The sequence below is a fragment of the Poeciliopsis prolifica genome, unplaced genomic scaffold (assembly GCF_027474105.1).
Source record: "Poeciliopsis prolifica strain line A6 unplaced genomic scaffold, Auburn_PproV2 SCAFFOLD017, whole genome shotgun sequence".
In the NCBI taxonomy this organism is placed as follows: Eukaryota; Metazoa; Chordata; class Actinopteri; order Cyprinodontiformes; family Poeciliidae; genus Poeciliopsis; species Poeciliopsis prolifica.
The window spans coordinates 9,503,792-9,991,163 of record NW_026562392.1 but is presented as its reverse complement, the minus strand read 5'-3'; the positions used below and the strand labels follow the sequence as shown (position 1 = coordinate 9,991,163).

The 487,372-nt window shown below is 37.5% G+C and overlaps 22 protein-coding genes, 1 long non-coding RNA gene and 1 pseudogene across 54 annotated transcripts; 11 read left to right on the top strand and 13 right to left on the bottom strand.

Annotated features, from left to right (window-relative positions):
• The first annotated feature begins 12,828 nt into the window (after window positions 1-12,828).
• col14a1a (collagen, type XIV, alpha 1a) lies at window positions 12,829-121,420 on the top strand. Of its 2 annotated transcripts, XM_055041882.1 has the most exons (48): window positions 12,829-13,326; window positions 16,186-16,301; window positions 29,563-29,679; window positions 31,466-31,609; window positions 32,950-33,054; window positions 48,021-48,176; window positions 48,972-49,091; window positions 49,380-49,544; window positions 49,759-49,923; window positions 50,650-50,801; window positions 51,547-51,676; window positions 51,967-52,109; window positions 52,203-52,344; window positions 53,312-53,451; window positions 53,645-53,771; window positions 55,672-55,811; window positions 58,329-58,461; window positions 58,788-58,820; window positions 59,286-59,428; window positions 60,993-61,125; window positions 62,738-62,860; window positions 63,532-63,681; window positions 66,790-66,906; window positions 68,678-68,824; window positions 70,013-70,087; window positions 73,058-73,197; window positions 75,191-75,314; window positions 81,072-81,215; window positions 81,830-81,994; window positions 82,117-82,155; window positions 82,302-82,440; window positions 83,729-83,871; window positions 84,530-84,639; window positions 89,123-89,281; window positions 91,635-91,712; window positions 92,490-92,576; window positions 94,803-94,856; window positions 96,867-96,962; window positions 97,748-97,801; window positions 101,426-101,479; window positions 108,098-108,151; window positions 108,236-108,307; window positions 111,707-111,742; window positions 112,862-112,928; window positions 113,059-113,250; window positions 116,632-116,709; window positions 117,668-117,823; window positions 121,034-121,420. In XM_055041882.1, the coding sequence occupies exons 2-48, from the start codon at window positions 16,199-16,201 to the stop codon at window positions 121,060-121,062; spliced, it is 5,373 nt and encodes a 1,790-aa protein (XP_054897857.1). In that variant the 5' UTR covers window positions 12,829-13,326; window positions 16,186-16,198; the 3' UTR covers window positions 121,063-121,420. The 2 variants fall into 2 exon arrangements, with proteins under 2 accessions (XP_054897857.1, XP_054897858.1); XM_055041883.1 differs by lacking the exon at window positions 58,788-58,820.
• Window positions 121,421-123,955: 2,535 nt separating this feature from the next.
• Window positions 123,956-135,580, bottom strand: mrpl13 (mitochondrial ribosomal protein L13). Its single transcript, XM_055041880.1, has 7 exons — window positions 135,484-135,580; window positions 134,139-134,262; window positions 133,069-133,162; window positions 132,067-132,127; window positions 130,064-130,150; window positions 128,353-128,474; window positions 123,956-124,516 (listed from the first exon to the last, which is right to left on the bottom strand). The coding sequence occupies exons 1-7, from the start codon at window positions 135,508-135,510 to the stop codon at window positions 124,492-124,494; spliced, it is 540 nt and encodes a 179-aa protein (XP_054897855.1). The 5' UTR covers window positions 135,511-135,580; the 3' UTR covers window positions 123,956-124,491.
• Window positions 135,581-136,514: 934 nt separating this feature from the next.
• On the top strand, window positions 136,515-140,526 carry dscc1 (DNA replication and sister chromatid cohesion 1). Its single transcript, XM_055041879.1, has 9 exons — window positions 136,515-136,779; window positions 137,625-137,793; window positions 138,131-138,265; window positions 138,362-138,452; window positions 138,540-138,678; window positions 138,818-138,870; window positions 138,962-139,116; window positions 139,966-140,114; window positions 140,220-140,526. The coding sequence occupies exons 1-9, from the start codon at window positions 136,610-136,612 to the stop codon at window positions 140,329-140,331; spliced, it is 1,173 nt and encodes a 390-aa protein (XP_054897854.1). The 5' UTR covers window positions 136,515-136,609; the 3' UTR covers window positions 140,332-140,526.
• A 2,462-nt stretch (window positions 140,527-142,988) lies between these two features.
• LOC129367453 (uncharacterized) lies at window positions 142,989-147,015 on the top strand. Of its 2 annotated transcripts, XR_008606705.1 has the most exons (5): window positions 142,989-143,532; window positions 144,449-144,581; window positions 144,707-144,922; window positions 145,902-146,049; window positions 146,165-147,015. XR_008606705.1 is itself a non-coding variant. In XM_055041878.1 (3 exons), the coding sequence occupies exons 1-3, from the start codon at window positions 143,101-143,103 to the stop codon at window positions 144,883-144,885; spliced, it is 744 nt and encodes a 247-aa protein (XP_054897853.1). In that variant the 5' UTR covers window positions 142,989-143,100; the 3' UTR covers window positions 144,886-145,182. The 2 variants fall into 2 exon arrangements, 1 of the variants encoding a protein (XP_054897853.1); XM_055041878.1 differs by lacking the exons at window positions 145,902-146,049; window positions 146,165-147,015 and having other exon boundaries at window positions 144,707-145,182.
• On the bottom strand, window positions 146,131-163,072 carry LOC129367452 (carboxypeptidase Q-like). Of its 2 annotated transcripts, none has more exons than XM_055041877.1 (12): window positions 162,963-163,072; window positions 162,506-162,647; window positions 161,464-161,673; window positions 161,259-161,375; window positions 160,968-161,175; window positions 160,681-160,888; window positions 155,589-155,700; window positions 153,851-153,942; window positions 153,164-153,259; window positions 152,536-152,641; window positions 147,639-147,806; window positions 146,131-146,283 (listed from the first exon to the last, which is right to left on the bottom strand). In XM_055041877.1, exons 1-11 carry the CDS (start codon window positions 162,975-162,977, stop codon window positions 147,640-147,642), a joined length of 1,473 nt encoding a protein of 490 aa, XP_054897852.1. In that variant the 5' UTR covers window positions 162,978-163,072; the 3' UTR covers window positions 146,131-146,283; window position 147,639. The 2 variants fall into 2 exon arrangements, with proteins under 2 accessions (XP_054897852.1, XP_054897851.1); XM_055041876.1 differs by having other exon boundaries at window positions 147,644-147,806.
• Window positions 163,073-166,300: 3,228 nt separating this feature from the next.
• Window positions 166,301-177,342, bottom strand: LOC129367579 (syndecan-2-like). Its single transcript, XM_055042121.1, has 5 exons — window positions 177,039-177,342; window positions 170,372-170,510; window positions 169,812-169,990; window positions 169,151-169,373; window positions 166,301-169,022 (listed from the first exon to the last, which is right to left on the bottom strand). The coding sequence occupies exons 1-5, from the start codon at window positions 177,096-177,098 to the stop codon at window positions 168,859-168,861; spliced, it is 765 nt and encodes a 254-aa protein (XP_054898096.1). The 5' UTR covers window positions 177,099-177,342; the 3' UTR covers window positions 166,301-168,858.
• A 2,369-nt stretch (window positions 177,343-179,711) lies between these two features.
• mrs2 (magnesium transporter MRS2) lies at window positions 179,712-190,930 on the bottom strand. Its single transcript, XM_055042198.1, has 12 exons — window positions 190,321-190,930; window positions 189,412-189,476; window positions 189,140-189,176; window positions 188,208-188,320; window positions 183,684-183,845; window positions 183,472-183,602; window positions 183,267-183,383; window positions 182,434-182,503; window positions 180,851-180,933; window positions 180,537-180,654; window positions 180,351-180,455; window positions 179,712-179,815 (listed from the first exon to the last, which is right to left on the bottom strand). Exons 1-12 carry the CDS (start codon window positions 190,646-190,648, stop codon window positions 179,768-179,770), a joined length of 1,377 nt encoding a protein of 458 aa, XP_054898173.1. The 5' UTR covers window positions 190,649-190,930; the 3' UTR covers window positions 179,712-179,767.
• LOC129367627 (integrin beta-1-B-like) lies at window positions 184,041-188,350 on the top strand. 3 transcript variants are annotated; one of them, XM_055042201.1, is made up of 7 exons: window positions 184,041-184,166; window positions 184,248-184,509; window positions 185,570-185,780; window positions 185,851-185,980; window positions 186,058-186,361; window positions 187,469-187,747; window positions 187,889-188,350. In XM_055042201.1, the coding sequence occupies exons 2-6, from the start codon at window positions 184,265-184,267 to the stop codon at window positions 187,716-187,718; spliced, it is 1,140 nt and encodes a 379-aa protein (XP_054898176.1). In that variant the 5' UTR covers window positions 184,041-184,166; window positions 184,248-184,264; the 3' UTR covers window positions 187,719-187,747; window positions 187,889-188,350. The 3 variants fall into 3 exon arrangements, with proteins under 3 accessions (XP_054898176.1, XP_054898175.1, XP_054898174.1); XM_055042200.1 differs by having other exon boundaries at window positions 184,043-184,166; window positions 184,264-184,509; window positions 185,567-185,780; XM_055042199.1 differs by having other exon boundaries at window positions 184,043-184,166; window positions 185,567-185,780.
• A 95-nt stretch (window positions 190,931-191,025) lies between the features above and the next one.
• On the top strand, window positions 191,026-197,862 carry LOC129367624 (lipid scramblase CLPTM1L-like; annotated as a pseudogene).
• Window positions 197,863-198,542: 680 nt separating this feature from the next.
• Window positions 198,543-201,075, top strand: LOC129367628 (prostate stem cell antigen-like). Its single transcript, XM_055042203.1, has 3 exons — window positions 198,543-198,662; window positions 200,279-200,395; window positions 200,656-201,075. Exons 1-3 carry the CDS (start codon window positions 198,620-198,622, stop codon window positions 200,862-200,864), a joined length of 369 nt encoding a protein of 122 aa, XP_054898178.1. The 5' UTR covers window positions 198,543-198,619; the 3' UTR covers window positions 200,865-201,075.
• A 40-nt stretch (window positions 201,076-201,115) lies between these two features.
• Window positions 201,116-258,995, bottom strand: LOC129367622 (focal adhesion kinase 1-like). 16 transcript variants are annotated; one of them, XM_055042183.1, is made up of 37 exons: window positions 257,578-257,694; window positions 256,861-257,240; window positions 249,024-249,050; window positions 238,715-238,995; window positions 238,466-238,632; window positions 237,092-237,179; window positions 236,866-236,945; window positions 235,411-235,473; window positions 235,254-235,308; window positions 234,833-234,973; window positions 234,540-234,617; window positions 233,207-233,314; window positions 231,973-232,090; window positions 231,684-231,714; window positions 231,308-231,378; window positions 230,908-230,925; window positions 230,434-230,490; window positions 229,470-229,490; window positions 227,065-227,162; window positions 226,475-226,559; window positions 226,277-226,377; window positions 225,384-225,499; window positions 225,081-225,181; window positions 224,878-224,967; window positions 224,561-224,765; window positions 217,901-218,012; window positions 216,575-217,303; window positions 212,919-212,996; window positions 212,617-212,805; window positions 212,126-212,251; window positions 209,039-209,101; window positions 207,060-207,099; window positions 205,604-205,707; window positions 203,734-203,889; window positions 203,522-203,602; window positions 203,354-203,439; window positions 201,116-203,006 (listed from the first exon to the last, which is right to left on the bottom strand). In XM_055042183.1, the coding sequence occupies exons 2-37, from the start codon at window positions 256,895-256,897 to the stop codon at window positions 202,880-202,882; spliced, it is 4,128 nt and encodes a 1,375-aa protein (XP_054898158.1). In that variant the 5' UTR covers window positions 256,898-257,240; window positions 257,578-257,694; the 3' UTR covers window positions 201,116-202,879. The 16 variants fall into 16 exon arrangements, with proteins under 16 accessions (XP_054898158.1, XP_054898164.1, XP_054898157.1 ...); XM_055042189.1 differs by lacking the exons at window positions 256,861-257,240; window positions 257,578-257,694 and adding an exon at window positions 258,810-258,995; XM_055042182.1 differs by lacking the exon at window positions 257,578-257,694 and having other exon boundaries at window positions 256,861-257,374.
• Window positions 258,996-262,810: 3,815 nt separating this feature from the next.
• Window positions 262,811-267,555, bottom strand: LOC129367653 (protein NDRG1-like). The gene is made up of 12 exons (XM_055042243.1): window positions 267,455-267,555; window positions 266,999-267,104; window positions 266,578-266,698; window positions 266,412-266,474; window positions 266,255-266,315; window positions 265,834-265,920; window positions 264,904-264,960; window positions 264,630-264,796; window positions 264,436-264,535; window positions 264,077-264,112; window positions 263,949-264,000; window positions 262,811-263,524 (listed from the first exon to the last, which is right to left on the bottom strand). The coding sequence occupies exons 1-12, from the start codon at window positions 267,500-267,502 to the stop codon at window positions 263,304-263,306; spliced, it is 1,119 nt and encodes a 372-aa protein (XP_054898218.1). The 5' UTR covers window positions 267,503-267,555; the 3' UTR covers window positions 262,811-263,303.
• Window positions 267,556-275,682: 8,127 nt separating this feature from the next.
• LOC129367613 (protein tyrosine phosphatase type IVA 3-like) lies at window positions 275,683-283,897 on the top strand. Of its 2 annotated transcripts, none has more exons than XM_055042166.1 (7): window positions 275,683-276,065; window positions 278,820-279,266; window positions 280,376-280,513; window positions 282,008-282,100; window positions 282,177-282,307; window positions 282,411-282,485; window positions 282,775-283,897. In XM_055042166.1, the coding sequence occupies exons 3-7, from the start codon at window positions 280,418-280,420 to the stop codon at window positions 282,890-282,892; spliced, it is 513 nt and encodes a 170-aa protein (XP_054898141.1). In that variant the 5' UTR covers window positions 275,683-276,065; window positions 278,820-279,266; window positions 280,376-280,417; the 3' UTR covers window positions 282,893-283,897. The 2 variants fall into 2 exon arrangements, with proteins under 2 accessions (XP_054898141.1, XP_054898142.1); XM_055042167.1 differs by lacking the exon at window positions 275,683-276,065 and adding an exon at window positions 276,230-276,527.
• A 1,179-nt stretch (window positions 283,898-285,076) lies between these two features.
• Window positions 285,077-295,808, top strand: LOC129367519 (zinc finger protein ZFAT-like). Of its 4 annotated transcripts, none has more exons than XM_055042043.1 (24): window positions 285,077-285,263; window positions 285,888-286,046; window positions 286,289-286,456; window positions 286,596-286,724; window positions 286,998-287,078; window positions 287,157-287,273; window positions 287,353-287,429; window positions 288,065-288,123; window positions 288,289-288,366; window positions 288,614-288,762; window positions 288,856-288,947; window positions 289,171-289,319; window positions 289,849-290,683; window positions 291,290-291,395; window positions 291,489-291,721; window positions 292,125-292,206; window positions 292,403-292,522; window positions 293,594-293,767; window positions 293,862-293,950; window positions 294,154-294,292; window positions 294,482-294,588; window positions 294,879-294,966; window positions 295,380-295,477; window positions 295,554-295,808. In XM_055042043.1, the coding sequence occupies exons 1-24, from the start codon at window positions 285,245-285,247 to the stop codon at window positions 295,752-295,754; spliced, it is 3,549 nt and encodes a 1,182-aa protein (XP_054898018.1). In that variant the 5' UTR covers window positions 285,077-285,244; the 3' UTR covers window positions 295,755-295,808. The 4 variants fall into 4 exon arrangements, with proteins under 4 accessions (XP_054898018.1, XP_054898017.1, XP_054898016.1 ...); XM_055042042.1 differs by having other exon boundaries at window positions 286,980-287,078; XM_055042041.1 differs by having other exon boundaries at window positions 286,965-287,078; window positions 287,356-287,429.
• Window positions 295,809-296,774: 966 nt separating this feature from the next.
• Window positions 296,775-318,027, top strand: mtbp (MDM2 binding protein). Its single transcript, XM_055042044.1, has 23 exons — window positions 296,775-296,905; window positions 297,494-297,577; window positions 297,655-297,728; window positions 297,901-298,040; window positions 298,232-298,290; window positions 298,648-298,792; window positions 299,150-299,264; window positions 302,830-302,940; window positions 304,985-305,079; window positions 305,405-305,471; window positions 305,675-305,792; window positions 306,239-306,415; window positions 309,168-309,281; window positions 310,326-310,481; window positions 312,429-312,522; window positions 312,615-312,773; window positions 313,175-313,270; window positions 313,370-313,633; window positions 313,755-313,906; window positions 314,053-314,165; window positions 316,537-316,650; window positions 317,357-317,422; window positions 317,497-318,027. Exons 1-23 carry the CDS (start codon window positions 296,839-296,841, stop codon window positions 317,539-317,541), a joined length of 2,625 nt encoding a protein of 874 aa, XP_054898019.1. The 5' UTR covers window positions 296,775-296,838; the 3' UTR covers window positions 317,542-318,027.
• Window positions 318,028-327,918: 9,891 nt separating this feature from the next.
• sntb1 (syntrophin, basic 1) lies at window positions 327,919-366,268 on the bottom strand. 2 transcript variants are annotated; one of them, XR_008606714.1, is made up of 9 exons: window positions 365,507-366,268; window positions 350,126-350,375; window positions 343,642-343,759; window positions 343,401-343,490; window positions 340,973-341,109; window positions 339,623-339,819; window positions 333,282-333,511; window positions 330,065-330,221; window positions 327,919-329,963 (listed from the first exon to the last, which is right to left on the bottom strand). XR_008606714.1 is itself a non-coding variant. In XM_055042088.1 (8 exons), exons 1-8 carry the CDS (start codon window positions 366,042-366,044, stop codon window positions 330,129-330,131), a joined length of 1,653 nt encoding a protein of 550 aa, XP_054898063.1. In that variant the 5' UTR covers window positions 366,045-366,267; the 3' UTR covers window positions 327,919-330,128. The 2 variants fall into 2 exon arrangements, 1 of the variants encoding a protein (XP_054898063.1); XM_055042088.1 differs by having other exon boundaries at window positions 327,919-330,221; window positions 365,507-366,267.
• A 2,263-nt stretch (window positions 366,269-368,531) lies between these two features.
• Window positions 368,532-372,961, top strand: LOC129367415 (E3 ubiquitin/ISG15 ligase TRIM25-like). The gene is made up of 2 exons (XM_055041804.1): window positions 368,532-368,618; window positions 370,316-372,961. Exon 2 carries the CDS (start codon window positions 370,318-370,320, stop codon window positions 371,518-371,520), a length of 1,203 nt encoding a protein of 400 aa, XP_054897779.1. The 5' UTR covers window positions 368,532-368,618; window positions 370,316-370,317; the 3' UTR covers window positions 371,521-372,961.
• Window positions 372,962-375,319: 2,358 nt separating this feature from the next.
• On the top strand, window positions 375,320-376,469 carry LOC129367704 (E3 ubiquitin/ISG15 ligase TRIM25-like). The gene is made up of 2 exons (XM_055042337.1): window positions 375,320-375,946; window positions 376,461-376,469. The coding sequence occupies exons 1-2, from the start codon at window positions 375,320-375,322 to the stop codon at window positions 376,467-376,469; spliced, it is 636 nt and encodes a 211-aa protein (XP_054898312.1).
• Window positions 376,470-378,312: 1,843 nt separating this feature from the next.
• Window positions 378,313-381,637, bottom strand: LOC129367548 (CCN family member 3-like). 2 transcript variants are annotated; one of them, XM_055042077.1, is made up of 5 exons: window positions 381,514-381,637; window positions 381,119-381,347; window positions 380,760-381,014; window positions 380,283-380,506; window positions 378,313-380,024 (listed from the first exon to the last, which is right to left on the bottom strand). In XM_055042077.1, the coding sequence occupies exons 1-5, from the start codon at window positions 381,556-381,558 to the stop codon at window positions 379,725-379,727; spliced, it is 1,053 nt and encodes a 350-aa protein (XP_054898052.1). In that variant the 5' UTR covers window positions 381,559-381,637; the 3' UTR covers window positions 378,313-379,724. The 2 variants fall into 2 exon arrangements, with proteins under 2 accessions (XP_054898052.1, XP_054898053.1); XM_055042078.1 differs by having other exon boundaries at window positions 378,313-380,021.
• A 7,045-nt stretch (window positions 381,638-388,682) lies between these two features.
• On the bottom strand, window positions 388,683-400,649 carry LOC129367535 (secretagogin-like). The gene is made up of 11 exons (XM_055042065.1): window positions 400,503-400,649; window positions 400,176-400,246; window positions 397,762-397,854; window positions 393,808-393,897; window positions 392,361-392,417; window positions 392,000-392,077; window positions 391,422-391,477; window positions 391,256-391,301; window positions 390,434-390,493; window positions 389,493-389,561; window positions 388,683-389,208 (listed from the first exon to the last, which is right to left on the bottom strand). Exons 1-11 carry the CDS (start codon window positions 400,570-400,572, stop codon window positions 389,080-389,082), a joined length of 819 nt encoding a protein of 272 aa, XP_054898040.1. The 5' UTR covers window positions 400,573-400,649; the 3' UTR covers window positions 388,683-389,079.
• A 210-nt stretch (window positions 400,650-400,859) lies between these two features.
• On the bottom strand, window positions 400,860-450,028 carry LOC129367528 (F-actin-uncapping protein LRRC16A-like). Of its 4 annotated transcripts, XM_055042053.1 has the most exons (40): window positions 449,632-450,028; window positions 445,157-445,254; window positions 432,154-432,204; window positions 429,017-429,076; window positions 426,738-426,859; window positions 426,026-426,120; window positions 425,754-425,824; window positions 425,523-425,596; window positions 425,248-425,323; window positions 421,761-421,849; window positions 421,303-421,397; window positions 420,706-420,792; window positions 419,384-419,487; window positions 418,508-418,585; window positions 417,912-417,988; window positions 417,254-417,358; window positions 416,679-416,748; window positions 415,781-415,792; window positions 414,931-415,012; window positions 414,734-414,833; window positions 414,177-414,231; window positions 413,013-413,185; window positions 412,596-412,664; window positions 411,298-411,391; window positions 411,057-411,155; window positions 410,730-410,858; window positions 410,360-410,491; window positions 410,081-410,256; window positions 409,906-409,993; window positions 409,579-409,719; window positions 408,953-408,970; window positions 408,064-408,130; window positions 407,385-407,611; window positions 407,110-407,222; window positions 406,719-406,973; window positions 406,433-406,643; window positions 405,786-405,822; window positions 405,072-405,332; window positions 404,819-404,959; window positions 400,860-404,313 (listed from the first exon to the last, which is right to left on the bottom strand). In XM_055042053.1, the coding sequence occupies exons 1-40, from the start codon at window positions 449,669-449,671 to the stop codon at window positions 404,141-404,143; spliced, it is 4,245 nt and encodes a 1,414-aa protein (XP_054898028.1). In that variant the 5' UTR covers window positions 449,672-450,028; the 3' UTR covers window positions 400,860-404,140. The 4 variants fall into 4 exon arrangements, with proteins under 4 accessions (XP_054898028.1, XP_054898030.1, XP_054898029.1 ...); XM_055042055.1 differs by lacking the exon at window positions 408,953-408,970; XM_055042054.1 differs by lacking the exon at window positions 415,781-415,792.
• A 1,865-nt stretch (window positions 450,029-451,893) lies between these two features.
• On the bottom strand, window positions 451,894-453,768 carry LOC129367591 (tumor necrosis factor receptor superfamily member 6B-like). The gene is made up of 5 exons (XM_055042137.1): window positions 453,755-453,768; window positions 453,037-453,418; window positions 452,716-452,895; window positions 452,522-452,603; window positions 451,894-452,431 (listed from the first exon to the last, which is right to left on the bottom strand). Exons 1-5 carry the CDS (start codon window positions 453,761-453,763, stop codon window positions 452,218-452,220), a joined length of 867 nt encoding a protein of 288 aa, XP_054898112.1. The 5' UTR covers window positions 453,764-453,768; the 3' UTR covers window positions 451,894-452,217.
• Window positions 453,769-457,200: 3,432 nt separating this feature from the next.
• On the bottom strand, window positions 457,201-482,026 carry LOC129367718 (tumor necrosis factor receptor superfamily member 11B-like). Of its 3 annotated transcripts, none has more exons than XM_055042353.1 (6): window positions 481,932-482,026; window positions 469,517-469,744; window positions 468,938-469,082; window positions 462,680-462,880; window positions 460,820-461,038; window positions 457,201-460,398 (listed from the first exon to the last, which is right to left on the bottom strand). In XM_055042353.1, the coding sequence occupies exons 1-6, from the start codon at window positions 481,977-481,979 to the stop codon at window positions 460,004-460,006; spliced, it is 1,236 nt and encodes a 411-aa protein (XP_054898328.1). In that variant the 5' UTR covers window positions 481,980-482,026; the 3' UTR covers window positions 457,201-460,003. The 3 variants fall into 3 exon arrangements, with proteins under 3 accessions (XP_054898328.1, XP_054898329.1, XP_054898330.1); XM_055042354.1 differs by lacking the exon at window positions 481,932-482,026 and adding an exon at window positions 477,303-477,528; XM_055042355.1 differs by lacking the exon at window positions 481,932-482,026 and adding an exon at window positions 476,779-476,822.
• LOC129367719 (uncharacterized) lies at window positions 474,501-476,140 on the bottom strand. Its single transcript, XR_008606733.1, has 3 exons — window positions 475,979-476,140; window positions 475,299-475,529; window positions 474,501-475,019 (listed from the first exon to the last, which is right to left on the bottom strand). It is a non-coding gene; the product is annotated as an uncharacterized LOC129367719 (long non-coding RNA).
• Window positions 482,027-487,372: the final 5,346 nt, after the last annotated feature.

Below are 487,372 nucleotides of genomic sequence, written 5' to 3'. Positions count from 1 at the left end.
TGTGAAGTCTGATCTTTCTAATCTCTCTGATGCAAAACACATTGATTTAGGATTCTCTGTGGCAATATTGTGGAGGCATTGTTCGACACATATTGGTGGCTATGATAGATACAAACTACGTCATTGACCGGAGTAAGGCTTTATTTGCTGTTGAAAATAATTTTACATCATATATACTTCTAATTTTACTTTTTGTCACAGTTGTTTCAGATCATCAAACCTGTTTTAATTTTAGATACAAATAAGAAATGCAGTTTTCAAATGATAGTTCTGTTCATGGACACAACAAGGCTGTTCAAATCAATCTGACCCTACATGAAAAAGTAATTACTTCCTTTTTCAGGCATAGATTAACTTTGCATAGTCACAAAATGAATCGCCTTGATGAGAGCCACAATCCAAAAACAGGAAACATGGAGCAGTGGTGAACTGCAAACCAAAATGATTTCAAGAACGCATCAGGAGCTGATTCAGGATGCTACAAAATAACCTAGAACAAACAAGTTACCTACACATAAAAGCCAACAAGTTTACATCTAATATCATAAAGAAGACTTCAGAGTGTCCTATTCAAAGTCCACGCCTGGATCCAACTGACATAATGTAGCTTGACCACAAACAGATTGATGCTAAAAAAAACGTTCCAAGTGACTGATGTAAAGTGTTGCATTGCATTTACCCAGTGTGTCAAAGTTTGTTTGGTAACCAGAAATATTTAAGTGTTACAAAAGAAGCAAAAGATAGAGAAATCTTTAAGAGGACACATACTTTCATATCACAGAAGAATGCTGTTAAAGTTTACATGAGGAGGCCTCAAAGTTAACCTTCTGTTAATTTTGACGTCATCAACCTCAAATTTAAATACAGTGACAAAATGCAGAAAGGTTACGACAGCGCATGCTTTATTTATTTACTTTTTATAATTTCTTGCATTGGTGCAAGACACAACACAAGTAGCCATGGAAATAAACCCCAAACAGAACTGAGACATCGTCGCGACATTGCAAAGCTATAATCACACTGCAGCTCCAGAAATGTTCTGACACGCTTAAAAAAAAAGCTTCAGCTGAGACCGAAAAAGCTCTGAACCGCCTAGTGAAGCTTATTAGCCAGTTATAGACAAAAGCATGTGGAATAACAACATTTGCTGCTTTATGCTTTTAACTAGATCATCTCCATTAAAGTGTAGCCAATAGCCACAGCTTTATTGAAGCATCTCAGATTTTTTTTCACCACCAAACAAATGAAAATAGGCAACAGGCTGAAAAGTATAAGCAGAATGTGCAAGTATTTAAATGTAATGAGCAGCTTTCGTGTCAAACTGTGATCTAGATGTTGAAATGAAAGGATTCATTACAACCATATAGAGAAAGCAACGTGAATTTGGTTCGCTGGACCAACATCACAGTTTTCCTTAGCTTATTTTACCAGATGCCAGAGAGCCACATTTTCATTGTCTGGATATAGAAATATGAAATACCAGCTCTGCTTACGTGTTCAGATGGATTCAGACAAATTGTTAGTTCAAGTTCAAAACAAAGGCATGGTCTTGTCCTCTACTGGGTTCGATTTGCCTCAGAAGATGAAGTCCAGATCTGGGACTGATGTCACACTTGTTCTGGTTGCAATTTGAAAAACCTATGAGAAACTCTATTTGCTTTGGTGGCTGACTAAAAGGAGCAAAACAACCTTTTAGCGGCGTGGTTCTCTTTATTTGCCTTCCAACACGAAAGCAGCATTTTCACAGAGGTTCCCATCAGTATCCATGTTGGGCACTGAGATCCGGACAGCAAGGCCGCATTGCTGTCCGGAGCACAAACAAGGCAGCAGTGGGTTGGTTGCCTCAGATATTTTTTCTGAAAGCCATTTGAGAGTTTATTTTATCAACCATTAAAAGAAACAAAATCCTGCTCTGTATCTCAGTGAAGCCCACATTATTTATGTGTTTAAGAAAAACCGTGTACTACCTTTTAGACATGCATCATCAATATACCCTTTGTGTCGTACAGGTGGGATCTGGGCTGTAAGTCTTGGGTCTTTCTCACCTGACTTCAGTTCAAGTGAGAAGTGGATTGGAAAGAGAACTACTTTTGCTGAAGGAAATCAATTTTTTGATCATAATGAAACATACAATATCTACTATGCAACGTTTGAAAGGGGAACAGGGAGCTGCAGGAGAAGAGGTACATTCCTCATCTTCTTTTTTACTCTTTCTGGTGTTCAACGGAGTGGACTGGATGCACTTCAGCAATAAACTCTTTGGGAACACATGATTGTGCTTTTTCTTTTCTGCAGCTGTTAAGATACTTTTTACAGGTTCCATCAAAACCAGTCAGCTGTATGGACTTTAGGAGAACACCTCAGGCTCATTAAAGCAAATTCAGCAATGCATTTGTTGTTGAGTGACCATACTGCAGTTACTAGGCTGCCTGGCCACTGACTCACCCAGCTGTCTTTTCATCTCTCCCTTAATTCCCATTGATAAGGTCAGCATCCTACCGTCTCTTTGCCTCCATCCATCAGTCCAGTCAGATGTACATATTTGTAGTCAGTGTACATAACGTGATACACACACAGGAAATTAAAAGCCACCAAGCAGAAACTTCCACGCTGGTGGGTCTGCTATTTTTTTTTTTCTCCTTTTGCTTCAGGGAGAGATAAATAGAAAGAGAATGCAGAGGCTACAATTCAATACAGTCCAAGTAAAAGATTTATTTAGTGGCGTCAGCAGATTTAGATTACAATGATCGTGTTTGTTTTTACACAAAATTCAGGCAGGCTCGGTTTTGGGAAGAAATAGATATATCTGCAGAGAAATCTCAATTATTGCAGTCAGTTCACTGCAATAATGTTTTCATAGAACGTAAATGGGGCAAAAACATGATCAGAAAAAAAAAATGGCATGAACACATCGCTGCAAGACTGCATCTCCTTGCAGAAGTATTTATTCCCAGTGAAATTCTTCACATTTCATCACATTATAACCAAACCACAAATGATGTATTATTTCCAAACAAATAATACACACATAAATTCACCCCTGTTTACTTTGATACCCGTAAATTAAAACCAGCATAACCAACAGCTTGTATTAAGCGAGTGACTCATCTAGAAAACACATGTGTTGGATTTATTTTCAGGAGAAATACTTCACAAAATCTAAATCCTATGAAAATCTCCCAGAGGTTTAAGAAAACGCTGGAGAACAACAAACATCAAAGACAGGTACACAGCAGACAGGTCGTGGAGAAAGTTGTGGAGAAATTTAAAGACAATTTAGTTTATATCCTGTATTTTGAGCTTTGAACATCAGAGCTCAGCTCAGTGCCTGCCTGGAAAACAAAGCATGTGACCAATGTGAAACCACTGAAATGACATCTGGCACGAAGACAGGATTGATCAGAGACTGTGAAGAAAACTGGCATAAATTCAAATAAATTTACAGTAAACATCACCCTGAACACACCATCCAGACTGTGACACATGATGGCAGCAGCATCATGCTGTGGGAATCCACTGCATTTCGTAGGAATATTGAAGCTGGTCGGAGTCAGTGGGGATTTCACTTGCTAACCTGCTAAATACAGGTTCGCCTTCCAGAAGGACAAAATGCCCTGAACATGGCATGTAATGTTTTTGGATGGCTCAGTTAAAGTAAAGACAGAAATCTAACTGTGAATCTGGGCTGAGAGCTGGAAGTTGATGCTCATGAACACTTTCCATTCAGTTAGACTGAGCTTGAATCATTTTGCAAAGAAGAATTAAAAAAATAGCCCATGAATTTGCAAAGTTAGTCCACATAAACTCAAAGTTAGTAATTGTAATTGCAGTAACGGATTGCTCTAACAAAATCACCAATACAAACCCATTTCCAATATTTTAAGCGTGAAACTTGTTGAAAACCATAAATTTCCCTCAACTATTATGAGCTGATTTCTTTAGCACAAGGACATCAACTCCTACAACAAATCGAACCACGTTAAAGTTTATGGTGTAAACAGAAAAAAGTACAAAAACCCTCAAGGATTATGAATATTTCTGCAAGTAGCTGTATCTGGTTCAAAAAGCCCAGTGGTTCCAATTAAAGCAAACCCATCTTGGCATAAGCAAAGAATTAAAACAAAGGAATCTCTCACGTGGCAGTGACTGCAGAAAAAGACAAAACACCCACAACAGGATAATAATAAGATCTGTCGTATTCCTCTGATATTATGCTGAATCAATGCTGCTCTGCTGAGTTTTCATTTACCATCTGTATAATTAAAGCAGTGCAGGTCCTGAAGGGGCTTAAGAGAAGCTAGCTGCATTAAAGCTCTTTGATTGGTGCTTCATTTGAGAGACTAGTAAAACAGTTTGTCCCTCATTTAATTTCTCCTCTATCTGCTGGGTCACCAGTAAAAAAGACTATTTTTTTTTTGTGTGGATGATTTGTCCATCAGTCTGCCTTCACATGCTGAATAACTTAAGGTTATTACTCGCAAATTTCTCTGTGGATTAACAATCGTCTGTCAAAACAAACCTTGCATAGTCTAATGAAAAGATATGGCTTCAGGCCATTAATATATTCTAATAACGTTTTATCGTGTGATACGTTACGTTATGACAGAGCACATATTGTAATAGCAAGGAAATTCTCTGGACCAGTTTAATTAGCTTCTTGACACACAGTGCCAATAAGTGTGCCAGCAGCTTTGATGATATAGAGGTCTGCAGAGGACTCGCTCCGGGGAAATAAGAACATCTTTTGATTGTCAAAAAAGAAAGAGAACAAGAAGGATTTGTGCTGTTGAGTCGAAGACATGTTTTAGTGCTTGGTCAGGTTGATGGGCTGTATCTCTCTTAGGCATGCTTACAGTGTTTTTGGTGATTTCAGCTCAGGAGAAGACAAATATGTAAGCACTCAGCTGCCAAATACTTTCTGGTTTTAAGCTTTGTAGGTTTGGTAAGCTGCTCAACCGCCTTTAAAAACCTACTTTTATTAGTAAGAGAAAGTTTTTCGGGATGATTTTCAGGCTCTAGGTAGAGATCACTTCACAAAGACTGCAGCACTGCAGCATCAAAAGAGGCAAAGATGTATATTAATCACAGTGCACAATCACTAACTCTTCAGGAAGAAGCATTAAGCAGCATAAAAGTAAGGATGACTAAAATTTCTTATTTAACTGCAGCTAAAATGCAAAGACAAAACTGTATTTTCTATGAGGTGATCAGGGTCACTCAGATTCGAAATGATGCAAAAAGACGTTTCTTATCTGTCCAACTCCGAGTTTTACCCTGGGTGTCAGTTTTAGCAGTGATGTCTCCGGTGCAATAAATGCTGGGAAAAGCAGTTCGATCAGTTCGCTTCAGTAAAGGGATGCTCAGCAGTTCCATTACTTGAGTGGAATGTTCCTCTGTCTTTCACATTTTATAGAGGAACTAAAGGAAAATAACTTTTGAGTCATGACATTTCCCTCACAGGAAGCAAGCAGTGATTAAAAGTCTCCAAACATCCTGGTGAACTTCAAAAGAGCAAACGATGAAGTAGAAAAATGCTTCGGTTGCCTTATTTTATGGGAAAAATGTGCTTGGTAAATATGACAAGAGTGAGTTAGCAAAAAAAAAAAAAAACTATTTCTTAACATGAAGTTATTTTTCTGTCCTTATAATTTTTCTCAAATTGAAAGTTGGATTTTTCTGATTGATTTTGTGCCATTGTTGATCTTTACCAGCTATCTTCAGAAAGATCATTTCTATTGTCACTCAGGTTAGTGCTTGCTCTTTTTTTGGTTTGTTTTTTTACTTCTTTGCAAATGAGAATCTACGTCAGCCTTATTAAAAATCATTTTATAATTTTCTCATCCAACCATTTTCTTCTTTTGTTCATATCAGAAACTTTCAGACATCAGGTGCTGCTGGCTGGTTTTGCAGGTCTTTGCTGTGACATTTCACATCATGAGCAGACTGAGATAATTCTGCTGTATTCTGCTTTTTCAAGGAACTTAAATCTGTTCTAAATGTGGGCAAACGGAGCGTTTGTTTATTTCAGGCAATAAAACAAGGCTGGTGGTTCTCTGTGTTTGAACCAGCACACACTGTGCAGACAGCAATGACATTACAACAAAGTCCTTTTATTACTTTGGACCGAAGGATTTCTGGAAGTAGTCAAAGTATTAGTTGGTCCACTTGAACGAAGAGCGTTGCTTTGCTGTGGTCAACATTTGGTTCATGTTGTAAGTCGGAGCTTCAGAAGAAGAAAAGCTCAGCTGTGTTATTATTATTATCTAATGTTTGTTTTGCCTGGGCATTGCAAGTTCACAAATATTTCCCTTGAATTACTCATGTTGTATTTCGTAATGCCCCAGGTGTTTGGTCAGGACTCGACACCAGATAGCAGATGACAAGCGGACTAATAACTGTGACCAGTCGGACTAATCAGTAGGCCGTGATTCAGCTCGGTTCTCAGCTGCCCTCATATTAACCTGCAGCTTGTTATTAGCACACAGCTTAAGAGAAATGTGTGGCTGCAGGTGCACATTTTCAAGTGTGTGCATGGATGTGTGTGCGTGAGTGCGTCATTTTGAACTTGTGTCGGTTTTCAGTTTTAGAAAATGAAGGAAACAGAGGATGGTCATGTTAGTTCATCTGCACATTTTTAGGAAAAAAAGGACATATATTTATATAAATATATATTTCCTAAACAAATAGCCTTGCAGGTCCTTTGTATTGTATTTCCTAATACAAAGGAAATGCATAAATAACTTTTTTTTTGGCACTTGCTGCCTTTGTTGAACAGCAACTTGACAGGAAATTAGAGGAGAAGCAGAAAATGACTCAAACTGGGGATGGAACCCATGACAACGGAGATGCAGAGAACTGAGTCACAAATACCATTAAATGGACGGACATCATAAACTGCACAGTTTTATGACCAGCATCCATTTGGACTGCATATAACTGAATTGAAGTCTGTCGACATTGGATTACATATTTATCATTAACTGTGAATATATATATTTCTCCCTCAAACTTTCAACTTTTGTCCTTTTCAAATAAATAACCATTCTTGTATTTCTTTGTTTACACAACTGTCTGTTGTTAAGCAATTAGTGAAAAATCATTTAATTACTCTGTTTTATTTTTTAATTAACATTTGTTCCTCTGTCATGTCACACACTGCCTGATAAAAACTGTGGTCTTATGAAGCCTAATGACTGGGCTGGTGTTTCCTGGGAAAAGTCCTCCTCTGCCCGGGAAAAGATGCTTTCTCTGTTTGACAGAGCAACAATGATGACTTGTTCCCAACAATTACAGAGGAAGTGCGAGAGACTGTGCTGCAGTGTGATTTTATCACTCCAAAAATGATGACTTGCTCCAAAGCCTTAAATGGTTGGTCATGCAGCGAGGGTTTCCTGAGTGAACGTCTCTGATTACAGAGTTATGCAAATACCAAACTATTTTTGGATTGTTATGCAGGTAGCACTTAAAAAGTTATTGGACCAACACCACGTGGCATGAATAAACTGCCATTCATGCCATTTATTTATTTATTTTTTTGGGATTAAAAACTAAAAAACAAATAGCCTTGCAGGTCTATAAATAGACGTTGCCATGACATGACTCTGTGAATCATAACAATCTCATTGGAGTAAATAACATGTGGACCAACTTTTACTCTGTGAGTCATGGCTTTTTTTTCTGCAGTGCCGCATTTTATGTAGGATGAAGGGAGCAGAAAATGAGTGAAGGAAGGGAAAAAAAGGATAAAGAGAAACAAAACAACCACAAATAAATCCAGGAAAATCAATTATAAAGGGTTGAGTTCATGCTTGAAGAGTAAGAAGTGCTTGATGAGCAGTGCTCATTTGTTGTGGAAACATTTTATTTGCCACCTCAAAGTTTGGTGAGCACAACATTGTATTAATTATCAGTGAGCAAAATTTAATAGTAGTGAGTGGGAATTCACTTAATGTGAACTCAATGTGAAGCGTAACGTCTGATTCTAAGTATCCTGGTAAATATAAATCTTGTTTAGTTCTAATAACATTGACCACTTTCTGTCTTGGTTTAGGTTTCTTTTTTTTTTTTTTTGAAAAACGTGTTTCATTGTTATAGATTGGTTACTTAATTAGCACTTTTTAAAAAAAGAATCACAGTGTTTAGCACAGCTTATCTTAAAATCCTTTTTCAATATATTTATATTATCATGTGTGGAGCCAGTCTCTGCCTTCTTACTGCTTCAGTGGGAACCAAACCCGGACCTTAGCTGAATAGACATCTTTAGACGTGGATGAACTGTTTTACGTGTTTCTGTTTATTTCACTGACAAATGATTATGCAATTCTTGAAAATGACATCAAGCGGTTCAGCAAGATGTTTTCTGATTTTCAAACATACAAGTACAAACACCTATAAGTGTTTTAAGAATTGGTTTAATTCTTAAAACGACTAGAATCCCTACTATGTGATAAGAAATTCCTCAAGCCAGCTAAATAAAACTTGTCTGGAGTAGAAAATACTTTAAGACCTTTTGAAAAAAGACAGATTATAGTTTTTGATAAATATCTTCTATGGGAAAAGTGTTGCTGTTTTTAAGGAAATACCTTTTTTTTCTATTTCTATGTTTTAAAAGAGAAGAAATTAAACGTGAGGAGGATTCTACTATGGAATATAGATATTTGTGGAAAATGATGTAAAAAAAAAAAGTTTAAAGTTTCCAAACAAATGAAAGAAAAACCTAGATCTAATAAAACATTGCAAGTCCTTTTAGTCTCATCCTGTTGTAGAAATTCAAAAAAAGAATTGACTTTAAAGCTACATTATAAATATTTATTTGTTTCTAAATCAATTGCAGTCAGAGAGCCACTTGCTGCTCTGCTGTTGCAGGTTGCAGAGCGCTGAACCCGGCCAAACTGTGTATTCTGCCAGATCAGCTCAAAGGAGAAGCTGCATCAGTGTGTGGTCTGCTGCTACTGAGCAGCTGATAAATAAAAAGATGGTGACAGGAGGACAGACAAAGAGGAAGAGGAAGGAGGGAGGAGCACAATTCTTTCTCGCCTGATTATAGTGCTTGCCGCAAACAGACAGTTGTTTAAATAAGTCAAGCATGTGTGTCTGTTTGGGCTCAAGAGACACACCTGGAACAAAAGTATTCAGAGCTTTAAATCAGTCAGCCGCTGGCACATTTCAGTAGCTTCTCTTTCCCATGACTCCTACTTGTAACCCCTCCGGGCAAAGTCAGGGCGACGGCTCTGCAGCAGCAAAGCCATCTGCAGGAGGAGAGTTGCACTGCTCAAATGAGTCTTTTCCTCACACACTGAGGAAAACATTGATTCATTGTGATTCATGATTTTCTTTCAAATAGAAAAATTGTAGAAGTTTAATGCATAGATGTAAAAAAACAAGAAATTGTTTAACATACTGCAGGTCGATAATATCACAGGGCAAGATCTTTCATAAATTTTCAACTCAAATAAGCTTGAAACGCAGAGCAAAACAAATGGAGACGTCGTGTCTCTCACTTTTAGTGCCTGCTGGGAAAGGATCCAGCCGCCCCTTGACCCCGAGCAGGACAAAGCTGATGGAGAGACTTCAACTGGAACAGAATCAGCTTTATTGGTCAAATATCTGAATGCACAACGGACTGGCTCCAGCTGTCAGGAACAGTACTGTAGTAATGTTTACTTTCTTCTTTTCACTGAATATAGAATATAACGAGGACTGCAATGTGATGCATAGTTTTTGTAGACGTGAAAACTTTTTGATAAATTGTTATTGACTCGTTATTCCGATGCACCAAACTCTGGACGTTGTTTTCAGAGGGAGGAACCTGAGGGAGTTTGTCCAGAGTCTGAATGAAAAGCGGCGCTTTTGCCTGCTGCTTCTCTAAGGTCAATAAATCCTGGCACGATGACAGAGGAAACTTTTTTTGCAGCACTTCTTCAGTTCACTGAAGTCAATTCCCATTATTTTGAATAGTTCCATCCAAATTAAATTTATAGGATTAGCAGCCTTGAGAGGATTTGTTAGTGGGACTCATTTAAGCTTTGGACAGAGTCCGTCTGCATATTGATCCTCGTTCTTGTCTCGTTCTTGAATTAGCAACATCCTACTGGTTGTGCAGGACCAACTGATACTTGATAAAAGAGCTCAAACAATCCTATAATAAAAGGACTTCTAAAGGGAAAGCTTGGGGTTTCACTAACTTCATTTGTGTCTATAAAATAATGAGATGAAATCCGTGCCGTCTGGTTTTGTGCACTTTACGTTCAGACCAATGGTACTTTGTTTTTAAAATGAAAATAAATTAAGCATTGAATAGGCAAAGGACAAACAAAACGAATGAAAACTACAGTCAAATGGAAATTTTGGAAGCTTTCTTTTCAGAAAATGTTAACTGTTGATTAAAATCATTATAAAAATATGAGGCTGGCTGTTTGGTACCACAGAGAGTCATGGCAGGATACTGCTGCATTTTGCAGCAGAAGCTGATAAACTCGAGGACCAAAGACATTATTTTGACAGAATTTCGACCCAACACGGCATCGTTAGATTATCAGTCATGATCCTCTGTGCTGTAATTTAGTTTGGTTGTTGCTTTTGACTCTGTCATGCATGGTGTTAGTCTCTGGGTTGACGACTCTTTCCATGCCATTCATGTTTCTGTGTCTGCTTGTCATGAGTGACTGTGGCTGTATGGTAGAGTTCGATTCCAGCTTCCACCTGTCACATGTCGATATGCCTCTGGGCAAGGCACTTAACCCCAAATTGCCTTCCGATCTGCGTATCGGTGTATGAATGTGTGCGTGTTTGTGAGTGCGAATGGGTGAATGTGACTCTAGTGTAAAGCGCTTTGAGTGGTCAAAATGACTGGAAAAGCGCTATATAAGTTCAGTCCATTTACCATTTATCTGTTCCCCTAGTTTCTATGTCTTTTATTCGGAGTTTCATAGATTCCAGTGTATAGCTTTCTGTGTACAATATTCTGTTTCCCTCACTCACTCAGCTCTGCTCCCCTCACTGCTGACACTCATTCACAATAAATGGACTCACCTGTAAAGCTTTCCAGCAATCAGCCTCCTCAGTATTAAAGCACTTTCACTCGTCACTGTGTCCCCTGAGATTTCTCACACGGTTTCTAGTACTCCTGAGTTTTTCTTCTCTTTGTGAGCCAGTAAGAAATCTGAAGATTTGGACTCTTAGTTATGTTTTAATGATAAAAGAAAATCTATATGATGACACTGATACATACCTACATCCATGTTCTTTATTTTATTTTTACTAGCAAGAGGTTTAAGTTTTTTTTTTCTCGCCAGGATGCTTCTCTGAGTTTTCACCACATCCTTGTTGTTCTCACTGTCTTCTTATGTTTCTTTACAATAATTTTATCAATGAATGGGAAGCTAAATTAATGCTAAAGGCTGAAAGACTTTTAGAAAACCACTTGAATTCATCAAAACCATTAAAGTGTTACAAATATGGTGTCTTGGAAGTACAGGACTAAATAAATGTTTAGGACTTTTGCACAATACTTCATATATTCACCATAAACTGCTGCATTTAATCATCCAGCCTTTAGTGGTAAGGTTGCATCCAGTCCAGTGACCAATCTTTGTAGCAGCTCGTAAGATACTTGCAGGTGAAATCAAATATTTACATACATTGGAAAAAGAGAGACAAACCCTAATATTATTCACTGCCTTGCATTAAATGACACTCAACCTTTTCTGCTTTAGGTCAGTTAGGTTTGGCAAAATGATTTCTTTTTGTTCTTAAATTCAGAACTTTAAATATGCCCAAATCATTTTGTTTGCCTTTAACAGATTATGAAGCCCCGATGATGATGGCTTTGTAAGCTTCTAGTTAATTTCACAAAATTTGACTGAAATTGAGGTAAATCTGTGTATTTAATAAGAGAGAACACCTCAAGGCACAATTTATGTAAACTCTTAGAAAAGGCAAAGATTTCAGGAGGAACTGTGGATCTCCTTAAGTCTGGATCATCCCTGGGTATAATTTCCAGATGCCTGAAGGTGCCAATTTCATCTGTTCAAACAATTATATCCAGCAATAACACTACGGGAATGCCAGCCACAACTTTTAGGAAGAAAATTCGGTGTCCCATAAATTAAAATGAACTGGCAGAAGCTGGTGAGTATTGTTCATGGTGTGTGGGTCTTGTCCCCAACATGGACAAGGAAGAAATTGCTCTAAAAACCAACAATCAGACAAATTAGTTTGCAAAGTGTTGCTGCATTTAAAAGGTAAATTCACTATTTGTTAATAAATATGAGGCACAAATTGAATTAAGGAGTCTAGAGGTAACATGATTAGCATCATCATTCAATAAACACAGTTTAAAATAAATTATACCAAATTTGGAAAAAAAAAAAAAAAGTTGAGAAAATAAAAATAAAATCACTCATTGCTCTGGCATTAAGTATATAGAAATGATTGTGGTCATTACTCACTGCCCTAAAACAGGAACAAATTGATCTGATTCATGTTGGAGTGAGAAGAAATGTTAACCATTTTGTTCCATTTTATTTTAAAAATAAGATTGTGAAGATTTTCCAAAGTGAACAAATAAAATAAATGGCTGACTCTTTCTGCATGTTTCTCCTTTAATGAGAAGAATTACCAAAACTAAGCCTCCAGGATTGTAGCTGGGTTCCTGAAAGTGTTGAAGCAAGCACAATAAAGTGTAAACAGCCTTAGGGCGGGGGTGAGGGGAGTGGGGTGGGGTGGGACACCTACGGGTGTGTCTGTGCGTTTTCAGTTCCGATTAAAAAAGCAGTGTCATTGCTCCTTTAAAATCAAAGCTGGCAGCGCAGCAGGGCATGGCCAGGCACCTGCTCCGAGCGCACGGAGCCATCCTGAGACTTTCCCTTCACAAGTCAACACGCAAAACAAGCGAGCATCACAAGTGACCCGCTGGGTCCTCTGCAGCCGCAGCTCACGGATTAAGTCGTCCGCGGCGGGTCCCTCTGCGTCCGAGGACGCGCAGCGGAGGAGCCCGGGGGGGCTGAGAGCGATCCGACACCTGGAGGAGGATTCTCTGCAGCGCCGCTGTTTCATGTTTGTCTCTTTCTGAGATGTACCCCGCCAAAGGAAAGGGCTGGGACGAGGAGGATCCGCCGAAGGGAGGGATGTCTGAATAACAAGGAGAGAAACACCCACTCTCCAGACTGACCGTGTCCCGAAAGGAGTGAGAGAAAAAGAGAGAAAGAGAGAGAGAGGAGCGCTCCAGGAGGAAGCAACCGACAGCTCTCAGACATTTTTTGGTTTTCTGAGGATCTCCTTTGGGGATTAAAAAAAAAAAGACGCTTTTAATTCATGAGTCCAGAGGTAGGAGCGCAATTTTATTTATTTGAATTTACGCAGGAGTCTTTGAACGGCACTGCGTTTGGCATGCTAACTGATTATTTGGCTCAAATTGTGTTTGGAAACTTTGTCATGAATCAGTGAGCGATGGGCTGACAAGGAAAGCAGGGATGCACCTGTGCGCCGGTGGCACTTCAAATGGCAATTTAGAAAATGGATTGGAAACTTGAGAAGGAAGAGTTTTTATTCAAATGGAGAGATGATTTTTGCACAAAAAGAAGATAGCTGTTGATTTCCAACAGGGGCGCCTCCAGAAAGTTTTCAGACAGCCTGACCACATGGGGCCCTTTGTAGGGGGACATTTTGAAAACCAAAACCAAAACTAAGTTTATTGATGCTGTAGATAGATAGATAGATAGATAGATAGATAGATAGATAGATAGATAGATAGATAGATAGATAGATAGATAGATAGATAGATGAGACCAATACATGTCTTAACCAAAGATAATTAAAATATAAACCTGGAGGTCTGGTTGGCAAATTATAGGGACGGCCACTGCACCACTGACTTTCACACCTCTGTCTTTAATCTATTAATTTGCACGTCTGCTATTGTTTTGTTTTTACGCCTCCCAACAATTTCAGAGAACGATTGCAAACTGTTTTCTACATGCAGTGTTAAACAACAGCATTTTACCCTAATAAACTGATTAGCTAACAATCAGGGTGACCTTTGAAATCTCTTATTTATATTCACCAAATGTCAGGGTGGCAACTCTGCTTTTATTACCCAAGAATGTGACAAAACAGTTTTACCTTGTATTAAGAATTGCATGAAGAGAAAATAGGTCTAAAAAAATACAAACAAAAAACAATCCTGTTTTCTATTGTTTGCTCTCTTCTCTGTAGGCCTATTTTTGCTCAATGCCTTTTAAGTCCCCCTTCATAAAGTCTGATTGAGTTCATTTTGAAAACAATGATCGCTGCTGTCGATTTTCTGCTCTTTTAACACTGTTAGGTTTTCCTTCCTAGATGGACGGTTTTTGATATGTAACGACTTATAAGAGATATTTGAGATCGAATGCTTCATCTAGGGTGATGTACAGCTTTTGAGTAAACACATAATCTCCTTATTTTGTTTTAAAACTTTCAGCATATGCAATTGCTGCAGAGGGAACAAATGTTCATTTTCTGTTTTTATTTGAAAAAAAAAGCAAAACATGAAGCTTTCACACATCCTAGCTTGTGCCATGAGAATTATCTGTACAGTCAATTCTTCAGTTGAAGTCTGAGCAATCTCGATTATTGATGTTGAACTGGTCATGTTCCAGTGCAGTCCAGAGACATGGAAAAAGTTTTGCAAATGTCAACGGAGCACTTTTAAAATTGAGAAAAGCAAATATTTTCTTTGAATCATGGTCTCAAATGATCATAATCCACAAGTTCTGTTCAAAACCACCAATCCTCAGACTCTCATTTGTAACAATTTCTTTCATGTCTTTGTTGATAAAGTCCAGACCACCAGGTCATTCATCCATCTGTCTATGCTCCCTGCTTGGCTGTCTTCAATCAGCTTGAGCCTGTTTCACATTTTTAAACAAAGTAGTGGGTGCAATGAAACATTCAGGTTCTTCCTCTGATGCCATCCCTGCATATTTTTATTAACAGGTGTTTCCATCATTTCGACCCTCAGTTTTTACCAGTTAAAAACAGCAGAGCGCTTCCCATTAATTTTAGTCATTCCAGTCTTGCTTCTGCTTTCATTGTTTTTGTTTTGTTATATTAACTTATGTATTGGCTCAATACTGTGCAGCGCTTTAAACATTTTTCTTTTAAAATGTGATTTATAGACACATAGATTTGGAGTTGAAATAGCCTTTTCATTCAACTCAATTATGAGCTTCAAATCAAACTCCAAAGTTGTGTCTGCAGACTGGTGGGTGAAAGATCTTTGTTTAGGCCAACATAACTTTTCGTTTTGGGTTTTGTTTGCGTTAAATTTGGGATGATCAAACGTTCCAGATTCATTAAAATATTGAAATATCCCTTTTAGATGAATGCAGTCACCTACTTTGTTATTCATAGACTGAGCTGGACAAGTTAGACATCAAATCTCCATTGATAGGAGATGCAAATAAACTAGTTCTTTTATGCCATTGTGCATCACAGAAGACGCCCTGGACAGGTAGCCATATTGTTCATAGCATTAAGTGCCACTGGCTCAGGGTTATACTTACTTTGTTCAGATCAAAATAAGTTTTGGTGCATGTGCTCTTTCATTCATGTGACAGTCAGCCAGGTTGTGCTGATCCCTTGAGACACATGATGAGGCATCTTTAATGTTTCCATTTCTTCTGTAATAATGAGAGACAGACTGGGGAAAGGAGGCAGGTGACTGATTGGATGCAGAGAACAAAAAGTGAAAGGTGAAATGGGGAGATAGAGGAGGAGAGGAGAGGTTCTGTTGTGTTTGCTCTTTTCGTCAGACAATAGGATTCACCAAACGATCCCTTGGAACTGTCAATCAAACTACGGTCCTCCTCTCTGTCACTTTGTCCCTTCCTTCTGTTGGGCCTTTTGTTAATTTCTCAATTCTTCTCTTCTCTCACACAAAGTCCTCTACTGTTTCTCCCCCAGTGTAGGCGGGAGGGTCGACCACTGCTCTGTGGTCAGTCTAGACTACGGACTTCTGTTCTGTGATTGTAGAAAGGCATGAAAAACTGATTCCAGATCAGTGGATTGGAATTGCTCTTGACCCCCAGAGTCTAAAACGCCTCTGTGGCTTTTAGATTGCTTCTGTTGCAGCTTTATAAGCATTTCTGTAAAGTCTGATCTCTATCTAGCTCTCTAACTAACTTAAACTTCTCCCTCTCCATGCAGGTCTAGACTGCTAATGTTGAGGATGCTGTTGATGGGAGAGGTCAGGTGGTGTTTTCTGGCCCCGCTGGTTTTACTTGTCTTTGTTTCCTGTGACCCCAGTAAGGCTCAGGGTCAAGGTAAGAACCCCTTCCTCATTTTTCTTTGTCTCCTTCTCACCATCCTAATAACATCCCCCCATATCCAGTCATTCAGCTCCTCTAGATCATGTTCAGTAACCCTCCCGTCGCTCCTCATGTTTTCCTCCCACCAAGTTTCACCTTACTGACCCCCTCACATCACGCTCCCTCCCTTCCACCGTTTCCTCTCCCATGTTTCTATCCTTACAGGTCCCTTTGTTGTCTCTCTCTGATTCTCAGACTCTGATCTGATGCCATCAGACTCATCATAATGCTGCCTTTGAATCATTATACCTTCTCACCCCAGGAGCATGGCACCTCCTGTCAAAGTATCATCCTTTTATTAAACGTATTGCGATTACGCGCCTCCCGCTGTTGTAATTTCTCAGAGCAATTTGCTGCACAATGCAACACACTTCAGCGTGCTTCACAATTAGACACGAGAGCTTGGTTTGATCAAACGGAGTCTCATCGAGAAGTGATTTTTCTGGGTGAACGTTTTAATTAGAGAATGTTAAAACTCCAGATGGATTTGTGCTTGTCAATAAAAAGCTGCCATGTTATAATGCTTCTTATTACTCATATCTGTTTTTGCTGCCTTAACCTGGGTTCCTATACATTTTTCATTTAAAAATTTGACTCAAGTTTTCTGAATTCTCAGTTTTTTTTAAATACCCTTTTTTAAATCATGCAACCTGCAAATCAGGCAAACTGTAAGAAAGTCAGAAAAAACAAATAACTTGGGACAGAAGGGGGGACGGGTGCATGCATGATGGATGCATTTAGATGAATGTGGACTGATAAATGGATCAATGAAGAGATGGATGCAAAGTTTTAAACGTACAAATGAATGCATATGCTAATGGGGCCTCTGCCTCCACCTGCAGTTCATGAGAGCTTCTGTCCTGCACCTTTTAGATGCAGTCATGAGCTAAAACACATTCATCTAATGAGTGACTCCAGTTATATTGGACGAATCCTAAATTTAGAGCATAGTGACTTGAAGAGCCCTGATTTACACAGTAGGAGAGCGACTGAAGTCTGGAAGATATTTTCCCATGCTCTATTTTATCTATACTTATCTTGACCTGAAAAAAGGCTTAAGTAAAATCCCATATATTGGCAAATGGTGTGTGGGAATCCAGCCTTAATCTGCATTACTCATTCTCCATTGGAATTAAATATTTAACACCCAAAGTTCACAATGACTCACATCCAGTGCTGATGTTTTTCACTCACACAGAGTGAAAAACATCACTCATAAATTATAGTCTAAGCTCAGATATGATAACTTTATTGATATAGAGCTATGTCTTGGACATATTGGAGGACATTTTCAATAGATGATAAACAAATAAAAAAAAACACAGAATTAACCAATATGAACAAAACTCCAACTATATAAGCTTGAAATAATAAGAGCATAAAAAACTGTATTTAAATTACTATATTGTTAAAAATAAAAGAATGTTCTTGTTAATGTGTATTTACTATCAGAATCAACACAGCTGAAGTATAAATGGATTTTTGTTTATGTTAATGGGACCATCCATCTTCTACAAGATGGCAGCAGCTTATATGAGGACTGCAGAGGACGTGATGGCTCCCTCCGAATCTGAACTGCTTCTTTCTTTAAAGCTTGTTTATGTAAATCAAGAGGATACATTTGCTGGTGATGATTATCTTACCGCCTGCTTGACTACCTGGTTGACCTTATTTCTATGTTTAGCCAAACGATTCCCAAACCAAAAACAATACTAAAGGAGGAAACACTTTCAATGAATCCCCAGCAGACCAGCTGAGAAGTGTGTTTACTTGTGTTGAAGCTCCTTTGCTTTCATAAGAGAAATAGACGTTATCTTGCCTTTTTATGCACACAGTCCAAATTGGGCAGGAAGGTTAGCGTGTTATCTATGATTGTTCCCAGATATTTGAATTCAGTGACCTGTTCCACTGCCTGCCCTCTCATGACAACAGGTCTAAGACAAGGCTGAGTATTTCCCTTCAGGCATAATTCCCTGAAGACCCTTATTAATCTTATGACTGAGTCGTAGTGTCTGACAATATGTCACTCATCAGACCTTGGGAAAGTTTATTTGCGTTCGGTGTCTACCGTCAAAACAACGGATTATGTGTGGATAGTAATCACACATTCATGATGCAGAGGAAGTCTTAAATATTTAGCTCTCCTCGCTTTGCATTTATGTGTGAAGTATACAGTATGTGGGTGTGGAAGCAGCTCATATGTCCTTTAAGGATCTCCGTTCAGTCTAAGGAACGACCAGAAAAGCTTCAGGTTTCATTTATAGATACTAAAATGAAATATTGAAAATGCTTTCTCTAATCAGTTTATCTTCTACGAATGTTAATGATTAGAACTATTTCTGTGTTTTGGTGTAAGGTTTCCTTTCGAGTTTGTTTCCTGAGTGGATTGGGTTGGTCTGCTGTGTATGCATAAATTTCTGCTGTAAACAAGCATATTTAAAAAAATATCAAGAGATTTCTGCTTAATGTCAATAATGTCAAGATATTTTTCTCTCCTCTTATAAAATCTTACCAGTATCAACTATACCAAGGTTTTAAAAACTAATGGTTCCCATGCTTGTTCCTATGGTCTGAAATCCTTTTAATGAGACACCATAGAAGGGCTGGAATAGCCAGACTTTTCTCTAGCTGTACATCTAATGTGTTCGTGTAGTGCTGCACCTTCCCCACTTGTTCCTCCTTTTCACTTTTTTCTTGTTATAAAAACATTGTCGAATTTGGCTGTGTGCAGCCCTTATGTGTCCTGGCAACTTTATGGTCATTTTCTCCATTTCTTGTCTTTTTCCATTTTAGTAGTTGCATTATGAACTGCTGCAGGTTTAAAGCATATTCTGTGCATTAGCCATGATACTGGAATATTTACATCACCAGCACACTTACCTGTGTTTTCTCTCTGTGCGTATACGTATCAAAATATTATAGATTATGAATTATTATAGCTATTATAATCACTATGCAGTACAATAAATTAATTTCAGCAGCAATATAAATAATTGACTTAATGCTATCTTTTGATTAAAAGCAATTAGATTATTTGAAAAAAAAAATTGTTTTCTGCTAAAATAGTATATTTCTTAAGTACTGATCCTGGGAGATCAATCATATTTTACATAATATGATTGACTGTACTACCGATGCTGTGCCAGAAGGAGGCAATAATATTGATATTAACAATATCAGAATTGAAAGCAAGCAGATTCTGAGCATTCGTAAAGCAACACAAGGCCAAAGATTAAAAAATTCACTGGCAAGCATGAAGTTAGCTGTTATGACCTAATCTTTAATTCCAGATGGATTCACCACAAATAGAGTTTTTATGTCTAAAAATCACAGTTTAAGTCACCAAAATCTTAATTAGTGTGGACAGGGTTCAAACTCAATCAACATCTGCCTTTTTTAAAAGGCAATTTGTATCAATGTTGACAGGCATTTTAGTTTATTCTTTACTTTTTTCTTTCTCCTGCACTCCATATTTCTCACCTCTGATCAGCATTTCTTTCATGTTTAGTTGGAAAATTGCAGTTTTATCCTAGTCAATCACAAGGAGTAGAGGAAGCGCTGTGCTGTCCCTTCATTAGGGAGGTTATTAATGTCAGCTGGGTCTGCTTCTGTAAGCTGCAACATCTGGTCACCATGGATTTGAGCTGGAGGATTAGAAAGTGATCTGCTCATTCAGGATGTTTGTATATTCTACTGAAATGTCTTGATGTTGTCAGGATCTCCCTCCAACATAGTGCACCAGACCAGGAAGTTCTATTATGTGGAAGGAAATGCTGCCAGTGGACTGGATCTAAAGCAAGACAATCAGTATCTGGACTGTTTCTTCATTTGTGTGTCTTTTGGTTAGTCTCCCATGTAGTGTCTCCAGCAGCTGCCACTAGAGCAACATTTACTATTTCAAAATGGTTCTCTTTCTCACTGCCTCCTTAAAGTTTCCCCAGATATACAGTAAATATTTATCCAACGATGCAGATGCTTTCATTCTAACCATTTGTAAATGCTGTCAGCTTCAGCAGATGTACTCTTGACTTGGGCAGTCAATATGTGTTTGACCTGCAATCAGCTTCCTCTCAATGTCAACAACGTCTGTAGTATCGTTCTGTACACTTTTGATAAACCACACCTGCAGCTTAAATTAGTAAGCTCCTGTTTCAGCCAGTGAATGTAGGCTGAGGATAGGATTAGCCACAGCAGAGAGAAACTAGAATATCAGCAAACTATCATGCTCGCAGCAGTACTGCTGACAAGAAGATTTCCCACTATATTTAGTATACCACTGAAGGCTGCAGGTAGCCCGCGCCATTCTGCAAATAGACATTTAAGGGAACGAAACAAAACATTTACACTTTTCATACATCCTTAAACATTTCTGTGCTGTTCAATTTTTCATGAGAATTTCCAAGTTTCGTTTAACAGAAGGTCAGGAGGTTTAGTAACAACATGAGGATTCAGCATCACAGATGTCTGGTTTAATATTTTTGAATAATTTTTATTCGCCATCAGGTCATGGAGGTGACAGGGTCCAGGAGAGAAACCTAGATATCTCTCTCCCTGCTGATAGCCTCCAATATATTCTGGACGTCCCGGGTGATTCCCAGAGCAGAAGGAAAATATTGTCCTATTAGTGAGTTCTAGGTCAACTTTGGGGATCTTACCCACAAAACCTCCAAACAGAAGCAGCCAGCTTGCATCCTTGCTCAAATTATCTAAAGTGACTTGTTCTTGCTCAAATGAATAATAGAGCCCCTCATCTTATCTCAGAGGATAGGTCCGGCCAGCCGATGGCTGGTTACACTGGTAGTATTGAATGCCTAATAACCTCATTTTCTACCAATAATTTTGTCTAAGTTCAGTATTGCTTAATTTACACTTGTGTAATTTCTGCAGCATTCTTCTGTCCGACCCAAGAGTTCAGCTATGACTGTTCTTTGTAAAAAACTAAAAAAAAAAAGACTAAAGTTGTGGAGAATTTTTGACAATCAGCTTCTCAATTTTCTTTAAATACAGCTACTTCTAAAACTTTAGAAAGACCGGTGAAAGAAAATGCAAATTTGGCTCTCAGTTTATTCTTCTCCAGAGGGTAAACGAGTGACCCGACACCTTATGTTCCTGTTTTCAGCCGACTTTATTCCCGGTCAGATAAATCTTTTTTAAAATATGTATTCATATATTCAGCTCTGAATAAGTCATGCATCGTAAAGTTTTTATTGGAGACTTTGGTTAGTGTTTGTTGCTTCATGGCTTTGTGCGTGTTTACTTGCATGGTTAATTACTGGCATTGATTTTGTTGATTAGCTGACAGCCCGAATCAATATTTTGCTTCAGGATATATCAAAACAGATTATGTGCCAAAACGCATATTTGCACAAAGATTGTACTGTGTGTGTGTGTGTGTGTGTGTGTGTGTGGTGCATTAGTATTACTGACAGTGTTGGGCAGTAGTTTCACTTCTAATGACCAAGGGGAGAAGCCAATGATGGGAAATCATTTATTCATAAACAAAAGCGGTGATGAGATGGGACAACCTGTTTTGAATATAAAAACTGTCAAATTGTCTGAGCTGCAGCTGCTGTCACCTTCTCATCCGCCTCTGCTGACTGCAATGCAGCCGCTCACAATCTTCTGCAGCCTCGCACTAAAAAAACAACGTCGAGTTAGCGGAGAGGCACCGCGGCCCTCTAATACTGACGGTGAGCATTGATAATTCTCATGGCCTGCTGTGACTGTAAATGAACGACATTAACTGATGAGCGCTTTGAAAGCCCTTTAGGAGAAAGTTATAGACAATGAAAGCAGCGTGACTGGTGAGTGTACCGCTTCCTTTACCGTATCCAGGTCACTCTACATACAGAATGCATGCATAAGCTAAATTACACAGCGCTGAAGATACAAACAGGGAGCGTCAGCTAAAGCAGCAGCTGTGGGACAAGCATGAAATAGACTACAAGCTTTTCAGAACATAAATTTTCTTTTTCTAAAACATTGTGCTGATGTTAAAGTTGAGCAGCTACTGCATTTGAACGCAACACTCTTTTTTGTTCCCACATCACAAAACAAATAGAAATGCATAGAAACAACTAACAGAACGTGCCTTAAATTTGTTGAATCTGGACAAAGTTTGTCAAGAACATTTTTTTGAATTGCATTTTCAGACAAATGGTGAAAATAACCGTCCCTACGTATATGGAAAAAGACACTGCAGGACGGCAAGACCTACTTTTCTTGCCAACTGAGATATAGGAAGAGGTTGTGACTTTTTTATTCATGACAAAAAATGTGGGAAATGTTCCAAAAAATATTGTGCTACTGAGTTTGTGAGAACATTAAGAATAGTGTGAATATTCATAGGCCTTTAGTATCTGTCATATAATCTGATGTTGAAGCAGAACGTCAATGCAGGTTTTAGCTTATAGATGCACCACAAATCCATGTAAAGCAAATAAAAATGCTGTGAATATACTTAAAGGCTTAAACAGTTTGCCCTGTTATCCTTTGTTCCTCTCTGCAATTATGATGATTTTGGCACACTGCTAATGAAAAATCTAACATTTAGTTTTCCAGAAAATCTAAATATTACCTAAGACCAAATAAAAGATTTTATTACACAAAAGTCACCTTCTGTTGACATACTGTAGATCGTATCCCTCAGTATTTGATCAGGGCTCCTTTTGCTTGATTTGCTGCATTTATTGCAGCGTAAAATAGAAACAATCAACCCATGTCTCTGCAGAGGCATTAGGGAAGCAGCAGTTCCTTTAACACCATGCCTTCATTTTGTCGGATGTAATTTATCTTCATGGTGAAAATATCATCATATAGTAATCTCTGTTAATAGATTATCTGTAGGATTAAGAAGAGGCCAGTTCGTTGGCTCATTCGAACAGAGGGATACTATTGTCCTTTAACTAGTATTGATTTATTTTGAGAAAGTCAGCTGATGGAAAGCCCTGCTCGAAAATTAATTAGCATTTTCGTAAAACTTGTCAGCAAGCAGGAAGCACAAAAGCCCTCAAACTCTCCAAATCAGCACTAATTGGAAACTTCACACCGAATCTCAAGCAACGTGACTTCTCTACACTGTTTTTACAGACTCTGTGACCTTAATTTTGTAATGCAAAATTAACTTTTAACTGAAAAGATAACTTTGGACCACTGAGGCATCCCCCTTCCCAGCAGTCCATGATATCTTTGGTTCAGGGATTTCTTCCCACCAGGAGTCAGAGAGTCGTATTGCCAGAGCAGAAGCTTTGACTCCAGCTGCATTCAATACCTTGAAAATCTACCTCAGTCTTTTCAATGAGTTTTTCTTTACAATCCTATCAAGGCTGCATTTGACCCTGTTGCTCAAGCATTTTTTCTTCGCAAATGTTTTTCTTCCCCTCAATCTTTCACTGATATATTTGGATGCAACCCTCTGTGAAAAGCCAGCTTGTTCAGCAGTGATAATTTGTGACTCACACTGCAAGGACTCTCCTTGCACAGGTCATAGCATAAGAATCATGAGTTAAATCATCCCAATAGATCTTATTTATTTTAGTTTAGTTGAGTTTTTAACAGGGCAATTCCCTTTAATGATCTTATGTCAGTTCATCATGTATCTGTGCTAGATTTGACTATGAAGGCTAAGGGTCATCTGCAGTACCAGTGTGATGTTATAGAATATGATTAACCCATTAAATCACATGATTAAGTCATAAAATACTGAAGAATGAGCAAGACCAAAAACCATGTTTAATATGCAACAGACACTAATCCACACATGATCACAGATTGTGATTTGTTCCTAACCACATGTTTAATGGATTTAGAAAACTGCCTAGAAGATTGAAATGTTCCTCTGTTCTGTCATTAAAATATTCAAAGCATGAGCTGCCCTGTGCTGATTGCATTGACAGAAATAAACACTTTATGTGTTTCACTCTGTATGTACATGAATCTAAATCATGATTGAACACATTAGCTACATAAATGTTTGCATTTAACACATGGCAAGTAAAGACAGAGTTTTAATTATCTTTTTGGTTCTTCTTCTTGTTCATTATTATTGCTATTATTATTTAAATGCTCAACCTTGACCAATGGACTGAAGGGGACTGATAGGGCAACAGTATAATCATACAGCTTAGTATTCAGACTTACACACTCAATGCAGCAGCCATATGACTGCTGGAAGAAAAAGGAATTACTTACACAAGGATTCGATAAAAGGGTGCAAAAAGGCATTCATTCACTGAAGCACAAGCAGGAGTGTAAGGTGGGGAAAGAGGGGATGAAATAAAACGTGAAAAAAAAGAGCAGAATGGATGAGAGGCAGACAGTTTAAACCTGAAGATGTGATAAAACAGAGAAGGGTTCCAAGAGAGCAGTGGAGGAGATAAAAAGAGGGGAGAGGTGGATAGAAGCCGGAGTGGATTTGCGCTAAGTGCCGTCTCCTCCGTGAACAGAGTAGTTTGTGTACAAACGAGACGGCCGCCACGTTGAGTGAGCACGCCCGGGCGTTCTCCCTCAGGTTCGGTGCAGGATAGCTATCTTGCGGTGACAGAGCGAGCATTTGTCATCCATAAATCCTGAGCATTAGCAGAGCTCCTGCGGCCTGAATACTCGGCGGAGTCAGTAGCAGGCTTATCTGGAGAGACAAGGAGAGGGTAGCCAGGGACTTAAAGCAAAGAAGGAAAAAAAAAATTAAGTAGAAATGTTGGCGAGAGGATAAAAGAGGAAGGAAAATCAAAGTGTGACTGATATGAGATGAGGTTGAGAAGGAAACAGCTGTAAAAAAAAAAAAAAAAAAAGGAAAGTTGGAGAACAAAAGGATAAGAGATTAACATGAGAAGGAAGGTGATGCTAAGGAATGGTAAAGAGGAGACTGAGAAGTCAGCGAGTTCAAAGATAAACATGGGTTAGGACAAAAACGATTTTGAATGAATGTTGAATGGTGAGATTGCAAAGAGCAGTGAAGAATAAGAGAGAAGGGCCCTCTGGAAGTAAACAATAGGAGAGAAGATGTTTGGGGGAAGAAAAAACAACTTAAGTTGGAGAGGAAATCAAAGATGTGAAGTTTCTGTGTTGCAGCTGAAGTTGAGGACAATGACTGAGAGGACGGTGGGAAAATGATGCACCGGTGAGCATTTACTCATCAGTCGGGATTCCCTCTGAACTCTCTCTGCTCGTCATCCTGACAGGAATCATCCCCTTTTCAGACTAGAAATCTCAAACCGTGTTTGCTTCACGTTAACCCAGATAATTCCAGTTCATACAGCTGAATGAGATCTTTAGTCTACACTCTGAAAAAGAAATAACCCAAGCTCAAATTTAAAAGATCCTTTAAATGATGGCTCAAAAGAGGAAAGCATGTGAACTATACATAAGGAATGAATTTGCATTTAATTCTCATTGATAATTTGCCAACTTTTGTTTTAGGAGTGCTTGAAGAAATTGCTCTTTGTGTTTATGGCTGTAGTATAAGTTTTTCTGTTATTGTTTGTCTTTACTAAAGTTTTGTAGTGATGCTTTTGTTTTGTATTTTACAAGTTGCTTGCTGTCTTGCTTCAATTAGTTTTGTATTTGCCTTCATCACTGCATCTGAAAAGCAGAAATAGTTGTTCATCAAGGTAACTTGGTGTAAATGGAGTTTTAAGTGGAGCTGGTTCACTTGTTAGCCATTTGAGGGTGCAGAAATGCTCTCACAAAGGATTGTTGGATTTGCCCAAGATGATATGAGAAATCTACTTCTTGAAGTGTTTGCATAATCTATTCTTTATATATATATATATGTTTAAAAAACTGTTAAAATGGCTTAATGCTTCTTGCTGTCGTCTGTTTAACCACCGTTCATGTAGAGCTGTATTAATATGCCGTATTCACAAAATAATCTGCCAAATAATCTGCTGCGTTTGATATTAGACACAATATGAAGTCCACAGAATGTGATATTGTGAGACGCAGAGAGACACTACTGAATGCATGAGATCTAGGCACTTCTATCCAGAAAGAAAATGTGAAGTGTGGTTGATATCTACGGCCATATGGTGATAAACAAGAACAAACGTGTGAGATTGTTGAAGGGTAATCAGAGGCCCTCATGTTCAGTTGGCATCCTGGGGTTGTTTCCAAAAGTCATTCATCAAAATTTTATGTCGATACAATCACCGTCCTGCTCATAGATCTCGACATTCAGACATATAGTGGGCTCAATTTATTTTTCTTATAGGTTTGTTCCATAATTCAGTAGGTGAGTGTAATCATTGGCATGCAAAGCAAAGTAGATGCACTCAAGGCAATTTTCACCCAATTATAAAGATCCTACCTACTCACTTCACCAACCATCAAACACACTAAGTGATACCAAGGTGGTAATCTTCTGAGCGCCATCAAGCACTGAAAATTATTCATAGATTTTTATTGTGTGGTATAATTATACATTTTCAGCCCATGCCTTTAGAATATTGGATAGGTGGCATAGTGTCGTCTCTTAAGAAACGCAGCAAGGAAAGTGTAAAACTTAGAGTGTTATCGATGTTTTCGCAAATTACAATGGAGCATGAAATATTATAAAAGGATGTGAATCTTTTGATTGACTTTGCTTGTGGTGCCTAAGTATCAGGAGTTACGCGACTCCATTAGTAAAAAGTTAATAACTTTGTTACTTTTTAACAAAAATAATGAGACATTTAAAGAAAATTCCATATTTGCCATAAACTACAAGATGCAAAAGGCAGTCAATTATACCATTTGTCAATTTATGAGAATTCTTTAAAATGTAACATTTTCTGCTGGACTTGCTTTTGATTGACTTGGTTAAATTTTTAAGGTCAGTAAAGGGACATCATAAAAATATTTCATTAATCACTTACCTGTAAATAATTAATAGCTTTAATTACATGCTTAGCCAATTGTGTTGAATGGCTGAATCAATAACTAGAAACATAAAACATGTTATGCAGATATTTGTACCTGAATATGATTTGTGCCAGAATGTGAATATGCTTTGATAAGCACAGTAAAAACTATAATTTGCAACTTAAATGTTTTCCCCTGTTTCATTTTGATTATTATATTGCAGTCATAATGTCAACACATTAAAAAATAAATCCGTGCTTTTACTATGAATATATTAATAACTTGCATTCTCTTCACTAATAGGAATAACAGGCAGTTTCTTTCTAAATGTCTTCTGGACATCCAGCAGTAAAGGCACTAATGACACAACCTGCCTCAGAGTTCGATGTGGGAAGAAAGCTGGCATAATCGACCATGAGTCATAAGCTGCTGGTTTGTCAGCCAGGACTTCTGATGGACCCCATGAACCCAGAATGACTTTTTGTAGCTGTTTTATCAGCTGAATGTTGAACAAAAGACTCAAACGCCTGCAGGCTGGTGCAGAAACAAAGGCAGCCGATTTAACAACGACAACTGGAAAAACAAAAAAAAACCTGCAATGCAAAATACAAAGCATGATGCAAACCAGAGGAACACAGTGGCAACACAGTCTCACATTTTTGCAGAATTAAGCAACTTTCTAGGCAATTGCTAACTTCTGTCATGAAATGGATGCATGGTGGGTGCTGTTACCACAGCACCTTGAGTCTTTTGCTGTTTCAGGTACCATAAAACACATTTAGCCAAAAATGAATATTTGTAAAGAACTGTTCATACAGATTATCTGTCCAGGGTTACCCCGCCTCTCGCCTGTCGACAGATGGAGTAAGGCACCAATGAATGGATGTTCATAGAGATTAAATAAAAAAAACTTAAGACTGACTAGTTCTGTTCATTTGCCCCTACCGAGCAGGCAGAAGTTTGAAATAAAGTAATTTCAAGGTCCAGCTATCCATTGAAGGCATACAGACAATCCAGCATTAATGCTCCACCTTCTCTTTCACACATGGCCAGTCTGGACCCCAGAAACCCAAGATATTAACAGAACTCGAGGCTCAGAACGAAAACCTAAAATCAATGTTATCAAGGAGTCTGTAGATAGAGGTGGTCGACTGAGGCCCAATGAGGGCCCAACAGGCAGAAGCAGCAGAATCAGGACTTTCTACACATACAGAAAATGCTTCACAGATGCATCTTGAAATTTAATTTAAAATGAACAAATGCAGAAAGCAGAGACCCAGGAAGGCCTGTTTGGGATGGATGGAGAGAGGAAAACAACTAAAAACAAAATGACACATACAACATGACAAATAAAATTCATTGTTTGAACCATAAATTTATAAATGCTTTCCATAAATCCAATCACTTTTGCAGATTTTGTCTTGTTACATCCATTGTATCTTTGTGTCTATGCATATGGTCGTTGTCTAACTTGAAGTTTAATTTCAACCCTAGTCTTAAGTCTTTTGCTTGCACACATCATGTTTTCCATGCAGGGAAAAAAACAAATCAGCTTTCACAACATGTTTACTGTGTCCCGTATGGTTTGTGGGACACTGCAAGCTAAACTTTTTATGACTTTCATTTGGCAAAGTATTTCTTTATTCCAGTCTTCCATAAAGGGCATATTACTTGAGTGAATGACTCTGCAATTGTTCTACAGATTCACCTACCTGCAGCTCCCACAAAGTTACTGGGACTCCGTTGTGTATTCACAAAAAATGTAATCCACATTTTTTTCCAACCAAGTGACAATTATGTGCAACTCTGTTCTGTTTTTTCTCATATAATATGGTGGCGGGAGGAGTTTCAACCCCCGCTCTGTCGTTTTTGTGTGTCCTTGACATCTCACCTGCCTTGTCTGCTGGTGGTGATCAGAGGGCCCAGAGGCACCGGTGCATAGCAGCCCAGCTTCTGTCAGACTGCCGCAGGGCAGATGAGGCTACTATGTAGCTTATAGCAGTGTGTAAATGTGTGCATGAATGGGTGAAGGACTGAATGTAGTGTGAAGTGATTTGGGGTCGTCTGGACTTAATAAAGCACTATATAAGTATATGCCATAATATTCCAGCAGAATGCATCAAAATATGTGGTTGTATGGTGACAGGGTGTAGAAATACCATATTTATTCCATCATAAACTGAACTCCCGATCTGAATTTTATTCCAATTTCTTCCTTCCTGGTTCATCTTATTCTGCAGCTTTCAGATCCCTTCTGAATACTTTTTAAGACATGTCTAATGATGCTTAGAAACTTTTCAGGTCACAATGTTACCTTGGATTAGACACTGGTCTCTTTTTACATGCTTGTATCTGGTTTGAGTGTTACCTCACTCTTCAGTTCCAGCTCCGAGGAGGCTGCGTTTTAAAGTGCACAGTTCCCGCAAACTCCTAGTTTCATGGAGGGAGCCCAGAGGAGATGTCGACAGCTATTTATTTCTCTACAACAGCTTACCAGGTAGGATCCTCTACACACATGAACAAAATACACACACAGAGATAAAACACTATGTCAAAGAGTCGCGTAACTTCAGCCGCCCGAGGAAAGAATTAGGAACTGGATTTTTTTTTTTTTTATCTGCCAAGAAGGATTATGTAATTTACTTCTTATCAAAACTCCTTTGAACAAATTTCACTTCTGGGAGATCCGCAGACCTCAAAGTTTGTTCTGCACCTTTGCCAATTTGGAGAGCGTGGGGGAGTGTTTCTTCTGAATACGTGGGACTTGTCAGCAGATTTTTAAAAGAGGGACTAATAGCAAGACCACTTTCTAACTCATGTTGGAGGTCAGCCTGGGTCAGCTGAAGAATGCACCATGTTCTGCTTTGTTTTGCATCTGTCACACGCTGATCAATGTGCAGATGCAGTGCATTCACAGCCTAGTAGAAATCGCTCTAATCATCACTGAGAGGATCCTCATCCTGTAGTCGCAGTGCACCTGCATTTACAGCCAAGAATCAGGCACTTCACTGCTACTGCATTATGGTCTGCATCTTGTAAGAAAGCTGGACTTACCATTAGAGTTGATTCTTTTACAGCCTGTGTTAAAAAGGAATATGCAGGAACAGGGATTCTTGCATAAAACCCATCTGGTGATGTCATGAGAACAGAACTGAAATTCAGCTTTATGCATTCTTTCTTCTCAGACAAAAGAGCAGCTTATTGCTGAAAATGCAGTTTCATGTAATTAAATTCAGCACAATCTTTGCTGCATTCATATGGTTAATAAAGCCTTTTTTGATCACTGTGAAAGGACAGAATCATGCTCCTTCCTTCTTGTTTCTGAGTCAGATGAGGTGAATGATGGAGCTAGTTCAGAGCTGCTCAGGTAACATCTTTATAGTTCACAAAGGATTCAGTTAGATTAGTCACTGACCTTTTGGGTCAGGATAATTTTCCTGTTCTACAAAGACAGACAGAGCTTGTTTTTTATGAAAGAAGATAAGATCGATTTCACAGGAGAAAATGACTTGCTGGAGGTTTTCTTAATGTAATCCATGTTTTTGTTCCTGGATCAGTGTTGAGTCCTTCCAGTGTATTGCAGTACAAAGCGGTGCAGGACGTTGTGTGAACCTGCTGCAGTTTCCTCTGTGCCACTCTGGCTGGGACGCACTAAACTTATAGTTTGCAGGAAGGGAAGAATAGGCGCTCACACACATATACACACCCACGCACACACACACACACACACACACGCACGCACGCACGCACTCACGCACGCGCGCACGCACGAACACACACACACACACACACACACAGGGGAATAATTCACATGTGTAGGATTTTATAGCAAACTTGTCTCCACAACGGTATTATACATTAGTTTGCTTCTGCAGCTGCAGTTTCAAGCCACAGTTTAGAAATGTTTGTGAAATTTATGTTAACTTTAAGTATAAAATTACCTGAAACAATTTAATAACCTGTCAACAGCAGGTTCACAAGATTAATAAAAGCACAGAAAGCATCTAACAGAAGGAAAGAACAGAAAACCAAACACAAAATCATAACAGTAGATTTTCCTTTTTTATCCACATTTAACCACTTGTATTTGTCAGGTATATGATCTATATAAGAACTGCATAAATAAATCCACATAACAAACTATTTCCACCTTGACTATTGAACAACTCTTCAAATGAGTTTGCTTTTTCCTAAATGGCGGCTTACAATAAAACATTTTTATGTAATTCTAATGTTATTTCTTGTGACTGAGTGTCTAAATGTCCTGTCTTTCTCTGCTTTAGGTGGTCAGCAAAGGGAGATCAATCTGTCTAAATCTGACCCAAAGGTTTTAATAACGGACTACAATCCGTCTAAGGACTACATTATCAGTGTCATTGCTATTAGAGGCAGAGAGCAGAGCAGACCTCTTCGGGGGAGATTTAAAGGTTTGTTTTATTTTCTTTCTGCCCTTCTGGAATAGTCTTGTCTTTTCTGTTTTTCTACTTAACTAAATAGTCTTTTTGTTTCTCATTACGTTTGGCCTATGCCTATTTTAAGCTGCTTAGACATTCTTTTAGATCATTTTGTTATGCAGTGTTTATATCTTTTCCCTCTGTGTCACTTTTCTCTTATTTGTTCTTCTGCTTGGTTTTGTTGTTGCTTCATTGTCTCATTTTTCAAAGTTATTTTCTACTCTCTTCCATTCCCCCCATCTTGGCTTGGAGAAGCCTTGGACCAAAGGACTGCCAAAAGACTCTGGCAGTACGATCAGTTTCAACATAAATACCAGCTCTCTGGTATTTAATAGCGTTTAAGATTACTACTACTGTGTTTTTAGAGTCGAAAGTCTCTCCCTTCATTCTCCAAACTAAATCAACACCCCTGTGCCCAAAGAGCTCAAATTTACACTCTTTAAACTCTTTAAAAAGAACACTTTTCCAAAACACATCACCATGTTTCAAATGTTCAACTTTAGTCGGACATTGATGCCCTGTTGTTTCAGCAAAGGATTTTTTCTTGGACCTCGAAGTTCCAAGACGAGACCTCAAAGTTCTTCATGGTGAAGAGCAATGACGCTTTCTTGACACATCAAGTCCAGCAGAGGCTATTTCAACAACAATCATCTTGGCATGTCTGGCTCTGCAGTTTTTAAAAAGTTGTGCTTTCAGTCACATCCGCGTTTATTTGCAAAACAATGTGCGCCCTGAAGTTTTGCAATGATGCATCATGCAACTCTTCTACACATCATGAAACATTTGGAAATGACAATGACACCCTCATATTAAGTGTCTATTATCCTCTTTCTTAGGGCCAGACTTTTTTTTCCTTTTAGCATGATGAATTTGCTTCTGATCAAAAATGTCAGATTAGTCAAAGTGTTCAAATGGCGCCGGTCCTGCTAACCGGAGCTCATTTTTGAGGTTCTGTGATAATTGATTACCAAAATGTGGTGTGAAAGTTAAATGAATATTGAAGTGAGGTTTAAAGCTGATTTGATATTCAAATTTGTCTTGGAAGTAAATTAAGCTTCTTGTTTAGTTCAGCACATAAATAAAATACACAGATAAAACTTTATGGAGATTTTGTCTTCAGTGTTTTGGAAACAATTTAATTATGGACAGTTTTTATTGTGGTCGTTTCTATGGAAATACTAAGAGTTTTGTGTGAAGTCATCAGGGAAACTAGCAGTTTTGATCTCATCCATATTACCACATTGATGTCAAAATAACGTTTCTTAATCCATGTTTTATTTCTGTTCTGCTAACGTCTCATTGCCTCTCTCCAGCTAAACCAGCTGCTGGCGGTGATGGTGACAAAGAAGATGAGTCTGAGCCGCAGAGACTGACTGATTCAGATGGACCTCCTGACGACGCCAACGAGATCTCTGGAGGTAGGACAAAAACACACACCGTTTCCATGACAAGAGGCTGCCTTTAAGCTGAACGTATAAATGAGATAAATACCTTTTGGATGGATTCTCCCGTCTGTTGCCATAGAAATGTTTTGGAGGCTGGCAGATCAGCATGGGTTGTGTCAGTGCAGATCTGGTTGTATCCAACAACATGCAGAGTTTGTGAGCAATCGGTAATGGAAAACGTCAGAGAAATGCCCTGACTGGCACATGTCAGGTTTTCGTCCAACAAGTGGGGACAAAGATGCCAGAACAGCATATTCCTCGCTGATGGATCTGTCATAGTTGTGATTTCTGGAAACTTTTAGTGTTTAACATGAACTCCTGATATAAGCAGAGTGTCATTCACTGTTCGCTCTTGTCTGCATGATTTGAAGCTGCTTTATGTTTGAAACCAAGCTGTTCCAAGATGTTCTGTTTGATGGCTTAAGATTTGTTTTCAAAGACATTTACAGATCGATTACTTGGATATTTTACTGAGTGGTCTTCCCGCGAACACATTCCCAGTTAACATGATGTTTTGTTTTGCCATTAATTATTTTTGCAATGCTTTTGGTTTTTACCAATGTGTGAAAATCATAAAAAAATTCCATCACACAGCTGATGCATGTAAAAACATCTCAGATATTAGAAAGCTGTTAATGTGTGAAAGTGTTTGTTTTATTAAATGTGAGTCTGAATGTATTCAAACCCAAGACAGATGCGGATTTTAAGATTATTTTCATGCAACCAAAATATTTGCTTGTCTTTCCCTCTTATTTACACTTTAAACAACATCATCACATTGATGACATATAATTACATTCCACTACAAACCAGGAAATAACAGGATTATTTCCAGAGATAAACCTTTTCTTTCTCTCAAAAGATAATTCATGAATGTAAAAAGGAGATTTTTTTCCCTTTATAATAAACAATGGCATCTCTTCTCAATAATGAATGGAAACATTTGTTAGAATCACAGTAGTAAAATTGTTCTTGCTGACCAGCTTTCTGCATGTTTTTTATTGTATTTTGACAATTTCATTTTGGCTGCAAGTCTTTGGGGTTGGAAGGCCTCCTTGCCATCACCCTAATCTTTAGCTCCCTCTGGAGACACTATCAGATTCATATTGAGACCTAAAAGCCAAAAATCACCTCCAGTAAGAAGAAACAAAATGATTGCTTTGAACCTAACTCTGCCAGAAGTGTGATTAAATTTTGATCTAAGCTTTAGTTTCAGTCCAGCAACAGCATTAGAGCCCAAGTCTCATAGAAAGCATTTGCTCTGGGGAAGAATGCTAATTGTTTCAATCTAAACTCATTTGATTTACACCACCTAAAGATGCATTTAGGGCCCATTTGAAATTTGTACAACACTCAAATAGCGTGTTATTTTTGTGTTATATACTAAGTAGAAAATTTAATTATGGTGACAGGTGTTTGTTTAATGAGACAATTACTGGACATTTCCTGGATGCATAAAATGAAACTGCAACTGGTGTGAAAGGAAACTCTTTAAGTCATCATATAAGAGCAATCAGTCATCAAGATATCAACCTCCATTCTGTTCAGCACCGCCGTGGTTTTCGCTGTTGTGTTGGCTCCTACAGCGCATTAACTGCACAGAGAGCAATTATTTTAAGGACTATACAGTTATATATTGATTGCACCATATAATTCCTCTGTAATATGCTAAATGTGCATTTCAGAGATGCTGATGGAGCACACAAGTACAATTTATTTATACACACTGAGAGAAGCGATGAACAATTAATTTCCATAAAAACATAACAAATTGGCTTTTGAGTGCAAAGCACATAGCTAATAAATCTGAATTCCTGTACCGACTGCAGGTTTAAGAAATAGCTTTTTATCAATTGCAATACCAAACAAGTTAAAAGTTTAAAATGATTAATTTTAATTTGGATCAAAATGATGAATTAAGGATTTATCTGACCTATTTAAGTCTGATTTAATTCCATTTACAATCGCAATACTTATAATTCTTATAATTTCAGACATTAAAAATGTTCTAAATTTTTTTCTTTCTGGGACGTATGTTTCTCTGTGCCGTGTCATCATGGTGATACAGAGAAATAAGGACAACGCAAAACAATAATAAACTCTAACAACAAAGAAAAAATAGAAATGGAAATGTTTTTTTTCTTTTAGCTTTCCCGGTTTGTGTCTTGTCCGTTATTATGCCAGATACAATCACGCGACATATTCATTATTAAAAAGATTTAAGATTGCTTGTACATTTACTTTTGCTTATAAGTAGATGAACTCGTTTATGAAAACATGATGAATGCATCATTGTACTGATGACACATATTAGTTTGTATTTTTGGTTGTGTTGGCTATATCTGTCTTTTCCCTTGTCAGACATTTTCAAAATGTTCTTTAAATGTGATTATAAATAATCAGGATACTGTTTAAATCCCCTTCTTATGGCCTTTGCATACCTCTGCAAAAGAGACTAAACATTTACACCCATTGTGATTCATCACAGGTTTAAGTTGAACACTCAAAGGAATTAAACAAAGTTACTTTTCTGTAATGTACTCAGCCTTCCTGTTATCTGATCTCCTTGCCCATTGCAGTTTGGATGAGGCAGTGAAATGTCTCTGCATGCCATAAAAATATAATTTACTTTGAGATTGTTCTTATACCTTTTGTGCTTAATTTTTTTTATTTCACTGCAGCTTACTGACTAAAAGTAGAGAATCCACAACTTCCTGGTAAAAATGGTTTGTAACTGCAACTTGGTGCTTACTTATGATGCTTGCTGTTTGGAAAATGATACAATTTTCCAATGGATCTTTCATTAATGAGAAAATATTGTTTTCCAAAGTTTTACATTTGATTCTTTGTGTTCTTATTCATTTAAGATTCTTAGAAAGAACTTGCCAATGTAACTACCATGTCACTCATTACATGGTTTGCGTCCATCTAAAACCAGATGTTTTGTTTTTCTGCAGTTGCAGTTTGTAGATTTACTGCACAGCTAAAAATAATCCTTACTAGAAACCTTGTTTCACAGCTGACATTGAAAGAAAAAAGTTCAGAAAATTTAAGTGAGAAAAGTTTAAAAGTGAATAAATGGGCCACTGAAAGAAAAAAAAACTTTCTACAGATGTCATTCAACCTGTATTCCAATTATTAAAAAAAAAATGAAACCACATAAAGCAGGCTTTGTGTATCTAGACCCACCCACAGGTTTTAGCCTTTCATATTAAGTTCCTCTTGCTTCCCTTTCTTCTAAGCAAGGATATTATAAAGTTGGATTTCCATCAGATTCCTGTTATTAGACCCAGCTATTATAATAATATCCTGCTGTGCTTCTGTAGATTCTGTCTGGATTCAGCTGCAGCAATAATAATAATGCATCTCTTTAGTTCAATAGAGAACACTCCTTTACATTGAGGCATAATTTGTGACTGCTTCTCCTCTTCTCTCCCCATGATGCTCTGCATGTGTATTTATATTCCACGGTGATAACACTGGCATCCCACTGAGCTCCACAGAGATGGTGCTACAGAAAGACTGCCAGGGTTCCTGTGTGAATGTGTTTTGTGTGTGAGTGTGTGTAGACGAAGGTGTAGCTGTGTGGAGTTCAGTACCGCTGACCTGCTCCATCTTTATTCCACAGAAGCAATCAGGGCTTTCATGTAAGAATACCTTAATTACAAAAGCCGGTCATTCCTCCCGGTATATGTAGTGATTCACAGCTGCATCATTGGCAGGAAAAAGGTATTTATTTATTTATTTCAGATTGATGATGATTATATTTAGAATTAGGATAAAAGAAAATCCTACAGCTTCAATTTGAGCAATTTAAAGTTTGTCATCTCTTGCCAAACATGTTTATTTTTTTTTTATCTTACTGATGAGGCTAATACAAGCAACTTCTTCAGGGATTAGACTTCAAATGTGTTACTGTTGAATTGGATGTAACAAGAAAGTAGCAGATAAGGCCATTAGCAAAAAAAATAAATGCCAAATAATTTCCTTTATCATCAATGAAATAACTGTTTTTTCCATCAACTGTTTTGTTTCTGCAAGTACTCTGCAACCACATGTTACCGTACTTGGACATATGTTTGAGCTAAATAAAAAGTCTCCATTCAATCAAAGGAAGTGACTTGGGCTCTTAGAAAATACAAAAGGTTTGGGTAGAATATGTTTTCAACCCCAACAGGAACATCAGAAGATGATGGAACTAAAGAAAAATATTTACATGCTGCAGTGGATGAGTGTATTTAATTGAAATGGCATAAATGAAAACTAAATGTTTTTTTTAAAAAAAAAGGGCCGTTACTGTGATGAATATTTAACCCCATGTCTGGAGGCTGAGCTGATAGGACAACAACTCCAAGTTGGTTTTTGCCTGAAGAAGATCTGTGACTGAACTGCAGCATGTTAAAATTATAACTCTATTTGATGGTTAAAGAAGACAGATCAATATTATTTTATAATATTATTGACAACCACAGGCAAAAAGAGGACATAGTGTCTCTTATTTAGTTGCTTTCCACGTAGTTTTCTCTTGATTTGAGGTTCATTTGATGGACCATAGTGTATAGAGATTTTGCTGTGGGATTACAGAAAAGGAGAAGGAAAATTAATATTCATGTTTTGCTTAGCAAAGAACGGAGGCTGATGTATTTCTCTGGAAATAACTTCTGAACAATATTATTGAAAAACAAAATCTAGTATTTGTACAGCTGTGCAACAATAGCTCTTTTAAGAAATCTGTCAAGGGACATGTGTGGGGTTTGACTGCATTTGTTGATGCTTTGTGCTGGACGCTAAGCAGCATTTAGTATTAAAACAGTTGGTGGCGTTGTGGAAAAAAGAATGGATGAATCTGCTGCAGCTGGAAACACCCAGTGAGGTTTATTTAGAACCGCAGGTGAGAACCCTGTCTGCCTTGTCTTACAAATGTGTTTTATACCCCAAGAAGAAGTGCAACAATATTTACAAGACGCACTGTGAGAGCTAGTTTATCTGTCCACTGCAGGTGCAGACATCATCTCTGGCAGGCGACCTTCAAAGTGCCAAAGCAGAGAAGCTCGTATTACACACAGAGCTCAAAGGCATCATTAAAATAAAGACATAACATTAACCATTTTTTCAGGCAGTTGTGAGATTTGAGAAAGGTCAATACAGTCAAAAGCCTTTAGGTTTTTTCTTTTTTTATAATAAATTAAAATTCTCAGGTTTAATTTTAAGCGGTGTTTATGGTTCCAACATAGTTTGAAAGTTTTAGAAAATAGAAATGGTAAATCAATATTTTCTTTTGCTGACTGTTAGAGTAACATGCAAAAAGGCGAGCAGTTGTGACACAACAAGAGAGCTCTTTTTTTTTATCACAGTTGCTCATATTCACAGCACCGTTGTGCTGTCTGAACATGAGGTTTCTTAACTTGCTGGCTCTGCAGAATCAAAGACATGACATCTTTGGGGTCTAGAGTGGCAAAAATTTGGTTCTGTAACTTCCTGTGGTAACAGCTCACGGGTGCAACACGGACATCCCTTCATCCTTCGGGTCTTAGAAATGCAGGAACTTAGAATCTATCACATCTAAAAAAAAATTATTTTATATGCTTCTACTTGAAAACGGTGTTTTCTTGAGGTGGTCGTATGATTGTCCTTATCCAAATGGTTGCCTTCGGAGAGGGGACATTGATGAGGATGGCAAAATCAGAGGGTTTTAAAGTACATCTCTGATCAGCAGCTGGATGGTTCAAACTTGAACGATTAGGTTTTCCGACCAGACAAACTCTCACATCTCAGGGTAAGAAACTCTAAATTTGTAACAATTAATTACAATTAATTCTCAAGAGTATATTTTAGATAATACTTCAAATTTTGTCTCCTATTTAGTCTTTCTTTAGACACAGTATTTTCATGCATCCTTCAGTTTTCTTTTAAAATCTCCAGCAGTTGCACAAATGCAGAAAAATCTTTACTATTCGGCTACCATAAAACTCAGTGGATTTAAAAGATTTTGCTATAAGACATGTTGATAAATGGACAGCAAGACAGCCAGTAAGGAGAAATTAATGAGTTTAAGCCAACATAATCAATACAAAAACCTCATGTAATATAGACTGCAACGGCAGTATAATTAAACTCCAGCGATTCTAAGCAGTTCATCATTTCTTTGTAGTTGAGTCTTTTAATGCCAAAATCTTTCACTGTCACAGAACATGCTTGTTTAAACAAGAAAGTAGTGCTTTCACAGAGCAAAGCAGGGATGGAAGTGGTAAAGTGACTAATGGATAAGAAGCTACCATTTCTGTATGAGTTGTGGAGCATCCAGATAGGCTAAGTGAGGCACTTCTGATTGAAAAATACCGGAGAAAATGAGAAAAGAAATAGTTTTTCTCATGAAAGTGCAAAACTAATTTCTGAAATTTATGTTGGTGTCGTTTCCATCACTTCTGGTTCTTTATTTTCCATACTGTATATTTTTCTGCTCATACATTATTCCTGGTGAAAGGAGCAGAGGAGAGATCCTGATCCTGAGCTGCTAAGACCCTTCACTCATTTGGATGTGAGTCGTGTTTGTGTGGTCTGTGCAGCCTGTCCTCGTCCTCCATTAGTAGAGGGCATTTATGGGTGAGTTGAGCTAATTGTATGACGGCGGTTAACAAGTGCATAGATGTGGCAGTGCTAATGACATTTTAGTAATTATTGGCAGGAACTCAATTAAAATAATTAGCATCTAATTTCCTGATTGCCCCACTGTTGCTTCCCATCTCTCCATCTTTCTGAGACACTGGGCAGGACTATTTGTTTTGTGCTAAACCAATCTCTTATATTCTTTTATTTAATGCAGAAAACAAAAAGAAAACAATGAAAGTTTGCGTGGAACCAAAAGATTCAAGTCGTTATGTGCTTAATATTGAAAGAGTAATACAATTCCTCTTTCTACTTTTGCTCACAGCTTGCTTATTAAGTCTTATAAGGGTAAAATGAACCAATTTAATGAGCAATGTTAGATAATTAAATTATATACAAATGGAAAAATGCGTAAATAATTCAATATAATGTTATGACCACTAATAGATGAAATTAGTAGTTGGAAAACATTTCATTACAAGGGGACATTTTGTTTTTCCAAATTGATGTGTTAGAAGCAGCAAAACCTGTGATTGCATAAAGATTTGAGCCAGTTTGTCAGGGCCTAAATTGTGTTGGTTTAACAAGATTGGAGCATCTCCAAAAGTTCAATTGTTGTAGAGTGGCTTTGTTTTGTTGTGGTCAGTATCTCGGAAAAGTAGAACACGAAAAGAAGAGTTGTGTCCACTGTAGCTGTGCTTTGCTGAAGTGAGATAGTTTCCTGATCCTAAACGAAAAGATCCATCGAGCAGAAAAAAAATGACAAGAGTTAGGAACCATAAACTAATGAGTAAAATTCAGAACTAAGCCACTGTTGAGCTGCAAAGCCATGAAACCTGTTGGCAGCTACCCACACATTATAATATTAAACGTGTGTGAAAACAGATATTACATATATATTCTTTTTATATATATAATCTCTGAATTATATATTTTAATCCAGAGATTGAAAGAGAAATCTCTGGATTATTATCAAGGTTTCACTGGAAGCTACGCTGGTGTAATCCGCTGTCTTGTCAAGACATTTGGTTTTAATTGTGAACATAAATCTGTCCTCATGAGGCAACACATCCTTAACCCATTCAACTATCGCTAATATGAGGGGATTGTTGACTAGACTGATGTCCAAGATGCTTGTTAATGTAATGTTAGGGTTGGAATAAGGCATAAACTTCAGGAAAGGGAAGAGTTTTGGTTAGAACTGTAATAACATATGGAGAAAAACACAGCTATATAAGCTTATGTGTATCAGAAAGATTCCTCACAGGAAACAAACAACAAAGGAAAATGGATAAGCCAAACAAAGGTAGATGGGAGGGAAAATGAGAAAAGGCTTCAGAGAAGTAGGGCATTGACAGGCCATATTATGCCTTTACCATCCATAATATCTGTTGTTTCGGCATATCTGTGTGGTGAATGAAGTGGAACCAGAAACTCAGTGGAATAAAGATCAGGAGCGCAGACAGACAGATCTTTCTTGAAGTGACATAAATCCTCTGAAAACAGCTGTTGGATTTCAACTTAAAACCTCATGGATCAAAATACTTAATCTCACATACAAACACCAACAGACTCCCTCAGGTTCCACCAATGAATATGAATGTCTGTGCCTGACTGAGTTTGTCTGATTTAAACCGGGGCCTGCTGACCAAGTGACAGGTGTATCCTGTCTTCATAAATAAGCTCCTCTCCCATATTCTGAACCACTGTCATCTGGTATAAGGACGGATCGCTCAGTTATCTGCTGTTTTTTTTTTTTTACATTAGTCTAACACAGCTTTATATTGCTGAAAAAAAGTTAACTTAGAGTAAACACAAATCCACTTTAAAATCATTGCAAAATTGAAAAAAATAAGTTATTTCTCAGAATTTACATCCATACATCGCTGTGCAAAAGTATTCAGACTTCATTTTTTTTTTCACTTTATAACATTATGACTAAGAACCACCGGTTTCTCTGTGTTTTTAGATTTTAACATAAAGAAAACACATAATTCTATATAAAAACAGAATGGATGCATGTTCTTTATCATTTTACTTTCCAACCTAATGACATAAAAAGTAAAACATCACTGGTCATTTTAGTGTAATTAAGATGTGCAAATTCAAATGCAATTATTCCATGAGAAAACTTTAAAACTACTGAGGCCCAATAATATTTGCTTCTTTATATTTTTACTATCAAGTTATCTAGAGCCACTGCAGCCTGTGTGTCTGCTGGTCACTAACCTGATCACTGGCTCACATCTTCTCCAGTCAGATCGCCCTGCATTTAGCTTCATCCATCTTCCTTTCTGCACTCCCTGTTGAAGAAAGGATTCCCAGGATTGCTGCAAATAGCAAAACCAGGACATTTTTTTAATGAATTGTTGAAGTCACTGAGGGGATATAGAGTAACTATTTAAACCTATAGAGTTATACACTCTTAGTCAAATAAGGGTTAGAAACTGAACAGGGTAGTGATTGTTATTTCTATAAATGACCTCACAGGGGCAGCAGCCCTCCCTCAATGACGACTGTAAAAGCCTTTATCTGCAGAAGAAGAACTGAATAGTAATGGCTCCCTTCCTGATTTATGGTAATTGGAACAACTACTAGACTTTCTCAAAGGTAGTTAAGGGTTGAACCTGAAGTTAGATGACATGTTTTTTTGTTGTCGTTGTTTTTTAAGAGAATTGGGAAGAACTGACAGCAGCAGGTTATGACCATGTCAGAGTAAGCAGCTCTTGATGTGGTCAAGACTTTTCTCCTTTGGCCCTTTCAGTCCCGAGTTTTTGGCTTTTTATATCTGCCTTTCTGACATGTTTGCTCTTGCATTGACATCCATTGATTTTGGGATTATTTACTAAGGTAAAAAATAATGTTATGTTGCTCACTCATAAGTCATAAAATCAAAGGAAATACTTTGCAAAATAGGAAGAGATGAAATGTCAGCATGTAGGCACACAATTAGCGCTAGCCTTGAATCAAAAAGTTGAGGACTAAACCAATAAATCACATTGACGAGGGCAACATGGGGATTTGACAGAAACCTGCTCAACAAGATATCAATAATTTCCAATACGATGATACTTAAATAATTCTGGCAGAAGTAGCAATAAAATGGACGTATTAATATCCTTGACATGTTTTTTTATTAATTGAAGCTGATACAATTTTCAGGAATTGTTCGAGCTGAGCATTTCTACTGGTTAAACTTTTGGGAATTAATGCCCAATCATTATTTTATATATATAAATATACATATTTAGCCATGCTTTGATGGTGAAGCACTCTAATGAAAGCAGGTTCATCCCGAAGAAGAAGAAGGTTGTCACTGTGGGGACCATCCCTGCTTCTCTCCATTTATCTGCATGCCTGTCGCTGCCCTCAATGTTAATTCCAGATACTGAAATACAATCACAGCGATGGGGAGAGTAAACGTTAACTGAAGAGAGACTGAAATGACAGCACGCTCCGTCTGATCCCTGGCTAAATAGAGGTCAGCAATAAATCAAGGCCATCTGGGAAGAACTGTTGAGACCAGAGACAGATAAAGAAAAATAGAGGAAGGGGGTGGAGAAGTTTTTAAAACCAGATAAGTTTGTGTGCAGCCACATATTTTTTGGGGTGTATTTTGCATTTACAATTCTCCCAACTGCATTCATAAATGGGAATGTTTCTGAGTGAAGAAGATTACGGAGCAATCTTCTTTGCTTTAAGTAATCTGCTCCGTATGGAGCCTGTAGTTTGCAATATCTTTTGCTTTTACTTGTCTGCGCACAATCTGTAAGCTCCTACAATTGTTCTTACTTTTAAAAGACGTTCATAATTCCTGCTTCTCTTCTTTTCATGGCGTCAGTGCTTTTCAGTGTCTCTCTGTTTGATTAGCTGTTGGAGCCAACAGTGGCTGTTACAGTCACATTTTTAGCACAGTCTGCTGCACTCCTACACAAGTTCATTCAATAATCGCAAAGCCACAATTTTTTCCCTTTCCTCCTGCAGCTCTGCAGCCATGCACTTAGTGCTGTGAGATGTAAGTTTGGGCCTGTTCCCCTCTCGTGAATAGCAGGTGGACAGTCTGTCAGCTTCCATCAATGCCTGCTTTGCTTGGTGTGTGTCCAGCTGCGTGGTTAGCAGGTTCAGTCAGCACATGTTCTACTTGTGCTTCCAAGCAAATACGGTTCAAATGTGATTCAGCCAACATTGTGATTCACAAATCCGATTTTTCGGTGCTGAATGATAATAGTTAGACTACAGAAGTAATGCTTTGTTTGTAGATTTGTTCTCTTGGATGCAAACTGTTGTGTTTTTTTAATATTTATTATTCATAGAGAATCTGGCAAAGACATTTTATATGACATTATAACAAACAGTGGAGCTATTTGTTATAATCCGTCACTGTAGGAGTGTTTGGTGGAGTGTGAAAAGGTGATAAGTTGTGGGGAGACAGAGGTAGATGTAGTTATAATTGGTGGGAATTTGGGAAAAGCAATGATTCAGAAGAGGTTAAAATTAGAAGCATGAAATCTGAAATGGCCAGTTTAGATTTGATGGCAAGTAGCTATCACCATTTATAGATCACATTCCAGTTTATATCATTTGGGATGAGGTGAGGTGAGCAAGAGGCAAGGGAAAATCAACATTTCTCTCACATTTTAAGTTGAAAGGATTGTCTCCTAACCCTACGCAACCTTATGTTTTAACGTTGCACAAACCTTAAAACATAATTTTCTCCACACAAATAAATTCTGCAAATTTTAAGAAATGTTCTGAAACACAAGAGAATAAAACTTACCCTTATTTTTTGGAGCTGTTTACCCTACAGCTCCAAAAACTAGAACATTGTAAAAATGTTTGATATTTTTTCCAAATATTATACAGATTCATTAAACAGAGACTGAATTAGAGCCCTTATTTTTTATTTTGACAAATATAAGTAGTGTTTACAAGAAACGAAGCAAAACAAAAGGTTATTTGACAAAAAGTGAATCAAATCTTATTCATTTATATCCAACTACATCGAACTTCATAGCATCTGAAAAGTCACTCAAAATCTGAAAGTAGTTTATTTGCCCTGCAGAGCAGATTGTGCTCATTTTCTACAATATTCAGTTCATTAAACAAGACAACATAATTGCTGAGTCACGAAACACAATGGCTTGAAGGGATATGCAGTTATTTTTTCAAATGAAATCTGTCTTTTGATAAATAGTTGGTTCCATAATGCAAGAGATTATAAATCAGCGCTATTATCAGTTTGGGCTTTTGATTCAGTTCTTTCCTTCTGTCACATTCTCTTTCTACGCTCCAAATTCCCCACAAGTCCACTAAAACTGCCCCTTAACCCACAGCAGATCCGTAAGACGGCTGCAGGACGGAGGTGAGCAGAAGGCCAGAAGGGCTTTAAAGGAGCAAGGAGACCTCTGACCAGGCTGCTGCTGCTGCCTGACAGTCAGAAAACGTCTCACTAACACTAAATTATGACCATGCAGCTTCCAAAAGACTGTGTTATTTAATGCATCACAATACTGTAAAGCAGCCTTCTTTTTGCTTTACTTTTTTAAACTAATCGTTTAAAATAATGTAGAATAATAACAAAGTAGTATAACAATTGTGTGGTGGAACACATTAGGCCTTTTTCATGTGTTTGACTTTTATAATGATCTTTTCCACCAGTTTGATTTTGAACAAAAGCAAAAAAATAAATAAATAAAATAGTAATAATAATAAAAATAAAACAATGTCAGAATAAATAGCTTTAACTGACCAGGCTGTTTACAGATGTCGGGTGAACTGTGAAGGACATGAATTACATAGATTATCGGTTCAGAGGTAAAACACTAACATTATGACTAACTTCAGCTGACATGCTCACCACCCTGCACACAATAAAAGTTGGGAATGGTTTTGTGAGCTGTGAATAGCTGTAATTACCAACCTTCTAATCATCTGCTTACCAGCTGGATCGCCAGGCAAACAGGCAAACAGGCTTTGCATATCTATAACAATACCCTGGAGACCCAGCCTCTTATTTTCTAACCTTTCAGTGCATAAACCTTTTTACCCACACTGTCACTGAATCTGTAGCTTTGATGCATGATAACAACTGGCTTCTGTTATCATTTGTCACAGCATAAGAAATAATCTCCAATATGCAATGCCTTTTCCATGGAATATGCTATTTGTATTCTCAATACAAATATAAATATATTGTATTGGACATTTTTTTTCCTAATAGATGACAAATAGATCAGCACAAATGGAAAAGGAATGCAATTTTTTTCTGCATTCCTAAGTTAATATCTTTGAAGCTCATGAAGCTTCAAGTCTCTTCGATTTGCTTCTACCAACATCTTATTGAAATTGTTCAAGACTGTCCTGTTGAAAGATGAACCTTTGATCCATCTCAAGTCCAACAGGTTTACTCTCCTGTGTTAAGCTCAGTTCTCTCCCTGTTGATTCTGACTGACATTGTTGGATCAAACAGATGTTATGGTGATGTTGTGTTTAAGGAGATGTTCTCTGTTAGCTGCTTTCCACCTTCAGTACTTTACATGATGAACAAAAAGTTTAATTTTGACATCCTGTGACCAGTGGTCTTTTTTATGTTGTGTCTTCTGCACTGTTTGCGGCAGACATCAATTTGGGTCACTTACTTTCTTCATAGTTATCTTTCATTCAAGCCCTATGACAATGTGATGTTGATGGATTATCTTACCTGAGCTGTGCATCTCTGCAGCTCCTCCAGAGCTCTGCTTTGACTTCGGAAGATGGATTGAACTTCTCTCTGCAAGACGTTACAAGCTTGCAAAATAGTCTTACTGTTTGTTTGCATCTTCTTTGGTCTCCATGTTTGTTCATGAATGTTTCCTAACAAACCTCTAAAACCTTTTCGGATATCAAAATACAGATGTAAACAGCTTTGTTAGAACAATTTTGAAAAGCATTTATCATTTCCACTCGTCTGTCTCTGTGTTTGCCTATAACGCCTCCGTCAAACCTGTAAGGCAGCAGCAAACGAAAAATTGTCATCAGCTGTCTCTGGGTCTTGATTTCTTACCGTCTCTCTTTCATCAGCAGCCTCCAGCAGATGGCCGGTTTCAAACCGGCAGACACACAGAAACAGCAGACAGACGGCTCTGTTTGGAAAGTTGCTCTTTGAAATATATATTTCTTCATGTTGGAAAAATCTGTAGCTCTAAGCTTTAGATCTTGTTGTGCCAAGCTACCTACAGGTGGAATGCTTGATATGATGCAGTCATCATATATATCCAACCAGCACCAGCCTTTAGTTGGAGCAGAATGATAAATAGAACCTGCTTCACATTTATTGTAGCAGAGATGTTAGAAAACAGTTTGAATGACTTTATTATAGTTAGTATTAGCTAAATAATCTACATTAACTCCCTTATCTTTAGTCTAATCCCTACTGCGCATTGCTCTGAGCAAAAAGCAAAGTAATAACTCACTTTCCTCGCAGTCAGCATTCTCTTTTATAGCTTTTCTTCACTTGCACATAAATCTCATTGTCAGCATGTTTTGGATTGTTCTCTGTTATTTCTGTAGAGCAGAACGTTATCTATGACACAACCTTAAGTGGATCCAGTCATTTTCAGGACGTAAGACTGAGAGGGATGACAAGATAAGCTTTATTGAATTATAAAGCATGAACTAATTCTGTGTGCGTGTTTCTTAGAGTGTGGAGACGTAAGTTATAGAGACTGGATAAATGCTCGATACTGTAAATCAACATAAAATCAAAAAATTGGCAAGGATATTATCTCCTAGACAAGCAGTTCTTTCATTTTCTCTGTAAATCTATTATTCTTATTTATGTCTTTCTCTGTCCAGTTTTCCTTCTTTCTTTCCTTTCGTCCTTCCTTGAAAGATCTAGAAATAGGCATTTGGGAAATGTGGAATTTTAAAACAAAAGACGTATAAGAACCCTGAGCTACTGCAGTGATGTAATGGAAGTACCGCAGTTTTAATCTCTGATTAGTTAAATAAATACTGTTCTAAATATTGTAATCAATAATAGATACTAGATAGACATTAAATTTGACAGAATTTTTTTTGTTTTTAGATGTTTTTATTCAAACCCTTAAATGTAAAACTTTTCAAGACAGTGGAAGCACTAATTGTATTATTGATTATTAAATATCTTTAAATCTAAATTCAACAGTAGTGACTAATTTTAGTTAATTGATTTTTTTATTTTTCTTAAAATGCGATAATGTATAATTTTGTTTTGTTTCAAATAATTATAAGATCTTTTTTCTATTTTGTTTGTGTATTTTATTCTAAGTTTGACTTTATGGACCTGCTGGTGTTTCTTGTTTTTCTTCTTTTAGCTGATCAGTTTGTGTGCCACACCGCGGCCATTGCAGACATTGTGATCCTGGTCGACGGCTCATGGAGTATTGGCCGAATCAACTTCAAGCTGGTCCGTATATTTTTGGAAAACCTGGTCAACGCTTTTGACATTGGCATTGATAAGACCAGGATAGGTGGGTCCCAGCTATTATTTTTCTCAGAGATTTAGAAACTGCATGATCCTCTGCCTTGTCTCTTTTTACAAGTCCAAAGATGTTTTTTTTTTAAATTATTATTATTTGTTTGTTTCTTATGTTAAACCCTCTATTTCAAGATCTTCAAACCCAGAGTCAGACATGCAAATTTTAGATGTGTCTCTGCTTCAGCACACCTGAGTCAAATAATCGGGTCATCAGTAGGAATCTGGGGATAATGAATGCATAGTGAAGAGCTGATTCAGCCATTTGATTCAGGTGTGTTGGTTCAGGGACACATCTAAAAGTTGTTGGCCTGAAGTTAAAGATTCCTGCTCTGTATCATTAGCACCCCGGGTCAATATCTGCTTAAATAAAGTAGCATAATATTAGACTAAAAAAAGTGATGTTTGAAGATTTGTCTTTCTCTTACCCTGTGTGGTATCAAGTTAATCTTGGCTCTTAATCCAGCCTTGTTTCTCATAGGATAAACTGTTATATGTTTTCTAGTTCTTACTCTGAGTGTAATAACTTGCTATCAAGAGGCCAACAAGTAGTTTGCTGCTACTTCTTAGCAAGTAGTTATTTGTTATCAAAAGTAGATAAGTAGCGACTTTTGTTAGCAAACAGCCATCTGTGTTGCACCATATTTCTGCAGGAAGAGAAACTACTGGATTAGTAGCTACATTTTCCAATAAAATAGCAATATGTGCTTTCTACACATCTTTTGCTAGTAAATGGGTTCTGTGTAAATCAGTGACTGGGTTCATAGTAGCTGCTGTTGTCCGTTTCCAGGCCTGGCCCAGTACAGCGGAGATCCCAGGATAGAATGGCATCTGAATACTTACTCTACGAAAGAAGCTGTCATTGATGCAGTGAAGAACCTACCGTATAAAGGAGGAAACACTCTCACAGGTACTGCTTAAAATTAAATTATTACTAGCATCTGCTTCAAAAGTGCCCTTCTGGTTTGTTTCATTGAGTTTTTAACTTGTATGATCCCATTTTTACTTTAAAGTCCAAACACAAAGCGTTCACAGCACACCACCCCCCGCAGATATCATCTCTTGCTCTATTTAGTCATTTCTATGGGAGAGTTTTCTATTATTTACAACAGCATTTGCCAATAATTTATTTTTATTCACATCTGTTTCTTATCTCCTCTCCTTTTTTTTTTATTTATCTCTTTAACACGCTCAACAGGGCTTGCATTGAATTTTATCTCCGACTACTGTTTCAAGCCTGAATCTGGCTCACGAGTCGGTGTGCCAAAGATAGGGATTCTCATCACAGATGGAAAATCCCAGGACGACGTCGTACCCCCAGCAGAGAGCCTGCGAAAGGCTGGTGTTGAGCTGTTTGCTATTGGTGAGAACAGACGCAGTTCTGCCACAGCTTGTCCACGACCCCTTTTCTGCTCCTCTAAATTGAGATGTAATTTTTACAGACATTACTGACCTGCTGTCCTAAAGTTTGTTCATCAAGACATTGTCTGTTAAAGCTAAAAATATGACTTGAAAATCCAAGCATTGCTTCTGCAGTGGACTCTTCTTCAACAATGACATGTCCTTTACTCTTCTAGGTGTAAAGAATGCTGATGAGAACGAGCTGCGGTCCATCGCCTCAGAGCCGCATCACACTCACGTCTACAATGTAGCTGACTTCAACATTATGAGTTCGATAGTCGAGGGACTGACAAAGACTGTGTGTGAACAAGTGGAGCTGCAAGACAAAGACATCAAGCAGAGTAAGGAACAGGAATGAAAGGCAGAGAGCCTGCAGAGACCACAGATAAGGGATTTTGTAGTGGCATCCGGAATAATAACATCACCTTACATAACCATTAATCCCAAATATATGAAGGTCACAGTAAAGCCAGACAAGTTTATCAGTATGGCACTGCTCAAGCTAATTTGAATCACTTCACAAAGAGGCAAATTATAAGGACAGAGGTAAAGGAAATTACATTAATCACTAGAAATGATCAAGAATATTAGATAAAATAAGCACCACATTAAAAGAGAGAGTATGCAGATGTAACACAAATATAAGTAGATAGGGTCCTTAATCCTTTTGCATAAATGCCACTAAACTGTAAATGGTTTCATCCTTATTTAAAGACGTTAACAGATTCTGCTCAGCTGAGCAAGGAGTTTGTTGCATAGGTGAAGAGCACAGAAACCAAATGCAATTTTTTCTGATTCTGAACCTAGACTTGCATGCATTGCTGGAAAAGCAGTGAAATAATTATTTCATCCTACGAACTGTTTGTAAAATACACAAGTGCAGAAAATAAATGTGACATATTTTCTTTTTACTGCAGGTATTAGAATGAACAAAATTCTGTTAACTTTTGAGTACCAGAATTGTGTGTTTGACCATAAATGTCCTGACCATTGCAAAAAGCCCTGAATGTCATGCATTTTTTTTCATTCTTCCACCTTTTCTTCATGTTTACATATATTGTGTCCAGAATTTACGCCAGAGAAAATGGAAATGCCGCTCAACCTGGAAACCTCAGAGGTCACAGCTAAGAGCTTTCGGGTCTCCTGGAGTCCGGCAGCTGGAAACGTAGAGATGTACAGAGTGGTTTACCATCCGGCTCAGGGAGGAGAACCACAGGAGGTAACCGGCGTGTTGCTTCCTGAGAACATCACTATATATTATGAGTTATACTTTTGTTGTGATGCTGCAATGAAGAAATGGCTTCCTCATTGCAGACACTTTGATAATGTGAAGCTCTGTCTGGTCTTGTAATCTGTGGATGTAGCATGTATGAAAGTGGAAAGAGAAACCTTTAGAAACGCTGCTGTAGGAGAAGCTGAGTCAGGACGGGAACTGCACTCTTTTGTTCATCAGTTTTTCTCTGGCATGTTGATGGTGTTCTTCTATCTCTCCATTTATATTAACCTAGTTTGTCAATGCAGACTGTACATCCACACAAAAGCTGATAGTTCTGTTGTTTGCTTGTTTGCTTCCTGAGCAAAATTTAGTACATCCAATGGACAATAGTGTTTTCTGTCTAAGCAATGTAAAAGGGTGGAATGACGTCTTTTTGTTTTTTTGTTTTTTTGTTTTTTTTTAGCAAATGCATAAACTGAGAATGACTTTCACTGTTTTTGTTTAGGTAAAGATGTAAAAATTTGAGCTGGTGTTGATATCTAACATAAATATTGTTAGATCTTTATATAATGCTGTAATTCCTCCCCATGCAGTACATACTATTCCCTTTTTTCCGTTATAACAGAACAAATATACCCTCCTTTGCTGTTTTCTGCCTATGCCTCTCCTTCTTCATTGCTGTTTTATATCCATACTTTTGTCCCTTTCATCCACCTTTCCTGCTTTGACTCGTTCTCCTGCACACCAGGCTTTCGTGGCTGGCAGTGAGACTTCAGTGGTGTTGCAGCATCTCAGCTCTCTCACTGAGTACCAGCTCGCTGTGTTTGCTGTGTACATGGACGAGGCAAGTGAAGCTCTGAGAGGATCAGAAACTACCTGTAAGTTTAGACGTATGCAAAAAAACAAAAAGAGAAAAAGTCAACACCTTGAACACAGATTAGTAACAATGCCTATGCAGATTTTGTCTTTTGTAAAATTCAATTTAAAACGCATTTAAGCTGTTGAATGTAAACTGAGTAGTGAAAAACCCTAAAGGTCTAATTTGCTTTCCTCTCTAACAGTGAGACTTGAGTCGGAAAATAGACATGAATCTTTTTTGTTGTTGTGCTTCAAATATTGTTTTATTCTTGCTCAAATGTCCCATTTTTGTCTGTCCATGTGTGTTTAGTGGCTCTCCCGTCAGTCGCCAGCCTCCAGCTGTTCGATGCGACTCACAGCACAATGCAGGCCAGGTGGAGCCGTGTGGATGGAGTCTCAGGCTACATGCTGCTGTATGTTCCTGTTACAGATGACGGAGATCTAAACAACGAGGTAGGCCCAGAAGCAAGAAGCTGAAAATGCAAAGTTTTTATAAATTATCTGGCGAGAACTTATAAATTTTACGAATTTAAATTTGTTTCTAAGTGTTGCCCTCAGATTAATGTAGCTGATGGAGTAACAGAGGTGGAGCTGGTTGGCTTGACGCCTGACACTGAATACACCGTCACTGTTTATGCGATGTATGGAGAAGAAGTCAGTGATCCCAAAACAAATCAGGAAAAAACATGTGAGTAGTGCATATGCCCGCTCGAGCAAACTGAGATTTGTTTTATTTTGTTTCATTAGTTTAAATTTGACCCCGTGTGAACTCGGCATAACGTTCTGAGCTTCGATTTAAAAGCTGAAAGCAACATCTAACTCAGTCTGCTGTGTGGGAAGTCTCATTTACAAAATATATGTTTCTGTCAGTCTCATAAATTGGAAGAAAATCTATCTTAAGGGTAATTATTTAACAAAATCACTGAGACCTCAATGCATATTTTACCAAAAGGAATGAGAGGATTACAAAGCATTTTTTCCTCAGAATCACAATGTCAAGAATTCAATTAAAATTGAATGATAATGCGAGACCAGGTTGCTGACAGAATCAATAATTAATCTATTATTAAACACACTAATTTATTTCAGTGAGTCAATAAATACAAAAACAGAACATAAATAAACTTAAACTAGAAACTACTTTGAGAAGTTCTGAAGTGGATTGAGTTTCATTGACTGAGTAATTTGTATATCAATGTGTGTATCTCTCACTCTCTCTGTTAAAGGTAAATAAAGTTTTTACACACATAATTTGTTTTTTAACTGAGTTTTAACCAAGTCAATCTAGATGTGATAAATTTGACTGGGGTTCTTTATTATCACCGCCAAAGCTGAAAATGAACTATTATTCTTAAACACTAGAGGATGTTGCCACGTGGCAAAAGTCGTCACGTGTTAAGAACAAGGCTGCATTCAGCTTAAATGAGCAGAATTGAATCATTCCCAATAATACAAATTGTACAACAACTTCATAGACATCAGCTTTGCATTTGTAGTTTGATAAATGCAGACTCGTCTGCAGTCTAAAAGATTAATTTATAGTCCCTGTATTGTTAAGATGGTGTCTTCAACAGCCTTGGCTTGGGAAGCATGTAAAACATGTCATATTTCCAAATGTCTTTAATACTGTCATATTTGCTTTATTTTTTTGCCAGTACCTCTGAGCCCTCCCAGGAATCTCCAGTTTTCAGACATCACTCATAACTCCGCCCACATCAGCTGGGATTCACCCACTGATGGGGTGAAAGGTTACCGCATCATGTGGGTCAAGACAGACGGACTGGTCACAAAGGAGGTGCGTTTGCTTCTCTCTGTTTGAAGATAATTCAGAAACCCAAAGGCTGTGAACGTCCAATTTATTCTTTTTAAATGTTCTTGATCCCTCGAGTCTTTTGTATTAAAATTACTTCTGTCATTTTACCTACTGTGACTGAATGTTTTAGTTTTTGCTATATTAAAGTCATCATGGAGGTATTTGCTTTATGCAGGCGAAGGTGGGCCCAGTGAATTCGTTTGACCTCGGTGAGCTGGCGTCCCTCATGGAGTACTCGGTGGCCATCTTTGCTTTGTACAATGAGGGCCAGTCTGAGCCACTCACCGATGGCTTCACAACCAGTAAGAAACCTTCACTGTGCATCACGACATATAGGCAATAAGTCATCACTGTTTTTTTTAATCATTTATCTGTAGGATATGTATTATGAATAAATATTAAAACTAAGTCATATTAAATAATAACCTGCCTATAGCAGTTATTTAAATTTTTAATTGCGAAGAGAAAAAAAAACTCAGTTTTATTTTTCTTTACAAATAAAAATGTAAGAAGAGTGGTGTATAATTTGCAGAACCTCCTTCCACTGCCAGTCTTTTGGATTATTCATCTGCACATTTAAAGACTTAGATCCCAGTCATGCCAATGGTCAGTTTTTCTGTACGCTGTTGTTCTGCTGGAAGCTGAACCTGCACCCCAGTCTCAAGTGTTTTGCAGCCTCTTGCAGGTTTTCTTCCTGTTCTGGGCTTTATTTGGTTCCGTCTATTTTCCTATCTGCTCTGACCATTTTTACTGAAAGAAACTGCAGGCAAACTTGGGCAAAAAGTTACATTTTGTTCATCATTTGACCGAATATCTTTCTTCTGCTTTTTTTGACACATGGATTGTTATAAACTTTTAGCAGAACTTCTCATGGCTTTAATTCACCACTCTTCTCTTGCTTTTTTCCCCATAAAGGCCACATTTGTGAAGTACACATAAATGTTGCATGTGATCTCCATTTACTAATTACCGTATATAATTTGGAGACATTTGATTTCACTGGATGTTTTCTAGGGAATTAGGTTGAAGAAGACTCAATAGAAATGGACCTCATGCTTTTCAAGATTTTATTTGTGCAAGGAAATTCAAGTCTTTATGAATTTAAGTGTTAGGCTTTTTATTTATATTGCAAAGTTTTTGAAAATTTTGGATGTCTTTTTAGCTGTTAATCCACTGTCAAACATTAACTTTTAAAATTAAGATTTACAGATGTTTCTATACATTAAGTGGCAAGTAATTTTTGTAATGGCTTCCACTATTAATAACTTCTCATGCAATCGTTCTAAAAATATTTTTAAACTATTTGTAGTTGTTTATGTAGTTTTTGCTAATATTAAATCACATTTAATGACAGCTTAGTACGTTTCTGTACAGTTGGATAACAAAATCTGATTATCTTTTGTTAGAAAGTTAGTTCACCTAATTCCCCATAACAAATATTAACACATCGTATTAAACATTTCTTCTAAATACCCATGTTACAAACACTTAGTGCTTTAAGTAGGCTATATTTATTTTTGCTATCTTTTTAAGCGTTCACTTTATGGAGAGTGCGGGTTTTAATTTGCTGAGGAAAATTTGTCTCAGTTTACAACAAACAGCTTGATCAATATCATTAGAACGTTAACGATTTCTCTTCTAATGCCAAATGGTGCTGGGTTTTATAACCCTTACTGGTCCTTCTGCCATCTTGGCTTCCTGCCAACCCCATTTACACTTCAGCATTATAGCTCAGTCACATAAAAAGGTAATTTTACTGTCCCTTACTATTTCATCTCACTAACGTGTATTGATTTGTAGGAATATCCCTTTGAGCTACAAGCAGTTAGCCTTAAGTGCTGCATCAGCTCAAAAAAAATGTATGTGTGGTGTGCAACTGCTAAAACATGCAGTCCTTTTAAGACCATATAGGATTTTATTTATCTACTAGCAAACTTTGTTTAATGGACCATGTTTATGAAAAGGGATTTTATGTCCTGAAATGAATATGCAAGCGCGTTAAAATTTGTGGAGTGCAGAAGTAGGTAATGGAGTGGACCAGGAAGATTAGAGTTCACATTAAGGAAGTGAAAAAATAACTTATGTAAGATGAATACAGAGCATAAAAGTAATTCAACAAACATCCGCATATGACCTTGAAGCATTATGAACACAACACCATTGAAAACAGCAGCAGAAAGAGAACTTCACTGTTTGTTTCAGCTCCGGTTCCTGGTCCGCTGAATCTGCGCTGCAGTGATGTCAACACTGGCAGTTTTAAAGTCAGCTGGGATCACTCAGCCACAGACATTGCTCTCTACAGACTCTCCTGGGCACCATTCTCTGGCGGTGACACAGAGGAGGTTAGTAAAAGTGAAATGTGCCCTTTGAATTGTTTTGTGCTGAAAACTTGCCTCTCCTAAAATCTGGTCTGGGATCTTGCACACTCCTTGAAAATGATTTGTGAAAACGGATATTTGTTTAATGTTTAGACCGAGCCATTTACATACGTTTTGTCAACAACGTGGCTGATTTAGTCTACTTCTCATCTTATATGTAGATGAATAAATGGCTTTGCTCCATATGCTTTGAGAGAGGGAAGTCTCTAGTCCACACAGAAGCGTAAGACCATTACTGGTAGTACAGCTAAAACCCGTGACATGCTTGAATATGAAAACTGAATAAAGCTAGACATTAATGGCTCGGGTGTTTTATTACCACAATCTGGGGTTTTGAGACAGCTGCGAAGCAATGATAGAGCCCCAGGTTTGTGTGTGTGCGTGTGTGTGTGGGAGGGGTGGGGGTGTGTTGTGTGAGCTTCTGTGTGTAAATGTGTTTTGCTCAGAGTCATCAGAGCTGAAAATGCCACCCTGGGGACTAGAAGAGATAAGCTGGGGATACTGACAGCCTAAAGAGAAAGTGATACATGTGGTTTACTCTTTTTCTCGGTCACATTCTTAGCACATGCTCGCACACGCACACCGATTAATTTCCTCTTAGTGTTGAATTTGAGAGGTGATTAAGCACAATAAATTGGATGCAAAAGTCAGTCACATAGCTGTAAGGCAGTACTTTCCAACCTTCCTTCCCACTTTTGTGATGCCACAGAAAAACTCCTCCACCCAAAACACTTAAACATGCATGGAAGCTCATGCATGTGAATGTTGAAATTACGATTCAGTCATTTATAAACTACTTATTATTGGTATTGTACAGTTCAACCTCTCTCCATAAAAAAATAAATAAATGTGAGGTTCCTTGTCATTGTAGCAGCAGCTGTTTTATTTCATTGCAACAAGGAGTTAAAGGTTATGATGTGTATAAAGAAGCAATAATCCAATTATTAAGTAACAAGTCAGGCTTTGAATTTAATTCAGCCTTTATCGCTGATTCTTTTGTTTTTATAGATAGAAACTTCAGTTCCTGTGAGGGTCCACAGTGCATCAACTCTGGGCATCTTTGTGTTTTATTACTGCTTTTTCCAGAGGAGTTTAGTCACAGTGGCCTCATCAAGGAGACGCCTCCATCACGGAGTGTCAGTTTTTGATGGAAGCGATGTGGCTCACTGCCCAGGGCAGCTTCATGTCAGGGTGATGCTTTGAAAAACAAAAAGAGAAAGATGTCATATGTGCCCTGAACCAGCTTTCTGCTGCTTACTTGAATATCCAGGAATTAGAGAATGTGGATCCACCAGAGGTGTGCAACTTTGGTTGTGCTAAATGGCAATGAAGTTGATGTGTGTTTTAAAAGGACAACATTCTTCAAGAATTATGGATTGTATTTAATTATTTCTTGTTGAAGATATCATTCTTTTATGCATTTTTGAGAAATCTTTGAATCCCCCATCTCTACCCTTCAGGATGCCTAAAAGCTTGCTCTCACAAAGCTCCTTCTTGTAACTGCAGTCTCCAACCTGAGCCTCTGTCTCAAGAGCTCCCTTTCCCCCCAGCTCCTACAGACTAGTAGCAGCAGCAATTACCAAACACCTGCTGGAAATTCACATCTGCTGAGTTCATTGTAAGAACTACTTCTCAGCCCAAGACTTCTGAAAACGATTGTAAACGGTATAATAAGATGCATTACTGTACCGACATTCTGAAGTTGGTATGTTGGAAAGAGCAGGAGCTTCTTAAAGAGACGGAGGTCAATTTCAAGATGTCAAATTCCTTTAAAGTTGTGTTTGATTTAGACAGCATTTTTATAACAGCTGAAGGTAACATAGTGAGTTGATTGTGCTATAAAATGACACTATGTGTCCAGAAAATACATTCACTTCAGGTTAGCATACAGATTCAAATTTACACTGATCACAGATTGTTTTAAAAACACAGTTCAGAGATGGACAAACATTTACCTCTGTGAAAAAAAATTGATTCTTTGATTTTTCAGAACTATTGCTGAAATCTTATCTAATTCTTGTGAACCCAATATTGTTTCCTGTCTCACCTTGTAAGCACAATTTCTGGTGAGGCACATACTGGAGGAGCTTTCTTAGTGTGCCATTAATGAAAGAACCACACTGCCAGCAATCCCTGTAGTGTTTTACAGAAGAGTGCAGAATTGCTGGATGAAGATGAATTTAGTCGAGTTTTGGCCATAGTGTTGAGCTTGTAAGAGTGGATATACATTTCTGGGTTAATATTTAAAAATTAATGAGCAAATATCAGTTTGAGAAAAAAAGAAACTTAGATTTAATATGATTATTTTAAAATGTAATGCAATCTGGATGTTTCCACCTGAAAATATTTTTTAAATGTTGGCAAAATCCCACAAAGTCTGTGAAACAATTTTATTCAGCAAGCGAGCTAAATTAAATAAATGTCTTGTACAGATGAAAATGAACTATTATATTTGAATGTCTATTTTTCTTTTCATCATAGGTGATTTTGAGTGGAAGTGATGACAGATACACTCTCGACGGTCTCAGTCCTTCCACTAAATATGAAGTCCTGTTAACGGCCATATTTGACGATGAATCTGAGAGCGACACGGTCTCCGTCATAGAAACCACATGTAAGTGTCAACAGATTCACCTTTAAAACGCTGCTTTTTAAATGAATCGACGTATCTCTTTTAACTGCATGACTCTTCTGCTTTGATTCTCATAGCTTATTCCCTTCTCCCCATTTTGTGATGCAAAACGTTCAATTTGTGAGCCAAAGTGTTGACATTCATCAAGACATTTGCGCTGTTGATTTTTGCTTCATCTTAGCAGAAGGAAATCTATTTCTGCTAACAACAATTAGTTACAGGTTCCTCTCTAATTGGCTTAGTTATTGGCACAGAGCATTGTTTAGCAGTAATACATTCTCTGATTTCTACTTTCTGTAATTCTCCAGTGGCTATAACAACGATTCATACCACAACCACAGGTAAGTGCCAAAGGTGGAAAATGTGTGTTATTGCAAAGCATCATGAGTGGGAGCTTTTTTTAAATATACCTGGGGCATGTATAAAAACATCCAGCAAGAGGTGACACACAATCTGTGCTAAAATCATTCAGAGTAATTAATTTATTTATTTTTATTTAGCTATGTATGACTGTTTGAACTCTTCTTTTAATAATCCTGCCAGCATGTGCCCATCTTTCCTGTAGGGCTGAGCGTGGGCGAAGGTTGCCATTAAAAAAAATCAGAAGCAAGTTTTTTAACTTGATTCATTAACTTATAAAAAGTAAATTAATCTGTTTGCAAACAGATATGTTCCACTCGTTTAATCCGATACAAACATTTTATACTGTACTACTTACCTCATTCATAATTATTTGAAATGTTAAGGGATCTGTACATGCCTTTTGCTTTAAATGAGTAAAACAGGTTCTCTCTGTGATGCCACAGTGACACGTAAGGCTGTGAAAAACCTTTACCTGAGTGATGAGACCACCCAAAGCTTAGAGGCATCCTGGGAGCTGGAAGACACTGATGTAGAGAGATACAGGATTTCCTACACTGACCTCAGTGGAAACCAAGAGGAGGAAAGTGTAAGTTATTAATGTTGTGAGCTGTCAGCAATGCAGGACAATATGGACAAAAACAGCATTTGTTGAGGCTGATTTGTGTTTTTATGTTTTGCCCTCTTTCTGCTATTTGCGAGACATTTCCAGACATGTGTAGGTTTGTCCTTGTGGACATCATCGAACTGAACCCGATGCTTGTGAATCCTTCAGAGACATTTCTCCTGGACAATTCTGAACACCAAACATATGAAGCAGACCACACGGAATTAGCGTCTAGAGGAAAACCGTTGTTATTTCAAACCTCCAGCCTCGTGGATTGCACTGCAGACGTCACTGCTGGGTCATGCAGTGCAGCCAGAAAACTGATTACACTTCTAGCTGCAGTCCACTCAGCCTCTTCTGCTGATCCCTTGTCCCTCTGAAGAGCCCTTGAGCTCAGTGTCATGTACTGACCCTGATCACTAATGCACACCCAAACACGTCCGCACAGGCTTTCCTCCTCTTTTGTCCCCTTGCCTCCATGTTTCTCTGATTCTCTCTCTCTCGTGACTTTTCTCTCTCTCTCTCCACCTCCCCCTTTCTCTCTTTTAATTTCCCGATGTGGTGTCAGAGCCACAGAAGATGGAGAGGCCAGGCCAGCCCAGAAGACAGCCCATTATCTTTTCTGTAGCCATTTACCTCAGTGGGAACACAGATGGAGGGCAGCTGAGAAAAGAGCACAAACACAAGAACTATAAAACACCACTGGAAAGTAAAACAGTCATTAACAACATGAGAGAAATGCCTAAACCTGTCTGCTGATAAATAAAGGTTGTTTTAAGCTGTAGCTGTAGTATTTACTGTTTGTTTGTGATGTTGATGATAAATAATAATAATAATAATAATAATAATAATAATAATAATAATTTAACAGTGGGCAGCACCTGTCCTTGCAGTTTAAGACATTGTCACTTACTAGTAAGTGCTGTTTCCTTCCATCAGTAGCCTTGTAAAAATCAAAAGCACATTTATTTTTAAATTTTAAAATTTTTAATGCAAATTTTTCCAAATGAATGAATACTATGATGTATGAAGGCTTGTTCTTTGTTCAGCTCACTTCCCCCACTGAAGCCACATGTACATGAGATTGCTGTCTGGAAACAGCATCTATTGTCAGACGTTGATTGGGCGTTGTCCTGTCAGACCGTCAGTTCCTGAAACAACACAAAATATAACTTGTAAAAGTGCATGCGACTGCACGCAGAGTAAACATCTTGAAGTACAAATGACTCTGTCTCTTAAGACCGCAGCAGGGTCTTAAGAGACAGGCTGTAACATCTACAAAGAAAGACGACTAAAATGTATTTCATGCTGTCTAGTTTTTAACAAAGAATGCCGTTTAATTTTTCCATACTTTAATGTTAGCATTATGCTACACCCACTTGACACACATCCGTTTGTAAAATTTCTAAAGAACTTGATCATAAGTTGTTTTGGGTTTTTTTCACCTCAATCGTCTCTCCAATCTATAATTCAGCAGTAAAACCAGGCAGTGTGGATCTGCAGAACTCCAAATAACGCCTTGTATGTTTGGTTTTTTGGTATCTAGATATCCGTTGGTGGTGATCAGAAAAGTGCATTGCTCCAGCCTTTACTACCAGACACGCAGTACAAAGTGACGGTCACACCAGTGTACTTTCATGGACAAGATGGCATCAGTGCTTCTGCTTTGGGTTCGACATGTAAGACTAAATATCCTGGAAACACAAACATCTTGGCATCTCAGCATTTGAATGATGTTTAATCAGTCGTATCATTTTAAACAAGCAGAGGATTCTAAGTTAAATTATCAAGACTTGTTTTAGATTTGATGAAGAGAAAAGAAAAACTAAGGAAACACTAATGCATAAATAATGTCTGTGAAGCCAGAAACAAAACTCGTGTTGTGGCTTTTATCTTTGACTGCTTAAACTTAAAGACTTTTATTTCACATAAAATAAAAAATATCAACTAGTTTGGTTTTAGTACTCAATAGTAATTGAGTTTTGCAGACTGGATCTTTATTATGTGCTTTCTTTTATATCCATTATAAATGTTCAATTCAGTCAAGATCAAGACTGCTGCTGGGTCTTTCCTTGAATCAATCTGCCTTTCCAGAAGAAATGTTTGATTGTTTACTTTGTGGCAGCATCATTCTTCAAAATGGCTTCACCTTTATGATTACAAGTCAAGTCTCTAAAATTTCAACCCACACCTCGGCATTAACCACATAAAAATGAAATTTGCTTTCTGTCACCACGTTTCCTGTCAGTCAATTTGTAGGTTTTAGAATAAATTAATATTTTGTTGTTGGAAAGTAAAACGATTCACCCAAAATTCCCCAGGAGTAATAATTTTATATTTTATTGCCACTAGTTTAATATTCATGAAAGTTATGAATTATTAACCTGTGAGGTTATTTCAAGGTTTCTTTGTTTTCTGTGAATGAAATATGCAGGTTTCAGTTTAGGAGAATAGGCAGAAAGATACTGAAGGATTTATTTGCTCTAAGCAGAATGCTAATTTGCGCCTTGTACAATTTATGTTAATTTATGTGCAGGATGGAGAATATGAATTAAGGTGATGAGAAATACTGATGCTTTCCTAATTGACTTAATAAGAACTCCTCGTCATTCCTGCAGCTCCTTAAATAATGAAATGACTAAATTAGTCCAATTGATTCTCTTTACCATTGTTCAACCTTTTTTTTTAGGAGCATTGATTGTCTCTTTGTTATGCAGTAAAATAAAACGTCAGATTAGACATGTCATCAGTCAAATTAAACTGCCATTGTCTCAGACTATAGTCAAATTACAACACATATTGTCAAAGCACTTAGAGAGTTTGAGGGTTAAAGCCCCCATAAATCAAGAGCTGAAGAGTTTTATAATCTTTACAACCTTATTTTTGTTTGTGTAAGAAAGAAAATTATTCATGTTAGAACCAAAGCTTAGCAAGTCCTTAACCACTCCCCAAACAGCTTCTAGAAAAGTTGAACTGTTCAGCTTTTCAATTTTTTTGCAAATAGGTCTGTGTTGATGCTATAAATAAATAACTTCTTTATGGTTGTGTTCTGTAAAATCTTTAAAAAGGTAAAGAGATTTTTGATTATTTCTGAAACAAATGAACAAACTAGCCATACTGGATGCATGAAGTTATTTGCTCTCTGCTAAGACTCAGTGAAAATTGAATTTTAGTGTCTATTTAAGCAATGAAATTCAGAATCAAATCATACCATGTGCAATCAGGAAACATGCAGACCTTCACTGTTGCATTCAAGTCAAGTTCAACTTTTTGTTTTTGTTGCTTTGGTAGTGCCTCTCTTGTCTCCTGAAAATCTACGTGTGTCAGAGGAGTCGTACAACCGCTTCAGGGTCTCCTGGGATCTGCCTCAGTCTCCGACAGAAGGTTACAGGATTGTCTATCGGCCCATTCATGGTACACACACACACACACGCACACCTACACACACACAGACTTAGATACAAAGCAGACAGTTTAAAGCTAAAAAAAACCCCAGCATTGTAGCACAAAAATATATGCATCCTCTCCAGTCTTTCATTGAGACGTCATTAAATGACCATTTTAGCTTTTCTGTTCTGCTTCTGCTGCTAATCACTTCGCCAAGCCATAGATCCAGTGTTATAGTTTCCAACTGTTTTCAATCACCTAAAAGCAATTATTTTACCTCAGAGGAGAAGGTACAGGCAAAAGTGCTGCATTGATGTTATTTTAGGAACATTCAAGAAAAAGAAAAAGTCCCACACAGACCTTCAATTTCACACATATACACAGCTAGACTAGAAGAGACTTTTGGTGTATGTTGGCACAGACACAATTCAATCAGTATTTTATGAGGATTATTCCACTGGATGGTGTGTTAGCATAATAACTTGAATTAGTTAGTTTTATACATTTTTTAAAAAGCTCATCCAGGAATCTGTGACATCTATAGGTTTAGAAAATTCTCTTTCTGTTTTTCAATAGTAGTGTTTATATGTCCCTACATTATTTTTGCTGCTCAAACCAAAGGTTCTGTCCCACTTTGCTTTTTTCAGTATTTTTATACATGTTTTGTTTTTGGGGTTTTTTTTTCTCCCTTTTTTTAGTTCAAACTGAAGTTTTGGAGACGACAGTAGACGAAGATGTGAACTCAATTCTCCTCTCGAATCTTTTAAGCGGGACGGATTACAGTGTCCAAGTGACGGCTTTCTACCGAGGAGGACCAAGTGAACCACAGCTCATTAATGCGAAGACATGTAAGCATTTGACGTAGCAATACCACAAGAATTCACATTTTATTGAATTCTTGTGGAATTATTCCCATCTGTTAAATGAGAAGAGTTTCCCATTTAGCAGATGAGAAACTCTCAGGTTAGATATTATTGCAAAAAAAAAAAAAAATAAATTAAGAATGATTTTAAAATTCAGTGTGAGCATGCTGATGGTGAAAAGTAAGTAAAGTCAAATTGTTTATTTAAATGTATGTGGAATCTTAAGGGCAGATCAAAACGCTCCTGGGTCAAATGTACAACTTAAAAATTTAAAGGGATATATTTCTTTAACTATGTTGATATATAGACTGATGGTTAAGCATAAATAGAGCAGTTGTGAACAACAGTGGAATAAGATATTAGGATTCATTTAACAATATGAAAACTTCAAGCTGTATAATTTTTTATTACAGCCTCTAATATCCTTTGTAGTTGTTAAATTAATAAGAAAAAATGTGTTGCGTCACTAAAATGTCACCAGCTGATTTTTTTTATTTTTTATTTTTTTGTTTTTTATTTGAGTTTTATTATAAAAAGACACTGGGACCATTACAGAGACAGAGATCCTGGCAGCAGAAAAAGGAATGCCATTTTAGAAAAAGCACAAATGTGTAACATGCATATTAATTGCCTGCTTATACCATGCAAACTAATTTCCATTGAGACCTTAGCAAACAGGCTGAAAAGCAGAAGGATATTAATATTTCCCATTCAGAAAGTGAGAACAATCCTTTCTGCATATAGATTTGAAATCAGTGGCTGGAGTAAAACCCAGCAAAGAGGCTTTTATTTCTCTCATCTAAAACAAAGAGATGTAGAAATCAAGAACTAACTAACAAGACTAACAGAGATATTGAATAGTTAATGTCAGGCTGCATTGCCTGTACAATTCGCTCATCTGTCATTTTCAATTATGACAACTTCTTGGTGTAAGACTCATTGCATTTATGCCATTGGTTTAGCATGTCGATGATTTAGTGTCAATTGCTCTTCTCTGTTGTATTGTCGGATGCATCAAATTTGCTTATTTTACACAACTATTAGCATTATTTGTTCCTGTTCACTCCTCAATGGAGGAACTAATTTATTATTTTCTTTGCATGCTAGTGATATGGATGTTTTAAGAATGTTCCCCTCTTGAAAGCCAATAGACACAACATGCAATTAATCAATCAAAAACTAAGTAATTGAGACGCTGGAGCTTTTCTCATCATAGTAATGCATTTGAAACCAAACGAGCATTGTGGTACTCGACAAATCAGGTTTTATTGTATTATTTTATCACTGTGTTAAGAGAAAGAAAGAAAAGTTAAGTTCCCTGTTTAATATCACAGCTTGAACAACAAATGTAACAAAGTCACATTTCTTATTTCTCCTACAGGGAAGTTTCAGACACTCACATCTACAATTAATCATGCAGTTTTAATGTGTAGACATCATGATTTCATTTGGCTTAACCATTAGCATTTCTAAGTTTGTATAACTAGATTTAATATTGTGTATGCATGGTCACTAATCTGTCCAAACACATATACTGACTAAATGCTTTATTTAGTCAAATGGATATATTGCATTAGTATGGGACAATAGTAAAAAAAGAAATGGGGAAAACAAGTTTGGTCATGTATTTAACAGATGCTTTTTAAAATAGTGTATTGTTGAATACATCAAACGGATTACAGAGCAAACAAAATAAAGGTGTGGACTGTCTCAGGTTTTCAGAAAGAATATTATAAATATTCATGTTGACGAGCATAAGTGTCTCATTGTGTTTTCTTATGGACCCAGCAACAAACATTAGCTAGGTACCATATTAGACTTAACAAAGGTATATAACAAGAACACAGAATGAACCAAAAGGGTTTGAGAAAACTGAACAACAGGCACAAACACATGAAGAGCATCAGTAGAATCCAAGGAGAAATGGGGAATAAAAGAGAGGAAATAAATGCTAACAAAGAGCTGAGATGAGGCTAAACGCCAGCAGATTTTGAGAACCATATCTCCTATAAAAGAGGTCCGCCAGATTGTGAAATGACAGCAAACCTCTCACTTCCTGGATGCTTGACGAGCTGCAACCTCTGGAGGTTTTGATGCATTTTGAGCCAAAAAGCATACAGTCAATCGCCAAAGTGATTACAATGTAGACTGATGGGACAAAACTTGAGCTTTTATGCCAATGACATCTGTTAAATGTCAACATGGACCCTTCAAAGAAAAGACTACACAACACACAATATTAAGCCTATTTTGATACGTGAATAGAAGTCATCGTTGTCCATTAAATTAAAAACAAACTCCAATTTTTAGTAAGTATGAAATAAATAGCACATATTACCATCATATGTTTTAAGTACCTGGGTGTAATAGTACACTTTTGTGTCTCTGTCTTATTGAAAACAGCAACTTCATGTCACATACATTATTCAGTAGTATTTAACATAAAGCACCTGCCTCCCTGTTGATATCCATTTTATATTCTCAGCATATTCAACTAATAAGAAGAAAAGTAAGCAAGTGACTCCTTGGAGACTTGCTTTATTATAACACACGGAAATTCAAGAGAAAAACGCGTTTCTGTTCTTTAAGTAGCATACTTTGCAGTGTCCAGTATGCAACCATGATGTTTTGCAGCAAAACATCTGAGGCCCAACTACCTTTTTTATTGCTTGTATCTCTGCCTACCTGAATTTTAAGTCAGTTTAAAGCACTCACGCTTTTATGGATCACACAAAAAACTATTTAATTCAGTTTATTTATATAGCACCATTTCACAACAAACATCATCTTTAAAAAAATAATTTTCAAACCTTCATTGGGCCGTGTTAAAAAGGTTTAATCTCAGGAAAGGGAATGACATTTGGGAATGTTGCCTGTTTAGACTGGAAAATCCCTCATTCAAATGCCTTGCATTTCCCCTGACTACAATGCAAACATGTAATTGGTGAATTCATCAAATTCATTATCATCATCATCTTGTAAGTGTGTATTTGTTGCTTTTCTGTGATAATACAGACAGAACCCATTTGTCATAATCAGTCCCAGTTTGTGTAAAGCCACATGTTGAATCAATCTCTCTGTGTCTCACTCCAGTGTTCCTTGGTGTTTCTGGCTTGTCAACCTACCAGGTGCGTCACAACAGCATGTGTGTTCAGTGGCAGCCTCTTCTGCACGCCACATCGTACCGGGTCTCCATACAGTCTGTACTCAGTAAGTACATTTACTGGAGGGACGATGCTTTCTCTGTTTAAGTAACGTTTTGAAAAATCACTCGATTTTCCTCGTGGACACTGAGTCGAAAAGACATATTTATTTCATTTAATGTAACAACTGAAGAATCCTAGCACATTCTGGTATTATCTAATTTCACACCATGTGTGCTAACTTAATGCTGTGTAGGTATATGATTCTCCATCAAAATATGAATACAGATACCAAATTATTCACTGGAATTTTGTCCCATTTATTTAGACAGAAATGTGATGTTAAGTAAGGTTTGAACAACATTATTGCTCAAACACAAAAATGTTTACTCTGATTTAATGTCAGACAGTGAGAGAGGAAAAACTGTTTATTTTTATAGAGCGTATGTAATCATCTTCTTTCAACCATAACTAAATTTTCATTAGACATTTTATGTCAGCCAACTTTGTCTCAAATGGTGATATGCTGTATGAAAACCAACATCTGTGCAAGAAACACCCTCTGGAGTGGCACTATACAAACACTGTCTTTGTTAATGAAGTGTTCACTTTCTACACAAATAATGATGCTCTCATTTGTGTATTTTGCTTGCATGACAAATAATTGCACAAGCATATGAGTGCCATTTTACAGTCCTATTTATTTTCTGCTACTGACCAGAGATGTGCTCTGTGACACACAGCTTTTTATGACTTTCTTGTGCCAAAAACCCTTCTGTAAACTCATTTAGTGCAGTAGCAGCTGTGGATACCTCTGAGTAGCATCTCACTTAGGACAAAGTGTCTGTTGGATCATTGTTATGTATTAAAAACAGAGGATAGTTATTGATAACATTCAGTTATTTCCGTTAACCTCTCAACTTGTTTCCCTATAGATTACGCTCCAACATGAGATACATTAGGAATCAGAATTAAACCACTGAAACTTACAAATGCCAATCATTACTCTGCACTACAGTTTAAATTAGATGTTCACATACACTGAATAAAAAGTCGTATGCATTTTTTTTCTCACTATCTGAAGTCAAATCAGAACAAACTTTTCTTGCTTTAGGTCAGTTAGAATTATCAAAATTATTTATATTTTCTAAGAGATAAAAAAAACAAAACATAATTTGATTGATTTAGATTTAGAGCTGAAACGCTCAGTTCCTCTAAGTCGAGGCTAAAAATCCACCTGCTTAGAGTTGCTGTTGATTCATAACTGAGACACTGATCAACATATTTTATGTGAATCTGCTTGAAGATGGCATTTGGCAACATGCAAAGTTTATTTGTTGTTTCATAATTGGTGCAAAGCACTTTGAGCTGCCTTGTTGGTAAAATATGTGATACAAATAAACTTGACTTGAAGAATAGAGTAAAATTTCAGTGTCCAAATGTGCACCTTGATTGAGACCTACTCACATCAGCTCTGTGCTGAGATTCCTATCAAAAGTGCATTTACTAAATATTAACTTGGAGGTTTGGAATATTTAAGCAATCATTTATTTTATGTTTAATATTTTGGTAATTATTTAGAAGAAATTGGTTTTTACGCTGACATTAGAGGGATTTATGCAACTTTTATTGTTTGTTATAAAACACTAACTACAAACAATAAAAGAAAATAAACTGCACTGGTGTATGTAGCAATACACCAGTCAGAATTTGTTAGTTTATTTTCAATTCCTTGGTTTAGACATAATGCTGAACAAGATTCAGAAAAATATTTCTTGAGAAAAAAAAAAATTCATCTGAGTTTGTATTATTTGTTTGACTTTTTTTATTTCTTGCAGACAGTCAGAGACAAGAACTAAACCTGGGAGGTTCAGCTTCGCGCCACTGTTTCTATGACCTCACTCCCAGTAGCCAGTACCAGATCAGTATTTATACGCAAATGGAAGAAATGGAAGGACCGTCTGTATCCATTACTGACATGACACGTACGTATGCATACTTTTATCCTCAGAAGAAAAAAAAGAATGTTTTCAAACGTATTCAAAAACCTCGACTCGCTCTCATTTTCCCCAACATCCCTTTAGCTTCTCTCTGTCATGCATTTATCTCAGCTCTGCAATATGTTCTACTTGCTGAAGTTTTCTTTAAGTCCATTATGCCTACCCCTCTCTGAGAAGATAGCTTCTAGTGTTGCAGTTCATTGCTTTCCTGATGAATTGAGCTGAATCTCACATCTCCATGAACAAAGAGCGTTCACCTTACATGGATAGATGGACACAATCACACACACACTCACTAACACGCGCTCAATCACGCAAACACCTTAATGGAGAAGACAGCTGGTGATTTAATTTAGCAGCTAGCTGAAAGGTACTGTTAGAAAATTTATATTAGAATCCAAAGTAAGTTAACTTGAAATGCTTTAGGATTTCAATCTATTGCATTAGCCAGTTCTTATCCAATGGGATAAAAATTAAAGTGACTATAGGTCATTCTGAATGCTTTACAGCTAACCATGAAATTATGAGGATTATTTTGCTGTACAGATTTTTCTTTATCTATTGCCTATTTTTTGTTGCTGTTGAATGGACTACATTGACTAAATGTAGTCTAATTAAGAAGTTGTCTGGTTAAATTAAGAGAAATGAGACAGATGGCTACTCCATGAACTTTCATTTTGTTTGTGTGTTATTTCTGGAATGGTTGTAATTTCACTGTTTAAGGTTAAATAAGTGGATATCTCTTGATGAAATTGGCTCCTTAAGTCTTGTGCCATTATTAGTTTGATATTTAAGTGCACAAACCAGTGGCACTCCCAGAAAAGTTTCATAGTGGTGGCCAGACTAGATCACCAGTAAAAATATTAGAGGGGGCACAGCTTTTTATTTTATTTTTAATTTTATAAATATGTGTATGTAGTTAGTTAATTGGTTTACATCTATGTCTTGAATGAATTCAATGACTCTACAGGCCTTTCTATGACCTGAACACAGTTCCTTGATTCTCTAGAGTAGCCATTTGATTTTAAAGAGCGTGCCCCTCGGACCACCACTACTGACACAAACAAGCTGTTGATGTTTGTAGTTGACAAATAAATTTTATCATGGCATTACTTTATGATTGTATGTTTATTGTTTGTCCTTTTCTTTTTCTGTGTGGTTATTCAAACGTAGTGTCAGAGCCGACTCCACTTCCGACTGAACCTCCCAGCACAGAGCCCACTCCCACTATCCCGCCTGCTAAAGAAGGTAAACTTTAACCACAACATGAACAGCTAGTATAATTTCTGAGTAATTTAGAAAAATCTATCTTATAATTTTGGAACATTTATTAAACTGGGAAAAAAGTATGCAAAAAAAAATCTTTTTCCATAAAATGGTCAATTAATTTCTATAGAGTTTATGTACTGAAGATGCTTTACTTTATACATTGTCTTGGCAGCTAAATAATTCACAATGACAGTGATCAAAGGAATGAAACCATTTTGGACAGCAGGGCAGATGACAACAGTATGTACAAGGCTTAGTGCACGGCTGAGTAATTTACAGATTAATTAATTAAAGACAAAATATTCTAGTGATTTATCTATAATTTCCCGGTATGTGTAGGTGAAGAGGTGAAGTGCAGCAGAAAGTCATCTGTCAGACAGATGAGAGCTGCCGTATTGTGGGATGTCAAATGAAATTGATGATTTTCTGTTCCTTTTCTGAGGTGAAAAGTCTTTGCTGTCTCTCAAAAGAGTCATCAAGAGGGAGGAGGATAGGGAGGCAGTTTCTGTCCCTCTCTGATCCAAACATATCTGAGCTCTGGTCAATGACTTTACCTACTTCTTTAAAATGTTTATTGAGCCTGGAGACATCCCTAGCACTCAAACAGCACTCTGCAGCAGAGGATAGCGCACCTGCAGGGACCGACCATGAGAAGATCTCTAGGAGACATCCTGAGAGATTCTTAGTTTCTTCAGAAAATAGTCTACTTATTCCCTTCTTGCACACAACTTTGGTGTAGGTGCTCCAGTCTTTTCTATTGTTAAGATATACTCACAGTATTTATAGCTGACAACCACCTCCAATTCTCTCCCATATAACTTGGCACAATGGTCATTTTTGTGATGTGCTTTTCAAAATAGGGAGACAGAAAAAAGCATGCACATAAAGCAAATGTGTCTTTATCTTTATAACTCTGATGTATCTACAGTTAGAAAAATAAAGATTTTTTTAGATAAACAAGACTGTGTGAGGACTCAAGTTCAACTCATTTACAGCACATAAAGAGGATGGTTGCAGAAGTTTAAAAAACTCCACAGATTAGTAGTAAAGAATGGCTTCAAAGCTTTCAGTGTGGGATTATGCTTACTGTATATTTGTCAAAAAACATTTTATAGATCTTTAACAGGGAAGCATAAGCCTAAAAGTTGGTATTTCTTAATTAGTATTAAGGAGCCGAGATCACAAATTATTTCTTTACAAATGGAGACTACAGGAGAGGCTTTAGCATATTTTCTTGCTTCAGTTGTTGCCTCACCTTAGATTGGGTATGATTGAATAAACTAAAACCTGTCAATGTTGAAGTGACCTAAGTTAAAGGGTTTGAGTTGAGAAAATGATCAAAGATTAATCCAAAATCAAATTAGCATCAAAAGAGGGATTATCAAATAAGTCATTGATGAACAAAACACTTTGCTGACTGGTAACAACAAGATATGTTTTGTTTCTCATTATAACCCTGGTTTATTTGTGTCCTATTTTTGTGTGTGTGCGTGTGTGTTTGCTTCAGACTACAATAATTGATATCACATGTTTCTGTTTCCATTATGCTGTCATTTTTGAGCTAATGCTACTTGAGTCACAATGGGGGAAAAAAAGCAGAACCTCTCGGCCAGTGGCTTCATTCTAGCAATAGTCTTACATTTTGTTACTTTCAAGTGTGAGCTGAAATCAAAAGACGACTGCTAAACACAAAGCCTTGCGTCATTTGTCAGTGACCCCTGAATCCTAATTGCTCGATGAAAACAGGAAGGATTCATCTGCAGAAGCTACAAACAGAAGCACTTTATTTCTACCTCATTAAAGTAACTGTAACTTCATGTATAATACTATAAATTAAGTAAACAGTAGCACAAATCACAGTTGATCATAGCTGATTGATTTAATGGTTAAATTAAAAATCAAAGATAGGAAAAAAGGTTCAAACTCCCACCCATAAGATCTTTGGCCGCCTCCTCTTTTAAAAGGTCACCCGACAACACTGATCCCTCAGACATGAACGGATGCGCCTGCTGAGCCCGTCTTTACGCATTTCTGTTTAAGTTTCTGACCTTTGTCAGACATGTGCCTCCATGTGAATCAGCATGCAACCTGTACTCCAAGCAAGAATAAAAAAAGGAAAGCGAGAAAGAGTGCGAGGACAAGAAAAGCAGCAGAGGGAAGAAACTGGACAAAACTGAAGGGTAGAGCAAAATAAACACAAAACTCGTTCTGCAGAAAACTGGAACAAAGACATTGAGAGAAAGGAGGATGAGAGTAAAAAATATGGCGGTCTTGAAAAAAGTAGGGAAATTATTTAAATTGCTGAAGAAAATGGGAGGAGAGAGCGACTGCATAGAGAAGTGTCAGTAAAAACCATCATAGCTCCTCAGTTCCATCCTCTTCTGCTGCTTCAGAATTGCAGCCATTTTTCATGCTTTCCCTGAAATTTATGGAGGCCGGCAGTATCATAAACACTGCTTGGAATTTTGTGACTTTGAGTATGAAAAGCCTTTAAAACCCCTAAACAACTTTACAGCTGCTGCAATATGGCTTCTGGGAGTTGTTGAGAAACCTGAGAAGAATAAAAGCAGAGAGCAAAGTCGCTGCAGGGCCACGAACACGACTGAGCCGCTAACAAAAGAAGACATGAAATACATAAACCCATTAAAAAAGGTCCATTCCTGTGAGTTTCGAAGTGAGTGCACATAGTCAACCCGTCTTTTGAACTTCACACTGTGTGCATTGCTGGCAAGGCCTGATCCTTACATATTGACCCTTTTCTTGGAGATATATTTGCCATGATTCTGACTTTGAATGTTTAATCAGCCTTAATAATTAGACAACCTGTTGAAATTCTGCATTCGCTTTGTCCTTGTATGACTTCATGTGAATTTGTTTTTTGTTTTTTTAACCCAGGTATAAACTGGTGGGCTGACTAAGTCTTTGTGCATGACTGTCTCATCTGTCTAGTGTGCAAGGAAGCCAAGGCTGACCTGGCGTTTTTGGTTGACGGCTCTTGGTCCATTGGGGACGACAACTTCATGAAGATCACACGTTTTCTCTACAGCACTATGGGCTCACTGGATCTGATTGGACCAGATGGCACCCAGGTTTGTCACTAATGCTTTGGATTTTTTTTTGTGTGTGTGTATGATGCTCAGACAAGTTGAATAGTGTCTAAATAATTCAAAGGTGGAGGTGGGAAAGCTCAAGATATTCTAACTTTTGTGAGAATGACCAAAGCGGGCTGGACTGCTGCAGATATGAGTATAAATAGAGCGACGGCTCAGGCTAACCGTGAGTAGAGAAGGTTGAAGGATGTAATAAAGGAATTGTCCCAAAAGTTATTTACATTAAAATTTTGAATTATTTGATAAATTGTTTTATGATTTGTAGCTTTCCCTCTAAAACTGTTTCTTTCCTATAGTTAATATAAAGCAGATGCTCAAAAAGAACCAGGGATTTTATATTGTGACAAAATTATGGCGCCAAGCTCATGTTTAATTGTATGTTAACTCTGCAAAAACGATCCCCGTAAAATTAGCAAAGTTTGCAGCAATTTAGAAGTTTTCCATGTAGATTTTCAATCCCTCTAAACCATTATATGGCTTGTGGTAACTGTTCTAGTGTGAAATTTCTGTACTTGAAATTGAAGTTCAGATTTTCTCATAAGCTGGCTATTAGATCATTAAATTGTATTCTTTTTGTTTTGCTTTTTACGTTTTACGTTTGTGCTTTCAAACCTTTGTTTTATTGGTAAAGTGCTAATGTTGGCACGCGTCCATATGACATGGAAGCTGTTTTTTTACCCAATTTTCATTTGTTACTCCCCTGAGATACCTGCTTGTCTGCAGCCCTTTATCTACTTAAAAGTTTAGGAATGTGAGAAGAAACTTTATTCCCCTGGTGAGTCAATCTTCACTTTCTTGAGCAACATACAAGTGGCTGAGCTGCATTCGATTAACTTTACTCATTTTCTGCCTGTGTTCTTTGCCAGGAAACATTACTTCTTGTGCATAAATGGTGGTTTTAATAAGTTAAATCTGCATGAATTAAAAGCTGGAATAAGCATCAAGTGGTTTGAGCAGGGAATGAAGCATTTCTCTGACTCATCCTGCCACAGTTTTACCATTAGGCTGATCAATAGCAATGCCAGCCTTTAACTCCTTCCAGTGTAAAACTGATTTATTGGGGCCTCTTTCCTCCGTGGCCTCCATGATGTCAGCAGACTTCAGCTGCTTCATTTGTCACACTATATAGGTGCTTGCTAAACCTTTTTGTTTCATTTGTGTAATGTCTGCTGTTAAACAGTTTGCTGCCTTTGCTGTTCCCCAAAACCTCTGAGCAGTGGGATCCTGACAGCAAGCCACTGGCTGTAATGTGAGAAAGTTGGCTGCCCTGTAAAAAGGCAGTGGGCCCATAAATGTAATCAGACAAGAGCCAGCAGTAGCACCATTACTGGTGTGAAAGGGATGATGGAGTCCATTGCTCTGAGAAAAGCCTATTAGATTGATTATATATCAGTATTAGATATCTGAACAAATCAGTCTTTTAAAACTATTCATACCCAGCTGGAAACTTCTACATGTTGTCATATTGCATCAGAAATGTTCAGTTCTCCAGAGCCTTGCTAATGACCTAATTATTCTATTCAGGTGTGGTGCAGCAGAGGCATGTCTAAAAGTTGCAGCACACCGGCCCTCGAGGACTGGAGTTTGACACCCCTGCTCTAAACCATCCCATTGTTCTGTAGCTCTGGCTGGACGTGTAGGTTCATTGTCCTGCCACAAGCTGAACCTCGAGTCTTAAAAATGACTTAAGAAAACAAACCAAGTGTTTCGTGCCACCTGATATATCCAAAGTGAATGCAAATACAGCAGATAAAACTGAAGTGGATGTTAAATTGCTAGTTTACGACAATAAGAATTTTTGCTGAACCAAACCTGCATAAACTAATGTTGGAACAGTTTTCAAGCGATGATGTGTTTGGTGTTGATGTGAAAATTATTTCTCTAGGTGCAGACAGATAGGATTTGGACCCTGAGAGCATTTTCTTTCTCTCCAGTGAGAACCTGTTCGCTGTCTCTGTCTCTCTCTGTGCAGGTGGCTGTTGCTCAGTTCAGCGACGACGCGCGGACAGAGTTTCTGCTGAGTTCTCACAGTAACAAGGAGGCGCTGCTGGAAGCCATTCAGAAGATCAGATACAAGGGCGGGAACACCAAGACAGGTAGCAGACGTTGTCAAGATTACTGCAATGAGAGCACTGAAGTACACTTGCAGTTTGTCCTACTTTAGTCTAAATTTACCTCTGATTTGTGAAAACGGTCCGATTAGATTTTTGCAGATAATAGTTTCCCCTCGTAAAAAACATATTTAAATAGGGAGAACTTGGAGTCCTCAGGTAGTCCTAAAATGTTGATGTTGGAAGTTGGAGCTGAAATCACAATATTTCCACAATGTCTTAAAACTTACTTGTGAATGTTTTCATTCATTCTGGACCAGAGGGAATGATCCATTTACACTCCAACCAGGAGCTGTTTCTGGTGTGAAATGACCTATTAGAAACAGTTACTAGTTTTCTTTTTTCTGGAGGCAGGAAGGAATATTTCCTCAAGACAATCAAGATTCATTTCCAAACCTGAAATGTTGTAAAATGTGCATGCTTTGGAAAATGTCTTTATTTGACCAAGCAGCTCTCCATTACTTTTCCATCTTGCACTCTGACACACAGCTATATTCATTTTAGTTTTTGGTGGTATTTTTACTGAAATGATGGCAAGATTTTTTTAAAGAGTTTTTAAAAGATGGTGTAAATTCATACACAAATAAATTTTAAAAAACCTATTTAAGTAGGTGATCATTTAAACAGAACTGAAAGCACAATCAATAGACTCTATTTAAAAAATCACCAAAATATATGTCATGACAATATCGTCAATATTTCAGGTACAAATAAAAATAAATAAAACATGTTCTTATGTTTTATTGAATCATTGTTATACTCCTGTGTTGGAGCATATTGTGAATTTATTTATTTTCTCAGCCTTTCGTCTCATAGTCGATGCGCTGCTATTGACGATCAGATTGGTTTGCTATGGAGGTGCTATCCATGTTCACCAATGAGCATTTATGCTCCACTTACCAAGCCCTCGTGACAGTTTATTATGTTATGATAAACTGTTGCATAACAAAGATGAAATAATAAAAGAAATACTAAAATAAATTAATATTTGCACAATATAATTAGTGCATTTAATACACTGACATAATAATGAAACTGCAAAATGTTTTTATGATACATTTACCACACTTCTATTTTAATTATTACATATATCATTATTTTATTGCTTGTCTGTTTATTAGATTATGGCAGCTCCTTTTTAAACCACCCTGCTGCCAAAAAGCATTTAAAATCCATCCAACTAAATGACTTCACTCTACAGCCATGCTATCACTGACTGCAGGGGGAAAATATATTAATTCCCGGTCAGGATGCATGATGATCACGTCTGTAAAATTGGGGCGGATGTTTCTTCTGTACCAGGACACATGAGACGGTTGTCAATAATTCAGCTAGTTTCTGCTTTTATTGGCAATCCTGGTTGTTAAAAGCACTTTCATTCAGCTGACGTCTGAGATTTGTGCTCAACATCTTTTCTGTCCTTGAAAATAAAGTACCTAGATGTTCAAGGCCTCTGTAATATATAAGTAATATTTTTTCCCTTTACATGCTTCCATCTTTATCTGCTTCTCTTGCTTTGTTTTCTTCCTTACCATTTTTTTGTCTTTTATTTTGATCCCCATTAGTTGCAGTTCCCTGCTGCTACACTTCCTACACATTCAACATAAACTGAAAATACATAACATATAAAAGTAACTACAGAAGTGAACAAATAGAGAATAGAGAGCATAGACCAAAACAAATTAATTATACTACAATAAAAAAAAAACATTCTGCAAAAGGACATTCACTTCAATATTTTGTCTTCAGCTCTGCAAATTCTTTCTCCATTTGCTTACAGCTTAAAAGACGGAAATGGAGGCGCAAGTATTTTAGCTGACAGGACAGTATCCAAACCAAATGTACGCGGAGTACAGCAAAGAAGAAAATGAGCCATGATATTTCATCTTCAGACCACAGAGGGGTAAAAGAGAATCAGCCGAGGTGCGGCTAATGCTCCAAGACACAAAATCAATCTTTCTTTCTCTTCGTTTTTGAGCAATACAAAAACTGAAAGTAATAGAAATTAAGTTTTTATGCTTGTGCTTTTTAAATTTCCCTTTCTGAAGTTATTGTTTTATTGTCACTAAATCATAAAGCAGGGCTGTTTGAATACACAAACATTTCATGTGCTGTGGAGTTAAAATGACATCCATAACACAGCTAATAGTTAGTCTAAGCTTAAAATCCAAAACTTGCTGTTTGTTTGTGCTTAAATGTATAAGGGTTTGCACAGATTTGCAAAGGATTCATTCCCTTTCATCACACAGAAACCTCTGTGTGTTTCATTGCAATTTTATATGACAGGTTTGTGATTTTTTTTACTGGTGAGGCTGACACATATAAAAAAGATTTGTAGAGATATTTTTAAATTGTTTAATATTTTCTAAAGCTCTGTTGGATTGGATGAAAAACATCTGCTAACATAAATTTAGGTCTGAATTTTGATTATGCATTTTTAGAAAATTGCACTTCATTCTCGCTGTACGAATGTTGTTGCCCTGGATGAATGCAAACCTCTCAAGTCTTTTGAAGCATCTGCATTTTTATGGATCTGCAATTGCTTTCTTTAGCCCCTTCCATCTTTCTGTCAAGTTTATTTGTATGGCACATTTCAGAAAAAAGGCACTTCAAAGTCCTTCACATGATACAAATGTAAGGCAATGAGCAAACTGTGCAATAGTTGGGAAAAGTTGCTGTCAAGAGTAGATATAATCAATGGCCACTTATTAATAAATGGCAACTCTAAAGAAAAGGGTTTTTAGCCTTGATATAAAGGAACTCGATGTTTGATCTATTACGCAATTTTCTAGAAGTTTATTCCAGATTTATGGTGCATAAAACCTTAATTAATTAATTAATTATCCATTAATTAATTTTATGAATAGACAACTGCAAATAAAAAAGTTTTCATCCTTGGTTTAATAGACTCGAGGTTGGGGCAGCATTGAGCAGGAAGTTTATTCCGGAGTGTTGGAGCATAAAAACTCAAATCTGCTTTACTGTGTTTAGTTCTGACTCTCTGAATAATTAGTAGGTTTGACTCTAATTAAATTAGTAGGGGGATGTGCTCCATCTTCCTGGTGTTAGTGAGAATGTGAGCAGCAGTGTTCTGGTTGAACTGGACTGGTGTATTTAGTTGAGCTATATAATCTTCTGCTGGTGCAGAATCAACCCAACGTTATTTTTATGTATATGTATTTCCAAAAGTATACTTACATTTTTAGGATAGTTATTGTGAGGTCTTTTAAAATGAGTGATCAAAGTATATGACTTTAGATTCTCTATTCAGTTGTTTTGATTTGTGTGTGCTTTGTAATGGTATCTCTCTTTGGCAGCAGGCACAAAGCTGAGACGCCAAAAAAACAATCCTGTTTTTCTTTAGAAAATGATAAGCGACATCTGAAGACAAACTACCTTGAAAAGTGTTCATTTAGATACATTTCCTCATCCTCTCTTTCTCGGTTCTGGTCTTTTCCGTCTGAACCCTCTCCATCAGCCTCCATCGCCCGGCCCCCGGCTCCATCTGATAGCTGCCCTCCTCCCTGTGTTGTCTTCTGTGTCTCTTCATGCCTCGCTAGCTGCTGCATTTCTAGACATGCCCGTCACGATCAGTGTGTAGAAACAGATGTACCGCTCACAGATGTCTGACATCCCAACATTTCCAGGCTGACAGCGTTGTCATTTGTCATCACAGACAGCTTCTTGAAAATGTGGAGAGAGAAAGTTGTGATATAGTCTGAAAGTTTTGCTTGAAGTAATAAATTTGCTGTATCCTTAATCAGTTTATGGTTGTTCATTAAATTTCTGCAACAATTGGAGTTTATTATCATCTGATCTCTACAACTCCAACACATAAATGTCCCTTGCAGGATGATTAACAATAACCCCATTTAAACTGATTATGTAAATAATGATGTACTAAATTGGCCCTAAAATTAAAAAACTGACTGTGTGAGAAGATTACACTTCTCACTTACTGTTGGTAGAATAAATTACTTTTAGTTCCCTTCATGGGTCAAACAGTGAGATGTCCAGAGAAATACTTCATTTCTGCACATTATTAAAACTTGTACTGTCTACTGCTCTGCTGAGTCCAACTCTGCTGAATGCTGAGTTGAAAGTCTTCTTATGTGTAAGATTTATAAAACATTGCTGCAATATTCACATACATGGCTTTTATCAGGGGTGGGTCTGGAAACCTTTTAAAGCAGTCTAGTCATTTCATATTTAACGATTAGGTTCATTACCAGGTGATCGTACCTCAAGATGTGCAAACTTTGTGTAATATTCTGGCATGACGTTAAAACATACAACACAAAATGTTTGTGTTAGTTTCAATCCTCAGTACTTAGGTCATCGATTCTCTCACGTTGTCTTGTAAGGTTGATTATAAAAAGCATTAACTCATTTCTGTGTAATAATTGCTCAGAAATGTGTCTGATTAACGCCATTGAAAGATGAATTAATTATAGTGGAGGAATTTGATCAGCCATCTTTGTAGTTTCTCTAACATTCATTTTATGCTGCCCTTTTTTGATCCAGTGTGAAGCAGCACAGAATATTACATTTTAACAAAAATGCAATATTTTTGTAAAAGTGATGGTGTAACAGAACAAATCATAACAGAACAAATCTTGATATTATTTTGTCATTTTGTCAGGTAAAATAGAAATGTAAATTCAGATTTGCATCTATTATAGAACAGGCAAATTTTTCAAGAATGTTTTTCTTCGAGAAAGGTGATTTATCTTTTACTTATTAGAGTAATTTTTTTAGATTTGAGACTATACCATTGCATAGTAGTTTGTTTGCTTATATTTTTATATATTTTCAGACACTTCTCCTTGAATTGATTCTGAAAACAATGTCACTGAAAAAGGTTCTGCTGTTTGAGGAAGTTATAAGGACCTCAAAGCCATAACATGGATTTATTAAAGTAAGCCAACTGTGGTGATGCGCTTGTGAATGGACTTTCATGGTGGGTTTGATTTAAAAGATGTAATTATGTGAGGGGGCTGGTTCTGATGAAGGGAGTGTCAGCAACTCATTAAAACAGGAACATAATCAGCAGAGTCAGGGGAAAAGCCTTTAATGTCCAGGGGCCTCCTGCACACAAAAGGGCGCAGCTTTCACACAAAAGCTCGGCGTACAGAAAATATTAAAAAATTGCGCCGCACCAAAAAATTTTGATGTATAAATCCGTGTCCATGCATGTGGTGGCGCATCTTTTCTTTATTCATCCAAATTTGTGGGAAATAGAGCGCTGGTCCACCTTGTCGCCTCCATAAATACATATGCTAATTAGTATAAATACCCGGAAGTCTGCCACCACGTGAAGCAATAACCATGACATCATCCTTGTTTGTATAATTACTTATGCATTAACCTTATGCATGAGGTTATACAGTATGATGCAGAAACAGCTGTGAATCAGAGACTAACTAGAAAAGGATGGGGTGTTGTCACAGTAAACTTGAAAAGGACTACAGAGAATCTGCTTGTTTTGAAGTATTAGGAATGGATTAGCTTGATTGAACAAGGATCAATTGCAGTGACTTCCACACTTGTCTTCCTTATAGAAATGTGTACAACTCTTTCGAATAAGATCCTTTATTGCAGAAGCGTAATCTCACTCGGAAAGGTCTAGAAAATTATCTAACTTTTAATTTGAGTGCATTTACTTACTGTAAGGCAGGCACATTTAAACAAAAAAACACATTTAAATATGAATGTCTTATTTGTCTTTTGTTTCCTTCTCAGGTCGAGCCATCAAGCATGTGAAGGAATCCATCTTCACGCCGGAGGCCGGAGCCAGGAGGGGTGTTCCCAAGGTCCTGGTTGTTTTGACAGACGGACGTTCGCAGGATGATGTCAACAAAGTGTCAAAGGAGATGCAAATGGAGGGTGGGTGCTTCAATTCGTCAAGTGTAAAATGGTTGATTACAACAGGAAAGATGTCACATCTGAGCTTAGCACATTTGTGGAGGCGCACTCTAACATCCATCCATCCATTTATCTATCAATATTCTTTACACCCTTGTCCCTAGTGGGTTCGGGAAGAATGCTGGTGGCTATCTCCAGCAAAACTTTCCGGGCGAGAGGTGGGGTCACCCTGGACAGGTCACAGGGCAACACAGGGACAGACAGGACAAACAACCATGCACACACACACCTAGGGAGAATTTACCTAACAGTCATGTTTTTGGACTGTGGGAGGAAGCCGGAGTACACGGAGAGAACCCACGCATGCATAGGGAGAACATACAAACTTCGTGCAAAAAGAGCCCGGGCCGGGAATCGAACCCAGAGGAACAGTGCTATCAACTTCCAAAGTGCAGCCCACACATGTCTATTAATAATTAATATCAAACAAACTCCTTGTTTAACTCTGTTTCATAATGTTAAACAAGGAGTTTGTTTAGTAACTGTGAAACTCAAAGATTTGAACATTCTTTATAATTTTTATTTCCATTTACTTCAAACTTATCAGAAGACTTTCTGTTTTATGCCACTTTTAGGCTACATCATCTTTGCAATCGGCTTTGCGGATGCAGACTATGGAGAGCTGGTGAATATCGCCAGCAAACCCAGTGACAGACACGTCTTTTTCGTGGATGATCTGGATGCTGTGAAGAAAATAGAGGAGCAGCTTATTACCTTCGTCTGTGAGGCAGCCACTGCCAGTGAGTAACACCAGCTTATGTTTTAAACACCAACCAAATCCATGAATCTTCAGGGACATAGGCATTGTCTGGAGTTTATTTAAATGCTGGCTGATGATGGTCATAAACTCTTTGTCTCTCAGCTTGTCCATCTGTTCTGATGAGCGGCAACACGCTGGCAGGTAAGAGATTTGATCAAATGAGCAACACACACGACGCACAGACTGATAAAGCTTCATTCCCCATTAAGCGATAATGACGACGCAGACGAACCAGTTGACAATTATGTAGGTAATAATCTCACTGAGAGAAAATGATTCTGCTTCAGGTTTCAAAATGATGGAGAAGTTTGGCCTGGTGGAGAAGGAGTACAGCACCCTACCTGGAGTTTCTCTGGAGCCTGGTTCGTTTAACAGCTTCCCCTGCTACAGGTTACACCGCGATGCCCTGGTGTTACAGCCCACCAAGTGAGCAAAAGCATGTCCTCTCCTGGATATCAAATACACGCTGTGTAACAGAGCAAATGAAGCCTAAAATATAGCGCTTTTTAGTCTGCCCAAATATTCTCTATCCACTTTAAAGCTAAAACTAATATTGGTTAAAGTTGCTCTTGGGGAAAATGCTTAGGAAATATGAACAGGGCCATCAGTCATGATCTAAAACATTCAGACATCTGATGGGATGTTGAAGATGAAAAATGGATTTTATTTTTCTCCATCAGAATGAGAAGGTTTATGCATGAGGGAAAAGTTGATGTTTTAGAGTGACAAAGTCAGAGAGCAGAACTGACTTTGACGAAGTTCGATCTGATAGAGCTAGAAGATGGTTGCAAGATATTTCCAAGCTTTGGTGTGGGATGGTAATAGATTATTTCCAAATTACAATTTTTTTTAAATTTGCGACCACATTATTTTATTTACTGATCAACGGGGGCACTGTGTGGTACAGTGGCCAGAGTAGATGCCCCATAGATCAGCAAATAAAATAATCGGTATGTACTTTTATATCAGTGGTGACTTGCAATATTTGCTGTACTTTTGCAATTTTCTTTTCTATGGTTAAGTTTGGATGTCAACAATAACATTTCAAATGATTAAGTGGGATTTAACAAAAGAGTTTGATTTGACATCATCTTCGAAAATGTAAGAATATAATAAAAATAACTTGCTTCATTTGAATTCCTCAAAAATGTAATATTTTTTTTGTTTTAGCATTTTATAACACAGCTGTTAATGCAGCACAGAGTGGTACTACATTCAAATAAATACATAAAAATTGATGTTGCCACTTTCCACCAGGGAGCATTTATCTAGAGCCTCCTTGCATGAAAATAGAAATCCTTTGTGTAGCAAAGGTAATTGGAAGCTTTTAATGGCTTCATTTGAGCTCCTGTAATGTTTTCCTTTCTGCGATGTTGTCGTTTTAAGGTTTGTGTTGTCAACAGGCTGAAATTGTACCTTCCTGTTGTGTGATTGCTCTATTTTTTTAAAACTGTCAGCAATGAACAGTTTGGAAAGTTTAGGGCGGCATTAAAAAAAAAACCTCATGCCCAGAGGCAGTCATTCAAAACACGGTGGCTTCTTTGATCAGAAAAAGGCAACGGATGCGCAGTCTGTCTGAAGCTGCAGCGAGCGCTCCACCAGACGCTGCAGCAGCTGAAGCAAGTCAAAAGCCACTTGTAAAAGACTTCCAGAGGCTACGTGGCTCTAAGGCACAGCTAAGCCTGCTGTTTTTCTCTGTTTGTCTGCTCCACAGGTACCTTCACCCTGAAGGTTTGCCATCTGACTACACCATTTCTATGATGCTCCGTTTGCTCCCTGAGACCCCGCAGGAGCCTTTTGCTTTGTGGGAAATCCTCAACAAAGACAATGAGCCGATGGTGGGCCTAATCCTCGACAGTGAGTCTGAGTCGCTGAAAGTTTTTTGGCTCTCCTTTTTCTTTCCTTTAGTTTTCCTGCTTTCTTTCAAGTAAGCAAAGGAAGTTCACAATTTTGGAAGCAAAACTACAGAAACACAGCTGAGAGTATCGCTTTTAATCCCCTCAAATGTACTTGGCCTTTATCTAGAGCAATAAACTCAGCCTTTAAGACCTACATTTTAGGCTTGTCCAATCTCCAGTTGATGGCTGAAAGTTTTACAGAGACTCTGGTAATGAGTCTTCTCATTTGATTCAGCTGTATTGAGCAAAGGGAACATGTAACCCCTGCAAGACACCGATCATTGAAGATCGGCATCGGACACACCTGATCTAAACATTTTGTTTCTCCAAATAATTGCACGTCTTAAGTCTAACTGAATAATATTCATTCAGTTGTTACTTGGATTGAACTAAAAGCTCACATTGAAATTCTTATCTCCGAATTACTGCAGTACAAAAAAAGAGAAAGTGCTTCAGCAAGCATGTTATTTTGCTTATGATATTTATACAAATGGTATCATTGAAACGGTTTGTTTTTCAAAAACAGCTTAGCTGAGTTAAATCCAAGAAAAGTTAATTCTGTCTGCAAACGTGAACTTCCTCTAACCTCATCCCACATTCACTCCGCCTGCACACAGGCTCTGGGAAGACTCTGACATTCTTCAACCACGACTACAGAGGAGACTTCCAGACTGTTACATTCGAAGGACCAGAAATCAAAAAGGTTTTCCACGGCAGCTTCCACAAGGTGCGTGTTGCAGACAAGCATCTTAAATCATTACGTCTAAAGTGTGGATGTAACCTAAATCACTTTCTGTATCCTGTTTCTGCTTTGTCATGTTATGCAAACTTCAATGTGTTTGATCAGGATTTAATTGGAAGTATTAAAGCCGCTGAAGGAAAAGAATAAAGCATTATTTTTCAGAAATGTTTCGCAAATAAAAACTATTACTTGACCTTTCAATATGGCAGACTTTGGTAAAAGTTTTATCAATTACAGCTGTTCTTTCTGTTCTTTCATAGATTTACCAGAAAACAATTATGAACAAAAACCATCATCATATCCAAAGGAAACACCAGACTGGTCAGGAATAGAGCAGATGAGAAAGTTATGCAGGTTTAGGTTATAAAACAAGCTTTTATGATCACCATTATCTGAGTGAGACACAAGTGTAGGTATAATTTAAGCCATGATTGTCAAGCTGAGGGCCAGAAGTAGAGAGTTTGTCAGAAAAAACAGCCACAAGGCCTCTTCAGAACCACAACTCAGCTGGGAGAATCTGTTAGCAGAAAACCATCAGACATATTTGATATTATCCACAGGTTATATAAAGGACAGAGGGAAACAATTGTGAGAGAAAACCTGTTGTAAGGCAAAAAAAAAAACCCCCCGAAAGACTAGAGCAGTGGGTCCCTTGGTCATTATTCCAAGAGGATAATGACCCCAAAAATGCAGCCAGAGCCACAGAGGACTATTTTTTTCCTAATCCTCATTGTCTTTAATTGTATCATTTATTTGTCTTCTTACTTCAATAAGTTCTAATTCTTATTAAGTAGTTAACCAGTTTTATTCTCTACACAGCACTTGTTCTTCCACTTATCTGAATGCAAAGTCTTCTACAATTGCACATGATTGATTGAACGATGGGTTACAATGCAGAACCGAATCAAAAAATTGAGATTCTGTGGCGAAACTTGGAAAATGGATGTTCACAGGCTCTTCTGTCTGATCTGACTGCTGCAATTTGCAAAGAAAAATTGGTGAAAAGTTCAGAATCGAGCTGAGCTGACAGAGACATCCTCCAAAAGACCTGCGGCTGTAATTGTAGCTGAAATGTGGTTCTGCACAGTTCTGAAAAGTATGGACTTCTCAAAGTCCATACTTTTCAGATTTTTAATTGTGAAAAAAACTCTAACAAAATACCTTTTTAGCTCAACAGTTTACTTATGCACTACTTTGTGTTGGTGTGTCATGAAAAAAACTATAATTATTTGACGTTTGTGGTGCAAATTATATTAAAAAAGTACATAAAATGGTATGAATACTTTTGCAAGTTCCTGTGAAAATTATTAAAAGACCAAATCTATAATGCACTTGCAGATAAACCTTTCGACTGCTGCACAGAAACTGTGCTGAATAGAGGGGAGCTGGACTGTAGATTACAGGCAGCTGTGAAGCACAAAAACAGGAAGATCCCACAAGTATTTCAATGTTTTTGAAGTTGTACATTTAGGCTGGGGAGATTTCAGAGCCTCGTGGGCGAACAATTGTTCTCTTTTTTTTTATCAGCACTGTTTTAGAGAGTTTGAACCTCCAACTAAAGAGCCCATCTCCCTCCTCACGGTTTGTCTTTACTGATTTATTCATATTTTAACTTTTATTTCCGATAGAACCACACACACGAGAATTTGAGAAAATTAGGTCTCTTTTCTCTTTCTAATTTAGCTCAGCCCCAGTGGGTATACTCTTAAGTCAAATTGTTTTTCATTTAGATATTTTAATAAAGTTGATTTTTATGTAAATTGTGTGGTATTGCACCGAAAAGTCCAGGGAGATTTCTGTTGCAGAAAAACTTTTATTCCTGTTCATAAGAAACAATTAAAAATTTACGTAAGATAAACAATAATGCAGGTGTGAAATAATTTATTTCGTCTTATTTCGTCTCCATGGTCTCAATAAATGACCAATGGAGACTGCAAAACTCTGATCAACCCCATTAAGATGAAAATATTCAATCCTCAGAGATTTTCTCTGAATATCTCTAATTGGTTAGTTGTAAGAGACTTGTTAGGATTTGGAAAATAAAGCATTGTTCTTCTTTAAGGAGCAGCTGGTTTATTCTGACACTACTTAAAGTATATTTTTTTTGCCAAAAGAAACCTCACAGCCACCCACCAGCCTCCAGTTTTCCATTCTTTATCTCAAAATGTGCAGGAGTAGCTGTCCATCATTCAATCTTTTGCCTTTGTTGGCGAACATGGCAATGTTCAGAGCAGGAACAGATGCAGGGGACTGCCAGACCAAAGGAAGTGTTTGCTTCTATTTAGACAGGATGACAAGTGAATAAGAGGAGTGTTCGTGAGTATGAGCTTGTTTGTGTGGCCTTTAGAAAAGGATTACCATATGAAGACGCCGTGCGTTAAAGCAGGAAACCCAGTAGGATCTGTCAAAGCTTACTGAGGCACGCAGGCACAGACAGGCCGACAAACCCCGGGGGGAGAGATGGAAAACAGAGACAGGTAAAAGCAGAGAACAGAGGAATACATAGAAATGACTCTGAGTTTTAGTCGCAAAGAAAAATATAGTTGTAAAAAACAGAGACAAAGGGGAGAAGAGAAACTTGTCTTTGCTGTAACTCACACATTGCTCAGAGCCATAATATTCTCCAGAGGCATGTGAATGCTATTTTTGTACCTCCCCACATGATTAAACATTAAAAAGACATGTGCTAAAACTCTTTTTGGGTGCCTTTTTCACATCTTTTGTCTTAATTGGGTTTCAGTTAAATTGACAAATGTGTGTGAACTAATAGCCACTGTGTGTCACATTGCTTTATCGATGACTAGAAGAAAAGTACATCCAGGAAGTGGTAAGTTTTACTGTATGAACCTTATGCCCTTTGAACACAGCTCTTTTTCTTTGAGAATATGACCTTTTAAGAGAAAAAAATAAAATAAAATATTAGCTTTTGCTTCCTGCTGCTGTTGGCAAAATAATTTTGATTTTATAAAACTGAAATGTGCAAACAAAACATTTTTCATTTAGCATGAAGACGAGTCACATGGAGGACAATGCTGAGACAGAACGGCAGACATGCACATACCACACAGTGCTGCTTATATACCATCGACATTTCCCTGCCCTCCTCTCATTCCCTCACCACTAATATTAACCTTAACTGAATGCCACTAAATATCAGCTAAATGTCTGCACCATGGAGGATTTTCATTATGCTTTATTTCACAAAAAGCTCAACACTTTATGCCCGGTGAAGTATTCAGACTGAAGGACACTAAAGTCATTTTAAAAACGATGTTCACCCCTCAGCAGAGGGCTGCATTCTGGCTCTCGCATCTGAACTTTGTCTCCATATTATCTGCAAATAACATTCATTTATGCACTTTTGACATAGGGTGTCTGTGCATGTTTTGCTGAAGATGAGCAAGAGCATAGAGGTTATGAGAAAAAAAAAGCATAATGGGGAAATGCACAGACGCTAATGGTCTAGGTTATTACTGTCCTTCACCAGAATGCTGGTTTTCTTTCCTCATTAACTGTACAGACATCTGCATGTGACGGTTCATGGATCTGGCAGCACTTTTCTCTTAAGTAGGCAGTTTTAGCTCACAGACTTCCAGAGCTCAGGGTGGATTGGGTTATTTGTTTGCTCATTGCAGATACTTTTGGAAAGTATTTATCTAAAAGGGGGGGGGAAACACAGGCACAGAGGACTTTATGGTCAGGGTGATTATTGAGCTCATTTGCTGAAACTCTCTCTGGGAAAATCCCCGTACTATGGAGTCCAACTTTAGTCTGGCTCATCAGGCCAGCTTTGGCCTAAAACCACACTGGCAGGACCTTTTTTCTTGACTGCATGTATTTGACTGGAAATATAAATCTAAAAGTTAATAAATGAATCATAAGAATAAATGGTGCAAAACTTCTGAATAAATGTAATTGTTCAATTTGATGTGTGAGATCATTTATGTTTGACGTGTCGTTAGGTTATACACAGAAACATGAAACATCATCAAGGGGCATTTAAAGAAATTTCTCATTCAAAACAAAGAAAAGAGCAGCATTTAAATTTATTTGGTCCCGTTTTCGTCATGGCGCAGGTTCCTGAGAAATTTAGATCACAAAGTTTGACTAATTTATGCAAAAACTTTTATTTGAAAGCTTCTTAGAAGTTTATTTTGAAAGGTAAACATAATCCCTTGTTAGGCACGAGTTATGGTTTCCATTTTGTAGTAATCTCACCTATAAAATAGTGAAGGGTTCATTTTGAAGGGTATTTCTGAATGTCCAACCTTTTCAAGTTACGGGAACACTTAGTAAAAGTGTCTTTGATTCCCACTAGCTTAACGCCAGTGGAAATCAAGTTAGATTAGATTACTCCAACACATGTAAACAGAATTAAGGATAATTTCACAGCTTGCTCATTGTTGTCTTACTCTGAAGTCTGGCAATTAGGAAATTTCTATCACACCTTGTTTTCTCTGCCACACAGCTCCATGTAACCATCAGCAAGACGTCGGTGAAGGTGGTGTTGGACTGCTTTGTGGTCGGGGAGAAGTCCGTCAGAGCGGCTGGGAATATCACCACGGACGGAGTCGAGGTCCTGGGGAAAATGGTTCGGTCCAGAGCCAAAAGAGACAGCTCTGCTCCGGTTAGTACTGATTAATGTATATCTGTAGACAAAAAAAGATGCTAGGATGGTGGTGGGGGGGGAAAGTGTCTTGGAGTCCACTCTTGACATTTTACAGAGAGAAATATAACAAAAAAAAAATTAATTTGTGAAAAATATGTTGTGCTTGCTGTCCACCCCCTCTGTATTCCAAGGGGATATGAAGAGGGTGTGAAAAATGAGTGAAGAATTACTCCCAGGAAAGACAGCAACCATAAATACCTTGTAGTGAGTCAAACAGTGGGAGTTAATTTTATTTATGGCAAGTAGAAATTTTGCAAAGTGTCACAAATGTATGAAAAAAGTGGTTTTGGGAACAAGATGGTGAGACAACCTGCTGGAAATACAAAGTGCTATCATGGAACTATTATTAGGTGTTTACTCGCAATGCAGGTTTTATTTATTCTGTTTTCAAAACATCTCAAACTTATCAGTATCATTGATATGATACTAATAATCACTATAGAATTCATAACATAAACTTTTTCACATTTTTGCCTCAACTAGTTTTATTTGAATATTTTTCCCCCTTGCTTCTTTAACCATTGATTGTTTTTTTATTTTTTATTTTTTTTAGAAGCAATAATCCCACTGAGATTTTAATTTTATTTTTTCACCAAGACAGCATGTAATAATTTTTAAATTTGTGGAAAAAACGACATAACTTCACATAAAAAAAATCTTGAAGGGTGCATTATATTCAGCATTATTACAACCTTTAAATATCTGGAGATTGAGGTTTCACCACTATTTTAGCTCAGGCTTATTTTGATTAAATGAAGAGCATTTTTGAAAATCTGATTATGAACAGATTCTGAGTTGGATTTAAGTCTTGACTCGTCTGTATTCTGAACCATTCTAGCTCTGATATGTGGGTGGCTTGCCTACCGGAAGGGGACTTCACCCCATTTCAAGTCTTTCTATGTCCTCCAGTCGTTTTAGTTCCAGGATTTCCCTGTACTCAGCACCATCCATCTTCCCATGAACAACTTGTTTGTCTGAGCTACAACTGAGTCTTTTTGTAAATGATGTGTTCAGGATAACATGAAGAGTTTATTTCCACCAACAACTTGTTCAATTTTAAAAAGTTAAGTTATTCTCATGTGACCATAGCACTTTTTGTATGCTTTGTTTTCTCTGTCCTTTGTCTGTGAAAAACTGAACAAGACGACCATGGGCTTTCATTCAAAAATTGGCAGAACATTCTGTGGTCCATAAATCTTGATTCAATGTCCAAAAGTCAGATAACTGTCCTATAGATTTTCCTACACAAGCCATGAATCTCTGTAGGTCTTTCAGAGTCGCTATGGGCCTCTTGGCTGCTGCTTTAATTAACACTCTCCTTCCCTGTCCCTACATTTCAGCTAGTCTGCTGGTTAGTCCTTTATCTGCAAAATAAAACTCAAAGTAAAGGGAATGGATTTTTATGTATAGTTTCCCTCCATTCATCACTAGAGCTACTTTGTGTTGGTTTTTCACAAACAACCTCAATAAAGTATATTTAATGGAATTGTAATATGACAAAAATAAACAAGTTCCCAAAGGGCTTACAGATATTATTGGCTCATTTTAATCTAAAACCCATTATAACCCAAACTAAGAGAATTACACCAAAATCAGCTCTTCAATCTACAGCAACTAACAAAAACTTTACTTTAAATTTACTTCTTTTTTAATAACGCTGCTGTTTTTTTGTTGTTGTTTTTTTTTATCATATTTGAACTAAATTTGAACATTTCAACCAGTTTACTTTTCCAATTTTACTAATGAATAATACCGCTGTTGCTTTCGGGTCCTGGCAGATAACATTTTGTATTATAGATAAGGATTGTTGAAATAAAACAGTGGCAGAAAGAAAAACACATTTCTATCCAAGTCTGAAGTCATGTGTCAAAGCCTATCATGTCTCTTCTGGAATATATTTAAACTTTAAAGATAAAACTATCCCAGCCTAGTTAATCCAAGGTGGGACTTTCCGTAGCATCACTTTCTTTTATTGCTACTTTTTAATGTCAAGTTTTATTATAATATAAACTCCTTTTCAGCTTAAACACTGTGTAATAGCCATCAACTGGGTCACATTTGTTTCCAAGACCTGATGGCTTTTAATGTCTTTGTCCTGAACATTTTCTCCATTAAACACAATTTATGTCAAATAAAAGTCCATTAATGCAATGAAGTATGAATAACCGCAATAAAATAATATGCAGTGAATAAAATAATTATATCTTGCTTATTAAGCTAGATTTTACTCTGTATCTGTCTGGTTGTATTGCTCTGTTTTGAAATGTTTTATTTGCAGTAGTAATAAAAATGGCTGGGTGTGTGTTTACAGTTTCAGCTGCAGATGTTTGACATCATCTGCAGCACGTCCTGGGCCAGCAGAGATAAATGCTGTGAGCTGCCAGCTTTGGTAAGAAACAGAAGGATATCGGCCACGCTTTTAAAATTTTTTTTTTTTTTCATCTTTCTTGTGCAAAAGATTTATTAGCTGTCTGAAACGGACACAAATAATTTGTGGGGTGATTGCAATTATGATCAGATTTTGATTGTCTAGATTCATTCAGTGACTAACGCAAGAACATCGACAATTACCAGCCTCGTCTTTTGCCATGCACACAAATGTATATTTATTTTTCTGAATCTAAAGAATAATTTGCCAAAGTTTTACAGTTGTCCAATTTGATTCAAACCGAAATTCAATAAAACTTTACTCATCCCTCTAGAAGCAGCTGTTTCAATCACATCTTGATCCCTGAGGGTGGAGTGTTATATATCACATTTTATAAGATATAAAGAAGTTTTATGGCTGATATCCAATCTCCATTTTATTGTGTAGCAATGGTCTATCAATCCTGATTTCAGCCCAGTAGTATTTCTCTTAAACACCCACGCTGTGAAAAAGAGGAGATTCCTGTGTGAGAACAGTTGCTGTAATACAAGGTGTAGGATGAACTTTGGCAAAACCATTATGAAGCTGCATCACTTATCTAAGTACTTATACTGGCATTTAGCATCATTAACACGGCGAGCATTACTTAAACAACAGTTTCCATTTGCAGATCCTCCTCTTAACTGCGAGATTTCTAACTTGCTGGCATTTGTGCTCATAGCCTCTGCCTGTTATGAAACAGTTGAATCTGTATCTATTGTCATTGAATTTTTGCTCTTTGTGTATGTGTGCTATCAGAGAGTGGAGGAGCAGTGTCCTCCCCTGCCCCATGCCTGTACCTGTTCTCAGGAGAGCAAAGGACCTCCAGGACCATCTGGGCCCCCTGTACGAACACCAGTTCATTCTTCTGATTGGGTTGATCTTCCACGGTTCAGTCCACAGGAATGCATGAAAATATGTCACTATTTTCATGTCTATAATGGCACTTATGTCTGTATGAAAACAAGACATCTTGTGTAGTGTTCTTTAAACAAATTAGAGCAAAGTAGTGTTTGTTTTGAACATATTAGAACAAATATGTTCAAATCTGCTATTCAGTTGGTTTGGAGAATGCTGAAATTTGGAGGGTGTTATAGACTTATTGTCGAGTACAAACTTCTCTCAAAACCAAAGTAATCTGGAGTCAAATGTAAGCCCATTTGATTGGCAGCGGACATTTGTCTCAAAGTGGGCCACCAACGCACAGTGATGATGAATGCAGCGACAAATCTATAAGAGTGGTGGGAAAAAAGAAAAATATGAGTTGTAATGACTCACCTTGATAGCATTATGTAAAAATAAATCCAGACAAATGATTGGATTACTTTTATTTCAATCAAATGAACAGTGACTTACAGATTTCAGATGCAAACATACTCATCACATCCCTCTCTTCTTTCGGATTTGGGCCTTTTTTGGAACCGAAAGTCAATTTCAATAGCCAAATATTTGCTAGGTTTATGTTTTTATTCACGTTCAGGTGCATAACAGTGTGTGTTGTTCAAAGCTGGGTATTTCTCAGTCAAGTTTGAAGTCCAATCAACACCTGTCCCAAACCCTGGATTCTAATAAAAACACTGCAAACCATTAAACTAAAACTAAGGCATTATTTTTAGGCGATTAAGCATATATCTTTTTGTTTTAATAATATAATAATTAGAATATATGTGTTAAATTTCCCCCATGCAGGCTGATTCAGGTAATTATCTGTAACAATCCTTGCTTGTTCTGATGTTTGCTTTTCAACCTGTAACCCTGTGAGTGAAGACTTTTCTGTTTTAAGCAGCAGCAGACCTCCACGGTTTTCTGTGCTTCATATTCCACTGATTGCCTCTGTATTATGTGTTTAACCCAGCCACAGTTCAACACTCAACATTAGCCAATAATCAATTCAGCATTTAAAAAGTGAGGCGTGCCCAACCTATCATCTCTTTTGGATAGAAATTGGAAAGTGCCCATGCTGGCTTACATCCAAGAAGTAAATTTGTCTTTGGCATCAAATTACTCAGAAAATCATAGCTGTGTTTTTCTTTCATTACTGGGGGCCTGCATACAAATCCAAACGTAATTATTTGTTTCACTCCTGCTGGAAGCTAATTTTAGTGTCTTTGCAGTATGTAAATGTAAGAATCACGCTGTTGGAAAAGAAAAGCATATCTGCTTGGATTTTTCTACACCTGATTTATCCCAAATATATGCAAATTCATATTAAATATAAATACATGCATTCTTGAAACATGAAAAAAATCCATGTTGGTAGTCTCCGCCATTTGCACAATACTTACGAACACACACTGTCTTCTTGCTAGACTTTTGATCCCAAGCAAGGAAAAACATCCCCATTGTCTGTGCTTAGCTGCAGTGCAGCTAAGCATTATCAAGGATGAAGAAAGATTACTGTGTCAGAAAATCCAAGCGCACATTCCTATGTATCACAAATGCAAAAACAGAGAGAATAAACCAAACAGCTTTTCAAGCAAGATTCACTAATACGCTGATGAATAAATGTATTAAAAGATGCCAAAAACTGGAATATCACCTCTAATAAATTGAATTCTCAAAATGCTCTTATTAGAATCTCTACTAATAGTGGCAAATGGTGTTTTTTAACTTGGATGAACATTATTCCAAATACTCTGCCACCAAATTAAACTTTATGCTCACAAACAACAGCTTTTGTCATCTCATGGGCTGGTTGTTTCTATTTTAATCTATTATGTTTCTGTCCAATGAGTGTTATTGTGCCAAATTTGGTCAATTTTGGCTTGTTTCTTCTCTTAAAGTCTAGATTCCAATTGTTTCTTTATGAGGTAAAAATAAAGAAAAAAACAGGCAATTTGCTTTTAACAATAGTCCACTGGATCTAGATAATACAAAATTATTTTAGATATATTTTTATTTTAATTTTTTTGTGGCGAGTTGGTTGCTTTTATAATTGCCTGTCTGCTTTACAAAACAATAAAAAGGCCAACTGAGATTTTTCAAGTTTTATCCTGTTAATTATAAGTTTTATGACTCTATATTATGACGGTATTTGCTCTTTAACTGCTTTGCTTTTTATCATCGGTTTAGGGTGGACCCGGGATAAGGGGAGCCAGAGGAAACAGGGGGGAACCAGGATTGACGGTTAGTAATGGGTACTTAATCTCTGGAACTTTACTTTTCAGTAGAAGTATCAATCTGAAATGCATATCAACTATTTTGAATGTGTTTTATTTCACAAAAACAAAATCAAATGGAATCACACACAAGGGAGTCAAGCTTGGTTAAAAATCCAAAAGTTTCTTCTCAGGTGGGCACATATTTTATTTCAGCTTTACAAGATCAACAAGTCCAACAGCACAAATATCTAAAACTTAGATTTGGTTGAACTCAATCCAGTTTATTCAAAATAGTCATTTAAATACACTGCAACACAGCCAAAGTCACTTGATTATTTTCTCGAATTTTTTTTAATGAAATAGTAAATCTTGAAACCTCTGTCTTTGGAAAAAAACTGAATTGATTTTGCAGAAACAAACTTTTGCATGTCTCCCCTTTTATTCTCCAGTAAACATTTCAACATTACAGTGGAGAAAATAAGTATTTTATACTCTGACAATTTGTTGCTTGGAGAGGTTTGTAATTTTCTTCAGTGAGAGACAGAATCTGAACAAAGAGACCCACAAAAATTTTATTGTAGATTTTTATTATTATTATTATTAATTTTAATTTTATGGTCTGAAATAAGTATTTGATACAAAAGAAAAATAAAACGTAATACAGAAACCTTTTTTACAGTTACAGAAGCCTGGCGTTTCCTCCATATTTTTACCAGGTTTGCACACACTGCAGCAGGGATTTTGGCCACTCCTCCAAACATATTTTTCTTTCAGTCCTTTCAGGTTTTGGGGCCGTCACTGGGAACACAAGTATGAAATCCATCGAAAGATTTTTAAAAATTAGTTTAAGATCTAAAGACTGCAGGCTTCTGACGGAGCCATGATTTATTTTTAATGCCTTTATTGAGGTAATAATGCAGTTACCCAAAGTCTCATGACACATGGTTCAGTTCCTTCATAGAAAATCACCTCCAAATTATAATATTTACACCTCCATGATTCATGATTTGGGTGATTTCTGTTACAGTCGTACTCATTGCTCTTCCTCCTCCAAACTGGACTTTGTACCAAAAAGTTCAATACTGGCTTCCTCTGACCACAGGACATTCTCCAATGTCTGATCTGGATCATCCAGAGGATCAACAAAAGCTAATAATTTAAGATTAAAAAATTATACAATGTGATTTTCTGGATTTCTTCTTTTAGATTCTGTCTCACAGTTGAGGTGTACTTACAATGGATGTTACAGACCTCTCCGTTCATTGTAAGTGGGACGATTATCACGTACTTAGACAGAAAGATGGCGCATGTGACATGCAGTACATATTACACAACTCGACAATAAAAGTAAATAAATGCGATTCTCGATTGATTGAACACACACCTTTGCTCTTTGCTTTTGTTCCTCCTTCATCCTTCCACATTCTGGTTAGTTGGTGTGTTTTAATGGATAAGAAACACATAAACTCAGGATGCGCATGGTTGAACAGTAAAATGAACACACTTAAAAATTGTTTTTGTTATGACTCCCACTGTACTGAAATTCTCCAAACACCACAAATCAGTTTTGGTTTGCATTAACCTCTCTTTTCTGGCTGCTATTGCAGGAAAGTTGTCTGCACATTTCACACTGTAATAAAATGAAGCTCCAATAGCATAAAAAACCAGACTACAGATGACTGAAGTGTCCAAATTGAAGTCCAGTCCTGTATCTCACCACAGAGATGTAGAAATCATAGAAATGATGTGGATCAGAGGCTGTATGTCGCTCTTAAGTCAGATCTCAGAAAAATAAAGCACTTCTTTTGTTAAGATAATGTGTAATAACAAATTAATTGTATTTGGTGGGAGAAAGGCATCTTGGAACTTTTAGTAAAGTTAATATTTTGATTTTGCATACATATTTAATAAAGAGGCCTAAACTATCAAACTGTATGAGTCCTTCAGTCTTCAATCAATCTCATAAAAAAATGCTCTGGCTCATCAAAATTCATATCATTTTAACCTTGTTCTTTTGTTGTGGTGGTTTTTATAGGGACCTCAGGGACCCATGGGGGATATCGGCCCTTCTGGACCTCCAGGACCGCCTGGTCCTCAAGGACCCAGTGGACTCTCCATTCAGGGACCCCCAGTAAGCCTGCGTTTGAGTAATCGTTCTCTCCTAAGGATAATGCCACATTTACTTTACTTAGAGAGGATGTTGCACATTAAACACTTCAGTTTGTTGGGTAAATGTGGCAGATTTAGCCATCAATGCTAATATTTGTCTGCAATCCCAGGCATGTTGTTGGTATAACAAGATTCAAATAGTATTCTGACAATTTAAAAGTAAAACAATGTAGTTCAGTAGCCTTAAAAACACATGATCAATATGCAACATCTACAAATCTATACATGAACACACATTTGATTATTTTCATTGTGTTATTAATTAGTCACCATGCTAATTATACATGAAAGAAATGTATAGCAATGTATGTTTCCTTGTTCAATGCACATGGCAGCCATATTAGGTCTTTTGGTCGGGTTGATGAGAAACATTTATTTTTCTCTCTTGGAATTGAGACTTCAGAAATTCCACATTACCATCTTCATTTTAAGCATTCATTATAATAAAAAATTGCAATCTTCATAATTGCTTAGGACCTATGTATTTGATAGTGCTTTCATGATGAAAATATAATAAAAAACTTTAGCTTAAATATTATATATTTTTAAAATTTTTTGGCCTTGAAATTGTTGTGACAGGATCCTCAAACGGAAACCCGCGCAAATCCTGAAAGCTACTGAATCAAACTAACTGGTGTAGTTTAATTCAATAAATTTTTTTCATCCAATAATTTGTTTTTGTTGAGTTTTAGCTTCCATTCAAACCCACAATGTCACTGGGCTATTTAGTGACAGTTTCCTTTTCAGGGCATTCGTGGAGAAAAAGGAGAGAGAGGTGATGCTGGCACAGGAGGACCAATGGTAAGAACATCCATGTTTCATAAAAACAATAAATATAATCATGGAATAAGTTGACATCCCCAAGGCTCATTTATATTTTATTCCATGTATTGATTCTATCCCAAGCTACTACAAGTATAAAAAGGCTATGAAATTTCTTCAAATTATTGGCATAATTACAACAGTGAGCAGTGTCTGCTTTTATTTTAAGGAAAATATTACCTTTAATACCTCTCTTTTTGTTGTGTGTTTTTTGCTTAGACAGATGAAGAACTAATATTTTAAACAAGAGCTTAGGAAGATAAGGAGAGTAAAGAGATTTACCCTCACAGAGGATCATGAACGTTTAAATTGCACCATGTGTTTTTGTCGGAGCTGTGCTGTTTTGTTGCCGTCACACTTGCACATGGACAGCGAGCAATCTAATGGAGTCACTGAGATGTGAATAATTATTACCAACATCCCCATTATTGACCAGTGAACCAATGAAAGTAGTAATGAATTAATTTTATGGTTTTCTCCTAAGGAGGTCGAGACACCAGCGGAGATGAAGTGAAAGTTTTAATAACTCAGCGTTCCAAGATGGGTTTTGCATTTCATCGTTTCTCTTCCTGCAAATTGTTGGGGAGTTTTTTTATGTTGCTTTGATAAATGAATGAACAAAATATGCATATTGAAAACACTAATAATGACTTCTAAAACACTTGTAGAAGTCATCATTGTGCTAGAACTTAGTATAAAAATTATTCCATATTTTGTTGGATTTTTCAACATACGTATTTTTCAACATACGTATTATTTGCAGTAGTAAATGCTTCTTCTGCTGTCTCTGCCGCTTTGGGAGGATAATCTTTGACTCCACTGCTCCTGAGTATTTGTTTTTCATTTTATAAAGTGAGATAGACTATCAGTGAAGGTTTTCCATACTGGCTTAACCTTGAGCCACTTCTTTTGCCCATCAGAGAGATATTTTAATCAAACTACTTTGTTTTACTTTAAATTATAATAAAAACAAGTTTATTTGTTTGAGATCAATTTAGGGAGATATTTGGATGAAATCTATCAAATAGAATTATTTAATAGATTATTCAATATTTCATACAATTAATGTTAAACAATATTGTTTTTAGCCTCTTTGGAAACCAAGGTTTCTCTATATATTTCTACCTATAGCTGATTTTTCTACCTGCTTTAGTGAATAAGAAATAAACATGAATTTTGTTTATGGATCCTTGGTTTGATGGCTCCATTATTCTGATTTTTACAGCGAATCTGTAATATTGCAAATGCTCCTGTTTTCTATCTCTATGAACTACAAATGTAACCTTTCTTCCTTCAAAGTGGATGATTTTCATTATAAATAACAAGAACTGCTGGAAGAAATTAGATCATTGAGTGGATCAGGTCGTTTCAGGTCTAGTAAAGCAACAATAAACTGCTGATGGGGCAATGGGATCTGCACTGAGCGACGCAACAGGCAAAGAGCAAAACTAAGCCGTGTTAAAACATTTCTTTCCATGCTTCAGAGCAAGACTGGTTACAATTGTTGCTCCCGTCTGCCAGTCAGCGAGTCTTCAGAAATCACTGTTGGTCGGACAAATATTTCTTTCCTTGCTTTTTTCTTTTTTTGTTGGTCAGCCTTGAAACATTTTCACTTTGTCAGACATTTCATGAACTCTTCTGAGTCAAAGGATTTCTGTCATGACAACAGATGCATCAACTGGATTGAACAGGTGTTTGTTATGATGCTGATGGGCACGTAAACAGTTGTCAGCCAAAATGACTCGTCATGCTGTTGCAGATAATGATGTCCCTGATGACTTTATACAGATACCTTTGGGATTTTTTTTGGGATGGTGTATACTCTTTTTTTATATCCCACTCTATGCATATCATTAGACTTTAATAAAGACTATATTTCATAGTGATTCACCCGCATCTTGTTTCCACAATTAATTTTTTTTTTTAAATAAGAAGTGCAATAAAAGCTCCTCTCATGAGGAAAGAACAACTTGTTTCCAATGAGAGAGCCGCAACACATTTTGATGGAGCACTACAGCTCTTCCTGACTGCATAGTCCTATTAATAAAACCCTCCAGTGCTGTCCTGGGCTGCTTTGTGTTACTGAGTAATAATGTGTTTTGAGAGAAAGGTATATGAATGATTGCGTGTGAAGCAGTATGTGTAACACAGCAGCTTCTACTGCTTTTATTTATAATATACGAGGAACCAAAGAGAATATCACCACCATGAAGCATCAATTATTTCTCTCTTTTTATACTTCCTGTTTCCTGTCTTTCCCTGCTGCAGTAAATTTAGTGTAACCTTGTCTTGAGCATCTATTCCACCTTGGTTTGCTGCATGGCAGAGTGTGTGTGTGAGGGTTTGGGTGTGTGTTGGTCTTTCTCATTTTTCATTCTTTGTTCTTTTTATTAGTCTGCCTGTGCGCTCGTGTAATTTATCAGTTAATATGTTTTGCTTTGTGCGAAAGAGGGATGTGTGTGCTCTTTTGATTGTCTCCTTGTAGATATGGGGCAGATGTATGTGCTTTCACACTCTTATGTTCCCATATTGCTCAGCACTTAATCTCAGAAAGTCAGAGCTGTCTGAGCTGGAGTGTACGCTTGCAGACCTATTTGTGTGTCGACCTGCAGCAGCGAGATCCTAATACTAATGTATCGAATCAGCTGCGCCGCTATTCAGTGGTTAGAAAGCATTGATGAAGGAATGATGAGTAAATTCAAATACTATAAAATCTTTTGTTCAATAATTGTATTGAATAGTGTACTTATTTCAAAATAATAATATGGCAAAAGTTATAGAAATTTGGCTGGTTTAGTTTGCCATTTGACTTCTCCGCAGATGTGAAATCTTATTTCCGTGGTAGTCATGTTTGTTTTTAGACAAGTGCATGAAAAAACAAAGCAGAAGGTCTAGCTCTGAAGATGATGTGGGAGACTTGTGCTTCAGCCAAGATCTGAACAACGGCACGTCGTTAATCACCCGGGCCTGTCCTCCGTAACCCCGGTCTGTAATTTGTAGAGTCTTTAACAGTGTTAGCTGTCCTGTTTTATGAGCCTTCCATTAATACTAAAGTGCAGAGATAAATCAACTCAACACTTAATCTATGATTGGTCTTTGGAAGTAGTTGCGTGCTTTGACCTGCGGGGGGCGAGGGGTGAGGAGGCTGAAGGGGAGACGGGGCAAGAGCCGGAGCAGCAGGTTCACCAGCGAGTACGAAAGACTGTCTGTGTCCCAAGACTGAGGTCATTCAGTCTATAAATCAATTTTATGTACTGTTGCTAAAAGATCGTTAAGACAGAAAGTTAACTGTTTTAACCTTCCCTAACCTTTGAATGTGTCGAAGTATTATTATTATGAAAACTTTAGAAGGATCAAACTGTATTTGGTCCTTCAGATGTCCGAGATCTGAGGTCAAGATTTCTGAGGCACGAATCTGAAATAAGAATATTTTAATAGCAGGAATCTGCATAACAAGATCCCAGCTTAGTAACAGTGGATTTTGTTACTATTGGAAAAAGTTTGAAATGTCAGTTTAATCTTTCTGTGCACTTTACAGTGTGATACTGCCAAAGTGGTGATAGTGTTTGGTGATTTAAATATGAACATTTGTATTTCCTTCAGGGCGTTCCTGGAAGCCCTGGCTCTCCAGGCAGAGATGGTCCACCGGGAGCAAGGGTAAGATAAAAGACCAATATTTCTTCTAATCCTCTGTGGGTTCTGCTGTTTGTTTGTTTTTTGTTTTTTTGTTTTGTTTTTTGTTTTTTTGTTTTGTTTTTTGTTGTTTGTTTCTCTATATATGACCCGTAATTTTAATTTCTTGACTTTTGCCTATCCTATCATAAAGCACAGTGACGAAGTATAAGAACAAATTTATTTTTATGTTTATGAAATTCAACATTTTTGTTCAGGCTAAGTTTTGGCCAGACAAATAGCATAAAGTAAGAACCTGTTTAGCAGCTTCCTTAAATACTTATGTTAAGATGTTTCTGACTTCTGTCACGTCTGTAATAAACACTGGCTGTCTGGTGTATTTAGAGTCTCTGTATACTTTTTAATCTTTCTGCTTCAGACCATGAGCTGTTACCTGAGGTTTCTTTATATCTACTCGTTGTTTCCTTCACATTGATCTAAGTTTACTGTTTCAGAAGTTGTCTGGATTTGTCTAGAAGCTTTCTTGGAAAATGCCCATCATCTTTCTAAGGTCTTGAAACTTACTTGTGCTTGCATCTTGTGGTGGACCCTCTGTGTGTCTACTGCAGACTGTCACGAACGAGTCTGCAGTAGACATGGATAATGAGATGTTAACCTGCTGGAGAGGATTTTTCTCTTGGCTGGGGCTTGTAAGACTTCATGGAGAGAATCCTGTAATCGCCAACCAAAATTGTGTTCTGTGAATATCCAGGGTTTCTGAGGCTGCTGGGCTCACCAGTGTCAGAATGTACCAAACTATTGGTTTGAACTCTCCTCCTGAATTCTGACATCTATCAGACCAAATGTAGCTTGTGTATCTTCTTAAACAGCTGATGTAACTGCATCGCTCAGCCTTGAAATATTCCCACATTACTGTATTTGTGTGTTTTCCAGCTGTCTTTTTGTATTGAATGTACAGCTGCATTTCCCTACTTGGTTTTATGCCTTATCATAAAACTGCACATCTTCCCTGAGTTGCAGAAAACTGCATCCCACCCAGGTTTTTGAAAACAACATACACACCGAATGAGATCTCATTCATAAAGGCTCAGTGATACCAGCTGGCTGCGGTAATACTGGCAGAGTAATCTGGCCTTACAATGCCCAGCTGAGCTGTAAATAGCAAAACAGACGCTCAGCCAAAGGGTAGGGAGTCAGCAGGCTGAAAAGAAGGTTTTGTCCAAATTTGTAATATGATAACAGAGCAGTTCTGTCCTGGCCCGGATCCCAGAGAGGTGGAGGAATCGGCATGTAATCCATCTGCTGTCTGTTGGCTGACAGTAGTGCCGGTGCTCATCCTTTCAGCTGTGCTTGTTCAATCTATTCATGCACAGTTTTCTCACCTGTCACGCTGCTTCCTTCAGGACGTGCATGTTGTCTGTTGGTTCTTCTCACTGTGCCAGATCAGTTTTAGAGCACATGAACTTGAAGATGCAGTTCACTTTTTATTTGACTTTATTGTAGATGTTTCACCTGATGCAGCCTTGTGTTCCAAAGTCAAAAATGACTGTGAAAAATTATCCTTAACAATTTATATGCTTCTTTCACTTTGAAGATGTTAACAAATTTCACAGAATGAGCGTCACTGCGCTTACAATATTTGCATAGCTTAAATATGCAGCATGCAGAACAAGCTGTTGAATTTTACTGCTACACTCATATTGCAATTGTTTAATTACTTAAAACATCGTGCAAACACTTTGTCCACACGAATGCAGAATCACCAAACTCAGGATTTCAAATCCGTGAAAGTGATTCTAAGAAAAGGACTTATTTTTGTTTATTTTTTGGCTAGTTCAGCTACTTCCATCTGACCAGTTCTAAACTGTGGCTAATAAGTTCTTTGAGTTTCTACCACCAAAAGGTCAGACAGGAGAACTCGTCCTGGGTTTTTTACACAGAATTGGACCAGCTGTGGTTGAATAATATTAGGTGTCTTGCAGTTGGAAAGTTGTGGGTTTGATTCCTGTTTCCTCTCCGCCCACATGCTGCATGTCTGTGCAAGGCACTTCACCCCAAGTGTGCTGCAGAGTATGAAAAGTTATAAATGGCTTTGGAATAAAACTAGGCTGCATTTAATTGTCGTGACAACTCAAAACATATCATAAAAGTTCAGTCTATTGAATTCAAGATTACTTTATTGATCCCTGCTGGGAATTTATTTTGTCCAAATAGTAGACAATGTATACAAATATAAATAGAAAAACAGAATAAAAGCAATAGAAAGCACCAGATGTGCAAAATATAACAGCCAGTACAATATCACCCAGGTCATTAGGTACCAGTTAACTATGCCATAAGCATAGAGAGTCTCTCAGCCAGTCTACTTGTCATGAACGAGCAATGGAGGAATGGGAGGATTTATCTGATTTAACACTACATTATGTCCTCATCAGCTTATTTCTCATCCTATCGTAAGCCTGGTGACAATATTCTTTTCCAAAGAGATCTGAGTTGTTTTTAAAACTTCATCTGCTTGAAAAATGCCTGAAGCCATGCACATACACCTCCTGATCAAATCTTGACGTTATGCATTTTATTACATTAAGCAGGCTTGCTATGTGTTGAACAATGACAGTGTTACCCAAAACTTGCATAGTTTTATCGTTTGCTTTTTATGGTATATATGATTTGCCCCACAGCTACATTGACTGCTGGTGAACTTTTGTGCTAATGCTAGCCTGTCCCAGATGTCTTTTATTTTCTTGGCTTTTTCTTGGCTTTTTCTCAATGCGGTCCTGACATATTTCAATGTTTGTCGAGCGGAAAATGTTCCTCCTGGTCCATAAACTAAGCAGAATCAACAGATACGTGATGCTGACGTGAAAGAAGTTCCTGTTCAGAACCATTTTTATCATCCATTGTTTCATTTGGACGTTTTTTGCCTTGCAACATGGAACAGGAAATTGCTGCTGCTCTTTTTCCAATGCATGTAGCGTCCCCCTGTTTGCTTTGCATAGCATGTTGCTACAGCAAAGTCGCGGGGCATGCATTGAGAAAATGTTTTAATTGTTTCACAGGTTACTTCAGAAAGCAGTGACATCAGAAAACTCATTTATTGAATTAATAGTCTATTTATTTGAGCTCACACATGGTTCTTACTCATTCTGCTTGTTGCCTTTGGAGTGCCCTAAAAGAATCTGTCTTTTTGTTTCTTTTTTTTTTTCTTTTTTGTATTTTCAGCATCAAGCCAAATCTAATCTAATCATATTTTGCCATTACCCTCTGTCATTGTTTAAGGCTCATAAAAATGCCGTTTACCAATCTCAGTGTTACATGTATTTATGCTAATTTACCAGTCAGGGTGCAAATTTAGCTGCTATGAACAACAGGAGGCACCTTGTTTGTTGAATAACTAATCTTCCATGTTTTAGTTTTCAAATTGCAAAATCTGGTGTGAATTCCATATTTATAAAATATGACACCAATTTAAATAAAGTCAACAGTGCATGAAAATGTGAGCTAATAATTCCCTTTCAGTGCAACACACAATAGCTCTGATTCTTTAACAGTTTAAGAATTGGCTTTTAGGTGTCCAGCAGTGCACTCGGGCTGACTGAAAATATTAAAAACAGCAGGAAACGCTGGTAAAAATCAGGTAATCAGATATTATCAGACCTCCAGCCATTTATGCTTTCAACACGTATCTGACATCAATAAAGAAAGTAGATGAAAACCGATAAAACTGTAATCGGCTGGTCTCTAAAGACAAATATTCACAGTTTTCTTTTTGTGGTCACAATTGAAAAAAAACATTTTCATTAAACACTATGTAATGTATACTGCACAGAGCAGTGAGCACAAGCTCTTATTGATTTACTGTAATATTGTCTCAGTGCAGCTATGCTCCTTTGGAAATGTGCAAAACATTCATGACATTTATACAAGGATAATTTATACAATGCAAAGAGCCAAGCTTGGAGTGAAAAGGAAAAACTGTGTCCTCTCTAAAAGTGTGCTACAGTAGTCGGGTAGATCAGATTAACCAACAGTAATAGTGTCTTAGCTAATTTATTTATCCATATTTCAGTAAAATAGGTCGAGATGAAAACTACAAATCTTGGTTTAGTTGTTAGTTTCTCTGGAGAACCTTCCAACCTCTTTTTGCTCTTATAATATAACTGCCTTGTAGATTGTTTTCAGTTTTCATCATCATCTGAAATATACAAATAACTTCTGTTACAACACAAGCTGTCTTATTTTTAATTTGCAGTCCTTCTCATATAAGGTTTAACATGAATGGATGACAGTCTGAAGTTAATGATTTCAGTTTTTGAAAGCGTTAATAAGGTCCTATTGCCGTTATTTTCTTTGAACATCAATTGCCTTTTTCATCCATCTTTGTTGGATGAAAAACAACAAAGATGGATGTTGTTTTTGTTTGTTTGGTTTTTTTTTTTGTTCAACTAGATCCCAAAGGTGAATTAGTGTTGGCCAGTGTTGGACAAGTTGGCCAGACAAACAGAGTTCAAGACCAAACTACTATTGAGCCAATTCCAAAAAAGCTGAAATTCTCACATTTTCCAAACATGTTGATGATTAGTGAAGTGGGAGTACATATGAATTATGTGTTATGTGTTTTTATCTGTTCCTGCCTTCCTATTGAAAAGTAAACATATTTCAGTTTCAATCAGTTGATCAGCAGTATGACAGAATGCAGGTGAAGTGGTTTTCTGTGCAGGGCAGTAAGAAACTTTGTAACTATGTTGGAAACTTTATGAACCCAATACTCCTAAAGTTTTCCTTCTCCTCTTCATAACTCACAACAAAGCCAGGACTTCTCTTTGGCAGTCTGATTGGCTCTGATAAATTCGCCAACCAGGCTTCATGCAGTTTGGATGCGTGTGCTCTTCTCCTCAGCTGGGAGTCCCGGTACAAACCCATTTCAATAAGCTAAGTGCCTGATCATGGCGCTGTGAAAGTGTACATTTCATTCTGGTTAAAGAAAATCTTTTTTCGCAGTAACCACAAAAGCAATACCGTGGTCATATCTCTTAGAGACCATCCACTTGGAGTTTCATTGGTTTACATCTACTTTCTTTACTGATATCAAATGCATGTTCAAAGCTTAAATGGTGGAAGTGCAGATAATATCTGATTAGCTGATCTTTACCAGCTTTTCCAGCTGTTTTCAATATTTTCAGCTCTGCCCAAGTTCACTGACATTTTTCTTTTCACAGTTAATCTATCATAGATATTGTGTGTTGCAGTGGAAATAAATTATTAGCTCCTTTTGATTTCAAATTTATGTGCGCTGTCAGCTCTGTTTAAATGGTTGTCTATAGTTATATAAAACTAACAAGAGATGAGTTATTCAGCAAACCTGCTGTTGAGCAGCAAAAATTGCATCCTGATTGGTAAACTAACATGAAGACTTTTAATACTGGCAAGTTGCAGCTGCACAGTGAGGACCTTTTGATTGCAGAGCAACTTTGCTGCTGAGACCATAAAACTCAGTGTAGATCTCAGTGAGAGCCTACATGGGTTTTCTTTCTTCAAACTCTGATAACCAGGCAGGGAGACGGATGCGGGCCAGTAACACATCAACCATCACGGTGGCCTTGCGGTGGCATCCTCACTTGTCAGCAGATTTCAGGGTAGATGGTGTTTGATGAGGAGTGTTATGTAGAAAACTCCTAGATCATAAAGAGGCCATTCGTGGTTTGGCTGATTTTTAATGTTGTGGTGACATTTTAGACTTCAGATGTCTTGATGTCTTGCTCGCAAGATTTTCTTTTTATTAGTTATCCAGTTTTTCCAAATCTTTTACTGAGGGTGTTTACTTTATTTTTTTTCCCAACACCTAATAAAATCTCCAGTTGTTTTGGTGTAAAACATTGGAACTGGAGTGTTTCACACCAAAACACTGAGCATTGGCTCAGAATATTAAGAAAGAAACTAGCAGAACAAATAAGACTCTGACCAACACATGTTCTCAGAATCTATTTTCAATCATTATATAGTTTTTTCTTCTAGTTTGTTTCCCTTCTAAAGCTGAACGAAGACAGTTTCCACATATTGCTCATACTGAAAGGCCATCAGCCTCAAACTTCGGGAAAAATCCAAACTGAAATGAAAGGATTAGTTGGGCCTCAGGTTAAGCTGTTTTCCAGTAATCTGAGGCTGTGTTCAGTATCCAAATTCTACGTTGAACACAGATATGGTTCAGGTTAAACAAGCCATAAATGCTCTTGCATAAAACCACCATAATATTAGTATGAATCATTTGTAATGTGTTGTACAAGCAGACAGCTGGCCTGCAGATGAAAGTTGAAGCTGCAGTTCATTTAAAAGAATAAAGAGAACACACTTACTAATAATCATCATTTTAAATACCCATGAACAAATATATTTTCTATAATCCTAAAATTAAGAGAATTAACTTGTTTATATGATGTAGCTAAAATCAAAAGTGACTAGAAGTTCGAGGTGTACAGATTTTTACTGGGTCTGGTACTAAAGCTGTACCCACTCAGTTTGGCTTTATTAATATCCTAATTGTTTTCCATTATCATAAAAAACAGAAAAATGTAGTAAATGACTCATAGTAAATGGAGCGTTGAGAGACAAAATGCTGAATGTATGAAACCATCTTTCTTTCAGGGTCAGCCGGGTAACAGCGGCCCTCAGGGAAGACAAGGACCTCCTGGACCCATCGTAAGGCTGCTTTCCTTGCAGTCCTGTCATCCTTTTGTCCCGTCTTCAGTCACTTCCTCTTGCTTTTTCTCTCTTTTCTCTCAGGGAGCTCCAGGAGCTCCTGGAGTCCCAGGGCCCAATGGACCAGCGGGACCTCAAGGTGAACAAGGAATGCCTGTGAGTTAAGATTATTTTCTTTTAAATGATGTTTCAATCCCCCAAAAGCAACTTTAATATAACATCTAAATATTTTTTGTTTAATGACTCTTTAGTTAGTTTTGAGACACTTGCTCGGCCAGATAAAACAAACAATTAACAAACAGAAAGTAAAGACGCATCTAATTAATTTTGATTTGGTTCTCTATGACAGTTTTGTCAAAACTTCAATCTGCCATTAATGACTTTAGCTGATTTCAGTTTCATTTCAGTTTGATAAACTTTGATGAATAGCAATCAACGTATTCGAGTATATAAAGCAAATCAGAGCAGTGTGCTGTCAAAACATGAAGATATTAACAGTGTGGCATGCATTCATTCCCTCTGAGTCAATTCCTCTTTTGGTTTTCTATGAGAAAGGGTTTCCTTTCTGCCACTCGTACATAAACACCAGTTTAGTGAAATAAAGAACCAATAGTTCAACTTTTGTGTTCATTGATCTTCATGCATATGCTTGTTCTCAATTATTCCCAAACAAATCTATCAGGTCAGATTTATACTGAGACTAAGTTGCACACATGGTCTCTCCGGACCAAATAAGTTAATCCAGAGGCTACTTGTTGCACTTGGACTTATTTAGGGGTATCAGAGTAAAGAAGACTCAATATAAATATACTCAAAACCAGTGTCAATCATTGTAAAATATTTTTTAAAAGTCATTTATTAGTTTATAGACATTCTAGTTCTGCACTATTATGGTAAAATCCCAATGAGAAACAAAGTTTTTCAGAGAAAGGTCAGTGATATGAAAACTTTTTCAAGACACTGCAGTGTGTAATTATTGATACAGTAATGAGGGATTTAGATTCCTCAAAAGGCAAACCTCTAGTGTGTTGTGCTTCTTCAAGTGATTTTTTTTTCAAAGTCTAACGTGAGTCAGCATTCATGCTCTCATGTTTTGTTTTGCCTTTCAAAAGAAAAAGAATTAGTTCAAGCAGCACAACATACACAAGCACACTGAATAGACTTTGAGACGATCCAAACTATGTGTGGCGCTAACCATAACAGATGACACCGCGGTGTTGCTGACAGCTAATCTAGTCCTGGGTCAGCTCTCTAGGCCAGCAGCAAGTTTGGCTCACAGAGTCGATCCATAAATCACTGACACCCTCCCCATCGTGCACACATTTAAAAACGCACACACAAATCCATAAACACATATCTATAAGAGATTGTATCTGCTTTTTGTCCAAGATACAAATAAAATCCATATGAATTTCTGCACTTCCTGAAAGTATTAACTTTGAAACTTCAAATTACAATTATTTTACTGATTCTGTTTTTGTGTCTATTGTTTATTTTTATGCAGTTTATATCTTAAAGACAATCATCCAAGTGAATCTAGAGGGAATTTGTTCGACTAGGTTTGCTAAGTTGGACATATGCAACCACACTGAGAACTTAATTAGATGACAATAGATTTATATCCATGGAAGCTTAATAGCATTTAAAGCCGGAGAGGGACAGATCTTCAGTTTCTGGTCTTGGGTCGACCAAAATGAAACCCAAACAGCTGTTTTTAGGAAAGAGACGGTGCATCTGGAAATGCTCTGCTTCATCTAGCACGATCAGTAATGATGAAACTTTGGGATTAACCTTTTAATAGAGATGAACCTAGCAGATTTGGTTTACTGTTTCATCAGCTCCCTTTGGGCCATATACAAATAAGTGTGCCAGACTGTCAAAGCTCCCGCTGACATCCCTATTCTGCGTCGGACGTGGATCAGGTTCTGACTCTGACTGCTGTTTCCAGTCATCCAACCACCTGGAGAGTCTTTTTGAAATTGATCTTGCTTGACCTGATAGTGAGCTGCCTCGCATTTGCCAACTTTGAAAGAAATGAGCTCAACAATCTTCTTGGGAGCGCTTAATCAGTTCACGTTTGACACCTGAGAGAGTGGGGGAGGTCAGGGGAGGGATCTGAAACTCAAGGTTTGCAGGAAAAATATTCTGAATCCCCTTATTGGAGAAACTGTACACATGCGTGGAGTAAAGGAAAGTCAGCTCTGATCAATAATAACAGATTTTTATGAGCGGTGTTCACATTGCCATTATGTAGCGTGGTTTTCCATGTTAACCTGATAAGACGGCAGACATTTATGTGCCTGGAAAGACTCGTATGATCCTGGCTCGCCGAAAAGGTAAAAAGGACGGGAACGTTTACTGCTCAGGTTGGCTCCTTCGTCCAGCGGCTGTGTCAGACGTTGGCTAGACCTTTCCTATCATCGGCTGATTTATACGCGGTTAATTTTTTAACACAATCGTCGCCTGTGCACACAAGCACCATCAGACAGCCGGTGGTGGTGATGGTGGTCAAGAGCATTTTTCCATTCAAAATAAACAAGTCTTCATTTAAAAGTGACAACAGCTTTTGAATGAAGTAGTTACAGCTTTTTTATTTAACGGATGGAGTCCTGTGGCCAGGAAATATCTTTTATATGCCTCTGGATTACAGTGACTGATTTGCTCATGCTTGGCATATGTGTACTGCTTCTCCTTGGTTTTACAGTGTTGACAATAGCAGAAAGTACACTTATCCAAAGCCCAGATGTCAGTTTCTGTGAACTCGTATGATCTAGTCCTCCTTCGAGGCTTATTGCACTGAATTTGTCCCAATGTTTTATGTTTCAATGAGACAAAAGATAAGGAACAATAAATAAAAGAACTGATAAGAGTGACAAATGGCGACATTTGTGAGAAGGAAATACAATGGCTCTTTCTGAGGGATATGCGTGTTATGAATGACTCATGGGTGATTACCCATCTTAGAAACTTCTGTGAAACTTTTAAAAATCATTAAATAAATTTTAACATTGGAAAATATTATCCTTTTTTCTCAACAACTGTTTTCAGTTCCTTTGCAATCCTTCTCAGATCTTTAGACGTTAACAATTTTATTTCTTGTCTGTTCTTGAAGTTCTGTGTAGCATTTTGAAATATTTTGGCCTACTTGATGTTGTCAGTCAGGTTCTATTTAAGGGATTTCTTGATTCTGCTTGTCAGATAATGATCTTACATAAGGACTTAATGTGAAAAATTATCTCAATTTTCAAGAAATGTACTTAACCTCTGTGAATCAATGATTCAACTAGAACTCAATTTCTTTTTCAGATAAGCGTAAATTTGCTCGAAAAGCTTTTCCCCCCTTAACAGATGCATTGCAATCCTTATTTTAAATCTCTGTTCTGTGCTAACTTTTTAGTTTTTTGTCATCTTAGTCTGATATGTGTTTGATGATGTGAAACATTAGCTGTGATGAAAAGGCTAAAGCAACAGAAATCCTTTAAGGAGGCGAATATATCTCCTCATCACTGTATCCTAAATAAATGTTATTTTCTCCCTGTGCTTTCATCTTCTCAGGGTCTTGCTGGTACCAAAGGCGATAAAGGAGAAAGAGTAAGCTACTCGATCTGTACACTTGAGCTGCTGTTAGAGCGATGTTCCAGTGGACATGTTGTTCCTTTTCTTCTCTAAAACCCTCAAAGCTTTTAACTTATGGTCTCTTTGCTTTCTAGAAGAAATCCCATTTCTTGCCGTTTTTGGCTCCGTAACTCAATCAGGCCGCATTTCCTGTATCGTATCTTCATGCTTGTTTAGAGCGAACCAAATCAAACCGGTGTTCATGGAGCACCAAGGGCAGTGTCTGGATCTTTGCTGACAAAAGCGAGGACGTCAACGCCAGCCGCTTTGTAGGACACGCTTCTCGCCGGCGTGAATCAAACCTAAATGTTGGGGACGTTTGTACCTGAACGCAACTAATCACTTATGTTGTCAGATTATTTAGCGTCTCATAAACGATAACATTTGTTATTTGTTAATTTCCCACAAAATGATTCACTAAACAAAAAAGTATTTTTATCTTTTTTTCTGTTCCTCAATATACAAATATAGAATTAAAATTCCAGGTATCTCAAGAGTTAAGTTGGCTTATTAAAGACACAGCTTTGAATTAAAATTAGAAGACCATTTAAAATGATCAGTTTCTCTGATTTTACTTTTTGTAGTTATTTGCTTGAGTCAACTGAACGTTGTTCTTTTATTCTGTGAACTACTGTCAACATGCCTCTGAAATGCCAAGCAAAAATTTTGTATTTATTTGCAGAAAATGAGAAACAGTCAAAATAACAAAAGATGCGATGCTTTCAGACCTCAAATAGTACAAAGAAAACTTCATTTAGAAACAACAACACTAATGTTTTAACTCAAAAAGAGTTCAGAAATCAATATTTGGAACAATTGAGAGGTTTTCAATGAGGTTCAATGCAGTGCTCTTCATTTTTTCCAGAGCTTTATCTAGATCTTCAACATGGAAATGAGAAGTGCTATTTAAATTGATCATTTTTGGGAAATATACATGTAAAAGAATCATGTTGGAATGAAGGTTGGCAGTGCTAATTAAATACCATTTAGATCTCACCCACCCATTAATCAACCTCTGGTCTGAATGTCCTCATGGCTGCTCAGATGGAAAAGTGCCATTTGTCTGCAGAGTGTAGAGCTGTCTTTGTTCTTCAGGGTGATGTGCAGTCCCAAGCAGCAGTGAGAGCAATTGCACGGCAAGTCTGTGAACAGATTATCCAAAGTGAGTACTCGTTGATTTTATTTTTTAATTTGTGTGTTTTTTGTTTTGTTTTTTTGTGATAAACTTTCCATAAATTTGTGGTTTTAAAAATGGTGGGACTCATTTTCCTTCCCGTTTCTGCTTCTTCTAGGCCATTTCTCTCGCTATAATTCCATCTTGAACCAGATCCCCCAACAGTTTTCAGGATCAGTCCGAACAGTGACCGGGCCGCCGGGCGAGCCGGGCAGGAGAGGCCCTCCTGGGCCCCAGGGAGAGCAAGGCGCCCCTGGCAGACCCGGTTTCCCCGGTACTAATGGTCAGAGCGGACAACCGGGTGAAAGAGGTGAGATTAGGTGCTTTCCTGGAAACAATAAAAATAAAATACTGATGCTTTCCCTTGATGGACTTGTACGAAATTATTCAAATCATATTGTGCCTGGTTTTGTGTTTATGTAAAATGAACATTAAAATCTTTCTCAAATCTCATCTTAAAAAAGCAATTTGTGCTTAGAAATAACTTGGGAAACCTCTACATTTATTCTCACATTTATTCTGGGTATATTATATTTCTGATAATATACCCAAAAGGTACGACAGATGAATATATTGAGAATAATGTCATTCATCATTTTGAAGGCGGTTTGCCCTTTTTACCCCTCACACTTTTAGCTACTTGAAAGTGAACAAAACCAGATCAATACTGAGAAGAACTTGAAACCACCCACTGAAATATTTGGAAAATCAACCTCATCTTATTTATCAGAATGTTGGCCCTGCATAAGGACTGATGGATGAGGCGTAAACCACAGTTCATACCATGGGAACAACAGAAACCATTAGCAATCAGGACTTTGACAATTTAATCAACTTTTAGTATCTCTGCTAAGAAATACGCTGCTTAGTTCGATTTTTATTTGTGTCCCCCGCCTGCTGACATCAAAAGATCAACTTAAATAAATCATTCTAAATGTTCCCCAAGCCTGATTTGATTTGATTAGTTTGTCATTTTCACCCATTAAACCTCATGATGAACTATGTTGTTGTTGTATTATTCTAATGGCTAAATTACTGTTAAAGCCTTTTGATCTGCTGTTCTCAGACATTTCTTCTTACTTACTTGATAACGTATTACTACTCGCTTCTATCTTTTTATTTGCCGGTGTGTTTCGTACGGATATGTGATGGAATTATTCATTGGCAGCAATTCTCTCAGTTGCCTTGTTCTTGGTTTTTTATCTTTAATTTTTTGAGATCTGACTCCAAAAAAATCACTAAATGCTCATTTAATGTTCATATAAAAAGGGTTTATTTAAGTGCTTGCTTGCAGCCCTTAAATTAAAATGTCAGAATCAGCAGTATGATTTCTACTATACCACTATCAAAACTTCAACTAGGTGTTTTATGTGGATGAAGAACAAATACAAACCATGCATATTCTGGGAGACATTCAGCAGACCTTTCTGCTCACACTGCTACGTTGTCTGGGAGTCATTCTGCTTGTTTGCTGTATTTTGTGGTTTGCTCCCTCAAATCACATTAAATACACCAACTTCAGTATCCATGCTGTTATTTCTTTGCTATACTAGGTCCTTAGAGGGCAGACAGCGTTTATGAGTCTTTGTCCTAATCACGGAGACTTGTAACCCATGCTAAAAAAAAAAAAAAAAAAAAAAAACACACATTTGAATGCAGCCCAGATGCACATAAAAAGCTGGAAAAATTAAAAACTGCTGAATGTCTGTCCAGCTATGACTCGTCCTCATCAGGGGTGGAGTCCCTTGAATCTTTCCAGTAAGATGTCAAACCTGTTGCCACTGGTCCTCCACGCACATAAAAACCACATTACAGTTTAAAAGCTTAACCTGTAACTGCACTCAGACAAAATTGTGCAACATAAGAAACTCGTTTATTTTTATGCATCAGTTAAAAAAAGTTAATGCACAGACTTTCAAAACGGAGAATGGCTCTTTATCCGAGGCTATGACATTCATTTTCTCCATTAGAACAGTCGTAAAAGAAACGGGGGGAAAAAATCCGCAGATCAGATTTTAATGTGATTCTATAATGTTTGAAAAAGGACACATTAAATCACTCAAACAGGCTGCTTTTCTAGACAGCAAACTGCCCAGAGACATGATATATTCAGCTCATTTTCATAAAAAACAAACATGATACTGATTTAGAAATAAAACATGTTTTAGTCACTAGTTCAATATGTAGCCACATTAAAGTGGTTTAGCAAGAAGCCTTTGATTCCTGCCTGTGAAATCTTATAGTGAAAAAACATGACATGTGACACTTATATTCATTCCTATTTCAGGAGTTATATTCATTCCTTTTCCCAAAATTAAAAAAAAATATGTACATAAAAAATAATGAGAATGAAAATGAACCAAGCCAGCAGAGAACAAAAGCTAACGGGAACACCATATCTCACTTTAACACGTGACAAGAACCAGTCAGGACAACAGTAGTGATGGCTTGAAGTCTCCAGCCAGAATGTAAATTCATGAGACAAAGATGGAGATGATGCTTTGTCCAGGGAGGAGGAGGAAGTCAGGAGACATCCTGTTCTTGATGACCAAATCTCTACCCAAGAAATTCAAAGATGTTTTCGCGAACCATGTCATTTTCCATGAGGTGAATGATCGTTTGTGACAAAAACTGACATTTTTTTGTCATCCGTGTTGATGTTGTTATTTCTGCTCCAGTTCTGACCAGCATTATTACATTGGCATGTACAACAGACACCCATTTCTGGGAAAAGATTGTCACCAGAATAGTTTACGTCAGTCAGCGAGTCAAACAGAGACGGTGTGAAACAGAAGGAGGGAATGGAAGCAGATGAAAATCTCACTTTCCTACACATGTTCAGCTCACGTTTCTCTCATGTGTTTAAGTGCACTACAGTAATTGTGAACACTTTCATTCTTGCTCCTTGAACTGCTTTAGTCCATGTGGAGTTTTCCTCACAAAAAACATGTGGCTTAACCCTAAGAAAAAAGTCATTTCAAGCTAATGTGACAAATGATGTGGTTGGATGATTCACTGAGTGAAAAAAACGAGTTAGTCCAGCAGCTGATTACTGTAGGTAAACTCATGTAGAAGGAGTATTTAAAGAGTGGGCTGATCCATGGACGAGACATTTTATACTGACACAAGACATTGTGAATCAAAAAGTGATGTTATCCATGAACATATCGATCCTCTGGCTTTTGTTGCAACGAGGCCTCTCTGTCGGTGTTTCGTCCTCATCGCTCGGCTTATTGTGTCCGTACCTTGAAGAGAACATTCTTTTTGCTTCATAATCCTCGAGTAACAAGCGGCTTGAATGTGTAATCTTACTGAGTATCTGTGCAGAAAGGGTGTATATTTTATTCTTTTTTCACATTGCCAGTAAATGGTCACTCATCCATTCAACATATCCCTGTTAAAAACATATTTTTCTAGAAACCTTTTTCTCTTTACCACAATAGGTAGCTACGCTCTGCAGTTTCAGATGACCTGTTGTCATCCATATATGGTTGTGTCTTTCCTGTTTCCAGGAGGTGTGGCTGTGAAGGCTCTTTTTGTGTCAGAAAAGTGTTTTGAAAAAAAAAATGAATTCCTTCTTTAGGCTCTTATTATATTTGCAGTATAAGATAATATTCAGAAGCTAAAGCTCGACTTATACTACAACACATTATCACAGAGGCTTTAAAAATCTCAAACTTTGTGTTTCCAGGTTTGCCAGGTGAAAAGGGAGAGAGGGGGAGTCCAGGTATTGGGAGTCAGGGACCTCGAGGACCACCCGGTGCACCCGGTAAGACACAACACAGTCCTGATCATGATTATAGATTATTGAGAGCCCTGTGTTTTGCTTCAAACTCCAAAACCAAGCAGCATATGACCTTGTAAAATTATTCTGTCCATGGGGATCATTTCTTATTTCCAGTCAAAATGTTTGTGCATTGGTCATATTGTGTAACTTTTAAACAAAACAAGAATGCCTGCAATATTAAAACAAGGACTGTAGTTAGCTTTTAGGATTCACATTCTACTGATCCTCAAAGAGAGGAAGGCGAGCAGACATTTCAGTCCATGAATGTGATGCTCTGTATTGATTTTACTGTGTGTGGTGTGGAATTTGAGGTTTGTGTTATAAAAATATGTCAGTGCTGGTATTTTAGGCTTACTGTGATCGATACTTACAAGAAGACAAACTCTAACTGAAACTTTTCCAAGGTTACATTACTGAAGAGGCAAAACATATGCGAACATATATCAAGCCTCTGTGTTTTTAGAGGAAGGTTTATTCTCGGTGCTTTTCTTAAATAACTGTGGGATAATAATTTTTGCACTTGGCGAAAGAAACTACCTGTAAAATATTGATATTCGATTCCCGCAGACTGCTGAGCAGTCCTAACGGAGCAGTTTGTCCTGTGAAATCATCAAACAGAGGCCTGGGGCGAGATTTCAGCTCGGAGCTGCGTCGTTCCTGTTCCTGCCCTCAGGACATTCGCTATCATACTCTGTTATCCGGATAACGACAAGCAGCCATTTGTGGCTCGCTAATTTTTTATATCATGTTGTTAAAGCCGCAGAGGCTGAAGCTTTTTCTTAATAGTGACAGGGTGTACCTTTGGTGCACTTTTTTTTTTTTTCTTACGTTTTCTCACCAGGTGTCTCACTGCTGCACTCATTGTACCAAAATGTCAAACCACTTTGCACGCACAACCTACCACCCCGTCTTTAAATAGAAGCTGTTTCTCCATCGTTAGGCCTGCCAGGCGAAGGTCGGGCAGGCAGCCAGGGCCCACCTGGTCGGCCCGGAAGCCCGGGAGCGGCTGGGAGGCCTGGAAATCCAGGAGCTGCGGGACCAAGCGGACCACCAGGATACTGTGACCAGAACTCGTGTCTGGGATACAATGTTGGAGGTAAATGATATCCATTCGTCCCTGAACTACCTTTTGAATTTCTTTTTCAAAGTGGAAACAAAATAGGACAATTACATTGTAACTGTTATAAGATGTTAATATATTTATTTGTGGTGTATTTTGCGAAATCACAATTATGTATTATTACTCTTTTTATCTATTTGTAGAACCCCACAGAAAGGTTAAACGATTTCTCAAACAAATTGAGAAATGAACAGTTCTAACGGAGCATTGCTTTGAGTTTTGACAAAAAAAAAAATCAAAGCAAAACACAATTTAAGCTTTTGATGAGGGAATAACATTATAACATGACCTAAAGCTCAAAAAAGTCGATTTTACATGATACTGCCGGTTTAAGACATGCGTCTGCTTCGAACCACGTTACATTATCACAGGGTTTGTGTATGTCCCGTCATGCTTTTCTTTTGTTGTCATTACATTAAGCTCCGAAAGAAGAAACGTCTGTAGAGTTTAGCTGAAACAAAAAGGTTGAGAATGGACGGATTGAAGCATGTCTGTGTCTTATTGTTGCCAGTCATTTTGCTCTTACATGCTGTTCCACATATGCTGCACAGCATCAGAGAAAGTGACTGTTGCCTTCAAGCATTTTTATAGACAGACTAGAGTTTAAACACTGTGAATGTCTACTAAATGGGGATGAGGGTGTGGGGGGTCACCCAGCTGGAGGCATCACATGGGAGTGTGCCTCAGTAGCAGAATAACGTCATGACAGGGATGAATGGATGTGACTTATGTGGGAAGACAATAGAAACCGGATGGCTCTCTGTTCCTTTTTTTATTTATTTTTTTTATTCCCACCTCAGAAATGTGAGAGAAACATGGATTTAATAATATTAAGGGTTGGATCCAGTTCTGCAGATGTGTGAACATACACATACTGACAGAGTACAAGGCAGAATATGATCTGGCAGCTGAAGCCAAAATAACATTTTGACTGGAACATTCTGTTTTTATTATGTCTTTATCTTTTTTCACCAACCACGAAATATGCAGACATTTTAAAATATTTAGCAGCGTTTCTTTAAACTGGAATGCTTCCTTATTTGTACCCTCGTCGTCTCTGGTGTTACTGAAAATATCTACTGCTCTTGTTGTTCCAAAACATTGTTGCCAGTCTGGCCTTAATGTGTCTTTCCATTTAATAAAATGTTAGAAAAGGCAGCGACAGTCTACCCTCACATAGTTACTGCTCTTGTAAAGTTCTCAAGTTGGATATGCATCTGACTTTTATTGTTGGAAGTTTATTCATTCATGCCCACATAGACAGATTAAGGACTTAACAGGTCAACGCTATTTGTCTGTGTTGAAATCAAATTAAAATATGCTCGTACACAGATCCGGGCACCTACACGGTGGCATGTAAAGCGTCTCTGAATATTCATACAGATGATGATCTTGCAGCCCTCTGCAAAGTGCACAGCTAAAAGCCGCTGCAGCGACGATGTCATATATCATCTGTGAAAAGTAGCAGATGGATGAGACATTATTTTATCCATCAAAGCAGATTTATTTAAATAGATTCAACTCTCAATTGTTTTTTGTTTTCCACCCCACCCCCCATTTTGAGTTTATGAGTCTCATCTGCTGCTTTGAACAATTCAAGGTTCAAACCAAGCCTCCCTGCTCAACCACTTCAAAAGCAGAGTTCAGTTTACAAAGTTTTCATTTTCCTTGACATTTTTCATTTTACGTGAACGTTTTCCTCCCTGCCAACCAATTACGCCGGATCCAGTTTTGTTTTTTTCTTTTTGAGGTCATATTTTAAAAGCCAAAACCAATTTTCATGACATTTAACTGGTACATATTATTGTTATTGTTATTTAAAAAAAAAAAAACTACTAATTGCTAGTAAGTAAAGATTTGATTTGTAAAAAATGAAACGTGGATTCGAGGGGAAAATAATGGGTTAGAGTAATAAAGAAAGATAAAAAAATATAAATGAATTGGGAAATAAATGGATTTAATTGTATTCAGAACATTAAAATTGCTGTGCTTATAGATCTTAAGTGTAGACCAAAGTTGTCTGAATATATGTGTCTTTATAAATGTTTTAAATAGGACATTTAATAAACCTTCTAGTAGCCTCATTGAGACTCCACCACTGCATGTAAAACGTAGTGGTGGAACTTTTAGGGTCTGGGGTCGTTTAACCAATCATAATTCAACACATAATGAGGAAGACTACCTCAGATTTCTTCAGCATAACATCAGACTAGATGAGTGAAACAAGAGAACACAGTACTGCCAACCTCACTATAATCTGTTTGGAGAGGATATAAAGCAGGACTAAACACAATCTTCCCCTATTATTGTACCCAATATTTAGATTTCAGTGCCAGCTGTGCTCTGAATGCATAAAAAAACATCTGAGGCTGCTGCTTGATAGACCATCTCTTTGAACATTTTTTAGATTCATTTTTTGAGATTCAAGATACACTTGAATGATGACTCAAGAAAGAGCTGCTGACGGCTCCTTTCAAACATTATTCTTGGGTGTATAAGACTAACTAATTTCTTCTGAATTTACAACCTGTGAACCTCATTTCATTTTCTGCGTCAGAAGTTTTGGTAACACTTTATTTGACAGGTTGTGAATAAGACTGTTGTGACACCGTCATAAACAAGACATAACACCCGTCATGAACATGAGTAAGTCTTTGTGAATATTTATGACTGTTGTCGGTAAATTACGACACTTAATACAAAGTTGACATTATTCAAAATGTCTTCGTTATGACAACTTGACATTAACCAAGAAATCATAATCTGACATAAATGTGTTATGAAAGTATTACTGAAGTGATTTACAACAGTCATAAATATTCATGAAGACTTACTCATGTTTATGACGGTGTCATGACATTCTTATCCACAACCCATCAAATAAAGTGTTTCCGAAGTTTTTATTTAAGCTTTCTCATAAGCAAAAAGAAAAATAGGGACTTGACACATTAAGCGTCTTGTTCTTGTATTGCTCAATGAATTTCTTAAGGTTTGAGTTTCCTTTCTGTAAAAGAGGAGAAGGTCTGGGATTTGTTTTTTCACTTCCTAAATCTTAGCCTAGCAGTTTTCAAATGGTTTCTCTGGAAGTCTTTGGTGTCTTTGGGTTTTCCGTCTTCATGTGAGATAAACGTCTCCTGTCTTTCTCTCTTCGTCCCTTCCCCTGCTCTCCCTTGTTCTGATTTGAAGTTCAACAGGATTACAGGAATGATTACTGAGGGGAAATCTCCAGCCATCTCTCCTCACTCTCCTCCTCACATGCTCACCTCCCTCTTTACCTTGTTCAGAAACATCCAGTCGTTCATTCCCCAAGAAGCCAAACAATCAACACAAAGCCTGGTGTAGGGGCGGGTTCTAAATTTCAGCTTTCAGGAGCTTCTAAATCAGGGGTCTGCAACCTGTGGCTCTTTAAAACCTGACTAAGAGAGTCGAGAACAGACTATTTTTTAAAACACAGAACAAATGTGGATTTAGTTGTTTTTTGTTTTTTTTCTGCAAGGAATAAATCCTGTATTAAATTTCCACAAAAGAATGAGACAAGTATCAGCATTTTTTTTTCTCATCATGATATTAGAAATTAAGTAGTTTTTGTTTAAATGATTATTTTACAAACGAAAAATGTTTTCCCATGGAAGAAAATACTTTTTTTAATATGCTAAGAAAATTACACATTTTCTTCAAATATAAGAAAATATCCTATTTTTGTCATTTTGTCCTGTTTTTTTTTTTTTGTTTTAAACCCTAAAAGCAGAAATTAAATTGTGTGTTTTTTTCAAATGTCCCACAGTAGATATTTTTAAAAATGAAGATGTATTTTTTGCAAAATGTTATGGAACATTTATGACTCTAAAATAATTTTATTTAGCCAAACTACAGGCAAAAAGTCTCTTTGGTTTGTAAAGGTTGCAGACCGCTGATCTAAATCAATCTTCAGACATACACTTAATTTACAGAGAAAATCATTTTGTACCAAGGCCAGCTTTAGTACACAATCTAACTGAATTCCTGATTGGAAACTGTTCTGCGTTATTCAGGTTAAATTAAAAATTTGTCAGCAGTAATAGAAGCTCAATGTGAAATGCCTCATAAACCAACAAAAAACAACAAAAAAAACAACCTTCCTCAATGCTGCCACCAACAATTGCACTGCCATTTATCAACAATTACTCATCTTCCTCCGTGTTCGCCTGCTTTGGGCTCAAATCTCATTACAGCTAATCACTTCCTTCAAAGCACGATCAATCAGCTAAACAGTGATGAATAGCGCTTCTTTCTGATTGTCTGCTTTCATCGCTGTACAGCCTGGCTTACCTGTGCAAATCAAATTCTGAAATGTGCTGAAAATCTTTTACCCCGAGAGTAATTGCACCCATTTTGATAACTGAAAAAAACATTAGCGCTACTAAGTTTTATTTAGCCACTCTGAACTTCAATTAACGCAACTTCGGACACTGCATGTCCACCTGCATGCTTCGCGTTCCTGCTGAACTTCTGTTAGAAGTACTTTACCTTGCTTTGGCAAAACTACATCTTGATTTTCATTGGTTGTGGCATCGAGCTGTAGTTTCCTGTAGCCTCACTTCAGTCGTGACCTTAAATATCCCCTCCATACCACTCCAGTCTCACCCCTACCCCTCGGCGGCGGCGGCCGCTACCAGCCCTACAATCCTCCCCACAGACAGCCGAACCACCACCACCAAGGAGGAGGCGAGGAAGACCAAGATGCCTACTATCGTGGTTACCACTCCCAGTTTAACTACGAGCATCATGGGTACTACCCAGGGAACTCTGAGGATGTGGAGCTGAGGTCACCGGGCGTCGTCAGGAGGTTTTCACAAATTGTGGTCACGGAGGAGAACTGAAGAGGAAGAGCGGACTCACCTTAAGTGCTTGAGCCCCAAAAAGACTTCACCACGCGCGCACACACACACACACACACACACACACACACACACACACACACACACACACACACACACACACACACACACCATGGACTTGTGCACTCATCTGAAACTGTGCTGAGAACCTAACACCCTGCCTTGGTTTCCTCCACAGTTTAAAAAACAAAAAAAAAAAGACAAAATGTAAATATCTCTGTGATATCTGTATGATATGTGTGTAAAATGGAGGTCCAAAAAGTGCCTGATCTGTGTCCGCTTCGTCCAGTGATAATGCAAACCTTGAACCGGTCGTTTTACACCCTACATGCAGCTCTGTGAAGCGGCATGTGTCCCATCTGAGCGCGAGACTGGACATCAGGTTCCTGTAGCCCGAGGATTTCCTTTTCTCAAACCACTGAGAAAACAGTGGCATCATTTGTACAGACTGCTTTTTCTAATGTAACATGATACCCCTGCACCAACCCTCTATTTGTGTGTCAAACTTACCTCCATGTGCAGTATTGTTTTCTACTTTGCGCTTCTTTAGTTTCTGAACTGAGTTTGCAGAACCAGGTTTTATTTAAAAATTGAAGGCTGTTGCTTTTTGTCCTGCGATACTTCATTCTCTTCTCTCAAAATGAACAAAGTTTTCATATAAAAAACGAAGCTCTTGTGTCTTTTGTTGCATCTTGTTCTACTCTTTTTGGAGCGAGTAGCAGAAGCGTCAAACTCATTTTTGTTTTGGTCCACATCGAGATCATAAAAGCCAAACAACCGGTGTGTATTGATAAAACGACCCACTTGACAAACTGTTAAAATATCAATTTGAAGTTTTCTCTATATTTAATGAATACTTAAGATGAAATAATATTGATCATCTTTTCACAGATGTGATTTGGCAATACGCTGAAAAAAAACCTGTTTCGATTTGATAAAATATTTGAGCAGACAATTATCTCTTCATGTGACACACAAAAAAAAAAAGTTATGCAAGCTGGATTTGGTTCTTGAGTTTGAAATGTGTCCACTGAAGGTTGTGGCTGTTATGTGAAAACGCTTAAGCGGACACTTCACGTCTGACAACTGCAACCCTCGTTACAAATCAATGTTTACTTTCTACTTCTCTGCACCACAAAACCATAAAGCTCAGGAAAAAAAATGTCCTTGGAGACATGTTCAATAAAAAGATTTTACAGCATTTATATATATAAAAAACATTTTCATAAAAGATGGTTCATTAGACAGTTTATTAGCCTTTTTTACAGTTCACTTAAACGCAGGTCTCGACCGCTGATCTCAGCACTGTAACACAATTGTTTTCAGTGTGAAAAGCAAAAACAACTAGCTCTAACAGATGTCACATTTCCGGGCCAGGTCCGACTGCTTCACACTCATAGGGGGAACCAGCAGAATGGGATTTTCTCTGATCGGAGCCGAAAGCTGAAATCTCAAGCTGTTCCGGGATAATTTGGCTCTGCTGTGGTTTCGTTGCGGCTGGTGTCGCTCATGGAGAGCTTTTGTGCGAAGCCCTAGAAAAACAGAGCGGCAGGGTCCGGGGTTGTTACTGCTGGCACGGAGGTTGCGGCTTAGTGCTTGGGAGTCCGGGCAAACTTTGATGGCAGTTTTTGGAAAAGGAAGAAAGCTCTTATGTAAATTTACAGAACGGAGTGAAGTCAGATTTTTATGAAAACAACAAAATGTTTAAAGCCTGCTGCTTTCTGTGTTCAATATTAAAAATATCCAGTTGCTCCGGGAGCTTTGATTTCATTTCATCTTGTAGTCTTCAGGTCTGCAGAGAGAAGGAGAAAAAAAAAAAAAAGAAAAAGCAGCAAGAGAACATATTAGTATTGGAAGCGACTTCGAGGAAATACACAGACAGAAAGTGACAGATGAGAAAACTGGGCAGATCTTATCGGGTTTTTTTCTTTTTTTTTCCTTCCAGCATTTCAAAATGAGTGCAGAACTAGCATCACGTTTTCGTGTTTTCTCCCTTTAATTTCAGCTGACAGATCTTATCGCAGGATGCTGTATGGGTTTTGTTACAAAGTGAGAAAAATGTAATAGTTCTGCTATCACATACCGCAGAACGTTTGTCTTGGGCCTGGCTGGACAAACGTACCGCTGTACGTTTATGTGGAAAGTGTGCATTTGTTTCACGGAGGGCATTGTTCATCCAATCATCTCACACTTTTGCTCCAGGATTTTTCAGAAAGAATATTAACTATGTGTTTAATTCAGGGTAATGATTGAATCGCCCTCAGTGACCTAAAGCCTACATCCCCCGATGCGCGCGCACACGTATCTGTTAAGTAGAATGAGTCAGGAGGAGCGTGAATATTAATTAGGCTGAGATGTCTCTTAAATAAACCAGGATTGGTTTGACCTTGACGGCTGCACATCAGCTGGCGTGGATGACAACACTTGACAAATGACCAATGAGAGAGGGCCTTTCACCTGGAACACAGCCTCTGACAAGCAAAGAAATCCGCATTGCATAAATCAGGGGTGTCAAACTCCAGACCTCGAGGGCCGGTGTCCAGCAACTTTTAGATGTGCCTCTGCTGCACCACACCTGAATAGAATAATGGGTTATTAGCAAGGCTCTGGAGAACAAGGAGGAGGTAATTAAGCCATTTCATTCCAGTGTTTTGCACCTGTGGCACATAAAAACTGCAGGACAGCGCCCCTCGAGGACTGGAGTTTTGACACCCCTGGCATAAATGTAGGTATTATGAAGCAAACTGGATGGACACATGGAATGTTTGCTTAATTTAGACGTTTCAGCTCAAAGTTTAGAGTGAAATGCAGCTAGTTGTGTTCGACTTGGCTTTAAAGAAAAACACTGACATAAATTTATGCTTTGAAAAGCAATTTATGGCAAAAGTTTTTCGTTTTGCCTTTTTACAACTAGATTTTAGCATCAATCAGTGAAAACTAAAGCATATTTGAATCTCTGCAGTACAAAGGGTGTGAATACTTCTATGTATTCATATTCTTTTATAATATAAATATAAAAACACATTTATTTTATGAATATAAAGGTTGGGATAGGTTTCTTATTCCAACCTGAATTGCAGTTTTGCATTGATTTTCACTTAGCTGTAAATTAAACTTTGTTAGCTCTTAAATTGTGCGTTTGGTAAAAAAATAAAAAATAAAAGAGAGCAGCAGTTTTGACTTTTGCTCCACATGAGAAGTGGTTTTACCAGGACTATAAAACAAGACCTGTGTGGTTAGCAAGCTGTACGGTCCAAATGAAAACAGGAATGCCACAGGGAAGCAGCGCAGTACTTTATGTCGCTGTTGATATCTGAATAATTGATTTGAATCTGCGGTGAGCCCCCCTGAAGATAGCACAATTTGTCTCCACTTTACCGGAAAATCAGAGACAGACGCCTGAAACACACAAATAAATCCAGGGAAGAAAAAAAAAAAAATCACATTATGCTGGGGCTTGGAGAGGCAGGCAACAAAGAGCAACATTATTACGATTTTCTTTCACTAATGTCATGACATTCACGAAACAATGGTATGGTATATAGGGCAATTGCAGTGTTTGTTTGAAGCTCAATGCACTTATTCCAGATCCATAACAGAAAAAGTTAGGAGACTCTTATCCTGTGTGTGAAACATTCTGGAGAATCCACTTTTAATTTAATATGTGGATGCCTGGCAACCGCGCATTGACCCTGACCTGGACGATGGACAAGCTAATGGATTATCGGATTAATGAATGTAAAGGCTACATGTTGAACGGACGGCGACCGCTAACTCGTTAGAATGAAGGTGCTGCAGATGGGAAGGAGGGAGGGGGGAGTTCAGCGGGATATTATGTTTCCAGCAAACCGCAGGTCACAGTGTCAGTCTAATCTCCAACCTGAAAATACTTGAGCCAGAAAAGCCATGAATATGATTATGTTGAGCAACAGATGTCCACCCCCTGCTCCCCCACCCCACACACACACACACACACACACACACACACACACACACACACACACACACACACACACACACAGTAAACCCATCCAGTTGGGACAGAGAGGAGAAGAGCCAACATTCCCGTGTGTGTTTGTGACATTTGATCATTTCTGCTTCCAGGCTGAAGGGAAAACTCTTTTTTTTTCAGCGTGCTGCTGCTGCTGCTGTTATGCATTCGTCTTCATTCAGAATAAATCAGCTTAGAAAACCATAAAGGGCACTTACACCAACTTACATAAGAACCAAAAGCTTATTCCTGCGCAACAGAGCACAACACACTTCTTATTATGAATCAACTGGCTGCCCGGCCAAAGTCTCCATCACTGTTTGCTGTGCATATCCTGTCACATGTGACAGCTCAGCTGGCTGACAATCATCCACTCCTCTACTCACATGTGTTTGTGGTTAAAGTCCAAGAACAGCATCTTTAAGTTATTCTGCTGGAGGGGAGCAGAGTCCCAGTCAAAGCGGCTACAAGACAGTGGCTGGCATGCTTCCTGACATGAATCTGTTTAGGCATCCGTTGCTTAGGAGGACCAAAACAATACACAGCTGTGTGTGTGTGTGTGCGTGTGTGTGTGTGGTGTGTGTGTGTGTGTGTGTGTGTGTGTGTGTGTGTGTGTGGGTGTGTGTGTGTGTGTGTGCGGGTGTGTGTGTGCGTGTGTGTGTGTGGGTGGGTGTGTGGGAACACCTGGACTCTTCATTGGTGGGCAGTTCAGAGCAGAAACACTGAAAAAGTCTCGGTTTCCCATTTGTACACTTGTGAAAGATTTCGAGGCCCTTCCAGAATATCCATCCCCATTTTGTATTAAATTCTTGTGTGTTACTCTTTTTAGCAATCAGTAGTTTTATAATTTTGGTAACTTGTGCCAGCCATGCCACTGGAATTTTGCTATATTTTAATCACTGCATTATTTTTAGTTAATTCACTCAAATATGAATAATTCATGTAGCAACTAAAAGAAATCATGAATGAAAAGGAGCAGAAAGAAGTATGAACTTATATCTGCTCTTTATTCACAAAGAGAAAATTAGCTGTTCAACTCGGAAGACTATTGCAGACACAAAAAAACTTCAACTCATTCAATGTCATATCGCCTCATTATGATTTTTGCATTTCTTTTAAATGCAGATTGTTTTATCTCACTGTCAAAATTGTCCCATAAGCTGACACCTTAAATTGAAAAGTATCTTTCTATCATCGCCATCCTAAATCTACATTTTTTGGAAAATCTCAGGTCTTCCTGCAGGAGGTCGTTCAGGGTCATTTCTGTTTGATTTGCGGTCGTCATTTTATCACAATCACTTGGCCCAACCCAGGAGTTCAACCAAATTAAATGGGAACACAAAATAGTATTGTTTTTAAATAATAATGAACTAATTATGACAATTTATTATTAAGGGAAACATTACAATGTTCTGAAGAGATCTGAAATGGGATCACATTTTGTCATAACTGCAGTATTGGGATTTAATGTGACACACCAAAATGAAGTTGTGCATAATTGTCAATGACAACTTATTTCAAAGTGCCTTTCATCACCACTGCTCACATTATTTAGAGGAAGTAAAATAGACAAAACTGTGATTGTAGGAGGCAGCTCAGTTTTAAGCACAAATAAATGCCTGCTGGCGGCTACATACGGGATCCACAGCCTGGGGAAGGCATCGATCTCCTCCTGGGAGTATTCGCTGAGCTTCCTGGGAATTTCTCTGGGCTGAGGAAGCTCCTCTGTCAGATTGGCTCGAATGTCATCTGGCAACTCCTATGCAGGAGAGGGACAAAGTTTTAGGCCACGAAACTCGGAGAAAAGAAAACATCAAGACAGGAGTGAAAAGAAAAGTCGACCACAGAAGCGCATCAGATATTCTGCACAAGACATCAGGGTCCATTAGTCTCTAGAGTTAACCATCTTATTGTTATTCACTACAGACGGGTATGCCTACAGGTTCATTTAAGGAGCAGGCAAGAGTTCAGACTAAAATACAAAAGCACTGATCAAACACTTCAAACTTCCAAGAGGTACTGAAAAAAAAAACTTGTGCTGAATGTCAGATTCCACTGCAGATGGTGACCGAGCTCAGCAACTAACTTTGGCCACTAACTTCTCACATTTCTTCCCAAATATCACATTATGAGCAGAAAAATATCAGACACACATGGTTCTGCTTCATTCTTAAACACCCAGGTTTTATAATTTAATGACCTGCTGTCACGTGTGCCTTTGCCTTTCTGATAAATACAGACATTACATTGCAGGAAAACAATCCTTCCATGTTTTTTTTTTTTTTTGCCTTGTTTCGTGCACATATCTTAGGATACTTGAAATGAGACAAAACTAACTTATAGTGAACTTTTCAGCGAGATACAGGAGATTTTGTTTAAGTCAATAATTCCTCAATACTGATGAAAAAGTAGAAGTTTCACACTAATAACAGTATTTTTCCCATAGTATGTCAGTAAAACAAAAACCTTTTTCATCAATATTAAGCAAATACAGAAACAAGATACTATTACTTACATAAAAGGTACTTGAAACTTAGCTTTGTCTTATTTCAAGAAAAAAACTTACTTTGTAAGACTTTATTTTTTTGCAGTGTGTCTGGCAAATGTATATATCTGAAAGCCACTTAGTGTGGAAAAAATAAAACGATGAATGGATAAAGAGGAAACTGCTAAACAACAGAGAATAATTTTGGAAATGCAAATATTTTTCCATAAACCTATTTTCTTCTTATCCAAACTTTGAACCAGATTCCAGACACTGAAGCATGTGAATGTGTTAAAGCTGGAAACTTGCTTGCTGTTTGACAAAATCCCCAGAGGGATGTAATTAGTCTCTTTAGCTCCATCCCAGCTTAGCTCAGCAGAGCACAGCTAATTTTCTGCTCACTTCTGATTCTGATCAGGCTGCAAAGAGAATTACACACTTTTGTTTGTTTTGCTGAGTATCTCAGAGCGAAAACAAAGCTATAAGAGTTGCAGAAAGACATGGGGCAGGTGATCTATTTGCTTCAGCTCGAGTTTAAGTGGATACCCGAGACAAAGGGGTAACTTGTTTATGGAAGGAAGAAAACAGTTTGTAAAATATATATCATAAGCAGTGACTGAAATAAAAACAAGAGGCAACAATCATGCTTTAAATTAAATGTTGGCTGCAACAAACATAAAACAGCAGCATCAATAGGAGTTTCTTTAGTCAGTATTTTAGTAAATGTTCTGTCTGCAGTTCCCATACAAAAAGAAAAAGGAAAAATAAATGAATTCTTGCAAAAGGTTTGAGATCTGTGAACGAGCTCTTGCAGTCAAAAAACACATTATTACAACTCAGAGACATGAGGTGAGGGGACTTACATCCTCTGGAAAGATGTGCAGTCGTTGCATCATAGTGCGCCGGTGCAAATTTCGAGGCAGCATGCCATAAACTGCTAACCTCACTATCTGCAGGAAACAAGGAAGAAATGCACACGATGACATACAAGCAATTTAGTAATAATAATAATCATAATAATAATAATAACAACAAAAAGACAACTCTACACATGTCTGTGTTTTTCTTACATTTGCTTCATAAATGAAACCATATTTCATAATGTGAGAAGGATTGGACACGGTCTCCTGGACTGAGACTCTGGAGAGAGACATTGGGCAGACGCTGTGCTGACAAACTGTTCTGCCGTCCATTTTCCCAACTCCCGCTTCGCTGCAAACTTCACTTCAACTAAATCACCAGCAGGCCTCCCGTCTGATCCTGCATCAGCAGCAAAGCCGGCAGCCAACTCAATTCCTCCTCAGAGACGGTTGACGACAGACCGGAGACCGGAACAGGTCGTTGACCTGATCCCAATGCTTCCCACAGGACAGCAGCCACTTTTATGGGATTCTTATTTGCTTACGCTAGCTGCGCGTGGAGAATGTCAGTGGACGCTGCTGTTTCAGCCGAGTGTTAAAAGACTGTTTTAAGGGCCTCTTATTGTTTAGCATCAAATGAAGACAAGGAACATTTAGATAACTTGCTCGCGAAGGGGCAATGGATGGTGCCAGATTGTTGCCAAAAAACTGAATTTTTCTAGATTTATCTAGAATTTAAAAAGTACAAAATGTGCAAGTAAATTTTATTTAAAAACAAAAAATAATTAATCTTACTGCTGCCAATACATTGAGTTTTGTCCAAGTAGCATCTGCAGTCTTACTGAGAGTGATGGGTGAAATATTTAAAAACACAGACAATTATTTGTCTTTAGCCAAAGATATAATAGAGATATATAATAAATGGTTTGTACTGATAATATTAAAGCTGTCCCTACCAAATATTATGCTACAGCCGGTTGTTAGGACGTTGAACATATGGAAATTGTGATGACAGCTGTAGGTTTTGTTTTTTGTTCCCTTAAAAATAAACACCTTCATTTAAAAAGTCCATCTTATGTTACTGTGTGTTATCTTTAATAAATATTCAAAATGGTTTGATTTTGATGTTCTGAGCCACTGAAGTGTGACAGAAAAATAGAAAGTGGGCGAGCACTTTCTGATTTCCTGTGTTGCTCAGCTTTAGTGGACAGAAACACAACTAAATAATATACGTATACACACACACACACACACCATCTTTTACATCTTTGCTGTTGTGGCCTAAAATTTCCAAGTCAATTCTGCCTTTTACAAAGCAAATCTTTCATTGAATAAATAACAGATACTGAACAGCCTCTAAATATGTCAGTAGCAACAGTGAGATTTCAAACATGCACATCTTCTTTTTGCACAAACCTTGAGATTAAGTGGCTTTTTAAAACAGAACATGAGAAATTAAAAACCCTATTTGGGATTAGTTTCAGAAATAGATCATGTCACCTTATGGTCCCTGTGTTTAATAAAAGAGAGGAAGAAGGTCCAACTGATGTGCTTAATACACCGGTATAAAATTGTCAGTGTAAAATCACAAGGAGCCCGGCATCTTGTTTAACACAACACACAGCATAATCCTGAAATTATGAATATGTAAAAGAATCTGAAACTTCAGTATCAGCCTAAAACTGACAGAGGAATTCAAAAAGATATCAAAAACCACCATCATAAATCCACTTCTATCTAATCCCTCTTCCCTGTACCCCTCATTAATATGCACGAGCAGTGCATTTGAAAATAGGGATAAGTGTCAGATCAGGAAATGCCACCTCGGCTCGGGATCTGCCACGTGTCGACATTGTGCTAATCTCTGTGTGCGAGGCTTAAATCTGAAATGCAGAATACGAGAAAGAAGGTGGTGCAAGGTATCCTGTGCTGACATTTCTGATCGCTTAAAATTCAGTCTACATAACACAAACGCTAGGAAGCAGAGAGTTGGCGGCGCAGCTTACAGCTTTTGGGTCCTTTAGGTGAAGCTGAGCAGCTGTGACTTGTTTGAATCCACCGGGAAACCTTTAAGAAGACGACAAAGCCTGTCAGTTTTAATACATGCAGCTCTGAAAGCTTGAACATGTAGCTCGAGAAAGTATTCAACACATTTAGTCTCTTTTATTTATTTTTTTACACATAAAACTCTAGAAACAGTTTCAATTTTCATTATATGTTGAAATTTGTGGCCATTACAGGATTTGAAAGAGGGGTGTAAATACTTTTTAAAGGGAACCCTTCATCTGCTTTCAATTTTTATGGTTCTTTCAGAACTTCTTTCCCATTTTGGGAAAGATAAAGGTGACACATAAGGGCAAACAGCATCCTACAAGTTGATCATTTATTATCTCCTACTAGACTGCAGAAAATTGTGAAGCTGAAAAGGTAATGGGAGTCGTTTCTCAAACTGACTGATTCAAAACATTCAATCTGCTTAAATAAACATGAACCGAGGTCTTACAGGGACAACGGAGCATCAGAGAGTGAAAAAAATAAAATAAGACATATCCAACAAGCAATTTATTGACTGAGCAGTGCTGCTTACATTAATAAGAGCAGAAATGTTTTTTACAGGAGGTGTCTAATGCATTTTCAATCATTTTAAGCAGGTAAGGAGTAATCAAGTACTTCACTGAGACATTAACTGTGTACTTTTTCACTCTCCAAAATCCACTTAAATTACGTAGAAACGGTAAACACTGTTGTTAGTGCGATATCTGAAATAGGCGCAAGTAAATGCGAAGTTTGAGGTTTCCTATGACAATTTCTCTCTCATGGAAACACTGAATATAAAAACAAAACTGATGTCATATGCATGCCAGGTTGTTTACATGAACCAAGTGGTAGTAAGAACACAACAAAATGGCAATGCAAAAGGTCTGAAATTAGGTTATGGGATAAAAAAAAAATCAAACAGGAAACAAACAAACGGGCAGATGGGAATAATCAGCAAAAATAACCCTTACCCTGTGTGTGACGAGTAGACTTTCTGCTCCCATTTGTTCCCAGAGAAAGCAATGTGTTTGGTGTTTATTACCACTACGTGATCGCCACAGTCACCTACGAACAGATGAGAGTTTTATGTTGGTCTCTTTGTTCCTGCTGCTGGATGTTTAATGAGTTCAAGTTTAATGAAATAAAGACACTTTGTGGCAGATTCCCATTTTGGCGAACATACCAAACAATGACTGAATAAAGCTAAAGAAAGTGACTGATTTTTGTCATATTCCACTCGGTTATTTTGTTCATAAGCTTGTATTAAAACTGATGACTTGTGTTCAGGCACTTATGTCAGATGTGGATACTTAGAAAAAGAGAAACAATGAAGAAGCTAACCCACAAGCAGTGCAGTTTTACCCCATGTTTATGCTTTAAACATTATCATTAGAAATCTTATTATGTATTTGCAGTTGCTATGAGCAGTGCCATCATCTAAACATGCATCTGTGACCAGAGCGAAGACAACACCGGCAAATGGAAATCAAGCTGCCAGTCGAAGCCATTTCATTTGCTGATTCAGGCTGTACTAAAAATATCCTGCTAAATTTTTTTCAGTCATTGTGACACGTTTGTGAACCTTTTTTAAAACCAGCAGAATATTTAAACTGACAGAATTGCAGAAACTTTACTATAAAATATATCATCATTATCAATGCCTCTCCTCATTGTCAAAATACATTTGAACCTTTTTTTACTAAATTGACAGTATCAGCTATCTCTCTAGATTACAATGTAGATTTAAAAAAGCATCTGTTCAAAATATCGTTAGACATATTTTAAAAAACAAAAGCCAACAAAGATTAATCTAACTTTTAATTTTGCACAAACTGAACATTTTTATTGTAATAAAAACAAAAAAGCAAAGATATTTTTTTTCTAATTGGTCCATTGCTGCCATCTTGTGGCCATTTCACACTGCAATACATGTAACAGTGGATTGTTGGTAGTTTGAAAACAGTAGTTTGTGAAGATTATAGAAGCTTTACATCTAAAGCTGTGGTATGGAAGAGAATCCACTGATGCAGACAGAACTCACTGAGTGCATGGTAGATGGGCTTGTGCTTCCCCTGTAGTCTGACTGAGCACATGGTTGCGATCTTGCCAGGCGGCTGCATCCTGGCGTCGATGAGGAACCAGGATCGGGCAAACGTAGCCCATTGCTGTGGAGGAGCAAGAGGAAAAATGAGGACAGACTAATGGGACCAAGCTGTAGAAATCACTCTTTTGATGGTAAATGGCCTGCACTGGTACAGAGCTTCATCTCATCCAGAGGACTCCAAAGCGCTTACACTAAATTCAGTCATTAATGCACACATTCACACACTAATGATGGGGAGCCACTTTATAGCCACAGATGCTTTGTGGTACTCTGACAGAAACTATTAGGACCGTTTAAGGCAAAAAAGGTAGATGGCAAAACAGGATAAAGTTGATTGATTCCTTTTCTGCAATGAGTAAGAAAGAGAAGATGTGATGTATTTTTAAAGCCTGCATGGGCAACCTGCTAAATTGGGGATTGGATTTGAGATTCTTTCAGTTATCTTCCAAAGGGTTTGGTTCATCTTATTTGTCATGAAAATTAAGTGAGACCTTAATTTTATCATTACAGTCCATGCTTCTGCAATGCACAGCTAAGAACAGTTCACAATGCTCCAATTTCCAAAAGTAAACAAACATTTTTATTTATTTATTTTAATTAGACATGATTTAGTCTAATTACTGTTAGTACACTTTTCAATTAATTTTAAAAATTTATTAAAATCATACCAGAGTAAATGTTCCTTACAGTTTTATGCACCTTTAAATTTGGGCTGTATTGTTTTCTTTTTTTTCACAACTTGATTCAGTTTACCTATTTTGGTTTTTGCCCTCTTAATTTTTGTTTTGCATGTATTCTTATTATTGATTGTGTTTCTTGAAGAACCGTTTAAAATCAATTTTTCGATTTATCTATTTGCTTGTTTCAGTTTTTCCCATGTAGAGCGTAAAGATGACAGTGTTCTGTCACATGGTTTTGATGCAAGATACTTAAATAATGAAAAATGGTTCGCCTGTCTTTGATTTAGTAAATCTACTAAAATGCTTTAAATAGTGAACATGTTTTAAAAGACACTTATCTCAGTTATGTATAACACTTTCTAAAATATCTTAACAATTGGCTCCGTTTTATACACCCGATATGTATTAAACGGCGGAATTATGGGAAAATACAAAACAGTCTACCCAGCGAAAGCCGTGATATCAGTGGAGGGCAGAGCTTGCTTGCTAGCTTCTTTGCTAGCACTCTGGCTAGCAACGTTTAGCTAGTCCTCATTACGTTGTACGAAATATTCAGTTTAAATCACACGAAGACGACAATAATGATATTGATGGTGAATTACCTGAGCAGATCTGGTAAAACTAGACATCTTTCACGAAGCTATGCAAACATCCTCACAACATTTGACCCCCCTCCCAACGTGTGACACGGTACGTCAATTAATTTGTCACTGATGAAACACTTTTCGCATACTCATTAGTTCCTGTCGCATCGACAATTCAACTGTTTTTATAATCAGGCACATTAAATCATACTTTTACTCATATAACTTTGTCAGATTTTAGACATGATTATGAGCTGTGCTTATATATTTTTGGTCATCTTATTATGTTTTGTTGGACTAAAATACACGAGTCGAACAACACCTTTTGATTACAATACGCAATTGAGAAGCTATTTTATTATAATGAGATAAAATCCCATAATTTGGACTTGGCCATCTGGTAATTATGACATAGTCTGATTATTATGAAATAGCTTGTGTCATAATTTTGAGACACACGTTTGTTTGTTTTCATCAAAGGAGCACAAATATAATGAATATTCTCACTCTTAGCTGTACCTGTCAGCACTTTGTTGAAACACTCTCAAATCATTTTAATCAATCTGATGACAACTTTCAGCTGTCCAACTTGGACTTCTCATGCATTTGTCCAATTCATTATTTCACTAAAGTTATAGTTTGGAGAAATGTTGCAAATGTACACCATGGTACTACATGTAGTCCCCAATAAAAAAAGTTTTCATTGCATCAGAATGAAACTAATATTTCATTAGTTCCATAGATGGAGTGTGATTGTATCAATGTAGCACGTTTTCCCTTTGAAAACACTTGTTTCTTTTCAGCTGTCATATTATTTGTGGAAATAAATATTTTCCGCAATTTAAGGACATTTAAGGCGATTTCCTTAAATAACCACATCCCCCAATAAAGAAATAAATAGATAAATATATCAGGCTGAAATGGCTGATCTAACAAGGAGCGATATAATGAATACATTATTGATTTTAGGCTTGACAGGAGGCAACAGCCAGCTCCGGTGGTGGCAGAATTCGATGTAACACCGGTAGTAGTTACCTCACTTCCTGTCCGCGACTGAAAGAGAAAGCGGGTAAATTTGACAGAAAGTAACTCTGACGTCGACTTTTTACAGTAGCTCAAGGCTTTAGGAAAGCATTAACCGAGAATGAGGACCTTGGAAGAGGTGCAGGCCACGTTGGAGATCGCTAAACTAAAGGAGGAAGATTTACTCTCAACTGTCCACTGTCTGTCGTTTGGAGACAACGTTTCATCTGCAGACTACTGCCTGATGGAGCTGGACGAGACTCTGTGCAAACATATAGAATCTGGAGAAAGGTAGGCTGGAGAACAGATTGACAGTGATTGTCATTCATAGCACTTTTTTTTATATCTGTTGGTGTAGTAATCTCGAAGCTTTTTTTTGTTTGGATTCCCTGAATATCGTCAGTATGCCACTTTAGCCAAGCATCAGACTTACATCTAGATTTGTAGCTGTGCTAAAAGCCAGCTTGACAGAGTTTAAGGAAATTAAGCAGTTTTCTCCCAATAAAGTTTACATCTGAATGTTTTTAGGAATCACTGCTCAACAGTTTTACACACTTATTAGTTAAACTTATGTGTGTAATCAGCCAATCTCACCTTTTGTCAGCAACAAAACTTCACATCTGTCAATTTCTGGATTTTTTAAATTTTTATTTATTAGTAGTTATTCATCAAGATAAAAACAAACTACATCATATTAGGAAAATGATTATTAGAATACATAGATTAGACTCATAATTGTTGTCTCTTAAATTGCTTCAAAGTTGTTCACTTGTATTTGTTTGAGCTCTATAAATGAACGTAGTATATGAAAATTTGTCATTGATAAAACACACAGAGAGACTACCGCAACCAAGATGCTTCAGTATCTTTATCTTAATTAGTATCTCATCCACTGTAGGTAGTTTACTAATCCACCTCGTCTCCTTTGCCTCTGCATTTGCCAAATCAGATGACTTCCTTCACAGTACTTTTTAAAACTTTGTATTTAATTAAGTGCTGTCTGTGGAAATCCACACCTCATCCTCATCACTCACCTTTGTTTAATTTATATATGGAGTGGTAAAAACAATACATCATTGAGCTATGTCACATGGAAGTGATTATATCTACCTAAACTATTATTTTTTTGTCACCAGTCTTGTAATTCGGGGGGATAAAGACGAGCGTGCGGTGCTTTGTAGCAGCGACAAGACCTATGACCTGAAAATAGCAGACACGTCCAATCTGCTGCTGTTGGTTCCCGGCTGCAGAACGCCAGACCAACTAACTGACAAGCAGGACAGCACTCACGTGGTGCACACTCAGGTAGGGAAATCTCAGCTGAGCGTGAGCTTTAGCAACCAAAAAGCACACACACATGCACAGAAATAAAAACTATCAATAAAAAGTTTATTTAATTTTAGTAAATCCCTAGGAGAGGTGAAACTCATTTATATTGATGCTGGTGCACATTTTAGAAAATATTATGCTTTGATATCTCTGTTTTATAAACAATTATCAACTTATTTAAGCTTGTGTAACAAAGATATATGATCTTTACTTTTAAAGTCGAATTACTGAAATAAATGAATGTTAAGTGACTGTTATCGAGGCACACCTGTAGATAATCCTAATAAATGTTAATTTCCTGCTTCTGTCTCAGATTTGGGGGTTCTGTAATAGTTACTGGGAGCTGAGGAAACAGAGACCTAAACTGAAGAAGCTGAAGAAGCTTTTAATGGCGAATTCTTATGAAGGACCTGCAATAAGGGGACAAGAGGAGAACACAGAGAACAGGGTGATTGTTATGATTATAATTAAATATGTAATTGGCTGAAAACTAACAAGCAGTCCTGTTGTTGCAGTCATCAGTAAATAGTTTGTCTGTTGACAGTACACAATGGAGGATCTACTGGAGAGGGTTCAGGCCAGTGAGGAGGAATTAAAGACCCACTTGGAGAAGATCCACGCCTGTCAGATCGATGGTAAACAACAATAGCTTCTTCAGGAGTTGTGTGTGACTGTTTATTTTCATTTCATTGACATTTGAAAAGAGCCTGTCCTTCCTTTAGGTTACTGGCGAGTGCTGGACTTTGACTATGAGATGAAGCTTCTGGGTCATGTGACCCAGCTGGTGGATTCTGAGTCATGGTCCTTCAACAAGGTTCCCCTTCATACCAGCCTGGAGGAGCTGGCTCCACTGGAGCCCAGGTAAGGAAACCTAGATTGTTGACCGTTTTAAATGAACTGGCTGCTTCCTTATGATGAAAGACTTTGCTAGTTTTGTATGCACTGTGAGGTTTATTTTCTCTTAACCAAATGCGGGTTGTAATGTTTCCTGTTTTCACAGGGAGATGATTGAGCACTGTTTGAATTGCTATGGGAAACGCTACATTGAAAACGGTAAAGAATCTATGAAGGACTTTATTGCTTTACTGGTGACTTTCTGCACTACCACATTTGCCTTTGTTCCTACTTTGCTTCCTCTCCATAGGCGAGGTCTTCTATGAGTTGCACGAGGACAGGGTGTGTCGGGGCCTGGCGCTAATGCTGCTTCAGAATGCCGTCAAGTTCAACCTGAAGGAGTTCCAGGACGTCTGGCAGCAGAGTGTCCCAGAGGGCATGAGTACAAGACTGGAGCAGCTAAAGGTCAACAGTTTTAGCTTGCTAATTCTTTTGGGGGTGTTTTTCTGTGTAGCTTCATATGTGAATGAATTTTTGCCTACTCCTCATTAAAACATGGGTTCATTTTGTTGAGGTGAAAGCATGGCTCTCTTGAGGTTTGGACTTTTTTGTGGCTGTTGCTTGTTGACGAATAGTTTTTGGTCAAGCTTCAGCTGTTGGACAGATGGCCTCACCTTTGGCACAAGACCTTGGTTCACAGAGGAGTTTGTGTTTGTTTGAAACTCAAAATTAGCAGCTCTCTACCACCATGCTGTGCTGTGCAGGTTCTATGTTGTTGTTTTTCCAGACATAGTTTGGTGAACCAGCCATCTTTACTTCGATGTCTCTGGAAAGACGCCTTAAACTTCATTCAGATACAAAGAAAAAGACACTTTCTGCATGTAGCCATTCTAGAAGCAATGCTTATTTTTATTGAATGAACTTTAAATAGTTTGGAAATAGCCTATTATTTATTTGCGATTGATGGGTGGCAACAATGATTCCTTTAAGCTCATTGCTGATGTCTTTCTATCTTGGCAAAGTTACCCTAAAGTCCTTTTTTATGAAAACAACATCAGTGCCTAGTTTTTAAATGACTTTAATGACAGTTGTGAACATTTTTTTTCTTCTGCTGTCTTCATATGTATCTATAAATAAACTTGCAAATAATTTACTTTTCACTTTTAAAAAAAACAAAATAAACCAGTTAGGATTGGCTGGTCATATACTGACCTTAGCTATTGCACATTAACTTTGTTTTACTTCTTGGCATTATCTGCTTACTTATTGTTTACATTTTCTGACCCAGTACTGGCTGCTTCCTAATTCTTCCAGGGCGTCGCTCTGGTGGATCGGACGTCCTGCCCAGAAACCATCAGCCTGCTTCGAGTGGAAGATCTCCCAGAGGACACAGTGGAGCGCTTCAATCACCTCTTCTCACTCAGAGAGAAGTGGACGGAGGATGACATCACTCCATACATACAGTTAGTGGCTTCAGTTGAACAAACATAATGGAAAAAGATCAGTTAGTTTTTTTTTATTACTCTTTTTTTAGTTTATTAAAATAATTCTTTTTCCTCTGCATCCAGAGACCTTTGTGGAGAGAAGCAGACCACCGGAGCGCTCCTGACCAAATACGCTCGATCATCAATGCAAAACGGAGTCAAAGTCTTTAACTCCAGACGACCTGTGGCTACATAAACTCTCCAAGCAGACCAGAAATCAGTTTAAATCAGGACATTTCTGCAATTTTCTATCAACGAAATCAACTTAACTAAAATGTGATTCTGCAGTGAACTTGTACAGTACAGATTTTAAATCAGTTTGGATCGCTCAGTTTTGACTTTTTTTCGGCTCGGCAGGTGAAAAATGTATAATAAAGTGGTTATTAGTAGATCTGTAATGTTTTGTGATTTTTTTACTTGAACACATTAGCGGCTGCACTTCCAACTGTGCAGGAGTTGTTAGGGTAGTTTTCCACAAGATGGCGTGCTGCATTCAAATAATCCCCACATGGTGACAAACATGCAGCACTCATTCCTGTGGTAATCAAATTACTCTTAAAGCAGTAACCAGTTTCAGGGAACTTGGTTACATTTAAAGTTCTGGGTATGTTTTCTGTTACAGGAATTAATTCATATGTTCTTTTAACAGGAAGATATGCTAAGTGTTTCCCTTAATTTTACATTACACAAAATGTTATTGGAGCCTTGACAAAATACTTGTGCTGTGTACTTCTGTAAAAATCAAGACATTTTCTGACACATTTATGAAGTTAGTGTTAAATCTAAAGTCATTTAGATCAAATTTTATATTTGTTTTACGTGACTTAAGGCCACATGGGTGTTAATATTAAATTGGTAACATAAAATTTTCACTTAATTGTTTACAGTCGATTTTGAACTTCTGTACAAAGAGAGGTTGCAGTTAAATTTGCAGAGAAAGCTGTGCCAGAAAAAAAAATGGAATAAAGCAGAAGAGAATAAAGTTTCAACATTAGCATCTTGTTTGTGGATGTGAACAGATCTAAAAAAAAAAAAAAACAGTTCATGTTACATTTAGAGTGACCCTGAATACTTTATAAGAGACAACTAAATGCAGTGTGTTCAGGGTGATGTGAAGTTGGCTTTCTTCACATACTTTCCTCAGTTTTCCACGTGGCTGGTGGAAATCTTTCATTACTTTGTCAAGCTAACTGCCTGAGACTTCACCAGAGTGTGGTGAGCTCCTCTGCCTTCATGATGCCTTTTATTCTGAAATAGCCTTCAGTAAAACAGTTGGGAAAGCCATAGTTTACCCAGCAGCAATGCAGGAATATGTGAGAATATCTCTTATGTAAGTTTTTTGCAAGCCACGTAAAGCTCGTAGGTTTGACTCTGAAGTATTCATAGATTGGGTTTCGGCACTAACCAAACTGAACCAGTTTGGACACAAAGAGTTAACTGGACACACAAAAAGAGACGCATCCCTTGCCTAATCGGACACAAAGGCAGTGATTTTATCCGCAGTGGAGCTCTGACTAATCCTGACATCACCCAGTAGGACAGCTGACTTGTCAGCAAATAAGAAAAGAGGTCTCAGTTGTTTTATGAACTGTTATGTTGTGCATGATTCACACTTCCTCTAAACTGAAAAATTCTCCTGCCTGTCTCTCGGCTCAATTCCTTTTTCTTCTTCCTTTATTTTCTTTGTAGTCATCATGTCTAATCTTTCACTTCTTTCCACGAATTCTATAATCAGCTAATTTTAAAGTGTTGCATAATCTAAGAAGGAAAAAAATATTTAAAACATACATGTCGTGCTAAGATTCTTTTTTAATTTAGCTTTAAACTTTAGCTCTAAGCTATCAATATAGGATTTTTCTTTTCACCACTAAAAACCTGAAAATCATGGTGGGCATTTTTTATTAAGCCATATTGAAGTCCTAAAACTTCATTTCAATCCCGTATGGAGTCACAAACAAGGAAAAAATATGATGGCAGTATTATGCATTTCTTTACCAGAGATGGAAAAGCTGTTTCAGAGATGATTGGAAAGTTAAAGAATCTAACTGCAGGGAAATCCTGAAGGAAAACCTGGTTGATGCTACCAAAGATTTGAGATTGATATGGAGGTTCACTTCTCATTACAGTGACACTTGACACACAGCCAAGAAAGGTTACGTATGATGTAAAATCTGCACATATAAGGTCAAACACCTTAAGCAAAAACAACAAAAAAATAACTCATTCTTGAGTATATTAAATTCACTGACAAGTTCAGAAGGGAAACAACCAGTGGTAGATCTGGTGGTAATAGAAGTGAAAAAAAAATCTTCCAAGGGAGGCACCTATACGTTTGCAGTCAGTCACTGTCAAAGCATTAACTCCAGCTGCAGTAGACACTCTAAGATCTTCTCCCCAACTCTTGAATGAACTTTGTTTCACAATCCCCACAAGGCCGCATGCATCCCTGTTGCTTTTGCTCATTTTTTCCTAATACAAATTTCCTTCCAGTCAACTTTCCGTTGAAGTTCTTGGGTGACCTCACTGTGAATCATCATATTCTTTTTGAAGACCTTTTTGCAAGATTGACTCACTTGTGGAGTCAAGTCAGCATGCTTTCCACATGATGATGACCCGTAGCAGGATTGCAACATTTCTGTTAAATTACTCAATATTTCTTCATATTAGAATATTTGGTGTCGTTTCATTTGCTGTAATACATGAGCTTTAAAATCTACTGAAATATGTTGTTCTATTTGTAATGCATGCTTAAGTTTCCTTTAAACGAAGTGATTCTTTTTACTATAACATTCCCGATCCTCCGGTCCACAAGGTGGCGGTAATGACGAGACCATAGAAAACAAATCGCTCAGGTGTCTCGTGACGTCAGAACAGGCTGTTGTTGTTGACCACAGTGCGCTTTTTAGCATTGATCTTTGCGCTCTTTCCTCTCAATTGGCCTGTTTTTAAATTAATTCACCCTGTCATGGTGTTTACCTGCGTCATCCAGGGCTGCGGGAAAAGACCCGAGCCGTACGCGAGGAGCCTGCACGGATTCCCGAATAACCTGGAGACAATAAAAGCCTGGAACGAGTTCGTGAAGCGGACCAAACCGCACTGGAACGGCAACACTCCTTCATCGAGGATCTGCAGCGAGCATTTCCAGCCGACATGTTACAGAAACCACATGGCCTGGTCGATGGGATGCGTCAGGACCCTGGATCTGATCGATGACTTTCAGGTGCCAACGATTTATCCTGCTGTGGCTGAGAAAAATGCTCCATCGCCCACCAAGGATAATCCCAAAGCAGACATGCGCATACAGACCCCAGCAGGTAGATCCACCCTGCGAGCAGCAGAGGAGATAAAACAGGAGGAGGAAACGCACTGCTCAGGATCCACAGACACCCTTATACAGGTGACCTGCAAAAGTGTTATTGTTTAGACTTGGAAGATTTTTTTTTGTCTTCAATTGGTTGAAAATACCTCAGCCTGGTCAGTTTTTTTTATACTGCAAAAAGAAATCTGTCAAGTTTAATACAATTTGCACTGCTAAGTCATTAAACATTAAGTCATTTTAATGACTTACTTCAAAAACCATTATGCTTTAAATAGTTTGGGAAAGTTCAAATAATGGTGAATTTCAACAAGGTAGGTTGATTCAAATTTGAGTGAAATGGAGGCATTTCCTGAGTAGCTCCTCATCCCATCCTTGCATTTTGGCGTGCAAAGATGGAGGGATGTTCAATAGTCCACTGAACATTAAGCAGTTCAACCTTAGTGCGATCCTAACTTTCTGTGGGTCAGAAATGACCCACCCCAACAAAAGCCCCAAAATAAAGCAGCTTACTTCAATTTGAAATTCCAAATCTATTTTGCATGATGAAACAATCTGTCATTCATCAATTCAATCCATTTTTAGCATGGATTTTTTTTTTTTGCTGCACAAAATAAAAAGAGTTTTACGCTTTTCTTTTTACAACAAAACAACAGTCATAAGTTTTCTTTAAAGGTTTATTATTGTAATTATATAAATGTGAAGTAATTTCTGCTGACTCAGCTTTACTGAAACAGAAAAAGAGGCAACAATCTGTAACTTTTTTTGTCAACAGTTCATTCTTTGATACTGTTTAGCATGTCGATTATGAAAATACTTCTCTCATACAGCATCCTTCAACATATGTTGAAGATGTTTAACACAAGAGCTATTTTGGGGGCTTCAATACTAATTTTACATTTTGTCTCGACAGCTACAGTTACATAGCATAGCATGGGGTATTATTGACGAGTCGCGATAAGGGTTGTAAAATCTCCCTGTTTGTGTGGCTGTTTAGGGATGTCATGTAAAGACTGAGTACCAGGTGATGTACTTTGTAAGACATGCGGCGACCCAGACGGACCCTCCATCCATTGCCACAAACACACGATCAGTCGGCACACAGCTGACCAGGTTATCCCGAAGTACAGGTATGTTACTTTGCACAGAATGTGATTGTTGATGCTGTGAAATAATAAATATGAGAAGCAAAACTGATTCAGAAAGCTTGCTATTACTCTGACCACGTAACTCGAATAGTCTGTTGTTTTCACAGGTTCACAGGTGAAAATGGGTCGAGATTATGGTGTCTGTACAGTTCCCTTAAAAACTCCTCAGCTGCTCTTACAACCCACTTTGGTAAAAAGACCATCTAAGAGACTTCGATTTGCCCTGGAATATGAGGAGGAACTCATCACATCGACAGCAGTTCAGGTCAAAACCAGTTCATCGTGAACCTACGGACCGTTTGGGTGCAGCAGAGAATATAAAAGTATGTAGCCTTCGTGTTTGGTGTGGGGAAAAAGATTATCCAGCACCTTGTCATAAAGTTAATAAATGTGTTACACTTGCTTTATGCCAGTTCTGACTCCATATCTGTTAGTATCTGGCAAGCTAAAATGGACAAAAGCTGCTAGAATTTCCCTTCTTTTGGATTTTCTTCTGATATCAGATTGTTGGAAATCATCTGCAGCAACATCATTTATTGCTCCACTACTGCTTAATGGAACAATAAAATACTACATCAATGAATGGCCCCATCTCCAATTTTTGTGCAAATGGAGACCTTAAAGTTGAAACCATAAGTTTACATACAGCTGTTTTTTATAAAACGTGATTTCTAATCCTTCCATGTTTAAAGAGAGATCATTCTGATGTAAAATAAATGTGACACTTGCTATTGCAGCATTTGGCAAATATAAATCATTTTGTTAAAGACACTGCAACTGCGTTTTGGTTCAATTTGATATTACGCAAAACCGATTCATATATTTAAGGTTTAGACATCACTACATGATTTCAGATTTAATTTTTGTCGTTAGAAACATATTTAGAGTATTTCTAAGTACTTTTTGTCTTCCCAATGATGATGTTTTCTTCTACTGCCGGGAGGATCCGACATGCAGACTGGGTGAACACATCTTAGCTACAGCAGCGCTGAACTTATCCTCTAATCCAGTTGGTGGCGCTAATGAAGAGAAAGTACACAAACCTCGCATGTCTCATTGGTAGTTGTGTTTGCTGGGATTCTTCCCCTTGTTTTTTCTCTCAATTCGAGAGTTTTTTAGTGATTCCTTCCTCCAATGGTGTGTATCATATGTAAAGGGTGTAATGATAGAAATCACAAAATTCTAAGGTTGTGATCTGCTCCAATGTTAGATTTTGGCTCGTCATTTCCTGTTATAAAGTAATCTAATATTCACGGGTTGTGATAAGGGCTGTAAAATCTCCCCGTTTGTGTGGCTGTTTAGGAATGTCATGTAAAGTCTGAGTACCAGGTGATGTACTTTGTAACACATGTGGCGTCCCAAACCGACCCTCCGTCCATTTCCCCAAACACACCATCAGTCGGCACACAGGTGACCAGGATACCCCGACAAATTAAAGTTCAAACTACATGTATGTTACTTTCCACAAAATGGGATTGCTGCTACTAAAATAATACATTTGAGGAATAAAACTCATTCGGAAAACTTTCCGCTACTTCAACATTGTTATTTTTATTTTTAAACAGGCTCACAAGTGATATTTAACAGTCAACATCACATTATCTGCACAGACCCCTTAAAGTCACCACTGCTGCTCCTACAACCACCTCTGGTAAAAAGACCATCCAAGAGACTTCGACTTGAACTGGAATATGAGGAGAAAGCAGTTGAGGACAAGACCAGTTCAACATGAACCTGTGGACCATTCTGGTGCAGCAGTCATACCTCTTGGAACAGAGAACAAAAAAAGCAGATGTCCATGTAGCTTTTGTCTTTGGTGCAGGGAAAATATTTATTCAGCACCTTGTCATAAATGACATAAAACTAGGTTTTATGCCACCACTAGAAACTGCAATGCTTGCTGGCAATATGTATTGGATACATATTGCCCTTCCAATATGCAAGGCTGTGTTACTATTGCACAATTACTGCTGCATGTTTTGTAATGTTCACTGTGATAAAAACTACAAGAACTACACACATTTCTGTTCTGCAGAAGTCATGCGTTTCCGGTGGAAATGCTGAAGGAATCACCCAGATGAGTGTCACAATTCAGGAGTCTCAGCAAGTCCTGGAAGCTGGTGTGTGCAGATGCACTAAGACTTAGATCCCTCATTAGTTTGAAGTTTTGACCTTTTCATAAAGGCCCAGCTTTCCTTTTAATTTTTATGCCGTAGATTGGAGTTAGTAGAAACTTTTACATGATTGTTAAACTTCCTAATACTACCACAGCCACCTCACTATGAATTACTTGAGAAGTTGTTTTCAGTAGTTAGATATCACCTAAATATCTGCTTTATAAATAAGCAAATGAAAACTTTAAATTTTGCTTTGATGAGAATTAAAATATAAAATGCATGTTTGATAGGTTAGGCCCTACACCAGATTTAATATTTTTGCAAAATTTACTTTCCCCCAACTTTAAAATGCTAAATAATCTATTCTTAAATTATTTTCACCTGCTGAGCAATAAATGTAACATGCAATAATTTTACACAATGTTCTTAATTTTGTGGAAAATAATTTGTAGATGTGAAAAAGTGTGACAAAATGTTTGTCTTAATAAAGTAGAGGTTTTGCTTGGGTTAAATGTTTTCTTTTGTATTGTGGATTGGTCACAGTCTATTTCTGAATGAAAAGTTTCTATCCGTTTGGCCTAATTTTGCAACAATATCACAATAGGAAAAAAACTTGGCTGTGCATCCGTTCATTAATTAAACCTGCTTATCCGCATTGGCCATTAGAGACAGGCTTTCTCTAGTGGCTATTTACAGAGTCAGGATAAAAGAACTAGCTATTGCACTGAACATTTTCCATTCAAGAATATTGCCAGTAAAAATCTAAACTTGTTCAAGTATATTGGGCTTAATTCAACTTTACGTGCTACCCTTGTGCATCAGATTTTATGTTCTCTTGTTCAGCCAAACACTCGTGTTGTTTTGAGGACAACCAACTCATTCAGTAAAAGTGTAACCTGATTCAGGTTTTGAGAAATCTGACATTACGGCCTTCTGGGCAGCATGTCCTCCAGGTCAGCCACGACGTACGCAACCACGGCCCACAATGCTGAGCAGAGGTCCATGTCATGAGGGTCCTGGACTGACATGGTGTCTCCCTCAGTGTGGTGGAACCAAAAGTAACGACTGTCTTCCACATGAAGGCTGGCCCCTGTGTGCAACAAAGAATAATAGTCACACACACAGTAGTCACAAATCTGACCTGATACATGAAACAATTTCAAGTGTTTCCACAAATTCCCAATTTCATTTAGGTCAATACATTGACAAGCCAGTATTGCACATGAATATGCTTTCTTGTAAACTATTTTATTCCATTTATGTGTAAATCTTCCTGCTGGAATGCAAACCTCTGGCCCTTTGTCCAAGTATTTCACAGCGTTTAATAGACGTTCTTCCAGGATTGTCCAGTAGTTGGCTTAATTCATCTTAATCAACTCTGACCAGCTTCCAAAAATGCACATCCGCACAGCATGATGCTGCCACCACTCTGTTTCACTACGAGGACATTATGCATGTTCTGGTGTTGAGCAGTATTAGATTTCTAGGGGAAACACTTCAATTTCAACCAAAAAGACAACACTCTTCCAGATGTTTGCAACATGAGTTGTGGCAAACGAATTGGGATTTCTAATGGATTTTTCTTGCTAATCCTCCACAATGGTGTGACCTGTGGAGTACCTCTTTTTGAATTTATTCTCAACATAAAATGTACATGTGCACATACTTTTAATGAGCGATTTGCATTTCGCCTTCATAGTTATTTGAAAAATTCATGGGAAGGCTCCAAAAAGCAAGTAAAACATCAAATCATCCAGTCATACACATAGAGTATGTAACTGGCTACAGAGCCACATTTCCCTTTCCCTGTGGAAGTGGAGGTCACGTGTTTCCGGCGGAGATGCCCTACATTGTTTGCAGGCATGGCCCAGACGGAAAGACGCTGCATTCTGAACTGCGATGCTCAACAAATCAGGTTCGGACTCCCGGAACGCGCCGACCAGAAGGAGAAGTGGTTGCGGTTCATCTTCAACAGCGTCCCCAAGCAGCACCAGCCCGACCTGGTGTTGTGTGCGCACCATTTTACGAAAGGCTGCTTCCTGAACTGGTCCAAGTGGTCGGAGAAGCTGCAGCTGAGAGACGGAGCGGTTCCGACGCTCCGGAACCCGTATCACGATCCGGGAGTGTATGTAAGTGCAGGAAGCTGGTGTGTGCTGGTAAAAAGCCTGCAAGGTGTGCAGATGCACCAAGCTTCGCGCGAGCTCGCGTCTGCCAATCAGACGAGTGAATCGTGTGCAGCGATTCGTTCCACATGACGCGCATTTAATGTGCAAAGATAGACAACCCTCGTTAGTTTTAATGAAGTGTTTCTTTCATTTATATGTCAGATTGAGTTGTAACAGTATTAACTTACTCATGGTGGTTAAACGAGCCAAATAACACCATTCACTTAGAAATACTTCACCTTACTTCAGGTGAATTACTTGGAAGTAGGGGTGAGCGATATAGACTTATTTTTAATCACGATAATTTGTGATACTATTGTGATAAATAGTCACTTTTACCGTTATCACTTCTTTTCTAGTGCATGGCTGTGATTGCATGACATTAAACAATGAGATTGATAATTGATAATATATCAATTATATTTAAGAACATTAAATTGAACACTGAATAGTAAAAAGTGTTTTTTTTAACATTGACATTTATTGTGACAATAAATGTCAATGTTGAAAGGGCCAAAATGTTGCGAACTTTTTCTTTTGCTGGCCAAAATTGTGTAATTTTGTTTTCCAAATTTAAATTGCTAAATATTGTCATTTCAGTTTAGTTTCTTTTCACATACTCATGTTGAATACATTTAACATGCAAAAATGTTATAAAGTAAACTATTTTATAGAAAATATAAATTGTCGTAAAAGTGTCTGAGATGTCTAACTTTTTGGATTGAATTACTGATCGTTGAGTGAAAATCTTACTGTGGAAATGTACACAAACAGTATCAATCAGCTCTGTTTGGTTTAGGCCCAAATTCATATTATTCTTAAACCAGTCTGGAAAAGCATAGTGTTTATTTTTAATATTTTCTGTCTGGATGGATAGTTGGAGGTGACTCAGTTAATATGAGCTTGATAAGAAAAAAATAGTTTCTTACTACTGACTATTGCTTTATGCATGTCCACAGCGTTTACCAACTGAGTGTGATGTGTTATTCAAATATATAACATAATGCTGACCAGTTTGTCATTTGTTTCAATATTTAGGAATATCGTGTGAAAACCATATGTGAGCTGGCATCTGCTGTAAACCATGTGGCCTCCCAGACTGACCCCCTAACCACAGAAACGCGAGCAGTCGGCGCACGCCTGCCCATCGCATGTCCTAACAGCTTTAAAAGCACAGGTTTGAAAATTAACCTTTCAATAAATCGAAACGATGAAGCTTGCTGGTGTTTCAGACGATTGTCTTCAGCGTTTGTTTTAAACATTGTTAATTTGTGTCGCAGGTACCCAGGTTGGAGTGAAGAGACGAAATTGCGGTGTTTGTACAGAAACCATCACCTTAGACAGCCCCCTGCTGCTCCTGCAGCCTGGAAAAAGGCCGAAGGAGAGACCATCCAAGAGACCTCGACTCCCAGCAGAGGAGGAGTTGGTGGTTTCCTCAGAGAGCAGCAAATCCAGCTCAACATGAACGACATCACGCTGAGGTGCAGCAGATGTCTTACTTCCGAATCACGGTTCTTAACACGCAGAGCATTTTCTCTTTGGTGCTGCAACACCTCACCTTGAAAAGCCACGTGAGGCTTATTTGCACAATTTTTCACACTGATACTTCATGCCTTGCCATCTGCCCCGACCTGTGAGGCACAGAAGCTGTCGGGACCCAGAGCCGTGTCTCGATTTGATTTCTGATCTCATTGATTTCCTGGACCGAAGCTGCAGAGGTAACTAAGAAGCTGTCTTTTTGAGGGGAATGACTCCACAGAGACTAATGCACAAAGAAAAGAAATCACACTATGTTGACACAAAGTTTTGAAATAGCTAAGAAATTGCAGTTTGGATTAAAGAGTGCCAGAGCTTGTTACCAACTCTATGGCCTTTGGCCAAATTTGACTGTGTAATGTGATTTGTGAAATAAATATTTCATTGCCACCTTTATTCTGCAGTGCATGCCTTTGCCTTTTTTGCTTGAAACGAGAGAGATGTCAAAGCAACCGCCTGCACAGCATCATCAGTGCCAAACATCTACTGATCTTAAAAATGTTTTTAAATTGTGTTTCTGTTTGCTCTTCACACTTAACAGTTGCCTGTAAACAGACAGCATTTCTGTAATAAAAAAACACTTAAATATGCTGCATGTTTATACCAATCAGTCTGGTATGAATAGAAGGGATTCATACATTTGAAAAAAGAAAAAAAAAAGAGGACAATGTGTGAAAATATTGAATGAATAAAATTTTGGAGTTTCGGACCAAGTAACTGCTAAATTATTGAGATTGGTCAAAGTTTTAAAGGGGTAATCCTAAAGTCCTGATCTCAGTTCCATAAAAAATTCTGGGGATAATTTATCTTGACTGGAAATGACAGGAATATTCCACTTGCAAATTGGGCCTAAGTTTAGATCGCTCTTAAATGAAAAATGTTGCAATTAAAAGACTACTTTCTTCCTTTAAAGTGCCAGAAACAATGACTTTAGGGCGATACTAATTTAAATTGTTTAGATTTTATGTGTGGAAAAGATTAATGTGTGGAATTTGTACAAAAAGGTGTGAACATTGTTATTGAGGCCTGGAATACCAACTCCATGCAAATAATCAGAAACAAAACAGCAGCCAGCCCCGAAAAACCTGTTCAGAAAATCATTGAATCTGACCAAATAAGACTGATCTGAACAGACTGTATTATCTGTACTCCACCCTCCTTTCTGGACTTTCCAAAACGTTTTTTTTTTCACCCAACAATAACACAGCGACTATCCTAGAGCAGAAAGGAAGAGAGGGCTCGAGGTTTGCTGCTTATCTCTGGCTGTACATTCAGAGCGAATTGTTCCTGTTTCAAGAAGTTTATTCTTGCTTAAAATATATTTGAAGGACAAAAATAACTAATTATGGTTTAAAGATCAGAATATCTTCATTAATACTTACCCTGTGTGAATAGTCTTACAACCATCTTTTCTAAATTGTTTAATTTGAAATTTTAGTTTTCCCTTTGGCTTGTATTACATGTATAATATTGAGTAAGTGAACGGGCCGATTGCAGCGTCGCTGAAGAAAGTAATGCTAAAAAATGCCTTTTGATCGAGATGCTGAAATTTTTAAAATGTTCCATAAGGAAAGTTCTTGTGATGTGATTCTCTTTATTTCCTCTAAAAATCGCACACATACATCAACATGATAGAAGCCGTTTCAGCCACAGGATTAAAAGTGATGCATATGTATTTAAGCTCTGCAAAGCAATTCACTGAATACTTTTTGTGCCCATGCTTTAATATTAGTTTACAGAATATTTCAAGTTTTTGTGTTTTCACAAACATCTGGCATTAGTTAGAGGTCCAGTTCCAGATAACTGACTTCATATCAGGATTTTGAGTGGAAGCTTTATGTCCATACTTAGAACATCAGACAGTTTCATTTTGTGGTACCATTGAAACAGAATGTCTGTCCCCACTTCCCTATAATAAACCAAACTCTGCTTATAGATCAGCAATCAGCAGAAAAAGGCTATGAAAAACAGAACCACAACGAATGGGTTTTTCCCTTTTGATGCATGTTCTGAAAATATAATTTAAGGTTTTAGCACATAGCTCTTCATTCTTCTGCATTGTCCATTTTTCTGCATTTTAGCTATAGCTAATTGCACATGCTTATTGATCATACTAACCTGGGACTCCTGCTTGCATCCACAGAAAGATATCCATTCCCTCAGCATCGGTCTCCAGTTTGGTTACATTAATGGGAGCCAAAAGTTTGGTAACTTCTTGCATCACCTGTTAGATATGGACAATCATTTGTTGTTTTAGGTTTATAATGACAATACAAGAAGTCCAACCTACCTATTCATTAGACAATAGATTCAAATGTCATATGATTAAGTGTCACACAGGATTCCTATACATTGTTTTTCAATGTTTTCCCAAAGCCAAATGTTCTGATTTCTCAGTCAATTGCTGTTTGATTTCAAGATTTATGGATGAATAAACAGATGACACGGAAGATGCGAAGAAAGATAAAGTGAGAGTCATAAATGTTTCTGACTGAAGCAACTAAAAATAACTATGTTAACTAGACAGAATAAAATCTGAAAATGCAAACCATTTTCCACTCCACATATTTTTTTAAATAGTTTTTTAGATGTTTCTGTATTTTCTTAACATATAATGAACAGTAAAGTTTTAGTATTTCAAGTTGAACTGAACAAATTATATTTTCCATGCAACAGTTTCTCACCTCACCCTGAACAATTGATGTCTTAAGTTTCTAAAGACAACAGCTGAGTCCTTTGCTCTCACCTTTCGTGCCTCCTCACTGCCTAAAAACTGCAGACCCATCGGGGTGAACGTCCCCAAGTCAGACTCCATAACAAGGTCAAAATTGGAGATGTTCTCCTGTGTGGGGAAAGGAAATGAAGAAGCTGGTAGAGGACAAAGCAAGTGTAAACACAATGTTGGGAAAGCATACAAAAAAAAACAGCACAAAATGGTTTGTAACCTCACAAAAGATTTAATCCAGTCAGCGACACTGATCGTTACATCTGTTTGCACACACTATAAACAACCACTAGGAGTCGCTAAAGCAACTTTGTTATTATAAAAGGGAAATAAATTTTTATTTACACATTTCAGAAAGAACATAAAAAGCCCTCATGAGAGTCATGGCATCCTTGAGAAAAATTATTACTTTGTTTTCAAAAATGCATGAACTCTTTATCTCTGGTTTTAAGTATTTAGCTTATCAGGTTTTAGAGCCTGGTGGGCAGCCAAAGCTCTGAAGAAGGAAACTGTAAGACCCAATTGCAGCAGAGAAAAATCTGGGAGCTTGCCAAGTGCTCACCAGTCTGCTGGAAAGACATTTCCACATTCGTACACGGTGCTTTCACAATGTTCTGACCCTTCCTGTTCTGTTTCAGCAAGAGATTTATTTGCTTACAGGCTGTTATTGTGTTTTTTCCCCTTCTCTTAAGTGGAGAACAGTAGTACCTTGTGTAGATTGAAGTACTGCTGTGCACCGACGCCACCCGGCTCCTCAGCTGTCCACAGAACCGCTCGCAAAGTTCTTCTTGGGCGCAAACCTTCGAGAAGATAAAGACAAGTGAACAAACAGCATCATGAACACCAGGTAATGCAGCAGACATGCCAGGAGCACAGTTGTGGAGAAGGTTAAAGCATAGAATCCTAACCATGCTTCATGGATTACCATTTCTCCATCACTTGAAAATGGAAAGAGCACACTACAACTGCAGACCTACCAAGAAATGGCTATTCACCAGGCCAGGAAAGGACAACATTGTTCTAAAGACCTGGCCAAGTGACACAGTCAGTGGGGAGGCTGAAGAAATCTATAGCTCTATTAAATGAACTACTATCAGTTGTATCAAAAGAGTTTAGCTTTCAGTTTGTCACTTAGGTCATAGGTCCCCAACCCTGATCCTCAGGCCTCTCTGTCCTGCATGCTCTACTATGTGGTTAGAGTTAACCTGCAGTGGTCATATATCAGAGGGACAAGTTGTAGTTTAGAAAGGTAAATGTGAGGTTAGTTTGGTGAGCCAAGATGTTTTGAGGGCTGATGCTAAAAAAGCAGCAGCAATAAGAGAAGAGGCCCAGAATGGCGCTGCGGCAGCAAGTCACTCCTTAACATTCCTCAAGAGGCTCCAGATTCATTTTCAGATGATTTCCAAGTAGATAAATCCTTGAATTTAACTGCTGAAGGGAGGCCTCTATGATGGCTTCCATTTCCAGCTAAACAATAAAGTTAAATTAAAATACTGGAGAAACTTTAAATCTTCACTGAAATGTGATAAAATAAAATCTCAACCTATTTTCTAGAGCGTTAACACCAAAATAAAAGGCAGAGAAAGCTCAGCAGAGGATTTCAACCTCCTCAAAAATCTGAATCAAGAGGGAATTCCTCCCTCCATCTCCACAGAGAAACTCCTAATCACGTCTTGGCAAAGCAGATGCACAATAGCTGACAGGAAATCTCTCCACAGAGTGATGAGTATGCCTGAGACACTGATTACAGTCTTACCTTCTGCAATCTGGAGGAATATCTCTCTGTTTTGACAAACAGCTAACAGGAAGAGCAATAGGTTATTTCCTCCAGCTATGGGACTGCTGTATTTCCATTACTGCTCACCATATTTCTAATATTTGAACAAAAAAGGGAGCTGGGAATTATTTTTGCAGCAAGCAGCCTTTCTGTCATGCTTAAAAATGAGGCCAGTCCAAGGGAAACAATGGAAATGTCAGAGGTGAAAGGAACTTCTGAAACACAATAGAGTCATATTTCTCATGAGTTAGAGCAATATCAGATTCTGCAGGATGCTACTTTCCCAAAGAACATCTGCAAAATAAGGTAGAAGATATCAATGGCCACACTATAACATCGTCCCATTACATAGATATTACATCAGTGCATAAATCTCCTTCAAAGATTGGTTTTATTATGGATGTGAGGTATTTTTCCTCTTAAAGATACTGAAACCCTACTCCTTAGGTGAATCCCCTCTAAAGACTGCATATAGTAAAAACTAGCCCAAACCAGCCCCAGCACTGTGTCTAAAGGTCATTCCTCTAAACTGACAAGCCTGTAAAGGCAGAAATAAAAAGTGATATCAACATGTCTAAGCAGAAACTGTCCTGGCTATGCAGGCAAAGACGCTAAATAAGAAAGAAGAGCTAAATATTGTATATGTGGAACTTTTTCTCTAAGGGTTACCCAAATCTTTGATCAGGGACAGAGCCTCCCAGGATATCATGACTCCGCCTCCATCATCCATGGCGCCTTGGCCCACATCCCAGCTGTCCAGATGACCGCTCAATAGGACAACCTGTCAGAGAGTGCAGATAAACTGTGTAAACATCAACAGGAGCCACTGCAGGAGAGCAAAGGCAGTTTCAAAATGGACAATCAGGGATATTCCACAGAATAAGATTTTGCTACCGAGCCCTTTTTACGTCCATATCTCTACGCAACTCTACTTAAACAATCTACCTTCCATTTAATGCACAATATGCTGTCGAACAAAAACAGCTGATTTTTTATTTTTAACATTCCAAAGGTAAAATCACAGAATCTATTTATCTGGTTCAGGAATCTGAAAGCGAGACAGACATTCCTATCAGTTTGATGATCCTGACCCCCACGTTACGAAAAGCAGATCTTGACCTGACAAACTATCTGGTCAACAACCCAGGAGTCAAAACATTCCTTAAAATGAAATGTTTCGCGTCCAACTTAAATTCTCTGTCAGCAATGGATTATTAATATGTGATGAAGCAACTTTTACACCATTTAAACTGAGGACATTTCACATTTAGTTGCACTGTCAGTTACTACAGCACCAAATAATCACTTGCTTCTTAAGCAAATTGCTTTATCTCCCACCCATTCAAAATCATATTCCTTCATTAATAAAAATGTAGGTAGGATTCTGTATGACTGGCTCTTCTAACCCACCTGAAAAGGTTTCAAAACCTAAAATGATGCTCATGTACGAGAACAGGATTCAAGGGAAGGAACAAAAGACAATGCCGATCAACATATAAAGTGTTTCTCTGCAGCTGCCATCTAGGTGAGCATTATAACTTCACTTCTGTCTGTCAGATATATGCCATTAGCTTTTTTTTAGGGAAAAATGATTAGTTAAAAACAGGGCTACATGGTAAGAATGCTTTGACAGGTACATTATCAAGCGAACCTTTGTTTTCACCCCAGCAGAAACTCAAAGTGCTTTACAGATTAAAAACAATACAAAAAAGAAAAAAAAGTAGTTTATTTGAAAGCTTATGAATAAGGTTGGTTATGTGGAAAAAGACTGATAAGACTTTCAGCTGTGTCCATTCACAAAAAAAAAAACGTTTTAGACAATACTTTGCATTACAAAGTATTCTGCTGACATGGCTTCTGGGAAAAATGGTCATAACAATAACAGAAATGACAAAATCCATCTAACTTCAATCAGAATTTTAGTTCAATTTTGTCACATCATTTAACTGACGTGATTTACTGGCAGATCAGACTCAGAGCTCTTTAATTTCCTTGGATAAGTTGCCAGTTTAAGCCACCAGCTGCTGCTTCTCAGACAACAGTTTGTCTTACTTCATTCTTTTCACTGGACAAGTTGAAACATAAATCTTTGTGGAAGTTTTACGCATTGATGCCTGAATTAACATAATGTCAAAATGTCACCTTCAGCTGCATATTTGCTTAGTTTCTCATGTGCATTTTTTTTCTTTTTTTTATACTTTGCAGAAACACTGGCATGGTAATGCCATGGTGTTTAAAACTGGAAAAACATCACACTTCCACTGTTTTACAGATTTAGAAAAGACTGGACGTACTCACAAACATTCCCTAAAAAATACAATTATATATTCCATTCTGAACATCTAATTGCTGCATCCATTTAAAATTAAATTAAAACAAATTTTAAACAACCTCTAGTGTTTTGGTTCTCATTTGTTGTGTACATTTGATATGTTAAGTTTTCATACTGTAACTAAGCTGCTATAGAAAAGACAAGACGCTGTTAACACACGTTTGTAGTCAGGTAGTTAATGATCAGTTCACACTACATTTCCCTGAAATATTTTACGTTTCACTGACTGCATCTGAGGTTGGGTCCGTTTCCCTCAAAGACCTCCAAATTCACATCCGTGGCCTTCACACCCCCAAATATTTTGCCTCAAGTAGCCATGCCGACTGTCCCCAACTAGTTGAGACGGGTAGAAGCAGGACTACAATGAATCGTACGTAAAATCAGGAAAAAGATTGTACAGCTTGTTCCCACCCTAACAACTTACAAGTCTGGACACAACTGAAGGGGAAAAGCTTTAGAAATGATCACTATACAGTTTAAAATATTTATTAGGAAGCACAAACAAAACAAGTGAAGCAGAAATCCTACACAGCAATTCAGAGAACTATAGCAGAGCCGTTCTGAGGGAAAAACAGCAAAGCCTCCAATCTTTAGTGTAAACTTTGCTGACAGTTTACATGTTCAATAAGCTGCACAACCTTCTGCAGGGGAATAAACTAGTACATATCCTGTTTCAAATTTTTATTTCAAAGAAACTTTGAAAGCAAAGTCTGAGTGGGAGGGGAAAAAATCCAAGCACCTCAGCAGTCTTGGATAACTTAAAAGGGCAACCTAGCTCTGAAAATGACTCACAAAACCTCAAATGTACATTTTTCTTTAAGCAAGTGTGCATGCCCTCTCCCTTGCACGCCCTCTCTCTTTCACACACACACACACACACACACACACACACACACACACACACACACACACACACACACACACACACACACACACACACACACACACACACACACACACACACACACACACACACACACACACACACACACACACACACACACACTTTACAGCCAGCCACAACTGCTGCTACAGTGAACTGGAACACAAAGTTTCAGGGCCAGACATGATGTCAGCCCAACCATGTGTTTCAGTTCCCTTTTCCACAGAGATGGACTGAATGTTAGCTCAGGACTGGGGCTAGCAGCTCAAAAAGCAAAAATATTACAAACTTATTAGGAAACTTCTAATGAAGCCAACTTAAATCTGACTGAGTGCATACATTTCAAATATTATTAAAAAAAAAAAAGTATGAACATGTAACATGCAAACTGAGGCCCATAAAGTATGAGGTGTAGCTTTAGAGATTCATCTCAGTCTGACCTTCAGAGGAGCTTGCTGGAACTTTCCCTGCAGGAATAATTAGCAGCTGTCATAAATTTCCACTCTTTCTTTTTTTAATAGAGCTTTTCAGATTGATGGACATGAGGAGTTGATTCTCAAATAAGTCTTTCCCCTTGGCATTGTGTTTTACAAAAGCTCATGAATGAGGGTATCAAACCAGAAAACTGTCACAGTTTCTGTCTTTAAAGACAAACTCATCAGGTTTAATGGGATGGCTGCTAATTAGTCTATTAGCTCATACTGAAGTAGAAAGAGTATACTCGGTTAATCACAAATAGCTTTTAAATTTTGGCTTCAGTTTTGTTACAATTAGCAGCAAGAACAGTGTTTGGCAGTCCTGAAGAACATGTACATTTGTTTTGTATATTGACTGAACATCTAAAACATACTAAAAAAGTACATAGTTGTTGCAAAAGATAAAAAAGCAATTTTGTGTCAGCAAATAGTGATATACAATAACTTATTCTTTGTTTTTTTTTTAAGTTGTAGTTCAATGACTTAGTAAGTAATATAATATTATTTGAGGTACTATACAGACCATTTATCATTTTATTTTTTTACCTCGTGATATCTGACAGAATATACCATTCCACTGAATCTCCTAAAATCTAGGCAACATGTACAGTATTGAGAAACCTCTCAATCCTACTGTGAAATTTTTTTAGTTTTATTGTTAAATAGTACAAAGAATATGCAGTCATTTCCCTCACTATTGTATTCTTTGACGGATTTTATGCAACTCTAATACTGTTTGACGTTTTCTCTAAATTACTAATCGTTTTTGTGACAATTAATAGCAGAAACATCCTTCTGTTTTCATTTTATGACAAAAATAACTTCTGCTTTTACCAACATTCAGTGGTAAGCAGGAAGTTCCCTAAAAACAAGGCAACATCTCAAAAATTTTCTTGTGTTATTCTGTTTTGCTGTGGGATTTTTTTAAACAGATTTTGTCATTTGTTTGTGGTATAATCTACACTCCACATGTTATATTTTAGGACATGTTTAATGACTTTTTTCTGTGATATATAATGTGATATATTTGAGAATGAGAAACTCTGACTACCCTGAAACCCAAATGAATAATTGTACTTGTATGATTACTTCCAGCCATAAGACTCAATTTGATCAAATCAAAACATAGCTTCTCAATTCCAGTCCTCACCCCCCCTCTGCCTTGCATCTCTTCTGTTACACACCTGGATTGAATATGTGGGTAATTAACAGCCTTCTGCAGTTCTTGGTGGCTGCAGAAGAGGTCATGCAATCATTTGAATCAGCTGTTCTGGAATAGAGGCTCTTCTAAAGCGTGCAGAGGAGGGAGGCCTGAGGACTGAAATCGAGAAGCACTGCCTTAAGCTGTGTAAATAAGTTGGGCAGAATTCTATTTGTTACACTTCCTCTCTTCTGTCAGGCCAAGCTATAAATGATTTTTCAGACAGTACATTTATAGACCAATTACTTTGTCATTTCCCCACAGAGGATTCATGACATAATCATTGGCATGACTGAAAAGTTGAGGACCAATTTGGCTTTGGGGTGGGGGTATCACATCTCTTCACAACTATTATGGCCAGCCTCTTATCTCAGCCACTGTGTTAATATGTAATCGATTCTGTCTTATTGCAACAAAGCCCTTTATGCAACAGGAGGAATGTTTTTTCCTCCTAAAATCACAGTTCAAATAATTAAATTTTGGAAGTTTATGGACATAGAAATAAATTTGTTTACATAACAGAAATCTGCACTAAGTGATAGGGGTTCCCAGAAAGACCAGATGCCTCTACAGCAAAATAAATGTTGACCAAGCAGCTTGAGAAATCTTTGTTTAGGAAAACCAGGAGTTGCCTTGCAGTCCTTGTCCAACATGATAAAGTAGGGACACTGAATGATTTTTTTTTTTAGATTTAGTATTGTATAAACCTTAAGCAATATTAAAATTTTCCATGCATATCATTCAGATTACTCATACAACATGCTTACCATACTACTAAAACTTCTTCTGTGAGGTAAAAAAAAAAAGTGATCTGTTGGTTTATAGAGATAAATAAGTGATGCAGGTAGTCATGAGTGAATGAATGCTACCTGCTCCGGGTGCTGCCAGCCTCTTATCTCAGCCACCGTGTTAAAAGAGTCGGCATCCGGCAGAGTCTGGGCTCCCATTATGAGTCTGACCACAATCTTCTGTTTGTTTTGGGCCAAACGCCACATTAGGTCAGCATCCTCCACTGTGATGCAGGCTGTGGGGATTCGCTTCACTCCCTCTTGGTAGTCCTGCCAACCTGTGTGAGGACTAGAAGCAAAAAGCACAACGATGGGAAACTATCCGTGTTAACTAATAGGCGCACTAGATAGCAAAAGGGGACAAATACCTGTTAATAGAGAAAGGGGTGATAGAGCGAATGAGTGTGGCCACAGCTCCCACTTTAGCTGCCTCAGAAGCACCAAAAGAACGATAAGCAACTGTCTCAGAGTAGCTGATAAAAGGCTGGTTAAAAACCACAATCCTCCCTGTGGCCTCGCTGGCTCTATGCTTCAGTTCCTCAAAAGACCGAACCACCAACACCTCAGCCTCAACACCTGAACAGATACGAGCGAGTCAGTGAGCTGTGTTTATATCTGCTGGCACACAAATTAACAGCTTAATAAAGACTGATTGTCACCCTCTGGAGGTGTTCCTACACTGCTGCCCAGGCCCAGAATAGCCAGGCTCTTGGTCCTGGGCATGATCATCTCTGCACTCTCCTTCCCTCTAACCCAGTGAGGGATCTTTACTGGTTCTGCAGAACAAACAAGACAAGTGAATACAAATGCAAAAAACCCCACAGTTTTCAGAAAAAATTTTTGTAACATATCTTTAAAACTCACCCAGATGAACATCCAGTCCATCCTGTTTCATGGCATTGTACATGTACTTAATTGCCATTTCCAGGTTCTGTGACCCACTGACCCGGTTCCCTATTGCGTCAGTAAAGTCAGCCAGCCGTCTGTACGAGCGGTTCTGGGCCGCACCAAATACAGCTAGCTCAATGATGCGCTTGGCCACATCTGCATATCTTCCCACCTCTGCTGCTACATCTGGAAATGGGTTCCAAAAGAACAAACTGTATTTTTCTTTTTGTAAAAGTCTGACCAAATTTACAGCAGAACAACTAGGATTTATTTTACTGGATTATATCAACAATAACCTGGTTACATTTCTGAATAGATAGAAATAGTTTGGTGAGGGTGATACAATTTCACTCATGAATTATCACTGTGAAGTGTTACCCTATCTATAAAAGAAACTTTGGCTGTTTGTGGGTCTGGAGTTGAGTGTTAACACAAAGCCAACAAGTAAAAACATCAATTTTTACCTTAGAGAGAAGCAAATGCTGCAGCTTGTCAATTGGCTTTAGGTTATAAGGCCATGCACAATCAAATTTTAGTCCAATAGATTAAAAAAAAAATTAGCAAGGAGAAAGAATGTTAATCAGCTAAAGATTTTCCAAGAGTTTGTCCCAGAAAATTGTCTCCAACCGGGTTAATCTCTGCTCCAATATATCTGACTCAAAATGTGAATTACCAGCAAATTTCACAAAAGCCTGGTCATTAACTCTTCATTTAGTTCGGGTGTGTTAGTGCAGCTAACCTATTTTTTTCCCCAAGTATTTGTGTTGCCTCTGATGTAATGGTGCCCTGAGCAGTTAGCCATTATGTCCAATGACAAAAAAATCTTTACTGCACAAAACTGTTTGAGAAGAACAGTGGTTTTCATTTATTGGATTGTTCCAAATTTTGAGTAAAGGAGACTACTACGTTTGAAAAAAATAAACAAATAAGGCTAGGTGGCTATAGGAGTTCAATAAGAAGGCAATGATTTGTGGGTTTTTTTGTTGTTGTTTTTTGCACAAACAACCGGATTATTTACCTTTCTTTGTGGTTTCATTCGATGCAGCCCTGATAGCAGGACCTCTGAGGGGCTCAGAGAGAGTAAAGTCGACAGAACCAAGAGACAACAAGACAAACACAAAGAGAGGAAGGACAAAGACCACTTTCACCTCCAGCGTCATCTGTGGAAAGAAATGTCAAAGTAACCAAATATTCATTAGACACAGAGCCAATAAAAGCTACGGGTTACATTTGGTGTGCATATGATTTCTAACATTAGAGTAGCAAATAAATGTGCAATAAATAAATAAATGTGAGCTCGGTATAAATTAAAACTCCGCCCTGAGCAAGACACACAAACAAAAAACCCACATGTAAGAGATAATAGGATATAAAAAAAAACTGACAATTCTATTCAACAGCTAATAAGTCAATGAAACAATTAACGTAATTAAAAAAGTGAAATACAATCACTTTAAAAATCAACAGGCACAAACCCTTGAGGTTGTCATCGTTGACGCTTCGAGGTCTTATGAGGAGTTAAACGTCGCCGCATACAATGAAGAGATGCTCACGTTTATTTCCGTATCATTTTGTAGTGGATGCAAACTTCCGGCTGGCGGCAGGGTTTTCAAAATAAGAGCATTACTTATGTTTTTAATTTTGCGTAAAATTTTCTTTTGCTTATATTGCCCACGCATTTAAAACATGTAATATCTGTAAATTAATTTATTAAAAATAACCTTTGAAGTATTCGAAGACGCACAATAGAAATAATTGTGTATTTTACTGTGTCATTTACTTTGAAAGAATATCTGTTCTACAAAAGCCTGGAATTTGGGAAATCAAAGTTGAACATTGGTCCTATTGAAAAGAAACGAAGAGAGAAAAAGTTTTCTTTTTTTTTCTTCGTTTGGTTTTGTATTTTATCTCTGTTGTGCAACACAGTATCATGTTAATTACAGTTTTAAAAACAAAATTATATGTACTTTTCTCATTCTGCTAAACCACTAAGTCTTTTTTTCTTTGACTCCTACAAATTTAAATTTAAAGCATTTAACCAGCTGTGTATTTCTGGACAAAAAAAGAAAACCATCCATGCCTAGAAAATGTTTTGGATCACAACACCCAAAGGTTTGTAAAAGAACAGACAGAACAGTTTGATTATGATTGAATTGAATGTTTGACAGAAATTAATGATTCTGTTTCCTCACACAGAGAAGTTGTTAAAACTCTTTAAAGAAAAAAAACCCACCTGGCATAGTGTTTACTGGGCTTGGGCTGTGTCTGATTCCTCGAGTCATCTTTGGACCCACTGGTGCCATTACTCTGTAAGCTTTTTGTTTTCATAGAACATAAGCTTGACTTTTTTATTTTACTGCCTATCTGTACTAAACTGAGCCAGACGAAGATGTTGTTTCTTTCAAAACCTCTGACAGGTTAACTGACACATTTGAGTTAACTGGAGACACATCTATTCATGTATGTTAAGGCCACATCTTGAACACACTGCTTTCTCATTTGACACAATGGCAAAGTCAAAAGAAATCATCCAAGATATAAGAAAGAGAACTGTGGAGCTGCAAAAGTCTGGTTCCTCCCTGGGAACAATTTCCAGATGCTTGACGCTGTAGCATTCATCTGTTTATGCAATTATATGCAAGTATAGAAACGATGGGAATGTCCACCATTATACCAGTTGGGAAGGAGACAAGTTTTGTGAGCGTATTTTGGTTTGAGATGTTAAAATTGACCCCAGAAAAAAGTCAGAAAACCTTGTGAAGATCCTGCCTGAAGCTGGTGGGACAGTCTCATTGTCCACAGTGAACTGTGTCCTGTTTTGGACACTGATTGAAAGACCACTCAGCAAGACGAAAGCTAGAACTCCAAATGAAAGACATAACAGGCAGGCTGCAATTTGCAAATGCACACAGGGACAAACATCTTCATTTTTTGAGTCATATCCTGTGGTCTGATGAAACTGAAGTGGTTTGTCCATAATGACTATTATTACATTGTATAAAAAAGGGGGCAGCTTGTAAGCCTGGGAACCATCCCTATTGTGTAGGGGGGTTTGTAGCATCATGCTGCGGGACTGTTTTGCTACAGGAGGAGGTGTACTTATAAAATAGATGGCAATCATGAGAAAAGAACATTGTGTAGAAATATTGAAGCAACATCTTAAGACATCGGTCAGGAAGTTAAAGCTCAGGTGCAAATTGGTCTTACAAATGGACAATGATCTTAAGCAAACAGCCAAAGTGGTTATAAAGTGGCTTATGGAAAACAATCAATGTTTTGGCGTTGCCATCACAAAGCTCTGATCTCAATCCCTCAGAGAATTTGTGGGCAGATGTGAAAAATGTGTGCAAATCATGCATGAATGTCATGTAACCATATGCACTGTCTGCATTGTGCATGAGCTGAGGCCTAAAATGGTGTTGGTACATCTGGATTAGTGCAGGTTCTTAGCAATTGCTTCACAGCTAAATATGTAAGCCTTAATCTTCTTGTAAACATTTCAGTTGCAATAATAATGCCCAGTGCTTGGAATGGATTGTATCCGCAGTGCAAAAAACACAGCACTTATCTGCCCACATCCCAATCTGTGGTTTGCATCCTCCAGCTTTCTTTACCACTAATCCCCAGCATTCCTCTGCAATCACTGTTGTCCACTTAAATTGTTCCACCCAAATTAAGTTAGTTTCACAAAACCTACTTTTATACAATATGAGATTATGTAAAGTGCTTTTGAACTTGTAATTTACTTTAAGATGTTTGCTGTCACACAGAGGACAGTAAGACTTTAGGAACATTTTTACCCCTTTATTTATGTGTGTATATACAGTACATTTTGGAGTTCCCTCTCTCCATCCACCAGGTACAGAAAAACTTCTGATTATTCGAAATAATCCAAATGTTGATTAATTAGCTTCAGCCATTTACTATTTTACAATATAAGAATAAAAAAGAAAAATGGCGAACTAGTGATCTAAAGATGTACAAATAGGTGCTTGCACAAGATTGTGAAAGTATTTGTATCATATTTCTTCTGTTTCTGCTTTTTTGTTACACCTAAATCTTTCGAACTAAGCAAATTTTAATAATAGATAAATATGACCACAGCACAGACAAAAGGCAGAAGCCAAGTTCATGTATTACAGAAAAACAAAAGATAAGTGTGAAAAACTATTTGCACCCGAAACCTAATAATTGCGGGTGCCACTCTTCATGGCAACTGCCATTAAGGGCTTGTGATCCTGAATGGCGATGTCTTAATTTTCACCCACTTTTCTTTGCAAAATTGCCTTCATTCAGCCAAATGGGAAGATTCGTAAACCTGAACGACTCATTCAGGGCCCTGCAAAAATATCTCAATCAAAATTTAATACCTAATGTAATCCATTAGGTATTAATGTAACCCATTCATTGGCAGATTTATTGGAGTCATCACGTCATCACAAAGTTAAGATTGGTCATGTTCCAAAAAGTGACTGATATCACTTTTTGACAACAAACAGTTGTCAAAAAGTGACAACTTTTGGGGTCAAACAGTTCAGACATAATTCAACAAAGTTATTTTTTGCCTCTTAATTTGCATTTGCTTTGCTCATAATAAATGAAATAATTAAGAAAAGTCTTTTTGTGTTTTTCTGGCAATGCTTTCTTGCACAAATGTACTTACCAAGAGGTTACAAAGTAATGTACAGACTTATCCACAGATTCATTTGGAGATTGTTCAGTTGACATAAGTTTGCAAAACCACAATATTGTTTTATGTTAGCAAAAATTCAAAAATGTTCAGATTAAAAAAAGGCCACTTTCAACATTGCAGTAATGTCACATTTTTATTGAGAAGTAAATTTTATGAGATCCACCAACAACACAGTTCCTCCCACAATGCATCAGCGTTTTTGGTGAGTTGATTGGTGCTCACATGATTGTTTTTGTTTCTTTGACTACAAACAAGTCAGTCCCTCTATCTTCAACACTGATAAAAACAATCATTTTTAACATGCTCCATTTTAAGTATGTACCAATTAAATTTATAAGATTTGTTTTTTAGATAAATGACATCTATGCTGCAAATCAACATTGAAGTTTGTCAACGACAAACCTCAACGTAGCTGACATTAGAAACAGCTTACGCAAGAGGAAAAAAGCATCTTTTATTCTAATCCCCAGTATCACAGACATAATGTGGTAATCTTAGAAAAGAGTATGTGTAAATTATGTATAAATTAAGATTTAATTTACTTGCCATTTATGACAAAAGACAGAATGACGCATACGTCACCGTGTCTCATTACCTACTGGATTGTAACAAATGCTAAGCCACCGTTTGTTTGCCTTTGTTCTGGTTTTAGCAACGGCCAAAGTCTTCTGGACAGCGCTGCGGTGACCTCTGACATAGATTATGTTGATTTTGATTGAGTGCAGCTCAAAGGTCAAAACCCAATACTAATACTGTAACAGCACAGCAGACGAAAGCCCTGCGAGAGGCACTGACGGTTTGAGTGTTCGCTAAACACCACGTTAACAGAAGGTCGGTGACCACATCCTCCCTTTTATTCCAGCCACAGTGAATAGGTAGTTTGCATTTGCATTCAGATAACTTCATAGTGTCTCTTCTATGAACAGATATGGAAACAAAAAAAAAAAAAGACAATGACTTTTGATTTAACATGTAACGAAATACGGCATGAAAAGAAACACCAATTCAGTAACAGTTAAATTCTTTATGACATTAAACAAAATGAATAAAAAGGCCTGAAATCTCTCATTTGGTAATATCTTGAAAATGAGGCCTAACTATTTTCTCAATCCTCTCTGAATCAACCACTAATCTCAGTTATCCAGATAAAAGCATTTCTGGATCATCTTCCTGGTATTCAAAAGGATACATTTTGAATCTCCAAGAAGCATCTATAAAACAGTCTTCAACATATATTATAGGCAGTGAGTAAATAAAGTCCATACATAATAAAACATCTAACCTTCCTATTAAAATATTGCATCAGCTGGGTGTATATGTATGTGCTAATAAAAATGAATACCACCCTTTTGTCATTGCTGTAACCTGTATTATTACTGCAGCTCACGCTAAGCTTCTTTGGCCATTTGAGGTAAAGTTTAACAACCAGGTAATAAGCCTATAAAACTTATGTACATGCATATTAAACCAATAAAAAGAATATTGTAGTTCAGAAACAGACCTTTATAGCCGACACTAAAATAATAAGTAACATGTAATGCTTTTACTTTAACTCCAAACCCTCTTTCACAGCTGCAAACAGTGGACAGTTGAGAAGGAATGTGCTCTGGCGGTCACCAGACACTTTGGTCACTTCTGTGGGTTCTGAATTATAGTCATTAGCTTTGGCTCTACCTGTTCCACATGCCTGCAGAACTCAGTCACCAAGTCAGATAATCCTGAAAATATAAGAAATGTCTGAAACATGCGATACCTGAAGGACTGATCGGGAATGGAAATCTCTTGGCGTACAGAAATATATCTTCTAAACATTACCATCAATTTTTTTAAAAAAAGATAAAGCATATTTATTCTATTTGGTCAGTTTCTACAACTGTTAAATACCTTCAGAGAGGAAAAACAAAAAACATACATGTATATTGAACTTGTACCTGCAGCGTAAGAAAATCTCTCATGGCAATACTGGACAGCTTATGAAAAGATTCATTGTCATAACAAAAATATTAAGATTTCAACAAAGAAGCATAAAAAATGAAATACAACAGAAGTGAACTAACAAAGAAAGCATGACCTCAACAAGAACAGGGTTTGTTTTAAGGACCCTTTGAAATACTAATATATGCAGTACCATTTTAATTAAAAGCAATCAAAACTACTGGAGGCAGGTTTTCTCTGGGTTTTTTTCCATCTTCTTGTTGAACTCCTTTAAAAAGGGACAATGAATTACAGTGTGATTCAGCTGAAAAGGTCTGAAGGCACAGTGTTAGAACAAGTTTTAATTTGATAAACATACAAAATTAGAACAACTGTGGTCCATTTAGAGTGAAAGAAAAGTTCCTTTTAAAAAAAAAAGTTCATTCAATATTTTTGCCACGGTCCTTCCCAGGAAGGAAATGACACAAATGCATTTTAGGAGGAAAGCATTTGTTTCCTTATGACTCTTTCTGCATAGAAAGCTGAACATTAAGTAGAGAAAAGCATAAAATGGTGGCAAACACAAACAGCCCGGGATGGATGAGGATGCAAAAAAACAAAACAAAACGTATGTCTGCAGCACTGGAGGAGAACAGACACTTCAAACTTCATCTGAAGGAATCTTCTTCAGCTGTTTAAAGATCCTTATTTAGTCCTGATCGGAAGGAGCCAGACTCCACATTAGATTGACTCTGCTGGTCAGTTCAGGCATAGAACTCCTTGGTGGGCGCTTTGTGATAAGCTGTTGCAGACATTTTGGTGTCTCCCAAATCGTAACTTCCTTCATCCTTCTTCTTCATGCGGTAGGCGAGGAGGAGGAGGAGGGAAATGGCACAAAGGAATCCAATCACTCCGCAGGCAATGACAGCTGAGTACAAAAATGAGAAAAATTGACTTTATTTGCAAACTTAAAGTGATACAAAGTCATCTTGAAAAAAAAAATTCAGAGCCTTATGTGAATTATAAATCTAACTAACTTATAAAACTTATCCTCACCTGCAAGAACCTCTGTCTTCTCCCACAGGTTCTCAGAGGTGACTTCCTGTGGAGAGTTGAAATTAATCCGCAGCTTGTTTTTGTCACTTTCAACGTTGGTCTGGTCTTTGGTTTTCTCTAGGATATCTTCATTCATAGGAGGGCTGAAGTCAGTAGTTGCATCAACAGGACTGGCACTTGTAATCAGGTCTTCATCGACAAAGTTAGATGTGGAATCTGGAATCTGTAGACATGACACATAGACATGACACATTTGAAAACAAACCTGGCACATTTTCTAGTTTTATTGCTTTTAATTAGTGTTCACATACTCCACAGTGCAGCTATTTACATTTTATCAACAAAAACTAGAAAGCATGCAACAAAACCTTTTCAAATTGTAAACAAAATTGCTTCAGCAGATTTTTTTTTTTTTGTTCGGTTTCATTTTCCCATTATATCAAATTACAAAATATATGAAAAACACAAGCAGTGACTGAATGTGTGTGACCATGTATATGTGTATAGAAGCAAATTATAGCTGATTAAAATAAAACTGACATCATCAATGAATAAATTAACATAACAGGGACATAACACCACCAACAACAACAACAACAACAATAATAATAATTATAATAATAACAAAGAGTAAAATTAAAATGATGTCTGTTTGTTCTACCTCATCAGTGTCGTCTGCTGTAGGTTCTGGATCCTGCCTGCCTGCCGGTGTGGTTTGTGGGTCAGAAACGGAGCTCACAGTCGGCTGTGCTGGAAGTGGCAGCACCTCTTTGTAAAGGATGCTCTGAGAGATGTTCAGGAACCTGAACACTTCGTCTTGATCTGACAGGATACTGAAACCTGTGTCGAAAGTAGATTTTAGGTGTAAGAAAATTTTTATTTAAACTATTGAGAGAAAGAGTCAGCAAGACTTTCAGAAAATTAATGATGTCTGAAAACCCCCAAGACTGACAGTAATGATAGCTTTGCAATAATGAATATTCATTAATTCAAAAGTATTATTTCAGTAAATGCAGATACTCTGTACAGTTGAGTGATTAAAACATAGATAAAAATCACACTTGTTTATATAACTGGTCTCTTTTCTCATTATCACAAAAAAATTACACAAAATATTATGATGAAATTTAAGTTTGTATCTCCCTTCTCTCTGCTGGGATTTAAAATTTGCATTGAAATAAAACCATAAAAATGAGCTTACAAAAGCAAAGCCACTCTTACCATGGTCTCCAGACCCTGACCCAGAGCCAGATCCGTCATCTTCACCGTCTTCATCATCTATGGGGACGTCACCTGATCCTGGTTCCTCTATGTAAAGGTCATCTGCTTGGGAAGGAGTTGAAAGGGACAGGACAAGGAGCTGGAAGACAGAAGAAAAAGAGTACAGTAATTTAAGGGGGGGACACACAAAGAAAGACAAAAAAGGAAACGAGAGACACTGATGCACATAAATTCACAGTTTCAGAAATCCACCCACTAATTGAAACCACGTGAAAACCTCTGCAGATCTAGAGTAAGACAATACCTCTCGTAACCAGTGATGTATGCAGGCCAAATATGCTGGAAGTGTGCACTGCTGTCTGTGAGAGAAACCATGGTGTGAGCTGCAGCCATTCTATTGTACGAATAGTTGGCCTAAGCTGGATTTATGCTCATTTCATGTGTCATGATTGTAATTTGTGATACTCCCCAGAGCCAGACAGCTGAGAACAAAGTGTTTTTGAGTGGGAGTGAGAGAGAAAGAGATAGAGCAGCTTCAAAGACAACAGACAAAGCAGACAAAGTGCATACACACGTTAAAAAGGTTACTGCCGTCGCTCTGGATACCCTCCTAGCAACCCAGCGCTCCACAAATGTGACGTGCTAAAAACCATTGAGAAACTGCATGCAAAGCCCAGTCAGTGAGGAGCTGATGCAACGAACACACCAGGCAGGCAAAATGGAAAACAAGAGAAGCCTGATAACGACTGAAATGCTTAAAAAAAAGTGAAGGAGAGATGGGAATCACACAGTTGGTGTTAAGACAGAAAGATACACACAGACATGGATGAATATGGTCCTTTGAGACTTCAGCTATGTCTGGTATGTATACTATGCTTCCACTAACACAGGTGCTGAGAGAGTTAGAGAGAACGCCTGGAGAAAGGGAGAGAGCGGAAGAAGAGACACAGAAAAAGTTATTTGTCTGACAAAACAGGTGCTGAAGACAACAAAAGGTGTGAGGTAAAGTGACTGACTCAGTTATACTACGACTACTGCTAATGACTCAAAGTCAGCATTACAAAGAGATCATCAGTATCAGCTTTAGAGAAACAAGCGAACGTGCGGTTAAAAAACTCACTACAACAGCAAATTTTTGTCATATGCTCTCGCTTAAGGTGTTCAATGGACCAAGCTTACAAAACAATGAACTCCTGTTTCTGCCTCTATTAGCTGTGGCTCACATCTCTTACAGACAAATGACTCATTTGAGGTAAAACTAAAGCACACCGAATATGCTCACATTGTGGCAACAAAGAACATTTCCACAGGTTTCTAAAGGCAGTAGAATCTAGGCTAATGCACAACATGGCTAAATAACAGAAGAGGCTCCTGTTTTTCGCCAACAGTTAAAAATCCAGATGATAATGGATTCAAATCTCATTCCTATTATGTTGGAATAAGATGAAAAGGACCGAACTTTTATCTTATTCCAACAGATACTGCCAACAATTAGACCAAATGGCTTTAAATTCAGAGTCTGTGCTGATGAAGAAAGATAGTTGTTCTCTTTAAACTGTTTGAGATTCACCTCCAATTGAGGCCAGACATCAGTTGTTTAAACTGCGTCTGTTGCAAAGCAAAAAGAGCGGCTCACGCCCACCTCTACAATGGCCTCAGCACGGCCCTTGGGATTTTTCCACATTTACTCACAGGACAACTTCAAAGTGTCTTGTTGAGATCTGAAGTAATATATGAACAAGAAGTGGTGCAGAAAGGTGAAATTAAAGAAAGACAATTTGCTTTGACTTTTTTTTCCAAACAAAAATCTGAAAAGCGTGCATTTGGACTCTGCCCTACTCGGTCACTCCTTTATAGAACCAATTAAGAGCTGTAATGCAAGCCTTTTAACATATGTCACCACAACAAAACACAATTGTTCCCCTCCTTTTTTTTAATGTGAATTCATTCAGACTCACACTGATGGAATGTAGAGGTTATAATAAACAGCAAGTTTCCAAATCTTGCACAACAGCCAACCAAATAGATTCCAGTCTAGAATTTACTGGGCCATACAAACACAGTAATTGCTTTAAATCAAAACCATTTAATCGTAAATCTAGCTGTAGGGCCACTCTTCTGCCAGAGGGTGGATCCCCACTTCTTTTTTTTAGCCTTTTAGACTTTTTTTCTGCCCACACCATGATTCTGCCACCACTATGTGTCACATTGAAGTTTGGGTTGTATTGTGACAAAAAAGTTGATTAAGTTTTCAGATTATTAGGAATGTGTCAGGACACATTCTTAATAGCAGTGACTTTGCTGCATCAAAGGCCTTCAAAGACTGCAATGAGTTTGAATTTAATTTAGGCTTTAGTGAACTGGCAGCTAATGTTGGGGACTTCATGAGTCCTCATCATCATCAAAAGATAAAAAAGGAAGATAACTGATATAGCTATCACAATATTACAACATTGTAATTGAATGCTTATATTAAATGAAATAATAAGACTAACCCAAGATAATGCCCTTTAAGCAATTTGTTTTAGCCTACTAAACGTTAAACAAATATTATATGTTTTGGTGGATAAGTCATTCTAATATTTTATTCCAGTAATTTTTTGTTGAACTATTACTTTGATTAATAGACATAAAGACCATATTTTTCTGTTAAGGTAATGTTTTAATAAATCTAATGGAAACATATAACATTTATAAGCTATAAAGAGAATCATAAGTATCCACACTTGAAATCAACAGAGCAGACCTCATGATTGTAAAAAAAAAAGAGAACAATTATGCATAAAAAGTAAATTTTCATACAATCATAACATCCCTCCTTGCTTATTGCTTTTTCCTATTAAGTGAACAACAATTGTTGAAACATAAAAGCCAAAATGCAACAAACGAGTCAATACTCTGTGCTTTCCTCGCTAAAGATATGTTGTGTGTGACAGAGTTTGCTGGTAGATGTGACACAAAGGTCAAACATCTGGAAAACACACATATGCAACGTACATAGCGTATACACTGGTGTGGTTTCCTAAAGCTTTATCAAACTGAAGAGTTTACTGGAAACAGCTGGAGCAGGGCAGTGCAGCTATTTAAACATTCAGTGGGGGTGAGTGTGTTGGAAGAGTGTGTTATAAAATTTAGCAACCCCCTCCTAGCGTGTGTTTCTGGGGCTGACATGTAAATATTTCTCCTGGGAGATGGGAGCCAGTGAGTAGAGACAAGAGAGAGATTGTGTAACAGGCCAAAGCACACAGAGAGCCTGTCATCGTCATCGAGATACCTGCTTTACACAATACTGTGTAAAGAGAATGCATGTTTGATCAAGGCAATAAGGAACAGAATGTTTGACCACCTCAACATCAAGCCTGGATCTTTTTAACAGCTTCAGCGGTGTCAGAAATAAATAAATCTGAGCATTTTTGTTGTAGCTCAGCAGGTCTTTGTGATCTTTAAACTTCAGAGAGTAGTTTGCAGACGTCTAACTGTGACATTATCTGTCACTAAGGGGTTCAGCATGGAGATAATGACAGAGTAGACCTGTAATGTGAAGGTCCTAGTTCACACAATAGGAAAATCATTAGAATGTTTTAGCTACGGGAAGAAAGGAGGAAGAGGGATCCTCATCGAAAAATAACAAACAGCCTGCCTTGGTTTATTGGGTCGGACCTGAAGTGGTTGTCTTATCTCTAGCCAACAATGCCGTGACTCAAAACTGTTAAAACCTGAAACTGCAGCTACGCCGCACACTGCCACAAGTAATACCAGCCCACTTTTATTTACATTTCATTATATCTCATTTTACTGCGCAGTGGAAGAGTAATTCCACTGCCACATGTGCATTTTGGGAGCAGGCTTTTAAAGTGCCATAAAAAGACTCATTAAAACCAGTGTGACAATGTGTCACTGTCTTCCTCCTTCCTTGTGTGGTTCGGCAGAAAACTACGTGTGTTCCACGCAGTAACGGGCCTGCCTCGACAAGTCCAGAGGGACTCACTGTGAGTCATCCATCCAGAAAATGACACAACTACCAGCCCACATGCTGGCATGGACCAGCAATTTAGGCCTGGAGCCTGTATTAGAGACATGAAGTAAGGAGGAATCTGAGCAGAATGGTGAAATAAGTATCAGCCACCATTCTGGGAAGATAATGTTTCTGTTGCCTCTGAGAAAAAAAGAAACACAATTAGAGATGCTTTTTTGGGGTGGAGGAGAATGCAAGGCTTTCATTTTCTTTAAGGCCTGATTTTCAATGGTTTCCTGAGAACTGCAACAAATGATAGAGAAAGGAAATTCCTCAATGAAGGTAGGAAGTTAATCCCCCATTTATGCATCGATGCATGACTCCCATCAGCCACTTCATTGTAATGAAACTAAAATGCATCAACGGTCAACACGTTCACCTGGTTCCCGGTGATTTGGTTTTTCACCTGGAACCACTAACAAGGAGTTTTTGGAATTATTATTTTGGTTTTAAAATACATAAGACTATAAATAAATGTAGATAATTTTATATTTTTGGGTTGATTCTCTTTTGTATTCTTCTACAAAAAAAAAATCACTGACGAAGAAAAACTGAAAGTTTGTTCCTTTAATGACCTAAATTTTCCAAGCAAAACATGCTTAAAATAGTCTGTGATGTTACAAGTTGTTTTTTTTGTTTGTTGTTGTTTTACTTTTATTTGTGATTCTTGCAATCTAAAATTACAGATTTTAGATTGCAAATCTAAAATCTGTAATTTTCAAATGTTTGTGGTCAAATTGTCAAATTTCTTAAGGCTTTATTTATGCCATGACATAATCTTACAAAACCCTAACATTGCTTTTCGCTTCTCTCTTTCTCATCAAGTTAAATAAAGTCGTGACATCACTGGTCATATAGGGTAGAGGTGTATATATATACATACACATCATTTCAGATATGTTTTTGTGATCTTTATTTACAATATTTGTACCATAATGAAACAAAGAAGCAGGACAGCGCCTTTTTGATGTACATAGTCCTATAGTCACTACGTTCTCAAGATTTATGTGCCTTTCAGGGAGTATGATGAAAAAATATTTATACTTCTCTTTGCCAATGGATTTGTTTTTACGATCCAAAGCTATACTTCCACTGTAAATTTCACCACAGAAAAAAGAAATAGCCATTTACAACAATTTATTTGGACTGTGTTTTGTTAATTTTAAAATATAACTTTTGTTATGTCATTATTGCTGGTTTCCAATAAAAAAAATTATCCAAAATCCAAATCACACTGGGAATATCAAAGTACATGCAGTAGGCTTGTGTGATTATGGAGTGAGAATAGTGGGGAGTCTCAGTCAGTTTTGCTTAGTTCAAATGACCAGATTGATTTTTCAAGGTGATTTATTTGAGATACAGTTTAACATTACAAAGGATCAAGGCTGATGCCCAGTGATTGGTTGGTGAATCTATATTTGCAAAACAGATGCATTTAAAATGAATTTAAACAGAACTTCAAAAACTGAATTGGAGAACAAATCAACTTTCGGAGTTGAGACTGCCTGAGGTTTCACAAATCATCAAGCCTGGGGTCTTACGATCCTCTTCAAAAATTAGACTCCATCAAAAATGAAAGAAAACTATAATGTGTATTCATGTGTATCAATGCATATAGAGTTGTTTTTTTTCCCCCCAATGCTACTTTGTGACTTGGTAGATCAAGAAGTCTGGCAGCTACTGATCTACAGAATAAGAACAAACAAAACAAAAATCCAAACAGTATATCCATAACTCTAAGTCTTGCTCCCCACCCCTCATTTAGCAGAATGGTCTCAAGTTTCATCTCCCTTTCTTTCACAACATACAGTCCATAAATCTTAAAGAATCGTTTTATGGGGTCTGTGGCTCTCACTCTGGATTTTTTTTTAAAAGTCAAGTCTTATAAACAGATTATTATTTTTAATACCTAACACAACAAACAACTGCATTTTATCCTATTGTCTCCAAGAAACTTTCATGGAATGGAACTGGTACAGCTGTAGCTGTAGAAGAATCCTGCCCAAATATTGATATTTCTTTTCAGATTTAAATTATTATTTTATTATTATTACTTTTTTAATCTAATCTGTGTATTAAACCCGAAGCCCAGGGTAAATAAATGGGAGTTCAGATCTCCAGCTTTTGGTTTAAATGTCAAAGCTTTGAGCCAGAGGCCAGCCAGACTTGTGAACTTGACACCAGCTGGTGGAAAGCTTGAACTTGGCTGTAATCCACAACATGATTATCAGCCAACATCTGTGTTCGTAACAGCATTTTTTACATTACCGCTTGATAATGTCATCCATGTTTACGTTTAACCTAATTATTTGTGGCACACTTTTGATTTGAAATATATATATATGAAAGTCTAAACATGAGACTCTATAAAATAAACAAATCACACCGGAAAAACAACTTCGAACATCATGAAAACACACTTTGGAGAAGCTCTGGAAAATGTTGACAATTCTTCAGGAGGAACGTTAAACGGAAAAAAAAACAAACAAAACCACCTGAACAAAAACAAACGTTACGAGTTTTCCAAACGCATTTTAACGGCAGGAAAGTACCTAGCCTGGACGTAAAAACGAGAACAAAACATTTAAGTTTGTCATTAACTACGTGAGCGAAGCCACCGTGAAAGCAGAACCCAAACTAAAAGCTCGTTACCTTGTCGCTGATAAATCCAGTCGACAGCGCGACGAGGAAGAAAAGGCACAGATTCTTCATCTTGACGACCAACAAAACAACGGAAAAAAGAAAAGAAAATGTACAAAGAAAAAAAACCTTAAGAATTAAAATCACAAACCGAGAAGATATCAATAGTTAAGATAACTGATGAGAAAACAGAACTGCTCAAAATTTTCGTGACGGTTCGACGCTGGAAGCGTAAATAATTTGGTTAAATCTCAGATACGTCGGGAACAACTCCCCAGCTCGGTGTGAAGCAAAGTTCCACTGTGGAGATGTTTAGACTGGCTGTGCGGCTGGGCAGCGCAATGACGTCAGCGCGGCGTGACGTTCATTCATGAAGGTGATGGGTTGGGGAGGGGGCGGAGGAGGGTTTGTTATTCTGAGATTGGTTGACTTGACAACGCGTTTATTTTTGTGATATTTTAAAAGACGTCTTTTCCACCTCGCCTCAGTTGTATTTTCTTTATTTTCATAAGTAAAATAATGCGAGCTTTTTTTTTTTTTCAATCGCTCAAGTGAAGATAGCTACTTATGGGTCCCGACGTTTTAATAAAGTATGAAACAACCCAAATGTTTGAGGAAAAACATCTATAAAGACATGTTTGATGGAAAAAAAGAAGAAAAAAAAAAGAAATCTTATTGTGCCTCTGACAGCAAAAACAGAAAATTCTCAAAACAATCATAAATCAGGCTGGTTTGTGACATGGTGCTGCAACTCAGATAGATGGAGCAAGGCGGTATGGTCTTTGCACACAGGTTGTGCCCTCTAGTGAAGAATGATAGTCAGAACAGAAACTAACATTACCTTTTTGAATTAAGAATTAAAAACGAAAATGCAAAAAAAAAAATTATAGCCCCTTTGGCTTTGTGACAGATTCCCAAACTGATAAGTATTAATAATGTCATTTCTCGTCTGTGTTGATTTTTAAGGGTTTTCAGCCTATACTTCACCTTGTTACACTGGTTCTATTTAAGTGATTTTTTTCCAATTCTAAAGGTCTACTAGTAATCAGACCAAGTGAAACGTTGTAATCTCAGTTAATTGTTTAATAAGAGAACAGTGACATGATAATAGGAAGGTTGAATATGTCTTTTCTCTCAATAAATTATTTGAAAACTTTTTGCACTTACTCAGGTTATCTATAATATCAATATGTTTCATACAAAACTTTATATTTTTAACCTAAAAGCTAAACCAAAAGGGCAATTTCATCAATTAGTGTAAACCACATAAAACAAACCATTAAGACTTAAGCTGCTAATGCATTAAGTTACTGATAGGATTTAGTTTGCCAAAATCAAAAATACTTGAACTGAAATGCCAAACACCTATTATAGCTGAACTTTTTTATTGAGACCATCTTAATGGTGTAAATAGAAATGCTTTTTAATAAGTATATTTATGACAGTTAACTAAAGTCCCTTTGTTAAGTGTTGAATAATAAATCACACTAAATGCTGTTGGCAAAACTTACAAAAATCAGTGCCAATTATTACTTGAAAAGCAAAACAGTGAAGCACTAGTTTTTTGCAGAGGGGCTTAAGATTTTGCAATCAAACCAACATTTGAATGTTTCACTGTTTTAATATATTAGATAATCTCCAGAAAAAAAACTAACTGTAATTTAAGAACTTTCATCTCGAAGGTTTCAAATACCTGCAATTTTCATTGTCAGCTGCCTGATTACCTTCACCTGTAAGAGGTAATTTTTTCTCCAACATTTCCAATTTGTGGCTGTTTCAGGTTTAAAGTGATAAAACCTCGTAATTAAAAGGGATTTGCATGTTTTCACTGATGTTTCACCATTAAAATCCTGAATAGGATTAGTGATAGAACAAAGTCAATAGCAGCAAGAAGCCTTAAAGCATTTCATGTAAATATTGTGATCATTTTTTCAACACAGGACAAACTAGTTGGACCGCTCAGCCATTGTTTTAATCAGATATGACACAGACCAGTTGTTATGCATCAGTTAATTTTAATGACACATGTTGGCAACAACAGAACATACCAGATTATCATCTCAACGTCACGCTTTCCAAAGCAGTGTGTGCCACACTCTAAGAATTCTGGTTTAAATTCAAAGCCATTCTTTACGTAAAGTTGCAGGCTGAACTTTAACTTTAAACATATATTAAAATGTTGATTTTGTTTCAATAACCTTGTTCTTATCTTTTAGGTTAATTTCATTGACAAATTGTATTCATTAAGAGAAAAGTAAAAATGTAAGAATTTCTGTGGAACTGTGCAATACCATGCTTTAAAGTGTCCCAAGTATCAATAAACTATTTCGAAAGAAAAAAAATCATATTAAAATTTCAAATTAAAATAAATATACATCTACTCTTGAAAAAGCCTCTTTTTAAAGTACCGCTTCTTTAATGGTTAGGACAGTCATCTGTCTCAACTCAGGATCTGCCACTCACCTTCCAAGGCTTTAACAATTTTCCGTAACAAAGCAATTTTCCGTAACTTTACTCTGAATAAAACAGGTTGTGAACATATCCATTTGGAGGTCTGAGTAGCCAAATGATACAATGAAAACACAGAATAATGTGGACACAGCCTTGACTACTACTAGTACCACAAAAAAAGGGCACACAAAGGTGAGACTCATGGTGTCTTATAGGCATGGTGATAGGATCGTCTTCACAGCTACAGGCTCTGGTCTGTTTTTTTTTTTTCCTTTGTTGAAACCAGGACCTCATCTGACTCCAGGCTTAGTATCTTGCGGTTTTATATTTCTTTGAATCTGTGTCACAAACAAAACACAAGTTAGCCTTTAAAACACAGTGACTTATAGGAGTTCAGACAGAGATTCACATACAGTACGTACAAATACACACATATGTAACTGTACACTTTAACATGTTAAAACCATGATCTTCAATGTAGTTTGCTGGATTTTTATTTCTTAAGACTAAAGCAAAATTGTTAATAAAATACAGAAAATCTGATACCCCTAAATAAAATCCAGTGCAACTAACTGCCATCAGAAGTCATGCAATTAGTTAATAGAGCTCACATGCGAGTAAATGAATTGAAGTTGGATGGAGCTAGAGGAGTGGGGGGGGAAATACAAATGAATATGACTCTTTTCAGATTTAAATCTGTAAAACAGAATGTAGAAAACTGACAATATTAGATGAAATATCCCATAATTTTTGCTTTGTGATAATCTACCTCATAATAATCCAATAAAATACTCTGGAGAATGTGGTTGAGGCGTGACAAATCGTTTAAATGTACAACAATGCGGTGTAGTGGAACTGCAGAGTTTGGATTACCGCTGAGGGATGCAGATGCCGTCCCAGAAACGATAGGAGGCGTCGCCATATTAACCCGCTGCCCAAAAACATGAAGCCTGTTACCAGCCAGAAAGCACGAGGGTCCTGTGATGAACAAAGATAAGCAGACACTTAACAGATAAACAATTTCAACTTTAAGGCATGATTAACAGCAGAATGACTCACATCTTCAAAAGCCGTTGTTAAATTCATTCCAAAAGCCACCCCGATGAGCCCAAACAAGGTCAAGGAGAAGGAACCCATAGTCAGCTGCAGATTCAGACGCATCATCACATTACGATGGCTACAGTAGGAAAGACATAGTTACATGCAGTTTTATGTCACGTGAACTGTAAATATTTTCACAATTTTTCTGAAGAATCAAAGGAAGAAAGGCAAAGTGGACAGAACAGCAGTTTCTTATTGTGCTGACATGTCACTTTCTCTGGACATGGTTGTACATGTAACATTTTAAAATGATGTCTAATCAGGGCGTGTACCTGTCCAGATTGATAAAGATGACACTCTCTGAGTCGTCTATCAGTCCCTTGAGCTCTCTGGTCTTGTTGGCGAGCTCCTCGGCCTGTAGGCAATGAAGAGATTATGATCTGAACGGAGTCATGGCCAAAACTGAAAACATCCTCTGTTTAATTAGGTTTCCTGTTTCAGATCAAACCAGAAATCATCTGGTCCACCCTGAAAATTAAAGATAACTGGATAAAATCCTAGATGAAAACAGTAACTGAGATACATTGTGTCATTAACATGGAGTTAAGGTCTGAGCTTTGTTTTCCACAGAGCAACATCATCATTCTTTTTGTCTTCCAGGATTCATTTGTTGATTAGCATCTTTTGTCTTAGTTTCTTTTTGTCTAATTGTCTCACTGATGTTCTCATTTTACTGAACAGAACGAGTTAATGACAGGTCCAGCCCAAAGCATCATCCCTCTACTGCAACTCTCAAAAACTATTAAAAAGTTGTTTTTGCCGACAAGCTGTGTTTAGTTCAAATCAAAAACAGTTCTGTAAATTACAAACAACTTAAATTTGGAGTTGTCTGTTTAAGTGACATTCTTCTAATCATCTCTGAATCAGAGAAAGCATTCAAAAGCAAAATCACAGCTTCTGGAAGAACCATATTTGAGTGCTTACAGTACTGATTAACTGACAAGCGATAAGATCCTAACTGTTTGGAAATGTCATTTCAATCCTGTCCAGACTGCTGGGATATGTTTATGAACACCTAAATGCTTCAGATGAGGGCAATTGGACTCATTCTTGAGGACTTACATGAATCTCAATAGTCAGAAGCAATGTTTTTTTTTCCACAAGAAGTTAATTAGTCTCAGGCTGTGAATTGTAATTACTAATAAAAAATATTTTCATCACTGAGAAAGACTGTCCACATAGTTGAGAACTACTAAACAAGAAAAGCTTTTGAGCATCTTGGAAGGCAAATCCAATTTGTCAGCAAAATGTGCGTTTCATTTGTCATTATTTGGCAACGCAAAAAGTGCTGCATGTTTTCTCACTACAGCTGACCCTCCCACAAGTGCAGCTGGTGCACACTCATCCCTGAGCCACAAGCTGCATTGAACTGTCATATATGTAGTGTGACTGGTGATCTATGAATCATTCATTGCAGATATTGAATATTGCATGTAGCCTGTTGGGACACTTTATTCATGGCAACTGGCATCAGTTTAGTTTTTTGAAACTGAGCCTGTTCATATGCGTCTCTATGGTGGCACATCCAACTCAGCAATAGTTAGCACTTTTCAGAAAAAAATACTTTTCTTTCTTAAATATAAATGTATCAAAAACAAGTTATACATGTAGAAGTCTATCAATTGTTAATTTTTTTCTGTGTTTTGCCTTTTGTTTAAAAGTAAATTAATCTAAATTTTAGTCCAAAAAATATATGTTTTAACATTTGTTATTTATGTTAAAAAGTCAAGGCAAAGTTTATTTAAACAACCTCCGCTGGCCAAAGTGCTTCACAACAAACACAACATCAAAAGTAGATAAATGATAAAATAGAAATAAAATTAAGTTAAAAAAAAAAAAAAAAAAGCACAGCTACCTGCATGTAGTAATTCTCAAGTAAATGCTCCATCTCCTCACAGTGGTCAATAGCCAAATTGCTATCCTCACTAAAAAGCAGAAACAAACATACATATATTTATCATTTAAGCATAAAAAACATTTAAGGTGCGGCAAAATGAACCTTATCAAGAAAGAAAATGTTGCAATATGGCATTAAAATGTACTTTCACTTTTCCAGTATCTATTATAAAATATTCATCGCTAGCAAAAATTTTAAATTTGTGGCATCTATTTACATTGACAATTACCTTCAGTCACTTAATTGGTGAATATAGTCCAGCTCAGTTTAGCATGGCAAAACTATAAACAGGGCATCAGCAGGTTTCGGTAAGTCAGATTTAATACTTTTTAAGACCTTTTCAAAGCCACCGTGAATAAAACACAAGACTGAAAAAACAGTAAGTGGAGGGGATAATTGGGGGATCCTGCTGGCTTGTATGGGCAAACAACAAACATACATGAGGGAGTGGCAAAAACAAACATCATCCAGCCTACTGGTGATATTTGCCCTTTCACATGATAGATGCAAAAAAGCTGGTTACTATCTGCCTCGAGTCACAGAACAAAAAAACAGAAAAATAAAAATTTTTCCTTGATACTTTTGCTATGCCTTTTGTCAGTCTATCAAAAATAAAATAACATCCAATTGATTCCTGATGTGTGAAAACAGTGAAAATCCAACTTTGTGATTGATCAAAATTTTTCTTTTGTTTTGTTTTCACAGAAACTAATTTAAACACTGTCCTTTTAGAATGATCAGAAATCGATTTCAGCATTTAGAAACATAAATGAAATTACACAAGAACATACAAAATTCTTGGATCTGTCCATTTGGTAAGACACAATTGCTCAATCATCGCATCCTCGTCCAGGATTTTCAGCAAGGACTCCTTGAAAACTTTAATGTCTGTTTCCAACTCAGACAAGCTGCCAGACAGAAGATAGTAAGTCAGGTTAAAACATAAAATGTCTCAATGTTTTGGCTCCAACTCTGTCATCTGACTGTGCTCTTTACCTCTTGCTGCTCTGCAGCAGAATATGCAGCTTACTTCTATCCGCAGAAACGATTTTAGGATCCACGAGCGACTCCAAGGTGTCCAGTATGCTCGGTTTGACATCGTCCAACCAAGTTTTCAATGTGTTTACCTGTTGACACAGATCTATGAGGACACACGCACAAACACAAGGTTCCTGTTATTTTGAATGAGAGCATAAAGCATGTGGAACCTTGTGCTGCAGGATGGCCTCCAGTGCTCTAAACTCAAAGGGCAGAGAGTGCGTCTGTGATGCTAGCTGAGGGCCGAGCTCCAGGACCAGCCAGCGTTCCAGACTCAAACCACGATAATCCAGCACCAAAAGCGACTCTTGGGTCAGGATAACTTTCAAAGACTGAAGAGAAAATATTTTGAATTAATTAAAACTTGTAATGTTTTTACATAAGGTGCAGATGCTTTTTTTTTTTTTAAGCGATTTTATCTGCATGTTGTGGATATGTTGTAGTCTGGCCAGATGTGTATTTTAAAGTCTGTCCTTTCAAGAGTTGACTCTGATCTGTAAATATTTGCAGCGAGCAGCCAGATCAATAAAACCTTACTGATTCTCTATAGGTCTGAGTTTGAGGCTGGGGATGTTCGGTGTATCGGTATATCACACTCTGCAGAAGTAGATCTGACTACTCTGATAAAGCACTGAGGGCTGTCAACACATCAGGTAAAGAACAAGGCGTTGGATCACAACTTTTGTTACTTTTCTTTATGTTTGGCTTGCAGCTGAAAGGTTATTATCCAATAGTTTTTCTTGGCTGCAGGATGGTTGTGAAACTGCTGTTCCTTTGGCTGTTGTTCTGTCTGAGCTGGGCCCAGGAACAAAGGTGCCTGCAGTCCACCTCCAGCTGCGATGAGTGCATCCAGGCCGGCTCTGGCTGTGCTTGGTGCAACTCCCCTCAAGCTCACATTCGTTGTGCGACAACAGAAAAGCTGCGGAGCACTGGCTGTCATGGGAGGCACATATATAACCCTTCTGGCAGCATCCAAGTGGTAAAAAATGATAGTGGGTAAGCATCCTAACTTATACAATAACCATAAGCAACTTTAATTGGGTTAAATGTGGAAGCAAAAATTATTTCCTTTTGTAATTTTCCAGTTGCACATTTCAATAGTTTCCATGTTAATATGCACTGACGAAACTTATTAGGACGAGCAATATAAGCTGAAATATACTAAACCACTGGCTTTTTGTTGATAAAAAAATTCTTGGAAAAATTATGATTTCTGCAGTCTAAAAAAATCTACAGTTACCTTTTAGTGTTCTTTTCAATACAAACAAAAACTTTTATGTACTTTATTTAGATGTGTGATGAATCAACATAAAGTGAAGATACAGAAGATGGAAAATAAAAATAAAAATATGAACAATGTGGTGTGAATTTGCATATGTCCCACTTTCTGCTGGTTGCTCTTAGTGTTTGTTGCTACCAGTTTTTTCACATCTAGACATTGAAATTATTCCATATTTTTCCATGCAAAACAGCTCTAGCTCAGTCAAACTGAATGTTGCCGCAAATTCTCTGTGATATTTAGTTCTGAACTGTAACTGGGCCTTCCTACCATATCACTATGGTTTGATCTAAACGTTCCCATTGCAGCTCTGTCTTTTGCAGATTCAAACGTAATTATTTTTTGTGCAAGACTGTCTTCCAGTTAGCTCCATTCATCCTCTAGTCAACTGATCAACTTTTCTTTCCCGGCTGAAAATAAGACACTGCCACAACCACGTGCCACAGGGGTCATATTACATTCAGAGTGAAGTACACTTTCCCAGAATGCAGTTGTGAATGTGAGTCAAAGGTTTACCTTTAGCCTCATCTGACTATTGGAGGCCTTTACAGAACAGTTGTACATATACTGAGATTACACACGCGTGGACACTTGGACTTTTGAAGGCAATTGGTTATACTATATTTATTTAAGAATATCACTCTATATAACGGTGAATACAAAGGCATACCACATGTTTTTAGGTTTTATTTTGGAAGCATCATTTTTCATCCAGGAATAATAGTATGATTACTTCCAGAAGGTGCCTTTTATATTCTGACAAATGATTTCCAGCAGGGTTGATCCAGCAGGTGCTGAAGCCTCACTCCTGTGGCCCCAGGAGGTCTTCCTCCACCTGAGGCCAGGAGTTAGCGAGTCTTTTCCTCTCACCATCTCCAAAGCAACAGACCACCCTACACAAGAGCCAATTATGGACCTCAGTAATGTTCCAGCTGGAGTTCATGTCACATTCAGCAGCATAACCAAAGGAAACCCGCAGCTCTTACAGGTCAGAAAGGTAATGCAGAATAATGTGCTGAGGACAGTTTAACAATATTCATAGCTATTTCTCAATGTAGGTGAGTGTGGAAGCTGCCCAGTGTCCCAGTAAGAGTGGAACCTCAAACCAGAACAGAACTGGACCCTGGTCCATTCTTATCACACCTAGAGGGTTTTCAGTGAGCCTCAAACTAGAGTTAACATTGCTATGTAAGCAGTCAGAAAGCATCTCTGTTTATAACCTGGTAAAAAATGTTCTGTTACTGAATTAATATTGCTTCCCACAGGTGAGTGTAACTGCACTGGAAGCCATGAGGAAAACAGCCCTGACTGCAGCGGTCATGGGAGTCTGGTCTGTGGCCAATGTGAGTGCTATGTGCCTTATTTTGGGAAACAATGCCAGATGAATGGCGACTCCATCTCACAATATGAAGATCTGTGCCGCACGGGCCCAAACGCCCCGGTGTGCAGCGGCAGGGGCACCTGTGTGGAGGGTTTCTGTGAGTGCAACAGGCGGGCAGATCCAACAGAGACATACAGTGGACGATACTGTGAGTGCAGCAACTTTGACTGTCCATACCATAACAACAGGTACAGTACCACCAGAAAAGGTCTCCTTTTCATCAGTATCAAACACAACATTTTCAATGCATTCCTGATAAAGATGTGCAAAAAGGAAAGAACATGTGGTGATATTTTACCACCGTGTTATAATCTCAAGACGAAAATTAAAGAAAAATACTAATTTTAATTTCAGTATATGATTATTTTTAATAAGATCCCCCTGCAATCAATACTTTGCTCAACCTTTTGCCTGCAGGATGGCACTTGGTTATTTCCTACAACATTTTCAAAGGTTGGAGCATAGAGAGGGAGCCAGGGGGGTTACTACTGCTCTTTGAACAGTCTCTAGATCATCCACTGTCTTGGCTCCTCTCTTATTACATCTTCTCCTCAGAACACCTAAAGAGTTGTCCGATTGGTTTAGATTTGTAAACTATGATGACCATTTTGTGTCTGATGACCATTTTGGTCAATTTCACAAGATTTACTTTAATCATTTTCTTTTTAAAAAAATCTGTATGATGGCCCACATCATACAGATCTCGATGTTAGAGGTTTTCATTTAAAGCTGAATTGAACTTTAAAGAGCTTTAACAAGGTCATCAGAGCTTTGGGATTATAAACGGATCCTCCACCACTTTCTACAGTTTCATTCTTTGCCTCGCCCCAAACTCACCTGCAGTTTTTCTTAATGAAAATCTCAATGTTCAGGTAGGACCCAAACAAGCAGTTACCACACTGAACCATCACACAGTGTCTTCATCATTCTAAAGCCCAACAGCAGAAATTAACTTGTGGTTCTTTTAATTAGCTTTAAAATAAACTAATTTCATTCAGTAAGACATATAAAAAACTTGAAAGGTGATCAATTTTTTAAAAGGTCATGAAGGTTTTGCAGCTCTGGTCAGATTGAGGGTTAAATGGCTCTTTAACAAGCTGTGTTTTGGCCACAGACGACGTTGTGTCAAGTTGAGTAGTGGATTTCTCTCCATTTCTCCCCATGAGATGAGGCTTTATTTTAAAGTTTGTTATGTTTTTACACATCTTTACCAGGACTGAAAATAAGTGTGGCTGCCACTGTAGTTTTAGAACCGATGCCAAAAAGAATGACGTTGAAACATTTCTATTTACCAGACTCTGCGGAGGCAATGGGAGGTGTGAATGTGGGAGGTGTCTGTGTAACAGTGAGTGGATCGGCAGTGCTTGCAGCTGCTCCATGGAAACCGCTTCCTGTATGGCCAAAAACCAAATGCTGTGCAACGGCAGAGGGGTGTGTGAATGTGGAAAGTGTCGTTGTATACCACCGTATGTCGGTGCGACCTGTGAGGAATGCCCTACTTGTGTGGGCAAATGTCAGGATCATGCTGCGTGTATGGAGTGCTGAGCGTTTCGAACCGGAGCAAAAAAGGACACGTGAGAACCGATATTTATCTTACATCACCTGAATGGCATGAAACGTTGTGTGCACTGCTGTATGGAAGAGTTGAACCAGTTTCTTAATGAGGTGCTAGTTTTAATCATATTTCAATAACTTGGATCTGCTTTTTTCCTCAGCTGCAACAGACAGTGTGCCGACCTCAATGTTGAAATCGTTGAGACAAAAGATGAGCTTCAGGGAAACCTGTGTAAAATAAGGACGGTTGAGGACCTTTGCTACTTCTTCTTCTCAATCCTGCCCTCTAGTGGACAGTTTGCTGTTGCTCGAGCTAAAGAGTGCTGATCAACCGTGGCTTTTATGTTTATCTGTTAAACTGAACCTGTTTGGGCAGCCTAATACTAATAAATCTATTCACAGTATGTATAATTTACTTTTCTGTTTTTCTGATGAACATGATTAGAAAGAGAATGTCTAGAAATAAGGAAGAGAACGTACGCCCATTCGTATGATGATGCAGTTGTTTCTGGTGCTGAAGCTGGTGCTGTGTTGGAAGCGAAGGTCTCTGGCCTGAAGCTGAAGCTCCTGGCAAAGTTCTGTCTTCTTCTTTTCTGGAAAATAAAAAGGCATCGCAGGAGAAATGTCTGTTATCAATATTTTATACATTTTAGCAACATTTTTATGCTTCGTAAACTGTTTCACATTTTGGGATTTTACATGGAACTAAGCACAAAGTAGAACAAATGAGGAAAAACAAGGGTTTGTGTGGTTACATTTGATATAAAGTGTGATATGCAAATATACTCAAAGAAACTAAAATGTAGTTTCATACAAGACATTGTAAGAAACTAGTCATTTCATAAAGAAGCTTTCTGTCACAGGGCTGGAAAAGGATTCACCCATAAAAGAATAATATTTGAGATTTTGGCCAGCACTGAAAATGAAATACATCATAACCTTTATGAAACACAATGATGGCAGCATTATGCTGTCCCAACAGGCTGAGACGTCCAGTCAAAGCTACAATAGACATGTCAGAATTCATGTCTTTGTCATGTCTTTGAATGAAAATTTTGAAACTGCAACTCCCAGGAGTTCTTCAAGTAATCTGGCTGAACTTTCGCTCTTTTGTAAAAGAGAATGTCCCACAACACTGTAATGACAGGTGGCTCTATAAGGTGCTGACAAATTTTCCTTCCAACTTCCAACTATACATTACTTTGTGCTGATTTATCACATAAAACCCCAATAAAACACAAAATGTAGAATTTTGTGAATAACATACACACACAAAAAATGTTCATGAGTATGGATACTTTGTGTTTCTGGCTTAAGAAGTCTATATAGCTGGTATACTTAAATGACGTATGAATGATGCAAATCTACGAACCAATCATCAGTCTTCGTTGCAGAGATTTCCTAACACTTACCGAATGATGTCACATTTCCCTCCAGATCAAATTTCATCTGTTAAATAAATGGGACATAAAACTCGTTAATGACGTTAAGCAGGCCGGATGTAAACAGACATTTAAATTTATTTCCCCACTGAACATATGCAACTTCAAGGTCTTTTGTAAGTGCAATATCTATGAAACCCAATAGTGTGAGAGGTTTTTTTTAAAACATCATAATATCAAGTTTACCAGTAACCAACAGCAGTAATACCAGTTACACAACTCTTTGGAGTTGATTATCTCACCACATTGAAAGTTGGAGACACAGTGGACAGAGGGGCGTCAGTCACTCGGCTGCGCGCAGAGGACACTGGTAAAGCAAAAACACAACTACACTTTAAAGACAACACTTTTTTCATTCTTTGCTGATGTCTTTTCAATCACGGCAGGAACAAAACATGACCTTTGACAAACAGAATCTAAAAAGTATCACATTTTTTCATATCAGTCCATACCTTCACAACAAAGAAGAATTAAATACTTTCTTTACTGACTAAAATGTTGAAATACTGGCGACATACTGGGTGCTGGTTATTTCATAAAGGAGTTTTCTGAACCCACCATGAATGAGTTCAAACTCCCTTTGACAACTAATGTTTTATAATCAACATTTTCCCAGTAGTATTGACAATAAATAGGAAAAGTTGTTAGCACCAGTCTGTCACAAAGACCCGATTGTTTCCATCTCTTCAGTTGTATCAATAAAAAACCCAAACATAGTGAAGTTTAGCAGACAGATAGTATCCAAGCTACAACAAGGCAATTCCTGAAGAACTATAAGTTGGAAACTAGCCATATATGAGATGATCAACTCTGCATTTATTTATTTTTTCTCAAATACATAACCATCAGACAGTAGTGATCTGTTGTGAATAGTCCCATAAAGTCTGACACCTTTTCTGTTTGTCCATGTGTAGCTCACTTTTCTTTATTTTCAAGTCACAAACTGCAAAACAAAGCTAGAAACCTGGATGGACAAAAGGTAAGACAGCGAATACAATTCTAAAAAAAACATAGATTTTCAGGGTTTTTTTTTTAGATCAACAAAGCAAAACATGTTTCTAAACTGATACCAGTAACAAGACACCTCAGACTTAAAGGTGTCTCAGTTACCTGTAACTAAAGTGACTTAAGCTAATCTGTGCAACTCTTACCAGGCCAGGCTGCTCCTCCTCGCAGCAGGATGTCCTTCGTGGGCCCAGCAGACTGACACCCCCTATGCAGACTTCTTAGTAACACTGGCCTCTGATAACATGTGGAAGTAGAGTCAATATCCCCACAGCTCCTGCTGAGCAAGCCCGCCTTTCTACTACCAGCTTGTCCCAGCTGGTGTGTAACTGTGGGACCATTGAAGAGGATCAGAGTTTGACTCTCAGCAAATCGTGGGCAGAAGGAGCTGAAAACTCGTTTTCTAACAGATGCCATCCTGGAAGAGTTCATGCAGCCAGCAAACAGCAGCAGTCGGTGCAACTTTACCTCCATCACAACCAAACATAGACTGAAGGAGGCTGAAAATGCTACTGGAGAAACACACACAGGGCAGCATCAGCCTCCATAAAAAAGAGGAATGAAAATACTGGAGTCATCTCCGGAGTTGTCCAAACTGGTAAGAGCCTATTGCCTATAGGAAAGTCGTAGCAATAACTTTGGATTAAACTCAGTCAGTGTACTGGTCTACCTTCCTCTCAATGTTTTCACGACGTGCTCTGGACTTCCGCTTGTACCTGCAAACTCTTCGTGTGTACCTTTTGTCCGTCCTGAGAAGAAACAACACCTCCAGGAAGACAAGCTGGACACACGCCGCTAACTATCGGCTCTCTCGGCTGAAAACGTGAGGCTACTTCTCCCAGAGAACAACCCCTCCTCCAAGCTAGCAGGCTAGCAAGAGCACCCTCCACAATGCACCGCGGAGTGCAAAGATCGTCTCTACTGAAGACAATCACTCTGTAGGTACTGAGATTTTAGCATATTTCGTTTAAAACCTAATATTATATCCAAATATCACACACACACACACACACACACACACACACACACACACACACACACACACACACACACACACACACACACACACACACACACACATATATATATATATATTATATATATATATATATATATATAATATATATATATATATATAAAATTGACAAATTTACTTGTATGTTTACGAGCGTTTCTCTCAAATTCCAATTGTTCAAGGAGGGTGTGCGCAGGCGCGAAGCATCAGCATCCCCAGGTCTGCTGGATGAAGACCTAACCGGAAGGATGCTGCGAGTCGGGAGGAAGTCGTGCGGATTGTGTTTTTTGACGCCGTGACACTTTGCGCCCTTTTCTCTTGGTGTCGAACGCCATTGTTCCCACCATGTTCCCATCCTGTTACTCCAAACCCGCAGACAGCGGAGGCAAGAGGAGCTCCGTCGCTAAACTGCTGCTGGGAGTGTTCGTGGTGTATATGCTGCACACCGCCTGGCTGCTGTACGGCTTCCTCAACACCAAACCCTGCGATGGAGGCAGGGAGAGCCCTGCATTACTTCCTACCTGGCTGCCAAACCCAGACTGCAGGTTACTACAGGATTTTTATTCTTAATTGATCAAATCACGCAATATATGAACATCAGGCAGATTTATTTTAGCGCAACACACAATGCTATTTATCTACTTATGTAACATTTCTCTGCATAAAGCTCTCTTTCATGAAAATTAGACACTTAACTTCCTCTGTTTATCAGACATAATTAAGTTGAAATAAAATAAGAAACTAAGAAATGTTATCTATCTATAATAGATTCAATTTAGCTTTGAACCGCAAAATGTGTAAAGTGTCTGATTAAATGCACTGTACAGAAAAATGTTTCTCTGTAGAATAATCAGTCTGACTTCAACACCCATGATAGTTATATTTCTTTGTTTTTGGTTCAAAGGAGTCTTGCTTTTGTCTAGTTTTAAATCACTTTTTTTCCCACTATGTGCCTTTTTATTCAGATGAGTGTCTATACCTGCCTTGTGCCAGATAACAGCCAACTGACCCTCGCTCTAAGAGTCGACCTCTTTGACCCTCACTCTACGTTTGAGAGGTGGGTTTGACACAACAGAGCTTCCATAGCTTTCAAATGTCTCACATTTCAGTATCCTTTTTTGGGATTGTATGTAAATAAATACACAAAAGTCATATGTATTTGTGAAGTGGAAGGAAAAGGATGCATGGTTTCAACATTTCGTACAAATTAAAATCTTAAAATTGTTTTCAGCTTTGCGCAAATATTTTATTGAACCCCCTTTTTGAGCCTTTTAACAGCCAGCCTGTCAGCCTCGTTGGTTACACTGGGTTTTATTTTGGGTTGTCACAGTAAATTCATATTTATAATGTTACCACATTATAAAGGATTATAAGGATTTTCTTAGTAAAAAAAACCCAAAACACTCTACTTTGCTTCAGTTTCTATCACATAAATAAGAGCAAAATTAAAGACACTGAAGTAAACAGTGTTTTGGACATCTACCTAAAAGGGAGTGTTTTCAAGGAGTGTAAATACTTTTACCCATCATTTTGAACTTTGTATACAAAATCATGTTTGTTTTTTAAATAATTAGTTTAAAAAGATCTATATCCCACAAACAGCAGGATGTCTCCATGTTTCTCCAGACAGGTGAGCGTCTCTCTGCCGGAGGAGACTCAGAATAATGGCTCTCTGTACGCAGTTGTTTATGTTCACAAAGCCGGCGTTTCACCCCTGGAGGACCGGAGAGAAGTCCACTACGCTGCTCATCTCACCACATACATAACTCCTCCACGCACTAAAGGCCAGAAGGCCTCAATGAAGGTACTTCCTGGTGATAGTGTCTAACACCGTGTCCCAGTTCAACCTGATGTCACCGTGGCTTCACCAGAAATCAGATGTCTTTGTATTTCCACCAGAAGCGTGAATCTCAAAGGCCTGTATCGCACTGGAGACCGCACCTGTCCATCACTGTGATGTCGGAGGAGTTCAGCTTCAGCAAGGCGGGGCTTCCCAGTGACGTGCGACGATACATGAGAATGTAAGTGAGCAGGATTCACTGCTGCCACACATACTGGTCACTGCAGTGATGGAAAAACCGGGGCATCAAAAATGAAGTTACTGTTGTTAATAAATAAATCATGAACATTGAGTTTTCATTCAGCTCTGAAAACCTATAAGTCTTAAAGAAACACATAATCATCATTTATTGGATGGAAGGAGAAAAACTGTACTTCAAGATTTTATTTAGAATTAGCAAAGGTTTGTCTTTTTTTGTTGAAGAAATAGAACATAGTAACCCAAGTAATTTTTCAGCTCATGTGCAAAAACATTTTGAGCCTTTCACTCCTTCTTAGAACCTTTCTTCTTTCTCTCCTCTGCTTGCAGATCCCAGGAGGGCAGACGGATGACTTATCTGCCTCTGCTGCTGGTCAATGAGCTCAACTGCAGAGTTAAAGACCTCATGGTAGGACAGCGAACGCAGATTCTTATAGAATCACACATTTTTCTGTTTTCAGGTCAGACCGATTCCACACTTTTGTTCTGACAGGAGATCAACAGCAGCAGCGTGCAGCTCCCTCTAATTGTGTCCTACGAAGGAATATCTCTGAGGACGTTCAGGTTTTGGATCCACCTGCATGACATAGTTTATTCCCTCCGACAGTTTGGTGAGCCGGGGTGGAAGTTGTGTTTTTCTAAGATATGGAATGAGGCTGTTGACGCGTCTGAAATCATTTCATTGTAATGAATTGTTCTACGTTTCTCCAAAGGTTTCACTGAGGAGAATATTGATGAGATTAAAGAGACTTTAATAGGATCCAACCTTTACCTGCTGGTGCTGACTGCACTCATCACGTCTCTGCAAGTGAGAGCACACAACATAAGTGCAAAGGAATGCTTTTGAGAGAATGCTTCATGCACTTTGAACTTATTCAAATTAAATCCCGTTATAGTGAACTTAGCTTTATTGCTACTGTGATTTTAGATGATGGACCAACACAATGTAGTGTGTGACAAACAAAATCTGAAAAGTGTGGCAAGGATTTGTGTTCAGCAGCAGATTAGTTTGCTTACGATTTGTTATACACGTCCACATCATAGTGTTGAGAATTATTGGAAAATATTTAAACTTTAACTTCACATTTCTCTGACTATTTCTTGGCCTACTGCCTGAAATCTCAACAAAATACATCAAGGTTTGTGGTAACATATATGACAAAAAGAGAAAATGTTTAAGAGGTATAAATATTTTTGAAAGGAATTAATAGATACCTCTGAGGATTAGTATTTCAAGTCTTACATGTTCTAAATGAATGTAACATCCAAATGCATTAAAAATATACCCGTTTTAATTCATGGCGATAACTTTCTAATTTGCAGCTCATTTGTGAATTTCTGGCTCTGAAAAATGACGTATTTTCGTGGGCGAAAAAGAAGAGCATGGTGGGAATGTCGAGGAAGTCAGGTCGTTTTTATCTTCTTTTCCATATTCGAAACATTCTGACCAAACATCGACTGCAAATGAACGGCTGCATCGTTTCCTCTGTTCGATTTCCAGTTTTATGGCGCTGTCTCGGCACTTTGCTGATTTTCCTCCATCTGCTGGAGGAGACCAGTCTGCTGGTGCTCCTCCCTGTCGGACTGGGAGCGTGTGTCGAGGTACTCGCCATGGCTGCTTCCTTCGAACTAAACATAGTTACATCAAAGCAAAGCATCCTGAACTCAATAATCCTTCATCCCACCAGGTGTGGAAGGTGTTTAAAGTGTTTAAAATCCAGCTAAACAGGAAGTTTCACGTAAGCGTGCTGTTTCCCCTAAATAATATTTCACGTAGAAACGTTTTGAGCCTGTGAAAGCTTCCCCTAATCTCATCGCAGACAAACAAGCTGGATGAAGAGGAGCGAAAGACGGTGGAGTACGACACGCAGGTGATTTAAATAGTCTCTCTGAGCGCAGAGTTAATGATGTGCCTCAAGCTTTGTTTGATTTCAGTGCTTTGTGCTTTTCCCCCTGCAGGCCTCCAGATACTTGTCCTACTTGGTGTATCCTCTGTGCATCAGCGGAGCCATTTTCTCTCTGGGCTACATACGCCAAAAGAAGTGAGTTCATTCAGAGATTCACCTATCTGCTTCGATTCATAAGCATAAGGCCTCTTATCGGAAAACATTTAAATGCGTCATTCCAGTTCTCGGATAGATTTCTTTCCTTCGGGCTCTTTTGTTCAGCGACGAAGGAAATTTAGAAGTTAGGTTAAAATCAGAATTGAAAAATTGGTGGTAAGTTTTTTTTTTTTTTAGCAAACAGACTACATTTGTTGTACAAGTCTGAGGAATAACGAGTGCTCATTATATTCACTGTAAACTACGTTATGTTGACAGTTACTATTCTTGGCTGGTCAACACCTTGGTCACTGGTGAGTTTCTTAACTTTTGTCCACAGTCTGACTCCTCCAAGTCAGATCTTTATGTCTAACATGTTTTCCAGATGCACGTATTGTGCGTCGGATGTGTTGTGTAGATCATATCTTATGTGTTTGTTTTCCCCAGGTGTGTATGCACTTGGCTTCTTATCCATGGCTCCTCAGCTCTTCATCAACCACAAGGTCTGATAAGCCACAATCAGTTGAAGTCACATTCTCAATTTCCTCGTCAGCAGAAGTCATTCAGCAAAATCGTGACTAAATGATTCTGATGTTTTGCAGTACTTTGCATAAGAATTCACACTTCTTGAATTTCTTATTGCTTTACAACCTCAAACTTGTTTTCTTGAAATTTTATGTGATTAAGTAGAAGGAAAAAATAACTATTAAAAGTTTGGATTTGTATTCAGCCGGGCCTGCATGCTGTGCAGAAGAGATGTCTACCAGCTTTATGAACCTTTTGCACATTTGTCTTTGCAAAACAAATGTGCAAAACAATTTTAAGTCCTGACACAGATAAGATTTCGGATCTCACTTTGATCATTGTAGCACATTAATGGCCTCTGACCAGTTTTCCCACCTCTGCTGATGAAAAGCATCTTCACAGCATGATACTGCTACCAACAAGTTTCACATTGTGTGTAGTGTTTCAAAGGTAATTTGCTGTGTTGATTTTCATTCACACATTCTGTTTGGTTTATGGATAAAATAGATGCATCTGCATCAATCAGAGCGCTCGATCTAATTGCTCTGTTAGATTTCTAAAGCTTAGGATATTCTTCTTCTTTTTTTTTTGTTATAACCTAAACTTCTCCACTGCCTTATACCTGAGCTATCTGCTGTGGTTCTTGTTTTTTGTGATGTCATTTCCTCTAATATGCTTTGGAACTACTCAGAACAGCTGGATTTATACTGAAAGTAAATTGCATGCATGGCAACCTTGCATTAGATGTCATTTAGCTTTAATGAGACTGTAAGTCCACAGTTTTTAGCTTCTTATTTCTAGCATAAAAACATCTCAACAAAACAAACAAACAAAAAAGTGTAAATTTCACTTCATAAGTGTGCTTCTCATTTCTGGTTGTTTGTCACAAAATAATTCCAGTAAAATAAGGCAAAGTTTGTCATAACATGGTAGAAAGTGAAAATAAATCAAGAGGTATGAATACTTCAGCAAGGTACTATAAACTACTATAAAAAAGAGAATACTAACACATTTTTTTTTTCTGGCTGTCTAACAGTTGAAGTCTGTGAGCCACCTGCAGGGGGCAGTGTTGATGTACAGAGTGAGCACCTCCTTCATTTCCTATTACTAAAACATGCTGGCTACCAAGTTCCACAATGATGCACCTTTGAAATTCAACTTTTCAGAAGCTATAAATAATCTGCTTTCCTCACCAGGGGGTGAACACACTGATCTCAGATCTGTGCGCCTGCGCCTCCTTCTTCTCCTCATCTGTTCCTTTCACCTCCTCGCATCAGCTGTCCTGCTTCAGAGACGAGCTCCTCTTCTTCCTGTACCTCTTCCAGCGAAGGTAACCCTGACATGATTCAGCACAAACACAGAGAGCAAACTATGGCAGAATCAGAAACTATAGCTGCATTTGATAAAAGATATTTTTTTAGCTGTACTTCATAAACATGGATTATTGTGTAATGATTTCCCGCTGGCCTTCATCATTTTCACCAGACGTTGCTCTTCAATTCCTAAAAAAAGAGAGAGTGTTTCTAAGAAAGTGAAGACGCAGTGAATGAGAAGGACCAGCAGACATGTTGAAGAGCCAGTGGACGACACCGCAGACGGCCGTTTATCTCCGTTCAGCTGGGACCGATCGACCTCAAAGAAGGGAACAAGACAGGAACATCCACCTGGTGGACACAGACTGATCTGAGACCTGCGGTTTTTGCTTCTAGCTCTCCATGTGTGCATTTGCAGAGCTGATGCTTTTAATTCTTTAGTTAAACTTTCATGTTACTGCTGAAAAGCGTGAACACAGTCATGCAGAAAGGTTTCATTCTCCAGCTCCATCGATGGCATCGGTTCACCTCCTGTAGAGTTCTTTATTTTGCAGTGGTGTTGTAACAGATCAAGTATTGTTTGAACAATCACCTTTGGTTTGAAATAATAATCTCATAAAACAGATCCACTCTGGACACTTTAAAGTTTAGTAAGATCCATTTGTCATCGTTTTCTTTCTTGGTGAGTAAGCACTGGCGTTTGTATTATTCTGTCACGTAAAATCCCAATAAAATATGTTACTGTCTGGCCTTGATTGCTTTAGCTGAATAAATTTTTTTTGTCATTTTTCTCAGCTTGGGGAAAAGCTACAAAGAAACAAAGACCTCTGGGCCTGATTATGTAAGAATTGATGTAAGAGAACAAGAAAAAAGGAAGGCAGGAAATTGTCTGACTGGTTTCTTGGTTTATTTACATGTAAAACAAATGAATATCTGCATGACATCACTGACACTCCGCTTCAGGACACTGTTTCTTGGTAAACTCTTGAAAAGTGTGTTGTGCACATGTCCGCTCATCTGTTTAGCAAAATAAACAGGAGACACGAATGAGAGATGAGTCTGCTAAAAGAACGATATGATCACAAGAGCTGCTAAATCTCAATAGCTTAATAACTCAAGTCAATGAAAAGTTATGTGATTACTTAAAATGTGTCACTGTTAGATGTCACCTTCAAATAATGCCAAAAGTTGTCACTTCTGATTTGAATATTTTCCCCTAGGCGTTCTTGAAGTGCAGAAATGAAAAGTTAGACAACAACAATAATTTCCGCTGTGTCAATGGCAGCTGGTGAATAAAAGGCAAGTATCTATGAAACCGCAGCCACCATCGAGGAATGTCCTTCACAATGAGGCAACCTTTGGCTGGATGCCACCATGGTGGCTGGTGTGGGAGGATCTGCTTCAGCTGCTTGCATTAAAACAAACACCTGAAACTACTCAAACACACACACACCCAGACACGCAGAGCTGAACACAGCAAGTTTGACGGCAGACTGCAAACTTTATCAGAAGATGTTACTTAGCTTTATGATCCTCTTCTTCCTCTTGTCTCCAGGTATGTCTGCTGAATTTAATTGACTCTTACACGCACAAAGTAAAAAGAGGTTAAGACAAGTAGTTTATGAGCAGGAATCCTCAAAGGATCATTTCTGTGCAACAAACGCAATTTACTGTAAAATGCAGGTTGGGATGAGCTACCAGCAGCCTGGACTTCTCTCTCTTTTTTTTTTTTTACTGGGACTTTTCATCATTTTAATGTTCATCTTTCTGTTTATTCTCATATTAGATTGATTTAAGGAAAAGTCTCTTCACCTGGTGATTTGACAGTAAAAAAACTGACTCCCCTGACATTTCTGTCACTGCTTTTGCCTCAGTCGGCCTCAAGCTTCACAGTTCATTCTGCATCTTTTCTGGTGTCAGTTTTCCACAACATGCTGTGCAACGTCTGTCATGAAAAAACAAGGTGTTCGAATATTTTTGTACTTTGAAATAATCTTACACACTTGTTCTGATTTTTCTGAAACACACTTCCGTGCTTCAGATCGAACCTATTTTCATATCATATAAACAGAAAGTAGTTTTCAAATGAGTTTTCATTTATTAAGAAGAAAAAGCTGCAAACTTCAAATCAAGCTCGCTCTTTGCAAAATAATAACTGCTGCCCTGGTAACTTCATGTGATTAACCATAATTTTAGGTTTAATTTTTCTAGCTACATTGATTAGCAAATGAGATGCTGTCAGCGAGCATGATTCAGGCTTAAAGACCTCAAACAAAAGCACATCATGCCCAGAAATTTAATAACAAGATCAGAAGTAAAGTCACTGACATCTATCAGCCTGGAAAGTGTTATGAAGTCATCTTGAAGGCTGTAGCATTCCAGTGAACCAAGCTGTTTTCAGAGGAAGATGTTCATCTGTGGAAAATTGATACAATAAAATAAATTCAGCCAATCAAGAAACTTGGAAAGACCTTCAGAAAGCCAGGGGAACTATTGAACCAAGTCACTTTAAATAACCGGAGGCAAGACTGACTTCTTGGAAACAAAGGACTCAGGGATGACTCAGGATTTGTTTGCAGCTTTTCACATAATCAGGTTTGACAGCTGGAGAGCTGTCAAACCAGACACGGTGAAAGGATCACATGTGAAGTGTCCAAACTCCACGTGCAATTCTTCAATGTCCAGTCTTTAGATTCAGAATTTAACGTTTCTCTTGTTCAAGAGGATATAACTCCAGTTTTGAGTTTGAATCGATTTTGTTTAAATATTAGGATTAAATGCTGGAATCTGATGACACTCAAGGCGAGCAGAACTATGAACAGCACCGAAGCTGCTTATCAAACCAGCTGACCTGACCAGTTTCAGCATTGCTGTCAATGTTTTCAACGAATGTTCTTTAACTGTTTTGTTTGAATATCAAACCTGAAGTCAAGAAGACTTTCATCTAGGTAACGGAAACCAAGATTTGCAGATACAGGACAGAAAAAGTGGGGAATTACTTTACCCATTCCGTTTGTTGAATGCTAAAATAAAAATAAATGAAAATCTCCTTCAACTTCAAAAACATGGAACGACTTCACTAGTAGTATCTCCATTTTGTTGGGATGCCTTTCAACATTCCTGGAATATTACTCCATCACTAACCTGGCTTTATCTGTGGTTCCTGTCCAGCAACATCTCTGCAGTGCTATGTGTGCAGCTCCTCCACCACCAATGAAGAATGCAACCAGAACAGCCAGAAGTGTGGGCAGCCGCTCGACACCTGCATGACCATCGTGGACACTTTGGGTAATAATAATAATAATAATAATAATAAATGATAAAAATAAATGAGAGGTATTTGAACTGGACAATTTTTGTTAGATAAATTCTGAAGGTGAGTTGACTTTTTTTTGTGGTACTACAAAAAAAAAAGGAGATTAAAAACAAAAGCAAAAATAAAAATACATTGAAATTTGTGGTTTCGATGTGACAAATCTGTGACAACCTTGTGATTATAAGCATAATCAGAAGGTTGCTGTATGGTAACAGCTGCATGTGTTGCTCAGGTTACATGAAAGCCATCGTGAAGCAATGTGCCAGCAGCTCCACATGCAAGGGGGCAGCCTCCACCGCCTCAGTGGACGCAGACGGAAACGGAAACACCATCAACTGCTGCAGCTACGACATGTGCAACATGAGCGCAGCGGACTCTGTTCACTCACACACGGCGCTGCTGCTGCTGACTGGAGGCGTTTTACTGCTGCTGACGCACTGAGGCCAACCAGAGGCTGGTCTAAACAAATCATGTAAATACTGTAAATCTATGAAAATGTATTTTATATATATAAATATATATTCTAAGATGTATCACAAGTACAGGTGTAAAAATTGTAATGTAAATCATCCTTCATGCCTTATTTATGACAAAGACACTCATTAAAATGTGAACATGACAACAACAAATTGCAAATTGCAACTAAATCAAATAAAAAAAATAAAATCAGAGCACTGACAAGAAAATCCAACTGATTTTCATCTCATCATTTTATTTTTCCTCCTATTTAACGAGATGGCAGATTCAGCCAAGAAGACAAAATAAAAACCAGTGTTTACTATTACGGGTTCTGTACAATTCATCAGTGATACACACCAGTATAGCTTACAATATACCAACATGAGCAGAATTACGCAACAACACTGAGATAAAATAGTTTCTGATGATTCTCTTTTTTGTCTTTTGTCATATGCGCATGTTTTGAAATATTTTAATCCACATCACACCCACATGTTCGATCTCCTTTCACTGCTGGTTGAACATGAGACGAACATTTGGGTTTATTCGGATTAAATCCATCAAAACAAGCGTTTTTTTTTCTTCTTCTTTTTAGGTGCTGTGCAAATATGCTCTTCTCCTTACCAGTATATCATGCTACACCAGTACGGTGGCCAGGATGTTTCCTGTCGTCACGCTGCAGGTGATCAGCGCAACAAGTTCCAGTCCGCATTTTCTCGTGGTTATGTTTACCTGTGAGACTGTTGCTAGGAGGGGCATTTTTAAAGTGTTGCACCTGACAGAAACGAGGGACTCACAAAGGTTCTGGGTGTTGGTTTGGTTTTGGCCCAGCAAAGTGCAGGTTTGGCGCCGCTGAAAGGATGATCGGAAACACGACGGCATAACGCAGGCTTTCCCGTGAGGAACATAGAGGGAGTAAATATCAGGAGGGAGTAAAGAGGAGTAGGTGCCTTACTTACATAATAAATAGGTTAAGACTAATGTATTTCACCATTGTTGCTCATCCCTCTTTCCTGGGATTGAAGTTACAGGAAGAAGACCGTCACTGCTTCAAAAACAACATATAAAACCATGGAGCCAGCCAGCCAACAAAACGAAAAGAATAGATTAAACTGGGAAGCTGAAAGTGTCCTGGAAGTGGTGGCGTGTCACCCAGACAGATTTGAATTCTTCACATTTAGAGTCTTTAAAACCAGCTCAGAGAAGAGCGGAGGAAGACCGGTGAGAAGCAAAGAGTCAGTCGAACAGAGGCGAAGGAAGAGGACAGTGTGCCGTTTCTCCAGGAAGTCTTGAATGGTAAATTCCTGTTCCTCCCTCTGTCTCCTCTGTAATTTGAGTTTATAAATAAAAGCTGGTGAGACAGAGGAAATACAGGAGAAGACAACAGGCTGCTGTTTCAGAGCAAACCCCATCTCTCTTGTTTAAAACGTCCGTATAAAGCAACATCTGGGACCGAATCAGAGCAGAAAATATCTCTGAGGTCTGATCTGCCAGATTTCTGTTTTCGCTGATTGGAAAGTTCAAAACAGAGGCCGGAAACTTCCGATTGACTTGAACAAAACACTCGCAGACGGCTGCTGGCTGAAGTCCACTCCCTCTGTTTGGTTTCACAGAGATATGTTTCAGATTAATCACAGTCTAACCCGCCCTTCCCCTGATGTCAGCAGCTCAAGCTTAAAAATCTCTCCCAGGATAGTGTTTGATACCATTTGAAGCTTTTATAAACCTTGAGATCCAGCTTAAAAATCAACTCAGGTCACCTCCTCTGCCAGGGGAGCAGCCAAGTCTCTGATTCAGGAAGTGTTTCTGCTCTGATCTTTTATTAAATAAAGTCACAGTGGTTAAAGTAGGACTGAGGATAGTGATTGAACCAGACAGCAGCCATTGTCCACTCCTGCTGCTTCTGCCTGCTCTGAGGACTGACACACACAAGGTATCCACGTGTCTCTAGTTCTCCAACAGAAAGCGTAGAGGTGCTCGGTCTCCTGTAGAGGGGGCTAGTGAGGGCGGGAGTGGGCCATCATCCTCAGCCGCGACTGGTCGATGACGTCCAAGAGGTTCTTGGCGTCAACGGCGAGAGCGTGAGCCGCCGTCAGCATCTGCTTCTTGTAGTCTTGCTGGAGACTAAGATAAAAAAAAAAAAAACATATTTATTGGTGGAAATCCATGATTATATTAATGATAATGTGTTTCCAGATAATTTAGTCTACATGGAGAAAAGCAATGTTGCCTCATCGGCATAAAAGTCAGAAATTCTGGACAGATTTTAGCTGTTCTTCATCTAGAGGGGAAGAATCACACCACCAACCTCAAATAAATTAAACAGAAGTATTTGCCACATACGTTTGAACCTGATGTAGATTTTCACTAAAGTTCATAGGATTAATTTAATAACTCATTAAAGGACTGCAACTTGTAAAGAAAAGGACAATTTCTTTGATGTTTCCTTCTCCTTCCAATGCTGGCATTACCTTGTCATCACATATTGTTGGGCTAACTTCATCTTTCCAATCAGCTCTGCCAGGTCAGAGTTCAGCAGCTTCTGGGCCATCTCGATCTGTTAAAGGCACAGAGCATTAAAACGTCTGACACAAGTTATGTTTTCAGTCTGTTAGTGAAAGTGCAGCTGGTGTTTCCACCTCTCTGTGTGTGCTGGCTGGAAGTTGAGGTAGAGTCTCATCGACTGTGGCCAGTAGCGTCCTCAGAGCCAGACCCACATCCTGGAAACACATTTGAAGACTCATTCGGATAATGTTGAAAATATATTAAAAAGGGTTTACACAAATGTAGATGTGCAGGAACTAATGGGCTTTTACGGAGGACGTGAAATGGACGGGTGCGGCTCCATTACCTTCACCATTGGGACGTATTCTTCTGGAGGAGCCGGCTGAATCTTGCTCGACATCTCGATCACAGCTTTCACCAATCCCGTCACGTTCTCATACACTTTGTCATTGGAGCGGTCCAGATTGGCGGTGGGGGGTGGGCTTATCTCCTGAGGCTGCAGCTAAACAAGAGGAAAGTAAGAAAATTTAACAATAATAATGAGCGGTCGCCTCACTGGAAGAAGAAATATGAAGAAAGTGATCTGAAGAGGAATAAAATTATACAAAACACATCAAGACATTTCAAATTATTTATGTCTTTTTAAAAAAATAATGTTCTTGATATTTTAATACATATTATTAACTTTGAACCTGTTTTAGAAGTAGTTGGGTCTCTAATCTGTATGAATAAAAACACTGTTTTCATTGGACTAAGTGTGACCAGTTATATTTGTGGAACCGCCAGGCTTGTCAAAGAAGGAGTGGAAAATAGTATACAGAAATTCTTACTAAAGGGCAGTTTGAGAAATGATGCCTTCATTTCCTTTTGCAACGATTCCAAAGCATAGCAATCTTTCAGCTTAGTTTGGCATTTTAGACTCACATGAACCACAGTAGAACCTGAAATTGTCTTTGTAGTTTGAAGATGCATTTAGTTAGCAAGTCAAAAACTAAAATGCTGCAGGGAAACATAAAAAAATAAAAAATGAAGCATGTCAATTAAGCCTAAATCAACACAAAATTTATCCACATTTATCAAACTTCGTCGTCTATGACATAGTCTCTATCTGCTAAACTTAAAAGTAAGTTTGAGATGCAGAAGGAGAAACTGGAAAACTATAAACAGAAGAGACATACCGAATATTTTAATACAGTTTCCTATCTCTGCCACTAGATGGCAGTGTCACATCAGCTCTGTATGATGATGCGCTGAACCAAATCTACAGTCTTAAAAACTGATTCCAATATACTGATAATGCAGTTCATCTATTATGTTTGGCAACGTACTAATACAAACATTTAATAAAAATGAAGAATTTATTTTCATACATTTCATACTGAGTCACACTGTTTCAGTGTTTGTGTTTTCAGTGCTTCACAACTGAATATTTAAAGTATTTTTTATTATTCACAGTCTGCTGTAAGGAAATACTATAAAAATGATTTGCTTCATGCAAATACTCAATAATACCGCGATAGCTAATGTAAATAATTTTATAAATAGCAATCATAATCTTTGTTAAGCACAATAACTAATCAAAATATGAAACAACCAAGAGACAAACTAAAACTCAATAGTTCAACAAGTGGCCATTAATTTTAATTTTCTTTTTTTAATGGGTAAAATGTGGAAGTAGTTTGGGTCAAACTGCCAACTTTTCTGACAAACTCAATAAAAACAAAACAAAAAATATTAATTGGTAACTATGAAGGTTCTAAAGACAAAGAAAAATGAGACTTTTGTTAGTTAAAGTAAATTTCTTACAGAAGTGTTTCAACCAGAACTTCGTTAGGTTAAATCCACAAACGTGAGAGTTAGTTTGGAGGGAAAACAACAAAACTCAGCTACACTACACACACAGCAAGTAATGGAATGCACGTGTTATTTGTTAATAGTACAGAATGTGACTGAACGGAGAGAGAAGTGAGACAAGATGTACAGTGAACATACACAGACAGTGTGCAGCTTACCCGCCAGGGCTAGGGGTCAACAGTAAGGAGGAGAAGGAAGGGAGAGACGGAGCAGCCAAAGATAATAAGATAAAAAAAGGAAAATATTAACAGTTTTCAGCATTAAAAACATGCAATGTGTATATTTGAATCTTGCATGTGTGCATGCTGCTACAGTCATACAAGAGTTGAGATCACATGCTCTTATGGTTATTATTTCTTCACCTTAACACCATCATTGTAGCTGTCTCCAGTGTTTAGACAAGCCAGACTACCCACTTGACTCTGGGCCCCCGGTCGAGGAGGTTTTTTTGGGGGAACCACATGGTCTGCAAAAGAAAAACAAACAAAAAAACCCCCACCAAAACAAAATAAGGTTCAAGAACAAATCTAAATCTGGTGACAAAAAAGGGAATTATCACTCTGCTGTGAAACTATTTTGAAGCAAAGCTTTCAGAGCTGTGCTACTGAAGTTAGAGAACTGTGTGGTAATACAACAGTGCAGAAGTATTCATACCCTCAGAACCTTGCTGCAATATGTCATTTTACAACAATAAACATCAACATGTTAAGTTTTGATGTTTGATGTTTTTTAACCGGGACCGACCTCTGTTCAACTCTGTCAACTTCCATGTTCCTTCTTGACTTTGCAGGCAAATAAACGTGTTGAAGTTTTATCCCCCCCCAAAAAAACAAAAACAAAAAAAACGTTAAAATAATCAACTAACAAAACAGAACCGGGAAAACAGAACAAGAAAACATATTTTAGGTGGAGAAAAAAAAAAGAAAGTTTATAACTTTACAGTTATAAACTACAATACAAAGTAGTTTATAACTGTAAGTGGTGGAGAAATTATAAATAAATAATAATAAATTCTAAAAAAAAGATTTCTACAAAAAACATTCAGATTTATTGAGCATCAATTTGCAAGTCTTGTCACATGATGCCAATTGGATTTCAGGTTGGACTTGGAAACACCATCACACTGTAGCTCTGACCTCTCAACAAGGTTTCTGCACCAATCAGGTTGATCCATCTTCCCATCAACTCAGTCAGGCTCTGTCACAGAAAAGTTCGCCCACAGCATGATGCTGCCACCCCAGTGTTTCATAAGGTGGAGAGCTTAGTTTTTGTCTTGTCGGGTTACGCTCACCTGAGCTGTGACTCTGTTCAGCTCCTCCTCATTATTTATGAAATGTTTTAAAAACTCCACAACGGTTACTAAAAACTTAGGACCCAAATGATAAAGGAGTACCATAATGTTTACCAACAGTGAGGAAAGAGGAAAGACTGGGTTTAGTAGTTCTCACCGGTTTTGTATTGTTTTTATCCAATCATTTCACAGAATTTGACAGAATGACACCATGTTTTTAAAGTCCTTTGACTTTTGTTCAGTTGAACTGAATGGACTGAAATGGACTTGCTCTGATCGTAAGTCTATTTTTCCAACTCTAATTAATCCAAAAAACATTTTGTGCATTTATAAAAATTAATAAGCTACATTTTATTAGATAAATAATATCCAATAGGAATAAGGAAGAAATGGCAAAAGCACATTTTTTTTGTAGGGTATGAATACTTTAAGCAGTTCACTATATATCTGTGGCTACATATTGTTGGAGATGAATCAAGAGAGCAGAACAATGGTGGTCAGGTGAATTAAAGAAGCGTTCCCGTTACCTGATTTGCCAACAGGCTGGTAAATGTGCTGGTTTCCAGTCTGCACAAAACAAGCAGAACATGGGGTTAGTGAGTGAACTGTCAAGGACCTAATGAGAGGCTCTGCAGGAAATTAAAAATGCGCTGGCCAAAACCAGCCATGTTTGGAGGAGAAGAGAATCCTATTTAATGTTAATCACACGACAGCCGCTCTCATTTTTGTATGCGGAAAGTTTTCAGTCACCAGGCAGGAGGGCCGCCTTTGTTTTCACTGCTGTGTGGTCTGTTCACTTTGGCTGGTGAAGCTGTTCAAATTTATTATTCACAGACAGCTAAAAGTGCCCGCTTTATAAAATCTGCAACATATGCACAATAAATATATTTATGATGCTTTTCTGAGGTTAAAATCTTGTCAACTTGAGTTACTTATGTTTTGTTTTAAAAACTGAACTCGGCATCTTTGTTTTCTCATTGTGAGAAAACAGAACAGACTGCCTCAGAAGTGCTGGTGCCAACAGAGCGCCAGGGTTTGACAACCACCAACACCCAAAAATACAACAGTACGGGCAATTTACGCGCGCGCACACACACACACGCACGCACGCACGCACGCACGCACGCACACACACACACACACACACACACACACAGGGACGCAGAAGAACTGGGGAGATTTTCCCACCACAAACCACAGCCATTCAATGGGAGGAGGAGGACGACAAGCACAGAGATGAATTACAGAGACAGAAATATCTGGCCTGTGGCAACTTCAGACTGCTACAGCAACTTCCGCTGGCATCTGCTGGGAACTGATGCACATTGAAGCAGGTCACTGTTCAGTACTGCTCAACCCAAATTCATAAAAGGCAACAGAAAAGGTCAATATCGGATCAGTGATTAAGAAGTTCAAGCTTTAAAGGATCAAAAAGCAAGCTAAAGACAAAAGCGTAGATGGAAGTCTTTACGTGTGGACTATTATTTGAGTACTATCAGCACCTAATCAGAAATATGTGAACTTGAATGTTTTTAATTCAGATTTGTTTTGCTTTATTTTGTTGCTGAACTTGTTTAAAGACAGCCAGAAATTATCATTCTTCTGAAACAAGATATGACTGACTCTCTAAATTGTGTTATTTGTAACTGTCTTAACCCAGCAGAATTCACACAATTTTTTCTCTTTTTTAATTTTCCCAACAGTTTAGCATATTTTTGATTTCAAAACATTCACCCTTATTGCATATTCCTTAAGTCATGAAAAACACAGGTGGTGGCTTCTGTGGAAAATGGCTCTAACCACTGCTTTCTTGACTTTGATGTTACTGATCAGCAATGCTTTAAAAGCTCACGACATGGGTTCAGGTTAAACATGACAGGTCCGGTTTAAAACCTAATCTACAGGCCAAAAAGAAGTGCTGTTGCACTTTTGGTTCTCTGTCAGTGTCACAAAGCTGGAGAATTACTGCTGTGACGCTGGAAATCAAAGATAAAGGACATCATTTAAATGTAAACTCATAAAAAACACTTATTTTTTCAGAAGTTTAGATTTTGTTTTGCAATAAAATCTCCATATTTTCTTCTCCCCATTTTTGTCAAATTCCAAACCAGCCGACTCTGAAGGAAACCAGTAACATACAATTAAAGTGACATTACAGCAAGCAAAATTGAGTCCAGCTTGCAGACTATTATGATCAACACAACTTCCTCTAAAGATGCTCTGATACTGTGGAGTTGAGTGCTGAGTGCTGAGTGATGGCAGCAACACTCAGGCAAAAACAAATTTATTTTCCTGCTAAAGTCTTCTATTAATATCCAGTAATGCTGTGAGAACAAATTGACCTCAGAATTGCTGAGGTCACTTCCTGCTCCTGGATCTATCCATCCAGCTCCAATCAAAACAAACACGAGGCAACCGAAAAAGCACCAGTAAAATACATATAAATCTGGCAAATATTGACAGCAGATGAAATGAATGGTAGCAAAAACAGCTAAAAGTTACGTACCGGAGGCTGCAGTCCGCTGTCTTCTCTGTCCAGACTCCCTCTAGAGCTCCTTGTGTCTGGTTTCTAAAACAGCACAAGTCGTCAATAACTTTACGGCTCCTTTTATTAACAATAATCATATTTAAAGTTTCAACAAAGCAGTTTCTAATATCACACAATTAAATTATCCCAACAAAGCTGAATGATTGGGTTTGTTTTTTTCCTGAGGAGCAGCGAGTCACATTACTCCGCTGCTTGTGACTTGAGCTGAAAACCATTTTCATTCCTGGGAAATGCCCTGAGAGAAAACCACATAACGGGCGGCTATTTGCTCCCGATCCTCTGCGCCGCTCAGGCTGCAGCAGCATTTAAAGGCTCAAATAAAAACCTTCAACATACTGCTTGGAGCTGCAGAATCTTAAGTGATTCAAGATGCTCAGTATTTCAATTACCCATAAATATGTGGGCTCAAACCCCCCAAATCCCTCCTCATCAGTTGTCCTTGCATACCAGTTTTCCAAGACAGGACTTGAAGACCAGCATTGCAGTGAAGTTCATTAAAAGTTTCCCGACAAATCGAAGGCGTCCTTGAGGATTGAGCCGTTTTGTTTCTGTGCTTATCTTCTGATTTCACACAATTGGTCTGAGCGTATCCATGTCTCTGTCTGTTCTAGCAGTTTAAAAAAAATAAAAAAATCTGATGCAGCTCCAGCTTTCTGCCTCAAATAAACTTATAGTCGACTCTGAAACACGGAGAGAAGGAGGGAGAAAACCTGGAGGAGAGCATCCGATGCTAACGAAGCTCTTCTCCCTCTCACTCAACTAACAGTGTCATAAAAACCGGCCAGTCTACGGCAAAAACTTTCTCATGTGCACACTCCCTCCCCTCCCACACACACACACACACACACAATCTGATGCCTCCTCAGCTTTTCAGTAATCTTGTGTGTTGTCGGTTAGTGGTTATGGGTCAAAGACAGACTGTTGACTGGGCTGTCAGGCTGTAAGCCTATCATTAAGCCAGGAATTCACACAGGCCACACCTGCCTCCAAACTCTCTCACACACAATAAAATTCTTGAGCAAAAAACCCCACACAGCCACTTCCATCGCCGTTCACAGAAAAACGCATGAAACATGAAGCACTCCTCCATCCTGCCAGCCTCAAAAAAAAAAAAAACATAACACACAGTTGGACTGCTCCATTCACATACACCCATTTTGTGTTTGTGGTTTCTATACTGTTAGTTATGTTTCATTATAAAATATATTCAAAATAATCAATTTTGAATAGTGCCTTCTGACTTACTCTGGACACAAAGTTGTCCAAAGTTAGTGAATAAAAAATGAATATAGCAAATATATATAATCCTCAATAGGCCTGTCACAATAAATGAATTAATCGCAGAATAAATTAAAAGAAACTCAATAATTTTAATTTGCTTGATTTATCACTATTCTTTCTTTTTTTTTTTTAAACAGTGATAAACATTGTCAGGCCGATGCTTCAGTCTCAACTAGTCCTTTTTATGAAAGATACTTTTTTGTTTGCAGACTTCATAATTAATTTTATTTGTCGTTTCTGTTGTTTTTTTATTATTTATTTTGAATATTTCAAATGTTTTCCAGTCCCAGTTTTTAAAAGTTCATTAGAATTGAAAGCTTATTGATTTTGGTCTCAAAAAACATAATCGTTTATCGCAATAAGTTCTTGGACAATTTATTGTTCAGCAAAATTTGTTATCGTAACAGGGCTTCTTCTCAATTTAATTTAGTCAGTTCTATTTTTTGTTTAATGCCTCTAATAACAAGAGATCAAAGCATCAGTATTATAGTTGCTATTATTTGTTGATGTACTACAGGAGGTTTTTCCTAATAGACTCAGAATTGGCCAACAAGTCAGGTGGATTTAAAAAAAATGTTCAATAAAAAAATGCAAGCTTTATTAAAAGGCCATTCACATCACTCTATTGAAGCCATAAATCTGTGTTTTCACAAATAAGGTTAGTGTTTTTTACCTTTTACCCTGATGCTCACAGTGAAAGAGAGACTGTTTTGTCTCCTGCTGTCTGTCTGTGTTATGTGACCTGCTCTGCATTCTGCATAAATGTGCTCAGTTTTGATCATCTTCTGGTAAATTCCCAGGGCGCCTTTAAAACTGACATGATCTAACTTCTAAGAAGATGTTAAAATATATTGCTTGAAAGTAAAGAAGTTACTGACTCCCAGTGTAATGCACTAACACAGTCATCACCTGGAAAATACAAAAACGTGAGCAAAACAACTTAAAAAGAGAGAATGACATCTTTGAGAAATGCTGCATGCACAACATAAATGAACAAAGAATGAGAAAAAGATACACAACAGACAATGTGATTTTAATGTGCATCATCTAGTAAACATGCCATTTTTGCTGGACATAAATGCCAGAGTGATTTTGTTTTCATGTTTATTAACAAACTTTTCTTTATTTTGTTGTAAGATGCAAATGTAGCCATTCCAGAAGCATGTTTTGTCAATAGTGCAGGACCAGCTGCTATCCTGGGGTAAAACTTCTTCATTTAATTACAATTTTAAAGGTAGCTTATTGGCCAAAATCATAGGTTTGGTTGAGTCACAGAAGAATTTTCAAACCGCTTCTAAATTTGTCAAATTTGTTTTATACTATAGATTGTTATCAACACGAATCACAGCTGGTTTTGAAATGAATTCAACCTTTCTGATTTGATAATTTGATAACAAGAGTTAACAATTTTTCTGGTCAGGATTCAGATGTTGACAAAACTTGCGGTGGAGCCTAATGAGATCATTTCTTCCCTTCACTGACTTCATGTCTGTGAAATTGCAGCTGACAGCAACACATCCCTAGATTATGAGATTCAGTGAGTGAAGCACGAGTTTGGAGGTGATGAAGATGAGGATGCTTGATCTACTTTACTGTGGATTTAATCAATATATGTTACATTTTCGGACTAATTCAATGTCCAACAAATCATCAGGGTTTTGAGCTGGTTTTCTGCTGTCAGCCATCTTTAAACGCGCCGCTCTTGTGTTGAGCATGTGTCAGATGGGCCTGAGTGCATGTTCCACTGTGTGCCGAGTGCGTTACCAGCAGCCTTTCCTCCTGCTCCAGCCACCTCTGATCCTCCTCCATCTGCTGCTGTTGTATCATCAGCTGCTCCTCCATTAACAGGCACTGCTGGCCTACACACTGCTGCATGTCTACTGCCCTGTCCTACACACACACACACACAAATGTGGAGCACACCCATAACGTACAAACAAAACAAAACAAAACAAAACAAAACACATAAATTTGGCCAAGAGATGACACATGAAGACAGATGGGCAGAAGATGGACGAGAAACTGAACTGAGATGATGGAGGAACTCAATAAAAGCAAAAGATGGCAATGGTGTGCTGATTTCTATACACTGGAAATCTGGAATACCAATCTGGTTCTTTAAGCAAAGTGGTGGTCCACCAAAGTGAACAATAATTTTCCGAGCATCAGGAACAGTTTTAAAAATCATTTATGGTGGACCAAACCAGAACCTCTTATGTCTGGGTGTGCGTAACCGTAGCAGCAATGCCTCTTACCTCCATTGCAGAGCCCCAAAGAGCCATGTCGGTCCCATGCGGCTGAGGAAGCAGCTGTGTGTGTGAGTGTGTGTGGACGTGGTGGCGGGGGTGCGTGTGCGCGTGGTGTGTGTCCACCATAGCGGCTTGTGGAGGGTACAGGGCGCTGGGCACGGAGGGCAGGGTGTGTGGGCCTGGATATGCAGCCATCTAATGCAGGAAGGAGAAAATAAAAAAGACAGATGAGAAGTTATCTTAGCTGCGGTTCAACCATGAATCATTAACAGCAACCATGATAAAAGGAAGGAAATCTGTTTAAACACCTGGTAATGTACAGGATGCTGAGGACTGGGGTAGAAACCTTCACTGGAGCGGGGACTGGGGTAGCCTGGTCTACTTGGCTAAGAGACAGAAGAAAAAAAAACTAATTACATAAATGAAGGTAAACATAAAAATAAAATAACGGAAGAAAACAGTAAACAAGGAGATAGCCCTGCATCAGGTTGTTCCTGAATTATCCACAAGAGGTTACAACATTCAAAAGGTCAACACACAAACCCCCAGCAGATGTTTGTGTGGTCATGTTAGCCGTCAGTCAACACAGGGAGCACCCACAGGGCTGCAAATCCAGCAAGCTGTTAGTGAAACGCTCGGAAAAACACTGCTCCTGTTACTATGACAAACTATGACAGTCAGGTTGACGATGAAAGAAAAATGTGTTTGTGGACTGGCTGGTCACTGTATATGTGGTTTAGATTCAGGTTAGATGTGATGCGAGTGTGTTAAGTGTGTCGCTGTTCACCAAAGACCTCTCTCTTTCACACAATCTGTTACTGATGAGGCTGAATGAGAGAATTACAAATATCTGTGGATGCTTTTCAGGATTCTAGGAGAAAGCAACTCCAAAACTTCACTTTGTACAGCTGGAGAACTTTCAGCTAAAACAGAAGTGCTTGGTGAACCCCACAATGTTCAGTCTTTTCTCAGCTGGTTTGTGATGAATCTGTTGGGTTTCTTGTCCCATAATGTCAGGAGAGATTTCTTTAAAAGACACCAAATGTGAGCTCATTTCTAGCACAATAGTGTTGCAGCCTCTACCTTCCACAGTCTCTCACAGTAGCTTTCTCTGGACCACACCTCCGACAGCGAGACGGACACAAAGACGCACGGGGAGAGAGAAGGAGAAAGCAAAGTAAAACGAGGAGGGGAGAAAGGAAGGGGGCGGGGCGAGGAAAGTGAAAAAAAGTGGGTGAAAAAGAAGAAAGAAAGAGAGGAAGAAACAAAGAAGCTAGACAAGACAAAAACACTGAACACAAGATGCAAAGTACCTTCTGCAAGTATGCATATGTCTTTTTCCATTTAAAATGTAAATTTTTTTATTGGGATTTTATGTGGTGAAGTAAGACAAAGTAGTGCACAATATTGAAGTGAAAGGAAAGTGATGCGATGTTTTTAAAACAGTCTAAAAATAATCTAAAGAACTGTGTGACACTCAACCCTCAGACCATTTTCTGTCCCATTTGAATGCAATTACAGTGGCAAGTGTTTTTTAAGGTCACTGAAAAGTGTGACCGTCCTCTGCAAAACAGGCCGGACTGGATGGGAAGGGTCTACGAACAATAATCAAGTCTTGCCTCAGATTCTCACTGTAGGTGAACCTTCGCTCCAGACTCACCTTCAAACATGTTTTCTTCATGAATTGTCCTGAATTTAGCTCGAGGACAATTCATGGAGCTAAATTCATTAATTGAATTATGACCAGATTTCTGAAGTTGGCTGTAAATCCTGACCATCTTCTCTTTCCTGCCTCAAGAAGAGCATACCGACAGCACAATGCTGCCACCACCACGCTTTTTTGTGTGGATGATGATGAGATCAGCATGTGGATGCAGGTCAAAAAGTTCAAGGTTGTTTCATTTGACCATTTGACCTCTTCCGCATGTTTGCTGGGTCTTCTAAATGGCTTGTAAAAACTGCATTTTCAGATGGTGGGTTGGACAGTCTGAAATGTTATTTCACAACCTTTTCTTCCAGCCTTTTCTTCCACTTCATAATTATCTACCATTTTGCATTGGTCTACCACATTAAATTACATTGAAGCTTGTTGGACAACCACAGACAGTCTGAACCTGTATCAGATTGATTTCACAGAAGCATAACAAAAAGACCCCCCAAAAACAAGATAAAACAAAAAAGAAAATAAAGAGCCAGTCAAAGTAAGTACTAGGATTGTCCAAGCTATGCTGCAAGACTGAAAAACTGAGCCAAGAGCTGCCATTTTGAACTGCTCATGTACCAGATGCTGCTGTTTCATTTACAACCAGCAAGAGTCTTTGGCTGTATGTCAACTGATGCCCTGTAAAATAAATCTGTCTGGGTATTTCAAGTTTGTTTACAATGGAAAAAAGGGAAAACGTTAGAAAATGTGGAACGCAAATCCTGACAGACCATTAAAATATTTAACACAGCATAAAAAAAATGCATAAATCTGCCCCTTGGGCTTCACAAAATGATGCGATTTAAAGGCAGAACACTCTTAAAGAATGATAGGATGGATTGCTGCGTTTTATGAACCCACCATTGCACCAAACATGCCCTAAAACAGGCACATAGTTACATAACTATTTAAGAATCTTTAAGGAATGCTGCAAAGCCCAGTGTAATTAAGGTTTTCTTTTACTTCATACATCCCTCAGGGAAACGACTCCACTTCAACACAGACACATCCATCAACGCCAAGGGCAACAGAGAGAGAGGCAAACATGCATTAGGAGCGCTAAAAGAAGAACGACTCCTGGCTCATTCGAGCTGGACGGCTTCAACGTGAAAACCAAGCAGAAGCCTGAAGTACTTTCCCCACTTTCGTCTATTTAGGAAAACATGCACTACAAAGTAATCATTTTGGCGTGAAGCATTGACCTTTTACAGCCTCAAAAATGAGGGAGGAGAATCATGTAAAAGCGCAAAACACTTCGAATTGTCTGAAAGTTTAGCACAACATCTCGACGAAAAACAATATTCAATCCAGAACGTCAATGAATCATCCATAACTTTGGAGTTAGTAGTGCGTTTTAAATTAGCAAACAAAATCACTTCTCCGTTACTTTTAAACAGTTTAAACTGTATTCTGTTTGGATATTTTATGTGGCTTACATTAGCTCAGTGGATTGAAGGTTTACTACAACAATGACCCTCAGCACACCAGAAATAGGCTGTAACAATCCAGAGTAGTATCTGACACAGATATAAATATGAGTCACAGTGGACAGCATTGCCTGCACTTGATAGATAAAGAAAACTAGCAGGGATGAATTAAAAAAACAGATGGAGTGAACTGTTAATGAGGAAAGCAAACAAAATTCAATGGTAATGAAGCAATGGGCAAAAACTTAGAACTTTCTGATTTTGAGCCTGAAATTAATAGCCATAAAATGATCAGGAAAAAAAACAAAATTAACAAAAAAACAAGCAACAACGAAGCAGTAGTGTCCATTTTTATTTTTTATTTATTTTTTGTGGAGTTAAATTTAAGACAAAAAATATAGTTTCTTATTTGTTCCTTGTCAAATGTTTTGTTTTCTATTTTGAGTTTTTTGTGCACTACCTAGAAACTAACCAGTCCAAATTGTAGATAATTTTAAAGTTTTTTGTTAATTATTATTTTGAAATTGTCAAATCTTTGCTCTTACCACATCAATTGTTGCTGGAAAGCAAGTGTTGCAAATAGAAAACTACATATATCTGCTTTACTGATGATTGCTTGTTCCCATTTTTATCATTTAATATTACTGTTTACATAAATAAATGTTTAAGCACAATACATAATATAAATTGACTTCTCCTTCTGCCGTGCCAACTGGATATTTTTACAGGTTCAAAAACAGAGAAAAGCTGCAATATTTTTGTGCTAAATGCACAAAAGAGATTGGTTTAGTTGTTAAGAAAACACATTAGTACACCTGAACCACACACCACCTGCCTGGAAGGGTCTGGACACGGCTCCTTCAGAAGATGGAGTAGCTAGCAGCATGTGGGAGGATGACGATGTACTGGGTGAGTGAAGGCTGGCCGAGGACAGATTACAGGACACTGAAAGGACGTTGTCAGTGTGGGGAGGGAAAAGCGGGGCGCTCCAACCTGACTGCACTGCAGTGTGCTGGGTCAGAAGGTCAATGGTGTAAGGGTTAGTCTGGGTATCAGGGTGAAAGCTGGGAAAGCTGGGAGGTGACTGCTTATAAGGACAAGAATTTGACAAACTGCAGCGCAGCGAGTCAAAGTTTGAATTGGGTTGGGGAAGGAGTGGAGAGAAGTGCCAAGGAAAGGAATGGCTGCTGTTGGCCGGGGCATTGGTCGTGACGGGGTTCCCAGTGTAGGTTGGAGGTAACCACAAAGGAGAAAATGTGAAATCAGAATTTATCTTAGAAGTTTCCTCAGACAAAGATCTTTTATAAAGAGGTGTTCTTTGTAGTAGAGGTGAGTTAGGCTCAGAACAGGCAGAGGAGAAAATATGAGGGGGAAAATTCAGAGGTAGCGAGGAGAGAGGTGGAGGAGGTGAGTGGGAGGAAGTGGAGGGAAATGATGGATGAGCGGTTCCAGTGCAGTGGGAAAGCTGAGAGGCAAAGCGCTGGTTTTGTTGGCAGTGATGAAGAGGAGGAGCAGAAATACAATCCAGACTGAAGGTGGGCTGCAGGGATGGACGGTGGACGGGCTGCAAACAGAGAGACAAAGGTAGAGGAGGTGGAGGGAAAGAAATGGAGCCATGAAAAGCAGAGGTGTGCAGGTGGAGGAGACGGAGAGGATCGACCCACAGATAACCATGTTCCTGAATGTAATACACACCGTTTACTCCCAAGAACATGCATATGTTGCAATAAGGCTAGACATGAACCACGTTTATGAATAACCCTGGAAATCACTTCGCTCAGTCTCCTGAATGATTTATTAAGAAAAATGTTGGCTTCTGATGAACCAAAAGAAGAATTTAAGAGATGCTGGCAGCACATGAATCATAGTAATGAGTCAGGGCGGAGAAGCTGGAGAAACAAAATGTAAGGCAGAGCAGTGAGGTGTGAGGGATCATTGTAGAGTTAAAAAAATATATTGATTATAACTGAAGACTATTACATTTGACTAATCTATTAAAAATCAAACACAGAAATGTCTTCTAAAAGCAAATTTTAACAATAAATTACACATTGAAAAAACAAGACATCCAACATCACTGTGAAAAAACCCCATTAAAAGTGAAAAACTGGTTTTGAAACCAAGACCGTCTAACACACACAACAGCGTATCGCCTTCTTACTTTGGGTGGCGCTTCATCCGGCCCTCCTGAGTCCCAGGAAACGGTGACCTGCCGCCTCATCTCCATCCTGTTCCTCTCTTTCTGCTGGAGCTTTTCCTCCTCCAATATTGTGCTAAGAGAAAATATAGTGAAAGAAGGAGCATATTTAATAAGCACATTTCATTAATGTGAAGAAGACAACAAGAAGCTTGTAATAATATTTATTACTATAATTTCACTGTAGTGATTCGTGAATCTCCTTGCAAAAACTTTGCGAAGCAGCATAAATGTCACTGCAGAAAACATGCACACACATTTTTATTCTGTTTTTAATAGAAATTGTTGATCCTTAAAAAAATTTACGTAAATATAAAAATCCACCAAAGGTTTACAGTAAAAAAAAAAAAAATAAAATGTTTATATTTCTGAATTTTGTCATAATGCTCTACAAAAAAATAATAAAAAAAAACATGAAAACTGAAGCAGAACTGAACCCTACAACATGACAATGACCTAAAACACATCAGTAAATCCTCCAAAGACTGACTGAGACTGGACAAAAGGAAAATCCAAGCCAAAGACCAGGTTTAGAAATTATTGAAGTGTTGAAGATTTAAAGCAAACCATTTTACTTAAGAGCTCTCTCAAACATTTCAAAGCTAAAAGTGAAGATTTGGTTAAACTTTCCTCAGACAGATGTAACAGACCAGTAGATTTCTATGAGAAGCATATCACTGAAGTTATTTCAGCCAAAGGGAATATTTTTTAAGCTAGAAATCCCATTTTTGTTGACCTCTGTTGTTTAATAGATAAAACAATAAAAAATTAAAATATGAGATTATATACCAATAATATATATACCATCGGAAGCAAAATAAAAGCAAAATTTCTGTCTTTACCTTGCAGTGCTCCCAGGACCTCCGCAGTGATCCAGCGACTATTTAAATTCCTATAGCTATAGAACTCCAATCAATTTAATTGACACAATTGCCTCCAGTATATGTAAACTGCTACATAAACTCTCGCAGTAAATCTGCCTGTAAAATTGCTTAAGACCTAACTGACTCACTTAAAATTAGGCAACATCCCACGCCTTCTCGCGCAGCTATTTCAGTTCACATGAAGACGCCAAAAGATTCCACACAGAAATTTACACAGTTTCCAGAGGAAACTGAGGCGAAAGCAACCCAAACCGCCAAAGACGCTGACTTAGAGGCGCTGTCGGTTCCACAAAAGAGAAAAACGTTCTGTTGTAAACTCAAGCTGAAGTGACCATTGATAGAGACTGCCGATACCCGCCCACCCTGAGGGCAAGAGATATTTCTAGTAACATCACCGCCCTGCTGTCCTTTTGTCTCCTGTGGAGTATTTGTGTGCTGTGCCACCTGTCCGAGTCCATCTCCTCTTTACTTCCATCACAACACAATCGCTCTTTTGCACAAATAAATCAGGGCACAATGCTTCTTTATCCATAATTAAACCTGAAGAATAGCAGATTTAGTATTTTCACTACTTTACATATAAATAAATTATTGAAGTGTTGACAGAAGAGCAGATTTAGTATTTTTACTACTTTACATATAATAAAAATTGGCATTGAGAGTTTATTCTAAAAGTTCAAACTTCTGTTTACTAAGGAAACAATATTGCAGAGGTTTTCAGAAATGTATCATCTAGAATAATAATTTTTTACTGTTAGATGTCAGGCCACTTTTTTAGTTACATTTTGAAACTTAATACAAAACAAGTATTAAGTTAACTTGTTTTTAACAAGTTAACTTGATAGTATTTTCTTGACAAATATGTTGAACACAAGTTGAACTTTCTTTTTTTAAATTGCAAAATTCAACAGACAAGCCTCTCTTCCTTCACCTTGTAATCCCCACAAACATGTATGATGACGATACCATCAGAAGTATGTGGCAATTTCAACACACAGAACCAAGCAAAGCCCCTACCACCCCACCCCCACTGCTCTACAACACACAAGCACCTGGAATAACACGGTTCCAGGTCAGTTTGTTGATGCAGGATGGGGTGACCTTAAGTTTTTCTGCAAATGGTTCAAGATGTCATAAAAATGTAGCTCTTCAATTCACTTTGCTTAAATTTAGATTCACTTCAAGGCCAGCTTTATGTAGCTGTAAAAAACATATATTTTTGGTGTATTGGCTGTGATGTGCAGCACAAGAACAAAAGGTGTTATGTTTGGAACAGTTATATTCATTAAATATAATATAATATTTTTTTTTACAGTAAAACAATTGCAGTCACAATTTACTCAAGAAAACAAACAGCTCTTAAAGAGAAATCATGCCTATTCAAGAGACCATTGTAAAATTCAACTTGACAATCTTCATTCAAGTTAATGAAAAATACCTTTCTCTCTTCAAAGCAAATTCAAAACAGGTTTTTAAGTTTAAAATGTAAAAGAAACAACTCAAGTAAATTAACTCTTGCAACTCAAAAGTTGGATTATAAAGCTAAAGGAAAATGATAAAAATAAATCTGTGCCGCATCACAGAACAGTCATGGACAGAGTGTTCCTGTCTGCTTTGTAAGACTGTTAGCACACTTTAATCCTTCACAATCGAACACCAGACCATTCACTGCTACTGAGAAGTGATCTGATTTTATAACCACAAAACCAAATTACAGACACTTTTTAAAAAATCAGTTTCAAAGCATAAGTTTTACATCAAGTGACTTTGATGTCTTGATTTAAAAACCCACAATCAGGTTATTCTGAAAAAAGGATGTAGAAAGTAAACATTTCTTCCAGCTTGAAAACCTTTTCAAAAGTAAGAGTCATGTGTGACACGACTCTTCGCCCACGACGTCACTGTGTTCGGGCTTTACTGGTGGTCAAAAAACAAAACATTAAGTAATCCATTATTTGCACCTTGAAAAAAAAATCTATTGCTTCTTGAACTATCCAATAAATTAAGGTGTTACACACAATGTTGTAAGAAAATATGGATGTTTCTCAATCATTTACAGACTCAAAAAAGCCTAATTCAATGTCATTCTGTTGATGCATGTAGCGCCAGATCACTACACAGAACTCCGAAAAATGCTACCAACATGTGAATAAAACTTATTTCTCAAAGCAAAATTACATCCAAAACTCCACTGGGCGACATGCATCAATCAATCAACCACTCTACTTCACAACTAGGAAAATAACATTCCAGCATTGGGAGCCTCTGTTGTCTGGCTTTGGCTCTCAGAGTAGAGGACCACATTAATCCGTCTGGATTTTACCTTCATTTATTCTCATTGGTAAGTTGTAACTCCTGGCAGCTGCCACCTGTGAAAACACCCCTTCTCTTATACATGTTGGCCCAGCATCAAGGACGTTTGCGGTATTCACTGAGAGCTTCATATTCGGTTAGCGAGGCCTACAGCTGATATTATGATAGAAAAACCCGGCAGATCAAAGGTAATCCAAACTCCTCACATGTACAATATTCTCAGAGTTGCTGCCAGCGGCCACAATAAATGTGATCAATATTGATTTTTTTTTCCAAACCACACAATCATTCACAACTGTGTGGCCGTGTCAAGATGTTTTTTAGTCAATGTTTCATTTTGTCCATTTACCACCCGAAAGAAAAACCATCATCCACAATTTGTCCTTAGTCTGGCAGAAAATAAAAAGCAGACATATGGCTAATGTTATAGAACTATAAAGCTTTTCATAACGTGAAGGCCTGTTGCTAATAAGAAAGAAAAGCAGATGGCAACCCGAGGAGACTGTATGTCGAATGATGGCGCTCTACGGAATATCTATTTTGTAAAATCTACTTTTAACAGACAGTTAAAAGCAAAATATGTCATCTATCTTGTTTCTGAATACTGTGTTTTCTATTGAGAGAGCTTCACTCATGTGGAGGTTAAATGATGGACATTTGTTTTGCCAGGCAACAATGTTCAAAATGCAGGAAATCATGTGGCTAGAGAAAATAGACACCTTAGAAACCTTTTGGCAATATTCAGCTTCATTGATTAGGAAAACATTATTTTAGCTATTAAAATTTAAAATTTATTTGAAATGTTTTACTGGGAAAATTTTGACATTTTTCCAATAGCAAGTAGAACAAAGATATAATAGATAAAAAAGCCTCTTACACTTTGACTTCTTTACCAAAGATGTATCCTTATTTTTTAATTACAGAAATGACAGAGCTGAAACATAACTTCCAAAAAACTACAAGTCTTTTGACGCCTTAGTGATTTTGACTAATCTTGGTTGGGAAAAGTTCTGCCCTAACTGGACTTCCTTCTCAAACCTTTTTCAGAGTACAGGGAAAATATGAGTAATTGCTATTTTTAAACTAAAATGTGAGGTCACAAAAGTCTTACATGAAAACCTAAATACAGCATTTTAAAACAACTAAAATACTTTTTTAAAAGTTTTGAAGACTGACTTTAATTTTTATGTCAGTGTTAACCAGCAAGCTGATTTTCACAGTCATTAATATAATTTGAGAAACCATATTAGTTGCAAAACGAATATAGATTGTCCCCTATCTCATTTAGAATTATGAGATGGGAGACTACATGTGAAATATTATGTTTTTAATGAATGTGGGTTTTACACCCACATTAAGAAGAAAAATTACATTGTATTGGCTGCTGCCACTTGAATTCTGTGCCTTGTTCATTGCTCCAAAGAGAAAACACATTAAAATTTAGAAGCACAATATTTAGGAAGCAGAAGTATAACCTTGTTTTTGATTTTTTTTGTACCTGACTAACCGGAAGAGCAATGACAAAAGCTATGAACAAAATGATCAATGAGTAAGATCATTACAAGAGTAAACTTGTCAGAGTTAGCCTACTTCTTTAAAGACAGCAGCCCTACATGTCAAGTCACATATGTCCTAAAAAACTAAAGCAAAAGCTATGAACATGTATGTGGCACATAAGAATTATAAGTGTTCGCTCAGCAGAGTTAACCTTGTGTTCACTGTGCATTACGGCTGTCCTGAAGATACGCCAAGTGGGATAAAATGTCTATCGCTGTCAAAGGACAACAAAACAAAAGAACATGTAATCCCTGTTAGAGGGTTAGCTACATGGGACACAATTACAATCCTAATATGGACCATATGATACAAGTATAATTGTTAATTTTATGGCACGTTGAAGCAAGTGTGTTCTCAATCTCATCTAAGACGACACATTGATTTCATAACTTTAGTGCAGCATCAAATTAAAATTTGACATTGGCAAATTCCTAATCTCACCTCAGTTGGAGCATAACATTGCTAATTTTAGGCAAGTACTTTATTTTCTTAATATCTAGTAGGTAAATGCAACTTTTCAAGGGTTTGTCACATTCTTAGGACATTAGAGAACAGTTCAGCACTTATTAGCTTATTATATAATCATTAAAAATAAGCCTTCAGTAACCTTTTTTTAAAGGCTTTTTGGTTCTAGTGGCATTATTTGAAAGTTGTTGTGGTAGTAAGACAGGAAAGTAGGTAAAGAGAGAGAGTGAAGACATGTGGTAAAGGTCACCAGGCCAGGAATCAAACCTGCGACGGCCACGTCAAGAACTAAGGCCTCCATATGTGTGATGTGCTTTACCTCTGCACCACCACAGCAACCTAAAACCTGGTCAGTCTTATCTGATCACAACATGCAGAGGATGTGCTGTGCTGATAGAGAGCTTCCCTTTCCAGGTAAAGCACTGATGCGTCATCGGCTAAAAACGTGAAGCATGATCCAGGTTTCAGGAATAAACTTATCTCTGTCATCAATAAAGCTCTGCTACTATGGCTACGAAAATATCATTAGACCAAACAGTTCATTTATGTCTGCTCAAAGAATGAGTAGATCCTCGGGATCAAAAAGTATGTCTAGTAAGGTCAACATTGTCAGTCAGCACCTGAGTAAAAATCCCCTATCTGCTTTTATGCACTCTACTGAGGCTAGAGTGATTTTTTATGTGGATTAACTGGGAAAGAAACCAAGAAAATAACAATGTTATTCATCAGCACTTTGTCACAGCTGAAGAAACTAATGGACGTTTTTAACTTCATTAAGTAAGACAACAATTTCTAGTAAAAACATGAAACTATGTAGAGAAAAAGCTGCTCCTTGTAAACTCTGTTCAGAATCATTTATATCCTGAGACTATTTATGATGACTAATATGTTGAATTCCAGCAATGCAGAAATGTTGGGCACAGCTGAAATTTACTCAGAAATCAAAACCAGTCAACTGGAAATATACAAAAAATAAAGTTGGATGTTCAATTTCTCTCCTCTGTGTGTGCTCATTTCACTGAAATCACAGAGAGAGTGACACCTGCTGTTAGGAAAATGTCAAGTGCTTCATTTGGTTAACATTTTCTGCGTTTCTTTGATGAGCAGCTTTCTGGTTGAGCCCTTGTTTTAAAGGGAGGGAAAATAAATGAGCCAAACCATAAAAAATATCAGGAGGAAGTCTCATGACAAGTATTTGATCTGAAATTTTAAAATAAATGTAAAAATGCCTAAGCTGCAAGTATAGCACTGAATACATTTTCCACGACACTTGTAAGCGAACCTTTCTTCATTGGAAGTAAAAATCTTACATTTCCCTAAACATTTGTCCACAAACTTCTGAAACACACACGCAGTTTTTATAATCCACATGAAAACCACTAAATAATCCAATTGACTGCAGTACCTGAGTTGTGTTTTAAGTTCATTGAATCGTGGCCTTTTGCTGGGATCGTACGACCAACACTTTGTCATCAGGCTGTACAGGGTTGGGGGGCACTGAGGGGGCATGGCCAGGCGCTCGCCGTTCTCTATCCTGCCGATGACGTCGTTATTCTTCACGCCCTGGAAAGGCTTGATGCCATACATCAGGATCTCCCACATGCAGACGCCTGTGGAGTGAAACAGACACATTGGCTGTGAGGACAAGTTGAATGTAAACACCTGCAGCTTCACAGAAACAAACTGCGATGAGGAAAAAGGAGACTGCGGCGTTAAGCGTACCAAACATCCACACATCGCTGGCTGTAGTGAACCGTCTGAAGTTGATGGATTCTGGAGCCATCCATTTAATGGGCAATTTGCCTTTTGATGCTACAAAAGGGGAATGAAAGGAAGTATTTACTTTACATGTCAGTTTGGTTTTATAAACGCTTATAAAATAACTAAAGAGTAGTTTGTAAAATGCCTCTGTTGAATTCAGATACCTTTATAATAAGAGCTATCCTCCATGTATCTGGAAAGGCCGAAGTCCCCCAGCTTTACACAGTCGACTGTGGAGACCAACACATTTCGCGCCGCAATGTCCCTGGAGAGTAAAAAACAATATACTCACATATTTTTCAGAAGGTTTTTAGTCACACAAAGATGCACTTCCATTATTACCTAAATATTTGTGTTCTAGTGAATAGCACTGAAATAGGGACAGCGTCTCTTGTAAATTGCCTTTTGTACAAGATTTCTGCTATGTCATGGTTGGTTGAGCTTCTTAATAATAATCTTGTTTGTACCTGTGTACGAAGCGCTTGCTCTCCAGGTACGCCAGTGCTGTGCTGAGCTGATAAGAGTACAAGATGAGAGTGGCCAGATCTAGACTGTACTTCCTAACCTGGAGAAATGACCGTAACTATGGAAAACAGAGGGAGAAAAAACACGAGGTATAAAAGCAAAGATTAAACCATAAATAGGGGGGGAAGAGAGAAAAAAATATAATTATGGGACAGAAAATAAGAAACCAACAATAGAACGCATGGTTCTCAGTAGTGTACACACCTTGTTAAAATACTAAGTTTCTGTGCTGTCAAAATAAGGAACTATAATGAATTATTTAAATAATTGAACACAAAATCTGTTGGGGTGTGTAAAAATAAAAATAAATTATGCTTTTTTTTTGCCTCCAATAGTTTTTCTTGACAAATTTAAAAGGAAATTGATTACAGTCTCAGTTTTTACATTACAAAATTAAGCCTTTTTAGCAGTGGTGCACAGATTTTTCTCATCCACTTAGTCACTTAATCCGTGTGCATTATTTATAGAACTTAAAGTAAACATCTTGGCCTTTCAGTAAAGGCCATGATGTTACAATTACCTCCCATTCATCTATTGAATAATTCACACTGGAGTGGTGTAAGAGATTTACCTGTTAACAGTAATTAGGATGCTTCATTGTAATCAATAGATCCTGAAAACATTAAGAATCATTCTTGATTTCCACATTATTTATAAGTTCATTAAATTACATAAAAAACTGATCATTTGATTCCAACAATCAGATTGTTCTCAGATTTATAAATGCACCACTGCATACATGTGTAGCACAGCAGTATTGAAAAATTAATCAAGAAGAAAGACACGAAACACAAAGTGTTGAATCATTAATGCAAGTCTGGCTTTTAATCATTACCTCCCCAAGTGTGCAGAGCTCCATGATGATCCACACTGGATTCTCTGTAATGACTCCCATCAGCTTCACGATGTGAGGATGGTCAAACTGACGCATGGTCACTGCGTAGAAAACATCCACAGATATTCCAATAAACATTTCCTGCTCTTCGTCTGCAAGAACTTATCACTAACAAATATATACAAGCAAGGATCTTACAAGCTTCCTGCAGAAATTTTTCCCTGACGCTGTCCGACGTCGAGTTCTTGCACGTCTTCACCGCCACAGAGAGAGCTGGGTTCTCCTGTGAGAAGCATAGAAAAATCATAAGTTACATTAGCAATCAGATACAGATGTTTACATTTACAAGAAAACTGAAAAAACAAGTAGCTTTATACATGGCACATAACATAAGTATGCAGGAAGGTTATGCCAAACGTTTCTATTATACTGATTCTAGACTTTAAAATGTCATCAACAGAATCCAACAGAAACTGACAACATACTGATGTTACTAGTATTATTACAATTGTTTTAGAATCTTTGATGTGCATTTCTTTCATTGTTATGAAGCAGCAAACCATCAAACTGTGCCCCTGTCACTCAGCGTTACTGTAAAACACAACAGTTTTACAAAAAACTTATTTTGCAATTTGAGCATAGGTACTGTCAAGAATAGTATGAAACAAATGTGCCAGAAAAACACTAAATGCAGAAATTAAACAACAGAACAGTGTATTGCCCTCTTTTATTTTTGAATTTGGAATAAGGACAGAAGGTGTAATTAACATAAGATGGAGGATACATACCTGGCTGATATAGACTCCTTGGTGGACATCTCCAAACTGACCCTCACCGATGCAGCGCCCCAACTCAATACAATCCCGCTGAATCTCGTAGTCCCGCGCTACACACAGACAACACACACATAGGTTTGCACACCAAAAACAATACAAAAACACAAGAACAAAGTTTTTACTTTACTACCCTCTCACACATTAACCTTCATTTACAGAGTGTTTACTTTCCAAGCTTATTAGAGTACTTAACAATGTGAGTTAAAGTAAAAACTACTTACATCTAAGGACTACATATTGTCATACAAATTTAAGCAGTAGGTTTAATTCAGTTCAATTTGAAATGAAAGCATAAATAAATAAATGACACCATTTATAGACCACAGTCATATTTAAAATTTTTGATTTTTTACTCTGACAAGCTTGGCTTTTATTGCACTCAGCACAGCTTCTTCTGAGCAACATGCAACAACAGCATCAGCAAACCACAGCGACTCATGCCACACAGCACAGATGACTAACAGCCAATAAAACTCAACGTATGGCACTGGTCAGAGGTTTTTATACACTTGTGACATGAATGTCACTCATTTGGCCTTTAAGTAATCTGTTTGTACTGTTCTGTTTCCACAGAGGATTCATCAACATTAAGCACAACAAAAATGAACTGCTGCTTACAGGGGGAAACTAATCGCTGGTGGAGTTAAATTTAGGTTTTTACACCCAAGAACACTGAGCCATGTAAGCATGGAGGTGGTACCATCATGCTAAAGGTTTGTTTTCCTGCCAGTGACACTGATGGACTTAACAAATTTAGTGAAATAGTAAAGTCGGCAGACTGTCTCTTAATTCTAAAGCTTGACCTCAAAGCAGCAACTACCTGTTTGAAACTTGGACTTATATATAGGTTTCAACAAGACAGCTGTCATAAACATGTACCAAAACTCTCAATGGCCCAAACGTCAACCCTTTTAAAAATGTGTTGACTATGTTTAAAAAGTTCAGCCTGTGCCAGGATATTAACCAATTTAAAGAAGTGATAGCTATTCAGTTACAAAACCTCTGTCTGTTGGGAAAGTTTTGCTGTTCACACCATCAGGATTCTCCTGAGAGTTTCCTTTCTACTTCTGCCACATGCATAATCAGGAGACGTTGTTGCAAAGTCAGTGACTCAAATAATCTGCTTAGGCTTCCTTCGATAAGTCACTTCTGTACCAATTGACATAATAAACTGAACCTGAACACTGCATTTAACTCAATCTATCTGTATGACTGAGTTGAATTTGACTTCATGTTTTTGTAAAGAAATCTGTCTGGTAAAATGCTGTGAGGTGACTCCTGATTGTGAGTCGGCTCAACTAAATTAATTTGTGATAAATTCAAAATTGTGGGTCCATTTCCCGTTTTTAAAATTCATTAAAAGTTTTACGCCGTATTTTAAATGAGTTAAAATCGCAAATAGAATGCCATTCATGCCCAAGAAAATAGTATATGTAAACCTCTGACTGGCATGGAAAATATAAACATAAAATTTTATGTTGATTCAAATAGAATGGAAAAAGTCAGGTGGTATGTGTAATAAATTAATAAATCATTGCTGGCAAGAAATAAACATATCACTCTCATATGTGTATAAATGTGTATCCTTGTTTAATCAGTCAATTTCTTGTATTGAAGGAACAGAGGACTCAGTGTGAAATTCAGGGTGTTAAACGCTGGTGGTTGTCTCTGCCCAACCCAATTTTGTCCGTATTATTGTCACATGAATATTACATGAAGCTACAAATGTCCAGTTATTGAAATCTCTTCTTTTATGATAATTACTACAGTGTATATAGGAATATTAGAGAAAGCAGATTCAGGCAGTAAAAAGATTGGAATAATTACGTGCTAAATGTGGAAGTCGCATTTAGTACACATCAATAAAAATGTTTCCTTTAAGGCACTAAAATGGTACCATTATCTGTGTTAGTGGTCTATGTGTCAAATTCTGAAATTTATAAATACATGAATTCACCTTTATGAAGTTTTGCTTCATAAACTTTCCAAAAGGAAACACTCCAAATAACCTTCCACAATCAGATTGCATCAGTATTTTTATTTTTGGATTTGATTTTTATGTGCTTCAGTAGTGCAAAGATTTTATCACTTTAAGTTACCTTTGGCTTTTTTTATAATACTGAAAACATGTCTTTTTTAAATAAACCAATGAAATGCAAACAACTGGATCCAAGTTCTGAAGCTTTCACCAGTTCAGCCAGAACTGACAGCACAACCATAGATCAACACAAGGGGGGAAGTAAAGTACAGCTATAGGAAAATATCACAGGTTTTATTTTACTGGTGCAAGCAAACATAAAAGGTCACAACAACCACCAAATGAAAGAGTCATCAACATAGTGTGTTCCAATCATTACCTTGATCTAGTCCATAGTATTCTGGGAAAACGGGTTAGGTATAAGAGACTTTGTTATTTAGATCAATATGACAATGACATAAATTAGGCAAGGGCCTGAATGTAACAGATTGCTCTGGTAAGTGTTCAGAAAATAAAAGTCACCTGCTCAAAATATGTATATTTTTTGCTAAATGAAAATCTCAAAGCAAAAAACAAACAAACAAACACTACTGATCCCTCCTGGCTTAGCAGAAATGTACTGGAGGTGCATTTAAAAAAGTTCACTGATGATTTGTCAAAAAAAAAAGGCCATGTTTTGGTTGTATGGATAAGTCTACGATATCCAGACAACATTTTATGGCAGCTTACATGGGCAAGTTCATAAAAATAAAATTTCCTAAATGTTCTCACTTTAAATGTCAGCAACTTCCTCTCACATCACATTAAAGTCCACTCACCCATCTTGTCTGCCTCTCAATGTTGTCAATCAAGCATTGCATAGGCATGAATAAATCTAAACCCAGAGGTCAGGCAGCACACAGCAGCCACAGCAAGCTCACATAACTGTCTTATATCTCTAAAAGTATGAATACTCTGTGTCTGAACATGGAGGAATAAGCAGCAGGATGGAGAAGAGTTTTCCAAAAATGTTGACTATTATTCTGACACTGTGTAGTAATTAAGAAGCTGTTTTTAATGAGTATGTACTCTTGAATACAATCCAATCTATAAAAACTGATTTAATGAGTAGGAGAACAAACAATTTATGTTTTTGAAAAGCTATCTGTGGAAGCAATAATCACCACTGAAAAATAAACAATGTTATAATAACACCATACCCCTGGCAAAAATGCGCAGCAGTCAATATCTGAGCAATTTTATTGTGAACTATTAAGATAATAAATGAAGAAGACACTAAACACAGTTCCTGTGAGACATTAAATAAGTCTCATCAACAACATTTAAGAGAAAGGTCTACTTACTTGAAGGCATAGTGTAGGTGTCCTCCTCGTCGATGATCTCAGCATAATCATCTGTTTCTGCAGAACCAGAGTCCAATCAGGAACCAGAACCAACAAAAATAGTCACTTGGTTGGTGACAAAATCACAGAAATAAGCTAGATTGGATCAATACTTAACATCTTCAGGGTAAAGAACCACATCGACAGATTGTCACCCAACTTTAAGCACATGCACAACATTTATACATGTTTATGTAATACTGAGCAGATCCCCACTTTAGAATGAGTCATAGTAATACAATAGAGAGGGAAATACACAGACAGACAGCCAAGAGGAAAGAGGAGGGTTGGAAAGTTTTTTTTTCTGTCCACAAAAATAAATTTATGGCAAACAGCAGAGACCAAGATACTGCACACACATATAGCATGCTAAATCAAAAAATGATTTATTATGTTGTTAATTAAAAGAAGTTAAATACAAAGAGTGGGGTTTACCATCGCCACTAATGTGACCTGCAGAAGCCACATGCAGCAAAAAACACAAACAGCAGCAAAGAGAGAAGTGTTAGTTTTATTGTTAACATGAAAAAAATAATTAGTGTCACATAACTAATTGATACATTTCTACAGAATTCAAGATGGTTTCACTTGAAACTGTAAATGTGAGTCAGTCAGAGGTCAGCAGAGAGATAGAGAGCAGAGACAGAGAGGCAGTGACTAAAGCTCTCCACGGACACATCTGGTGAGACAAGGACTCTTCTCTGCACACACAGATGAAGCTTTATGGAGGAATTTGGCTCTACACACATATCTATGAGCCCCTTTTACAATTCTGATCACATTGGGTCATTCATGACATTTAAGGAGAAGCTGTGTGACTGGCTGGCATCGTTACCTGACACGCAAACAGCCCGCGTGCGTACTCCGTCCATCCGCTTCTCCATCCGCTTCTCATGATTTGAAACTCTGCGGTACAGATATCTTTCATATTAAAAAAATACTGCATTGCATGTAATCAGCTGCAAACAGGTAAAAGCCAATTGAAATGTCCAATTTAGGTTATGAATCGGAAAATTATGAAGCCAAATGAGAGTTAATCTATCAAAAAATTATTTGTATTTATTGCTTGCATAATGAGAAGAGATATACGACATAATTATTGAAATGAATAGAAATAAATCTCTGTGTGTAATAATTATATGACATTAAGCAAAATACATATTTTTTTTCTATAAGGCACCACGCATTTCTACAACCAAGAGCTCACTCACTTTGGTATCGAAGGAAGAGCTCTGTCTCCCTCTGCAACGACAAGACAAGCAGGTCAACAAGTGTGAAACAACCTAAAGTGAGAACCCAAACTTGACTGTTGTTTCTATGAAGCCTCAACTACTTGCAGAAAAGGTGCACAGGCTGGTTATTATTCATAGTGACGAGTCATCTGCTTTTGGGCTACATCTTTTACAACAACAAACTTTTCCCCACTCCTTTTATTTGAACTGCAGCAGCATTGAAAACATAAAACATCAAAATACAAAACTATGTAGCTATTCAACATACCTTTATGAACTCTAACAATGAAGGAGCGCGTAACCGAGGAGACGAGACGACAGTAACCGTCAATCAAGTCAGCCATGTTTTCTGCTGTATTCAGCAACGCTGTCGTGACAGTGAGGGGCTGCAAACGCAGGGAGAGAGACAGAAGGATCAGTGTAAGAGCGGGACAGGGAGCTGCTTCACAGTGACACAATGAGATCTTCATTGATAATAATGTCCCCTATCAGAGTGTGTGCACACAGCCCTGTACCAATACTGCAGCAGTGATGCACACATGCAGCATCCGGCTGCACAAACATGCGCTCTGAAACCCACGAGGAGATGGTAACCACTGCTGCCCCAATCCTTATTTAACTTCTAATGCAAACTTTTATACTATTTGATTATTTGACTTTGTGCCAGAGGAACTTTCTCAATGGTTGGTGATTTTTAAATATAAGCACACTGTTAATAGAAATAAAAAAAAAGCAAAAAAAAAAAAAAAAACGTTGCTACCTGTTACAGAATTACAAGTCAGCTGGAAGGTAAACATTTTACAGGAACAGATTCTATCATTGGTTTATTCTTGGTTCAACACATTTTCTGTGGTATCATTAAAAAAAAAAATAAAAATACACCCTCAACAAATATTTTCATTCAGCAGCAAAGCTGTAGTTCCAAACGTTTAGGTCAGGCAGCTAGATTGAAATGTTGATCGTAGCCAGGTTGGGACTCTGGAATGGTACAAATTGTTTAGAAGTTATAGCATGTGAGGTGCTGTGGTGGCAGAGGGGTTAAGCACAACCCGCATGTCTTCTCCCTCTCCGATTACCCTACTTTTCTGTCATAGCACTTTCAAATAAAGGCCAATAGTGATAAAAAGTCTTTAAAAAAAAGAAGAACTTATAGCACATGTGCTGAATGTAAATATTTTTTCCTAATTCAGAACAATTTTGTTTGCATATCATCTAATATTGGTTTGTATATTAGAACTGAGATGTACATAAAACAGGCTCATAAATGAAATTGATGATTTTCTGCTATGTTTGCCTTAACTGGTGAACAGCAGATTGAATACTCAAAAAGAAAATAAAAAAATAAATCTAAATTGCTACCAAGTGGCAAGGAAAAAGAACAACGTTTTGTTATTTTACTTGAGGTGTTAAAAACGAAATCAGAGGAAGCACTGAAGCAAGAAACTGCCCAAAGACTGGAAGAACCAAATAAGATGTATCAACGTGAGCGTATACACATGTACCTCTGGAGCTCCAGCGACGTTCAGCTGAAGCATCCCTTTCCTGTCCTTTTCCTCCAAAGCAGAGTATTGTATAGACTGGACTTGGTTAAAATTAGCTAAGTGTGTTGGCTAGAGAGTAAAAGAAGCAGAGATGCATTAAAATCCTATATAACCATTGGTTAATTGCAAAGAGCAACACAGATGTAGAAAATATGCATGGCAAGTATTTGAATGGGGAAAATGTTTCCTACTTTTCTAAGATTCTGTGGTGTCTTTTTCTCTGGTAGTTTGTCAGAATATGGGCAGTGAGAAATGCAAAATATGAAGTAATACACCAACTGCTGCTTTGAGGGCTTATAGCCTCCACATACCAACGCAACTCATGCTGCCCTAAATGCATCAGCAAACCTTCACCAAATATATAAACCAAACAGAAGCACATAAATCTGTAGAGGGTCTTCGATGTTAACTCTTATCACAACAGATTACGTTTCCTTAAAAGCTTTTCCTCCCACTTAATCAACATTAGGTTCACTCAAACAAGTGAGAGTAAAGCCTCTTGAGATCATTGTCCACTTAATATGTATTTGCATTTGCCTCAAGTTTCCAGTACTGCATTGTAAGTAAGTGGGATGAGTAACAGTAGAGGTGAAAGAGAAGACAAGTCAGAATCAATCATAATCAGGCCTCTTTGGAAGCAGGGAAGCTCTTAGCTGTTCAGCAGAAACTGGATCCATTGTATCCAAAGCATATGCGATAACACCACCACTCTATTAGAAGATCCATATCAAGATTTTTTTTTTAATGTTGAGAAACATAATATACAAAGAGAAACACAAAACATTTAGGAGTACAAAAGAAGTTGATCTTTTCAGCGGATCTGTAGTGATTTCTGTATCACATCCAAAGACAGGAATGAAACTAAAAGAAAAGTTAAGCTCTCTGAGCATTTGAGTGATCAAGACAGAAACTCTGTGCACTGATAAATCTAAAATGGACAGCATCAAAGTGGTGTGTTTGACTTGCTACAATGAGGAGAAAGTTATAAATCGACATATCCGACCTTAATGAAATTCTGCTGTTTCACACAGTTCAGATACAAACCATTTTTTAAAGGTAAAACAACAGAAAAATCCCACATGAAACAGCACCAAAGGTATTTCTCTGACTTGAGACTAAAAGTGTGAAGCGTACAAACCCAGCAAAATCTGGCAGAGGGAGACAGACCACTAGATGGCAGCATAATGCATGACAATTATGGCCTCCCATAAAAAGCATCCTCTTTATCAATGTTCAAGATCAGAGAAATGATCTTTGTACATTTGTACAAAGATTGATCTGAGTGCATACTCACAGTTGAGCCCTTATCGGTGAGGTAGCTGATTCCTTCTTCTGGACCAATTGCCAGCTCTACTGATATTACCCAACTGGACTAAGGGAAAAAAACAAGCCAATTATAAGATTTATACTTAATATAGAAGCATATTAAGAGTCAAGTATCAATACTTTTCCAGATATTAACTTTCAGGAAGTCAGAAAAACTGCTTTACTATGGAAACTATGTAAAATTTTTACCATAAACAGTCATATTGTATACTTCTGATTGAATAAAGGCATCATACTCTACATAGGGACTAGGAACCTTACCCCTAAAGCACATTTGAAGCACTCTTTGTCAAAGGGGTAGATGGGAGTGATAATCTCAAAGAACTTGTGGATGCTCTGTTCATCGTTGAGGTTAGCAAACTGTTTGAAGGTCTGCTGAATCTGCTTACGAAGAGTCTTAGCCTAATGGAGGGAAGACAGTGGGGGAAAAAAGCAAGTGAAGCAGAGAGAGTGAAGCCTTTCAGGAAGAAGGTTTGTTCAGCGCCAGGAGATCAACACAGCACAGGCTGTGAGTGACAACAGCAGGTTTAACTTAATTCCACACAATCAGGTGAGCAGAAATCCTTTCAGTCATCAAGCCGGCTCTGCTGCCAGTCAACCAAACAGCCTGCCAGCTGCAATTGCAGATACACACTAAGCCAATGTAACATGTAATATAAACAGTTTTTAAGCATATTCTCACCTTTAGGGAGTCCAACAAACTTTTAGGGAAGAACCGTCTCAAACCCACATCCTTCCTAAAATGAATAAGAACAGTTACACCTTTACAGTCACACATATCGTAAAGGATAACACAATTGAGTTGAGTAACATGTGATCTACAAGAAAAAATATCTTACTCTAGAAGCTCATAGTTTGATTTCTTATCAAGAGCATTTCCGGGCATTTCTCTGAAGAACCTCCTGCATAATTCACAGGGAAAATACACAAAAATTAAAATGATATTTTTATTAAAAAAGAACACAAAGCAATGTCTTTGCATAAGTATGAGTGATAGAAGTTTTTCACAATTTGTTACCCACATAATAGTGCATAATCCTAAAGGGGAACGGAAAGGATTTATCCGTTTCAAAATCAATTCTGGCCTATACACTCCATTAAATATATCCCATTACATTTCATCCAGCTGTCCTCAGAAATCACCTGATTAATACATAAAGGTGAGTAATTTAAATCCAGTAACAACCTCACTGTTTCAAGAAAGCCACAAGAAGAGGATGCTGCAAACACTGGACATCAAGTGCAAAAGTTTAACTTTTTGGCCAACATGGAGAAAAATAAATACAGCAAACCACTCCTGACACAAACACAATGTAAAACATGGCGGGGGCAGCATCATGCTGTGGGAATATTTTTCTTCACTGGAGACATGTAGGTTGATGAGAAACATATGCAACAGAATGACATAGAACAATCCATGTGCATGATTTTAAACTGGCTTAGTCAAAGTCCAAGTCTAAATCTGATTAAGAATCTGTAGCAGTATTTGAAAATTTATGTTTACATGTGATTGTACTATTGTGTAAAGAACAATAGAACAAAGTTTTTACTGTAGATTGGTAAAGAAAAAAAACAACATTACATGAAACTGTAGTGCACTGAAAGCTGGTTCTGCAAAGTCAAAGCTTTTGTATCGTCCTTCTAAACGAGAACAAATCTGAATACAAAGTGTTTCAAAGATGAACAGTGAATTTCAAATTTTCAACTAAATATGAACGCTTAGGATGTTGTTAGCGAGCCATTCTGCAGCGTTCTCCTGACTGTTAGTGTAAGCATATGCTGGACTTGCTGCTGAAAGATGCAGGTTTTTTCTCCGATGCCGTTTTCTGTTTCTCCTGGGTCAGACACAAGAAACTCCCAAAGCTACACATACTTTCACTAACCGCCATGATGTCACACTAATGCTTGTCCTAGAAAAAAAGCTGTGTTTATTGTGTTTAAGATTTATTTTTGCATAATTGTTTCACTCTACAATACCTCCAGGAATTCTATAATGTAGGATTAATGACTATTATGCTGAAAATAACAATGAGTGTGAATGCTGTGCATCATTTCGCAGGGTGTGGGTGGCATTTTAATTAGCATTATTTTCAATGGCGAAACGTAATTCCAGACAAATATTCAGGATGCAATCATCCTGTTCGAACAAATTAAATTTGGGTTGAGAGGTTTCACAGTATGTTTAAATCTGTGACTGAAACGAGACAAAATGTGAAAATTCAGTGGTCGTGAATGCTTTTGCTAAACGCTGTGGGGTGAAATAATTTGACTGTGTAATTTTACATTTTTCTCACCTTATTTCCAAACAGCCTAGTTTCAGTGCAACATCTTGATCCACCGGGTTAGCTAAATGTTGCATATAGTCACTTTTCACCTTAAAAAAAGAAAAAAAAAGAGAAAAAGCACAAAATAAAAACATTGTTTCAAGTGGTCAAAATCAAACAGGATTCAGCAAAAATGTCAAGTTTAGGTCAGTTTTACTTTTGGAAACAGCCATAAAGTTTAAGATTGTGTTCTCACCTGGTGATAGAGGTAGTTGAGAGAAGGTTTGTCTTCAGAGAAATGGCTGAGATAACCTTTAGGAAAGTACCGTATCCGCAACTCGTACCTGGGAATGGCAGGGACAGAGCGAGAGGGTTTGATGGAAGAGTCCTAATGGAGAAAAGGAGACTCCGTGTCTTGCTTCAAAAGCATGGCTGCTGGCCAGCGCAAGCAGTGAAACAGCGTCTTACAGGCGAATGACAAAGCCTTTTCCACTCAGTATATTATATTTGGTGCCACCGTGACTTGCTGCTAAATCAATCATCAAAACCCGATAAAAGAGTAATATCATAAACCATAATGGGACTCCTGCAGTAACGCTTGCCCAGAGCTTTATCGCAGGAGTGTCCACATGGGCCACAGTTGTTAAGAGCGAGATATTTGCTCAAGAACGACACATTACAGAGAAGTGGGTCAGGAGAGTAGTAAGCTTCAAGCTGCTGTGATGCTGCATGCCAGACGTTAGATAAGAAAGAAAATCAAGGCCAGAAACAAAATGAATAAATCATTGTGTTCTATTATGAATGAATCCTTTGGAAAAAATAAAAATGATGTGTGTGTGAGAGAACCAAAAAGAAATGGAAGAGGATGAGTAGGACGAATTAAAAAAAAAAAGCTCAAATAAGAATGAGATTACAAAGCAAAAGAGCAAGGAAGGAGTGAGAGAGTCAATCCATCCATTCCCCGGGCAACTGCTGCTGTTCTAACAATAGCTTGGCGGCGGCAGCAGAAGCTCCTGTGGGTTCGAAGCTCTGCTGCCCTCTGAGGCAGGTTGACTGCAACAACTGGAAGATGCTGCTTTACCTAAGCAGCTCCTGTTGAAGTAATTTCAATTTTAATGACTTCAAGCCAAGGACAAAGGGCTGCATTTTACAAAGCCCTATTAACAATAACTAAGGATGGTTAAAAGCTTGATAACTCTTCTTAACAGAGACGTTATAGTCTACTTTATTTATGGATTTGGTTGTAAGTGAATTTTATTTATTGTTTTCGGTTGTTGTATTTTATTTTGGATATTTAAAATATTATGTGGTTCCAGTGTTAAGTTTTCTTTACAAAATTGAAAGTTTGAGAGGACAAACTTGCATAACTATGCCATTATTAACGCATTGCATGATAATGGACTCAAAATAATATTGTCATTTATAGAAATAATTTGATATCGTGAATGGCCTATAATCTACTAGTAAACTGGTTTTACTTGCACTGATTAACCGGACATCACCAGCAGCCATTAAGAGTAGGCTTTTATCCTAATAATCAAGGGAATTCAGATGGTCAAGAGGAGAGATGAAAGAATGAACAGAGAGACACTTAATAATTTACAGCCACATGTGAAATTTAATAATTTACCGCCACTCTTCCTGTGGATGCTGTTTCTCAAATCTCTCTCTGACGTGAGACACGCCCAGATCTGGATGTAACCAGTGGAGAACGTCAGAGTGCAAATGGGTCAAACGGAGGCCCAAAGATGACACACAGCGCAACTTGTGGATCTCTGCTATCTTCTGGATAACACCCTGTCAAAACAATTTAAATTACAGAAATAACTGAGGGAAGCATCTGAGAGCGTGTCCGGAAAGGAGTGCGTGCGCCTCTTACCCGGACATCCGTAGCGTCTCCATATCTGATGTTGCTCGCCCAGTTGCTTGGTTCACTGTTTGTCTCGAAGTAATGGAAGATTTTGAGAACTCGGTCCATGGAGCCAGGAGGACGCTCCAGCGCTCCAGCAGAGCCACTGGTACCAGGAGCTCCAGGCATTCCTGGCCGGGATTTTACCCCACAACCGCCCACTGTCGAGTGATTGAGGCTGGGCTCCAGGTAGGAAGACGATGCCATGCCTGACTCGGATGGTCCTGCTGGGGCTAACTGGCCGTCATATTCTGGAACAAAGTGAACAAAGTGGATTTAGTACTGGGAGAATGATTACCAAACAACCTTCATCTAGTTCTGTTTCTTTTAGTACCGAACCATCAATTAACTGAAGTAAAAAAGGTTTTTAAGCATAACATGAAAAATGGCTTTGCAAATGGCCATTGTTATATTTCCCCTGACTAAAACTCACAATAATCATTAGCACATAAAAAGAATCAATGCCTAACAAATCCAGCCTTAAAGGAGATTGCCAACCTCAATCGATCAATATGGACCAACAAATCACTGCCACCAAAGATTTATTCCTCTCACAAGACTTTAGCTAAACAAAATACAGCATACAGTGTTTTGCACACACTTTGGACTTTTCCACATTTTGTTACATTATAATAAGAAAAGTCAATATTCTACTGAGATTTTCTGTGATGAACCAAAAACTTTTAATTATTTAAATACCTCTAAAAAACATCTAGACCAACCAGTTGTCTTCAGAACTGGAGCTGCCCTGGCTTCAGTTCTTTCTTTCCAAACAACATCATGGAGACCAAAAAACACCACAGACATGAATACTTACTAAACTGAGAAAATACTGTCATAGCAGCATAATGCTATGGGAATCCTTATCTTCAACAAAAGCAGCAGAGTGGACAGAATTAATGAACAGATGTACTGAGTTAATCGAGGGCAGTCCAAGAAATCTAATGAAAAATTGTTGCAAGAGGTGAAGATTCACAGACACTATCTACTATGGAATTGTGTTAATCTACAAAAGCCAAATAAAATTCACAGAAGTTTTTGGTTGTCATGCCAAAACATGGAAAAAAGTAGGAATGCACACTTTTTTTCAAGGTGCTTTCTGGATTATATATATAAAAAAAACACATACACAAATAAAAGCATAACATTTAGTTATGTAGGGAGACTACTATTTTTTTAAACAATGCCATGTTTTGGGAAAATTTTAATCATGACACTGAAGTGGATGTTAATTTGACATTCACACCCACATTGACATTTTCAACAGCAATCATCCCTCAAACAGAGCAAGCGAGGCAGCAGCTGCTCTGGTATTCATCAGATTTTACACCCGATAAACCAAGTCTATCTACCTCAAAGCCTGGAAATCAAACCTGCTGGTGGTGACAGCACCAGAAAATAATTTCTATGCAAAAAACTAAAAATCAAGTAAATTTACCCTTCAAAACAAAATCTTTCCCAAAGTGATGCAGCAAGTTTTATAATTCTACCTGCTGGAATCAAGATTTTGATTTAAAATTGCATAATATATGCAAACATATGATTCTCTATTCTGTCACCTACTGCTCCTTTCTCCTAAAAAGTTGGAATGCTTCTATGTTATGCTTTTGAGAGACATGCTGTGCGCTTTGATGCTTCCCGCTCCGTCCCGTCCTTTCCTGGACGTTTCTGTTGAGTCATCATCACAACAGGAATTCCTTTCAGCTGATACTGAAACTTGAGCTGCTTAGTTACAACGAAAGATACAAAAAAACCCAAATATGATCGTTAGAAGAAGAAAAAAAAAATCACTTCTTAAGTGTTTTTCTGCATAGTCAGCATCAGTACATGAAGATTGTTAATATTCAGAAATGAATTGCTGCTTTTTAATTAGATGCTAAATCCAACTCAGACAATTTGAGCAAAACAGTTACAAAGGGTCATGCTTCAGCAAAAAAAATAAATAAAAAAAGTCACTACAAACTCAGAACACTGAACAGCGTGCAGAAAACCAATCACTGAATCAGTTTATTCAGCATTTCTTGTTTTATGCTCAGGTCATGGCCAGATTACTTCCTGCTGAAACACAGAGACAAGAATATAATTGACTCAGCATTTTCATCAGGGTGGCCGTCAGCTGCATCGGTGCATGTGATGTGCAAAATGACTACAAAAAATGGAAAGGAGGACACCGTGCGTCTGTTGCTTTAACTCAGGTTGACCCGCTGCTACAAGACTATGCTGCATGTCCACATGTCCTACACACACCATCATTTATGTTCTGACCGTATTTTAAGTACACCTGCTCAACTGCTAGTTAACACAAATATACAACAATAGAATCTGCCAAAAATATGACAGCATCATCTAGGCAATGTCAGCGTATCTAGACATTGTGTGGCTAAGTTTAGGTAAAAATTGGGATTAAGAAAATATATTGATATCAGACAGACTGGTCGGAGTATTTCAGAACCTGCTGGTCTATTGCACAGGGATTTTCACACACAGCCACCTCAGGACTCCAGAGGTCGGTCAAAAAAAAAGTTACATATTCAGTGAGTGGCAGCTGTACTCGGATCATCTCAGACTGGTTTTCTAGACATGACAATCCGTTCCCTGAACTCCACATTCATCAGTCTAATAGACTGGACTCTTCAGTGTAGCTGGTAAATCTGCAGCAACTTTGTGGCGCCATCATATTAATATGGTCCAAAATTCCTGAAAAATGTTTCTAGACCCCTTCTTAAATAAAGAAATAAAAGAGCTCTGATGTTTAATGGCGGACCACCCTGGTAATAATAGAATGTACCTAATAAAGCGGTCATCTATTATATATTTTGTGTTCCAAACATTTGTTTAAAAAGCACTGACATGATTAGGCTGCTTGCTCTCCCACTGATGTGCTCGCTGACTCATGTGATGGAAATACAAAAGAGATAAAAAAAAAAAAACCTTACTATGATTCTGTATTTCTTGAAACTTGATCAACTTAACATTTTTCCTAAATTTATTCAAATTTCTCTCTTTCAGGCAGAATAATAATAGTAGAATGGGATATAAAAAGAGAAACTCGATGTCACTTTGGAAAGGCCTGATGTCACTTTGTATGGTTTGATTGATTCTTCATGCTTGTTTTGCCATCTTTTTTGTTTGGTTGTTTTTATTGGGTTTTTATGTCTGGATGTTTGCTGTTGTATTTGCTTTTATTCACGAGGACTGTTTTCCCCATTATTTGACTCAGGTGTGTTTAAGTAGAAACACATCTAAAAGTTGCAGGAGACCGGCTCTCGAGGCCTGGAGTTGCCCACCCCATCACTAGAGTAATCTTTGTGAGTAATTAAGTCAGAAATGACACTGTGCTACGTGTAGTTGATCCTCAGTAGATCTGAAAGCTCCTTCTGCATCTTCCTTGACTTGTTTCAATAAGATGCGCTGAAACATATTACACACATCATCTTGTCTGAGTTATAAAGAAAAAATAAGCAGTTGCATCAAATCAGCTATAGAGCAAAGTACCAACAATCAGCCATATGTGGAAGGCACATATGCAACACATTCAGAAAAAAAAACATTTACATGTTACCACATTATTTCTGCATTCAGCCTCACTAAATTCTATTAAAGCAGTAGAAATGCCTGCATTTCCAAGCAAGTGTTTATGCTACCTCGTTTATGCTACAAATAGGAAATCTACTATGATTTGTAAGTATTTGCAGAGAGCATTTTGTGTAGCACCAACAGAAAGAGTTTTTTGTGGATTGGGTTATGTCTGTGATTTCACATTCTGGTTTGCTTTATGTTTGTTGCTCAATTGAACAGAAAGAATATGCACAAAACCATGACAATAACAACAGTGACACTATAAATCTAGAGATGAACCAACATTAGGATTTAATTGGCTGGCATTAATCAAAAAGGTCCGTCCTGCCAATTCAGAGTTTTGCCAATCCAGAATTTCTCTACGTCAAAACTATAATTTTAAAAATCTTGGAAAAATACACTCTTTCCTTTTTGAAAAGGAAACTATGGTTCAGTTCTTATATCAGGTTACTGCATTAGTGCTGCATTCATTTTACACAATAAATTACATATTCAACTACATTTAGATTTGAACCAAACTCTAGTCAAACCAAATCCACACACACACCCACAAGGACAGAAATTGAGTCAAATAGGCCATGCAGGCTGCTGGCAGAGCCATCAGTGCCTCCCTCACGGGGGCTCCAGCCTGTTGGATCACACCAGGATGAGGATGAACCCTGCCTGCCCCGTGCCAGCTCAAGGCGGGTTTATGTTCTGGACGTAACAGCGAACTGGGTTACTGGTAAAAGCCTACTTCTGTGTCGCTTCTCTTTCAGCTTCCTTTGCATTTCTCTCACTTTCTTTTAGTCCAATAAAATTTCTGCTTTTTCCCTACTGCCTCAACACTCATCTGTGAGTCTCCTTTCTGAAACTTGTGTCTCATTGCTCTCATAGCATCCTTTAAATCCAGCCTTTATCGACTCCATCTGGTCCTCTTGTCCTATTGCACCACTTTTTTTTCTTCTTCCCTTTCATCTTTTGCCTATCCTCCAACAATTCCCTTCATCCCCCTCTCACACTTCTAACCCATCTCCTTTCTGAAGGATGCACATAATGTACATCAGAGCACCAGGGAGAATATATTTATAAGCCAAACTACTTATATTTATTTAAATGAAGGCTAAGAAAAGACTTTGCAAGACTCAGATGCATGAGAGTTTGCAATCATTTACTATTGTGGTTGGGACATAAATTACAGAATCCCACTGGGTTTTGATGAAAAAGGAAAAAAACTAAACAAAAACAACAACAACCAGTGCCTAAATATGTAAGGTAACTTCACAAACAATCCTCATGTGAAGGGATGCTGGGAGAATCTAAACAACATTTACTATCCTGTTTGAAAGCCGGTCATGCAGCGCTTCCATCCACCTTTGGGAGATGCTTCAAAGCTTCTCATCAGTTCTGCATCTAGAGCTCATTCATCATAAACGCTGACAGCCGCAGCCACTGAGGACTGGGTTTCTGGGCTTTCTAGCACACTGTGAAATTCACCAAATACTAATGATAAATTTCAGTACCGTTTATACAGTCAGATTTTCTGTATCATGGAGCAGCAAGCCTTGAATGAACCAGTAGACCGCAGAATATTTTGCAGGGCTGCAGTACAGAGATGATGTACATCTTTCGTTTAGAAAAAAATAAAAGATGTAAAGGAAGTGTTAATAGATGCTTCTATGGTATATAGTGGTTCACTCTGTTTGAAAAATCAGAGATCAATATGGCTGGCACATCCTTAAATAAGTGGTAAAAGTTTTACACCATGTATTTGCCCCACACATCAGAACTGCAAAACTTATATTTGTGAACTTCTAGAGAGAAAAGAAAATCAATTTCTTTATTGCTTACTTGTAGTTGGCACCTCATCAATTAGCAAATCCCAGTGGACTTCCCTCTTGCAAGTAGAACATGCTGCACTCCAGGTGAATTATAAGGAAATGAGCTTCAAGTTCTTGGGCAAATTAAATGCCCTAATTTTTATTTTTATTTTTTATAGTATTAAGATTAAAGCTGCATAATACATTGAATAACAAATGTCACTGCAATATTAGTGAATCAAATACTGAAGAGGTTTAATTGGGGGGAACATTTGGAGAAAATTATTCTATTTCAGCTTCAATGCACTGAAACTCTGCTTGTAAATATCAGGACTTTCACAATCTTTATCCATAGATCTTGATATTGTCTGCAGTTGGATCATAAGGATTTAATTTATTACAATTTAGGTTAAATGCAAGAGATACTGTCTTTGTGATATTGAACAACAGGACTGCACGGTCCTATTTCCCTATTATTTTGCAGCTATAATTTAATTAAGTATAAAGAATAAATTGCATCTGATTGTTCACTAATATGGATGTAAGAATACAAAACATTAGATTAAATCTGTGTTGTAAGAATTAATAAGTGTAGAACAATTGAGTTCAGGTTATTCTATAAAATAGATTCAAAACAGTTTTGTGTGTGTTCTGATAGATAACAACAAATAGTTTAAAAGAAAATCCATCTTCCATTTAGAACTAAACTGTTTAGGTTTGATTAATCAAGATATTTTAGATTTTCAACTTTATCTGATGATGATGTCGACTTCAGCTTTATCATCAAGCCAGCATGTAAGCTAATATGTTTTCGAAGTACTTCCTGTCTTATTCATCACCCTGTCACTGCTTATTCTATTTTTACAAGGTAAGCATTACAATACCACGCAATATAAGAAAGGAGAAGCTTTTCTGATGACAATTTATCCAGCAAAAGTCACAACTAACTTCAGCTGGAGTGTTTATAGATAGTTACTTTAGAGGAAAATATCTACAGGTTATGTTGAGAAGTATTGTGACTCATTACAAGGTAAGCATTATAATACCACCCTGTTCTGCTACATACAAGTGAGATCTTAATAGTGACACAATACATACTTGGTAGTGGATGCTGCGCATAGATGCAGGCCCCTTTGCTCCAGCAGAGAGGGATGCAGCCACTGGTCTCCATTTTATCTGAGGGGCAACAAGCTCCAGGTCGGGCCAAAGAGCCCACTTTGTACTGCTGGGCCCAAGAACCAGCATAGAGCCAGCAACTAGGAGTAGTTTCTATTCCGGCTTCTAGCAAGTGAATAAAAAAATCATGGTTGAAAAATGTGGATGTACAAAGGCAGAAAAACTGGAGAGGAGTTTCTGAATATTTCCAACAATGGATCCGGGTTCTTCTGTCCTGGAAACCTGACTATTACTGGTAACGGATATGTCCATGGTGAGTAAAGAATCCGGATTGATAAAGAACATCAGCACCATCATGTCATCCTTTCCAGCTCGCAGAGACACTTTGTCTGACTTGAGGTAATTTGTGGTCAAGCTTCTTGCGAATCAATCCATCTGATTTACGTCATGACCTTTAACCCAGCAAAAGTTCCTTTCTCACTGCACAAAACATCCACTGTCAGAACGCACATATTTAGTCCGAGTCTAAGAGGATGTAGATGATTGCTCAAAGATACTTCCTTAAAGAGGAGGTGTTCCCATCACATATTCAAACTTTGCAACTCCAGTTGATAAGATTATTCCCTTGAAATCGAATCATCTTCTTGTGCAATGAATCCTCAAATAATAAAAAATTCAGGTCATCGAAGCCAACCAAATTATCAAGCGCATTAATCCTGATTTAAATGTTAGAAATATTTCAGAAGAATGAAGCTTTGTGCTTTGTCTCAAATTTCCAGCTTACAAAGTGACACTGAAGGACAGTCCTTCAAAAAGGAAGTAATTTTTGATGGGTAAATCCACAATACTGTCCAAAAGAGATAGCAATACAAATCAGCCAAAAATCAGATGAGAGAAATGGGCATCAGTGGGCTGCAGAGACAAAAATGTAGGGCAGAGAGGGGAGCAGAGAATTGGAACAGAGTGAGGGATAGGAAGATGAAAGTGGGCAATGCAGGATGAAAAAGCCAATGCAAGAAAAGGAAAGAGACTTGAAGAGAGAAGAGGCAGTGGATGACACCAAAACAAATTGTTAAAGAAGAAAAAGAGAAAAAGATGAGTTAATAAAGTGAGTGAGATGGAGACAGAAAGCGGAGAAACCCCAGGGAGAAGCTGAGCCTCACATCCTCTAAAGATTGCTCATAATGTCTGCAGGAAGTAGCCGGGTCAAAGCAGGTATACGATGCTGAAGAGGGACACGATGTGACAGAGTCTTAGAGGTGAAAAGCTTAAAATAAAAAAAAGCAGGGCTTTAAACCCGAACTGGAGGAGAGTCAGGCAACAAAGGCAGGGGAAAAAAAAAAAGATATTGCAGAAGAAGGTTTGATGCAGCAAATCCTTTTCAAAGTCAGTCAGCCGTGTGTTGTTCAGTGAGGTTTTAGAAGCCTTTCTTCTGTAGCGTCGCAGGAGAAGCAAGATCACAGCATCGTTCCAGATCTCTTGTACATGCCGCGGACAAATACAAACACTGCGTTATCCAGCAAAATCCTCCAGCTCTCTAAATGAGCCACTAAACGCAAGAAGGTGTGTGTGTGAGAGAGAGAAAGAGAGAGAGCCGGTGAAAGGGGTGCAGAAAGGTGTGTGCATGTTAGTAATGAAGTAGCTCAGAGTTAGTGAGAGAAATATAAATGTGAAATCTGGTGGGGTTATGTTTTAATGTCAGCAAAAAGTGAGTGAGCCAAGAGGTTTTCCTCTGTGCTGCTCTGATCACTAACAAGCAGAAGCAGAAAAGGAGGGTTGTGTGCGTGTGCGCGCGTGTGTGTAGGGCGGAGAAGGACAGAAAAGGAGGAGGAGGAAGGAAGAGATAGAAAGTGTAATTGACACCCGATGCAGAGGAAGAAGAGAGACGAAGAGGACTCCACTCTTCAGCAACACACTAATATACAACCACTCATAAGAGTACACACTCTTACAAGCTTTTACATGCATTTTTTAAAATGCATACAAAAAATTTAAATTTTTGGTCATTAATAACTGCATGACAGCAAAAGAAAAACTCAGGAAGCCACAGGGTTTTGCAAAAATATGTAAGGGATTAAAACAATCCGTTCTTAGCTTTTTAAACACTCTGAGCTCTTTCAACACTTTTGTTTGTTTCTCTAAGTCATCCCTCCCTCTCATCTGTCTGTCCTCCTCTCCAGATAGACATCACCTGCTCCTGCATCATATGAGCCCTTCTCTAGCAGTGGAGAAGGGCTCCCTCAAATGGGACAAATCCCTCAAATGGGACAAAGCACAAGAAGACCATCAACATGTGACAGCAGATTCAGAAAGCAAAACATTATCTATCATCAACTGGAGGATGTCGAGTCATGTACTGTAATCTATTGTTAGTGTACATTAAATAACAGTAAAAAAAAAAAAAGTATTTTAAAAAATAAGAATGTTACTTAATTGAAAATAAAAATATCATAGCTTTTTGTAATGAGTTAAAAAGCATTAGTTTTTGTTTTTAAGTTGACTCATTTACAAATCCTTCATACCACAAAATTAGGAATTTCCTTGGAAAATTGTTGTTTCATTAAATTTTTATTCAGCTAAAAGGTCCATGACTGATGTCAAATGAGACACAACAACTAATGTTAAAGAAATATCTAATCTAAAAAAAGAAAAGAAAAAAAAACATTTGTTAGTTTAATTTTGATGTAAAAATCCTTATTGGGATTAAAGCAGTCAAACGAATTCTGTTAAAGCTAAGAGTTGAGACATAGAAATCTCCCATCTGTCATAATTTAATTCGCATCACGCATGTCTACACCGAAGGTTGTTTTCTTTGAAGTTGTAATGACTGAACTGAGTCCCATCCATGTTTAAGTATTAACAGATAAAATACCTAAATAATAAGAGATTGATTTATTTATTTTTTTCATGCTGCATGTGGCATGTATACACATATTTTATTCGTTAAAGTCAAAGCCATTTACAAGTTACTCAAAAAATGTGAAAGCTTTCAATAAAAAAAACAAAAAACTGAATTAGAAATTAAATCGCTTTTTGGAGGTTTAAATAATCTAAATATTGTTCTGACAGTTTACTTAAAGAAAACAAAAATATAATAGTTTCAAAGACTCACTAGCAACCTTTGTAGGCCTGAAGCAGCTGCAGTCGAGGCTACAAGTTTCTGCTGCTGTCATTTCATAAGTCAGAAACTGATCTGGCTGTAACCAAGTTTCTTCCAAAGAGATCTGCTAAAGTTAAGTCTCGGAAATCTAAAATATGCCTTGGAACTCTTGGAAATCAACTCTTCCAGGCTCTCAACATCCCGATCGAAGATGTGCTGCAGGACCATCGGTTACCTAGCAACAACCAAGGTGAGAGAGAGGAGCTAAGGCTAACGTTAGCATCTATGTCGTTAAAATTATTTCAGCTCAACCTCGACCTGCTCCATAAAACAGTACAGCCAAACCTCATTCAGACTCATGCAGATTGAAACAGCTGAATTTTATTAAACAAGATGTCATTTTTATTTTAAAGCTTGAATTAAATTCCTGCCAAACTTCAAAAAGAATAAAATATTCGAGATAATGAAGAAATGTTTATACTATAACAGAGCTGAACACACATACTGCAACCACCTAAAGGTAGTGTGAGACAAATGTAATTTAACATCGCACCAGGCTGTGATCTACAGCTAGAACGAATCCAGTTTGATTCCATTTATAATCTGACAGAAAAAAAAGCAAATAAATTAAAATAGAAAAACAATATACACCAAATATACAGCACATAAGAAAAAATTTACTCACCAGCATAATAAGATATTCTGGAAATCTCTGGAAAAGAGGAGACATAAAACAAATATTTTACTTTGCTAGCCTTGGTAGTAAAACATGCAAGAGTTTTACATGGTGAATAATTTACAGCAACAGAATGTAAATCAACAGAGCTGTGGCATAAATGAGTCACCACACTACATAGCACATAATTAATTCACAGAGTGCAGTGGACGTACTGTTCTCTGATTCCTTAAAATAAAAACGGCATCTTACACTGATCACACACACAAAAAAAAACCTGTGCAGGTTTACAGTGGCTGAGCTTCAAATTGAGGAAGACAAAATAATAGAAGGTCAGGCAAACTTGGTTTCTTTTACTTTCTGATTGGAAAAATCAATTAGGGATTTTCCCAGACTGAACCTTAAGACGGTGGAAAAGAAAAAAAAAAATCAAGTAAACCGAAGTTTACTGTAGCATATATTTCTGCAATGGAAAGGTTTTAAATATATAACCTGGACAAAAAATAGAAACTGAAAGGAAGGAAGGACAAGAAAATAAAGAAAGAAGGAAAGGGAAAAAATATAGAAAAGAAGAAGAAAGTATGGGAGGGAGGACACAAGAAAGGCAAGCAGGAAGGACGTATGGAAGGAAAGATGCAAGGAAGGCAAGAAACAGAATGAAATTAGAAGGACATGAAGAATAAAACAAAATAAAGGTAGAAAAAGAAATTATGGAAGCGGAGGAAGAACACAAGTAAATTTAGAAGTAGAAAACAAAGAAAAGGTGGAAGGACACAAAAAAGGATGGAAAGAAAAACCAAAGGAAAGACAGAAAAATCCTAGAAAAGCACAGGAAATGTCATGGGGAAAAAATAGGGAGGAAGGAAGGAGACAAGGAACAGAGAATAGAGGAAAACAAGGAAAGAGGGACACAACTATTAGACGTTCATCTATGGGGGAAAAAAGAGATTGAAAATAATTCTAGAAATCCACATATTTCTTTTAGTCATGTTATTTTTCCATACTTATCCAGACTGGAAAATATTGAAATCAAATTCCAGACTTATCCAGTCTGCTCAGAACGTCTTGGTAACGAGTAAAACTAATGAGCAAACCCAAAAGTACTCTGCTGACTTAAAACCTCGACTGCTCAATAAAGCCGACTTATTGACAGGAAACTTCTTATCACAGGCTGCAGGTCCAGTTATTTAAATGCCAGTCAGTGCAAAGCAAACAGATACGCAGCATGTGAAATGGATGCGGATATGTGCTGGGGTCTCTCACTCAGGTGAAACGAGGCGAGAGTCATGACTGGACAGAATTTATCTGCTCCGTCATGCTGTAATAACTTCACACCGAGTCTCTAATCTGCTTCCTGACCTCAGTCTCCTTCCAACCACGACTCTAATCAGAGCCGTCACGAATGCTTTGCTGTATTCCTGTTCAAAAAATAACACCAAAATGAGCAGCTTGATGAAATGTCCTACACTGTGAGGCTGTGCTGTCTCCTGTTACTAAGCAACAGCCACTAAGCAGGACCGTGGCACTAATAAGGATGCAAATGCTCTGTCTTTTAATACTTGTGGGATAAACTCCAAACAGTCCAAGACTGGAGTGTAAAATGTACTTGGAGAATGCTTTCAACGCCCGTGTTATATACAAAATGCTGTACTTCTTGCTAGACATTCATTTGCAAATAAGCAATCAAACAGGATTATAATTCACAATTTCATAGCGGTACATTTAAGATATAACACACCAGAGCAGGATTGGTTATATTAAAGTTTTCTGGACCAGCTTAAGCTTTGGGTTACAACACATTTTTCATTTTGCTTAGATAAGACAAAAAATATGTAACTGCATTTATTTCAGATTTAAAGTGAACTTAATGTCCGGCTGTTTAGTTTCCCTCCGATCCCACAGATTATCGTTAAGTTAAGATCTGTACACGATGTAGGTCAATCCATGCCTGACTACATTGTCTCATTCTTCTTACAGCTACTGTTTTACGACTGGAGCCAGATGAATCAAGACAATGTCTCTCTGTAATAGCCTTTTATGTGTCATTTAGAAAGGGAAACTATCCACTAATTTAAAAGCTGGACGCTCTGTATGTTTAAAATGGAACAAGTTCTTTAACGTTACAGTGCTGCGCCTAGACGAGATAAACAGAAGTATTTTTCTAGGCAAAAAAGGAATTCTCTTCTTAATGTGTGTTTTGCAATACATTTAATAAAAAAAAGCAGGAAGATCTGCTATTGATACTTTGTCACTGTGGTTTTACCAGATCAGACCATAATTCTTACTCAAAGATGACTGTTAGCATTATTTTTTCAACGTATTATTGTGTTAGTGGATCTTATCAATTGTATCAGTTTTGGTAATTTGCCAAGTTGTCTATCTGATCCAAACTAATGACTTTCCCTGACAGGAGAGAGAAGAAGCTCACTGTACAGCTGTGCCACCTCATGAAGAAAATAACAACAACATAAAATGCCCTGGCAAATGGCAATATCGACATGATGATGTCACAACCAGTTACTGACACTGAGCGCACATAACTCCTGGCTACACATCGCTCCAGCTGGTGGCAATAATGCAGCTCTTGCTAGACTTGCCTTCTGCTTTTAAAGCTCAGAAGAGGCACCACAACAACAGTAACATTGCTTACTGTTTATGTGTTAACACATACGGTAGGTAGTCCACTGGGTGAAAAGAGGAGATTGCTCTTTTTTCCCCCAAGTGCCGTATCAGGCAGCAGTGCAGAATCACTGCTTGAATCCAGTAATATTTCTGGGTTTAAATTTGGCTCACAGAGTTGCTCCACTGAGGATATTACTCACTGGAGTCTCTGGAAGATACTGTAATCATATGTAAGGTGTTCAATACAGGAGAACAGAGCTCAACAACATTTATGCTTTTAGTAGTTACATTTCAGTGCAGAGATAAGATTGTAATTGATTTTATCTTTACAAAACACAGTAAAAATTGAAAGCACCACCTGGTATTTAGTCAAATCCAGGTGGTGATTTTTTTTCCATCTTGAAAGTGTATTTTGGCTGGAGGGAATTAAGCCTTAAGAGTAATAATGAGTGGAATAAACAAGGATGATTTGTGATTTGAACAATATGCAAACTGTTAAAAGAATGTCAAAGAATTATTGTGGAGCTTCTTTCAAGTGAGATTGACATTCTTGAACAATCTCAGGAATGCTCATCATGTCTTTGGTCATGTCACATTTTCCTATGATCACATCATCCACTTATTGCCACAAACATGTACAAACAACAAAAAGGACAGATAGGGAAGCTTTAAACCTGAAACTCAGGTGCAATTGGGAAGCAGGTTTAATGGGAAGCATTGTTTCTTGACGCTTGGATAAAACTAAAATTTTATTTCTAAAGCTTAAATGCATGTTTATCTTCCTCATAAGTTTTCTTGTGCAGTTTTAAATGAATATTTTAAAAACATTACCTTGCTATTAAGTGACGCAACCTCACTTTGAATCATGAAGGTCTTTGGTTGTAAAACCAGAACCTAAAAGTGGTACTGAAACATGGGTAACCTCAAGAGGAAAAAAACATTTTCAGTTGCATGATTCTTTTCCTCCTACTCTTTCACACCTCCTTTCTGCTCTTAGTTTCTTTCTCTCCTACTGAAAAAAAACAAAACAAAACAAAAAAAAAAACATCTACTGCCTCTGGCTACCAACCACAAAGGCTATGCAAGTTGACTCAACGCTGAGGGCATTGCACAACTGCATTCTCGTCAAGAAAACAACAACAGCAGTGTTGTGAAGCTGCTCTCTGCAATGTTCAGTTCGCCACGGAGGCGTACGCTAATACACACGTGCAACGCAGAAATCAAAGCCCTTACAGAAACAGCTACAGCTTTAATGAGGTGCAACTTCATCTCAGGCTGAAAACATATAGACATGCATCAACTTTAAGAGCTTAGCAGCAAACAGTATCAAACTTGCAACACTCTCATATTTAAAAATTAGCCCTGAATTACATTATTCCTTACTCAGAAATGTTTACTTGTGCCTTGACAACCTCAGTTGACCACAATGAATAACTTAAGCAAAACAGTGAAGAACGGATGCAAATAAGGGCATCTTGCCTCGATGACCTTTCACTGGTTCAACCTGCTCATAAAAATATACTGAACTAACATTAAATTGTTGGGGTTTTATTTGTGTTTCAATGTTAAAAAATAACTTTTTAATTTTTTTAGTTCAGGTGTTTTTACATTGCTCTTTTCCAAATGAGAAAAAAAAGACACTAGAAATTGCTTAATGCAGTGCTGTACTTCCATCAGCGATTCAGGTTTATTAGAGTCCGAATTGTAAACTACATCGCTTCTGTTTTTGAGAGTATCTTTGTTTATTTTTTTCTGAGATCTGTGAATTTCTATCTAGGATGGGTAGAAGAAAGGCAACAACTATAGCCCATCTCCTGGTGCAGCCTCCCCCATTTTTACTCCACATTTCTACCAAGGCTGCTGGTATTATACCACATGGTTTCCCTTCACTAAACTTTCCAATAATATATGCAGGAATCCAGTATTCTGAAACGCCAGCTTCTTTAGCAAAGATCATTAATCATTAATTGAATTGTGCAATATGTTTGAACATCCTTATGATCCTGTAGGACATAACATAATATTTCTCTGTTAAAACATCATTTTAAACTATTCTTATGTAATATTCTAATTGTCGGAATAATTGATTTTTGGGCTTAATCAGCTGCAAGTCATGAAAATTGACAATTAAAAACTAGAAATATATCAACTCTGTAATTAATTTATTAAAGTTTTTCTTTTAGAATAACTACAGAACCTCAACAGTCCTAATTTACTGAGATTCATTTTTGCTGTCATGTTCAAAAGCAGAAGCACTTTCTAGGTTCTATGTTCCTTTGCTGAGCCAAGTCCAATAAACGAGTCTTAGCTCTGTTTTTATGCATGGCAAACTGTGCCCCCTTTCACCGTCATTCACACAAAGGAAAATTTCAATAGTTCGGTGACGAATAAAGATAAACTTTTAACCTTAGCAGTTCCTTATGCTTCACAGTTAACAGGAACTATGATTTCATTTTAGGCTGCACAAGCTCTGATTCAGCCCAGATATCCTCATATAGATTCTTCTCACTTCTTCTTTGAAACAAAACGCTTTCACTCAACGAGACACAAAGGAGTCTCTCGTTTATAATCCAAGTCAGATACAGTTTAACATTTTGATGGGGTTTTTTTTGTCCAAATTCTCTCACTGACAGAAAGAGTAGACTCATCATAAAGCATGAATAAATCAGAGCTTTCTTCACTTACGATGCACCATTTAGTGTTTAAAAATGGGAGAATTTAATAAAACGAAAATATGGCATCTTTAAATTGTTTACCATGGGGAAAAAAATCATAGCAGATGAAGAATATGTCGTTTGTGGTCATAACAGTAAGATTCAATTAATCATTTTGTAGACCCCCAAAATAGATGATTTGGTTTAACTTTTTACTTTTTCCACTGTCAGCTCAATGAGAGCAAAGCCAAATAATGTGTTTGTGTGAAGTATGATTGAACACAGTTGTTATGTGATGTTTAGCAGTCCACTTATGCTACTTAATGCAGCTGGTGTCTTAAAGTATGCTATTAAACAACAGATGAGTTTTGTGGATTTAGCAATTCTTCATCTGTCAGGCTTTTGGCAAGTAGATTTCTAAATAAAAACATTATTGAGTTTTTAACACCTCCAACCATCAACATCTTTGTCATTATGATAAATATCACAAAATACTGTAATAACAAATTTGTTATACTTAATTTTTTTTTTTTGCTCAATTTATTTTTCTTTTTTCATGAATACATTTATATTTTCTAGTCTCATAACAGTTGAAGTCATTGTCACCATCCCTGGTAATTCAAACTATCTTAACAAAAAGATAAACTTTATGTTAACAAAAGAGTAGACATTAAAAATTAAACAGAGTTGACTACAAAAGTGATAAAACCCAGAGCATCTACATGTATAATTTGCTAAAATAACTATTACTTCAAAGGCAATGACATTTAAAAATTGGTAAATGAAAAATGTGAGACCCCAAATTTTAGGTTATTATCAATGTGGCAAAAGTTATATATAACTTCTACTTATGAAATCTTTCAACTAAAACCCTATTAACCTGATTTTAAAAAGCTATGTTGCCCTAAGTAAAATGTTTTTTTTTTTCTTTATCTGATTTATTCATTTAAATGTGAGGTTAATGAAATAACATAAGATGAGAAATTATCCACTCATTAATGGGACATTTTACTTATTGCATTTAAAAACCTAAAAAAAAAAAAAAGGCAACTCTTTAAAAATTTCAAGACTTTTGCACAAAAACAGCATTTTAAAGTGCAAAAAAAAAATAACACATAAAATACTAATTATTATAGTTAGCTTACTATTAATTACACAATCTCAGAACTTAACAGGGAGTCGCGACCACATTGAATAACTTATGCAAAACAGTGAAGAAGGAATGCAAATAAGCGCTGACTGATGAAGACAGCAGGTGGTCTGCCTCAAGCCACACTTTTCACTGATAACTCCAGGCAGCCTACTGTGGAAAATATGACAAATTAATTATAAGAGTTCTTGGCATCCCCCCCTACATCTTAAAAGGTAATTCAATTCTATATGTACTACTACAATTCAACTGCCATTTCATGTGAATTTCACAGATGGATGCTGCACTTAAAGATATGTAAACATTTCCTTTTCGTCTGTTTACGACACAGCTTGTGAAGTGCAAAGAATATGACAAACTTTCAGGTATCTTAGCCATAGTTATTAGTGCAATAGCAGGAAACGTAGCCCGAGGCACAGGATGGGTGTTGGAGCCAGAGCTGCTCCGGAGATCCAACGCAGCATGATAAAGGAACCACATTTGAGGTGAGACATGAAACAACGCAACTTACTCGAAATTATAAGGCGCGGTGTTTGTTTTTATTTCTTACAATCATGGATGTGAACGTCCACTTCACTTCCATAAGGGCCTGAGGGCCCCTTGTGTCCAAGAATTTACACGTTCTCCTTACTTTATATATAAAATCACCTCAAGTTGGTTTGTGTAGAAAATTATTTCTAACATCGACAATGACATTTGATAGCTGAGGGCTGTTTCTGTTTCATTGTACTGGCCATAAATAAAGGCACAGGCATGAACATGTGCAAAAAGATCTTATTCTGTCTGGTCTTTCTGGACAACAATTTTAAAAAAATAAAATCTCCAATCCATATAAGCCTCAAGACCTGTATGCTACAGTAAATCCTAGATGAAAAAGATAACCTCGGGACACAAAACATAATCAAAAGCTCGGGGTTGAAAACTACTCATTTAAAGTTCAAATTACTGCAATGGATGAAGTCTTAGCACTTTTTAATGGACTTTCCTTACAGTTTCAAAGGGAGACATTGGCAATGTGTCCCATCATTAGATCAGGAGTAATTTAAAATTGTTCACTAGAAAATAAGAGAGCGTTGTCTGTTGACAGGACAACACATGTTCAGAGAGGCAACCAGAATTCGGATTATTCAGGCCAAAAAAGAAAAAAAAAATGTGCCACTTAATTTATCTGTCAAAGCTGTTCCAGACACCAAGCTGCCAGGTTTGTCAAAGGAAAACAGAGCAGGCTGTCAACGTTCATGCGTCCTTATTTGTCTCTGCTCTCTACCTGCCTGACAGGTTGCATGCAACCGCTTGCATGGCTGTGAGCAGCACAAATTCCTTTCCAGACCTCAGCCTGCCAGAGTCCCTCTACCTGGCTATCACAGAGCACTTTCACACAGACTCATCCAGCCATGAGTAAAGCTTCCCGCCCTCATACCTCCATTGGTGCAGCCCAGAAAGTCCCAGAACTGCATGTTTGCGATCGATGGGCACCTCCACCAAAACCCCTCCAAACGTCCGTATGTGTACCTCTCCTGTTGCTCCACTTCCTAGTTGCACTGTATGCTGTCACTTATAGGGGAGGAGGGAAAAAGCCCGCCCACAATCGTTTCGGACTGACACACCTGGGGGCTGAGTTTCACCTCCCAACAGCTGCCTCCTCCCTCTGGATTCACTTCCCATCGCTTTCTCAACAGCTTCCTCATCTTTCCCACGACTTTGTGTCCTTCATCCCTATCGCTCCACCACAGCGGGAATGATTAATCCACCATCATCCTCAGTGCTGAGTGACATCCACATACCTGCCTCCTTTTGGCACTGAAGGGAAAAGGAGGTAGAAAGCTGACAGAATCAATCTCAGTGGAAATCCTTCTACAAATATAAATGAGCATTAGTCAGATAAATAAATTGATTTTCAGTTTAATACATGTAGCCACATTTTTTGTGTATTCGACAGTGTAAAAAAAGACACAGAGAAACTGTGACAGTCCCCTTTGAAATTCTAGTTTTGCAGATTGAGATTTGGATGTAAAAAGGTTTTATTTCTGAAAATAAATGTGCAATATTGCTAGATTGCCTGGGCTAAAATAAAAAAATCAGAAAATTTCTAGCCAAAACATATTTTAATAAAAATCCTAAACTCTCCATAACTCACCTTGCACAAAGTAACTGTGCTTTTCCTTGTGGCATCACTGCATGCAAGGTATGGCTGAGTGTCCTCCGCATCAAGTTAACAAAAAACCTGTGAAATGTTCGTTTCACAGGTTTTAGATGTGTTTATGTTATTTCTCGCTGTTCATTTAAAGTTGTGTCTAAATTTGAATGTTGATCATTATTACCATAACTGTTTTTTTAAATTTCAAAGCTAGGGTAAATATCTAAGTCAAGTCTACCACTTAGAGGCACATGTACAGATTGCACTGGGTGGGTTAAAATAAATATGTTCCTCTCCAACAACAAACAGGACAAAGATGTTATTTATTTTTAGAACGTTTACAAAAAAAATGGCTTTGTCTGAAGAATAGCGAGTGAGTCATTATCTGTCTCTTAAAACGTTATAGATATGCTATAGATCTTTGTAGGTTGGCTTCATCCATGTTCATCTTTCCGTAACCTGGAGGAATTAACTAGGGATGCAGAAATGGTTCTGGAGGCAGGTGGAAAGATGTGACCACAGCCAAAAGTCACAGAGAGGAAAAAAAAGCACAGCTTTCACTCAAACAAGAAGCCAAAGGACAGCAACTAAGAAATCACGACCATACCAAGCACCAGTCTCAGCTTAATCATCACTACAATTGCATTTGTATTTATTCCTGTCACCCCAAGACTAGTTTTTGTTTCTCTGTTCATTCTGAAACTATATCAATCTAAAACACTGGTATGTTTCAGGGAACATCAGATATCTGTTTCCTTTCTGTGATTCACAAGGCAGAAAGCCATAAACTTACAGTGAGGTGAAAGAAAGAGCTCATATTTTAACCTTAAACACAACAACGACACTCGGACTGTGTAACCAGTTGCTCAACAATAAAGCAGATGTTTCTCCTGAATATTACTGCTCATCGTGGCAGAAACGCTCCATGGTTTTGGACCTTTGCACCTACGGGATTAACACAGAGGGGTGGTTTCGGCCACTGCACCACTGTTTGTATGTTGAGAATACAAATTACTTCGTGATTTCAAAAGGATCCGAATATCCTAAAGGATGATCCACAGCAATTTCCGCCAAACGCGATTCCGAGCACCTACAAAAAGCACCCACGCCTGTAACGTTCACGTTAACCCCATTGTCTCTCAGTGTGTTACCCCCCCCTTTATTGCTAAGCTAGCTGGGCTAACAGTGGGCTATTCCCACTCAGTCCGCCCCCGGGTGGGATCGATACTCACCCGCTTCAGCCCAGAGGTCCGGCCGCTCCTTGTCTCCAAACCTGGTCACCTTATTCGGTTAACGTAGCATTTATATCCGCTGGAAACAGAGCCGGTTCGGGCGCTTGGGTCCCTCTCTCGGGCTGTTGTCGTCCACAACAGCGCCGTGCCCGGTTGTCGGTGTCCACTGACGTTAGCTGACAGCGCTGCTGCTGCCGCTGGAGGAGCCAGGTTTCAACAACATGGCTGCAGCAGCTGGCTGCAGCAGAGGGGCCCACTGTCCACACATAATGTTATCTGACTTTTTATAACAGCGGCCCCTCAGTGAAAATATAAATGTCAATTCTATAGACACAAATGAAGCTTAATTAAATGTAAAATAAAACATTAGTACTCCCAGCTATTAAGGTGTTTCTTCAACTTTAATTTGAATTTCAGTATGTGTTTCATTGTGGAGGGAAGGGGAAGTGGGGTAAACAAAGTGTGCTAACATTAAACAATAATGATAAACATTTTTTATTTTATTTATTTTTTTAATCAAAAGGCAATAAAAAAAATAATGGGAAACACAATTTCTCTTTTTAAAATTTAACGTGCAAGTGGTTTCTTTACATGCCTTTTCTCTTTGCTGTGGTGAAAATCAGAAAATTACATGGAAACTTAGATTTACACCAGAAAAAAAGTCGTTCATATGTTTTGTAACTCTTATTGTACTGATGTGCTTTCCAAAACTTTGTTCATCTTGTGTAAATGAGCATTACCACAATACAGAACTGAAAGAAAACAATTTTACCCCCCCCAAAAAGTGGCAAAAATTATAGGAAAAAAATAAAAACAAATGACATCAAAAAATAGAAAAAGGCAAAAACATTTCAGAAAAGAGGACAGAAAAATAAAGGACACAGCTAAACCTTTTGAGTAGATACAAATCTATATATGACATGGTTGTGTAATACCTATTTTACAAAACTAATTTTATTTTTCAGCTTACTTTTATGGACCCTTCTGAATAATAATTTGAAAACAAATAAAGTTATTATTGCAGTTCTATGATCTGAAATTGAATAATTTAGCAAAGGTAGCTTTTAATATGATTATAACTTTTATTAAAATGTTCTACATGCATGCTGTATTAATATATTGTTATTGGTTCAAAACCTTACATTCTAACTGTAAAAGTTGCTGTTAACACCTGAAAGATATTGTCCAGGTATGAAGGGAATACACAATGGACATCTGAAAAATCCAGCAGGAAGGTGAGGAAACTAACAGCCTTTGAACTACTGGGAGGGTTAATGAGTGGGATGAGAACCAGACAGGTGTGACTAATCAGAAAAATTTTGAGCAGCTGGAGAGGAACCTAGACAGATAACTATGGGGAGGTGACTAAGAATGGAATAGAGGAAACTAAACTAAAAGATCTTCCTAAACCTAAAACTAAAGCGTAATGCTAATATTAGAAGCCACACCAAAGACACAATAAGTACAACACAAGAAAGAACTAATAAACCCAACAGACATTAGTATAAGGTTTCTGGATCCAGCAAAGGAGTGTGAGAGTGTGAGAGTATGGTCAATTGCCTCATTGACCATGTCAAAGTCAATGAGGCAATTGATGGAAGTGTCCTCTAGAATGGGTGCTTGGAAGCTGGAGAAATCTATAAATGAGCTCTGTAGACTAATAATGTTTTAAATCTGGAGACTGGCATCTGACGTTCCATGGAGAACTGCCATTAAGAGTTGCTGGACATACAAAGGAGTATCATCTAGAGGGCCAACATAGATCCAAGGCAGCTTGGGAGCGTGGCTGGGGTTGGCTGGTGGTACCCACTAAGAATTAGCCTTAGACATTTCTGGGCAGCCACTCAGAAACTGAGAGGAGGCTGAACCTCATGGGTCCCGTCATCAGACAACTAAAGACTGAGTACCTCAGACAAAGGCAAGCTCACTTGCGATGTTGAACTTGGGAGCAGAAGCTTGACACAGTGATCCAACTGGGAACGCTCCTCAAAATATGGTGGGACATAGACATGAATGGAATCCTTTGGAGACAGAAGATATGTCCCTATTATCATTGTAGAAGAGGAAGAGACCATCTTAATGCTGTCATCTTAATACTGCAGGAGAGAAGAACCGATGATGATAAAGGAAAGAGTGCAGAAGAGATGGATAGTGATGAGGATGAAAAAGAAAACAGTCCAGGAAAGGAGGATGATAATAAGGGAGACAAAGATGGCACAAGAAGTGGATGGTGATGAGGAGGATGAAGATCACACAATAAAGGATGATGATGGTGAGTATGCTCCATACAGCCCAGGAGTCGATGGGGATTAATAGGGGGCTAAGAATCTTTTCTAAGAGGTGGAACAGTGAAGGTCTCTGGAGTTGACATTGAAGAAGCAGAGGGGATTTTACAGTGCTGTCTATGGTGTCTACAATGTCGAGCAGGTAAGGTGGGAGTTGCTGCTAGTAATGACTAAGCTGTGTTGTTGCTTATGCTAAGGATAAACTCCACTGGAATGTGCATTTGGCTGCTGTACCTTGGGATGCAGCAGAGAGCGTATAAGCAGCAGGGCCACAAGCTTGAGCCATCTAGGGCTGGTGCAAGCCACATCTGGTTGATGATGTAGGCCTTGATTGATTTACTATTTATCTATTATTTTGCTGTTTGCATACTATTCTCTTCTTAGCTTTTGTTGTTTTGTAGATTTTCTTTTGCGGAATAATATTGTGATTTTTTAAAATAAAATTTTGTGTGACTTCTGAATTTCTGAGACTTTTTTATTTGCTTTGTTTTGTGGTTTGCCACTGAAAGAGAATCGATGGCATTTACCCCAGAATTTACAATGACTTCAATGCACTGAAGACATGAAACGACTCTTGACATGCAAGTAGGATCCCTACACTGAGCAAGAACGGAGCTCTTATGTTTATATGAAGTCTTAAGACATTTCTCCATGAATAATTCATCACAGCAGTCTAATGAACAACAGACAAAAGAGGCTTTGAAATCTCGATGCACCCCCAGACCCACGCTCATACATAAGTGCACGCATAGGCCAAATAATTGTGACTTTGATGCTGTCTGTCATTGCATTGCCTTGGATTTGTTTCTCAGTCACTTCACTCTCAAAGCCCAATACAATCCATCTACTCATGGGCCTACACAAACAGTCCCACCTACACTTGCATGCAGCTAATTTCCATACAAACACAAGTCCAAGCAGACAAACACTGATGTCACAGATAGTCACAGACATGTACAAACTGACTTGAGGGAGCTCAGGGCTTTGCAGTGGATTTTCAAAAACTCAAGCTGCAAAGATTACATAGAGGTGGACCACAATTAGACCCTATATTTACACATTTGTATAACTCTCCATTGATTAAATAAACACATTTTTCATTTGTGACCACTGCAGTTGGAGACTACAACAGATTTATTGTCAGTGTATGCATAAATACTTTTGTTTTGGATTAGACATAGTTTAGGATTTTCAAGCAAAATTCCCCAAATGAATGAATAATATGAGGGTCCAAAGAGTTAGTATTTTCTTGTACATGTTGCCCTTTATTGCACAGCAATAAGAAAACGATCATGACTGCCACAAAAGTTGACTTTTTGCCTGATTTATCACAGAACACCATGCGGCACTTGACATCTAAATTTGTAATATAACGCCATCTAGTGGTCTATCTGCCTACCCATCTTGTTGGGAGTTGAAATTGGACTCCATTCAATTCTTATTTCTTTTACATTTTTAAGAAAAAAATGTCTATAAATATATTCTCACAGTCTAGTTTTATCAAGTGAACTTATTTCTACCTAGTTTAAGAATATGTAGAAGTGGCAGTGAAAACATGCTCACAACAGAGTTTAAAGCAAAAATATTTTCAGGAAATGTAATCATAGCTTTTAATTGACTGTATATTAACTTAAGTTTAATTTTAAGCATGTTAAATTTGACATAAAAAGTGTTCTCAATAAATTGGTCTGGCAATTGCAGTTAAATAAAGTGTTTAGAAATTACCACAATATGTGAACACTGTTGACTACAGCCGTTTACATTCATACAGTTAATAATATTGAGTTTACAATTCAGTTCTGCGAGTCTGACCTTTTTTCTCCTTTATTTTTCACATTTTATCTAAGTTTTCACAACAATTGCAACTACAACTCCTAAAGACAAAAACTCCAACAACACTGTACACAAATCCAAGACATTTTGAAAAAAATGACCAGACAACTTTTATTATTTTCTCCTCTACTTTAATTAAAGAGAAAAATAAAAAAAACACAATGAAGCTTACAACTGCTACAAGCTGGTAGATAATGCAAAAGAGGACATCATTGGACAGGCAAAAATAGATCAAGAATAAAATAATCTTTTATGTGGCAGACAAAATAAATATGATGATTGGATTACTTTAAGGAAATTACTAATAAAGATGTAAGTGCAGGTATAGTAAGTTTTGAACTGCGTTAAGTGCAAGGATTCAAGTAGCACTGACTTCCTAGCATGCCAGTTCAGCTGTGCTTGAGATGTTCTGGCTTAGAGTAGAAATACTCTCCATGGAGACATCAGTGTGTGCACGCCTGCGCCTCTCCTCGGAGCCATGTGAATGTGCCCGTACACGCTCATTGGTGTGTGCGCGGCCTCGAGAGCCATCGACTGATATATTGCTGCAGCTGGAGGTTGTCCTTGAGCGAAGTCTGGTCATGCTGGCGCTGGACACTGAAAAAAAAATTATAAATAAGCTTTTATTACTGTGCACTAACAAAATCTATTATCTTTTTTTTCTTATAATAATAGTTTTGGTTTTATATGTGAAATTTGTAATGGTTGAACATTAGAAAATGAATTCTCTGAATACACAAATTAATCAATAATTTTTTTAAATAAACAAGTAATCACTGAAGGAGAAGTTAAAATAACCTTGAATAAAAAGAACAAAAATAGAACTTTATTAGGTCTTGTTGAAATCAGTGGTCAGAAGAAAATGGGCAAACTGATATAACAATAACAGAAGTACAAAAAGCCACTCTTAACAACCAAGATATGAATCTATCACAAAAAATTAAGTCTGATCCAATATTAGCAAGGTCTCTCAAATAAAGTGGCTAATGAGTGCATAGTGTACAAATATTTAGTAACTTACAGTATCCCATTCCTTGGATAAAATATTTAAGAGCTTCAATCACTTTGGCTGGCTGTTGAGAGAAAAATAAAATATAGTCAACTTTTTCTTGACCAAAATGGAGTAGCGTATATGACTTACTGTCATACCTGAACAACTTGAGGAAGTCCTCCGCAGTCTGCCATCTGGAAGAAAGACAGAGTAGCACAATTATAGCTTGCTAGCACAAACTTGTCTCATAAAAGGAATTATGACCAGTAGTTAAAGGATAACTATTATATTAATAAATAAAATGTGAACAGTGATTCAAACAGTTCAGTGCACAGGGCTGCACAGCCTTTGGTGTGGCATAAATGCTCACAACAATGCTTTCAAACTAGTATGTTGGAGTAGAGGGCAGAAGACAAGTCTAAGCCCCAACATGACAGCAGTTTGTCTGGTAAAATACAATAAATATGCATCAAAAACAGCTCTACCATTTTCATTATCCAATCCAGGATTTGTTTACCTTGAGCAGTGTGGTCTTTGTGGGGTTCAGTTTAGAGTTGCAGTCAACCACAGCATCCACAGCAGGAGAACTATCCCCAACAACCAACAGGGATGAACACCTATGTGATCCGCAGAGCCAGAAGGAGTTAATTGTTATGAGGTGAACTTGCTGCCAATGTTTTATCTGCTTTTCAGATCTATTGTTTCACTCACATGAGTGTCTTGACATTGACGTTCCCTCCAGGGACAGGCCTCTCTACCTCCAGAGCGTTGCGATTGTTGTAGGAACGTAGAAACTGACTCACGTTGGATTGGTTCATTGTTGTTGTGATGTAGTGACGATATGTTGACACAAGGTCTTGATTTGTCAGGCTCTCATCCTATAGTAATCCGTGCAGATGCATTATGCATGTTACACTTTGGCTCTGATTTTTTTTTAATCATATGCATATGAAAAGCCAAGATTCTTTTGTTCCAGATAACTTACCTTTCCAAACAAGTGTGTGATAACTCTGTCTGGGAGAGTGAGGGTCCAATCAGTAATCTGTAGTATGACACAAACACTTGCATCAAATTTTGCTACATTTAATGTCCATAGGAATTGTACAAGGTTTTTCTGAGCTCAGATTACTCAAAATGTCTTTATTCAAGATAAATTCTATTAAAGAGAGAAAGCAGCAATAAAAATATGCTTAATTGGTCAATTAGGACAGAAATTAATGTATTTAGTATTGTAATAAAAGATGGCAAGCTTTAAACACTCTTTCAAACTCCCCTAAATATGATACAAAGTTTTTACAGTCACAATAAATTTAAGTCCTCACAGCACCTTCAGAAAATTTAAGTACCTTCAGAAAATTGCATTGCTTGTCATTGCTACTTTCAACCTATGGAACTAACTAGTAAATGAGCTGCAAGTTATAGTACTTTTCAACAAACATTTGAAGTTATAAAGCTTCCATTAGCATGCATATAATATAAATATTTGTCAAAATTTTCTTCAAGACTTCAGTTCTTGTTGGTGGACCTTATGTCAGCAGGAGGCCCTCAGGAGCTACGTAGAGATTGTCCAGCATATTGATGTTTTATGATATTAATCACAAAGTAAACTAATGTCAGTAAGTAAACTAATACTGTATTGCTTTTACATTTTTAACCATTTAAGGATCCAGTCGTAATGTTGGGCTCTGGATGTGGAGGTTTAAAGAAAGAAAGGAGAATCAAAACTGTGAGTTAGGTGAAACATACTCTGTGTTACATAATAACCTTTTTGAATATGAAAGGACATAAAACTGCCTATAATTAACTTTCAAAATGCAATCACAAGCTTGGCTTTATGTAGCTACTGAGTAAATACCTCATCTTTACATATAACAGCATCTGAATACATGAAGGACATTCAAAGATACGTCTATACCTTGTTTGCAACAGTATCCATTAGGCTCTCCGCATTGGGGTTAATGTTGATCAGAACCAATCCATCCACTAAATCAGGGTGATTCAGCTAAACAAAGAAAAAAAAAACATTTGCCAGCTGTTCAGTTGGACAGTCAGGTTATCCATTGGCATGACATTTCTCTTTTACAAAAAACTGGGATGGTGTTCATGGCACAGACTGCAAAATTACTTTTACACTAAATCCTCATGTACAATATGATTTTGACTTATACGGCTTAATCTAGAACTTTCATTTATAAATTCTGATGTATGTTCAATTGTCTGTCCATTCCCATTTAAACAGAAAAAAAAAACAAAACAAGAATAAGTTGTTCATTTCAAAATATTGTGTTCAGGAGCATCATCTCAAGATTTGATAGAATCTGAAAAGATTCACTTACTGCAAATCTGGCCAGGATGTAAGCCCCAGCTCCAACTCCCACACCAATTATACTGTTCATCCTGCAAAGCACACAAAAATGAGCTTAATGGCTCAATGTTGAGAAAGATACAACTGAAAGTGTTTAGTTTTCATGTCCATAGATGAATTTGTCTTACTCAAAGTGATTGAGGACAGAGGGAAGAGCCTCAGAGAGCTGGTCCATGGTGGGGTAAGTGTACCTGAAGGATCAAATCTCTGATTTAAAAGCAGTCATACACTATGGTTGAATATCTGTTCAATGACAAAGTTCAATCTGAGTCTTAAAAAAAAAAGTCTACTCACGCAGTGGGGAGATTCTTAGCTTCCTCATGTTGTCCAGGAGCTTCAACGTGACAAACGGGTAAATTACGAACAATTTCATGCATGTCTTCATGGTTGAACAAAGTCTCAAAACAAGATTTATCTGGAAAGGAAAAAAAACACATATACATACATTTTTATGTTAGTTACTCACATCTTTCAACTACAGCATATGAACCATTTGGAATGTTGAGGAAGTATAACTATATAGAAGAAAAATAACAAAAGAAATTAACTTCTTCAGGTGGAAATGAACCTTAAGAAATGTGTCTGTCCGTGTAATTCTATTAGAAACTGATTCTTCAGCAGCTACAACAATTAGGTGAACTTATTTAATTTTATCACGGATCCTTAAAGGTAAACTACAGAATCACCGCTGATAGATCTCTGGGCTGCAGCTTACGGTTCAGTCCAACATCATGAAAGGTCAGGATGACGGGTCGGTTTGCTTTTTTGGTTCCTGTCAAGATGCAGTGAAGGTCCCCGTACTGAGTCTCCACGTGCTCCTCCTAATACAACATTTACATAGATATAATCAGGTCACACTGCTTTAGAGAACGTTCCATCAAACATGTTGTTTACTTTGGTCAATGGATAAATGCAGATTGCAGTAAAATTACATTAAAGAGAATACCTTGCTTTGTTAAGTCTGTGCTTTATTTTTATTTTTACTTTTACCAAAGTTGCCAACATTAATGTGCACAATCCTAGTTCTTATATTCCATGATTTGTTTGTAAATAAGTTAACCATACCACAAAAAAAAAAAAAAAAAAAAAAAAAAAAAAGACCAATGGAAATTAAAAGAAAATCAAATATTGTGGATCTATGTCACTAACTTGTTTTTATTGTCATACTCACAGTGATTTGAGGCTCAAAGACAGAGTCGTTGTTCTCCTCCAGAACCATGGTGGCTGTTTCAGAGCAGGTAGATGGGATATAAATCCTTTTGAAATGTGATTCTCTTCAGCTAGATACCCAGTGCAGTGAGCAGGTCAGTATGTCTCTGACAGACTTTATGGTTGAGCTGGTTTTTATATCCTCAGACACTGATCTACTTTTAAGTCTTAACAGGCGGGGCCAAATGGCCTTTTTCCTTGTTAATCTGACCTCAGGCTGCTGTGTTTCCACACAGACAGTGAAGTTTTTTATATTTGGAATTAAATTAACGAATTAGGACACTCTTGCTGCAAAACAAGTGTCAGCATGGTTTACCTGAAAATAAAATAACATCTAAAAGAACGACCACTTTTCAAATATTGCAATCTTTCTGACTTTCTGCATTTTTGACACATGTTCAGCTGTTGAGCAGCTAACTCAAACCGAAAACAGGAGCCAGATTCACAGATTTGATGCTTGTCAGTTTGCATGAAGGCATCATACACATCTCTATATGTTTATCTGGGCCATGAGGAGGTCAGCTGTTTAAGCTCTGCAGGCCATCTGTTATTCACAGTATAGCAGGCTATTAATGATATAGCTCAGCCTCTTTTTATAGCTGCAGTTTCAAATTAATTTCAATAAACTACACTTGAATGATAATGCCAGTTTCATTAGCTGCTGTGTAAAGGTGATGTCTGCTGTTTACTAAAGATATGCACTTCACTTTCAAGGCCATTATTATTACTTACTCTATTATTGCTATAAAAAGCTTAGTTGTGTAAAGGAGAGAGGCTCATGTTGATAGCCTAAATGTTACCTCAAAGAACCTTACAGCCATCCTTTAAATCTTAAGTCAAATTGTAACAACAAATCGTAAGTCATGCTAACAAAAAGTAGTGGAACCTCACAATACGCTTCCATACAAAGCAGAAAGCTGTGGCTGACAAGACCGGTAAAAACAAATTAATTTGCATTTATTTAAAATGGCTCTTAAAATTGACCTAGCAAGTAAAGAACTGTGCACTTTTGTTAATTATTTGACAAAACAGTTGATCCCTCACTATAAAAATACTGCTCCATCTGTTTTTGATTAATCTTTGTAGCTTTGACACCATAAATATGATCTTTTTGACTTGAGAGCTCCATTACAACAACTTGAATCAAATCCATACAAGACTTTAGAATGACCAACATCTAAACAGGAAATAGATTATTTTTTGTCATATTCAAGACATTTAAAAAGTGAGTTGTGCGTATTATGCGAAAATCCTTTTCTTTAATGATTATTTTATTGATTGTTTTTTTAAAAAACAGGGATGTTAAATATTTTTTATTTTGTCCTAAGTCACCAAATCCTATTTCAAATCTGTTTCGGTCTGTGCTATTTGACAGATCTACTGCTCCTCCGTCCCTTTGCTGAGCTTGCACAAATCTTTTTTTTTTTTATTAAATCAACTCAGTGGAAATTGAGAGCAGAAGTTGAACAGCAGACAGTAACACCTGGCTGAGTGGAAACACAGCAGACTGCTCTGTGACCACCTACATATGGACTCCAACACAGCCTGGATCATATAACCCACCGTGCTGCATGGCAGCAGAGTGTGTAGCAGGTCTAATCCATTTAACGATGGCTAAAGAGCAGCAGGTAGCAGATGGGTCTTACTCAGCGTCACGTCATTCTCAAAGCCAGAGCATCATTGGAACCCTAACTGGAGTCTGGCCTGAAAACCTATTTCACCACCAACCCCTGTCACATTTCCCATTGTCCTTATGCTCAAGCACGAGCTTGGGTTTGGGTTTGCTAAATGTTTCTTAATGTTAGTGTCAACAAATTATTGTCAGTTGTCAGAATTATGCTACAATATGACAACATTTTGCTTGAATCAGCTTTCATTATTTCTGTCCACTACCTGCCAAAAAAACAATAAAAAACGTAAGCAAATTGAACCAAATACATAAATAATTAACTATTTTGATTTCAGACCAGATCAAATATCACAAAAACACAAATTAATGAATCCATTCATTCATTATCTGTGTCAGCTCAATATTATGAACCAGCTTCTATTGATATGCTATTTGTGATCGATCACTTGTCAAAGGTACAGACTGATGTTTGATATTTCAGATGCCAAGATTTGTAGCCTCAAAATCAAATTAATAAATCATGTGAAAATAAAGTTGCCAAGAATGTTTATCCATAAAGCTTAACATTGTCCCCCAATATTAATCATTAGCCACCAATGGTTGAACAACTCAAGAAAGAAATCACTTTTCAAAAGCTCACTTTTAAATATTACTTAAATAAAATACCTGGAGCATTCCTTTCCTTAAGAAAGATTATATGACAGAATCCAGAGGTGTGCAGATCATTACCAACTTCAACTGTGATCTCTACAGAAACAGAAATGCTCGGCCTTAAGCGAAATCATCAGTCAGATCCACTTTTCTGTTGAAAAATCATTTAGTTTCAACCATATTTATTATCTTTCTAGTCTCTTGAATCATTTCTTTTAAAAAGTTGTAAAATTACAAAATAAAAACAAAATTTTCCCCCACTTTTCAATTTTCTCTAATGTATTTTGAAAAAAAATCTACTTAAAATAGCAGTAAAGCTGCTATTTGCAGCTGCTATTTTAAGCAGTGGTTGCATAAAACAACATGGTGATCAACACCCCCTAAGAACTTTCTGACAGCTCTTGGCTGTTGTCCTGTTATGCTTCCCATGCATGAAAAAAATCATATCTCTCAGACCATTGAACAATACAGAATATCAGCAAGCAAAGAGCTTATTTATTGTATTCTTATACCATCACAAGCCTAAATAGTGTTAAAACTCACATTTTCTGTGTGTAAGTAATGTCACATATTTTCTAAAATAATAACAATGGTTGGGTTTAATTCTCTTTCATGCTCAGAGTTTAGTGTAAGACAGTTCAGGACGCCCCCTTGTGGATTTAAATAATTATTTCACTCCTTTCAGAGCCTGATATCTGTTGCTGGTGTGTTTTTCAGTGAAGAAAACATTTTAAACCCATTACTTTCGAGCAACAAACTGTCATCTAACAGAAGCGTGCTTTCTGATTGCTGGTTCGATACCAACCCAAGTTTCAGACGAAATGGGAAGATTTCTGAATTAAAAGCAGGTAATTCTGTAAATGTATAGCAAAAAACAAAAGCCAAATAACAAACTCATATGGTATTTTAACACTTAACATGCACGTTTGACTTTACGGTGACCCAGAAGAAGAGCTATTGAATATAGTAATTTCTGACAGTGAGCTCTCATTCATTTTGCAACATTTTTCTGTTGGATAATAAATTAAGGAACGAAAATGGGAAGAAAAATCTGTAGAGCCGCTTTGGAGCCGACACTTTTTGATGATCTGAGCCAAAAGACCCAGCTCTCTAAAAAGAGCCAGAATTTCCACGAGCTCTTCCCACTTCCCCGAGCTTCGACAGGTGGACAGTCCCACAGTAACTTGATTCAGAAAACCTCACCTGGACACAGATGGAGTTTTCAATTCCCAGACAAAACATTGACAAAAACAAAAAGAAATACATGAAGACTGATTTGTACTGACCTACACTGTTAGACTCCTGTTATGCCAAACCAGAAAAGGAATTAGACCAGAGGATACTTACTTATACTTATCTGCCAACCCTGAATAGGAGAATCTGGCCTATTTACTTTGGATTAACATGATTAACTTTTTCTTATTTTGCTCTTTCCTTTGGTTTGTTATTTTGTTTGTATTTAAATCATTTAAAGCCTTGCTGCTGAAAATGTGCTGTGTAAATAAAATTACCTTTACCTTTTGCTTTTATGGAGAATTAGTTTTTTCTGACATAAAATCTGATGTGCATCTTTATATTTGTTTATAGTCACAGAAATCCAAGGTAGGTGTCTGTGTATATAACAGGAAGGTTTAACTTTTGATATTACTGTCTTTAGACAAAGGTACAACCAAGAAATGAATTTTGTGCATAGGTTTGATAACCTATGCACAAAACAACAGTTTCTCAGTTTTTTCCCCACACGTAGCACTGTTTGTGTGCCTTGATTAGACAAATTTTAATTAAACTGAACTGAACCCCATTCTGTGTCCTCCTTGGAAATCAATTACAGATGTGCAAAGCTGTTTCTCATCAGATTTTCCTACCACAGCACGGATAGATAGATAAGTCTATTTGTTGGTGCTGGTGTGCAAGTAGGATGTATTGATAAAAAAATCTGCAGAGTAAGCAGCATGTGCCAACCCATCCGAATGAAGTCAGTATCTCTCTTGGGTCGAATACGCACATAACTCATATTTCTGCAGCAACTTGTTTCTCCCCTTTTGAAGTTTTCCTAGGTTAACAACCACCACTGTTCTCCTCAGATGAAAAACTTCAGTTCAACACCACATCCACCACTGGAAGAATGTCAGGAACAGAACCAACACCGCCCTTAATCACACCGCAGAACAGAACCAATGCTTTGCTGACCGTGAGAGCACCTGCTCCTCAGGATACAAAATACTTGAACCCAACATGTCACTTTTTGTCCTTCATTCACAGATTTTTACTGAAAATGTAAAGGTGACAACTTCTTGTGGTGGCAACCCCTCAGTCTGCAGGTGAAAGTCTAACTCTGCAGCTCTCGGCTTTCAAAACGTTCTAATTATACACACAGCAGCTGCTGCTGCCTGCCACATGCTTGACTCTGCGTGTATTTCTTCAGTGTATGTGTGCGTGATGCCCTTTATGTGTACAAGGCTGCAAATGTCTGATGAATAATCTGTGGAAAATATTCAATTTAGATGAGCTCAAGACTCCCACAACATTTTAAACAACCAGATCATATTTTCATATTTCGAAAAGTATTCACACTGCCACTTCAGTGAATCTTCTTGTTGTGATAGTGATAGTTGTTGATAGTTAACAATTGTATATTTCAAACTTTAAAAGTAAGAACCAAGGTTTTGTAATGCTCACTGAAGTCGGTAGGGAACCAATGTAAGTGGGTGTGAAATATTGTGATGTGTGAAAACTGCTAGTGAAAACCCAGCAGGAAGTGGATGTTTTGCAGGCAGATAAATAATGATTTGCTGGCAAAATTCCTGAGGCTTTTCACAATAATTTAGTCTCAAAGAAATTAAAACATTAGTACCAACTCCCAGTTTAGACTGTGAGACAATTTCCAATTCTGACTTGGAAACAATATCGCTAAATTTTTGCTGTTCTTCTGAAGTGACAAAAACTCAAATTAACCAAAGAAAGAAAATGAACATCCAACAACAACAAAAAAAGTCAAAATAGATCTTCAGAGAGATCTTCATAACAATGGCAAAAAAAACCCACACTGTAATCTTTGCTTGAAATATCATAAAATTTATTTAAATGGAGTTTGAATTAAACTGAAGCTTTGAATTAGTTGGGGTTCAAAGGTCATAGAGTCGTACTGAATCAGAAATTGACCCTGCATTTCAGACTGCCTCATGAGTGAGATCCTTCCTGTGTGACTACATTACAAAATACTTGAGTGGAGGGCATGCACAGTGTAATTATGTATGTCAACATGGACAATTAGTGTCAATGTTAAGCTTCCCTAAACTCTTAATTCTGTCATCTTCTTCGAATGAAGGAACAATTTGCTTCACTTGGAGCAACAAGAACACAAATGGCTAATCTTATTCCTCAGTAGCTTTCATATAGATGGCCTTCACTGGGATTTACCAGCTGTAAATAAACTGTTTTTGTGACATATATGCCTGTATTAGAGACCATATTTTCACGTCCAAGTGAGACTAGAAGCCTCTGAGCCAGATTATAGCTCCCCTACAAAAGAATCACAAGGTTTTAAATAGAGGCGCTCATTGCATAACACCAAGAATAGCCTACCAAGAAGGATCAAGTACAACAACAACCTCATTTACTTAGAGTGTGAGGCGTAAATAGGAGAGACATCACCCTAATGTTTACTCATTCACTGTTTTCAAGAATCGTTCATTATTTAGTGTGTGGTCTTGCTTTCAGTCCATTTACCTTGAAAAAAATTGTACAACATTACCACAAATGCAAAGGTTACTCCAACTGGGACAATAATGGATCTTCATAGCTAAGTTTGAGTTAGACATTTATTTAAAAAAAATGCTCTCAGACAAATATAAAAATACTGCAACTTTTCAAAAGCAGAAACAACTAGTTATCTCTGTTTCATTTTCAAGGTCTAGCCAGCAGTACTCAGTATTCACTATTTATATTATGATCCTTTCAATCAGTGGATTGTGAAGTCTCAGACACTTCCCTGGCATTTCAATGAAGCTATGGTGAAATGATTCACTTTGATATTTTGCAGGTCATCCGACTGATTTATTTGATAAACATGGGACTGGGGCCTTGAAAACACTCTTTTCTTTCCACTTTGCTATGAGACTATAAGTCTGGTTGAGCAGCAAGATGCAACATGACTTAATTTTTTTTCTTTAACTTGATGTCCTGAATTCCACATTTGAATTGCTTTCATATTCCTGCATCAGGCCCATATTAATGACACCTCTACTGTTGTCTGTAATGAATAGTGCATTAATTTAAGTTTCTACTGCTCAACCAAAAGGTTAAGAGAAATATTTTTTTTTACCCTGACTCTCATTTAATGAGACTGTTTATCAGTAAAATTGTCAAGCTGACTTTGGAATTTCTTATCACCTCTTCAGGCTATATGTGGGTTTGTTGTCTGGGTTTCAAAACATCACAAGAGGAGCTAATGAAAACCCAAAGTGGGGTAATATCAAGCCAGAACATATCAGCTGAATACTTTTCACCGCTGTGGATCCAAAACAGTTTTGACTATCAGAAAACTTAAGCAAGAGTTTCTTTGTTTGATGCGATAAACTGCACTGTTATTTTTAGCCTTTAGGAGGCGATTTTTCACCACTGTGGGTGGGCAAGTCACATTAACCTCAACTCAAAGTGATTGATGGTAAGCTAAAACCTTAATGTGTTGTTCTTTTAAAAGCATGTTACATGTAATGAATGCCTTTTGACTAAATGTGAACACAGGGCATTGCAAAAGTATTCATACCCATTGCATTTTTTCCCCTCATTTTGCCATGCTACAAGTTTCTACTTTGTTAAAAACTGTGGCGTATATTTGTTTTCTTAAATTAAAACCAGTCAAAACAATTGTCTCTAGAAAAGTCCATCTCTTCTAAGTCTTTACTATAAACCTGAGCTGTCAAGCTGGGCAAGGAGAACAGAAACATAGAGGGTCGTGGTAAACAGGGACAGGGAAGCTGGTTAGGTTTGATGAGATAAATAGAGCTAAATACAGGGCAATCGGAGGCTACAAGAAACTAATGACTGTTGCAGAATTGTGATTTTCCACAGCATGGGCTCTGTCAGCTAGAGTTACAGTGGTATCGTCTATATCAAAGCGAAGTTATGTGATAGAATGGCCTAGTCAAGGTCCAGACCTAAATTCAACTGAGAATAGAGAGTAAAACCTTGTTCATTGTCACTCTTCAGCTAGTGACAATTGTCACATCCTTGCATTGCAAGGACATGACACTCTGCAGAAGAATGGACAAAGACTAGATATTTTGGACCTGCAAAGCCGATAGAGACCCCACGCCAAAAAGAAATGTGCAACAAATGGCACAAAGAGGTAAATAATTTACTTTGTGTTGGACACAGTAAATCTAAAAACCACTTAAGTTTATATTTGTAGTGTGAAAAGATGTAAAAATCTTCTAAGGGTGCAAAGAGCATTGAAAGTCATTGTCCATAAAACTTTTTGGGAGGGAGCTAATCTGTCTGCTGATTTACTGTGATAACTTTGTGATGAGCTAAAATTCTTCAGTCAAAGTAATACTCTCATTGTTGATTCTCTGAAATGAAACAATGTTCAAATTGTCACTCTCTTATAGTGGAGTGTTATTCCATTAACGGAGGATCAGTGAGTTTACTTTTCCAGCCTGTCTGGAAGCTCAAGCGACTATCTAATTTTAGATCTCTAAGGGAGAGGGGAAACAAGTCAATGTGCAAAACATAAACTGAAAAGCGAGCTATGCTTTTCAAAGAAAAAAAAAACTTATGTAATAACAGAGGCATTGCAAAACTGAATAGCAGGGAGTGAACAGAAGAAGCAGCGAGAAAGACCAAGTGCTTTAAAAAGGAAAGACATGAAGGGGAAGAGTAACAGTGGGAACTACACTCCTCATCTCTCTTTCTAAGAGCATTAACTCTGGAGTATTCTGGTGGTGACAGGAGTGTCAGGGTCAGATGGCTGCTCAGCCTGATTAGACCAGCTCACAGCAGATCCTCAGCACTGCACACACACTGTACTCCAGAAGCAGAAGAGAGCCAGGAACAGACACATGCAGAACGTTGCAGTGACTACAGAGCCAGCCAGAAAGGACAGCAAGGAAGGGAGGAGGTTAATGTTCTAGTGGGTCACAGTTAGCTATAGGTGGTTGTAGAAATATTTTCCCCCCTGCTTCTGGATGTCTTTCTTGTTTGTTGTGGAAAACTACTGAAAACGAGGTGACTGAAAACCAGAAGAACTGAACAAACTCTGTGTTTGGAGGGGACACTGAGGACATAAGTGGTAAGAGTAAACCCCCACAAATGTTGTTGCTGCTGTTTACATGTTGCCTGATGTGGTCAAATAACCAGTAGTGAAAAAAAAACCCAAACCAAAACAAACAAAAAAGAAAAATGTTTTCTGTGGAGCGCTCAAATGAAATAAAGTGAATATGTTGGTGCTTGCAGTGATTGGAATCAAAGAAGTTTGACAAATTCTCCAGAAGCGACACGGAGGAGGAACACAAGAGTGTCCAGCTCAGTGCCAGTTGTTGCCACCAAAAATTTGATGCGTCATATAATCAGTCACTGGTATAGATTGAGCTATAAATACAGCTGTAGGTATTTAGTGCAGGTTTACTATAACAGGGAGTCAGCTGATTGTAACGTCAGCACACTAACCTTTTTGTGGCTGCTGTTGCTTCAGGACTTTGTTTTATTTTACTTTTTGCCTCTTTTGGATTTTGAAGTTTACCAGACAGAAAAGGTAAGACAGAAGCTCTTGACTTACTCTACCAGAGCATTTTTGCAGGTGTTAAACTGAAAATGAGCAAAGGTAAATGAGCTGTCAGAATTTCTCTTGCGTGTGTGTTGTGTGTGTGTGTGCTGCCACAACAGTTGGCCTGTTCAGATACCATTTTCATTTTGCTTTAAATCAGAGAAAAAACATTATTGACTAACAATGTTCATAACAAATATTCCTGATGGGGTTCCTTTATTTTTCTTCTACACAAAAAAGAAAAATATGCAACAATTTGCAACATAACTGCAAATTGGCTTTACTAATTTAAATGGACCTGAGTGAAAGTAAAAAGGGGATCTCTATCCTGATTATAAACCACACCAGATAAATTACTAATTATAGATTGTCAACAGGCTCCTGGTAGAGTGAGTCTGTGTGTTGGGTGTTAGAGATGACTGCACTTTATCTCTGGACTTTCACTGCTTGTTTTTCTAAGAATTTCTGAAGAGAGCAGAATGTTACCTGTTGACTGAAAGCCTCATAGTTTTCTCATTCCATCAATATCTTGTCTGTAAAATCTTATATAATAAAGAACTCAAACTTTCATTGAGGAATGAGGTCCTATTTTAAAGAAAGAATTGTAAAAAATTCAAAGCAAAAAATAAGTCAAAAAAATGCATGCATCAAAACAACTGGCTATAATATATAGGAGTCTTTTCTTTGATGCATAAATGGAAAATATTATTATTCCTTAATTTTCCACTGGATTAATAACCACCAGCTTGATGAAAGAACTTGCAACACATTTTTTTTTAAAACTCATATGTTAAATTTCTTGGTAAAGAAACCATTTAAATCAGTCATAATTCAAGCAGGCAGATTAGACATCAAAATAAACCAAAATAATTGTATCTGCCAGGAAAACTTTGATCAATACTCTTCTACCTGTGACACTTTTTTCTTGCACTTTTAAATCCTTCAGTTGAATCACAGCAATAGCTTTAGTTGTTATCTGCTCCAAGTAAATTGCTCAAGTGGAAAGAAGGAATTCCCATTTCCTGTAAGTACATAAAAGTCTGGGAACAAAAACTGAAAGGCTGCAGTTACTTTGTCTGAGCTATATTTAAGAATCCAGTAACATGGCTTAGACAGTAAATGTCACTTAGCTAAAAAGGACGACATGCAATGATGGGTTATAAGTTTGCATCCACTGATTAATCTAAATAATATCACCACTGTCAACGTGAAATAAGAAGATGGCAACAAGTATTTTCAAATAAAATATATATGGTTTTGAGTTAAGTTTTTTATTTCAATTTTAAAGAATTATTTTTATATATTAAAGTACTAAGACATTCACAACAGACACAAATCCTGCTTGGACATAACAGCAGGGAAAATCTATATTTTCTTGTTGTTTGGTAACAATATATCCTTAGATATTTAGTATTTAGAACTAGTTTGAGGAGAAAAGCACACAACTGAATGATATCAAGTTGATTGCAAATAATCCAATAATTGTGATATAAATTGTCAAAATATACAACTGTCATCAGTACAAATATTTAAAGATGCATTGGGAGTATGCTACTCTGTAGTTATTTGTTATACAAAACCTCAAGGGAAGCTTTTGTTGTATTCAGTAAACAAAAACAAATACAACTGTGTTGAACAAACTGTTCATGACCAGAAAGATGGTAACTATCAAAAGAGTCAGTAATGTCATCAGAAAAGCATCAATCTAATGTTTTCTGTGAAATGTGTCATAATCTGCTGTATCAAATGCTTCTAAATCATTATCAATATATTACTAATCAAAAAATTTAAAATAGTTATGGCAGAACATGCACCAACACATGGATAACCAGAAAAGAACCAAATGACATCTGAATATACAAAAACAGGATCAGTACATGAACACTGAAAATACAGAATGCAAAGTCTGTATTTTCAGACTTTGTGTGATTACACAGAACATATTGAAATGTTTTACATCACTATTCTTAAAAAAGTACTTTCCAGTTTCCAGAAAAACTCATCAACTTTAAGGAGTAAATACAAAGTACTCAAATTAAAGATCTGAGGAGTGTTAGGGTGAAAATATCATTTGGCAGTAAGAGATCAATTTGTTTGATAGCTTTGTACAAATTTGTCTAATTAATTCCTATTCTTGTGGAGGATGCTGTAAGGAGCTTCGAGTGCTATTTTTCCATTCGTAACTAGTTAGTAATCTCCTAAATTGTCCATCTTTGAAGCTGTAAAAAAACAAACAAACTAAACACATTTTTTATTTTATTTTTGTATTTTCTGCTTCAGAACCGCTGGTTGATGGCGTTTGTGCGGCAGAGTGGGGACTACTGCCACGCTCAACACGTTTAGACGGTGTCTGGGACGATGCTGCGCCATGCAGTCTTGGGGCCATGAACACTGAAAGAGTGCTATCATTTGCCTTATGAACTCACCAGCTAATGGGGTAGCAAGTGGAGATTCAGCACTGAAAGCTGAACAGAGAGAAAAGGACAGAAAGAGTGACTGAGAGAAACAAAAGAAAGCAAGCATCAGAGACAATCACAAGCATAAAAAGAAAGAGTGACAGTGTAGACTACAGGACTATAGGACACAGGCATCAGATGGCATAGCAATCTGGAAGACACATCCTAAGGACTGGTGAATATACAGCCGTTAAAACAGGAAGGAGGTCCATTATCATCTGGAGGTTCAAGTTAAAGACACAGCTATAAACTACTACAGCGGAAGCTAAAGGTAATTCATATTTGGTCACATGATTTAGATTAAATGTTGTGATGCACCATTTTTTGAGCTCTTTATTATAACATCTACAAGATACTGTGAAGGTGGTTCTGCAGTAGCTGTTCTATGGAACATGATAACGTAATACATTTTAATGGAACAGGCAAGACTATTTTGAAAGACATTTTGAATGACAGTTTCAATTACTGACTATAATTTTATGTTCAAATACATTTGATATATGTACACAACTACTGGACCCAAGATATCTGACAGCAGCCTATTGTCAGTAAATGTGTGTTTTCTGTGAATGTATTATGACACCTTTTATTTACAGATTAATTATATTATCACAGCTTCTGTTTACAAATACAAAATACAAACAATAATTTGTATTTTTCGGAATGCCATGGGGAAGTTCACGTTAAATGAAGCTGGGCAAAGTTACAACTTTACACAAGTGAGATAAAAGTCTCAAATCCAAATGTGCATTTATGCATTGTATTGTTTTTGACCTGAACTGTCTGACTTATCTAAGCAGAAACTAGGTCCAATAAATTGCATCAACAATGATCTTTTAAATCTTGACCAAAGGCAGATGAAATTCTTTGTTTTAATACAAAAAATGAAATCACTTACAAACAATGCAGTTCTTGTAAGTGCTAAACTTTTATTTAATCAATGAAGCATGAAAGAATCAGATGACATCAGATCCAGAGTTTAATCAAAAAAAAAAAAAAAAATCTGTCTTGATTAATTTTATTTTCTGCTCCATTTTAATCAGTGTCATCGTCAATATTTGTTTTAGGAATTTTTTATTTTATATAATAGCAATCACATATATGAGACAGTTCATTAGAAATATTGCAATATTCCATATCGACAGCTGATATACAGGAAGAAAATTATTCACTAAAGAGTTGTTTGAAATTTTGAAAGATTGATTAAAATTGTGACTTTATGAACAAAATAAAATAATATATTTTAAATCCTTTGTATTGAAAAAAAAGGCCCTTCAAATTTTAAGTGGCTCATATATCCTTAGCCAGTACAGAGATAGTATGCTGAAGGAAACTTTTACTTTGAGCCTTCTACTAACACATTCCTGCTACATTATGAAGGTCAGAGGTCTCCTTGCAGAGTCAAAGGTTAAACAAGCCGCCATGAACCGTCCTGCTCCTGTGGAACTGTGCCACAAGAACATGAGATTCCTCATCACACACAACCCCACTGACAACACACTCAACTCCTTCATAGAGGTGGGTGTGACTTCAGAGTGCCATAAGGAAAATAATCTTGTTATTGTTCAAACCTATGTAAGAGTATGCAGACAAATGATATTGAAGTCAGTTTGTCCTGTTCACAAACTATTAGTAAATTCCAGTTTTAAAGTATTTGACCCCAAACAAATTTCTAGCAAATTTCTTCTATTGTTGCTTTTCTCCACATTTAAATGCTCATTTGACAATTTTTATATCCAGAAATGATAAACAGGGTAAATGTAGATATGCTGCCCTTTTCCAAATGGGATTTATTTGCTTAAAAAAAGCTGCACAAACTAACCTGGCCCTATGTACAAAAGTGATTGCCTGTAATTAACCACATTTTTAGAAATGTTCACTAGCTATGCTTTTTAAGGAAAAAATAACAACAAAAAAACTTAATTATTACCTGTCAAGCAATGTTAATCTACTCTGCCTGCTGGTGGTGGTCGGAAAGGCCAATGGCCAAAAGCTTGCCACCATTAGCTTGTGTAAATGTGTGCATGACTGGGAATGATCAATGTCATTGTAAAGTGCAGAAAAATGCTTTTTAAATAATTTCATAAAAGTCATAAAACAGTACCACATCATTCTCATCCTCATGATCCAAATATTGTTTCAGCGTAATGGTCTGTATGACGAACATATCATACAGTTTGGAAATGGGTATGAAGACATCTGTAAGTTTTTGGAACTCCAGCATGCCATTAATGAGCCGCCGTCCACTAATGGCAAACACATGGTTACAAAAAAGAGTCCTTCCAGAAGAAGATTGCCTGTTGAAAATGATTGCGGAACGTGTAAAATGACAATTCACAGCATCTTGAACAAGTTGCCTCATTTAAGTAAAATTTATGGTCAATACTAAGAAAGAGACTGACAAAAACACCTGGTGATCATAAAAATCTTCAATATCTTTGGGAAAAGTGTGTGCCTTTACATCTGCCATGAAACTAACACAGCATTCCGGAAAAAAAGATCATACAAAGAGCCAAATGTAATAATGGTGCAATTAAATTTGCAAGCTGCAAAAGTTGGACAAATTAACATAACTGATGGAACCATAAACACTGGTTTATATCTGAAAAAAACCTGAAGTTAGACAAGAGGAAAATGATTTGAAGCACACTTGCAAGTCAACCCTTAAATGACAAGAAAAAATAGTTTTGCAGTAAAGTAGCCAAAGTCTGCACTTGTTAAAACCAAGTAAATTAAATGCCCCAAAACCCTATCATGGGGCTTCATTAATATCATTATATCAGACTGCCAAAATTTCTCTTCACAGTTATTGTAAAAACTTGATAATACTAGTTATCAAGTTTGGAAGGCAAAGAACTTTCACACTGGACCAGGTTGATTTGGATATCTTGGAACTTCTCTGTTTTTTATTAAATGTTTCATATTGATCTTTGTCTAATATAAAAAACTTGTTTTACAGCTATGTCTTTAATTATTTTAACACTGCTCTTTCCATGCTTTTCCTTTGCACAGGTCTTAAAAAGGTATGGAGTCACAACTGTGGTGCGTGTTTGCGACAGCACTTACGACAAAACTCCTCTTGAGAAAGATGGGATCGCTGTAGTGGTATGGATTTTTCATCTGACACCCTCTTCATTTACACACCTAAACACAAAGATCCTGAGATTGTACTGCCTTTCAGGATTGGCCCTTTGATGATGGAGCCCCGCCCCCTAACAAGCTGGTTGATGATTGGCTGACTTTGTTGAAGAAGAAGTTTCAGGAGGATCCTGGGTGTTGTGTGGCTGTTCACTGTGTTGCTGGGTTAGGAAGGTACAAGATAAAGGATGAAAATAGCTCAAGAAAAAAATCAACAACTCTGAAACATGAATTGACAAAGTTGCAGCAGTGAATGTTTGTATATACATACATGCAGGGCTCCTGTGCTGGTGGCTTTAGCGCTGATAGAAAGCGGGATGAAGTATGAGGATGCCATTCAGCTCATCAGACAGTAAGTGTTAGATCTATGCTATTCAAACTTGAATTTGAACAAATTATTATTGCTATACTATGAACTCCTTTCTATTAAACAGAACCACACTCTATATAGAGTAAAATTATACAGAACAATTCCAAGTTTCATGATGAAGATCTGTATAAAAAATAACATGTTTGATACAGAAAAATTGACTTGACCTAAGTTTTTAAAATTTACTGGTAAAATCTATCAGGCAATTATTCAATATCTTCTGGTATTTCTTTACTGTAAAACTACCCACTGTCTCACTTGTTCGTTGCAGGAAACGCAGAGGAGCCATCAACAGTAAACAGCTGACATACCTGGAGAAATATCGATCAAAACAGAGACTTCGTTTCAAAGATCCTCACACACATAAGAACAAGTGTTGCATAATGTGAAAAAGCACGTTCACACACAAACACTGAAAGACTACTTGCACCCCTCACTAATGTCTCAGGAATCCAGTTGTACAGGCCTTACAGTGACTACACCGCCACTCCCTGCAAATATTGCTGTTATTGCAAGTTTTCATTTTTCTTTTTACTGATTTCATATCTATTAATGAGTCATTTTGTGGGTTATAGAGAACAAAATATAGGTGAAGAATATATATTACATGTCAGGTATGAAATGTCATGGAGTTTGGTAGCTGTAGAAAACGCTGATAAGATCTTGGAGCCTGATGACAGGTAAGGCATTAAGGGTCATGGTTCAGTTTTAGTGTTATTTTCTTCTATTATGCTAAGGAAAATGTGTGTAATGGAACAGATTTTTTATTTTTTTTTGCTTTACTGCTGATGGTTGCTGCTCAACACCTAAACCTCTCTATGTTTAAACAAGGTGAAGAGTGCGTTCAGTAATTTGTCATTTGAATACAATCAGAGACAAACCTTAAATAATTTGCTCCATTAAAAAAAAGAAGTTCATTATGTTCTTGGATATTTGATCTTTGGTATTGGATCTTTCACACTTCCCGAAACATATTTTGGTTGTGTTTACATCACTTGTGATTTTCCTGACACTTTATATTTAACAAAGCCACTTTTGGTTGATCACACTGCATGCACTTTTTGTATGTAATTAGTTTGTCCATGATCTGAAGATCATTTTCTTCTTGCCTTGAGCAATAATATTTGATGAAACAAATAAGAAAAGGAAAAGCAAAAGTATAAAAGCAAATTATGTCAAGATCGTTCATCTGTTATGTGTGCACAGTGTGATTTTGGTGCCTGAAGCTATAGAAAATGTTGATGATTTTTAGGGCTGGCCTGAAGTGAAATTTAGATGTAAGAGTACATGAAATAAACAGAAAAAGAATTAAACATATAAAGCTGTAAATGTCAGTATGCATTATAATGTACATTTTTTGCAATGTATAATAAAGATTCTTTCAACAACTCTAATTTAATTATCACCAATTCTTCCTATCCTCTGTCACTTTTACACCTACTCCTACACCCTCACAATTGCTTGATACTGAACAATATGATGTAATAAGTCCAAATCATCATCCTGTCACAACTGTGTTTTACAATTTGTATTAAGTGGTTATGCTGATATGCTATGTTGGGTTTACTCCAAACATGATGTTCTGCATATTGAACTCATTTTCATTTGGCATTGTTGCAAAAGCCTTGTTGCTCGTTCAAATGTAATTAAACAAGACAGAAAAACAATGGCATTTTACCATATAATTTTTAAAGAGGTGAGGAGTTCATCTGTCTATTCTTCCCATCAAGCCACACAATGTTCTTTTTGTAATTGCACTGTCTTGAACTTAACATGTAATACTTTAAGGCTTGCAGAGTCTAAGATGCAAATTGTTTGGAAGTGACCCTTTTAGTCCTTTGAGGACAAAGGGTTGCAACACTGATAGTTGCAGGTATTTTGTATCCTGGCATTGAGTGGAATCACATCAGTAAACTCCTGAGCAGCAAACTGCAAATCTCCAACTTGTATTGATGTGGTCACAAAAAACAAAACAAAACAAACAAACAAACAAACAAAAAAACGAGGTTAGTTTTACAATACGTATTCATTGAAGCTTTCTAAATCCCAGAACTGCATGTAACAATGAAACAAATATTCAATGGACATAATGTTGACCCAAAAAAGTTGTCAAATCCTACATTGTCATCTCAGTTAATGAATATTATTGCTTACTCATCAAGTAAATAATTTCAAGTCCTTTTTGCTAAGAAATAAATAAGCCTTGTGCAGGTAAAAAATACTATAATATGCCATAAAAAAATTAAGTATTGATAACTGCATCTATAATTACTATTTAAGTATTTTTTTAGCCAACCTGTTGATAAGTTGTTGATTGTGTCTTCAATCACTGTAATCAGCCTTCTTAAGACACAACTGTAACCAAATTAAATCTCTATTATGCCCATTTTTTCTTCTATATGCCTTGAATTAAACATTTATTTTTTTACTGGACAAGTTAACCTGCGTTAAGGCTTATTTTCTTTTTAAATGTTTTTTTTACATTGTGCAGGTGCAGTATTATCTTCCCGTCACTTGGGGGCGCTGTGAGGTTATCTGTTCAGACAGTCTGCTGCTTGCGCTATTTACTTCCGCTGACTGGAGAGACTTGCGTCGCAGATTCGACAAATATTCGTGACTTTCTGGAGTATTTGCACTTTTTAAATGTTTATTTAGATATTATATATTATACACTCCCGTAACGTTTTTCATGCCAGCGTATAATTAGTTTCCTTTTGGTTTTTGTCGGCGCTTGACAGAAAATGAAAGGAGAAAAAGCAGGTAAGAATTTCAATTAATTTCAACGCGAATATGTCGGTGGTGTCCTCATTTTGGTTTTGGTCACTATGGTATTTACTTACAAGTGGCACTGCAAAAGTATTCATAATATTTATGTGACATTCATTGTGTCACAAGCTACAAACTTCACGATATTTGATGTGCTTATTCTGTTATAGACAGCAGTCATAATTGCGAAGTGGAATTAAAATTATGTGTATTTTCAAAGGTTTATGCAAACAAAAGTGTCAAAAATGTGACATGTTTGTAATCGGCCACTTTTATTGTGTAATTTGATCTTTGTAAAACACAGCTCTTTAGTGAAGACCTCAGAGGGTTATAGTAAATATTAGAGAAGAAAAAGCATCATAAAGAGCAACAAATATCCCAGGGACAAGGTTGTGAAGAGGTCTGAAGCGCACCTAATTAAAGAAGAATATCCCTAAACCCAATGGAGTGTCTTAAAAAGGTTAAATATTAGTGAAATATATTAGAGTTTGTAGTTGCAACATGACAAAATGTGCAAAAGTTCAAGAGATATGAATACTTTTGGAAGGTGCTCTATGGTGCTTGTGTGTTGACCTCTGTAACCCCCATCTTGAATATTTTTCGTTTCTGTCCCTCCAGCTGACTCTGTGTTCATGTGTCGCCTGTGTAACCTGTTCTCGCCCAGTCGCTCCCAGCTTCTGGCACATTGCTCTGAGAATCACCCCCAGCATGAATCCCCAGACAGCATTATTACTGCACTGCAGCCGCTCATAACTGAGCCTGTGGAGAAGCTGTTAGGTAAAAGTACTATGGTGTTATGAGAATCTCAACTAGTATTCCTCCATTCAAGAATTAAGAACTATTATTTAACATAAAATAGAGTATTTAAACTGTATCCTATTTATTGCATGAAGCCATGAATTAACTTGATGAAATGTAATACAAACAAAAATTAGAACAAAATTTTTTTTTTCTCATCCTAAAACACATTCTAAATCGGCATTCTTCTTTTTTTTCTTGTTACTGGCTCTGGCTCTTAGACAATCCAATTAAGCGAAAACGAGGAAGACCAAAAGGTTCTACAAAGAAGTTACAGGAGGACTTGATGGACCAGACCACTGTTGCTGCTCAGAGTGCAGAAGAAAATTTGAAAGAAAAAGAATCGAGACTCAAAGATGGACAACAAGAGTGTGGTTTAGTCAAAGATGGTACCATTTCCATTTACATACAGTATAACCCATAATTCTGTTATTTTGGTCTTCAGGGTAACTACATTTTGCCAAGATAGCATTTAAATATGCAACAGATGGTATTCTTAATGCTTCTTGTTGTCTTTCTTCTATAAAGGTGAAAGTAAGGATGGGATTTTAGAGCGTGAATGCAGAGTCTGCCATCGCACATTCAGCAACAAACGACAAATCCTCAAACATATCTGCCTTAGAGAGGAAGGTGAAGAGGATGATGTCCAACAGCATGGTAAAGATTGAGGGGACAGATGGCAGCAGCCTGGCAGTATAAACAGTCTACTGTGAAAGTCTACTGTTTTCACTGCTTTTCTGTAGAAGTAGAAACTTTACTGTTACTAGACTTATTTGGTGGTAACTGTTCAGATGCATTTTTGAATGAATGATTATTTACTGTCCAAATATCCCACAATTGTTAGAAAGAAAAACAATACCTCATGAGAACTGGATTTTAAGTTGTAACAATTAACAGATGAAGCCTTGTTAGGAATTGCTTCTGGTGCAGAAGAAGATATTGGTTCCAGAGGAACAAATTCAAACCAAACAAAACTAAAACCAACAAGATCTGGACTAAAAAGACAGAAAGGTGAGTGTACTATTTCAAGGGCACATTTTGTAGTAATTTATTACCAAAGGAAACAATTTTTTTTTTCTCTACGTTTAGATACCAGCAGCTCTAATCTCACAAGCATCAAACAAGTTTGCAGCAAAAGAGGAAACACAACGGGACAGAAAAAGGCTCTCATTAATGTTGTTCTGACAGAAGACAAAATACTTCCAGGTTAAGATAGTTTTACTAGTTTTATGTTTTAGCAAGAAATGTTATTTATACAAGCAAAGTAATGTTACTTTCAATGCAGCAGGTGTTTGCAAAATGGTGACAGTAGAAAATACTTCAGCAGAAACAGAGTCTTCAGATATTCAAGGTCAACATCAGGTAAGCAAAAATATTGGTTTGCAATATTAAAGGGTAATTTCTGCAAAATTATAAAATTATTGCTAGTTTTGTTAATTATCTCGCAGTGACAGTTTGTGATATGCGCAGTAAGACTCACTTCCCAGAATAAGAAAATCTAGGGGGCGCCACATGCACAGAGAAAAAAGGCTAATTATCATGTATTATTGTTCCTTAATTAGCCTGGTCTTTATTTCATCCTATACTGCTAAAAAGTCAAAATAATGTCATGCGGAATTACAAAATGGTGGGTCCCGGCAGGGTGTCATTCATTTCTTTGTTTTTAGTGTTTTTAATGTTAATGTTGTGGTTTTAAAGTAATATTAGTTTTTCTTTGTTATTTTTCAGAAAATAATTTATGTTGTCAGGATTGTTTAGATAAGGTTTAGGGTTACCAGTACCCAGTTATCTGTGTTTAAGTATTGAACATATCTACTTTTTTATAAAGTGAGGAACTTTTGTTTTTACAAATGTGCATTTAAAAATCTGCATTGTATTCTGAATTTCACAGTATTCTATGAAGAATTAATTTTTCTATCAAGTTTTAATAAACTATTTACTGTGATCAATGAAGTCTTATCTTAAAGTTTTTTTTATTGAATATTTTGTCTAAACAGCTTCTTGCAAGTGGAGTTACAGCCTGTGAAAATAACCAGACGCCACAAGACGAGCTAAGGTAAAGAGAAATCTCTGTTTTCTTTTATTTTGGATGTAAAGCATGATTTGGAATTATAAAGACTAGAAAAACAAACTTATGTAATTTATGATTCAGAAAAAAAAGTATTTGTAGTAATGGGAAACATTATAGTTTTCATATACATATACTTTGTTCTCCTCACAGCTCTAATCTGAAGTCAGGAACAATTGCTTCAACCAGCAAGGGATTCCAGGAATATTCCATCAAGCAAGATGCTCCCAAGTAATATATAGAGTACTGTCAATATATGTCAAAAGCAATTTTATTAATTTTTTAAAGTTAATTAATTTTGTACAAAATTACAGTTTGCCTTTTAAAACAGAGTTATTTGTATGTTAAAAATTAAATCTTCATTGCGTCATAAAACCAGTTACAATGCTGACAACACTATTCCTCCAAAGGCAGGAATGAGTTAAAGAATGAAATGAGTTAATGTGTGCAAAAAATATATTCTATTTCTTTGTTCTAGTTTACTCCAGAGCAAGCTGAAGATCTTTGCCTGTGAATTTTGTAAAAAGATCTTTAAGTTCAGGCATTCATTGGTTGCCCATCTCAGGACACACACCAAGGAAAAACCCTTCCAGTGTCCACATTGTGACTACGCCTCAGCCATTAAAGGTAACTCACCGAGTTAGTGGAAGGAGATAGGAACACTTCTGTATTAAGAAAAAAGAAGAAAATGTTAAGTTGTGTGAATTTTGTTCTTTAAAGCTAACCTGAATGTTCACCTGAGGAAGCACACAGGAGAGAAGTTCAGCTGTGATCACTGTGCCTTCAGCTGCCTCAGCCCTGGACACCTAAAGGTGGTGTTATCGTTATGTTTTGCAAATTAGATTGGCGGTAATTTCATTTGTCATCTCATTGTTAAGGTTGTAATAAAACATTTTGTTGATGCTCTATTACTTCTTAACTTCATGTTTATTATCTGTGTCTGTTTTTTGATAAAGTTATCTTAACTTCTCAGGTTGAAATAATTGTTAGTAACTCCCAGTTAATAAACGAGCCTCTACATTTCTGCTAATGCAGGTTCACATAGAGAGAGTTCATCTGAAGATGAAGCAGCACTGCAGCTTTTGTGAGAAAAAGTACTCTGACGTGAAGAACCTGTTGAAACACATGGAGACACGGCACAACCTGAAAGACTCTGCTGTCCTCCAGACCTACCAGCAACTAAGGTGTGATCCTTCATAGAGGTTAATTACCTGTCAAAATTCTTAAAATAGACTCAACCATAAATGTTTGAATGTAAACATACACAAACACTAATATTACAAATGAAATGGCTTAACAAGAACTCATAGACTCTTTGTTGACTCCGTGTTGCCATCAACAAGCTCCTGGCATAATTCTGTCTATTTATTTGTATACTCATCTTTGCACAAAATAACATGCTGTTATCACGTTTTATAAATTATAAAACCAGTATTGATCAGCACCTTCTTTGTCCAGGTAATGTTAAACTTGCTTCGGTGTGGATTGCACATGTAGATGTTTGAATTGTTTTGAGTTAAAGATAAATTTCTAATATCCATTCAATACTGTAGGGCAGGGCCCAGACTTTCAGTAATAAATTTTACCAACTTGCAGAAATAACTTATAGCTCCTTAAATGTGTTTCGAACCATTCCTTTATGTAAAGATTCAAATAAATATTTGCAAAATATAGCAGGTGTATTTTTTTCTTAAACATCTGCACTTTCTGCAGGTTAAAGACTCGTCAAGGCCTCCGGCAGCTCCTGTACCACTGCCCCACCTGTAACCGACGCTTTAAGAACCAGCAGGAGCGAGAGCGCCACCTATTGATCCATGGGCCTCAGCCACCCTTTGCCTGTCTACTTTGTGACCACACTGCAACCAAGATGGTCGCCCTTGCCGCACACATCAGGAAGCACCTCTTCTTGTACGTGTGCAGTGTGTGCGACAAAAAACTGGTCAGCTCTCAGAGGCTGAGGGGTCACCTGGAGGAGAGCCATCCTGAGCTGGACATGGAGCAGACTTTCATCAAGTGTATCAACATCAGCTACTATCTGATTTCACCCGAAGGAGGTGGAGAAAGCGAGGAGGGTGGGGGAAAAGAGAGGGAAGCAACTTTCAAGGAAGGTGAGGCCGCCGGGAAGAAGATAGAAAGCAACAAAAGTCTTGGTGGAGATGAAGAGGAACTGAGAAATGATGGGAATCAACAGCAGGAGGAAGAACAATCTGTGCAGATGATGGAAGAAGAGAAAGGAAAAGAAGACAGACTGAGCATAGGTGGAGCTCAGAAAGAATCCCAGGACAAATCCAATGAGACTGCAGCTGAGGAGAATTTACTTGATTCAGCTGCATGTGTTTCTGCTACTGATGCACATGCTGAAAAAAACGATTCGTCTTCATTACCCAATGGCGTCCACAGCTCATCTCTGAAAGACAGGACTCAAGAAAACACGCAGCCAGATGTCGTAAACTCATCTGCAGCCAGCAACACAGCCTCATCTTCATCATCAGGGGTTTCCAACTCTTCAGATTCACCTGGTGAAATACATTCGTCTTCAGCTTCCCAGGTAGAAATCAGCCACACTTCACCTGCAGAGAAGGCACATTTAGAGATAATGTAGCATCCTGAAATATAATGGAACCATGACTTTGTTTCATTATTTTGGTTCACAGTTAAATTTTAATGGCTCATATTATTGTTCAGATTATTTAAAAAAATATATTTTCAATCAACTCTGTAGCTTGATTAGCTTTTTTCTTACACAAGACCAGAAAAAATTCAGCTGTACAGAAACTTAGTTTGGTTTGGGATCTTTTAATTATTTAGATTTACGTATTATGATACTATTTCTGTACTGAGGAAGGGGGAAATGAAATATGCCATGTATTATTTAACAGAACTGATTAATTAAAGCTTGGAGCTGAACCTTGGAGAAGAGAACAAAATGAGACTAAAGAAAAATATATAATATAAGATGTCCTGCAACACTGTTCATAATGTCCTCCTACCGAAGAAGCGTGCAATAAAAAGATTTTACAATGATTTATCCTAAATTATCCTAAATCATAATCGACAAATATTCTCTATAAAATTCTGTCAAAAGTTTATTTAGTCCTGCTCGTGTTGATCTTAAAGTTTTTTCTCTTTGCTTCCTTTTTTATTTTTCTGTCAGAGCGCCTTCGAGGAAGTGTTTTTGTCTCTTCAGAAAACCCGCCTTGATATGGAGACCTATCAGAGGCTCAGGAAAATCTACGGAGACCTTGAATGTCAATATTGTGGTGAGATAATAGCGGTTATGTTTTATTGTTTTTCTTGTTTTTATTTTGTATTATGGAACCAGCTGCTTCACTCCCATAAATTCTCCCTCATAGGTAAGCTGTTCTGGTACAAGGTTCATTACAACGTCCACGTCCGCACACACACCAAGGAGCACTTGCATTACTGTTCAAAGTGCAGCTACTCTTCCATCACCAAGAGCTCACTAAAACGGCACCAAATCCAGAAGCACAGTGGTCTGCTGCTGCCTTGTTCGAGTCCTGGCTGCAAATACTCCACACCTGACAAATACAAACTGCAGGCACATGTGAGGACTCAACATGAACAGGTAACCAGTCCCAGGAGATCTGTTGTATGCTGCAAAAATTTATGATGAAGGTTCAACTTCCAGCATGACAACGACTCCAATCACTCATTTAGTTGTATATACGGTAGGACCAAAATATGTTCTTTGAACGGGCCAGTAAAAGTTCAGATGTAAATCCTATTGAGAATCTATGGGAAGACATTAAAGCTGATGTTTGCAGATGCTCTCCATTCAATCTGACTGAGCTGACCTGAGCAGGGTGTATATAAGTACACACTATGTTTTCAGAGTTAGAATTTCAACATAATTTATCACAAAAGATAAAAAAAAAATACAATGAATATGTGAAAAAGTTGAAGAGGTATGGAAAGTTTTGCAAGGCTCTTGTTTATTTCTCCTGATGCCATGTTGTGCTTGTTTACAGGAAAGCTGTGCTGTGTGTCCCATCTGTCAACGCACTTACCCACAACACAGACTAAAGCACCACCTTAAATCATCCCACCCAGGTAAGAATAACAAATGTATTCCTAGTAAAATAGAACAAATAACACAATCGGTATTCGATGATGCCTTCATTTTGGAAATGCATTTAAATGTTTCTTTTGAAAAAGTTGACTACTTGTAAGATTTTCCTCATTTTCATTGTGGAGGAGCCAGCCAGTGGTTTTATGATTCAGTTTTTTGTTAATGTGTGTTTGACAGATAAAATACCTGTTGGAGGTAAAGTACCCATGGTGCAGCGTGCAGAGAAGTGCCCTTACTGTGACTCCTACTTCCTGAGGAACAGCAGTGACTTTCAGCAACACGTCTGGGCCCATCAAGGTGTGCTGGAAACTCAAATGAAATACGCTATCGCTGCTGAGGTCTGCAACAATAACATTCACAGTACTTGGAGATTGTATCCTTACTTTGTCAGCTGAGCTTCCATCTGTTTCTGTTTGTGCCTGTCTGCCCTCCACAGGGAAGGAAGAGAAAGTTAAAAACACACACTTATGTTGCTGAGGCGAATGACCAGATGTAATCTAGGGGGTCTTTGCAACAGTTTATTTGTCTGTTCGACATATTGCACCATGTTTTTTACCCTCCTGTGTTTCTCTTCCCGTGAAGTGATTCAGATTGTTTACGTATCTCAACTTGAGCAGCTGTTTGTTTTGCTTGTTAATTTTACCACCACATGTTCTTCGCAGCCTCTGCCACACTCCCCCTTACTTTGAAGAGCTGTTTACCTGGAAGTTGCAGCTGCTTTCAGGCAGAGTAACGGCAGAAGCCTGCAGACAGATAGCCAGCACAGGTGTTAAAGAAGGTCTCACAGGATGCTGGCATGTTTTTAATCAGATTTGCAGCTTTCAGGTTTCTGCTGGTTCGGGGGTGTTTTTGACACTCATCAGCAGTCATAGCTGCAGTTGCAAACAAGCCGAAAAAATAATTCTATTGTCAAAGAAAAGCCAAAATTTGACTATTTTACGACAGCAAAATGCCACTCTGTTTACATAGGGAGGCCATACAAAATAGTACCTTTTAAAAACATTCCTATCTCTTTATCTTTGTTTGATATCATAGTAAATTTCAATGTATTTAATTTGAATTTAATGGAATATAATATTGTTAGTAATTTGAAATATAAATTCATAGCTTTTTTAAAATGATTTTTATTCTCAAGCAAATATTTAAATATGTTGGTCCATCACCTAACATCTTTATGGATTTCAATACAAGGCCCCTTTTATACAAACATGCTGCCTTCATATTCATAAAAGCGAGTAACCTGTTATGCACATGAAAGGGAATAACAGGGAATAACCTATTAGTATTTTGTTGATGCACAATGAAGAAAATATTGTTAATATGTGTGATTCTGAAGTGTGAATCCTGTGTGTGTGTCAATCTGGTTAGGTTTGAAGCCCTACGTCTGCAGTGTGTGCAGCTACTCGAGCTGCAATCGGAGTAACCTGAAGACTCACATGAACCGACACAGCAGTGAGAAGCATCATCTCTGTGATCACTGTGGTAAAAAGTTCAAATCTAAGCTCACGCTGAAAAGTCACCGACTGAACCACACAGATGAAGGTTGGCAATATATGGCAAAGTTATTGGCATAGATTAGCAGAAGTGTAAAAAAAATAGTGGTAATCGAAGGGGAAAACATTCTGTGTCCGTTCAGGTAAGAGGTTTCAGTGTTCGGAGTGTCCTTTTACGTCTGTTTTTAAACCTTCCTTGCTCAGACACATGGAGCAACATGCTAAGTTTAAGGTAGGAATACACATTTAATAAATGCAACCTCAGTTTGTAGTTCTATTATTTTAAACGAACCACAGAATATAATGTACATAACATCTGTTTTTGTAAAACAAAGTGTAGTTTGAACTCATAGATTTTGCACACAGACTAAAATGCCTAAACCCACTGTCACTGGCAATCTAATCTGATACTGTAATATGAATTTGTATTTTCAGCCATTTCGTTGTGCTCACTGCCATTACTCATGCAATATTGCTGGTGCTTTGAAGCGACACTTCAACATCAAGCACCCCGAAGAAACTTATGAGAATGCTGGACCAGGACTGCCAAACTCAGAAACCCTGAAACAGCAAGGTCCTTACCTCAAACTCTGTCAGCACATCTGTCACAATCTCTGAAGTTCCATTTAATAACAGTAGTAGAATAGAATATATACTAGACAGAAAACTAAAGGAATACCATGATAAACTAGAAGTTTGTGTAAAATTTGTGCATAAAAATGTGGTCATCCTACCCTCATGTCTTGCTGTTCTCCTGTGCTAGGTGGGATGAAGTGCCCGAAGTGTGAGTTTGTTTATGGAACAAAGTGGGAGCTGACCCGTCACTTGAAGACCAAACACAATTTGAAAGTGGTCGAGAGTAACTGGGAGGTAACTAACATGCAAATATACAAGAAACAAAATAACAACAGATTTCTGTCTGTCTGTCAATCTGTCCATCCGTCCGTCCATCCATCTGTGCAATATGACTGCATATAAGCATTTGTTTTCCCACCATATGTCCTTCCTTACCTCCTGGCTGTACATTTGAATCAATTTGGAAAGAAAAATAAATAATATGTGAAAAATGTGCAGGTGCCGTGTGATATAACTATAAAGTAAGTCTTGTGTTTGTCAGGTTCAGTGCTTTTCATTCGGTCTTTTGTTGTGTGCCTGTGCAGGTGGCTGAGGAGACAGAAGCTCAGTATGTGTCTGTCGGGAATGAAGAACACCTGACAGAAGCACCTTTAGCAGTCCTGGAGGACAACAGTAAGCATGATAAAAGTATTAGTTTATAATTTTATATATAATCATAATTAGTTTACTAGCTGAGTTTGTGAAACTGTTTTTGCAGCATTCACTTTTTCTGCTGTTTTCTGCACAAATAGTGTTGCTCATGTCTGATTCTTTTTTGAGAACTTTGCAAAATTCTCAAAGTGCTCTGGTCAGATGAGACCAAAATGTAACTTTCATGCTCTACATGAAATGTGAGGTGGAAACGCGATGGTGTGGAAATATATTTATTCAGCTGGGACATAGAATTCAAGTAGAAATATTCAAGGTATGATTGTTCCAGAACAACATGTGAAAGAAAATGACTACTTCAGCAAATATTCATTTACTTATTGTGTGAAACTGATGTTCTTCTTCAGTGATGACAATACTTGAATACATTTTCTCAGGTAACGTCCAGCAAATTGCTGAACTGAGCTCAGAGACTCACAGTGCAGTAGCCTCCGTAGTAGCAATGGCTCCAGGCACAGTGACTGTCGTACAGCAGGTAAATATAATCACTGCACTTTATCTGAAACTGATTGGTTCTTTGAATCTGCATTGACCTTAAGCTATTGGTAAAGGTGCAGGTTTCTCAGGATCATGAAGTGGGTGATTGCAGCAACCAGCTGATGGTGGTGAACGCAGATGAGGGACTCGGTGGCAACCAGGTGATGGTGGTGGAGGATGGACATGGCCTGGATGCTCTAACGGTCCTCACTCAGGGAGAAAACACGCACCACTACATTGTTTACATCCAGGAGCAAACTGTGGAAATCAACTAGTGGTGTTCAAATTTCAGTACCATGTAGCAAATTGCAATAAATTTAATGAATCAATGCTTTTTATTGTCAAGACTGTTCATTTTCCTTCTTTTTTTCACTGATAGAAAGGAACTCATGAAAATAATTGCAGTGCATCGTTGCATCATTTGAGACATATGTTGTACAAAGTAAATTTCTAAACAGATTTCATGTTTCTACATTAGAATAATTCACTAGTGGTTTTATTTGTTCAAAACTGGCCTATGTTATCATTCTGGGATTTTACCATTGCTGTTTGCTAAAATAACTGACTTGGTCAGGAGTAACAAGGGTCACGTTAATAGGTCCCTTTGCTCGCTTCCACATTTTTTGTGTGTGACTGAGATTAGAGCTTAGTAATGACTACTCTTAAACATTAAGTTGAATTCATTTGTCAATTGTGATCTGACTTTTATCATTGCTTTGGAGACATCACTTCACCCTCGCTGTGTAGTCATTAAGACTATGTCTGAATAGTACTAATTTCAAGAAAAATCTGTTGAAATTAAATGAAATCAGAATTGTCAGAAATGTCAGAAACAGCGTGTATGAGGTGTTACCTTAAATGGAGGTACCCCCAGGTGTACCTCCATTTAACTCAGACTAACTGATCGATAGCTTACAAAGCTTTGAAATAATACTATTCTTGCATTTAGTGAATTGTAAATAAACAAGCAGTATTTCTGGTTGAAATGCAAATCTTTGGTTTTATTTAATGGAGAGAAATAAAATTGTATTTCATACGTTGTATAACAGGTTAGAAAAGGTGTACTGCAGTTTGTCATAAAACTTTAATACAATTAAATGAGAATGTCACACAGATTAATATTCATTCACTGTCATGAATAGTTGTTTGCGTTTGTACGCATAAAATGAAAAGTTTTGAACCATTCCCCCGACCTTCACTAACATACAGTGTCAGTCAAATCCTGCCCGATAGAGGGCGCAGGAGGACAATTTTCTATTTTGACGTCATTTCTAATCGAAGAAGAAGAACCGGTGGGAAATTTGACATTGCGGGAAAGTTTGCTAACACAGCAATGAAACTACAGTTTTAAACGTAGACATGGACCGCTACGTTTTGGTTTTATCCTTTTGCCAAGGCGATGACCACTTGACTGGCGATCATAAGTGTAAGTTTTAGTTTCTAACAGACTATATATAGCTATAAAGTCGGCGTTGTTGAACGTTGTTTCGCTAACCAACTGTCGACTGTTTGATGAGTTCGTACACTTCAAAAATGATCGTCTGTTGGTTTTCATCAACATTGTGACGCTATAAATCTGTGGTTGGATTCCAGCTAACTATCATGTTTTGTCCAGTGTTTTATTAATGGGCAGTAGTTTTAAGACACAGTATGGTAAATTAAGAAGTGTATTGTGGATGGAATAGTAATAAATCCTGCAATTTAAGACAACGTTAAAGCGGTTTTTCACAAGTCAGTTATGCTTTTTTGACACTTCTGTTACAGGAAGAGTAGAGATGGGAAGGAATGTGCTCTTCAACTTGAGCTTTTTTACTAAGAAGTAAAGAAAAAATGTAGTGCAATATTGTTTTTCTGCATCTGAATATCAGAAATTTATTTACAAAACACTGGATAATATTTTTATAATTAGTAGTATGCTCTGTGCTAATAAGGAAAGTTGTTTAAGCAGGACTGTGTCAAATAAATTAGTATTTTAGTTTGAAGAAACTTTCCAGCATTTTGTGACTGTTTCCAGGTCTGGAGGCACTAAATAATATCTATAAAAGACTCTTGGAGATTTCAGCTCAGGAGTCAGCAAAAGGGATTTCTGAGTTTCCAGGTAAAACAATTGATAAATGTGACTGACTGCTTTATGCATGTTCTGTGTTTACATCACAATCTCTCTTGTTTCCTCAGCTTGTTCCCTTAGTGGCAGCCCAGCAACTCCACGGTGGTACTTTGCTGTTCAGGTGTGCCGAGGAGCGACACAAGTGAGAAAATCAGAACATTCAAAACAGTTTTGGTGATATTTTTCTGTCTTACAAATTACCATGCTTGTGTTTAACTAGGGAACGAATCACACGTTTATTTTGTGATTTAGAGGATTGACTCAGGCTTTCAAATATCAGTTTCATCTTTAAATATCTTTAACCCGTTTTATAGTTTTGCAACTCTGATTGGGAAGAGTTGGGAACAAACCATCAGAGAACAGACTCTGAAGAGGTGAACCTTACTACACCCGAAGAATGTCTGACCTCTCTTAGTAACCAGGAGGCAGCAGACGACCTGCCACCTCTGGCAGAGTAAGTGCTGATTTTATTTTCTGTACTTATACCTTCTCCTTAAGTTTATATTTATAACTAATTCATAAAACAAATCTGTGTATTAAACTTACGCTTACCCGAGACAAAAGTATCATAAATTTTGTGTGTTTTTGTAAAAAATATAAAAAAAGCACAGTATGTTTACAAAGTAATTCATCTTTGTCAATCAGGTTGTTAGAAGAGGCTGCAGACGGACTTCATCAGCTGACAGATAAGCTGCCTCCGCCAGGTAAATAAGAACACAGTGCCCCTCCTTCTTGTGTTTTTTTTAGTTTTCTTTGTTCACACTATTGTTTAGAGTTTCTCTATCATTATAATATGTATGTAATGATATGTATATAAGCTTTCAGATTGATGGTCTGTCTATCCTCTGATCTACACCTATGGTTATTGATATGATTAAAAATAGGAAGAACAAGATCCAAGATTCATGCTACTAAGAAAGCTTCCTTGGTTTTTGAGGCTGGGCTGTGCTTCAGTCTGTGTTTTGTTTTTTACAGTTGTTATATTACTTGATAATATTTGTAATAAAAGTTACCTTTTGAAAAGGAGACATCTTTTTGACTGTCATTTAACTCTTTCTTAGGGAAAGCCTTGCTGGATGTTCTGCTGCTGGCCTCAGCTGAGCAGTCCCCTCCAGCTAAAGACCTGCTGCCTCTGCTGGGAGCCCTGAAACACATGGCCTGCTGGCAGGCTGCAAAGATCAATATTGTCACACAGAACATTAGTGGGTGAGAAGGCAGCAATTACACAAAACATGAGATTACCCATTGTAAGTGACAAAGACCTTAGACCAGTACAGAATGTGCAAATCTATGTATATAAAAATGTTGATTTACAAATTGGTTTCTTGCAAATAAATTGTCTCAGATTCACCACTAGGGGGAGTTAGATGAGTAAAAATGAGCAAGCGTAGTAAATTGTTTGATCAAAAGTATGTTCAATATATGTATAAATATGATCACGTTGACAAAATGCCAATTCAAACCTTCAAAAAAAATAACCATGCCTGTTTGAATCTGAACCTGAATTAGGCTTTGAGATATAAAACTCAACTTAATGCAGAAGCTTTGCTTCCTTTCTTCCAGGTGGGAAAAGGTAGCATCCTCTCTGAGTGCAGGACTACTGGAGCCTGCTGATCTGTTCAACCTTATCGACTACAGGGAACTGTGGAGAGGAGGCCTGGTTATCAGAGAAAAGAAGGTGAGGACTGGGACTTTTCTATTCAGTTTGTCAGAAAACAACCATGTATCTTTGGGAGGAGTATGTAGAGATGATTGAAATCAATGACATAAAGAAGAAACAGAACTGAAGAGAAAACCTGACCGACTGATTCATTTTTAAATAGTCTCAAAAGAAAACTGTTGTTTCTATATAATTGTCTCTTTGAAACTTTTAATGACTGTTAACTACAAATACTTCATAATCATTTCATTTACAGGTCTTCCAAAAATAAATCCGTAATAGTGGAATAATATGGATCCAAAAACATACACAGAGCATAACAAAACTTTTTCCTCTCATAGTTTTAAGAGACAAATACGATTAGTAACATTAAACAGTAAAGAAATGTCTCTTTGTACATAATTTATTTCACATTTCTCTTGTTTTTGGAATTTAAGGGAACTTTACTGTTGTTTGGCCAAAGCAACATAACTATGATGAACAGCAGAGTTGGGTGGTAGTGATTCAGACCTCTGGTGGTGGTACCCAAAAGGGACGTCTCATTAAAGAAGAGGAAGAGGTTTTTCTGGATCTCAGCAATTTTATGTTGGTAGTTTTTCACACACAGGATTATATGGACTTTTTGAAAAACGTGCGTAAAGGCACACTAAATCCTAAAGTTATTTTCATAAACCTGAAGAATACAAGCTCAAAGATTTCTTAGTCTTGGTTTGAATCCACACTATGGTAAATGATTTTTTTTTAAATGTTTCTTCTTTTTTGTCACACCTAAAAGTTTCAGTTTTTAAAATAAATTTTAACTTCAGAAAGAAGCCATTGAACTTAATCGAAAACACAACACAACTAACTATCTATCCATTTTGCGGACGGATATTTCTGCTAATATTTGAATGAGATCGAATTTATTTTAAATGTGTAATTTGCAAGTAATTTGCTCTGTAAACGTATATTTGTCACGTCCGGTCTTAATGAAATGGCATCTCTCTATACTCTATAAGACAAATTCCAGTTTCTAGGTTTGAATTATGCTTCCATTTTTGTTTATGTATCCATTAGTATCAAATTATTCATGTAGACAGACCAGCGAAGAGAGCAGATTTTTACACTTTTTTGTCTCTTCGATGGGGGTCCAGTGGTCTTTTACTGCTGTTGAATGAATGGAGTAATTACTGCAGGTCATCGGTAGGTCATGGGAAATATCTTAGTGTTGCCAACTCTACTCTGGCAGTACTGACTGCCTGGCCCGGGCCAATGCAGCCTCGCAGAATTACTCACTGAGGATCACGGTAAACAAAGCTTATGGGAATGGACATTTTTGCTTCATTGAGGCACAAAATGTTTAGGAGCTGTTTTTGTCTGCAAGCTGTGTCTTTAGGACTTGTAGCTCAAGTTTTTTTTTTTCTCTTTGTTTTTTTAAAATCTACTGTATAAAAAATTAACAGGATAAACTAAATGTTTTTTAGCAGAAGAGATAAAGTACATAGCTTGCACACCAACTGCCTGGAGCATTTAACCAGCCTTGACAGCAGCAGAAATGCAACCAAACTCTGTGTCACAAGGATTCCACCTGTCCCCTCCAGGTTCACTTGTACACGAAAATGTTTGTATATCAAAACATTTTTTTGTGTTTGCAATAACACCCCTAATCAACATATTTAAAAACTAGGAGTTTGCTTATTGCAGGCTTTTGGCAAGTTACTGATTTTCAAAATGTATTTATTTACTTCATTTAAAAAAAAAAAAAGCTTGACCTGTCAATTTTGATTTTGACTAATACAAATATTTTTTGTCTGAGATGTCGCTAAATAAAGCAAGAAAGTCGCCAAGTTGGCAACGGGGGAGGGTGACTATTGTTAACTGCAGATCTGACCTGATGGGTTGCTTTATCAGTCAAACCTCTCTAACTGGACAGCAGGGGAGAATGATTGATTTTTTTTTTTTTTAGGGCTCTCTTGAGGTAGATCAGTGGATAAGAGCAGCTTCACAGTCGGCCAATCACCAATCTTCCAAAACTAAGATAATAGGTGTCAACATATCAATACACCTCTGTGTAGCTTTCAAGTGAATGAAGATTAAGTGAAAATTAAATTTTCTCATGATTACAAAGTCTACACTGGCATTGTGACTGAGTCCTTATTAACTCACTGATCTATGAGGTTACAGACGTTGGAATATTCCTTTCTCCTGTGGTATTTTGTCTGAACTTCATTGGTTTCTTTGGTTTTTTTCAATCTGTCAATTACTCAGAAATTTACTGTATGTAGCTTTTTTTCTAAAAAAGAAAAATAAAGCACTACTTTGTTCTTATAAGAGGACTTTTTAGTATTTAAAGGTCGTAGCACAATCTTCTGGGAGAAGAGAGCTCAAGGTTTGTTTTCACACCTCCAACAGCCTTGTGATAGTTACATAATAAGTCACAGATCTGAAATGCTTGGCAGAGTTCTTGGTCCTTGGAGTTCAATAATGGTCCTCACTTGTTAAATTTTAAACAAATAAATGAGCAATGTGTATAATGAAACTCTGAACTTTTTTAAAAGTTTACTTATATCAGTTTTTTTAAAGGATTTTTTAAAGGACTATTGAGTTTCATGAACCAAGGTCTGATGAAAAAATTTGTCAAATGAATCTTCCACTAAGTCATGGTGACGTAAACACAATTCAGCTACAAAATGGCAAGGATCCCAATTTGACTCCACTGTTGATAGGGGATATTTACAGCCATAAAGACTTTGAGAAGTCAAGGCCTGGGTAAATAAACATCTAAGAGCGATCTGGAACGCCTGGCACTCTGATGTCTCTTTTTACCCCAGCTTGTTGTTGGCAATAGGTCTCTGTGGAAAGGGCTTGTTTACTATCGAAACTTTAAGAAATTATGAAATATGTGCGTTGGAGGATGGAGGGACACCTTTGAGTCTTTAGTGTCCACTCTGATTGTCTTTCAAAAATGTTTATGATCTAGTGTCAATGTAACATTGCTGATAATTACCAGGATTTTGGACAAGATTGTAACATCAGCAGTACCGCTCACTTGTCAGGGTTTAAATTGCTATAGATGATTCATCCATATCCCATGGTGCTGGTTACTCCATTGCATGCAGGAGAGGATTTTTTCTTTTTTTTTTGCCTCAGCTGAGTCTGCTGAGGCAAGCATCCTGCTTCTCCTTCACTAAAGTGACCTTTTCTGAGTTGCTGCCTTCAGAAGTAAGTGGGCTCCAGCTGCCACTTGCTAAAAGGTACACAGTTGGAGAGAGGAGAACATAGAAGAGGTCTCTAAAGAAAGCTTGTTTCAAAAGGAACAACACCGCTCCAGAGCCTTGTGCTGCAGCGCGTATTTCTGTATGAACTGGTCTTGGTATCTGTAACAAACTGCTGTTTGGTAGTTGCATAACATGGCTTTTTTCCAGCAAATGCTGCGTAACAAGCACTTGCTAAAAAGACAATTCAGAGGAAAGTCAATAACAATAAAGGATTATGTTTATGTGGTTTGTGTAGAACAGCAATTAATTTCCACCGGCCGCTGTGCTTATTAAGAGAGCTTGTTAGTAATTTAATATTTCTTCCTTCCCGTGTGTGTTCGCCTCAGTATGTATCAGAACTTCGCTTTGATGGCTTTTCCCTGCGCTGTCCTGCGCATCGGATAGTAGACTCCGGTCTCTTTCAGGCTCCCACCATGAGTGACAAAGTAAACTCTGAGGTAAGTCTCTCAAAACCAAATTTTTGTATCCCTGACCTTTTTAACGCTGATGATTGTATTTTTTGCTTTAGATTAAAAATGCATTAAGTCCTGAACTTACTTTGAGCTTTATTTTCATGAATATATATTTATGCCATATAGTCTTTTTTTGTTGCTGCTGTCCTTGTGTGTTAATCTGAAGCCTGGGGAAGGTTTTGGTTAAATGGAGGAGCAGAGCGATTGTATTCTTGTTCTGTCTGTTCTTAGAAACCCCATTTGGTCTTGCCGTACCTCCCAGGTGTTTATTAGAATGGAGACTATGCACTCTTCTCTCCTAATGGTTTCTGATGGCTGCAAGGAGATGAGGTCAAAATGGTCACTTTCTTGCTGGCCTTTAATCGCATAGCGGAACTTGTAACATTCAGGCAATTGAAGCAAATCGATTTTATCAAACAAAAAAAAAGAAGTGCTGACCTCTTTTCTTCCTTGACCGTTCAGCTAGAAAATTACATTTTTATTATATATATTCAGTTCTGTTGTCCATGGCGTCTGAAGAGGGACATTTTTCTTTTTTCTTCACCTATTTTCACTCTGTCAGGTTTTCTCGTTTTGACAATTTTCCTCCGATGTTTTTGTTTTGAATATTAAAAGCGAGTAAATAATTTTATTGCATTTATAATGTTAATTTAAGTGATTATGGTGATTTCTCATCTTTGAAACACTGAGGCTGAATCCAGCTAGTATTATTTATGAAAAAAAAACATTATTGTGCTGCACTTGCCATAATATTTTAACAATTGCCAAATATGTACAGACTTACCTTCACCATAGATAAATGCCAGATCTGTGGAATGTCCAGTCCTAACATAAAAAGCTGTACGCTACTATGCACTTGTTTGTTTTACTTGTTACAAAACGAGAAATACATAAACATTTTTGCTTCTCATTGAAGCTCAACATTTATCCACCTTTCAGTTTTCCACGGCAGCAGCCACCATCTTAGACATGAACTGTGTCTGCCTCCCAGGTGTTGCTTCTGTCCTTGTTCAAGTCTCTGCAGACATAGTTAGACTCATTAAGCAGAACCATTACTGCTGTAGTTTATGACTGTTCTGTTCCTAATGTTCCTAATGTTTGTTTGTGGTCAATATGCTCTCATAAAGAGATTTGCTTGTACAGTTTGTTTTTGTATCACAATGTGTTTTGTAACAATTGCATTACAATGCCTAGAACAGTGCAGTAATGGGCTCACTATCAAGATTAATAAGTACCAACAATAAAACCGAGTAAAGAGGAGTTTTCCCAAAGAACTCAAAGTAATGTTTGGCTTTTTTTTATGGGCATAGAGAGGTGATCTTTCTATTTTATTAATTAGACAATCAGTAAACATTACTTCGATGCGAGTGTTTTTCAGGGAAATTTTGTAAGTATTAATTTGCATGTTTATTTTATTGGTTCCCTGTTGTGATAGCATGTTTGTGTGTCTCTGTCCTAATTTTTAAAACGGCTCCAAAGTTTAGATGTGTCTAGGTGTTTGTTGTGTGTGCGCAGCCTATTTACTTGTCCGTAGGGATTAAAACAGAAAGCATGTGTCTGTGATCTCATCAGACTCCTGTTCAGAGAAACAGATGGCAAAGATTGTTTTGGCATAAAAACAAAAATAAAAGAGCGATGACAACAATCATACCTCAGCACCACGGGGAAAATGACTTTTAAAATAACCTGCACACAAACACTCACATACAGGTTTGTTAGCTATACTGGGGGAAGAAGTATTTCTGCTTCCATTTTTCTATAACTGAGCTCATGGTGATTTGTCCTGGAGACCCACCTCCTGCTGGAGGTTCAGGGTGAATTGAGGCACAGCTGACGGTACGAGGCCTTGGCAAGTTGAATTGAACTGAGTTGAATGCACTACCTTGTCACTGTTCTGTGTACTATGTGCTGTGGTTTTATTCCTCTTTTTAGATGTGTGTATTTTGTTTTAAAAAAATGTTCTTGTATGAAGATTTGTTTTTAAACATATTTTGCTCTCACTCATCCTCTATCTGCTTTGGTTCTGCAGGTTTTCCATTATTATGCTCCAGTTTTAGACTTGGTTCAGGTGGTTGATCTGTCAGAACTGCCCACCTTTCTGATGTCCAACATTCACTTTGAGTTGTATCCTTCCTAATCCATCTGCTTATGTGCATCTGTGCATTTAAGAATAAAAGGAAATTTGATAACTTTTAATTTCAATATGCGTTTATGGTAAAGGTCAGTAAGGTCAAATTAGCTTGAACAGAAACGCATAAAAAAAAACATTTTTCCTCCATGTTGTGCTTTAGAATGGTTGCAATTCAAAAAATACAATAGGGTTATTGAAGAACAAGTCAAATGCGATTCCTATTAAATACCTCTTATTAAAATAAGTCACAGTTAGGTGTGAGTAAGTCTGTTTTCTGTTGCCTGGATTTAGCAATGTTCCTTTACAACAAATAAAAAGAGGCCTGTCTGGGAAGTCGGTGAAAGCTAAGCTTCTCTTGGACCAGCTGAGCGCTCTCCGTGGAAAGGTACTGATCACTGTCTGTGCGGTTTACTTATATAAGATCTTTTCAAATATTTTAATATCCTACCTTGTACCTTAATTAATTCCAGTCAAATCTGTCACAAACTTTTCGTGAATAGCAGGATTTAATCGAGGAGACATGTTTTTCATACTCTTTGTAGGACTGAGGTTTTGGGCGATCTCATGTTTATTTGGTCTTTCTTCCAGGTTGGAGCTTTGTTCAGCCTATCCTGTATGATTACACCGATCACACAGCCTCCAGCCAGTCAACTAAGCTCCCAGCGCTGGAAAGAGTGTTTATCCCGCACACCAAAGTCCTTTCTTGGTATGACTTTGCATTTTAAGCTGTGAAATAAATTACTTGCAGCCCCTGAGATGCGGACTGTCATCTTCTGAAATCAACTGCATCTGCACTGAATTATTGAGGTACTTTGTTAAGAATGAAGCCTCCAAGGGTGATATAATGAATTATTATGGAAAATAAAACAAAAATGCTGGGTGCATTGAAAAACAGAGAAAGGTATGAAATAAATGATTACCTTCCCTTTGAGTAAATTACTTATACAGCAAATTGAACAACAAGGATGATGTATTTTGTGTGCTTAGATCCTCAAATAAATCGATTTATTATTAAGAGTACAAAAGTAGAAATGACCTATTCAAGAATTGAAAATGAGCTCCTCTAAAGCAGGCATTGCTATGTGAAACAAACCGAACCAAGAAGAAAACTGAAACATTTTTTGATTCACTATATATCATCTTGTCCTGCAGTGCCCGATGTTGAGGTGAAAGGTGAAAGCGCAGTCTACTTCCTGTTGGTCCAGGGAGCGGACGATGTCGGCTCTGGTACCTGCACGGTCAGGTTGATGCATTCACACAATCAACTTAACGGAGCTGCTGCCATGGCAACCCTCTCCAGCTTGCTAAGGGAGAAGCCTTTCTCATCAGGTATTTTATATGATAAGACTGCTGTGTTTTTGTGTCAAGAATATTTACTGAAATCTTGACCTTTGTATTTATTTTTATTTTATGCACTGAGCCTTTGTACCTGGGGAACAAACTGTGTCCCATTGGGTTAGATCAGCTGTGTAGACAGGTCTAATAACATATTTTGTAAATGTACCTTATTTGTTTCAGAATGGTTGTAAATCATTTGAGTTCATTAGTTGAGCAGATGGTTTGTTGGTCAAGTTGTTGAATGAGGTAATGGTCCCTGTTCATGTGTTTCATTTTAATCCTTGATTCCATTAAGACCTTCCTTGCTAGTTTCTCATTCATCCATTCACATCCACTTGTACAATTGCTACTCTCTAAATGCAGCACATTATGTCCTCACTCAGCACCTTTCTATAAAAACTATGTTGAGTTGCACCAGTCACATATCTTGTGGCTGAATAATAACATTTTTTTTTCTGTTTTACAGATAAAAAAATCCTTGCTGTTTTAACATTGAAAGGTTTATTGCAAAAAAATTCTCAAAAAACCCCAAAAGGAACAAAACCTCCCCTGTTGTTCAGAGCAGGAAGAAGCAGTTTTTTTTTTTTTTTATCATTCACCAATCATGAAATATCTTGCAACAGAGCTATAAATTGATGTAATGACTCTTTATGCTCTCTTTGAATTTTTAAATACTAATCTGGCTGGTTGAAAGAGTCAATATGATCTCTACCTGTTGTTCTTGTTCTCTTTTTTTATTGCTGTGTTTTAATTACATATATCTTGTCATTGTTTTGCTTTTTAATGGCTTACACCATTAAAATATAGGATTCTCCCTTAATAGGCTTCAAGAGGATTAAGTGGACAAATCAAATATGTCCCAGTTTTACAAGCTAGTTTTAAACTTATTGTACTGTCTCAATTTGTGACATATATTTCTTTCTATTATTTGAAATTTTGCTTTTGTTGTAACTCTACGGGAGAATAAAGGCGACTTTTTGTCATGATGGATTATAATGATCATGATTTTGTGTGAGAGCGAGATCAGTCTCTGTGAAACAGCTCTGCAGTTAAACATGATTTTAATTTTATTTCAAATTAAAGTCTATATTTAGTGAGTGAGCAATTAGCAACCTTTAGCCTTTCCTGTTAAAAAAATATTGCATGATTCAGGCAGTTGGCATTACTAAATGTGAATAAAGATTACAGTGATGGTAAAGAGGTGAGCCAGCCACAAGAACTTTTGCTTCACTAAAGGTATATTTCCAGTCTACTTGCTGAAACTTGCAATTAGAAGAAGGGTTTAATAGCTGTTACAAAATAAAGATTTTGCCACTGATCATTGAGAAAAACCGATATATATTTTTTCTTCTCTTGCTGGTACTTCGAATCTTCTTGTGCTGAAGAGTTGCACTGTTCTCATATATGGGTATTTTATCAATGTTTGCAGATAAATGAATATCAGCTATTTGTTTAATGTGTTGTTCCAAACTCCTAAACTTTATTAAAATAGAAGCACCATGGTTGAAGCTTATAGTTGTCATGGCTCACCCTCTTGTCCATATTGCAGTAAACTGAACTTTAATACTGTTGGACTCCACGGGTTCACTTTATTAAACCCGCATGTCCCCATTTTTCTGTCTCCTTTCTCCTCCTCTTGTCTCTCAAAGCACAAGTTAGTTGCGTTTGCTATTATTATTTTTGTCATTTTGACAGTAAAATAGGGAAAAGGGGCAAATAAGATTTATTCAGAGAAAATTTGTGGGAGTGAGAAGCAGATGAGTGACACTTAGAAGAAATGGAGTTGTTGTAGATGGATGGCTGAGTTTGGTTATAAGTATCTAGAGGAGTGGAGATGTAAGAAAGTCCTTTGGCTGAAAGTTTCCCGTCTTTCTCTTTGGCTTTACATGAGATTTCAGCCCTGCTGTGAGGTTTCCTCTAGTGGGTTGTTGCTGTTGCTAACATTTTATGCAACCTTGAAGACATGTCTTTTGTAGTTAAAAAGCTTTAAAATGCAAAGGGAAGCCACAGAAGGTGCCCTTTATATTAAAGAAGCATTTTGTTGTTTGGAAAAGCTGATTCTTAAGTCACTTCTGTGTACTGCTCCATGTTTGCAATGACTTGTGGCCGATTCACCATTTACAGGTTTAGCTTTCTCGGAATCTGTTAATATCTGCTATTTTTTATTTTTTTATCCATTTGACAAAATTTTCACAAATGGGATAAAATTTGGCCTCTTTGTTCTCACATTGAAAATCAAAACATAATAGTTAAACCAAACACCTGGAGTCCAAAGTGGCTAAGCACTGAAATGGTCAGAATGTGAATGAAGAACAAGCTCCATAGAAATTTTGCTCCTGGGCTTAATTATTTTAAAACATTTCACTGATTCTGAAAGTAGAACCAGTGCAAGCGTAAGTTTGAAGCGTGAGATTGACCTCCAAATTCATCAGACTTAAATACAATCAGCTGAATATATTGGATCAATCCACGGAGGCCACACGTGAAACGTAAAAGATCTGTTACTAAAATCCTGTTGTCAGATGGCATATCACACATTCAGATGGAGCCTATTATTGATCAGAGGTCATAATGTTATGCCTAATTTATCCTTAATTCTTCTCTGTATGGTCTTAAACATTTACTGTCAAAGACCTAAATCCAGACAACATCTAACAAAATAAAATTTACCTTTTTAATTATGTTAACAACGAAAAGAGTAATCCACAGTTATTATTTCATCCCTTTTTCTCTCTTTGATCAGGAGAGGCCGATGACAACTTCCTCCATCCTTTGTTGTGTCTTCAAGGAGATTCTCTACTGAGGAGGGAAAGAAAGGTGGCCCAGGTTCAGGCGCTGGTTCTCAAAGAATATCTTAGTAAGTGAAACAGAACATGATAAATTAAGAAGGAAAAACTGAACATATATTTTATTCAGTTACAATTACAAGAGATTGTGTTTGTTGGGTGATATTTGTATAAAACTATTGTAGAACATTTTTAAAAAGCCATGAGCAGAGTGTAACTTTCTGACATTACTAGACTTTTATTTTTTTAGACATGGCATCAAATAGTAAAATAGCACGTGGGCCAGCTGCAGAAGTTCAGCAGTTTCCTCGGAAGTTCATCTGATTATTATGAAGCTTGTGAGTTAAGTGTGCTCCCAATGATTGATGAGCCCTTTTGTGCTCTTTGGCATGTCTCTGCAATGTGTGTGTGATCACTGTACAAGCTGAGGCTTGTGTGTTTCAAGAGCTTCATTTATCATTCTCTTTATGTTTCACCCGCTCTCTTTTAACCATGAAACTTCAAAAATCACAGAAAAGCCTACATTTTGCAATTTAATAGAACCAAAAAAATGTTTTGATTAAAATGCAGTTCAATTCTAACCCTTTTGAATGACCTACCTTTTTAATGTTGATGGATTGATCAGTTTTTTTTTTCTTTTTTTAGTTTTAGTAATCTTATACCAACCAGGTGATTACATTTTCTTTGACAAAACTATTATCAATAGGATTGAAATGTTTTTTTGAGCCTGCTAGAAACAGAGGCAACGTCACACTGTGTGAGAGAAGGTTTTACTTTTATGTTACAACAAAGAGGGAGAATATATTAGGAGTGCACCGATGACATTTCTTTGGTGACTGGTTTTCAGGTAGCCCCTGAAAACCAGCCACCAAAGAAATGTCATTGGTTCATTTCAGTGACTAGATAATTTCTTCCAGATAAATGTGTTACATATTCTTTCTAAAGGATTGTCATACCAATTTATGAAAGGCATACTGGCTTTGGAAAAGGCTCAGTTGTGTATGTCACATTTAAACCAAAGTGGAAATCACACAAGTCCAAGTTTTGGAGTGAATTCCACACAAAACTTAACATATTGCCAAAACAAAATCCTGCCTCTGTTTATTTATAACCAGGGCAGAAAGAAGAAACTTCAGCTCCGTGTTTGGTGCCCGTCAATGACTTGAAGGCCATATTGAATCTTGCCAGGGAGCAGTACCTCAAGATGTTTGACTCCACTCTTCCAGTCACTGAAAAATATCTGACAAATGAGCAGCCTGCAGAACATACAGGTATGAACTAAGAAAATCCTACAAACAAGGCAGCTCAACATTTTGCTTTTTGACACAGAATTCAAAGCTGCACATATTTTCTCCTTTTTTATTCCACTGTTTAAATGCTGTTTTTCACTTTGTCTGATTGCCTTCAACGGTTTTCCCAGTTTAACAAAGAAAATGTTTTATGATAACGTTCAATAAAAGCTATTCTTCTCTGAATATGATTTATCGCCTTCATTAGAATTCAGTTTCTTTAGTCTGTTGTTTTCCACTAGAAAACAGAAAGTTCAACCCACTGCTTGCTAGAAAAGATGCATTACTTATGGCTGCTCATTGTTTAGCACATCAGTCTTCACAACATGTAACCTCATTGGGTGACCATTTCAGAAAGCAGTGGTTTATGATTTGCAAATGAACCGTATTGAAAGGAATTAAATTTGTGCGGTGAAGGTAGCAGCGGTTCTAGCTTTAGGGCTTGTAGACACAGATGTCAAGCAGCTTTCATGTCATAAATGCTTTAATATCAGTTGGAAATGAGTTTTCACTTTACTGTCCATCATTATTTTCATAGTTTAATCGTCTTTGCTTGGAGGTTGAGGCTCAGTATGTGTAATAACATTAAGAGAAACTGTCGCAGCTGAGCAATTACCTGATTTATCCAGTCATATCCCGAAGAGTGCGCATTATTGTGTGTCTTGTACATTCTGTATTCTGCGCCACTCACATAAATAAAGTGCTCCTGAACATTATACAAAAGAAAGAAGCACTTGGAAAAAAAAATCAGGAACAGCTTTGATGCGCTGCTGACCGCATGTGGAGACAAGCAGTCTAAAGGGCAACTTTGTTTATTTACCTGTAAATCCCTTTTCACCCTCCGTTCAAAGGAGGTGTGGGCTGATAAACTTTTAGGGCAAAGTGTCATCTTTTCACGCAGAAATCACTTTTCTCCCTCAGGCTATCGCTGTGCATGCGATGTTCATTCCAGCCATTTGTCAGCAGCATCGACTGCCTGTCCCGTTTACCGTTACCTACGTTCTTCTTGTCCAAACAAAAGAAAATGTGCAGAGTTGGTAATATTTAGCTCGTGTTCATTCCTTCAGACTCCCATCCTGCCAAAAGCTCTGCGCGTTGACATGCATCAGGGGAAAGTTCAGATAACTCTTGTAATCCATCACGCAGCTCTTGTTGCTTACATTATTCAGCTTACGGCACTGTCGCTTTGTCTGTTTATCATGCACCAGCTTTTGCTCCCTGAAACTGCTTTCATGATCTGTGGGCTTCTCTTCACCTCTAATATATAATGCCACCTGTATAATGCTTAACTGATTCTTTATGACAGCAGGACTTTTGTTCCTCATAAGGAACTGTGAAATTTATTTTTCATCTGCATCTAAAAACTGATAGATATTCGCTGCTTCTCCTCTTTCTAGTCATGCGCTTCTGTATGCTCGAACTTTTGGGGTGAGAGCAGAATGACTTACCAAGAGAACACCTGAGGTTGTGGTTTATGGAGGTTAAAATGAAGCCAAGCACGGAGCCGCGACATACAGTTTATCATTGTGGAGCAGAAAACTTTATTGAGGTTTTATATGATAGATGGAATCAAAATAGCCTATTATTGTAAAGATAAAAGAAAGGTATATACGATTTCCCAGGATATCTGAATTGTGTGTGGTGTCCATTTATATTTTGACCTTTTTATTGTCTTCAGAAATCATCTGTTCTCTGTAAATTCAGTTGTTCTGTAAAGGCCTCAGAGATTTATTAGTGAACAAAGAGCATAATGAAGGCTGAGGAACATAGCAAACAAGTGGGGAGAAGTTTAAAAAAAAAGGCAGATCGAAGGAAAAGCTTTTAAAGGCTGCAAGCAATTGAAACTTGAGTTGGAAGTTGACCTTAAACTTAAGACTTGTTTTGTCTAGTTTTTAGATCCAGCTCTAAACTGTATTATTTTTCTTACAGAGTTACAGACTGTCTTCCAACAACCATCTGATTGGCCTGAGAGAAGCGTCCTCCACAATATAGAAAACCTGCAGAGAAAGCGACAGAGGAAGAGGTGAGCAAGATTTTCTGTCTGTTTTCCCCAGAGTGGGCTTTTAATTCTTAGAATAAAGGTATTTATCATTCTTATATTTATATGTCTCTTAGGCTTGGTCTACTGGGTCCCGGCTCCACTGAAAGCCTCCTGGGCCCTAAAGACAGCCAGAGGGGCTCATCTGCTTTACTGGATGCCAAAGAACTTCTAAAACACTTCACATCTGATGGCTTGCCAACAGGGGAGTTGCAACCGCTGGCTATAAACAGAGGGTTGGTTCTAGGGGTTCTGTTTCTGATGGGTTTTTTCCCCTGACTTTGTGTCAGGGGAAAAGCATCTTTAAGTTGAGCACCAAGAGTGAAGCTGTCTGAGATATTCAGAAGGAAACTGAATTTTTTTTTAACATTTGAGAAACTTTATTTTGTGTTTTTATTGTGTTCATCCACTTGACTGCTGAAGATAGTTGGTGATACAGGATTGAAATGGATTGAATACAAATGTTTGCCGTGCTACTCACAGGGTCTTTAGCAAGTTTTGGTGGGCAGAGCATCATCATAGTCATCATCATTTGTGAAAATTGAGTTTAATAAAAATATTATGAGGGTCTTTTGATTTTCTCCCTACTCATGTGTCTCTCTTTCTGTCTGCTGCTCCCTATCTTCTCTCTCAACAGTAATAACATGTTCCAGTTGTCACCAGACCTCTCTCCCAGGACAATCAGCAAGATGCCCTTCAGCATTGCCTCATCAGCTCATTACCATGGCATAGAGTCAGTTTCTGTAAAACCCTCATTGCTTTTTCACGACACTTCTAAAGGATTAAATGTGATGATGTTCCGATTTAGACCCAGCTGTCTCTGTTTGCATAGATTCTGCCTGGATAAGCAGCAATCCCTGGACCGAGACCAGGCTTTTGTGCGCCTCCAGTCCCGTCTGATTCGCTACGAGACACAGACGACCTGCTCCAAGGAGCCCTTTGCTCTCCCCTTTGCCCTCAGCCCTGCCCCCTCACCTGCTGTGATGTCAGAACCAGGAAGTGTTCCCGATGGAGAGACACTGCAGAACAACGATGTAGCGCAGCTGAAACGCAGGTCCTGGGAGACTGACATAGCTGGAGGTTATCCTCGCAAAAGGTTTGATGCTTTATATTCCTCTTGTGTGAAGAAGTGGAATATGAGTTGATTTAGTAAAAACTAAGGCGAATCCTTGAAGTACATCATAATTTAAGGTTTGCTCTTCTCTGTGTTCATCAAGGCTGGTGAAGTCGGAGAGCAGTGACTCTCTGTGTTCGCAGAGCAGCGGCAGCAGCGGCACGCATCCCGCCATCAGGTCTCTACGACAAGCAAACAGATCCCAGTCCGCCTCTTCCTGTACGAGCCTCTCCTCAGCAACAAGACGGTCATCAGGTAGAACAAGAACATTTGGAGCATGAAAGAATTGAAAGAAACGAGGGACCCCGCTGTGTCACGACTCCTCTTTTAAATTTGTTTTGTTGTTTCAAAGTGGAAAAATCTTTTATGCCTTTATTAAAGCTTCCACTCTAACGCTTCAGGTTTGGCGATTCTCCCACATCCAGAGAGACTGAAACCCCAACAGCAGAAGGTCATTCAGGGACAAGCCGAGGACAAACCTTCCAAAGAGTCTCGCTCCCAGAAACACAACAGGGTGAGTGATGCATGCTTCGTTATGCTGGCTAATTTACCTTGGTGCAACATGACGGCGCTCCTTTACCAACATTTGTCTTAATCCTTAGTTTGAAAGTCATACTGATTTTCTTTTTGTTGTCAACAGACATTTATACTTTACAAAATCACTTATGATTTCATTCAGGATCTTTATCCAAAGTTAATTTATTAGCTTCTCGGGTGAAATTGTGCTTCCCCTTATTCTACATTGTTTAATGTACAAGTAGCAACAAATCACCCCCACAGCATAATGCTCCCACAACTATGTTTGGTACAATTTTCTTAGCTTTGTAAGCTTGACCTTCAATACTCCAAGCACACTTCTTACAGGGCTGGTTCTCACTCCATGCAGATTTAAAACCTATTTCACTGAGCAGAAGGACACCAATGTTCCAGTATTTTCCATTTATCAGACTTGAGCCTTGCTTGTGGTTCCTGGATCATTCTTAAACAGCCTAATTAGTTTATTTTACTCTAAGGGAGATTATTTGTTGTTCCTCGGTTGTTCCTGTGTTTAAAAGCCCAGGCAGTCCAAGAAGACTAACTATTTTATATGAGCTTCACAAATTCAATTATGCCAAGCTATAAAAAGCTGGAAATTTCTCATCATCCTTCTGAATATCATTTATAGGGTGTATGCATAAATGTGTATTTGGCTATGTGTAGATTAAAATAAATTCTCAGTAAATTTTTGCCTTTTCACCCTTTTCTTGTTTTTAAAAAATTAAACTATTGAACCCTGTAGAAAAAACATGTTATATATATTTTAATGTGCCAATTATGCATATTAACATATATATACGAGACCCAGACAGATATACGTCTAGGTATATATACCAAGACGTATATCTTTTTATAGAAAAAGTACAAAGAGCGCAGAGTGACATCTTTACTTTCACAGGTATTTTCTGCCAAAGCAGCGGGGGAAATTAGTGGTCACACTGAAACAGAGACACACTTCTTTTCTCTCAAAGCAAACATCTTTTTAACAAAAAGAAAAATACAATGCCAATCTGCCATTTAATAGAAAAAAATCTACATACTGGAAAATGTCCTTTGTGAGAAAAATAACTCAAAAGTAAAAGAAAAAAAACAGTTTTTATACAACTTTTGAGCTGGATTGATGCTCATTAAAACTCTGTTACTGCTTTTCATTTTTCTGTCATTGTTGTCACAACAACAGATGCTTACCATACTATGATAGATAGGCTTTTATACATTCTTCTAAATACTATAAATACATTTATATATTTATTCACTCCATCGGAATCTTTTAAATTATTGAACTATATAAGCTGACATAAGTAATGCGTACTTTTCTTTTCTGAAGTATTAAACAGCTGACACTTGCTGCCATGCAGAGGCTGAGCCTGCAGCTTGAAATCTTAATTTTTTTATCTTGAATCTTTCAATATTAAGATTTGCCCTTCCCATAATATCTCCACAGTATTTACACAATCAATTGTTATTTTTTACAAAAGTGTAAACAACTGAATATTCCACCCCCACCTAACCACCAGTTCTAGTGGCAGATGGACACACAATCAAACCCACCGTCTGTCTGGATGCTACAGATGAGACCCATGCAACGGCTCCAGCAAAAATAAATATTTTATATTCTGGACGATTCACTTTGACTGTGTGGGTTGAATTGTAATGCTGCGGCTTATTCACTTGTTTTTAAAACTTTACAATCACCTACTCCCTGCCTCCGCGGCCACACACAGATTTTTGTCCCTCATCCATGGGATACACACTCAGAAATCCATGCAGGACTCCGCATGGAGTCACAGGTCCAACATTCGGCGCGCGCTCCGCCTCCCGACCTTCACTCGTTTTGATTTCCGATTACTATGCAAACACGCTTATCGTCCAAACCCGAGTGAAGAGGAGAACAGTTGGCTCTATTCAGAAACAATGATCGCTCTCTTTATTCAGGACAGAGATTAAACGCTGCTTTTCCACTCCTCCAGAGACTGAAAAGCTCTGATGATTTCTCACAATAATTTATGGCGCTTCCTCAGAACCGTTGCTGTGACAAGATTAAAGGCGGATCCATTTATTTCAGGAATGTGTTTTTTCCCTGTCAGGACCGCCAGTGAAATATTTCCATGTTTGTACCTGCAAGTTCTCTCTGTGAATGTAAAAGGCGAGTATTTATGTAAGAACGTCAACCCCCCCCTTCAGTCCCCTACAGTAAAGACACTTTGACATTCACTGTTTTTAAAAGGAAAACTATGCTAAAATTAGTTTCTGTGAACTGAGTTTGCATTAGGTGGTTGGGGAATAAACAGAACTACTTTTTATGTTCTCGCAGATGTACTAATACGAAAGTGTGTGTTCCTCCTCAGATGCTGCAGGAGATTGTAGCTAAAACGCTCAAACACCATGGGATCGCTGTCGAGCATGAGTGCTTCGAGGCCTGCAGCAGAAGACTGTTTGATATCTCCAAGTTCTATCTCAAGGTTTGTCTTATTAATGCCGTCACCGTGCCATTGTTGACTTTTTATTTAACGCTTTTTATTTTGTCTGGCACAATGTAATTTCAATGCTAGTTTCAGATTTACTTTTTTTTTTCCTGTCTTTTCGCTTGCAGTTTCTTATGACCTTCTTATAAAAGTAATACAATGTTGAAAAAAATTTAAATATATGGGAATAAATGTTTTTTGGAAATTAAAGGACCTCCCAGCTTCTTACCCGTGCATTTGTGCAAAAGAGAAAATGCTCCCAGAGCTGGATCGCACACTTCTCAAAAATTGTGATGTTGCAGAAGAAATTAAATGTTTTGTTTTTTTTTCCACATCAAAAAAAGAGACTTTTAACCCTAAAACTGACTTTTGATGGGTTACAGTTAGTATGGTGACAATATAACATTCATAAAAAAAAGAAAAATTGGAACAAATGTGTTATCTTAAGATTTCTTTGGCAGTATTTGAAAGGACCCAGGTGTAATAAAAACATTTTTTCACTGAAAATTTCAGTCTTTGGTTTCCAACGCTGACAATGTTGAAAATGAAAAAGACGACTAATGTCTATAATGACGTTCATAAAAATTTAAAATAATGTTCATCAGCAAGCTGTGTTTTGGGACTGCTGGCCTTTACTTTATTGAATATTACTTTCAATAAATGTTTCCTCTTTTAATAAGTTTGTACTTTCGTATCATCCCAGGATCTGAAGACATCTCGGGGTCTGCATGATGAAATGAAGAAAGCAGCCAGCAGTAACGTTAAACAGGTAACGCCATCATCCGCCGGTTTGGTTTTCTTTTTACAGTTTCTGTCCTGCTGACTTGTTTGTTGTCTCTGTAGGTTGTTGACTGGGTGCTGGAGAAAAGCTCAAAGGAAGGGAGGTGATCGTCAATAATAAGCGCCGCAAAGACGTTTTAATTGATGTTCGCTGAGGTTTTGCCTCAGTGAGCAGCTTTTCTTAAATTTCAACTCATTCATGAGAGTGATTGATGTTTTAAACTTTTGATTGGTTTTAAACAGATAGATTAAGCTCATTTAATTAACTTAATCCTTTTATTTGATTTTCTTGCCTTTTTTGCTTTCCAAAACTTTTAAAAGAAAGCCCATTTTAAACTTCTGTTTGTATGGTTTTGTGTTTAAACCTACTTATTTACTCTCAAGGCTCTGAAGCCATGAAGCTAAAAAATCAAAAATTAAACAAAGCAGAGCCACCCTGCTAAGAGGCCGGCATGGCAGGCGGCGAGGGGGATCTACATTGGTTTGTTGTTTTCTGTTCTTTTAGTCTTAAAGTTAACTTTGCTTCTAAACACATCAATAATTTAGTTTGTATTTATTAAATTTTTAAAGCACAATAAATGTTTTTATCTTTAATGCATATTTTGTTATATTGTTATAAAGGAGGTATGGCTGTGTAGCAAATATAGGGGGGCATGATGTATTTAAGCAGTGCATTTTCTATTATATTAAATGACCAGAGGTAAAATATCTCCTGTTTTATTGGTTTCATACTAATTTTAGGTGCGTCATAAAAACTATTGCTGCGTTTACACCATATCTGCAAGGAAAAAATATTACATCAATACAGCAATTTTCAAACCTATACTATAAATGTTTATTTTCACAAAGAACAAATAGGTTTTTTTTTGTGATATTTGAGCTTTGTGATTTTCTATTTTGATAATACAAAATACAGTTACGCTTCCTAAGAAATACAGAGGTTTGTGTTTAACATGACTAAAGTGAAAAAGCTTAAGGGACTTGAATATTTTGATTACGGTCTCGTGTTCACTCAGGTTTACACAATTTATAATAAAATCTAGAAACAAAGTTATATTACATAACTTGTTAAATCTTAACCACAAGCACTAAAAATGCCACTACTTTGTGACTTTGCAATAACCTTTCTTTATTTTGCAAAACAGGTATCAAAATGTTCAGATTTTACTGAACGTCAGTGAAAAGTTAGCTGAAAGAGCAAGGGTTTGTCTGAACTGAAGTTATTGCGTCGTCACGTATGAACAGTGTAACAGTTAGCTCTAATACTGCTATTAAGTGTCTCTTTGCTAAATGTCCCTTTTCCTGATCAGTTGATATCTAACGACGTCAAAGCTGTGTCATTGCAAGGTTCTGTAAAGATGGTAAAAAGCAAGTAAACACAGATACATTTGGTATTTGTATTGCAGAAAAGTCCTTGAATCAAACTCTGGGCATGTGTAGAAACAAATTGTACCATCTCCCTGTTTTCAAGATATTCAAATTGACCAGCAAAACAGTTTCACACAGTGATTTCCATATGTTAGCTCTATGAAGTAGAAGCTATGTTAAAGGGAAATTCTTTATGAAGGAGGAGACACTGAATGGTGGCTTTTTTTCAATCGTGATAGCACAAGCTCAGTCTGGCAGCAACTACACTAAATTATTTTAAGAAGTTATTCTTTATCGGTTCCAGAGGAGGAATAGAATTACTTAAATTCAAGGTTGGTTTTTCTTGTGGAGAAACAACTCGACTGTTGGAAGCCTGACTCATTCACGGATGGGTTCTGCAGGGCACATTAAATGAATACAGAGAACATGAAATGAGTTGCCTGTCTGTTGTTATTGCATGTAAAATACATGCTATTAATTCTTGTTCCGAGGGCTTGAAGATGAAAGAAAAGATGAGAAGGGTCACCTCATTTGTGAGCTGCTTCCTTAGAAAACCTCAAGCTGTTTTAGCTGGAGTAACATTTGTCTCTCTGAAGGCCATTCTTCAAAATGCAACTCTACAAAAATTCTTCTTCTCTCCATGTTAGCAGTAGTAAAGGGTGTCCCTTTTTCTATGGGAAATGCAAGACTACAGTTTATACATTACCTTCAGCTCTGTGGACAGTTGCATATTGAGGACCAAAAGTGTTCACACCACCTGAACTTTTCCACAATTTATCATGTTACAGTCCCAAACTTCAGTGTATTTATTGGAATTTTATCTGATTAGTAGTGTGTAATTGTAATGTGGAAGAAAAATTATAAATGGCTTTTCAATATTTCATCTCACATTTTGTATTTAAGGCCCTTCAGTCAGTTACCTTTACTTGAATTGATCCAGAAGTTTGTTAAATCAGGTGTAAAGCAGCAAGAAAACATGCAGGACATGTGGGTCTTGTGAAGACCTCCAGTTTATATGAAAGTCTATTTATGTTTCAATGTTCCAAAGTTCCAAAGTTCACACCTAAATCCAGTTTTACAATTCCAGCAATACTAACTGGGTTTGAGCTGTTTTTTAGTGGATTACTTGCATTAGTGGATTGTATTTATGGGCATCAAATCCCAATAAACCAACCTGAAGTTTATGGCTTTGATTCAGTAAAGAAAAAAAGAAATACACAAGAATACTTTAGCTGGAGACATGTGTTGGCCTGTGTGCTACAGTTGGGACAAACAAAATCTCGAGAAACCAAATTACTAAAAAAAAATCTATATAGTAAATTACCTGTCAGATAGTTTTAGTTTGAAGAATTTTCAACTGGAGGACTTCATTTGAACAATTACCTGCACATACACTGAGGTAACCTCAAATGAGCTTCCTTGTCCCTCCGCTGTGGCGTATCGGTCCAAGCGGTCAAAGGAACCTGGATCACACACCGAACAGCGGGACCCCAGGAGAATGTGTAGAGAATGTGTCTTCAAAACTGACTTGCAGTTCGAATAGAATATGCTGCGCTCCTTTGGAGATGTCCTCGAGGACCTACACTATGTGTACAGATGCAGCATTTTTTGTTGCTGCAAACACATCCCCCTCAACCATAAGCCTCGGCAGACAGTAACAATTCATCCATGGCTAATGGATGACATAAAATCCGTCTGCTGACGCCAACAGGATAGAAGGAGGAAGTGTGTGTGCTCACTACAAACTGAACTCATTTAGGTAGTAAAAAGCTGTTTATAATGGACTCGGAGTGGCAGTAACTTAAACAGACACTGTCACTTCCTATACAGTAATTAATTGGACATGCTGCAGTCTTCAGGAAAGCTTGATGTTTAACCTCATGTATAGAAATCTCTCAGAGCGATGAGTTCGGTATACCTGAGCTGGATCTGTAACAAGCAGGAAAATGAAAGGAAGAACTCCCACGAGAAAGGAAAACTCACAGAAACCTGCAACAGTGCATTTTCTCCAACAGTAATTAGTGCAAAACAGACTACAAAGCTGCTATAACCAAAGTGTGTTTTACCCCAGTATGTGTGTGCTTCACTTTGTCTCGGCATTGGTAGGTGGCTAATTTGAGCGAGAGCGTCAGTGTGTGGCGGCACTCATTTTGGAGGGAAAGGCAATGATGCAAAAACAAATATCACCAAATGTTTCATGAGACTCGATGAAAGTGGGGAAGCCTTTAGAAAAAAATTACAGTCTGGATTGCACCATCCAGTCTGCACAACGGCACACTTTTTTTTTTTTTTTACACAGAAATAACTGCATAGGCTGACAGCCTTCGTTAAACAGCTGAAAAATGTTGAAACTTGTGATGCAAAACAAAAACAAAAAACACCAAATCAATTTTGAAAATTTTCTAAAAGTTACAACCTCTTTTCCTCTATGAATGGCCTATACCTAGCTATAGCTATATGATTGTCTGGCATGTGTGCTTCTTAGTTGTCCTCTAAGTACCAGATTTTAGTACCTGTATTGGTACTAAAGCTGCTTTCAGGAATACTCAGAAAAGTTGACAACACTGAACTGGGAACAAGCTGCTGGTGTCTTCATGCTGCATTTACCTGTGAAGTCAGAGCTTGGATTTGGAAATATCATCATAGCTAACTTAGCTGAGATCCAGGTGGAACTCGGAGAACCAGTGGGAACGGCCGCAAGTTTTTCTTAGAGCAGACGTCAAACATTATGAGCTGTATGTTATTTATTCAGTGTGGAAACATGTTCAGTACAACAGAGGATAGACCCAGCACTATTGGATGTTGACTGACTAAAAAACTAAGAAAAGAACAGATGCAGATGCAAATATATTCTGCGGTCATATCTACACTGTAAATATGTGGAAGCCATATTGGATTTTGATTCAATCGATTGACACTTGAGATTTCTACCTCAGGAAGCCTTTCGGGTCTTTTTCGCAACTCAGAGCTTGAATTACAAACATGCAAGTAAAAATGAATGTTTTTTTCTTCTTTTCTTTTTCTGAATTACTATGACAAAACCTTACATGCTGAAAATTTCCAGGTGATGTTGTACTGCTGCCCCACATTGCTTGTCAACATGGGAAACGCGTATCGAGCCAGTCCTTTCTATGAGAAATCAACGAACTGTAGCTGCACGACTGACACCATATTGAGATCTTAAAACTTTGGGTTTCATCATTTGCCATTTTCTTCCCTCCCCTTTTCTTTTTAGTTCTCAGACTTTCTTGTACGTTTTTATTAAAGCGATATTCAATCTGACCGTTTACAGCTGAATGCTTCCTTTTTACCAAATCCCCAGTCTATGAATTATTCAGTGCTAAAACCTCCCCTAAATTTATGAAATGAAACAATGCTTAGTGTCCAAATGACAGGAAATTTCACAATGCCTTTTTTATTATCAACCTGTGAAGAAAACAGTTTCAATTTATTTTAGCTTGAACCCATGAAAAATCACAAAGATAACACAGTTGGTTACATGAAATTGTGCTTTGGCAACAAACATGGGAACGCGCCGTTGGCTGAAAACCTGTTAGCTCCATGCTCCAAAACAAGTCTTTGCTGTGTATTTCTACATACAAACACATAATATAACAAAATGCCACTTTCTTGGCCTCTAATAACACACTGTTATTGATTTTTAAGTACAAACTAGACTATGTTATCATCTCACCCAGCCTATGCACTGGGTGAGATAACACTTTTAAAAGATTATTTAAAAGGTTATGACAAAGTCTGTGAAAATGTTTACAGAACTCAAGAGTACTTCACTGCACTGATTGTACATGTCATCAATAGTAGATAACCACATTTAATGATTAGTGCTGTTTGTTTCTTAGTTGCATGTTGTCCTCTATTGGCTGCAGAGTTTTGCAGTCTTTGTCTTATATCAGATTCTCCCTCTGAGTCTTAATAGAACATGCAACTTTCAATTCCATTCATGTCCATGAATGTGCAGCATTTCTCCTTAATGTTGTCCATTTGGGTTCATTTGATGGTTTTATGCAAACCCTGCATACATTCTTAATGCTCTCACTTTAACATACCCTTGGCTGAGCAAATCACATGTCCCCTGGCAGCTAAAACAACACCGATGCCTGCTTCATAACAACAAGTGGGCTCACACTTATTTCCCTGCCTTTGTGGGTTCACATAGTAGAGGTGTGTGTGTGTGTGTGTGTGTGTGTGTGTGTGTGTGTGTGTGTGTGTGCGTGTGTGCAGTGGGGCACACTGGGTTGCAGGGGGACTTGGAAACAAATTCCTCAAACATTCCTTTGTCTAAAACACATCAATCCCTTAATCAGCCCACATCTTTTTTATAATTAGTTTCTAAGAGATGGAAACTAAGTGTTTTCATGTGTATGAGAGAAAGAGAGGAGGCAGAAGTATAGTAATGTCTTTTTCTTATAGCCTAAGGCAGTCAAATGATAGGTCAGAGGAAGTAGATAGTTTCATGTGTACATGTGTGGGCGTTTGTTTTTCAGAGTAGCGGAGCTTGACGTACAGCCCTCCATGAGAGGGAGGAACGTGGGACATTACCTGACAAGCACGTCTCTGTCGGTTCGCTGCTTTTGTGCTACTATGTGTCCTCCTGCGTGTAGGCGCTGCTGGGAAGAGTACTCATTGTAGTCTTCTCTGTGAGCCCGTCACGGGGCCGTGTGAAATGACCCAGTTTTTGTCTCTTTTACTGCCCACAATGTGCGCCTTTGTCTCATTCATTTATTGTTCACACACAGTCACTTAAAAAATCATGCTTGAATGTGTCTGAAGTCTGAGGTCAGATATCAATCAGAGCACTTGTGAGGAGGGGCTGTTTAAAGACAGGAAACTTCTGTTGAAAACAGGAAAGGAAAGCAGAACTTTTAAGACTCCTCCACCCCATGAACTAACATATGATTAATATATGTTTTATAGGGTCAAATTTTGACAAAAGTGAGGAAGAGCAGCCGGACGAGAAAGAACATTTTCTCATTTTGTCAAATGACAACTGCAAACTTTAATTTATTTCAATGAGACTTCATTGGATAGACCAACACAATGTGGTGGTGAAGTGGAAGGGATTTGTGGTATTTAAATGTTAGTTTAAAAATATGATTCTGAGAAGTGTGGCATGCATTTGTTTTCAATTACTTTCACTTCTTGACACATAAAATCATAAAAAGTCATTTCAAAGGTTGATGGAGTGGAGGGAAATGTAATCTCGGTATCAGTCCAGCTGTTCTGTGAAGGTTTAGCAAACTGCATTAAGAAGAGCAATGAATAGGCAAGGAGAGCGCTCATCAGAGAAGCAGACAAAAGGGCCACAGTAACTCTGGGGGAGCTGGAGAGATCTACAGCTCAGGTGGAAGAATCTGCTGAGAAAACAACTATTACCTATGCTTTCCACAAACCTGCAAGAGAGGCAAGAAGAAAACTGAAGTCCCATTTAAAGTTCGCTTGATTTTTGATTTTGCCTAAACAGCACTGATGTAGCTACAGCAAATACAAGTTTATTTTTAGAATATGAAAATATGGGGAAAAGATCAAGGATCATAACAGTCGCAAAGCAACATATAAAACAAGCAAATGGAGCAGAAACTGAATCCTGTTTGCTCAGAGACATGACAAAACCCGTATTTGTCTCAGACGTTCATTTGCTGTCGCAAGGAGAGTCTGAACTGTGAAATATGGAAAACCACTTTACTTCCACTTACAAGAAGAATGAACATGTTCTGAAAAGATGGGAAATAATTATACACATCTGTGTTCTCTTGGAAATCCATCAAGTTTGGGGAAATCAATCAAACTGTGGTGCAGCTGACAGCTGAGCCAAGGTTTTCCACTCCTGCTATTAACTGCTTGAATGCTAATGCATCATCAGACAATTCACTCACATTTTCATCCAAGATTTTAGAAATATGAAATGTATCTGGGTTTTTTTTCACCCCACAGAGAGCGTTAATCACTCATGACCAAAGTGAAGTTAAACATAATTGGTCCACTCTGACTGTGAACACCACAACCTCCATAGCCACATATCGCCCTTTTCTTACAGATTCAATATATTTTATACATTTAAAGTGCTGACGCATGCATAGCCTTTGTATTTATTTATTTTATTGTCACATTACAAGTACAGACATTTTTTAATAAAATTCTATAAATTTTAGCGTGCATTTATGTTTCGGACAATGTTGTATGTTAATGGAAATTTAGCTTGAAAGAACAGTCGGGGCAACATATTATAGATAAAAGGTGCAGCTCTGTACTAAAATCAAATGTTTTTTTTCCAGCTGAGCATGAATGGAAACAGTTCATACTGTTTGTTCATCTGATTTCCTCATGTGCAAATTCTGCTCCAGAAAATGACTGATTAGAAAAGCCTACATCATCAAAAGCATAACTTTGCCGTGAAAATGTTCTTCAGGCAGTAAGAGAAAAAAAACAACATAGCTTGACTTAAAATTTCTATGGGCGCTGTACTGCATTCCCTGGATTTTGGGGGTTACAACAAAAATACATCACTTTTAACTCAAGCATACATCCAAAAATGACACTCAGGAAGGAGCTTAAAGCAACTTAATGCAATGACATGTTTCATATCTTTATCTTCTCTTTCATGTTTGAACTTGTGAAAGCAGGGGGAATAAAGGTTCATGCACACAGGAATGCACAAACATGCAGATTTTAACTGTGGTTACAATTTGAAATCTTACCACAAGTTGACTGATAACGACTCCATGAGTTATGAGCAAAGATATCCCCATTTGGGAAATGGGGGGAAATATTTTAGGTTACTTACGTTTTTTTTCATTTAAACCAGTTCCACATCCGTGTCCTTGTATGTGAGGAATGCAACTTTACTATATCATCATTTAAACTTTCCGTGATGCAATTAGGCATTCACACTCTTGAGTTCCTCCCTTTTTCACCTACTTCAGCATATTTTCTGCTATTTCAACCATTTATCTATTACCATATCTGCTCATTCAGGTCATTATGGCTATGGCTCTAGATATTGACATCTTTGACAGTTTAGGCAACTTTTTATAACTTTAAGAGAACATCCCGTAATTTCTGAAAGAACTTGCTGAAGGCTTTTTCACACTGGGTGGAGTGGGTTTTTTTCACACTGCATAGAGCTATTGTAGGTCAAGATGCCAGTCCTATCATTGAGGCTATCATTAGTAAATCTGCTGGCTTTGGCTTGTTTTTTTTTTTGTGTTTTTTTTAGCTCATTTAACTTATGAACTGCTGTGACTTCACAGTTTAGCTTCATAAACTTTACAGTTTTTGAATACAATGTTCTGCACAGATTTTGAATACTCTGTGGGTGGAATTATTTCATTGACTGAAAGTTTTCACTCTTACAGTTTAGCTTTTTTTATTTTGCATAATATCAGATTCAGGTAGAGATACAATAGATTTCTTTGAAAAACAATTTGTAATCATTGTACAGTAGTTTAGTTCAAGACCAAAAAACGTCTGTACCTTATTATATTCAGATTGCTCAGCTTTTTGCCTGAACAGCAGGCTTACATTGTTATAAAATGTAAGCACACACAGCATGGAGTTTCTGAGAATCTGCAACGGCAGAGAAATGCAAAAACAAATGGGGCCAACAGAGCAGCTGGTCATTCAGTGTAGATTCATACAAAATTCGAATTGTCGAATTGTTTGTATGGGAGAAGAAGCTGCACTGCATCCACATCCACATAAATTTTTGACAATTATTACAGATTCTCTGAAATGCTGATAGTCTTGGTCATTTTTCTGAATCAGGATTTCTCTAAATAAGGTTGCTGACAAAACTTTATGCAACTTTTATGCATCCTCAGGTGTGTTAATGACATGACTATATGGGGAAATTCTCCTGGAAAATGTTGTTTGTCTCAATCACATGATGCAACAGTGACTACCTGCTGATATTTAGGCTCTGACTCAATTCAATAACTACCTGCCAGCAAAAAAGAAAAAAGGAGAAATGAGAAGAAATATGAGTAGGAGGGCAATATGACCGTGAGGAATGTCAAGCTAAAAACAGTTTTCAGAATTACTACAGTGTTGAGGTCTAAAACCTCTTGACCTCATTGACATTGATGCAGCCATCTGTCTGTGAGATTGTGGGTAAGGATGACAACTCATTACCTCGGAGGTGAGCTAACAATGTCACGAGTAATGGCTGCGTTATACGCTGCCTACAACTTGAACGCCGCATGGACTCTTTTTACTGAGGAACCCACATAAAGACTCCTCCGATTCCACCTGAACTGTCACCAAGAGCTTGTGAATTTGCAGATCTCCTTGATTTCAAATGCTCCCAAAATGAAATACTGCTCGTTTGTGCCTCACAAAAGATACTGGGGTCAGTTTTCTGTAAGGAATTGTCATCATTTGGACCCTTTTATTTTTGATTTTTTCCACAACAGTGCCTTGATAAAAAATTTTTATTATCTTATTTTTTTACTATATTAACTTTTTCACTTTTTGTGACTTTACGACCACAGCATTTAATTCCACTGCCGAAATTAAATGGCAAGAAACCCATTGCTTCTACTTGAGTAATATTTTGAAAATAGTTATAGTACAATTTATGAATACTGCACCAAGTGGTGACACTGGCACTGACTAGTTTGTTAAAGTGAGACTTCTGGAAAGGTGGCTCTCTGGTCATTGAGTTTCTGGCGGTTACGAGTCTCTACATAGCGACTCGGCTGATCCCATAGGGTCTATGTTTTTGTACTCGAGTAATTTTTGGGATGACTACCTTTCCCTTCTTCAATAAAAGCATATATAGAGAATGCTACTCTTAAAAAAGATAGAGAGCACTCTTGAAACAAAACCTGTTACAGTCCACAGCAGACTTGAGTCCAACATAGAGTTTTACCTTCCAGGTCAAAACTTTGGCTATTGTAGCCAGCGCTACATGAGCCAAAGTTCAGCAACTAAATCTAATTGAAAATCTGCTGCAAAACTTGCAAACTGATGATTATAAAAGCTCTCCATCCAATCTAATCAAACTTGATCATTCATAAAAAATGATCAAAGCAGGCACAAACACAACCCCATTTTTACGTTTAGACAAACTGTGAAAAAGCTTAAAGGATATTAATGCTTTTGCAAGGAACCGTAGAATCAAAAATAAAATGCAAGAGTCAGTGTCATTAGCAAACAGATTTAATTTACATCTTTATGACAGAGGAGGTGATCTGTGTTTGCTGCTGATGAAAAATAATCAATCACAGCTGAAGACAGTAAAAACAACTAATCAACTGTTTATCACAGGATTTATGTGCAACGTCTGAATTAAAAAGTGAGCATCATTATTCTGAGTGACAGTACAGTAGCTGCCAAAGGCCTCAGAGATCTACATATGAAAGCAGCTTTTTTCTCTGAGAGCTTCTCTCCACTTTACATCATCAGCCAATGCTGGACTCATCAGTGTTACAATCTTTACAACAACAAAACATAAAGCTTTCTCAACAGTGTGGTAGGATTGTAATGCATATATCACTTTGTACAGTGTATGTGTGTGCAGTATGTCTTTGCAGAAGGCTGGATATAGGATATAACCATCAAAGAAGGTTTATTGCTATTTATGCTCAAACTGATGTCTGGTTAATTTATTTAAAAGTCAACCATTTTTCTCCCTCCAGTTTCTGCAAGATGGAGAGGAAACCTGGCAGGTGGCTTTGTCAGACTGATGCATCAGTCCACAGATGTGGAAAGAATAATGACCTGCACAGCTGCTGTGGGACTAACACAAGGCCCAACACTGTGTTGCATCCTTCCTGTATTAATGACACTGGATGTGATGCTTGCTGCACTGTTTTTAATGAGTTTCATCTCTGTTACAAATACCGCCGATCAGTCAAATAACAAATAGCAATTAAAATCTTGATGAATGTGAATGTGCGACAGTGTAACTGTCGTTAGTCCTGGGAAAGACAGTCGAGAAGACGAATGGTCCCCTCTGAGATAACATCAGAAACACTGAACAACATCATCATGGTGGATCAGACCGGAGAAAATGGAATATTTCAGCATTTTGAGAAATAACCAGTGTTTTATATGACCAGATTTTAACCAGGGATCTGGTAATGGACCAGGAGTCCTGAATTTAAGTTCTTGTGAAGTATGAAATGTTCTAGACAGCGAAGTCCAATTTTTGACAACTTGGGTAAAAAGACAAATTTGTCTTTTGTCAGCAAAGGCAGAGCATGAAAAGTATTCTAGCATGGATGCCAAAAAGTGAAAATTCTGTTAAAACATAATTCAGCTTTTACTCCAGTTCTGATACACAATGCAATATGTAATGTGCTATTATTCCTCTAACATAATATGCAGCTAACCTCAGGATCTGGTATAAGAAAAGTGATTTTAAAAAATAAATTATTTCTATTATAGATATAGATTACCATGACTGAATCAATTATTCACCAAAGGCTGTGAGAAGATGATAATGGTCATTTGCCTAAAAAATATAAAATTTGCTTTATATTATTTGGCTAAACTACTCAAAAACTCTCGCTAGTGTTTTATGCGACGCAGGGGAGGGGAGTTATAAAAAAATCAATCCTCTGTCTCTTCAGGTCCATCAGGTCTTCAACCTTCATGTGTAACTTTCACACTGAAATACCTTAAAAACACGGGACGGTCATCATGAGCAAGCCGTTAAAAGAATGCAGTGACAGGTTAAATCTGAGTGAGCCGTCATTTTGTGGGAAAATGTGTCCCCCCAGTCTGGATGATGAATGCAGACGTGGATAACGAGACATCCCGGGGGGACTCTAATAAAGACTAATGTGCAAAGTTTCTCCACGCTGTGTCGTGTATGAGGAAGACGGATGACAAGTGAAATTAGGAATGTCCTTTCAGAGCTGATGGTAAATAAATTATATAATTGGTAAATGGAAGGCAGGTTGCCTTTACATTTTGATTGAATTAAAAGTGAATTCATCTCCATCCTGCTACATGTGGCCAGTCCTTCCCATCCTGGACGTGACAGTACTGCCCAACGTTCTCTAGTCAGTTTGTTGGTACATCAATATGTATCATCCATCTGCTTCAAGTCCAGTTCACATTCTCCTCTCTGGTTCTTCAGTCAACATTCGAGTTCCGGGAACCTTGACAGAGGGTCACTCACCTGCCCCAAAATATTTCTGAAGAAGATACAGAAACCCCAAAAAGCTCAAATTACAGGTAAAAGCTACATTCATTCAGCTGAGGTTTCCAAACAAAGGAGTGAGGTGGAGAGTCGTACGTGAGCTGCATCCAGATGTAGGAACAAGACGGGTTTGTTTTCACAGGACTTTGAAAGTCCCGAATCAGGCCACCAGACCCAGACGGGAGATCTTAGCAGACAGGAAAGAGTGGAGGATGAAGACAATCGGTTTTGGACACGAGTGAAGATCCAGTTGCTGGAAGCAGAAAATTTTTTTTAAATTAAATAATCAAGAAGAGGACAAAAAGACAACAACAAAAAAATTTCCAAGACATGGAGAAAGATTTACTGTATGCTACATATCAAGTCTAAATTGTGCCTGAGAAGCCAAGAGTCACTGAACATGTCCCATGAACACTTCATAAAAACACAAATTTAATAGGTTAATTTATTCTTTTGGTATATTTAATACTGTAAACTACACTTTAGATGGGCACCATGCAAAAATCAAATACTCAAGATGATTCGTTTCAGATCTGCTAAAACCCACTGGTTCAACTTCAAGATATCTAAATTACACATTTACCCTTTAATATAGTTTATGAAATCGGTTTATGAAATGATCAGAGGCTACCTCGTATTGTTTCAACATTGTTCAATTAAAACAAAATCATGGCTGAGCAAGAAATGGATAGATCAGGGTTGCCTGATAAATTAGACATGCACAGTTCCTTCCAACTTGAAACTGTAGTAAACAGTGAAAAAACTCATGCAGCTGACTTTCAAACATTGAGCTAATGAACCGTCAGCTGCACCCACAAGTGCCTTGGGATTGTTTATAGAAGCTTGTCTGAAACTGTGCTTGGATTCAGAAATAATAGACAACAAAATCTGTTCTGCTCAAGTAGCCAAGAGAGGGTTTTAAATCAGTGCTTAGAAGTCTTTGCTTATTTGCCTTGAGCATAAGGAGAAAAGTCAGAACTGAGCGTTTCTGTCTGATTATTGTATATAAGGACTGTTGTTACAGTCTGAAGCATTAATATATCACTTCAGTTTCCAATCTTTTCAATCTAAGGAGGTCAGGGAGACCATATTGCAGTTGTTATCCACTACATAGAGACAAATTAAGAATAATAAAGCAGCAGGCCTCTTGGTAGATAAAGTAAAAAAAAGAGATAAATGACCAACTAGATGTTAACAAATTTGTGGTAAACACGGTGAATAAAGAAACTTAGCTCATTACATTGATAAAACCTGTTTACTATGCTCCCATAGGGCTGCTGCACTTTATTCAGAGAGCCGCTGAGAGCAGCAAACAGATTAAAAGTCTTACAGTCAGTGACAGGCTATTTTCTACGACAACGCGCGCTTGAAATACAGCCGTGCAAGGACTAGTTAGTCACATCTATTTCATTCCTAATGAAGTGCTGTAATTTACTTTTAGCAGCACTTACTTCCTTTCTTCTTCTTGTCATGTACACTTTACACCGCAGATTGTTTCTTGCTTTATTCGGCAGAAGGCCCCCTCAGAGACAGAATGAGTTGTTCTGTGTTTTACTGAGGCAGTGAACGCCTCAGCAACACACTGGCAAAAACACCACCGCACACTCTGAAGTCATTACTTTTATCGCAGCTCTGGTTAATTGATATTTAATTTTAGTTAGACAAGTTTACATTTATTTTTCAATCTGAAATGTTGTTATGGAAAGGACACATAGGAACGTTGTGTAGCAGTAATGTTTTTTTCTGAGAGCATCGGTTATTTGTTGGTTTGCATTTACTCATAATTAAACTCCACATCATTCCCTCTGCGTGTGGTATGTATAATAATCTGATATTTTAAAGATAAAGATAATATGCCAGGCACGAAGTTGGAGCCAGATATTTATGTGTGCTGTATAGAGAGACTATATGTTTTTCCATTTTGCTGAATACCCGACATTTAAATACAATGAAACATTTCCTGTTTCACGTCAGTCAGGATCACCATAATTATTTCTAATTGCTTAGTTGTCTAAATTTGATTATTTGAAGGCGCACCCGTAAATGGATTTTAGGAGAAAATCTCAAACATGTTGCTTCCTTGAATAACATCAAGGGAAAATTTTGATAATTCAACTGAGATATAAAAAAAGAGCGATCTGCCTCTAGAGGTCTGGTGCATCTTTGGCTACAATTTCACAGCATAAACACCATTTTTTAAGGACGGCTTCTGTGTCATCAGTCTCAGAACAGAGACCTTGTGAAGGTTCTAGTTGAAGCAGGTCTTCTAAGAAATGGTCCATAAACCTTTAAATCTAAAGGGGTTTCAAGTGTCCTTTTTTCTCCAGACATGTCCACGTCTCACATTCTGTCCAGGGCATTCAGGGGCCTTTCTTTGATGAAAGGGGAACATTTTCATCATTTTTCAGAGAACCAATTGCCATATTTAAACTGACAGGGGTGATGCATGAAATACGAAAGCCTTTCATTCATGTGACGTCCTCCCCATCCTGAGCTGCTGCCAAGTGGCCGGTTCTCATCCATTCACAGACAGCATTATGAATATCTTTCATATTGTGCCGGCCGCAACAATGGTGGCAGAATGCATTGTGCACAAAGCTGGCGTGAGTTTCTGTGTGTCATAAAGGCGCCAAAGAGGTCACATGGACACAATTACTGAAAAAGAAAAAAAGATTGATAATCTATTAAATTTACTTAAAAGGGATGTGCAAACTACAAAGTTTGGAATTATACAGGTTGTTTTTTAAAGTCTCTGTGAGACTGATGCTTTTTGTTACCATCATTGCATTGAATTTTATTGGAGATTTGTGAGAAAATTTTGTCCAGGTTGAGTTAAAACATTAGCTATCATTGATACATGTTATATGGTTCCTTACACTTTTGAACACGTGAATGAGATAATAATGCTCTGCTTGTTAAACACCCCATAATCCTGTGCTGCATTGTGACATGACTGTACAAAAAACCCCACAGCCAACCCAATCCTCTTCCCTTCCTTTAAAACACATAAAAATGGTCAACAAGCAACAAGATGGAAATAAACATTGGTTGTTCATTTCTGCCCAGGTGTACTTATTGAACTGATACCGATATGTTAATAAAAAGACTGAAATTGGCCGATATTGACTGTATAATCAAAGTGTTTCAGGACTGGGCCAAATGTCCTCTCTTGGAAATCAAAGTGTGCTTAGATATATGTTTCTAAAACCTGCACAAATAACAGGAAAAAATTATTTATCAAAAAGCAAGTGAAAAAAGTTCAAGTGTTTTCTGATGCATCTTAAATGTCAAGTCAAAGCTCTTGGGAACTTACAATCTCTCCCTCCTTCCCTCCGAAGTCCAGAAGGAGCATGCGTACGCCGTCGTCCGCGGACATTTTTAGTTTTTCAAAGGGGTAGGAGAGGAGCACTTGGGGTTTTACCGATGTATCAATTACTCTCTCCTCGCCGTCCTCCCCGTCTTCTACTTTTGGCTCAGCTAGCACAGAGAAGCCCTTCTCGTAGTGAATCACCAGCCGACACTCCTGACTCTGGTACAGGCAACCTGGGAAACAGAAAAATATTGGAACCATTTCGGATGCTAATGAATTGATCTTCTGGTTGTGATGTTGATAAAACTTCTTTGTAATGCAAGAATAGCATTAACAGAACCAGAAATCATTCTGTTATGTTCAATAAAATAGAATTTTATTGAAAAGTTATTTTATTTAACTAAGTGAAACATTTATAACCTTATATAGATTAATTCTGCACAGGCTTACGTTTTTAAGGTGTTATTTCTGTCAACAGATGATAAGGGGCAAATTTGGTCAATTATCTATTTGCCACGTATTGCCACTAATTTGATTAGGCCATTCTAACATAAATGCACTAATCTAAATCATTCTATTACAGCTTTCACTGTATGCTCACAGGCTTTGTCTGGCTTGAAGGTGAACCTGCCACAGGCTTAATTATTTCGCAGCCTCTAACATCTCCATTCAACTTTCTTCCAGGGACAATTGCTCAGGGCTGCCACTGTCATACTTTACAGAAGGACTGTTATATTAAGGGGTGGGTGCACAGATAGCATTTTAAATTTAATCCAACAAAAAATAATAACATTTGCATGCCATGGTTTTTAGATTTATATTTGTCAAAAAAAAAAGTCAAAATCATATGTAATTTTCTTTCAGTCTCACAATTATACACTGCTCTGCATTAGTCTGTTATTTATTATCACAGGAATGTCCCAAAAACCTGTTGTTATAATAAGACAAATTATAGAAAACTTCAATGGATATGAAAACATCTGCAAAGCAGCATACATGCATCATCTTTCATCTAATTAATGCATCTCACATGTTTACTTCACAATCCACCTCAGGGTTGCAACATTTCAGTGACACGCATTGCTCTCCTGTTGAAGATCTCGCCGTAAACAGAGAGTGCAATTTCTCAGATTTACACCATTTCTTGCCACTTATTTCCAGCTCGCTCTCCTCTCCTCACAGCGGGCGTCTTGCCTGAAAGCCGAGCGGAGCCCGCCATCTTCATCAACTCACTCGTTTTAAGTGTAGCCTCTATCGCCTTTGTCTCATCCCTGCACAGCGCAATCGTAGGACACGTTCTTTTATTTGTCAAAGACAGCTGAGTACTCAAGCCTCGACAATAGCAGACATTGAGGTGACATGCCGAGAAGTTTATTTAAACCGTACAGTGAGCTTCCGTCTAAATGACATCTGATCTACCAAGCTGTGAGTTTGTTTGACAAAGAGACAACAAGCGAGAAGAGTTGTTATCTCTCCAGTGTTTGCTGAAAGCCAGAGATAGATGAGTGTGTGCATGTGTCTGTGTGTAGAGGAGGGAATCTAAGTGTGCTTATATACGGCATTAAAAGTGTGTAGCCCATACTACTGGTTACAAAAATGTAACCTGAAATAACAAAGAAACTGAAATATCGTTATGTGCCGTTGATCATCATTTCAATGCCTGAATGCATGTTTGTTTCCTCATACATGCACATGTATATATCTCACCTTGCAGGTTGTCTCTGACTATTAACAGGTTGTTCTTTTCACATAACCATAACAATGCATGTTGAATTCACTTTCTGGCTTTGCATAAGGGTAAAAAAAATGTAATGTTGTGATGGACTTCATGGGTTAGCAGGGGCATCGCTGTATAAGCATGTTCATGCACTTATTTGCAATTACAATCACCGCTGGTAAGCTGATTGCCACTTACAGTAGCAGCAGTTGTCCACTGAAAAACAATCCAACAATCAAAACCTGAATGTAGGAATTTACCAAATCAACCTTTGTTTACAGAGAAAATTTAAAGCAAAGAGAAAAGTTGGCAGAAAGAGGTGTACAATGAACCCCTATGTCCATTACTACAAGATTCATGTTCAACAGTGGGAGGCTGATCCACAAGGATGGGGGTGCTATAGCAAAAGCACAGTGTTCAACATGCAGCTTTTGAGACATTTCGATGACAAACCGTAAAAAATAATTTTAAAAGCTATTCCTAAGAGGAGATGTTGCGCATTTGAGTTGAGCCAATGCGGTCTGTCTCTCCCTGGTTGAGGTCAGAAATCCAGAACTTTTAATTGGTTGCAGACAAAATAACATAATTGGGCCGATTCTAAGCAAAGTAAAATGCATTAACTGATAGTGAGAATATTAGTGAGAAGAGTTGAGTGCTGAAATGGTTTTAAGTTTTTTTTTTTTTTTTTTTTAATTCGTATGTCAACCTAAATGTAGAATAACATAAATTTCTGGCTTGTGTCTGAAGAGTAAATGATGTGGTATTCAGATGACCATCTCCACTTTTGTTTAAAAAATTCCATGTGATCCGTCTTTATATAAAAAAAAATCACTTATTTAATGCAATTTAAATAAGTTTTAACCAGTGTGGGGTCATCAGAGCAACAACACTGTTCTGCATAAAAGTATAATACATATAATGTATTTATGGAATATTACCTGAAGCACAGACTCAAAATTTGTCTGAAAATGGATCCTTGAGAGACACCTCAAATTACAGCAGCAAAAACGTTTGAAGTTTACATACATTACTTCAGTATTTTGTAACACTGGCTTCAAACTGTCTGATTGGGGTCAAACATTTTGGTTTCTTTTCAAAAGGTACTTTGTAAAAGCTTGCATCGTCATACATTGTCCTCTTCATGTTATTTGTCAAGGGAACCATTTCTTAATCACTAAAGTACTTCAACAACTTAACCTGACTGTCGGACTTCCCTTCATATAGTCAGACCACTGCAGCCAGAGCACAGACATCTAATCAAATGGAAATATGTCCCGACATTATGCAAAATAACAGTGTAATATAAATCTATTTAACAGTGCGGCGGAACCATTGCAGCTTTCCAGGGATGAATGGGGCTTCAAAAGGATGAAAGAGTGCCGGCCTTTCCTGAATTTTAGACCTGAAACTGTAAACTGTACTCTTCGATCTGAGGACGTTGTTCGGCAGGGAAAGCAGGGTTTCCCATCAGAATACGCTCTCACATAAAGGGGCTTTTCAGGCTGCAACAAAGACCCCTTTTCTGACATTGAGTGGAGGAGACCAGGAACGATGGAGGATCAGAGAGTGATAACAGAGTGAGGGAATAAATCAGGGTAACACTGGACAGTAAGAGAGAACAGATACACTACTTCTGAGACCATTTTTGGTCTTTCAACTAAAAGGTTACTAAAGGACAAAATCTGTTTTTCAGACTTTTATCTTAAAACTTATAGGTCGTTAGGATTGAAAAGTACCTGAGATTTTGAAGCTGCACACGACTTCAAGTGTCACAGCAGGTTAATAGATTGGTTTTCCACCACCGCTGAGTTAATTTGATTTTTAAAGAGCTTCAAGTCATTAAGCTGTTTACCTGTTCACCAAGACCACCCCAGTGACCCTAAAAGCAATTAAACAAGTTTTTGCAGACTTCACTCTGACAAACACTTTAATGAGAAAGTTCAAGAAGCCAGAGATGAAGGATTGCTGACTTTAAGCAAATCTTCACATCTTCAACTTAAAATGAAGGTATGTATCTAACCTTTTGTGAACAAAACCACACACAAAAATAAATAAATAAATAAAAGTGCATCTCTATAATGTGGCCTCAAAGATTTGGTTAGCTTAAAGGAATAGTGCAGGATTTTTGAGAAGATATTCTGACATAAAAGAAAACAACAAAAACAACATTTGACTTCAGGTGCTTTCTTTTTGCATTTTAAATCTGAACACAGAAAACAAGACTTTGTAGAGCAAAAAGAAAGTGTTTTCGAAAACATTTCGATTTGAAGTAGAATATCTATTAAACAGAACACGGTTTCTGTTTGCTGAAATGATCAGCATGACCTATCACATTATTATCACACAATAAGATAGGCCAGAAGGTCAAGTGAAACTTGATTTCGGAGCCATACAAATTCACTTCCCCTTTAACATCCCCAAAGAACGTCTCACCGCCTGTTGAGTGTCTAAGAGTTAATCTATCTTCAGAGCAAATCTTCACTGTGAGCTCTGACAATGAATAAAGCAGCAGAGTTTAGGATGTTCTACAGATAAAGAAGCTGACAAGGTCAGCGGGATGACGCCCGGTAAGTGCTTGAAACATGAGTGAATGTATTTTGTATGCAATGTCACACTCCTTCACCAGGAACTGCAAAATGACTTCCCTACCTCAGTATGACCCATAAAACTCAGTTTAAATAAAAAGCTAAGGTGAGGCAAATAATTTTATGAAACCATTTAATTAGCTAGCATTTCAAATGAAAATTAAATGATTTTTAGAACAAATTTCCATCTACAATTGAGCTTTTAAAGATACATGTTGTCAATATTTAATGAATTATACAATGTTAGATTAAAACTATAGTATTACATATCACTCTAAAATAATGTCAGTTAAAAAAACATGCCTGAATCTCAGAGCATCACCGTGATGCTCTGAGGGAAACTTCTCAAAAGCTAAACAAAAGTTGGTTAATTTTCTGAGGATTAAAATATTTCTAACCCTAAATTTTACATCATGTCATCAAATCAAAATGCTCCCATTAAATAACAAGAAAAACTTCTGTCATGAAATAGTAAACTGGTCCAATTTCTCATGAGTCGTTAGTCTTAAAGACTGAAAAGCCAGAGGCACTTTTGGAAAACGTTTGCTTCCAAAATCTCAGAGGATTAGGTAATATACTACTTTACTCTAGTGTAAAATTTATTGTCAAGCGTAATCCATTAAGTTTCAACATATCTGCCTACTCGTTCACGTAATTTTGTCTGGGCAACAGCTAATCATAGGTTCACCTTTTGAATTGAAGGAAGCAGGAATTCACTGGGATTCACTTGTGAGCAAGCAAGTTATTGTGCAAATATTTGTAGAAGCAGCCTGTATGCCTTGGTGATGTATTTCATACATCTGTTTCAACGGAAGTGAGTGAAACAACCAAATGCAATGATCTGGGTGTGTCGGTGAATATGTTTGGTAAAAATACTGCAATGGAAAAACATTTTAAACTACCAGTAGCCCTAATTTCTTTATATTTTGCTCCAGGGAAACAAGAACTTCCTGTAATCTTCATCAACAATTATCTCCATTTTTTATTATTTTTTTTGTAGTCTTATTGGACTTAAAAATCCAATTCGTTTAAAAATTATACATGCACAAAAAAATACAATTTATTATCCAATGCAAACAATAAGTGAGCTGAGAACGAACTGAAAATTGTTGTAAAAGCAGCCAAAGTTTAAATAGCCTGTTTTGCTGATTACATATCTTAACATTGAGAGTGAGACAGATAGAGCATACAGCCAGGAGATGAGGAATACGCCAATCAAACAGTGTCCACATACACAGGAACACACTCTCCCACAGAACTACCAGCTTGATGGCATCAAGGTCATGGAGACTGTTCAACTTTATCTTTTGATGCTGAGCAACTTGTGGCTTTTAGTTTCTACTGTAAATGAAGTTTCACTTCAACAACCTGCCAACTACTGAAAACCAGGACCAGAGGACTGAAACAGACTGTGGGTGAGTTTAACAGGAATTTGAAGGTAAATGAGAGATAAACTATAATGAGTATCATATGGAGTTGGATGCACACTGTTTCATAGATAGAGTCTGAGGTGAAGTTTAATTTGGCACATGGAAACTTGAAGAGGACTCAGGGGAAAGGAGCATTTCCCAGGACATTTTGTGCTTTGAGAAAGACAGAGGCCATGAGAGAGGGGGTTTATACTCCAATCCCCTAAACAGAACATATTCAATCCCAAACAGCAAATACACACGTTTGCACACACAATTCCTTGCTATAAATAGCAAGTGCTTTGTCTACATCTTCCATATGGCTGTCATTGTATATCAAAGAGGCTCTTCTATCTCAGAGGATGTGGGAGTCTGTTCTCACATGTACACATATTGCTTTATGCAGTGACTCCAGGTTTGCTTGACCCAAGGCAGTGCTTTCCACCACAGACTCCTAAATCTCTCTGGATGCGTTGTCACTAAGCACCAGGACCAAACTGAGGAAGTGTTGCAGAAACCCATAAAGTGACCAGGACAGTTCACCTTGCTCTTTCTTTATGCTTTTTCTGTCTGTCTCTTGTCTAAAGTGTGGATTTGTGTGTATTTTATGACACTCAATGTACTAAAACTCACTTGTTGTGACTTCTTTGATCATCTCAGCCGATGCATGACAGCCGTTGACAATGTGTCTGGTCCACATGGACAAATCCTTTGTGGTCTCAGTCCGGAAAAGGTGAGTTTCAATGCCGAGTCGCGTGCCAGTCCGAGTGGCAAAAAACAGCTCAGTGCCAGAACACGGCGATCCCCGGTCAGGACCAGAGTGGACCAGACTACAAGAATGACAAAGTCAGACATATTGCATGTGGATGGTTTTATGTATGCAGAAACCACCGTCACCCAGCTTCTTTGTTGAGCCCTTTACTTCACTCAGAAGATATTTTCTTCCGCTCTGCAGTCTTTTTGACTAAGCCACATCAGCAAGTTTCACGCCTGAATGACTTGCTTCAGGTTGCACTACAACATCTAAAGTAGAATAATATCTAAACTTTGACAAGGTAATTTCAAAAGCTCCATTTTTATTTATTTTTTCAGCTATTCAGAGGTAAACTTGCTGGTGTTTCTGTTGATTATTGTCCTGCTACTTAAAGCAAGAGTTTAAGCTTAAAGTTATTGAACTGATACCTGCACATTTTTCCTTAGGATTTTCTGGTAACATGCTGAATTCATGGATCCATCAATTATAGCGACTCATTTTGGTCCTGAATTAGTTAAGCAGCAGTAGAACGTCACACCATACCATGTGGATTTAACAGGAGGAACAAGTTCCAAAATGTTTTGCATTTTTTTCCAAAGGTCTTGTGGATATTTTTTTAGCAAACACAAGACAGGTCTTCAAATTCTTTTTCAAGAGAAGAAATGTTTTTATTATTCATTATTTAAAAACACAGGAGAGAAGTGTTTCATACGGGGCCAGGGTGATTTACATAGCTTTTTGCTTAATAGATGAGAGAAATTTGCGAAAACCACATTTTGTTTTTCTCAGTCAACCTTTGTCTGACAAAAGAGGTTTAGAGGTTTGACATTGTGAAACAGTGAGCTGTGCCAAAAATAAAATCTGAAACAGAATAAATCTGAGGGCAAACAATATTTATTACTGTTAGCCTTAATGAAAATTAAAGCTCTATCATAACAAAATCAGTTGTATTTTAAAAATTCAGACAAAAACAAAAGAAAATACGCACAATGAAAACAAGGCCAGGTGGACAATTGTCAAATTAAACCAGGACCTTCGTAAAGATTTTCAAACTTTACTTTCATAAAAAGTATTATTAATAAATGAGAACTAGTTCATTTTTTCTATTGCTTTTATTCAGAATGTCAGGGAAGTAAACTATGAAAAGAAATTAATTTAGCTTCAGCTGTTTGTTTTTCTTTTAAGAACTTGCACATTTCTGTATTTTTTGTATTTGTAAAGCTACTTACCGTGTTGCTAAAAGTGGAAAGTTGTGTGAAGGGTTTTGCCAGGCCTCCTTGCTCCGAGGTAAACTGTCGTACAGCAAAAGGTCCTTCTCAGTTACCACTACCAGGACCGGTTTCCAACACTGCTTCTCACTCTCCGTCTGCCGCATGAACAGATAAACAATGAGGGAGGAACAGCTGCTCCCATTCAGCCATATGCTGAGTAATGAAGAAATGAACAATAAAAAAAACGCAGAGGTAAAAACATGCAACCTGTTCATTCAATTCAGGTTTGTTATTTTGCTAAGTACAAACACTGCCATGGGCTAAAGTGCGACACATTACTCTGTGCTTTGTCCTGTACATGGTTTTCATCTTTCCTTTCCCTCAGTTTGAAACTCATTAAAATGATTACACTAATCAGGGGATTTAACTCCTAACATAATGTAATTGTAGAATATTTTTTGTCTTAAGTCAAGCACAATAATATTCAGCAGTTTATTATGCAAATATATGACACAAATAACTTTTTTATTATTTACATACCCGACTGAGAAATTGAGTTTGACCAGCAAATAAAGAAATAACACATTTAATGAGTACTAGATTGGTGATTAATTTAACCAGAGCAAGTGATTACTGAGTATAATGTCAAGAGACCAACTAAACTCGAGTTGAATTTGATTAGTTGCACAGGGTGACAGTTCTGTTAATGTACATGTTTTTGTGCTTAATGTGTAAAATATGTCAAAGACAAGCAAATAAATCCTGGACCCGTGACAGTTCGTCTCTAGCTTTGTGTTGCATATCCAACAAGAAGTGAGATAAAAGTGAACTTAGCTGTTGTGGAGATGCAAGTACACTTTCTCTATCCATTTGCTTTGCTCCCGCACCCACTCACCTCCACAAGCCTCTCACTTACACACGCACACACTCTCTCTCTATCTGTCACACACATGCACACGCACACAATTCATGTGCATTTTATGTGACAATGCTCCAGAACTCTTCTCATTATGAGAGCTTATCTGCTGCTGAGCCGAGGAATCCAAAGTAGCTCTTTGAAGTTCTGCTTCAACCAATCGCACAGTGGGATTCAGAGGGTCAAGGGTCAGCTTTTTAACATAATGAGGATATGTTGCTAAGTAACTGTATTGTGCTGCATTTGGAGGATCAAATATTGGCAAATTCATGAGGACTAAATTAGATAGATATGGATGTTTGCGCCTATTTGCACAGGTGTTTGTATATGAAAGAGAGAGCGAAGCTGCATACGTGTGAAATTCACAAATACATCGCATGTGTGTGTGTGTGTGTGTGTGTGTGTGTGTTGTGTGTGTGTGTGTGTGCAAGAGTTGAAGATAATTCCTAATAAGAATGCAGCTCCAAGTATATCAGCACACAATCACACACAAACACTGACTGTTTTCATCTTCTGACCCCGTCTTATTGAGTTTCTTTTTAAACACACTTATCCAAAACCTCTGTAACAGGCAGAAAACTAATCTCACACTTTCTGCAACAAAAGAAAGTGTGACAAAGCACACATTGAATAAACTTAAAAATGACATGACTGGGTTTTCTAGGTGCTTTAGTGTGGGGTTGTTTTTACTTGTTTAGAGGACAGAATGGATTATGTAGCTAAATCAAACATGTTTAAATATTAAAGCACACAGAACACACACACAATACATCTCACCGCCGCAATAACCCTTTGCAAAATTAAAAGAAATTTCAGCTCAGCACCGACTGGTCTGCGATGCTCATTGTATGACAAACTTGAGTCAAAAATGTCAAACTTTAAAGCTATCATGGCATTAAAATATTCAAACAAAAACATCTTGATCTAATTGTGTTTTACTGGAAGAGTCAATTTATATTCATTACATCTACTCACTAAATTTAAAATTGGTTTTCAAGTATATGTGCTTATTGAGCAGAATGTTATATCAAACTCTTTTTTCTAAACAATAAAAGTCTAACAAGTTAAAACTCATTCATCATTTACGAGGACTATCTGTAGTTAGCAACATAAAGCTCGCAAATTTTATTGCTTTTTCTTCTCTTCTGAGTACACAGTTGACAAACAGGCACATCATTTCCCCTTTTTGGCAGGTGCAACAAGTCTTATTTCCAACTTTTAGCATCTAATTCAAGCAATAATCTTCTGGGCGGATACAACATAAAAATTATTACTTAGATTTTACCATATAGTGTTTATATTTTTTTAAGGATTAGTATAGTACATGTTCTATTCTTTCGTATTAAATTCACTGCTGTACATTATGAGTTCTTACCCTTCAACAAAACCTAACAGCATGACTGTAAAAAGACAAATTTATTTCTGGACCATTTGAAGCATACACACACACACACACACACACACACACACACACACACACACACACACACACACACACACACACACACACACACACACACACACACCAACCTTCCCTGCCAGCCATCCCAGGTGTCGAATCTCTTTGCTGCCAGCTACCCCTGTCCTGGATGTATTCTGGACAACCTCCGCCGCTGCTTGCTGTGATGGGGTGACAGGTTTAAGCCTGGAGAGTCATTCAGCATGCACCACCCTCAAAGCAGTTCAGAGGAGTCGTGCAATGGTCGCTGACATCTAAATGTACTGTGATGATAAGAGCTTCCTGTAAAAGCGATTCACAGAGGAGACAGACCTGTGCCAGCGTGGATGTGACCGAGTGCATGGAAGAGAACCAGGACAGGGCAGATGGTTGGTCTGGGCACCGGAGCACGATGGTGTGCCTGGCGTCAGGACTGTGCAGCTCCAGTTGTCTGGAGGAGGAGATAAGGAGAAGTTTGTAAAGCTTCAACCTCTCTGGTTCATTGGAGGAGGGAAAAAAGCCTTTATAAAACAAAAATGTGTCCCCACCCTAATCAGGCAACTCTAATTTGGTATAGACACAAAAATGCTACCCAATTACCTATCAGCATTTAACAGATGTTGCATTTATGCCATCCACTTCATTATGTGCACTCGGTGAAAAAGTGTGTTAAAATTTGAGTTATTTCAAGCAAGCTGAAAATACAGAAATACCCATGGATTCTGTGTGGGAGAAATGACAAATAGCTGTATCTCAGTAAATTTCCATAAACAATTTGTTCATTTCATATGGCAGCATTTCTGGTCAGGAGAGGCAAAGCATACCCTCCTCGATCTCTCTGGATGGCGCTTTGATTGTGTGCACTCAGAGTATGAATTTTAAAAAGGTGCATGTGGTTGCTGCTAAAGAACAATGCGGTTAACTCTTTCTTTGTTGTGCAGCATGACATAGAAGAGAAGGAAGGCTGCTACTGAAATGCTTGGAAGAAAAAAAAAATATGTATATGACAAAGATTAGCAAAGGAACAACTTTTAAATAAAAAAATAAAACTGAAATAGGAGTTTGATCAAACAGAGATTACAGAGGCATGTAAATGTCTAACTCTCTCTGACATTTATCCATGCCGAAAGAATATAAAATAACTTGGGGTATATGTGGAAAAAAGGGTACAATATATCCCAAATACAGTCCAGATAAGGACACATTGTATTTCAGCATTAGGAAATATAAATAATGCCACTTGTATTCATCCAAGAAGAAGCATTAATAATGTTAAAACATTAAAAAAGGGCTTATCCAGTTGTTGGTTGTTGCTTAATAAGCTGCATGGTTTCAGTTTCTCTTCACAGCTTTACCTTATAATGAAAGATTTCATACATCTCTGAAGAATGTCATAAATTTCTTATTCAACAGCTTCACTGCCAGTAAAAATACCATCTACATTAAGTCAACCCCTCAGTTAAAGTTTTGAATGGGTTCCTGTGGAAGCCAGGTTGCTAAATAACAGGCCAAGGAGGAGTGGAGGGGAGGAACTTCAGAGGCAGATCTGCGTTTGGTGGAGGAGGTTCTTTAAATATGTTGCACTGGCACCACTTCATTGGCAAAAAGCTTACAGAAATGCAAAATAGAAGCCTTCAGAGTGAGAAGAGAGCATCAGATTAGATTACTGCAAAGCTTTTGCAGAATCATTTTCTGCACACAGCTGTTCTCATAGAAATATTATTATCTTCATGCGACAGATCCTTGGTTGGCTTTAGCTCTGTACTTTGACTGGACCATTCTAATGCATAAATATGCTTCAATCTAAATTAGTCCTCTATCGCTCTGGCTGTGAGTTGATGGACATCTTTAGGCAGGTTTCCTTCAGGATTACCCTGCACTAAACTCAATCAGGTTCTCTGTCCATCCTGAAGAAAGGCACTGTCAAACCGAGATGCTGTTGAGGCCATATTTCAAGGTAGGCTTAAATTTTTCAGGGCTATGTACGCAATCATTCACATGGATTATGGTAAGCTGCAGCAAAAAGACTTTTCATTTTACAACAATTTTCTTTTTGGCATTCTTCCACAAAGGCCAGATTTGTGAAAATCTAAACTAATAGTTGTCAAAAGATTTTCCCACCTTGAGTCATGCAGCACTTTGAGAGTTAGCATGACCCCTTTGGCTGCTTGTTACTGATAGTTGTGCTTGTTAAACATGTCTTGGTAGGTTTGCTGGTTTGACATATTCTTCCATTATCTGAAGATTGATTGACCAGATAACTATAGTATCACAACCTACTGTTTTCCTACCGCGTTCCTCGATCTTCATGATGCTATTTGTTCACCAGTGTTCAATAGAAAATGAACTGGACTTTTACTGAGATTAAGCAAGGAGGCAATTTTAAGTATGTGACTTTTAAAGGCATTTCATTTAGAGGGATTAAATAAAATAAATGCACACCTCTGTTGCTTTACTTTGTTTTTCACATAAAGTACCAATGAAATCTGAAACATTTCTATACTTGTAAGGTGAACAAACTTAGCAAAGTTCAAGAGCAGCGAATCCTTTTGCAAGGCACTGTATACAGATATTAATGGCACATTATAGCCAATACTGACTGAATTTGTGTTCTAAACACTGAAAAAATAATTCTAATGTTTTCCTTGTTAGAATATTCTGGAGAATTTCTCTTTTCACTCATCCCCACTTACCTTTCACTGACCTTCTAAGAATAGAGCGCGTAGGTGATCCGTGGACTGTAAAGCAGCCTGAGGCCGTTTTTTTGACTATTAATAATGTACAACATACCTGAAATAACTTGGCTTGATTTAAAAGTCCCATTTATTCCCAGGAGTAAAACACGCTGTGTATCTGAATACGTTGGGTCAGGATATTCACATTATGATCAATGCTTTGTTTGAGTTCTTCATGGTACACATAGGGCATTTAAATCAAGCCTTCCTTCATTCCAAAGTAAAGCTCATCTCTCCACTTCTTTAGCATTTTCTACTGGCTCTTTTCATCGCTGTATGTGTTCTGCCTTTCTCAGGGCCCGCTCTTGCGCATTTCCTCTTGGGCTCGCACATGGTTTATACATCATCTGGTGAAATGAATTGAAACCACTGAGGGAGATGCAGCATTGCACTGAGTATAGAAAAGGAAGATAAGCCAGAATCTTCTGTCATTTAACATAAAATCTCCTAAACCATTTTATCCCTGAAAGCCAAATAAGAAAAACAGAAAGCTAGCTTACAGGCTTGCCTTGTGATCTTTAACTTCAGCTTTCTATCTGGGGACAAATGAAGACTGAGAAACATCCAACCTTCCAGGATAAACATGAGCACATTTTCATGGATTAAGAACAGCGAATCGATTTCGACTTGGGTGTATTTCCATTTAAACTTTTACTAAACTTTATCTGGCAGAGTCAATCAGGAATTTGTTTTGGTTGTGGAGTATGGAAAAAGGCTTCATAAAAACCTGCAGGTCAAGATAAATTTGTCCAAGGTCTACATTGTCATCCACAAATCTGCTTTAGTTATTCACAAAGCAAAGCACAGTGTTATCTGTGTGTGACATGAGATGGGGCATTGACCTCAAATCCTCACATAACTCACCAATAAAACCAAAGTTATGGGCAACAAAGTGAATGTTCAACCCTGAAGTGTTTTTAAGTGGTTTCAATCAACATTGACCTGAAGGTCTGACTAAGCAGTCTTTGGAAAGTCATGACAGATTTTAGTGTGATTTTACAAGCAATGCTCCTCCTACACCCATGTATTCTAAAAACTGACATTGACATAATGTGAAAAGTGACTACAGGTATCTCATGTAGTCCTCCACAGCCAAAGACCATCTGAAAAGATGGCAGGATTGTACAATGATGTTAATGCACTAAAAAAACTAATAAAAATGAGAAAACTGCTGTGGAGGAATGTATGAGGGAAAAACATGTTATATTGGAAATATGGCAAATAGTCTCAGTAATTGAGACCCTGTATATTATGTAATGAATCCTATCCTATACATGTATGTGTATATATGGGACTTGTGACCTATTATATGCATAATCAGATTATTTCATTGATATTCACCATTGGTTTATAATCTTATTTAATGTAAACACGCTAGAAAATGTCCACTCTGGAGGAAGAGTTTGCATATTGGAGTATATGCAAAACATATTCTGTTCTCTTTTATTTAAAATAGAACATGTTATTGTGGTTACTGCTGTTTTCATTTGTGCAGTTAGGAAAATGTAATCTATAATTTATTAGTTGTTAAAAGATAGACTTTCAATTACTTGCTCAATTTAGTGATATTTTAAGAGTTTATCATGAATATGTCATAACCTCTGCTCTTTCTCGTGCAACACAGGAGAAAGGGCGATCTATTCTCCAAGCAGACGGTCGTATGAACTCAATCATCTAATTTACGTGCCACATTATTAAAAATAATACCTCAGCTAGAATTGTTTTAATGAGAAACAGTTTAATATAGTTTTTCCTATTTCAAGTTTTAGGAACAAAGAGAGAGAGATTAAAGCAAATGTTTTAATGGTTTTCGTGGGTGCTAAAAAATAAAAATAAACCTTTTTCCCCTTTGGGTTTGAGAATACGGAAAATCTTAAAAAATGCATTTTCACCTGAATATGGCTTTGACACAAAAGCTGTCTGTGCACATGAAAATTGAAGATGGTCAGGAGAACAATTTAGTTTACACTTCCCCCCCCTGCCACACCAGCTCCTTACAGGGAGAGACTGCTCTGTTAGAGACGCACATATAGGCTTGAAAAATGAGGAAGGGGACATGTGGAAGAGCGTCATACAGGATCTGATGCAAAATGCTTGGTGAGGAAATCAATGCATTTTGTTCACAACAAGGATGAGGAACAAGACCCATTGACGACCATATTTGGGTTTCAGTCACTTTTGCATCTGTACGCAACATTTGAACTTGAAATTTGTGGAAGATTGCATGCAGACAAAATGTTGCGTACATCTGTATTTCCTTTTATAGAAAATCCTGTAAAGTTAATCTTCATTTCCACTTTTATTGTTTGTTTTTGTGCAACTATGCCTTACTAGTCGAGAGTTGAGGATTACTAACTTTAGAGGAGACTAGTCACTGAGGGCTTATTATGCCAAGCTTTTAAGATAAAGAACAACCAATTCTGTGGATTCTGTGGACACATATATGCAGATAAAGCCGCAGAGTCACAGTGAGATCACAGAAAGATCTGTAGAGAGCAAAAAAATCAAACAGCTGAAGGGGTTGAATGATAGAAAAGCAGACTTTTTTTTGGTACTGGGAGATGATGAAAGAGAGGAAAAGGAGAGGACAGCAGGAAGTCATTGGGGCAGAAAAACACCAACAAGTTGAAAAGACTGAAGCGCAGACAAGACAGAGCAACAAGGGGAAAATATTGCACGCAGAGGAAAAAACAACATGGTGAAACAAGACTTAAGAGGGCCATGGTACACAGCACAGAAGGAGAAAAGAGAATGAAGTAAAGTAAATCATTTCTGTTCATCAATCTGCTATTTAACTCTGCCGCTGTCAATTTACCAACCAAATAGTTTAATGACACCTTCTAACAATCTACTCTGTAGGACTAAGAGCTACTTCAGATGTCTGGCTGTAAAGAAATCAGGCTGAAAAAGTCACTTTAGTGCTTCTGTCTTTCAAGACAGCAGATGTCGCTGGCTGACCCCCGGGCAGATACTAACGAGCAAACGGAAACTGGCAAAATAATGTTGGGTACTTCTGGTTTGATTCAACATCATGCATTTTCTAAATCTTACACTTGCTGCTGTGTAACACCTAAATGACAGAATATGCATCCTAAATTATGTCATTCATAGCATAACATTTCTTATTTTTATTAAGTTCCATAAAATGCCCCAATTAATACAAATCACTTGAATGCAGTAAAAGAATTTTCCAACAAACTACATTGTAACCAACTAAATTCAACCTGAAACATTTGATCAAATATTGCACTGAAGCAGAGGCTTTTTGTAATTGTGGATTGCACAAATTTAATTAAATGTTTTATAAATCATTTCATAATTGATTTATAAATCATTTCCACTCTGCAAGTGCGCACTACATTGTGTTCATCTACCTCTTAATATCTCAATAATATTCCTTTAGGTTGGTCGTAACATGACTAGATGCAAAAAGAGACCCTCACAATGTGTGAAAACTTTTGCAAGAGACAAAACATAATGCTGTACAACTTCAAGTTTCTAACACAGCTTTATTATTCTGGTAATAAATGGCCTAATGTTGCATTATTTTGACTTTGATGAAGACAAATGAGTGAATCAAGCAGGATCCACTCAAAGGACAGCTTCATTTAAAAGTGGAGAGAAGAGAGAAAAACATAAATCTTCATGTATTTCTCTGTGGGTAAATAAAAACTTTCAGGGTTTTTAGCTGCAGGTGATTTGAATCACTGGCAAAGGCTTTTATTTTCCTCATCTGCTGTTCAAATATCCATTAGGGGAAAGAGAGACGAGAATTTCCCCAAATGTGTTGGATAAATAATTTCCTGTTTTTATTGCCGGCTTCATCAGAGCAGCCAGAAACCCAGAGAGACACGAGAGACCGAAAAGACTGGGGACATGCAACAGTTACAACTGCATCACATTTGTCTGTGCATGTTTAATTTAAAGGCAAAAATATCTCTAAGGAAAAGCTCCAGCACTGCATATTGATTGAAATGACATCTGAAGTTTAGTAACGGTCTCCAGCAGACCTGCAGTTTCATGCCTCTGGCCCAGTGTGTTTGTGTTTTCTGTTGACTTCGTCCCAGTGAATTTCCACCTACCTGTTCTCAGGATCCGCTCTGGTCATGGCACGTGTCACGAAAGACATCTTCAGTGGTATGCACCTCCGGTCGCTGTTCAGAGACAGGAAAGGTTGGCTGGGAGAGCCGGGAGACTGAGGCAAGGACGAGGAGAAGGAAGCGGTGGGAGGGCTGCTGGGGCGCGGAGACTCTGGAGGAGGCGTCTCCCAGCTGATCTCCGACACAGGGGAGCCCTTTTTGACATAGGGTGTAGCCTCACGCATGTACTTCACTGGGAAGAAAAGATAACTTATTAGGAGTAAGAAAATGATCAAATGAAGCAGAAAATAATAGGAACAAATTTTTCTTTTGTCATAAAAATCATTTGTTCTAAAAATGTATCAAAAATCCAAAGAAAATATCTAGGTTTAAATTCTTAATAATGAAAAAGACTATTTAAATTTCATGAAAAAAGTTGTGGAGATGTTTAGAGTTGGATTAGGTTGTAAATCAATACATCAAGCTTTAAACATCTCAGTTAGTTCCTGAAGATGAAAATGTTTGCACTGATTATAGCCTCACAGTGGTGGAATATTATTAAATAGTTAAATAAATACACACAATCATTTCACATTTTTGAGGGGAAAAACAGTTGAAAACCACAAAGACTTATTTTTTTCCACTATTTTTTTTTTCAAGCAGCCACAGCAGTTCGCTGCATATGATGTAACTTTTCTTTTGCTCTAAGAATCAGTAAAAATGATTTTAGAAATGTAGACAACTTGGTCGGTTATGAAGAGCTCTCGTCTGCTGCCGAGGACAAGCGTCACTGTGGAAAGATTACTGATTGCCTGCTTTATTACAATGAACTGGCACAGTCAACCCCGCCGGGTGCCAGTCTGAAACGAAAGCAACGATCGCAAACATGCCAAAAAGCCTAAACGCCCTGCTGTCTTTTTTATCTCCCAATTAATTTGTTGCAATTTATATATTTATTTCACCTTCATCTCACCATAAAAATCCCACTGAGATCAAAATCTATTTCAGTAAAAAAAAAAAAAAAAAAGAAAAGCCTGGAAAAGCACAGATCAAAATGAAAGCATACACAATATAAGTCCACAATTTTCTGATGATTTATGCGACTAGGTCCAAGCAGCAACACTGATGAATAATTAAGGACCGAAACAAATAAAAACATAGAAGAGGAGGAAAACAAAAACCCTGGTGAAAGCCCGACTGCTGATCGGACATGAGCAGCTGAGGCTGCAAACCTGGGACGTTCTCCAAGATAACAGAGCTTTACATGTAAAATTCAAACTGCGCAACACTGGAAGCTTGATAACAATTTCCAACACTTCATTTCCTTATCTTGAGAGGGAAGCAAACAAGAGAAAATAAATGGTGAGGGTGAGGAAAAAGTGGGTGTTCTGCCTGCTCTGTGTGTGTACTGAATGTTCCAGATGCCTGGTATGGATGTTGGATGTTTAATTGGATATCCAGAGCCAGGAATAATTGGGATCTTGCTGGTGCCATTTGTAAAGCAGCTTGTGAACTATTTTGGGTGAAGAAAAATCACCATGGAATCCTTTGAGATGGCATAACGAGCCTTACTGGCAACCTGTAGAGGAAAGATGACTGACTCACAGTGTCGAGGAGGAGACGCGGACGGTATGAGTCCTCAGTGGGCCATCTGGGACGACATGATCCAGTTACAAAGCAAGATTCATCCACACGGACAGATTAGATTAAACGGCATTACAAAAGGCTGATTCATTTGTTGCAATGTATCAGAACAACACAGGTCAATAGATGAGAAAGCTAAAAAGAAAATGTTCTGCCATCAGCTGGGGACAGAAACCTCTAGTATTGCCTGTAAAGAACCCAGTCAAAGGAATGTGTAGGATTTTAATTCTGACAGAGAGGAAAGAGATCAGTGTGCATCCTGGTCTGTGATGATGAAACACGATGAAGAAAAAGAAATCCATGAACAGAAAGAGGAACGTACTTCGCAGTGAGAACGTTTAGATTTTAAATATTCACAGTGTCAGAATACAGAATTGAATTGACTTATGGCTTTAGATGACAGGTTAAAAATCAAGGACTCATGCTTAATTTATACATTTTTTCAGTTGAAAAAAAGTCTATAACTTAGAACAGCGGAGAGTAATCAATTTCAGAGCAGTTTAATTTAGTTCAAGCATAAATTGCAACACAAAACCACAACGTCAAGTGATGGCAGCGTACGAGTGAGCAAAATGTTGGAGTGTTTACATTAAAATTTATTTATTTTATGCATGGAATAAATATAGTCCTTAAAGAAGTCAGAACTAATAATCTAGGCCATATATTATTTCAGAATAAATTGTAGCCCACACATTTGTCGTGATTTGTGCACAACTGTGCATGAGAACGTGTAAAATGAAAGTCACAAGTCTACATAGTGAAACAAAAGTTTTATCATTCACTGCAGATGGAGAACAGTGGCAAGATGAGCGTCAACAAGGCACCTCCTCTAAAATGAAAGCAAAAAACTAACTTACACAAAGTATGAAGGCACCTCCTGGAAACCACTGTGGTTCGTCAGCTCGTGTTTCATCTTTGTGGTAGACGCACAAGAGAAAAAAAAACCATGGACACCACAATCAACGATCAGAAAACAAGTGCAATTACCTCTTCCTTTTCAGTCACATGCATGCACAAGCGGTCTCTGCTGCTTACACAAAAATCATCTTGAATTGAAACAGTGTATCCTTGAAATAGCAATGAATATTTTCTGGGGGGATGAGTTACTATTCATGCTAAAGAAAGGCAGAAACAAACGATACCAGTGCATCCCATTCTCAGTGCTGTGAAAGAGAGCTGAACAGCCTCATCCAGGCCTGATGAGTTACAGAGGAATTAAGCAGAATCAAGAAATGTGGTTGAAAACAGAACCAATCAGACAGCATGAAGTATTACATGATGTTGGAATTCCAGAGGAGATGGGAAATAAAATCAGTCATTGTCTGGAAAGGTTCACAAAGCAGATTCTAAGACTTTGGAACTCCAGTCAGTGGTGGCCAACATTCATGACTGGAGAAGACATAAAACCAGTCAGTGTTTATAATTCAGCAGTAAGAGAGAGAGAGACTGTGGCTGGTGTGTGGTGTAGAGGTAGAGCGGATGCTTCATGCACGCAGGTTATTAATCCAGATTACAATTTCCAACTCTGGTTCCTGTGCTGCACGTCTTCCTTCCTTCTCTCTCTTCCCATGACTTACAGCAAATAAAAGCCAGTATAGACAGAAAAATCTTTAAAAAGAAAGAGACTGGACAACACCTGCATCCATTTACAAAACTACAGCAACACTTGACCATCAAAGCCCAACATAAGCTGACCCAGAAAGCCGGAGGATCACCAAGACTTTTGGAAAAATATTTTGTGGATAAATGAAACAAAAGTTGAGCTGTTTCAGATGTTTGTCCAATGAAATCTTGAAGAGACCTTGTGGAGTTAATATAATGCTCAGGAGGTGTTTTGCTGCTTCAGGATCTTGACAAGTTGTCGTCACTGATGGAAGGTTAAATTCCGCCATGTCAAATCCTGAAGAAAACTATTCTTATAAAGTCAGAACTAGACATGACTTCTGACTTTAAACTCGTGTGTGTTACGCAGCCGGACAAATATCTGTAACACACCAAGAAGTAAACCCCTCAAAAAAAAAAAGAAAACAAAGAAAAATATTTTGAGTATCCTAGCGAGATTTAAACTCGACCTTTGACCCAAGCCCTTTTCAAAACTCAAAAACTTGGCTTAATTATACTCTGCAAGAGTCGGATTAAGGCTCTGTGGCTGCAAAAGACTCATTGCTTTTCGGTATCAAGAGTGGCACAATAAGTCATCAGACTTAGGGTGTAATGAATTTTTCACATGAAAACTGAATATTATCTATTTTTGTCTTATAATGAGATTAGTTTGATAATCTGAAACTATCGATGGAGGCAAGAAAGCAACGACAGAGGCAATCTGTCAATGTACTGAAATTATGTTTTTTTTTTTTTTTTTTCCTTTTTAGGAAAAAGAAAATTATTTCTGTTGGGAGGAAATTTAACTGTGACCGGCTTAACTGCGCAGAGATAAAAATGCAGGAAGTGCGGGGTGAAAATAAATGGGAAGTAGTTCATGCAGTCTTCACCCTGGCAAGTGCGTAGATGTGCGTGGTTCTCCCTTGGGTCATGTTTCTATTTCACTCCAACACAGCCAGCTCTGCACAATAACCTCAATAGCAGAAGATGAACTTGGAGAGATTATCATGCTACTCGAGCCTTTGTTTGAAACAAGATGGCTTTGCATGTTGCATAACTCCAGCCAAAAAGATCCAAATAAGGGCTTGCCCTCCCCCATCTGTTTGACTTCATTTTCCTTCTTTTTTTTTTTTCTGGCTCATGCAGGAACAGAGCATGTGGATGCATGCATAACAAAATTTTTGTCATCAAGACTGCCCTTCTCCAATGCATTTTGAAATAAGAACAAGCTGTTAGTGCAGCCGCTCTCTTGCTCTTTTATGGACTTCTGTGCACAGTAGTCAAATTAGCTTGTGTCAATCTTCACTCTCCTTTCATTTGCATATTTTGCAACTGATGAAATAAATGTGTTTCCTGCATGGAGGTGCAGGACTTCTGTCAATATTATACACAAACCAACAATCAGCCTCATTCTTTAGAGTTTGTTCGTCCTCTGCCAGCCCACAACCTCCACTCTAAAACAACTGGTATAACTACCATATCTGTCTCTTATTTAATGGCCTTTAGGAGGACTTAATGAAGTCTGAAGTCATAATACTTTCTACAAGATGCTCTGAATGCGACTTTGTCTTGGTGAGAAAATAACCCGCAGGTGGATGGAGGCTTCCTCTCATTGAAGCCTATGGGAGAGGAGCAGAGGACGGAAAGACAACTAATCAGAGCAAAAGGAGTACAAAAAAGAAATAGACTCCCGACTGCCTAATGAAGCTTTGCAAGCCGGTGTTGATATCTGGGTACCAGACCAGCACAAAATGGCCGTTAAAAAATCCACCCTGGAGACATCTGTTATTGAAAGGCTCTGATGAAGGAGTGGAAAACCTCAGATACTGTTGAACCTATGTGATCAAGTTGTAAGAGTGAGAATGTGGGAGTAACATGTGAAATGTATGCATGGAAAAATGACACTGAAATTCAAGCATCTCAGAAAGTGATCAACTTCACTAACAAAGACATTTAGCAAAGCAGAAAATATGTTTACATTACATTTCTGTCTTTTGAGAATTACTGGCTCAGCTTCTAACATTCTGCAGTGAACAAATACAATAACTGCGTCAAACTTTTAACAAAAAACATAATTGCTGTTCTGTTTCAAATAATAAAAATAATTAAAAAAAACATGATCTTGATAGATCATGTTCAAAATCATGATCTGTTTATTATTTTCCCGTTTGTTCAGGGAAAACAAACAGTGTTTGTTGCATTGTCACCAGAAAAAAAAAAAAATCACCAGGCTATTATTTTGAAGTATTTGTTTGAAAATAAAATAAGCTGCGATTAAAGTCTCGTGTAAAAGCTCAGGACTTTGTAGCAACAAAGGGCAGGGAACACAGAAGATTTCTAAACCAGAAGTGGAGCAATTATTGGTTGAGGAATAGTGAATCAGCAGACTGGGTGGAAATTACAGAGCTCTAGATCTCTAAAGGCTGCTAACATTTCCAAAACCAGCAAATTCCATGACAAACAGAGGATGAAAGTTCAAAAGGACAGAACAGAGAAACTTGACTGTATCCCATTTAAACCTTCCTGTTATCTGTTGTCTAGTTTGCTCTCACACTCACTTGACATATGATTGAAAATGCATCTAAGTAGATTACATCACTGTGCTTCCTCTGATTTACTTAACAACCTAATAGATGGCAATGAACCTATAAACTCTGCAATAACTTCCACACCAAAGAGTGGTGCTGCCAGCATTATCTTACATCAAGTAAAAAAGTCGCCATTTTCTTGCTGCCGTGTTGAAAACCAAAGGGCCACGGGTCAGATTTGATAGATCATCAATTTCTGATGATTTTTCTCACTTAATAGCAGAAAAAGACAACAGGTTTGACTTTTTTTGTTGTTGTTTTTTGTCAACAGCATGACTTTCACCCAGCTGTCTGCTGTGGACAGGAGACGTCTGCAATTATATCAAGAAACTCTATAAAACAACAACACACATGTCTTGTTCTTATTTCTGTAACAATTTCCTTTATTCCTAAAAAAATAAATCTACAATCCAGCATATTTGCATCACATCTAGTCATCAACACTATTAACAACTGATATCTATTCTGTATTCCACTTAATCCTTTCAGTTAGTCAAAATAAAGAACCCTTAAATGTCATTGAATTACAGTGTAAATTTATTACCAGAGCGACCTCCAGTGCTTTAAGTTCCTAAACACTCTGTTGACACTGTATATGGTGTTTTCAGCTGCTCAAAGCCTGTTGCCCAGTGAAGAAGACCATCTCTATTTTTTAAGCCTGGAAATAATGGATACAAGCTGAGAGTTCTCTTAGATTCCAGAAGAATGCCAAAGAAAATTGCCCTGAAATCTGCCTGTCTGTCTAAAATCACACCAGCCGTTAGGCTCCATTAAATAAACCCCTGAAGAAACCAAATCTGCTTTAAAATCGGCTTGGATACTGGAGCTGGTGCTACCTGGAGACAAGCTGGAACCTAATCAACCCTCTCTGACACTGAAGTGCAGGGGGCTGATTGTTAAAGCACTAAATACAGAAAGAAGCATGGGTAACATATAGGAGGACTCAAAGTCTGCAATATGGGCTTAAAAGGTTAACACCGCCTTTCATGATATATCCCGCAATGACAAGAGAAGTGATGGAAAAAAAGCATTACAAATCCAACAAACTTTCAGGCTTTAAATCTCCTAACTACCAAACAGAAGAACTAATTTATGGCATAGTGTTATAAGATGTCATTCATTTAGAGTTTTGCTTAAAAAGTGCCAACATCTGCAGCAGTTACCATTATCAAAATAAAAGCGTACCCATAAAAAGTACAAACTTAGCAGCAAAGAATGCCTGATGCATTACTTTTACTGTCGCCACAGTAAAACCAAGAGTGCTTCCCTCCATTTCCTTAATTAGCAACATTAACCACCTCACTTCCTAAAAACCAGACTCATGTGCTTTGAGAGCAGATGGTAGGTTTCACACCTCGCTCTTGTGTTTTCAGCTGTGACATAGATTCAACATAAGTCAATGATGTGTGACTAAAGAAAAAAAAAAACTTTATTGCACATCATCCTGGCTGCCATTGTTTAAATCTAGAGTAAAATGCTCAGCTGATGCTAAATCTTCTCTGGTATAAAAAATGTCACATGTACAGCTGCAGATAAGCTAAAAAGTGATCATAGGAAGTTTTTTTTGTCTCTCTTGAAGCCAAAAAGAGGAAGCTGAGTCTTAACCACAGGTCTATGATTTTGTTTTGGCTGTACAAAAATTTAAACACGACAAGAAGTGAGTGATTCAATCTGTCATCTTTGCCACGGTGATAATCAGATCAGCGCAGCAGCTGCTGTTATCATCCCTGTCTTCCACTGAGTCAGAAAGTGAATGTAGTAACAAAGCAAGGAGATGATAGTTTGCCCGATGAGGTAAAGAGTCAGCTAGTAGACACAGTGACTGTCTCACACTCTCAACACACTGTAACACCCCCACACACACACTTAGTCTGCTGTCTAGACTGCACAAACAAATGTGCATACAATGAGGCAGACAAATAGAGGGGGACAGTCAGAATGCTGACAGTGCACACACACATGCACATAGACCCTCCAGCCATCAGCCAATGACAGGTTTGGCTCGTTAAGGACTCACCATAAGAGCTTACAGGACACTGACTCATTTCCTGCCTGCAGGAGCTTTGCAGGTGTTCTCTGTTGTCATCTGATTTTTATTCTCCATTCACACTGCTTCCATGTGGATGCATAAAAATGTGCTGTTTGCATGAACTAAATTATATGTGGTGAAATATTTCTTCAATCTACTCCTGGTTTTGCTGTCTGCTTGGACGATTTCTTTCTGCTGCATTCAAGGCTTTCACATTAACTTTTTTTTTTTTACACATTTTGTTAAAATAAAAAATAAATAAAAACAACAAAAAAAATCTGTGTCTCTTGTAAGGAGAGCATAATTGGTGAAGTGGAAGGAAAAGGTCACAAGTTGGCCTGAAACTAATGATTATTTCAGTAACCAATTACAGTGTGGATATTTCTGTTGACTAATCAATCAGACAAAATATTGGCACATTCTGTAGATTTTTCACTCAACCATTTAAGCCTTTCTCTTATACGATATTAGAAATTTAGAAAAGATGCAAATAAACAATTGATTTTTTTATAGAAAACATTGTTACATAAACTGCAAAAACAGTATTAATTAATGAACCCACCTAAAAAGTACTGATTACATCAACATTAAAAGTTCATCCTCTTCTGCTCGACTTAATGTCAATACAGTTTATGGCTAATTTGTTGATTATTTTTGGAATTAACCAGTAAATAGTTGGATAGGAAAAGGTTACATTCCTTCTGGTATCTAAGTATGCATTGATTAACAGAAAGGTTTTTTTTGTTTGTTTGTTTTTGAACCAGGCGAAGGTAAAATTGTCCCACTTCATAAGTACTGGACAGAACACAGGCAAATATATATATTTTTTTAACTCAAATGCAACATTTTTTGTACTTAATTACTCCCCTGACTGTGTTTTTTCAGTCTAAGAGGGATTTTTTGAGTCAGTATTCTCCATGCAATCAATTACTAAATTTGTCAGCAATTATTTCCGTAATCTATTCATGACAATTAATTACTGTAGTCCTAATGATAAGATTAAAATTTCACATTTCAATGAAAATTGTATCATATTCAGCAACAATCATACCTTGTAGCTAAAGGTTGTTTGGAGCCTCTGAAAGCTCATATTGGACACAAAGGGCAGAACATCAACTTTCAAATCTTGCCAGAAATTCTCATTTTCTGGATGTTTACATTAATGGGTCTGAATGGCTTAGTCAAAGCAAACTCATTAAAAGCCTATTAACTACAACTGGGGTGTTTTGGTTGCATGAACCTAATGAAACCCAGAGATGACAATAAAAGTAAGAAATGACCTTTGTGAGATCTGAAACCACAATCTGCATGAAAAAAGAGCAAGGCAATAAACTCCCTTCTGTCTAGCTGTCACACTGGTGAAGTTGCAACTGAGGGTCTGAATGTGATGATTCAATATAACAACCATGAATTTGCTTTAGCTGAATTTAGTGCAGCCATTCCTGCTCAACATCTTTTCACTTATGGAAGTTTTCAAACTGCTCCACGATCCTGTTGTCAAGCTTAACACTGAACAGGAGGAACAGAATGTTAGAAAAATATATAAGAATCATGTTTGCACAATGATGCAGAGATAGAGAGCCAGTTCAGAGGTTTTCCAAGTGTGGGAGAGCTTCCCAGTTTGAAGCATTTATAACTTTTTTGTGTTGGCAAACATTCTTTTAATTTGTTACACTGTGGGTATGCACTCCTTTAACACAGACAAAAAAAAAAAAAAAAAGAAAAGCTGGTCAGCGCTGATAGCAAGATGATAAAATACAGGTTAATCCTGAAGGAAAGAACTTTTAAGAGGTTGCAGAACCTCAGATCAGTGTTTCATACCTACAGTTCTCGTGAAGATGATTTAGATCAAAGCATATTAATATCTTTGATCAATCAAAGTCCAGCCTTAAATCCTATTAGGAATCTTTGACATGACACGTTTTAATGAAACTATAAAGACAAACAGGTTCGTCCTTCCTAGAGCCAGATACATAGCATTAGTCCTGTGTCTCTTATGGGGGCTTGATTTTATGAGTGGAGGTGTTCACATATGAAGGGTAGTCCCAAATCCCCAGAGAACATATGAAAGACTTAGTACTCAGGCAGAATAATGTTAATTAGAAAGGACATCAAACAACATCAAAAAGCCAAAGTGTTTAAAAGAAGAGGAGCTGTCTGTGATAGGCCTCTCCTGGCTGCCTAACGATACCTCCATCTATAACTTCTCCTAAATGAATCATGCAGATGGAGAAAATGCTACGTCTTCAGTAGAGCTCCTGTGGTGATACTCCACAGTGCTGAAAGTCCCAGAGAAGCTGTCTCTTTTCTCATTTCTTCGGAGCCATTAAACCCTCGTCAGAAGACGGTTTGACACAGCAGAGCTGGAAACGTACAGGAGCAAATAATAAAAAAAAGAAAAAAAAGAGTCTGCATTCTTCTCCTTGGCTCCAGTTTCAGGTCCTCATATCTCTCATGTTCACTGTGATGTGTCAAAACGTCACAGTGGAAACTCAAACGAGGGGTTTTATTACCGTGACTTGCTGTATGTTGTCATTTAGGGAATCTTGATGAGGCAGAAGCCCAAGAGCACCTTATTATAAAACAATATGTCAAGTTGAAAAGGTGCAGCAGAAGACGGGTCGGTCTGACAAATTTCTGCACATAAATCCAACACTTTTTGTAACAGTAAATATTATGAACTTTTTATTTAATTTCTCAAAGGCCATTTTGCATTGAACCAACGTAACACCACTGGCTGCGGTTGCTGGGAGCTGAGACATAACTACAGAACACAGACTGTTCCCCAGAGCATTTCCCATTTGGATCATCTGTTAACACAGCGAGGAAACACAGCCTGCTTGGGTGACACTTGAACAAAGAAGAGCCTCCCTGGGACTGTTAGGAGGTGCTGCAAATGATGTGTCCTAGGTGATTCTATCAATAGCGGACTGCATTAAAAGCAGACGCGAATGCATTCAGAGCAGACTGACAACACATTCATAATCAGGTTTATTCACCCTAATGATGCCTGTGTTGGTTTAGCAGAACAGAACTGGTGAGAAGTGGATCTTGATCGACTGCGACTTGGGGTAAAGCAGCAGAGTTAATGTTTTCCTGATCTCTTGGGTTCTAAAAATTGTGATTGATTCTATGAAAAACATCACTGGACTTTGGCAAGAGCACAAACGTATCTGAAGCAGTAACAATGCAATCTGTGAGATTAAATCAAGATAAGAAAATCATGTAAGATTTTGACAGCTTTTAAAAGTTAAACTGATTCTGCAGTTTTCTGGCCGATCGCCAATTACAAAGTTTAAATAGTTTGACTTGTTAACCTAAATAAGAACTAAATGTAAAAAACTGTCTGCATTGAAACCAAAATCTGTGTGAACAAACCTGACAAATATTCTGAAACAATCAAAGTTTCTATCAAAGATGTCAGAGGTACTAAACAAGTAATATGAGTTTAGGGAGATTATATAAAGGGGCAGGACAACACGATGATGCAGCTCCCCATTTACTGCTGCACACTGCTGGTCAGCTGCCCTAAAGTACACCCACACACTTTCCTCTTATGCCCAAGGGGAAAGTTTCCTTGTCCTTGTTTAAGTTTGAAAACCTTGATTATCAATGTGACATATTTTGTAGCAGCAGTTGGGATACGTTTTAATTGTAGGTTAGGCATTTTTTAAAAACTTTTGCGTAAATGATTATGTTGATTGTTCTTTGTGGGGTTTTTTTTATGTTATTGAAACATCAGTAAGATGTAATGTTTTTTGCTGAGCTGACAGCAGATCCTGCGACATAGGTGCCAAAATCATTTGCACATAGGTCAGGTAGTTGAACTCAGGTTACAAGCGGTCACTGTGATCCATATGACACTTTGTTGTAAATGGGGCCTTTTACAAACTTGGTTATGTAGTTGGAGCGCCGATTCAGACTACAGAGACAAAAATGTCTGCCTGTGTCTGTGCAGTCTCGCTCTCTTTCTCTTTGACGTTAAATATTTACAACAGGTCTATATAGTGTTCATTCATTCATTGACATCTAAAAGTGGTCAAAAAGCCTTCGGAACAGCTCAGCTTTTATTGCGACACCATAACCACATTTTTGACATGGCACATTTTTAAATAATCTAAACTAAAACAACCCTTCTTTTCAGCTCCGCCCACTGCTTTTCTACAATATGTAGGATCAAACTCACACTGAGCAGGCTGTGGGAAAAAAGTGGATTTTGTGTGTTTGGTGAATCATTGATCTAGCTGCACGCTTTGAAACATTATCTTGTTGAAAAACCCAAAAGTAACCCATTTTCAGTTTTCTGGCAGAGACCACCAGATGCATAATTTGAAATGTTTTGGCATTTCCAACATTTTGTGATGCTGTTGACAGACAAACATTTCCACAACCTCACACATCCTTCCTCGAACCTAACAGTAGACACAAATCCATCCTTTGTGCCATCCCAAACCCACCCACAGTGTTTGAAAAAAAGATAAATCTTAGTCACATCTGACCAACCTCATCAATTCTAGTTCAAGTTCCAGAGATTTGGAACTTGAAATGTTACTGCTGTAACATTTCTTTAGTTACAGCAGTAAAGAAATGTTGTTTTTCTGCTTTCTGGCAGCTGGATTGTAGTTATATTGTCGGTACTTGTGGAAACAAAGACCTTTGTGTCCTATTAATATCATAGAAGAACATATATTATTAATTTGAATTTCCTCAAGATTTACCTAAAAAAAATGTTTTTTTTTTTTTTTGAGAAAGTATTTTAGTTAAATTTAATATATACTAAAAAGTATTTTATGGAATCCAAGACACTCACATTGTAGGTGGATACTAGCTATAAAAGAGGAATTTATGTAAAGACTTTTTGCACTTGTGTATTTCCAGAAACACCGGCCATTCCTTCAATAAGCTACACAGACGTGTTTGTTGACACACAAAGATACACAGCGGGAACACACAGAGCAATGGCCGCACACACACAGTGCCCAAGGGACAGGTACTTTCCTCCACCATCTATCAGATGTGTTCCCTTGATCTCTTTCCTCATGTGATACAATCTGCCTCTCTCTCAAATGTTACACTGTGCTTCTTGCTCAGGAAGCATGAGGAAGTATCACTCATTTTTTGCCACAGAATATCACAGACCTCCTCATACTGACGTCAAAAGTCAGTTTGTACCTGATACAACGCAAACCCAGCACAATTCTCACATCTAATGGGCTCAGATCTGTTCATTTCTAAATGCAAATTATACATCTTTAGAAAATTACATTTACCTAAAAACTTAGTCTCTGCCTCATCTAAACATAAAGCCTCGACCCCTCTCAGAACTTTCCCTAGTAAACCACATTTCTGCTTTTTGCCCTCCCACTTTCTTCTCCTTCAGTCACCTTCTTTCTTCCTCTCCTCCTTCTCTCCAATGTCTGGAATTCTTCCCATATGGGACCAGCTACTCCCTCTGCACTGTAACCAATGGGTCCCCATGGTCAGGATCACCGCCTTGTTTGCATGTGAGAGTGAGGCATTTTGTCTTCCCTGAAACAGGAACAAAAAGCTCAGAGACGGAGTGCAGGTCTGTTTGTTAGTAGTTATCCAGGGAGTTTACATAAGGCAGCTCATGTCATGAAATATGTGACCACTTTCAAGAGTTAAGTGGTGTGATCACAGAGAGGAAAGGTGGAGATGTTTGTTTTGTCTGACAAAAATTCGCCCATAAAAACGCGTGATGTCACATTCAAAGCATCAAGAGAAAACAGAATCTGCAGAAATCTGTATTTGCAGGCAGATCTTCAAGATATATGTCTGATAAACATGATGTGCCTCTGACATAACCTGCTACAGGAGATCTGTGTCTAGAAAAATCTCAATTGTTCCTTTCAACAAACGCCGATCAATTAGTGGCCTCTCTAACGTGGAATAAAAATTAAGCCACTATTGTGGGAAAAAGTTGAACTTTACCCTTTAGCATCATACCCTCATGCACAACATAGACTATGTGGTGAATAATTTAACTGCTGAGTAAAGCTGCTAACAAGAAAGAAACCCTGCAGGATCTACAGAAGCACTCACTAACAATCAAGTCCAACCTAAAAGTTGCAAATCGTGTGTTCATACATGTGGATTAATGTATTCTTATGAGGAGTGACAATGAGCAGGAGCATCTCAATATATTATAGTGCAATTTAAATGTTAATTTATTTCACAACTTCACTTCAAAAAGTGAAACTCGTATCACGTTGGTCCATTCTAAACACTGTTGCTGTTAATTTTGAGAGTTATACCTCACAGCTAATGAAAATGAACTTTTTTTCCAGACTCAGTATCACATATAGTTGAAACAAAAGTTTATTTTTAAAACTCAAACGTGAGCCGATTGCAAAGAATGTGTTTCCTCTGTACAATAGATGAATTCACTCCTTAAATAAATTACAACATCAATGCAACTGGCATGGAGGCAATCAGTCTGCGGCTCTGCTGACTGATTGCAAATACCGGCCTTAAGCTCCTCTTGACGATACGCCATAGAATCTCTACAGGATTTAGATCAGGTGGTCAATAAACCCGATGATACAGAATCCACTGGAGTAGATGTTGGTACTTTTGGCAGCGTGGCCAGGTGTCAAGTCCTGCTGGAAAGTGAAATCAGCAATTACATAAAGTTTGTCAGTAAGCAGAAGCAGGAAGTGATCTATAGAGATCTATAGTGATCTTGCTGTCCTGGCTTCATATGATGAAATGTAGTGCACCAAAGATGACCGTGCTCCCCAAACCATCACTGATTGTGGGAACTTCCCCTTGGACCTAAAGCAACAGTCGGTTTCATCTCTGACTGTTTCGTCTAACTGGATTTGATAAATACATGCAATGCTTCCTTTAATTTAAAACAAAAAGGCTTTAGGCCATCTTTTTTTCCTCCACAGCAAAATAAATAATGAAATGAATCCAACAGTTGTGTCTGGTTCAGGAGTGGCTTAACAATAGTTAAGCAACAGTAACATTCCAGTTACGGTGTGTTGGATGTTGAAGGACCGACTCCAGCCGCAGTCAGCATTTTGTGATTCTGCTCAAAATTTTTTCAATGGATGCGACTGTCACAGTTGCTTTTCCCAAACATTTTTTTCTTCTTCTTTCACTCAATTTTCTTTGCAGTACTCTGTGAAAAAAAACAGCTTCCATACCCTGAGCATTTTCTTTCCTTGAGGAGATTGTTGATTATGCTCTTCTGTCAATTCAGCATTATTCCTGAATAATGCTGAATTGACAAAATGTTACTTTTCTGACACAAAAGAAACATTTGTGTCAGAAATATTTCAGTTTTATGAAACACTGAATTTGTAGTTTTTATTAGTTGAAACAATGGAAATGCATCACTATGTGCCCCGAGTCTGTGAGAGTTTTGCTTTTTGAATTGAATCACTGACGCAAATGAACTTTTCAATGATATCCTAAGTTATTAAGATTCACATGCAAGATGCGAGGAACTTGTAATCTTCCCTTTTCCCCAGAACCAGTGATCCTCTCTCTTACCTTCCAGTGTCACCTCCTTTCCTGCTCGTTTCAGCGCCTGCACAGCCTCGTCGTGCGTTGCGTCCCGCAGGTTCATTCCGTTCACGGAGAGGATGGCGTCTCCTACATACAGAGACTGGGTCTGGTCCGCTGCAAGCCCCTTGAATATCTTGCTGATGAGTATGGGCATTTTGTTCTCCTTCCCCCCTTTAATGCTTATCCCGAGTCCTCCGATTTCCTGCTTGACCACCTTGACGCACCGCTTTCTGTTGGCGATCGCCTCGGGCACCCGCTCCGGGAGGTCCGTGAATGCGGTGCGCACGGCTTGGGGGCCGTTGTTGGAGTTGGCATTGCTGTTGTCCAGGTAAGACCCGTTGGTCACCCCGTTGGAGCTGACGCCGTCGTTGACGCCGCAGTCCTCGCAGCTCAACGTGAGCGCCTCCTCACTCAAGTTGGCCAAAACTTTGTGCCAGTTCTCCCGCACCAAAACCTCTATAAATCCACTTTTCTGCGCCCTGGAGCCACTCGAGACTCCTGCTCCCGCTGCTACCACCGCCATCTTTGGAGCATTTCTGTGAGAAAAAAAAAATCACATGTGAATAAGTTCCCAGCGCGTCCTCTTCCACTCCCTCGCTCTCTGTCTCACACGCAGAAAGTCGAGTTCAGCGCTGGACTTTGGTCCCTGTTAAGTTTTCCGCGGGACTTGTCGCGCACGCCGCCGCGCATCCAGCCAGACCTCCACGCTGCTCGGGCTGCCCTCCCTCCGCTCCGCCTGCCCGGAGAGCCTAAAGCTGCAGGGTGGAGTTTCTCCGGCGCTCCGCCGCCAAAAATGCGTTTCTGAACAGAAAGACGGATCGCACTGAACTGATACGCATCCAATTACCAAGCAGTTCAAAGTATAAGTGCACAGAGTGTCAGCCTCATACTGAAAAACAAATGGTGATGGACTACACCATAACACAATCAACTAATTGAATCAAATTCAAATAAATTGGACGTACGAAAGTTATATACCTATATATATATATATATATATATATATATATATATATATATATATATATATATATATATATATATATATATATATATATATATATATATATAGCTTTATTATTTAAAACAACAAAAAACATCACCTTTTTCTCAATCATCCAACTTTTGAGGACCTAGTGGTGAGACGCATCAAAAAATCGCTCACCTGCGCACATGAATGCGTCAAACATTGAAGGACAGAAGAGAAAAATAAACTGTTTTCTTTTAAATCTTCACGAATCAAAACTGATTTAAAAAAAGGTGTGCTACATTTAATCAAGCAATTCAAATGTGTAAAAGTTGGCAGTTTCTTAAAATTGATCACAAAGGATCGATTCCCCTATTAATAAGTGACTACATATCTAATATTTGTGATCCTCGAGGCTACTGAAAGCATGAGAGCCTCGTTGGTCTGAGGTCTCTCAGTATTTAGAAAAAGGCTCAGAGCAAAAAGGCCTAGAAAGAACAAGGATGCAAACAAATATTTTACAGAAAGCAAAACGAAGCCGCGTCCTCTGTAATTGCTGCGATCTCTTTCTTGTGAACACTTTGGGTGACAGAATATTTAGTTTTACTTGATATTCAAACTCAAAGCTTGTGCCCCTTGGAAAGTCTTTTTCAGTGGTCGATGAAAAGTTTGCTTTGTCACATAAATGTTAAAGCAATGTGACAGCGACATCTACTGGCGAATCTACAGTTATAGCCTTTGGTGATACATCTGCAATGCCACACATTACAACCACAAACATGGATCCACAGCATGATGCTGCTGACACCATGCTTCTCATTGGGTATGTTGTGTTCAAAACACAGTACTGTTGTTTTTCCGCCCCATCTATTGTTCGGAACGGAGGTGAAATGAAGGTCAAAATTTTGCCCAATCTGAACAGAGCACCTTTTTGCACGTTTCCTGCACTCCTTACATTTCTCGTGTCGAATTATAGGCTTTATCTAATTTTTTTAACTGTAGCTGTATCATTGAAGCCCTTACAGAAAGATCACATTTTATTTGTAGTCATCTTCAAAGATGCGTACGATAAGAAAAATAATGAATGAAAATACTTGGAATAAAGGGATACCACATATTGTTGTTGTTGTTGTTTTTTTAAGATTTAAGCAATTTTACATCCCCTTCCTGTGATCTGAATTGGTTCATTAAATCTGAATTGTGCCGAAGTATGAATTAATTAAGATAGAAAACAATATTACAAACCTTTTGGTTTAATGAGGTTTACAAGAGCTGAAGTTGATTTTGCTTTACTTTCAAGTGGAAATGAGCAATCAGATAATGGTGAATTCTTTGCTAATTGCCTAAAAAAAATAAAGAAATAAAGTGGAGTCCTATAAAAGGTGAGTGTAATTAAAAATTGTCAATGAAAGTTGCTTTAATCCCTAGAGAGCTGAGCATTTGGAGCTCAGTGTTTGTTTTCATAGCAGCAGGAAGCAGGTGCAGAGAGGTGTGGTTGGAAACACATGAGGCAGGATTTCTGGTTGGAAAACTGTCTCGCTGGGATGATTAAAAGCGAGGAACACATCTGAATAGAAATGAAACATATGTGTGAGAAGGACTACTTAAAGTTTCCTCTTTTGTTTTTGATTTCCTTTAGCGATTTGATAAAATATAAAATATTTTGTTTCGACTTCCTCTATACATATTGTTTCCTCTCTCTGTCTCTTTGTGTTTCTCACAGTGACTCTTTTTTCTTCTGTCTTCATTTTATTGTTGGTTTTTGAAATTCTTTCAGTTTTGATGAGATAAATTTGTTTTAGTTTTATCAATAGAAAACAACAACCCAGTGTCTCTCTAGTAAATTAATAAAAATATAGCCTTTACTTTAAAACAATTCAACTTTAATGATCATTAGTTTATCTGCAACAAATTTGCTTCGCATCCAGTTTAATTTTGTGCTTTTGTTTGTTATACAGCTGTTACTGATTTATTCTCCCAGTTGATGAGCAAAACGCATCAACATGGGAGGAGCACATTTGCATCATTTACAGAAAAAGGAAACTAAAAGTGGCCAACCTTCTTGCCTCTGGTAAACAGCAGTCAGTTTGTACTCAGAGACAGAGGATCTCAGCTTCACCTCACGAGAAGGTTAAGTTTGTCTTGCTTTTTTTTCATTTTGCATTCTCTGTTTATGGTTTAGTCAAAGGTATGTCAAAACAGCATTAAGTTGCATGCAATAAGGAAGTTAAATACACAAGGTCATACTTCCCATTGCAAACTAAAAAGTGTGCCACTTTGGGTTTGCTCAGAGAATGTGTTTCCTGCATCGCGTGCCTTTGTTTTTAACAGTTTGAGGGCATATTGAGGGCAAATTAAAGTGAAATCACATGGCACCCTGTTTAGTTTAATAGGGTTATGAGATGTGCTGTTGCATACATTCACTTTAGTTTGGAAAAGATTTGTCAGTGTGTTTGCATGTTAGAGAAGCAGAATTCTGGAGAAATTAGGTCACATTTATTGACAACTGCTGCTGCACAGAGTCGTGAAGTAGAGGGTGTTGATCTACTGTTCGCTATTGTACTTACCTGAAGATAAACTAAAACATATCGCTACTTCCGTGAACTGCCTTCCTCCAAGTTCTGCAGTTAATCCGTCCTACTTTTGGATTTCCGTCAACACCAAATACCTCTTCTTGCCAGCAGGTGGCAGCATGGAGTCACTATTAATGTCTGTTGCAAATGTGTTTGAACTCTTACTTTAGAAGAATTGAATGATCAACTCATGTTCTATGTGTAGTTCTTTTTTTAATACATATTTTTTTAGTTTAAAAAATGACTTTTATCTAACCACCTCATAAATATTTATACACATAATTTTAAAGCCTTTTTTAATTAAGCTGTGTAAAATGGACCTCAATAAAGGTTTTACACTGCATGTCTGTAAAACAGATGTTTTTATGTACATGCAGTGCCTTGCAAAAATATTGATACCACATGAGCTTTATCACTTTTTCATGTAGTCAGAAACTCCAATGCACTTTATTTCGAAATTACATGAATGACCAATAAAAAGTTGTGCAATATTCTGAAGTTAAATGGAAGTGATATATTGATTTTTATTATCCCTCATTCTGATGATGCCACCACCATATTTTTGGGATGAGGATTAAGAGTTTTTCACACAAAGCGATTTGCTTGCAGGATAACCTTTCAGTATTTGTCTCCTAGTAAAAAGATTGCCGTCTTCTGTATTTTTACTCTGCCTCCGATCTGACTTGTGGCAAATTGCTAACTGCACTTCCTTTTGCCTCTCTTCTATAAAGACTAGACTGGTGGATTGCACATGTCCTGCAAAGAGAGGAACTGAGCAGCTCCTCAAAACTGAACCTGTTTTAAATGTCTTCAAAGGATTTTTTAAGGAGTGTTTCTCACAGGCCTTTGAAACCACAGAACAAATGTAACAATGCAATGATAAAATTAACAATAAGAATACAATTTGACTACATTTTACAAATAAAAGACACAGATGGTTTTAGTTAGGGGTATCAAGGTAGATCTGGCTGAACCTTTCTGATTTTTATCCCTATAGCAATTTCCAAACCATGTACTATTTTCATCTCACTTCTAAAACATCCACTACATTGTGTTGATCTACTACAAAATAATATTATATAATAACAACATAATAATAGTACTAAAATCCCAGAAAAATGCATTATCGTGTGTGGCCATAACATAATACAATTTGAAAAGGTCAAAGGTATGAATGTTTTTTATGACATGTGGTAGTGTATATGATCATCAGTGTCGCCTTAGTGATCTAATTTGGAAAAATCTATCCTTTAGATATGGCCACTTCCAGTGACTTCCTGTCTGAGGACCAGTTCCAGTGCTCCATCTGTCTGGACCTTTTCACTGATCCTGTTTCTACTCCATGTGGACACACCTTCTGCAAGGTCTGTCTGGCCAGGCACTGGGCAGGCAAGCAGGAATGCCAGTGTCCTCTGTGCAACAACAAGTTTGACAAGGACCTCAAACTGTCTGTCAACACCACATTCAGGGAGGTAGTGGACAACTTCAAGAAACATCATCCAACAGCTGATGCTATTTCCTTGTTAAAACCCTGGGAGGTGCCATGTGATGTTTGCGCAGCAAACAAACTCAGAGCCTCAAAAACTTGCCTGGTGTGCTTAGCCTCTTTTTGTGAAACACATTTAGAGCCTCACCTGAGAGTGGCTGCCCTACAAAGACACAAACTCTCAAATCCTGTTCCCAACCTGGAGGAGAAAATATGCAGGGAACACAACCGGATTGTGGAGTTCTTCTGCTTGAATGATCACGTTCGTCTTTGTGCCTTGTGCACAGAACATAGCGATCATGACACAGTCAGTTTGAATGAAGCATATATAGACCAAAGATCTCACATCTGGAGGAGGAAAGAGAATATCGGACAAACAAAACACAAAAGGAATGGAAAGGCACAAAGTAAAAAGAAAGGCAGAAGTAGGCGAGCAGAGAACGTGAAGCATAATCAAAAGACAGATGGTGATTGTTTACCATACCACAGAAATATCCCGAGCCACATTAATCCATTTAACTCTCAAAATAAAGATTTCTCCATGCTAACAGAGATGCATGGGTTTGAAGTCAGTGCAATGGTTGGGTTGGATCTAGCAGCAATGAGAGAGTCAGATTTTGTAAGGATGCAGGTTTTACCAAACTGGGATCATCATTGCATATTGAGATTTAAAGTTCAGCGGAACACTCAAAGACTATTGTTATTGATAGATTATAGCAATGGACTGCTGCTCTTATATGATCCAGACAATAAAATCTCGCTTCATCGATTTATCGGCAGTGAAATCCATGAAAACATTGTCCCATTCTTTATCCACAGTCAGCCCGGCTTTGTAACATCATTGCAAAGTTTGAGAAGAAGAGTTGAAAGCGTTTCAGATCGTTTAGATATTTCACACTTGTGTCTTCAGTTTTTTGTTATAACACTGATATCTTTTTGTATTTTACATTCCCTTCTAATAGGGGGAGATTGAAACATATATGAATTAACTGGGCCACTTGGCATGTCCTCTGCCATCAAGTTATTTACTTAAGCAACCAATAAGAAACAAACCATATGTTAGATTTACATTGTTAACTTGGTTACTTTTTTTTATCTCCTGTTCTGTTTAAATTTCATATTTTTGTACTTTTGAGAGCTGATGTTTGATATTGATTGTATAATCAATCAACTTTTTATAGAATTTGCTATGTAAAACAAACATATACACAAATACAGTCATATTCAATAAATTCTAACATGTCCTGTCATTGGACTTGTTTTGTGAGATTACATTTTGAAGAACAATAACCATTTTTATAAGCCTACATTGCCGCATTAAACATGTTTCTACTGGGTCTGATGTCATATTCTGATCTTCAACATTGTGTTGTCATTAACTGCAGGAGAAAACATTCAGATAATGTCATTATCTGTCACATTTGTGTCAAAATGTGACACAAATAACATCGATTTCCTTATGGACACACTGTACCCATCTTCTGATAGATGGGAGATGATCACAAGGCTCATCATCTCATAAATCACGTTATTTAAGATGGTGGTAAGTTCACTGTGCTCCAGTAACCAGTCACCAGCTCTCAACCCAGCAGAGAACCTTTGGGATGTGGGAGAACATGACAACATGGACCAAGGACTATTTCCAATATCTTATTGATTCTCTGCTGTGAAGAATTAAGTTAATTAACAAATTAATGGCTGGAGTAATGACTTTGTGTTGGAGAAATCCAGCATGAAACAACCAGCAGTATAAAAAAAACAAAGAGAATACTGACCATCCTGGTCAAAGGTGCAGTATGTAAGTTCATAAAAATATATATTTCTTATATATTATTAAAAATGTCACAATGACAGAATATTAAGAGACAGATCATCTGTGAAAAAATCAATCTTCTCCACCTCCTCTCCGACCTACTATTGTCATTTGAAGAAATCCACAGCTCTCGACCAAAACAGTCAGTCAGAGCCAGGAGGGTCTTAACATTGCTGACCAACCTCATATACTCACTGCCAAATGTGCTGATGGTGGAGGAACAACTTACATTACAGGAAAACCATTTCTTTGCCTTCATCAGTGGCCATGCTAACTAGCGTGGGTGTTCGTGACAGGCTTTTAAAGCTGCAGCGTCGCAGAAAGCAAAGGGGGAAAGATCAGAGGGATAATCAGAGAGAGCTGACTGACAGCGATAAGACCTTTCTTCTTACTCTGATTGGTCGTTTCTAGACAGAACTGGAAGCACTTGGAAAATGTAGAGGACCTGAATTTTTTCAGATTATCTGTCTCATACCATACTGTGACAACATAGGGACAGTTTCAACAAATATGCAAAAAAGTAATTTTTATAAAAGTTACATACTGCAGCTTTACAAATTACATTTCTCCACATGTAAGACCGTCCAGCAATTATTTTCTACCTTGCAGTTTCTTTTTCTGGTAGTATTACATAATTTTATCATTTTGATGGTATTTTATCATTTTCATGATTTTATTTTGGTTTATATTTGTTGATTTATGTAACATGATTAAATAAATGAGTACATTTAAACTGTGTGCAGCACTTTCATCTAATTCTTCAAAACCAAACTTTCTAATTTTCTTTTCTAAAGAAATTGAATCTTAGTGGAAAAACAGGAAGTAAAGACAAGAATATTGGGCAAACCCAAAGGTGTGTCATGTTATCCACCCACTGAGCTGAAGGGAGTTCCTCTGGGATGCTAAAGAATCTCAAAAATGTAAAAACACTGTCTGCTGTAAACATTCAAAGTATTTTCAAGCCAGGTCAAGTCAACTTTATTTGTATGGTACATTTCAGCGACAATGCAGTTGTCATAAAATGAAAAAAGATCATTCGGTCATCGATTATTAAATGAGCAATAAACATTACATTTTGTGTCATGTCATCATCAAAATCATCAAACAAATGTGTTGATCAATGTTTCATTTACAAAGGCAACTCTAAACAGGTGTTTCAAGCACCGATTTAAAGAACTCAATGTTGCAGCTAATTTGCAGTTTTCGGAAGTTTGTTCCAGCTGTAGGTTTCATAGAAGCTGAACGCTGCTTCTCCATGTCTGGTTCTGATTCTGGGTCTGCAGAGCAGAGCCAGAACCAAAAGACCTGAGATGCCTGGAAGGTTTCACAGAGAAACACGTCAGTTTTGGCCTAAGAAACAATCATCAGTAAATGTGATTATTTTGAATTTGATTTCAGTGATTAACACCCATAGTCATGCATTTTATTTAAAAATAATTCTTGAAGAATTTATAAATGGGATGATGAAAGAACAGTTTGGAATATCACAAACGCAGATCCTGTCAGAGGAGCATTTTTATTTTGAGAAAGATTCTGTTTGATTAATTTATTCTCTAAATAATAATAATAATAATAATAATAATAATAATAATAATAATAATAATAATAATAATAATAATAATAATAATAATAATAATAATAAGCCTGGTCGGCAAGGGGAGCACAACAATAGAGAGGCTCAAAGTTCAAGGGTTACGCTTTAAGAATCTATGTAAATATGTCAGATTTTGTTTGCATTAAATCTAATCATTTTACTCATTACTTGTAAACGTAAAGAATCTACAGTCACAATGACAAATAATTTAGGTATGTTAAGAATGCTGCTTACGTTATTCTTGGACATCAAAGCTGGTTTTTGTAGACATCACAAAATCAACAGCATGTTTTATTGTTGATTTTGTGATAACAGACTAAGTGTCTCTTTCTCATTTGTTTCGTGTTAAATGAAACTAATTGTAATTATAAAGTTAGAGCTGTAATATCAATTTCGGTTAAATGGATTGGAGAAATACTGGTTTTACCAGTAAAGTTTGTTTTATTGATGAAACAGCATTATTCGGGATGCTAACATTCCGAATGTTTAAATTTAAATAGACAAAATATCAATAACAAAACATCTAACTATCAATAGATTGGCTTTGAATTTGTTCAAAATCCAGATTTGTTTAACTCATATGTTTCACAGCTTTTACTGATTTATTCTTACATAACAGGAGTCAAACATGGCAACATGGGAGGAGCAACTATACATTCTTTACAGAGAAATGAAACTTAACCTGGTTAACATTCTGGCCATTTATAAACAGAGTAAGTTTGGACTCAGTGACAGAAGATCACCACAAGAAGGTAGAGTATGACGTTTCTTTTATTCAGTTTAATATACAGTATTTATGATTTATTTAAACATTTGCCACTTCATGAAACAGGATTTTGTTGAAATTTATATTTATTAACTCCCTAATTTATAGATTAATTTCTATCTGAGTACAGTGGAAGGACATATTCATCTTAAATTAGATAACCAAATGTGAACCCTCAAAGAAATCTACTCTATTGCAAGTGCAGACTGCAAGGTCAACATGTCTTGCCTCTTAAAAGAAGATGCTAATAGGCTTTCTTTTTTTTTTACCAATTATACAAAATTTAAACGACACATTAAATTTGTTTTAATTGCTAAAAAAACCTATTATTTTAATGATTGATAAGTGCTTGGTGGACAGTCTTTGTCCACCAGTTATATATAACAAACCTCTAAAGTCTTCACAAAATGGCTGGATTTTTGAAATTGGGCTATTCACTGAAATCTATCTCAGAATATCAAAGGGTGCTGATGAAAACGTTAATGAAATACTTGGAAGTTGGAAATGTAACAGTTTGTGAAATTGTTTATGTGGAGAGATTTTGAATGTTCTGTATGTTTATTCATTGCTCTAAGCTGTACGAATCTTATGTCTTAGAAATGGCCACATCCGGTGACTTTCTACCTGAAAATCAGTTCCAGTGCTCCATCTGTCTGGACCTTTTCACTGATCCTGTTTCTACTCCATGTGGACACACCTTCTGCAAAGTCTGTCTGGCCAGGCACTGGGCAGGCAAGCGAGAATGCCAGTGTCCTCTGTGCAACAACAAGTTTGACAAGGACCTCAAACTGTCTGTCAACACCACATTCAGGGAGGTAGTGGACAACTTCAAGAAACATCATCCAACAGCTGATGCTACAACAGCCGATGCTACATCAGCCAATGCCACTTCCTTGTTAAAACCCTGGGACGTGCCATGTGATGTTTGCGTAGCAAACAAACTCAGAGCCTCAAAAACTTGCTTGGTGTGCTTAGCCTCTTTTGTGAAAACACATTTAGAGCCTCACCTGAGAGTGGCTGCCCTACAAAGACACAAACTCTCAAATCCTGTTCCCAACCTGGAGGAGAAAATATGCAGGGAACACAACCGGATTGTGGAGTTCTTCTGCTTGAATGATCATGTTCGTCTTTGTGCCTTGTGCACAGAACATAGCGATCATGACACAGTCAGTTTGAATGAAGCATATGTAGACCAAAGATCTCACATCTGGAGGAGGAAAGAGAGAGTACATAAAACTGAACAGCGAAAGAATAAAAGTGCACAGAGTAAAAAGAAGGGCAAAGGGGTACGACGAGAGAACGTGAATGCTCAAACAACAGCGCCACCTCATTTTACTGGATGTAACTGCATGTTTCAGAACCAAGGTATCATCAGAGGAAAAGCTTTTTATGACATTCAAGTAAATAGGCAAGATGAATATGATGAATGTGATTTAGCAGCAGTTAGAGACTCAACTTTAAAGGCAATGACATTCCCAGCAAGCTGGGATGGATGCTGCATTGCAAGGTTTAAGGTTAGGAGGAACACCAAGAGAATAATGGTGCTTATAGATTATGACTATGGGCTTGTACTTTTCCTTGATCCAGATAATGACATCCTGATACACAAACTTACAGGCAGTCGATTCAATGAGCAAATCGTACTGTGCTTTGTTCCCAGGAACAGATTCCCAGGAACGAATTTCCTGGGAATCTGTTGTTCGTGGGGCTTGTTGTACTTTGTCTACTGTTGTTTTTCAGCATCGCTAGCTTTTAAGTAGGCTAGGTTAAACCACATTCAGACAAGGATTTATGGAGACTGGACATAAACAAGACCTGATGATGCAGTTTGTCATCAAATCACTAAACTGATTCATAAATCAAAAATACACTATCCTCATTTAAGGTTTGCAATCAATTTTTTGTTTCATTTGCTGGGACTTTGCACTGTTTAGAAAGGTGGTTGTCGTAAAATAGCTGGTCAATGATTAACTTTGAGATTTGCCCAATGAGACTTCATCATTCAATGAAGTCTCATTGAATGATGCAATGAAATATGTTTACCACTGTCTTCATTTTATGATTTTGAATTAATTTTATTCATATGTAATGAATGTCATCTACGTGTCTAACTGGTGTGAATTATTTTCATTGACTGATTTGTTTTGACCATAACAAACATGATCAAGTCATGCATTTGTATTTATGTACATTGTGAGGACCAAACTCCTAATGCATACTGTGTTGTAGGGACCAATGTTCCTTACGGGGGTCAAACCCTGGACTCCATAATGAGAGCTATTATGTTTGGGTTATGGGTTTTAAGACTAAGATATGAAGTGATTTATGTTAAGTTTAGGGGTTGTGTGTGTGTGAATTTATTATCTTTGATTTTTGGACACATATTTTTCTTTTAATCACATTTTTATTGTAATTAAAATGTTTTAAAATGTTTCGGTCAGCCTTGGTTTTTTTTTTGTTTTTTTTTTAGTGCTTCAGAAGTATGTAAATAGTGAAAACCAAAACAAATCACAGAGATCTTCCTGGCAGTCCTCACAGATTCAGACTAACGTTCTGCTTCCCACTAAGGAAAACTCGCTGTCTTGCAGGGAATTTTCAGTTTTCTTACATTGTGACCTTACCGTTTGGGGTCAAGGCAAGATGTCAGAGGGTAACTACCGCAGAGTTTGGAGGGACTGTTAACTCCTGGTTCCTATGAGATGGAAATCATGGTAAAGTCTTTAAAGAGATCCATCTTCAAAGCTTTTGGAAAACATTTCACTGGATTTCATTTATAAGTGAAAATATTTTGCATGTAAAACTGTCAAGCATTAAGATTCTTTTAACGTATGATTTCCCACCTCCGGCAGGCTGAACAGCCACCTTACACAGGTCCCAAAAAAATCCAGGTGGGGAATGGTATAATTTATACATTAATTCTTATCTTCATAGTGAGATCAGCAGGCAGATATAACATTGTACTTTTTAACCTTCTGGACAAACTGGGATTAAAATTTTTAAAAACATATTTATTCACACGTTTGTAATAGGATTTAGGTCAAAACCAAGTTTGATTTTTTAGGCTGATGGAAACTAATTTCCAGAAAGTTAATGGAAAAAAAAATATTTTACTGCTATTAAGTAGATTGTTACTTAGTAAATTTTTCTTTGGTTCTTGTGGAAATGTAGTGAAGTATGAATATGCAGATGTGGGTGCATGTTTGCATGTTAGCATGTTTGCATGTCTCCATATGCATCCAAGAATCAGGTGAGCATTTTTAAAATATAAGAAAGTGGGCTCCTAATAAAAGAGGTTGGTTTTCTTCTCATTTACCCTCAAATCTTTTTCTTTGCCAATATGAGTGAAGTGAAACTTTGATACTAAATATGATTAACTTACTTAAAGTTAGATATCTCTTTAAAATATATTTATTTACATTTTTGAAATGTTAGAAAAAACGAGAGTAAGCAAACAACAGTAGTAAAAGATAAAACTAAGTATCACATAGAACATATGTTATTAACATTGTGCATTTGATACACTCAAACAAGCTATCACAAGCTAGAAAAATAAACTAGATCAAATGAAAAAAAAAACCACTGACAAAAGCTGTTCCTTCTATGCTTCTAATAAGTGTACATTTATTAAAAACATTTATTTTACAAGGATAGTATTTCAGAGAGTCGTCAAAAGTGACACTCAGACACAACAGTGACCTCTCATTCATGTGGCGAGCCCCTAGTGGGGTCCATGTCAAGGCGCGCATCTCAGTTATTCCAATTATGCGACCTGTAGATAAAGAGTTTTTAGTGAAAATAACTGTAGCTCTTTCGCAAATCTTGCATCTGAAGGTCTTTCTAGTTTATCAGAGTGAATGACAGCATATAAATAAAGATTCAAGATTGTGCTGCTTATTTTACAGTGCATTAAATCTGTAGTTCCTTCCTTCAGGATAAACAAAATTTTCATTTTAGAAATAGAAAGTTGTTGTTTTTACACTTTATCCTTTTAAGTGATGTTTTAAAATAAACAAAAATACGACTTACAAACAGTTATGAAGCACAATCTGTTCGGAAAACAATGCAGCACTTTTGAGAGCATTGCTTAAGTGGTTCTATAGAACTCAGTAATAAATCACACTGATTATTTTTGTCCACAGGATATAACTCAGTTATATTTAAATTGAAATCCCTCTCCTGCAGAGATACAGAGATGTGTGATTCCCTTTGTGTTCTAGGCAGAATATTCCTTCAAAATGACCCGTGTTGCCCTATTTAACACCGTTTTGACAGACCAAATCAGTGTTAATTGATTTGCGGTACCCAGTTAAGTCTGACTCACCAGTTGCCACAACGTTAGTAATATGTATTTTAATTTGTTTGTTTTGTATTTCCCTAAAATATCATGGTTCATCTGCTGCTCAGTTATCTTTATTTTGGTATGTGGAATATTATTTTTTGTGGCGTTTGTTTCCCTTGTAACTCAAATGATTAATTTCACATTAAATATCAGTGACATGCGGTCAGGGAGGCTCTGGTGAACCTATAGGAGCTGGGAATGAGGCCCAATATATAATTGTGCTCACAATTATATATGGACATTTGTATCATAAACCATTTAATCTGGTGTTACACTGCAGAAAAAGAAACAAAAACCTTAGTAGAAATGAATGAATTATGAATTAAGTTTATACAGCTAGTAAAGTCATCAGTTATTCCATATTCTTAAAATGTGAAAAAAAAAAAAAAATTTGAGTTAATTTTAAAGTTGATTATAAATCTCAGTTGAGATTTTAAATGAAGGCTCATCATAAATTTAAATATTAATCTTAAGCTTTGATGTCTATCCAGAGCTCTGCTGGTCTGGCAGCCCTAAGTTTGCTTTTGCCATAGTTTGGGTCTGTCCTTTTTCTCTTTTCTTTTCTTTTTTTAAATGTATATTATTAGCAACATTAAATATTGCGCTGGATGTTAATATTCAGGACTCAATTCAGCACATATTTTGTCGTTAGCTACAACCTGGACTCATCTTCCTGTCATGCCACCGTATGGGAGCAGCGATGGCTCCCATGCAGCATTGTCTCTAGGGCAATGGGTGTGGCAGACACAGCTTAGGATTGCCATGACCGGCTTGCGGCTGATTGTGTTGTTGGAGCACTGGAACGTCACCAGAGTGGTCTTGGTTCTGTGGGGGGTGCAGCAGCGCCCATCTGTGCAGGTGCCGCAGTAGCGAGGCTTGTAGGCCAGAACACTGGTGCAGTTCTTATACTCAAGGTGAACAGCTTTGTCGCTCCTCACCGCCCTCTGGCATCCCCTGCCTCTCTGCTGGGGGAGAAAGAAATTCTAATATTACAGAAAAGTTACTTCTTTTCTTTTTGCTATAAATAGAAAATGTTATCTATTATGCTAATGTGAGTCACAGTGCTTGATTTAACTAAAATACTTTATAGTATTGAGTATTGGAAGGTGTGATTAATCAGAAGGCTCATTCAGGGAACTTCTGTTTTTATACTATTTAATGTATATTTCTCAGGAGTTTAAAGGATTATGTGCTAAATTAATTAATTATTGAATGAATCTTACCATTAGTGCAAGCTGAGTCAATTGTCCCTGCAGGTCTTCACAGGGTCTGATGATGCACAGCCGACTCTGCTTCACCATCTCACAGCGATTGTTCTTGTTTGTGACCCTGGTGGAGACCCCCATGCCGCATGTTTCAGAGCAGGCCCCCCACTCTGTGGTCTGTTCAATGCAGTTCATCTGGGGGTCCCAGCTTCCAAAACCTACAGTTTCTTCTTGACGAAAGGCTGAATGAGCAAAAAAGACAGTAAAAGGTTAAAATGTGTTCAACTGTCTTACTGCCAAGGAAACTATATCCTGGGAGAAGACAGATTTAATTTTCTCAAGTCTTCATCTCTTCTACCAAACCTGTTGAAACATGATTGACTTATTCTTATTTCTCACTCTCCACTGTTTCCTTTTTTTTCCATTTCTTTTTTGCTTCTACATTAATCTTAGAACACTGAAATATGAATGTCATCCACTCACTCACTCACTCACCGGCCATAGCAAAGCCACCCAGAGCACTTGCTTCAGTCTGGGGCTCACACACCCATTTCTCACAGCATTCTCCTGGAACCTGGACCTTGCGTGGGGTTGGACAATCGGGCCCAGGAAGCATAACATCCAGGTTGCAGCGAGGAATGCAGGCTATCTGACCACTCTGGCACACACACTGGTATTTACAACTTGGGAAGAAGATCTGGCCATGCTGATAGACTAAACCATCCAAAACGCACACATTACCCACACTGACTGGAGGAAAGAGACAAAACAGCAAGATAATTTGTTTTCAATGAATTTGATAAACCAATAGCAAACACTAGGATCGACATGGCTAATATGTGCAGCAAACTCACCCGCACAGATGCCAGTTCTCTTGTGAACATCCACTGAGTAATCACACTGCAGCCCTTTCATTGTGTCACAGGGTTTCATCTCTGAGCACGCTTGGCCTTTTTGACCTGCACAAACCAGACAGCAGGCACAGTCATCCAGGACCAGGGGCACCCCAGAAAGACACACTGGAACCTCGGCTGGACACAGGCATCGCCGAGGGCACAGCTGAGCCCCGATCACTATGAATGTCTGAGAGGAGGATAGAATGGATTTGTTTTAAGATCCCAGAGTCATTCAAGATAATCAAGGCATTTCCTATGTTTTATATCTTTTTCTCTTGTAAATAAGATGTAACCAAAAAACAAGATGTTAAATTTTAGTTAGACTTACAGTGTTAAGTAAATTTCTTTCTTACCTGTGCAGTCATGAAAAAATATAAAACATCTGAAAGATTTGTCATCTTCTTGTCATGCAGTACAAGGTTAAAAATATAAGTGAAGAAAACGTCTACCAAGTCCCTGTGTTCGGGGGCTTTAATCGCCCCAACACTTTGTAGTACTGCAGAAGCCTGAACTCTCTTTGTCGCTGTGGCTCACGACTCAGGAGGGGAGGACCTTATATATCAGAGAGGTCCGGCACTGCCATGACGACAGAAAGGAAGGAATGGTGAAGGCACTGCACAGATTTGGGTGAGGTCGAAAGTCACATTTTGTTGTAAAATTCCTTCAAAGACGTGAAACTCAACACAAAATGTTTCTAACATCCAGCTGTTTTAGTTTACACAAGACATGGTCATTGTCATGTCCAGTTAGAGCTACACTGGATCATTCAATAATTAACACAACTTTACCTTAGTACTTCCCTATAGAGAGATGAAAAAGTATTTGCCCATTAATTTTTTGGGGTCAAACACTTCACATCACATTTACATTTGTCTAGTTTTCTACACAAATCGTCAAACTTTATTTTTGTTTTTGCTCACTTCGTCTTTGTGTGATTTGTTTTTAATCTGAAATTTACATGTCACAAAAAGCAAAACAGGGTAAATCTACATCGTAACAGCAAAGCGTCTTTGTTCTTTGTTGAAGATTCTCCGTTTTGAATCACCGTGCATTACATGCATCCTGCTGGCTTCCTTATTTTGAAACCTTTGACCTCCCCCACCTGGTAAGTCACAATGGGAAAACCACTTTTCCCTGCAGAATTGCTTCTGTTTCTTTAAATAGCTTCACAGTGGAAACTTATGTCAAGGATGACTATGAGGCTAGGAATAACATCACCGTCGGCACATCTGGTTGAAGGAGTTTCAAGGCTGTCTTTCAGCACCAATTTTTTCAGTTTTATTCAGTTTTTATTCTGAAAAACCTGAAGGTAGAGGAATGTATTTATTTCCTAGACATGAATAAATACTTGTTATGCAGTATTTAACTTGAAGCACGTCGAACAGGTCCACAAATTATTGTAGGACGTTTGGACATGTAAAAAAGCTAAAAAGTGATCAGTGGAATAGTTCTAGCTCCAGTTCAGAAATCAGATATGTTGAAAAGAAAATACATCTAGATTTTAGGCTGTTGCAAAATATGAAAATCTATAAACTCTTTGTCCTCTGAATGTTTTTTTCAAAAGCAAATGCAGGATGTCAGGATTTTTATGTTTCTGTTTTTACTGGAGTACTGTTTTGTTGTCTTTTTGTGCCAGACTGAAGACATTTACTTGACTTTAGTTTGGCAGCGTCAAACATCTATATGCCATGTACTACACTCTTGGTGCTCTATAAAACATCTGCATAGGATTTCTTTTGCTCACTTCCTTGGAAAATGTTTACCTCCATATCTATAAAACATTTGGCATAGACTTACTACTCATTCACACAAGGTTTTCTCAGTCGAGGCAAAACGTGGTAAGCTTTCTTTGTACAGTTCTGACTGAATGCTCGCTAGCTTTGCCAAAATCTTGATTCAGTGCTCCTTCAACAGTTTTGACTGTGGAAGTTGAAGAATGTCAAACTTCACAAGACGGCTTTGTTTGTCTAGTCTGTTGCGATTTCTGCTTTCTGTAACCAAACTAAGTCGGTGTTCTCTATGCTGTCCAGCAGCCAAAGAGAAGAACAAGTGACCATTTGTACCAAACAGAAGATCACATATCAGGAGAGGGTCACATGTAAATGGAAGTTATGTATCACATACATTAAAACCATTCAAACTATGTAGTTGGAGAATCCAGCATTCCTCTCTATGTCATCTCATTTTCCTCACAGCTTATGTTAGAGTGAAGTTAGAATTTCACTTGATCTTCTACTTCTTTGTTACATTTGTAACCAAAGCAATTGTTGACTACAGACAGGCATTTTATTAAGTTTCAAACATGTGTCTGCCATTTTCTGTAACAAATATAACATTATTTCCATTATGCTCAGGCTGAAATTGAGATGGATGAGAAAAAACAAATCATATTTTTGATATTATTGTCACTTTTTGGTGCAGAATGTTCAAGTGTGAAATCCCATGCCTCTCTATCCACTTAGCACACAGGTGGGTCCAACAATGTGTGTGCTGCCCCTCTCCCAAATTTTGCACAAAAATGGACAACTAGTATGTAGTGGGGATGGGTGCATATGCACCACATTCGAAAAGATACCTGATCCATAAAAGGGAAACTCACAATTTTTCAACATGTCAGTGTAAAATTTCCAATCATTTTAGATGTCATAAAAGTGTGCCTTAATTTTCTTTAAAGAGTTTATAATATTATTCTGTCATCCAAAATTAGCTTAAAGTGCTGCTTAGATTCTTTCATGATTGTTTGCGAAATCCGTGATTCTACCATGGCCGGGTTGTGGCAGCAACAAAAGATGTTGGAAAGAATTTTGTCATTCTCCAAGTTAGACAATTTAACTTTTGACAACAACAGGTCACATGATTTAAAATATTTACTATCAGAGGCCCGCCAGCTGTTGGAGCTGAACTCTGCTTTGGAGCCTCAAGCCGTCACCGTGTGGTCAGGCCACACAGGGGATGCCTCTGTTTACATGGATACTCAGGCAACATAGTGCGCACAAACTAGTGTTTGTGGTCAGCAGTGTGTGTGGCACAGTGTTGTGAAGATTCACCCCTTTTCCCTGTTCATTCGGATGTATATTTTACAGCTTAGTTTTAAGATTTTTTTTCATGTTTTTTTTAATATGCTATCATTATGAGTTTCATCCTGCAGCTTAAATTAGTTCATTCTATAAAAAGCATGTTTTGACTGAGCTGGCTAGCTTGGCAAACACTTGAGAAGAGCTCCATCGGGACGTGATTGTATTTTGAACTGGAGTCTGTCACCTCAGCAGCTGTAAACCATCTGCAACAAGTCATATGGATCCAAACACTGGAAGGAGATCTGAAGAAGGATGCAAAGTTTGCTCTATACATGATGTAATTATGGTCACATGATGTTGTTATAAAGCTGGACACTTCAGAGTAACAACATGGGAGAATGTGTTTTTTTTTTTTTTTTTTTTTTGCATCATTTTTTTTTTCAAGATTTACTGTGTTTTACAAAAGTGTTCTAATCACAATCAATTATACAAATTTTTGTCACTCGGGCCATAAAATATTTGATAAACACATTAGCATGAGAAAATGAAAAGTTCATGTTTATTTCCCCCTTCTCATTAAAATCTGAAATGTGTTGGGCCTTCTTGGTTCAGTGTTTTGTAGAACTACTCCGCAGAGTCAAATGTAAATGTACGTGTGTTTAGACTCATTATCATGCTGGAGGGTGAGCAGCGGGGAGGAGTGTTCTTAGGGGAAGTGCTACTTTAAAACGTAGCATTGTTAAAGCCAAGAAGTTTAACTTTGTTCTCATCTAATCAGAGACCAAATAATTGCACTGTCCCTTCTGTTTGGATCATCCATCATCGGCTTGGTTGGGCATCCACATCGTTGGAGGTTTGGAGTTGAGTTATTCCGTTCCTTTCCTGGAGTTATAGGGAGTTTGATGTGTGTGGGAGAGACAAACCTTTTAAAATTTGTACTTTACAGCCTACTTTCAAGCAGATTTTTTCTTTTGCTTTGACCTGTCTCTTATGTCTTCCATGTCCAAAGAAGTGTTTGCAATAAATTGCCAGTCATTCATGTGTCAGGTCTTCAGTGGTCATTTAGCTGCTCTTTACAAGCGGTGGCCAGTCAGTGGAAATAACAGCTTGGGGGGCCCCCACAAATCTCTCATCCAGAGTTTATTTGCTCCATGCCACTGTACATGAACTGAATCACAGAAAGTCAGGCAACTGTCTTCTATGGTGGGTGGCTTTCCACTACTGAAACGTATTGCATGGAAAAACCTCAAGATGCGTTTTATGGGATGGGAAAAATCATAGCATGCTTTCTCAAAACGAGAACTGTCAGCTTCTTTCCTACAATAGGGGGTTCTTGAAAACCTTAGATCTCTGACTACTTTTATTTCGAAGTTTCTTTTGCAGTTTTGAAAATGAGCATATAGACTCATCTAGAACTGATCACCATTTGAAATCCTTTTAGAAAATGCTCAAGTCAGAATAATATATAATATCATAATATCAATTATCTTATTGGTTTTTTTTTTTGTTTGTTTTTTTCATTTTTCCCAGACAATCGTGCATAACAGTATGGTGTCTTGTCAGCCTCTTGAGGTAGGCTGAGCAAAGGCAGGTTCTGATCCCAAATTCTCTGATGGTGCAAACTAAATATCTTGATGTTTTTACTAAGCTCGCTGAGCATAATAAATATGACAAAGAATGGAGCATATGCAGCAAAAAGTTCTGCAGCGCAAAGATTTTGGGATGGATAAAGGAAATAAAAAACAGTTACATTGTAAACTAAGAGCAGCTGTGGCACACCCTTTACTGCAAACTGCAGTGGACCAACATAGCAGCGTAACCACTTTTTATATGTATTTTGTTATATTTCTATCCTGTTGCAGATGGTGGATATTGATCTGCACCAATACCAATGAAAGTATAGGTGATGTCCAAGCCAGATATAATTGTTTTTATCTATATAGAAGTTACAACAATTTATCTTTTCCCGTGAAACCTTCATGGAGGTGCATGGCCGTCACCTGACTTGTTGGTGCCAATAACTTTATGTTCACTTTGCATGGATGATACAATTGGCCCCATCTTTCGATATCTAATCTCTCTCTCTCAGTTTACAGCACTTTTCTTGTTTGCTGTTTACTCCAAGAGAATGACCCAAAGACAGATAAGAAAGACTCTTGTGTCGCTGTGAAGAGTCAATGTTTTCAACCAAAAAGTGTCATGAAATGGTGAGTAGTGGAGGGGGTGAGGCAGACGCTGGAGACCCAGGTAAGTTGACGGTGGTGTAATTTAATAACAAAATAGTCCACAAAAACACAGTCAATAAACGGAGTCCGCGGCCAGGCAGCACGGCTGAGCGGAAGCCAGGGCTCAACGCCGGTAGCAACTGGTCTTACAGGCGGCTAAACAACACAAAACGGCAGACCAAGGCAAAAGTACGACAACGACAAGGACCCGACGAGGAACAAAGGACACAGGAGGGACTAAATACACTGAGGGTAATCAAGGGAACAAGACACACCTGGGAACAATCAAGGGGAAGACAGGACAACGAGGAGACTCAGGACACAGAAACTCGGAATTAAACACAGAACCTGACAAAAAGCATATGGTGCCACTTAGCAAGCTGTTCATCTTTCTGCAAGCTGAAAGATGACATAATGTGATGACAAGCATTTGATCCAGGCAGATTAAAACTGAAGCTAATTAAAACAACAAATACAAACTATTTGCCATCAACAGTTGTTGGTCAGAAGCTCACAGCTGATCTGGATCTATTTGGTGCTATTTTAATGTTGTTCCTGCTGTAAGAAAGGTGCAGGTGTCATAAAAAAATATAATGAACAATAACATGAACATGATCATATTAATTTTAATTTGATTGAAACAGTCCCCTGCGATGGACTGGTGACCTAAGGTCAACCTCGCCTCTCACCTTTTGACCACTGATAGGCACCAGCACCACTCGTACTTGAATCATGGATGAATGAATGAAACGTTCCCTTCAAAGGATTCAAGGCTGTAGTTTTGCCACAAGAGGGCAGCATTGCACAGCATTAAAAACATGCTGAGCATTCTTTTCCACATGCAGAAGCTTGACAGATGTTCAGAACTGAGAACACCTCCTGAAATCCAAATATAGCATATATAGATTACGTCTTTACATTAGCTTATTATCAATATTGCATATATTGCTAATAAATATATGCATATTGGTTAGAGAGACTGTTCACTGCTATTAATCTTCAGACTGAAATGTACAGTTATTCCATTACTAAAGGAAAACTCATTTGCTTTAATGCTTGTGATGTTCATGTCTTCAGTTCACATGTCAGTCCTTAAGTGAAGCTCTTAGGAAGATGAGATGCATTTTAACAGATCATTACTTTAGAATGATATGTTTCCTTATTGGCTGAGAGTAACATTGGTTGACAGCGTTTTCACTTTGAGTCCGCGTTTCTCAAGCCTACTTGCAAAATAAAAAAAGATGTGTGAACTTTGTTGATTGCAAGGACTGAAAATAAATGTCAGATGTCATACTAGCAACACAGATCATAACAAATTGAGCCAAATGATCAGAAAATACAAGAATCAAACTAATAGAGCATTACTCTAATTCTCTATTTAATAAAATTTAAGAGTGAAGCTTTAGTCAATTTTATTTCTCACTTTTTACTTAATAAAAGAAAATCAAGTGACAAAATAAAATACGCTATAGCTCCACTGATTCTGAACCATTCAGTGTTTTAACCTTGATGCCAATTTGTTTCAGTCAAGGTTTTACTCGCTGTAACTGTTAACACCTACTGAGCTCAAAGTGTTTGCTTTGCAGCAGCTGCATGCGTCTCAGCTCCTCCTCCCACACAAACACAACCCAATAACTGTACTGCTACACAGTACAACTAAAGCCATGTCCTGTACAATAAAAATACATTCAAACTATTTGCAGTGCTGGTGGTCTGTTTAATTGAAATACACATGGGACATATGGGGGGATTTAAAAATCACACATCGTGTTGGCTTTGACTCCAACTGCATCTCGGTCTAGTGGAGAAAGCTTTTAGGTCTGCACCATTAAGTTCCTTTTAGTCACTGAAAGGACTTCCATCTATGTGGTTGACATTTTCTCTCTATCTTGGAACGTGGCATCCCACAGCGTGGATAAAAACCTTCTGACTCATCAAAGATAACCTGAATAAATATAAAAGACATCTTTTAAGTCAGCGGTTCTCAAACTTTTTCTGTTGGGCCCCCCTTTGATTATTGAGAAAATGCTCAAAACAAAATGCTTCATTGCATTCAGTACTTCCTGTTGCTCCTGTAATTAAATTCATTTCAAATATTTAACACAATAATATCTAAAAGCAACCGTTACCATGTTTTCTTTCTGGTAACATAAATGGATTTGAATGAATTACATTTTGTTGTATATGTTCATATCTCCAAATGCATTTGAAAGATTTTTTTTTCATTTCTTTATACACATCCAGTGTAGATGCTGAAGGGAAAGAAGACAGACATCAATATCCCATCACTTGTCATTGTTTATTTTCCTTTTTGGTCATTACTGCATATTATACAACACACACCATTACATTTTTATAGAAACATGCAAATGTAAAAGCCTCAACAAAGAACTTTATATTCAGCAAATTTTCACTTTAAAAGAGACACTTTCACTTTGTTGACTAGCACAACAAGTTACCTTCAATTACCAACAACTTATACCGGCAAACACAGGCTTTGAACTACCTAAGAAACCCAGTATGAAGAGTCTAATTTGTCATAAACTTCATTGCATTATTTAAGGATTAAGTTAAAGTTGATGCATGAAAAATTAGCGAGATTATGTGGATGACATTCCATTATCAGACGTACATCATACAGTCAGTGTTTCATACGAGGAATATGATATCAGGCTTTCTAAGGTGCTGGTTTCACTCCCAGACATAAAGCCAGCTCATTTTTCTGAATCTTCCCATCCTTGTTGACGTCGCAGTGACGCAACAGAACGCCTCGCAGTTTGTCAAGATCAGGACCCGTCAGGTTGGGCTGAAGAAGACAGAAGGCAAGAAGTAGAGCATTGATTAGTGAATGAGAGACTAAGAATGGAGGGAAAATGTTTTATTGTTTTCAGCTTTTCATCAGGACGTCAATCACGTTATACCCTCAAAATTAAGAGGAAATTCAGGCTCCAGATTACCCAGAAGTAACACAGAATAAAAAAATTTTGTAATATACTTGCATGAATGTCAAAAAAAAAAAAATCTTACAAAATGTCAATAGAATAGTTTTAAATTGTTTTACAAAGAAAAAAGAATAACTCGGACTCCTACTCTGACAAGTTCCATCATGTCTTTGACGAACCCATCCACCTCAGGACCTTCCAAGGCTCCGGTCTTACTCTGGAGACAGATAACCAGACGGAGGGAACATAAGCAGATAGAAGAAAACCGAAAGACGAGACAGAGGCAGAATAATATGGCGACAAAAATATAATTTTAGGCTTTTCCAAAATTCCAGAAAACTTCAGTATAATTTTCCCATGCAGAATAATCTGTTCAGAAAACAAACAAACAAACAAAAAAAAACCTGAATCATTGTAATAAAAATATTATGGTTGTATTGAAATAGGTTTTCAAAGACCTTAAAAAACTTTTTAGGAAAATAAGTTTTCCCAAAGACTTGGTCTAAACAAATTGCTCCATGTTAAACAACTCAAACCTGAAAAAATAAATAAAATCAGTCTCTTTATGGCAACGGTTCAGGAACGCAATACTTGTTCTCCAGCTAAACTCTGATCAGACTTTAGATCAGTTCATACTACAGGCCTAAAAACAAAGATGCAAGACTCTCACACTCTGCATTCTGTTATCATTTAATTGCAGTGGTACTGCTATTCTGAACATCGTCTCTGTCAAAGCCAACGGGTTCAGTAAAACTGGTGGCCTTGTAGCTTTTCATTCAAAGATTAAATGGTGCATGAGCAGAAAGAGTTCTCAGGCATTTGGTTTCACAATCGAGACGTGAACCTATTCAAGAGTGCTGATTTTACATGATATAATGAGCCAGAGTGTGACTTGATCACAATTTAGCCATTTTATCTTATTATGTTTTATTATGCAAAATTAACAAAGTCAATTGATTTCCTCCGTGCTATACTTAATGTTACAAAACATCCTTCTGCGAGACGTTCATTTACATTTTTCCTTTCATTAAATACATAAAAGTGATGATGCAGAAGATAATTTCCCACAGAGTTTCTTAATGGACTTACAACATCATAGTGGTCAAAGATCTTCTCAAAGTCCCTCTTCCTCTCCTCTTTACTGGAAGCCTTAAAGAAAATTAGAACATGAGTCTTTACTCAGACAATTATGACAAAACTAGATATGTGGGTTTATTTTTTTAAATTGGTTTTCAAAAGGGGCTGTATTAAGTGAAGTCAACTTTTTTAAAGTGTAGATAATGTTTTAATGTCACTCCCTCATCAAAGCATAGCTGTAGTGTTGCTTTGAATCATGCATGTTTGAGAAATACTTCAATCATACTTTAATTAAGCCAGAGGAGCAGCGGTCCAAGCAGTTATGTGTTCAGAAAACGAGTGGTGAAACCAAGTGTTGCTTTGAAAAGGCAACATTTTGTTACACTACAGAGTGGTGCACCCCTCAGAGCAGCCCTCCCCTCATATTACTCCACATTGCTCCTTCAGACTAGCCAGCAGAAATAAGCAAACGTGTTGGAATCTGCCGAGTTCATCGTACAAGCTACTTCTCACTGAAACGGTGGTGAAAACATTTAGATGGTATTCCTGATAGTGTACCTTGGTAGAGGAACATTGTTGTGATGTGCCAGTGTAGGAAAGAGCAAGAGCTTCTTAAAGAAACAGAAGCTCAATTTCAAGGTGTTAAAATGTGAAGTCAAATTTCTTTTAACTTAGGTTTTATATAAAAAAATCATTTTTACTACAATTGAAAAAATGTTTTTTTTCAGCAATGACACTGCACAGTCACTTTATAGCATTGATTGTGCTATAAAGTGGCAGTATCTGCATAGAAAATACATAATACTGCCCCTTTAAAAAGACTAAGATACTTACATCCATCTGGAACTGAATCAGAAAGTTCTCTTCCAAATCCAAGATCCTTCAGCATAAACCCCAGTATTAATTGAATTACTCAAAACAGGAAATGAAACCAACATTGATATGTTCTATAAAGCTTCAAGTAGTCAGCTTCTAGCACAAAATCTTTGCAGAAATGTACCTGGCTAAATCATTCAGATCCAAACGGCCGTCCTTGTTTTTGTCAAAGACTTTCATCTGAAGAGAAAATAATTTGTTAGTTTTTAAAAATCACAGCAAATTCACTTTGGCACAGTTTTCTAGATTTTTACAAAATGTAAATGCATAAATCAGAAAACTAACTTCAAATGTTGACTCTCCCCAAAAATGTACACAATTGACTATACCAACAGTAATTGTGAAAAAAAAAAGAAAAAAAAAGTTTGATGTTTTTAATTCCCCTTTTGATTATTATACAAGGTAATCCATAAGCAGAAGAGTCAACTCTCACAGGAGGATGTACAATTGAGTTTGAAGAATATTCTGCAAAATGAGAGCTGTTCTCATCTCAGAAAATCTGCTCAATCAAAAAGATGAACAATAGTTGCATTAACTAAACAAACAAAACAAACACTGCCTGGTAAGTCTTAAAGGTACACAGTGTTAAAATTAATAATTACTCTGAATAAAAAAAAAACTGCATAGCTTTTTGAATTGGATAATCAGTCAAGTTTTAATAAAGTGTGACTATATGTGGAGACTGCAGCAGATTTTTTATACCATTGCATCAGTGTATTCTTCCAGTTTATCAGGGGACACTTCTTTGTGGTGCTGCTGAAATAAATCTTTCAAAAAGGCCTGGGAGAAGAAGAACCACAAAGAAAAAAACATTTGTATTCATTGAGATCGATTCCCTGCAGAAGTAACAGTTGCAGTTACTCTCAGATCCTTAAAGCATGTGCCTACACACACATGAAATAATATCAACTGTGCACCTTTACCCATTTTGGCAACATCCTTTCCAAAAATGCTGCAAATACTGTATTTTCAACTATTCATGTTCTACTAAGAAAATGTTGAAGTAAGCTGCATCATATTTAAGATCCCAAAAAGAAAAGCGCTCGTATCTGATGAGTCTTACCTTCAGCTCCTGGGCTGATATGTAGCCGCTGCAGTCGATGTCATACTTCCTCCATATCTGCAACAAATCAGAAAATGTTATTTATACCAATAAGAAATTATTTCAGCCAGTGAATTAATTCCAATCCTTTCTAAGTTAAGAACGACAGAGCTCAGTTGTATTGTGAAAAAACAATTCTCAATCAGCAAGTTTAACCTCCAGTTAATAGTGTATTTGTCAGAAGAGGTAAACACATTGAAAACGACCATAAAATGATATTACCAACTATGATATATAGTTTGACAATTGTAAAAAATAAAATAAAAATGTAATGTTGACCACACATGGAAATGAAATCTTCATATTATTGCACTATCCCAGTACTATTACTGCATTTCAAAACATTTCCACCTTATTATGTATCAGACTCTCGAAGACTCAAATATACATGTTAGAAAGTCGATTAGAGATCAAGGGACAAAAAGGGTGACGGTCAAATTTATATCCTGCTTAATTTTTTTTAATTGCTTACAGTTTAAGCATCTCTGATGTGAAGAGGCAAAGTAGGTAGTTTATAGTCTGGGTTCCCAAACTTCACAATCAAAAGTCCAGATGATTTCTATGATAGGCTAAAGAAACATATTTAGAAACAGACAATACTGAGCAAAGAAATAACCTACGTTTAAAGTCAAACCAAACTAACATACAAAAATAAAAATCTCTTGAAATCAAGTTGTAGTCAGAGACGGTTATGACAGTGTTCTTCAACATGTTTTAGATGTTTAAGACACCTGATTCAGAGGTTCAGCAAAAGCCTGTTAATAAGAAATTAAGTTTACTGTCACTGGGAAACATAAAAACTTACATACAGTCTAGCATGAAAAAAAGACAAGTCTGCATTCAATGAATTGTCAAAACCTGTTAGACTGTAATGATTATTTATTCTTAAATTCAGTTCACTACATTCTTACTCTTTTCAGAATTCAATCTTTTACAAAACAAATTTCTAATCATCTAGAAATTTCTTGAAGACATTGATCATATGTACATGCCATTCAGTCCAGGTCCAAGTATCCACTTTAAGAATAACTGATTTATGTGTCAATACTTTCATTAACAAATTAAATGTGAAACTTTGTGAGCTGTCTAGACCACAATGATATTATAAAGCAAGTGAAATAACTTTCAAGGCAAAGGTGGAGTGATGCAGTCATACTGTCTTTTCTGGTCAACAGGAGAACAGCACCATTTATCATGGGCATGACTGAATAAAGTCATTTCACAGAGACTTCACATTGATCTAGGTAGGATAACTTCATGGATGTCTCAAGTAAATGTATTTTTAAAGGCTATATTTATATCCAAATGCAACAGCATGCGGTTACCAAACCAAGAAACCTATCTACCTCGCAATCTACCTCGTCATCATTGATCGTTTTCATATTTATGGAAATGTGTGCATCTTCACCTTCATAAAATCAACGCTGTTATCCAGTGGAGCTTCTCTTCTGAAAACTAACAAGAAGTTTTCTTCTTCTGGCAAAATCATGTTGGCCAACTAGAAAACAAGACAGCAAGCAGAGATCTGAAAAGATGCACATAGTGTTTGCTTTTACAAGTCTGTACAAGTTCAGTTTTATCTTTTAATCTTCGTAAGATATAGGTAGTCTTCCTTAGAACCATTTCCTGCTAAAACAAATTGCCTCTAGAAAAATGAAAACATAAGCACACGTTTAAAACATAATACAAAACAGTTTAGAAGCAATAACACTGACTGATAGAATCATGTTTTGTGTTTTTAAGAACTGCTCAAAAGAATTCCCAGGAAATAAGATCAGACATCTTTAGTTCAGGCTGGAGCAGATTTCATGATATATATTTATGATTGTATCTCCGTAAGCTTGCAGGAAGCCATTCAACGTCAAATGTCTGCTACCTATTGCAAAATTTAAAGCACAATGACAGACAGTATTCAAGGTTTGAAGACATCTGGTAATTGAAAAGGGGAAAAAGCTAAACATATATTTAAAAAAGATAAACTGCAACTTGATTTTCTTAGCAGGACACTCTAGCGGAAGATTTACAAACCCACCGCTGAACGCCCTCTGCACCAGCTGACCTGGATCCACTCTAGTTCTTGTTGTTCCAGCTTTACATTAGTAGATTAAACTCTCTGATGGGAATGGTAAAGGATTCACCCCACAAGAAGACCAAGCTGAAGCCATAACAAGGACAATGAACCACCAGTGCTGTTTTGTGCAGACGCCGTATAAGATCTTTTCCACACATATATGGATTATATGGATTAACTATTTAAACAGATGACAACTAAAGGCACAATAGGTCTTCATCAAAAAAGTTAATAGTTGGATAATTTTCTCAATTCTCAATTGGATTTTTTCCAATTCATGTTTTTGTAAATGATGACCATGTCAGCACAGCTATAAAATAAAACCAAAAAGTGGTTTCCAAGGGCTTTGCTGGTAAAAATGCCTTCAAATTGTGAATGTAAACCCGCTCAACATGAGGATTGTTCACAATGTAGTCATATGTACAAAGTTTGACAGAAGTGGTCATCGTTAAACTTTTCTATACTTGATAGGCTAGTTTTCACATTTAAATTATGGGGCAATAGAGGCTGAATGTAGTTCATTTCTCTCTCTTCTGATATAAGTGAACAGACACTGAAAGCATGCCAGCACTTCGTGCAACTAAGACAGGATCTTGTGGCTTACAGATAAAATTGTGGACTTCCTCTTTGACTGCTATGCATCTGCAAAGACATCTTATTAAACAAGCTTTCAAGACTGCGAAACCTTTTGTACACACAGAATGTCAAGTAGAAAAGTGACAACAGTGGAGTTCAACTGGGGAAACCATTTCATTTAAAGATGCATTTCGGCACAAGATGGTTTGTTAGAAAATACTGTAACAACAGGACATTGTGTAAGACAGAATGGTTGTTGCTTACCAATGGTCTAACATCCTGTTTATACCAGTAGCTTTTCTTGTTTTCCAGAAAGCATTAGTAATCCGAATCTTGCGGGTATTACTTTAAAAGTTTCAGTTGCCTTTATGCATTATTGGTAATGTTTGAGGATATAAGAATTTGTAATGTGCGGTTATTAAAATGGAAAATAAAAAAATAAAAAACTGTCTGCTGCACACAAATTAGGTTGTTTTAGCTTTAAAGTTCATTTTGTTTTGTTAGGTTCAGTTTTGTTTGTGATTTCATAGTCATGGCCCAGGATTTTTCCTAAGGGTGCCCCAGTCAGTGATTTAAAGTAACATTCAACATTAACATTGTTTCTAACCAGTTGGCTGAGGAGGAACCTAAATTTTAACCTTTAACCTTTAAATCCAATGTAAAAGCTGGGCATTTTACCGACTGGTTTATGAGACGATTTGTTTTTCTTTGTTTTTTACAACAGCAGGATTTCTCAACTGTTGCTATAACTGATGCATTAGGTGTTATGGCAATATTCTTAATGTTATATATTTTGATTTGCTTTGAAAAAATGTAACATGCCATAAAAACCAAATGACAAAACACTTAAAGTATCCCAATTAACAGTTACTGTTAATTTCAAAGTTTTTCCAAAAAGAAAAAAATATTTTAGGTTAGTTTTTGTATGACTATTAATTCATCTTAATTTTTTTATTTAGATGGGTTTTTTTTTACATTTTACATTGCCTTTTTAAATGACCTCACATTACAGCTAGTCTTTGCAGAAATTACCTCTGGTAAAAATGTAAGGGTCTGAAAAGTATGCATAAAAATTATAGCTTTGGCATAATAGGATAAAATGAAATATATGTAACCAATGAAGACATGTACATAAAACTTCTAATGTGAATTAATTTAAAGTTACAATCGTATTGAGCTCCTCTAAGTAAGATCAGTGCAGGTAGATTGGAAACATCCTGTTAAACATCTGAAATTGCTACAACAGCACTTGTTGGAACTGATTCTTGGCAGGAGATGTGAGTTATGGATTCAGGATCATTTCTTTTAATAAAGAAAAAAGGCAGATAGCCAGGGGTGCGCCATGTTGAGCTCACCCTTCCTGCTTCAACTACAATAAATCACTGTACGTAACAAGCCACTAATAGAAAAAGCATATTGATTTCTTCTTTCCGTATTAGAGGAAGCTTGAAGCCTTTGGTTCTGTTGGTGTAATTCATTAAAGGAGTGATCCAAATGAATAGTTTCTGTCCTCTGGAATAAATAATACACTTAACTACTTTGGAGAGGATTATGTTGTCTTAGACTATGAGATATCCTGATTAACTAGACTGCAGCCTGGGATCAATGTGAAAATAATAAAGGTGACTTAAACTAGTAAGAATCAGTTCCAGCATATCAGAAACTTCTGGAGAGAACTGAGGTAAGCAGCATGCGATTATTAAATGTGTATTTTATGTAAAAAAAAAAAAAAAAAAAAAAAACTGAGTGAGGAACAATTGAGTTATTTCCACTTTGGAGCGTTTGAGAACACAAGATGGTTTGGACGGCAGTTCTGTCTTGCACAACGTTGGTGTTAATTTCAAATGGTTTTAAGAGAAGGGTGGTTGATTAAAAAGGAATGGGACTGAAGTCAGATGATGCTGCCGTAGAATAAAGAGGAAGTAGGCTCAAAGCAAGCAGCTTTTAAATGCGTCACGTTTGACAAAAACAAAGCAGCCGTGTGGAGAGGAAGCTGAAGATACAAAGAGCCTCAAAGTGTGATAGTAATTACATTTGAGAGTAACTAAAAAACAGTTTTAAAATGTTTGCATAATACATATATAATGCTGTTTCCCAGTTTGTCCAAATCACAACCAGTCCCAAAGAGTTTCTGCTTACAGGGGCCTTTTTATTGTCAGGCCTGAAGCCTTAAATGCCACACTGAACAGTGTTCACAACATACTTTGAATAAGATAAGATTCTGCTGTAATTCTCAATAGAGCTGAGAAAATCATTGCAAAACAGTTAGTAAACTTTTGATGATTTGAAAAGGTAAAGTCAGAAATATACACCTAAAGACAGATAAGCACTGATCTTATTTCACCTCATCAGGATTTCTATAGGGATGTAAAGAGACCATGCTGACCAAATTTACTGCTAAAAAAAACCCACAACAAAAAGTATGAGAACGTCAGTCTGAACCACAGAGCAACAGGAGAATTTGTCCTGGACCAATGAATGAGGATGGATTACAGGAAGAAGACAAGCTGATAGAGAGCTTGTCTATATCAGTCATTCGTCTTTTATCATCATAATTATAATCAGTCCCATTTCAGATCTGCTGCTTAAATCAGAAAAACCTGTGCCCAAACCCTCCATAATACCAATAATTTTTGTTTAACTGAAGCAGAATTGTGCAAGAAACATATTTAAATTGGTTTATGACTAATATAAACGAGGCATGAACAATAGTACCTCTTGAATCTGTAGTTTACCATCAGCAGTCACATCATAGGCAGACATGAACCTCTGCTTCAGTCTCTGAACTCTCTCCTCAGTGGCTTTCTCCTGTGAAAAAAACAAAACTAATCAAAATGAATCACTGATTTTCAGTTTTGTTTCACTCCAAACCAAACTCAATGTGAATAAAGTCTGATTTTGAAGGAAATACAACACAATATTTTAAATGTAAAGAATATAATATAAAGAATATAAAGAACCAGACTACATAAAAAAACAAGTCTACGTCTCCAGCTTTGTCGGTTGTTTTTTAATCGTTCTCTCCATGGATACATCTTTAATCAAAGTCTGTTTCCTCCCTCAAGATCTGCTTTTTGAACTCAAGCAAACTAACAGGGTCTATGGCACTTGACCCTAACCATGAGGTCCAACAACAGAAGTTGTTTGACATATCCAATCCAGCAGAAATCCTCTATTGACTATTTGGCTCTCTGCAAATCAACTGTCCCAAATTGACTGCTTGCTTCATGAGATGTAGAAATCAGTCAGTAGCATTTTTAAAGGTTGTCACTGTGAGGATTATGTGCAAACAAAAGACCTACTCTTTTGTGAAGGGCAGCCTATAAAGAGGTCAGTCTGACAGGAGCACTTCAGTTCCCATGTGACCCACTAGTCTCAGGTGTAATATACCCCACTAATCAAGCAGCAGTAGAGTCCTGACATCTCCAGACCTGCAGGGGTCAGAACTCCCTGTCTATACAGTTTCAGACAAAAATAAATCGCAACAAACTACCAACACTCAGGAAATGGGAATAGAGTAAACGTATGTGTAAAACGGATCGGGCATATGAATAAACAGTTTGAGATTGAGATCCATTTGTTTTTTGTTTTTTTGTATGTTTGTCTGAGTTTTTCCAAATATTCTATAAAACTAATCTCAATTTAGGTTCCAGTCACATCTGAAGGTAATTATACTTCCAGGTGATGAAATTGTTCTACTTAGCAACCAACTTTCCAGTCACCTTCCTGTGACTATAGAAACATGTTGATCCATGGTGCTTAAACCTGAATGATCGCTTTGTGCAGAGCAGAGGACACAATCTGCAGACCATAAGGTGCCACAGAGTTATCACAAATCAACATCAAGAGACCCAAACTACCACGGTCACTCAGACAATGACACTGAAAACAAAGGCAAGCATAACATCTGGCAAGTCTCAGATATATTCAACAGATGTAAAATTGTATGACAAAAAAGTAAAAAATCAAAATGACTATTTTAAATTTCAAAACACACAGACTTGTCAAATCAGGACTTTGCAATTAGGAGGCATTTTCTTTCTTTTTTAAAATCCCAAATCTCTGAAACTGATTTGTTAATCTGTCATACAGTTGCTGAATTATTTTAGGTCTCTTCATACCTGACATGTTTCTGTCTTTTTCAGAGGCGTCACAGCTGTTCCCTTCTTCAGTTTTTTATCCTTTATTCTTTTGATTATGCAAAAATGTGTGTGTGTAATTTAACCAGACAAAATGTAAACTCCACTTCAGGTCACATTTCAAAATTACTGACACATCAGTACAGTACAATGAACAGAAACTAATTATATCGGAGTAAAAAAAAAAGAAGGCTGACAAACCACAGTAAAAATTGGCAACAAAATGATACACAGCAGTAAATGACAGTCAGAGCAGATGGGATGGCTGTCCAATGTCTTTGCAGCTTGACAGAAATCCATTGAACATCCTCCCTCCTGAGGGCATTAGTGGCGGAGAGCAAACATCAGAAAAGAGAGTATAGTATAAGAGTGGCAATCTGTTTGTTTTAGTGCAACCCAATTAGTATCCAAGGGAGTCTGCTCAGAACGCAGAAGAACGACAGTGGATGTGTGCTTATTGGAGTTTCCATTAAAACTGGGCAGGAAAAGGGCTTGGCCATCACTCAGCTTAACCACATTTAACTTTGCTCTGCAAACATGCTGTGCCATTAGTGAACATGGCCAACAGGCTCTTCTTCTCCATCTCTGCTCAGAACGGTATCGACTTAGATTGTTCTCTGATAGTTTTCGGATGTTTTTTAAATATACTGTCCAGCATCACTACAGAGATCTCACCCATTGTAAACGTCTTTGGCTACCCAGACAGCAGAAATCTATAATTTCTGCTAACTTCGCAGTCATTTCCAGTAAATGATGCTACACCTTACTTTTCTCACATGTGCTCCATAAAGATGTGAACCCATTAACCTTTCAAATGGGGAAAAAGAAGAAATGACAACTTCAAATACAATCAACTGCACCACACTGCTGTTTCTTTCAGGTTGTACAATCAGAAGCACATGCAGATGATGCCACAAAATGTTGCTTACTGTCTGTGAAAGTGTAGTTATAAATTAGTGGATTATTTCTGCAGATAAGACATTCACTCACCTGTGGCCCCAATCTTTTCATCATGTGCCGGAAAAACTCATCCAGCTCTTTACCCTCAATGTAGCCATTGTCTACAAAAACAAGAACGGAAATCAAACAGTTGGAATGTGTATAAAAAGTAGATTCATAAAAGATTTTTCAATAATCCATGAAAAACTACTTATTCTCTTACGTGTTCAGTGCATACTTATTTCTAGCATCACAGTTGCCTCTACATCTATGATACATATAAACCATCTGAGGTCTCGCAATGCAAGCCAAGCAAAATGGTCAAATCTGAAACCAGTTCATGTTAAAGAATAGCAAGATGACATGAAATGTCCTCACCATCTGCATCAAAGTGTTGCCAGATTTCCAAGAAACCTACTGCATCCAGGTTGTCAAAAGAACTCTCCATCTTTCCAAAGAAAACGTAAAACTTTTGCACGTACGTCTGCAACAAGGACGTCTGAAGAGATGAACTCCTGAGCCGTCTGCTTGCTTGACATATGCTCTCTCAACTAAAAACCACACCCCCTTCTTCTGTATGTCAGTAAGTCAAGTCTGTGGGATAAAATGTGGGATTTTACAGTACAGAACAAATGCGCCATCTAGTGGAGGTTTTGTTACACTGCAGAGCAAAATAAGTTCCCCTAAGAGGCTGACTGGAAATGTATCAAATGAGACCCATGAAAACATGAAACAGAATGTAAAATAACTTTAATCAGTATTAATAGTTGCATAAAAACTCCCAACACATGGATGATTAAAACATGCCAAGTCATGACAGAACAAGAAACAATTTAATTAAACAGATGACCAAACATTCAATTTCTATCATGTAGTTCCAGGTAAAGTTTGTTTCATTTTCTAAAACACGTTCAAAGTGACAACAAACATAAAAATCGACAAAGAACATCAGCCTCCAGTTGCTTTATTTTATTTCAAATAAGTTACAAACAGATCCCTAGTATAGTAGTGCACTTAGTACAAAACAACGTAGGATTCCATGTTTTCACATAGGCGTGTGAATGTGTTACATGTGCTGACACACACATAAACACATGGGGCCCTATATGTAAGAAAGCACATATGTACATACAGAAATACTCACAGCCACATCATGCAGTCACATACAGACTGGCACCTCTAGACCGAATGCTACCGAGAACTGGCATGTTTGTACACTGAACAGCAACAGAAAGAACCAGATCCTCATGTTGTTGAATAATTCTCAACTTATCTTCAGTCTCCATCACAATGCAACAGAAACTCTTGTGCTGCATTGTGCTGCTACTGCTACTGCAAAAAGAAAAGCTCAGAAATGGCCACATATGAGTGTATTAAATTTAAACAACATGCAATGTCGAAGCATCCTGTAATTTTTAGTGTCCAGAGACACTTCAGAGACAAAAAAGATGATTCTGTCATCATGTACACCCAGGACAGATTGAGTATATACACTAGAAATAATATCTGTAAACCGTGAAGAGTGACTAGAAAAGGACAGCCCCCTGTAACGCCATAAAAGGACATCATCAGACACCACATTGTGGGAAAGGTGCACTAGTCAGAGCTCTGGCCCCGACTTCAATCTGAATCTTTTAAAGTGGAAAAAAAAGGGCTGCACAAACATATCCACCAATAAAACTTGAGCATTTAAAGCAAAATTTGTAATCTGGGATAACATTTTCTTTATTCTTCTTTAACAAATATTTGAGCAAAACAGATAGAAATGATAGAAACTTTCTTGATATTTAGACATGAAGCAGGATTTAGACTCTAGTAACTCTGTTTCAAGTGTTTTCGTCAGATTTTAAACTGGTAATCAAAAAAATAAAAATTTCAGTTACGTAAAATTTAAGTTTTAATTTAATAAATCAAAAATTGCAGTTCTGAAAAGGTCACTCTTCATTGTTTTTTGAAATTTAGGATTTTATCAAACTTTTCTGACAATTTTCCAGATTTACCCAGACGTGGACGGTGATTAAAATCTGATTCAGGCTGCATATTTAGGAGCCCTGTTCATTTTGCTGCATGCAATTGCATTCACACAGTGGCAGAATGCACACAAATGCTGACACATAGAAAAAAATAAAAATACAGCCATGTGCCCTGGAAATCTAGCATTGTATTTCATCAATCTACATTTTATTTATCCCAGCAACAATTATGTTTTCTTGTTTGTTTCTATTTATTCACAATAGTCACAGAAAATTGAGAAGTACCCCCAACACAATCATGACATAGCAGAACAGAAATGTAATGATCATCCCACACTGTGTTTGTATGGCATGGAAATATTTGAGAAAACAATCAGATATTTAAATTGTAAACAGTGTAGTGTTAATCATCATTCATTTACACGAGTTTTTTTTTTATTTTTATCATTATTACACAAATTCATTTTCATAATTAGTCAAACTCTACAGCAGTGTGAAACAGGCATGTCGACTTAAAACCAAAACAGGAGAATCGGCCTGACGGCCGAGCTGATGCCACACAATTATTATACACCCACCGACGGTTCACTTTCACCCCACACAGTGCATTACTGTTTTTTAAACAAGCAGTACGATTGCCGCCTTTATTCTGTGCATTTCTTTATTCTTAGGCATAAAGAAGAATTAAGAACTTTTTCAAATCGCTAATCTAACTAATGACAAAATGAGGCAGACTATTTAAGAAAACTTGTGTGCTGGAGTTCCTTCAGTGTTTTGCTTTTACACAAAGAACTAAGACTGTCTCGAACTGTCTTGTTCTACTGAGATTTCTTTATGCAACAGTCCTATTTTGCAGTAAGTTCCTTGTTGTCACTGGACATGTAGAACACTAGCATAGTCTTAATGAATGGGATTCAAGTCTTTCTAGGAGCAATTCAAATTCTCAATGTTCTTTATTTACAAAAATAACAAACAAAAAAGAGTTCAAAACTTTTAAAGAAATTACACTACAGATATGCTCCAGAAAGAACCAAACATAGCTCTCTATTGCACTTTAAATATATTCCCAAAGCTCCTTTCTCAAATTGAAAAAAAAAAAAACGCAAAAAATCTTTTCCACAGTGTTTGAATATAAAAGAGTAATTTAACAGTGCTGAAGCCATACTGATTATCAGTAAAGACAAAGTGTACCACAGTCCTCTCAAAGCAGTAACACATCATATGGCCACTCCAGCTTTCACATGGAGCAATACACACTGTTGCTTAATGTGCATCAGTCTGCAGATGTTCCACTTATAAAGTAAATCACACATCTCTGATCTGTGTCTTTGCTGAGACACTCAGCTGAAACCTGCTTATTCCTGCAAATAATGAAAAAAGGAAATTGCATAACATTTTCAGTCACTTTGAATCCTATATAGTAGAACATACAGAAAACAGAGTGTTATAAAAGCCATCAAAAATATATCAGAAACGGTCCTGATTTGCTAATATGTTTTGGCTTCAAGTACAGTGAAGTGGTATGTGGCGGTTATTGTTGTGTTTGGTCCCTGGGTGTCAAGCTGTGGCAGCAAAGCAGTAGAAAATAGTAGTTAGTTGTAATCACACTCTCTCAAAGCACCCTGCTTTATTTTTAGAGATTTCAAGCTTTGCCTGCACTTCATGATTTATTATTTATGGTCTAAGTGAGTAGGACCAAACCCTGATGATTCATCTTCTCAGACCCTGAAGAGTTAGTAAGAAAAGTGAGGATGAGTAAAGGAGAAAAATACTGTTTGGATCAAGGAAGCTCTCATGAGTTGAAGCACAGTTTTGGTTTTTGCTTTGGAGGCGTTCTGCATCCACTGCGGTCATATCCGTCATGCATTAAGGTCAAAACTGTGTTTCTGCTTCTAGAGCACAACTCATGCCTACCAGGTCTGACTTGTACTTTGTAGTCAAACTGGACCTGCAGGTATGCATCATATTGTAAAAATAAACCATGGGAGATTTATCCCCTTGGAGTTAGTTTTCTATAAAGGAGTCTGAGACTTGGTGAGTGGCTCATATCAGTATAAAATCCTTATCTGCCTCTTCCCCCGAGTCCGAGGACTTCTTTCTGGTTGCTTTGCTTTTGTCTGTATTTGCACAGTTGTCCTTGGTTTTGACGGAGCCCGGGTCATCAGCGTTGGTGCAGTGAGGACTGGATCTCTGAGCAGCATCTGATGCTGACTTCACTGAAAACAACAGACACAATTAAAATAACATTAATACTGTAACTGGAACAAATGGAAAACAAAACAAAAATAAGCCAAAATCCCATAAATGTAAATTGATATTTTGCCATATTTCTATGACCTGTCCTCAGAAGATCGATTTACCATTTTACAAATTCAACTCTATTCTTTAATAAAGGACAAGAGGAGGAAATGGGAGAAAAATCCAGGGATCGAAATTTGATGTTTCTTCGTGTCGATTGAGAGGAATCAAAACACACCTTTCTTTAATGTCGGTCTTCATTAAACAAATAAATACAGTAATTGAAATCTTATAGCCATCTGTTTTTTCCAAGTAGAAGGAACTGTCAACTACTGTGTGTACCTCAGTACATGATCTATCAGCAACATGAGGTCACAGGGGAACTAACTCTGTTAGATTAACACAGTTAAAACTGTTCATAAGAGGCTGCTAAGATTATTTAGTGTGTGAAACTGAAAGTTTTCAGCTGATTTTGTGACTCACCTTCCTGGTGGCTTTTGTTGGTGGAAACTCCGGTCTGCAGAACGGGCTCCTTGTCTTTTTCTGACATTGTCCTTTTTAGGGTGGATGGCAGAATTTTGGGAGATACATGGCCGCTGCCAATGAGGGAAGCTGAACTCTCATCTTTATGAAAAAACAGGCATGAAACATAACTTTGTAAAAATTTGGCTGTTTTTAAAGTGATTCAAAAAGCCTGGCAAGGCTGCAGACAGCTTGTGCAGACTGCGTATCATACCTATGCTCCTGCTGCTGCTGGCCCTCGGCTTCTGGGGGATGGTGGGCCGTGCAGCCAGGGTTGGCTTTGCTCCTTGTGGCACTGGTGGCTTAGGATTTACTGGTCCTGCAGGGGAAGTTGAGGAAGACGTAGCTCTGAGGCGAGCCGAAGGTTCAGACTTTGCTTCACTATGGGGTGAAGACTTTTCTGCACCAGCAGCATTGGCTTTGTTAGTGGGACAACTGGAAGTCTTGCTTTCAGTAGTTGAGGACTGGGATTTGGCTGTCAACAAATGCAAAAAAAAAAAAAAAAAAAACAACAAGAAAAAGAAAGAATAAAATAATAACTCTTTGAAATCACCACCAGAAATCATCTAAATACATTGCCTTGCAAAAGTATTTCCTCATCATTGCTGCATTTCATCCCAATACAAACCAAACTTTAATGCATTGTATTACAAGTGGCACAAAATTATGAAGGAGAATAAAAAGCCTAATTTGAAAAAGTATTTTCAAATTACAAAACTCAAAATGTGTGGTGTGCATTTGTATTCAGCATTCACAAATCATTACATTGTACAGTCAATAAAGCTCTTTTCAGTCAGACTGTTTGCTGTAAGAACTGAAAACATTTCAAGTCTTCCCACAGGGCTGTCTGGGCTAAGCATGAGGATGCTTTGATCTACAAACGTTTTCTTTGGTACGTTTTAATCATAAATTTCTCCTTATAGCTTACCTGTTGCATTGCTGTCAGGCCTGTCAGGGCTGGAAGACTAAAGACACACAAAGACAAAATATGGAATCACTGCCTGTTACAAACAGATGTAGACATTTCTTTTAATGCAGTTTTCTAAAAGAACACAAATTTACAGCTACATCTCAGAGAATAAATGACCGACATAGTGAAACACAGACAATGCAGCTCCTACTCTCTATGACCTTCTTTCAGAAAACAGTGCTCCCCGTTTCACCTGCACACACACTTAGAACCCTGCTAGAACAAGCAGAGGGTTGGAGCAGCTCTGACTTCAGCCTATAAATAATAATGTTGCAAATATGAAGCACATATTGGGATGACTTGCTGAGAAAAAAAATAAAACTAAAAATGTCATACCCAAATGTAGTCAAAGAAAAATATACAATTTGTGTAATTTTGCCAACAATTGGATTAGACTTTCATTTTATTTGTTGGGTGACATAAAGCAAAACTCAGGTCATAGTTTTCCAGACTCAGATTTCTAATCACTTATTTGTTCTCAAGGTGTTCAAACTAGTGTGCACAGAAAAATGAATAAAGGGAAAATTTCTTGTAGAAAGTGGATGGATGGTTTTATTATTCTCTAAAACTACCACATAATTTTTGCTCCACCTGACATCACTCACCTTGTATGCTCTCCTCTCATGTTTTGCTTTCATCTCTGCCAAGAGGCCACTTCCCATCATCTGAACCCCAGTGTACCTCTTCCCGCCTTGAGGACTTCCCCTGCCGTCTGAGCCCTCCCAGGGTTCATCTATGGAGTCCGGAGTCCTCAGTTCTTCGGACCGGTCTGAGCTGCTGCTGTAGTCTGTGGGCTGTGAGCGGGTGGAGGAGTCTCTGGATTGGAGACAGACGCCGTTAGAGGAGTTGAAACTGAGGCGAACGTTAGGTGTGATCAGGTGTTAGCTATACCTCGACTTTGGTTCAGGAGGTGGGCTCCTGACTGCCACCTTTGGGGAGGAGGGCTCCTCTGGGATTGCAGAGGCTGCAGTAGAGGCTGCGGGCGCACCACAGGATGTTGGAGCTGCTTGACTTTTTTCTGACTTATCTGATTTGTCAGATTTGTCAGACTTATCGGATTTGGAGGATCGCTTGATGAGATTCAGAAATCCTCCTTTACTCTTCTTCTTTTCTCCATCTTGAGATTCTGAGCTCTTTGAAGACCGTCTTAAAGGAGGCAGTAGAGAAGCATAGAATGTCAAGGTCAAAACTAAACAGATGATCAAATATAAGAATATGTTCATGTTTAACAAAATGCGTTTATTTGAACTATTTTATCTGTCATTTTTCAGTAGTTTCTCACTTTGAATCCATCTTGGTGACTTTCTTAGAAAAAAATTCATCCACTCCTTCATCCACTCTGCCCATCAGGCCATTTTGTTCGCCGCCATCTTGAGATGGAGTGTTGTTAATTTGCTAAAAGACAAAAAGTAAAAAAGAAGAAAGATCCAATATCAATGATCTACTCTTACCTGTTTAATTCAGCACTTGCAAGGCCAGCAACTTAAATTATTGACAATGACTTAATAACTTCTGACTAGCATTTACTTTGTAAAAGAGAAGCAATGTTTCACTTACAGCTACTTTACTAGAATGCATCTTTTTGTTCCTTCGCGGTCGTAGTTTGGTGAAATGCTGCAGTTTCTTCTCCTCCTCAGACGGCAGCTCTGCGATGGCTCCGGTCGGACGCTGCTCCGCTTTGGGCCCTCCTGCAGATGGAGTAGGAGGAGCTTGGGACGAAGTGGAGGCGTTTTCCATGTAGACGGGAACATCCTCCAGGGCCTTGTCGAGATCGAACTCCATCTCTGCAGGTTTGAATTTTGATAAGATTATTAAACATGGACACATTTGTCATTCCATTAACTTTAATAAGTTCACACACCAAAGAATAAAACAAATAAAACATCCAGGGGCAACTCAACTGCTCAGAAGTTAAAATAAGCTCATTAAAGCTATTGATCTCATTAATTTTGTGGAGGTTTGTAGTTTATCTGAACTTTGCTACAGGCTGAAATTATTATACAAGGAAATAACTTAAATGAAGTTTGAAAATGGGATGGATGGATCTATGAATGTATTTTGGATAAAATCTAAATAAAATGCCAAAATATGGCATTTAGTTGAAAGTCCCTTAGCAAACAACAGATTACAAGCTATATGGGATTTGCTGATATTTACAGCACCCTGACTGTGTCTAAGCTTATTTCAAAAAATTTCATTGATACGTTAAAGTTAAATTGAGAATGAAACAACTTACCAAAGGCACGAGACACAGGCCGCAGCATTCTGCTGTGAATGCTTTTCCTTTTCGACTTAGGAGTCATCTGAAGAGAACAGCAGAAATTAGTCAGACATCTTAACAGCAGAAACAAAAAATGGTGGTTTTTAAACAAGCAAGCATTTCTAGTACAACGCGTGTGGAAGTCCGTTAAGCTCATCAAGTTTGTGCAAATTAAAAATAAATCAAAAACAACAAACGCATGTATTATCATCCACCAAACCCCGGAGCTCCAAACACATCATCATGAACTTTCATTTTCTTTATAGACTGCATGGCAGTGTGCTGTAACGTTCTGTCTTTTATTTGTACAACTGATGGAGGTCAGAATATCATAATGTTTGCAAAACATTCCTCCCAAAAACCTGAGCAGTTTTGCAGGTTATTATTATAAAAAAGCATAACTTCAAAAATACCAACAAAAGATTGTAATTTCACTGTGTGTAAATCTTAAAAGACTAACTACCAGATAATATTGGAGTATTAAGTGACTGAACTGGGATATTTCTCTGGATCATTACAAGCACTCTGTTCATAGTGACTTCTTAATGCATCCCATTTTGATTCTGACCCACACTCACATAGTGACAACGACAAACTGTGCACTTCATGACGAGGAACAGAGCAGTGTGACAAAAAAAAATAGTGCAGAGATTTATGAAATCTATTATTCAACAAGATAAGAACAAATTACCGTTAGTCACATAAAGTGCATTTTGTGTACAGATTTTGAAGCAGATGAGACAGAGCAGCATAGAAGCCACAGAGACTGTCCAGCAAGCAAGCACATTGAAGAGAGGTGAAAAATAAAGTAAGACAAAAATGGGAGAGAAAGGAGTGTACAGAGGGGCAGTCCTGTGTTACTTACGCTGGTGCAGCACAGAGTCTCCAAGGAGCAAAGGTAGAAAGGGCAAGAAGGAACAGAAGAGAAGATTGAAGAGAAAATAACACACCATATGGCTTAAGGAGGAAAATGAAAAACTCATGCAGCAAAAGAAGAGGAAGAAACAAGATCAAGAGCAGGGGTGAATATACTTATGGGCACAAGTTCTATAGAAGACAACAGATGACAGGAGACTGTGCTGCACTAAGGCTTCCCTGTGAAGTCATTCAAATAGTTTTACAAATTAAAATGCCACCAAAGTAAATTAGATAAAAATAAAAACGATAAAAATGACTCAAGCTGAAAGTTGGATCACTTCCTGAAAAATATTTCCAAAAAACACTTCAGAGAAAAAAATGATCAAGGTAGTAATAAAACCAAAGTATAAAATAAAAATGTGTTGAGAAAGGTACATTGACATTTTAAAACTTTACACAATATAAAACAAATTATTTGCACAAAGATGTGAAAGGAAATCTAAATTAATCAAAAAAAAAATAATAATAATACAATAAATGGTGCAAAGAAAAAAAGTGGATTTAATAAAATCCTCTGTGGCCAGTGCTGGCCAGTGGACTGGTTTACCCACAAAATACAAAGTGGTCACCTACCATGCAGGTTTCCAGGTCCTCAAGCCTTTCTGCTTCGAGAATCTCAGCTGACGCTCGTTTAGGAATCTTCTCCTCAGGCACGTCCAGATCCACAGACTCCTGCTGCACCAAGCGGCGTCCTCGTTGCACAAGATGGTCTGCCTGATGAGACAAGTAGGAGAAAAACCAGAGAGAGGCTGTAGACAGGGTTCGGCTTTCCTGAGCATAAATAATAGTAGCAAACATGAGGTGTTAACTTAAGAATTTCATCAACTTGACTCTGGATTTGTTTTATTTTGATATATTCCTCTGGCTGTGGCAAGAAGAAGTAAACTGGCGTCTTCTTACCAGTGTGAGCTGTGATGTGGAGAGAGCCTCTAAGATCTCATCAACGATGCGATCCGACAGCAAGGAGGCCAGACTCAGTTTCACCTCACTGAGCAATTTCAGAAGATGAGAGACAGTAAAAAAATCAATATAAAAATAAAAAAGCCTTCAAAGCTAATGCAGTGGCGACACAGACCTGATCTTGTTGATGATATCCACCCCAGACTGCTCCAGGAGGGTTTGAGTGACGAAGCATTTAGGTACAACCATCTTGGTTGAGCTCGCCTTCATCAACTCAGGACGAAGATTTCCCCTCTTCATCACATGTGGACACAGAGACTCCGCAGTGTCCATCATGGACTCTAGCAGAGACTGAGAGCCCCAACCACATCACAAAACGGTCATGCCAATTTTGTTAAGTTTCCAAAGGTTATAGATGTTTTTTTCCCCCAAATGCTTAGCCCAAACATCCCACCTGGAGTTGCTGATCCATGACGGTGGTGACCTCTCCAGCCATGGACTCCAGTTTCTCCTGGATGGGACCTGCAGATGAACTGTTCATCTCCTCTCTGGATGCTGATCCAAGGTGGTAAAGGTTGCGGAGCAGCTAGGATCACGGAGAGAAGTCAGTATTCACAGCAGTGCCACAAACACTTTGATTCATTCTTAAGATAAGCTGCAGTGATCTAAAGCGCTGAATCTCACTAGAGTTACACTTTAAAATTACAGTCATTTGATTAGGTTATTGCTTATGTAACGTATTTTTTATAGAAACTAAAAGACAAAAAAATCCAAAACACTAAGTGTGCAAAACACTAAGTTAAAATTATTGCATGTTTCCTCACCGTTTTAGAGTTTCTTGCATCTTTGATGAGATTTTCCGCTGATCTGACGTCTTCCAAGATGGCGTCAGCCTCGGAGTTCTTCAGTGAGTTCAAATGGTCTTGGACTTTGACACAAATTCTGTCTATCATCTGGAAAACAACATGGTTTGTCTTTCACTGTATTTGCATTTGCATTTGACAAACAGTCACATCCTCATTAAAGACAAATCGTTCAGAACAGGAACCAATGAAGGTCCAAAACTTTTAAAAATTGATCTATGGCATCGTTGTGGAATTAAAACAGTGCTCAGTGTAGATCCTTGTCTTCGTCTACTTGTGCTCATTCACCTGCTGAGTGGTTGTGGTTACGATGCCCTGCTGAAGGCGATAAGCCTGCTCCTGGAGGTACTTTCTCGTTTCATGATTCCTGTATAAATACGTCTCAATCTGGGAAGAAAAAAAACAGTAAATGTTTGATTAATAAACACTGGTCATGCAAATCTAAAACAGAGTTGGTGTTTTGTTGATTTTAAAGATTAGTTTTAATGAGGTAGGAAAAATAGAAGAATTTAAGTAACCTGTACTGTACCTTTAGCAAGGCATCCTCTGTTTTCTCAGGGCTGGCCTTCAGGGCCTGCGAGGCATCGATGATTGGGATGGGCATGAAGCGAATGGTAAAGTTTCTAATGCAAATACACAGACAATTTCATTCCAGTATGAGTTTATATTATGCAAGAAGAGAAAAATATGCAAAGACTTTGCAAGAAAAGAAAAAAATAATTAGCTGATGCTGCAAAAAAAAGATTAAATAAACTACATCTAGCTGTAGTTAATTTAAGCAAACAAAAGTATAAGCATAGCAAAAATTCAGAGGTAGCAAAACAGGATTTACATACATTTTTCATAATAAAATTTTATACTTTAAGAGCTCCCAGTTCAGTTGTTAATGAAAGGAAATGTGAGAATGTGAATGCCAGCTATTTCTACAGAGGTGAAACTGGTCCTATAAAAACAAAGTGGATGAATCCATTTGGACAACAGCCCAGGGCAAAAAGTCATTAAACACATAACTTATCATACACATATCTTTTTTCATACTTGTGAAAATATTTAACTCAAATTCCAGTCTGACTAGATTCTGGATAAAATACAAAGCTTCTTCTAAAACAAACACAAATTTGACATTCTGTGCAGAACTTCTGAAAAAAAACCTGGAATGAATGAGCAGAGCTGCAGAGACAGAAGAACATTAAGTGAATGGATAAAAACACACGACTGCTGCACAGAATCATGATCAGGGACAAGGAAAAAAAAAAGAAAAAAAAAAGACATCATCTTTTGAATAATGCAACCCAGCAACTCAATGGGAAATGGGGCGACACAGCTGGAAGAATCAGAGCGAGAAAGAGAGGACATGGTTGCATCTGAACAGCCACCAAGAGCTCAGATGCTTTAGACCTGATGTTTTTCTTATTCTGATGTGTTTCCCTTTTCCCTCTTAGGTTGTATTTTGTCATCTGACAATTCCACATTTGTCACTTTGCCTTTTTCTGTTATTCTCCCTCTTTCTTGTCTACAAGTTCCTCTGTTTTTCTTTCTGCTCAGCATGAATGTAGAAGAAATCACTGCTGTAACACATTTTAACTTGGTAAGAGGTAGAAAAGCTGAATGTCGTTCATCTCTTCACTTGCTGTGCATTTTTAATTTATATGTTTTTACTCATAATATGTAGGCACAGGCTCAGTGTAACAATGTCAAATGTTCATTCATATATATGTAGATCGAGAATAGGTTTATATCAAGATGCACATTGCTAAATGTAGTCATGAGTAAATCTGTCAGTGAAAATGTTGCGCTGTCATAATACGATTTTACAGTACTACTTACTTCTCCAGAGCGGTTGCTACATCCTGAAGGCCCTGAGGGCTGGTGTTGTTTTTATCCCAGATTACAGTCCTGTGCAAAAGCAAAACAAAATCAGACAACTCTATTATCACAAAAAAATAAAGAACATATGGATTTTGAAGCATGGAAGTTATCTAAAGTGCATGCTATGTAAACATAAACCAACTAAAACTTGAGTTGTGATTCACTTGTATCTTTTAGTCACTGTAATATTCTGAGGTTACCAATGTATTTAAGTCTGTCGTACTGTTGAGGTGTGCTTATCAATTTTATCATTAACAGTACAATTTTATAGGAAGCTCGCAGACTGGTCACTGCATGTAGAAGGAACAGTTTGATGAGTGCAAAGCTGACAGACATGTGGGATGGTCTTTTGTTCCTGAACACCCTGGGAGTCACCTGAGTTTCGAGTTGATTTGCAATGCCTTTGCCAGCATCTTCGCTCCCATGTCCCCCATAGCATTGCCGCTGATGTCCAGCCTGGTGAGCGTGGAGTTGCTGCCGAGGGCATTGAGGATGATGGTCAGGTCACTTTTGAGTCTGGAGTCTGCTAAAGACAGAGAGGTGAGGGGCTGGGGGAAAAGGGGAGGAACGTTAGGAGAAAGGGAGGACACAGCACAATGAATCAAATCACAATATCTCTGTCCGAAATAAAAAATATCACATGTGCCATATAATAAAATCTGTTTTGGCCCTTTAGATAGACCTTCACTGTCCTTTTATACGTAGGAATCTTCACCTGTAATATCTCAAGGTTTCCTAATAATTTGCAGCACTAGGTCATATTAAGAGAATGAGAACTGCACTCACATGACAGACTGGCAGTGACTACCTATAAAGACAGCATGACAATGCAGCTTAACACGCTCATTGAGGTGTTAGCTCTACAATAATTCCCTTTTGAAAAACAGAGTAGCAAAGATCACTTTAACGTCAGATCTGGTTGTTAACGGTTTGTACAATGCAGTAAAAAAAGTGCAACTCGCGCACACAAAAAAAGAAAAGTGCTCTCTGATTTGGTCAGTGCTATAATTATTCTTTATTTTAAAAAATCCACATTTCCTTGCTGTTCACACACTGAACATCTTTCCATTAATTCACCATCTTAATCCACCTTCCATCCATTTTAGTTTCTGTGTAGTTTCGCTAGCTGATATACCAGTAAAAACACACCATCCCCCGCAACACGAATGATGATGCACCTGCACTCTCGCTGCATAAGCACCAAGAGAAATTGAACTCATTGCACAGAAGGACCATCAATCCATCACGGAGGCAGAGAAAGAAGGGCAGACACCAGAGTAAAACCTGTTACATCTCTCATTACAGGGTGAGATAAGACAAAGCAGATGGATTGAGGGACTGTGAAAGGTTAGACTAATTCTTTAAGTCTCCATAGGGAGAAGGGCTCATCATGCGTAACAGTTCCTCGACATGGCAGGTTACACACTCCTGTGTAACACAAACCCTGTGCTTTGATGGCTTCCCTTTAGCACTATTGATCGGTGCACAACGCTACACTCATGACTCACATGGAAGACGGTGGAGAAATTAAATACTTACTGACTCCTCTTCTTGAATCATGTGAACCAGGCCATCCAGTACTGGAGCAAGGTTTCTAATACAAACGAGACGAGGGAGGAAAAAATTGCAGCAGTTTTAAGAAGAGTTGGAGCTTTTTTTTACATTTCATCCTTTTACAACACAAAACTTCTGTGTATTTTATCGGAAAACACAGAATTGAAAAGTACCGTGATAATTATTTTTAAAAATAAAAATCTGAAATGTAGCCTTCTTTGCAGAGAACGCTTCATTTCAAGCAGAGCAGCAAGTCTGCTCTGCTTGAAATGAAGCAGATTATGCTAGGTGACAAGAAACGTGAACTTGTATTAATTAATAATTCATGTTGTAGTAAAAAGCCTTCAACAGCTTTAGCAGCAAATAAATCTCGCTGTCTTTGTGCTTAGTATGTTTTTTAAGACTATTTGCCCCTTCACTGTTGAACGTCAGAGAAAAAAAACAATCAGATAAAATTTTAATGTCAAGTTCATTTCAATTCTAACCAGGCATACCTCCATCATCCAAATCCATATTCCCCACCCCTCCTCCTGCATGCTTACTTGGACTTGATGTTATTGAAGTTCTTTCCCAAAGACAGGTGTTTGATGGAGCGGTTCTTGGCTAACCAAACAAGAAGAGTGGACAGCTCAGAGTCCAAGCCTAAACAGAGAGATTATTCCATTTTTATTTATGTTTTTCAAACATCTTTGGTCATTTTTGACTCAGAAGTACACAAGCATAGGCGTTGACATCGCACCATTATCTGAAAGATCCAGACTGGAAATGTTTGGGATCTCTGCAATACAACCTTCAAGGATCTGAGAGCCACCCGAACGAAGCTGAAAAGAAAAACAAAAAAAGGCAGGGAGAGTTAATGTGTTGTTATTAGGAGACTTAAAACATATATTGCAAAGTTTTATAAGTTCACTAACGAGTAAATGCTTGTACACATTTCAATAAACATAAAACATAAATTTATGCAAAAAAATTAAATGGTGAGATTGAAGATAGTTGAGTTTAAGCCTGACCGTCTGCAACTTGTGACATGTGTCAGGAACTAAAATGTCTGACCGTTTTACGATCAGTGCACACATCACAGTTAACCTGGACGATGTAGGACTAACAACAAAACTGTTCAGTTCCAGTGAGGCATTAAAGCGTAAGGTCAGAGGTAGCACAGACGGAAAACACTGCATGTAAAAGTGATTTATGATAGATATTAAGACATGTCTGTGGGTCAATCAACATGCAACAAGGGGAAAGAGAGCAAGACTTTAGCAGATATTCAGAGAACATGCACAGATATTTTAGCTGTGTGTATCACATCCTACACACATTTGTTCTAAAATGGAAACAACTTTATGGCAACTTTTTATGAACTACCTCTCTCACACACTATTTTGCAATGATTGTTCAACATGTAAAATCTAGGAAAAACCTTTTGAATGTTGTTTTTTTCTAAATTACAGCAACTAGATAATCAGAACAAAACTGATGGGGCAATTATGATCAGCAGGAGAAGAAAGTGCTGAAGCAGACGTGCAAAAAAAAAAAAAAGAGGGAAGAATAAGACATTCATAAATCAGATCGAGTGCATAGATACTTACACAATGCCCAAGCTTACAGAAGCATTAGGAGGAGAAAACAGCATGTCAAAGCCAAGCCAGCAATTACTAACAACGAAACCCACAGATGCTTAATGATCATTCTTGTGTTCAAACACAAAACTCATCAAAGACAAACACAGTGGCATGCAAAACATGCTCAGCAGGGAGTAGCAGAAAGGCTGGATTTTTCACACCGTTTTGCTCACTGAGAGCAGCTCAGGGCCGCCTCTGTCGAACGGTTCATTACAGGCTTTGAAAAGGCATCATTTCACCCCGAAGGTTCAGTTGGAGAAGATTTTTAGAAGAAGACATCCTGTATAATTTGTATTCATGAGCTATCTTTAGTCATTATGTTCTGCAGCAATCTGTCTCTGTTCAAACAAGGGAGACAGGAGATGGCAGCAAGCCTTAGTGCATCCTGTGATGAAATAGAGGGAAACTGGACTCCCCTCCTCTGTTCCCCGCCTCCTCCATCACCCACTCCCTGCTGTTTGCCAACGAGTCCATTATGCTGCCTCTTGGCACTGCCACTGGCCTGTCAAGTGGTTTTCAAGTGCATCCTAAAAGCTCCACCGCACTGGATGAGAAAACTGGAATCGCAAAACTTAAGCTAACAGAAGCAATCAAAAAGACGAGAATGCAATAAAAAATACAAACCTTGGTTCCAATGGTTGAGTGTTCTGATTCATCCAACAAAGTTTTCATCAACTAGTCAGGTTTAATTATGTGATTGAGCGCCAATATTCTCAAATGGATCTTAACAGCTCTCATCATATGGGCATGTTACTGCACCCATCATTTAGACTGTTTTTATTGACACAAACTGAGCAAATAAACAGGGAATTAATTCATGTAGAACATGAAAGCGATTGTGCGCTGGGTTATAAAACGGTCTTACCTCACAGCAGCTGAGATCCAGTGAGACGTCCTTCAAACTGGGATTACTGGCCAGGCCAAGCAGCAGTGCTCTATTCAAAGTTTACATGGTGAATACAAAACGCGATAACTTTAATGCAGAACAAGGAAAATTAAATATTTACAGAGTCAACTTAATATTCGTGTTTATGAATCAGGATTTTTAATAAAAAAAAAAACAACAACATTGTTTTATAATAATAAAAAACACCCATTCATTAAATATCAGTTCAGTATGGAGTTTCTGATCCAATCTTTTGTCATGTTAAGACACAAGAAGTGCCAAAGAGAATTGCAAAAACTTTAATGGGAGTGGTGCCAATTAGTGTGGTACACACAATTCACCTAAAAATTAAATAAAGATTAAGCTACACATGTATTTATTTTAGTGTGAAAATGCCATTTTAATAAAATATTAATAAAAAAGGTGTAGCTCATTACCAGGGATGCTGATAAAAGTAGAAGTTGCTTGTTTGACATAGATTTTGAGACTCATCTTAAAGAATGTCAGCTGTGTAAGGGAATGAATATGAACTCGTGAATAAATTTCTGTCTCACTTCAGAGCCTCTGGCGGCAGCTTGGTTCCCGACACATTGATGGAGCTGAGAGACGTGGCGCTGCTGAAGAAATGTTTAAATGATGGAGGCACCTCTTTGCCTTTCCTGTGCAAAGAGGAAAAGCAAACAAACAAAATAAAATCAGTAAGACCAACAATTTAAACCAACATCAACCCGTCACCCAGTTGTGTATTTAATTTGTCTTTTAAGAAAAACATCTATCTGAGCTCCACAAACAAGTTGTATCAGGAGAATGTTAATAAATAAGGGCTGCAAAATACGAGGACACAGAGAGAAAAACATGGAGAAACATTCCAGGTTGGCAAAAGCACAAACCCCAAACATCATGAGTGCATGTATGATGTAATTTCCCTTGGTAGCCAGCAGGTGTCATACACAAACATGCTCAATGTGATATGGACAGTGGAAGTATAAAAAGCAGCAAAAACAGCAGAAAATTCTCAGTTTACAGTTCTATACAGAAAAACAAGGCCCAAATATTTCTATCAAAGTAGGAAATAACGGACCGTTGTTCCTCTAGTCTTGATCTGGTCAGTTTTTATTTTAACTCACTGATCTCCCAAATACTCACAAAACATTTGGAAGATACAAATTTCTTCATTCCCTTTAAGCCATTAAAATGTTGATATTTATTTACCTGTGAGGGAAGATGCTTTTGGACACATTGAGAATAGAGAGGTGTTGCGCTGAGCCTCGCAGCAAAGCTGAGCAAACCTGAAACACAACAAAACCCTCACATAACTGCAATTGTCTCTGCAATGTGGCGTTCAAATGACAGTGTGTTTGAATATGTGGGCAGTTTTCATGGTAAAACGCTTTTATTTGTCCACATTTCCATTTGACTGTGAAACGACAAAATATGATTTCAGGCTTAATCGATAAGTTCAGCGAATGTATGACAGCTGGCTACTTCTCAAACCAATCAATAAGCCGTGGCTGGCTGTCACACCCACATCAATATATCACCAACACTATTCAGACCACTTCATCGTGCAGTGACCTGCAACAGCAAATTGAATGGGTGTGCAAAATGAGATTACACCTCCCACAACAAAGTTATTCATTGGCCAGCAGGTTGTTTTCCACTTAGCTACAACCCAAACAACAGGTTATGGTTTAAAGAAAGAAATGCTGAAAGTTTTCTATTATGCCATTCTGTTATGATTGATGAAAATGTTTTCTCAATACAACTGCATTTCCTTTAGCCACTTCCTGTTAGTCATGCGGCCTCACCTGATCCAGTGCGCAGTCTGTGTTGGAGAGGTCTAGAGTTGCCAGACTGTTGGGCTGACCGAGGAAGTTGTAGAAATGCTAGAAACAATAAGAAGACCAACATTTAAATGTTACATCTGTACACTGACCATTACATTAAAAAACATTTTAAAAAAACCCAAACAAACAAAAAAAAAAACACACCATCCAGTTGAAGAAATACTCTAAACATACAATCAGATCAAAGCACATTCATGTGTTGGGATTGTCTAGTCAAAGTCTAAATTTAAATCTATTTATCAATATGTGGCAAACATTGATCAGTGTTCTTCATACGCTCTCCAGTCAACCTAAAACCAACTTGTTCTGTATTTTCTAATAAGAATGGGAGCAAATCTCATTTTCTCCTTGTAGAGACAAAGGGCTGTCAGCTGTGACTGTCAGCTGAATACAAATGTATACCATACTTTTTCCAATTGTTCTTACAAAGTCTTTTGAAAGCATGAATTGTGTCTATCACACACATAAAAGCAAGAACAGTTCAATGTACTATGCTCAGTTCCAGTTTCTCAAAATTAAATCACATTGAATACTAGTGAATTTGCTTTGTGTTCTTTTAAAACACTGAAGCAAAATGTTGTATATTTTTATTTTGTTTTTATATTTTATCCATTCTCTTTTTTTTTTCAAAACATGCACCCAACTTCTTTCCAAAACATTATTCTTGTGTCTATTGTTACAAGACTTGTCCAGAGAAAGAACAGATGCACTTCTTACATGCAGGTCACATAAGTCACTGAGCGTTTTCCAACATGCTCGGTATTACTAATGTATTCATATTTGATTTGGTTTTGACACTCATATTTAGTGATCAGGCTTGAGTGGCAGGGTATTCACCTGCATGTCGTCTCCTCGGAGCATGTTTCCTGAGAGGTCCAGATGGACTAGGCTGCTGGCGATGGATGGGTTGGCACTCAGTGACTGGCAAAGGCTGTTCACCCCTAAAGCCCAAACAGACACATAAACACTCACACATGCATACACACAGATAAACAGCCCTGCAGTGTTGGCTTTATCACTATGCTCAAATCTTCACTTGACATTTCTGAAAGCATTTTGAAGGAAATGACAGAGGAAATGAGAAGCAGGTGAAGCCTGGAGACAGAAGGATCTGGTTGTAAACACAAAAGATTCTGGATTTTTAAAAGGCAAGTCAATGTTCTGCTATACAAAATCACTTTATTACAATATATACTTTTAAAACCTCCCAAAACAGAAAAGTGTCTCTGCAGATAATGCATCATTGGATCACTTCAAAAGTGCCCAGGGGTTTACAAATTTGAAAAACAAAAGCTGTTTCTATGGCAGCCTGGTGCAGCGGTGTGTTCAGCCTCTGATTTGTGCCAAATCCATCACATGACTCACAAGCTGATCTGACATATTTCAGCAGTGATGTCCTGACTGACAGTCCTGGGTCATAAAACCCGAGACTCTTCTGATCAAGTTAGACAGATAAAAAAAGAATACAGCTTGCGTTGAAAAATAAATAGTTAAAATAAGGTTTAAAAAGTGCTATTAATTCTCTGGGGCCACAGAATATGGGCTGAGCCTTTGGCAAGAGAATCAGGCTACAGTTTAGGCAGCACAGGACCTTTCAAACATTCAGAGTGGAAACACGATAGCTCTATTGACTTCCTGAGAGCAGGACATGTTGGCAGTGAATCCCGACAGGCTACCTGGTACTGAGAACAGGGATGGGAAACGTCAATGATGTAATCTGCATGTAATGTTTGACATTTATTCTTTCTAAACTCTGTTGAATGTTCATCTCTCTCGATAAGTGAGACATTTCCCATTATGTGAAACAGTGTTTAGTTTAATTAACTAAAGTTAAAAACTCCGGAGAACACTCATTATGCAGAAAGAAATACACAATACACTACTAAACAGCCTGTGAACGCAAATCTTCTCCTTCTTTTTCCATCTCCACTCTATTAGTGCTGTAATAAGTATCAGCAGCAAGTCAGCTGGTGATGCAATCAGACTAATGAAAGATATGAATTGTTTCTGGTATCAAGGGAAATTAAAACAGCAACAATTCAAAATAAAATAATCACAAAACACTAAAATGCTATGCCTCTATCAAAACACAGCTTCATTACAAACATCACATTGTCTTCTCTTTTGCCACAGCTGTGTAATTGGAAAATTGCACATACCTTTGGGTGAGAGTGAGGTTTTGGAAAAGTTTAAATGCTTGAGGCCCAAACAAAGTTTGGCAAACTGCGCAGCAAGAGAAGAAACACCTGCAGCAAGCAAAAAAAACAAAACAAAAAGATGTTTATTTTATATCTGCAACAGGATGTGTCAATTACTTTTTAACTTTTAAATGCAAAGTTCTTTATAGGCAAGCACTGCCTTTAACAGAAGTTACATTCATTTTAATGCATTTATATTGCTGAATGGCTGTAATTTTGAAACAATTGCAGGTTCCAACAATTCATGTTCTTGATATTTTTAATTTCAATGATTTTTTTATTCTGATTGAATGAATGTAGAAAAAGAAAAATCAGAAAAAAAGTTCCAGGTAAATAATTCCAGCATAGAATATATAAAAAGCAGAATAAAAAAACGGCTCAGTATTCCTTCTTACGTCTTGCTAGTCACTACCTTGAATATGAAGAGAGCTAAAGCATTATAAAGAATGTAACAGAGGAGCAGTGCACTGAATGATCACAGAGGCTATAAAAGGCATAAAAGGGAACTTTGAAGCAGCAATGAATCAATCAGCAAGTGAATCAGGACATTGACTGTACCTCGGTCTTCCAGTGGGTTGTTAGCAAGATTAATGGAAGTAAGTCCTGAGCTGGTGTTGTGGGCCAGGGCAGCAGCGAGTTTCTGGGCAAACTCTCTGGAAGTTGAGAAAGGATTTATTGAGAACATACTCTTGGGAAATGGAAAACATTCATTCATCCGTAGAAAGACTCAAACATAAAATGATTAAATATATGAATATGAAGTAGAAATTTACAAAAATCACACAAAATTAAGAGTAATTAAAATGATCTATTTGTTAATTTACCTGATAGAAAAAAATTTCTCCTAAAATTTACTTTTGTATCAAAGCCAAAAGATAAGCTCTCATTTACTTCAAACTATTTCAACTTTAGATTATTCCCTGAATTAAATACTCATGCTTCACTAAACTTGGGCAGAGGGTTCTTCAACAATTAAAACAAAGCAGAAACAAAATTAAATTAAACGTATCGTTTACGTTTTGAGTCCTGCGTTGTCCAACACCAACTCCTCTAGTCGATTGGATCGAGACACCACTCGAAGAATCTGCTCACATACGTCTGCAGACTGAGGGCACATGAGGACAAAAAATATTCAGAACTAGATTATCTTAGTTATTTTTATAGAATGTGTTGTGGGTGTAATAACATCTACATCGTGAGTGCAGTTCCCCCTGCAGCCAATTCCACTATTTAGTACCAATCAATGCCATTTTCTCCATTCTGGCTGGTTTTGTAATCTTAAAAAAATATGTGCATGAAATCATTTTCATGCTTTACTGAGATATATCACCAAATCTCACTTGTAATTTAAATAACATTATGTCCCATTCTGAATTAAAGCCCTATTTCCATTCTTTTTAATTCTGATGCCCATTTGAGCCAACATACACTTCAGAAAAAATGTGGCAGATTTTGATCCCTGATCAAACTAGAATGACTAAACATCAATCTGGGAATACATAACTTTGCAATGTGTAAACTATTTGTAGTTCAGACTTTCCTTTCATTGCTCAACGATATTACCAAGTGACATAATTTAAATGTTCATTGCTTTTTGGGTTATTTTGGCACATTCAACAAAATAAAGAAAGATAACCCTATTAAAACTTAAAAAATAAATACATAGATGTTAAAAATTTGAGTTTTTTTACACTCCAGTAAATTCTAGAAAATATCAATAAAATGATTATTTATTGGTCCCTTGAGATGTAAAACATCAAAACTTGAGACTGACGTAATCAAGTTCACAAGAAAAAGTGGGCTGAATCTCTTAGGTTTCCAAAAATGCAGGGCAAATTAAAACTGTGCAGCAGAATGTGAAAAAGAAAACAAGATCTCGATCCTCCACCTGAAGCTGTTCATGTGTGAGAAAGACACATGGGGGAGAGCAGACCCATGGAGGAACAAGTCGCCTCTCTTTTGTGGTCTCAGCACAACAGGAGAAAGCACTCATATTTAAACAAAATTAAAAATTCAACAACTGAAAGTCTGGAAACCACCTCGATGTTCACTGACCCACTTCTCTGAGAGCTGCGTCAGAGCCAGACATGAAGTGTATGACGCATAGATATGCATTCAGAATGACTTATTTTTTTTAATAAAAGTTTTTAAAAGTCTAGCAAACAGTTTCCATTATAATGACAGAACTTTATTGGGATGTTGTGTTATTATTCATGATTTACAACATCAGCCTTACAAGAACTGCTTCTGTTCGCCTGCTGTCTCAGTGTGGCGGAGACAGGGGACGCATTGTCCAACGCGAGTCAGCAGCGAGGAGGAGAGAAAGACGGGCGCAATAATGGAAAAGAGAGAGAATAACTGGACAGCACAGAAGAAGGGGACTGTTGTTCACACAGCTATCCTGGAGAACCACGAGCATTAAAGAAGCAGAAGGAGGGATGGCAGCAAACTGAGGAGAAATAAAATGAGTATTGAGGGGGTGAAATGGGCTGAAATGTGAGAAAATAGTCAAATGGAAACACAGAAAGATCCATTCTGCAGTCGTCGCAGCAGCACAGCACAGTGACACCGTCAGCATGTGTATTGTACCATTCTGTCCTCATTATATACCAGCGTGGTCATGAATTAATGTCCTGACCCTACATCTGGTCAAACTGAACATGCCTCCACAGTTTCTGTCCAATCCTGAGGTTGCCAGAAGGTTAGTCCTCTTATCGCTGCAGTCCTCTCATCCTCCCTTCTTATCTCAATTTGGCTCAACATCTTGATCAGCCCCCCCAAGACTAATAGCCTGATTGAACTGGGGATGAGCAGCATAATCCTTTGCTGTGAAAGCCTGTCGTGTGTGTGTGTATGTGTGTGTTGTTTATCTAATGAACAGCGCAGAGTTTCCTTATCTGTTTGACTGAGGTGGTCAGAATGTGATTTGGACTTGCAGCTTTAGGGTTTGGTTTTACTCATCTTCTCAGCAACATTTTCTTCTCTCTTCATGTTCGACACATATCTGTTCAATTTATTTATTTCAGATGTAAAATATTACATTGTCAACAGGACTGATATAACACTCAGTGGTGAACTTCTGTAAGTCTGCAGGATTCATTCGTTCTCATTTTGAGGAGTTAAAAACTGAAGTTTGTGTCTTTTCCATCTTCCTTTGAGGCTTCCTTGTCAAAAGCTGACTTGTTTTCTTATTCATCTGTCATTTTCTCCCAGGCCTCGCCATTTCTCTATTTGCTGTATCACCACTTTTCCTCCCTGCCTTCACTCATCTCTTTGTGATGCCCTTACATACATGAAACGCCACAGGAAAGGACACAATGACAACATCCTGGAAATGTACAATTAACTGCTCAGTCCAATATCTTTTTAAACAGTTTCAAATGTTTTCAGGAACATTGAGCTAGTTGATAACTAGCTCAATGCAGAGTCTGGGCAACCATATAAATGGTTTCTACAAATGGCTCTGTTTTTAGAAGTTCGCTAAAAATCTAAGTGCAAATATATCTGCTGCCTTCAATGTTTAAATATTGCACCTGCAATATGGATGGACATATGAAATGGATTTATGGTTGGATTTATGAATGGATGGACATGGACGGTTGAATAGTTGAATCTATGTTCTCGTTTCCTAGTTTAATGAACTTGGAAAATACAACTTCCAAATCTTTCCAGACTGTGTAGGAACCCTGACACAACAATCTGCATATGTTGCTTTACAGCCATGCATGAGTAAATCCTGGTTGGGTTTTTGATAGAGTAATCTTCTGTTCCAGTGAACCAAAATTATGACATGGAATTTCTCAGATTTTTGCATCATCAAAAACCACCTGTGCCACATATGAATGAGGCACCAAGGCTCATGCTAAATTTGTGCTGCCACAAAGGACTACTCAAGCAGATGCCTGCAGGAAACTAGAAATGTCTGCGACGGAGGTGTGAGGCAATTGTTTGGACGCAGGAAGCTGCGTGCGGTAATTTGTGGGACTGAGAGAAGCGTGGATATGCTGAGTGATGAAGTGATGAACCAGGAGTGGGGGTGGGAGGGAAACAGCCTCAGACATTGAACCCCTTTGTCTCATTTGGATTAGGAGTCTTATCACACAAGAACATTTGGACTGATCCTCAGTCAAAATACTGCAGGGGAAGACAAAAAAAAGCAAATATTCTCTACAGACAGGTTCAGCTATACACAGTCCAATACAGAAGAAGAAAGAGATGAATATAAAAATCACCCACAGAGGGAAAGATAGAAAGTAAACTAGACTAGAAAATTATAGAAAAACACAGAAATAAATTAAGGCATTGAAATGGTAGAATCGGTCAAGACTTTTCTTATTAAAAAGTGTATTTTTTAATTAATGAAATACACTGTCAGCAGCCTTGACTCTGTTTAGTACAAATGCCTCTACACTACCTCCATACATTATAATAAGACTTAATAATAATACAAAACACAAACAGAAAAAGTAAAAGAAGGATTTTTTGATTTTAGCAGGTACTGACCAGTTTGTAATCCTTGGTAGACAGCTTGGTGAACCACTGGTTGAACTCCAGGACTGCTATTATAGCTACCAGATCCCTGATGATGCACAGAGGAGCCAGCAGTGACTTTTTCTGAGAAATACAATTCAGTATAGACATACTTGTTTCTGCTTATTAATGGTGCAAACTATTAATATTATCCCTTCAAAGCATATCAGTTTTATTTTGCTCAGTGTTGTTTTCAACAAAAATAACCTACATTTTGATCAGTAAGACTAAAGAAAGACAATAATGACCTGTTCTCTAGATGGCTGAAGTCCTGCAGGTTGAGTTCTCTGCTGTCTTGTGTCAAGTAGATGGTATCAACATCCTGCAAAGGAAACATTCAATAATACATTCAACCTTAGTGTTGTTGCACTCATATTCATCAAAAGACAGCAGGCAGTTTTATGTAGCCAGAAGCAAACCAGACAGGTGCACAGCTCTCATGTGAAACTACACCAAAAAAGACAGTAAGTCACACTTACCCACTGCACTTCTTCTCTGTAAGGTAGTCCTAACCAGTCACACACACACCGGTACAGCTGGGAAAACCCACCTACAGGCAGAGAAACAGAGACACACAGACCCATAGTTATATAAGGTGGAGTGACTGATATAATCAGAGTTCATCTCACCTTGTGCAGGGAAAGATAAACACCAGCAGCAACTAGTAGGGGTGTTATATGAATGCACACTCACTTCTTAATATTACGTTTTAAAGGCCGACAGCAATTAAGGTAAAGTGTCAGGATCCTACCACAAGGTCCAGGTTCAGCAGGCTTGTTTTCCCACAGAGTCTGCAGGCAGCTCAGTCGGTCTGGAGGCTCCATGCAAAGCTTCTTCATCACTTTACTGAGGAGAGAAGTGAAAACGTTTAGCTCATTCATTTCTGTGCTGCAGCAGATGAAAGCCTCAGAAATTATCTATTGCTGTAGATAAAAGTGAAATACTTTTGCAATGCTGCAAGAAAAGGCAAATATGCTAATGGTTTAATTGAATACTTATCATCTAAAGTCCCCACATTTATTGAAAATATTTTAAGATCAACACTAAGGCGTTTTAAATAAGGCTCATTAGATTAGAACATCATTACTCAGCTTTTTGAAAGACACTTGCCCTGTTTAAATGACAGATTTAGTTTGAGTTTAGCTCAGTTAAATATTTCTGTGAGAATAAATCCAATGTTAAGATCCAAAAACCTTTAAAAAGGAGACTTCAGGTTCCTTTGAGGTGTTAGAGGATTAAATGGATCATCACGGTACCTACAGAAACATCTTACTAATGGACAATACAAAACTTCATACATGAACAATCAGAAAAATTATACATCCATGCAGAAGTTTAACCTTCTTGGGTTTTGTGCAAGGAGAAATCTAAATTTCTGAAATGATTCAGCGAAAACACTAAAAAGGGACTTTTTTAGAAACACTTTTGTAGACTAATGTATCATCCGTACCGACTACACTTACCTGGGTGGTAGACCAGGACATATCCTGAGCAGACAGTTTCCTACATGAGCGACCACATCATTCACCTCCTCTGTGGAGAGCAGCTTCACTGAAAATGAGCCTCGCTCATACTCTACCAGTAGCTAAAAGCATAAATTGATAATGAATGATCAATACAAGTCAGTCAGTAAAAAAAAAAAAAAAAACTGCTCATAAAGCTGACCCCAAAAGTTGTCTTTGCCCTTTATGCTTGTCTTTTTTTATTGTTGATCTAAAGAATTAGTTTGGGAAACATGAGCAAGAACATGTTCTTGCTTTATTCAATTGTCCGTCTTTTCTCAGCCCAAATGTCAGATTTTTTTTGTTTTGTTTTGTTTTTGATGAGACTAATGATTTCTATATATATATATATATATATATTTTTTTTTTAAGTATTTTACTGCATATTAGCTCAGTCGTGTTTTTTTCATTAACACAATTAAGGATTTATTAGATATACTAGTAGACAGGGGCTTAATAACATAAACAAACCTCTTAACCATTTGAGTCTTCACTGCAATTATGCAAATGCTGATATATTGACACACTTGCTTCCTCTGTGGGCCAGAATTAGCATATTTCTTCCTGGCAGGGACACAGGAGACCCTCAGTCAAAATATTCAGAGAACTGACAGTCAAAATGAGCAGGACAGGGGTACAGCTGCAGAAACAGGATGGTGTGTGACAAATTGTACTCTGAATGTTGCTTCTACTGATTGGCAGCTTACTCGCTCCAGTCAAAAAGCCTTTGGGGGCTCAGCCTAGATATGTCTGCTATTAATGAGTTTTTAAGGATTACAGAAGGATTCAGATATTGTGAGGGTGTGTTTCTGGATTTGTCCATTTTAGCTCCTCATTAAAAGATGTGTTGCGATTTTAAGGACAGTCTTTCAAGCAGAGATGAAAGATTTATGAACATTTTAAAGCACTCGTTCAGATGAGCCGCATCTGAACGAGTGCTCACAAACTTTAATATGTTTGTGCTTTTTCCAATGAGAAGCCAAAACATTACAATTTGACAGAAATGAAAACAATGTCTGATTTTCTTCCTAACCAGGTCAGCGATAAATTGAAGTGTGATGAGGCAGCTATTTTTTAAGCTCAGAATGAAGAACATGATTAGGTTTGAGCAGCATCAATTCCCAATCACAATTTATAGGAGCTGCTTCAAGTAGTACGTGTGCAGGAACTTGGTGCCTGACACTTGGGAGAGCTTCAATTTAAAAATCAGCACACTTTGACTTTTTCCAGAGGTAGTGTTTATTTCTTGCTTACGTTTTTATACAATATTCCTGAGATTTGTCATTGTAGGGGTTATTTTTGTCGTTTTTACATTCTCTGCTAGTTTCACAACAACTGGAGCCATAAATATGACACTTCCAGTTTCCCAGGTACATAATTAGTACCTTTGACATCCTTTGTCAGACAGGCAGCACACAAATAAGTAGTACATATATGTAGTAGCAGCAGTACTTCAAGTCCAGAGTTTACAATCCCCTTTAAGAATGTTTTTGTTGTGTTTGTCCTCCTACAAAAACCATATTAGAACAAAAAATATATTTTCCATTCCCATCTTTTTCAATTTTCAAACATTTTTGAAAAGCTCCAGGGAGCCACAAGGGCAGCGCTAAAGACAAATTTAGCAATTTAATTGAAATCCTGAAGGAAAATCTGCTGCAAAAGATTTGGGCTGGAAGTTCAACCCAAATCAGCATGATGGTGGTGGTAGACAAATAGCAAGGGCTTCTTGTGTCATAATGGCCCAGTCCAAGCCCAGACCTGAACCCTACTGCAGCAAGGATCGAAAATTGCTGTTCAAGCACACACTCATCCAATGAGTTTGAACTATGTGGCAAAGAAGAATTGGTAGCCAGGTAATAGTTGAGATGTTCAAAGTTGGCAGACAAAATGAATACTTTAATATTAGAAGATTATATCCAGCTCTAAATACAGTGCAAGGCCTGAAAACAAGTATATATTACAGATTTTTCCTGAAAACAAGTATATATTACAGATTTTTCCTATCATAAAATATTAATTATGTGATTGTAAAATGATAAAATTTGAAAGAAGTTAAGGGGTCTGCAAGCCACACAAAATTAGGCTTAGCTTACCTTGTAGCTTTAACATACTTAAACTAATGCACTCATTTTAAACAACATGTAATGTTTCCAATAAGCCATTTTTCTTCTACTCTATTTATATTTCCAAAAATGTAAAACTCGTTTCAATATTTCATTCTCATAGGTAATGTGCAATACCTGGGTCGGCTTGCTGGAAGTTATTCCCTGGATCTCCAGATAATTAAAGGAGTGTTCCACCTACAAAAAAAGAAAAAAATCAGATAGAAAAAAAACTGCTATGAAATCAGACAAAGACAAAGAGGTATAAAACAAATCTGATCTGTTTAGTTTTATAGTTTCAGCAAGAGTTTAGCACTAGATCAATCAATAATTTCATTCAGAAAGTATGTTTCTTTAAATGGGTTTGATTTTTGATGCATATGGCTATAGTCACTTTTACTGTTAAAAAACAAATCATTATATATATATATATATATATATATATATATATATATATATATATATATATATATATATATATATATTTTTTTTTTATTTTTTTCCACCAGCTGACTCTTCCTTCCACAGTTTACAATTTGTTCTGCATTACCATTTCCAACACCCTTGCATTAACATATTTCATTTCTGTTTAAGGAGGGCATTTTAGGACACCGAAAATTAGAAGGAAAAACCTCATTGCTTATACTTCCATGTCTAAAAAGAGACCAAAATAAGTTGTTTTACTGTGACTGAGTGCAGTATCCTGCACCCAGTCACAATGAGCACAGTTTTCCACCACTCCTTCCTCTTTCAGAAAGCCGAACAACAGAGAGCCTGAGGGCAGCGAGACCAGACTATTCCAGGTGGGAGCTCTGTTTCTCAGGCTTGGCACAGAGATGAGAGAGAGGAAGAGGATATGCAGTCTGTCTACTGTCTCACTACAGTACAGAGTGTGTGTGTGTGTGTGTGTGTGTGTGTGTGTGTGTGTGTGTGTGTGTGTGTGTGCGTGTGTGTGTGTGTGTGTGTGTGTGTGTGTGTGTGTGTGTGTGTGTGTGGGTGCGTGTGCGTAGGTGTGTGTGTGTGCCTTTCTGTTCCCAATGGGTTTGAACACACTCAAATATATAAACAATCCGATTTTTTACATTTACATTTGGAAAAAAGATGCCCACTCATTGATTTCCATTCTATAGAATCATTTATAATCATTTCAAAGAAGGAAATAAATAAATACACAAAGGATGAAAAACTAAAATCCCAAAGAAATAAAGCTCAGTTTGTGAGATATGTTGCCAAACACACAAAAAGGAGTTAGGCTTCATGTTTTCACACTGGATTGTGTAGTTTGGAAAAAAAAAGTGTGAGAAGATAACCTTATTGACTATGCTACTTGCTTCTTTGTCACAGTTCATTCCACATGAGCAGAGGCTTAAAGGCTGCATACATTTCCCTCAGTGAATATAGTACAATGTAAAGCATAAATTATGGGCCTCAGTAGACACCAGCTAAATGTGTGTCAGGTGAATATTACAGGTTTCTGGTTATCAAGCGCTCTCCTGTTGTGACTGTGCTGTTACTGCTACTCTGCCTGTGAGAAAATGCATTGTTCGATGTCTGTGGTCCATCAGCAATGCTCGACACACCCACTGGTTTCGACCAACATTTTAATCTTCTGCTACACAAACTATGATTACAGCAACTTTTAGACTTTGGTGTGGCACAATAATATACAATGCACCTTTGGCATGGATTTTTTTTATTGTTTTATTTGCAATTTCATCTACTTCTGCTTTCTGATGGCTCTTACTGAAGTCAATATGGTGATAAATCTAAGCTAACGAGTGACTACAATGTCACACTGGGAGCTGTGTGGTGGAACCAAATGCTGTTTGGTCAGTCATCCACTATCCATCTGTCAACTTAGTAGCTCATCTTTTTTGTGTTTGTTGTGGTTTCAAGTATCTCTTATCATTTAGGTTTCATTGGCTGGTATAAAAAAATGATTGTAACAAATCATTTAATGTGATGTTATGCTTTATTTTTACGCTTACAGTGTATCTTAGCATATCTGTTTTGCTGCATCGCTTTGGAACTGTTTCAGATTTTTTTCCAGTAAAGAAAGAAACATGGAAAGAAACTTATTGATTCTCGGTCACTAAGCAGAAACAAACCAAAAACTAGAATAAAAATGCCAAGATTAAAATATTGGTCGTGATTATCTGTGGGTTCCATCACTCGGTGCCACTAATAAGCTTGATGACAATATTAAAATGAATGTTTCAATCCTAAGACAAAGAGTATAAACCTATGTGAAAAGCACTTTACCCATTTATTTATTTAACTTTTAAGCAAAAGTATAATGAATGAAGTTTAAAAAAAACAAATATTTTTTGACACCGAGTTTTCATTCTTCTACACATAGCCAAACCTGGAAAATACTAAAAGGAAGTTCCAGATTTTTCCAGAGCCTGGCATAAAAAACAAACAAAGAGGCGGGGAAGCTGGAAGAAGACATGAATGATTATGTGAGTGAGAAACAGCCTGTGTGAATGCTGCAGAGCAGTCACAGACTGTTAAGCCCCAGAGCTTTATACAAGAGGAGCCAAATCATCAATCGAAGAGCCTTGCACAGAAAAACCCGCTGAGAAGAGAATAAAAGGAGCCACAGGCAGTTTTCAGCTCTGAATTTACAGCCAGGAGCAAACTGAGTTTCCATACTGTAACATAGCAAGTCGATACTGAAGCTTTCTGCTTTCAAAATCAATGAATTCCCCCAGCTTCAAAGGACTTAAATAGATTGGATAAATTCAAATATTTTTGAGCTTTTATAAGCCGACCAAACAATAAACAGTCATGGATCAGCGTTCATCTCAGAGAAGCAAGAAACTTCCAAGTTCAAATCTTTCTGCATGGAGTTTAGATATTCCACCTGTGCATGTGTGGGTTCTCTCAGGGTACTCCAGCTTCCTCCCACAGTCCAAAACATGGCTGTTGTGTTAAGTGGGCTTCTGGTCTACAGGTATGAGTGTGTATGCATGCTGGTCCTCTGTGCTGCCCAGTGATGGGCTCTCGACTTATCCATGGTGTACCCCGCCTCTCGCCCAATGACCACTGGAGATAGGTACCAGGTTAGAACTCCTTTAAACGTACTTTTGCATAAATTGTTTATTTAATTGCAAAAAGTATCAACTGATTTTTTTTTTGTGACAAACAGGAGAGAGTACCCTGTGACCAAAATAATTTTAGTTCAGCACAGTATAATTAGTGCATTCCAATGGAGTTTTTTCCTTTGTTTGTTCTTTTTTAAATAAAGACGATACCTCTGCAGTCTTTCTTACCTTTGCTGGAATGCGTGCTGTTAGGAGGTAGGCTCGGTGAGTCGCAAGAGCCTAAGAGAGAAAAGAGGGAATAATGAGTGCATAGCAGGAGATGTATATAATTAGCAGCTGTAAATATACTCTGCGAAACAAGAAGAAAATCACAAGGAACACAGAAGAATGTCCAGCTGACTCAGAGAGCAGCAGACACGCAACTCAAACATTCCCATAAAAAACACAAAACAAGAACGAATGGGGAGGATTTTAAGTCAATGCATTAAACCAATAACTTCAGAAGCTCATTAAACTTTGTTAACCAAATAAAATCCCTTAAACACCACATCTTAGAGTGATGCATTGACTGATGCATCACTCCGTCAACGCACTTTTTGAAGATTTTGCCTGCTGGAAAAACAGAGAATCTGGAGCCACGGTAAAAGAAATTAAGGACTGAAACATTTACTGAAACATTATGACTTACACAATATGACTTACCGTAAGTGATTTGTATTCATTAACAAAGGTACAGTCATAAAAAATTAAAACAACATCTTAAAGAAAGAAGGAAAATACCTCGACCTGCAGCTATAAGCAAACAGAGGGAGATTTTCCCCAATTTGACAGAATACTTGTGATGGTCAGCAAACACAACTCCCAGAAAAAACAGCCATCTCTGTTAAATATCTGAAAATAATTTCAACAATTGACTGTGTTCGAGCATGCCACGTTGAGTAAGACACATTTAGCTTCCAGTCATCAGCAAAACGCCAGCCAGAAGTAGACTTCTACTGATGCCTGAGAGAAAGAATGCATGGAAGGTGGTTTTCAAAGAAAAACAAGGAAGAAAGTGTGTACAAGAGATGAAGAGCAAAAGTATCTGAACAAATCCAGCAAAGAGAAAAGAGGCACAGAAAAAAACATAAAGTGACAACTGGATTTAAAAAGTCCAGAAAGTGACATTATTTCTAAAAGAGGTGAAAGAACGAAGCAGAAGCGTGTGAACCAAGGGTAAAAAAGGATGACAGTGATTTCTAGCCCTGTGCGGGTCAGCTCCACAGGCAGCGTTTGCATGTTTTGATGTGATGGAGGCAGACAGGCAGGCCTGTATGGCCAAAGATAACCTCTTCTAAAGAGCAAGAGTCACGACTGGTTTGCTCAGCGTTTCCTCTCCGTGCATTACATCTCATTCCTGCACCGTGGATCTTACATGATGTGTGGCTGCAAGGAGAGGTCCAAGATGATATCCAACGTCAGATTGAAATGTAAAATAAGCCTGCTAATTTTTCACAAAATGAGCTTGTCAGTTTGGACAATACTTTACATTTATTTATTTTTGTATGTTTTTCTTTTAACAGGTGTAGTTATCTGGCAGGTCATTCACATGTTTAATGATAGATTTTTCTGATAACCTTTAGCCAAAAAAAAGAAAAAAAAAATCTGACATTTGCACTTTCATCTTTAGACCGTTTTTTTAATGTTTGGCAACTCGATTTGTAATTGAATTCAAAAACAAAAAGAAGAAAGAGATGTATGCATAATCTTAATCTCTCCTTTAATAAACTAAAATGATTTAAAATAAATGTTGGTTGAAGCATTGAAGTTCTGAGTAATAATGCATTTGATGCACACAGAAACAAATCTTTTCCTTGTTTTTTAGTTTTTTTTTTGCATGTCTATTTGCTTTTGAACCATTCACTTCTTCATGAATGTTATAAGCATTTATTTTGCTGTTGTTTCAAAAATCACTCATAAATTAGAATATGATGTCGGATATATAAAGTTCAGTGAAAAAGCTTTTTGACAATCATTTTTCAGGTTTAAGCTGTCGGACACTGAAAATCAAGAGAAATAATGTTCTTTGAGTAATTTGTAAAAGAAGCACTAAATCCAGTGGAAAAATGTAAAGGTGTTTTAGAGCTTGTCCCAATTTACACAAAAACGCACAGAACGATAAACTTTATCCGATCTTCACTCAACTTCAGCTGCATTAAAGCTAATTCTGCTTTCTGATAAATTTGCAATTTTTTATGCATTTGTTAGATAGGGAAATAAAACCAAATTCACCAACTTCAATCAGAAGCCAACTGATTGGCATAACAATCTGAACCATTTATAATTACGTTTTTGGACATCAAGTCTCAACAAGTACACAAGTGATGTCATTTGTTGTAGGAGGTATGATCATGAACAACAATAGAAGCTAACTTGTTTAAATGTTGTATTTCCTCCAGATGAATTTGCCATCACAACTCATGTTTTTCTCTGGCTTGCCAACGTCCTATCATTTCCCTCAATGCATGACTGCGCCACTGCACTCTTCCAGCACAGTGCTCCCTCCATCTGCCCTTTCAAAGGGACAAAGGCGTTACAGTCCGTGAACCCCCCTTCTACCTCTCTACATCTCTGCTCACCATCTTAAGTGGATTTAAGCCTTGAGCCTTCCTATCCATCAGTGATTTCACGGTGACCAGCTCTGCGCCCTCAGATACACTCACACAACCAGATGGCAGCAGTACTGGAGCATGTGTACTCGGCTGAGGAGAGCATCTGCCATGACTCTCTCTCACTCGCTGTGATGCACACAATCTACCACACACTGGTGGCTTACATACAAAAGTACTGCCACCGGCTGTACAGTACCATTTGTCTTGTTGGCCTGCAGCACAGAGAACACACAAACACTGACACGGAGATGAACCGATTGCTCAGCAGGAGACTGGCATAGGCCGATTTTCAACTTGACTAGCCTGATTAATTCAACATTCAAAATTTAAAAGTTTTTTTTTATTTTAAGTCACTTACAAATAAAGTTGGAAGAGTCCAACTGTGCTGGTAACTTTTTTTTTTAGACTAAATGTTTAGCGTTCAACAGAAGTTCACTTGAGTCATCTGAAGGTTTAGTAGGAGAAAAGCGACTGGGATTCTTTGATTCTTCCTGAGGCAAAATTATTTAGGATGTTGTCTTAGAGTAAGAGCTGAAAACATACAGCCATGACATTAATTCACAGATCCACTGCCGACAGGCTTTTCATTGCATAATTGTTATCAGAATGTCCTTTACGTGCAGGCCGGCGTATCTGACATTAATGAGTTGTGATGTCCCAGCTATGAACATAAACTGTCATCACAGCATGACAGAAGTGACTGTTTCTAGTGCCAAGCAGAAATGGAGGGAGCCCTCACAAAGACAGAGTGAGGCAATGATGATACAAAGGAGGCCATAATTAAATAAAAGGGACCCAGAGGAGCAGAACAAGTGAAATTATTAAACAGATGACCCAAAATGGAACCACTATTGAAAATACATTAGAGTTGAGCAGATCTGTTAAACCGAAGGATTTAAAAGTTTTATCTTTTCAAAACCTATCGCATCGTATTTGAAAAAATAACATTAAGTGGTTAAAATGTCTGTTTTTAATTTATATAGATATTTAAAGGAAAGAATTTTCATCTTGTAACATAAAATAACTATATAAAAAAAGAAATGCTCGGTTTTCTTAATTACTTTTAAATTAAATGCCATCTGGGACAGCAGCAGGTAAAGACATAAAATCCAAACAGAAAAAAAACAACAAATGACAAAGTGGAAATGGACATGAGTTTTGTCCCCTGGGTAAAATAAATGACTAACCAAAAATGACTTTCAATGCATGCTAATGGGGAGTGGAGGGAAGGGTGTGAACAGCACATACACGAGGGTGGCTGACAGTTCTCCTTGATCCTTATTGGTTATTTCTGACCAGGAGCTGCGCACTTCTCTACATGGGCATATTACCCTGAGGGGAAGCTAGAGGAGCTTAATTTTATTTTTTCACAGATTATGTGTCACAGGTTTTAACAAAAATTACATATTGCAGCTTTCTAACATTTTTGTAGACAAATGAACTCAATGGAGTTCAATTATCTTTACTTTGTAAGAGTTTTGTGGAAATCTTAAAGAAGCCACTTCCATATGAATGACTGAGGAAAACAGTTGAATTCTTGTAGGTCGTTACTGTGAATCCAGGCCTGTGAGCAAACAAAGCAAGACTCTATACTCTACAGGGCAAAGACATTCTGCAGCATCCTCTGCTATTACAGCTCATTATTCATGAGATCTACATTAACCTAATCTCACTGGGATAGTTAGTCAGCAATGAGTAATAGATGCATCATATCCAATATCATTAAACACAACAAGGGGAGAATATTTTAGGTTATCCTCAGCCATTAGAAAGAACATCCAATTACATGTTTTTTTTTTGTTTGGAAGAATTGGTTTTAAATAAAGTAAGTATCTATGAATATTACCTGATTCAAAATTAATAGGTTAAGCACTAATGATAGGTCATGGGGGACAGAAGGCTGCTATAGCACTAGAAATTTGTCATTAGTATTCAAACTGAAGTTTATAAAGTAAGAGGTGAGATGAAAACATTAAATAGGCATTTATTAAAGACCCTTTATACTTGTATGTTTTGGACAAGCCAACATAAATCTTAATAAACAAATAATTGATGATTGAGTTAAATGGATCATAGAATGCAACACAGCTGCAAAAAAATCTAATACGGATTTTAAAAAAATGAATTTAAGTCACAGTCATGTTTCCTGTCACATCAGACACAAGTACTACTTTATCTTTTGCAAACAATATTTACAAAAACATTTGGATGGAAGTATAGATTTACAAAAACCAACAAGTAGAGTTAAAAAATACAATTTACCAAAATTTGATTTAACCCCAAAATGTTTAGATTGTTTTTTATATTGCTAATTTGCTTTATGAATAAATACATTTTAGGTACTTAGATTATATTCACTTCAAAACATAGAACTAAAAAAAATCATAATGATGATAATAAAAAATAGAAAAAAAATCCAATTTAAGAAAAATCAAATAATAACTATACAGGTAGTCGTGGAACAACAGTCTATATTTGAGGGGAAATATTTAATACCACTCCATAAAAGCAAAATCTAAATGCAGACTCTGTAGGACCCTCTATATTTAATAAAACGCATTACCACCAGTAAGGATAGACACCTACAAGATGAAACAATGAACAAAACTGCTTAAAATGCAATTTTTCCTCGTAAAGCATTCTCGGATTCCCCAGATACTAATCAGGCAGGCAGCAGGAGATCACTTTTTCACATTTTATTATCCGCTGGGCACATCCTTCTCATAAGCTGTACTGGCAGCCTCAGTGACAAAAAAAAAAAGAGACATCAATTTTCCTTTATCACTGCCCTGCTCATCATTATGTGTTTAGTGCTGGAGAGGGAAGCGGAGAAGAACAAAGGCAGCCGAAAGTGGTGCTTCCTGAACCGATTTGATTGGCTGGTTTCATCAGACTACAGCTGCAGTGAGCTGAGGCATGTGGTGTCTGACTGTGTAACATTTCATGGTTTATTTTAATGCCGTTTTTGGTCTCTGCTTCTGGTCTTGCTTATAGAAAAATTGCCAGTCTATATGTGTTGTTTCATAAATAACAGAAATAATGTACATTTTGAATGCTAAGAATAGAAGGTAGCATTTCGGAGACAATAAAATCCCACGTAGCAGAAAAAAATAAAATAAAAATTCAGCTGCATATCTAAAATGTTCAGAGAACATCCTCTGCTGAAACTAACCTGGGACTAAACAAATGAGCAAGGAGGATTATTTGGATTTTCAGATTAGGATTATATTCAAGGTTTCAGCTCCAGGATACAGATATTGAACAGACACATTTATGTTTTTACAATGAATTATGGTGGGAATGAGACAGCTTGTTCTTTGTTGAGACATTTGTGGCCGTTTAGTTTGAAGAAAAATCCTGCTCATTCATCAGTATTCCAGCTACAGACAATGGGGAGGACGTGGGTTTGGGCTCTGTGTGTGCAGCAACGTGATTCTGACTCTTGGCTTCTGGGTAAATAAGCAATCACTGCAGACCACAGGGATAAACAAGACAGGCAGGAAAAGCTGAGGTACAAACAACAGTACAAGAGGAGTCCATGCTACATCTCACATGAAAAAGTAAAAGTGGAAAATGCACTGGAGTACTACTGTATCACTGACACAGACGTGTATTTGACACAAATAAGAAAAATAAATAAATAAATGAGACAAAAGACAGAGCAACTAGAGCAATGTGGGGATGAGGGAGGAGGAGTCAATCTTGTTTGATGTTGGCAGGACCCATGCTTTTCCACTGAGATGGCATCAGTGAACACTAATAAGACACACAGATAAACACAAACCCCTGTTCTGCACCAGGGATCAGATAGTCAACACATGATCCAACTACAAGAAAATACATGCTAAAAAAAAAGATTAGAGTTGTATTATTAAAGCTGAATTGTTAAAGATCCATTATGAATATCTGCAGCTTATAGGCGTCTATAAGTTACTAAATGGGAGCATATCATTTTGGGAATGTTTTAAAGCGAATGACCAAAGATGTGTTTATACCCCCATCCTCCCCAAGAGCTGCACAACCAGTGATCTTAAGAAACAAAACAGAAAGTAAACAGCTGGTTTAATGATTGTAGGATCATTAAGTTTGCAAAAGTTATTGTAATTTGCTGCTATGTCTAGCAGAAAAAAGTCTAGATTATCCAGAAGTTATAGAATGAGTGCCGTTTTTACACTGTTGGATGTTCTCCTGAACTTTGCACCCATCATTTGGGTGCAGAGATCCCACACTGACCATCTTGTTTAAACTGGGTTTAGGAAACACTGTGATCTGAGTGAATATATCTGAGTGAAGCATTTTTATCCAGGCAAACAGTATTTTTCCTTGAGCAATACAGCCTCTACAGAGGAAGCCTTCCTGCTACAAGCTATTAAACTTGGATATAATGCTGATGATCCATTTGCTGTGATGGATGCTAATGTGAACCAGAGTATGAAAAATGCATCATGGGTGTAATAAGCATGTTTGATTGGTTTCCATTACTATTTGGGTGTCTATCTGTTTTGGTATAGAGGCAGCGGATCAGAAATTTAGCAGATATGTTGATATCAAATATGGCCATTAATTTTTTCATTTTTTGCAGAAACCCAAAATATTAGTAAAGTTCACTGAAGAACAAATGTGAATTGATGACACAAAGGGTAACATGAATAGTTGTACATTAATCTGTAAAAGAGTGTTTATGTACATCTGTAGAAAGATACCAACAGGATGTGAGCCTGGCTGTAAGCTACACACCAAAAGCTTTGCAGTGAACTAACTGAGAAGTAGCAGCACGTGTTCAAACTTTGAAAACACAGACGATACGGATGATTTGACTCTCCTCTGGTCTGAGCTGGTGGTAAAATTCACCTTCTATAAAGCGAAACTTGAAATTCAACCAGTCACGGACAATGTAACTGGGAAGCAAAATAAACTACAAATAATTTTCTATCATGAATCTGTTATTTCAAATATAAAACATGCATTGAGATCTATTGCTTTGTGAATGTCTAATGTAATAAGTAGTCATGACTTTCAATTGTGACTTCTTCTGTGACCTACAAACCTAATTCAATTACACCAAGTCAGAACCATCTGACCCACTGCAACCCACAGTAAAACTAGAATACATTTACTGTAATGCTGCATCGGTCATCATAAAAAGTCACTATTTAAAATATTACCCTATAACAAAAGTCACCAAGTGGCTCATTTGGTCCCTTTGGGGGAGAGTTGAAACTTGATTTATTAGAAATCAATAATGTAAAGTTATTAAAACAAAATCATTCAGGTCAATGACGGGGTCAAATTCATTACCAAGACTGTGTGAGTGACAATGACCCTGACCTTTGAGATAATCAGGGTGGGATTTAGAGACAGACAGACAAGTTAATTATTTTTCATTTTTTCAGGGAAGCTTAGCAGCACTTTCAATTAGGAAACTATTTTTTTAGACAATCTTTTCTAGCCCTCCTGTTGTCCTCGGCTCATGTCGACCGAGGACAAGCCCTTAAAAAATATGTTTTTCAATTGCAGCTGCATACAGAAACTTTAATCTAACAGTCCTGCATCAGAACTATGGTGTGCACAACTCAGGGGGAAGTTTAGGCTCAAGCAATCCAAATGTGAACTTTACAAAAGAAATAAAGATAACCAAACCCAGACTTCAGGTCAGACTGACCGGAAGACTAAGGAAATTACAGCTGGACAGGCAAACAGTATGGAATGGCATCACTGATCTCCGTAAAACTGATATCTTTTCAAATTTCCCCCCCCTCCTGTTGCCCTCGGGTTGACATGACCCGAGGACAAGCCCTTATAAAACATTTTTTTAATTGCAACTGCATACAGAAACTTGAAATCTAACAGTCCTGAATCAGACCTACAGTGTTCACAACTCAGATAGAATTTTCTGCTGGAGCAATTCAAATGTGAACTTGACGAAAAAAATAAGAATAACCTCCTGTTGTCTTCGGGTCAAAATGACCCGAAGACAACAGGAGGGTTTAAAGAATAATTTTTCATAATTTATCCACTTCACATAGAAATCTTCCATAAAGGACAAAACAAGATTATTGGTTCTTATAAATGAAACAAGTAACCATCATAAAATAAAGATACTGGCCATTTTTATTTTTCCTGTTCCTTCAAATAGTTTGGTGAGGGAAAAGGAAAAGATGACAAGATTTCATATTGTGTGTTTGTAGTTTAACACCACATTCGATTTATTCCCAAACTAATAATACTCTAAATTTATACTTCATGATGATTCTCATCTCAACCTCATCCCCCTTCCATGCATGAGTCCTCTACAGACTATTTTGATGTTTCTTTTACCTCTGTCTCCATTCATCCACTTCCCCACGGTGTGTTTGATAGACTGATGTTATTATCACCTTGCCCTTCATTCCTTCGTCTTTAAAGGAGAGTGACTACTGTATCCATCAAGATTGAGTGGGCTTAAGAGACGCCTCAGGTATTGGGTGCTCCACTCCAAGGCAAAGAGAGAAGGGCCTATCAATGTTTGAAATAGGAAAATTGATTTAGGAAAAAAAAATCTATATTTTCACAGCCGTGTGTGTGCAGCTTTATCGTGAATTGATATGGTTGAATAGAGATACATTTGCTGAAGTTAGAGATACGGCAAGTAATTGGCTGAAGACCTGAGTCAGCTAATTTTCAATCTGACCTCTTGGTCAGAAGTTTATAGCGCTTGTTTTTAATCAATGAAAGCACCATACAGGTGGGTTGCTGTAAGGTGTGGAAGTTGTCACTGTGGGAAGACCTACTGTTAGTCATTTTCAGGATTATTTGATGATGAAATCAGAGGATATACAGATACACATTTAGGTGGCAACCATTATTGCTAGTGGATGAATAACAACACAAAGAGTCTCAACAATCAATACATTGTTTCTATTCACTTAAAACTGCATGTTTTATCCTTTGTAATAGGGAAATAGCATATATGCTCCAATTATCAAATATGTTATTCCATTTTCTTTGTCATTAGGCAATTTAACTCATTTGTGATGTTGTTGAGGTCCTTTTGTAAAAAGGACATTGGGTTATCTCCATGAGAAGGGAAAAACAAATTGACCCTTCCGAAGCTTGGCTGCATCCTGTCTCTAGACCCCTGAGAAACTCTTAAAACTACCGTTTGATCACAACCTCTGATCTCCAAACCATCTGTAAATAAAATACTCTTTCATCATGTCTCATTACCCCAACACTAACAGGTTACAGCCCAACAACGAGTTTGTTTTCCCTCCAAGCGGCTTCCTCCAAAATTGCCCCTTCAAACTCAGCTTCTCTGCAACAACAAACAGGGGTTTATTTGTCCAGTTCAGTCAAGCGGAGCACTGATACAAACCCCTGCTCTGCGTCAGGATGAAATACCACAGCCGCTCCACTGGCATTCCTCACTTCCAAGTCCCCACTCCCACTCCACTACATTTTTTTGTCTGAGAGAGTGCATGCACCACTATGGCCTCTGTGTCCTGCTCCCACATAATGAAGCTGTGATGCCCATTTTAACTTAAGTTGAAACCAAAAGCTAAGATGGACAACATTAGGGAATGAAAGAAAAAGTGCCACAATACCAGGGACTTCAGGCATCAAAATGTATCGTTTGAAAATAAAAATAATGAATAAATCATTACTGACTTATCAATATGAGTTAAAACATTTTTTATAATAAACCACCCTTAAAAGGTGGGACATTCATTGTTTGATTGAGGTGTGTGTGAGCATGAGCTGGATAACCAGCATCAAGGACTTCGAGCTTAATATGCTTTTCATCACTGCATTCCTGTTGGCTGTGAATTATTTTAATGAGGTCTAGATAACTTACTGTAGTGACCGGAGGATTTTTTTGTTGTTGTTTTTTCCAACTATATAAAGGACACAGTGCTATTTGCTGCATACTTGCAGTCAGCTGGTCGTTGGAAAGTTCCTACAATTTTCCTTTGCGCACAAGAAACATAAAACCAGCAGTTAGGAAGGACTTTCTGCATCAACAAATGCAGACAGTCATGGTGTGGAAAGAAACTGTCTCTCCTGTTGAGTTATTGCAATTTTAAAAATACTGTTGGTAAACTATGAACATTGGTGTTAAGTGGTGGTAAGGTAATAATTGCGGCAGAAAATAAGAATACTAAGAAACGGTGGTTTCAAAAGTGCAATATTAGCAGATAGTAAGGTGATGTCAATTCCTTTCTGTGGGTGTTCATTTCACCACTTACTACTCTGTTGTTTCAGCATCATTCAGAATTACAAAGAAACTCTTCAACTACTAGATTTTTGGAAACAATAAAATGTGGTCGTGGTGTCTTTTGCAGGAAGTGAGCAGAGAGAGAAAGGGAATAAATATGCAAGCAAAGCTCCCAAGCACTACACCAACAACCTGAAGCTGAAACACAAAGTGAGTCGAGCAGCTAAAAATATACCGAATATATTTAGCCAGAGTTTAAATGAATAAATATGAGGCACCAGAAGCAGCGATACAATCAAAGAAAAGTTGTTTTGCTGAAATAATGCAATGATTTATTTTTTTAGTAGTTTACAGTATATTACACTTTAAATTCAATTCAGTATTTTGTATGTAAGAGATTGTTGAAGGGCAATAAAACATGCTGACTTATTTTTACTTTTTACAAGCCATTTATATATATTTGCGTAAATATGTTTTTCATTTACTTAAGACAAAGTTTCAACATAAAACTACCTGGGGAAATGCATGACCTAGAAGCTGTTCTTCTAGGTCATGCATTGTTTGTCCAACTACATTAATAATTATTTCAGCAAGTGATTTCAAAAGACACCAATATTAATCATGATCATAATTGATTTTCCATAATTGGGCAGCTTCAGCTGGCATCACAAAATAAACATCGTAGACCAGGTTTAAGCTTCCCACTGCCTGGTATCTGAAGGCCTTCTGAGGAAACTTGATCAGCTCTGGTGTTTCTCACCTCAGTCTTTTTCCCACATCATTTAGCAAAGAGGGTGTGAGAAAATAAGGCTAATTACGTTCATCTCTCTCTGTTCTTGGTCCCTGTAGACATCTTCCAAAAAGTAATATTTAGGTTTCCTAAAGCATTCAATACTGATGGCAAAGATATGTCTGAAGCAGACCTTGGCTGTCTGGGTTTAATCTCTATGAGGCTCTTTTTCCAAACAGTTTATTCCATATAGTGCAATAAAACTAAAATTTCCCTTCACCACTGAGACTTGCAAACCTAAAAGGCTTCTATCATGTTGACAGACACAAGCACATTACAGTAAATCTCAACAGCAACAAGTTTGTCAAGTTTATAGACGCTGTCGAAACACAAATTTACTGAAGGAGCTGCTGACTCCTAAGCGTCATCATCTTATTATCCTTTGGCCTCTCAGATGGAGCCAATATGCATTTTTAATCACCAACCAAGACTCAATTATTCAGCAGTTTATATATAATTACCAAAAGGTAGTAAACGAAGCAGTCATTTTCATCTGCTTTGAACACATTGAGGGCTGATGTTTAACCACAGAGCTCTTATTACTTGAAGAAAATACTGACCAAGTAAGTGAATTAAAAGGTTTAGACAAGACTGTCCCAAACACCACAACTCTCTATGGCATTTAAATAAAGCCAATAAGTATAAAAAGGTATCTTTATGTCCATATTACTGAGCTGTATAATCATTACCTTCAATTCTTGGAAAGCAAATGCCATCCAATTTTGCAGTTTTGTTGAAAATAGAAATGCAGAGAGGACTCGATCGGACTCAAGTTAAGCTTGATGGGGGCGACCTGTTTGAATTTTGAATTGCTGAATTTATGTCAGACATTCCAAGAAAAAAACAAAAATAAATTTTTTACATAGTTCCTTGGTGTAAATGCAACACCCTATTGCCAAACATACATTCACAATTAGACACAAAATCATCACTTATTTGATCCTGTAGTTCATGACATGAATAATCTTCCCATTTTCTGTTCTCCTTCTAAATCAGAGTTCCTAAACCAGATGTAAATAATACATATGACTACACACACACAAACACATGCACGCATACATAAATAATACATATACGTAAAGACATACCTATAAATACAGACAGAAACCGACACATCCAATCTCAACCAATCCACAGTGCTTTTTTACCAGTCCAAATCCATCACCCCTGTTCGTCCCTATTCTTTTCAACAAGAACCATTTTGAGGCTTTTCTTAAACAACCTCACTGTTGGAAACCCAGACATTATGTACCTTTTACAAATCAACACATTTTCTACAACATTTCAGTCTGTGGTAATTTCAGTCTGCAAGACACAGGAATGTTTTTGGAAGATAACAGGAAAACTTAGCTGAGTAAAAGCTCAAAAATTGTTATTTTTTATTTTTATCTTTCAACTTGTCTCATATATTATAAAAGGTACTTTGAAATGTTTGTTGCTAATTTGGGAGGTAAGAATCTTGGTAGTGCTAGAAAAGAGAAAGTTTGTGTTGTCAAAACAAAACTATGCATTTTACGAAAAGCACTATGACATTTTATAACATTGAAAGGTTTTACAAGCGATAATGAACTTTAACAGCAGTAAAATTTGACTCACCAAAACTCTGTTCTCCGTCTTGTCTCCTTTGATTTCCAATTTGACTCTTTTCCTCAGTGACAACTTCACCTTCCTCCCCACCGCGTCCCTCACGCTCTCTACATATGGGACAAGAAAGAAAATGAAAAGAGAGTGAAACTTATGAGGAAAATCTGTCAAGTCGAGGATTCCCCATATTTGCTAATTAGAAAAACTAGATGTTCAATGAAGAATTTATCAAATCCAATTTTAATTGAGTATTTTTAGTAGTTCTCATTTAAGTTCCCAGACCTGTGTGGGAACATTTTTGTGGAGTTTTCAGTGAATGAGACATAAAAAGTCACCTGCTTTTTTTTTTTAAAATAACTAATATATTTGAGAAATATACTTAAATTCCTACCAACAGAATTCTGATATGTTGTACCTTTAATTTACAAGCATTCTCATATAAGATGAATGCTTAACTAGCACTGCGACTGTTTGAAGCTGCGTTTAAATGGCAAGCCGATTCTAGTCAGGTGTAAAACAAAATGACTTGTACTATTCATTCCAGACGAATCAGAAGCTGAAAAATCTGGAACATGGAGACCAAAAGGTTGGGAGGGATTGAAAGAAGTAAGAAAGAAAAAGAAAAAAAAATACAATAAGCAATGATATGAAAAGTCAAAGAAATTCAAAACACCATTTCCAGGTTTACCTGTTCAAGAAAGTTCATCCTGAAAGTCGACTTATAGAGTCTAAATACAGTCTCCAGAATCCTAAAAATAATAGAATTACAAGACTTAAATCAAGGACTTCCTAGATGAGAAAATATATGCGTTGGCAATCAGAAAGACAATGAATAATTTTAATTTCCAAGACAAGTGTGCAGGGAGGGACGTTTTGCTTTCCATACACATGTGGAAAATTGTGTATGGTCACCAGAAAACAGACCAGAAATAGTAAATGGCCTGTACTTGTGGTTCACTGACTATGCATGTAACCATTAGTGAAGAAGAACACTCTACTTTCAAGGTTAAGGTTAACTTTAGCAAAAGAGTGGTGTAGATAAAGAATGAGAAATGTCTTGGCATAAACAACATTGTCATAGTAAATTTGGTCACTTTGAAGTTTCTTGAAAAGGAATTTAAACATCATGACAGTTTAGTTTAGTGGATTTATTAGCCCTCGTATACCTGGAGCCCCCTATGTGACTCACACCTATTTTTTTTTTTTATGTATATATAAAAGAAATTAGATGCAAACAAAAAGACACATGAGACATGGTTTTCTGTTCAAATTCATGGTACACACCCAGTAGGTCCATCATCAACCATACAGCCGGTTTAAAACGTATAACTGGGTCAACCAACTCTTCACACTATGCATTCACTTCACACACGCATCACAGCTGACTTCCAACAGTCTGTGCACGCGTCTGACACGAGGAGTGTTTCTGGGAGCGCACATCTGTATTGGCATGCACACATCCCCGCCTCCAGGCCTCCACCTACCATCATCAGATCAAAGCAACACTAATAATTAGGTAGAAGGCGAGAATAGTTAATCTGCCAGCCTGAAGCTTTCAAAAATAAACATCACCAAATGTGCATCCTAATCCTCAGGGGAATTGCATCTGAACAAGCACAAAGTAAAATATGGAGGTGAGCTGAGTTCACGAGTCTGGCCATCTTGGGATTACATGCAGAAGACATCTAGTGGTTTGTCAAATGTGGTTGTTCTGTCAATTAATTAACTTCAAAACAAAATCTTAATGAAATATGACACCAAAGTCACATGTAGAGCCTGGATAAACTGTTCAGACATGAATAGATGTTCTTTGAGTCATCCAGAGGACTGTCATCCTGCTGCAAAACTTAAGTGAGCTTCATTATTTTCTGGTAAAAAGAAAATTCATTGTGCTCTCAGTTACAACAAGTAGCTCAGGTCCTGAAACAACAAATAGTTTCAGGCCATCACACAGCCAACACCATGTTCGAATGTCAGTATGACTTTCTTTCTGAAACTCTGCATTAGTTTTCTGCTTGATGTCACTGGTAACACATTACCCACAACTAGTCAAATTTTATAGTCATTTCACAGAATATTTTTCCATTAGTCTTTGGTATAATCAAGAAAGTTTTGAAAACAGTGTGATGGGTGTTCCTGCATCAAGAACACTGATGTAAAATGAAGAAAGTGAGGGTAGAAGTGCTTTAAATTGTGCTATGGATTTGTTTGTCATCACCTGGTTGACTCATAACATGGTGGTCTATTTTTTGAGATTGAAGCACTTACACAGACAGCTTCTGTGTAAGTGGTTTCTAAAATCTATATGCTTGTCTTCAGACATGGCTGTGAGTTGTGAAATTGAGCCAAAAAAACAATAATGAAAGGTTTTCACAAGGAGAGAAGTGACTATATATTTATATAGAGACAGGTTGAATTGAAAAACAAGAAATCTGTGTTCTGACATATATAAACTTTGCTTGATCATCACTCTTCTTCACATCCATCTAACAGAAACGTGTCTCCATAATAAGAGCACAAATACCCTTTGAAGCAGGCCATGCAAAAAAAAAAAACCACACAGTGAGATCAAACTGATTCTTCACTGCAGAGATGACACAAAAATATCCCAATTATCTCTGTTAGATACAGTGTGACGCTGCAAATTGCATAAAATTTGTTCCGATCTAATCAGCCGTGATGACTTCTTCTCTACTAAAAATTGAGTCCCAGAGACACGAAAATGTGTTTTTTCTTAAAACTTTAAGATAAAAGTTAGTTGGCCTAAGGACTAGTTATGAAAGATGTGTAAGAGGATATGGAAAGTTCTGGTGTAACTTAGCTGAAATCATCAATTTAGTTCAGTCAACGGATCGTGAAGGATTTTCTTCTTTGGGATGCATGAAGGATAATGCGTGATGTTAAATCACAGGCAGCATGGCTGTAAACAATGACTGGGTCTAGTTCTCCAGACAACACCTCATGACTCAGGAGTCATGGCTTGCTAGATTTTATACAGAACAAGTAAAGAATGGGGTCAATAAATCAACAAGAGTTTCAAGAAATTCCAATAATAAAAGTCAAAGTTGCAAACATTAGGTGCAACAAAGTTGATTACTTCAAATGTTTGATGTACTTGTATAAAAAGTACCTCAAAAGTACTGAAACTATTTCTATAGAAAAAAAAATATCACAACCACCAATTGCACTTACCTCCCTTTTTATTACATACACCTGTTCCATTGCCAATCACATGGCAGACACTGGATGAATGGCACCTTTTGTAGTAAAAACAACCAGTGGAAGTTTAGCTTCCCTTTGTCAGAAATTTAAAGTTCCTTTTCTTTGTTTTTCCCTTGACTCTGTGCAATTGGGATATTATTGCAAATAAGCTGATTTTCTTCACTTTTCTTTCCTTTATCTCGTTTTGATTTCTTTGCAACTTTAGCATTTCAATTTCTAACGTCTATGAAAGGTTTAGTCATCAGGGGCAACGAGAGCCTATTCAACAATTTTTCTTGTTTGATTGCAGATTTTTGCTGCATTTTACTAACGTTACAATTGTGCCACCGCACTCTGAAACTATGATGACGATTGTCATTTTAACATAATGTGCGGTTGTAGTTTCTGCCTTAATCAAGAGGGAAACCTCTTGATTAAGACATCCTTAGATTCTCAGTGCTCAGATTTAAAGATCATTCTGAAATCTTCTCTTGTCTTTGGTCCTTCTTTCTGCAGGGTTTAAAAAAAACATTTATCATGGCAGTTGTTGCATAACTTTGGCTCTGCTGTTAGTTTGGGGGAGTGAATAGAGTAGAATCAGCAGAACAGATAGAAAGAAAGAAATCTCAATGATATTCTACAACGCCCAAGAGGCCAAAAGCTCTTGGGCTTGTAAGAAATAAACTCTGAGAAACAGCTCAGCATTACACCAAGGTGTCAGACACTGAATTACTCTCCCAAACAAAGAAACCTTGATCACAGCCAAAGAGCTGCAGGACTCTGAGGTTTTAATAAAGAAAAATAAGTGAAGAAGCACAAGAAAGCAGAAATAATGAGGCAGCCATGTATGCTGAAACTCCAGGACAGATATGGAAGATTGGCCCAGGCTTTCCATATGAGGGAAATGATCCTGTGAGTAATGTGCACAGCCCAGACAGACAGACAGACCACTCACATCTAAACTATTTGGCTTTTCCTCCTAAGATAGTCCACATTATGAGCGTGTGCGTTCTGTGGCAAAGCTCCATGGAGAAACAGCTTCACGTGATAAACTCTGCACAAATTATGCACGTTTATTGGGATAATGGTTTGCAAACCCCACAATAGCAAAAAGGGAAACAGCTGTCAGTGGAGGACAAAATGTTTGCATATTTAAGAAGATAACGCAACTTTAACGAACATAATGAACAGTCACTCACTCTGAATGATCAGAGTGGGATAAAGCAGCGGGATCAGTGATTGTTTGCAGGAGGGACACATGGTTACAAATCACTGTCTGTTCTTACCCAGAAGCTCTTTAGGAACATCAGACGATTCTTCGCTCATTTTTCCCGGAGAGAAATATTCCCAAACAGCGCCGAGAACTGGGTCAACACGTGGAGAAGCCCTTCATTTGGAGGGGAATAATGAGGAGAGGGTTAGAGAAGTGTCAGGTGGCGGTGGTGCGGTTCTCCGGGTTACATGCTCCTCTCCTCCGCTCCTGTCCGGACAATGTATCCGCGTTTTGGTGGACGCATCTCCTCTCGGTTAGTGAAACTCCCCCTCGGTCCCCGAGGTCTTATAATAAGAACAAAGGCAGAAAAAAAAACTAACAAAAATGAGGTATTGTTTGAATCAAATCAAAGCCCGGAGCCTCGGGGACATGAAAGGACCGCTGTTCTGAATCATCTTTTCGTCCGCGGCCCTATCGGAAAGCCGTCGGTATTACAGTGCAAAGCAGTCGTGTTGAGCGGAGCCCCTCCCCGCTCGGTGATGCCACGGCCGGGAGCCGATGCGATGCCGGGGCGTCATGGCGTGGCAGAAGGGGGCGTCGAAGATGGTGGTGACAGACTGTTATTAATGAGAGGGCCACATAGGTGGATTCTGTGAAACAGTGACTCCTAGCGGTTATGTATGCTTACTGACCCCTCCAGACAGTAAATCCTTAAAAATATTATTTACAGAATTATTATATATTCTGCAAGTATAAAAACACGGGGTTCACAGCCATTGTAGATTAAAAAGGAGTTCATTTCCACCAAAAGAAAAAAAAAAGAAGAAAAAAAATCAGAAATCATGTCTACCAAAATCCTGCTGAAAAATGAATTGTTGATTTTTCTTGATCAAACCAAATCTGGCATTCAACTTTCTCAATGACTGGTGAATAATGAAAATACCAACATTTCGAAGCATATACTTCCGGCACCCGCAGAGAAGTGAAACAGCGCCACCTTGTGTCCACGTATTACAATTACATATGAAGACCTAAGACCTGAGTTGGTGAAAACAAAGTAAACTTCATTTTGGGGTTTTTACACCGGATTAAACTCCTTTATGTCTTATTTTTGTTACTTTATGTTTGGAGTTTACACATTCTTCCTGTGTCTGTTTGCTTTTTCTCTGCGTATTCCAGTGTCCTCCCACATTTCATATCTTAGATTAATTTAGGTTTCCCTTAACTGTATGGTTGTTTCTGCCAACAACAGAGAAACAGTGTGCTCCCTATAATCACCAATGGAGATAGAAAACACCCTGCATGCATAATCAGGTCGGACATTTTAATGTAAATAAGAAATGTGTTTAGAATAATTAAATTTCAACTGAATTTTCATTCTACAGACACAATATTGATATGTGCTACTGTTATCTGAAGTAAAACTGATATCTTTAAAGGGAAACGGTGAGTTTCCTGTGATTTGATTAAACCTGTCATTAGCTGCTACCCTGACTGATGCTCATTGTTGAAAAAAATGCAAATAACTCCATAGTAAAATGTCTCTACAAATCTAATTTAGGTTCAAAACAGAAACACTGTTAGACTGTGAATTGAGATATGAATATATACAGTTTCATTCATTCCTAAAGCCTGAATGAACATAACTATCTGACTCATTATGTTTTCACTTCTGCCACTGGGTTTCGATGGTGGAAGTTCTGCGATCAGATTGTATTTCCAGTCAGACAAGGAACTCATCTGAATATGTGGGTGTTTTCCTTTTATCAAATGAGTCACGATATTTACATGGGAAAGGTTAAATTTATTCTTGCGTGAAGGGAAGTTGGCATTTTGAGATGTGCATAAACTTGATGAGGAACTCTTGTTGAAAGTTATGTTTCAGTAAGTAGCAGAGAAACAGTTTATGCTGAAAAAGGACCAGAACACACACCGAACATTATTATCATGTAAAAATGCTCAAGAATGATGACAAGCTGGGAGATATTTCCGTAAAACATCATTTTACAGCAGCTTTGGACTATCAGCATGTTGAACCTCTTTTAATCGTTTATATTAAATGTCTTTTCTGAACAAGCCTGTAGAAGACAATGGAAATAAGTTGCAATCTAAGGTGAGTTGATCTCAAGCGTACTGCATCATTCCTGGGCTGAAGAAGATTCCTATCTTGTATTCAAAGAAGTTTTAAATAATAAAAATAATAAAATTATTATGGAAAAAAAAGTATGCAAATATGGTTACAGGACATTCCTGAGTTACTTAAAACAACTTTAACTTTATTTTTGTTACTGTACAAGAACAACTTATTCATTCAGTTTGATTTCACGTACAAAATGTTTTACATTCCTTTTATAATATTCTAAAGCTTATTTTTGACACAAATATAGTTCAGTACCTTACCGGGATATTCAAAACAATACATCATTATGCTCTTATAAATGGGAATTTGGCCAAGCATACAGGAAACACAAACAAAGAATGAACAGGGTTTTTTTTTTCCAGCATATAGAAACATTTAATAATACTGATAACCTCTGGTACTCCCAGTAATGCTGCACATGAATTCAAATTTAAAAGCGTTCTGTAAAAAATATGTATTCAGTAAACACACACTATGAGAAAGGATGTTTAAGTTCAGCACAGGCTCCCCACACGGATTTTATAGACTGCAGGTAGGATTCTGCTGCTTAATTTCATCAAGGATGCTTTCCAGTCTGGTTCCTATGGAGCTAAACTGGGGATCCCTCATGGTTTTAACCAGCTCTTTCAGCTGCTCTGCAGACGCCTGGGCCAGCCAAGCTCTGATCATATCTACAAGAGGGCCTCTCTGCTTTGGTAGAGCTGAGTCATCCTCTTGATTCTTATGAATAACCCTGTTGTAGGAAGAAGAAAAAAAAGTTTTAAGCTTTAAAGAAATAATGGGTGAAAAATGTTATTGCAGAAAAGTTTAAGTGTGATCTCACTTGTGAATCAGTCTTTTTAAGTCTCTTCTTGGTATCCTGCTCCCAGTAAATGATGCAGACAGGACTGCTCTGAGGTCCTCACCTGTAGAGGAGATGTTTCAATTAAAATCTCACCTTGCCAAAACTTACTAACCTACTTTGTGAATTTCATTCGATTTTTGAGTCATATGAAATTCCAGACTCAAGTTCCGTACCTCCATTTGCAAGACTTTGACAGGTGCCACAAACTGTGTCGTGGAACGCTGAGCCTTGCAGGATCATGACTTGTTCTCCTAAGCAGTCCTTATGTTTTACACACTGATCCAAGGCAGAAGATGAGCTGGAAAAAAACCCTTTGGGACATTTTTCACACACAGTGTCCTTTGTTGGAGTACCTACGACAAAAACAAAAATACATTTATCATTGCATTGAATTTGGAGCAATTGTGAAATAAAATATCTTAAAGGTTTCTGTGTATTGCAGAGATACATTTCACATATTAACTCCTGACTATGTGTAATAAAGCTTGTGTTACCTATCGCCTGAACTCCATATCCACTGCCGCATTCTGTGTGTCTGATGCAGAAGTCCTCCATCATGTAAAATCCTGCTTTGCAACGACAGACTCTGTTGCTGACTGGAGAGCACTCAATCTCCACCTCCTGGTTCTGTGAGCAGAAGTTGTTGCAGTACAGACACCTGCTAAGGTAGTTCGGCAGCTCCGTGAAGTGGTCACTCTGACACTGTCTGCACTGTGTTTGCCTGGTGGCAGTGCAGTGAGCGGTGCGGTAAGTTCCCGGTTCGCATTTATTGCACAGGAGAATTTCACCTGTTACACGGTCTCGGTGTTCGTAGGTGGGATCCTGTTCGGTGCAGAAGATAATGCCAGGGAGCAGGAGCATGACTAACTGGGAGAGCTGAGGAGAGAATTATTAAAGGATGAGAAATGACACTCATTTCTAATCCTGTTCATTTTGGTCCCTGACAATGCCATTTTAAATTTTCTTCTAAACTTGGCGTACTGCAGGTCTCACAGCCATTCTCTAAAATGTCATTTTGAGGGTTTTTTGAAAAGCACATGATGTATCTCTCAATCAGTTAAATAAACACATGATTAACCAGCCCTTTTTCATTTAAAATTCTCTGTCATGTTTGTTCAGGTTACGAAAAAAATAAAATAAAATAATATGGCATCAGTTCTAGTAAAATATTTAAGTTTCATTCATTATTAAAGCTATCATTCAGTCACTCACCACGCTCATGATGTCTTCACTTCTTCAAAGTGGATTTGACATCAGTAGCAGATTCAGTGACTTTTATAGGGAACTGATTGCGTAGGTGTTTTTTTTATGTTGTAATCTTTTGATCAGCTTATGCTGAAAGGTCAGTCTGGTTCCATGTGATGGAACGCACACACTTATCAACAACAACTGCTGCGTTTGATTAAGTAGCAGAAAATCATTTTAAAAAGTTGATTTACTTTCATTTCAATGGGCACCAAATGATGACATGTAGCATTGAATCATGTTATAGTTCTAGTATAAAACATGTTTCTCCCATTTTGATAAAAACGAGGAAAGTAAATAAAATATAATGACAATCAATGTGGTGGTTTTAAAGACTCAGACTTAAGTTAAATTAACTTGGCTACAAACTGATGCATGCTGAATGCATTACCTTCCAAATAAAGCAAGGCAGAAATTATTTTTTGATCTGATTAATTGACGTTTACAGAGCTTTTAAATAATGCAATAGATAACACACAGACAGCGGCCTCATCTCTCCTCAGCATGCTCTTTCCAGCCTCACTGCAAGTCAACTTCCTTAAAACTAAAGGTGAAAGTATCTCATTGCATGATATGAACTGGCATTTCCATTGTCAGTACACTTCGTATTGACATTTTAATTACATGAAGTAAAAATGAACCCCACTCTTTAAATTCAATGGCTATGACTTTCTTTTAACACATGGCTAGATGGTTTGTAAGTTGCTGAAGTTGTTTAAAGATGTAGCAAAAGGTTTAAAGAAAATATACTTTTTTGCACAACTTGAAAAACTCCTGTTTCCCCAGCTTTCAGGAAATGTCTCTTCTCTGACATCTGCATGACAACGTGTAATTTTACTCCACTTTGTAACATTTGAAAAACCTGAATAATAATTATCTGCGCACTGGTGAAAACGAGGTTAATTTCCGCTGTACTTTGAAGAACACATCAGTGACTCAGAGGTGTGAATAGTAAAATAATTTGCTGAATTTGAAAAGTCGGTTTGTGAGTATGCGAGTGCTTTGTGACTCAGACGGATACACGTGTCATCTGTTCCTGTTTTCAAGCACTATGCTACTGAATGGCTGAATCGACTAATTTTATGCTTTGCTTGACATTTTGTGATATTCTATGCTTGAAGATCAAGCTGAATTTTTTTCAAAATGTTATGATTATAAAAATAATTCATTATTAATTCACAAAATTGTATTTTTATATTTACGATCAGAATAGGGAATATGAATAATGTAATCAAATCTACCCATCTCTTTACTAAACAATCTTAAATCCACCTTCTGTAATAGCAGAATCTTCCTTACCTGTTTGTAAATCCAGCTGAAAAAATGTTAGAAATGTATGTCTAATAGCACTTAGAAGAGTCATATGTAAACTCATCTTGCCAAATTATAAATTTTTTTGCCTACTTTGTTCTTGACTAATTAACATTTTCACAAGAAATTACTGATATACATAGAAATCCATTTGAATGTTAGCAGAACCTAATTAGATGATGTATCATTGATGCAAAATAGATATCATTAAATGACAGCTGTGCATTATCTTTGTGTCTTAACGAAGATTGTGGAAGATAAAGAGAATAGCTTTGTTCCTCTTCTGGGCTGTTCCGAATTTCCCACAAAGATGTGAATACCTTCTACATTCCAAGAAGTCAGTGAATCATTTTCTTCAATGAAAATCTCCCATTGACCATGGTCTGTCAGTGTCTATTTCATTTTCACCGGAAGCAACGAAGCATGCAGGAGATTCCCCTGGGGTCAGTAAGTGATCATATCCTTCTTTGAAGCAATAAAAAGAATAAAAAGAACAGCCTGCGGACACAAACTGGAAGAGGAAATGAATCAGTGCTTTCCTTTTTATTAATGAAGCAACCATATCATCTATACTCTGACCACAAAGAAGCTAGCTGGTTAAACCATAAAATTTAAACTCAGATTGAAATTGGGTTTATGTATATAGCACCAAAACTCAACAGGTCTGTTACAGGATGGTAACGTCTATCCCCAATATATGCATGTGATTCGCATGACGTTTTATAAATTTGTCACCAGACACATTCAAAGCAGTTGGCAGACAGAGGTTGAACATTGTGATGGACCGAGTTAAAACAGGAGGAGTCAAAGGATATATTTAGAAAAATAGGGTTTTTATTTTAACCCAAAAATCATAAATGACAAAAAATAAACTGAGCTCATAAAAGAGGTCAAAGGAACAAAACTGAACTCAGGCAAAAGTGTAACCAAACTAACTGCACAACAAACATAACTGACCTAACAAAGAATGACACAGGGGTTTATATACTGGCTGATCAGACCATGACACAATAGGGGTAACTAAACAATACAAATAACACAAAACGACTAATACAGCTAAGTTTGGCTAAACTAAAGATCCAAAAATGAAAATCAAAAACAAACTTCAAATACTAATATTTTCTTAATACAAAACTTATCCAAACAAACTACTATATCCCCCTGCCTGCAGGAACTATTGGTGTAATCCAATTAGCACTTCTTGTTGACATCAGGGTGTGGCCATGGATTTGGCCATCACAAACATGTTCCCCTTTTTAGATACGTTTTGAGCAGAAACATGCACATTAGTGTCCTGTTAGAGGTCATTGTGCAGGACTGTTCCTCCTCTTCTTGCTCTTCTTTGCATGAAGGAGGAAGTGACTGTCCTGCTGCTGATCCTACATCCGCCTCCACCTCTCCTGGTTTCTCCTCCATCCTGACAGAGCATGGGGAAATTACCCTCTTAGGCTTTTTTAGTAATATTGCAGTATCTGAGATACCAATTGTTTTAAATAATCAGTGTTTAATTAGCCAAACTTCAGACAATTTTAATACAAGACATGCTTTAAAAGTTTAACTATTCCACTATGTAACAGGAGTGCTGTACGAAAGAGTGTTATTTTTAGAGAAATGAAAACATGGAGCGCACTCCCTTCATCTGTTGTGAATCTAACAAATGCTAGCGCTTTTAAAAGAGCCCTGCTTAATTATTTTTGCCATATAGTGTTATAATCATAAAATATGTTATGTTTCAATCATAACTTAATTAATTATGGATTTATGGATTAATGTGTCTACCTGGTTGTTTGCAATAAATGTTTTTATGATGTGGACCTCAGGAAGAGTAGCTAATGGAGATCTAAACAAATAAACAAACAAACAGACAGACAGACAGACAGACGGCAGGCCGTCTTGCCACAGCTCACATTCATGTATCATCTTGGATGTTCAAGTTTGTTCATTTGAATTGGGGCACCATCTAGAACCTGTGGAATCACAAGTCAAGCATTTCAGTCTCTCGTGAAGGAATGAATTCAGACCACCAGACAGAAGAAAAGCTTCAGACAAGAAACGATCACTGACACACTTATTGATTTATTAACAAGCTTCTTTCAGTAACTGTCAACATCCAAACTTTTCTGACGGGAAAAGAATATAGGAATGCGTGTATATACCAAATGACCAAATAGGGATCAAATCAGATCAACGAACAAACCATGGCAAAATTAAGTGGAACACTGAATAATAATTTCAAAAGAAATTGATTAATTAAACAAAATTAATCAGAGCTACGATGCTACTAAAGACAGTAACACAAGAGAGATACCAAGTCTGAGACTTGGTGGGCAAGTCTGAGACTTTGCAACAAAGAGTCATAAAACTTGACCATAAACTCATAAACTCAGGCATAATCTTAAATTATACCAAGGATCTTGACTTTGGTCTCCGTAAAATAAAATGAAAATTGATGATGGCAAGAGGAAAGAGAAAGAGGAGCTTCACAAGAATGAAGGATTCTTTCAACTCTGCACAAAATGCAAATCACTTAAGCTCTGACCTTATTTTTGAGAGTTGATCAGGCTCACTCAGATTCAGAGATAATATCCAGGGACCAGTCCAAGAGAAGGATCAATAGCTGGAAGAATTGCTGACTGGCTCTGTGCACTTAGGCTCCTTTTCCAGGGGCTTCTGCAGTGTGCTGGACACGGTGCAAATCTCCTGGATCTCAGCTCTGGATGATGCAAGAACTTTAAAAAGCTGGACACACGTAGGGGTTTCTTTAAAACTTCTCCAGGGTACTTTTCGAAGGTTTTGACGGTCCTTCTTTCAAACAACAAAAGAGGGCCGGAACTGTCTTTGTTGGAAGTTGAGTCTAAAAGAAAAGGCTTTTTTTTTCTTCCCAGGTCCATTTATAAAGGATTCAGTTCTTATCTGATAAGTTCTGATGTATTGGGAGGAAGAGAGACACAGAGAGAGAGAAAGAGAGAGAGAGTGATTTTTGCAAAACAAATAATGCTGGAAGATGTGGTCTAATCACATCTTTTACATTGACACTTCCACACAACATGGAAGTGTCATGTTTTAAGTGGACTCATATGCAGAGATGCAGAGAAGGTATAACAAAAAAAAATTATGAAGAAACAAAACATTCAATCAGCCAGAGAAAAAGACAAAGAGCAGGAGCCAGGAAGGCAAGGAAATGAAGACAAGGAGAGAACGATAACAAGGCACAGGGGGCGAGGGAGACACAACGGGAACTAAGAATAACTAGACACAAGGACAAAACAAATAATGAACTGGAATTACTAACTCAAGACTGAACTAAAATGAAACAGAAACAAGGTTTATCTAATCAAAATAAGAAGCTAAAAAAAACAGAATAATGAACAAATCCCAAAACAACACAAGGTCCTGACAGGAACCCCATAGCAGTGTGATTGACGTGGAGTTTTTCCTTCTATTTCTCTGAGCAGTGTTGTTGGGGCTTCGCTCTCCATCAGTTTGGGGTTCCTGAGCTGACACACAATGGAGGCTCTATTCAACTCTCTGTTAGTGTTGATGACATTGATGACCTTAACAAATCTCCAATAATATCAGCTTGCGCGCGGTTTTGGTTGCATGTGTCTGGGTGTGAGTTTCTGTAGAACTGAGTGGGGTGGTGGATTTAATTACTGTAATGTTGCTGTAGATGTTAGGAAGACAAAACCTTCAACCACCTCTTCTGTTCCTGGTAGGTTCTTCTGGGTTCACTTTAAAGTGTTCTTTCACTTCTCTCGCTTGTAACCAAGGTAGGTTTGTTTGTTGTAAATCCAGGCCACAGAGCAATTGAAGCATGTGACAGTCTAACAGGTTTTGGTCTTTTTACTAATGTGAAATCAGAAGAGAAACACAGAAGCTGAAAGTAAAGAAATAGATCAAAGAAATAGATAAAACGTCAGGCTTTTAGTTGATAACAGAAAAGCAAAGACAGGTAATTTGTTTTCTGTTCAATGCTTTTTTTTATAATAAAACAAGACTTTTTTTTTACAAACTGATTGTCGTCAGAGTTTTATAAAATCTTCACAACTTAGTTACACAAGCTTAAAGAGAAACAGGGAGGCATATACATATATATACAACACAGACCATCAACTTCCAATATAAAAGTGACAAAACAAAATATAAAAAAATATCACTTCAGGGACTTGCAGCATTTCAGAAATCCAGTATTTATGATAAAAATAATAAAAACAAGCTTTTACACTTTAAGAAAGTAAAATTACACTTTAAATAAAGAAAACACTCAATTGCACTCCTTTATACATTCATATAACTGACCAAAAAAAAAAAGAAAAAAGAAATGTAAAACAAACCAGCTTTACTTAGTAGCAGTCCAGAACAAATAAAAATGGACAGCTGAGGAAAATAAATGTATTTCATTATGAAATCAAATTCTTGCTCTCAAACAGCGAGAAAGCTCTAATAGTACAAATCAGAATCTCCAGCCTTTTTTGTGTGTGAAGCAGCCTCTTGTTTACATCTTAAGTAGATCTTAATTTTTAACAGACTTGTAAAATAAAAAATATTTCTAGAAAACAGATGTGAGAACACATTAGTTATGGGAGTTCTTTTCTTCCTGTTTCAGGCTAATTAGATTCATCCCTACACATTGAGACTTTAGATCCTGGATGACAATATTTTGCAGGTTATTTGTAGATCAACAAAAAATTTACGTTTTGTAAGCTTTCCTTATTCCTCTGTACTCAATGTGCTTTGCTTGGTATTTCCTCATCCACACCGTTCTCTCACAAATGACTTTTTCTCTGTCCAATGGCTGCTGTGTCCTTTTGCTTCTTATGTATTCTTTTCACGTGTCGGATAATGCATTTGTGTTTTTGAAATGCTGTCGGCTGCATAGTTTCATGTTTTGCGCATCTCACGACCTCATTCGTTTAGCTGCTTATGAGCTTTAAAGCACGACTCATCTTGAAACATGCTCATGAACATCTTCTCGTACTTCTTGTGCGCTGACGTGGTTCCTATGATGCGGTTGATTTTCTTGAGGCTTTTCACGAGATACCGCGGCGCTTCCTGGCTGCGCAGCACCCTCAGACTACGAGTCAGACCTTTGGCTAGATCCAGGTTGTAGTTTGCAGATTTCCACAGGTGGAGGATCTGCAGGAGGTACTGCCGGGGCAGGCAGGTGGAAACCACGGCCTTCACATCCTGCTCCAGGACTTTTACTCCCGGCAAGCTGTTGGTCACTTTCATGAGGTCGTCTATGGTCAGGTTCTTTAGAGAGTTGCAGCGGGAGACTTTTCGCTCACAGTGGTTCACACCTGAGGAAATGCAGGGACAATATTATTATGTATAAGTGACAGTCACAAAAAAAGCTTCTTCCCTATTTTGTCGGCTTTCCTGCTTTGCATTTTTAATTTAGCTACAAAAATTGTCTCAAACAAAATCAAAGTCCACCTCTAAAAATTCTATAGAAAAAAGATTTTTAGATTTATACTTTGTTTAATTTTTAAGTTGATCAAGGCAAGCCAATGATTTTTTTTTATTTCTAAACCACAACTTCCTGTTTCTCTGTCGCATGAAACACATTTCTCCTAGCCACTCAGTAACAACAGGAAAAACAAGAGAATATTTTCTTCAAAAAAGGCAAATGTATGATTATCTTCAGAACTGAAGCAGTGGCTGCAACAAAAGTGCTCCTTGTTATTATATTAGACATATTTCAAGGCTTCGAATCCATACCTTGTATGATCCCGTACAACTTGTCCTTGTTCTGCTCTCTCCATAGCCTCAGCAAGTGCAGGACCTGCTGCTGAGGAGAGCATGCCTTCTTCAGCCTCTCCAGGCTCTTGAGATCAACCTTCTGTCCAGGGAGATTCTCCAGGATTCGCTCCAGAGGCACCGAGGACAGTCGCAGTGACGCCAGAGACTGGAAGACTGCTTCTTCACACAGAGTCACATCTAGGAGGAATTATAAAGGAGAAAATATTTGTGGATTACAAAAATATACAACATATAGCTACTGGATGCTTCCCTCCTAAATATTTGGAGGTGCTCTTCCTCTTACTTATATTTGTAATTCTTCAAAAATGTGCCAAATCCATGGTAAATCCCATACATTTAGCAAATCCATTAAGCAGAGCTTAATGGAATTCCCGATTTTGACAGTAAAAAAAAAGGATTCATACTAATAGCTTCAAGTCTGTAACTATGGAAGGCCTGCTTGCCATCACCCCAGTTTATAGCTCTAAAATATTACCTCCAGTTAGAGTAAACATGCTAAAGAAATATGTTACTTTAAACCAAAAATGTGAATAATTATTCTGACTCTGAACATAATAGATTTTGTTGGTATTTTTTCACTTTACTTGTTTTTTTAACACTTCATACCATTTGGAAAAACAACTCAGTTTTTTGCCTAATGAGGGAAACTAAAATGTTTCAGCAGCACAAAACTGCAAGTGTGAGGCGACAAAGAATACCTTAAAAGGCAAACTAAAACTCGCAAAGAGCAGGATTTGTTCAACTAAAATTGACTATTATAAAAATGCAGCTGTTCTTGTCACTGAGGACAGTCCCAATTTGCATATGACATTCAGAGGTGAAGGTAATCGGAAACTTTTTGGTGCTTAGATTCATAAATTTGAGCAAGTCATGAAGTGCTTCTGTGCATATGTGTGGGTTTCTGATCAATTTGCACATATTAAGTTTCCAGAGTGAGCAGAAAATGTTCTTTTGCAAACCTAGAGGTTGACTTTACAGTAATATGAAGAAGGCATTTGGCTTGTTTCTCTCCTCCCCTGATTATGTAAGTGTGGTTTTCAGTCATGGCATCCTGAAATCCCTCAAAACTTAACAACTTTGGGAACCCCACTGATCTCAGTTTCACATTTTTCTTCAAACTGCCCAACCGACGCAGGTTTAGCTGCAGACAGTTTGTGGCTATGTGCTTCAAAGGAAGACAGCTGGTGAATGAATGTTTGAGGGAAGCATCATTCTTGTTGAGGACTGAGAGTTTTGTGAATGATCTTCAAAATATTCTACATACTGTGCAGGAGTGTGCTGGGGTCTGGACTTGTGAGTGATTTCTAAAGCGGGAGGAATTCAGTATCATATTTGAGGCTTTGCCTTTTCAGACATATTTAAGCATCCACCATAGCTGTAGTCTGAGTAACAAAGCCCCAAAAGCTCATTTTGTGTCTCATTTTGACTCAGTTTCCTTTGTTATTGTGTTTGAGGATGTGACAGTTAAATGGGTAATTGATCCATCATGGGGTTATTCTGAATTGAGCGCCATAAACATTCATTGCAACCCTTGGTGGGTCTCTCTAGAGCTGGTTTTCAGACATGCAAGAATTAGTAAAAAAGCCTGGAATCTGGAAGAGAAACCGGACTGAGGAAATCCCCTGCCTTGGGGAATGAAATTGACCACAAGTCTGAAATAGCTCAGCTCGGAATGATTTTAGGTTGTTGACAATTGAGGTTTACTCTAAGCGCTCCTACATATGCATGTGTAAAGGAGGGACATGCTGGATATAAACTAACTCCTTGCTGGAATAGTTCTGAAGCTTCTCACATCCGTTGTGGCCTCTGTGTTCTCACCATTATGGCACAGAGTGTGATGCTGGGAGCAGTCCTTGATGTCAGGAGAGCCACACAGGCTGTCTGAAGTGGATGTTCCCCATCGCAGAGTCTTCATGCCAAAATCAGCACAGAGTCTGTGCGGCTGACACGTGGAGGAGCCGCCAACAGAGAAATAACCATCTGGACAGTGTTCACACACAGTGTCACTTTCAGGTGTGCCTGCAAGACATCCACAAATAATTATTTTGATTTCAAACTGACTGAATGGATTATCTCCCTAAAAAAGGAGCAACCTCAAAGCCACCCCTTTGACCTTTTTATGCTCTTTTATATTCCAACCTCAATTCTTGTGATCTTTTAATGAGATTTTATGTGTGCAGTCATCATGAAGCTTTCAATTGTGCAGTGGAAGAAAAATACGGAGCGGAGTGTGAACTCACAGCAGCTTGGCACTGCTCTGTCACATAGAGAAAACAGGCAAACTATGACCAGCAATTTTGCACTGACATACCGTTGCCAACCAAATTTCATTGTATTGGCTTGGGGATACAATGACAATAAAGTATTGCAATCTATTAAATTTACAGTCTTTTTCAGATGCAAAAACATTGTAATAAGGTGGCCCTGCAGTTTTATACTGACATCCCTAAAATCTAAGGGAAATTAAAAGCTTTCTCCACCACTATGTGTCAGTCAGACCAAGTTTCCTTCCAATCGGTACATGACACTTCATCAGACCAAAACTGAGCTTAAGTGTAGCAGAAAACCAACGCTGTACATCAATCTGAACACTCCATCCCCCCATTCAACTTCGTGCTGTTAGCATCACGAAGCATCCTGTGGGCAATATTTTCTCAGAAAGAATGTTGAAACTGGTCAAAGTGGGTCAAAGCAATTCAAACCCAGAAGAAAATCTGCTAGAGACTGCGACAGAATCTGAAAGCTCCATACGGTGTATTTCTCTTTTAATAACTATGTTATGCTTGGGGGGGGGTTGTAACAAAAAGAACCCAAGCATCCCCGGTTCCCAAATAATTACACTTGGCCAAATACAGAAACTACTGACTCATCTCGTTTTCTTGTTAAAAAAAGCCAAGAAAAAAAAGATTTCTTGTCCAAAAAACCAAAGTGATCCATGTCCTAAAAATTTTAATTATTTGCCCATCTTGTACTCGACTTGTTATGAGTTAATCGGGATTTTACTATTTTGCACCAACAGTGAATTACTGATTTTTTTTCGATAAAAGATGTCCACTTTGTTCGTATCATTAAAATCCTGCATTATTGACCAGATTAAAACAAATCACAAGAAAGTTATTTTTTGTCTTTTCTTTTCTAAAAGGTTGCTTTTTGTGCTTACCTAAGTCGAAATAACGAGCAACACACCACTGCAGGTGCTTCACACAAAATACCCTGTAGTGCACTTAGCTGAACCAGAGGAAGTTGAAAAGATGCTGTATCAGTTTCAGTAGCTTACTGGTAACCTTTGTTTCATCTGTCGCCGCTGCTTTCAGAGTGTGAAAATCTCCTCCCTCGTGAACATCAGCAATTAATCTGACGTAGTTCTAGGAACCAAGACCGCAAACGTATGATCATCAATCAAAGCCGCAGAGAACTGTATGACAATGACTCAGGCATGTCTTCCTCATCACACCCACGGAGTTTCTATAACTTGTAATGTATCCGTAGTACCAGTTTCTGTACTGATACGACGTTGAGAACATGACATGTGGTCATCATGGTTTCACATAAAAAAATATGTGAATATGAAAATCTTTTTTATTTTTTTGTCCACATTTCATGCAATGCAGACCTAATGGCGTTTTCCTATCTTGCAAAATAAAAATCTATTTTGTTGAAACTCCAATTAGAGGTGGCAATGAGGGGTTCCTGGTTGGTAATATTACAATAAATGGTCTTAGATTCTAGTACTTTCCCCTGCAGATCACATGACGACCTGACAAAACAGAAATAGTGGTTTAGTGACTTCCTCTTTTTATTTTAAAACTTCAACCAAAGAGTTGAAAGTGTGTGGGAAGGCACCGTACTCTTATCAGATGTAGCATCTTTATCCGTTTCCCGCTCACAAGACATGCGTGCGCTGGCTTTTACTATTACGCAAAATCAAGAAACCACCTGCAGATATGTGTATGGAAAATATTTCCTGCACTGATGACAAAGCACGTACAGTACAGACTTGTGAATGACACAGGCAATTTATATGCTGACATTAATGTTTTTCCTAAAAATTTACTTCTTGTCAAATTTTTAATTGATCAAAATGCTTCATAGATGTATTTTAGAATAAACACCAAAAATGCATTGAAAACCCTTTTATTTGTATATATTAAGACCATCTTAACAAATTTTTTAGAAAAGAATCTGCATAAAATAGGAACTAATGACCCAGTAAAATGATATTTTCCAGATATATTTTGTAAAAAGGAGAAAGCTCAGACTGTGCTGAAAGCAGAATTGCACAGGAAGGTAATAGCCAGGCTATTGTCAGAAAACATTAATTTTTTTCCCTCATGTTGAGTTGTGTTTCTTGGATACTTGTATTTTAGACAATTTTCAGTCCTGTTTCTTCTTTTGGTTCCAGTTGTTCGTAGTTTCGGTTCAGCTCCTAGGTTAAGCAGTCTCATCTCTTGCCACAGCTGTTCCATATTTCATCTGATTAAGCCTACTCACATCTCATGTATGTCAGAGTACAGTTATAAACTGTCTTCCAGCATGACAATAAGCTAATTAACAAAGCCAACATAACAAAAGAGCGGGTTCAGGAACAGTTTGTGCATGTCCTTTGGTAGTCAACGTGGACTTTAATCTAATTTCACGTTTCTACAAAAACTTAAAAATAACAGTCTGCTGATGCTGCCTTTCCAACATGACTAAGCTTGAAGAAATCTGTAAAGACGAATGGGGAGGAAAAAATAACCCAAAACCTGTGCGCCATGTTGTAGAAACAAGACCTAGAAGCCAGGGGGTGTTGATATTTTTGTAGCTGCTACATTGAAATGGTTCTATCTTTAATGAAATTACTTTTGATAATTTTGTGAAGATTATTTGAAAAAAAAAAAAAGTGATCCGTGTTTTTTGACAACTAATCAAACAGTGAATTGATAGAAGTCAAAAACCTTTTGCATTGGTTGAATAGCGTATTGCTTTATTGCTTAATGCCATCTGTTACACCAGCTACGACAATGAAAATCAGCTTGAATGTCTTAATTTCACTTTGTGGTAAAAATCAAAGCCAAAAGGAGAGAGACCAATGGCAAAACAACATAGTCATAAACAGAACGTAATTTATTGGGACTGAAACAGAAACTTGTGGTTTAAAAGTCTGAACTGTAACTAGAAGCATTGTGCGATAATCCTTTGAATCCTTCAAAGTGTCACTTGTCTGTTAAACTTGGACCAACTCAAAAGTTAGTTGTGGATTTACTGGGAAACATTGTCTCACATCTGAGCAATATAGCACTCGATCTACGATCCAACATCATAAGATGTTGGATCATCTTATGAATTTTATGAATTTTGGGAACTGGAAAACGTGTTGTACCAGTTTTGTGTATTGGCTCTGGTAATAAAAAATAAATAAAAAAAATCTGGGCTAAACAGTAGCTTAAGCTACAACGTTTTAGACTATGTGCTTTCTTGCAATTTATTGTGAAATATAAAGTACAGCCTAACTTTAAAATCCCAAGTTTAGCATACATCAAGCATTCTATCTTTTATCAATAAACAAATAACCTATGGAGGGCAATGGGTTTAATTTCCAAACAGTTTATTTCTAGTCACATAGTGATTTTTTCCTTCTTTATTGTTCAAATGGACAAACTCTAAATGATTCAGTTCTCAGCTTCTGAATAAATAAAATGTCAGGACAGATTATATGTTAACTACCATCAAACTAATTTCTATGAAATAAAAAAAGGAAGGAAAGTCTCAGACGTTCAGTGGAAACTGTGTCACTGTACTGAAGCTAAGCAGATGGCCTCCAGTTTCCGCTTAAAGTCAGCTGTAATATATCTGTCACTGTGGATGACAGTGTTACGCCCCCGTGCTGTCTGGCACGTCAAATAACACTGAAAGATGCTTTGACCCAAAAAGCTATATGAGAGCTCAATGTTTTGAGTAAAGATTGTAACTGAGTGCAAAAGAAAATAAATAAATAGTTGATCCAACTTTTATTCTAGCAATTGTACTGTTGGATAGCACATTCATTGGTCCACTGGGAGAGACCTACAGTATGTTACATTGTGTATATTCAGTTTGAACCTGATATTAAGATACGTTTGTGAAAAGAAAGAACATTTCCTCATTTTCTGTAATTAAATAAAACTGAACTTTTTCCTGTACTATTTCAGCAAAGACTCTCAAAATTATTTTTGATTTTAAGCTGATTTGAACCATGAGAAATAAATATTAGAAGGAATTCAGCCTGCTCAATGTATGGCTTAATGTATCATTTTAATGTTTAACCACAAATTAATGTAGTAGTTAGACTTTAAGCATTAGATTTTTAAAATAATTTTAAAAATGTTTACAAAATAACCTCTTAATAGCCCAAAAGCTATCCCTTTTACTTTTCTTTATCAAATTAATGCACGTCTTCATGTTCTTTAAATATGATCCTTGCAACGCAGACACAATGAGTAATTTTTTCGTCAGCCAATGGCTCATTCCGATTTCACGAAGACGCCAAATCATCTGAGTTATTCACAAATGGAAATTTGGTCTTTGTAAGATAATTTCAGAAATACAGAGAAAGATTCAGCTTTAGATGTAAAGCTGAATCAAACTTCATTTAACCAACAAACATTAAAGCAAATTAAACACATCACAAATTTATTGGTACCTGCTAATGTGACAGTTTTTGCAGAGTAGAAGACTGCACTCTTTGATTCTTTAAGCCCTGTTAGCATTAACATAAGTGACTTTTAGATTAAACAAAAACTGGCATAGAATCCAATCTTTGACTGTGGAGAATAATAACCCTGTCTTCCTACCATTTATCTGATATTTAAGCATATTGTGCACTATTTGTAAGCATTGATATACAACATTTGCATTAGCACTACCTGAAACAGTTTATTATACATTAAGGTATTTGTCCTAATGTGATCTGACTTGATTCTAGGAACATTTATTTTTTAGTATGATGAATACAACATACATTACATGAATGAGGAGGATATGTGGAGAGAAGTTGAACCAAACATAAAGCAGCTAAAGATGCCACATTCCATAAAACACCTGCAAAAATATATAAAAAACATGCTTTTTCAAGATCTTATTTGTTAATATATTATTTCTGTCATTAAAAAGTACAGTGATAAAGAGATACAAAAAAAAAAGTCCAAAGGAGATCGCATAGACCATAAAAAATTTATGAGATTGAGCAAGTAGGACAACACAGACAGCATTTCTCAGAAAGAATCAGTCTTTGAGTCGGTATTTCTGGGTTTTTTAAAAGAGATGCACACATCTGATAAAGATTTGACACGGTGAGAGAGAGGAAAAGAAAAAGAGGTAGACATGCTTTTGGCTTTTGTTCATCTTATATAAGAGTACTGAGATAAAAAATGCTGCATGCGAATCCTTTCAAGAGCTTCTGCCATATCAGTAAATTAACAAAAACTGAGAAAAATACAGTTTCCTCTATTGAAAACACTAATGGCTAAAAGCTTCAATGCACATCCACACACACACGCATATACGCAGACCTACACGCATGCACACATAGGCACACATATGTACGCACTTATACATGCATACATACATAACCCTTTGATAACGGTTTAATAACCATTATAAGAAATAGCTCATATAATGAGCTCAGCAGATGCGCAGTTCCATTGGGTTTGCTAATCTCTGCCAGCTAGTTTGGAGGAGCTGAGTTGAGGCAGTCACTAGGAAGGGCTACTCTGTGAGGCAGAAACTTAGAAACTGCCCCTTCAAAGAGGAACTGCATCCAAAGGCGGCGCTAGATCCAACCAGGTGAGATTGTCACGAGAGAAAGGATTTCTCAAACTTGGAAGAAGGAATCAAAGCGAAACTCCAGATACGTTTTTGATAATGGAATAACATTATGACATGATAAAGCTCAAAATACTGCCCATCACATAAAATCCTAATGAAACACGCTCATGTTTGTGGATGGAATTTGGCAAAATCTGGAAAGGTTTTATATGCAAAGTATTACACCATATTTCTTCAAGTTGAATAAAACTTGATTGTTTTAAACTTCGTTTCAAAGAAGAGAGGACCTACCCAACACTGTGACTCCGTATCCAGGCTGACAGGTACTGTGTGCAATGCAGAATTCCACCACTAGATGGTATCCAGGTACACATTCACAGAGCTGGTCGTGCGTCCTGTTGCACTGCTGCTTCACCAGCTGCCTCTCCTTACACACCTAAACACAACACACACTGGTTACAAATATTCCAACAATGGATGAGAAAAGAAAAAATCCAGAACTTATTCATAGATACATACATGGGAAATATGTTTTAATAAGAGTTACAAACACTTCCAATTCATAGTTAAGGATTAATTTACTTTAGGCTAAAATAATTAATCAGACTTATCTTGGTGAATCGATTACTGAAATAATCTTCAACTAATTTCATAATCAAGTAATCACTAAATGTGCTTTAGGAGAGTATGCAGAGAGAACAGCCATATATATATATATATATATATATATATATATATATATATATATATATATATATATATATATATATATATATATTTGCAATAAAGATTTCTTTGTCTGTAAATATATTCTAATAAATAAATAAATAAAATCCTGTCTGTCTGTAGATCAGTTTGTGTTGTACGTACTGAGGTACAGTACTGGCATGTATCCCCCCAGTGCCAGTTCTCAGCAAAATGCCTCTCAGGACAGGGCTGGCATTCGGTTGGCATGTCAGCGGTGCAGTGTCGTTTGACAAATGTACCCGGGGGGCACTGGTCACAAGAATGGACCTGTGATGTCACTGGATCTCTGTACTGGTACTTTGGTGGCACGGGTTGCTCCTGAAAGGCCCACGAGAAAGAAGCCGTAAAGAGCTGCAAGAGAAAGAAATTTAGTTTAGTAAGCAATTCGACAGCATGGTTAAAATCTCCCATGCCAAAAAAAGATTCTCAGATTTTTTCACTCAATAACTTATGAATTTGTGCTAAACCACATCGTCCACAGAATGAGGTTAAATGAAGGTCAACGTGGCTGAGGTAAATCAATCAATCAATCAATCAATCGAATTTTATTTGTATAGCACATTTCAGCAGCAAGGCATTTCAAAGTGCTTTACATCATAAACACGAAAACACAAAGTCTTGCATCATAGAATAAACGATACATTGTTACATATTACATTTCAAATTCTAAACAGGTCTGTTTTTAGTTGAGATTTGAAGGAAGTTAGGGTTTCCACTGTTTTACAGTTTTCTGGAAGTTTGTTCCAAATTTTTGGTGCATAGATGCTGAAAGCTGCTTCTCCTCTCTTGGTTCTGGTTCTGGGGATGCAGAACAGACCAGAACCAGAAGACCTGAGAGGTCTGGAAGGTTGATACAACAACAGCAGATCTTTGATGTAATGTGGAGCTAAACCATTCAGTGATTTGTAAACTAACAACAGTATTTTAAAGTCTATTCTTTGAGCTACAGGGAGCCAGTGGAGGGACTTTAAAACTGGTGTTATGTGCTCTATCTTCCTAGTTTTAGTGAGAACGCGAGCAGCAGCGTTCTGGATCAGCTGCAGCTGTTTGATTGATTTGTTGGACAGACCTGTGAAGACGCAGTTAAAATAATCAATGCGACTAAAGATAAACGCATGGATGAGTTTCTCTAGATCTGGCTGACACATTAGTCCTCTAATCCTGGAGATGTTCTTCAGGTGACAGAAGGCCGACTTTGTAATCGTCTTTATGTGGCTCTGAAGGTTCAAGTCCGAGTCCATCACTACTCCCAGGTAAAGCTCTTAATGGGCTTGATTGAAAGTCTGAGAAGAAACTCAGAAGCAACTTCACTGCTTGTCACAACTGGAGGGAAACAACCTGCCTGTATTTGCAGGCTACGTCGCCTCCTGAGGCGATATAACAATATTATCTGGCATGGAGAAGCTGTCAGTATGACTCCTGCAATTTAGATATTGCTTCATTAATCAAATCACGTCACTCACTGCCTGCACAAGATTCGCAAAGCTTCGCTCAGGCCTCAAGTTTAGGACATTAATTGGGAAGCATGTCAGTCATGCAGCCATGAAGCAGGCCCAGCCCACATGCAGACCAGATGTCACCCACCAGGCTCCCTTCTCTAAGGGCCTCAGCCATTGGCTCAGCGGACTTTCCCTTTGGCAAGGGTTCATCCTTACTGTTTGGCCAGCTAACAATAGATTTAGCATGTATTGTTTGTGTGCATGTTTGAAGCGTGCATCTTAAAACGCGTTCAACAAACAAGAGTGCTCTCTCCGGAATGTGTTTTCTACTAGTGTGTGTGTTTGCTGCCTCTTTGTTGAGCTTCACGTACAATTACGGTCTTCCTTAGTGTTGGTCTTTGAGCTCTGCGGCCTCCTGTCCTGGCTGCAGCACATAAAGGGAGCTGCTAGAGGTTTGCTGGGCTTTCCCCTGTTTGCCACCAGAGTACAAAACATTCTGTTCTACAGTTTACCAAACTTTAAACTACTGATTTGTTTCCTGCGTGTGTGAATCTTTACTTGTGATTTACCACAAAACACAGTTTAGTATTTGTTGATGTGTTTGAAACAAGATCGTCATCAGGGTAAAAGAGAGATATTTTCAAGGGGAACTTCACCATTGCATCACACATTTGGCCACAGATTTTTTTTTTTTGTATTAATGAGAAGAATTTTATGTTTTATGGCAAGTGTGAGGGAGATAGCACACAGAACAGTTTCATCAAGCATTTGTTGAAAACAGGTATTTTCACTCTATAAAAGGACAAATAAAATCAACCATCTAACATTAAATCAGATTAAAACCTTTCCAGGTGTAAAATAGGACAAATTTCTATTTTACACCTGTCAGAATAATGAGAGAGATGTCTATAGTTGCTGATATTTCCCAACTATTTTTGCTGTAATTTAGGTTCATTCCTCCTGAAAAGAAATGAGATATGCAGGGCGACTTACTCACATAGATTTCTTCAACTCTGCTCACAAATTTTCTATTGCAAACAAGAGCAAAAGACAGACTTTGTTTGTCATTGAGAAGCTCTGAAACTAATTTGGTGCAAAATTTGCAAGACGAATTTCTGCTAAAGCTTTAATTTGCCAGCTGATTGCTATAGTGTTGCTTCAATAATTCTCAAAATGTTCTTTCTTCGTGACGGCACAAGTTTTGTAAGGTTCACAAGTTTATTCTGCTGCAAACCACACACACCTCGACTTTTTGTGCACAGGTCAATTCACACATTCCATCCCCCTAAAATCTCCGAGAAACAGACCCCACAAAGACATGGAGTATGTAAACTGCTGAATTTTCAGCAAGTAAAATTCAATGAAAAAATCTTAAAATAAAATTCACTCATACCTTTCTGACGCTCAAAAATACAGATAACTTTTGTAATCCTAGCTGACCAGAAAACAGAACAGTTTATTCAGGCTAAATGTAAGTGGAAAAAAAATGCATGTGTATTTTATTACAGTGTGCATAAATATATCAGGGTCGGCTGTATTTACTAGTAAATGGGAAAACACAAAGTTGTCAAAGAGGTCAGCTTATGATCATGCATGCATTTCAAATGAAAATATAAAAATGATAAATAAATGTGTGCCCAATGCTTTATCACAAAAATGACAATGGATAGGTTTTTTTGTCTTTTTTATACAGTGTATGTAAATATGTCAAAGTCAAATTTATTTGCAAAATTTGTGAAACATACATTCATCAGATTGAAATTACTCTCAAACATGCTCAGTGCTCACGGTGCACTGAGCATCTAAATAAACACTAAACATAAAATTCATCATAAAAAATGAGATATAATACTAATTTATACAATATAAATAGAAAGCTGCTTTGAGCTTTCCTTCTTACCAATTTATTACCGTTTGTGCACTGTGCATATACTTTAGCACTAAATACTGCTCTTTTTTTTTAATGTTACTGCTTTTCCTTGCAATGTTGCTCACAAAAGAGGATGGCAAAAATAGATGAACGTTTTTTAAACACCATAATAGAAACCCAAGCTTCAAACAGTCTGGCGAGTGCGGCGGTTTTCCCGGCAAAACCTATCGAACTCTGAATACAGCGTTCTTAAGGGCAAGCTTTCATCTACAGCAGCTCACTGAGGAGAACCATAACTGCATGGGTTTGTTTGTAGTGTGGGTGGCCCCATCAGGGCTCAAACCCACAATCACAGTGTATACATTTGCTATTAGGGCCGTGAAGCCACATCCTATTAAGTTTAGAAACATGAGGAACTACTGATGATGTGTGCTGATGTAGTGGCAGAGGGTCACCAGACGGTTCTGCAGATCTAAGTAGCCTAATTACTGGGACAGCCACATAGAGCAAAGCAATTACAAGAATGGATAAAAAGCCACAACAGCAAGTTAACTTGAAATTTCATAGATGCTTATTAAAACAAAAATATGATCAAACATTAGAAACATCTTTGATCCTACTAAAATAACTTTAACCGCTCGATCATTTCGTTTAACCCCCATCATTTGAGTTTTCTGCCCGACGAGTTTCCTGAGCAACAATATTAAACTGTGAAAACTAATATTGCAGATTTGGGAAAATGAACAGATAAAATATCTCAAGACAATCATTATAATACATGTGATTTGCTTCTGAAGGCTCCTCTGTACTTCTCTTTTGAAGGAAGGATCACGTTTGGATCATATTTGCTCTACGTCACTATCAATAAGATTTTACTTAACTAAAATAGTTGTTACCAAAATGGAGCTGAAAAATATTGTAAAATATATTTTTTTTTCTTAATGAAATCATTAGGTAATGGACCTTACTGTTCATGTGATTGAATTCTGAGAAATATAAGGTATCTCATTGCTTTACTCAGTCAATTAATGACAAATGTAAGGAGTGATTTCTATTAAAGATTATGTGATCAATTTTCTTTTCTTTGTTTTTATGTCCAACCTACCACTGTGTAGGTTGGACCATAAACCAACATAAATCTATGGATGAATCATAGATTTATCCTTCACTAAATCATAAGTGATTTATTGAAGGAACAAAGAAACTTACAAAACTGATGGCATGACAGAATGAGCATCATAACACAAGAAACAATGAAAACCAGGAGGCTTAGACACTGAGGAGGTACAATTACCCAGTTAGCATTGAATGTTCAGACAACGTTCACTGACCGTTGTCTTGAACATTCACTGAACGTCCGCCCCCAACGTTTTCCGGACTCAAAATTAAACACTTTTAGACTTTCGATGGACTTTTAGTTGAATGTCCGCCAGAAGTTCGCTGACAACTGTCGGCCGACATTCACAGTAGGTCAAAAATAAGTGCTATATATGGTGCTGCTAGGTCTGTAGAAATGCTAATATAGTAGCAATTTCATAGGAATGCAAGGTGTTCATGTCTTCCATTTCCTAGGAATATTAATCCAATGTTGTAACTAATTATAAAAATCGATGACAACCACTTAAAACACTTAGCAAAGAATTCATTAATTTTAGAGAATGAACATTAGACTGCCCAAGATGAAATATGATTAAAAAAGGATCACATTTATTCATACATATGTACCAAAAACATATTAATGAAACTTTCCTTAGAACAAAGTACAAGAGCACAGTATACATTTTAATACATTGGCTTTTCAGAAAAGACATTCACAATAATAATAAATCAAGATAAAGTCAGCATTTAATAACCAACCACAGCTTAAAAATATGATTTTAAAAGAGATATTTCATGAGCGTTGACACATACACAAACTAATTAAAACAAAAACAAAAAAAACAAGCCAGACAGCCTGGAGCCTTCTCAAAATTGTATTGGTGATCCAAATCTGACCATTGGTTCCTCAGAAACAGACAAAATATACATTTTAAACTGAGACGTGTATCATAAAGAAATGTTTCATGGTTTTATGAAACAAAATGTTTCATTGGCTACAGGAGAAATGCACACGACAAAGTCTATGAATGTACAACAGTTCACACAATTTTAGACTGACTGGTAAATGAGTTTATAGTTGCTAAATATTTCAGTCACTAAGTGCTGGTGACCAGAGACGTCTCTTCTCTCTCCACCCCGTTTGCTCTGCTGCTCCGCTTGGTGGTTTGAGAGTATTTTGGATAAAATGTTGCAGACAGCAGGTCCCTCACAGATCAAGCTAAAAAAGTAACAAAGAATTTAAACAGTACTGCCCCTGATGGGAGGGAAGAATAATGTGAAGAGAAAGCCTAATTAAGTTTTTAAAGAATTGTACGCACTCCTAAACTCCTAAAACAGACAAAACTCCCTCCAGACAAACATTTATTTGCATTTAACTTTATGCATGGCATCATGTCATCAACTAATCAAATCTGAAAATGCCTTACATCTATAAATAATTACATTAAAAATATGATGCACACAAAGTGTAGTCACTTAGCATGTTGGTTAAATTTACCCAACAGAGGTTTCCAGTTGAAGGGAGTCGGTTACTGGAGTTACTGGGCGGAAAAGCAACAGGTGAACACAGAGCAGCTGGTGGATCATCACAGTGGATGAGAGGGTGAAGGTGGAGAACATGTGGGAGTGAAGGTGGAGAGGAGCTTGTGGCTGCATGGAGCTGCTGGTCATGGGAGAGATTCTCTGAATCGGTGGCTTTTCCTCAGAATCTGAATAGATCTCAGTTCACCTGCAATAAAAAAATCTAATTGAAAAACTTGCACAAACATCAGCATGATTTATTTAATTAAGGCAAGTTTTGTCCATTAATACTTGACCATCATGCATTTCTAAGTAGTCTGTGATACTGTAGCAAAGGCAGGTGGTTTTTAAAACGCCCTCAGTCTGTGTGGTCCGTACACCAACTCTCTTGATTACCTGCTTACCAATTATGTTGACACTGTGGTTCACTACAAAAGAGCAGGGCATTTCATACAGAAAAATATTTCTGGCCACGTCAAACTTATAATCAAAGTTGAGAAGACATTAGATAATGGCACCATGTGGTCGGTATGATGGAGAATGAAGCTCGGCATAATCCAAACACAAAAGGCGTCTGTAACAAATACGGATTTCTACGCTCTAACTACATGCCTGCTCAGAAAATGGTACAAATAAGTACAAAAACCAACAACTTACCTAACAGATCCCATCAATTTCATGTGAAATGCAGAAGCGTCGTTTCATGACTGCAGAAATCTGAGCACCCCTGGTCACCCGTCAAACATGGATGTAAACGCCATTTTTGTCCCAGACAACTTAAATGTTTGTAATGTCAATAAAAACACACATACAACACACATATATCAACACAATTATTTTATTATAACGTTCTAATTTCAAACACAACATATATATTGAAGAATCTGTTTCCATGTCCACCGTGCTGACGATGCGTCATGGAGACTGTTCCCCTCTGTGCTTCACAGCACTTAAATAAAGAAAATAAACAGAGGTGGATAAATAAACCTAGACATCAGTATCAATATATTTTGTCTAAAAGGTTATTTTAACCTGAAAAATGCGAAACATCTGAAATCAATCTGGCCAACAGCCAAAGGCTAATGGCTCAATGCTAACGGCTCGAGGCTAACAGCAACGTTACCTTTAATGCCAAATAATATTCATACTAACAATTAAAAAGGACGTTTTAAAAGCCATAGACATGCAACAGCAGTCAAATAATGTCAGTGGAAACATGTAATTGCTTGAAAAATTATTAATAATTAACTAAACAAAACATTGTGCCGTGTAAAATAGGGTTAACTAAAACTTTGAACGCCACAATAAAGAACATTGGAAATAAAATATTTCCAACCATTGTTGAATGAAGAACACTTACAGGTGGAAGGAAAAACACAACAAAAAGTAAATTAAAATAAATAATTTATTTGGGCTAAAAATAAGAAAGCAAACCAAAGTAGATAAGAAACACTTACGAATTGAGTTCAACTCGACATTCACGTGCTGTGGAAACCAGGTGAGTCAAATCAGGAAAATTCCCAAAATCCGAGAAAGAGTATTAAACAGGCTAAGTGAAGGAAAGAGACTAATAAACAAAAAGAACACAGAGAGCTGCACCGAATAAAACGACCCACAAATCAAAGGGGGAAAACCATTAGTCTAAGAATATTACCAAAATTACAAAGAGAACAAAACGTTAGAATAGGCCGAATAAACATCGCAGGAATAAACCCACCACAAAACGAATCATGATATAGAGATTGTTAATGTCCAAATAGATCTATTGGTGCAGCACAGCAAACGCCATATGGTTTTCAATTAAATAAATAGCTGTTTATGATTTAGTCAATCAGAAATCGTTGGAGTAAGTAAGTATAGTAACAAAATTTATTTTCTTTAAAGACAGACAACAAAACACACGTGCAGTTTTTGGCCATAAGGACAGATGTATTGTTGTAAGGGCTTCTACCAACTGTTAGAAAGACATTGAACTTTTTACCTTCAGAAGCCGCCATATGAAGACATCCTGGACAATCCCTGAAAACCTAAATTATACTGTCATAATTATACTGTCACCATTTTCTGGGAAGCCAAGAGGCCCATCATGGAGCTCATCCAGCTGAGAGGAAAGGATGGACGGAGGTATGACTGGAAGCAGGATTTTAAAGAACCTACATAAGCGTATTTGAATGATGCACAAGGGGCGGTGCAACTTATAAAGTCTTTCATGTAAAACTGTCTGAGGGAGATGCATACTCCCATAGGCTGTGAAGCAAATATACTCAGATCCAGACAATTGTTTACTGAACGTGAGAGGATGTTGAGTGAGCAAAGCCTGAGTTGTTCACTCTGTTTATATATCACAAGCTGCTATTGGGAACTTAAGCATTGTGTAAAGTTGTCTATTTTTTAGATGGCGCCAAAAGACCAAAGGGAGCTGATTCTTTTTTGACCAACCTGATGACAGAACTGAAAACTACCTCAGGCAACGGATGAGAGATAGGCAGGGACAGAGAGTTCATACAAAATTACTCTATAAAGACAGTTAACCGAGGTTTGATAATGAAGTTGTGAATGCCAATTACGTCATCAAACAGTGGATTTGGTCTTAGCTTGGGGGGAATTCATGAATTAATAAATCTTTGATCTTTAAGTTATCACTACTATCTCTGATGCAAATGTTTATGGGTGAAGCGTCTTTCAGCGTACACATTTAAAGGGTTCGAGTTACATTAAACTTTCAGCATTACTGACATGCAACACATGCCCAGACTCCATGCTTGGCCTGCCTTGGGGTTAGCTTTAAAGTCATGGCACGAGGAAAGGACCAATGGCACAAAGGGAGCAAACCGCACCACACCAGCTCATGCACCGAGCACATGGATTCAGTTAACTGTAGAGCGCAGGTGGTCTGAGGGGGGATTCCAGCCCTCTGGTGTGTGCATGCGTGTGTGTGCGTGTGTGCATATGTGTGTTTGTGTTAGTTCACTTGAATATCAAATCATTCATTTTTTTTTTTTAAACCACACAGAGATCTGGAGCGACTTTGGGACACTCTGCCAAGACTCGGTCTTTGTTCATGGAAGTCTTAGAAACGATTTGCTATTATGAAGGTTTTTTTTTTTTTAGGTGTGCGAGTTAATGTGAGAGTTGTCAGTTATTGTGTTCAGAATATATTTGGTTTCGTTGAAAATAATATTGTTCCTGCGTTCGAGCTGGGCAGCCAATGCAATACGAGTACGTTCAATTTGGCTTTGTAAAGTCGTGTTCTCGTATTTCATGGGCAAATTTTCATTGCAGATTAACTTGAAATAAAAATATCAGTTATAAGCTATATTAATATTGACAGGAAAAAAGGGATTATATATTTTCACACTCTAATTGATCCGAAACCATCCAAGGCAGTACAAATATTTAGATAATATTCACAGGGCTAAAGTTATCCTGAGGAGGTAAACTGGTTTTTATTGTCAGATGATTACCATATAATCATAAAATCATATAATTTTACAGTAAGATCACACAGAGGGCATCAGACTAAATATAGAGGCATTGCCCCTTTGACACATAATTAAAGCTTTTTGAAGACGACTTTCTGTGATGGAAAATGCACAGAAAGTTGCTTTTGAGATTTAAGTCAATATAAACGTTCTATATTTTATCTTTTATCTAAAGAGCACAGGGAATAAATTAGTATCTATACCTAAATAATGCTTGTGTTTTAATATGTTCAAGTGTCTATTAGCTATTAAAGTTACAATGTTTCTACTCTGATTAAAGTCTAAAAAGATAAAAGGTATGCAAATTGTATAATAAGACTGAATAAAATCTACAGTTTATTTTTGATTTAGCTAAATCAAAAACAAAGTTGGCAGGTCTGAATAGCAGCCAAAACTAATTTAATGGAAATTCCAAACACTTATAGGCACAATTTAGGCACAAACAAATTTCGATTTAAATAAGTAGAACTTTCAATTTCGAGCAGGTTATAGGGCTACGTAGGCAAATGATGCACAAATGATGTTCTTAGTTTTAAAAAACTGCAGTCTGAAATTGAAAGAAGCCTCTTTTTTTGCATTTTATTCAAAGTTAGACTCACTCCTCTCATCTCTCCACAGACAAGTTGAAACAATTGAAAAACAAATTGAACAGTTGCTGCATTTCTAAAAACGCTTCACACTTTTAAATCAGTGGACTTTATGAACTGCTTGTTTCAAATTAAAAGTCAAATAAATCAGTCTTCTTGTGGACAGAAATATTGTTTCTGAAGAAATTTGCATCCTGTTTTCAATATAATCTTAAGAGTGGTAAGAGTGGAACTAATGTAAGTGCTTGGGTATGATTTTAGCATTTTGCAGCAACTGTTGTATTCATTACATTTTGTCTACAGATAGACTGTCTTAACTTATTGACTTGACTCATCTGTTGACTTCCTGATGCAATATCCTGCACTGACTTTTCATTTATTGACGTAAATGTAAAAGAGGTCTGTAATAAATGCCACACTTTCTTTTTTATACTTGAAACAGTTGGGCATTTATCATCATCTTAAAAATTCCATGCAATATTTTATGTTCATCTGCAAAATCGCAATATATATACTGAAGCTCGAGGGTGTACTGTGACCAAATGTGGACAAAAGTCTAAGGGGTGTGAATACTTTTACAAGGCGCTGAACATAGTCTGGATCTGGTAGAGAGCTGCCCTCTGTGCTGCACTCATAAACCATCCCAAACACACACACACACTTCTGCTATCAGCTACTGTTGATGGAAAAGGGAAGTTAGGTGTGAGGAAGCAACTTGCAGAGGTGATTTTTGCATTATGAATCCACGACCTTGCTTATATGTTGTGCAATTTTGATCCTAGACAATGACAAACACATTTTCTTTTTTTTATTATGATTATTATGTCCTGGCTCATGCAGTTCCAAACCCCTATCCTAATGTTTTGTAGAAAGAAAAAAAAGAGGAGGTCAGTATTGCTGGCTAATTTACCTCTCTGCACATGTGCCCTGCACTGTGTGCGAATAAGCCTCCAGGTTTAGGGAAGTTGGTGCTTCAGCCAACGGCCACAACAGAGACTTAAGAAGGTGGGGTTTGCCGAGATAAGGATATAAAGATTGCAGATAGCGCCTAGCACAAAGGAGGGATGAGAACTTCTGCATATGGATTTAAGTGGTGTGTAGGGTTTGGATTGGAAGAAAAAAATCCTGCTAATTGTCCACTGGCGCCACACCTGCTTAGACTATTTTGCACTTCTCATATATATCTTCTCATCCAAATAGGCTGCATTAGGTTTTCCACTGACTGCATACGGGAAAAAACTCAAACAAAATGCATTTGTTTTATAAGAGAGGAACATGTATTACAGGAAGGTGGGAAAACACCAAAGCAGACAGGTGAGGAAGAAATATTCCCTTGTTAGAGGGAAAACTCAGAGCATCATGTACTACTGAAAATGAACCATTTAGGGAGCAAAAGATTCAGTTGGGTCAGAGAGGACCTGATCTGTAATCATAACACCCCAAGAGGTGAGCACACAAAGTCGCTGCGCTCTCACCAGTCATTTGCATGAAAAGACCCTGGTCCTTTGAATACATCACACAAACAGAATCTCTAACCGACCGGGATTCATCCAAAACATGGGCTCCTTTCACAGCTGTGTGACAAACACCCCCCCCCCCCCCCCCCACACACACACACACACACACACAAAACACAGTGACAGATAGTGAAGCGAGTGTTGTGGGTCACAGAGTGTGACCCACACACATCGACCTGATACACATCGCTATTACCATATGCAAAACCTTAGAGGTCTGCACAGCATGCAAAGCATGCTGCTTTGATCCAAGAGGCGAACATTTCAAAAACAACATGCTGGTGTCATGTCAAACATAACCTAAGAGGAAGGGGAGGAGGGGTCGGCCTGGGAGAGTGAAATATCATTCATTGTAAAGGCGCATGAGGAAAAGCAATGAAATGTGAGCTAAAGTAAACTGACCTTCAGGGCTGGATTACATATTTTTGTTTGTATGAGTTTATTAATGTGAAAAATGGGCCCATTAGTGGAGGCAAACAGCAATAAGGAGAAAGAATTTATTAATGATCAGAAATGTTGGTGGGAGTTTCACATGACATGAAATTAAGACAGTATTTCTTAGCAAAATTTAAATACACAGTGTAATAACACAGCCTGTAAAGTTGAACCAGTCCTTTATCCTATTAACTATTTTCAGCAACTAATGCACGACTCTCAACTGAACGATAACGGTGTCAGTGAGCAGCAATTACATTTGATGACATAAATTGGTTCGCTGAGTTAAAAGAGGAAGGTGTGCGAGTGTGGCGAACATGACAATGTGGAGCCCGGAAAGCTACCTGCAGCGACTGACCGCGCAACCCGGCGCAAAGCAGGGAATGTTGCGTTTCCCCCTCAGCTTCACGCTCAGCATCTGGGTGACTCGAAAGCCGCACAGAAAACGAGAACAAGAAACGGAGGGAGCCTCCTCACGCCGACTCTAAAAGCGTCCGCGTCAGGATGAAACAGGACGGATCTGCTCCTGGTGAACAACATCTGGAATTCCAGCGAGCCGCGCGGAAAATGCGAAAGTCTGGTTACTCACCACTATTAGCTTCATGGCAGGGTTGGATTTCATTATCCGTGTGCTCATCTTCTCCCAGTAACAGCGAACTGCAGTGTGAAGGGGTCTCCATAACAGTTCGGCTCTTATACGGCTCAGAAAGAGGGAGGGAAAGACAGACGGTTTATGCCCACCCAGCACGTTGTCCCATTGAAAAAAAAAAACACGCACACACACGCAGGGCGCACCCACCCCACGAGCGCAGCGATCGTGAAAAGTAGGTGTACAGCATCAGGTATGAAGAAAACACCGACCCCCACAAAAGGGGCCCCGTCTGTACTTAAAAAAAAAAACATATATATATATATATATATATATATATATATATATATATATATATATATATATATATATATATATATATATATATATATATATATATTGGAGCGCATTAAACTTTCAGGTGTCCAATTAAAGACAAATGGGTGACAATTCGAGTTTCTTTTATAATATCAATTGAGCGAAAACCAGCAGGCAGCACAGCCACAGAAAAACGAGACAGTTTTCTTTCTGTCCTTCTTAAATTTCTCGAAATAAAATTTCAAAAAAAAAAAAATAGGGGGGGCAAACGGGTGGAAGTATTTTCCAATTCCTCCCATGAGTAACAAACCTACAAATTCTTTATTACAATGTTATTCAGTATTTGCGTGCATACATATAAATGTACATACACATTCACACATATACTGGATTGTGTCTCTATGATAGTTTAAATTTACATCATCCCACTGTGAAAACAAAGAGAAATAAAAAAATAAATCCGAATGTTTCTGCTACAAACTAGAATAAATTATACATTTATGTTAAGACATAGGTTGAAGACAAACTGTGCAGTCTGGGTGCAAATATGTGTGTTTTACTTTTTGTTCCCCTCCATATCTTCTTAAAACCCTGGTTTGTGTTAAAAAAAAATCCACATTTCAGTGACCTAGTTCCATGTTTGGATATGCATTGGCAACATTTTCTAAATGTTCTGAATATCTTTGGTGCATTTTTAAATGATCCACTTGGCAGAAGCAAACTACTGTCCACAGTTCTTTTCTTTGTCCTTAATAGTTCTCTTTCAAATAGTCAAGATGTTCTCGTAATCACTTCTTCAGTGAATTCTCGCTGGTTACAATGTTTTGTTGAAATTCGACCTGAAATCTAAAAGATAGACCCTATAAAACCTGACCCAGTACAAGGAGTAGGACAAAGAAAGCCTAAAAGGAGTTTCGTCAAACTCATCTAATAGGCTATACAGTTTTTCCGAGACTACTGTTTTTTTCCATGCAACATGTGACCAAGCACATAATTCCAACAAACTGAATGAAACTGCAAAATAAGCATCTTTGAAACAATAATTACCCTTTTCATTGTTGAAGTAATAAAACCTTGTAATAAAAAATAAAAATCAACAAGTTTTACATAACATTTTGTGGTCAAAGTATTTATTACCCATAGATTTTCAGAGTGAAATTTAAGTTTTATCCAGAGCATTTTGAGGTTCAGAAGGGATTTGTGTATTGTACAAACTATCGGAACATCTTGATTACAACCATTTGTTTTCAAACCCAATTCTCAGACAGAATGCGTTCTACTTTGCCAAAGTAACATAGGTAAACCTTAACTGCATGTTATTTGTAACACTGACAATTTAATAAATTGTTTTGCAATTTGCTTCAGAAATGAACGCATTTTCCAGCCTGGTGTCAGATGCACTCTTAGCTGCTGAGTGAAATATTCCAATTTGGGCTGTCTTGGTAATCCAGTCCAAAGTCATGTGTGGACTAATCCAGACCATGGTCCATTTAACACAACAAGGTTGGATCATGCATTTGATCCAACATACTGTATTTGGAATATTATATTCTATGATAAGATAAAGACAACAACTCCACAATGCCTAATGAGACTTCTATTGATAATTTAATTAGATATTCTTAATATGTAACTTTGTATGAAATATTCTCTGACTTTATTCTCTAAGCAATTGTTTTTGTCAAAGTATGAATGCTGAATGTTACTGTGAGCCAGGGTTGCCCAAGTCCAGACCTGGAGAGCTGGTATCCTGCGACCTTTAATCGATCTCCTTCTCTAGCACAGCAGAATCAAATCCAGGCCTCTGCAGAGCTGAATCATTGCTGATGAGGAGAGTCAGCCATTTGATCCAGGAGTGTTGGAGAAGGGATGCAAAAGTGGCAGGAAAGCAGCTCTCCAGGACTGGACTTGGACACGCCTGGTTTAAGCGAACAAATGAACTCTCTGAGTGACCTCAAACTCCGGTGACGTTAACATTATAACATTATGATTTAACTATCTCACCCTTTTTTTATTTCTTCCTGTGAAAGAGGCTCTGTGTAGTCAGAACTTTGTGTTGTCTTTCGGTCTGTATATCCGTTTATAAAAGTGTGACTTGTAGAATAAAAGTTTATGATGTGTCAAGAACAAAATCATAAAAGTTCAGTCCATTTTACTTGTAGCCCAACGAGTTTCACATCGGCATCATATTCGGAGTTTCACACAAGCAGATCTGAGTCTATATGCTGCATAGGGGAATGTTTTTTTTTTGTTTGTTTGATTTTTTTTTTTTACACCGTCAACATGATCTAAATTACTATTCAGGCATATTGCAAAATTACAATCATGTGAAAAAAATCAGTGGCGCCTCTTCCAGCCACTATCACTCTGATCCATATCTGATGAAAGTTTTATGTTTTGGGTCATGTCTCGGGGTCCGGCTCTGAAAACACAGTGCTGTGTTTGGTTTATGCCAAATTGTCACATGCTCTGATGTTCAAAAAAAATTCATTGTCTGGTTTTTCTGTGAAAAGCAAGAGATCTTGGAGACTTCTCTGAGTGTCTTGCAGTCTGGTTTCAGTGGAATCTTGTTGAGGTAATCAGACCTGGGCATGTTGTTTTCAATGTCTGCCACATATTGATTGGAGGATTACGAATTCATTAGAGACCTCTTAGATTCCCTTGCCAGACTTTTAAGCTGCTGCAGTTTTCTCTCTAGGCCTCAGGCAGCTCTTTCAAATTTGCCATGGCGTTCTCTCTGCCTTCAGCAGTCAGGACCACATAAAACTAAATGTGGGAGTTTATGCCTCCTACAAAATGCTAAGAATCAGTTTCCCAATCATATTCACTGGATGTGATGCTTAATGCATTTGTGCTCATTTTTTTTCCTGATATAAAGCTTTTATTCCTCACAATTTTATTACATTTTCACAGATATTCTAAAAGGGATTTTCTTCCATCTTTGTTATCTATTTGTATTCTAAATATGAATCAGCTTTGCTTACATTAATATCATGTTAATATCATGATATTAATGTTATGGTGAATACCTTCACCATTTCAAGAACTGATGTGTGATGCTGTTTTTATTGTTAAGAAACACTTTCAAAGTTTAAGGACAAGTGGAAGAAAGTATTGCTTATGCAAGACACTGCTGGTTGAAAGTAATATTTTATTTTTTGTTGTATTTTTTTGTTTTCCATTTGTCATACAAAACTGTTCAATCTAGTGTTACTTGGCGAATGGTTGATGACTGTAAACCCCTCCTGCAGCAGGAAATAAGCCACATGGTTAGATTTTAATTGGGTTTAGTTGTTAAGTACACTTAAACCTCGGAATGACTATTAAATACAAATACAAAGTTATTTTATATCAACTGCTTATTTTTAACGCAACTCTAGCTCAAACAATCTAAAATCTAGAAAGATGGAAGCTGAAGGATGCCTCATCTGTACAGACAGTGAAAAACATAAAATCATCATCACTAAAGTACAGAAGAGAAGAAATTAACACATTCTCCTGTAGCCAACCACATTAAATTAATTAGACTTAAAAAAAAGTAAGTTAAATTTTAAAAAAAGCTGCATTGGTGCACCCATTTCTTAGAAATCTACAAGAAAAACTGCTGCATCTCATAACAGCTGAAGTTACAGGTGAGAGAAAAACTGACAAAGTCAAGAAAATGAGACAAAATAAACCTCAGATAGGCTCTGCATAAGAATCCCGCTTATGTGCAAGCTTATATTTTGAATGCCTGCTGAATACTCTCCTGTTTAGGGAGCACAGCAGAGGCAGTCTAGCAACACAGATCCACTTCTCATGAGTGAGAGCACAAGGTAATAAGCTATACTTTTCGTCATTTGTAGGAGGTGCTTCCTATCATATCATGTAGACACTGTTTCAAATGAGACAGCGGTCTGCTTGAATTACTCATGATTTCCAAGGTAAACTTGTACAAAATCTTTCTTGTAAACTGATAATTGACAGAGATTATCCCTGTGCTTTACTCTCTTGTGTTTATGCCATGTGCTAAGAAAAGACAGTGTTTTAGTAATCAGAAGATAAACTTACACTAACACAAGCACATTGGTTTTCATAATCAAAGGACCAGCAAGAAAGAACCACATAATTGGGTGAGACCATTTTTAGGTAATGTTTCATGTTTCAAAGCAATTAAAATTTTCCCTTCTGTTTTTCCAACATCGTAATAAAAATTGTTCAAAAGAAATGTTCATTTTGTCAAGTGCAATAAGTCTATTAAAGTACCAGCAAGAATTAAAAGCCAGCTAACATTTGTAGAAAAAATTGCACGACAGTCGACAGTCGCACCCACACACTGATGTCAACACTGCCCCATCGAACCGACACGCATGACGTGAGAAGACCCACAACAAATATGGTTTTACAGTTTGTCCTTTTTGTCGCTGTCCAGTCCAGCCTGAGCAGAAGAATGACCAAATGTCACACAGATGACATAGAAGTACAAGGCCTCAACGTCATATACAGAAATACGCACTCGCCCACGTACGAGCCGCTGAGGCGTGTAATGGAAATGTTAGAGATGAGGTCAAAACTCACCACAGCATGACCAAATACACAAATACACACGCTGGCACAATCATGACTACAAAAGACTGAAACAAATACACAGGCTGCAGAAATCTTTTAGCACTGAGGTCAGAAGGGACCACAACAAGGGTATCACAAACTCAGGGTTTAACCTCTCAAGCACACACTGTGACACACGCATCAAAACACATATGAGACGATCCTCTCGCACGTTTTGAAATGCGTTCCCTTTGAAACGGGATGATAGTGGGTGTAAAGATGTGACTTTTGCTGACTTCTTTTACAATATAAATTATTTGCTGGTTTTGACCCGTCAACAGCTGTGTTACATTTTTGTAGCGTGTCTACAGAAGATTATGGTAAAGTGTTTATCATTCTGGTTCCTGGGTTTCCTGCACAGAACTCTCCTGAAGTGTGCGATACAAAGACTTTAGCAATAAATCTGTTCTTCACACAGATGCTGTCAGGTGCCATTAGATGGGCTGATAACTTTGTTGGACGTTTTAATATGATTATGTTCTCGATTTTCTCAGCTGTGTTCCCTGGTACTTTTGATGCTCTAAATCCACCACACA

Excerpts from the sequence above, each read along its gene's own strand:
- col14a1a (XM_055041882.1), top strand. The coding sequence starts at position 16,199 with ATGTTGAGGATGCTGTTGATGGGAGAGGTCAGGTGGTGTTTTCTGGCC. Across the intron at positions 52,110-52,202 it reads ACGGAGATCTAAACAACGAG|TGTTGCCCTCAGATTAATGT; the intron begins GTAGGCCCAGAA and ends TTTGTTTCTAAG. Across the intron at positions 55,812-58,328 it reads CTGGCGGTGACACAGAGGAG|GTGATTTTGAGTGGAAGTGA; the intron begins GTTAGTAAAAGT and ends TTTTCATCATAG.
- mrpl13 (XM_055041880.1), bottom strand. The coding sequence starts at position 135,510 with ATGTCTAGTTTTACCAGATCTGCTCAG. Across the intron at positions 134,263-135,483 it reads GTTTTACCAGATCTGCTCAG|CAATGGGCTACGTTTGCCCG; the intron begins GTAATTCACCAT and ends GCTCCTCCACAG. Across the intron at positions 132,128-133,068 it reads GTCTACTCGTCACACACAGG|GTTTCCCGGTGGATTCAAAC; the intron begins GTAAGGGTTATT and ends GTCTTCTTAAAG.
- dscc1 (XM_055041879.1), top strand. The coding sequence starts at position 136,610 with ATGAGGACCTTGGAAGAGGTGCAGGCCACGTTGGAGATCGCTAAACTA. Across the intron at positions 138,871-138,961 it reads GAAACGCTACATTGAAAACG|GCGAGGTCTTCTATGAGTTG; the intron begins GTAAAGAATCTA and ends TCCTCTCCATAG. Across the intron at positions 140,115-140,219 it reads GACATCACTCCATACATACA|AGACCTTTGTGGAGAGAAGC; the intron begins GTTAGTGGCTTC and ends CTCTGCATCCAG.
- LOC129367453 (XM_055041878.1), top strand. The coding sequence starts at position 143,101 with ATGGTGTTTACCTGCGTCATCCAGGGCTGCGGGAAAAGACCCGAGCCG. Across the intron at positions 143,533-144,448 it reads CCACAGACACCCTTATACAG|GGATGTCATGTAAAGACTGA; the intron begins GTGACCTGCAAA and ends GTGGCTGTTTAG. Across the intron at positions 144,582-144,706 it reads CAGGTTATCCCGAAGTACAG|GTTCACAGGTGAAAATGGGT; the intron begins GTATGTTACTTT and ends TTGTTTTCACAG.
- LOC129367452 (XM_055041876.1), bottom strand. Across the intron at positions 161,376-161,463 it reads TGGACTGGATGTTCATCTGG|AACCAGTAAAGATCCCTCAC; the intron begins GTGAGTTTTAAA and ends TTTGTTCTGCAG. Across the intron at positions 146,284-147,643 it reads GACATGCTGCCCAGAAGGCC|TTCAAGTCGAAGTCTCTTGG; the intron begins GTAATGTCAGAT and ends CTCATATTCCAG.
- LOC129367579 (XM_055042121.1), bottom strand. The coding sequence starts at position 177,098 with ATGAAGAATCTGTGCCTTTTCTTCCTCGTCGCGCTGTCGACTGGATTT. Across the intron at positions 169,991-170,371 it reads GTCAGGGTCTGGAGACCATG|GTTTCAGTATCCTGTCAGAT; the intron begins GTAAGAGTGGCT and ends CTTTCGACACAG. Across the intron at positions 169,023-169,150 it reads GAAGACAGAGGTTCTTGCAG|CTGTCATTGCCTGCGGAGTG; the intron begins GTGAGGATAAGT and ends TTTTGTACTCAG.
- LOC129367627 (XM_055042200.1), top strand. The coding sequence starts at position 184,265 with ATGGTTGTGAAACTGCTGTTCCTTTGGCTGTTGTTCTGTCTGAGCTGG. Across the intron at positions 185,781-185,850 it reads GAAACCCGCAGCTCTTACAG|GTGAGTGTGGAAGCTGCCCA; the intron begins GTCAGAAAGGTA and ends TTCTCAATGTAG. Across the intron at positions 185,981-186,057 it reads ACTAGAGTTAACATTGCTAT|GTGAGTGTAACTGCACTGGA; the intron begins GTAAGCAGTCAG and ends TGCTTCCCACAG.
- mrs2 (XM_055042198.1), bottom strand. The coding sequence starts at position 190,648 with ATGGAGGTAAAGTTGCACCGACTGCTGCTGTTTGCTGGCTGCATGAAC. Across the intron at positions 188,321-189,139 it reads GGGAAATGTGACATCATTCG|AAAAGAAGAAGACAGAACTT; the intron begins GTAAGTGTTAGG and ends TTTATTTTCCAG. Across the intron at positions 180,456-180,536 it reads TAACAACGGCTTTTGAAGAT|GACCCTCGTGCTTTCTGGCT; the intron begins GTGAGTCATTCT and ends TGTTCATCACAG.
- LOC129367628 (XM_055042203.1), top strand. The coding sequence starts at position 198,620 with ATGTTACTTAGCTTTATGATCCTCTTCTTCCTCTTGTCTCCAG. Across the intron at positions 198,663-200,278 it reads CTTCTTCCTCTTGTCTCCAG|CAACATCTCTGCAGTGCTAT; the intron begins GTATGTCTGCTG and ends GTTCCTGTCCAG. Across the intron at positions 200,396-200,655 it reads GACCATCGTGGACACTTTGG|GTTACATGAAAGCCATCGTG; the intron begins GTAATAATAATA and ends TGTGTTGCTCAG.
- LOC129367622 (XM_055042184.1), bottom strand. The coding sequence starts at position 245,293 with ATGGAGACCAGTGGCTGCATCCCTCTCTGCTGGAGCAAAGGGGCCTGC. Across the intron at positions 234,618-234,832 it reads GCTTCAAATGTGCTTTAGGG|TCCAGTTGGGTAATATCAGT; the intron begins GTAAGGTTCCTA and ends TTTTTCCCTTAG. Across the intron at positions 218,013-224,560 it reads GAACTTAAAACACAACTCAG|CACAATATTGGAGGAGGAAA; the intron begins GTACTGCAGTCA and ends ATTTTCTCTTAG.
- LOC129367653 (XM_055042243.1), bottom strand. The coding sequence starts at position 267,502 with ATGGTTCTGGAGGAGAACAACGACTCTGTCTTTGAGCCTCAAATCACT. Across the intron at positions 266,699-266,998 it reads TCATGATGTTGGACTGAACC|ATAAATCTTGTTTTGAGACT; the intron begins GTAAGCTGCAGC and ends TTTCCTTTCCAG. Across the intron at positions 264,797-264,903 it reads TCACACACTTGTTTGGAAAG|GATGAGAGCCTGACAAATCA; the intron begins GTAAGTTATCTG and ends GGATTACTATAG.
- LOC129367613 (XM_055042166.1), top strand. The coding sequence starts at position 280,418 with ATGAACCGTCCTGCTCCTGTGGAACTGTGCCACAAGAACATGAGATTC. Across the intron at positions 280,514-282,007 it reads CACTCAACTCCTTCATAGAG|GTCTTAAAAAGGTATGGAGT; the intron begins GTGGGTGTGACT and ends TCCTTTGCACAG. Across the intron at positions 282,308-282,410 it reads TGTGTTGCTGGGTTAGGAAG|GGCTCCTGTGCTGGTGGCTT; the intron begins GTACAAGATAAA and ends ACATACATGCAG.
- LOC129367519 (XM_055042040.1), top strand. Across the intron at positions 286,725-286,964 it reads GGATGATGTCCAACAGCATG|ATGAAGCCTTGTTAGGAATT; the intron begins GTAAAGATTGAG and ends AACAATTAACAG. Across the intron at positions 293,768-293,861 it reads ACTGAACCACACAGATGAAG|GTAAGAGGTTTCAGTGTTCG; the intron begins GTTGGCAATATA and ends GTGTCCGTTCAG.
- mtbp (XM_055042044.1), top strand. The coding sequence starts at position 296,839 with ATGGACCGCTACGTTTTGGTTTTATCCTTTTGCCAAGGCGATGACCAC. Across the intron at positions 305,472-305,674 it reads TGAGCGCTCTCCGTGGAAAG|GTTGGAGCTTTGTTCAGCCT; the intron begins GTACTGATCACT and ends TCTTTCTTCCAG. Across the intron at positions 305,793-306,238 it reads CACACCAAAGTCCTTTCTTG|TGCCCGATGTTGAGGTGAAA; the intron begins GTATGACTTTGC and ends CTTGTCCTGCAG.
- sntb1 (XM_055042088.1), bottom strand. The coding sequence starts at position 366,044 with ATGGCGGTGGTAGCAGCGGGAGCAGGAGTCTCGAGTGGCTCCAGGGCG. Across the intron at positions 343,760-350,125 it reads AGAGCGGATCCTGAGAACAG|ACAACTGGAGCTGCACAGTC; the intron begins GTAGGTGGAAAT and ends CTCCTCCTCCAG. Across the intron at positions 339,820-340,972 it reads TTTCCACTTTTAGCAACACG|TCTGGTCCACTCTGGTCCTG; the intron begins GTAAGTAGCTTT and ends TCATTCTTGTAG.
- LOC129367415 (XM_055041804.1), top strand. The coding sequence starts at position 370,318 with ATGGCCACTTCCAGTGACTTCCTGTCTGAGGACCAGTTCCAGTGCTCC.
- LOC129367704 (XM_055042337.1), top strand. The coding sequence starts at position 375,320 with ATGGCCACATCCGGTGACTTTCTACCTGAAAATCAGTTCCAGTGCTCC.
- LOC129367548 (XM_055042077.1), bottom strand. The coding sequence starts at position 381,558 with ATGACAAATCTTTCAGATGTTTTATATTTTTTCATGACTGCACAG. Across the intron at positions 381,015-381,118 it reads GAGAACTGGCATCTGTGCGG|TCAGTGTGGGTAATGTGTGC; the intron begins GTGAGTTTGCTG and ends TCTTTCCTCCAG. Across the intron at positions 380,507-380,759 it reads GGGTGGCTTTGCTATGGCCG|CCTTTCGTCAAGAAGAAACT; the intron begins GTGAGTGAGTGA and ends TTGCTCATTCAG.
- LOC129367535 (XM_055042065.1), bottom strand. The coding sequence starts at position 400,572 with ATGGAGAGTTCTTTTGACAACCTGGATGCAGTAGGTTTCTTGGAAATC. Across the intron at positions 397,855-400,175 it reads TGAAAAGATTGGGGCCACAG|GAGAAAGCCACTGAGGAGAG; the intron begins GTGAGTGAATGT and ends TTTTTTTCACAG. Across the intron at positions 390,494-391,255 it reads TGATTCAGTTCCAGATGGAT|GCTTCCAGTAAAGAGGAGAG; the intron begins GTAAGTATCTTA and ends ATTTTCTTTAAG.
- LOC129367528 (XM_055042053.1), bottom strand. The coding sequence starts at position 449,671 with ATGAGCGAAGAATCGTCTGATGTTCCTAAAGAGCTTCTGG. Across the intron at positions 420,793-421,302 it reads CAACCCACTGGAAGACCGAG|GTGTTTCTTCTCTTGCTGCG; the intron begins GTACAGTCAATG and ends TGCTTGCTGCAG. Across the intron at positions 405,333-405,785 it reads GCCTGACAGCAATGCAACAG|CCAAATCCCAGTCCTCAACT; the intron begins GTAAGCTATAAG and ends ATTTGTTGACAG.
- LOC129367591 (XM_055042137.1), bottom strand. Across the intron at positions 452,896-453,036 it reads ATATGGAGTTCAGGCGATAG|GTACTCCAACAAAGGACACT; the intron begins GTAACACAAGCT and ends TTTTTGTCGTAG. Across the intron at positions 452,604-452,715 it reads TCAAAGTCTTGCAAATGGAG|GTGAGGACCTCAGAGCAGTC; the intron begins GTACGGAACTTG and ends TCTCCTCTACAG.
- LOC129367718 (XM_055042353.1), bottom strand. The coding sequence starts at position 481,979 with ATGAGCACACGGATAATGAAATCCAACCCTGCCATGAAGCTAATAGTG. Across the intron at positions 469,745-481,931 it reads CTGCCATGAAGCTAATAGTG|CTCTTTACGGCTTCTTTCTC; the intron begins GTGAGTAACCAG and ends TTTCTCTTGCAG. Across the intron at positions 462,881-468,937 it reads ATACGGAGTCACAGTGTTGG|GCACACCTGAAAGTGACACT; the intron begins GTAGGTCCTCTC and ends GATGTCTTGCAG.